Source organism: Nyctibius grandis, chromosome Z (genome assembly GCF_013368605.1).
Source record: "Nyctibius grandis isolate bNycGra1 chromosome Z, bNycGra1.pri, whole genome shotgun sequence".
In the NCBI taxonomy this organism is placed as follows: domain Eukaryota; kingdom Metazoa; phylum Chordata; class Aves; order Nyctibiiformes; family Nyctibiidae; genus Nyctibius; species Nyctibius grandis.
In genome coordinates this window covers 2,528,986-3,105,701 of record NC_090695.1, presented here as the reverse complement: position 1 = coordinate 3,105,701, position 576,716 = coordinate 2,528,986, and the positions used below count along the sequence as shown (strand labels likewise).

Below are 576,716 nucleotides of genomic sequence, written 5' to 3'. Positions count from 1 at the left end.
GTGAAGCAGCAGAAGGAGAGATACTGTGTTTCAAGAGCTATTCTTTTAGCAAGGACAGGTTGGTTGTCCTTGTGTTCTCCTACAGTAACTGCTGTGAACCAGGCTACTACATTGCATTTTACACAGCAAAGTCAAGGACAGATTTCTTAAGATAAGGGAAAGACTGACCCCATGACAGGGCTTGATTTTCTGTCTGAACACCAGAGAACTCTGACCCATGGTCATCGTTAGAGGGGGAAACAGAAAAGTACAGCAATCTGTGATCCTATGGCAAATGTTGCTTACTTTTTTTCCTCCTGCGTTCCTGCAAAATTTCCCTTGAGTTACTGTAACTCTGGGGAATGGTTTATATTGTATGTGAATGAAATTACTGTCCCTTTTAGTGAGGGTACCTAAGAATAACTGCTGAACAAAAGCAACAGATGCAAAGTGTGTATCTGGAAGATATGATTTTTCCCATAATTATCGCTGTGATTTTGGTACAGTCAAAACTCATCCCTTTTCCAATAAGAATAACTGATGTGGAAATCATTTGGTCCCTCCAGATTTTAGAAAACTGCTTGATGCTGAAATGTGTAGGTTCAAGCCCTCCTGGAAAGCCATATTGGGGAAACATCATCATTTTTTTTTTTCACAAAGAAGGACCTGAACTGTAATTGATCACGAATGCATGTGACAAGTTTTCTCTTCTATAGGAAGCCTGAAATCAAGGTACATGTGAAGACCATAGCATTTCAGATGACAGCTCTCCTGTCTTAGGAGTACAGTAAGTTAATTACTCATACAAAGGGCCTACAGCATCTCTATGGAGTACTTATATTACTGGAGCAACATCAAAGCGGCTGAAGCATAGCACAAATAAAATTATTTTTGCTTGATTGAGTCGGTCCTATAACTGTATTACTTGGGTGTAAAAGTACTGTTCTAACAACTTGCTCTGGATCAAAATCAGAACTGGTCAGTTCCTCTTTCACCACTATGAAGCTCCAAATGAAAAAGAAAAATGGGATTTAGATTTAACCACTGCGCTATTCCTTAGAGTCTCTTGCTGTCAGGCCCAGGTATCCGTAATGTTAACTGGGGAACTGCCTCTATATGTATAATGTTTTTGATTTACTTTGCCTCAATGGTTTTGTAAGTGCTCTGCTTTCTGAAGAGCTAAGCAGCCAGTTTGGCCTCAGTTCAATGTGGCCGTATGCACATATACTTTTCTAGTAGGTTTTGCTTTCACAGCTTGTCTACATGGGGAACTTAGATTAACGTATGAATTTACAACACACTAGCTACTGCATATGGTTGAAGCACAGGCTACACTGAACCCCATGAGCTACAACTTTCTGTTCACCTTTCTGGCTGCCAGGAGAACCTAAAATTAGGAATAACTACAGGAAAACTACCCCATTTTATGTTTGGTCTTTCTCAAGCCTGGTCTATCAAGACTGTATGGAAGATGGCTTGAGCTCATGCTGAGATGCCGTGTTGTTACCCTTTCTTGAGAAATCTCAAGCTATAATTGTAAATGTCTGCCAAGGCTTAACGAGGATTTTCAAATGATGTTGAGGACAGTGCTGAAAATAAACAAAGGTGTAGTTCCCACTTTCCACTCATGGAAAAAATCGTAGTTGCATTGCTCTGAGGCTTGTGTTGACTGTAGAAACTACATGGGAAGTATTACAAATATTCAGTGGTGGCACTTGAAGAAAGGATTATCTGCCAGGATTATGCATTGGGACAATATCTTCCAGCCAACACACATGGGAGTACCTTGGAGCCACATCTGAGTTTAATGATGTTAACTTCAGCAAAAGGTCCGCTCGGGCAGTGTTAACAAAATAGCCTGGAATAAAATATTTTTCCATTTCCAGCCATTCTGCAATATACACAGCAATGACTATGTGCCCCACTCAATTATCATGAAAAAAAATCAGATCTGCATTTAAGACATGAAAATGTCAAATTTTTTATTTTCTTTCAGTACATTTCCATTGTCCCAGTTAGCAATTCAAAAGCCTTGTTAAGTCCTATCTATGCTACAGCCCACTTATGGAAATCTAAGTAAGCATGGCTGAAAGATCAGCACAGTGTACCTTTGCATTCTGCTTCATTTTCTAACCTATGTAAAACTGTGAAAGCGAGGAAGAGATGCAAGTCTATTTGTACCTTGTACAAAAGACAGAATGAGCAATATTTCTTGAAGAACTGATTCTGCAAAACTCCAAGCTGGATACACAGAGGCAGCTTAAGTAAGGTTTTTTTTTTAAAAAAAAAAGCATCAGTGTAAATAGACTTGTTACAGGCAAACTTCTCAATCTTATCACAAGCTGCCTGCCTGTTGAACTAGTGGTGTGATTTCAAGCAGCTACGGATTTTCAGTGAATGATTGAGGACAGATGGTCTCAGTCTTATACTATACCTTTTTCATTATAACTTCCCTAAGTTTTCAGAAGTTTGTGGCTTTGTCTCCAGGCCTTTCCCCTCTTTAGTCTTTGATTCTCAATCATTGGGGAAAAAAATGTTGATATTCCTTAGCACAGCTGAGGTGCCATATACTTGAGGAATTGGCAAAGATTGAAGATGAACAAGGGGACAGCTGGAAGGAACTGGATGGTTTCTGACAAGGAAAAAAAGGCACTTCTGTACCAGAAATGGCTTATTGAAAAAAGAAAATAACTCCCAAGGTAGGATCTGTAAAATGAATGATACTATGGCTGTGGTTAAGTGGCTTCAGGCCAGGCAGAGAGAATAAACGAGAGATGGGTTAGCTCTGCCGCTGCAGGCGGCAAAGCAATGGGATGTAGTAGAGTGAACTATCTCAGACACACAGATTCTGGAGAACTACCAGTGATAGCCACTGAAAAGTTGACTGTAGCAAATCTGTTTGGGCTCGAGAGCACTTACCAACAGTTGAAGGACATTACAGTCAATTGATTTACCTAGTGTAGACAACACCTGAAAATAACCCTGGCTGTCTGGAGTGAGTTGTTCTCTGTTTGTTAGTTTTGTCTTTAGTTACTACCTCTTTTATATGCCTTTTGTGTATTGTTCATCTGGAAGTTGAGTACTTTCTTGTTTACTCTGTCAGCTTTTTTTTTCACCCCGTTACAGGGTCACCTATGAAAAGCTTTGAAGGTTTGACTCGCTGGCATGGAACAAAATTTGTTTCAGGTGATAATGTTTCCCAGTAGGAGAGTGTTTGGATTGTTGGAAAAGTAGTTTGTTATGAGAATATAAAGCCAGTTTCCAGGATGAACAAGGGGATTGTTTTGTTCCTTTGCAGCGCAGAGTTAGTGAGCAATAGCCTGAGGGGGTCAATTCTAAATCAGGCTGGATAATTCCTTGCTTTCATTACGATATCCTTTTGCCTCCATCCAGCCCAGTTCTACAAAACTATTTTCCTTGTTTTATATCTGTCTGGGCTCTGGAAAACTAAGATCAATATTGCAAGTGTGTGGCCTGGAGATTTAAAATTGGGTAACTGTGTGATACAGGTAGTGTGTGAAACTGCAAGTGTGGGTCATACAAGGAGAGTACCTCCTCACTGCATGATCAGCACCAGGTGGCAAGGATGTGACAAGCCTCCAAATGAGGGACAGGGAACGATGACTTCCCATACTTCCCACAGCTGAATGTGATAAATAGCATGGTTCCTTTAACTGGGCACCATGACCCCTCCACCGATATGGGGCTTATGTGAAGCTTATGCCTGCCTATGCAAAAGGCTAATGTTAAAAAACTAATAGTAATGTTAGTTTTTTAAAATAATATACTGAAACTGGGGTTATTCTCAAGTTACTGAAGTTTACCCTCTTCTAGTTTGGGCATTAGAAATTTCACCTGGTTTTTTTTACTGCCTTGCCTGAAACATTAACTTGGTGAGCTTACTCACCTTTTAGACTTACCGACATGTCCCTCTGCTTGCCAGGGGAGATGAATTGATTTTTCCCAACATGCACAGCTCAGATCAAAAGTATCCAGTAATAATAGTTGCTACTAGCCTGTGGACAGACAATGAACTGGGGCCCCTGTGCAGATTCACTCATATCCCACTCACCTTCAAAGGTCAGGTTTTCAACTCCTCCAGCCCTGGGGATTAAATGCAGAGTCTGACTCTACAACTAGGCTAAAAAATTATTTAAATCAATAGAATTTATTTGGGATCAATACATGTAGTGAGCTAGCCAGTCTCTCTGACATAGGTGCCTGAAATTGAGTAACAGTTTAACAGATGTAGTAGTAACTTACCCCTGTGTTCCAGTTGCCTCACTGCTATCACCTGGCAGCTCCTTCAGACAGAGTACTTACAAAGAAAAAATCTGAAATATTGAATCCATTTTACATATTTTTCCAGAACAGAGTTTACCCCTAGATATTGCTCAAAGGAAAACTCCCTTCTGTTTAGGAGGGAAATAGGAAAGAGGTTGTAAAGGTTAACATTGCTGAGACAGCAGGTGATGTTGCCTTAAATCACAAGGAGGTATATTCACTTCGCCTAACTTTAGACTTGTATGGTGTAACTCTTTACAGTTGAGCTGATCAGCTCTTCTCAAAGCAGAAATAAATATACTTATGGTATTATTCATCTCATCTTAGTGTAGACCACCAAAAACCCAAAGTCAGGTTAATCAGATACTCTGCAAAACTTAATGAACCTGAAAAGCTCATTCAACACTCAGTTGAACCTGCACAACTTTCCTATGCAAACTTTTATGTTCTTCTAGCACAGACTCACTAAGCAACCTCTCTCCTTACACTTCAGTTTTCAAAGTAATTAATTTCTATTAGTAATTGTATGGTTGGTGTTTTCAACATCTAACTATCCTGACACTGGAGTCAACTTTGTAAACTATATTGCAACCGTGTACAAGACCATCTTTGTGAAAATTATTAGACTTTTAGGCAATATTGGAAAAAAGTTGTGTTATCAGGGTCCTGTAATGAACCTACCTATCAAATATAAGGATGTACTAAGGAGCTGACTACACTTTACAGTCCTACTGGACTCATTTAAGATGTAGCTACCTTTCTCCAGTTCTTTACATTTTCTGTGTCTGGATTATTTGAGCCTTCTTAGTTACTCAAGGAAATATGAGTCTCAAGTGTCTTACCTGAGACAAATTGGTATTTGACCCTCCAGTAGATAGAATGGAAAGGAAAGATCAAAAGATTAAATGATATTAACCATAGAGTGAATTTGTTCTCCTGAGTCTACAGCAGCTCTTTTAAAAGAACTGCTCAAACTGCAGACCAAATCGCTACACCTTTTCTCAGCAAGGTAGGGTAGATAATATACAAAAGACTCTTTGCATAGGACGTGGCTTACACTGACTCAGAATTACATCGTTAAAGTGGTTTTTGTGTTTGTCAGGCACCAGTAAAAATCAGCTTTTTTTTCTTCCTGGCTTCCCAAAAGAACCTTTTATTAGTTATCTTCCAATCTTTGACTTTTACAGGAAAATTCTAAAAGGTCAAGAGATCTTCCTTTTGTATATTTTTTCGGAAAGCAGAGGGAAATGAACTATGTCACTGACTTGAATCTTTGGGTCAAATTTCATAAATGGTTGCAAACCCAGTGGAGATCTCTGATTCCAGTTCAAATAAAGTATAAGGTTATAAAATACACGTTGTTGAGAAAAGTCTCAGAAGGGAGTCGTGACATGGATTACACTGTCATACAACACAATGCACTACCCAGTGTCTCTCTAAGGGTCTGTGTCCGTAAGAAGCTAGTGGGCTATATGCTTACATTCAGCTTTAAAGCAAATCTACTTCTGGAAGTATAGTGCTTGGATGGAAATAGTCTTAAGGAACTTTAAACATATAGAAGTTAGGAACGTAACTTTAATTAGTCTGCTTGGTTCCTTCTATCATGAGTATGTGTGCTGAGTTGTCCTTCAGAGACACCTAAACTTTACTTTTATCTTATAAAGACAATACCTATAGAGTACCATGCCAAAAGAGAGCAACCTTAAAGCTGTGTACAAATTTGTTGTTCATGAGAGACTCTGCATTAATAGTCATGTTAAGGGTCAACAAGGATGAAAGAAGAAAGGAAGATCATATGATCCCAAAAGGACTTGAACCAAATATTCATTATTTTGTCAGACTCCATTCTTTAGTCAAGGAAGACTGATTTGTGTTATGAATGTGGAGTCTAGAAGCAAAGCAAAGCACCTTACTTCTATTAAGAACACATTGTATTTCCTGTGTGTGATTTCTTCCTGGCATCCTACGGGAAGATATGTGGCCTCATTCCTGTTTAAGTCCATTAGGTATAAAAACAGAGCATTTGCAAAGACTATTTCATAGTGTATACTTTGCACCTCCCACGTGTAACTGATAGTGAAAATGGAAATTATGGTAAGAGATGAAAAATATGGATTAAGGTTTACTAGTAGCTAACCTGAAGTGTGTTTATGAACATATATACGTATATATACACACACTGTAAGCAAACGAATATATACACGTAAAGTATAGACTCACATCATCTATTGACATCAATTCTGCTCCTGAACCGTGCTATTGAGGATACTATTACATTTATGTTTCTTTACTGACTGAAATCGTATTTCAGGATAGTTCTGTGCGATACTGCATAGACTACCAATTCAGGTGGATGTTAATACAGATTTCAGTAATCTCCATTGTGCCATTTAGAGGTGACCTTTTTAACTGTGTGCACCAAAAGACTCATTACAGGCCAAGCCCATCTTTGTTAATCCTCTAGGGACATGCAGCTATAATACCTTTTGTGGAAAGGCATTAGATTGCTAATGTAATATCTGTAGAACAAGATCCATCTAAAACTTCTTGAGCTTTGTTCATCATTTCAAGGGGGAAAAATACTAATTAAATCTGACAGCATTTGCATACATAGTCTAGTAATTAGATGAAAGATTTCTCTCTGTAATTCTATGGGGCAACCACACAAATTATTAAAGAAATTTGAGAGCTACCTGGAGTAAACAGTCACCAAGATACACAGCAACCATAATATTCAGTGTTTTAATTTGCATATATAAATGGCTATAAAATAGCTTCTTATGAACATTGGAGACCTAAATTAAGAAGCCTTTTATTCTGGGTTTGATCCAAAGTTTACAGGAGTCAGTGGATTTTTTATATTGACTATAAAGGGCTTTGAATAAAGTTATAATAAAAATTTTCTCTAAAAGTGAATGAAATGAGTGATAATTTCAACAAGAAAGGCCAAAGCCCTCTTAGAAGTAAAACTGGTAAAGGAATTAAAAGAGAATAAAAAGGGCTTCTTTAAATATGTCAGTAGCAAAAGGAAAAACAGGGAAAGTGTGGGCCCTCTGCTGAATGAGGCGGCAGCCCTGATAACCGAGGATGCAGAGAAGGCAGAGTTGCTGAATACCTTCTTTGCTTCAGTCTTTAATCCTAAGACCAGCCCTTGTGATCTCCAGACCCTAGATGTAGGAGAGGAAGCCTGGAGGAGGGAAGACTCTCCACTAGTCAGTGAAGACTGGGTTAGTGATCTGTTATGGAAATTGAATACACACAAGTCCATGGGCCCCGATGAGACGCACCCAAGAGTGTTGAGAGAACTGGCTGATGTTGTTGCTCTACCACTCTCCATCATTTTCGCAAGATCGTGGCAAACTAGAGGTGCCTGAGGACTGGAGGAAAGCCAATGTCACTCCAGTCTTCAAAAAGGCAAGAAGGAAGATCCAGCAAACTACAGACCAGTCAGCCTCACCTCCATCCCTGGAAAAATGATGGAGCGGCTCATTCTGGAGGTCATCTCTAAGCACATGGAAGAGAATAAGGTTATCAGGAGTAGTCAGCATGGATTTACCAAGGGGAAATCATACTTGACTAATCTGATAGCATTCTGTGATGTCGTGACTGAATGCGTAGATGCAGGGAGACCAGTGGACGTAGTCTACCTTGACCTTCGCAAGGCGTTTGACGCAGTTTCCCATGACATCCTTGTGAGCAAGCTCAGGAAGTGTGAGGTAGAAGAATAGACAGTGAGATGGATTAAGAACTGGCTACACAATAGAACCCAAAGAGTGGTAATCAATGGTGCCAAGTCCAGCTGGACACCTGTAACTAGTGGAGTCCCCCAAGGATCAGTGCTGGGTCCAGTCCTGTTCAGCATCTTCATCAACAACCTTGATGAAGGGACAGAGTGTCTTCTCAGCAGGTTTGCTGATGATACGAAGCTGGGAGGTTTGGCTGATACACCTGAAGGCTGTGCGGCCGTTCAGCGTGATTTGGACACAGCCAACATGGATTCACGAAAGGCAGGTCTTGCTTGACCAATCTCATCTCCTTCTATGACAAAGTGACCCGCTTAGTAGATGAGGGCAGGGCTGTGGATGTAGTCTATCTAGATTTCAGTAAGGAATCCGACACTGTCTCCCACAGCATCCTCCTAGACAAACTGGCTGCCCAGGGCTTGGATGGGTGGACTCTTCGATAGGTTAAAAACTGGCTGGATGGCCAAGCCCAGAGAGTGGCGGTGAGTGGGGCAAAGTCCAACTGGTGGCCGGTCACTAGCGGTGTTCCCCAGGGCTCAGTTCTGGGGCCGGTGCTGTTCAATATCTGTATAGAAGATCTAGACGTAAGGATTAAGTGCACCCTCAGCAAATTTGCAGATGACACCAAGTTGGGTGGGAGTGTCGATCTGCTGGAGGGTAGGAAGGCCCTACAGAGGGATCTGGACAGGATAGATTGGCCGAGACCAACGGCATGAGGTTCAACAAGAACAAGTGCCGGGTCTTACACTTTGGCCACAACAACCCCATGCAGCGCTACAGGCTGGGGGAAGAGTGGTTAGAAAGCGGCCCGGCAGAAAGAGACCTGGGGGTGCTGATCGACAGCCGGCTAAACAGGAGCCAGCAGTGTGCCCAGGTGGCCAAGAAGGCCAATGGCATCCTGGCCTCTATTAGGAATAGTGTAGCCAGCCGGTCTAGGGAAGTGATCGTCCCTCTCTACTCGGCACTGGTGAGGCCGCACCTTGAGTACTGTGTTCAGTTCTGGGCCCCGCACTTCAAGAAAGATGTTGAGGTGTTGGAGCGAGTCCAGAGGAGGGCATCTAAGCTGATGAAGGGTCTGGAGGGTATGACCTATCAGGAACGGCTGAGGGAGCTGGGGTTGTTTAGCCTGGAGAAGAGGAGGCTCAGAGGTGACCTTATTGCAGTCTACAACTACCTGAAGGGAGGTTGTAGCAGAGTGGGAGTCAGCCTCTTCTCCCAGGCAGCTAGTGATAGGACAAGAGGACACAGCCTCAAGCTTCGCCAGGGGAAGTTCAGGTTGGACATTAGGAAGCATTTCTTCTCAGAAAGGGTTATTAGACATTGGAAGGGGCTGCCCAGGGAGGTGGTAGGGTCACCATCTCTGGATGTGTTTAAGAAAAGACTGGACATGGCCCTTAGTGCCATGGTCTAGTTGACATGGTGGTGTCAGGGCAATGCTTGGACTCAATGATCCCAGAGGTCTCTTCCAACCTGATTGATTCTGTGATTCTGTAAATTCAAAGATCTGCTCACTTGTCCAGTGTCACGGTTTAAAGCTGGGCCAGCTATTAACCAGGTGGCAGATGCTCTCTGTTAACCCTCTCCCCCCCCCCCAAGGGAAAGGGAAAGGGAAAAGGGAGAGAGACTTATGGGTTGGAAAGTTAAAACATTTTTAATAAACTATAATAATGAAAAAGTATATAATAACAATAATAATAGAAATAACCAAATATATACAAATATGTACAAAACCAAGTTCAAGAGCTTGGAAATCCTCCTCAGGCAGAGTTTCTCCCCCCAGCACAGGCAGAGGGGAAAATGTAGTAGCTCTCCCCAGCACAGGCAGAGGGGAAAATGCAGTAGCTCTCCCCAGCACGGGCAGAGGGGAAAATGCAGTAGCTCCTCTGCCATCACACCTGCAGGCTTTTAACTGGAGATTTGGCAAAGCTGGTACCAATCAGTGGGAGACAGGAGGGCCCCTCCCTCCTGGGCCCCACCTCCAGGAGGCAGTGGCAGGAAAGTGAGAATGACATGTATGGGGTGGAATACCTTGCCGGTCAATCCTGGGTCACCTGCCCCGTCCACTCCTCCCTGCAGGTACAACCCCCTTTGGCTCTTCACTCGTAAGCAGTGAGGAATTTAGCAGTGACCTTGGTTTCTCTAAGACTAATTGGCCTGGTTTGGGCCAAACCAGGACATCCAGTCAAGCTTTTTGTGGACTCCTAAGGTTGTGGAGATATTACAGCTTCTCTGGGCTCCTGTCCCAGTGGTGAATCACCCTTGTTGGGAAGTATATTTTCACTATTCAGTTGAAATCTCTCTTGTTGCAACTGGCATCTGTTGTCTCTTGTTTTGTCACTGAGCACCTCTAAGAAGCATCTGACTTGGTCTCTTCTATAGCCCTTCTTGGTATATGGTGAAGGACCAAGATAAGGTTCTTCCATAGCTACATTCAAACTTAAAATGAATCTCTTGCATATGTCAAAGTTTCTTCATCTTCATTGGCTAGAGTGGAAGCACAGAATAACTGTATCAATACTAGACAGATACAGTGTAAATATCTAAACTACACAAGATGAATCTCTACAACAGATTATTTGGCTGATGTATCCATGTGATAAATTCTGGGAAAATTTACTTTGATTACTGTTTTTATCTATTCACTAGTTAGAACCTCCCCAAAACATGAAGCAGTTGCTGGAATCAATGAAACTTTTCAGGCCAAATTTCTTTTGGCTGATGGGTAGAGCTGCATGACACTTGAGAAGCATGCACAAGTAATGATTGTGACTACATAATCAAAAGAAACCCAAACAAACAAAAAAAACACATTCCATAGTTTTACAGAACTGCCCTCTACTAAATCAGTTGTGATCTTTTAGGCCACTAGACCAATTACAGCCAACTCTAATAGTCTACATGTTGCAGAAAATCTCCTACAAAATGTTCAGCTGCATACCAAATAACAGTATCTTGAAATAATTGAGGTAATCAGTGTGCCCAGGTTACTCCAGGAACAGTTGGATGGACATTTTCCTTGGAATAAATCTGGGAAATCTGATTTTTAATCACTGTGGTAGCCCTATCACACCCTATTTTGTAACTGTTATAGGCAGTGATCTTCAGAACTCTCTCTTGGTGTCCATCCATACAAGGATGAGAAAAGCAGTTCAGTTGTCATAAGAATGAGACTTTGTTTTGACCATGGACCTAAAATCCTCAGTTCTAAAGAACTTCTTTTTCCTATTTGTCCCTTCTGTGAAATCAGGACTAGTTGCTGAAATACTAAAATAACAGGAAACAGATTTTACATTTAGTTTTTTCTAGTTTGCAGAAAAGGTCCCAGCAAAAACGTTTTGTCTTTCCTAAGAGTTTCAATCTACTATTCTCAACACAGATATGCATCTGCTTCTTGGTGAAAAAGTGCCCAAAAACATTTGGCACCTGTCCTAGAGCAGATGACTATTGTAAGAGTCTTCTGGCACTAATCTGTACATAAATTTCACTTACTTGCTCCATAACAACATGTACTAGTTCAACAATCACATGGTGAGTAACACAACCAGAGAACAGGGAAATAAGTGTTTTCAAGTGCATTAGACTGGAGTTAATCAAAATCTCAAACTTGTTTAACTGAGCCTAAGTGTTCTGGAATAAAATCACCTATTGTAGCACTAATCACTTTAATGTTAGGACTCTAGACTAAGCTATTGACATGTTGGTTATTCTCTGTGGCCAAGGCAGAGAAACAGACACGTCCAGAGATGAACTCGTCATACTGTAAGGGTCTGAGAGGTCTATATGTACACCTGTCTCTCTATACTGGTGATGGAGAGGAACAGATGAGCTTATATTAGGTACCTAACATATAAATGGCTAACACTGAAGGAGATTAATCTCATTTAAAAAAAAAAAAAGTAAAAGAAAGAGAAAAGAATGCATACTCATAATTAAGATTTCACACCCTGTTCTTGTAATATTTGTTTCCCTCCTTTCTCAACTGTCAATTTTGACAATTATCTGATAAGCTCAAAATTAATTGGAACATAAAGCAAAACATGTCATTTTCTTGTATTAAAAAAGTAATAGATTGTAAATGTTCTGTTGTCTTTACCGCTTTTTAGATGACTACTTTTTCTATTTCTAGCTCCACAGTTAAACAGAGCCTTGCTTATAATAGGCATTATCACCAGACCTGTTTATGTGGGAGTGCCTGTGTGATGCTCCTCTTGGAGGCTAGGGCTGCCTGAAGCTTCAGAAGAAGGCTTGTGTGGTCATAGATGTAGGGCAACCATGTACAGGGAGATGGTGCTGCCTCATAAACAGAATTTAGACAGATCTGATTGTTGTTCCCACCTCCGACTTCTATGACAAGGTCACTCACTTACTGGATGAGGGAAAAGCTGTGGATGTTGTCTACCTAGACTTTAGTAAGGCCTTTGACACCTTTTCCCACAGCATTCTCCTGGAGAAACTGGCTGCTCATGGCTTGGGGAGTTAAATCCAATTGGCAGCTGCTCACAAATGGTGTTCCCCAGGGCTCAGTATTAGGGCCACTTCTGTTCAATATCTTTATCAATGATCTGGACGAGGGGATTGAGTGCACCCTCAGTAAGTTTGCAGATGACACCAAGTTGGGTGGGAGTGTTGATCTGCTTGAGGGTAGGAAGGTTCTGCAGAGGGATCTGGACAGGCTGGATAGATGGACTGAGGCCAACTGTATGAGGTTCAACAAGGCCAAGCGTTGTGTCCTGCACTTGGCGCACAACAATCCCACACACCGCTACAGGCTGGGGGAAGAGTGGCTGGAAAGTGCCTGGTGGAAAAGGACCTGGGGTTGTTGGTCGATGGCCGGCTGAATATGAGCCAGCAGTGTGCCCAGGTGGCCAAGAAGGCCAACAGCATCCTGGCTTGTATCAACACTAGTGTGGCCAGAAGGACTAGGGAAGTAATTGTCCCCCTGTACTCAGCACTGGTGAGGCCACACCTTGAATCCTGTGTTCAGTTTTGGGCCCCTCACTACAAGGAAGACATTGAGGCGCTGGAGCGAGTCCAGAGAAGGGCAACGAAGGTGGTGAAGGGTCTGGAGCACATGTATGGTAAGGAGCGGCTGAGGGACCTGGGGGTGTTCAGCCTGGAGAAAAGGAGGCTGAGGGGGGACCTTATCACTGTCTACAGCTACCTGAAATGAGGTTGGAGCGAGGTGGGGGTTGGTCTCTTCTCCCAAGTAACAAGTGATAGGATGAGAGCAAATGGCCTTAAGTAGTGCCAGGGGAGGTTTAGATTGGATAGTAGGAAAAATTTCTTTACTGAAAGGGTTGTCAAACATTGGCACAGGCTGCCCAGGGCAGTGATGGAGTCACCATCCCTGGAGGGATTTAACAGATGAGTAGATGTGGTGCTTAGGGACATGGTTTAGTGGTGGACCTGGCAGTACTGGGTTAACAGTTGGACCTGATGATTTTAAAGGTCCTTCCCAACCAAAACAATTCTATGATTCTACAATTCTATGATTTTATGACAATTTTGTTGGACACTTTGAAGTACTTTTCTTTCACCTCCATCTTTATCCACATGGACAGAAGTTTCTTTCATCAAGTTATTCTTTCATATTTCATATTCTTTCATCAAGTTTATTACTCATCAAATTTGTGCAACATCATAAGGCCTGAATAAAATACTGCACTATCAGAAATTTTTCAAAGGACAGCAATACCTCAATAGATAGCAGTGAGTGCAAATGATTTTTAACTTGTTATAAATTAATACTGCTTTCCTGATGTTGCATGTTGAATGGCATATTCCAGAGTTGTGTCACTAATAGAGCTGGTACAAAGTTAAAATGACTACATCACAGGACAGTGCAAGACTTTTTTTTCCCTGAATTATGATGGAAACTCCAAACAATGACATCCTTACAGCAAACAGTACCAAAAAGCTGTGGAAATATCAAAATAACACCTTTTGGCTCTGTGTGATGTGAGTGGGTCTGAGTGATGTCTTAACACAGTGCCTGACGATAGGTGTACTTTTTCTAACTTTTTCCTGCCCCACTTCATCGCAGGCTTGGCAGCCAAACTAGACTGTGATTCTCATGTTGTGTTTTGAGGCTCCACTAAGGCACTGTGGTTATGTGTTGCAGGAGCTGCTGCCACAGAAAAAAAGAGAGACATGATCTATCCATGCTACTGCATGCTTCAGGTAGATTCATTTAAAATGTTTATTTATAAACATTTTATTCCTTCATAGCCTTTGTGATTTCAATACAGACATATAGAACATATTTATATAAAAATGTACGAAAATTAATAGAAACAAAATGTTTTCCTGCCACTTCCCCGAGGAAATATTGAAAACTTCAGCAAAATCAGATTCCTTATAAAAATTTCACCAGAACCTCATAGACATAGAAAGATAATGCTGAGAATCAAAGGCAGTAAAATTCTACTACAGGTGTCAACCGAGGTAATGAGACTGCTTCTCTCTGTTGGCTGTGTAGACAGCAACGTTTTGGCAGGGCTGAGGAGGAGGCAGCCTGTACTGTTCATCACACTCTTGAATTTAGACATAATAGGCAATATTTGTCTGCTTTTACTTAGGCTGTTATAAGTTAAGTGTTTAGAGCCAGTGAGTAGATCCCTCAGGTCCATTTACAGTTGGTGAAGGAAAGTAGGCATGTTCAGAGAGCAATTCATTGCATCTTGTAAGATGAAGCATGAGTCACCCGCTGGGTGTGCCAATTTCTCTCTGTTCACTTCAAACAGGACCTGCAGTGACTGGCTCAGACTTGCGTTTCTAATACTCAGTCAATCAAATTTAGGTAAGGAGTACCCTACCAAGGTAGAATATGAAACCAGCAGCATCTAAGTCAAGCACCTGCATCAGCCAGCTTGGATTGACCCCATAATCCCTAAAAAATGTTGCCCTCATCTGAGAATCTTTTTTGCCCCTTCACAACATATGAAATTATTAACAGCGACAGGTTTTTAAAAATCCCAACGTTTTAAACTTGTGATTTTACTTCATTTATTTTTTATTTTTAGGGCTGTGCCAGATCATATTTCTACATTCCACAGACAACAACATGACATTTTATTTTTTTGCTATGTTTCTCTTAAAATTACCTTCCTGGAGGTGAGTTTCTAAAAAAAAAAAAGCATCAAAAATACCCCTCCCCCCAAAAAAAAACCCCTAAACAACAAAAAACTTTGCATTTCATATAACATTCAGTGAAAGGGTACAAATTAGCAATAAGAAAAATATCCACCTCCAGTATTCATGAAGATTTCTATTTCCTAATCACTTTTACTTGTTTTATGTGTGCATATTGCTAAACAAATCAACAAAGAATCAGGAATTTTACATCTAAAATGAGATTTTTCAAGAAAAAGATGAGCTTAACTAAAACAAACAAACAAATAGAAACAATGTGGAGTTGCTCAAAAGGCGATTATTTCCAAAACTTTATAGCAGCCTTTTCTGAAGACCTTAAGAATTAATGAAGATATAGGTGATGTTTATTTAGCTACTTTTGTTACTATAGCGCATCTAATATCTGCAAATTTTCCTTTAAGAATATGATTACTGTGTTTTAGTGTAATTATGAGAGCTTTAGAAGCACAGTATTTTCACTACCTCTTCTCTGATCACGTACATGCATTTCGGGATGCCTGTCAAGAAAATTTGAGCAGTACATTTCAAAAGCAATAATCTTTTGAACAAAAAAGTACTCATGAAAAGGCACACAAAAAGCCAACTTCCTAAGTAGTCAAATCAAAGACAGTTGAAGAATTATGTTGAAGTAGCCTGGCAGAGATTGAATAAAGCACCTTATTTGGAGGAACTATTTATTTTTCTGTATTTTTCTACAAGAGTAAAATCCTGGATTAAAATTTTCCTTAATGAGAGAACAATTATAATTACTCATAAAATCAGTTCAAACAAGCTTCTACTTGTTTCAGTTTTTAGGAGCTTTTCTTCTGAAATTTCTCAAACTACTGTAAGAAACACGTATTATTTCAACTCAGTCATCTCTGGTGACTGTTTATGTTGGTGTTATGGTCTTGATCTGGAGACATAAAAGCGTGTGATGAGGCTCAGGCTCAGAAAGGGCTCAGGTCCTACCACCCTGAGTTGGAAAGAGCACAAACATTGTGTTGGAAGGCATCTAATAAAGAGTTCTTTAGAAGTCCACCTCGGCCTTTTGCCATCATCGCCTATGGCTGGAACTTGTCCTGATAATTTTTTCTGTTCTTTTATTGGTATCGCATTTCTGATTTCTCATTCCATGCAGCATTAGCTTGGATCAACATGCTTTACTGTCTGGATTAGTACCATCTTGCCACCCCTAGCTAATCTAATGCATAAGAAGTGGGATTCAGAATCAGAAAAAAAAGTCTTGGTGTCTGCTTCCAAAGACAGCTACATCTAAGTTCTATGCCATTTCCATAAGTCATAGGCGATTCAGTTGATTAAATACAGGTTTCAAGTGTTATTTGAGATGTCTTATTGTATCCTACATATCTGCAGGGGATTGGTAGATATTTCAAATTACATTCATATACCCATTCACTCCTGGAATGTTATTTGGAGATCACAGAATCACAGAATCACAGAATCACAGAATCACAGAATCTATCAGGTTGGAAGAGACCTCTGGGATCATCGAGTCCAAGCATTGCCCTGACACAATGTCAACTAGACCATGGCACTAAGGGCCATGTCCACTCTTTTCTTAAACACATCCAGAGATGGTGACTCCACCACCTCCCTGGGCAGCCCTTCCAATGGCTAATGACCATTTCTGAGAAGAAATGCTTCCTAATGTCCAACCTGAACCTCTCCTGGCGAAGCTTGAGGCTGTGTCCTCTTGTCCTATCACTAGCTGCCTGGGAGAAGAGGCTGACTCCCACTCTGCTACAACCTCCCTTCAGGTAGTTGTAGACTGCAATAAGGTCACCTCTGAGCCTCCTCTTCTCCAGGCTAAACAACCCCAGCTCCCTCAGCCGTTCCTGATAGGTCATACCCTCCAGACCCTTCATCAGCTTAGTTGCCCTCCTCTGGACTCGCTCCAACACCTCAACATCTTTCTTGAAGTGCGGGGCCCAGAACTGAACACAGTACTCAAGGTGCGGCCTCACCAGTGCCGAGTAGAGAGGGACGATCACTTCCCTAGACCGGCTGGCTACACTATTCCTAATAGAGGCCAGGATGCCATTGGCCTTCTTGGCCACCTGGGCACACTGCTGGCTCCTGTTTAGCCGGCTGTCGATCAGCACCCCCAGGTCTCTTTCTGCCGGGCCGCTTTCTAACCACTCTTCCCCCAGCCTGTAGCGCTGCATGGGGTTGTTGTGATCATGCAAGACATCCTACAGCTTCTGAAATAGTGCAAGGTACCTGACCTGCCTATGTGAGAAACTGTGATCATCTCTGGAGATCTGTGCAGTCCACTGGACTACTGATCAAGCATTAGTGACAAGACTAATGCCTAAGCATTAGTGTCCAGTGTCTAAGCTCTATTGACTTTATTGGCTTAGGCCTCCATCAACTCTGAGTGCACAGGCATCTAATCAGATGGCACACAAACGTCAATCATCTAAATTTAGTTTCCTAAATCTGGTGTTGAAGCCTGCCTCATGACTCTCTTACAGTTTCTTCTGGATTATTCACCCAATGTGAACACTAACAAGCTCATGCTCCCATGACTTAGTAGCTCACCCTTGTGAAAGCAGCTAAACAGCTTCTGAATCTGGGCAAGCTTGGAAAGCAAGACAGCTGTATTTACACGGTATTGCATCTTAGTAAAACTCCCCAGTCTGACCCCATCTTCACAGAGACATCTCAGTCTCTGGTGCTATGGTCTGATTAATGCTTTATATGACAAAACCAACCAGGAGGTTCTTTTGAGGTCAATAAATGGTGGGGGTAGGGTGTCAGATGTAATGGCCATTCATGTTTGAATTTTGGTACCTATGTTTCTCTCTTACCCCTGTTTTGCATCTCTGTGTATGTGAACTGTTGCTTCTCACCTGCTTGTATGAGTCTGGATGGTTCAAGTTCCAGTAGAAGGGTCATATTACTAATGAGAAGAAAGAAAGCAAAGGAAAGGAGTGACAAAAGGAGACAGGTGGAGACTCAGAAACCAGTCTATAAAAACCTGGGATTTTTTTTTTCAGAAACTCTAGGCCCAGTTTCTAACATCAATTTTCTTTTATATTGCATTTATTATTTTTCTGGAAGTACCTGAAAATAAAATCCTATATATATAGTTCCTAAAATAGGGTTAGAGTTGTTGTTTTTAAAGAATGTTTTATACCTTCCAACACTAGTCAAGTAAGAGCCATGCTTCCCCCATGATTCATGGTTAACAGCACACTTTCTTTAGACAGCTTTATTTATCCTACAATAACATACAAAATATGCCCCAACTGGCTTTATTTTTAGCCATTTTTATGTTGGCATTTTTTTAACATCACATAGAGGGAGGGGTAAGGGGGAGTCAATAAAAAAGAATGTGAAAATGTGTCCTTCTATAAAAACCAAGCCTGAAGTAGCAGTTGGACTTTGGCACATGTGTGGCCCATTATTGCCTTCTGTCGTAATCAGCCTTCTGGCAGAGCAATAATATCAAGGTGTTGTTTATACACTATAAAATGCTAAAATGGCATTGTAAAGATTAGCTGGAAGGTGAGGATTGTTTTAAGGGCTTTTTTTTTCCTTTTCCTTTCTATTCTTGCAACAAAGAAATACTGCACATGAAAATTGCTTTCCTCAATACTTTCTCTGACTCTTTAATGGAAAAACTATTACCTGCAAAGAGAAAGTATGGCCCATGGCCTAAAGGGACTAAGAAGAAAAAGACTTGCTTGAATCCTCAGTTCTGCCACAAATGTTCTGTGACCCAGGTTCATGTCACCTCTGCGTGCCTCTTACCTCCACCAATGTCTGATGCAACAGAGAGTTCAGGCACTGAGACCCCCCAACAGCATTATTAAGTCCCTTGCATTACAAGTAGTTAAAGGTAAGGAAAGTATTTACACTATTGCTTTTCTATTTTGACCTGTTTTTACCTAAGGAACAGCAACATAAAACTATCAAGTAGTGTCATCAAAGTCACCAGTTTAAATCTCCTAAACTGGAAATGAGTTCAGTGTCTCTGAGTAAATTCAGTCCCTTGTGTATATGAGGTATATAGGAGGGGTTCTTTACAACAAATTAGCATGAATGGAAATGACTGTGTCGAACTTCCTTGCACTAACAGGCATCCCCGTGTTCACAGGGACAAGAAGAGCATTACACATGAGCATGGAAGAGACGTTTACTCTGGGCTTAATTCAGCTGCCCTCAGATTAGTTCTATAATGCTATTTGAGGTAATTTAGTGAGTTCAGAACCCCTTTGCAGAGCTCACAGGTATGATGCAGATATTATGGGAAGTCTTCACCCTCCTGGTGTGACAGCTGGAGGACAACCAGGATACAGCCACAAAATAAAATGAAATTCAATGTCTATGAGTCAAGCTCCTCGTTTCTTCTCCAGTATTTCACACAATAACTGCTGCCTCTGTCATCAAGAAGACTTTTTGAAATTAAGAGATTAAGTTGATTTCAAACCCAGCGTTAAAGGCTTTAAATTGACAGGTTGAAGGATCTGAGCTACGTCTTCCAGAATGCTTTACCAAAATCCAGAACTGTGTGGAAGAAACAGAGTTAGAAATTCATAATTTTGAATTTCTAAACATTGAGTACCATTTTTCCAGATCTCCTCAACATTTTCACTCCTCTGCAGAAAATTCCTCTGTCCCAACTGTCTTCAAAAGTGTACCAGGGAGTGGGAATATCTTTAAAATCTTAATTGTTTTCCTGGAGAAGAAATTAGGGATACCTTCAAATAATCTCATGGGAAAACATGTTTTATTAATTCTGTTCTATTAATTGTCATTATTACATTATTTTGTGCCAAATGTATCAGATGATTTGCAATATATGGTGCCAAGACACTGGTTTCAAATTCTGGGTGCTTCCCCTGTCTCCAAAAATCCCCAAGCTGCACTCTGCTGAGAGCTGGGAAGATGTATCAGTCAAGCAACCACTCAGCACTTGTTCTGTTTCTTATATTCTCTCCCAAAACATCTGTTACTGATCACTGTCAGATGCAGGATACTGGGCTAAAATGAGTTTTGGTCTGGCCTAATGATTATGTCCTTGTGTAAGAAATAAATATTTCCATGATACAAAGTACATTCACATGAGCAGTCTTTATTCCTACCACCTTCTTCTGATCAGGTTGGGAAGGAAAGTGGATCCAGGGGAAAGCCATGGGTTGGAAGAAGACTCAAAAGGTTATTTGGTTAGGTCCAGTTATTCCTAAACCACTCACGGTAGTTATTTGTCTAACCAGTTTGTAACAACCTTCAGCAATGGAGGCCCACAGTCTCCCTGGTGTTCATTGCCCAAACAGGTGGAAACATTTTCCTCATCTTTGAGCTATATCTCCTTTCTTACAATTTAAGACCAGGCTGACTCTCCTATCCTCAGTAGACATGGAAAATGGCTTATTCCTGCCTTCTTTCCAACTGCTTTTTTTATGTTTTAAGGTTCTAACAATCTTTTCTTGTAATTTCCTCTCTAAACTAACATCCTCATGTGCATCAATCTTTTCTGACAGGTCATGGTTTCTACCTCAGGCTGTTCCTATAGCTCTCTTCTTGATTTTCTCCTCTTGGTCCACTCTTCACTCGAAGTTTAAGGCCCCAAAATGGTAACAGTACCTTGACTGGAGACTTATGCATTTGAAACTTGTTTGCATGTTTGAGTATGATGCTTGGTTTTTTTGAGTAGGTCTGATTGTCCCACTAATTTCCATGAGACTCTTTCCTTCGAAAAAATCAACTCATGCTAATATTTACAGAGGAGACATCCCAAATAAGCAATGACCAGATCAAAGAAATAGACTCTGAAACATTAAAGAAATGATCAGACATTATTTATTTTGTTATCACCATCATCACAGGGCATCAGATTTCACTTCCCACTTCAGTGATGCAGAGGGTGGGTTGTGTTTTGCAGCTTACATGTAGTCCAAACAGCAAGCACCAAGAGAGATGGCAGCATTTTAATTAAAATTGATAAAGCTTCTCTGAAAAATTAGTCTGGGGAAAACACATCATGTAGAATACAGGGCTGCCAAGTTTTGGCTGGAGGCTGAAGCAGGGTTTGCAGGGACTGGAAAGACCCTGTTCAGGGCCAATGGGAGACTGGAAGCAGAATCACACTGGTACAATCAGCTCTGCTGAATGAAAAAGCGCTCAAGGAAAGAAAACATCTTTAATTACCAAAATGCCATCATGTGCAAACAAAAAGGAACTGAAGAGCTGGCCTTCCACATCATAACTAGAAAGTACAAAAATCTTTAGCTCATTTTGCATTCATCTGGTTATGGAAAATAGCTTGGCTTCCTGTTCTTCTCTCTTCTGAATTCTGGCCAGTGTGTTCTCTAGAGCAGGACTAATTCCCCATATAATATTAATATGGCCTAAAGTGTAACTTGTGTCTGCCTACTCAATGTCCTAATAATAGCTGGTGAGGTTTGAACTTAGTGGAGAAGAATGAGGCAGAGGCACGTACCTGCTACTGCAAGTACGATTTTGGGATAGTTATGTGGGAAGGTCTCATGACTATGGATTAACTCAGTCACAGACATATCACCATAGTCTGCGTTTTTTTCCAGCCCTGTGACTGTCTTGTCTCTTCTCACCCTCAGTGTTACCTGCCCTGAAGATATTTGTCTGCCCTAAACATCCTCTAAACTTACTTCAGCTCTTACCAGTGGGAAAGGACACTTTTCCTATCTATCTCCTGGATGCGGAAAGCTGAACGACAGGAAGAAACCTATAGCTCTATATGCAGTGTCACCTGCTGATGTTCATCAAAGGTGGTCCTATAGTTGTGGTATACACCAGGAAACATGCGTAAGGGCTGGGGAGGGGAGACGTGCTTTGCCATCCTTGCTGCCTCCCCGTCTCCATTCATGTCAAACACCCCTTTGGCAGAGGATCACAGTTGCTGTGCAGGAGGGTAAGGCAGGAGATGTGTGCAGGAGGCAGAAGACTGGCAGGCTATAAGCATCAGCTGTGCTATAAAAATTATGCTAATGTGCTAAAACAGAGTTTATTTGGAAATAACTTCTTCTCATTATGGAGGACTGAGTTTCTCGGACTCCTCATTTTTTTTGGTGTGAGTGCTTCTTTCTCACACCCAGCTTCATTTTGACCCAGTTCCCTCAACCTTCTCCCACAGACATCAGGAGCTAGGTGCAGAAGATGAGTTTTGTGTTAGCAGCAGCCACCAGTTGGCAGGAATAAACTGCCTACCCTGTTAAAAGTCTGTCACCTCTGCTGTCAGCTTTACAGAAACTTTAAATCCCAGTAAAATGAAACACTAACAGCTGCCTGTTATTTCATATTGTCCAGTATTATTCAGTCTGTGCTGTAGTGAAGTTTACTGGGGAAAGAAAAAAAAAAATCACACTTTCCCTCTTGCCAGAAGCAAGATGTGCATCTGGAGAAGTTTTCCCAGTGACCAAAAATTGGATATAAAGCCATATTATGAGGAAATTGCATTTTATCTCGTTTCCCATTCTTTCATGAGCAATTATTTGTGTGGATGTGAGGGTTCTTTAGTCTGAATTTGTCTGTGTGTTTGACTGCTTGTGACTTCAGATCAGTGTTAGTTTTGCACAGAATTTGATTGTAGACAAAGACTCTACATAAATAAATAAATAAATGAACATAAATAAATAAATGAAAACACATTCACCCAGAAAAACTACACCATCACCAAGAGAAAAACCCCTTTAGTCATTGCATATGCAGTAGCTCTGCAGAGAACAGCCTGTTCTTTGTTTTCTTCCAAAGAGACATTATTTTATTCGACACCCATGGAGCTGCACAAATGAGAGTCAGCAGGCATCAAGCCGTCCTTTTGGAAAAAGAGCTGGCATCTCCCTCCCTGGCACATCTGGTGAGTTTGAATGGCACTCATTGGCATGGCTTTGCAAAATTAATTACATTCCAAAGCCTTGTCACAAACAATAAACCTTTGTGCCAAACGCTGATCTTTTGCTTTCTGCCAGATGTAATGCATCTGCTTCTCTTTATCAGGTTTAATCCTATTTGGCATCGGCAGTGCACTAAACAATACTGTGGAAGTTGGAAATGAGAAGTGGAAGAATGCAGGAAGGCACTGAACAGAAGTAGAAGCAGAGATGCCACGTGGTTAAAACACTTGGCCTGGAGCAGCTGGATAACACAACGGCATGGGACGCAGTCGTGGTGAAAAGGCCTCTCCTCCTTAAACAGTTTGCATCAAGCAGCACCGTGGGGACAGACCCACAGCAAACTGTCAGAAAAAAAACTATTGAAGGGACTTGGTGTTGAGTGTCTTAGTTTCCATGCTTAGTTTTCTCAATGATTTTACTGTATAATCTGGCACAGAAAGATACGTCTCAATGCTGTCCCACAAAACCAAGGAGGATTCAGTCCAGAAGGGTAATTGAAGTGCAAGTAAGCTCCTGTCTCATTTTCCTTATTTTATTCTTATGGTTACCAGACACTAAAATACCCCTCAGTAGAGCTAACAGTGTCTCAGGCTGTGCTCAGACACTTGTCTCAAAGCACTACCGGACCTTTGGTGCCAATCAATGGCCAGACAGAATCAGGCTTTCAGCTCCAACACAAACTTGCGGTGTCTCGTCTTGTCCTTGTCCAGTAAAATGCCCAAATAGGACTCCAAGATGGCAAACAAACTGAACCCAAACCCAGAAGTGAAAACCAATTCAAACCCTTGTTTTTCCCCATATCAGAACTTAATCAGAGCAATTATTCAAATTATTCACTAAATCCAAGCTAGAACTGAATGGGCTCAAAACCAAATTGAATTGCCCTGCCGCTACCATCAGGCAGTGGTCTTGCAAAGTTCTGTGACTCTGCCATGTTGGAGGACTCAATGTTGTTATGGCTGCTACTCCCCTACAGCCCACCAGTGCTGCATGTTGCAGCTTCCCTCTCAGCCAGCCTCATGTACCTCATTATATAGAAATACCCATGTCCTTCTGCTTCTGTGCTAAATATATTTTTGGTGGTGCACACGGCTGAAAGCCTGTGACCCCTTTCGATCATTAAACTCCATCCCTCGCTGTCTTTACTTTTGCTCTGGTACAACTGGGATCTGAGCTCAACAGATCAGTTTCTCTTAAACTCCTTAAATTAAGCAAGCAGTGGTACGGTTGGCACTACTGGGAACACAAACATTGGCTGGTCATTGACAGAGGACCAGGAAAAAGTAGCCTGCAGTCCCTTCCTGGTGGGGTTTGTGGTCTCTAGTGATGCCTTCATCATATGGACTTTTCATTTTTAAATGTATTTTTCAAGAGGAATAATTTCTAACTAGTTCAAGGTTAGCAGTTTCTGACTGGTGTGAATTGGAGCTAAACCAAAACAGTTTCAGTCACAGATGAGCTGAAACTGAAGTAAAATTTACTGGTCCAGTGGTCTTCCCTCCAGGTGTATTGAAATCAAACCTGTATGACTGAAAATGCAGAAAGGAGAATGAATGAGGGAGCAGGAGACTGGATTTCAATTTGCCTGCCTAGTTTGCAATGTTTCCTCTATTTCAGTTCCAGGACATTAATAGCCTCAACTGCCAGATATATTTAGAGCTCTTTCCCATCTAGGCCAAAACTTTCTGTAGAACTTCAATGTATGAACACCAGTTTGGACTCATAACTGCTATGCAACACCACAGTTTTATTTCTATTTAGTCTTTAACAATGATAGGACATTTAGGCTGTTGATGATTCCTTGAGATCTCCTCTTTCTCTTCTCATGTTTGAGTTTCAGGGATTGATCACACCTTGGATTTCTACAATAGTTGTTACTGGTGAGTGAATCCTCATCTCACCGTAGGAACAACCCAGATTGTCGATGTACCCCAGAGAAGAAACAGGGCTGAATGAAACATCTCTGAGGGCCTCCAACAGAAATGTTTGTTGTCAAAACGAAAATGCCAAGTTAAGGGATAGCAGAAATTGGAAAGCTGAGATCAAAGAAGATGTTAGCAAGAAGTTTCCAGAAGCTGCAAGAAACAGTTTATTTTATTCTAAGGGTCTTAAAAAGGACATGGCCCTGTTCCCTTGACAATTTATGTTTGGTTTGCAGTTATAGAGTTGGTGGTCTTCAAGCTCCTGTCTAAGACTCTAAAGATCTGATCTCTTCTATCATCTCTGTGACAGAGTCAGTAGGGACAAGACACTTCATTGCCATGCGTTATAGCTTTCCTGTCTGAAACATATAAATGATAGTAATGGCATCCTCAGTAAATTACTCTGAGATCTACAGGTGAAAAGTGCTATATGACAGTAGCACTGCATGTGATAGCTTTACTGGTAACATCTGTAGCGGTCACGGTCATGACCTGTGAGGGTTACCCAACATATGGATGTGTAAAGATAGTGACCATGGGGTTATCAAGATTCTACAATAAATACACAAGGACACAGATGCTTGAATAATAATTTCTTTATTACAAATTATTACAAAACTACTATTAGTAAAATCAAAAATATATAGATATATATTAAAAATACATATCTGTGTGTCTGTGTATATGTATATTATACTCTAAGCCCCTACAAAATTACCACTAGGAAAGCAAGTACATGTATTACAAGGGTAAAGCAAATATATTACAAGTTATTACAGAATTCCAAATATTGAAGCAAATATATACTTATGAACCTTTACCTGTATGTGTGCCTATAAATATACTATGCGAAGTGTTACCGGTACAACATGCACCAAACCACTCCCAGAAGTTGGGCTAATCAACAACAGAAAATTCTCACTTCAAAGATGACCTGCATCATGGAGTCTGGAGTCAGCTGGGCATCCCCATCGAGTGTCTGGGTTCTCTGGGAGATCTCGTGAAGGCAATCTGTTGCAGAGAAACTCATTTTGGGTAAGTAGCAGGTTACTTTTTATACCTTTTTGGTGTAGATACACATGCAGGTGTAGGAAATCAGTTGCCAGAAGTTGTTAGAGTCCTGTTTTCCTGGAAGGTCAGTTTGTTATTAGCTTCTTTGTCCTGTACCTATCAAGGTTTCTTTATCCTGCCAACTACTCTCACATCAAGGAGGTTGCTTCTGAGCTTAGCAGGGGTATCTCAGGCTCCCTACTAAGGAGATTTCTTTCTTTCTTTGGCAGTATGTCTACCTGCTGGCCTCTGTAGCAGCTCCATCAACAACTTTCTAAGTCTGTGGCACACAGTGAAAACCACTTTGATATCTTTTCTGTTAGGAAAGTTCTTTCTGGGCCTACCCCTCTTTCCACTGACTTTTGTGGGTTTTGGATATGACCTTGCAAAACCTCCTAATGGCTACATGGCTTTTTGAAAGCCCAGCTTCTTGCTTCAGAGTTCTGTGGTAACTCCGTGTGCAGGGATGATGTGCACAAATAAAATTTTGGGGTGGCTCATGCTCCCTCTCTGACTGGCCTTCCATGAGGAAAGAGCAATCATGAGTTGCTGGAGGGAAGGATAGACTTTTAAGTCTATATTCATACTATATTTACACTAGTGAGCTCATGGACTATCACCAGAACTGATAAGGACTATGGTAATATGCAGAATAATAATAAAGAGTAAAACTTCAAAGGGAAGTCCTACCCATCTTAATGCCTATTTCTACTAATGTCATTGAACAGACAGGTGAGGAAGTTGCAACACTCATTGTGACTTTTTTATTTGATTTGTGTTAAAATTTACGTGCAATTTCCATAATTAACTTGCATGCATGCAGTAACTTGCAGTGGGTCATCCTAGAACGTCAGGGTCAGATGAGAGCCACAGACACCTGGACACGAAATTTGCTTCCAACAAGAGAAAGTGAAACATCTTCTGCATAATCTGAGGAGTCGTACTCCCAGTTCTTCACACTTCCATTTTTTCTAACACAGTCTGTTCCTATTATACATTTTAAAATAATTGCATCTGTACCCAACTGAACTGTGGCCTTTTCCTCTTCATTAAGTCTTCTCTGACATTCTCCAGGCCAGATAATTAAGAAAACCCACACCAGATAATTACAGATAACTAATATATTCTGTCAGTGGCTTTCTTCTGTCTGTCATTCCCTGCATTGGCTCTGTTTATTCTCTGATTGTCTGTATTTATCCAACTGCATGTCTAGAAGATTTTGCCCTGGATAGCCTGTTGCACTTGTCAGTTTTACAAGCTAATGAAGAACACAATAAATAGTTTTTCCCTTCCTTTTTTCCAACTTTATTACTTTGCACCTTTATCAAAGATATCCTACTTTTGAATTAGAAGGAAAGAGTTCTGAAGCATTCTTTATTTGTATCCAATTTGTCCCCTTCGTTTAAATTTTGATTCAAAATCCACTGAAGAGCATGAGAAGACAACTGAATCTCACTGAAGTCAGTAGATATTCATACTCTGTAAATTGCAGATTGCAGTAGCCTGTATAACTCAATGTATCGGTACTTGATTTCCCTGTTGTCGCTATCAGACCTCTATATTTCACTCGGCATTGTTAGCTATACAATTTTGTTGCAATAACTGAATACCTTTAGGAGATGCATGGCACAGCACTTATGAGGTTTAAAAATTTCCTCTTTCACTGCAGAAAAGTTAATTGCACTGGGGCTGTGCTTTGCCAGCACCAATTAACGCAGAAGCTGAAACTGCAGCTTAACATTCTGGTCATGTGGATATAGCCTGATTTGTTGACACCTTCCCAAGTACCTGCCCTCTTGCATCTCTTGTTCCTTCCTGAAGCTCTGTGGAGGTTGTTACAACAGTTTGCAAACACCAGAGTTTTGTTTTACTGCTATGAAGAAAAAGCATTGCAAGTAGAAGGAGATTTTAGAGTTTCTATACACGTTTACAGTTGAAGAAGCTCCACATAGTTCAATTATGCTTGAGCAGCATGAGAACCCAACCCCAATTCCCCAGCTTGCATAAACCTGCAGATGGGTATCAATTACTCTGCCTTGCAGAAAGTAAAACAAGATTTTGGCATTTGCATCTGTATAATTAAAAGAAAACTTTAAGAAAATCAGACACTTTTTTATTAATATCCGTTCATCAGTTTCTAAACAAGAGGCTACAGAAAGTAGCAGGAAGGAGAATGGAAGAGTGTTGGGATCTCTTATGCTTGACAGTCAAAGTGGAAGCGGTGGTTTTCAGCTCTGAAACAAACTTTTGAAGCAAATAGAATGGCAAAAACCAACGGCATTGCATCTGACTTGAGCAACCATCAGAATCCACATCTTAGTGGCATGGTCAAAGTAGGAGGAGAAATGGACAATGCAATAAGGTACCTTTGATGGTTTTCTAATTGCTTACCAGAACATATGTTCTGCCTTCCTGACTAGAGCTGAAGTTAGTTGGGCACTCTCATACTCACAGAACAAAGTGTCTTTCAGGCAGCACCTGTATCTTTGCCTTCAAAACACCTTGGAGAAATACTCAACAATATTTGTCCTATACTAGAAACAGGGAACAGTTGTATGGCTAGATTTACGAGGAAGGCTTATGTTTCATAACTGTAATAAAAACTAATTTTAAACCTCTCTTAAGTTGTTCCATCCATCTGCAGGAACAGAAGTTCACCAAATTAATCTAGCTCACCACTTTATCAGGGTAGGATGCTAGGTAGCTACATAAGGCAACCGTACTCTCTTGCACTCTTTACTGGTATGTTAGCCCTTATGCCTTGATCCTTCTATGTTTTCATTTTTTCTGGAAAATACACAAACGTGTTTGTGTTTTAAAAAAAAATCTACATTATCTCTCAAAAATAAATACATATATGTATATATTTTATTACTCTCATTATCATTATTTATGCAATAACTGCTACCTAACTGTCACAACAGCTATAGTCCTAGCCTCAAGAACAAACATTAGCATTATCACACCACTTGCCCTTCTGGGAGTTTCACAGATTTTAACCCTTCCAATCTTTTCTTATTGTTTAACTTACACTATCTTAAGTCCAATATTTATGAAAAATAGACAACAGTCAGCTTCAGTTATACTTGTTTAAGTCCTCAAGTGTTTAACTCCTTAACTCCTTTAACTCCTTAGGTTCCTAATATTATGTATCTAATTCTCTTTGTATTCATCATCCAAAATCACTACTAGCTAAACCTCATCTCACCAGTTAACTAAGAAAGTGTTATATCTTTCTGAGGAACAGGTTAGTGATGCACCCTACTTCACAGAGCAAATTAAAATGGCATGAAGAACTGGGGAGTCTGACTACAAAGTCTTTGCTTAGCCCGTGACACCATTCTTCAGGAAAAGGTGAGTAAAGTGAATTAGCTCCATGAAATAAGAACACAACCCAAAATGGCTGGAGTTAATAAGCAGTTAGGAAAATGCAGGACATTGAAAAGGCAAGTCGGCAGTCAAATGTTGATAAAATTCAATGGAATCAAGTTGCTAACTCTCACTTAAACTTTTGTAAATATTCCCCAAAATTGCTATGTAAGCAGCAGCATGTCAAATAGCTTGGACACATCACGGAGGCAAATTCAGGATAATGCCAAGTGGGCAATTGCAGGGTTTCAGTGGCATAAACCTGGGGTAAAATATAGAACCAGATTTCTGAGCTCATGACAGGATGTAATATCAATGTTTCCACTGAACAAGTCATAGTTTCTCTGTTCACACATAAAAAAATGAAAGAAAAAATAAGGCTGCAGAAATAAAGGGATTCTGTGGAGAGAGGAGGTGTATGGGTTGTTGAGGACTCCTTGATGATTAACGATTTCTGGAGAGACCCAAAACCTGAAATGACCAGACAGACCAGTGTCCAGTAAGTGACAGACCATATAATTACCAAATTACAGAGCATAAAAACCACTGACTGCTTCCAATTATAATGTGAAAGGGCAACTTCACAGTTGTGCCACTTAGTAGTGCTGGGGAAAGGCAAAGGAAAATGTGTTAAAGGCCTAATGAGGTGTGTGGGTGGAAGTTACTGCCATAGTTTACGGCTGTTCAGGTTGTTAGTTCTTACAATGTGTCACTATGAGAAAGAGAGAGAGAAAGAAGGGGAGGGAGGGAAAAAGAGGGAGGCAGAGATGGAGGATTTGTGTGGGAAGGCATTTTCTCACTGGGCTAGCTGCAAGTAAAGACTTGCTTTCCCTTACTTCTTCCTGAACAGATCTGACAATATCTTTTAAAAGAGCCATTTAAGATTCCCAGACAGTTTCAGTAATTGATTCAGCATTTTTACAATCCAGAAGACATACTTGTTTATTTTAGCAGGCTGGGGAATTATTCCCTTGGAGCCCTTAAAAAGCACAACAGGGAAAAAAGAGATAGGGGCCTCAGTATATCAGCAGGAACAGACAGCACAGAGGGACTGCTATATAAAAAGTCAGATGAAACCCCACCCCCAGTGATAAAATATCAGCTGTGTTTTTTCCCAGAATGGTCAAATCCTATCCATGCAGAAGGGGATGCACACAAGTGACCCTTTGTGAGCTTACACCTTCAGAGGGTATCTGCCTCTGCAATGGGGTGGCTCCAGGACCAGACCATCCTCCACTTCGTTGCAGACCACACCACATTGTCACACATAGCTGACACAGACAACTGAAATGGTAGGGAACTAACCACAGTACCCAACTCACTTGACAGTCCTTAATTTAAAAGAGGAATCACCTCCTGAGAAGATTCACTGTTTTTTCCAAAAGGTATTTGCAGCTTATTTGCTAGGCGATGGGGCTCTCAGCGTTGCCTTTGCACCTACCTTCAAGGAGTGCAGAGGGCAGCAGCCTTACTCTGTGCAAAAAGACTGCGCAGTCCATAGAGGAATAGTAATAAATAGCTATTCAGTAGCTTGTGGTGGCACCACAGTAGCAGCTTCTTGAGACCTCATTCAGACTATTCAACCTGGCATGGTCCTTCCAGGCCTGATGTACCAGGGAGGTTCTAAATCCTGAATTATTAAGACGTATCCAGCACTAAAAGGGAATGGTAGCTGGAAAAAGTCACATGGATTCTTTTTGTTGTTGTTTTTTCTCTTACTTTTCCATAAAAATTAGACACTGCATACTTATAAGTGTACGTTGGATGGGAGAAAACTGTCTTGCTCTTGTTGATGAGCAGAGGCATTACTGAATTTCTGCTTCTTGGAAAAAAATCACGTTTTGATTTGTTTCTGGTTTGGACTCAAAATATTAAAATTTCTGTAACATAAGCCAAGCAGAGAACTAGGTACCCTGCGAAGAATTTAGGTGACATTTAAATACAATAGCAATTAAAAAAACTCTCTCACACCCAGCTTACAAATTCTATAGCTGAACCACTCCTTGCCCTTGTGATCCTTACAGCCTACAATGACCCCAAGGGAATTACCAGATTCTAAAAGGGAAATCCAGGTGTTAGACCTTTCCTTCCTCTGCACCACCAAACAACAGGATCCAGCAGCATTTTCAAATCAGTGTTAACTGACAGAATCAAAGCCCCTGGACACTGAATTATGGTCACTTTTCTCTGAAGGAGAGGTGGGAGTGCTCTTTATGTGCAATGTAGACAAGGATTGCAACATTTACATCCCCACTCCCTGAGCAGATTCAGACATGCTTCCACCACTTTACACCAAAGTTTCTTAAACACATGGTTATGGCGGGCAACTTCTAACTCTGTTGTTCTCGGCTACACAGAGAAAAGCACAAAATTCACTGTGTCCCAGATGCCTTAGAGGGGTCTCACCCAGGGAGGGGCCAGGGCCCAGTGACTGCCTCGAGAACATTTATTTCATTTTATCGTGTGAGTATTAAATGTACGATGCATTAAAAATTCCAAAATAAGAAAAGTCAATCTCCCCCACCTGCAGTGAGAGAAGTGTACTCATTTATTTTCTGAACAGTGGAACATCTACAAATCCTTTCCATAAGCTGTAGGGGGAATCATCATACAACACAGAGTTCAGGAGTCCAACAAAGGTTCTCAACATGCATCTGCCAAGACCTTTTCTGTGCCTCTCCATCAATCAAGTATACTTTTATTTTCCTTTAATACAAAAATCAGCTATTTCCCTAATTACTACACAATCTGCATATTCCTTTTCTTGTTCAAAGTGTCACCACTTAATTCCTATATAAACAGGAAATTTTTTGATCTAGAAAAACGAGATTTTCAGTCAACAACAAGCATGTTAATACAAGCCTTTTCTGCTTATATTACTTCACAGTATGCAATGGTACATCATTTTGCACAATACAGCTATCTGTATGCCGCTTTGTGACACTACGAACGACACTGGAACTGTTGCTTAAATACCAAAAAGTCATGTCAAAACAAAAAAAAAATAAGTGAAAAAGTAAATTAAAGTAAATTTTTAAATTTCTGTTCTGGTTTCTTTCTCTACATTATTGTCCTCCTGGAAACCTTTTTTTCCATGAAGACAGTGTGAAACATTTTTTGTTCTTACTTTGATTAAATAGCTGTGCCTGAAAAAACTATCAGAAAAATATAATCTGAACTTCTCTCGGCCTAAGAAGCCTATCTCAGCAGAAAGGGGGGCTTGCTCCTGGGCTGGGACCACTGGCAAGGAGCAGGTACTGTGCACCAAGGTCAGACAGAGCACACTTGGTATCTCTGGAAACCAGCTTGGGGGCATATAGAGAAGGGGAGGAATAGACACTCACAGGAGATTTGCTAAGTATAATCCAGAGAAGCAAACGAGCTAAGGGAAATGTTTTGCCCACAGAGCAAATCCTTCAGCTATAGCTGAGTGTGGGTTGTTTTTAGACCCTGATGAAAAGTAGTCTGAGACTATAGTTTTTCTTGGCTTTGGTGGTAGCGGTTAGCTAGACACTTGTACTTGTCATGACAAACAAGGCTCTGGGAACCATTTGTTTCTTCTCCTGAGGAGAGGGTGCTTTGGAAATAGTTTTATGGTAAATTCCAATTTCAAGTAAAGCACCTGTGTAAGATATTCTGCAGTAGTAACTGCAACATTATAGTAATACAAACTTTGACTAAACTTTATGGAAAACTTGGACTGGTTTTATTCTACTCTCTCTGTATCTAATTAGCTTTCTTTTGTCCTTTCAATGATTTTTGAATACAGTCTTGACACTTGTACAAAGCCAAAGCACTCCCTCAGACCTCCAAAATATAGTGCAGATTGATGGGTGCACAGGCTCTAGTATAGCTGAATAAAAATTATCTGGGAAAATCAACATATTAATTTCTTTTTCTTTTTCCTCTTTTTTCATTTTGTTCTTACTTTTTCTTTTTCTTTTTCTTTTTCTTTTTCTTTTTCTTTTTCTTTTTCTTTTTCTTTTTCTTTTTCTTTTTCTTTTTCTTTTTCTTTTTCTTTTTCTTTTTCTTTTTCTTTTTCTTTTTCTTTTTCTTTTTCTTTTTCTTTTTCTTTTTCTTTTTCTTTTTCTTTCTTTTTCCTTTCTTTTTCTTTTTCCTTTCTTTTTCTTTTTCTTTTTCTTTTTCTTTTTCTTTTTCTTTTTCTTTTTCTTTTTCTTTTTCTTTTTCTTTTTCTTTTTCTTTTTCTTTTCTTTCTCTTTTTCTTTTTCTTCTTTTTCTTCTTCTTCTTGTTTGACTGACCTCCTTAAAGTACAGGACATTGTGACTGTCCACTCTGCAGCTGGGGAAATCGTGCCATGCTACGTCTTTGGAGAAATGATATTCGAATTTCTTGCATGTACTTTCTGAGGAGAGAGAGGTTACTTTCAGTTGTCTGAAAGACCTGAAGAAGTATATACTCCATTTTACAAAGTTTTTGACGCAGGCAAGAAACATGAGGTAAAGTTCTGAAAAAGAAAAACCCATTACAGCTGTGAAGGAATGATTTTGTCATGAGACTTGAATCACATAGGGATGCAGTATAAGTTACAAGAGTAACAAGTCTTTTACCTTTTTTAAATGCTGTAATCCCAGAAGAGGGCTGGTGCAAGGCATGGAGGTGGCTCTGCTGTCATGAAAACTGTTTTATTGGATAAAGGAAGAAACTTTTCATAAAGGAGTGTCTTCAAGAGAAATTCTTCAGATCCTTTGAACCACACCAAACCACTATATTTTATTTTCCTCAGGGAAAGAAAGCAGCTGCACGTACAAGTTAATCCAGAGTGACTTTTTCTTCCACAGGAAACTCTCCTTTTGGATGTTTGAAAGGGCTTGTATGTGGCAATACTCCACACTAGTACTTCACAGAGAAATACAAGTACTTTCCTCAAACCAAAAAAACAGCAGAAAGGTGGCCAGCCAATATTTTTTTCTCTCTCTCAGCAAAACTTCTCAAGTCTCACTTTGACCACAGGGGAATATATCACAATTTACACCTTCTAACATCTATTGTTCTTCAGTATAGCAGTCTTAGGAATTTCCACACTACTGAAACACACATTGCAGATCACACAGCCTAATAAAATGGCATCACACTGAAGTGGAAATAATACCATGGTTATGGATAGGGAGGACAGGCTGTTCTTAGACCATGAGCCAGAACAAGAACTGAGCCTTGAAATTTAAAGCAAGTCCTGAGTGTCACAGAGGCTGAAATGCTGAACTTTAAGCAGTTAGGGAAATATTGCCTATTAAATCTGTTTATCTTCCTCTTGTAGATTAAAATTGTATGTGTGCCTTTGAGACAGGCTATTATCTTATCTGCTTTAAGCCACAGAAAATAAGATTGTCTATAAAGTATATGTACAGACTCTGATCTGGTATTAATTCTTCTTAACTCAGAGATATGGCACATTCTTTCCAAAATAAAAGGCATATTCTTTGTGAGGCATCCGCACATCTCTTACCTTCAACACATATATATATATATATATATTGCATTAATAGTCAGATATTTTGGCCCCAGTGTGCCAGACCAAGGTCTAATGGTCTTGCCAGAACAGATACTTTGTCACTTTCTCCATATTCATATAACTATGCTCAAGCAAAAGACGTTCAAGTGCTTTTTGAGAAATATTTTTCCTACTATAGACAAAAGTGAATTTGCACCTGTTTTCTGTTTGTCTTTGGCACCAAAGATTGAACATGTCTTTCTTGATCTGTATATAACACTGGGCAGTCTCAGCCAGAGATTGTAGACTCTTTAGTTTATTCCCCTTCAACAAATCTGAACACTGGCTGCTCATCAGTCCTGTGTGCACAGGGGAAATTATAGACTCTGTTCATAATGCATATTTAGACAGAAGGGATTGTATTGTCAGTTTTTCCTCTTATATGCAACATCTCCTGGCTACCAGGAAAGCATGGTCTAAAATATGCTATATCTAGATTTGTTACTGCATAGAGCTGAAGCAGTGATTAGTTGACACTTAATTATTTTGGTGGGATGCAATTTTAATTTCATATGTGACATAAAAATTGGACCTGGAAAAGTCTCACTGAGCTATTCAGACACCCTTTTATTACAAGCAAGAAAAGAAAGGAACCAAAACAAACTACATGAAGTTTCCACAGGAAGAAAAGAACAATTCAAAAGGCAGCAAGACTGCCAGAATATATTCAAAACATTAAAAAAAAAATAAAGATAAAACAAAAGAGGAAAATTCATTTAAAGACAAGTGCACCAATTAATTTCTAACAAGTCTAGCATTCTCCTGGGGCACACCAACAACTTGATTAAAAGGAATGGCAAACACAAACCACTGTGCTGTAGGTGAGCTTAGACAAAATGAATCTGAGTACTGCTTATGTCAAAGAATATCTAAAACAAAACAAAACCCAAGCATTTATTTTTAATAATATGCTTGGAAGTGAAGCTATAGGGAAAAAGGAGGAGGATTATTTTAAAGGTAGCGGGCCTAGACTTTGGGAAAACTATCCTGTTGCCATCTCTGCCAAACATAGCCTTTCAGCTTGTGCATAAAGAATTGTCACTGTGCCTCAGTTTCACGTGTTACAAGAAGATAATACTGTTTTTAAAGTTTGACTTTTAAAAATATGGCCTCTGAATCATTTGAAGCAATACATGTTGTTTATGCTGCAACTGTACAGTGCCAGGGACATTGAGCAACTTGATCATTGTTGTTGCATTTATGCACTGCCAAAATAAAAGCAAAATATGTGTTCAAATTTCCTATGTCCAAATCTCTACTATCAATATACACCATTCTGTTCCCTAAGGCAATGCATCACTTTTCAGTCATCAACATATTGCATTTGAGCTATCACCCCCAGGAGAAAACAGTGTCTCTGCGGAGTATTATACTTGTTAGATATTTTTTTTCAGATTTCAAATAAAATTATCAGAAGTACTATCAGCAATTCTGCAAAAGCTTCAGCAAAGCTGGAAAAGAATGGTTAAAAAAACTCTTAAAACTTCTGTACCTGATGAATTTGAAATAATGTCATCATCTGCTACAAATATACACTTGCTCTAAATAGACCAGATTTGTTTCCCACAGCTCTTCAGCATATTAGCATTTCTTATAGTGTTTGCATATTTGCACAGATGATACTCCCCACCCTTTCCTAAGATGAAGATCCCAATAGCACTTTCTGATTCTCTAGCAAGATGAATTCTGTAATAGATACACCTACCCTGCTTTCACTTCCAAGCAGAAATCCATCTTCTCCTAAACACTGGGCTCCTTTTGGGGGTGCAATTCCTCTATCGTTCTGCATTTTCTTTTTCATATATTCTCACTTCTGAGAACACATTAGAAAATGAGGTGGATGGGTAAGATCCACTACAAACAAAGCAAACTTTCCTCAATGTACTCAGTCATGCTTGATTTCCTCATCTCCCTCTAGCTCGATGGTTTCTAGCATCCTTCCTTACTCTGCGGTATCAACAAGGGATTGGTGATTGCCCCCTCTTCAGCAAGCACCATAGCCTTTTAGTTCAGTCTCCTGGGGTAAAAAGAGCTGACAGTCTGGCTCTCTTCAGCTCACAGATGCAAAACTGTGATCTATTCCTCTCCTGGGGATCTTTGACATCAACGTACAGGAGAGCTGCTAGAACCACTTTTTCTAGAAGTCCTGTTTTAAAAGAAAAGCCCTATCCTCACTCAGGTCTTTGGAAAAGACATAAGCGCCCATCCTTGAAGAATGAGTCTGGGCTCTGAACCCAGAGCAGAGGGAGATACTCGCCTGGAAGCCAGAGACAGGCACATGCGACCTGTTTCTGGCCCAGCACTGGCAGCAAGTGGAGGCTGTTCCCCTTAACCTGGTTGCAGTCATTGCATTGAAGGACCTAAATCTGCCAGGTGCCATATAGGCAACTCATGGCCATGATGTAAATGCTCTGCATGGTTAAGATCAGGTTGCATGATGCTGAGCATGCTAATTTATAGTCTGGATATTACACCTTTCTTTCCAGTAAATATGTGCTTACGGTAGCTACACAGGTCTAATTCCAGGTTTTGATGTTTCTCCAGGTGACCAGGGACTGAAATACGAGCTTTGCATAGCCTCAAGTGTCTAATTCTATAAAACGGGAACTAGGCTCCTAGAATGCTGCAAAGCTCTTGAAAACGTTATCTTTGGCTTTTTTGTTTATACATGAGATCTATTTTCAAATGCTGACAAGGTATTTACACTGGAATTACGTTCTCCTTCATGAGCTGTGCCATTTGAGTTGCCCAAGGTGTGTTGCTTTTTTGAAAATAAATCTCTTTTATTGAAATGAAGATAACTACCAAGATCTTGAAATAGGAAGGGAGACTCTAAAGACGTTTAAAAGTGATCTATTGCTAATGATATGAGGTACGTAAACTTTTACAGAAGTGCTTTCACTCAGACATTAATTACATCTGCTGTGTGCAAGGTGAAAATACAGACGTGATAAACAATGCAACAACTCTGTCAAAGAAACATTTTATTGTCTGTTATTTTATTGTTTATTATTTCCCCATTTATAAAGACGACAAATATAAAGCATCCCCCATCTCTGAACTTTGGTAGAAAACAATCTGAGAAATAATTAAAAGAATTTAATCCTTGCAATGGTTTCTGAAACAATCTGTAGAAAACTGAGCTGAAACTGGGTCTCTGCAACCTACATATATCTCCATCCACTTCTTTTCTAAATTGGAAAGATATCCTTGGGGCATGAATCAGGGGTATGAACTGATAATTAAAATGTAGAAAACTGAATTAGGGTCAAGGCTGCATTCCTGAACAGTCTGCAAAAATGTAAATAGAGACAATTCAGGTCTTTGCCTGCATATCCACTCTCCTCTTTAACATGAGGTTAAAGGGATATCCACTGAAGGTGGACTTAGAATCTAAAATATATTGAAGAAAGTGTATTTCCATACAGTGCTCTGAAATCAGTGGCAATAATTCCCTAGTCTATTATTAAAGCCAAGAATTTCAGAGGATTACAAAGGGCCTGGCACGTATTTAGATAAAATATTCAGAGTTCTGGAATGGTTGAAGCTCTCGTGCTCCTTGGTGTGCACCATCTTTTAACTACTGAGAATCAAGAATAAACTTTCCCTGCCCTCTGAGAAGATTTTGCCTTAATTGCAAGGTCTCTGGCCTTTCAAAGCAGGTGGCCCTGGCCCCCACTGGATGATCATACAGCTGCTGCTTCTGCTGTTCTTCAGTTTTATCATCCTTGGAGAAGAAATTGTTTGCTTGATGAGATTCAACCTTTTCGAACTGCAGGTCTAAAAATGCTTGGGTATAATATGTTCTTCTTTACTGCAGGAATTACACAGACAAATAATCAGCTGGAGCACTAACAAGGTATTTGCATGTATAATTAATCACTCATATGCACAGTTTTATACGCAACTTGAACCTGATCCAGATGACTATGAAGCACCAGGTAACACCATTTTGGTTGAGTTCCTCAGGATTGATATCAGCACCTCTCTGAAGAGAAGATCAGTACATCAGTACATCAATCTTTTTAGGGAAAACCAATAATGATACAAAGACATATTCAAGCTAACTTTTAGCTACATCCCTGCATCCGGTGCTTTCATCTGATGGGGTCTGGGAGACTCCTAAATGAGGGACATTAATTAAACCTTTGAATTCTCAGATGTGCCTGTGTTCTCCTCTGACTAAGCCCAGGGGTTAAAGTGGACATTAAACTGTCTGACTAAGAACCTTTAAACTATAACCTTTAGTGTAATGCCTTAATACAGACTGAACATATGTTCTGGACACTTCTCTCCCACTAAAACTCCCAGAAAAGATTTTATCTCCCTAGGAAAGCTTGCACTTTGCTGCAATTTGAGGTTTTTCCATTGTGCCTTTCTGGGAACTGGCCCTTTACATTTGGAAACGACCTTTTAACAGCTGCTTTGCAAACAGCTACAGTGTCTGTTCAGTTTATTTATTGTAGTTATTCTTTATACTTGCTTCCCATCACTTTTTCCTTCTGATTGCTTAAGAAATGGCACACGTTGGCTCAGGGAAGCAGTGCAGCCTACAGGATTGTACATTGACTGGATGAAAAGGAAATCTTGATATTCTTCCAGGGCTTCTGTGTGTTGTGAGTCACTTCACTTGTCTATGCCTCTATTTCTAGCAGTGGAACGGATGATGTTATTTTCAAAGCACTTTTGATATAAGCTGATGAAAAATGCTCTGTAAGAGTTAGGTAATATTTCTGTTTGCATCTGCAAGCACTTAACGGTGCAAGCACTTGAAGATGCAAGTTAGCTGTGCATTTTGTTTGGCAAAAGCCATTCTTAGCAGTTCTCTCTCCTCTTCCATTAGGAAAACAATTAAAGCAAGTGATTAACCTCCCCTATGCCATTGATTTGATAATGTGCTCTGATGTTCTCCTTATTGAGCTGAACTGTCCTAATAATGTTTAATTTCTTTTTATATGCAAACTGTACTTCTGGGTCTAAGAATTTGTACTGAACATTTAGAGGTCTGACACAAAACACGCCGAGATTAGTAAAGAGATTCCAAAGATTTCAGTAGGTTTTGGATGAACTCCTCTTTTTTTTTTTTTTTTTTTGAGGGGGATTGCTGCTTTGATTAAATTGTCTAAATGGAGATATATTCATGCTGGAAATTATAAAATTACTTTAGAGATTTTTGTGGACAATATTAGGACTGGAAAACATCCTGCTACCTAACTTTCCATCCATTATTTGAAAACATTTCAAGAGGAGTAAGAATTTTCTCTTGTAGATTAACAGACACTGCAATGTAGGAAAGAGGAAAAGTCTGTTTCTGTATATAGCATGAGGTATCTATTAATAAAATTCTATAAATAACAGTCCATACTTCCTTTCCTAAACAAAAGTGTTCAACCAAATTTTAAATCAGTAACTTTCTTCTCAACTTTTCCTTAGTTTTTAATTTTTCTTAAAAATAATTGATCCAGTCCACCTCACTCCAAAATCCCTCCAAATAATCCCTACACCTATGATTTTTTTAGAGTTCAGTTAGAAAGGTAACTTGAATTAGTTGAATTCAACATTAAATTTCCATTTTCAGTGAAAAATATATTTGTTTACTAATATTTATTAGTATTTGCTGAGTTTGTTCAGCTTCATTCCATTTCCTAATATCCTAAAGCCGTGGTGGCTGAAATATATATATAACCTCTACATGTGTGCGTATAAAATTTGTCGGTGTGGACTGAAAAATACACAAACAGTCATTGTAATTTTATATATAAAATCAACAGTCCAACAGAACTTATTATTTATTAAAAGTACATAGGAATTTTCCATAAAGATGATATTAAAGTTGCATGTGCTTTTTATATTGGAAGGTGACAGCAAAAAGCCTGTGAGGGAGATGAAATGGTCTCTACGTCTGAGTGTGTTTCTTTCATATGGGTAGGCATCCAGGTTCCTAATAACAACTCTGGGGCTGGTATATTGTAACCTAATCCTCTTCAAAGCCCCCTTTTCTGTTTTGATACCATCCTCCAGAGAAGAGAGAAGTATTAGTAATATGAGCATGCATCAGTATTTCTCAGTCATTCTCTGAGCTGGTAGCCTTCCTCTCCTAGAGAAACATCTCACGAATTCAGCTGCTGCAATGCTCTGCACTGTCTTTTCCCTTGTCTGATCCCCCGTTTTCTCCAACATCTCGTCTGTGTTGTATTTTGGAAACCCCTTTCCTTTTCTTGTCTTAGATATTGGCAAAAGTATGCTCTGTTTCTTTTATACATTTACTGTTTTCTACTCACTTCATCAAAGCAAATGAGCAGTCAAGAGGCTGAAAGGTTTTCATTCATGTGATCTGCAATTTGTTTGATTTTTACAAGAATGTTCAACTTCCCTATTTTTAACAGAAATGATCTCATGACAGAGAAGCCCAAGTGCAAGCTTTCTCTTAAACAATATTTTAGCTCAGAGATGTTTCCAGGATGCTGCCTTGTAATCTAATGGTGTCAAATAGGGATCAAAACTTGACTCTTAAGCCTTTTAAAGCATCCTTTTAACATCTTTTAAAAATATTTTTCATAGTACCTTTAGACTGTGGCTAAGACTCCAAGTAGGGTTTAACATCATACCATCTTGCAAAACATTTAAACTCATAGCAATGAAACTGTGGTCTGTTATCTATCGTTAACACGGTTGGTAGCAAATGTAGATTTTATATCTCAGATTACATGTTCAGCTGTATTCTCTAACACAGTACTATTTCTGTGTAATAGGAACAGAGCCAGTATATATTTTTTTTTTTCAGCATACACAAACAAATCTATGCCAACTGTGGACCATAGATCTAGTTTTACAAATACATTTAATCTTTCAATGTCAGAAACTTATTCCTCTTTCCTTTCCTAGATTTTTTCATAATATTATTCTCCTTGAAGGGAATTTGACTTACTGACTTCTTTCATCTGTATTTCCTTTAGCTTTGGTTTTAGCTTACATTTCTCTCTATGTATCTTCATATCTATTTGATTATAGTTTTGTTCTACCTGAATGCTCATCACATCACATGCTTGAGTATGGATTATACCTTGTATATACTGCTTTCTGCATGTGTGTTCAATATCATCATGGGTTTTTTTCTGTGAGTAAACTGCAAAATCAAATTAACTTTGTCCCACTATGATTTGTGTGCAAATGCTCAACCTAAAAGTCATAAATTATTCACTAGTGGTTAAGGGAGTGTTATGGTCACTGGGTGTAGCAGTCTTGAAGAACAGATATGGTATAACATCTTCTGCAAGTGCTACTGATCATCTCAAGTGCTTCATGCACATTGTTTCTGAAATCTTCATTTTTCAATATGCATGTGTGTGCCTCTGTGTGTGCACATCCTAGTTTTTTGGTACTTTCCTACAATGGATTTGCTTTACAAATAAATGAAGCTCTGTCTAAAAACAAGGCACTGCTTTGATATGTTTGCTTCCACACTATATTTGATATTTCACATTGCTTGAATTTTATTTGCATTTTTGAAGATTTATCTTGGAATAATTTGCATGTATTTTGCCTGCATGTATATCTATGAGTCTGTGTTTCCCTCTAAAAATTTGTATTTTTTCTAGCAATACTATGCACCTATGAAATAGGGGTTTTTAAATTTAAATCAGAAACAGAAGAAAAATGAGTTCTTCCTTTTGGGGATCCAATCTAAAATCTGATTTTAAGTTAGGGACTAGGGATTTCACAAACCATGAAGAGTTGCATGGTTTATCTAACTATCCTGAATATATTACAAATCTCAAAATTTTCTTCAGTATTTACATTCTCATGAGAAACTGGTACTTACAGATTTCAGACCTTTTAAAGGAGTGCAGTACTCTTTAAATGTATTTAACACACTCAGGTAACTTTTTGGTCTTCAACACCTTGTTAAGGCTACTAAATGCATCCAAACTTCTAACCCCTTGACAGCAAAAAAATGTATTTGGAATTTAAAGTCAGACTTCATAGTTCTCGATGTCTATAATCAACTAGGTTGATCAGTTCTGGATGAAAATGTTTATGATAAGAAGAGGAAGATTTTTTTGAAAGATCAGGTTTCCCTGAACGCTGTTGTTTTACATGGACTTGGAGATTTTACTCTTGATGAAATTCTCCTGCAGAAACTCAAGATTTTCTCAAATCTGTCCATAACACTTGCATGTTACACTTGTGGAGTAACTGACCACTTCTTTGAAATCCTGAAAACATTTCAAACTGCTATTTTGAGAGGTTTTGTCTCTTGTGCAAAAGTCTTTTAGGTAACCAAAAGCCCCTACAAAATGCTGTCCTCAGCTTGGAAAACAAAGACACCCTTTCTACAACTGTTACAGAATGTACTGAGAGGCTGCAAATAGATCTACAAATAGATCTGGAGATAAAGCAACTCAGTTCTATTAACGCTAAAGGTTTGTTTGGAACTTCTTTAATTTATTAATAAAACCACCAGATGACAAAACAAAGCTTTGATCACTTGCTCTTCTGACAGACTGTAGATTTCATTTGTTTAGACTGCATTCATTCTTGAGAATTTTGCGAACTAGAAATTGCAGGTTTATGCAAAAAAATGTCATTGCCTTGATACTTACAAATGAGCTGATATTCAGATAGAAACAATATACTTCTTGTTGTCATGTTGGTTTCATAGATAAAACTTTAACAATTAAATTAGGTAATTACTCCTCCTTATGCTGATGAAGGAGAATTCACTTCTTGGTAAAAGCACTGGATATGTATACCATTCCAGGTTCTGGTATAAAATCCCCCATTAACTTTGGATAACCCCAAATCTGCAATATTTTTTCTTCTGATAAGTCGTTTGCAAAGCTAAAATCGTTAGTGTCTGTTCTGTGTCTAGTTAATGTAAGAATTAGGACAACGTAATACTAACAGAGGTATTAGCTTTCTTAAAAAATTTAAAAGATTTCTAGAAAATGTATTTTTACATTGGATTAAAATCAGCTCAATCTCTCTCTCCTGTTGGAGAACCAGTGTTTCACAGAAATAAATCAATACTTGTTGAACCAAACTGTTTCTACAATGGAGAGGAATTCCCTGGAAAGAGGCAAAGTATGCACGTTGGTTTTGTGCACCACGACAAGCTTCAGACCAATTTGCTATTTTCCAGGGATCTTGCTTGTGCTCTATCCAGCTTTACTATCAGGGTAACTAGAACAGATAGACTTTCAGTTGAGATAAATCTGTAGAGCTCCACTGAGCATTGAAATTTGATTCTATGCCAGTTTATATCAACTTGAAGATAGGGCCTTCAGGTGATAAGTTGTTAGTGGCAACTTATTCCCATGGTACAAGGAGTTCTGGCCATTAGCAGAACCTTTACTTCTATTGACTGGTATTTTTTCCCAAAATGATATCCCTGTTACAACATTAGTTATTGTAAATCATTTGAAACAGCCACATAAATATGTCTGGAGTGGTATGCTCTGGAAACCTAATCAATATGGTGTCACATTAAACAGTGAGGAACAGTGGAGTAAAGGGAATCTCTAATTACATGGAAAAGATTAATAATTCTGTGCAAACATGTGGAAATGTGTGGCGGATGTCACATAAATAACACACCCGCAGGTATAAAATGGCAATATTTTTTCTTCCCAGTTGTCAAGAGGCTGTGCTGGCCATGGGTCTGGCCTAATTTTCACCCCTCTGTCTGCCAGCTTGTTAGACCTTGTAGGCTATTGTGAGGAAGCCAACAAACCTCCTCGTATTTATCAAAGGCCATTCACGAGGCCAGTACCTACTGTAGCTGCCTTTCAGCAAGCATCTCACTTAAGCTGGTTGTCTTGTACCATCTGCAGACAAGGTGACAAGTCCTATGATGGTCATTTTGTCCTACATCACCATCAACTGTAGAAAACACCAGATGCTCAGTTTGTGGTTAGTAAAATCTTGCATGGGGATATATCAACTGAATTCAGGTTACATTCAACTGCTGTGTAAATTTAGGATGGGGATAGGCCTGGGGACTGTGGAGGAGGACTGACCACAGTCACTAGCCCTTTTCTGTCCCTTCACTGGATATTTACAGCCCTACGTTATGGAATTATAGCAAAAAGGGAGCCCCGAATCCCCCTTTAGTCATCCATGTTACACATGCCCAGACCTCCATGACTACTAATTAAGCAGATCGCATGTTTCGCCTGTTATATGATCTTTTCATCCTTCCCACCACCCTATTAATTCCCCAGCTGTGTCATTTTTGTGAAACCCACAGTTGTTAAGCACTGCTTTGGTAGGGCCTGTTTTCCTGTCACACCGAGGAATCAGAGCTGGGATCAAGGTCTCCCTCCTGCCATAGGTGAGATGGAGCTAGCGACAGCCCATAGGGATCCGGACCCTAGGGTTTATATAAGAAACAGTGAGATGTGAGTTTGACATGAATGGAATATCTCATACCCTTGCTTGCTCACTTCTCTCACTCCTCACCCAATTAGCTATCACTTGTACTCACAATTTAAGCCGTTTTTTCACCTATGACACCTGCCAATAGAAAAATATCAGATTTTCATATCAGAGGGGAAAAAAATCCCAGGAGGAACACTGAGAGTTTCTTCCTTGAAGGAAGACTGAATGGACACAGACAAAGATAAAGTAAAACAAAATTAATAAACATTTTAAAACACAAAGGTTCAGCTTTCCACCCTGGACCAAATAGTGAGGACACTACAAACAACAAATGGAACAGTTTAAAACTCTGTAAAGAGAAAACAAAAAAAAAAAAGAAAAAGAAAAATAAAGATGTGTTTTATTAGCTCATCCAGATTGCTCATGGGCTCTGGCCTAAGCCATATCATAACATTACAAATTGGACCCAGATCTGTAAAGGTACTATGTACCAGCAGAATCCTTGGGTGCTAATAAGACCATTTGCTGTTGCAGAGATAGGGATATGTGCATACTCACAGATTTGGAGCCATACGCTCAAGTTCTTTCTGTTTTGTTTTGTTTTCCCCCAAAGGGCACAATTTTTCCCTCTCTTCTACTCAGCCATTTTTACTGACATAAGTGGTTTATTCTCTGCTCTGATCTCTCCACCCAGTTTCAGAGCCTTTCTTCTCAAGGTGTCACAGCAATGCAAAGGTTAAGTCCCCTTCCTAGGCGGAGAGGCACTAGAGATACTTGAAAGCTGTCAACAATTTCAATAGAAATCTTCTTTTCACAGTGAAGGACCCTGCATGTCAAAGCAAGCTGTTCAGCAGCTTGGATTCAGCCTACTTGATCCAGTCTGTTTACCTCTTAAGATCGCTTGCAGGGTGGGTGTTTGCTCTGCACTTAATGCTGGCCTCCGCTTAAAATGTTACCAGTCTGGTAGTGCAGGTGCGTAATTCACTTGATTGTCACACCAAAGATAACACCAAAACATGCAATGGAAGTGTGATTCTGTCAGATCAAGATGCCCTGCTTCTCAACACAACTTATTTTTATTCCTGTGCCAGCCCTTTGCAACCAATTATCTCTACTCGCACTAAGTTGGAGCCCAATTATTATGGAAACTACTGAATTCTCTAGCACAGAGATGGAAAACTCTTTCTTATTTTACTCTCACGTTCGATCCAAAGGGGTTTAGACCCTGATCCAGTGCAAGAATATTCCTCAGGTTAAGTATGTGAATAATTGTGTTCCATTTTGGGAACCCAGAGCATAAACATTTTCTTGGATAATAATCCCAAAAAAAAGATACAAACCAAAGGTGTTATTGTTCCATTATAACACTGTTGTGCAATCAGGTAGTATATTTGTTCAACAATAAGCATCTACTTGCACAAGCAGCCTCATAAATTATTATGCCATTTAAATTTTGCATTTTGAATTGCTACAAAACAATCTTCCTTGAATTTTAACGCTGTCATCCACCATATTTCATTGTTGTAATACTAACATCTTAAGTGCCTTCTTTATTACAATCTTATCATCAGCCAATAAAACCGTACGAGTCATTAATTTAAGCACAACTCATTTTTGCTAGAGGTAGATGGTGGTGGCAAGGTGGGAACCCTCCTTTCTAATACTCTACATCATTTGGTGGATCAACAGAGTTTAGTTCCTCTTGTGCCATATACTTCATCTGTTGTCTTGGGCAAGTCAGTTGAGTTTGCATTCATGTCCATATTACGTGTCAAATTTAAGTATCTAACATACGTGTCACATGTGAGCTAGGAGATGGGTGCCATTACTGATAGTGGATACCTGGAGTTAACTCAGTTGCCTCATTTGTCCAGAACGATTTTAGAAGTCTTTAAAATATCTGCCTAAGGTGTTTTCATGGATTTGGTGGATATAGCACAGGTTCAAGGAAACTAACATTTCCTGTAACCTTTCCTTAGCAGCCGCACAAAGGATGTGATCCTCCTCCCATCCCCATGCACGATTCATTTCATATGTGCTTTTAAGGTAAAGCTTCATTATTAATTATGGTTACTTACCTGGTTGCTGTTAGAGTAGTATAGTATGTGCTTCCCTGAGTGTCTCTCCCCATTACAGCTCTGGGAGATAAAAAAGTATTAGATGGGAAGCATGAATGTCAAATTTCCCTTCTATTGTCTTTTGACCTCCTCTCCCCACTCCCCACCCCCTCAAATATCACAGTCTCTGATTTAATTTTCTGCAGACTGGGATTTATCCCCTAGAGTAAGGTCCCAGCGCCCAATGTACACGGAAGAAGGAGAGTTAAGATGCATTAGAAGGAGATTTAAATCAGCCAACAATCTTAGCAAAGAGTAGCCAAGAGTTTCCCAATGGTGTTTCTACATATTGAGCAGGTAACAAGTCTCAAATTCTCCCTCTCAGAAGCTTTTCTCTATATTTGAAGGAGACACTTCTGCTCACAGGAAAGCTGCAGTTCAGAGTTTACTTCTGCAGGTAGATGCCTCTGATCTTTCCTTCAAACAATTGAACAAGATACCTGTCTCTTCTTTCAAAACATGTAGAGGAGAAGGGAACAGAACATCTCGTGAGTTAGAGACTCTCCAAGTGAGAATGGGGAGTCCTAGACTCAGTCCCTGCTTCTGCCCATGTCTATCCTGCTCTTGGTGACAGATGTCCCTGGCAGCTGCTAACTGTTCCGAGCAGAGATATTTTCCACCCATCAGAAAAAAAATTCTTGGCCCAGAAGGAGGCTAAAGGCTACAGTGGGAAAAGAGAAGTTTCTGGCTCATGTTCCAAGAAACAGTCAGCTTTTTAGATGCAACAGTCATGGGATGAAGAAACACATTTGAGATGTTAGTGCTACAAGAAGACTTTCAGACCACTGCAATTCATAAAGCACTTTAAAATGGGAGAGTGCCCTTTCTAGGAAAAAGAATGGTCTAGCTAGAAGAGCTCTGGATTATAAATTGAGAGGTTTGGGTCTGTCCCTAACTCAGGAGAGCCTTGGTAAAGGAATAGTGCATTAGTGATGGTGATATTCCTGCTTCAATTCTGTTCTGATGAGAAACACAAACATAAAGTCAAGACACACTGAATCATAAATCATAAGTTCACACATTCAGTTCAGTGCTCTGTCTGAGAAATTGCTAGAATTGAGCACAAATAAGGCTCAATCCCCTATACAAGCAATCTCAGTAGCATTTCAGACTGTTTTACTCCCTAGCAATGTGTTTTCTGAACAGGAATGAGAGATGACTCAAGGCACATCCCTAGCCTCATACCAGAGCTACCTCAAACAGAATATTTAGAATATTTAGAATATTCATTCCCTGTGATCATAGTGATTTTGTTATTGCAGTACATGGTACCCTTCCTTCTGCCTAGAAACAGAATTCCTAGGTTGTGTTATATGCTCTATACTGATAACAGATGGTGGTAGCCTCAGTTGAATAGTCTCATGTTTTGGAAAACGAGTTTTGTAGCATTTTTTCTGCAAACCACAAAGTCGTGAAGTTATTTTTTTTCCAAGCTGAATGGAAGATATGTTTTTTCTGCCTAGGAAATTCTACATTATTTTAATGTAGAACTCAACAAACCTTTCCTGACAGCTATGATGATTATTTTTTAACTTAAGCTATCTTTTATTAACTGAATGTATCTGGCCAGCTTAAATGACATTCTTTTGATATTTTTTACATGTGTTCTAGTCTCTTTTTTAGCATGTATCCTAGGAGATAATGTTAGTCTGTAAGATTTTCAAAAGTCATATCATGTTATATTTACCACATGGGAAACATTTATGGTAGAAGGCATGATAGAAAATGAACTTTGTTAGAGCACCACGTTAGGTAATTACAGTTTGAAATATGTACAGTATTATCCTCCATGGATGATTAACCCACTTTTAAGGGGTGATAGGTGTTATTAATTGACCTGTTCACTGAACTCTAGAAGGTGTTTGGGAACATGCATATACCACAAATTATGATTCTGTGTCATTAATCATCCAAGTCTCCTTCATGACTCAGTAGAAGTGGAAATCAAAGGCAAAGGGCTAAGAGATGACCCATTCTTTTACAAGCCCACAGGTATATTACAATAAATAAAATTATTCAGGGCACAGTTCAGAAAGAAGTGACCTTTCTCTGTGTTTCCTGTCAGATTTAACTGTTTCTTTCTTCCCACCTCTCTTTTCTTTGATGAAGTTGCAGTCTCCTGCATTGCTTATGTTCCTCTCCAACATTGTCTCTCCATTTGAGGTCTCCCCTCCTTTTAACCCTTTTCATCCTTCTTTGTATTGTGTTTTCATTTCATTCCACCCATAGCATATGCCACATAAAGCTGACTGGGGTGGCTGTACCTGGGGCACTATGCTTTCCAACCAGTTTCATTTGACAGTTCTCAATGTGCAAAGCCATGATGGGAAAGGAGAGAAGAGTAAACAGTGTACATACACATATAAGTGGAAGGAGGTCTTCATCAGCTCAAGAAGTTTGGTATAGGGTGCCCACATGCTCCCCTGTGTACTATTACCTTGTTAATGCATATCTTTCCATGTGCACTTTCAGAAACAAAGTATAACCACTCAGATGTATAATAGATAAGGGAAAGACAGCAGACTGAAACTAATTGAGCTATTCCTTCAACAGAAATGCAAGAGAAGGGGTTATTAATATTCTTCCTAGAGGCTTTGGATGTGCTGCAATAGGTGATGAGAGATCTGCACCTGTATCCTTTGTGAATATTTAAGTATATCTTATTGTGGTGTCAGGACACAGACTTTTGTTCTGTTTGTTCTGCTAATGGGATTTAGCTTCATCAAGTAATGTTCAGCACGAGTTCTTCTAAAAGATGCCTGTATGGTTAAACTATGGTAACTTGAATGATGAGTTAAAGACTTGACTGAACACTGAGTGTTGCTTATGAAATAATCATGACTTTGAGATGATAGATAGACTTGATTCCCTGAATTTCCAGCTGAGATTTTCAGCAGGAGCTTCATTAGACAGACATGGGTTGAGCCTGTTGTAATCCAGATACAAATGAATTTGAAAAACTGTTCTAACTTAAAACTTTCCAATCTGAATAATTTAGATTGCCTGATTGCTCCCCGAACTAACATCTTCATTCCTATTTTGATGGCAGAGAGGAGTGGAAGTGTCATATCATTGTACTGAGTTTAAATAACTTCGAGAAACTTTCCCATCTAATCAGGGAAAATCAAATTCATATGTTTTGAAGATGAACAAAACGGTATAATTGTGCCAGGGGAAAATGTGTTAGTCTGAACACTGATTCTTTTCTCCAAACATAGCACAAGGGACTGATTTGCGCAGACAGGATGTAAGAGAGGACTGGTTACTGAACCCTCTGAATTTTTACAGTATACTGAAGACATGCAGAAGAGTCTAAAGTCATTAGCCTGGCTTTAGCCGATATTCTGAAGCTGAGGGAATCCAAATTCAGGGACCTCTGAGGGACCTGAATCTCTAATATCGCTTAGAATATTGATAGTACTTAATCTTAGTCTTCTGCAGAACCTGGGTCCTATTAACCTTGACCACAAACAGTTAAGTATTTAGAAGGCAATAGAGGGTGTACAGCCCTGTTTATTCCTCTCCCCTCCACACCCCACTAAGTATTGCCCAGTGCAAGGTTTATCTTGTCTCACAATTAGTCCCACCATTAGTGGGTGCAGCTATGCCTCCCACCACACCATCCTCAGCAACTTTTTCACATATTTCTGTAAGTGCTGTTATTTGTCATAAGTAATTGAAATATAAAATTTTTAAAGAAACACTAGTTTATAGCCTACAGTCTAATGTAACTGTATGTGTATATGTATGCTCATGAAATGACTTGCTTAATAAGCACCACAGTATTTTATGCATCGGTTTATAAGCTCATGGGAGAAGTCCTGCCAAGTGGCTATCTAGAAACATTTCACCTAGCAGGATTCCCTAAGAAGGTAAAATAGAAAGCTCATTTGGTTGTCCAAATAGCAACACAGCTATACACAGAACTAAAAACAACCAAGGTCCTTCCTACAACCCGTTGCCCTTCTCCATCAGATAAACAATACTTACTGACAGTCCTCATGGATCTTTGTTTAGCTGCTGTTCAAGACCAGCAACGATGAATATTTACTGATCCTCTAACTAATGTATGCCAGCATTTCACCATCTAGAGCTTAAAAGCTTCTACTTCATGTCTCCTCTGCATCTTCCTTACCTAAAAACATATGAAATTGGTTATTCTTTGACCGACTCATAACAGCCCAGAAAAACTCATTTAAAAACCCAGCTAGAGCAGAAATTATTGACCGTACTAGTGGCAGTATTTCCAGCTCTCAGTGTCTTATTTCACCTTCTTTATTCCTTAGTACAAAATAAACAAATTGCCCACACCATCTAGGGCTTCCCTGTGAAGTCTCCCTTCACCGGTGGGCTGGAGTCAGTCTCCACCTTACTTACTTTCTTCTTGTCTCTTTTGCAAAGAGAAGAAAGGAGAAAATACCACCAGGTTTCATTTTTTAATACTGGTGCCATTGTGAAGACAGGTCTGGTGATACTCCGTAGCCTTTTGCTGCCCCAGTTTGGATATTTCACTAAGGCAGAATTGATCTGATTTTGAGTTTGGGAAAATACAGTAATTTCAAACTTCTGCTCCATAAAGGACAAAGGTCTTACAATTTTAAGAGGGAGATTGACCATTAAACCACCCAGTCAGTCATATAAAATGCATGCCATAGAATTACGTACTTCTTCATACACTGAAGAACCCAATTAATAGCATTTGGTTAAGGCATCTTCCACATTTGAAGCCATTCAAACACAGAGATGCCCCTCTTTCAGCTAGCAGTTTGTTGAACACAAATTGTGTGGGATATGTACAAGTATGTATGTGTGTTTCTTGTATCTAATTTCAAATTCAGCTTGTTTTAACCTCAGTTTTATTTCTATGTTTACACAAGCCAGTGTCTTGAGAGGCACAAGACCATGTAATCTAAGTTTTGCCAAGGTTCAGACAAAGCTTTTCTAACAAACTGTAAATCATCACATAGCTCTGACAGTCCAAAAGGAGAAATCTTCCTGATGGAAAGCAGAAACACAAGGAAAAGAAGCCTAAAACCAAAGACAAGCTTTGACACTTTCATAAAAAGTATTGTTGTGAGTTTCTGCATTGTCTCTTCCTTTCATCGCATGTAGTTGTATAACCTGATTTACTTCACCCATAGATCTCCAAAGCACTCCAAAGGAAATGAGGTCCATAATTATGCTTATTTTATGTATAGAAAGACTTAGGGAAATGTAGGTGAAATGACACATGGAGAAGTTCAATAGCAGGTAGATAGCTACATCTGGAAGAAAAGATGCATAAGTTCATAGGATATCTAGGCTGAACCTCTCTTGTTTCAGCTTATGCCTATTGTTTCTTGTCCTCCTCATCTGCATCACTGAGAGGAGCCCTAATCTTTGAATTTTGGGGAGTTTTAAAATCACATTTTATGGAAATTTCCATGTAATGGGTCTGAAGGCACACTGCATTTGCAATCCTAATGTGGGATCTACCAAATACACACAAAGGGAAAAAAGGTATAGCTAAAAAAGGTAAGTTCCTGATCCTACAGAACATTTTTAAGGAGAATGTAGAAGATGAGAAGATTAGAGCTGGAATCAGACTCAGATCAAGTCACAGTTAAGATAGTAGTTAAGGTAAGTTTGGATCCTCACTCCCTACAATCATGTGATCACCACATCTCGTTATTGACGATATAAAGAGGAAGGATGTGTAAAGGAGCTACTACTATTGCCCAGCATATCTGGTGCCTAGGAATAAGGTTATTCTGACACTCTTCCTGATCAGAAAATGGCAGATCCTGTCACAGCTCCTGTTTCGTGAGATTGGGGATGCCTATGGATGGGGATGGATAAAAGGTAGGTATGGGTCTTTGTGGGTAAAATGAGAAAGAAACATGGGTTGCAGGTAGTACTAATAGGATTGTTTTCTATCAGCCTTGAGAAGGTGTGAAAAGCTGAAAAAGATCCAGAAGGAAAGAGGAATTTAAAGAAAATGCAAATGAAAGAGGAAGAAAGGGGGAAATGTGATGGAGAAATGCAACAGGAAGACATACAAAGGCAGGCAAGGCTTTTAGACACCTGAGCCTTCGCCTGTTTTGGGCTTTCACTCTGCACCCATTGCCACTGAGTCTAAGCACCAGTCCCAGAAGAAAAGCCTTTCTGATGCTAACTAATTAGAAACTGCTTTCTTTTCTTTCATGTTCTTTGTCTTCCTCTGGTGTCTTCATCCCTTTGTCCATCACCTTCTTCCTCAGCTGATTGTCTGTACAAACTGTGTTGCGATGGTATTTGGTATCAAGCTGGAGTCAATAAAGAGAATGCACGATGTTAGTCATGCAGAATGTCAAACTACTATAAATCTAATACTATATAGGAAGGAGTCTTTTATATATGAAAACTCAGATTTTGGCCACTTCTCTAACCTATGTATTACATCACCCTCTGCAAGTGCAGAATTTTTGTCTTATCTTTGTAATAAATAGCTCCACTTTGGGTGATGAGATTTGCTTATCTGAAGTTATGTCATATTAAAGTATGGATATTTTCAGGTTGAACCTCAAAAAAAAAAAAGCAAAAAGTTTAATATATTTTTTATTTCTTTATTTGTAAATATTTTTTTTTAAAATCTAGTTTGGTTGAAATTTTATAATCTAATTTTTCTAAAATGTGTTTACCTGGAATGGCATAGTTAAAATCCAAATTGGAAATGTTTTGGAAATATAAAGGGTAAATTGCAGAAATCCTGTGCACACTGACATGTAATAATTTCAAGAGATTTAAAAGTACATTTAATTTCAGTCTATTTACAATTTCAATAGAAATCTGACTAATGTCAATGTGTACAGTAAGAGAAGCTAGATACGAAGTAAGAAATAATATTTCAGTTGGAGTAATTGATACAGTCAAGAAAAAGTGAGCCAGTTTGCAGGCGCACAAGCCTTCTTTCAGAGCTAAATAAAAGCAGAACACTTCAGGTTCAGTGATTATTACCTTATTCATTTCTAGACTGCCTGACCATTTTTTCATTCCTGAACCCCAAAATCCTAAGCTGGAAGCTTTCTGGGATAGTATGGTGCCATTTTAATATGTTGTCACAGCCCAATATATTTCAAAGTCTTGCTTATTTCAGTACAAATAATGATGTCCACCTTGAAATCTGTCTCTTTGGTTTGTATCTAAATTAATTCTCATCAAAAGAAAAAAAAAAAGAAAAAAGAGATCTGATAACAAATGGCTGAAATGATGAGTGTCCTGCACAGGTCAACAAAGGGGGGAAAAAAAGACAATGAAAAGTTTGTTTATCCTGCTTCTCACAAAGCATTAAATTTGTTATTTATTTGAGCTGGTGTATTTAAAAAATTACTTACAGGTTAATAAAAATAATGTTGATAATCCTATCTGAACACCACAGCTATTGTAGTGCATTTTTCATTAGTAAATAGCTGCAACATACAGGTGTTACCACATCACTTGAAAAGAAAAGCAAAGGCTGCAGTTGCAGGAGTATTGCATGGTGCATAATTAGTACCAAAACAGGCTCCTCAGAGCAGTTAGGCAGAAGAATACTTAAGAGTTGCCATTGCCCTGAAATGGCAGTGAAATGCATAAACTTTAATGAGTGGATCCCTTTGCTACAACAGAACGAGAAGCAATCCAGCCAAGTTAAGGCTGCATTACACCTGAGATAACCAGATGTGTACCTGATCTTGCAGATCACTGAAGATGCCTGTCACTTCTACTGCTGCCCCAAAAGGTCATGCCTTGAATTTACTTTGTGCCAGGTGTTACTCAAGATCTAAAATAAGAGAAGTATGTTTGTTGCCAATAGAAATTATAAATCAGAAGATTAAATGAATGAAAACAGGAAAGAAGAACAACTAGAACTCTCTTATCTATGATACAGTTTATAATTGTGTTAACAGTAGAACATAATAAGGATTAGTAGTACAGACATCAGGGTAGTTTTGCTTCCAGGCTTCAAAGTGTCACATAATATTACATTACTCTTTATTATTCTTTAAAACTCAACCTGTAACTTTTAAGGAAACCACTGCACTCCTTTGACTCTGGACTTGTTCTGCCCTAGGACATTTGTTTGTGTTGAAAATGTCATCTCATATTGGTAAACTCCACTGAGCATCCAGAAAAGCCCAGAACATAAAAGCACAATAAATTTGTAGTCTGTGTCTACACACAACAGGTAGAGTAGTGATTCCACCATGTTCCTCGTACTGTGAGAGTGATAATAGCAGGTCTCATATATGTTCAAGAAAGGAAGCAAAAGCAATATCAGCTTAAGATACCATTGTAGGAAGAAAAAGGAAGCATGGACTTTCCTGCCATCACCATTAGATTGCTAGAGTGTAGCTTTACCACCCTAGGAGCACTATTGACACAAATATACCTCCGAAAAATCAAACCTTGAGACTTGTTCTAAAACACCTCAGCATACTTCGTGCTGAAAAACTTTTCTGAGTAAATGGAACCATTTTGCAAAACTGTGATGATTTCAATGAAGTGAAATCATCAGTGAAGTGAAGAATTGGAGGATAAAATTTATTTTGTTGTTTTTTGATTGGACTTCAGTGACAAATTTTAAAATAAATATTTTCATCTGACAGGAAGAAGCACAGCTGGGGTGGAAGATATGACATGAACAAAATGTTTCTTTTCAGTAGTGTCAGTTTTTGTGTTCCTCAGAATTTTCAGGGCTTCCCGTGAAAATATTTTGGTTTATTTATTGAAATTGTGCAGTGGGAAGAAAATACAAGGATTTAAGAACCTGCTACCTCGATACAAAATACAGTACAGCTAAGTTGATTGATATCTAAATATGGACCATTACCACACTCTGAAAGGTATTGATCATTGTTAGACACTAAGCAGGGCTAAAGACGGATTAAAGAAAATGTGTTTTCCCATTTTGAAGGACTATAATTTCTTTTCTCAATGTTGTGAGTATATTCTTTCACTGAACCTATATTTATACTCATAAGAAAACAGCATTGATGGTTCTGCAACAGAATTCAAAATGTTCGAAACCTGCAACAGGTTTATTAGAGAAACTAGTAGGCCCAGCCATTTCTAATAAAATACACTTATAAAGTACTTTGCTTTTCAGGGAAGGGATATACTCAACTGCATGTTCACATGTGTTCTCAATATTAAATGCACGGTGGTTTGAAGTGACAGAATGATTAAAAATTGAGTGTTCAGACACCTAGCCTGCAAATTATTTCTCAGCTAGCCTGTTCTCCCTGCTTAACGTATTCCTCTGAACAGCACGACTTCTGGAGTGATGCATGAGGAGAAAAGGAGGAAAATGGAATAAAGCAAGACTTTCTGTGCTGTGACAACTGACTCTGTGGAGTATTTCCTTTTGCTTGGGGATTTTGTGCGTTCAGCTGCAGCCAGCCTTCTTCCTGGCTCACCCTGCTATGCACTCCCACATTCCAGTCTGCGTGTTTGTGGTGGACGTTATGAGTTCATCTGAAGATTTTGCTAATTTATGACGTGTTTGTTCATGTTTAGGTCTCAGGAAGTTTTGTGCTGGAGACAATTCCCTACCCAGCAATCCTGCTGCAGCATGTTGTGAGATACAGAGAAGGTGTGCAGCCATGCACAGCCTTGACCCCAGAACTACGGAGCATTCAGCTTCCCTGTCAGTGGGGACCCTCACCTCTTGAGGCCACCCAACATGTGAAGGTTATATTGAAGGAAGGGCAGTTGCTGATGCCAAGACCTGCCTTCGCTAACTGAAGACACCAAACTCGCTGCATGCAACCGCCAGATCTTTCAATAAACCTGCTGTTAAAAATGATCTTCATGTGCAACACAAAGTCTATTCGCATTCCTAATCAACCCAAGAAGATAAGGGACTTCAATAGGAGCCATAAAAAGAGACTATAAGAACATCTTGATTGAGGCCTTATCATTTCCTAATTTTGATGTCCTTGGCTCTTCCTCTACACTCCCACTAATCAATCATGAAAAAGGTGGTGTGTGGAGGTCCCAGTAACCGTTTGACCTGTGCTTATCAACTTTGTCCTCTCATGAAACTGCTCACTTCCCTGTGATTCATGTGGATCAATACAGCAGAAAGGTCAGAAAAGCACTAAAGAGAGATGTCAATCAGAGAGACGTCAAAAGAAAAAGAAAGTTTGACAACATCAGGATCAATCAGGGGCTGCTCAGGAGAACTTGTCAGCTGTGATTAATGGCACTTTGTGTGTTGCTGTCATTTGGAAAACACTTTAGAACTTTTTAGATCACTGCATGGAGAAATTGAGTTTAGACTCTTTTGTTGTCCTGAAATTTTGCAGTTACAGGGTCCAGAGTGGGCCAGGCAAACTCTTTCTTAGCAAACAAAAGCCTGGTGGTGTCACGGCTGAGTAAAACTCTCCTAATTATGTTTGGGTAAGGGACAAGATGCAATTTGCACGGCTCTGGGGAGACTCTGCTCACCATCTCCATCACCCAGTGATTAACTGGGCCACTGAAAAAGAGATATTCATGAAGAAATGCTCTGAAATATGGTTACACTGCTATGAAATGGAAAGGTGGCATTCCACAAGCAGAGGTATAGTTTTTGACCCCTTCCTTAACAGGGGCTTCCCAAAGCCCAAACCCCACAGGAGATTTTGGTGCTGTGACAGTGACCTCTGCAACTTCCAACACCCTCAGAGAAGTTCCTCAAGTACAGGTGAAGGTCTTGGGAAGAGCTAGACCACTGTAAATTAGACTGTTCATAACTCATGCAGAGGACTGTGTCAGATAGACTGCTAGTTTTACCCTTAGTGTAGTAGCAGCTCTCAAGCTGGAAGGGAGCTCTGTTGAAAAAACTGAGGAGGGATGTCTTACCAAGGCCCCTTTGGGAGCTGAGAGAGAAAGGGAGAGTGAGAGAAGAGCTGTGCCACTTCTTCAAAGCCTTTTCAGTGCTCTTCTGTTCTCCTAATGTTCGTCTTTTTCTAAGGAAGGGAGTACCCAAATTTTGTGCATGGAGAGTCTGTGCCATGGTTGACAACAGAGACAAGCTGAAAGTATCCACTGGCACCATCTCGCTGAACTTGTCTTCCTACTACATACTCAGCAGTTGTGATTCGGGTCCCTTTGCTACTGGAGGAAAAATACCTGGAAAACTCAGATAGCCTTTTCAGTTAGCCTATAGTAAATTATGATTTTTGATTGAAAGTATTAATAGCTTAATTTTCCATATGAATGTGGACAAATGTTTTACCTCTGCCATGCCCTCTATCTGTGAATGATGGTAAAACATTGTTACATAGACAGTGCTGGTAAAGAGACATTCATACTCTTACATCCATTAATAATTCTCCTGATGCTGAGACGTGCAGATCTTGGGAGGTAAGGGCATTTCCAAGCAAAGGTACCTTCCTTCCCATCTGACCTACAAAAGGCAGTTGCTTTCTTCTGTTTCCCTGGGCAGTCACTCAGGTGGCCTTCCCTAAATATCCTTAGTTTGTATCCAAAATAACTGAAAGGTTTTGTCTGCTGTGTGCGAGATGTGTATTTTGTTGTAAGATCAGCTTGTAAATTAACTCAGGTAACCTTGCTGTAAGTATCATACCTTCCCTTCTTTGTCCCAGTAAGAGCAGCTCCTGGTTGGCATCACTCTCTTTGGGTTTCTCATGAGTGACAGAAGAGTATTTCTAAAAATACCTCTCTTAAAGGACTGTCTTTCTCATATATTGTAGGAAGCCTCTCCCTTTGTTAGTGTGATATCACTGAATTTCTACCTGACTCAGGCAACTCAGAGGGGATAGAGAAATCCTGAACAGATGCTGTCCTTAAGTCTACAGAGAGATCTATATTCAGCTGGTATCGACATCATCTATAGCCTATAAAACCCGTAGGAATTTTCATCCAATTTTTTATAGCATATTTCAAAAGTTTATTTATTTATTTATTTCAAAGTGATTTATAACAAATGATAGCATAATGGTCCTCAATAAAGAGTGGGAAACCATTGCAAAGATGCATAGTGAGCTGCCAAGGTAATCCTATAGGATATCACAAGTCTTCTGTTCTTGCCCTCAGGCCACATGCTTCTCAGCAGCTGAAGGTCTGTCCCAATCTATAGCACAATGTCCCATGCACTACCTGCCTAATACTTCCATACAGCTTTGTCAAATTAAGTTTTGGCACAGTTTACATCAAATTAATCCAGTTACAGAAATTGTTCTTATTTGGCTTTTGATTGTCACTTCAGTTTAGTTCTAATTTAAATAACTTCCTGGCACTCAACGTGATGGCTGTATTCAAATTTCCGTTAATTAAGACATATAATTTTGCAAGTATATTTGCATAAAACGGTATCTCTTTGCTGCATTGTACAGAGACTGTTTAGGCTACCTGCTGTTAAGTCAGGTCTCCAGAAGCAGAGTTCTCTATAGCTATTCACTTTCCTAATGTCCTGGTTTGGCCTAAACCAGGCCGATTTTCCTTTGACACCTATCAAGCAATTCGTGCTCTAAGGCTGGAGTGTGGTCTTAGACATAGGCAGAAAGTGTTGATCTACATCAGAATCCTAGTTAATCTCATCTGATCATCCTGAATATAATCACTGCATCTATAGTACATTCAACTCCAGTTATATGTATGCAGCTGCAAGACTTTTTATAATGCATTGTATGTATAAAATACATTTATTCCCCATACTAAAAGTGTAACACAACTGGGATTCTGCTGAAGATGTGGGTGGCAGTATATCAGGTATGCGAGATAAATGTCAGATTAGCTGACAGTTGCATACAGTTTAGCACATTTAATACGCTAATTTAGATTTAATGTGCATATCAGAGGACTCTATAATATTGGCACAGGAAATTGTTTGTCAGAAGAAAATACACAGATATGCAGCACTGTTCTAACTAACCACTGATCAACGAAGCATAGCAGGTTTGGTTTTAAAAGGCAAGAGTTACTGATGTTTTGATATTTTTTCTGCATCAGAAATTAGTCTTTCCAATTCCGGTTATTTTTTTATTTCTCTCACCAGTGCTGTAGAGTTGTAAAGCAAAGCAATGCTGTAAAACCAAAAGTGCTCCACAGGTCTGCAGATGACATCCTTGCTGGTAGGTTTGTCCAAGCTGTGTCACACTAGCGCACTCTGTTCCACAAATCTGTGACTGGGATCTTTGCCTCATCCTCCCATCAGCAGTTACTGTTGACAGCAAATAAAGTAAGGTTGGTAGTTTCAGCAGTTGCAGTAGAATGAATAAGGGAGAAATAAAATGCTGATTTAAGCTTTAGACACATTACCCATATTCACTCTTGTATGCTCATTTTCTTTGCCATTTTAGTGCCTTCCCCCATTCCCCATCCCACCAAGTTCTCCTGGATATCGTACACAAGCTTTTCCTCCCTCTTTGACCATGCTCAACACAATTTAATGCTGCCCATCCTTACATTGTTTCATGATTCTCACTGCTTGCCTGATCCCCAGCATTGCTATGAAGAGGGAGATAGGACTTGAGAGGAAAAGTAGTCTTCAGGGGTGCCAAAATGACAGCCCTGCCATAGGGACAAAAATGTCTCTGCCTGTTGCAAGTCATGTTCCTCAAGTACATCCTCAAGTATGTTTTTTTGCACATGTGCCCTCACCTTCCCAAAGGCTCTCAGGTCTCCACAGGGGAAATATTAAAAGTCATACTCCACCGTGGGACATTGACCACGATTTCTTATCAGCTTCCTGATTTCAGCTTTCAGTCAAAATTGGGGCCAGTTATTATCCTCTGCTGTAAGTCATGTGAGAGCCCGAAGTCCACGTACTGCAGGTAGTTGTCCTGGTAGGCTGTCATCATATTTTGTGATACATCAGTGAACTTTTCTGTTTTCTTGTGCCCAGAAAAGGAAGATGAACCTTGGGTTTGTCAACAGGTGTTGGCTGTTGTTTTGAGCATAGACATCCTTTTTTTACTGTTTACACAATTCTCCCCTATGAGACTTTGTTCTGTCTTTTAAAAAGTATAGTTCTTTCTTTGAACAAAACTCCTCATGCAAAGTGTCATTAAATGGAAAATTTGAAGTATTGATGTAAAGCCTCAGGGTAGCTCAGGTACCCTAAGATTAGGTTTTAGGCTATAAATTTCATTCTAAACCTCTGTTTTTTGTCTAAAATCTCAAGGTTCTTGAGCAGAAACAGGCAGGTCTGGTTTGCTTTTTCCCTTTCATTAGACTTTTCATTACTTTGGAACAGAGGACAGTTATAGCAAGTGTGCATTAAAGGTGGAAGCATGGAAGTAAGGCATGGAAAGGTGAGGGGGTATCCCAAGATCATGCAGCAGAGCGGTACTAGGCCTCACAGAAAGCCTTTGGACTCAAACACACTCGCCTTTATTAGGCTGTTCTGACTCTAAAATTTCCCCCTTCATCAGGCTCCACAATTGGCACTTCTTACCTAGGGGTTTAGTCAAAATCAACTTCCAGAGTGATCTTGATTTAATGAAGTGAAGAGCTGATAGGAACATTATCAACCCTCTAACTGAATGAAACCTCTCAGTTGAATAACACAGGGCTTTAGGCTGAGTTCTGCAAGTCCAAGAAAACATGGAAAATCTAAAATTTGCCTTTTCCAATGGATTTGTTTCTAAAGAGCCATCATAAACATGTTGACAACTATTTCACATCTTATTCCTAGCTTTGGCAACTTCTTAGCTTTCTTCATTGGAGTTGCTTGGTCAAACCTACTTTTCTTTCCTCTAAGGGAAACTCATATTACTTACCTCTATAAGAGCACAAGTGCACCTGCTGGGAGAGCAGCTTGCCAATAATGCTACACTACTTTGCCCACTTTCCTAGTTAGGGTAAGGTTTCACAGGTTTCTGTTCATTGGTCTAGATCCACAGTAGGTGTAAACTCCATCCATTTCAGTGAAGCTGTGATGGTTTGTTCCAGCTGGAGGTAGGGTTTCACTAAGTTTGATGTACAGATTTTTCCAAATAGGAAAAGAAATGTTGAAAGCGAAATGAGCAAAACACCATTTGCCCTTTTTACATTGGCTGTTCTTGGTTTTGTTTCATTTCACAAACTCTTTCAGACCTAAATGTCATCAGCTGTAGCAAAAATGTCCTCCAAAAACTAAGATGACAAATTGTTAAAACAGAGCTAAGAGCCATCCCTGTAATTGCTGTTACTCTTGGGTTTAACTCAATTTTAACCCTGACTGACTGATACATAAATCAGAATAATACAGATCCAGGAAGGAAAAATGTGAAAGTGACTAAGTTTGTGCACTATCCTTGGTGATGTGTATCTCTGGGAAGTTAGAACACTTGTGCATGGAGACTGCACTGGTCAATACAGCAATCTATGGTATAACTAGGGCACTGTATTCTCAAAACTGAATTGTCATCCCTGGTAGGGTTCCAGGCTATTCTAATCCTCTGAACAGTGATGGGTCACAAATGTCTTTTCTGTTTGGCTTTTTCCTCTCCACGTTGCTCTGTTTTGTCTGTTTAGGCAGAAAGGTAGAGGATTCTCTCTTGCAATGCATGTATGAGATCCTAATATCACTTCAGGGTCTGAGACACAGAACACAATAAGTGATCCCAAATAAATTTAGATAAATCTATTGGGATCCTTCTAATTTGCTCTCCTCCCCCCCTGCCCCACCATGTTGCTATAGTTATTTCATTTGCTGCTCACTGTTTGCTTTGCCTACAGATCACAGAGCAGCTCCACTGATTCCTTTCTTGACTCACTTAATCCCTGGTCTCACTTCTCTGCAGCTTTCTTCTCTCTATTTTAAGTCAGGGAATGGAGGCGAAGTGGGGGAGGGAGAGGAAAATCATGCAGTCTAACTTCTATAATTTTATGTTTTTACTGCTTGGAATGTATGATTCATGCACTTCCACATTTTGTCCTTTTTTTTTTTCCTAGAGAGACTAGCTTTAATGATCATAAACCACTGCAGTTAGGGAGGGAGCAGGGCCTTGCCAACTCTCAGCATTCCCAGCCAAATCTCTCTCTGATTGTTTAGATTTCTTTTCAACTGTATAAAGTTCCTAGGTAGGGTGGAGGGAGGAAAACAGAGGCCCTAGAGTCCAGGTTTCTACAGCAGTCTGGGGAAATTTTTTTTTTTTTTGAATTGAAATTGCCTTTCCCAAAAGTTTGCCCCTGCCATCGTCCATCATTGAACTAGTTTTATGGCACAGGATAGTAAAACAGTTTTCTTCCAAACTTCTAAGACAGTTCCTGTCTGGACCAATTGAGCTTTTCTCCAAATGAACTAAATTCTGTGACAGCTCTTTTTAGGGGCTCTCCAACTTTTTGGCTATTCACAAAAAAATAAGGTGTTGAAAAATTGTTGAGATTTCCCTGAATCTCTCAGTTTAGGATTTAACTTTCTTTACTTATCACAAAGGAAGCTGAAACCTGAATCTTGAAACATGTGAGGTTGTCCTTGTTTACCCACACTATGGAATTAATGAGACCTAATGATGTCCACCGTCATTCTAAACAGCCTGAGCTGACCTGGTACATAAACACAAATACTTAGAGGTGCCGCTTTTCAGAATGGATACTCGTGGTCACCCCTCTCTGCTTGTCCTTTATTCAGAATTGCCCTTATGCCTGGAGCAAATAGTCAATATGAAGCTGCTGGATTCAATAAAGACAGAATGTCTTCTACCTCTCTCTGAGTCTGCAGTTTTCTGAAAATTCTTTCCTTCTAAATATGCCTTAGAAACCCCCGTGAGCACTCCATATTACCTTCACTTCTGCTTTAATGTCCTTCCTCAGAAGGCCAGTAGTCTTTCAAGGGTTCTGGCATTCAAGAAAAAAACAAAAGAGGAAGAAAAGTTCAGGTGCCCTTTCTCTCAGGACTTCTTTTATCCTGCCTCACTCACTTTCCCAAGAGGCATATGCTTTTATTTTTCTCAGGAAATGTAGTCTATCTTCATTTTCTAACTATTGTTCTTCCTATTTTCCTGAAGATGTATTTTGCATTAACACCATCAGAATTTACACTGTGGACTTTTTGTTTAATATTTCCTGTGAACTACTTGTTACAAAAAAGTTTCTGATTCCTCCCTCCCTTCCCAGACAGTCATGCCTATGAATACCCTTTTTCCTTCTTTTGCTGTTCGATTGGCTCCCAGTCTGAAGGGGGATAGACCTGCCGTGTATCTCGATATACGCTGTATGGTGCTTTGACCTAATTCCACTTGGATCTTGCCAGGTGCATTCCCCTGCTTACCACTCTAGCCAATCCTTTTAATTCCTCCAGTGTGCCAGATGTTCCCTGCATTGCGCTCTCCCTGGGTGGATTTTAAGGCAGAGCTCTCCTTCTTCCCAGGCTTGGCCACAGCTGTGAGCTGATAGAGCTGCCTCTCCCCACTGCTGTGAGCTTTAATCGGGTTCTAAAGTTTCATTATCAGAGTGATCCGTTCTGGAAGATATTTCAGGCTTCTCAAGCCCCAGGCAAGTCCTAGCAACCTTTTTTAATATTCGGGTTTTTTTTTCCTTTCCTCCCTTTCCTCATTTTTTTCCCTTCTGTTTGATGATGTTCTGCAGGTGCTTGAGCAAAATACAAGGCTCCAAGGTCTGCGTCTCCCAAGACTGCTGCAGTTTTTAGCTCTCAGCCACAATTCCAGGAGCCATTCTCCTTTTCATGGCCGACAGATGGTCTTTTTCAGGACTCACTGGCACATAGTCAGGGAACTCTGATCATAAGCCTTGTAAGATTTTTAGTGGATGACATCACTTGCCAAACACCAGCTTTCCTTGACAGCTTTTTCTGGTCTTTCCAGCTCCACAGATATTTGGCTGCCAGGTATAACTCCCCATCATTAAAATACAACTTTGGGCTCCCTCATCACAAAAGTGGGTGCATGAGGATGCAAATGGAGAGTATAAAAGAAAATAATTTGAAATTTTCCCTGTGATTTGTGTGCAGATCATACCCCTGAGATCTCCTATAGCTAGTATATGCTATGCTAATGGCTAGCATCATTAATGAATGCATGCTAGCTAATGAAAATGCAGTGATGAGAACTGTAACTGACCCTATCACTGCAATTATTGTCCATAATAATTAGTTTACAGTTACAGGAATACATTAGAAAGTGTGACTGCTACTTCATCTGTCTCACAAGATAGATAGAAGAAAACAGTGACTCCTGCTTTATATAGTATGGCTTCTAACAATTTACTGCCAAAGGACACCAGTAGATGGTTATCATCTCCTGAATGTCATTATTTCACCCCAATGATCCTGTATTAGGACAAAAGTTAAAGTCTCTGTCCTTTCACAGTTCGAATTAGCAGCCTTTTAGTTAAAAAACAGAGGCCGCTTAGCGTAGGCAGTGAAGGGTCATTATTTCAAAGATGTCCTAAATTTAGTCCTTGCTGCTGTAATGACTCATCCAGTCATATCACACTGCAGGAAGTAATGAAAAAGCATGAAAAAGTATCACAATAATGCAAAGTAATGCCCTACTCCTGTAATATCTCTCTGGCTACATGTTTTCCTCAGCTCCCTGGTTTATAGACTCCACCAGCCTGTACTTCCTATGTTCTTATTGATGTTTATTTGCACCAAAGTATTCAGTAATGTCCACTCCAATGTGAGTAGATAGGTAACGAGCAGATGGCCTTAATCTCTCCCCAATGAACCATCATGGTCTACGCACACCACAAGAGACAACAACTCGGTATACAAAACACAAGGGGGATGCACAAGAGGTAGTAAATTGTTCATGTCCCCTCTCTAGGGCTTAGAGCTTAATAAGGGAATTATTGCCAGCTTGTCATGGTAGAACGTGTTCCCAAAATCAGCACTGACTGGAGCCATGACATCCATACCATGCTACAAAGTGCCATGTGGGCCCTGAAAACTCTCCAGCTATGTTCATGCACCATTGTGCACACTCTTGTCTTAGTGTGTGTAAAACAAACTGTCACGGTTTAAAGCTGGGCCGGCTATTAAACCTGCAGCAGATGCTCTCTGTTATCCCTCCCCCTCCCCCCAGAGGGAAAGGGAAAGGGAAAAGGGAGAGAGACTTCTGGGTTGGAAAATTAAAACAGTTTTAATAAACTATAATAATGAAAAAGAGTATAATAATAATAATAATAGAAATAATCAAATATATACAAATATATATACAAAACCAAGATTGAGCTCCCCTGAAGTCAGCCACGTCACCACCGGCACTGCAGGGCAGGCTCCGGGAAGGCCCAGCCTGGGCCTAAGCGATGGTCGAGAGCTGGATTCAGGAACGCACGGATCGGGATCGGGGGCAGCAGGAAAACAGATGGAGTCCTCCTTGGACACCGGCCATAGCAGAAAGAGAGCGAGACCCTCGTGATCCCCCCACTTTATACCGAGAATGACGCGTATGGGATGGAATACCCTCGTTGGTCAATTTTGGGTCACCTGCCCTGTCCGCTACCCCCTGCAGCTGCGACCCCCCTTCAGCTCTTCACTCGTAAGCAGTGAGGAATTCAGCAGTGACCTTGGTTTCTCTCAAGAACAAGTACAGCAAGAGCCTTTCTGCACAACATCCCTACCGGTGCCTCAGTGATAACTACAAACTTCGAGCGTTATCAGTCCTGGAAGCAGACACTGTCTGCAAAAACATGCAGTTAGTTTCAGAAAGTGCAGTTACTTAGAGGAGACTTAGCTGAAAGCAAAAATCACCGAAAGGAAAATCAGCCTGGTTTAGGCCAAACCAGGACACAAACCCATGGCCAGACTTGCTAGTTTGGTCAAAATTGTCTTGGGGATCTCTGAAAAAGGCTCTGTCTTGTTGGAGAATAAAGAGCCAGTCTGTATCACCTAGTTTGCAGCAGCTGGCCTATTTCTTCCAGATTGTGCCAGTAGACTAATTACTGTTGGTCAAAAACATGGAATTAATTCTATAAAATGACTTTTTTTTTCCCCTTACTGGAATCAAAATCTTGAAAGTGTTACAATTTTCCAAATGACTGCATTAGGACTGACAAGGAGAAGGAAACCATCAGGACATAGTTGCCTCATCCTGTAATAAGGTCAATCCAGAACCTGCTGGTACCATGCAAGAGTCAATGGGTGAGAAGTTGAGGCCCCAACTCTTACATGCTTTGGCTGGGAAATATTCTCCATCAAATACTAGTTATCTAACTCCGTTTTCTGACTCAGTAACCAAAGCTGCCTATGTAGGCAGTGACTATTACAGAATCACAGAATCACAGAATCACAGAACATTAGGGATTGGAAGGGACCTCGAAAGATCATCTAGTCCAATCCCCCTGTCAGAGCAGGATTGCCTAGACCATATCACACAGGAACGCAAGACAGGCGGGTTTTGAATGTCTCCAGAGAAGGAGACTCCACAACCTCTCTGGGCAGCCTCTTCCAGTGTTCGGTTACCTTCACCGTAAAGAAGTTTTTCCTCATATTTATGTGGAACCTCCTGTGTTCCAGCTTGCACCCATTGCCCCTTGTCCTGTCAAGGGATGTCACTGAGAAGAGCCTGGCTCCATCCTCTTGACACTTGCCCTTTCCATATTTATAAACATTAATGAGGTCACCCCTCAGTCTCCTCTTCTCCAAGCTAAAGAGACCCAGCTCCCTCAGCCTCTCCTCAGAAGGGAGATGTTCCACTCCCTTAATCATCTTCGTGGCTCTGCGCTGGACTCTCTCTAGCAGTTCCCTGTCCTTCTTGAACTGAGGGACCCAGAACTGGACACAGTATTCCAGATGCGGCCTCACCAGGGCAGAGTAGAGGGGGAGGAGAACCTCTCTTGACCTGCTAACCACACCCCTTCTAATCCACCCCAGGATGCCATTGGCCTTCTTGGCCACAAGGGCACACTGCTGGCTCATGGTCATCCTGTTGTCCACTAGGACCCCCAAGTCCCTTTCCCCTACGCTGGTCTCCAACAGCTCTGTCCCCAACTTGTACTGGTACATGGGGTTGTTCTTGCCCAGATGCAGAAACCCGTTTAGGCAGCTCCATTCCTGCTCAGTAAAACACAACAATGTTCACCAATTTTCTTTTAGTAGCAATCTGTGAAGGAAGAACAATGGTTTAGAAGATGTTCTTCAGAACAATTACAATTGTAATTGTAACAAGTACAAGAGCAGTTGTTCTTGAGAATTAAAAATTGAGTGCAATTTTCTTATTAAAAAAAAAAAAAAGTAAAAATTCTACATTTTGCTGCTTTAGACAACTTTAACCACATTCGAGAAAAGACTATTCACTGTCAAAGCTCTAGTATATTCCAGTGCAACTACCTAAAAATAACATCCCCTTCCTGGAAGGGGAACGTGAGCCCTGAGCATCTGTGACCAGTTCTCACCTAAATATTGCTGGAGACTCATTAAGATACGAATTCTGGAACAAAAGGGAAATTAGAGCAGCAAATTTGGTCTTAACAATTCTGACATGCTGTCTCCTGCTGTGCTGTCACCACCCAGCAAATTCGTTACAATGTTCCTTGTTATACTTCAGGTTAAAGTCGTGGGTGCATGGCTGACAAGCTTCAAATGAGATGTCCTTGGTTGAATAGGTTTGTTTCCTGAGCAAGACAGATTGGGGTTAATCAAAATTATTTGTTTCTGACAAATTCATAAAATCATAGGATATTTTAGGTTGGAAACAACCTCAGGAGACCTCTAGTCCAACCTTTTGCTCAAAGTAGAGTTAACATTTAATTCAGCCAAGTTCCTCAGGGTTTTGTCCAGTTTGGTCTTCAAAACCTCCAAGGGCAATGATTGTACAAACTCTCTGCAGAGCTTCTTCCAATGTTTCACTGTCCTTCTGCTGAGAAACCTTTTATTTTTATCAAGTCAGAACCTTCCTTGTTTTAGTTTATGGTCATTGCCTGATAGTCATGCCCCATGTATCTCCATAAAGAGCCTGACTCCATCTTGATAATTCTTCTACAGTTTTGGAATGAGTAGTTCAGTGTGCAAAGTGGTAAACTTCCGTATAAAGCATTTAATAGTTTCAAAATAAAACATTTTGATACTTTTGTTTCAAAATGGCATATTATCACTAAAGAAATTAAAAGGAAAAGGAAATTGTGCCGTTTAGGTGATGTGAAACATTTAATTTAGAGCAAAAGAGAGTGTTTTATCTGGCTGTTTTTCTATTGACTGGTAAATTGAAAAAGTATATATTCACAAAACTCTAGGTGAGCTCTATGTTTCTGGTGATTTAGGAACTGCTGGTGGAAAATTGGTAGAAGTTATTTTCTGTTAGCTAAACAGAATAATACAACCTTCAATCTACAACCATGAGGAGGTGTAATTTGGAAAACACAACATGTGATAGAAATGGATTATGGTGCTATTCCATTCAAATGTATGACTTCACTGTTTCTGAAAGCCTTGTCCTTTTAATGCAGATCTAATAACGTCGGGCACCACAAGGAACTAGATTCTTTTCAAATTGAAGAATGCACAAAGTTTCCATAACTGAACCTCTTAATTGCTGAACAAGGAGCAAAGCTGTTTCCTGCTTTGGATTGGGAAGTGTTTTCATTTTATGTGTGTAGTGACAGAATGTATAGACTTCATGTCTGGGTATACGGATGGAAAGTAAATTCTAATGTACTTTGAAGTTTATTATAATGGCACTGCAGAGGTCCTTCCTTCTCTAGTACTGCAAAACTATGCTTCCATTTATCCTTCCAGGATAAAGGGATATTAATTTTTCCTTTAAATATCTGTTTGGATTATAAAACGATCCATAGATGATTTCTTTTTCAGAGCTGGAATTCTCCACTTGATAGAAATGACTTTGTGGCCAGTCCCTTAGTGTAGTAATGGTACAGGGAATACAGTAGCAATTGACTATGGAAAATAACGAAGCAAATGACATCATCTGGATTTCCAAGAAGTTCTTGGAAGGAGGACAGGACAAACGTTTGACCCACTTTTATTGTTTTGCTCAGGGTTAATACTGGAGGGATCAACAATAAACAAAGTGGAAGAAGTGAAGTGCCTAAATTGATCAAACTCAGAACAGCAGTAGCTGCTGAACAAAACAAAACAATCTTCAGTCTGGATGTACTCACATGGAGAAGATGTGGAAGGAAAAAACATTAGTTTCCAAAAGGGTGTGATGCTGTGGGCAGGCAGATGTTTGGGTTGAAGGCAAAAGACATATATTTTTGATTCAGAACAGTGTTCCGGGTGATGTCTTTTGCCTAGTTCCTACCACGACTGTTGGAGGCTGATGATGATTTATCTGATTCAAAAACAAGGCCTTGGATGCACCAAGGAAAGATCACTTTGGAGATACTCTGAGAGTACTCTGCTTATTACACTTTCCCTATCATTTGCTACCACCCAGTGTTAGAGTAAGGAGACCAATAACAAGAGACCTTTGACTTGACTCAGTTTGGACATTATGATTTTGCTTTCTCTTTATTCCCTCTTGTCTCAAATGTGCAACAAAATTCTGTGTGCAGTGCAGTTTGTAGTGTGTGTCTCTCCTCTGTTGATCTGCAGACTGGAAGAAGGAATGTGTTTGATAATTTACATTAGTAGGGCACAATCCTGGGCTGTGAAATCAGTAGAAGAAAGTTGACTTCCATGCAATGTGCAAGCTCTGAAGCTTTAGGTGTGTGTTATTTGGGTACCACAGAAAATAGAGTGTTTTCCAACCACAGAAAGTGACCAATACATTGCCTCCTCAGTCCCCACCCAGCTGGCAAGACTGTTGTCCTGGCCAGGTTTGTGTTTCCACTGACACTGCTCCAGAAGTTGTGAGACTGACAGCACACCAGTGCCATCTGCACAGCTGCTCTGCAGGACCAGTGCTTCCTTCGGCCTGCTGCGTGCAGCAGTCTGAAACGATTAAGAAACTCCAGATAAGGAAGCATTTTGATGGCTGCTGTGAAGTGCAAGGGGACACTAGCATTTTTGCCCATGTTTGGGTAAAAGGGGAAAATTCAGCTCAAATGCGTTTGACTCTTGCAAGACTTTCTATGACTCAGCTCAGTGAGGCAGATTTTCTGCCACCTTCAGTCAACTCTCTAACTCCTCTCTAGACTTTGAGAGTATTCAGAAGCTGGTTTACCACAGGGTGAAGAGATTTGTAGTGCCCTTTTATTCTCCTATCACCGTTTTGTGTGGCATGTACCCTGGGTGCCACAAAACCCACTTTCCTTGTGGAAAGCAAACCCATTATCACATCAGCTTCCAACCCAGGAAATACTCACATCCTCCCTCTATAAAAAAGGATTTTGGTTCCAGATAAATAAACAAAAAAAAACAACCAAACACCAGTCCCTCACTAGATCTGAGTTGCTCACTTTGAGCAGTCTTTACTGAATGGCAGAGAGGCCATGGCACTGACACTCAGGTAGTGTCAGTCTTGGTCAGGTGAAGATAATATATCCATCAGACACTGATGTGAACAGTAGAATATGCAGAGGCAGGTGGAGGAAGGATGTGTGAGTGTCAGGAGCACTGCTGGGGTAACTTGGCAGACATAGCCTTGGTTTCTGGATTTTTCCTGAGACTCCTCTCCATGGCTACCTCATGAAGAGAGGTATTCACTTCCTAGACTTTGCCACTTCACTTGTGGTTATTTAATCAGTTAGGCTTTCCTTGCATGCAATGAAGAGGCAAGAAGATCTAGAGGATAATCTACCTTATCAAGAAATAAATGTGGTGGATCAGCTCAGGGAGATCTCCTCACTCCATTGATTACAGAGAATTCTTCAGTGATTGTTCAGACTGGTCAACTCACTTTCAGGTGGCTGAAATTAAGACTGACAGCTACTCCTACCCTCCCTCCTCTGGTTTCCCAGATACTCAGAAGGTGAGAATAGCATAGAGGAGAAATAAGAGAATAAATATTAAAAAAATTAAGATAGATATGTAGGTAAAGGCTTATTAGTGTGGAAAAGACCTACCTTCCCTCACCAGTGTCAGTCTATGGAGCAGGATACAACACAAGCACTGTTATTCACACTTGCTTTTTAGGGTAAGTGCACTTCTTACTCTCTCTTGTTTAAACATTACAGCCACAAAACGAGCTAATAAATTTCTGGCTGACAAGCCTGACAGAGCAATAAGTAAAAACAGGAAAGCATCTATTACATATTACCCTGAATTTATCAGCTCTCCCTTCAAAAGGGGAAACAACACAAGGCAAATTGTGGGAAGTTTTTTTATCTGCTAGAAAAATATGCCCTGTGCCCTAGTCAAAAAACAAGCTGTTGTGAAGTAACCACATTATTTAAAGATACAAGTCAAACAGGAAGAGGAAAACCAAACAAGTATGGCTTGAAAATTTCCCACAAGTGAGTTCTGACAGTCAGAGCACAGTGATGGACTTGCTGACAGAGCCTGGGCTGCAGGGAAACCATGGCCTGTTCCAGGGCCTGAGGGCTGAGAAAGGGAATGAAGAGGACTCTCTTCTCTTTTGAATATTTGTCTCTGGCTATATGTTTCTGGTGTTTGCTTTATTGCTGTTTTTAAAGCCAAATCAATATGTCAACAACTGAGATTTCACCTCAGCCTCCAACACAAGGTCAATTCTAAACATTGAGGTGTCTCTGAGATACCACCAGTTACCTGTGCAAGAAACCACAGGCAGGACTCCTTGGTGTGGGCATGCACATTTAAACTGTGCCCCTTTGAAACACTTCAGTCCTTGCTTAACTTTAAGCAGACAGGAACTTAAAACTGAACACCATGTAGACTAATGTTTTGATCGCTGTGAACCTGAAAGCTCATCTCCCTAAGGAGAAGGACTTGGGGGTGATGGTTGATGAGGACCTCACCATGAGCCAGCAACGTGCGCTTGCAGCACAGAAAGCCAGCCATGTCCTGGGCTGCATCCCCAGCAGTGTGGCCAGCAGGGCGAGGGAGGGGATTCTGCCCCTCTGCTCCGCTCTCGTGAGACCCCCCCTGCAGTGCTGCGTCCAGCTCTGGGGCCCCCAACAGAAGAAGGACACGGAGCTGTTGGAGCGAGTCCAGAGGAGGCCATGAAGATGCTCAGAGGGCTGAAGCACCTCTCCTCTGGAGACAGGCTGAGAGAGCTGGGGCTGTTCAGCCTGGAGAAGAGAAGGCTCTGGGTAAACCTTCTAGCACCTTCCAGTACCTGAAGGGGCTGCAGGAAAGCGGGAGAGGGACTTTTTACAAGGGCATGGAGTGATAGGACGAGGGGGAATGGTTTTAAACTGAAAGAGGGGAGATTTAGATTAGATATTAGGAAGAAATTCTTTGCTGTGAGGGTGGTGAGACAATGGCCCAGGTTGCCCAGAGAAGCTGTGGCTGCCCCCTCCCTGGCAGTGTTCAAGGCCAGGTTGGCTGGGGCTTTGAGCAACCTGGTCTAGTGGAAGGTGTCCCTGCCTGTGGCAGGGGGTTGGAACTAGATGATCTTTAAGGTCTATTCCAACCAAACCATTCTGTGATTCTGTGAAATGGGCTATGTGGAAAACCTGTTGGCTGGAGCTATCTGGCCACATAACATGAACCACGCCCTCTGAGAAATTTAGTGATGGAAAAGATGCCTATGTAGCTAATATGCTATTGGAATGGCACCACTTTTCACTCCGTATTCTGTTTCAGGGTGACTACAGAGCTCATATTTGAAGTCGCACTCCTTATTGCGATGCCTAGGGTTATTTTTTTCCCTTTCAAAAAACAATCCTCAGAAAATAAACATTTATAAGCATCAAGCTGACAAGCACTAGCACTCTGGATATTTGTTTGCCTTCTCCTTCACAAAGACACCACTTTGCAATTTCCAAAGATTTACAAATGATTCCTGATAAAACATCCCTATCGAAAAGACTGAGATGTTAAAAGTGTTTTCTACAGCAGCATAGTTGCTACTTCACTTGCTGTGTTTTCTTATATGCACAAGTCTTTTCAAATGATATATTCCAGCATATTTTATTTAATGGGAATTAAAATAACAGCTTATGAAATTTATAGGCTTTCAGGTCAGAAAGGGCTATTACAGTCATCAAGATTAACTTGTGGCGTAAACTTATCTAACTACATAACATCACCCAGAGATTCCTGGAATAGACGAGATAAATTCTTCCCACCTGTGAAAAGGAAAAAAAAAAAATAAATCAGTAACTTGTCAGTATGGCATACCTTATATAAAAGCACCGGTATTGATTTTAGAGAATAAAATGATATGGCATGAATTAATTCTTGGCAAATCCCACTATTTCTATAATTCAGACTAAACTCTGTTCCAAACTAAATGTCAGATTTCAGTCCAAATTCCATTTTGTATTCCCATTTCACTTCCAATTTGATATTGTCATAATTTCAGTATCCAGTTTACTGTGACTTTGCTTGTCTGCTGGACTATCATAACATTTATGGATTAATAAAAAAAACCTTTTAAAATTACTGTGCAAGGAGCACATTCCCTCACAGTACTAGTCCCAGCTCTGTAATACAATGAATCTAAACCAAAGATGAAAACAGGTATTTGGCCAGAGAATCAAGGCCTATATATTAAAATCACAGCATATAATATGAGTGTTAGATTATATTTTGAAAAAGTCACTGGAAATTTGAGTTTATTTTAGAACTGATTTTGCCAAGAAATTATTTTATAAGTGTATTCATTTCTAGGGAGCCTTCCTGTGCTTTGCTTCTAAATAGAAGTCAAGCCATGCATCACAGAGCAAAAGATCATCAACCTCCTGACATAAATTACTTCGCTGACAATTCGCTTAGTGTATGTTTTCATATTTGTCTGACTGCTCTAACAAGATGTATTGGAATGTAGAATCAAACTAATACACAGGGAGGCTTTGTCATTAAAGAAATACAAGCTGATTTCTTTTATTATGACCGGCAAGAGAACTGCATTTGCAGTACAAAGAGCTACAGCGTTCTCTGAGGTAATATTCCTGTGGTACATGGCTAACTCATAGTAACCTGGATCCTGAAACCAGGGCAATGCATTTCTTTAAATCCTCAGGGAAGAAACTACTTCAAATCCAGGTGCTTAATGGTAGAACCATGTGTAAACTGAAATGCACAGCATACCTTCGTCCTGCTATTAAAGCAGCACATTAAAAGGAAAGGAATGAGGAAAGTAAGTCGTAAGAAACCTCAAGAATTTTCATCTTACTAACAATTCAAATATTGTGGGTGATGTTACATATGACCACAATTTTACCCTTGAATCCAAGCTGACTCTTAAACACTTCTTGGAGGAGAAGCTAAACTCAGATTTTGATGTTAAGAAGCCAGAACAAAACAAATGATCTAGTCCAGTACCTCGCTTTGACCCTGGCTCACGAAGAGATGTAAACACATGCTTCACTCTCCCTGGGTGCACTAAGTGCCCTTACTGCATGTTTTTCTTCCAGCTGCTGCAGAAAAACACACAGGCAGAAAGTCAGAAACCACAGAATAATATGCCCAGACCATAGCTATCTTCCCCGCAATCAGATGGGAAGAAAGTAGGTAAATTAATAGTCAAACACTGTAAAACAACAAGGTGCATCAGTTAGACACAAATCAAAAAGTGCTGGAATTCTGATTGATTCCAGCCTTGTGAGACTTGCCAAATTTTTCAGCAGCAGTGGAAAAGCACATAAGCATTTGTGCAGTTGTTAATGCTGTTTGAATCCCAGTGTCAGGGATTCAGCTGGGATGAGCTACTTTACCTAGTGGATATCTTAGATTCAGAAACTTCAGAGAAAAACTGCAGAGACAGATTTGATAACAAGGGATTAGCTTAAATAACGCCTTTGCAGACTCTGATTAGAGGTGAAGCTGTGTCCAGAGTGAGCAAATCTCTAGTTTCTTTTTCACTAGTTTCATTGTTTCCTTCTCCTTCTGAGGGAGGAAAAACAAGACAAAAATATTTTTTTCATGGTATTTTGGCACTTCTGTTTCCTGTTGTGGCCAGAATCTAGAAGTTAAGAAACTTGTGACTGAAACAATTGAAGTAGCACTGGAAAATTCTAGCAGGAAGCAAGATGTAATTTTTTAAACAGTGAGGGCTATTAATCACTGGAACAGCTTTGCCAATGGATGTGGTGGATTTGCCACCATGCCATCCGTTAAATCTAGTCTGTCTTTCCTTCTAAGTGTGATTGCTGTAATTTAAGGTATTGGTTTTAAGACAGGAAACACTGGGTAAAATATTCTGGTTTAACTAGATTGTTACAATGATCCTCCCTGGTCTTAATGCTATGAAAATCTTTACAATATGCATTTTAGGACATACAGTTTCGCAGACTGGGGTCAATGTGTGGGATATTGAGAAAAGAGAGGGGATATGCTCCAGACTTCCATTATCTTCACAGATAGGGCGCTCCGCTGAGACAAAGGCCACCAGGATTCAAGTCTTTGCTTCAGGTCAGGTACGGGTAGGGACTGAAAAGGGTTCAGCTGCTAAACGATCATCCTCTCCTGTGTTCAATTCATTGGATTTAAGGGCACCTTTCTCCAGGTGCCCAGGCTGACACTCTGACTTCAGGAGAGAGTCATGTTATGAAATGCTGAATAAAAATAGACTTTACGTCCAGATCCAGAGTTAGGTGCCTGGCTAATTACCTGTTCTTAAGGGCAGTCCTAACTCCTCTCCTGGGCATTCGCGGTGGCTAGTTTAGGCAGCTCCTTGCTGGTGGCCACAACTGCTTGCATAGGCATTTCCTTCATCAGTACCTGATAGCAGGATCCTGAGCTTCTAAGTCATGGCTGCATGTCTCACAGGGCACAGGACCATGGATGAATGTTGTGGTTTTGAACTTTTATGTCAGTAACTACTAGAACTATCCTTTTGCAGGTATTTAAAAGCCAATTACTTCAATAGCAGTTAGGTGTCTACGACACATTTAACACTCTATGGCTTAAAAGCCATAAAAAATTTATCTCCTGGCCTACAAAATATCGACTTTTTATCTTGTGATAATCTGACCTCTTTGGGTGAGGAGCACTCTATTCAAGCTAAAAATCTGCAAATGCACAAAGGGTTTCCATGAACTGAAAATCTATAGCTAGTTCATTGTGAATCAAAAATATCTTTGAACAGAAAGCCTCTCCAGGTCTTGAAGACAGGTCCAGAAAAGAAATACACACCCGTGTAAAAGGACACACACACACACAAAGAGTAATAGAGGAAGGAAAGACTTTCAGTTTCACTAGAAACAAAAATGCCTGTTTCTACTCTCAGGGAAAAAAAAAAAAAAAGGTTTTGTGCTACTTCATGAAAACATCTGGGTGAAACAGAACAGGAGGTGTCAACAGAAGTCAAAATAACAACTCATATCACATGGTTTTGCTGTGAATGTTTTTGACACATTTATCATGCTTGCATTTCTGGAGGAGCAGGGTTAGATGTATGCCAGGTTAAAAAAGAAGCAGTGAGAGACCTCTCTTTTTAGAAAGAGGCAGCCTCACTCAAAGAATCCAAATTGCATTTCTAAGCAGAGCAATTTAGCTGTAAATACAAGTTTATGGTTGTTCTAAGCAGAAAATGTGGGTGGAGCAGGCTGTAAGAAGACAGCAAATAGGCAAATTGACAAATAAAGACACAGACTAGTTGTAACAGGAGCTGAAGAGCTGTAAAGTAAAAGTTTCCTCTCATCTCGCTAATCTTGTATAAAGGGCACAACATATATTTTCCACCAAGGCTTTCTTTGTGGCTGAACAATTTTTTTCTACCAGCTTTGAAGCCCAACATTTTTGTGAACACTCAGACCAAAAATATAAGCCAAATGCCTACAGAAGTGCAAACTTTTCTAAAATTATTTGCATACCATACAAAGCTATACAGTACCTATCTCCGTGACATCTAAATAGCAGCCTAAAAGCAGAAATAACAGTATATCAGTGACACATGGGGAAAGAGGTGTTTTCATACTTATTACGGTGATTAAATCTGTGGACAGTGTTGTAACCAAGTGTTGTAAATCTGTTTATAATCTAGGTTTAAATATCCACGGTATTCTTCATACCTTTGTAGTTGGCTTAAACAAGAGACAGAGGGTTCACCTTTTCCGTGAAATAAATCAAGAAGAGAGTATAAGAAATAAAGCCATCCTAACAGATAGGCTCTTTTGGCTCTGCTTTGGACCACGACAATGAACTCTCTCCAAGACAATTCTGCAAGACAGAGATCTATCTCTAAGCAGCAACGTAGATGTGAGCCAGTCACTGTGACAGAAATTGGTCCTTGACTTCTTTTTTTCAGCAGTGTAGACATATCAATGACTCAGGTATGAATAGCTCTCAGCATCTTTATTAACTACGTTTTCTTGCATGCTTTCTGTTTAGAACTGCCTTTTCATTATCGAGAAGAAAAATTAGCTCCTAAGAGAGATCTCCAAACATGCTGAAGGTTAGCATGATCAGAAGGCTTAGTATGAGCAATCCCTGAAAGGAAACACAATACAAGGAGGCAGAGAACTGAGTGGAGGGGTATAATAGCTAATGTCAGAGATGGAAACGAGCAGAGAGGGATACATAAAAGGAGACAGGAGAAAATTTCAAAACTCTGACTCCGGAAACTATTTAGCAATGAGTTTTTCTTGGGAATGTAACAAGGCCAGTATTTCATGCAGCATGTGTATATATTTTCCATCTGGGTACTATTCTACAAAGAGTAGGATTTATTATAATTTCACTTCATTAAACTTCATTTACTTCATTACTACAGTATCCAGCGAAGAACTATACCTTTCTCCCGATCAAAAGAGAAACTGTTGTTTCTTTCAAGCTCTTCTGTAAAAAATAGTTCCCTTTTACTCTGCCTGCATAATTTTTTTTTCTTCTTCTACTAAAACTAGAAAAAGGGTAAAATTGAAACCTGAAGGGTGTGTTTCCTTTTTTTTCCATTTCATTTAAAGAAGTGGGATTTAAACAAAACTCATGACAGTGGGTTCTACTTTGCAAAAAATTACATTCGGTATCTGGGAGGTTTTGGTCAGATTCCTCTCTCCCACCTCAGGTGCCTACAGTGTAGACATCCACATCCAAGTCAGTTGCCCCAGAGATGCAGTCAGTGGAGCTTGTGGTGTCTTTCTCATGACCAGAGTTAGGTATATATTTCATGAGACGAATGATGACTCTATTGACTATACTGACAAATCTTCCAAATACTGGAGCAATCCAGGAGGAATAAGCACAGATGTAAATACCTACAGGTTACTTAGGCATCTAAGGCTAAGACAGGTGAGTCCAACCACTCCTTTTCTTACACTTCCCTCATGGATCAAGGAGGAGCAAGAAAGATATTTAGAGTCCTATAATTTGAATCATACTCTGGAGACACTTATCTCTCTATTGCATGTATGGAGGTCCTGCGGTGACTATTGTCTGGCCTTTGGAGCTACCCTCTAATGAGGTGAATGGTACCACTTCTTCCAGAAGGTATTTCTGGGAGAAAATCTGCAGTAGGTTTGTTCAGAGGGGGATTGAGAGCATATTTATTTCTCTGGCAACTGCAGAGCAAGGGCCTTGATTCACTTTGTTTAAACATATTAGACATAGTCGTTCTAGTTGTCAACAGAATGAAACATATTTCTGAAAGGTAGCTCAGGTCACAGGTGGGTTTGTGCATAGGGTAAGTATTTGGGGGCCTAGGGAAAGATGTACACCAGGGAAAGAAGTACCTGAAATGCTGCCCTGAAACCCAGCTTTAGGTGTGCCATGTGCAGAATAGGGCTGTGTGGTGTGTCATTGGAGTAAAGCACTCAGTCCAAAAATTGTTTTTAACAGCAGCCAGAAGAGGAAACAAAACTCTCGGACAACTCCATCTTGCTTCATAACAGATAACAAAACAGCAAAGGGGCATGTTTCCAGTTTCTGACTTTCAGTATGATGGTGCCACTCTGTATCTGGGATGTAATCCAGAGAAAACAGAAGGAAAAAATTACTCTGCTGCACTTACAAAGGTGTCTTAGAAATATTAATCATTAAATAAATAGCAGCAAGTAATGGATTTTACTGGAGAACGGAAAGCAGTCCCACCTGTAGATATTTGTTTCCCAAGCTCAGTATTTGTTCTGTGGAAAATGTTGCAAATGTGTTCGTGTGCATGTGTGGATATATATGCGCGTGTGTACAAATAATATATTTTTTAAATTAATGAAATATTCTATATAAATACATGATATTGTATAATATATATGATATTATTATGTGATTACTAGACTATATTATTTAATATTAATAATCTATTAATATATCTCATATTAATAATATATTAAAATATTTTCACAATATCTGCCTACTTTAAAGTCAAGGTTGGATTGCCAAAAGAAAATAGACCAGCAATGCCAAATATAATTAAAAATACTGAAAACCATAAGGTTCATTCTCCTCATGATACCTGGGATCCTTATGACCTTGGTTACAGTTAAGTGAACAAAAAGACAATGAGTCTTTTGACCTTTCTTTGCAAAAGAACACAAAGTTGTGTTTCCCAGTGAAAGAAATACAAAATAAATGACAAATAAAATTTATAAATTATCGAGAGGTGACAGAACTGGAGTCTGGAGATACCTATTCCATCTCACAATGTGCTGTAGCTCTATATTCTGTGCCCTTTCATGTGTCAGCTGAATCTTCATATTGCTATGAACAACCTGTCTGAGCTCAGGGTGACACCTATGCTCTATCTTGCAAACTTCCTCAGCTCTCAGCAGAGCAAAGCAGACAACAAGCATCAGGCAGATATTAAAGTTATACTTATGGGGTGTTACTCTATTTATAAAGGTGTTAATTACTGGGTCCACTCAAGAGGGAAGGATATTCCCAACTGGAAGTTTCTCTGTGAGATCAGTACTTCTGCATTTAAACACACAGAATTCTTGTTTCCCAGATCTCTTATGCATCAGATAATGCGAGTGATGGCTTATACAAAGCCTTTTGATTCCCTTCACTTCCCATAGGAGTGACCTTTGGGATTACTAGAAATGAGTTTTGTTTACTACTGATCTCCTGTGAGACAGGTAAATTGGAGTTTTGGAACTCCCTGTCTGGTAGAGAGGCCTGCAAGATCGTACTAACTCTCCAGGGTGAACTCTGCAGCTCAGGGCTAGATGGCTCTGGTGAGGCTCCTCTTTCCAACATGTTCATGCCTTTCCAAGGGATCCGTTTTGGGGTGTATCTCTGTAATACCTGTGATCTTTCAGGTTGGTAGTTAGAAAAGTACAAACTCCAGCCACAAATATACCTACCTGGGGCAATCTTCTAGCCTATCAAAAATGGAATTAGGCATCTGATAGTACTGTGGTCTTCAGCTTTCCAAATAATAAGCCCCATACAGCCCCACCGCTACTCGATGGGAAGATGTCCTCAGGACATTTCTGTGAAGAACTGATCCCACAGAACATCTTTTTGCCTTTTTCAATCAACATCTATATTAACTCACTGAACTCTTTTTTCAGGTGTTCCCAGACAAGATTCTTGCTTCAAAAGGGTTAGACATGAGATACATCTAACTTAGCTTTAGCCGTCTAAGAGTGAGCTATCCATGCTAAGTTAACCAAGGCTTCCAGCTGGCTTCCTGGGATGCTCGAAGCATTTTGAGTAGAACTGCACACCGTTGTGCGTGCAGCCTTCCCAGTTCTAGGTTAATAAAGAAAAATATTTGATGCTAGGGACTAAAGATAAACATAGGCTCCTTTCTAGAGCTGAAGAACCATTTACTTGCTAAAAAGTATTAGCAAACCTTTGTGCCTATGGATGGAGAATCTTGCCTAGAAAAACACAAGTGAGATATTATGTAGTTAGAGAGCAAATCCTATTTTTTCATAATTATTTGATGATCCTGTAAAACTGCTTTATTCTAAGGACACACTCAGCCATGCAGGGGTTAAAGTCGCTTCTCGGCACCTTCCTTTACAACTTAAAACTTAGGAACATGTGCACATTAATGCATGCAACAAACAAAGCCACCGCTTGCATTATAATCTCCTCAGGGACAGCCAACTGGGAAAGACAAATTTAGCAGTGTACTTCTGGCTTTTTTACATAGCGTAATGCCATTAAACTCAACATCATGTAGACAATGAACATTACAACAAAATACTGATGCTGTTTATTAACTGCCTGACTTTTTTTGAGAGGAAGCACATGTCACATTTGTTTCAGACAACCGCATCGGGGTCCCACAGCTCTGATTAAATATGTATCCTTTGTTCAGCTGCATCGGAGTCGGTTTTGGCCTACATACGCGTTTCGTTAATATTTTAAATAGGAAAAACAACAAAGAGAGGAGAAATTAACAGTTGCTGAACTTCTCCAATTACTGCTAATCACATTTACACCCTGGGGTTTGCAGAATTAGAAATCAATTGGTGGCTTCCCTTTTCTACAGCAGGCAGTAAATGTGACAATTTAGAAAAAGGACTAGAAGACATCTCAATTCAGCCTGGATACTCTGGTAAATAACCCTCAGTGAATTTATTTGTTTGGTGTTTGATGTGACACAAAGATTATATAGCATCATTTACTAAAATGATAAAGCATTCCGTGTGATTGATGATACTGAAAAAACGTGGTATCATTCCTTTTTGTATATAAATATATTTTTCTTTCCATTGAACCTGAGGCATCTGGAAATTACATCCCAAGCAAAACTCTGCAGTGAAATCTTGCTGGAACATTTGATGGTAAACCACTTTTTCCTTTCAAGGTTATGAAAAATGAGTTCTAAGAAAGAACTGCTCCAAATACAATGCTCTCTGATCTGTTTTATGAAGGGAAGAGCATTTTTCCCAGCATCTGATGGTGATTTAGCCACACCAAATTGGTAAGAGAGTTACTGTCAGTGTCACTTAGTATGATCTTTAATTGAAGAGTTTCTTCTTAAGTGTTTAGATAAGCTCAAATTGGCCATGTACGAGTTTTGAACATCATAAATGATGAACCAGCAGGGTCAAGCAGTCCAAAGCTGCTTATGATTCCTTAATCTGGGAAAAGCCTTAGCGGGGGGCTGTCAAAGCACATTTTGCAATGAGTGCATGTAAACATACATGCACTTATAAAGAAATGGCTGCAGAGCTAAGCTCATATCTACTGTTTCTAATTGAAGGTGGAAAGAATGGAGATCATCTGAGCAAAAATCAGTATTTGGGGAGAGAAAATAACCCTGTGGATCGTTCCTTAAACACACAAGCAAGAGACAGGAGAACAAATGAATGTGTCTAACAAAAGGCTGATACAAAGGAAAATTGTCATCTAGTTAAGCTTTTTGATTTTTCAAAATAGGGCTGAAAGTCCTGTGTTTTCTAACAGATATGCAGTCTGAAAGGCTTTTACAGAGTTTATCTGTGTGTGTGTGTTTTTACCAAATCCGAGAAGCAGAGTGAAGTGAAAAATAATGGTGAGGTGAGGAGGAAGGATGAGTCAACCAAATCTTTCTAAACTTGAAATTCAGTTCATGTTCATGCTGACTTTAAGCAAAAAATCTAGACAACTGCTTTGTTCATTTGAGCCACATCATTGATTGCTCAACAATAAGACTTCATTGCAGAGCTTCTCTTATGTTATTTCATTAATATATTCATTAACAAAACTCAAGGGATTTGCTCAACAAATGATCTCATGAAGTATTCAGCCAATTACATAGTTTTAGCACTATTTATCAAAAAAGTTGCTCTGTGAGCAACAGTGATATCTCCAATAAAATAACATATGTGACAGGTATTGGTTGCTCTGCAGTTTAAGCAAAACTTTTTAACAGGAATGTTCTTATTTTGAAGGTCAACATTTTATGTGATCACTGGAAAAAATATACAACTGACCTTTTATGAATTCAGAGAATTTGAGGGTCGATTTCGGAAAAAATTTGATCATCAGACCTATTTCCTTGAATCGGGTAATTCCTTTTTCCTCCTACATTATACAAAATAGTACTTTTTTTTCCCCTTAAGACCAAAATAAGACAGTAGAAAAAAATTTTATTTGAGTTTTTAATAGTAATTAATTGAATAAACTGTCACTGAGTGTACTGAGGTATCCTTATATTTAAGACTACATATTGGGTACATGATAACATTTTAATAACATGCATAGTTACATCGATTTTTTTTAAAATCATGTGCAAAGAATAAATAAATCTCAGAGAAACTGCTAAACAGTTTAAAGTTAATGTGATTGAAAGTTCAGAGGTTTACTCAAATGTAATATATAAGACAGTTTGTGTTTTGATCCTTATAATGCCATCTCCATATGTCTCTCTCTATATTTTTTCAATTTACTGTCTTTCATATTGTCTGTGAGTCAAGCATGCCATCTAAAATTCAGGTGTGAACCGCTCTAAAGATACTAAAATTAAAACAACTAAAGGCATAATGGTGAGTTTCTCATACAACCAAGTGATGGAGAAATATGAATGTTCTGAAAAGTATATAAATGTGTCAGGCCACATTAGCTATACCCATGACCTTTGTTCTCAGAAGAGGTGGCACAGTCTGCCTTGAAATTTGGGCCAAGTTCTGTAAATACTTTGCCTGTATTTGTTGAAGTGTTCATGAGCCTTTTTGAATCTTTCAGTAAATCTAACCTCAGCACGACATTTCTTAACATAATTTACATTTTCTAAGAAATGTCTTATGCTGTCAACTGAATCTTCACATCTGATAATGACAAAGATAAGGAAGAATTTTAATTTTTTTAAACTACCAGTTCAAATCCACCTCATATCTGTACTTTATTTATGTCATCAGCCCAGGTGAAACTGGGGTGGTTGTTACTTGTAGCAGTTCGTTATCTTGTGGCCTAGTCTTAAGATGACAAAATGTCACCATGCTCACCACTGACCAGACGGTTTACTGGCTGATTCAACAAGATGGTATAGGCTCATGTGCTTGGGAGGGTGAGTGACATGGCAGACTACACTGCTTTTTGCAAATTTAAAGAGTTCTGGATCCATGATGTGATATACATATCTTTTATGCTAATCATCAAGAACCTTTGTCTTGCTGTTTTGTATAGCAGCTAAATAATACATATCTTTTATGCTAATCATCAAGAACCTTTGTCTTGCTGTTTTGTATAGCAGCTAAATACCTAAACCCAGTGCTTTTCAAAACAAATAAATAAATAAATAAACATGAACAGGACATGTGTGAGACAAACTTCTCCTTTCACCCCAGTAGCTATATGAAGTACTGCTTATAGGCTGGGATTCATCTCACCTAACTTTGGATTCCATATTTAGTTGTCTAATTTAGAGTATGACGTTTAGCATCCCTCTGTCATCACTGGAGAAAAATACATCCGCACTCTCACAGGCATCTTGCTGGGATGGAATAAACTGCTCTATAAATGTGTGTCTTTTAGATGTCAAAAGATTGGGTGAAATAAATCAATGATGTCATGTTTGTATAAGGTTTTATTTTTCTGGCATTTCTGTGTCTTATGGGGCATTATTAGTATTGACTCTGGAAGCACATCCTGCGTCATGACTGAGAGCAGTAAGTTGTTTGGCCATTCTTACCTAGGAAAGGGAGCACTGGAATCAGCAGCCAATTTCCAAGACAAGTCCTTTGAACTCATGGGTTTGACCCTGGAAACTGGCAGAAGTCTGAATGAGCTCACAAGCCCTGTGGGAGGAACACTCTTTTATAAAGCTTGGGCTGATGCCATAGAGGACCATAGATGTGATGACTGTGTTTTGTTAATGAACCTACTATTCTCTCAGGAGCAATATTAGCGAGTATTATGAGTCAATGTTTTCTACTAGTAGTCTTATTGTTTATATTTGGAATTATAGGAATGAAATAGTCAAAACTTTAAACTTCAGCTAAGAAAATAGAGAGCTGGCGAAAAGTTTGCCAAAAATAAACTTTTCTTTTTAATCACATTTGAGTCAATACAAGGTGATGTGTGGTTCACAATGAGTGTGTCTCTAATACTACATTTTCAGTCTGTGATATTGTGTCCCTGACCAGAGCTGACACTTTGGCAGGATTCTCCTACTCTTTTTGTAGAAGGTTCCAGAATGGCCAATAAATAAAACTGACTATTCTCTAGAGATATTAAACTGGCAGAGTTTACAGGCACTAACTTCATACACAGTAAGTGCTAGGTCACTGGATGGAGTACCAGCAATCATACTTTCCTCTTCAAACCTTTAGAACCAAGTTTCCGTTATTGTGATACACATTCCTGTCCTCCCCTTTGCAGCTTTTTCTAGTACTACCTACCTTGAGAGAGTGCCCGGAGGCACAGAGGGTGTATGCACACTAAGTGATGGAGTGAAATGCAGATATATACACATCAGTGCCAACCTTAGCAAACACATCTTTGGAGGTAAAGGAGCTCCATGAGCTTGTCCCAGAACTGTCTAATTGAGTGATTACAGATGTATTTTAACATTTCCAATCTAAATGCAGCCAACTTCTGTGTTTGTTCTGCTTTGCATGAGTTAGATGGCACATTAAAAGATACAATCCATATCCTAAACATCTCATAGCCCAAACAGATAGGTCATTTGCAGGATAATTCAGTACCTTGCCCTCTTCCCTTTATCTAGTTGATCTTCTCTTTTCCTCTAGTAATCTGGGAACAGATTTATTGCTTGGCTAATTAGTTCTAAACTGCATTCTACTGTCACATCTTCAAGCTTGCCCCTTAAATATATGTGCATGTTAATGAGATAATGAGTACAGGTTTCAGATTATCTGTATTTTCCAGGTGGAAGTACTGAGACAGAAAAATGTTAAGGTTAGGATTTGCCTTACCTACCTTTAAAAGTCTCTGAGTTAGAGCCCTCAGCTAGTAATATTAGGCTAGATTTATATTCATAAAGCAGCTGCAGAAGGCAATTATTTGACCTACCTTATGGTGAGATGAATTGTCTTCCCTCACTTTTATTAATTACAAAAATCTATTATTCTCAGAGTGTAAACACACACCTATACTGTGGGTAGATAAAAATGTTATCAAAGCAAGTGTGCAACTGAAATGTTTGACAGTATTTCAATGCAGCACTTTCTCAGCTAAAGCATTTCTGTTAAATTTTACCCATCACCGTTCTTTGGGTGCAAAAAGAGACTTCTGAAGTATATCTAGGATACACACTAAGAATACACTAGGATTAAGACAAACTGAGTTATAAAGTAGGTGGCATATTTTTAGATGTTATTATTATTATTATTATTATTATTAGCCATTCCAAAGGAACAGAAATGTTGGTAGGTGCCTTGTAGAAGATGTGGAGAAAACCGAGTACTTGCATGAAGGCACCTGCACTGTAAGTGATAACAACACAATAAGTACTGTGGGATTTACCTGTACTAGAAAATTAAGCACACTCAGGACCATACTCTGTCAAGGAGGGAGGATGTTGTGAAGAGTCTACATATTTATTGTTAAGGTCTTCTACCCTCCAAACTAGGGAGACCACCATCTCTCTTTTAAGAATTGTCCCATACTATTTCAATTCCCAAATTCTTCAGAGGAAGTGTTTGGGACAGTTATTTGCCAATGGCCAATATCACATCAGGGAAAATTCTAGCAGTGTGTCAGTGTAGATTTCAATAGTACCTTGATTTATCCTGAATTAGCAATACTATATTAATGAGAAAGCAATGTTAAATTGCAAGCAAGATTTTGGAAGAAATTTCTTGTCTAAGCAAGTTATTCTTATATCTTTTCACTATCAAATTAAATTCTTATATTACAGATCCAACACAGTATTTATTGTTAGTGATGTACCTCTTGGAGATGAGGAACTGATCACAAAGACATGATACAACCTCAAACTGAAGTCTGAAATTGCAGTCCTGTCTCTTTCAAGACAAAACATGTTTTAAACCACCATACTATGTTGACCACTGGTCTAATAATGCATGAAACAAAAGGAAATAAGGGAAGAAAAAATACGGGAACTGAAGAACTGGTTGCTAGGGAGTAGAGTATGAGGGACCAAAATGCCAAAAAAATATTAAAGTATCAGAAAGTCGAGAAAGTAACTGATTCAATGAGAAAGAAAAGATTAGGAAGTTCAGGTGAAAAACCAAGTGATTAAATACTAATAGAAGTAGCTACAAACGTCCTTAGGGTTAGTCAAGCTGTTGGATGAAGAGACTAGTATATAGGCAAGTAAACAACATCACAGAGGGAAAAGAGTAAAAAGAGAAGGAGGGAGAAAAAAAAAGGATGTAGATAAACCACTGACCGTAATCCTGATGAAAATATTAACTGAAAATAAGAGGTCATCATTCATTTGGAGGTTAAAGTAGCTGACTTCAGAGATTCAGAATCTTGGTTTTCTACCTACAAGTGTTAACTGGCAAAAATACTTTTTGAAAAAAAATCTTTAAAGTAAAAGATGTAAAATATTCACAAGGCACTAGTAGAAAATTCCAGGAGGTGCTGTGTTTGTAAAGGAAATGTAGACAAAAAAGTCACAGCATTCTGATATGTGGGGACAGAAATACAACGTATATTATAGATATGTATTAAAGCACAACTTCTCTGAAACTAGATGATCTTAGGAATGTGTTCTTGTGAAAAAATTACAAGACCAACATTATTCAATAAAAGATATTTTCTGTCTTAATCTAGAATGCGTTGATTTTCTTCTGTTAACTACGGAGAGTTTTGGATTAGGTCCCAGATGGAATAAATTGACTCCCTTTGCAAGTAACTCCTGAACAAAGAAATAAGATACAATTCATGAGATCACTTGTTACAAATTATTCATTCAAATCTACTTAAGATCTAATAAGACACCCTTAAATCAACACTAGATGTGTTTAGCTTTAGAACTGATTTTAGATGACTCCCAAGTTTCTCTAGTGTTCAGCTTCATTAGAAACCAGGGCTAAAAATGAACTGGTGATGGAAAGTCCCTTTTCCCCCCCCTCAACTCCATTCTCTGTTTGATAAAATGTGCTCTGATTGTTTCGAATAAACAGAAAGAAAAACAGTGAGCTGCGAAATGGTTTGCTGTATGTGAAGCACAGAGGCAATCCGTATGTCAGATCCACAGTGGTTGAAAAGACGACAAAGAGCACTCACCTTGAACCTTTATCAAATTCTTGTAATACTTACAGACACAGGTAAAGGAGCTTCGAATCAGGCTACAGAGAAGGAAAGTATAGTTATCTAACACACCAGAGACAGGGTAAATGAGAGACCAAATGGATTGCTAAATGTTACCATGAAAAAAACAGAAATATGGCAGCAATCAAAATTGTAACTTTTAAAAAAAAAAAAGAAAAAAGAAAAAAGCAGACTTCCTTCAAGTTAATTCAAATAAAATCTAACCTATGTCTGGACTGTGTGGAGTAGAGACTTGTAAGTTAGGTACTTGATGCCTTCACTCAATTCAGCAAATATATTTTCTATGCAGGAGCATTTGTAAAGGGACAGAAGGGGTACTCAGGGGCTGGTGGCTTGCTTGAAATGGCTTTGAGGCAATTGTAAAAGTTTCCTTAAAAATTAATATTGGAGCTTCCAGCTCCCATAGCTCCTTCCTGCTTCCTTGTTTAAGGATTGTGCCAGAAAACCAACTGCACTGTCCCCTTCAGAAGCAGGTGCAACAGCCCGACAATAATCCAATAAAAATCCTATTAGCTGTGTCTCCATGACACTCCTGGTATCCATGGGACCCACAATATCTTTAATGCAGGCAGTAAATCCAGACCATTTCCTCCTTCAATTGCTCCCAATATGGCTCCACTCCTAGCACTGTTCAGCTAACCTTTTGTTGCCGCGTTTTCTCATGAATGCTGAATCACTCTCTAATCTTTACAATGAAACAAGCGGAGTCCCCACTAAGTGAAACACATCAGTCAGGTTTAGTTATCCAACTGCAATTGCATCCAGGTGCATTGCTGTGGATTACGACCAGCAGAGACTCAGCACTGACTGTAAAAATATCAGTTCCATGTCTGCAAAGATTGGGGAAGGCTTTATGGCAATTACTGTCCGGTCAAAACATCCCAGATTATCCCCAAAGTGGCCAGAGCAGAGAGTACATCACTAGGTTAAAAGGTTGTCTATGTGTAGATAGGAGGTATATAGTGAGTTAAAACAAAATGGTGTGAAACTGATGCCAGGAAAACAGCTTAATCAGAAATGCAAACAAAAGCAAAGCAAGGACAAATGCAAGAAGAAAGTGAACTGACAATACCTTGTCTTCTTGGACTCTTTAGGAGCTGTGGAGGTACATGGATGTTTGTTGACTTACTGCTTTGTTAATTACAGTAGCTGAATCCAACCCATGAGTTAACTACTTGTGAGGATGTGGGACAGTGTGACATTGCTAAATGAAAGAGAAATTTATTGTTTGAACCTACACCTGCTGGCAGTCCACCTACCATCTGTGCATGGCACTGTGGCAGTTCTCAAGGTAAGACTCACCTCCGTTGCTAACAGAGGAACCCCAGCGAGCAGTGCCCATGCATACCAAGAAGTTCAGTACACTACAGGCTGCCTTCATTACTAAGTCCGTAGGTTACCTGCATGGCATCTGTATGGCCAGGAGATGGATGGGAGGCAGAGCCTGGAGTACTTAGAGACCATTTCAGAGGCTGCTCTTTCAGAACAGCAAGTGGTTTTCCTTCATCCCTGCAGATCGTGAAGATCCAGCGCCTGGCGATAGCTTTGCTGGGATAGAAAGTCAAGTTGCAGCTCAGTTATTTGCAGTCTCTTCCCAGTATAAAGTGAAGAGTTTTGAGGGAATGGATTTGATCTCTGTGTTTATAAGAACGCTTACTCTGTAGCAGAAGCAAGTTTTCATATATAGTTAAAAGAGCCAGCAAGTGATTGGGAATGACTTAGCTAAAGGACAGGAATACACATAGATAGGCTATTTAAAATTCTGTGCACTTTGTTGTGATTTAGACTACCTCTTTAATTACTTTTTACAGCTGGCTGCTTAGAATTGCACATTGTTTATAGACCTATTTCTGTACAGGTTTTGTCATACGATCCAGTTTTGAGGGGAGCTAAATAACTTCTGTGCTCTCATTCCAGTACAGGCTCAGCAGCGGCAGCTCTGAGCAAGTACAACCACCTGTGAATCAAGAGCGGGCGGAGGAGTTCTTCCTGGGGTGGAGGTGTATTACCCTAGGAACCTCTGGTGTGTAATAAGCTATAGCGCTCATTATATATGGTTAATGAAGTTGTCTCCGTGACTGCAGGCACAGGAGTAGTGAATATTTGTCCAGTGATGTTGTCTTAAGGTGCTCCCTATCCTGCCGTCACCTAAACCAGAAAGAAGGATCTGTAACAAGAAGGTCATATGGCTCCTTGAAAATGAGTGGAGGGCTGGCCTTGTGGGCTGCTCATATCCTCTATTTGAATGCAAAGGTGTACACAGCGAAAAGAAGATACAGACTGCAGCTCAGAGCAGAAAACTAAGTTTTGCCAGGTTCAGAAAGGAAACACAATTATTGGCATCTGTCCACATGGTTGGGTATAAAATGGAGAAACTCACTGTTTCAGTTAACTGAATTTAAAAAAAAAAAAAAAGCATGAGGACTTATAATTTAAAACTTACAAGTCATTTGCACAGGAGCTAAGAGTTAGGGCCACATGGAAAAGTTAAGCTCTGGTTCTCTACTAAGTTCAGCTTAATGATCATTACAGTATTAAAAGTAGTCTTTTAAGGTAGCACTTGAACCAAAAGTAACTAACAGACTAGATGCTGGCTAAGCATCTAAGGGGACAGTCTCAACTCCAAAGACCTTTACAAGCTGGGACAGACAGTCAGAGGGACTGAAGAGGAAGACAGATGCCAGCAGTGAAATTGGTTTAAGTAGATGCGTAGTGTCTATATTGCTAAAATGTTAGAAGACATTCTCTGTGGATCAGAAGACCAGATCACACATTCTAGGTCACAAAGACCACAATTCTCATATTGCTGACAATAGCCTCAGCAAGTCCTTCCCAAGGATGTGAGGGTCCCACGTAAAACAAAGACCTTTTCTTTCCATCCTTCTCCTGTTAGAGGATACTCCTGAGCTCCTTTTCTTATCTGTAGTTCCTGTTGTTTCCAGCCAAAATTATATATGGTCAGCTCATACACATTTCCTGTGTAACTGTTGTCCTTTCAGTTCTCTTTCTTTGCTCCTTAGAGACTGCAGTCATTTCCTTGCCACCTTTGTTTTCACCGGGCTGAGCAATCCCATGAGATTTCATCTCTGTTAGTTCCTCTCTATGAGAGCTCTCCTCCAGTCCCTTTGCTAGTCCTGAATCCCTCCTCTGCCTCACTTTTGGACTCGAATCACCTCCCTTGGTCACAGATAACCAGAAGTACACCCCACTCCAGTCCAGGCTACACTGACATCTTGAATTTATTGTAATCCGTAGCTTTTCCAGGATTCATCTCACCTTTTAGGAAAGCAGTCTCCACCATCCTCTAGCTACAGCATGTGCTCCATACATCAGGGAGGCAAGAAGAAAATAAAGGAATTTGTATTGGAAGATAAGATAATGCAATGTCAAAAATAGTTCCATTTTTTATAAACTTTACAGATAATGACACATTATTAGTGAAACCCAGAAGAGAATTGAGGATGCAAGAGGCAAAGCCTCTTCCTGGCAGCCAGATGAGTGTTACAGTTGGGCATCTTCATACTGAAAGAGGAAAGGATTCAGTGTTTCTTCCTTCTTTGCATGTGTGTGTGTGTGTGTGTGCATGTGTGTCAATGATCTCTTATTGGAGGCATTGACAAAACATATTTGCTTTCCTCTAGCTTTTTTAGGTTTTCTGAGCTTTGGGGACACTCACACCATTCTGTCATTTCTGCTAAGGGGACAGTAATCTTGGCACCCAGTGGGTTGAAAAGTCATGTACAGTAACAGCTTAAATACTTTTCAGGTAAGGTCTCCACGTGTCAGTCAGACCCTTTACATAAGCACAGTGTTTGTTCAGGGTTTGTGCAACATGGGTCATTTTTGTGCCACCTTAATAGTATACAGGAACATACATGGATGAATGTGGCAGGATTTCCAAACACACACACACAGTTACTGTAAGAAGTTCTTTGAGAAACTTGAGGGTGAAAAGTGTTGATTTATTTTAAAATATTATTATGAATCTAATGTGCAGAATGTGCACATGTGCAAAATTTAATTCTATTCGTGTCTTCCCATTCTGCACAAAGATCAGCCATACCTTAGTCCTGACACCTTTAATACAGTGTTTACCTAGGTACATATTTAAAAATAGAAAAGTTCTTTGTTTATAGAGGTTTGCAAAAGCTGTAAAATAATAATAAAAAATCTGTTTCTGAAACTTTACATTCCTAGCATCATCTATCTTGATGATTTTTTAAGTTCGTAGTTCTTTCCTATTCATGGCTGGCTTCTCTCAGTCCCACCTTTTCCCTCCCAGATATACAAAAATGAGTATCCTCAGCAAGATATTTCTTCAAACACCCTGCCAAATATTCTTCAATACCACTTTCTATTATTATTTTGCATTCCCTTAGGCTTAATATAATCTCAGGATTCACATTTTCCTGAGCCAAAGGTGCATTTTGTCCCTAAACCCATCCCTCTGATACAATTCACATCTACACAATGCTTTCAGGTGTTCCGACAACAGAATTTTTGTGCTCTTCTGCTCTGCTTGTGGTGAAATGCTGTTTACCATGTCTGTTCTTGTCTATACTTGAATGACAGAAAGACAAAAAGCAACTAAATTAGTAAACACAGTGAAAACATAGAGTGAATCAAATATTTTTAACCTCTACATAAAAAGAGTATGATATAACCTAATAGGAGTAGGTCAAATGTTTAACTGTTCAACTGTTCTCATTAAGTCTTGACTTGTCAGGGAAGGCCAGACTCCCTAAAATCCCTAGTTAGTACCTTTGGATACTCAACAAAGTCACCAACAAAATGCTTTGGGATTTAGCTCCACTGAAAGAGGGTGGACACAGTTATTCAAAACATCTCCAGAGAAATGGTGTACCTTCCAAACCAGATTAATTATTTAAGGGTTAAATTTAGATCGGAAAAAAACTTTAGTGGGATGTCTTCTCTGACTGAGGATATTAAAACACATAGAAGTAACGAAAATAACTCTGAGAAAAATACTATTTTCCCTTTTATTTTCTCAGGGTGTGACTCTCTTCTTGCAGCCATCTAACAAGCAAACCCTACCACATCCACTCTGCTACATAATACAAGTTCTTATGACTTGATATATACACACCGTCAGGTCTGGGCTATCCACACTCTTTCCTCTTCCCATTCAGGGTGGAGGTCTAGATCTGGCAGTCACGGCATAAGAGTACAACAGGAAATGTAAGAATAAGAGGTCAAATCAAAGGCTTATCTAGCCCATTACTTTATCTGTACCAGTATTAATAGCAGATGCTTAGGAAAATAATTTATATCTGAGCAATGAGGTAGTAGAATAGTACCCTCCTCTTGGTATAACCTCCTTTTCCACCATCTTATGAACTTCCCAAGCAGCTACTTGTTTCTCAATGACTATATGCAATAATGTCTGACCTCCGCAATATGTTCTGGAAATGAGTTAATAGTTTAACCATGCATTTTATTACAAAGTAATTCATCATCACATTTGCTTTAAACCTCCTGCCTGACAATTTCATTCAGTGTCCTCTGATAATTATTTTTTAACTGTGAAAACACTAATAATTATTTACTATGTATTCTCCCCATAAAACATTCATGATTTTATGGACATTAGTCACAACTCACCATCCACTATGGTGGTCTCATTTTGAAGCTGTTAAGACCACAGGCTAACATCTCCTCAAATGGAAGTCAGTCTGCACTGATGTACCTTTTGTACTAGTACTATTCTTCCATAGTCTTCCTGAGGTTATTTTCAAATATAGACAATCCATGGACTTATACAATAACTAGTATTTTTTTCTTTATTTTTTTCTAGTAATTTCTAGTATTTTATTAACATTTTTTACCACTTTTGAACATGAGATTATATTGTCAATGATGTTCAACACTCACTTCAAGACCTTTTTCCTGAGTAGTAATTCGTTTTTGTGCTTTTACTATGCACACTTTTTTCCCTCCATATGCATATACTTGGAATTTATCAGCAAAATGGAGTGGTTCAGCTTGGCACATGAAAGTTTCTGATTGTGGGGAGAAGATGTAGCCAAAATACTTCTCAGTGACCAGAAATATTTCCACAGCTGAGCACAGCATTCCTCCTTGTCCTAGCTGACATGCTGCATAATTAGACAAAATGTAAACCCTATGGAGTTTTTCAAATTTCAATGCATTCAAGCTGTTGTTGATCTTGTTAGCTTTTTTCCCAAGGTCATTATAATGTTGTGGTGGGGAAGAAATGTCCAACAGGACTCAAAATTCTCCTTTTCATCCCATTGTTGAAACAGCACCAAGCAACTGTATCTCTCTTTGGACAAAGACCAAAATCTGTGCTGATTCTTTTGATTAAGGTTTTATGATTGTTGTTCATTAAAAACAATTTTCGAGGTCTCTTTGAGACCTGCTGTGAGCTTCAGCTGAAGTCTGAGAAGATCGGCTCAGATTTTCCAGAGGAGATTTTATTTGCACTTAGCAATTTGCCCTATGCAATCCCTTAGAGATATACTAACTCATTTCATCAAAACGGGATAGCATTAGGCTTCTGAGGGAGTCCCTCTCCACCTCTCTCCTTTGCATGCCTGACTTGAAGTCTAGGGGGAAGGTCTAAACCACCCGCTGGCCCCATAGACACACTTTGCTTCTGTATGTGACCAGAACTGCTTCTGCTTTGTCAGAGTAATAAGGTAATGCTTTCTGAATATCATCCTTAGACAGAGTTTTGAATGAGAAACCACTCATAGAAGATGAGGAGATCACAATACGGAAGTCATTTGAAGAAAGAGCTATCCAAAACTGATATTTTCCTCCACTGCATCAACTCTTCCTTTCAGAGGGTGAACTTGACAGAGTAATTCAAGCCTTCATCACTGTCAGACCGGGTTATTCCCATGCATTCTCAAGGAACCCACACTTACATTGCAAAAGAACTGTTTGATCACTATACACACCACAGGGAAACCTTGGCAAATTAAAACCATAGTGAGTTTTCTTCTTCCTGACTGAAGAGATCTGTGGTATCAATATCTATCTGTACAAGTTATCGGGGTTCCCACTACAGGTGAATGAAATCTAACATTATTTTCAACAGCATTCAGGGGCAAATTACTCTGACCACCTTTAGGCATAATTTCTCATGAGATGAATTACACCTTCAATTTCATATTGCACCCAGGTAGTGACTATATAATGGCAACCTAGAAACCTAACTCAGACAGACACACATGCACCATAGACACCTCAAGGCAGGTGAGAGAGATTCCAACACTGTCTTAGCTCCTGGATAAACATGAGATTTTGAAGACTAGCCCTTGATGGAAGAGTGGAAAGTTCAAGACTTCATTCTGCGAAGGTGTGACACAGGAGGGGGTGAGCAGAGTGGACACTGAGGATCATCTCCTTCTCTCACCATGACACACAGTGTTTAATCAGCCCAGTAGCAAGCAAATCACTTGCAATCTCCACTATTAAAAGCATATCAAAGTGAAATGACCATTCACACAACGGGTTTAATGTGTGGCTAAATACAGACAGATGTACACTGAGGAGTCAAGGACTCCCTTTGAGGAAGCCCTGATTTCCTAAAGTTGGCTATGGAAAGGTTTATTTTAATCACCAGCCAAGAATACTAGTGGTTTGGACATACATGCAACAAGTTTATACTGCAACAAGTATAAACTATCAAATGATTTATACAACAAATAGAAACAGCCAGACGTATATTCTGTCTGTTTATCCAATTTTCTCACTGTTCCCTGAAATTTGTTAATAATAAAGTCCTATTCCTTTCCCTCTTCCCATATGCCCCATTACCAACAAATAATGAGACTTTAATACTTTAATTAGTAACTTCTGGTAAGTCATTTATCATAACATTAAACAGCATAAATTACTAATTAAGTTGCTCAGTGAATTTCCACTCTAACAGACACCTGCCTGGTCATACAAAAGTCACTCAGATTCTTAAGAAATAGCTAAACATCTTAAACATCTTCCCTTAAAGAGCAGTCTTGTTCTGGTGCGGGTTTTGTTTTTGGTTTTGATGGCAATGATGCAGTCATAAATAAAGCTGAATGAGCTCAGGAGAAAGCAACCGCTGAGCAAATCAGCTTTTATGGAATCAAAATACAGTCTAAACTTCTACATTAGAGCGATGTCTCAGCTTCAGATTTGATTTCCTTTCACCAGGAAGTGAAATTTGGCAACATTCTCTGATGCTCTATTTAAAATAAGTTCAGCTTGTGGGCAGGTTTGAGAGCCAGAATCTCACAGCTTCAGTTTTATTAAGGTGCTTCTTTATTTCCTTTTGTTTTAACCTAAAATTCTTTTTTTCACATTCAAAACCAACATATTGAGAAAGGAATCCCGTGCAGTTCTTCATTTTACCATACCAACGCGATCCTTCCTGCTTCATGGCTTAAACTAATCTTTTCCTAATTATGGCTATGAAGAATTTTTGGTAGGATGTCTATCTTGGTCATAAAGTTCAAACTTGGCTATTTAAAAGACATTTGTCTGAGTCAGTTTTGAGTCAACCTGTAAGTAAATCTTGCCCAGACCTCAGCAAGGTTCCAAATGTATAGATAGGAATATATCTGATTAAATTTAGGCACTGAAAATGGAATTAACCACTTAATTTCTTCCATCTACACTTGCCTTGGTCTCACTTTCTTGTTGGTGGAGATCTGACCAATATAGGTTTAAGCAGTTCATATGCCTGTGCAGACATCTACCTTAAGATAAGTTGAATCGTGCTGTCTATTCTGCTGACTGTAAAGTCAGCTAAAGGTGGTTGGCTAGTGAAGTGATAAAGGCACCCACCTTGTGGATACTCTCATTTAATCAGATGGATGTCCCTGCTGCATTACAGGTACTACTCCAGGTATCACCCCTACAGCCAGTGGAGAGAAAGAAGAGCTTTAAAATGCAGTTCATCAAATCCTAAAGCAGACATTTAAAGCAGGTCAGATGGATCAGGCTTTAAAATTACTGGTTTCTCTTGGTTCACTGAAAAGAAGCCTGAAGAAACTAGTTCAATTACAACTTAGATGTCTAAAGCTGAAAGAAATGTGTTTTCTGAGGGAGCAGTGCTAGGGTAGCTCAGCAGTTTCTCACTCTGAAGGCAATGTAGAGCTGCCTGTCAGAGCCAGTGTTGGTCTCCTGCTCCTTGCTAAGGCAACCTCAGCATTGGCACCCAACAGACCTCATTAATACCAAGTGGTACTAGATTCAAATTCAAGAATGATGTGCAAATTAAGGTATTTCAAGAAGCAAAGTCCTACTGATTTTTTTCGTTACCTCAGTAGACATTTGGACTATTTGATCTGATTAAATCTTCCTTTGAGCTGAAGATTTGACTGCCAGGGGTTCCTTCCAAACTCTATTATCTTGTGATTCCAGTCTATTGTTGAGTGTATGCACTTGAACATTTTTCTTTTTCTGAAATATATCTTCTAGAAAGGATTACACTTGATCACACATCATTTTTCATCGACTTTATTAATTAGGTTAAGGAGCTCAAAAATATCACTTTTTTCCTCCTTTGGAGCATGAAAGACAGCTAGCTAAAGCACAGATTATTACTCTTTAAGTGGAAAAGATATATTTATTTTCTTTCCTTTTCTATCTCTGTGATTAAATATACATCTATATGTCTGAGATGTTATAGACAGCAATTTATAGGGCAATAATACTTTGCGATTGCACATTTTCAGGTGAAGATAATTTTGCCCATACTCATGATTGCAAACAAGATGCAGCTGTAAGTTACTTAGATCAGCTGAATAGCCTAGTTAAACATGAAAAATATCCACCCTCTTTGCAATAACTCCTTCAATATCCAGGGAAGTTCTTTCTTAGTTCAGAATATCCCCCAAAATTTCAGTGATACCAACCAGACCAACATCACAGTCAGTATAAGAACACATACCGTTCTCCCTCTCATACGATTGTTTTAGTATTATTAGCACAGGGAAAAAAATAATCTTCATACAAAGAGAGCTTACAGTTACACACACAGTATGTGGGGAAACTCACAATTGTTACCAGCCATACATCATTTCACTTGCTCTTTACACAAGTGGATTTGAGGTCATCCATCCACAGTGTTTGCAATATTTATCCACAGCTTCTCTGCTCTGCAAGACTGTTGAATACATCTGAACAAGAGGCAGGACTCAGATTGTACAGAAGCAAGTGGGAGCCCCTTCACACGCTCTCATCTTGCTTGGGTTAGGACAAGGGTCTGGAAGAGACCATCTGAAGAGACCTCCTGAAGAGACCTCCTGTCAATTACATGTAAAAGATCTTCTCAGCTATAACATTTTGTGGCTGTATGATAAGGAGCAGGTTGCTGCCCCAGTCCTGGTGGTTAGATATATATGAGTGCGACCCAAGGAATCCAAGTTTTGCACCTGTAAATTCCAACACTGGGGAAAATTTTCATCAGCTTTTTCATGCCTTTGCTTTCCTCCCCCATTTTTTAAAACACAACAAGGAGAAAGGGGAAATTAAATTGCTATTTCTCAACCTTTGAAAAAGTTGGATGATATTTTCAAGCTTTGTTACACAGGAGGCTGAAAAAGCAGATAGCTTAAAGTCTCTTTCTGGTCTTAAAGTCTGTTATTTTCTTGTTCTGTCAGAACTGTAAATGAAAACTTGGATTCATGCTCACATTTTCTTCACTATTCAATTAATACAGAATTTACTTTTTTTACATATTGTACTAAATCTCTTACATTTTGCTATTATTCTTTGCTACCACTATAATATTATTTGATATTATTGTTGTTGTAACTGTTAGAATTACTATTCAGTCAAAAATACTACAAAAGCAGCCAGGCCTGAGACCTATATTTTTCTCTAGTCCTCATATTTCTTATATATCCAATTGCATTTTGTGACATCAAAAATCTGAACTCTACAAAACCTCTTGTCACAGCCCTTAAAAAAACAACCTAATGCTAGACCTCAGAAAAGGGGAGAGGGAAGCAGGGCGTGGGGAGCAGGAGGAACACTGACCTTGGGGGAAAAAAGAAAATCAGTTTGATTGAAAACAGACTTTAAAACTGTCCAGGGACAACCTCCCCTTACCTTTTTTTTTTTTTTCTTGGTGTGTGTGATCACATAAGTTGAGTACAAAAGAGAAAAGTAAACAGAAAAAGCTCTTTTCCCTTCCCATGGGTGAGTTCCTGACTTTGTTGCACACTCGGCAACAGACCATCTATGCTTGATGGGGCTCGTCATCGCCAAACCTCTGAATTAGTTGGAAACGCATCTCTCTGTTTTGACTGGAGCCAGATTGATTCCTACAGACTTGAAAAGGCTGCATTTCACTTCCTAGCACCACCGGTCCAGTTGCAAATCATAACCACAGTAATTCGAGAGCAAGTTTATGGATATTAAACATGCCAAGGAGGAGGGGTCAGATATGGTGGGAGAAGGGGAGAGCAAGGGGCAAGGAGAACAGGAGAGATACCCAAAGGGCTTTGAACAGAGCGTGATGATGCGACTGCTATCTGCTGCTGAGTGAATGCCAGATTTAATGTCACAGCATTATTACAACACATTTGATACACTACTGCGAAGCATGTCTTTATTTTAATTTCTTTTGGGGTTAGGGAAATGCAAGAGGTTTTTGAGGGAGTGACCTGTGTGTGCTTCAGCATGGCTGTCTACAACAATAAGGTCTTTTTAGATTCTGCCCATTACCTAAGCACACAGAGGAAAAACCTCCTTTGTGTCTCCTGGTCTCTGCAGCAAGGAGCAAGAAAAGCCTCCGTGCTCTCTCTGCGTGTCCGGTGATAGGAAACCATGTTCCATCTCACAGTGTTTTGTATTTCGATTATGATTATTATGGGTTCAGAACACACCGGCAGCGGCTGGCCTTTCTCCTCTAATTACCATGCACGCACACTGCTCTCGCTGCTCCACAGGATAAAGAGCACTTTGTTCGACAGTTCCTGCTCTTGCTGCCTGCCAGAAGCCCAGGGAAGCTCCTCTATTTCTTATTGTCATTTACCTTGACACTCCACACCCAAGATTTGTTCAGGCTCCAGAAAGACTGAAAGCATTCCCCAGAGACACAGCTCTCTGTGGAGGCCAGTGGTGGTTAGTTAACCCATTTGTATCCCACCTTCCCTTTTTCTTATTTAAAGAAAAATAGTAGGGACTAAACTGGAAGACAGAAGTCCATCAGAAAGGGAAAAATAGCTTATTTCAGGGAAGGATAATTGATAATTAGAAGGTTTTAGCTCATGGATGAGACTCTAATTTTATTTTTTTTCCCCATGAACAAAGAATTCTCTATTTCAAGGAGGAGTGCTGAAAGGTTACTGAATGACTCCAAGAGTAATCAGTGTCTATTTACACTAGCAACCTGCATCAAGCCTGCAAGGCTCAACTGCAGACCAGAAATAGCTATGTAAACTCCCCTCCCAGCTATTCCCCAACACTATCTATGGCTAAAACCCAGCCCTTTCCTCCTCACCACCCCAAACACAGAAGCTGCTTTCAGGAGGATTTTCAACCTCCTCTTTGAAGGTAGCATCACGTCTGCAGTGGAAGACAAAAAACAGTCACATGGGCTTGCTTATACGTTTACAGAACGGCCTCAGAGATTCCTGGAAGATTGTTATTACCATATTTCACAGCACATCGTATCACCATGACCTAGAAGCTCAGATATTCACCTTTGACCCAGGCGTGATAAGAGGCATAGACAGCATTCCTCTGATAGTTAAGGCGGAAGAGTTACGATGGTGCACCGAGAGCAAAAGAAGGGGTGGCCCCACTGTGATTTAGGACTTGTAAGCTCCTTATGATGAGAAGAATTCACAATGAAAGACGTTTTATCATCAGGAGCTAAATCTTCCTGACAATGCCAGCTTTGTGCAGCAGTGGAATGGGCTTCCTCAAGAATAAACCCAGCAGGATGTGTCCCCTTGGGATCCTAGTACTGGGGAGGAAAAACCAATGGTTAGCACAAGAGCTAACCAGGCTAATTTACACACCAGGCAAGGGGTAGCAGCTGAAAGAAAGAAGATGATCTAAATGCTGAATTGCCTTTGTTTAACTAAAAAATACCGTATGGCTCTGATTTAGTTAAATTAGGGCAAAGTTTTTGGTTGGGATCCTTGACCTGTGCTGGTGGGATAGGCTGATGCACTGAAGCCTGATTTCAAATAATGAAAGGGAAGCCCATAAAGAGAGTAAATCCAGGGTAATTAAAATGGTGCATCTTACACATAGACAAATCGGTGGTGTGCTGTTGGGATGCAGTCCTCTTATACAAGCAGCTACATTGTACCTACTCTTACCAACATGCAGAAAATAGTCCTTACCCCTGTGAAAGACACAAATCTCTCAAAGCCCTTGAGGAAACCATATCTACCTTCTTAATATCCTTCATTGTGACCCTAGAAATCAGCGGGAAATTCAATTATCTGTGCCTCAACTTCCCACTCTACAAAATTAGTGTGATATTTTGTGTTTGAGATTTGAATCATGTCTCTGGGGGCAAGGGGAGAGCAGCGTGTGTTATACACCTTGATTTAAGCAAAGACTTTCACGCAATCTGTCAGAATATACCTACAGCCCAATTGCCAAGATATAAACTGAATAAACATTCTATGATGAGTGTGGAAGATTAGCTGGATCTCCAGGCTTATAGGGTGGTGGTCAGTGGTACAAAGTCCAGCCAGTGGCACATCTCAGGGATTGCTGCTGGGGAAAATACTGTTCAACCTCTTTGTTAAAAACGTGCACAAGGGAATGGGGTGTCCCCCCAGCAAGCTGGTGGATGGTAAGTTGGACTGAGAGCTTGATATGCTGTAGGACAAAGCTCTTTTTCAGAAGGACTTTAATGGCCTGGAGAAATGGGCTGGCAGAAATTTCCCAAAGCTGAGTCCAGTATCTGGGATGGGCTAAACCCATGCAACAGGACAGGCTGGGATAGATGCCTGTAGATGACTCAGTAGTCCCTTCCAACCTGAATTATTCTGTGTTCCAGTTCACAGGTGGCCTTTCAACCAGTAAGAGAACCTGTCCAGGAGTGGACAACCTCTTCCCCCATCGAGATCATTAGTTCTCATTTTACCAGTTCAGCTGCCTGAACAGTTTCTGCCCTTTCAGAGCGTACAATATGAGAATAATTATCCCCCAGGTACCACACAGCTACATGTAATAACAATTAAAGTGGATAAAAGGCCTTGAGTCACGGGCAGGGATTTTTCTATGAGCGCAATACATAGTGTGTTACGAACCTCTGCATTTTATCAGGAAACAGATTGTATCTGTACAGTGATTATTGTAACCAATGGATGGTAATACATATTGCACAGGAATTTAACCGTACTGTACATATAATTACATCTGTGACAATTTCCTGTCATGAGCGTAAAGCTTTATTGCCTTCGAAATACAATGTGCAACACTGGGTAACAAGAATGGATACAGCTGGTAGGCTAACACCTGAGTTTTCTGTGGTTTATGTCGTGAGTCTGTCTTGAGAAAACAGGTATTAAATGTTTCTGGGTTCAGCACCTCCCCCAGCTCAATGCCCAAAGCCTCATTCCCGAACCTCAAAGTCAAGCTCTCTTGCTGAAGGCCAGCACATCAACCCTGAGCAGGACCACCACAAGTCACATTTCTTCAGCTACGTTCACTCACCTTACTTGTAGGTGACTTGTACACCACCCTAATGGGGTGAGTTTGATTCACCCAACTGCACTGCATCCTACCTAACCAGAAGGCAGGGTCTACCCAGCTAATGGATGCTTGACTGTAACACAAACCAGATAAATACTTCAGTTCATGTAGCTCAGAGAAAAAAAAACCCAACCCAACAGTTCCTGTCACATCCACAGTCCCCAAAGGCATGGTGTGTGGTATCACACTGCTCTGGAGACACATGATGTTCATTAATGACAGGCAGCAGTTTTCCACACAGCTTGAGCTCCACTTTTGTCTTTTCAGTTGCCAGAGGCCACAGCCTGGTTTAAAACCTCCAGCTCAGACATATATTGGATAATAAATCAGTTTTTGCCAAAGAGCTGGTTCTTATGGTGCAAAGTCAGGCTGCAGCAGAACCAGGAGCATGAGGGCTTCCTGCCCTCTGTCCAGGTCACTTCTCCTGTGCCAGGATCCTGCAGGGCCATCATGAACATCTGTGAGGAGGGGAGGCACAATGAAAGGAAGAGAATTTAGAGATACAAATAATCTGCTTGTAACTCTAATATTGTGAATATCTTTTTCTTTTCTCTCTTCTGAATCACAGTAAAATCTTAAAAATTGAAATGAAAAAGACTTCAAAAACATTTTAGTTGTAACCACAAAATAATTCATTTTTGATGAAATAAAATACTGTGTTTGGCTTTGACTTATACATGGTAAGAATGCAATATATATGTGTACACTATGTGAGATACTATTGGTATTATATTCTACTAAAAAAAATATTTTTTTAAGTAGTCAAAAATCTGTTCAGGAAAAAAAGTCAGAGGAAAATATTTTTATCTTCTTGAAATGAAAAATTTTTACCTGGTGGCAACAACTTCAATTGATGTTTGAAAATCAAAAATTCCTTTCACCTTTACCTGCTCAAAATGTCTGGATATTCCAATCCCTGGAATATTTTTTCACTTGTTATGAAATTGTATTTTCCAGGAGATGCTATTTGGTTAAGAAATGGACTGAGAGCTGAAAAAGCAGGTGGCAGGACTATGCTTGTGAAAAGGGTGAAATAATGAAAGACGAACATCTGTATTTTTGTTGGAATGGAGGCCTTTTCTACACAACTTAGTCTTATTCACTTAGGTAGACTTCTATAGGTATATATAGGTTCATCTTTCTTTTTTTTTCTTTTCTTCTTTTTTTTATTTTTTCTTTTTTTTTTTTTTAGCAGTCTAGAGTTTCAGATGCACAGACCTTTCCTGGACCTGACTGAGAAGATCAGATTCATTTCTTGTACATGTGCAAACCTGGCTGTCTGTTTGTGCAGCTGGGGACTGCTCACCTCCCCGGCTGTGCACCACGATCCCCTTCTCACTGATGTCAACTCCCTCCATTGCCTTCACCAGGAGGTGAAGGTGTCCTTTTGTTCATTCAGAGGCAGAGCTTCTTATGTGCAAAAGTGCAGACAAACAGCTCACAGGCTTGTGAAAATGTGTCTGTTTCTGTTTAAGGCAGACCAGTCATTTCTCACTGTGAAAGCATAATTTTACTCATTGGTTATTTAATTATCAGAAAATTGTTGTTTCCTTATTAAAACATTAACTTTGACAAAGATGTCATTGCATAGATAATCATGTAATTAAAGTACTTGCACTGTTTAAACCCACTGAAAACAAGACTGAGCTAGGAACTGATAATTATTTGCTATAATTTGCCTATTAAGTTGCTGAGAAGTCTTTTTTAAAGTTAACATAATGTTATTATAAAGGTGGACCTGAGCCATAAACCTTAGCTATCAGAGCATCTGTAAAGTCTGATGGTTTTCAGATTCTTCTTTTTTAATCCAAGTCACAATAGATCCAAGTCCAGCATTGTATATTCATCTGAACTTCTTCTGAGGTCACAACAGAAAGGAGATTTTTGTATTCTAATAACTAATTCTAATACCTAGAATAACCTAGATGAAGTTTTCAGGTATGAAGTAGTCCTTGAATGACAGTGTATTTTTTTTAAGGTGCCAGTGAATTTAGTAAATATCTTGATACAGAATCCTAACCATAAAATTTCTATTAAGTCATAGAATAAGTGCAAGGCAATAAGTTAAGGTTCTCCACCCAGACCTGTCCAAGTATCCCAGTTTTGAGGCGTATTCTAATCCCCTTTGAAAACAGTAATACTCTCTTTGTGTCTGGTTAGTAGTACCAGGCTCACAACTGCAAAGGAACAGAAGCTTTACAGAAAAGAAAAAAATAAAAACAAAAAAAACCCACTGATTTCCTCACCGGACTGAGGAGAACTAACCTCATCAGCTGCAGACACTGATCAGAAACATTTGACCATTCTGCAGATATTGAACAGTCAACAGCATTACTGCATCAGTGGCTTGGAATAAAGTACATATCTGTACCAATTCAGAAGTCATATTTACCCTTTCAACATGTCAGCTGTACAAAAAATGTACATATGGAAAAGCCAGCTTTAAGCTCCCCTCAAAACATAGTTTTCCCAATACTCAACCTCAGTATCCACCCCTTCAACAGGAAAATACATAACTTTATATATATGTGTGTGTGTATATGTATACATACATAGGTATGTGTATGCATGTGTGTGTGCACAGCTGATAAAACAATAAAAAAGCAAAAGACTGAAAAACATGGGCAAACTTCACTAACCTTTGTCAGAGGTGGTGGAAGGAGGTTTTGTTAGTATTATGATTTGGAGGGGTTCTTTTCATCACTGTTTTAAAAAAAACGCGGTATAACAGTCAATCAAAAACATAGTTAATCAGCTTTCAACAAGATATGTCATGAACTGAAAAATTAAATTAAGCTAAAATAACCCAAAATGACCTATGTCAATCCCCTGCTCACCTGCATTAAATTACTTGTACACCCAAGGGCTTGCAAGATCACAGCGTTACAACAAATAAAGCTGGCTGGAGTCTGTCCTGTGTTTCTCAGCCTGTAGTGCTGAGTGTCTGGAAGGTGTCAGAATCGGGTCTGCAAAATGACAGCTAAAATTCTTCTAAGATCACACAGGAGCACAGTCCCAGGAACACAAACAGAAAAAAAAAAAAAATAAAAAGAAGAGCAGGGAAAATAAGAAAAAGAAATGACCGAGTACTCACTGTCAAACCATCTTCCTAAGAAGTTTTTGTTGTAAATAGAGCCTGTTGGAGTAATGCTGCACAAGACGATCCTTGGATATTTACTTTTTAAAAAAAATTTTGTTTTTTGTCCAAACAGATGAGCTGAACTGGATTTTCAAATTTAAAAATACTGATCTATCCTGTCCTCAAATCAGCTTCCCTAATTACATGACCCCACTCAGAACCACCCTGCCATTGATGACCCCAGAGTGCTTCTGCTCTTTCCTTCTACTAGTACTTATCAGGGGATCCTCAGAAGAAAGTTTCATCTTTCTTTCATGATCCTCGTCCCCAAAATTTTACCACCTGGAGAAAAAAGTTACCGACTGGGTTTTTTCACCCTTACATAGTCCTTTTAACCTTTATAAAATACAGCAAGTATGAAAATTATGATCCTTCACTAAGAAGCTTCAGAATAGTTGTAACAACATAATTACCATTTATGAAATGGAAACTACCAAATACAGCAACTGATTTGCAATACGAAATAAGTGTTTCCTGCTTTTCTCCCAGATTCAGTACCCATGTAGAAGTGAGATACTGCAGCCGCGAGCATGAAACCTACACAAAATAAAGTCCATGACTGGTATTCTTGCTTAGTCAGTGATGGGAAACATATTCTCTTTGCATTTTTGCTGTCTTCCAAAATGCCTTTGAAAGCAGAGATGTGAATCTAAAATAATGAGAGACTTTCCTGGCAAAATCATGTTTTAAAAAAATTATTAGATGCCAGTGAGGAAACATCACTTTACAGCTAATAAATCAATGGCCTTTTGATTCAGGCTTCATTGAGGAAGGTCATGTTATGATAACGAACAGTAACTATGAGTATCCAATAAAAGCCACTGGTGTCTCGTTGGTTGACTTGGCAGCTGTGGAAACACAGTGACCTTGCAGCAGAAGGTGAGAGCATGAGATTGCAACCCCCCGAAGACTTAGCTGTAGGTAGGTTTATTCATATAAATGTTTCATTGTTGACTTAGCAGCATTACTCATGGAAGGAACATTATTCATGTGCTTTAATGACTGAAGAATCACTTTTTTGTATGCTACCTCACACTTTTAACCAACAGCTTGCTCCTTGGCATGGTATCATAGAATAACAGGATGGTTTGGGTTGGAAGTGACATTAAAGATCATCTAGTTCCAACCCCGCTGCCACGAGCAGGGACACCTTCCACTAGACCAGGTTGCTCAAAGCACCATCCAACCTGGCCTTGAACACTGCCAGGGAGGGGGCAGCCACAGCTTCTCTGAGCAACCTGGGCCAGTGTCTCACCACCCTCACAGTAAAGAATTGCTTCTTAACATCTAATCTAAATCTACCTTCTTTCAGTTTAAAACCATTACCCACACATACTCGTAAAAAGTCTTTCTCCATCTTTCCTGCAGGCCCCTTCAGGTACTGGAAGGTGCTAGAAGGTCTCCCTGGAGCCTTCTCTTCTCCAGGCTGAACAGCCCCAACTCTCTCAGCCTGTCTTCACAGGAGAGGTGCTCCAGCCCTCTGATCATCTTCGTGGCCCTCCTCTGGACTCGCTCCAATGAGTCCATGTCTTTCTTATGTTGGAGGCCCCAGAGATGGATGCAGTGCTGCAGGTGGGATCTCACGAGAGCGGAGTAGAGAGGGAGAATCACCTCCCTCAGCCTGCTGGCCATGCTTCTTCTAGCCTCTCTTTTGTTCTATTTTCCAAAACACAGAGACATACCAGTATTAACCGCAAAACCTCCAAGTACAAGAGCCAAATTTAAATGGCGTATCATTACCAATCAGCAGAACCACAGATGTGTTAGTATGTAAGTGCATAACTAACCTTAACATGAAGTCTGAAATTATCCCATAGAAAGTGAATGTGCTGCTTAAGCCTTGTCCGGCTGGAAGCTGTGAATAGGTGGACTAATTTTATCGATGTGCCTGTACTGTTACTTCCTCTGCACCAGGAATGCTCAGTAATTTAAGTTTAATGGCTTCCTCTTTTATGGCATCAGTCTGTTTCTGTGATGAAAAGTGCTTGGAAAGCCGTCATAGAATCAAACACTGGAACGGGCTGCCCAGGGAAGTGGTGGAGTCACCACCCCTGGGGCTATTTAAAAGGCGAGTAGATGTGGTGCTTAGGGACATGGTTTAGTGGTGGGCTTGGCAGTGCTGGGTTAACAGTTGGACTTGATGATCTTAAAGGTCCTTTCTGACCAAAACAATTCTGATTCTATGACCTGACAGCCAGTGCTTCCTGCCATCCCTGTTGCAAGGGAAGTTCACTGTGATGGTGTCTGCCTCAATCAGTCTATAAGAAGCTCAATCAAAAAAGGTGGTGAAATTATTGGGAAAATTCATGTCAGTTTTCTTTGACTTTGGAGCAGCTGTTATAATGCCTTTTAGTGCTCAGAACAAGACTGTCAAACTAGACACTTCCAGAGGGTGCCATTAAAACGGAGTAAGTACTGCTTCTTACCAACAGCCAACACAAACCTTCCCATTGAATTTAACAGGCTTCAAATCAAAATCTTTCTACAGTGTTTTCTAGTTCAGCTACAGGAAGATACTATAAATACAGGCTCATCTTGAGAGGTATGAAGTGGCTATTTCTTCCCACCAATACAGATAAAACAGCGAAATTTTGCTCTCTTCCTTCCTCTCAATAGGAAAAGTATGTGGAACAGTGGGAAAATTACATTACCAGAAGTAGCTGTTCTCCCAGTATAAAGCAATGTAATTCTCTTGGCTTCAATAAACTGATGCAAGTTTACACCAAACAAGCTCTGTTATTTAAGTCTACTTAACTGAAACAGCTCCTGCACCAAAAAAAAAAAAAAACAACAAAAATCACAATACCTTATAATAAATATAATAAAAACAAATCCCTGTGCTGCTGGGTATATTTCTATAAGCCTTCCTCCATTCTCCATACAGATATGCACATTGTGTAAGTAGTTATTTTCCCCATGATGTCTTGTGTATAGAAAATGCAAATCTCAGGCATTACTAATAATCATAAAAACACCAAACACAACAATAATAATAATTATGGAACCAATTCGACATGATGGCAGCAATAACTGGTTTTGAAACCCTGCGAGTGTAAAAGTCTTGTTTGTTTTATGAGCCTGCACACAGTGCTAGTCTTAAAAATAAGAAATGTTCTTTCCAGCTCAGATTTCATAAAGAAAAAAAATTACATCTTTAATTAAGATTTATGGCATTCAGTAGGACTCAGCAAGGATAGAAAAACTGCTTCAGAGTGCAAAAAAATAAGAGTTAAAAATGGGAAAATATGATTAAGTGTCTTTAATTCATACTGCCTCCTTTATGGGGTTTCCGATGGCCTCAGGCAGAAATGGGCACTTATTGTCTTTAAAACGGCATTATTCTTGGCATAAAATGTTTATGGATCAAGATGAAACTCGTTTTGAGAAATAATAACACTGGCATGAGTTGAAAGGACCTTGTCTTTGGAGGAGAAAAAAATTAAACATATATTTAGTTTAATGGAAAAATATACTTAAAGGAAAACACTTTTTAAAAAAAGAGAGTTTCATGATGAAAAATATGGTTTGGACATATAATACTTATGAGACCAGAGTGATTTGCATCTCAATAATGTGAAGTTAAATGTAAATCTCAGTTCAGCTTTAAAATGGAGATAATGACGACCCTTAAAAGGAGAATGAGACTTTGCAAGAAGCACCATTAATTATTTCTAGGCAACCGTGTTGCCTTGGGCTATGAAAAGCTAGGAAAGGTAAAATCCTTTTAAGGCGCACACTCCTAAGCACTTGGCACCTATCTCTACAGATTTACCTGCAGGAAGCAGTGGATGCTCATAACTATACTGATAGTCAAACCCTGGGCTGAGACTTTGCAACCACAGTCTTGATGGCAAGCTACAGCCAAAACCAGGCTGAAAATACAGTATTAAATACATGACCCTCTCATGAAACCTTTCCCATATCCCAGATCCACGAGCCAATCTGAGTCAGACACCTGCGTGGTCTCAGGTTGTTCTGCTGCCCTGAGGGAAAAATCACATGAACCCACATACCATCACCTTTGTTAAAGTTTGGAGCTGGTCAGGTTTTCATAAGTCGGGTTACAGCCCAGCTTCGTCTCCTGTGAAGGGGAAAGAGTGACAAGAACTAGTATTTTCGCTGGGCCCTTGATCCTGCAGCATTTAGTATCACGAGGAACAGTGTTCACTTGAATATGACTGCTCACACAGCTGCATGTTGAGAGATGTGAACCAAAAACCTGGATTAAGATACAACTAACCTCAGCTAGAAAACATGGCTCAACATGATTGAACCAGAAGGACTGATGAGGTGCTAACCAATTCCTTTTGATCTTGCTAAATCTTTGAACTGCAAGTGGTATTAAGGTACTTCTAATATCCTACCTGATTTCAGAAACGTGGTTAGACCTCTTCAGCTCAGGAACTGTTAACCATTCCGCAAAGGGGTAAGATGGCAGCCTTCTTGGGATTGGGTTTTGGGGTAGGGTTATGGCCATAATATAGATGGAGCCTGAGGGAAATGCAAAAAAATAAAATAGCAGCAAGCAGCATATTTTCTCCCATCTGGCAAAAGTGTGTTCCATTAAAAAGCGTTTCATGCAAGTAGTTAACATCTAACTTCATTGAAATGACACCATAAAATCCTAGGAATAGACTACATTCTTTTATCACCTCTTTTCCTAACCAATAAAGGTGAAATACACTGGATGTTCAATTACTGCCCCAGGAAAGAGAGACAGCTTGAGCACTATTTTCTAGCCTAAGAAGGAGACCCAAAAGAAAGGAGTTTCATTCCCTGTGTAGATATCATCCCAAAGCCTTCAAAGCCTCAGCTGAGACCTCAGCCAGGTTTCCATAGGGGATTAAGTCTCAAACCATCAAGATCCCAACATCATTCAACACTACCTTGGCCGGATTTCTAAAGAAGGCCTTTGGAACTTATTTCATCCAGAGGTCAGTCTGTAGTGAACCTCACACGAAAGTTTAGGGGTAGGGGGGCTATGAAACTTCAGGTGTCCTTTTATTTGAAGCTGTATAGACGTGAAGAAAAAAATAATAATAAAATAAAATAAAATAAAATAAAATAAAATAAAATAAAATAAAATAATAATAAAATAAAATAATAATAAAATAAAATAATAATAAAATAAAATAAAATACTTCATTGGCACAGAGAGAATGGGATAATGGCCATTTAGACCAATTAAGTCAGTCACTGGGAAGAGGGAAAGATACCCATCTCAAAAAAGTATTAGCACTTTGCACAGAGTAAAATTATTTTGGGTTTTTTTGGATTTAAAATTAAAATGTCAACAGCAACCAGCTCCCTAATAAATAAAAGTTCTGACAGATACAGCAATTAAAATGTGTGTTGTGCTTAGTAAGTACAACTCATCTGAAGGATGATACATGCAAGGGCCATTCAAAATCCCCTAGGAGCATCCTAGAGAATGACTATTGATTTAGGTATTATTGCCTTTTACTGACAAGCAAGTCAAATTTTTACATGACTTTTCACCTTCTCTAAAGAGGTGTCCAAACACTGACCTTAGACTGAAACTAATTTTCACAGAATCACGGAATCCCAGACTGGCTGGTGTTGGAAGGCACCTCTGGAGATCATCTAGTCCAACCCCCTGCCAAAGCAGGGTCACCCAGAGCATGCTTCTTAGGGTCATGTCCAGGTGGGTTTCAAACATCTCCAGAGAAGGAGACTCCCCACCTGCCCTGGGCAGTCTGTGCCAGTGCTCTGGCATGCTCAAAGGAAAGAAGTTTTCCCTCATATTAAGATGGAACTTCCCGTGTTTCAGTTTGTGCCTGTTGCCCCTTGTCCTGTCACTGGGCACCACTGAGAAGAGTCTGGCCCCAACCTCTAAGCAGCCACCCATAAGGTATCTGTAAGCATTGATAAGATCCCCTCTCAGTCTTCTCCAGGCTAAACAGACCCAGCTCCCTCAGCCTCTCCTCATAAGAGAGATGCTCCAGTCATCTGATCATCTTTTTAGCTCTCTGCTGGACTCTCTCCAGTACTTCCTTGTCTTTCTTGAACTGGGGGTCCCAGAACTGGACACAGTACTCCAGGTGTGGCCTCACTAGGGCAGTGTAGAGGGGGAGGATAACCTCCACCTTGCTGGCCACACTCTTCCTAACACACCCCAGAACACCATTGGCCTTCTTGGCCACAAGGGCACATTGTTGGCTCATGGTGAACTTGTTGTCCACCAGGACTCCCAGGTCTTTCTCCACAGAGCTGCTTTGCAGCACGTCAACCCCCAGCCTGTACTGGTGCATGGGGTTATTTCTCCCCAGGTGCAGGACCCTACACTTGGCTTTGTTGAATTTCATGAGGTTCCTCTCTGCCCAGCTCTCCAGCCTGTCCAGGTCTCACTGAATGGCAGCACAGCCTTCTGGTGTATCAGCCACTCCTCCCAGTTTTGTGTCATCAGCAAACTTGCTGAGGGTATACTCTGTTCCTTCATCCAGATCATTGATGAATAAGTTAAACAAGACTGGACCCAGTACTGACCCCTGGGGAACGCTGCTAGCTACAGGTGTAGCTCATTTAGTCAGGTGCAGTTCATTTAGTTCCTGAAAGTCTCAGTGGGACTGTGCTGCTCATCACCTAGCCCTTACTAAGGCAACAATCAGATATTTCATATTTACCAAGAGACACTTATTTCTAGGGGAGGAAGCTCGGGAGAAAAAAGAAGTAGTTGGGCATGTTTTCTTTTGTTCTGTAACCTCAGCCCCATCACCAAACCAAACTTCCCATACCAAGAGTAGACTTGATCTTGAGTGTTGCATGATGAACTTGAATCACAGAAACAGAATTTGGAAATTCTAAGAGAACTTCATCTTCTTTCCTCTCAGTGACACAGCAAGACAGATAGATTCAGACACTGATCTGCGTGCCCTGTGGGGCTAGGCACTGCAAGCGACAGATTGAATAGAGCTGGTGTTTTGTATCTCTGCCTCTGCAGTATATCCCATTCTGTTTTTCCCATGATGTTTTGTTCCTGCTTTTCCCTCTAGAAATGCTTAGAGGTGAGCTTCCTTCCCCACCCCCACCCCCCAGGTCTATCTAGTGAGTACACAGGATGCTTAAAAAAAAAAACAAAACAAAAAAACAAAACCAAAAACAAAAACAAACAAACAAACAAACAAAAACAAACCACAAACCCAGAAGTACACAGCACAAAATCATTGCTATAAGCTAAAAATACAAGGGGACTACAAAACAGCCCAGCTCATGGGCTTCTGTGATCACACATCTGAGGCAGATCATTAGCATTTTAAGGAGTGGGTGATGCTTGCAGCCTCTCAGTTAAAGCATTGTAACATTAACTGACAGCTTGTGGGCATCAAGGCATTTTCCTTACATATGTAAAATTGAAAGTCATGTAATAGTTACAAGTTCTGCACTCCAGGGGAAGTGGGCGACATTAACACAGGATAATCATATGGCTGAGACTAGGAGCCTTATTATCTTTTCCTTTAGGGCTGGCTTTTCTGGAGGCAGCAGCAGCAGGGGCAAAAGCATTGCCATAAACGTCTTAGTAGCCTCTTTCATGATGGAAGGAGCAGGGCCTGGAACTGAGGTGGGTGTTAATTTGTTAACTATAGCGAACAATAGAGGGGATACTGCTTTGGTCTGCCAGCATCGTGGTCACTTTGAAGTATCTGCTGTGCCACCCTTCCCTACTGCTGATGGGAAGGGAGGTTCAGAGAACAAAGATTTTTAAGCAAGATGCTAGTGATGGGCTTTGGAAATGACACTGGAAAGTCATTACAGAGAGAAAGTCACACTGGAGAGGTTGGGCCAAATTCCTGCAAGTTCATGTATTTTTTACAAGTTCATATAAGCATGCATTTTGAAACGTATGATTTTTATCTCTATATGATACTGCATTTTTGAAGCAGAACACCGTGCTGCACATATATTGTATTAGGGTTTATTGGTGAATACCTTTCACTTAAAGCTGGCATTTAGCTTCATCCTTCTAACATGAATAATACAAATTTACACCACTTAGTTGTGACACAAGATCATATTGATGTGGGTGGGATATTCAGCTAAATCCATGGTTAATTTATGAGTTCATGTGTGTATGAAAAGGGAACTTTTAAGACATTTCCAAAGTCTGACTTGATTTTGGACTCTTTTCGCTAACATATGGCTGCATCCAAACTTTAAAAATGCTTAAGAATTTATGACCAATTTCCTTAAAATGTACCCTTTGAGCTATTTACACTGTATTTAGCAAAAGCTACTACTTACTTTTTTTTCTTTCACCTTCCTGTTATATTCACATATCCTTTCCCAAAGTGATCACCGTTCTCAACATCTTCTAGGGAAACTTTGGCCTGAAGATGGGAAAAATTGCTCAGGCTTAGTCCTAAGGTCTCAGCCGAGATTGTGACAAAGTGGTGCCCCACAAAAAGCTGGTGCATTTCCCTCACTCTTTCCAAGGTACTGAAGCCACAAGTATATTTCTTAAATACGACCATCATTTCATGAAGGTCTCTGCTGTCATGTTCACTCTTTAAACTTACCAGTATATGATAAATATTCAAACCAAAGATTAGTGGTTGGAGGGATGTCCCATATCTTCCCCTAATTTTTAAATGGCTGTTTTATGTCCAGAACATATTTTTAAAGAATATGCTTTTATTGAGTGATTTAAATGTTTTAATTCTTTTTAGGTATTTTTTCATTTAAAAAAATATGACAACTTCTCAACCCTGTTCATAAGGTTAAAAAGTTGAATCTTGATGATAAAAGTCTTGGGAAAAAAGAAAAAGAAACAGAAAAAGAAACAGAAAAAGAAACAGAAAAAGAAACAAAGTTACTAGTGCCCAAGAACACTATTTATATTTTTCTCCTCACATGGGAAAAAAGCTGTCTAAAAACTATGGTACATGCAAAACTGAAGAAGCTCCTTCCTTAGAAAAAACTTTTTAGTATTGCGCTTCCAACAACAGAACAGTCTTACACAAGAATTTTATTTTTTCTCTTGCCTTTCTTGACCTTCCTATTGAACAGATCAAATCAAAACAACTCTGCTCAGAAAAGACCACTCCAGAAATAGCCACTGTTTCCTGTATCTCCCTTTTTCTAGCGTGTAACATTATTGCGTTGTTTCTTTTTTCCTTTGCTTATAAAAGACAACCACGCTCCATCAGCACACAAACACACACAAAGAATGAATGTACAGAATTTAGAGTCATGCTTACAGGGTGGTCTATTCCTGAATGATTTTGCTGAGAACTGTACCTCTGTATTGGAAAGCAAAATGCAATTCTTAGATACTGGATGCTGTTTACATGTGCAAAAATATAGAAGACAATGTTGAGAGAGGTCTGAATTGCCCTTTGAGGGGAACCGTGTCAGGGATAGCATGTAAAGAGAGCTCTGGAGAGCAACCTTACCTGGTCTACACTGGCTTTCCCCATGGTCTCCCCATGTGCTATGACTTGAAGTAGAAAAACCCCTTTTTATCCCTCCTGGGCCTTGATGCCTTCTTTCTGTGCAGCTGCCCAACATGTCCCACTTCTACCACTCCACCTATTCTCCAGAGAAGGAAAGGGGTGTCCCATCATTGATGCCATACAGCATGAAAAATATTCTGCAGGTATTCAGAGAAATGATTTTGTGTAGTAAGGGGAAAACCAGGGGAGGCGTGCTCGCGGGTGCTGGGCGACGGTCCAGAGTAAACTACAAGATCTCAATGTGAGTATGGAAGCTTCTCCTTTATTAACAAAGAAAGCAGTGGTTATATAGACTATGCATATGTTAATCACGCACCCCGATCGCACTTGTGATTGGTCCATAGGTTTACATATTCAGAGCCGTGACCGCCCCCCCCCGCCCCCTCCCGACGCAGATCTGCTTCCGGCCGAAGCAGGCACCACGGGGTTCTTTGTTTTGCACCGTGCAAGGGCAGTCCAAGGTCGCTAGCTCTGGGTTTAACCCTTGCTCAAAGCCTGGGTTGCTCAGACTGCTCAGTGGCACAAGATCGTGCCCCTTCTCACTTAACCAAACCTCTACAATTTTGTGCTCAGTTTCTCCCCTGGAAAGGCGTTTTGTGTCAAAGAGGACCCAAATAGGAGGATAGTCCCTTCTTTGTTTTTAAAACTCACTTTTAGGAAGATTTAGCCTGTTGAAAAGCAAACTTGGAACATAAAGTCACAAATACTCACTGAAGGAAAAATCACATCCATATAGGAGGCTGTTTATGGCCCGTCCCCTCTCCTGGAACTGGCTTGTTTATCTGGGCCCAGGTTCAAGTCTTCTGAGGCACTGAATATCCCTCAGAGCAACCATTAAGCCAAATATGTGGGTGCAATACTCAAAATTCACACTCTGTTGGTTAATAAATTAAGTAATGCAATCAGGAAGTAGTGAGACAACCAGGTGACTAGTGTAAGTAATAGATGCTGTGTGTGTTTTGAAGACTCAGCAATGAATGTCCTCCCCAGCCTCTGTGTGAGCTATTCATTACTTCACAGGTTGTTTTCAATAACGAATGTATGTGAGAATGTTGTGATTGGCTCGTAAACATTTCACAAACCATAAAGAGCAACCCACAACCAAATAAACCATCCATCTTAAATGATTTACTCTGCTCTGTGTTATTTTCTATAAAAAGCTTTAGGGAGCTGGGATCACACCTCTCTTGTATAAATAAATATCTTAGTACATGGCTATTTGGTTTGATTTATGTAAATAATAAAGAAAACTTGGGACAAAATTAGATAAAATAGGGAGATAAAGGAAAGTATGTCAGGTGATTTATAGTAAGCAGAATTATATGATTATGCTCAACAAACAACTGTACATCTAGTGCAGTATGTTTCACAAGAAGATCACTCCTAACACCCTGTTGAAGTGTCTCTGGCAGGCTGTGCTTCTCATCCTGGATGTAGTGTTCTAGCAAATGATGACTGACATTTACGTAGCACCTTTCACCTCCCAATCCCAAAGCACCTGACAGATTGTTCAAACTGATTACAGGCTCTGGGCCAGGTTCTGCTCTCTGATGCATCAAGGTAGAAGGAAGGACCCTGCCTTGGTAGCCTGGCTGTAATCGCAATTACATTAGCGGAACTTCACTGACTCAGCCACTTTTTATTCAAGGGTCAGTTTACCAGTTTGTGAAACTCCACCAGTCTTACTACTTTCCACTTCTGCACTGTGAGTACACAGGTTTTAAGGAGTCCACCCATATTCATGGATAGTTCATGGCAAAGAAGCGACATTGGTTATACTCTTGCAAGGATTTTGAGTAGATAGTATTGATCTACTCAAGAATAATCTGGCCTGAAGGCTATAAAAATCACTGGCAACATCAATGGCTTATGACTGGACCCTTACAATCCATGGGTTCAGTTATATCTCAAAAGATAAGGACTGATAATCCTGAAAATTACCAAGTGGCACAACTCCCACATCCGTCAGTAGACATGAGGATTGTCAGAATCTTGTTCAGCCCTCCTTTCCTGCTTCTTTTTTTGTGGAGATGAAGCTGTAAGCATTGCAAAACATGAAGAAGTCCTATTGGTCTCTCTGGACTCTGAGATTTGTGCTGTAATATAGTGTTTCTCTCTGCAAAAGTACAGAGCATGCTTGTTATAACGTATCAGGTTGCCCAAAAAATGACCATACATATTAACCAGAAACCTGAAGAGTAAGGCCGGTGTCCGGCCACCTGATAGAAATAAGCATCCATCCAGGCATAGAAAAATCACGTAATAGGGAGCAAGATGCAACTAGATGTGCGAATGAGGGTACAATCATTTTGCACAAGCATTTGTAAGCATCAATGACCAGATTGTCCATCCTTCAACTCACCTGCAGGATCAATTCACCCACATCCTGGAGATGAATCAATGAAATCTTTCTTCCTTTGTTGTTTTCTTCCACTATAAATGACATCTGCGTGGAAAACAGATCTGGTTGCTTGTGCAGAACAAAATGTATGCCATAAGAAGGGGGTGATGAACAAGACGTAAAGCCATGCTTCTAACTGGTCTAACAGAAAGAGTACTATCAGATAGCAATCTTCCAGGCTTATTCTTGGAAAGAGTATTTATCATTCATTGCAAGTCCTCATCAGGGCTGTATGAGTAAATACTTCCCTGCTAATATTCAGCATACATATTAACTGCTACTAATCACCATTGCTCTGCATGTAACAGCAATTGCCATCTTCGTTACTCTGCTCACTGAGAGATAAAAAGTGCATCTGTAACCACAGTTACTTGCAATCACTGAGTGCCTTCAAACAGCCGTCGAGAAAGGGCTGTATTGGCCGGCTGTGTATTTTAATCATATTGCATGCAAATCTCTTCCTAGGAAAAAAAAATGCAATAAGACCAAGGGATCAACTCCAAAGGGCAAAAGAACCTTTGCAAGGTAAGGACAGATGGCACTTAAGCCTCTTTACACGGTTGCCTATTTACCCTCAGATGCTGCCACTTAATAACATTGACGGAGGAATAGTTAACAGAAGCAAGTGATTAATTAGTGGGTCAAAGGCCATTTCCACTTTGTTCCTTTTATTTACCTGAGACAAGATCAAATCAAATAAGAGCTCCTAGAAGGAGACTTCCAAGGGAAGCTGCTAATCACGATTCCTGTACTTAGTATTCACACAGTGCTCTCAAACTCTGTAAAAAAATGTTTGGCTGAATGGATTGTAACAAGCCAAGCAATCTATTGTAAAAACAGGGGCTCCTGGCTAGCTTTCCTGGGAGCTTTTATTTGAATTGGAAAGACCTTATTGAGCCTGGAGTCCCACAGCTCTAGCAAGTGAAACAAAACAGATGTCGCCAGAACCGTATGTATTATACTTGACAGAGAGGAAAGTCCAATTTCACACGAACCCAGAAATAAAATAAATTGATTCATAGCATTTGCCAACAGACAATATCCTCTATTCCATTAACATGTTCCACCCTTTTAATGAAACATTGGATTTACAGGTCCTGTTCTCAGTTTTGTAACAGGTTGTCTTATAACCTTGAAAATGTTAGTAAACCTGCCTGTAATATCGGAGCATCGATATGGTTGGACACCATATCTTAACTAAGAGCAAAAAAGGGGTCTCATTCCTATTAGCGCTTTAGTAAAACCTGGAAACCCCACTGCCTTTACAGGCATTAGTGAAATATTGAAATACCAATGTTTGCTCTAGATGCAGGAATGGATGTATCCATTAGTTCAAAACCTCTCTTGAATGAATGGAAATTGCCCGTTTTCCAGATGCACATTTCTAGGGTGACTTCACGTCTATGGCAGGCCAAGTAATAGAAATCGTGGGCTCAGACATGCTTGGAAATTCTAATCTTGATCCAAAACCAAATGATGTGGTTTGGGACCACCTTTAAGTTTTGAGATTTGGGCACTGAAGGTACCTGCAGCCAGAGTAAACATGGGAGGCATGGGAAGCAGTTGAGAACGAGAGCAGAAGCCAGGTTCATTTGGGCTGGGCTGCAAAACCAGCTCAGGGCCACGTTCACTGGGGAGCTCGTCAGGGTCTCCTGCTGGGCTGGTGTGTAGTTCCATGTGATGTTGCTGTATGAGCAGTCAAGCTTGTGAAGCTTGTTCAGTCTTGAAGCTCCAACCCAAAACTGGAGGCACCAGAAAACTGGACTCAACAAACCACAGAGCTTTAGCTCTGCTCTGGAAGAACTTGGGGCAACTGTGTTTCAGTCTTTGGAAAGAGAGGCAGTTCTTTGCATGAACCTTCAAAATCCTTGATACTGAGAGCAGAAAGACAAATTACAGATGAGAAGGCGGCCTCTGTGGGCCAGGTGGTCTTCAGGCTTATTCTCTGCCTCTGCTACAGATTTGCTATTGGATATGGGTAAATCCAATACAGATTGCTTGGTTTTTGTGCCTCCATGTTTCATCTGGAAATAATACAGTTAGTTCCATCTGTTCAAATATAAAAGCTGAGGTGCTCAGGTATTGCCATCATAGAGCCCAGATAAGCCTCAGGCTCCAAGATCTGGGTGCAAGTCTGACCACGTACTTTTCCTAACGTCAAGAGACTTACATCCCATCACAGTTATATGGAGAAAACCAGTCAGATTAACTCACACTGAGATCTGGTCCCCAAACCGCACAAAAGCATGCTTTAATAGCTTGGAATTTCCTTTTTATTTGATTTTTTTCCTCCTTCCTTTGTTGTTTTTCTATCATACATAGTAAATTAAGTCTTAAATACTTCTGGATGTAATGGGCTTAAAGGCTAGCAATATAACAAACCAAGTCGAGTTCAGGAGGCTATACTGAGACAGAATACTTAGTCTAATCCAGCTGTCCTGAGGATGAGGTTTGACTCGGGTTTGCCATGATAAAGGTGGCTTGAAACATAACCCAGACCACTGGCCGGGAACTGTGACACTGGAGAATAGTTCATGAGTCTTTTTTATTTGGGCTGCTTATGCCCCACGCCTTTTTCATACACCTGTTTGATTCCAAACTAATCCAGATTTCCCATCTGGAGAAGACCCAAACCATTTGGCGCCCAGTCTCTTGGCAATGACAGCACCAAGGAAGCTCTCGGCGTTGCTACTGTTGGTTCATAGACTCATGCTTTTTAGTGTCTGAAGAGGACTGGAAGTAATTCTAAAGGACAGCAAGCAAAAGTTTAATCAGATAATCGTGATAATGTTACCAGCCTCTAATTGGCTCCATAGAAGAAAATCTAATTATCTCACTTAGCCCAAAGAACCCACTAGCTGTTGATAGGCTGAGGTTTCCAAGAAGCCCAAATGTTTGAAACAACCTTGTTGCAGGGGTGTTTGTGTTTTACACCCAGTGACATCAGTCACTAGACGAAGGGTAATGAAATGGAGAGTGAGGTCAAATGTCTGAGTGAAGCACAACAGCAGGACTCGCAGCCCACAGAACCATTCTGGCTGCCCCCTCCTCTCCTGAGTGTCACCAGGAGAGCTGGTTTCACTTTTAGCCTCAGCTACTGAGTTTTCCTTAGCAGAAAAAGAGATGTAAGACTGGTGTCCATTCTAGAAGTTTCAGTAAAATTGCACCGACTTACAGTTGTGCTAGACAGTCCACATTAAACACTTGCACTTGGAGATTAGGGAAAGAAAAGAAAAAAAAAAAAAAAAAGAAATCTTGAGTGTGGGAGACCAAAGTCCAGCCACCTGAGAGCATATGTATCAGGAGATGCTTTCTAGGGTACAGAAACATGGGCATGGGAAGAACAGGCTATGTTTCAATCTCATTTTTCGAATAGAATAGAATAGAATAGAATAGAATAGAATAGAATAGAATAGAATAGAATAGAATAGAATAGAATAGAATAGAATAGAATGGGTTGGGTTGGGTTGGGTTGGGTTGGAAGGGACCTTAAAGATCATCTAGTTCCAACCCCCTGCCACAGGCAGGGACACCTTCCACCAGACCAGGTTGCTCCAAGCCCCATCCAACCTGGCCTTGAACACTGCCAGGGAGGGGGCAGCCACAGCTTCTCTGGGTAACCTGGGCCAGTGTTTCACCACCCTCACAACAAAGAATTTCTTCCTAAGATCTAATCTAAATCTACCCTCTTTCAGTTTAACACCATTCCCTCTCACCCTACAATTCCATGCCCTTGTCAAAAGTCCCTCTCCCACTTTCCTGTAGCCCCTTCAGGTACTGGAAGGCCACTAGAAGGTCTCTCCGGAGCCTTCTCTTCTCCAGGCTGAACAGCCTCAACTCTCTCAGCCTGTCTTTACAGGAGACATTTTCTACCTTAAAAGGTCATGTTTGACTGATAATGGCATTTTCTATCCTTCCAAAGCACATGTAGGCTGGAAATGACATCTTCTTGCCTGAGGGAGCTTTATAACACCTCCTTGGTTTTGTGGCACTCAGCAGTACACATTGGGAAAACTGAATCCGATGAAGACTTACCCGTCATCAACAAAACATCAGGTCTTTCAGATTCACCAGGAGTTGTGATCCATGGTGTCTTCCACAGCCTTTTGCTCACCCTGCTTCCACACCAGAGGTCAGCAGAAACCACAAAAAGAGAAGACAAGACACTATCCAGACAAGGAACACCTTCCCACATTGTGCCGCTGCTCCTTACATGCAAAGCATGTGGGAGACTGAGCTCTTCTCTCTCAGGGCAGTACTCCTGCCATGATGGTAGGGTGCTATGGGTGGTACCACTCTGCTTTTTCCATTACCTTTGGGTTCGGCAGATCTCCGAATTGTACATTTTGCCTGCAGCTGTAGCAATGCTTTGCAACACAGCAGCTCTGACTCCAAATGATCACAGCTGGCGCATCTCTTTGAGCTGAATTAGTGAAAGACAGAGTAAATGACAGGTTACTTCAATGCAGCTCTTAGCAAGAACTTATGGAGATTATTATGAAGGAGCTGGAAAGACATCACTGGAATCTGCTTGTGGAGCTGACAACTGAGCGATAGCTTTCTTTGATAACTTTTAATCACTGTGTTTTCTACTTATGCAAATTGCAATAATACCCTTGATGCTCTGCATTTCTATAGCATTCAGGCTTGTAGCAGTGACATGAAGATTCAGAGCTGGATGCTCGTCTGCCACTAACTTGTTTCTGCTTCGAAGATGTATTGCATTTGGCAGTGACATACATTGATTCATGTAGTACATGTGTCATCAGAACATGCATTCAGAAAGAAACATCCCACAAAATGCCACTTTGGGAGACTTCGTCCTAGTTTCATCATGGTTTAGAGTTTGCTTGCACTGCAAATTGCAGGTAAGCCCCTGCTCTTTGCCAAAAATAAACACACAGGGGCCTGATTTATCCTGTACCAAGCTTTCTGTTAGTCCTTCACTGTATAGAACAGGCAGAGCAAGATTGTGTCTGCCTGCAGTACTACACATAAATGTGAATCTATGTGTCTAGATGGGCATTTCAAACCCAAGCACTTTTAAGAGAGGGAGCTTCATAAATCTCATTCTCACTAGGTGATACAATAGGGTTTAGATGCCTAAATTACCATACTTGTTTTCAAAAGAGGATTAGGACTCCTAAGTCACTTAGTCAGTTTTCAAAATGCCATCAAGGATCCTTGCACAGTCACAGAGCTTGGTGGCTATCATTGCCCGGTACAATATCTTTTCATGAGTGACATGGAAATTATCTATTTATTCCACTCTGGCTCCATCATGGGATTAGTCCTTAAATTACAGTTACCAGTGGTTTGTCCCGTTCAACCTTCCATCGGTTTCTTTGAAAGATGATTTAATAGGCCAAGGGACCATAATGCTGTCAGTAGCTGTGGTGCTATTAGATCATACTGCCACTAATTGAGACTTAATACATCCCCTTGCCTAAAAGAATGTATTGTGGGTAATTTTATCTTGATATTCAATCTAAACTTTCCATCTCATTACTCCCAGCCTTCCTACTCCAGCCACCCTAAATGATTACTCTGCCTGTTTTAACCTATGATAAAGATGTGGACAGTTATCATATTCCACCCTTTTCTCCTCTGGCTGTAATTAGGCCAAGGTGTAAAGTGAGCTGGATCACCCAAGGTCACAGGCTTGGCCTAAAAGAGAAGGTCAAAAGGGGGAAGGGGAGCACTATCAAGGCAGTGCTAACGATGAGCTGGACTCTGAATAAAAGTGTGTCCAGCATCTGTAACCCAGTTTATTTTGATCTGCTTTGTTCTTTGTATTTATGTGCCTCTTTTTGTTTTCCTAGTTATTTGAACTAATACCAGAGTGTGTATATCCAGCATTGAGAGTGTCTGTCTGGCCCAGCCTTTGCAAGGTTTTAGGGAACAAGATACAAATTGAACTTTTCTGACGTGACACAGAGTGTTAGCAGAGTTGCAGGGATAAACATGTCAAATTTAAGTCAAGGTCCACACTCAAACGTACACTCCAAGATTCGCACTAAGCACTCAGGCAAGCTTCACAGGTCTACACCCTCCTTTGGAAACACTGGCATGTAGGAGATTTAGTGGACCATCTCTCAGCCATGGGCACACATGATGAAATGAGCAAAGGCCAATACTGAGTGAGGTTCACTAGATCAAACTTTAGCGAAGAGGCAGAGGTAGGACTGAGCTCACAGACTAAGTCCCCCAAAATGAGGTGTGCACAATTTCAGAGCTCGGTTTCGTTACCCATACACAGATGTTTGTTGGCATCTGAGATGTCCTGGAGTATCCCACCATGATTTTATGGGCTGTTCCAGAAGGGTAGAAGTCCTGTGCCGTATTCTTCAGGCTTCTGGAGATAGCCCAGATGCTCTTTGACATATCAAAGAGCGTTACAAATCCATATGTGGATAACTGAATTGGGATCACTGTCATACCACTTTTACAATAATAAATGTACAGTCTGAACTCTGCCTATGCAAATCCTTTCATTGTTTGGGGCTTTTTAAGGTGTGGTGGGTGGGGTTTTTTAACCAGAATTTTCTTTCCATGGGAAATTCTCAAAAGACAATTTTCTATAAACTCAGTTTTGAATCAGAAAAAAATTGAAAAAACAACATTTCTTCCTGGACAGGAAGTGTTTTCTTACCAGCTCTATTGAGTATAAAGCTACTGATGGGTGTAGGAAACAAGGTACTTCACTCAAGAAAAACAACCAAAGTTCCAGAGTGAAAATGTCAGACTAGATTAAGTGCTTTTGTTGTGATTTTATATACCGCAGATGCTCCTGTGAGAGCAAGAGAAAGTTTAGAAGAAGAGGAAGAGCAAATAAAGGAATGCTAGATATTTGATGCAAAGCACCTGGAGAAAAGACGAGCCAGGAAGAGTATCCAGAATTCAAACCAAAGGATGCAGTGCTCATGGGGAACTGGTCCCCAGGGTGATGTAAAGGCCAAGCTTTGTAAATCTTTGCAGCTTGCACTGTTCTTTTCTGCTTCTCATGAAGATACATCACTGCCTAAGCCTGGGGCAAATACTGCTGTGACCAGCAGCAGTGTCTCTCCTGAAAGGGGATGAGCTGGTGGTGCAGCTGCACAATGGGTTGGCAATAGTCTGGGTGAAACACTTTTGTTTTATGCAGTAGACACTTTCCATCCCCATCAAAAATGCCTTGGCACTGTCCATGTGTTGAAAGATGATGCCCAAAGCACATCAGCCAAACCTCAGGAGCAGATACAGGGTTAGCTGCATCACAGATTGCACAGTCATAATGTAACAGGCAACCAAGGGCTCCTTTAAACTCACAAGCAACACAGAGGGGACAAAACCAATTTCAACAGGGTTTTCCCCGAATGTGAATTCAGCAACATCACATCATTAAATGCCCATTGATCAGTGTAATTACATATGACTATGCGTAGATGCACAGCAACAAATCCACAGCTACCTCAGTTTTCATAGCTGTGATCATGAGCAGGATCATGACGGGTATGGCTTTGTTTCTCTCCAAATGTCTCAGCCCTGAACGGTGAAAAGGGGTGTGAGGAAGGAGAGGAGATATTGGCCTGTGACATAGAAATCACTCAACATCTCTGGACCATGAACATCTGTTGAAGGACCCCAGCAAACAAGTTTTTGCATTTGATTCATAGTTATGGATAAATAGGATGTGAGATAACCTGGAGGCTGGACCATCTAACACTCACCAGATCAGGAAATAATAACGTTCCTTCTGCCTTCGTAACCTTAATCCTGCCCTTAAGAGGATGGCTGCGATTCCAACGGCTTTCATCAAATGAGTACATATTTTCATTGTAAATCCTGTTACAAGATTATTTTTCTCTGTGGTTAAAGGTCAGAGTATATTCTGACTGATATAGGATTGTGTGAAACAAGGGTACAAGTAACAGATGCAGCTAATGCCTAATCAGTAAATTAGGGATAAAAAAAATCCTAGTCTTTCGTATGTGGGAATGATTCCTACCGCAGTCCCAGTCTACAATGGTCCCTTTGCAATCAACAGAGAAATACTCACAGTAAAAACAACAGAAATGACTAGTGAAGACCAATGAAATGGTGCAAAGCCTTGAAATCGTGGTCCATTCGTCACGAACTTGGGACAGCCAAGAAGAGTCTCCAGGCTTATAAAGAAGCCTTTTTTTTGAGGCATCTGCACCCATAGGAAATTCCACCCTTCCTCCCACAGGATCAGGCCGCGTGGTATCATACGTTTGTCACTTCCAGGGTGGATTACTGTTACTCCCGGCATTTGGTGACGAATGAGAAAACAATGTACAGGGTGCAGCTGATACAAACCACTTCTGCCCACTTCCTGCAGGGGTGAAGCGACCCTGAGTATATGAAGCCCATGTACCAAACCCTCCACTCTAATTTCCAATGCTGGCTTAACATCATGATCCTAATTAGATCATGGTGACTTTTTGCAATCTAATATGTACTTCTTCAAAAAAAAACCCTAAACCCAAAGAAACTCCAAATTTATATCTATTGAAACTATGTGAGAATCCATATTTCATTCATTTAATTGCTTTGATAGCTTTGCTCAGAAAAGGCTTATCTCTTCAAGTCAAAATCTCTTATTTTCATGATCTCTAATTCCCATTTATCTAAACTTATGAAATGACAACAAAAAGAAACACATTGAATTCAACCTATTTTTTTCTTCCCAATGTATCATTTTGGTGGGAAAAAGAGCAAGGAAACAATTAATAGCTGAACAAACTCAAAGAAAAACATTGATATTATTTTCATATTTGGCTTGCAGACCAATAAGTTGATTGCTCACAAAGCTGTAATCCCAATGTAGAACACAAATAGTTCATTAGAAACAGATACATTAAAGACAAACTCCCAAGTTTTTAACTTTTTACAGTGCATATCCCTACAGAGGTCTAAATCAGAAAAAAATCAAGTCCTACTTCTTGTTACATCTGAGCTGTAAAATGCCTCTTATAAAGTGTGAGGGGAAGAGCTGTTATGAAATAAGGGACCTGCTTGCCCCACTGTGGCTTCAACTGGAGCACAAATCAGAACAAAGACCCTTGGTTTTAGGCTCTGCACTTGGATTAACTTCAGTTACCCTGGATTTCTACTGTGACTCAGCTCAAGGGAAGGAGAAAACCAGAATTTAGGTTGTAACAACCCTATTTTTAATGTAAAAACCCCATATTTGTACATCTAAGACTGGTCCATGTCTCCTCATACTTGATGTCTCTTTTGAACTGGATCTTGTGTACATTGCCCTGGAGATTTCTGAGCTCCTGGCTGAGGAATATCTCCTTCCTTCCCTTGGAAGATCCCATATTCTTGTGAGGAGCATTGCCACAGATGAAGTCCACATCTGGTGGCCAACCATCCTGACACAGGACCTGACAGCAGATTCTGTGACCTGTTAAAGAGACTTTGGGAAAACCGACCCCCAGAAAAAATTATTGAGGATCTCTGAAGCAACCCCATCAAATTCACCTTTAAGTTTGAGATGAAAGAAAGACTAGCAGCAAAAAGGATTGAAATGCACCGAGATGCCTAGAGGATGTCCATTGCTGAATCTCCACTTGCTCCTAGCTCACCATATTATAGTAAGAAAGGGCTTTTTTTTTTAATTTTTGTTTGTTTGCTCCTGCCTGTGTCTGCCCAAGAGGTTTCAAAGCCGTCCTCTCAGATCTGGCGCTTGCTGCATAGGCTGTGTCAGCGGGTGGAGGAGGTGATGGTGGTGACCTCTCCTGGTCCCTCTGAGCCCTATTTTTCTATGACTTCAGCACACTTCACATGGGGCTCGGCTGGAAACTGCTCTGGAGGATGAACTGATGCTGGGAGCAGCTGCCGGGTTATTAAGCGGTTTGTCGTGACGAGAGCGTGACACCACAACACTGGAAGCGTCCCCGGCTGCCGGCAGCCTTTATGGAGGTGTTGCTTCAGACATCTCCATCTCTAAGTGGGCTGAAACCAGCCTTTTTTTCCCCTGGGCCCTTGTTTTCTCCTGATGAGTCTGTCTGATGAGCACTCCTTCTGTGCTTGCTTCATACTGAGTGCAAGCCTGTCACCGCCCGGCTAAAAGCTCTCGGCACCGATTATAACAGGTCACGCTCTTCGCTCTGGAGTTCACTGGTGCAATTGCTCGTGTTTTAGCGAGGATGGTGCCTGACACATGAATGCTTCAGCTCTCTGCAGCCAAGGCACAAAAAAGAAATCAAGGGAGACTGCTGAGGAGTCCCTGCCCCTGGAGTTTGCCACCCATGCTGGACCAAGAGATGGATTTTCCTGAATTGCTGCAAAAATCCCGTCACCAGTTTCTAAGCTTTCTGAGAATCATGAGTTTATTTATTGCTGGAATGTGTCTTTCAGAAGGATTTCTACTGCTGGCTGCTGGGTTTGTTGGGGTTTTTGTTTTGTTTTGTTTTGTTTTGTTTTTCCACGGGAAAGATTTCCAGTGTTGCTGGGGAGGTTGTTTCTTGAAAGGATTGTTGTGGTAAGAAATGGCTGTAGCTGGAGTTAGAGCACCTAAAAATAACCATAATAGAAATAAACAAATACTATAACTCTAGCCACATGACAAAGTAAGCTTAGGATAGAAGATCCAAGGATTTGACCTCAAATTCCTCTCTTCAGCAAACTCTAAGCACTGAACAAGTCATACCCATTGGCTGTTCATGGGACTCCCCATTGTTTCATGGGATCCTCACCCTCTTGCCACCAAACTTTCAAAGGACTGAATGCTGTCCCAGCCATCCAGATGTGCCTGTGTTTGAGAGACTCCATCAGGAACCCGTGTTTGCATATGCTCTGATGAATTAGCACATTACTGTTCCTTTGGTCTCCGTGGGAACTGCATTAAAATTTTTTCTGTGACGTATCCCCTGGCCCCATTCACATACCTGATTAGACAAGCAGAGAACAGTTCAGGTTCTTTAAGAGACATCCACTGAACATATGAACTAGCCTAAAAGAATTTTGGAGACTGTACAGGCCTTAATATTAAATTTCATGGGCCAAGTTCTCATCTTTTTGACGTATCTGGCCCTTGTCTTAATATACTTTGCCAAAAATCATTATTCATCTAAAATACCTTCATCTCCACGAGGCTGTGTAATCAATAGTGCCAGGTGCTACAGGGGCTAATAGTGGATAATAGCTTCTGGGACTGTGCTAAGGTCCATGGGGTCACTACTGAAATGAGGTCTGATTTGGTATAAACAAGGGCTCTGCCCTGGATTTGCCAGGTTTGTTGAGATGAAAAGTGTGACGTTGATGTACAATTGTTTTAAGTGATCTCTGGATTGTATTGATCATGGATCATTTGTTGTGTGGACTTGTTGAAAGCACAGGACACCTCCTGGAGACCAAGGAGGCAATGCCACACACATAACCAGACAACAAAGCCCAACTGACAACCGCCCACTAAATTAACTCCTCCTATTCTTCTTCATGGCAATGATGACAAAAGACACACATCTCCAGGGAATGAGCTCTCCACCTTGCCTGACCCGTCTGACAATCATAGGACTCAGGAAGTGTCTTACAATAGGATCTTCTCAAATAAAAGCTAACTCGCAACTAAAGGTCGTAAGAAAGCAGGCATGAAAGACTCAAGTGAAAGATTTCATCTGGCAGAGCAAAAATAAAACACGTGACGCCTCCTGGAACAGGCACATCGTGCCTTGCGCACTCACGAGCACACATAAGTATCTCTCTGTTGCACACCTAAAACATGAAGAGCTGTCACAAAAATGCTGTATTTTTGTCAGCCATCCCCGTACCTTGCAAGCCACTTTATACAGGAAACCAACTTTACACTGCACGAAGCTCCACCCATCCAGATGATGTTGTCATTTCCATGGTAACTAAAGTACCTCAAAAGCAAAAGGACAGATGGGAGACTGGAGAAAAAAATAATCTAAGGACCAAAAGTGAACATATGTAGTGTAAGAAAAAATATTAAGCTGTGGGCAGCTATTAGGTTTATTATCACTTGCAAAGGGAGACCTCGATAAACTCAGTCACGGCTCTGTGGTAAGGAGTGGCATAATCAAATCAGCTGTGTGACAATACCAATTTTACATCAGCCCATATTCCCTCTGCCTTTGCCTTACATGAATTTCAAAAAAAACCAGTTGTTCCTTGCTCCCTTAATGATTTGTTTTGGTTTAAGGACAACAGCAGCCAAAACAGGCAGGAAGAATGTAACTGGTTGTATGCTTGACTGCCCATTGTACGTCTTCAAGATCAAAGTCTCCAGGAGGGAGCGAAGAGTACGGGGTTGTCCCTGCCCAACACAGGCTGCAGTAGCCAGGGTAGCAAAACTGCACATCTGCCACCTGTAGGCCACTACATCCTGCTCACGTGTACTCTGTCTGGCTCCCGTATTTTGGATTTACACGAGCCCTTATATGAAGGACATGCTGGCAACTCAGAAGCAATTTGGAACATCTTTAAAATTGGGTTAATAGTTATGACACAGTCTTTGCTTGACTTCCTCTGGAATTAGTCCATCTTTGTGGATTGCTGTCAATCAGAAGGGAAACTTGCAATTTACATAGGACAATTTGTTCTGTGTCAGCTTTCTAAGACTCTGAGCAAGGCAAGTGTAATTTGGGAACAGGAGCTGTGATGGAGAGAAAAAAAAAGAAAAAATCTTATATTTTTAGCTTGCTCTCACTAGAAGTTTTCTGCTCCATATTATATAATTTATTTGAGATGCAGAATTTTGTCAAAGCGAAAAAAGTTAAAAATGTATCCTGCTACCTAAACTCCGTGCAGCTGAAGCTGGACGGAGCTGATGTAAACTTCGGAGCGAGGAAAACTCATCTGTGGGCTGGGTGAGAAGAGTCTAGGGCATGAGAAACGTGAATTCAAGCCCTCCTGCCCAAAGCTCCCATTGCAACACGATGTAAATAATTTTCATTTTTTAATGCCTCACCCCTTTGCCTGTAAAATAGGAGCACTCGAGTCCCCTCAGGTCCTGCAGATTGTGAGTATTAATGTTTTTCTGTGAGACTACAAGCTGCTCAGATCCTGCTATAATCAAGGGCCAAGTTAGCACCCAAGATCAGTTAGTATTTTAAAGTATAACTAAAGAAAAAGGGAAAAAAAACCCGAATTTTTGTATTAAATACTAGACGCGAGCGATGCTTTTGGTGCTGATGATTTCTTTCTGACTTTCCTTTTTTTTTTCCAAAATATCGAGCTGCAAATCTTTTCCCGCTTCTAACCCTCCCCCCGACCCAAGCGCGGTCGCGGACAGACGCACGGACACCCCCGCGCTGCCCGGCCGGCCGGCAGGGGGCAGCGCTTCACGGCGGTTCAACCCAAACCACCGAGCGCGGCGAAAATTAACGGAGGTCGGTGGGGAGAAAAGGGCGAGAAAAAGATGCTGCGGTGCAAAAGGCAGAGGAGCGCTGTAAAGCCGTGCGAAAAAAAAACGTAGTTTGGATATTTTTTTTTTTCCAAATTTAACTCGCTGATAGAGAAATTCAGCAATAAGGAAACATTAATAAACGACCGAGGTGTGAATTAAAAAGTTGCGCCGCACGTTTCCCCGGAGCACGGGGAATCAATCAGATTTTTTTTGCAGACCTAGCGTTTCTTGCCTGTTTTTTCCCTCAGACTGAGGAGCGAGGGTCGCTGGGGCTGACACCTGATGCTGCTCCCCATGACTCAGGGGATGTCTGCACCATCTGATGCCAAGCCTGGCTATCACCGCAGGGGTGTCAGGGAATGATAATGAACAGGGAAAAGGGAGAAAAGGCAGAATTAGGTATTCTGAGGCTCTGCTGTAGACCTGGCACTGACAAATATAATCTGCTTCTTGATGCCATCAACTGCCTGGCTGGGAAAGGTGCTGTCCCTTAGATGAGACCGAATACAGATGACAGAAGCTTAATACCAGCACTGATTCTTGCTCAGTATTGCACTCTGGCCTTGTGGGGTCTCATTCTCACTGTGCATGGGCTGGCAGAGGTTCATTCACACATATGATGCCAAACACCCCAAAGTATGTTTGCAAACTGTTGTTTGGATAGAGCTTCATGATGAAATGAGATACACCTTGTTCCTCGTGTTTCCATCTTCAAAAGTTTCAGGTGTCCCACAACAATGATAAATAATTTAAGCATGTAAAGCATCCATGTGTCAAGTTTTGCAAAGCCCTGGGAGGAAAGGAACAGCTAAGACTATTTACGTTTTACATAAAGAAGGTACACAGATACTGAGAACCAGATATTACAGAATCACAGAATCACAGAATCAATCAGGTTGGAAGAGCCCTCTGGGATCATTGAGTCCAACCATTGCCCTGGCACCACCATGTCAACTAGACCATGGCACTAAGTGCCATGTCCAGTCTTTTCTTAAACACCTCCAGAGATGGTGACTCCACCACTTCCCTGGGCAGCCCCTTCCAATGTCCAATGTCTATTCTCCATATCGATATTATCCATGGATGGATATGTATGGATATTATCCATTGCCATCTGAAGGATTTTACACATTACTAATAGCATGTAGCCATGCTCAATTTTTTCCTCTAAATAATTTCTGAGGCCAACGTCAGCTCACCTGTGAAATGCACCCTCTGACTGCTGACCTTCTCTCATGGTCTGTATTTCCTGCTGTGTGACTGGCCCAATGAAATCATAGAGAGCAAAGGAGGAAGACATTTTCGTATTCTCTGAAGGTTGTTGGTGTGGGGTGTTTTGGGAAGTAGGGGGAAGTACATTTCATATCTTAATAAAGCCAAGGCCATTCTGTTTTTTTTTCCCAGGGAAATAAAAATTGTTACCCTCTCCATGGAACTGAGAACATACTTGGACAAGACAAATCAAGTGTTTCTGATCCAATTAATGTTATCCATGCCTAACAGAGCAGCCCAATAAAACACAATGGCAGAGCCATCCAACAGTCAACTGTGTCGTACTTGGAGCATTGGTCTGGAAGATGAGGTTCAGGTATCTGCTCTGATTTGGACAGGTTGGAAATAGAAGCGATGATATCACATATCACCAGTGGGATCTTACCGTGGAGGCAAGGCTCTGTCCCTTTCTATGCCAAGAAGTCCTTCCTGGGTTGGAGAAATTTTCTGAGCCAAACCCATTCAAAGCAAAAACCTCCAGTTTCAGTGATTCAAAAATTTCTTAGGAAAAGACATGATTTGCCCTCACCTTGGTGGTGTTTCTTCAGCCATTGGATGGCTGATATATTCAGCTAGGAGTAGTAAGATTTTGCTTGGTCGTATATAGTACTTTTCATGAGAACTGCACTGGGTATACGTTGCTTTCAGTCAAAGTTCAAGAGTCGTTTACATGATTCTTCTGCAAATTCATTTTCAAAGATTATCAAGCCAGAAAGGACCATCAAGGCCATTTAGTCTGTCTCCAGCCTGTCAGGGTCATCAGTGCTTCAGCTCGTCTTAGGCTAAAGAATAGTTTTATTTTATTCAGCTAAACTTTGTTTCCAGAAAGGAATCTGAGGCCAAATCCAGAATTGCACCAGGGTAACACAAAACCTAGCCCCAAAGTGAACCCCAAAGCTTTAAGTGAGGTCTTTCCATTACGATATGTGGACAGCATTAGAAATGAGTTGGATTTACAGTGGGTAGGGGTCACTTAAACTGTTATGTAGGAAATGCTGAAGGGAGGAATGGTCCAAGCCCTGGTCCTTTGAGAAATTAGGTACCTAGCTCTGGTCTCTTGGTACCATGTAATTTCCTTGCCTACAAAGCATTTTGCCCCTGGAATCAAATCTATTTCTGATAGCTAAACATAATTCTTCAGCGCTTGCCCTGCAAATCATTTTCTCCAGCCCTCAATCATTTTTTGTGGCTCTTTTCCATACTCTCTCCAATTTCGTCACCATATGTTTTAAAACGTGGCTGTCAGACCCATAAACGGCCTCTCAGGTTCAACTTTACTAGTGCCATACACCACAAGTCACCTGGCTGCAGCGCCAAGGATCACATCAGTGCTTTTGGATTTGAGGGTCCAACTTGAAGCCAACAATGAAGTGCCTGTCCAGGCTGCAGTCCCTCACGTTACAGGGTTTTTGTCTGTGCTTGCAAGAGGTAAAACAAGCATCTTATTGCATTAAAGTGCATTTTGTTTGCCCAAGCCAGGCGGTGGAGTTTGTTACGTCAGGCTGCCCTGGACTTTCATTCTTTGCTATTTCGCCAACCATAATGTCATCTACAAATGTCATCAGGAGTAGCTTTATATTTACTTCCAGATCACTGACGAATAGCATAAGGGAAAAGTCTAGTAACACTCCTCTTCAACAATAATTCTGCATTGACAATTACTTTCAGAGATCTGTCAGTTAGGCAGTTCTTAACTCATTTCATGTCTGCTCTTGTCCTGAACCCAATTACTTTTGCTTGGCTAAAACATATCTTCTAGGAAGTCATCCAGTCTCCAACTTGAAAATGTCAAGAGATGGTGATTTTTACCAATCCTCCTATTAAGTTTCTGGAATGATTAATCACTATGAACCACATACGACTTCATTGCAAGGTGATTTTTCTCTGAATTCAACTTCTAGTTATCAATTCCTTTTATGACTTTCCTAGCTAGATTAAACAATTCTTTATACCTGGAATTCCCAAGCAGATCCAGTTTTTCCATTTACTTCCTCTCCTAAATTATGTAGCTTTAAATTACCTCCTGCTGGTCCTGTGCTTCATTGACTGATACTACATTTCTGCTAATGTGTTGTTCTTCTTACTCATGTTACTGCTTCTATATTAGTTTATAAAGCTTTAAATATATATAAGTACATATATTCAAGGCTATATATATATATATATGCAAAATTGTAATCAGTATGAAAACTGTGATTGAAATCCACACATCATAGATCAACGATGCACATTAGAATCCAGGATAGGTTTTGATGCTTATTAGTAATTAATTTCTTTGAAGTTATTTATGAGGGAAAGCATTTCGTGTGCTTACGAGATCGGAGTTACTTGTTTGCTCACGAAAGACTGTGAAATATAACCACAACTGCAAGAGCCGTAACAAACTGATGGGTGTTGAAAGAGCTACAGGAGGCAAACATTCAAAGGTTTTCAAAAGGACTCGCATGTCTGAGCAGCCTGAGCAAAGGGCAGGTCCTGGTCTTCTGCTGGTGTGTCAGCAAGCGCTGCATCATTGAGCCCTACAACTTTTCTATGCTGCCTGATTGCAGAGAAATGTTTAGTCACTGGCTCCATAGGGGGAGAAGGCTGTGGAAAGATCTGATAGATAAGAAAGTCTGGACTTGAACCTGAGCCTCCTATGCGGTCATCTCTTACACTGTATCGTGATGTTGCTAAGCTACCAAGGTTTTATCTATTGCCCTGGTTGGGAAATTGGAGATAAAATCTTTTTCTTTTGTTTTTGGACAGTAGTGAGAGTGGCACAGTCTTTGTCAATATCGAGAAGATACTGAGATAGGGATAACAGTACTCAGTTATCAAAATAATGGATGAGAGAAATGGTTTGGGGATGCTGCGGTTATAAATATCCTAACCCCATGAAGAATCAACCAGAAGAGGGGGTTTATGTCTTCTAAAATTAGTTTTGCACATGGTTTCCAAGCCCTTGGCCCTGAATTTTGATCCTTGCCTGCCATTGTTCACACAACAATGTTGAAACTTGATACCACATGTCTGAGGGATTTACAAAATAAAAGGATCGCTTTTAAAATCACTGTTATTTCTATTTTGGGGCCAGTTGTTCAAAGAGTTGGATTTCCAATTCTTAAGAAAAAAATGGGAGGATTGGAATGCATTTACTTTTCCCCCCTGTTTTCAACTGTCTTGGAATATAATCGCTCATCACTTATGTTGTAGTGGGATACAATGAATTGCTAATTATTGTATGTCTAAGAGTTTATGTGTGTGTATATAGATAAATAGGTAGATGATAGACAGATACATGCATACATATCTTCTATATAAAGCTCAGAACTGTGCTAGACAGCTGAGAAGCTAAAACACATAAGGCAATAGGTCTGATTTAAGCAATTAGAACAATTATAAATGGTGATTTTTAATGATTTGTTTGTATTTTTGAATCACATAAAGTGTTACCAGTGTTTTACTGGGGCCCTTGCACGATACATTTTTTCTTTCACACATTAACATACAGAACATCCAATAACTCTGCACAACATTAATTCATACCTTGAACCCAGAAAGACTTATATACATATTTAACTCAATATGCTGTTTATATAAAAATAACAGGCTCATGGCCTTCATTATAAAACATCTGCCTGTCTCATGCAGTCAAGGTTATGTACAGATTGTTAGACACAAATAAGAAACTCATCTCAGGTCCACTGCAGGAATCAAACCAACTTTATGAATGCCATGGTATTTTTTAAGTGAAAAGAACAAAGAGAAGGAAATTTCCTTTTTCAGATTATCCGCTTACATTGTACAGATTCCCTGACACACAGCAGAGTCAGAGGGAGTTGATTTTTTTAAAAAAAGAAAAATGTTCGGGATCTAGAACACAAAACCATAGGTAAGAAAACCTTTGATGTCAACCCTGATCCACAATGATTTATGCACACACATTCTGGATGTGTTTAAGAAAAGACTGGACATGGCACTTAGTGCCATGGTCTAGTTGACAGGGTGGTGTCAGGGCAACGGTTGGACTCGATGATCCCTGAGGTCTCTTCCAACCTGGTTGATTCTGCGATCCTACAAGGTGACCACTCAAAGGAATGGGTCTTTTTCTGGTTATGAAATGTATCCTGACGGCACTTTTCAGAGTTTGATGTCTACAGGTAACCAAGTGTGATTCTTTTTTTTTGAGTTATACGTAAGACAAGCCTAAAAATAACTTTGCGTCAATCAAAAACTTCCTTTAGGAGTTTTGAGGCTTTTTTATTATTATTGTTTTAGACTCCTTCATGTTCTCAAAGTAAATGAGCATTAAATAAGTCATTATCTCAACTGTTTCACAAACTGAACTTCTCAGTTCAAAATTATTTAAGTGGGGCTGCTTAAACACATTTATATATGTATACGTACACTCTCCACAAGAAAAGAAATACAAGATAAAAAGAGCAAAGGTTCACAAAACATTTTTTATCCCAAACTTGTTAGACATAAAACCCCCAATATTTTCTAACAAAGGAAAATCAAAAGTATTTTTTTCTTTTTTCTTTTTTTTTTTTTTGACTATTTTGGTCTATAATTTGGTTTTCTGTGTTAATCCTGTCAAGCCAATTTTTTCATAACCATGTGTCTGCTTATTCCAAGGAGGAAGACGATGGTCAATGGAGCTCTTCAATGCACAGAGTTTTCCTCTCAAAAGTTTTCAAAACCAAAATTCTTCACAGGAAAATTTCACTGGCAGCTCTGCTAAGAAATGTTGAAACTATTTCTTTTTGTTTCATTCAGATACAAAATGACAAAATGTAGCTGCAGTTGGGTGATTTAATTTAAACAAACAAACCTCCCTTCCATGTCAAAGCGCTGATTCAAAATGACAATTCTTGTTTGGTTTCAGTCAGAAATGTCAACATTTTCAGTGTGACATTTTCGATTCAAAAGTTTTTGAGTTGTGTATTTGTTTGGGATGGAGGTGGGGTTGATCTGTTGGTCACCGGGTTTTTGTGTATTTTATTGATTTGTTTGTTTGTTTTCTCCTGTTGGTGGAAAGAGGCAGGAGGAAAGGACCATGAGAGAAGAAGGACAGACACAGCCTGTTGCCTCTACCCAAACTCATGGGTTTGGGATTTTGTAGGCATCATGGTGAGGTCAGTCATACAGAGAGATACAAAGGGAAATAATGACTTGGTGTGATTTTTATCTAGGAGCTTTTCCAGAACGAGTGAGAAAGCACAGGGGGGCTGAGGGCACACACTCACCCATGTAGCTGAGGCTGATGAGGGTTGATGATGGGTATGCTGGCATCTCATGGGCCACACGAATGTCTCCTACCCAGATGGTGCTAGACTGGGACCTGTGTTGTAGACCTGTTGCTACACATTTGAGGGATCGTGGCATATGAATGAGCCTCCATGGCTGGTGGAGGTCAACCCAGGTAGTCCTTGCATTGGTTGAACATTGAATTCAGTTCAATGTGTGGCTGGGTGATGTGGGCCTTGGGTGATGGCCTGCAGGTGCCATTTGTCCCAGAGCAAAGGGGAGAAACTCTGTGTACTTTGAGCCTCTTGCAATGCTCTGGGATGGGGATCCCTATGGCACAATCTCTACAAGGGATCAAACATGCAGAGGTACCCAGGGGGGTACTCCCTACTTCCCCTCAATGTTACCTTCACCTGTACCTTCACACTTCCACAGCTCCATCCCACAAACCTTCCCTTTCTGGTCATTCCTCCCCATCACCTGTGTGATTACCCAAGCAAGCCAACAATTTACTCCTGCGAGTGAAGTTTTGCCAAACTGGCAACCCAAACAGCAGCGTCATCCAGACTGCTGGCAGAGCAAGGGTGGGAAAGCGAAAGCCCAAGGACTTGGATTTTGCACAGCTCCACTGACCCAGAGCTGAATCTGTGCTGTATTTTGGGCAGTGTTACTGCTTCGTGCTAAAAGGGGGGAGAGGCTTTTATCCTTAAAATAGGCGTTGGGAGTCCTTGCTTGTCTCCCGCAGCCCCAGAGAGGGATTCCTCACCTCAGGTCTGAACAGCAGGCACTGGACCCCCAGAATCTCCCACATAGGTCATGAGCCCGCAGGGGCTGCGCTGTGAAAAGGATATGGGGGGGGGGGGGATGTGGGAGGGAGGCGTGGGAGGGGGAGAGGTTGGAGTGGGATAAAAACCACTAGCCTGAGCCTCACCTTAGAGAAGGTTTTTCCTTCTTTTTTCCCCTGCCCCCATCACTGCTTCTGTTGTGTCAGGTAGTGGCACTGTTGAGTACATTAACCCAGGGCTGAGCACTGCAGCCACACCGAGTGTGTGTGTGTGTGCGCTTGATCATTACTATTCTCCCCCCCGCCTCCCCCCGCCCCAGTGCTGCAGGACTCCGGGAGCGAGCGAGAGAAACAGAGGAAAGAGCGAGACGGAGCCATCAGCCCCCAGATCTGCTTAAACAAATCGCCGCCCCTTGCAGGGAGGGAGAGAGGAGAGAGGGGAGGGGGGGGGGGGGGGGGGGGGGAACCAGACCAAAAGACAAAATAAAAGACAGAGAAAGGAAAATCCAGCGGGGAGCAAAAAAGCAGCCCCCAGGCGCCCCCCTTTTCCGAGACTGTACTCTCAGCTGGGGTGTGTGTGTGTGTGTCTGTGTGTGTGAGCATCGATCCCGTGCCCGTTAGGGAAAGGGGGTGTTTTTCCCCCCGCCTCCCCTCTGCCCTCCCCCGGCGCGGCGGGGGGAGCGGGCGGCCGCAGCCCCGCAGCCCGCCGGAGCTCCGGCACCAGCGCGGGGCCGCTCCGGAGACGAGAGAGCCGGGATAAAGGGAGCAGCTTCCTCGCCGCCAAAGCAGCCCTTTTTCTCGTCGCGGGGTTTTCGCTCTTTCTTTCTTTTCGTTGGGGCTTTTTTTTGTGTTTTTTTTTTTCTTAAAAAAAAAATAACTACTCGCCGGGAAAAGCAAAACCGAAAACGCTTCCCCCCCACTTCGCCCCCCTGCAAAAGGCCCCCAAACAACCAACAACAACAAACAGAAAGAAAAAAAAAGCACCCCTCAAAAAAAAAAAAAAAAAAGGAAAAGAAAAGGAAAAGCGAGAGAGCCAGAGAGACAGAGACAAGCTCCATCGATTTCAAATCCAGGATTTTATCCAGTGCATTGATTTTTCTTCTTTTTTTTTCTCTCCTTTTTTTTTTTCCTCCTTCACCCCATTCTTTCACACACCCCCTTCTCCTCCTTCCCACCCCCCTTTTCCTTTCCATTTTATTTTAGATCCTGCTAAAATTAGCCGGGACTGCTCTGGGTGTTGCGTGTTAATTTGATTTACTCCGGGATTCCGGCTTCCAAGACGCCATTTTCCCCCCTTTCTCGCTCTATCTTGCTCTATTTATCTGTCTATCATTTATCTGTCGAGCTATCTATCCTTCTGTCTGTCCGTCCATCTCCCTCTCCCCGGGTGCCTTCCCTCCTCCCCCCGCCCTCCTCCCTCTCCGCTCTGCGTGTGCTGCGCGGCCGTGCGCTCCCCTAATCTGACAGATGAACACCGCCATGGGTTTGCCGCAACACAAGCAAAAGCACCTTTGGGGGCTGTGGCGAGGGATTGAAACCGGGATCTAAAAGAGAAGAGACAAGAAAGGGGGGAAATCCGAGGGAGGAGGAGGAGGAAGAAAGAAGAAGAGGAGGAAGCTGCTGAGAAGACCCCGCTGCCGTTTTGGGGATATGGGTTAGTAAAAAAAAAAAAAAAAAAAAAAGAAAATTAAAAAAAAGGCAACAAAAAACCTGAGCCATCGAGGAAAGGTCTGTCTGGATGATCCGGATTGCAGGAGGGTCTTACCCCTCACTCTTTTCCCTTCCCCCCACCCCCCCCCGCCTTTTTCCCCTCTGCATGCAAAAGTTAATGTCGTCTCCTTTTTTTTTCGTGTTGTGACTTTGCAATGGCGCGGAAAGGGCTTTATTTATTGGGGGGGGATATTTCTCCGCTGTGCAATGCATGCGAGTCCTCCTCTCCCCCTCCGACCCCTTCCCTCCCCACGCTTTGTGGCTGGGGGGGGGGTGTGTATGTGTGTGGTTGGGGGTGGGGGGGTGCGGGTGTAAAACCGTGCTACTGGGAAGGGGTTGCAATTTTTTTCGGAGTTTGTGTAATGTATTTGCCCCCCTCCCTTATGTCCCCCCACCCCTTTGGTAGGCTGTATGTGTTTCCCCGACGGTGCCGGGGGTAGGTGGCAGCTATGTGTGTGCGTGTGGAAAGGAGAGGCGGGGGGAGACCCCCGCCCCCCCCGGTTCGTAAATTGCAGGTTAAGTGGAGCTAGAGAGCAACGTTGTAACCTTATGGGGATTTTTGTGTGTGTGCGTGAGTGTGTGTGAGTGTGAGGAGGGGTGGGGGGTCCTTGTGTGTGCGCGGGGGTCCGCGGTGCTCGGCGCTGGGCGCGGAGGGGGGGGGGGGGGCGCGGTGCTGCCCCGGGGCGGCCGCGGCCCCGGCGCTTGTTTTGACATTGAAAAGGACACGCAGCCCCGAAAAGCGACAATTTGCAGGAGCAAAGTGTTGGGGGAATAAGGGGGGGGGGGGGGGGGGGGCAGTAATTAGCAATGCGGGACCCCCCCGCCAGCTCCCCCTGCTCAGTGCCGAAGTGAGGCGCGTTATAATGGTTATTAATAAGCCGGTGATTGGGGACCCTGGTGCCCCCCCCCTTCCCGGGTGGAAGTGGAGTTCAGCTTTGAGCGATTTGAATATCGCCGATATTATCGGGGGGGGGGGGGGGGTATTTGGGGGGGGGGGGGGTGCAAAACGCACCCTGCCGCTGCGGGCGGCTATTGTCACCTCCAGCCCTGGCGCAAGGCTCCCTGCCCACCTCCGTGCACACACACTCACACTTACACACACACTCGCACACACACTCTCACCCCTTCCTCGCCGGGTCTCCCCGGTGGGCAGCGGGCAACCAGGTCCCTCCGGTGAGGCGGGGGCCCCCTCCCGCCCCTCCTTCCCGGTGTGTGTGAGTGAGTGTGAGCGTGTGTGTGAGCGTGTGTGTGTGCATCACAGCGGGCACCGGCGGTCCCCTGCGCTGCCTGCCCCCGCCCGTGTGTATTTATGTGTCTAAAAAGGCAGTTGAGAGAAGGATTTCCGATTCGTTTCCGCTTCAAATAAACGGCACTGATAATCTCGGGCCTGACGCCTGATGCTAAAAGGGCATTTCGCCGACAGGAGCCGGACCTGGGGAGCGGTCGCCTGCGGGGAGGTGTGGGGGGGGGACCCGGCCCGGCCACCCCCCGGCGGGCAGGTCCCCCGTCCCCCGTGCGGGTTTGCGTGGGGAGATGCGGGGGGGCTTCCCCGCGGGGGAGGGGGATATGGATGGGGGGGTGCCAGGGGAGGTGGCCGGGGGGCACTGCCCGCCCACCCCGGTGCCGTGGGGTGTCGGTGCCCCCGCCCCGGGCTGGGGGTGTGTGCCGTGAGCACGGCGAGGCGAGCTGGGCACTGGGAGGAGTCCGCCACAAGCGAATGCGGCCGGCGGGGAGGGAAGGGGTGGGGGGAGATAGGGGGGAGACGGGCAAGGCTTCTCCCCCCGCGAGCAGAGGTGTTTCATTAGCCGCGGTGGCCCTGCCGGGGCCGTGCCGGGCCGTGCCGGGCCGGGGCGCGGGGGGGACCCGCCGCGTTGCCTTATATGTCCGTCTGTCAAACCGCGAGGGATGTGCGGGGCGAGCGGAGCGCTGAGCCCGCTGGTCCTCTGCTGTCGGGGAAAGTGGCGTGATCCTTTCCGTATTGACAGGAGGATTTCAGGGGTGAAGGGCTGCTGGTGAATCCAACCCCGTGTGGAGTATTATGGACCCAAATGGGAACAGTTATTGATCCGACAGCCCCTGCAGCTGAGGACTGACCCGCTGCGGGCTGCAGGAATGATATAACCGGCCGTCTAATGTTAGGCACCGATAGCATGAACCTGAGGAAACAAGTGTCTAGGACCTTTTATCATAGATGGGAGAAAAAAAAAATGCCTATCAGGGAAAACGTGCAAGTGGCTGTTTCACGCACACCTTCCTGCGCTTCCTCGGCCTTCGCTGAGACTACTGCCCTCGGTCAGGAGCTACTTCCACTCAAAGGAGAAACATTTTTCATCTGCACTTGTTGTTTTTTTTTTAGCTGAAAGGAGAAAAAACCCCTCCAAACAATATAGTTGTACTTTAATCTCTGCTCTTAGCTCAGAAGGGTTATGTAAAAGCCGGGGGGGGGGGGGGGAAGCAGAAACACTCAGTGAATGGAGACTTCTCTTCCATCTCATATTGGCTTTGGCGTTTTTTTTTAACTTCTCAGACTCAAAGTTTTAATTGAAACCAGAAATCTATTGAGAAGTAACTGAGCCAAGAAAACCTCTGTTTTCTCTGCAACTAGGGATGGGGAATAAATAATTTTTTGCTGATGTTATTTCAAGTTGTTTGAGCTCTTTGGTTCCTGCCAAAAAGCCCAGCATAGATTATTAACACATTATCATTTTAGGAGGATGCACTCTCTGAAATGTAATAAAATGGTGTGTTAGGTTTGTGCAGAGCCATAAACTATGCTAGTTGTTGGCAAACGAAAGAAACAGTGGCCATGATTTATTATTAATAATAATCATAGCTGAGCTATTTAAGCTTGAGTTGATATTTATTGGGTTTCTCTACCGAGGTTCCTCAGTATCATTTCCAATAATGTACTTTGATTAAGCTGGGAACTGTTCTTCTTTAATAACTGCTGTTGCCCACATGCTTAATTAACTCAAGGAGTTAAATGCTTGAAAAGGTCCAACCACCATTTTTTTTGGCTTTGGGTGATGCTTAATCTCCTCTTCTGCTCTGTTGTGACCCACCCTTTGAGCTCCTTTTCCCCAGCACACACATCTCTTAGGTGTAAGTGCCAACTTACCAACAGGACCCTTGTTTTCCATTACAAGATTTGAGTAATCCCAGTTTCAGTGACTTTTTTTGCCCTCTCAGTAGGGCTCAATTGCTCACACATAATCTTTCCCTTCTGTTTTCTTTCCCCTTTGGACAACACCCTCCAGGACTGAAAAACTCTTGCCTTGTGCTCGGAGACTTGCAATTACACAGCAATTTTGACTCTTGACCCAACTAGTAGCAAGAAAGGCTATTGTCTAATGAACCACGTAAAAACAGTTCTGGGATCCAACGGATTGCTGTGATGGAAATGAAAGCTCTCCCAGTGAATTGATGACTGATTTGTTTAACCGTATGCCTAGGCGGTCTTTCTTGCTCCATGTTAACTCCCCATCTCTGGAGTATCTGTGATCTGTGGGTCTGCGATGATGTTGAAAGGCAGCATTAATAACTGCCAAGATCTGCTCCATGATGCGTTGCCCGCAGTAGGGCCAACTGAACAGGCTTAAAGCCATGTTCAAAAAATTCAGCATGTCATTTTTGTCTACCATAACATGCACGCATGCGGGGGTTTGAGTGCGAAAGTGCCGCGATCAAGCATGCATGTGATGCTGAGAGAAGGGCGACGAATCTGTGCATAAAAAAAATAGGTGGTCAGATGAAATCCACGGCAAGATCTAGCCTCACTGATGGAAAGCCCAGGCACTCTTAGGGCAGCAGCAATCCAAGGTTCAGAGCTAGTCCAAATCCTAGGAAGAAAGGTGAGAGTCTGTGGGAGAACTGGGAGAAGGTTCCCAGTATTTTGCTGCAGGGCTTGTGGTTTCTACTGGGGCTGGTTTTGCTGCTATTATAGGTTCTGTTCTCGTTTCTTTCTCTCTTTCCAACTTGATAAAAAAAAAAAGGTGTTTCCTTTCCCATTATTATTGTTGAGGAAATAAAATGACTCATCCTTTTAGGAAATTGTCATCTTGATTAAAGATGTGCTTTAAAACCCCTCAACTCCAGTTTTTAGCCTGGGGGACTGTCATATCTGAAAACTTTTGAGGTTGGGATTGCTTTGCCTCCTGATACCCGCATGAAATCTGGTTGCAAGTGTGTGTTGCTATCACAGTTGCTTCTGAGGTGCACTCAAACCCTTAGAGATGTTTTTTTTCTCCTTCTCCCAACGTGAAGGCTTCACCTGATGTGCCTTCAAAAGTTCATTGCATCTTTGGACCTGCTTAGAGATCTGCTGGATGCTGTGAACAAGTGCAGTTCCCCAACAGACACCTGGATTCTGCACTCACGTTTGACTGGTCATAGTGAGAGCGAAGCGAGGGGGATAAATAGGTGAGGGCAGAAAAAAAAGGAAGGCAAAATAATTTCTTAAATTGAATAAAAGCAGTGAGAGAATAATGCAGCTTGTCTTTCAGAGCTGATGAAATGTCTGAACAAAGTAAGGGGTGGCAATTTCTGTTTATCAGCTCTTGAGAGGGAGTGGAGTTAGGGCCTATTTTTCCCTTTTGGAGTTACTTTGCAGCACAAATTGTCCAAACACAATGATGAGCTTTTCCTGTAAGCTGTGGGGCAGCTGGATATGAAAAGCAATCTTCTGACATTATTTCATTTAAGCTTTTGTTGTCTTTTATGAAAATGAAAATTTCAAAGACTTCTCAGGTTAGTCACCTCTCTCTCTAAAAGGCCAAATCAAAACTCTGGACCTCAAACACCCTGAGGATTGGGAGGATTTGATCTAGGCTTGATTATGATCTTTACAGCGCTAGTTCACTTCCCAGTCTAGCTGGAGATCTTTGCAAGGTCTCCGACCTCTGTATCTCTAGATCTTTACCTGGGTGCCTGTCCGCCAACCCCGTGTGCTGTTGGCAGTGTGTGGCAATGACCCTGTTAACTTCAGATGTGAAAGGGAAAGTGATGGGACTGAAGCACAGGTGACAAACCAGGAAGGTGGCCAGAGAAGTACTCCGTGAATACAGTCACTTGTGTTGCTCACAGATCCCAGGGTCATGTTTACTCTTGCTTATGAGTGGGGACAGTGGCGTGGCCCATGTATGTGTCCATCCAGCGCAGGAGTCTTGCAGGTCAAAAAGGAGTTGTGCAAATGACAAGGATGAGCCTGAGCTGTCCTTCCTATGTAGGGCTGGTGAGTCTGATGCACTTTTTTGAAAGCAAGCTCAATGTGTGGAAAAGCCATGCACGAGGAGACCAATTTCCATGCAAACACAAGGTCAGAAGGTGGTGGCAAGGTTCTGACCTGCCCTGGTGAATACCAGAGCACAGCGTAGCCAAAGGCTTGGCTCTGAAGTGCATGATATATTGGGATGCAAATGCCTGGCAGAGTTGGGTGCTGGGGTTGTGGCTAAATGCCGTTGTGGGGACAACTTATTCATCTTCTCACTGCCTCTGAAGGAGTGAATTCCTGTCCCTGTAAGAGTTGCTGTGCAGTCCTGGGCAGTTAAGGGCTCTATGAATGTGACAGTGATGAGAGCAAAGTTTCCTCTACTGTAGTACGGTATCTCCAGTAATAGTGCTTCGGAAAGCTGTTCAAAAGAATGTGTGGTAGGCAAGCGTGGGGTAACCCAGGACTCACTTAAATACCTCAAAATTAGAGATGGGTTGAAGATCGGAAGCCTGAGGTTTTATTTTACTTTGAAATTTTTGTTAGCCTTAACCTTTAAAACTGAGAGATACATATGTATACAATGAATCATTCTGTTTCTGTCCTGGTGTTTTAGCGGATGGGGAAGTTGGTTTTAAGATGGAAGGGAGAAAATGATGATACTCAAACCAGAGGTCAAGCTGCAAGGCGTTACAGGCATGTCTTTCCTCCATATGAATCCACATATCCTGAATATCCTACTGATGTGATTTCTGAGACTTGGACACTGGCCTAAGTTCACTGTGTGTTTCCATACCCAGCATATTCTGAAGTGATGCAGTGATCCATGCCTACCTCTCCTTGAGCCTTGATGAATTTTTGGCTTTGGAGAATGCAATGGGGTTTCCACCGAAACTCCTCTGAAATCCTATTAGTTTGCTAGACAAGGAAATTCTTTCTGTAGTTTTTTCTTTTTTTTTTCCTTCTTTTTTTTCTTTTTTTTTCTTTTTTTTTCTCTAAAGCCTTCCTATGGACCTCTATAGTGGGGATTCAATAGAATACTGTACAGGGGAATAATTCTCTGCTGAATTCTTCAGTTCTTTTTCAGAAACGATCAGAGACATGAAGCTTGACTGGGGGAGTTTAGGAAGTGTTTGGACAGGATTGTATACATGTAAAGTACTGTAGCACACATCTGGGCAAAAGTGTTATTATATATGTCCATTGTTCCTAAGGTTACAAAACAGTTTAAAATATTAACCCATATATTCACATCCTTGTAGCTTCCATAAAACTTCACCTAATGGACTGAAAAATGTCATCCTTTCTCTTTACTTGATGGCAATTTTCTTCCTGAAAGGCTGAGTAAATTCTCTCCAGCTGTCACTTGTTCTTTTTTTTTTTTCCCCCTCAATTTATTCAGAAAAAGTGAGGGTGGGAGAAGAAGAGGAAACACTTTTCCCTTTTAAATTATTCTAACCACATGATTTTAAACAGGGCAGAAGTCTAACCTGCCTGACTTTGAGCTGATAAATGGATATAAAAATAGGGCTTGTTGAAGGCCTCTGTCTTCTTTTGGTATGTGAGGGGGAAAAAACAGTGGAGGTCATGGTTTCTGAAGCCATGAGAAATTAAGTGTCATTGTAGGCATCCTAAAGTCAATGGAGATCTTTTAGACTGTTGGATTAAAAAGAGATGCACTGTGCCTACAAATCCTGCTGATAAGTGTCATAAATGGCATTTGCTGTAGGTGTTGGCTTATGTTAGATCCTGGTTCTGTGTCATAGGAGGCAGTCACAGAAATATAGGTCCTGCTCCTCCATCCTTTTGTCAGAGTTGAAGACACATCTGCTCTTAAAACATGCTGCCTTTTAAGTGTGGCTTTCAGGACAGAACACTTTCTTCAGGCTTAGCTCAGTGAACAGGCCTCCCAGGGCCTTAAGGAAAACCTCTGAAAAAAATAGTATGAGCAACAATCAAAATAACAATAAGCTGCAGCGTGGCCCTAGGTAGGAACTGGGACCCTGTTCAAACCTGCATCCATCCCCATCTGGGGAAGAGTGGTATGGATGTCTCAATTCAGGGGTATCTTGACCCATTGGAGCCCACAGACCAAACTTTGCTTGATTGGGATCTAAGCGAAGGACTCATTAGGAAACAGAGACCCGTATGTCATCAATGGAGAGAGGAGGCACCCATGACTGACTTGACCTTAGACTCCCCCAAATTCTGACCCCATCTCAACCTTTAACATCCTCCTGAAGTGACTGGCTTTGCAACGGAATAAGAACCCAAAGTTCTGGTCCTGCTTGAATAGGGATTTGAGCCGTGAATATGGTGCTCCCGATCCTATTTGCCGCCTCTGATGTGTGCAACGCCGCACAAAGAGCACAATGAAGCAGTTCAGCTGGAGAGGCCTTTCGGGTGTGCAGGTACTCATCAGGCTCTTATCTCCTGTCTGACTCAACTTCTCCCAGCACTTCTGTAACCGCTTTCTCTTCAGCCTCATTAGGGGCGAAGCTAGTCCTTTCCTTTGCCCGTAGCAGCTGTCGGTTATCTTGCCTTTATTCCTGGCCTCGGGTCTTCCCACCGGCACGCTCCTGACTAACCTTTATACCTCTTGACGTTGCTGTTCTGGCACCGTGGGCTGCTCTTTGCCCTGTGCACATCCAGCTGCATCCACTCGTGTCCTGCGCTGCTTTTGCCTCCTTCTTTTTCTTCTGCAATCCATGAGGCTTTAAGGGCATTTCTTGTTTTGCTGGCCCACACTCTCTCCTCCCTCCAGCTGAAAGACTGATACGTTCTGGAAGGCAAAGCAGTCTCAATGCCTTCAAGTACCCCAAATTGCTTCTCTTCTTCTCGCATGACCTTTATATGCCCTACTTCCCCACAGTCCCCCCTTGATGCTGGGGATGCTTGGTACATTATACAGCAGCAAGCAAGACATCACTGCTTACTCAGCATGGAAACACACAATGCAAGCCTGCATGGGCAAAATCCAACCTTTCTTATTCCTAGTCTCATTTGAAGCATGCAGAATTGAGTAACGTGGGGTGTGTTGTTTATGTAGCCTCTAGACTGGGCACAGGATAGATCCTGGACTGAAGCCTTTTTGGTCCTCCTTGTGCCATCACTTACGGCTCTGAGGAATGGATGCTGAGCCAAGACTTGGTGCATTCCCTGTCAGATGTGTTGTTTTATTTTATTTATTTCTCTGTTTTTCCTGAAGGGAGGGAAAGCTGGTGTATTTGGCACTTGTGCAAGCAAAAATGAAATAATGGTGGAGGGAAGAAAAAAGAAAAGGAGGAAGGAAGAGTCCCATGGCAGCAGTGCTAAATAAAAGCAAACCTCTCGTTAATGATTTATATAGAGAAATAATTTTCCACACGTTTCAGGGTGCAGAGGGAAATGTTTGATCAGAGGGAGAAGGAGAGATTATTGCCCTAGCACGACAGTATTAGAAGGAGGCTACTGTGTCTGATGGCAGCTCTCCAAGAGCAGAGTCGATCTAGGAAAGTTTGGTAACACAGATGATGGAATTGTGCAGGCTTTTGCTTTCTGTGGCTGGTTTCTGTGCCAATAACCTTTCCCTAAATACCCATAAAACTTTCCATTTGTAGCCTGGAGTGACTGCCACTGCCTCCAGGATGGTGCACTTGGCAAGAGCTGGCTAGAACGGAGTAAGCATTTGAAGTCCCTTTCTCGTGCATGTTGACACTTTTACCCAAAGAGTTTTATGGCTGTTTTTAATGGAATAAGTTTTAGCCTGGTAGTGGCACACACTGCTGCCCTGAGCAGAGTGCTCAGGGTATTCTCTTGGATCATCTCAGGAGTCACCTTTGATTATACATCACGCCGAGCATGATGATGCTTGGCCTGGGAGCTCAGCAGGCTGGTGTTGACCTGACATAGTCAAATCTCCTGGCTTGGCTCTTTGTGTTGTAATGAGCAGGAGCACAGTTGGCATCTCATCCTGTTTTCTAGTGTCCCGGAGGCCTAATCTTCACAAGAGTGATGGGTAAAAGTGACAGACTGACTCTTGATGTCGTTGGGATCAAATGCTGTTCCTTGATTCAGAGATGTAAATCCTTTGAACTGAGCCCAGCTTCATGGCAGTCCTGCAGCAGCATTTGTCTCGGAGGGCACAATTGGGATGAGGCCAGTCCTTCAGAGATGAGAAGTCAGCATGAGGAGGTGTTTACAGGTCTGATGGCTGTACTTCTTTCCCCGCCACCCAGATACACCTCTGTGAGTGAGTAGATTTATAAAACCTTGGCACAGTTCTCAGGCAGGAGCTTGTAAAAGTCCTTGGGCAACATGATGGGCATCTCTCCTCCTTCCACAGATGGGTGCTTTGCTACGCTGGCTGTTGCCACAGCTGTACCTTGGGCAGTATTGCTTTTATGGGCCTTGTGATTTATGGCCGCGTCAGTTGTTTAATCATTCAGTTGGCCCTCCCTTCAGCGCTGTATGATAGTTAGTTACTTACACAGAAAGGTGACTATCTGATCTAATTATGGAGCCTCAAACCTAATTATGGAGTCAAATATGATTCCTAATCTATTCTTAATGTCTCTGAATTGAGAAGACAGATACACACGTGTGTAATGTGCACACTTACATGCCTCTGTAATTATGGATATGCTTGGGGTCTCATTTATTTCTGTCTCTTTATCTTGGGGGGAATGCTTGCAGCCTCATCTGTCTGTGAGAGTTCTTTGGGTTATCTTGTCTTTTCCCCTCCAGCGTGGCTTTTCCTGTCTCCCTTTGCCAGGCTTGGGCACACCGAAGCAGAGCCATCAGTCAGCGTTACTCGGTCACGCTGGTGGAGGTGCAGAGGGCTGGTAGCACTTGGACTCAAGAGCAATCTGATGGAAACAAGTGAAGATTAAATTTCTGCTGTTCTGTTAACTGCCATTAATCCTTGTTCCTTGTTTTCGTGTGGATAGACCACACCTGGGAGAGCTTGCATCCTTTCTCTTCAGAGAAAGTCCTCACATAACCCATGCAAAATCAAAGGCAGAGGTGGAAGGGCTAGAACAAAAGCAGTGTTGGAGGCAGGGGGACCATGTGGAGAGGAACCACCTTTCTTCTTCTAATTCACCCTCTTAATGAATCACATGCCTTAGTAAGTTATTTTTATAGATAATCTGTGGATTACAGGCATTCACATATGGTCATTCCACTCGCAATTGTTCTCATCGGTTGAGGATCTCATACTGTATCTGTTGTATACCCAGATCTATTTTACACATGTCTATATCCAGGTATATCTTATAGATGGGAATTTTAGAAGTGTGTTTAAAATTGTCATTCAGTAGAGAGACCAATTTGCCCAGCACTGGCAATACAGACCAAATAATACATCACAGAAGCACAGAATGGTTAGGGTTGTAAGGGCCTCTGGAGATCATCCAGTCCACCACGCTGCTCAGCACAGGGTCACCTAGGGCAGGATGCTCAGCGTTGTGCCTGGTTGGGATTTGGACATCACCAGGCCATCTCTGACTCTTTATTAAGAGATAACATTTATTTATTTTGGTTGGAGGGGAAGTCCTTCTGCGTTGTTTCTGTCCTAATTGATGCAAGACGGGTGAAAGGGAGAGGCTGTTTCCTATGGGATCTATAGTGTGGATGGAAAATAGCTGTCACAGTCATATTTCCAGCTCCCTGCCAAAGCTGGGTTGTTCTTTCAGAGTATCATGGCCACAGGAAGTAACTAAGGCTGTGGTCCAAAGATGTGATAGATCTAGCTCCAGGGCTCTGAACAGCACTTCAAATACGCTACTGATGCATAATACTGATCCAGTATAAACTCATTGGTTCTCTTGGTTCAAATTTGTCCAAAAAAAATTTGCAGTGACTTAATTTTATCCCAGCAGACTTTGTATTGCATCATACTATGTCACTTGTCTGCACCACGCTGGCCTTATGGCTCACAAGTTTTACCCATCCTCTGGAACTGCCTTTAAGTCGGCATGAAGAAAGGCTTAACCCTCGCCTTGTGTGCTGTGGCCCATTCGATAGAAGTGTGAGCAGATGCCTGTTCCTGATCTGCATCAAACTTGTGCTGCTGGTGATCTGGCAGCGCACAGACCGTGACCACAACCACACTTGAAATTCCTAGTTTTTTTGCAAAGCAATAATGAAGAAATAGGTTGGTTTGGTTTTGGGTTTGGTTTTTTTTTTTGTATTCCTAATGTGGGTTAACTGAGTTCAGCGTGGCTTGCTGCATGCCAGGCTGTTGGGTTTTTATGTCCCATGATGTATTCTGAAGTTTCACTGACACTTCTCATAAAAGCAGGTTTCTGACCAAAACTTTCCCTCGGGTGTATTGTGGGTAGTCCATTGGCCTCTGCCCCAAAGGCAGCTGCGTTTCGGCGGTGGCATGTATAATCAAGGAAGCAACCCTTGGGAGTCTTCGGAGTGAAAGGTGATATCTCATCATTAAATGTTGCTGTATAGTCTCCAGTGCTTTGTGGTGAATGGTTTTAAAAAGATGGAGTGTAAAGAGGCTTCCAGGATTTCTGATATCTTGCAGAGACTAAGGATTTAACTGTATGTCACATGAGAGAATGTGAGATCCAAAGGCAACATGACAGACGTGGTGTTCGAGAAGATATGGGCTCCACTTCACGTTCACTATGACGCTCTCAGAGCCGTGTCTCAGTTTCTCCTCACTTGAACCTGTTCAATAGAATTTTTTTTTCTTTTTCATCTTAAGGCATTTTGGACTCCATGGATAAAACCAAAGCAGGCTCAGTAGGTACAGTCATGGCTGGGATTACTGTACTATGGGATTTGGGGAGCATCTCTTAATACTGCTCCAAGGTCTCTTATGGTGCTCCCGTTCCTTGAGCAAACCAGAGCAGCAGCACAAACGCTGGGCAGCTGAACCTCACTTGCTTGCATGTGTCTAATCAGCATTTGCTTGTTACTAATGTGGTTGCTCCTGTGCATAGAGCAAAAGCCATGCCAAGTATCATAGCCACTTTCACTTCATAGAGAATCCCAAATAGGTGGCTTTCTCGCCCCTGCTGTGGGCTCTCACCTCTGTTTTTGTCCTCAGCAAATTTTCAGTTTAATCACTTTACATCCCTGGCATCTGAATACTTGCGAGCAGGAGTAGTTGCCTGAGTCAGGAGAAGGGAGCGTATTCAGAACTCTTAATGGGAGGCATCTAGTATGACCCAAAAGGAGGTCTTGTACTTCAGGCCTTTGCCTCCAGAAGTGTGTGTGAGGTGCCCAGAGGAGCTGATGGGAAACATGAGCCTCAGTAGCAAGGCTGAGCACGAAGGCGTTTGATTATTTCTCAGTACTTACCAGAGGAAGCGTGAATCTCTTCCTAATTAAGAGCTAATGCCAACTTCTGTGAAATTTCTTGTCACTCACCTGTGAATTATCCTCCTCAAATTTACCTTGACTGCAGGAAGCCTGCTAGCGGTAACACCTTCCTCTGGGAGCTTAATTTGGATGGTAAAACACCTCTGTAGTTGCTTATTGAGTAGGACTTGATGCTGGTGAGGCTGGGAGGCCTGGAAGGGCAGTTTGGGTGAGCACTTAAAAGTCTAGACAGCCCCCATCTCTCAGGTGTTTAAAATAGAGCTAAAGGTCTCCCGGAAAATCTGCTTCCTCCTTGGATTTCCAGAGCTGCACATTGCCAGCTAAGGCAGAAGAGATGGTGGAGGAAAAGTGTTCATCTCCTTCCCTTCCACGCTTCTGCTCTCAGGCAGTCTGGAGGGGGGAGGTGGGGGGGTTTCCAAAGGAGGTTACACATTCAGAAGCCTGAAGTGAGGTTTCCTAATTAGTCAAAGCGCAGGTAGCCTGCCCAAACAAGAAAGACAAGTACAGTGTCCCTGCACCCAAGTCATTTAGCTATTAACCCTGCAGGAGAGTAAGGAGATACCTAAAACAATGACCCTGTTAATTCTGCGTGGCGTTTGAGTGCAGGGTTATTTGTTACTACCTGCGGGTCTGGTGATGTCATCTGCAGGCTCTCAGCAGAACAGGAGGCCAATATTGTCAGGTGGGGTTTGAAGGTGGATTTGGCATGAACTCACCTGACACCGGTGTAATGCAATGACTTTTTATTTGTCTGTTGCTTATTTCTACTGACCTGGAGCTGCACAGCCAAGCAGGGATGAGTGTTTGGGCATCATGACCCAGAACTTGGGTCCAAAACCCACAACCAGACTTTGGAGCAGAAACCTGGCTTTTCATTCATCCTGAATAAAACATTACCCAATGACTCCAAACCTGAAAGACCCTTCCCAGCTTGGAGCCGTCAGTTTTATTTCAGCTCCCATTCAACACAGGGTGCCAAGTGGGTTGGTTTATGACACTGGTGGCTGTGGTCCCTTCCCTGCACCCTCGGTGGCTGCAAACTCATCCTGCTGCCCTAGATGCTGTCTGCCAGAAGCCTTCTCTTTCTTTACCAGCAGCGAGAGAGGTTAAAAGCCTGTGGGCGGAGGCCAGCACAGAGTGCCCATTGTACGTGCGTGCATACCAGAGCAGTAACTCCCTGGAATGCTGCACCGCCGAGCTTTTACCACCTTGTGTTTGTGTTGCAGCCCAGGAGTGTGTGTACATTGCGTCCCTCTCCTAGGAGATTAACAATGCAAAATGGCAGATAGATAGGACGGCCTTTTTTTTTTTTTTTTGATTGGACCGGTTGGATCCCATCACCTCCATAGGCACAAAGGAGAGGCAAAGTGCAAGGTTGGTCAATTAGGTGGAGCAGCTCCATGCAACTGGGTGGCTTTAATGTACTAATTGCATTAGTAATTAGTGACTACCACATGGTAAACACTTGGGTTCAAAACTATGTAAGGGCATTAACTAACCCACTCTCCAATGGGTTTGAATGAGGTAAGTGTTATCCTTGTTTCACAGGAGGTGAAATGAAGAGACTTGCTGATCCCAGGGTGAGTCAAGACAGGCGTGCATGAGACCTAGGATCTGTTAGTTCTTCAAGATCACTTTAAATGAGACCAGTGGCAGCAGCTCTGGGAAAGAAGTCTCCTCCCTATTGCCAGAAGATGTGCAACTTAAGCATAAGTGTTTTTATGGTGTACTTCTATATACTATGAGCTAGAGAAACTACCTCTTAAAGCCAGATGGCTGTTCAGGCTCCATGATAGTTCTTTCTTTTTTTTTTTTTTTTTTTTCTTTCTTTTCTTTCTGCTTGGGCTGTCAGCTTGTGCTATTTATGGGAACTTTATTTGAATTTGTGTCTGCTGGGACCTGGATGGAGGTCACCCAATGATTTCATGGAGCTCTAGGATGCTTAGGACTTTCCATTAGTAGCCATATGTGCCAGGGTCAGACGAGTGACCCATGGCCATACTGCACTGGAAATGTGGGTATATAACTAATACAAGGTGCTTGTTATTACTTCTTTTTGAGTTTTAATCTCAATATATTTTTAAAAAGCAGGGAAAAAAGCCAGTGGTACAGGGACATGTGCTTTTTCTTGGTGAGCTGTGCTTTAAAGTAGAGTAGTCTACACTGATAATGCTGTTATGATTTGGTGATAGGTAGCAAGATCATTTGTCTGTCCTTTACGGTTTATTGCTAGTAAGAATGACTGGGGAAATCCCTGGCTCTGCTCAGATCTCGCTTGCAGTTGGTCGAGGGGTGGGGTTTGGCAGTGTAGCAGAGCTAATCTAGCAGGGAGCTACTACTGAAAGAGTAGGTCTGCACCCCCAGCACCTACTGCTGGCAGTGCCTTCTTGTTTCCTTCGCTGTATGCCAGAAGTGATACTTCTCTGACCCACCGGGTTTAGCTGTTTCTGCTAAAGCAGCAGAAAATATCTGTTTCTCTCTGAGATATTCTTCTGCTAATTTTGTAGCCTAAACTGGCTTGCCATGATGGGCACTGAGGGGTGGCTACATGGGGGATTTTAGGGAGGGTGTATGAAAGCACCTCAACAACTTTAAATACACCCTACATGTTTTTTTTTTTAACCAAATGTTCGATATTTGTCTCAGCCTTTCTGTGTCATTGGGTGATACATCTTTTGCCTCAGTTGAACAAACACATCTTCTCCCACTAACTTTGGCCGAGACTTTGTAAGGTACTGAGTACAAGTGTTTCCATCTCAAAGGGTTTGATCTGTGATGTTTTAAAGAAAGCCCACATTTGAAAGGATGAGAGAGCAGTCTTTGCTTCAGTCAGCCCAAGCCTTTGCCACAGAGCAGCCATTCCCAAGGGCATGAGGAATTCTGGAAAACATTGAGGTTAGCTTTCGTCCATTGCCCTCAATACTCGAGTCCCTGATATGCCCTGCAAGAGACCCAGGTGGATCCTCCTGCACTTCCAGCATCCCAGGGAGCATCTTGGGCTGCGGACAGTGTGTGCCTGGCCCAGTGTGTAATGAATAATTCATTCAAAGCAGAGTCCCTCCCAGAAGAGCTGGCAGCTGAGGACATCCCTCTCCAGCCTGGGAAGTGGGGAAATAGGGAGTTTGAAACTCTTCTGCCTGATTCATAGGGCAACACCATGTTTTCTGTGCTCTGATCACTGGGTTATTGTTTAACCTGAGACGATGTGCTGGTTTTGGCTGGGGTAGAGTTAATTTTCTTCATAGTAGCTACTATGGGAGGTTCAGGTTAGACATTAGGAAGCATTTCTTCTCAGAAAGGGTCATTAGACATTGGAAGGGGCTGCCCAGGGAGGTGGTGGAGTCACCATCTCTGGAGGTTTTTAAGAAAAGACTGGACATGGCACTTAGTGCCATGGTCTAGTTGCCATGGTGGTGTCAGGGCAATAGTTGGACTCGATGATCCCTGAGGTCTCTTCCAACATGACTGATTCTGTGATACTGTGGGGCTATGTTTTGGCTTTGTGCTGGAAACAGTGTCTTTGCTGAGCAGTGCTTACACTGAGTCAAGGCCTTTGCTGCTCCTCACACCACCCCACCAGTGAGGAGGCTGGGGGTGCACAAGATTTTGGGAGGGGACACAGCCAGGACAGCTGCCCCCAGTTGACCAAAGGGATATTCCACATCATATGACGTCATACTCAGCATATAAATCTAGGGGGAAGGTTGGCCAGTCCTCAGGGACTGGCTGGGCATCAGTCAGTTGGTGGTGAGCAATTGTTTTCATTTGCATCACCTCTCTTTCTTGGGTTTTATTTTTCTCTATTATTTTCCTTTTCATTACAATTTTTTATTATTATTATTATTATTTTATTTCAATTATTAAACTGTTATGTCAACCCATGAGTTTTCTCACTTTTACTCTTCCAGTTCTCTTCCCCTCCATCCCTCTGGGTGGGGAGTGAGCGAGCGTCTGTGTGGTGCTTAGTTGCTAGCTGGGGTTAAATCATGACAGGCAAGCATCTGCCTCTATTTTTTTTCCCCCTCTAAAAAACCCTGTGACAGCAAGCACTTCGAAGTAACGAGGAGGTTTGTGGATGGGTGTGGAGAGCTGGTTGCCCCCTCATTTATTTTCCAAGTCCAGAGTTGAAGGCGTTTGCATTTATACACCATTTTTGGGGGTTTTTTTGATATCCATTTTCATCAATTTAGTAATACATGTGGCTGTCGGTCCTTGCTTTGTGGTACCACATCCAGCCCTCAGAAATGCCGTCCAGCCTTGGTTCCCATTTTGCTTCAAGGAAGGCCCTTGAGGTACTGCAGGGGAAGCCCAAGCATGCCCCATTTCAGTCATCTCCACACTCGCATTCGACCTGTGTGCGCGTGCTAACTTCCTTTTTTTCTTCTCCTTTCTTTTGACAGTGGCAGATTTGGTCTCTTCTGAGCTCCTTGCAGCCTCTGGGCGATCGGGACGTTGAATTTGGTGGACAGTTACCATTCATTCCCTGGGATCGTACCTGCACTTGCTCTCCTCATCCCCTCCCACGCTCCCCTTCCCTCTGATAAAACTCCAGGGCGTTGCAATATTGCTATGGAGCCCAGGGAGACTTTGGGCAGCTCCCGGCAAAGGGGGGGCGAGGCAGACTTTCTGCCAGCCACTGTCACCTCCGCAAAGCCACCACCTGCCTCCAGCTGTGCAGGGGAGACGATGCTGCCTGCAACGGGCTCGGGGAAAGGGATCCCGGTGAGCGGCGAGAGGCTGGAACCTGAGGAAGAGGATGAGCTGGGTTCTGGGAGAGACGTGGATTCCACTTCCAACGCGGACAGCGAGAAATGGGTGGCGGGAGACGGCCTGGAGGAGCAAGAGTTTTCCATCAAGGAGGCTAACTTCACGGAGGGGAGTTTAAAACTAAAGATCCAGACCACCAAGAGAGCTAAGAAGCCCCCAAAGAACTTGGAGAACTATATTTGCCCTCCTGAGATCAAAATCACCATCAAGCAGTCTGGGGAGCAGAAGCTTTCCAGAGCTGGGAAAAATAGCAAAGCAGCTAAAGAGGAGGACAGATCACACTCCAAAAAGAAGGTAAGGCCTATTCTTTGCTGTGTTTCCCCTTTCTCCTGAAAGCAGAGGGAGAGGGTAGGATAAAACCTGCTCAAACAGTTTGTGTCTGAGGCATAACCCCTGCAAGGTTTGCAAAGCCCCCCGCTTGGTCGTGGAGGAGGTAGTACAGAGCGGGGTATCACCCGGCACCGCCGCGTACGCTGCGAGGATGATCTTGAGCTATGCTTCAGATGAACCAGTTGGGAAGGGATCAAAAGTTCAGCTGGGCCTCTTCTATTTTTGTGCGTAATTGAGATTTGAGATTAATCATTACACGAGCAATAAATGAAGGAGCCTGCTTCTAAACTGCTTTGTGTCTGAACGCTAGTGCTCGAGGCTTTTGGCAGTTAAAGCTTTTGACTACATTTTAAAAATACAGGTATGTGCACGGCAAACAATTGAATCCATTCCTGTATACCGGGCGAAGGGCTCCATTATTCTTGATTACAGCATTGTGCTAGCAACACTATAGTTATGCTTCAGAAAATACTTCCATTATAAGTCTCATTTTCTTCCAGATGCGTATCATTTTCTTGAAATATCCTTGTGGAGAGAAATTTTTGGTACTTTAAGCTTGGGTAAAAAAATGATCTTTTTATTTTTACTTTTTAATTTAGTCAAGGAGAGGAAGAGCGAGGGGAAAAGAAAGAAAATCCTTTCTTTGTATGAGCTGTTTTCACGAGCACCCTATTGTTTTTCTGTTGGCTTGATTTTTCAGTTATGTCCCCTTCACTTAGACTTTAAAACAAATTCATTTCAAGCGTTTTAAGCAGCACTGGTGAGGGGAATGACACCTGGTGACTACTCATGTTATTTTGGGTGTAGTGGTGTTTTCTGTCCTAAGCATTAGACAAAGGAGCTTTGGTCGGGTTGAGGCTTTATCACAGCACAAATACTTCACCTCTGCCTCCTAAGCAACATGCGGGCATCATGATGAGTTCAGACTGGAACCCAGATTTGATGAAAGGCTCATGAATATCTCCAAAACCTGGACAAATTTATCTGGGATGTAGGCATCCACTGATTAGAGCTCGGGGCATGACTTGGCTTTCCTGCTCGTGCAGCTTGGATCCCTCGCTGTGCAGAAGGTCCCCACTTCTCCCATACCTTTTATGGGAGATATATGATAGATGCTCAAAGGGCTACTTGAAGCCTGGAGGAGGCTGATTGCCAACAGCTCTCCCTGGAGACAGTCTTCTTGGCAGACTAACTTAGACCAAAATTCTGATAACTCTAAATCACTTTTTGAAGCATCAGCATTTCCCAATGACTCAAGGAAGAGTCCAGGGAGATTACCATTGCTCACTCTGAGAGTATTTCTCTTAGAAACTGAACTTGAAAAAAAAACCCCACCAAAATCAAGGGGATTTTTTTCTTAGAATCCTGCTAAATTGCATTAAATAGCCTCTATTAAGAATAGTGTAGCCAGCTGGTCTAGAGAAGTGATTGTCCCTCTGTACTCGGCACTGGTGAGGCCGCACCTTGAATCCTGTGCCCAGTTCTGGGTCCCGCACTTCAAGAAAGATGTTGAGGTGTTGGAGCGAGTCCAGAGGAGGGCGACCAAGCTGGTGAAGGGTCTGGAGGGTCTGAACTACGAGAAACAGCTGAGGGAGCTGGGATTGTTTAGCCTGGAGAAGAGGAGGCTCAGAGGTGACCTTATTGCAGTCTACAACTACCTGAAGGGAGGTTGTAGTGGAGTGGGAGTCGGCCTCTTCTCCCAGACAACTAGCGATAGGACAAGAGGACATAGCCTCAGGCTTCGCCAGGGGAGGTTCAGGTTAGACATTAGGAAGCATTTCTTTACAGAAAGGGTCATTAGACATTGGAAGGGGCTGCCCAGGGATGTGGTGGAGTCACCATCTCTGGAGGTGTTTAAGAAAAGCCTGGACATGGCACTTAGTGCCATGGTCTAGTTTACATGGTGGTGTCAGGGCAATGGTTGGACTTGATGATCCCAGAAGTCTCTTCCAACGTGGTTGATTCTGTGATTCTGTTTTCAGCACAGCAGAGGTTTGGCCCTATAATACACTGAGAAAAGATTTTCCCACCTACTGAGAAGGATGGAGTGTCTTCTTAGCACTGAGCAATGTCTTATTTCCCTTCCGTTTCCTCCCTGAATACTTGCAGAGATCTCAGGGGAGCTAGCGGTTGTGTGAGACCATGCTCAGTGATAGTAAACGTGTCACAAGCAAGACCTCCGTGGCCGTGCAGGGAGAAAAAAAAAGTCTTGTAAACCACTGCCTGCTGTGCGTGGACCGTGGAGAATATGACTCCTTAGAAATTGGAGCTTTCATTTCTATTTGCTACCCAGTCAGATGGGTATGGAAGGTATGTTCATTCCTCCATGTGGCCATCCAAAAAGGTTAAATAAATAAAGCTATCTGTAAGGAAACTGTGTGCAAAAATAACCAACCCCAACAGCAACCAAAAAAAAAAAGCACCTTGTAGAGTGGTTATACTCAGGGTGAGACTTTAATTGCAGAAAGATAAGGAGTTTGAAAGAAGCGGATCACAGACCAAACGCGGCTGCATCCAGCTTGCACTTGTGCCGTGAGGTCCGAGCTGGCTGGTGCTGTGTTCGCACCCTGCGCACAGGCTGGAAGCGCTTTGGGACAGCACTGGCCTAATCTGACCATTAAAATAAAACAAACCAAACCAACCAAACAAAAAAAAAACCCAGCAGGTGGATGCTGTGAGCAGATGGGGAGAGGGCTGCTGCACCGGCGCATCCATTAGCATAACACCCAACGGCTGCCGTGCGGCAGCTGCTGAGTCGGGGCCGGGGCAGAGAAGTCCCCAGCAGGGATCTGGAAGACCCCAGTGCTGTGATCTCAAGGGCTCTGATGCCTGGAGATCTGCAGCCTGCATCACCAGGATGGTGAATAACCTGCATCCCTTCAGCCAAAGGGTTTTTGCACACAAGTGCCCCTTAGCTTGTGGGCTGCGGGATCAGGGCTTGGCTGTGAACATCTTGTATCAAGCGGTGATGAAAGGGAGAACAGGAGAGGGAGGTTGGAAATGGGTGGGAAAAGGGCTCCAGTGCTGGCAGCGTGATTGCTTTCATGGCTGGTGCATGTGTCTCATGTCAATTATGGAGAATTTTGGGGAGGGATATTTAGGAGGAAACAGCGAGTTGAAACTCGAATGGAGCTGAAGCCGTCTGGTCCACCTGTGGGTCTCCCTGGGAGGGAGGAGCATGCAGGTACCTTCTGCATGTATTTGCAGAACTGTTGAGAGCTGTGGTAGTGGTTAAAAAAAAAAAGTGATTGTCACATTTAAATGATGCTGGCGGGTTTGATATTTCAGAGTTAGGCGGTTTGATTGCCTGTTGCTTTAATCAGCACAAACTCCAGAAAAAGCAGCTACCAGCAGCAGCAAGGAACAACACATTGAAACCAGTGGGGCAGATCTTCAGCTGGCATCACTCCACTGACCTCCGTGGGTTTTTGCCGGGAGAGTTTGGCCTGATGTGCACATTACCCTTGTGCATGGGAGCAGCATCAGTATTTGAGTTTACCACCTCGCTTGTGGATGCAGGGCAGGTATACAGGCCCCACAGACCCGTATGTAAGGATGGAGAGCTGAGCATAACCTGAGCTGCAAGTGCCATGCTCATGTCTCTGGTGGGTGGGAGCAGTTGTCCTGCACCTCGTGGAGTAGCACCTGCGTTTATCTGTCCCCCTGAGGAGGAGAAAACTCCATCGGGACTTGAAAAAATCACTTAAGTTTGCTGCACAATAATTTCAACCACATCTCCAGTAGTCCCCAGTGCTTCGAAATACCACTTCAGCATTCTTACAGGAGTTTCAATACACACGGCACAGAGAGCAAGTAATGAAAACATGGAAGCAATTTAAGTAACAGCATGTGGGTACACAAAGGACTGGTAATGCCAGCAATGTAAAAAGGGGCTGTGAACTGGGGATGTAGCATTTATTCAGTGGCCACTTAGGAAGGAAGAAGATATGCCTGTTCCTAAGCTTTCCACCACTCTGCTAATTAGGCAACAGGGGCTAGTGCCTGATTTCTGAGGCTGTGGTCCAGGGAGCGGCAGTGATTAGGAGGGGGCTCTGTGGAGAGCCACGCTGCTCATGTGCTGAGGCCTGTTTTTTTTTGCCTTTGATTCCAGCTGCTACACTACATTAAAAGATGTAAACATGCATTAAATACTTTCCTCATGTTGCTTTTCCGTGTGAGCAATCACCCCGGGGATGTTATCATGAACGGGAGGGGAGGGAATCGAGGAGAGGATCTTGCTGGGTGCGGTTGCTGATGCCCCGGAGCGGGGAAGGAGGCAGGGGGTGAGAGACCATCAGCGTTGGGAACCTGTGCTCTGCCGGCTTGAATGCTTGGCTGCAACCCAGCGACTTTTGGGGTTTCTTTTAAGTGGTGACCATGCCAAGTTTCACATCAGCTTCCCCTTCTCGAAAATAAGAGCAGAGGTAGTTTCCTAACCCCTTTCCTGGGGCTGCTCGGAAGGTGAATCGTAGCTTGGGCTGTCCGTGCGGCTGTTTGTGTGGCAACTGGAAAGTGCACAAACGCTCTGTAAGCGTTTGCTCTTATTTCAACCCTTCGGCGCCTGGGGATGGAGTGGGCTGAACCCTTGCCACTTCTAAACCCACAAATGGCTCCATTTCATTTAGTCTGATTGGAGAGGGAGGGAAGAAAAAAGCCAGGAGCCCAAAGGATGTCCTGCTGGCCTGTTGGCAAGCCCCACAGCTGCTGCTCTCCCACCTGCAGCAGGGTTGCTCAAGTCCAGTGTCCTCAGCATCACTAAAGGTGCCTTTTCCTTCGGATAAGGAAACATGATGTCAGTCTGGAAGGGCACTGAAAGCGTGGCACCAAATGCAATGAAGTAATCCATCAGCATTCCCTGCCTGTCATGTAGCATTTAACGAGCCCCAGATGAGCAGTATTTCCTTGGTTTTGTTTTACTTCCTTTTTCCGCCCCCCTCCCTGCATTTGCTGCTCTGTTTTCTTGTGCCTGCAAACACTTCGTTTTCCACCCCCTTCTTTCTTTAAGCATAGCCTGACAAAGTTTCTTTGGAGCTTCCATCATACGCATAATGTCCTGCTTCAGGGGACGTAAAGTCATTTTTTTTTTTGTAATTATTATTGCACTGGGGTTTTTTGAGAGCTTGGGATGGGTGAATGCATTTTATTGCTGAGAGATAAGGGGCAGCAAGTCAATTGGAAGTAAAACTTCCTTGTGTGCAGTCAGAGGAAACTCTATCCTTGGATTTTCTTGCAACATTTTTTTTTCCCTTTGAGTTCCTGTAGATATTTGCCATTTCTCTGCAGAAAGGGGTTCTAGCACTTTTTTCCCTTGAAATTCACTTCATTGCCTTCCTTTCCTCTGCCCACCCCCCCCCACAACTTTCTCCCAGTTCACCTTTCCTTGAGGACTCTCTCATTTGCGTGCTTTCCCCTTTGCACCCCTCGTTCCTCCAGAAGATCATGAACGCTTCCCCCCTCCTCCTTCCCCCTTCTTTGCATCGCTGACTGCACATTGCACTTTCCCTCCAGGTTCTCATGTGCATCCGCAGCTCTTGTCGGATTACCCCTGTGCTGGACTCCTCTCCCTGATGATTTGTGTGCATGATCATCCAATTGCTCGTAGTGCATGCTTATTCCTCTCTGCTAAGGGCATCCCCGTGTGAGATGCCCTCTGAGTCAGCTCTTCCTGTTACGATCCCAAACGTGGCTTGGGGAGTTGATGTAAGTGCTTGCTCCCTGTGCTGTGTGTGGCTTAGAAAGGAGAAGAAGGCACTTGGGCATTTGTGGTGGTACCTTCTTGAAGTGGCAGGCTTTGATTTACAGCTGCTTTTTTTTTTTTTTCCAGAGAATGGAGCCTCCATAGCCCCTTCAGCTTGGACCTATTTCTGTGCTGTTTTGGTCCCCACTCTTGCTTAGCAAAGCCTTGAGGCTGCTCTAAATGACGCTGGTGGCAGGTACCCAAAGCTCATGCCAGTAGTGTAGACCTCAGCCTCTGCCCAGGTTATGGAATAGTGGTAGAGCCCCAGAAGTGCCGGCACAGCGGGGAAGTCTTCCAGTTGCGTTTAAGGTGAAACCGGCTTTTGAGCAGCTGAGAGACCAATTCAGAGCTGCTCTAACAGGCACGAAGCTCCTGGCGTTTTTACAGTCTTTCTACACAAACGTACTAGTGCAAAGCTACACAAACTCAACTCTTTGATATTCATCCCAGGTTTCTTTTCGGCTAGCTTTTCTTTCTACTGCATTGTTGAAGGCACAAATGAAACAGCTGCAGTTTGGTGCCTTCCCACCACAACTACCTTGGGCTTCCCCCAAAAAACAGAGCAGGAATTAATTTTTTTCTAAAAACTTCAGAGCTTAAGAAACCAGTTTTGCTATGAGCTGAGAACCACTCAGGCCCAGGTTCATCTTGGTCCTTGAAGGCACCTGAGGTGCCCAGACTGGGCACTGAGTCCTTGTGAGCCCCCACGTAGTCACCTGGAGGAGGCTGGTTCCTCCTGAAGGTGGTTCAGTCCTCCCTGTGAAGAGCAAGGAGGGCTGGATCCTAGATCTTACCCTTCCTTCTCCTTCTCCAGAGTTTGCTGGAGCAGTGTCCACTTTGCATCGTGTCATAGATATCTTGTGACAGGAATAAGGCAGAGTTTCTTTTCCAGCTTGGTGCTCTGCTTGAGCCAGCTGATGCCCATCCCTCACTGTCTGCTCGCAAAGAATTGTGACCTTTTTTTTTTTTTTGCATGTAGTCAAGTATTTCTTAAAGAAGCAAACGCCTAGCAGTGAAGGGATGGGTTGAGGAAACCTAAGCAGGCTTTTACTGCTTAACGCGGAGTGCCAAATGAGGAACAGTCGCTGTATTTGATTAGTTGCCATATGACCAGGGCTTGTGCAGGCCCTTCGTGTTGAGGACAGGTTTTGTTTTGCAGCAGTCACTCCCATGGCCGAGTTTCGATGTCCCTCTGTGACATTTCCTTGTTTGCTTGTGCTCTGCCTCTCTTTTCAAACTGTGACAAAATGTCCCCAGTGCTGGTTTTGGGGTTGAGGAGACACTGCAGGGAAGCAAGTGGGGAAGCAACTGGGTCCAGTGCAGGGAAGCTGGGGGTCCAGGTGGAGGTCCCACCACTGAACTGTGGGAGGGGACAGGTGCTGCTCCCAGCCGCCTCGTAAAGGCTTGGCCATGTCAGTGCATGCTGGTTGTGTTTTGAAAGCACTGCGGCCTCCAGGCTAATAGACGTATGCTGAAGACGTGACATGCTGGCATGTGCACCCAGAGCTGCAAACCTCTGTGCTGGTTGTGTCTTCATTTGCAGAGGTTTTGGGATGCACAGGGGTGTCAGTCCTTCATGCAAATGCTTGCGTTCCTCCAGCATCAACTTTTGCATGCAGCATTCCCTCTCCTCTCCTTCCAGGCATGCCTGACCACAGATACCTTCTGATTTACCTCTAACTTTTTCATCTTCAATCCCTTTTTCACATGCACACACACACCCAGCTAGCCCCCTCAAGTCAGGCCTAAGTCTTCACATGCTTCATTCCATCACGGGCTTCTTGCTGCCCATGTTCCCCTGCATGTGGGACTGCGTGATGGATTTGTCTTGAGTTGATTTGAATGGAAAGAGTAGCTTCACTTGGTGCCCTCAGCTTGACTTTTTTGCTTTCTCTAAGAGCACTGAAACTTGTGAAAGTTGATTTCTGACCACTTTCCTCTTATGTGGCTTCTCTGGTGTCTAATGATGAGTGAACTTGCTGGCCAAGCCCTCTTTGGGAGCCCGTCAGGGGTCCCTTTCTTCTGGCCAGTGAACAATTAGAACAAAACTTTTTTGAATATCATATCTCAAAGATTTCTGTTCTGACATTATATTTGATAAAAATTGGTCAAAATATTCCAAAAAACATTGAGGAGAGGATCATGCAGGCATGAGTGTATGCATTCAGATACACATAAACACAAACACAGTGTGATCACGTTAGCCTTGTTTCCTTAGGAAACCAGTCTAAAAATATCCAGAGTAAACATTCATTGTTTTGGTTTTTATCGCTGAGACTTTTCCAACTCTTGAACCTTAAAATTATTCCATTTGATTCGTGACCCTCGAGGACAAGTCCGGTTAGCTATGTTTTCCTAAGAGCACGATTTTCCATTTCTTGCCGTGACCTCTAACGTGAATTAGACCAGTGGCTGTTGGCTCCTTCATTTCAGGACATGAAGTGCTATTTCTACATCGTGATTATATTTGGACTCCGAGCTGCAGGCAGTTGCTATCAGGAGGAGGATTCTCAAACCATGGTGCATGCACCAGTAGCAGGACACTGCTTCCAAGCAGAATAGTCAGCCTGGAAAAAACTCTGCTTCTCCAGCAAAATCAAGCTGGAGGTATCAAGCAAAGGTATCAAGCAAAACACTTTGTTATTATCACCTTTTTTTTTTTTTTTTTCTTTTCCTGAAGCTGTGGGCTAGCAGTAAAAGGGACAGCGGAAGGGCTGAGGAGTCTTACTACAGAAATGAGGTTGTGTATTTGAGATGTGGCTTGGGCTGTGGCTGCTGTGGAAGATAGCATTGCTGAAGATGAGGACATGGTCATTCAAGATGGACAGTCAACTGCAGCTGTGTTTGCAGAACTAAGTATATCTCTACCAGGCTCATTTTAAGATGGTGCCTCATGTTCCTGTTGTACGTCAATGTCTGGTGTTGGCAGCTCCTGTATGAAGGCATCGGAAGACCCTGTCCTCCTGCAAGAAGTTCACAAGCTCTGTAGAAATACAAGGAGGAGAAAGAAAACAATCTTGTCTCTTAGTACAGTATGTGAAATAGAGGAATGAGATTAAGTAACTCACTCAAGGAACCTGTCGCAGGCCAGGGTAATGCTTGGGCCTTTTTCATTGAACTGTGGTTGCTTAACCATGACACAACTGAGTCTCCCAGGTGGTGGCCTGATCTTCAAGTGTTAGGTGCACAGCCCTTCTGGAAGCCAGTCCTCTTCTACTTGTCATTGAAACTGGTGATTTTGTTTCAAAATTATTAACTCTCTACATCTTCACTGCTAGCTTAAAAATAAAATTTATCTCAAAGAAGAGTTAGGGCTTGATGCAGAAAGGAGGGAGGGTGGAGTTTTGGGGCCAGTGTGCAATCAGTCATTCTAGATACGCTTAATAGTCCCTTCTGGTCTGTAAACCCTAGAATGTGGTAAGAGTCAAATGAAGAGTAGTTACTGGAGGACTCATTATCTTCTCATCATTTTCTCATGGCTCTCTGTCTCACCTGGGTGGCAAGGTTTGTAGAGAGAGATGGTATCTTTTATTGACATCGGTGTTACAACAACTCTACCACTATAAACCTGGGTGGTTCATTGAGGAATTTCAGCACTGCACAGCATTGTAGCTTCATGTGAGCCACTCTCCATCCGCACGGCTGAAAGATGAGTATCAGCCCAGAGGGGATTTGCGGGTAATTTTGCCTTGCCCAGCGCTCTTGGGAGGAATGTGGTGGCACAAGCAAATGAGCCAAAGGCCACAGCCCCGTTCTTCTCACTGATGGTTCTGTCTAACCAGGAGAGGGCTGAGCAGTGGATGCTTGAATGTGTCACCACCGATCACGCCCTTGCTTCACCGTGGGGCAATGTTGCTCGTTCCCCATCTGGCGCTTCTGTGAAAAGGCACTTCTGTAACGCGCTTGGCAAGCGTTTCCCAGGAGGATAGGTAGGAAATAGTTTCCTCTTACCTTCAAGGTAGACCCTACACTGTAATTTCTAAATAGACTTTTTTTTCAGTAGTCTCCCCTGCACCCAAGTATATGCTAAAATGTGGTGCTAGCCTGGGTAGCTTCACCTAAATTTTACCTGCTGTATTCCCAGGTGAGTAATTTGATGAAAGCTCACCCTTAAGACTAAGAAAAATAGACCTGAGGCAGATATTTTTCCACTGCGGAGAGGCAGCACTAACAGGCACTTGATCAGCATTCAATTCTGCCTTCCACCAAAGTCTTTTCAGCTGCAGGGACAGTCCCTGTATCAGTATCCTGCCTAATCTGTATTAGCAGGAAGCTTGAAGGCACTTGTTTTGTTGCATCTTCCACTGGGAACTGATGGTACTGGATTGACGATGCTTTTTACTTCTTATACCCCATGTATGTACAGGTTAGATGGGGATAATTAATTTGTCTTACCTGTTTTCTGACATGTTCACCAGCACTCAGCTGAGTACTCTTCCCAAAGACAGCCTCTCACTTTCCGTGGGATACTTTTCTTCAATAATTTATGTAATCATTAGGATGAATTCCCTCCAGCCTTTTCTCTCTCTTGTCTTAATTCCATTGCATTACTTGTAATTATATTCCTGATTTGAAGGAGAGGTGGTGGTGGGGGGAAAGGCTGTTTCCTTCCGTGACTACAGCACAGCGATCGCAAGAGGAACTGGGAAGAATGTGGTGGGGAGGGATCGATCTGTCCTTAGGTCATTGACTCTGGGCGTGGGCAGGAGCTGTTATTAGTCACTCGGGGACAGCAACTGCCAACATGCTTCATGGGAGTTTGTGAAGCACGGGGCAGCTCTGCGGGAGGGCAGTACGTCTTTTGCTGCTCCCTGTGCTTTGGTTGGCAGACATGGTGCGTAACCAAGTCATGCTTCATCCTTGGAGGCAACTTGGGTGCTTGGGGTGTGGAGCCCTTGGGTTTGCTTGGGGGACTATTGAAAAGAGTGAGAATTTGTCTGTTGATGTGATCTAGAGGGAAGAGGAGGTTTTAAAGACAAGGGAGGGCAGCTTGTGATGGACAGCCAAATCCTTAACCTGAAGCATTTCAGTGCAATAGAGGGACTGACAGTGACTTACCCTTGGCGTTCTGCATCTGCAGGAGTTCATATTACTGATGTGTACATAAGACTTTGATAAAGTAGGACAGTTGCTAATTACTGTCTAAATAAGTCATTTACTATTACATTGTGAATGTGGTTGCTGAACTTCACTTCCACCTGCTAAGATGTTGGCATGGGGGATTGTCTTAAGGTGCTGAAAAGGTGGGATGGAAATGTAGAGTAACCCTGTCATTTTTCAGTCTGTCTGGCCTGACTTAAGCCAATAAAACTTAACACAAGCCTGTGGGGTACAGCAGCTGCACGCTGGAGATATAAGTTGACTCAGTCCATCTTGGCCACATGGTTTAATAGGCCTCTGTGAAATCCCTGGGTCAGAGGCCAGCCACCATGCCCATCTTTGTCACATCTCGGTGATGTGTATCCTGGCAGTTTTTTCTTTTTGTTCCCTCCCCAGCATGGAAAGAACCATCTGGCGGGTTGGCTTTCAGAAGAATTTTGAAAAATACCAATTTCCCTTTGTTGCAAGAGGAGGGGGGAACACGGGGCAGGAGGGGGAAGGAGAGCCTGACCTAAAACCAAGCCAGTATTTGCAGGGGTTTTAGAATAGCTCATATTGTGTTTCCTACTCCCCAAGGAAGGGTTGTCCTCTTTCTTCTTTTATCTTTGATTCGATTCCCTGCCACTCTGCGAGCAAGTCAGAAGCTGCAGCTGCTGCTGTCAGCTGGGAAGGGAGTCCCCTTGTTTAAAACCCATGTGTTAATCCCTGGTTAGAAAAAGTTGAAATGCTTTATGCTCCCCTTATAGTCCCCTTTGCTTGCCTGCATCTTTGCTGCCTGCTCACAGTCTTGCCACTTGTGTGAAAACACAGATAGATGTTGACCCAAACAGCCTCTACAAGGAGCACAGGTAGGATAAAGGTCCATAAATAAATAAACACAAAGACTGGACAAAGTGACCCAATCTAGTTTTTGAGAGTGGCAAAGGAGTTGGAAAGGACTTCAAGTGTGTTGTGAGGTCTGGGGAAAAAATATGGGTGTCTTTGAGAGTAAGGGGAGCCGTTCTTGTCGTGGCTGCAGGACACAGATGGGTAGAAGTGTTTGCTCGTGGGGGCTGTGCTTTGTTCCCAAGGAAAAGCCAGCAGCCCAGGGGGAGAGGAATTTAAACAGCAAGGTAAGGAGAAAGGAAAATTTGGGCGTTGCCAGATGGAGATGGCCACGCAGGCAGCGCTGGAGAGGGTCTGATGGGTAAATTGGAGGTCTGAGGGACTCAGCAAGTTTATCATCAGTGTGATGCCACAAGGTTGAAGAGTGAATGCAAAGAGTGGACTGAGGTTGAAAGAGGAGAGAAGGAAAGATTTTTTTATTTTGACCATGGCATTTTATCAGACGTACCCTCCTATCTTTCCTAGTGGAACAAGAAAGTGAATCACCACAGAGATAGGGAGAAAGGAGTTAGATGATGGACAGTAAAGACAAAAAATTGGAGGGAGTGCCTTGTAACTGTCATGGTTGAACACTACCAAAGAGCATAGGTTTTCAGCACTTTCCTAAGATTCTTCCATCTGCAAGTAAAAAATTGAGACAGACAGAGGTGTCTCACCCAGGGCCACTGGAGAAAGCATCCCACCTTCTGCTGCTCTGACTGAGAGGAAATGGCCTCAAGTTGCACCAGGCGAGGTTTAGATTGGATATTAGGAAAAAATTCTTCACAGAAAGGGTTATCAAGCAGTGGAACAGGCTGCCCAGGGCAGTGGTGGAGTCCCCATCCCTGGAGGTATTTAAAAGATGTGGAGATGTGGTGCTTAGGGATATTGTTTAGGGATATTGTTTAGTGGTTGACTTGGTAGTGTTGATGGTTGGACCCGATGATCTTAAAGGTCCTTTCCAACCAAGGCGATTCTGTGACTGCAGCAAGAATCCCTGTGCCCTCTCCTGCATCTGGGTGCATCCATCAGGCTCCCACCATCACCCAGCTCTTCCCATCCATGGGCTGCAAGAAATAACCAGGGTCTCTCTGGGTCCTCCCTGCTCCCCTCTCCCAGACATGGTGGTGGGAGCAGACCAGCAGTGCCCGCCTGCCATGGCATCCGATGACGTGGAGTGGGCTGGCAGGTGGCCCAAAGCTCTCTCGCACAGGCTCCTTCCCAGCAGGTTACCCCCTCTGCTCCCCATTTTGGGTGGCGGGACGGAGCTGGCAGCCGCTGTCTGTCCCTCACCCCGCCTCAGTCCCTTCCCCACCATGGCCCCTCGTTAATAAAGAGGCGTAATTGGGAGCCCTCCCTCCGTCAGGTCTGGTGTGAGGCCATTTGTGTGCTGGAGGAGGAGGGGCAGATCCGGCACTGGGGGGGTTGGCAGCCGGGGAGAGAGGGAGGGAAAACTCTTTTGTTTGTTCAAGTAATTTAGGCCTCAGATGTTAAAAAAAAAAAAAAAAAGGGAAAAAAAAGCTTGATCAGCACTGGTAAAGGTGTGCTCCTGGCACATACAAATATCTCAATAGCAGAGGGAACAAAGCTCAACAAAGAAGTGTGGATTTAAGCATTTTTGGTTTTGTTTCTCAGGTTTGTCAGGAGATATGTGCATCATTAGAAGAAACCCAATAACAAAAAACCTAAAATAAAATCCGTTTCTGCCTTTCTCCCACAGACCTCCACATCCCAGCGCTGTGTTTAGTTGTGAAGGATTAAAAGTGGAGCACAGGCTGAAAGCTGCATCGATTCCTGGCTTTTGCTGCTGGGTGTTTTCTTTGTGTTTGCTCTGCTTAGCTGGGCTGAGGTGAAGCATAGGAGAGTTGCTGGGTTTTGCATCTAATGAATTTCACTTCTGCTTTGTGTGTGGTACACATTGCCTTTGGAGTCAAGACTTTCTACTCTATGCGCACTAGCACGTTGCCTTTGGTGTCGAGATTACAGCTCTCCTATGCCTCCCCATTGCCCATCGTTCCCTTTAGACATCTCTTTCTTTTTTAAATGGGAATGGCAAATCAAAGACAAAGAGTAACAAACATTTTTCTGTTCCTTTACGCTGGTAAAACTCATCTTTAAACCTCATTTAGAGGCCTAAACTTAGTTGGAAGTGTCTACTCTGTGATGGATGGGCTTTGCTGTCGAGACCCTTGTTTCAACTGTGTGAAAGTTGTGGAAAAATGCACGTGGGATAGACAGAATTTAATTTTTTTTTTTTTAAGGTAGAGAATTGAGTAATGGTGTGAAAGAATGAATTAGTTATGGCAAATCTTATTAGTGTCCATTGTAAGCAGAGAAGCAGAGACATATGGGAGCACTTGCAAAATTATTCCTTGTTTATTCAGCTTCGTAACCGAAGGAAATTTTTTTGCATAGTGTCATTTATTTGGCAACTGGAGGGGTGTGGAAGGTGTGTGTGTATATGTAGCAAAGAGGGGGAAGGAGGAACGCAGTATTGGTATTCCATTAAAACTGATGCTCAGTGCTTTGTTTGTCAGGTTTTGGCAAGGCTTTTTGCTTTGAAAGCCATTCAGAGAGGATAGGAGCAGATGGCAGGGAGATCCTGTTTGTGTTATTTTTGGACATTCCCATTGAAAGTCTCAGATTGTTGTCCTTTTTCTCCCCTTCCCCCACTCATGTATGTTTTTCTTTCTTCCTTCCTTTCTTCTTTCCTTCTTGAGAATTTTTTTTTAAAGCATATATTATTAATAATAAAACATCACCTAAAAGCCATGTGTGTTTCTGATGAACCAAGCTGTGGCTATTTTACTTGTGTTTGCTTAGATTTGGAAAAAGTTGCAGGGGAGGACTGTCTCCTCCTGAAGTGGTACGAGTGGTGTTAGGAGGGTGAGTTGGGTAGGGATGGGATGCCAGATTGCCATTTTGGTGGGTTCAGCTCAATAGCAGCACATTTCCCCAGCAGATCAGCATCTGTATTAAGCCCAGGTAGCAATGTTAGTTTGAGGGTCTCTGATGAAACAACTTCAGTGACTTGCATGACAAGCACTTGTGACCTCCATCATTTTTAAGCCCTTGTGGTGGAGAGGGCCAGCTGTAGATAGACTGGAAAACTGAACTATGCCCTGGCTCTTCATGGTGGTCTTCCCATGTCTCTGGTGAGATTCATTGGTCTTAGGCAGCCCAGAAGGCTTTTGTTCTGCCATCATCTGTGCCCAGATTGTGCTGGGAAGAGAGAACTTCATTGCCTTGCATTCCTGGTATAAGCAGTTTTCCCAAGCAGTAATTTAGCTTCATATAACACTGCTGGAAATGTCGGCAGTACTTTTCACGTGGAAGCCTTCACCAAAGCCCTTCACAACCTTTGTGCAGGCAATCCAGCAAAGCTGAGCCCAGTCCAATCAGTTAAAGCACTTGGCTAGCCCAGGTCTATCAGCAAGGATGTGCACATACAAAGAAGATGGGAGGTCTTGGCTGGAGTCGGTATCCAAAAGTTCAGGTGATTCACCCGAAACTCATCCAGATGATTAAATCTCTTAAGCTAAGCTGGAAATCTCGAGGAAACAAGCTTTCTCATGTTCATTCTGTCAGTGGTTATTCCCAGCTAGAAGCAGACATTTAAATCCTCCGATTTTTACATCAGCTGATATTAGAGCTGCTTTTGCACAGGAAAATGGTCTACAAGGACTTTAAGCTTTGGCCCAGAAAAGTGAGCAAATGAACTTTACAGGCTTTAGTTTAACATCCCTAACCCTTTAAGATAGTACAATGCAGGTTTTGTTTGAGCTCGAGGTGATGATTCATGTTGGTTTTTAGATTGCTTGAACCTGCATACTCACATCCTCAATTATTTTTTTTTAACCGGTGCACTGAGGGAACCCACTTCAGAAACTCTCATTTCGTTCTTAATTGAATGAAAGCTCAGAAGTCTTTCACTTGCGTTGTAGCACCTGAGTTTCAATGCTCTAGCTGCAAGAGAGGTCTGCTCAGATGGTAGCGGGTGACCTGGGATGTGTGAAGTGATGTCAGTTGAAGTGCATTTCGCTGGCTAGAATAAGCTATGGAGGGGAAAAAAAAACCACCTAAACCTCACCTTCCTCTTGCCGTTACCTCTTGCTAGACAATGAAAATCCTTTTGGCAGGATTTTTGCTCTGCAGCGCTGACTTTTACGCCTGCCTTATTAAAGTTTGGCAGCTCGTTCTTGTTACCTACTGGATAAGCCTTCTGCTCGAAGGACCTTCCCCTACTCCTGGGGCCGCACGGCTGCTCTGCCCAGTGAGGGTTTCCCTTCAAGAGCTTCCAGCAATAAGGGCTTTCCTGGTCTGGCACGTTGAGAAAGGAGCCAAGCAACAGTCTCAGCTTAGACAAAAGGCAAACTCGACCTACTATTTATGTAGTTACTTAAACATGATTTAACCTGAATAATGCACCCTGTGAGTTGGCTGGGGAAGAGGGGGGAAGGGGAGGAGCGGGGCTTGTTTCTAATGAGCCAGGAGACAGCACAATTAATTACATATGAAGGACAGATAACAGACAGCAAACTGTCTACAGTAGAGAGAAACAAAATACCGATGTGAACAATTAAAGCGTCCACGTGACGGAAGGGTCAGCAATTTCTCATACAGCGGGCGGCTGGGCATGGCCCCAGGAGAGCCGCGATGGATGCTCGGCTGAGCGGCTGGCTGGGGGGAAGGCTGGGCAGGCACGGGCTTTCGGGGTCCTCTGCCATCAAAGTCGAGCAGGCACTTCTGAGGGTGACAGGCTGTGCTCTGGGCATTATTTTCATCACATGTGCTTTTGACAGTGCAACCGTTAGCTACTAATCTCAGCAACACGTGAGACAGGGAGAAGAGCAAATGCTCTGTGGGCAATTAGGCACCTGCCTCAGGATGCCCCTGGCTGCAAGGAGGAGAACTGAGATGACAGAGGCCCTCCTTCTCTCTTTTTTTTAAAAAAAAATGTGTTAATTTTCCTCATTGTCTTCTGGACGTGGAAGCTCAAATCCCAGCCATTGGTATATCGACTTCTTCGAGGAGCGTGGTCAGAGGTTTGCACCCTCTCTGCTCCCCCCTAGAATCGCAATATTGGAGTTTGGCACAAGTTATCCCAACTCCTTTCATCCTTCCTGCCACCCGGCCTTCAGTCAGCCCTTGGCTGTAAAGACTTGAAGGTAAAGGCCGATGGATTAGCCTAGGGAAGGGCCAAAGGTTAAATGAGCGGGGCTAGCAGCATGCTAAGGGCTGCGATTGAAATATTTGCTGACAAGCAGCAGAATAGAGGCAGACAAGTGGCAAATTCTTGTTTTCTCCTCTAATTGAGAAAATATTTTGAGTGCTATTCAGGCAGGCTGCAAATTGAGACTCTGGGAAAGTCAGCCAGCCAGGGAGGGGAAGGAGGGGAGGACTTTGGTGGAAACACCATTCCCTCTAAACCAGTTTCCAAACTTTTGCACTTATGCTCGTGGAAATCCCTGGAGCCTGGTGCTTACCTTTTGCTCAGTCATTTTCCCCGTGTATTTGCGGTGTCAAAATACTCCCCCTCTGAACTCAAAATGTCTCCCAAGCAGAATTTGACCCATTGCTGATGTTTTTGCGGCCAGACAAGTCTTGCTTTGCAAGTCTAGCTTCTTGCATGGAGGAGCTATCATGAATCATCTGGGTGCTGTGAGGATCCAGCTATCATCTGCTGGTCAGGAGGTGAATGAGCTGTTTCAGTGCATGATGCAGATGAGATCTGATGGTGTGTCGATAAAACATGACAACTACTCAGCCCTCAAGTACCTCCTCTTGTAGCATGGATTTCTCAGCTGCATTTCAAACCTGACTGATGCCTGATGCCCACGTGCCTGGGCAGGGCTGTTACAGTCATTGTGAAAGCAAAGGGAGAGAAATTGTGTTTGGCTGGTGCATCACAGGTTGGCTGCACCAAATTGGGCCTCAGCCTGGCCCTCCAGCATCCCTTGCTTGCTCTTGGATGTGGGTAGGAGGCTCCAGTGGCACTCAGGAGAAGGAAATTCCAACCTGATGTGACCAAAAGCAGTTAGCTGGCCTTTCACACCCTGACATCTTCCTCCAAGGGGTGATTTAATCCTGCACATCCCCTCTGCCCTAAGCCTTCTGCCTTCCCCTTCCCCAGATGCTCCCACTAAAGCTGATAATGTACTGAGAAGGTTTCAATTAATGTAATTTCCTTCTTACTTAGAAATCTGTGGTTAGTTAAGAAGCCAGGGAGAAGGGGAAGAAAGATGTAAAAAGAAGCAGTTCCTTGAGCCAAAAAGCAGCACGAGGGTCAGTGGAGTTTACATTTGCTTCTATATGCTCATGTTATAAAAGTCGGAGACTAGCTTATAAAATGTTTTCTGGAGGATGACATAGCTGCAGCAGAGGAAGGTTTTGGCAGGGGTATATCCTATTCGTGGCCAGCAAGTTGTGTTGCATTTGGGCCCTCGAAGTCTTATGTGCTCCTTAAAGATACCCAAGAGGCAGTTGGGAGCTTTGTTTACAGTCAGTGTGGGCTTGGTTAAAGCTTCAGCATTCATCAGCAGGTCCAAAACTTTGCTGTTAAGCAAAGGGAAAGTGTTTTCCTTGCTTTGTGGATCATCTTCAAGTGAGGCATGCTGAGGTCTGCCAGGGTTCGCTTCTGCTGGCCTTGCCTTACAGCTGGCCCTGGAATGTGAATGACCGGGTCGGGGTGCTACTCCTGCTCCCAGAGCAAGGCAAGGGACGACTCTTTTTCTAGCCCCACAGCCACAAAGTGGCCGGTCTGTTGGGTTGCTCGGCACTGCAGATTTGTGTCTTGATTCAAGAGTGCTTTATTAGGAGCCCTGTGATGGGAGTAGGCAGCACATTCACCACCTTACAGTAGGGAAACCGAGGCACTAACATGTCTCCTCTCTGCGTAATGCCCTGTATCAGCAACAGCTGAAAGTGAAGCCCCCTGGCTCATTCAGTCACCAAACCATCCTTCTGCCTTTAAATCACATGTCTGTCTTGACCTTCCCATACCCCTCTCCATCGCTGCCTGGGTTGCACAAGTGAGAACAAAGTGACGCTTGTTTGCCTCATCCAAAGAGCTCACTCAAGCAGGTGATTGTCTTGCCTCCTTTTTCAGTCCCAAAACAAAGTGTTGAAAGTGTTGTCCTGGGATGTAAAACATCCCTTGTATTCCCCTAGGACTGGATTTTTGCTTTCCGAGTGCAAGTGGCACTGAAAGGGAAAGAGGGTCAAAATTACAGGATAGGGGGAATAATTCCCAGGTGCTGAAATGAGGAGAAAGATGTGAGTACTTGTCCTCTGCGCTCCTCCCAGGGCATGGAGCAAGGGAGCTTTAATGGCTTTAGCTGAAACCGCTAAAGAGCTGATCCTTCATTTGCAGCCCTGCCAGAACAAACTGAGTGAGAGGATGAGAAGTCAATCAAAATCAGTTAAAAACTCCTCATTGTTTATTTGGCTTGGGGGTGTCAAGAGGCCAGCGGATCTGAGGCCAACATGAAACCACGTCTTGCAGCAAAGACCATGGTTCTCAGCCGTGAACCCCTGTTCACCTCTAAAAGGGAAGTTTCTCTCCTCGTGTTCAGCAAGGGAGGTTTGGTTTTATTTAATCATGTATATTTTCAGCACGTGTGCTGCATCACATTTGTATGAAGTTTTGGGGCTCAAACTCCAAAGAGTTTTGGACTTCAAAACCCAGGTGCACCCAGTATGCAAGTCAAAGAATTGGAAACATGGATTCTGTGCTTAAAATGAAAATATCAAGCCATTAAACTTCCTCTGTTTTGATCTCCCTCTCTGCAAATCAGGGATATGACAGCACACGACATCCTCCGTGGTAAAGGAGGTAGTTCCTGAGGTCTACAAAGTGTTTTGAACCCCAAAGTGATATCTAAGCATTGTTTAATTTTATTTGGCCTGCTCTGGTTTCTAGTCAAAATGAGAGAAACACAAAAAAATCTTGAGTCAGTGACGCTTTTGGTTTTTGTTTGAAGCCCCAAAAAAGAAAGGGGGAGGGAGTGAGACAGGAAATATAAACTGAAACTAAAAAGGAGATTTGAAGAAGCCCAAGAGAAATGGAAACTCTGAGCTTTGCTGGGTGTCTTCAGCTGTAACAACCTGAAGGTTGAGCTCACCTCAGAGTGGGAAATCGTACTTTTTCATGTAACAAAAAGAGAAGAGCTTCCCTCAGGGGACTGATGAGTCTGATCCTCAAAAGGTTTAGTTTCTAAAATAATACCTGTGATATGAACCTCTTTTAGTAAAGCTTTCTTTGTGGGGAGAACCAGACCACTTTGGATATCAGTTTTCAGGGGAAACTGAGGCCCACAGCTGTAACCTGAGTTGCCACAGGTTATTTATACATGACATTGCTGTTCCAAAAAGCTTAAATTTCACAATTTCCAGGCTAGTGCTTTATCCTCCAGGCCATAATGTTTCTCCAGGGTAGTCTACTCAGTTGCTCAGGATTTTATGTTGAGAAGAACCAGCTTCTGACCAGAAGTTTAGAAATTTTCCCTGTTCACAAAGCAAATTTATTTATTTTTTTTCCTGCCCGCATGTGGTTTCTGGTTCTCAGCAGCTCATTTCTCTGGAAGAGGTTAAAAGACTCTCCTGCCAGCTCCATGACAGAGAGTTTCAGTGAAGAAGTGACCGAAAACAAGTCTGGGTAAATGTCTTGTTTAGGTGTTTGTAATCTGACTCAGCAGCCCAGACTTTGATTTTTATCTTCTCAAATGAGTGGGTGGGAGGGAAGGGTGATAACAGTTCAAAGCAATGCAGTTTCTAGCATCTGAGACCGAAAGGAGGGATGGTATTTTACAGTAAGGGCTATCGACATTGTGATATTATTAATTCAGTTGCTTGCCCTGTTGCTGTAGCATTTAGCAACAGGGATAACAGCTCAGTTCATTCCCGTTTCCTACAGGACACTTTGATTATTTGGAATATTTTAAGAGTTATAGATACACTTCATCCTTCCCCTGTTGACTTTTCTTGTTAGTCCTGAGGCAAATACGATGAGTGTAAGTGAAAGTGAACATCGAATGTGAAAAAGATGGTGAAATAACATGGGTGGGAGTTGAAGAAAAGGAAAAGTTTGGTAAAGTTTGATAAGTCTGTTTGGAAAGGTCTCCCTCAGACTTTGAATGAAAAGAAGGTTGTCCTTGCCTTCCCCAAAAATGTAATTCTTTTGTCAAAGAATGAAAATGTACAGAAATTGGAGTGTATTTCAGGCTTCAGACATCTACAGAAAAATCTGCATTGCCTTCAGGGAATTTAAATGAAAATAAACACACTTTTTTTGGCCACATTTGGCTAGATATGAGAGATCATTGGGCTTTTATTTTGTTTTTAAACTGACTCTATTATTAAACTGAGTCCAAACTGAAGATTTATAAGCGTTCAAGTTCCTCCCACTAGTTTGATTTAGGCTTTTGAAACGTCAGGAGGGCCAGGAAGAAGGCTGGCTCTGTCGAGCAGCAGGCACAGCAGCCACCGCTCTGCCCTGGCCCTGCTGCTGTTCCTGGCCTGCCCCTGGCCTCTGCTGGGAATTAAGGGGCTTTTAGTTGTCCTTTGTCTCCTTCACTGCCAGTTAGGCTGCCTGGCTGGCTGCTGGCTGTCTTCTCATGCTCACCACTGACTTTCCTATTACCACTCCAGTTCCTGTAATTTTAGGTCCAGCTCTTGCAGTGGTATAAAACAAAACAAAAACCCCAGGGCTATTCTTTCCTTTCTCTTGCTACTGGTGCATAGGCTTAGGTCTAGTCTTAAATAGTGGATTTGTGGGCCACTGTGACTCAGACCCTTGGGGTTTTTTTGAATTTCCAACCCGGGTGCTGAGACAGCTGATATGGGGAGCTGGGGAAGGCAAATGGCCTTAAAACACCCCCAAGGGTGAGAACCTAATGAGACTCACCAGCTGTGGTTGGGCTTCCTTGGCCAACAAGTGACAACGTCCCGCAGCAGTAGTCCCTGAGTGTGTTCCCCCTCTTGCCGGCAAGGTTGGGCATGGTATGGTATTGAGGAAGCTCGTCTTTAAGGGTAACAAAAGTCCTTTGACCTTTGTGAGGCCAAGATGGGCAAACACAATCCCCTGAGTTTCACTGCTAGTGGTCTTGTAATAATTCCTGCTGGAGGCTGAATGATCCAGATCTTGACAGATTATGGCTGGATAAGTGCAATATTTGGGTGGGAGAGCTTTTGAAGGCCTTAGGTTCTGTTGGCGTAAATCAAGGGGTCATGGCTGAACATCTCAGGTATGTTAGATTAGAGACAATCCTAATACTGGTTTGGAAAACTTTTCTCAGGCTTACTGAAGAAGTCCTATAAAGAAAATATTTCTTGCCTTTAAACGTGGGGCGATGGAAAGAATCACAGAAAGTTACAGGGACTTTCCAAACACAACAAACTTGCAAAAGGAAAGCAAGTCTAGGACCCCCAAATTTCTCAGCATCACACCAATAATATAGTCTTGAGAGGACAGCATCTTACCTTAGCCCAACATGCAGTTACAAAGTATTTTGGAACCTCAGTACAGAGAGAGGAAATGTGAAACGATGTGTTTCTGGAGTGGCTTGGTGATTAAAAGCTCTGGTCAGACATACGAAAGATGGTACCTGCTTCTCCTTGACCTGCCACAGATGCCATTCTGAGAGCAGGCATATTGAGGGATCTCGCACAGCATTCTCCTGGAGAAACTGACAGCTCATGGCTTAGACAGGTGTACTCTTCGCCAGGTAAAAAACTGTCTGAATGGCCAAGCCCAAAGAGTTGTGATGAATGGAGTTAAAAACAGTTGGCGGCTGGTCACAAGTGGTGTTCCCCAGGGCTCACTATTGGGGCTGGTTCTCTTTAATATCTTTATCAATGATCTGGACAAGGGGATTGAGTGCACCCTCAGTAAGTTTGCAGATCCCACCCAACACCAAGTTGGGTGGGAGTGTTGATCTGCTGGAGGGTATGAAGGCTCTGCAGAGGGATCTGGACAGGCTGGATTTTTGGGCTGAGGCCAACTCTATGAGGTTCAACAAGGCCAAGTGTCAGGTTCTGCACTTGGGGCACAACCCCACGCACCGCTACAGGCTGGGGGAAGAGTGGCTGGAAAGTGCCTGGTGGAAAAGGACCTGGGGGTGTTGGTCGATGGCCGGCTGAATATGAGCCAGCAGTGTGCCCAGGTGGCCAAGAAGGCCACTAGCATCCTGGCTTGTATCAGCACTAGTGTGGCCAGCAGGACTAGGGCAGGGATCATCCCCCTGTACTCGGTACTGGTGAGGCCGCACCTCGAATCCTGTGTGCAGTTTTGGGCCCCTCACGACAAGAAAGACCTTGAGGTACTGGGGCGAGTCCAGAGAAGGGCAACGAAGGTGGTGAAGGGTCTGGAGCACAAGTGTGATGAGGAGCGGCTGAGGGAACTGAAGTTGTTTAGTCTGGAGAAAAGGAGGCTCAGGGGGGGACCTTATTGCTTTCTACAACTACCTGAAAGGAGGGTGTAACGAGGTGGATGTTGGTCTCTCCTCCCAGGTTGCAAGCAATAGGATGAGAGGAAATGGCCTCAAGTTGCACCAGGGGAGGTTTACATTGGACATCAGGAACAATTTCTTCACTGAAAGGGTTGTCAAGCATTGGAACAGGCTGCCCAGGGCAGTGGTGGAGTCCCCATCCCTGGGGGTATTTAAAAGATGTGTAGATGTGGTGCTTAGGGACATGGGTTAGTGGTGGGCTTGGCAGTGCTGGGTTAATGGTTGGACTTGATGATCTTAAAGGTCTTTTCCAACCTAAAGGGTTCTATGATTTTCTGGGGTTGGGACCCCAAGGGGGTGCACTGTGTTCAGGTGTCAGCTTGGATGCCATTAGCTGAGTGTTGAGCGCTCCCAGCTCCCATATCTCAAAACAAAAATCCCCAAATACTTCACACCCCCTCAACTCTTCCCAGTTTTCAATACGGTACCCTCTTTCCATTGTCTTTATTGCAGTTCATTGTTATCCCTAACTGGGGAATTCTGATATAATGGTGTATTGGACAGATCGCGCTCCACACCGTTCACCTTTCCTTCCGTCCTATTTCCGTAGAATAATGTAAGATGATCTTTGGCAAGTCCCCTTTGTTTAAAAGAAAATCTGAATAGAGGAATGAGATTGATTGCTGGCTCCACGTGCTTTTCTGTTCACTAGGACATTTTCCCATTGTAGTAACGTCAAATGTAAAGACTGAGGAACCTGACCTGGCAGGTGCCAACTCTTGGGAATACAAATGTTCAGCTGTAGGAAATACCTCTGTTATAGTGGCGCTGTGGAAGCAATTAGGTAGAGGCTAATGGATGGGCCGCAGTAAGACAGGAGGGAATGACTCCACGGAGGTGCTTCGTAGTGAGATCATAAACCACAAGAGTGGAGCATCGATGAGCTGGTGATGTCAGCCAAAACCTGTGGTGGAATTCATCTCTTCACAGAGGACTTCTTTCTGACTCTTGTTGTTGTTGCTGCTTTTAGTGGTTCCCAAAGTTGGAGGCCCCACTGTGGAGTGACTGCAGCAGCATTAAAGTGGGAAATGCTGCTGTGTTTCGGTTTTAGGCGAACTTCTGGTTTCTGTTTCCACTGTCACAAAGTGTTTCGTATTCACAAAGCATTTCTTCCTTTCTGAGGGCTGCAAGCGGGCTGCTTGGATGGGGAAAGAGTTGTTCTCTATCAGTAAGGACCTCAAGCCCAACTGCTGGAAAAATCAATGCAGCCTTTGCTTTAGGGCACCTGTTACCACGTCGTGCATGTTACCTGTGTACATGTGCAGATGCAGTTGTAAAAAAATGGGGAGCCTGAGACAGACAATGCTCTCTTTGCTTAATGGTTGCAATCAGAAAAATGACCATGTGTGAAAACTTTCAGCCTGCTCAATTTTGCTCTGTTGTACAGTCAGGCTGCAATGGGAAGACATAAGCATGAATCAGAAGGTACTGTGGTTGTTTAGCCTGGAGAAGAGGAGGCTCAGAGGTGACCTTATTGCAGTCTACAACTACCTGAAGGGAGGTTGTAGTGGAGTGGGAGTTGGCCTCTTCTCCCAGGCAGCTAGCGATAGGACAAGAGGACATAGCCTCAAGCTTCGCCAGGGGAGGTTCAGGTTAGACATTAGGAAGAATTTTTTCTCAGAAAGAGTCATTAGCCATTGGAAGGGGCTGCCCAGGGATGTGGTGGAGTCACCATCTCTGGATGTGTATAAGAAAAGACTGGACATGGCACTTAGTGCCATGGTCTAGTTGCCATGGTGGTGTCAGGGCAATGGTTGGACTCGATGATCCCAGAGGTCTCTCCCAACCTGAGTGATTCTGTGATTCTGTCTTCAGGCAAGATCATCATCTCTTCTTCTCGTCTGTGTTTGTGAAGGACTCAGATGTAGGCACACAGCTAATGGAAGGGCTTTTTCCCGAATGGTCTGTGGAGCAACGCCTTTCCTTCTGGGAAGCATCTGGGACTTCTCTGTGCCCGCATGCAACCCCTCCTCGGAAAGAGGAGGTCTGCTCTTCCTCCCAGGCCACCTCTCCCCACAGGGGCCTCCCCACCATGACCTCATGGAGCTCTAATGGTAATTGTTGTCGTCTCACAGCTCAGCAGTGTATGCCTCAAGATGAACCAACCGTATGGCTTTTGATACCCATCTCAGTGCGAGGCACATGTTTTCGCACACACGCTTCCGTACTACCCGCAGTTTGCACTCTGCAGACAAACATAAGCTGAATTCTGCTCCCATTTCTCGGGGGTAAATACGTGCAAAACTAGGTAAGAGGACTGGAACGCAATTGAATTCCTTATCACCACATGCACCGGCCTTTGCACGTGTATGCAATGTCTCACTGCAAATTAAAAAAAAAAAAAAAAAAAAGAAAGAAAAAGCAGTAAAAAGTGTTGAAAAAGCAGTTTTCTTACCCCCCTTTCATTCTGCTGAGTAAATGACTTAGCAGTTGTCCTTTTTAGAAAACTGTTTTTCAAGTTAATATATTTTTCTTTTTTAATCTTGAGGTTTTCATTTCAGCTTGAAAAACAGACATAACTTCTGTTATTCCCACGGCTCCACTCCCAGACTTTCTCCCCAGCCTGGCACAAATGTTTAGTGATGGTCAGCCATGCAGTTTCTTGAGCTACCCTCTTTTTTTATCTTTTTTAAACAAAAATCTCTGCGCTCAGCACCTTGCAGGGCTGAAACTTTTCTGTGTTTAGAGAAGCAGCGTGGGAAAAACAAGGTGTTTTGGGGTCGTTTTGCTTTTTCTCTTCTGTTTTCTTTTTTTTTTCCTTTCTTTTCCTCTGGTTTTGCACAGTCAGGAGCTTTAGAAACTAGTTTGCATCAAAACCAGGGCAGACCTGCAGCTCCCTCTCACACCCAGTCACATCTCTCCTTGCTCTTCTGTCTGTGCTGCTGTATAAAAAAATAAGGTGATTTAGAAAGTTAAAGAAAACCTCAGCCCAGCAGCACAGTTGTTGTGCTCTGAATCTGGGAGGTTTTCTCCAGCCTGGTTCAGGAGATGAGGATCTCCCTTTGCCTCCTCTGGCTGGAGGTTTCTTGGTGGGATGCTCCTTGCTGAAGCGTGGTGCCTTCTTGCCAGGGGAGCAGCACATGAGCTGATCTCTCTGAACAGGTTAAATAAACAGGACTGTGTTTGGGTTAATTGTCGCTGGTTCTGCTGCTCTCCATTACTGATCTACCCGGGAGCCTGGCCAAGGAGCAGATGTAAGAGACAGCATCACCACCTCCCTCCTCGTCCTCATTGTGTCTGGCTTTATGCTGCTTCTTCTTCTTCTCCCCCCACCCTTTTTTCTTTTTTTTTTTTTTTCCCAATTTTTTTTCCCTTTGGCTGAGCAAATAGGCCAGATGGCAGTGAGGGGAACAGACAACAAGTGAGCCATGGCATATGGGCAGCCTGTTTAATTTCGACTCCTGTTGGGAAGTAGCTTGCAGGGAGATAAGTTACAAAGGCAGAAGAGGAGGAGGAGTGTGTGTTGAAGGGGAGGGGCAGGAGGAAGAGGCGACCCTTTTTGGGATGAAGCAGCCCAGCCGAGGGAGTCTGGGGCGAAGGGGACAAAAGCCCTGGCTGCATTCCTGACACAAAGCAGTAAATTAGCTGTTTCCGTGTCAGTTTGTGTAGGAAGTCTTGTCGGCTGCACACGGGGAGGAAAGATGGAGATGTCTGTCCTCAAATGAGGAGGAGGAGGAGGACGTGTCTCCGATTTCCAGCTTGCCCACACTCCTCCAGGCAAGTTCCAGCCAGGCTTAGGAGGAGGGATGTGGAGAACTTTGCCCAGCTGCAGGAGAGGAATCGTGTTGCCCATGATGATTTTTATTTGTGCATATGATTTTTTATGTTTTGCTCATACATTACTATGGGTATCAATGTCAGATCATCCACTGTAGGCTTCTTTGAAGCAGAAGGCATGACTTTTAAAGTTTTGTTACAAAACTAAATAAAAAGTTGACACAAAACAAAATGAAAGGCATCTTAATAATAATAGTTTACAGCTATTTCTTTCCCCCCTCCCTTTTCGCACACATTTTTCTCTCTTCTGCTTTGCTTTTTGGATTCAGTATGTTGGCTATCAACTTCTTGCTATGTGTTCACATCATTCATGCATTTTGGTTTTTGCTTAGTGAGACCAAAGTGGGTCTTGCCTTGAACGTGACTGAATGATTTAGGGACAAAACTAGAGTTAATTGCACTAAATTAAGTATATGTGAGCCTCCTTGGCTTCATTTTGATGAACTGGGACTTTGGGAGACAGTGGGGGGAGGGGTTAGGTGTACTTTTCTTAGTTTTTATAAATGTGTTGATTTTGCATCAGAACTTCATTGAAATATAGTTAAAAATGCTTACACAATTTAGGAACTTGGGAAGTTTTATTCCTGTTGATGCTCAATGAGATTTGGGCTTCCTTGGTACAGGCTGTCATCTCCTTCACCCCAGAGGCATTTTTAAAAATCTCTCATTTTGGCCGACAACATCCGCATTTTTTTCTATTTGCTCCTTTTTGGTGGGAACGGGCATGGAATCCCAATACAATCATCACCCGTGTGGACCATTTGGAGCTCTATGAATATTATCAGCATCCTGACTGGTGGAGTGGGACTCTGGCTTGACGCGTCCATGGATGGGATTCAGCTGTGAGCTCCATGCTTGTGCTTGGCGGGGTGGGAAAACTCTACAAACCAATTAGCTCTGGAAATTTCAAGTCCTGTTGGCAGGATGCAGATGAGCCTAGACCGCAGTTGCACTCTACGCCTGCACAAAGAACTTTTTATATGACATTAATTCTGCAGAGAAGTTTTTATTCACTGGAGAGTCTGCGGAGAAATGATTATGCATCACTGGCTTGGTGGAGCAGAATTTTAACTTCCAGCTCAGGCATTCCTCCACTGATTAGTTTTAACATGAAATAGAAACACAAGCCTGTGATTTATTGGTGAAATATTTAAGATAGATTGTTAAATTATTCAAATACCAGAGTTTAAAGCAGGGAAGCAAGCAAAAGAAAAAAGAAAAACAACAGCTCATCCAAATAAGAGCTCGTTTTTCCTGAATTTGAAAAATGTACATTTGGACTTGCTAGATATCTGAAACAAAAAGTGCTATTTCAGTGTGAAGAAAAATGTATTTTAAAATTATGGATTTCAACCTTATTATCCTCCTGACAAACTTAACTTTGAATCTTTCTCCGTCTGATCCCTGTAGACTGTGTTTCATCTGCATTGCTATGAATTGTTGCAGCCCTCCATCGTTTCCTACCACTCATCTACCGTATCTCTGGGCATTCGCTCAGCCTGGCTGCAGTTTTCCTCTTTCTAAAATGCTAATTGAGAGGTTTTTTGTCTTACTGTTGATAAACCAGGCAGGGACTTCTCCGATCTTGTTGCCTGAGGTTCGAATATCACCTCATCTTGTCTTGCATGTAGAGGTGATCTTCCATCCTACCTTGTGCTGGAGAAAAAGCTTGTTGAGTCTGCTATACTTGTCTCTGCCCAGTTGCCCTCTGACATCTGGATAACATGATCACAAGGTAAAAATAGAGCTGTCTTTTCGAAGGAGGAGATAGGGATCATGCTCGTGGTCTCCAAGGACTCCAGAGTCACTGCAATAGTAGTGTAGACTAGTGGAGTAAAGAGTGAGTAAAGCATAAAGCTTTTTTAGTGGAGCCTTAACGTTAATTTCTCCAACTTTTGAGAAAAAAAAAAAAGTGTTGGAATTGCTGCGTCCTAAGGAATATTTACTGTTTTCAGTTTCTGTGCACCTAAGTTTCACCAAATTTGAGAGAGGTTGCTAGCTCCCACAGCCGTATCTGTTCTGAACATAAGATCAGTGTGGCACATTAAAAGCAAAGGTGATTGGACTTTGACACGTCTTCAGTGAAAATGCATGGGAAACCAAAAAATCCATAGGCGGCTTTGAAAAATTCAGCCCTTTCTCTTAATCTACTCCCATTTCAGCACAAAAAAAAGGAAGCATTTTTCAAGTTTGACCTCCTCAAGTGAGTGCTCTGTCTTGGACTGGGCAGCTGAGGAGAAAACTTATAAGGTCTGACTCTTCCAAACATGTGGCAGCTGAAAGGAAGATAATGAGGACAGGGAAATCTAAACATTACTTTTGCAAATGGTATTTATTCTTTTTCTTTGTGTGTGTGTGTGTGTCTATATTCTACTTCTCCACCTGCCTTCAAAGGGAAGCTGATAAAAAGGATTTGCTTGGCCTTTTAGTTGCTGTAGGGGGAAGGGTGCCATTTGTGTCCAGTGCTACATGGCAGATGCTGCAGGTGAAACTAGCCCAGAGGGGGCAACTCCTGGGACCGAAGCACTTCTTTTCCTCCTCTTTGCGGGTTTGCTGTGCTGTGGGACCAGGTCCTTTGTGGCATGTAGGAGCAGGCAAAGGTTTATGGAGCAATCAATTCCATCAGCAGCCACAGAAATCGCATAATGCTTCAGCCTTTTGTGACAGATTTTGTGTGTGTGTGTGAGCTGAAAGTATGGCCAAGAAGGAAGGGGATGTGAAACGCTGGGCTTTTTTTTCTTTCGCTTGGAAAGAGCTTGTCTGAGTTCTTTTATGCTTTTCAGGCTCAGGGATGAGAGAGAGCTTGCGTGTGTGCGAGGGCGTGCATGCGCCTGTGCCCATACAGTCACTCAAGTGGGAAAAAACCCTGTTTGCGGTTCACACAGGAGGAATTTCTGATGGAGACAACAGTGCTAAGCAGAAAGGCACATCCTGATCTCTGGCAAGCGAGGGGCACGCTCACTCACACACACACATACTCTCTGCATAATACGTGCAAAGCGCTGCCCTTTAATGAACGTAACCTATGGCGGCTGGGATGCAGCCGGCCAGACCCCGCCATTAATAAACTGGGAACATTCTTCTCCTTTTTAGTCCCTTTCAATGCCAGCCCTGCGGTTTGATCTCCCTTGAATGCTGCTCCCCCTCATTTGGGGCTCCAATTCTGAGAAGATTTGGTGCATTGTTTGAGGTCGCAGGATGTCGGATTGATTTCGAAGCTTTTGTATTGACCCCGGGCTCCTGAATGAAGCTGTCATGTGTGTCTGTGGTTGGCTAGCAGGCTGTCCGGCTGCAAGCTGTGCCTTCCTTTGTTGTTTAGGCCTCATTGAGCTGAGGGAAGAGGCTCATTTCAGGGTGATTTACCACCACCCAAACACCAGCTGTCTGTTGTACTGCCGCTTGCCTCCACCTTGGATTCAGTTCTCATTTCCCTTCGTTTCCCCCCTTCTCCTCTCCCACTCTACCCCTGTAGGCACTTGGACACCGGTTCTTTAAGACGCATGGATCACCCTGACAGAACAGCATAAAAAACATAAACACTGAATATGTTGATCTCTCAACATCATTTATGCACCCATGGGGACTTTTTTTTTTAGGGTTCACTGTTGCAGTGCTATACACATGTTTTCTTCTTGGTTAAAAGATGAACTACAGCCCTAGGGGAAAAAAATAAATAATAAAACCACCGTGTTCCTCTTGCCTTGTTACTTAGTAGTCCAACATAGTGAAAAAAAGTAATGATTTTAATTTAAAAATAACTACTAAGCTCAGTGGCAGGACAGCAGACTGAATTGCACAGCCTGCCTGGTGCAGGGTATCAGGGGAGGTGGCTGCAAATGTGCTCTCCGGTCCTGGAAATGTTGGGATGTTTGGATGGATAGAGGAGGAGTCAGAAAAGGACGGCATCGCCTCCCAACACTCTTGCCATTCCTGAGCAGGCATGATCGTTGTGTTTATGCGGGTATCATGCTGGAGAGCTATTTTGGTGGTGTAAGACAGGAGAGGAAGAAAAGGGAAGAGGCTGCAAAGTGCTGCTGAGCTCAGCTTCACAAAGCTCTTTCAGAAGAGTCCTTCTCCGTGAAGACCCAGGCTGCTTCAGCAACTGAAATGCTAACGACAGCCTTGTAAAGGCCATGCTGGAAGCTTTGCTCTTCCCCATGTTGCCAGGGGCCAAGGCTCAGTTATCCTTTTTGCACCTCATGTTTTCATCTGTTGGTGGGGGATATTTTGAGGGTATTGCAAGGCAGGAGAGATGGAGAGAGAATGAGCAGCTGAAAGCCAGGACCAGGCTTGGCCAGTGAGACCTTCCAGGGGCCAAATGGAGAGGGTTGCGCCAGCTCCTTGGGGGTGAAACTCTTGCCAATATATTCCATGGCTGTTGCTCAAAAGCAAGGAAGGCTGATGGGAACCAAGCAGATCAGAGCCCAGCTGGACTTTCCAGCAGCTGCAAGGTGTGTGGCATGGTGCTGCTAAGCTGAGCTCATCCCTTGAGCTGCTCTTTCCAGCCATGGGCTTGGGAGAGTAGGAAGAAGACGGGATCCTCCGGTTAATCCCAGCCAGCTCCTCCGGAGCACAGAGCCTGGCAGCTCTGCAGGGGCCCACCAGTGCCATGTGCGTCGTGTCTGACTGCTTTAAACGGGGCTGGCATCTCTGCACGGGACCTCTCTGAGCAAAGCAGCAGTGTCGGTGCTTGCCGCAACCTCCGGGGCTGCCCCGGCGGTGTTGATTTGTGTGTGTCCCCATGCCTCCCCGCCGGAGCTGCTGACATGAAGCAAGTTGTGACCGGCCCTCACTTGACTTCTGGGTGACGCAGGTTGGTGTTTCACGACCACAGGCTATTATAACTGGCAACTGATCAGCTCCTGTCACCCATGCAGCTGAGGTAATTAAGCCTGTTACTGTTATTATTTTTCTTCTTTTTCTGCAAGCTTTGGCCAGCTGTTGGAGCCCGTGGTGCAAGGAGAAGGGTGAGGCCAGTGGGACTCCCTGTAAGAGGTGGGATAATGGGACCTATGTTCTTTGCTCTCCAGTGCTTGCCAAGGAGTCTTCTTGCTCTGCCTGGGGAAGGGGAATGTCTGATGATGGGTGGGAGCCAGCAGAAGGCAAAGTGAGCTCCTCGTTGGAAATCCTTGTGCCTACCTACTTCTAAACCAGAGAATTGCATCAAGAGCAGGCAGCACAGGATCACTTATTAGCAATACATCTGTGAGCTTTCAAGATCTCTGTGCTGCTCCCCAATCCTGTTATAAAAAGGCCACAAAACATGGAAATGATGCTCTGCAAATTAAGACTGAACGTCTGTGGCACTCGGTGAGATGAGGCTCCTCCCTTTTCAATGTTCTCCTCTCTCTTGCCTGCAAGCATCAGGCACTGCTGGACGAAGGAGGGAGGAATATATGAGGAGGCATCAACCACAGCAGGATAGCCCCAGCGAGGTGTTTTAATTTCTTAACAAACTCCTTGGGCACTAGAAACTGTAAAATAGCATACAGATAAACAAACAAAAACTCACTGACCCTTAGCACCCTGGAGGGCTCTGTTTCAGATCGCTGAATAAAAGCTGAAGTTGCATATGCATGTTTAATGTAACACAAGGCGTGTGCTGTGGAAAAGCGTGCTTTCTTCTAATCTGGTTCCAAACAGAAGCATCCAAACAGAAGCCCCTTTCCCTATCCCCACTGAACTGCCTGGTGTATGCGAGGAAACCCCTGAATGACAAGGCCTCCATCTGCTCTTGAACGGAGTTGCGACTGGCTGCAAATGTTGTCCATATGCTTTTTTTTTTTCCTTTCAACTTAGCTGTCTAATGTTAGACACCTATCCTCAAATTAGGCATCTGCTTGTAACAAGCTTTCCCCAAAAGAGGTGGAGGTAGTAGCTGATTCAGGTGATGTGCATTAGGAGAGATGCCTCTGCAGTTGGAAAAGGAGATGGGATTACTCATTCAGCGCATGGCTTTCGTTTCTGTTTCTAGGGAATGGAAGAACCTCTGCATTCCTGTACTGTCAGGGAAAAAGAAAAAACTATCAAGTTTTGGGCTCATATTCCCCCTCTGCTCTTGATTTTCCAGGTGATTAAGGGCAATATCTTGCAATTTCCCTCTGTTAAATAAAGCTGGTGATACTTCCAGCCGGACAGGAGAACATGGCCATGGTTTGCCATGAGCTCAGGCTGCATGACAATATACCCTAGAAGCCGGAGAAGGGTCTAAAAATCGAGGTGTTCCTTGGTTTGTGGTGTAAAAAGGGCTGGAGTATCTTTTTCAGCATAATGGCTTTGCAGTGGGTACTGGGACAAGTTGACCATCAGCAAGTCATGTGTGGACCCAGTTTCCTAATATAATATTTCCTAATATGCAGTATGTTGCTGCTGTGGGCACCCTAAGGTATCCTGGCCATCTGTCAGCTGCCTGTTAGGAAATGTGTGGGTTTCCCTTAGGTCCTTTTGTATCTCTAACTTGTCTTATATACTGGGGGTGTCTAGAAAGTCTCCTTTGGTTAGACAGGCCCGTCTCTCCCTGTGCCTCAGTTTCCTATATCTGATGTAATAACACAATGCAATGACTTTAAACTTATCCTAATATTTCTTTCTGGGGAACGGTTTTTGAATTCAAGAGATTACAGACTAGTTGCTGAAGGACTGTAGTAATGGGACAAGGGCAAAATACCTTTGATAGATGGGAGTCACAGGCAGAGGATGCCAGTTGCAAGTAGTCCCCTGAAAACCTCAAAGTTTGACAGGTTATAATCAGCAGCCCAAACACTGGGCATTTTGATTAGGTATGAGGTGTATGTACAGCCTTTTCAATGTCTGTTTTTTTTTCCCAGCATGTCTTTTGGAAAGAGGAGAAAAGATAATTTTTGCACATTATCTGACCTTGCTGGGACTTGTGAGATGCTGGGGTCACCAAGTAAGAGACCTCACCACACCTGGCAGGTTGCAGGCTCGCCCGAGGTGACCAGAAGTTTATCTGCCTGTTTGTAATTCCTGCCACCAAGGGTCATCCCTGTCCTGTGCCCTGACATTGAGCAATGGCTGCAATTCCTTTTAATCGTGCCCTTTCCCTTCCTCATCATTTAGGGCTGAGCGCTTCCACTTGGCTAAACTCATTAACTGCTTTAATGTTGAGGTCTTGTTTTCCATATAAATTCATCTAGCTGAAATCTCGTGACTCTCCATGGCTGCACGCGAGCAGATTCTCCCTCTGTTGCTCAGCAGATGCTGAGAGTGTTTATTTTTCAGCTGTGGACAGCAAAAGTTTGAAAAAAGGCAATGTCTTCGTGCTTGTGTCTATGGGAAAGCAAGTAATTGCAATGGGTTTGTGGGGACCCAACTGGCTGTGTTACTGTTTGAGCTCAAGGAGCATTTTGAACAAACCTAGAATCCCAGCCCCTTTCTGCCATGGTGATTTATCAAGATGTCCAGGTCTGATAAGCTCCAAAAATGCTTTGGTGAAGAACCAAAATGATTCAAAAGTTCCCCAGAAAAGAAACAGAGGGACCTTGTGAACTTACCACTCAGATCTGTCTCCAAGAGGGACCTTGCTGCTCGGATCATGCTCAGTCAGCCTGACGGGTTGTCAATGAAAAGGAGGTATTTGAGCTCAGTATATTTCCCAAACTGTTGGCTGTAGGCAAAAGGAGGGAGAGGGACCCTGTTTCTTTGGAAATCTCTGTTGGCCCCAGTGTATTATCAATGCTGCAGGATCTGTCCCAGCAGACTGCAGTGGGGGGTGAGGGTAGGCTGTTGAATTCCTGGCAAGGACGTACCAGTGGTCATATGGACCAGCTGTCCAAATGGGGGGGTCACACCTGTAGGCTTTGTTTCACCAAATCTCGCAACACTAGTAAGTACTGGCTGGATAGTGGTGAACAGAAATGCTGGTGTATGAGCTTTATCTCAAGTCACTCCAGCTTGATAATTGTATTCCCTGAGTGTGGTAAACTTGTTCCTGTTCACGTACGTGTATGAAAACATTGGGTTAAAATAACCTGTTCCTTTTCAGCTTGGCTTGCCTGTATACCCACTGTGTTTTTCTACAGATCTTGCTTTCCTTCTACCCCTGTCTATGTGACATCCCTGATGCTGTGATGTTTGGCCTTTGGGGAAGCGTCCTTGGTAGCTTGGGAGCTACCCCTCCGTGGAAGGGTATCTCCCAGCAATGCTGGATGAGTCCACAGGCTTCCCTAATGCCCTTTCTTCCCCTGCTGCTGGTCATAAATACAAGTCTCTTGGTCTTCAGTGGTTCAGACTGTGCTGATGTTTTTCTTGCCTTATCTCTTGTAGGGAAAAGTCATTGGAGATGCAAAACTGCTCATGAGTTGTGGTTGCAGAAAAGGGAAAAATGCTCAAGTCAAAGACTCAGATCAGGTCAGTCAATATGTACCTTAACTGATGGAAATAAAAGATGTGTTAACATCTGATTGATTTGAACTATGCTGTTGCATATCAGCATTCCTGGACATGAACAGTATCTTTGGCATGGCTGACAATGATACAACATTAATGTTTTTGTATTTGTTTCTTGTAGAAAAACCCTCAAGCAACATCAGGGATTCATTGCACTAGGAGCTCTTAATGCCCTAGCCCGACCAATTCCCATCTGGTTTATTTATTCATGAATTCTGTTTCTGTATAAAAATCCACTCCAGGCAATGCCTTTCTTAAAGAATATTGCACTCCTTTGCTGGCTAAATGCATACAACCTTTGGTCTTGTGCTGTAGCTGCCTTGATGGGCAATCATTGCAGAGAAACGTGCCATTCGTTGCATGCTTTTGTTCCAAAGTGACACCTTCACAAGAACATTCTTTATTGAGGTTCCTCATGATAGACATGTAAGAACTTGTTCACAAACAGAAAACTGGTGGCCAGGTTTTAATATTCATGACTTGGAATGAATGGCCCCTTATTCTAAAATTGGTTGAGTTGACGTCAGTGGGACCACTTGTGGGGTTCAGTAACTGCAAGTGAGGTGGACTGCACTCTGAACGACAGCCAGCTGGTGGTCATTTCCTACGTCCTACCATTTAGCACTTATTTAGACCATCCTGAGTTTGTCTCTGTCAACTTTTTCAGTTATTATTGCCTTCTGGCTTTGTAGCTAAAGAGAAGTTTGAATCCAGAGATCATTTGTTCTAAAGTTGAAACAAAATTTGATTTGAGCAGAATAAAATACTGCATCATCCAATGTTAAATGTGGTAGAGTGAAGCAGTTGATCTCAAATATCAAATAACTTTGCTCTCTAATGTACCTTGTGAACAACCTGTGACCAGGTATAGACGTGAAGCAGATTCAGCGTCCACAAAGCTCCAGGAACTCCTGATAATTTACTGATGAGAAAAGAGGTGAATTCTCAGGAGGAAAAATGTTTTTCATTTTCAACACGCATGTTCATCAACCATAATTAATAACGATGTTTCTGAGCCTTGTTTTGTTAACGTCTGAGAATATCTGAGAACAGATCTATCTGTCCTGTGTTGGACTCTGTTATGAGGAACATTGGTCACACTTATAAATGCTTTGTAGGATTGAGTCTTTCACTGATGTGTTGGGTTTTTTTTTAATTAATATTTTCAAAATAACAAATTAGTTTTCATGAGCCACACTATCAGTTCACCATTGAGACAAGGATTCATATTACTTTTCTTTAAATAATAGATTGCCATTCTCTCAAATACAAGCTTAGTTTTTTCATAGTGAGGTTCTAACAAACACAGCAGGAGAAAATTAATTTAGAAATGAAACACTTCTACCAATTTTACTCTTTTGTATTTTGAGGTACCCTGTTTGAATCACTCTTGGTTTACAACAGGACTAGAGCACGGTCAGACAGCTTGTAGTAGAGAATAAAAATGAAATGGGAACACCTTGATTGTAGAGAGATTTTACAAAACACCATCTCTAACAAACCCTGAGCGCTGGATGTAAAACTCATTGATGGCAATACTTTATCTATAAACCAGGCAATAGTTTTTGGAGGGAAAAAAGATCTCATTCTTTTTAATGTTTTCTAGGACAGTGATAAATTGTTCTTTGCCTTCGGTTACTTTCTAAAATCTAATTTTTGATGTCTACTGATGTGTTGACCATCTCAGTAACTCTTTTTTGCTGGATCAATATAAACTATCTGACAAGTGCTTGCTCCAGAGGCTGTAAAGTTCATTCGCTGTGCTCCTGGCAGGGTCCTCTCAGTATTTCAGGGGACAGGAGGTGGATGGGGAGGAAACCAGTACAGGAGGGTGGGTGGCAGCATGGAACATTTGTCTGTGAATGCAGGACCTCAGCTCAGCTTATAAATTATCCCCTGGGCCTTGTAGATAAACACAGACTTCTATGGTGACATTGGCTGGGAAAGGCAAACACTTGCTGACAATTGTAGGCTAATCCTTCAGGACACTAATTGCCAGAAAACCAAGGAAGCGTTATTTTAGGAACGGCTTGTTTCACTTTGTGAAGGGGAAAAACACTGCACTATATTTAGTTTTGTTTGCCAAGTTTTACCCCCTCCTCTTGCACCCTGTCTCAGATTTTAAAGATTTTTACCTTCATTATTGTTGTTGGGGGCTTTTACTTCCTTTTTTTGTTTTGGTCTTGCTTTGTATGTTCCCATGATGCCTCTGTGAAGTTGTGTGAAAATGCAACTTAGTTTTCATTTCATGAATAAATGCATAAATAGGTACGTGTTTTTTATACCATTAAGTATTTAAAAGTTTGGGATTAACCAGCTACTTTTCAGCTGGATTTTTGTGAAAGGTGATGCTTTGCAAAGATTTTAATTTTCTTCAATTTTTCAAGTCAATTTGGAAACTTGTAAAAAGTTGTGGACACACTGCCCCACCAGTGAAAATCCCCTGCTGAACTAAATAATGACCCCATTGCTGAGGATTTAATTTACTGGCATTTCTCCAGTATACCTCTGGAAGAGAAGGTACCTTAACCTCCTTGACCTTAGAGCTGCCTCCCTGAGTCTGGAATCCAAAGGCACTTATCTGCATGGTATTTTCCATGGTGCAAGTCACCAGTGTGTAAATCCTGGCCCTGTCACTGTCGAGGGCACAAGTCCAAACAGGCTCACATGGGGCCGGGATTTCACAACTGTTGCAAGGAACCCAACCTTCATGTTGGATTTGTACTAGAGCAGGAGAGGGGTTGGTGGTCTATGTTGTGTGGCTTCTCAATCCAAATCAAACTCTACAAGATGAGGCAGTTCAATATAAATCCCGCAAAAGCTTTGAAAACCTCAAAGGGAACACAGCTGAGTGCATGGAAGAACTGGAGTCCCATCCTCCATGGATGGTCTTGATGAAACTTTGGGTTGGCGAAGCAGGATGACTGAGAAGAGTCCCAAAATAGGGCCAGTTCTTGGCAGCAAAACCCTCATGTCCTTGGCTGCCTTTGGCACCATTGCCAGTTGTTTGTGTGCTTTGTGGGAGTGAAATTCATCCCTGCTTCAAGGCCCAGAACTAAGCCTCTACACCACAAACGTCCTACTGTAATTGTAAGGTTCATATATGGTCTTCAGAGTGGTTATTAGTTTCCCAGTAATTTATGCCTCCCCATAAATTATTATAATGTTGCTTATTATTTGAGGTGCGTTGTTGCATAAGAATGGCAATCCTGGGCTAGGATTTCCTTGTGATAAGTAGTATATTATCATAAAGCAGGAAAGGTGGTTCCCGGGGAGTGATTTCATTTGTGTACTTTCTCAGGAAAGAAAAATGTCATTTAAAAACAGGGGAAAATTGTGTGGGTGGGCAAATAATGTGCATATTAGAGGTACATATAAGGTTGAGAACCAGAAGTATCAGAGCGCTCCATATTCTCAGTACATGCAGGTCTACCTTCTCGGGGTTTAGTTTTATTTGTTTTCTGCTGCTTCTCTGAAAAGGTAGGCAGCTCATCAATGTTTAACTGCTCTTGCCCTTTGATTTTTTTTCTTTTTTCTCTTTGCTTAACTTTTCTGGTGGCTCCTGTGAGCTCAAGTGTTACTGAGAAGTCAGATCCTCCTGTCCTGTGTGTTTGGTTTTGGTTTTAATATGACAAATGTATGCATCCTCTGGAAACGGTATCCATGCTGCAGAGTAATTATTTAGTGAATGGTGGATCTAGTTCATGTTGGCAAGGATCAGATTAATCATTATTAATCATGACCCCTCCGACAGTAACCTCATCCCTTGCCTAAGTGCTGCTCTTTATTAAGAAGTAATAGCTATTAGGGGATGGCTGGGCCACCGTTCTCATTGCACCGGTACAGGGCTCAGGACTTCTGGCAGGAGACAGAGGAACTAAAAATAGACACACATGGTTCATGTTCCAGAAATGAAATAGGCAGCTTCCCCTGTGGGCTTCTTCAGCCTCATCTGAGTGTCCTCCTTTCCCCTGAAGCCTCCCAAGAGTTTGTCTCTTTCCAAAGGTTGACATCAGTGTTGGGGATGAAATAACCTCTCTGATCCTTTTTTATTTGCCCGCTTGATTTTCTTATTTAAACTTAGGTAGATCCCAGTGTAACCTAATGCACGTGCAGTCCTTGCAAGGGTAAGATTTTAAGGTCTAATCCAGTGGCTGAAGCAGATTTCAGCAGCTGATGAGACTGCAGATGGGCTTAGCTCTCTGCAACTCCAGTTGTCGCAAGCAGACCCCAAACCAACCACCTTTTTGAGGATTTCTGGATGCCTTGAAGAAACACTGCACTGTTGAGGCGAGGCATGCAACAGTGTTCACCTTGTGCACAAACTTGCGAGGAGTCCAGCTTCTCTCTCCAGGTCACTGGACTGGGGATTGCAGGCCTGTATATAAATATCTCTCTCTCTCTCAAAGTGTATTTCCTTACCACTTGTGTCACCAGAGATCTGCTGAGCGTAGACAGTACCTTAATTCATAATTATTCTGGTTTTCCCAGCGCTACAGGTTCTTTTTAAGAAGGTGAGGCAGTGCTATCAATGGATGTCATCATTATTTCAGCAAAAGCATAATGACTTAAGTACTGGATTGAAACAAAACTCCCCAACCCTCCCACCCTCCAAAATCCACCTTAATTACTTTTAAAAATGTTTTCATTGTCGATATGGAAATCTAGGACAAAACCCTTTAGAAGAGAGTGAAGGAAAGAAAAATGTCTTTTGTCTCCATTTAGCTCTTCGATACCTGGAGGGTAGCAGTAGAAACTTGGAGCAAACCTGCTGCGCTCTTTTGATGTCTGCCAAAGTTGTTGTGGGAGTAACATTGTTTAAGGGTTGAAGGAATTTATTGAAGACTAAAAGTACCAGCAAAGACAAAGGAGCCAATACAAATTATCTGGTAAACCACTGTCAAATTTTACGTGCTCGGGGCTACCGGTAATTTCCCGTCTTAAAAAACAGGGAGGGAGTTTGGAGGGGAGGGATGGAGGGTAAAAAGTACATAAATAAACCCACCTCTTTAAATAACTAACTGGCCTGGCCTGAACTGTGTCGGAGCTAAGTACCTTTGGCAGCCAGCACTGCAATATCTGTTGAGGGTGTAGCAGAGGGCTGAGACCAGGTTTCGGAGAATCTGCCTTAGCTTCGCTGGCTCTCCCTTGCATTCTTCCACTTGTCACCAAGAAACGCACTGAAGCACGAAATGAGGGAGTGCAAAGGCTCCCACACTCCATCAGAGCAAGTCTGGATCACACCCCCATGGTTAATGTTTCTCTCCGCTAAAAGAAATAAGAGTAATAAAAATAAGTGAAAGCATTGGCTAATTTGGAAATACATGGATGGAAGAAATCAGGAGGAGAGAATTGGAGGAGTGAAGGTATGCTGTCCACTGTTCCTGCTCTGAGTTTATGGCAGAGTTTGAATCTCTGCTTGAAAAATCATTGGATTCTGCACAGGTTATAAAAAGCTAAAACAAGAAGTAAAATACAGAGAGAGGATGTTAAACGTCTGAGGTGTCTGGGCAGTAAAACACCCTTAAAAATATTTTATTTGTTGAATGAAGCAGGCTAGGTGATCATATAAGGAACGTGGGACTAGAGGAAACTGTCCTAGATCTTCCAGTACTTTGAGATCTCGGGGAACTGTGCCGTATAGCACCACTGATACACACATCCCTTTTGGCACTGGTACCTATTAAAAGCAAACTTTGTGTCTCTGTCATTATGCTCAACCCACCAATTAATCTTTTACTTTCCAAAATACTCACTCGTATAATACTTCTGCATCTGGTTCCTGCTGCCAGATCAGAGTGTTTTTCCCTCCATGATATGAGTGTTGGTCTCAGCAAGGCGGACCACCTTTGCTTTACAATTCACCCACCACAATTTTCTTGCTGGTGGTGGTGCTTTAAGGGGAAAACAGTTCCACTTGGTGAATCAAAATGAAAATCTAATCCCAGAAAACTTTTTTAAAAGCTGGAAATCTCTTCCTCTCGATGGGATCTGACTGAGGACAAGAGGTATTTGAATGAGAGACTCACCAACTGTCTTTTCTCTGGACCTTCATACAGCAGTTGAGCTTTGGTAATTGCTGAATCTAGTGCTAAGCATCTGTGTTCCTGGTGTCTGGGAAAGTTTTTTTTTTTGTTTCATTCATCTGTTGTGTGGAATTGAAGCAGCTGTGAAATGGAAGTTGGGTGGATGAGTCCCCATTCTTTGGATTTTTGTAAGTTTTGGAGGGATGATGTTATGAAAGAAACTTCCTGAATGTAAGCCTCCAAACAAAAGAGATTGAGGTTATGGGTGTCCTTTGCAAGTCTGGCTGTAATAGGTTTGTGTTGCAGTGAGTTACACCTCCCTTCATACAATGCCATTGGTAAGCTGACATTTCTAATGACCTTTTGTAATCACCATTTCCTTTTCTCACTCATTTTATGAATAGTCTTGTACTCACTTCAAGAGTTTCCCACCTTGTGGTCTCTCCTTGCAGTTCATATTCATCAAAATGAGTTGGGCTTCCTGTAAAGTGTAGCACAGTGTAGACAGAAGTTCAATAGAGCCTTTCCTTTCTACAGGAAGGGGGAGACCAAAAAACTCGTAGTGCCCTTTTTTTCAGGAAAAGCATCAGAAATGGCAATCAGCAAATTGCCTTTTTTTTTTTCTTTTGAGGCTGTTGTGAATGCATGCTGTAATACGGTGCCCTTCCCCTGATCAAGATGTAAAATTTAGGGCTCTGACCTTTTCTAGTGAATGATGGTCCCATAGCACTTTCCCTACCTGAGCTGGAACATGCAAACCCTGGTGATGATGTTTTGTCCAGGCTCTCATTCAGGAAATGTATTCTGCCAACTTGACTTGACCCTGCACCTTCAGTGGGACACATTATTCTTCACTTCCTGCCCTAAATTGCTGTGTACTACCACCTTGCATTGATGGGTCCTTTGTTCCACCTTGGAGGTAGGTTCATTTCGGTGGTGGATGAAGAGAAGCTGTAGGGTTTTGAAAAGCAATTTGAGAGCCCTCTGAATGAAAAGTGCTTCACACACAAAAAAATTAGTGTTGTCAATTGTCATCACCAGCCTCAAATCCTGAATTTGAAAGGGTCATTTATACTCCTCAAAGGCAAGCATGCAGCAGTGTGCTAAAAGAGAACTAAAGCAGCCAAAGAAAATGCTGTCTCATGTCATTTCAAGCTCTGCAGTCCCAGGGAGCATTAATAACTATTTTGTTTTTTTCACTGATCTCTCTACACGGGCGGAGAGGGAAACAGTCGGAATAGAGAGAAGCTGTGCTGCTGGGTGGCTCCAAGTGGTCCCATGGCATCCACGTTAGCAGCTTACCTGCTACGAGGAGACTCAACCAGGACAGGGACAACATGCAGATGAATGAGGAAAAGGCATAGGTGAAGGTTTGGACTTGTCCATTTGGTTATGATATAGTAACGACTATCTTTCCCCATCTCTCTCTGGCATTCTGGCTGCACTTGCTGCCTTTCCCACTCTGTCTTGTTCCCATTTCCCCTTCGCAGATGCTAACATGTGAAAACACCATGGCAGGGGCAGTATCAATCAGCCACCTTTTAGATGACAGATGCCACATGAATCCAGATCCCATCTACTCTGAGGTTCGTGAAGACTGAGTGGCCTGCTCAGAGCTGCTGAGAGCTGTGAGGTGCAAGGAAAGTGCAAAGACTTTGTGGAGGGTGGCAGATGGAGAGAAGGACCCGCTCGTTCACTGGAGTGTTGTGCTTGCAAGTTTGAGGAGCACTTCACGCCTATCTCAGCATGGGTGCAAAATGCTACCCAAGCAGAACGGTGGCAGTTTGCACTTCCTTTTACTCACATTGTATCAGAGTCAATGTCAAGACAAGATGAAATTCAGGTCCTAGATCTCAGCAGGTTATCTGTCTGGAATTGTACCCAATATGGTTGTTGTGCATTCAGTAAATATTCAGTCATGACATTGGTTATTCATGGAAAATGTATTCAGTTGAATTTTCCAGCAGCTCAGACGATGACTCTTCCTGATTTTCTTGTGGGAGCCTGTTCTGCTGTTGGGTTGACCATGCTGATAAGAACATTTTTGCGTTGCTCCGTTTAAGCAGTCTTTTGTTCCTGATATCCTTTTACTCTTTGTTATTTACCACTTTGTGAGTTTCTTGTTCGTGCATATGAGTCTGGTCTGGTGAGAGACAGTAGCAGCCTAGGATACATGTGTACTGTGGGTTTAAAGTTTCCTTATATACGTTAAATCAGTTTTTAAAACATTAGCTCCTGCAAACCACTCAGAAAGCTCTGTCAAATAAAACTCTAGCCAAAGTGGTCTTTGTAGAAGAAAAAAAATTCCCTTGTGCAGGGGAGAAATCATTCAAGCTATAGTTTGAAAGTCTTAATAGCAGGTGGAAGAAGAAGAGGTTCAGTGTCTCCAGAGTCAGCTCACCCTTCCGGTTTCTTACACGACCAGACATGTGATTTAATTTTCTCAAGACCTCAGCTCACTTTATAAAGCAGTGAAAGCAGCATGGATATCCTTCATGTTAAAGACTGGGGAGTTCTTGGGTATTAGTGTGGTATAGGCCTTGCCTGAGGTAGGTTAACACTGGCTTGAAATATAGCATGGCTCCTACTAGCATCCCAACAGAGGGATGTTTTATTCTTTTGTTATATCATATCTCAAAAAGAACCAGACAAAAATCTGATCTGAAGTAGGAAAAAAATAGAAGAAAAAGTCATCCGATTCGCTGCAGGACTATCCCCTCTGCAACTGGTTCCAGCCTGGAGAATACATTCACAGCTGGGTTATAAACCCTCAAAACAGACAACATCATAACCTTAACTAACACAACCTTACTAAGGCACTGCTGTAATGGGGTTGTTCTGCTATGGCTCATGGGCACATTTTAAGTGTTGTCAATTTAGTCTACAACTGGAGGCTGTTAAGTGCAAAACCATTTTAGCAACTGCATCTTACATGAAGGAATGATCGAATATTAATGGATTTTCTTTTGTTAAGAAAAAATATGGAGAGGAAAATGAAAAGCCACAGGAAACCTCACTGTCCTTCCTCAGGTAGTGAAGTTTGTTTTTGGAGGGCAGCAGGGTCAGTTTAGCAGCTGTGTGTTGGTGTAAACGACCAGGAAATGGGCTCTCATTCTCCAATATTGATCTGTTCTATGAATTTAGACAAGTCGTTTCATCTTAGTTTTCCCTCTTAGTCTTATCTCTTCAAGGATGTGAGTTATTTGACATAGTAGTTATTTCCCTCCATTGTTGGAATGGGTTAGATTCTACCTGCATGACATTGAGACTGAGCAAATAGGGAAAAGTTATGAGGGATGAGGCCTTGCATTTTGTCCCACCAAAGATGCCCATCATGACTATTTTGGTAGTGGATGTCAAGCCCTTTAAAAAGAGCTCAAAATGTTTTGCAACTAAGTGGGAAATGTGATTACCTTACCCCAAAGCTGGGGTCAGAAAAGATGATAAAATTAGCTTACCCAACCCTGTGTCCTTCTCAATACACCCTGGGCTGCTTGGTCTTTTACCATGTCACGTTGTAGGCATCAGAAAACATGTGATGATGAGGTGGTACAACAGTTTCCATTTGGATATGGATACTTGTGTTGTCTGTAGTGTCATGGACCAAGACTTGTGTAAGGGTCCTGAGGCTTCCTGAGTATCCATGTAAACAGGATGACAAGGAGATTCTAACCACTTTCCGTGAACTCTGCTCTCCCCGGTGCTACAAGGTCAGAGCTGTTGTAGACTTTTTACATTTAGATGACTGACTGACATGTGTTGAGGCATCCATACCTCTCTCCACTGACTGTGTCAGAGGCTCCAAGCTGAACCATGGCTATCTTCATAAGGAAGTCAATTGAAATCTCTCTCTCAACATCCTCCCTAGAGGTCAGTGGTTGTACTTAGAAAACAAGGGAATGATTCCTGATGAATAACAGCCTGCAAAAGCCTTTATATTCTCTTTTTATCATTATCAAATCATGCTGAAGAGGCTGCAAGGCAAAGAAACTCTCAAGCTTCATTTTCAAGAAGCCGTTAGGATGAAGACAGGGCGTTTCGAAATCAATACTGAAGCTTGTATTCCAAAGAGCAAATGGGAGAGTTATTATAAGCTGCTTTACTTCTCATCTCTAATTCCCCATATTCATAACTTAAACCCTGTCATTTGATTTATCCTCTGTGGCCCACAGTGACACCAGGAAAAGTCCTTCTTTTTAATTCTGTGGCAAAAAATACCAACCCAATGCTGCAGGGTAGGATATCCCCACAGAAGTTTAGGACTTAAATGTTTCATGTTGGGCACCAGCTTTTGCTGTCTTGTTCCCCTCCTGTTTGTCCCCTTCCTCCCTCCTCTGCAGTTATACATCAATCATCTTCCCTAGAGGCTAGGATACAAACAGTGTAATCCCAGAGAGAAAGGATACTGATACAGCCAATTCTGTACATGACTATTACTCTGTCCTTGTAGATGCCATCGCTAAATGTCACGATAGGCTTTTGCTGATAGGAGTGTTTCAGCTAGACTGGAGAAAGCAATAGGGGCGGTAATCTAAGAACCCAGATTTGCCATCGTTGGGTGATCTGTTGTATCTCCATGCACTTGTCCTATTTTAAGCGGCTTTCTAAACTTCTTTTTCCTTTATTACTTCTTGGTTTGTCTTATCTTGGCACTTACAGCATCATAAATACAATTTCCTTACTGGCTATGTTTTTAATTATGGCCTGGAAATGAACCTCAGACCTGACTCAGCCAACCCAACTGAACTATTCATAACACATAAAGGATTGGTGTTGAATTAACTAATGACTTTAAAATAAGGAAGGCTTCCTGTATAGGCTGCTTTTTGGAGAAAATATCACAAGCTCAAATGCTATTCTGTTAAGCAGCTTTCAGAAGAGATTTTTAGGTTTGTTGGTTTTTGGGTTTTTTTTTTGTCTGGAAGTCAGGAATGTTTTTAGAGGACGTGGTGTTACTCACCTCCAGAAAAATCCCGCAACAGTATATTCAGGAGAAGCTGATGAACAATGATTGACTTCTGGCAAGTCCAGGCAGTGACAGCTTGTTCCAGCAGCACCGTCTCCCTGCTCCCATGTTTATTGAACCGGACTTCAGATCACATGATATTCTGCTGGCAAGTTTGGGAATGAACTTTGGTGGGAACCCAGTACTTTCTCTCATCTGCTAAGCCCTTATTAAACCCCACTATTACTTTTTCTAACTCCCCTCTGGACTTTGAATTACACTGCAGTGAACATAGCACACGTGAGTAAGAGCTTAAGGTCTTGCTCACTTGGGTGGTCCCATTAAAAAGACCAGGTTTGCTATCTTGGCTGCAGAGCCATTCCAAACATTGCTGCTATTTTTGTTCCCCCAGCATTTCTCACCTGCCTTTTTTTTTCTTCTTTTTTTTTTCCATACCCAATCTATTAATATGGGTTTTAACCAGTTAACTTCAGAACAAAAATATTAGCTGCATAGGAGGCAGCTTTTCTGAAGGTTCATAAAATATGTATTGGAGCTGGGAATATAAAATACTCCCATTTTGTAGCAGACAAAATGCATAAAGTGCTGAGTGAAAATTGAGAGGGACCCAACTTAAACCTTTGAAAATCACTGCCAGTTCCAATATGCTGTATTTATTTTGACTTGGAAGGCTCAGTCCAGTCCAGATGAGGTCATTTGGTTGGGAGCACACGTGTCCGCGCAGAGCCGGGAGGGAGGGAAGCCTGCAGGATGCTTCAGCTCTGAGGTGTTGAGCTGCCAGGGAGCAGCGGTGGGAGCAGGGCGGGCAGCCCATCTACGTGTTGATCCTGGCATCAGAGCCTAACCCTGGGGTGGAGGTGCTGTAATGTTTAAGTTGATATCTTTTAAGGCAGGCGGGACAGAGTAACTTCTGTGTCCTCAGCTGTTTGCTGGGTAGGGTAAGTGGAGGCAAAGCTGGATGTGCTCTAAGAATTTGGGGACAGGGGAATATATTTAGGCAGGGGTGTCTTTAGTCACTTGTTCCTATGACTCCACATGGCAGAGAGCCTGTTATTTCATTTGCACAGCTCTATCTTTCAGCTTGCTGTCTTTAACCCTTGCCCTCTCAGCAACTGATGCCTGCTCAGCACTATTTTACTTTCCCCTCCCTCTGCTCCTGCGTCTTCCCTTACTTCTCTCGTCAACAAGATTAATAGCTCATCCATTTGTCTCTATGAAATTTCGCTTTTCTCTCCTGGAGCTCCATCTCCACCACTCGCTGCTCCATCCCAGCAGGTGGAAAGGCTCCTGTGCCCTCCGCAAGAAGCCCTGTCGTCCCTGCTGCCCCCTCCCTGCCTCCCTGCCAGCAGCCTGTTTGCCAACACTTTGCACGAGGAAGCTGCCTCTATAAAAATAAACCGTGCTGAAATCTGAGAGACAGAAACCACGCCAACCTCACACTTCATTATTGGTAATGGCAACCTATTTGATTTCCATTTGCAAACAGTAGCCTGCATATGTTCCTCACCATGTAGCCCCTCTCCCTGCACCGTTTTCTATGCAAATTCAGGTTCCCCTTGCCTGGTGCTCAGTCTGCTTTGTGGTTTGCTCACTCTGAGCCACAGACACCCCTGCTTCACAATTAAAGTATGGAAAAAGCCTGTTAAGTCACTGACTTAATTGCCTGGTTACTCACTGCCAACACAAGATTGCCATCTGCAACAGGCTCGAGCCTCTTCTCCCACCTCTTTTACCTTTATAAGATTTTTTTCCTTACAGCTGGCTTTTATTGCTGATTTACGCCAGAGAAAGCCAGCAGAGACAGACCTGTATTTTCTTTTCTTATCCCCAACGTGTGCTGCCACATGTGCATTGCTTGGGGGCAGCTGGCCATGCAGACACTGCACTTCTGCACCTCCAACACTGCCTGGCTGTTATGGCATAAGCCTGGGCTGAGGATTTAGGATGAAACTTGATTTTCCAGGAGATGTCTCTATTAAAAAAAAAAAAAAAGGGAAAAAGATGAGGGGGGAGAAATAAGATAAACCAAGCTTTATAACAGCAGAGTGAATGCTTCATTGCTGCCCTTGAAGCCCGCATGAGCTGTGGGTCCATTTCTCCATCACACACAGGGATGGGGCTCTCAGCTGGGTCCTACAAAAGGTGGCAGCAGCAGTGAGGGGCCCCAGGAGGGCTCGAGGTGGGGGGATGCACCCAGGGCCCAGGGAGTAGCTGCCTGTATTGACTTTCACTCGATTTACTGGAGCAATTGAGTTTTTCAGTGTAATGCGAGACGGGCTCAATCAGCTGTCACGCTGAGACACTCCTGTCACTACTGTCAATAGCGTTGAGTTTCTGATCCTTTCTCAGATTAGCTCTGCGCCAGAACATCAAATGAAAAGCTGTTTGGGGCACGGGGAGGGGAGAAACTCTAAGCAGTTACCTAGGAATCAGTTTACAGACTTCAAAGCTCTGTCAGGTTTATTCTGATGGCCTACAGCAATGCGCGGGGAGCAGTAATGCGTTTGGAGTGTAATGTAGACTCTCCTCTTCAGCCCCGTGTTCGCTCACAGACCGGGAGGAAAGGATGGGAGAAGAATAGAGGCATCCCTCCTGGTGAACCCAAATGGCATGCAAATTAGCCTCCCTCCGCTGGAAGAGCTTCTCTTTAGCTTGATGGAATAAGTTGCTTTTCTTATCTTACCTTTCATCCTGAAGGACTCTTCCACATTTCTCTTGGCTCTGAAATGAAGCCTTTTTCTGTAGAGCTGGGTCACAAAAAGGCATCACCCCCAACAATAGGACAGGAGTGAAAATAAGGGGGACAGGTTTGTCATACAGAAATGATGAAGGGGGGGCTGTTCCAGCCAGCCAATCTGAGCAGTTTTTGTCAGTGCTGAGCCTCGAGTGTGGGTTGTTCGTTTTTTTTTTTTGTATAATAAAGCAAGAGCTTTGTAGCCCATTAAGGTCTTCCAAGACCTTTTCCTTGAAGTTTAACCAGTTGGATCTGGGACAGCCTTTATCGAGAATGTTTCCATCATGAAGGATGCCAATATGAATGTCTCTATTTATGGGAAGAATAACTCATCAGGACACTTCTTTTTTTTTTTTTTTTTAAAAAAAAAACTTCAAGGATTTGAGAAATCTCTTTTCTCCGTTCCAGCTGAAACAGCTTATGGCAAGGTGAACTCACCCATTTACACAAAAGCCAAGAGGGTAATGTTAATCCTATTAGAAAAATAATCTACCACCAAAAAATAATAATAATAGGGGTGGAGAAGGAATCCTTTTGAGGCAAATTCACAGAGTAATTCCTGCAAATTTACTCTTCTCTTCTCAGGGTTGAGATGTTAAACATTTTGTTATCAATACATGAATTATAAAGATTACTATTTTCCTTCCACTTTTGTAAAGAAATTAAACGAGGGAAAAGCTTCATTCTGGCATTACTGCTAGACCGTTTTGTCCTTCAGAGAATACTCCTGGTTTTTGATGAATACTTTCTCAAAGAGTGAAGCAGTGTCCACAGAGAGGATTACCCTCTGCAGCACTAATCTAGGTTTTTCCCTTGAATGCAATTTTAGGATTTCTGAATTTTTCCCTGTTACCCAATTCCATTATTAGGTGGCTTTTGACCTCAAAACATCAAAAGGTTCATCTCTTCCTCATTCAAGATCACCACTATCCTTCCTGAGTAGCAGCTGCAACTACATTTCACTGCTTAATATTTAAGCAGATCCCTGTCCAAAACAAATCATACCTTCCCCCCTCCTTAATTGCTCACAAAACCCCACCCCAGCCCAGTTCAAAGGAGTATGTAAGTGATCTTTAATATCAGAGGCAACTCTGTTTTCTTCTCTTGGTGGCATGAATGTGAAAGGGCCATGGAGAAGGATGGGAAGGACAACAGAAAGGAAAAAAACCCACATTCTCCTTGTAGAGTATTTCAAAGCAAATGCTGGATACATACCTTTCTTTGACCTTTTCCTTAGATTAGTGGTATAGGCAGCTGCTGTGCTTGTATTACACATTCCATCGCAGGGACTGACTTGCGAGCAAGGTAGGTGTGTGCGTGCGTGTGTGCACACACGTGTGTTTGTTATTCAACCTGTCAGCCAAAGGTCTTCAGTGCTGGTTTTAGCTCTTTCTGGTTTTTCATAGTTTCCAAGGGGAGGTGCATTTGTTTGTGGGCTTTGTTTATGTTCACTGGGTGACATGAAACCGAAGAGCTTTTAGTGAATTCAGATATACTCTGGATGGGAGGTGTGAATCTCCAGCCATTTCTGTTTAAAAGCTTTCATTAAGTCTGAGAAAAGAGGAAGAAAACAAACATCTCGGTGCTTTTTAGCTGCAGAGGGATGAAAGGTTTTCAGCCTGTGAGCCCCACCAGGACAGTATAGATGCCTACGAAGGGAGAAATTGAAGGAAAGACAAAAAAGGCTGGAGTTGCAAAAAAAAAAAAAAAATAAAAATCCTAAAGCTACTGCTCAGGTTGGATTTGGTCTTTGTTTTACTGAGCTCCCGTTGAGCTGGCTGGCCTTGATAAGACCCTGATGGAGTGGAACGTGCCCACCACCCACAGGATGGGCTTCATGGGAGGGGTGATGGCTCTAACGAAGGCATGAAAGCAGCTCTAATGACTCCAACTAATTGCATCCAACCCAGCAGAATAGGATGCGGCCAGGAGATGCGCTTACCCCCTCCGTGCTTGAACTCCCTCACCTGGGAAGACGGATGGGCAATTGCCACCACAGGCAGATGCTCGTTGCTGTACGGAGACAGGCACATGGCTGCTCTGTGTCACTGCAGGAGGGGTTTAGTGTCACCAAGCTGAGAGCTGGCCCGTACACCCGGCTCTGCCTCATGACGTGTAGCGAGATGGTTTATCTCCCAGTCTAACGCTTCCCCTGCCTCTGCCCATCTGTGGGCTCCTTGGGGCAGGTACTTCCCTCCGATCGCGTGTTTGTGTAGTGCCTAATTGCAGATGCGAGAGTAATATAAATAATAAGGTTAAAAGTCACTCTTCTTGAGGGGAGGTGAAAAGGGAACGGAAATGGAGCTGCTACTCAGCTTCCCGGCTTTTCCTGGAGTCAAAAAGAGAGTGCAAAGGGTATTGCAGGATATGTCGGAGTATTTAGTCTTGAATAATTTGCCATCCTGTTTTTATTCCCCTGCAGATATATTTCAAAGAAAGTGTTTAGATGGAGCTGATGACCTCCTTATAGTTGAGGTTGCCTGTCACTTCCCATGATAAGTCCCTGATTTGGTTGTTTGGGCTGTGGTAACTCGCAGTGTTTGAGCTGAAACTTCCGCAGCTGTTTGAACTCTGTTCATCTCCAGCCTTGCTGGGTCATCCTGGAGCTTGTCTCAAACTGAGTTCTCTCATCTGATAACAAGGGTAGTGCAACTTCTTAATCTCAGAGACTGGTGCCAGGAGAAATCCATGAGCCAGCATGATGACAGATTCCAGTTATTCCAATAATTCAGGCCCTATAGCTATTGAAAATAAAGTTTGCATCTATGTGTGGACATATTTACATACATACATGGTTGTGTCTATGAGATTTAAGACTACAAGTAAATTAATTTAGAACTTTCTCTTAAATAATGTAGTCGCTCTTGAATTGTCCAATGAGTGTCAGAATTTTCTTCCCCCGGTATTATATTTGCTGCTATGGAAAGAATGCTTACAGCACAGCTTAAGTGAAGATTGTATCTCATACTGGAGAGTCCCATTTACCTCTAAAGCATCATTCTCAGCTGTTCCCTATTGTACAATGCACTTCTCTTCCTCTCTCAGTTTGCTCCTTCACTCTGTCTCCAGCAGTAGTAGCAAATTATCCTTCTGTATCAACTGTCATTTACCCAGTAACGAAGAAGGCGGTGGAGCACAGTTTCCATTTAGTCTCCTCAGACTCGGTATGCAGCAATGAAAAGCTTTCATTCTTGCCGTGCCAAAGTTCCTAAATTTGCCAATTCATTTCAGTTTGCTCAAGCATCAACATTTGAATCTTTACCTCCTGCCTACATTATCCACTTAGCACTCAGCTGGATCCAGGAGTGGAAGGATGGCTGGTTTTCATGGGCTGAGTTTTGCTTTGGGACCTGCAGAGCCAACTCTTGTGATTTTGAAGAGTGTTATGATGTGAGGTGTGTGATGGTTTGGTTTTTTCCCTGTTTTTTTTTTTCCTTTTAAACATCTTCAGCAGCATCAATGAGTGATGAGGCTTAAATTATAAAGTCCCTGAAACTAAGGCGGCACATAAATGGGATCTAGTTTGTGTGATTTTAAAGCTAATTCAGTGTTTTTAAGGAGCCTGGCCCACAGTCTTCGAATATTTTGACTTTAGCAAAGTCAACTCCACTGACTCCACTATTCCACTATTAGTAACTACACTTACAGTACTGCTGATAGTGGCTCACATATAGGTATGATCTTTAACCTAGAGCGGGTATGATTCACCGCCAAATAACTATCACTTCCACGTGGGCAGCTGCAACACACTTCCCTTGTAAAAGCTGGGTCCTCTTTGTATATCTGTGATAGGTATATTGGCCCATCTCTCTGCTTCCTTACAACACTCCTGAGACTAAATGTCTAAAAACTAAACTACAAATTTTTATCCTTCTGGTTCTGAAGACCCCGGCTGCTCTTCCGTATTACATACAAATAGGAGTTTTACACGATGTGGCTGCATTTTCCTATAAAAAGAGGCAATTATTTTTTCATTTTACATTCTAAAATGGCTGTAAAAAATGAACACTAGGCTCTAAGACACTATTTACCATAGGAGAGACCCCAGATTTTTAATTTATTTTTTTTTTTAATCCAGTAGCTCCAAAAAGTACTTCACTGGTTTAAAAATCAGGCTGAAATTTTATTTGAGGGAACCACAAAAGGGTCTTTTGGTTTTCCTGATAGATTCTGAAATGCTAGAAAATACTGGAGTCACGTTTTAAGGTTTTTATCTTGAGCAGCAAGGCTGACAAATTATCATTTCATAGAATCATAGAACCATAGAATAGTTTGGGTTGGAAGGGACCTTAAAGATCATCTAGTTCCAACCCCCCTGCCATGGGCAGGGACACCTTCCACTAGACCAGGTTGCTCAAAGCCTCATCCAATCTGGCCTTGAACACAGCCAGGGAGGGGGGGCAATGGGACTGTAGGCTTAATAAATTGAAAATTCATGGGAATCCTGTTACATTTGTGAGAATTAGCAGTAAAGCGTATTATTTATTAAAAAAATCCTGCCTGTTGAGCAGGTACCAGCTCTGCCAAACACAATAGAGCAGCCTCAAGCCAGGTGCTGACAAGACTTTCCTGATCTCCCTGTGACCCCCATTGCAGGAGGTGAGGCTGGCAAGAGGAGTTAGCAAGAACATGGAAGAGAAGACGATTTGTTTGTTTCTTCTTGCTTGGAAAATGTGTGTGGCTGTCAGGGCCGATGTGTTTTTGTGACATTTGAGCTGCCTCTCCGGCAGCGCTCCTTGCAGGCTACATACTCGTCTTTTATCGGGAGGATGCTGGCGTGGTGAGAGACAGCATCTTCATAGAAAGTCAGCTGAGCATTTCTGCAGAAACATTCAGAGGACTCGACTCTTTTTTTTTCCCCTCTCTGAAGAACCCGTTGCTCCTATTTCCTTTTTTCCCCCCTCTCTTTTCTGAAGGCTGAGAAATGCCTTAGGAATGCACTTGTTCACTCTCTTTTCGCAGGCCGGCTCTCCCGGTGATGTATTAATTAGCTGGAGCACTGCACACCAACAAGCAACTGCAGGCTGATCTCGTTAAACATTAATGCTTAACTAGAAAAGCGAGAGCTGTTAAAGACACGCCACTCAATGTCATCCGTGTCCGAACGTAAAAGAAGTCAGCGGCTGAGCTGCTGGCACTCGTGTTTCCAGAGGGAGCAAGAAGGGCCGAGTAGCGCAGATCCCTTTTCCAGAGCCAGCTGGGAACACCTCAACCACAGATGGGTTTCCATGCTCCTCTGATTGCCTTTAGCATCGATCCCAGCCCTTTCCCAGCAAGCAGTCCTCTCTCAAGGAGACAGATGTGCAAGTTCGTGTGCCCACGCTGCTTTTTCAGCCTTTTTCATGCCTTGTTTTTAGTGGTTAGGTCCCGAAACCCAGCACAGGTCTGCTCTTTATCCACTCTTTAGCCACAAGCAAATGGTTAAGGCCGATGTTTTCAAACATGAAAGTTTCAAGTTGTGTAGTTACACCCCAATGGAGTAATCCAAATTAGTGGTTGTCTTGATTATTATTGACTTTGCTGGACATTTTAGGCAACCCCATCTGAAAATATTGACCTTATCACCACTTTGCTTCAGTTTACCCTTGGAGGAACTTGTTAGGGTAGCTCTTTATATCATGAGGCTTGACTATTGCTATGAAAAATATCTCAACTACCTTACAAGAAACTTTCAGAGCATTTATTTGTTCATTAACCAGCTGGAAATGCTGCTGCTGAAAATGGATCAAGGAAGAGCCTCCTGCCCGAGAAGCCCCACTTCTACTTTTCTTCAGGCATGTGCCATTACAGACTGACTTTGCATGAGCAGTTGCTGGCAGCACTTCTACCCTTTCATTTGCATGGGCAAAGATGGGATTTCGTATGCACCATCTTAATAACTGTCTACATGCAAATCAAGCGCAGACTTTTGCATGAGGTTTTATGCTCCGCTTTCCAAAGAGTTACCCAGCACAGCCAGTGTATAGGGCACGTTTCAGGATCTGTAGTAGACATAGCAGCCTTCTAACTTTCTGCCTCCACCTTCTCTCCAATATAATAACAAAGACACAGCAGCCAGTACTTTTCCTTACCCTCCAACTGTTTGCCTTATGCAATTTGATCGCAATTGATAATTCATTAATCATTTCCTATCATGGTTAATATTTACCCTGCTTGCTACTGTGCAGGAAGGGTGATGGGAGGGGCAGGAGCAGGGAGGAGAAAGGTACAGTCAGGGAAGCACAAAATGTATGGGAACACCAAGTCTTCACAAACAGTCTCTATTTTTTTTTTTTTTTCTGTTTTTTTTTTTAAGACGGATGTTTCTGTGGTGCTTCCATCAGCACTTCTGTAGCGCTTGTTTTAATTTTCTTAAGCCAAATGCTCCTTGGTTGTCATTGTGGCAGCCTCAGCTCTATGGAAAAGGATTTTTCTGGACCTGCAAGCGCTGCCTTTTGCTACCTGAGAAAGTGAAAGTGAAAGGGTTTCTGCTGCCCTTTTGGGATTTTGTTGTTGTTGTTGGGGATTTTTTTGGTCTCCTAGCGTGAGGCTTCCTCAGACCATGCTTAAAAGCCACCGTGCTTGATTTCCCCTCTAATGGTGTTAAGACTGGAACTGGAGCTGCCTCTGCTGCCTGGTCCTCCTCCTGCCTGGGTCTTCAGACGTTATGTCACAGCTCCCAGGGTTGCTCGCTGACTCCAGCCAGCCTCCCTGGGGGACGGAAACCAGGTTCCCTTCCCTATGGCCGCAGCAGTGCCCACATTTAAGAAGCTGCAGTGCTGAGCCGTGACTGCATTAGTTCTGCTACATTAGAACAGAAGCAAAGAGCTTAATTTAATTCGCTGGCCTGTATACTGACACCTGAGGGCCACTAATTCACTGTCACGTATTCTCAGTGAAACCAAGCTCTTTAGCGTTCAGATTTATTTTTTGTGTGTGTGTGTGTGTGTGTTTTTAGGGGGTTTTCTTTTTGTTTTTTGTTTTTTGCAGAAGCACAGTCTTGCGTTCCTGTGTGATATGGTCTAGGTAATCCTGCTCCGGCAGGGGGATTGGACTAGATGATCTTTCGAGGTCCCTTCCAATCCCTGACATTCTGTGATTCTGTGAAGGCAAATGTTAATTTTCTAGGACTGGAGAAAAATATCTTCTTGCAAGGATCACGGTAGGTCAGGATGACTCACTTTTGCCAGTGTCCACAAGGGATGGAAGAAGATCGCACATCTCTATTTTTTCTTTGAAATACATAAATTGATCTCTGTTCTTTCATTTTATGATTAGCACCGTCAATAAAAACGTTGTTTCACAATGACAAATGATTGGCCATAAAACACGTATTCACCGCAGGCTGTATTTGGACATCATTCAAGGGCTTTGAGCCTATCAGATACTTCAGCCCACTCTGTCTTCACAAGTGATAGGATCAAGTCCTGTAGTAGCATTTGCTATGCTGTAACTTCCAAGAATGAAACCGTGCCTGTGTTGTTTGCGCATGAAGACCCATTAGGCTAAATTAATCCCTGGGGTAAATGTACAGACTTCAACAGAATGTTATCAGGGATAAATTAGGCCTATTGATTTTTAATGAGGCTCTTACCTGAATAAAGAAAATAGAGTTTCTCTTCTGTTCGGGTCTATTGTTTTTCTACTGCAAGCGTCACCATAAGCTCCTGCTTTGACCCTGAATTTTTAAACCTGGAAATTTTGTATTTCTAAAAGGATTAGAAAACATACTCTTTTTTTCTCCCCACAACTTTGGGCAGTGCCATTACACAGTGGGATACGTTTCCCAGAATTTACACATCTCCAACACATCTCCAAACATCCTTTTTTGAAAAACAAGTGAATAGACAGGCAGAAAAATTACAGGCTTCCCATATGTTAAGGCTGATCTCCTCCTCCAGAGAGCATCCTTATCGAAAGGGGTTTTCTCCATGCTAATAAATTTCTGGAGAAATCGTTTTGAGAAGTACAAACTGGTTTGTTTTTTTGAGCTGATCTGTCTGAGATGATCCATGCCTTGCTGTTTCATGCCAAGGATTTCTAGCATCACCCCATCCTCTGAGCTCTCAGGTGGGTAATGTGGAGTTACTCCACATCCCCAGGAGACATGTCTATGGATCAGCCAGTTAGTGGCATGGCTCTTGCGAAAAGGGGGTTGTGATGAATCCTGTGCCGTTCCCTGGCAGGGTGGGACATAGCTGATCCCAGGTATGGAGAGGCACAGCCAGGTATCTGTCTCCACAGGTGGCTTCTCTCCATCATTGCCATCAGTGCCTCTGGTGACCATGGGAAGACACAGAAAGGCAATCCTTTAGAAAGAAGTCTCTATGCCTAGAGGTTTGAAAAGAAATCAGAGACCTCAGTTTACACCCAGACTTCACTGGGGAGTCAGTGTATTGCTTAGACAGTATCCTTGAAATGTTTTTACCTCCTTACTCTTAATCCTTCCTGACCTACCTGCGGCTTCTCTGGTACCTCCCATAGAATCGTTTTGATTGGGAAAGACCTTTAAGATCATCAAGTCCAACCATTAGTCCAACCCATCCCGGGTGCAAGTCTCAAACGGCAATGCTTTTGAGTGTTTGGTCTCCATGTCTCTGTAAAGAGCAACCATAACATTTAGGAGGAGAATTTGGAGGCTTTTGCTGTGATCTGTGATGTTGAGGTAGTGGTCAGGTTTAGCGTGACTTCTAGAGAATGCTGATACTCCCCCAGCCACTGCCCCAGCTGAGGTCTGGGTTTGTAGAGATGGGACTATTTCTGTGGTTCATCAGTGGCATTCAAAACTGAGTGTGACCTGTGGTGCCACAGCACTGCAGTGTCATGCATGGCTGCAGGGGGAACACGTGAGTGTCTGTGTGCCCTTTTGGGTGTCACTTCACTGTGTGTCCTAGCGTGACCAGAGATGTTTGTTTGTGTTCTGGGCTGCACAGTTAAGGAAACTTTGCCATTAAACCCCTGATCTCTCTGAATGCACCAAATCCTGCTTAATTTGAATCCTTTATAGTGTTTGATTTAAATTTTTGTTTAGAAATTAAGAAGTTTCCTCTCATTCCTTAAAAACCATTAGTTATCGGTTGGGAATAGACTGCTTAATTACTGGCTGCTTTGGCTTTAACCACTGATCTAAATGGCAACATGTCTGCAGACTCCTGAGTCATCATTTTGTGTTTCCAAATGTACCTTGCTAGTGGAGGAAATATTTATATTTACACAGAAATGCCAACAGAGGTTCTTTGTGCCCTTCTAGCACACATGGTGGAGGTCAAGGGACTGAACACAAGCAATACTAACTTCAGGTATAAACCTGTCATACTTGAATATTTCTTGAAGTGTGTTTCTTTTACAGGACTATTTATTTGTTAGTTTTAATATATTTAGGCCATTTTCACTATGTACATCATCATGTAGAGGGATGGATGGGTCTTTCACAGAAGATAGTTATGTGAGCTTTCCTCTCCCTCCCCATTCATGACTTCAGGTCTATACCTTTAACTTTTTTTTTATCTTGGTAATCACTTTTAATTCCAGCACTTCTCTGGTCTGTGGTAGGGAACTACAATTCTCTAGCACTTTGCATTGCAATGCCTTCTGTAGCATTTCATAGCAAAATTGAAAGGAAACACAAAATGTTTAAATTGGAATTTTACTTTGAAAAAGCAGTCATGTAGGAATATTCATACGGTGTGTGGTGCAAGCCCTTATTTAAGTAATGCAAAACACTAGATGTAAACTTCTTACAGGCTCAAGTGTGGGATTTGCAATGTGATTCTTCTTTTTTATATGCACATCTTCCTTCCCAGAAAATGCTACAAAACCCTCTACAGAACCTGTCATCAGCAGCAAAGATAAGGAATGCTCCAATGCAGAAACATACCCTAAAAAGGGAAAGGCCAATATTGACTTCCAACAAAGCTTAAGCCCTTTAGACTCACACTGGACGAGAAGAATCAATGTCTCTTTTAGAAAAAGTGCTGCTGCTGTTATACAGCAGACCGTTAAACTATGCTAACAGTCGTATATTTTCTATTCAAAACTGTGCCGCTGTGTATATAAACACAGGAAGGTTTTGTAGCTGTGTATGTCCAGATTTTTGACATGCGTAGGTGGAGGCCGTGTAGGAAAGCCTATTCGGGAGTTAGGAGCAGCTGCCCTAATGGAATACTATTGACTTTGGTTACATCAGGAGCTAAATATAGATCTGGTAGCAATGTACACAGGGCTGCATCTTGACAGCCAGGACAGAATGTGCCGCCGGACGGACAGATGGACGGACGTCGTTCCTGGCCAGATGCTCCTTTTAGGTCAGGGAGCTCTACTGGGCTCTTTCACCCCGTGTTGCTAGCCCTGTGGGAATCCTGCCACCAGCCACCTGGGGCTGTGGATCTGTCCCCAAAGGGAGACGTGGGGCTGGTCTGCACACAGGTCTCCTGCCAGTGCCTGCTGGCACAGCTCCCTGACATCAGCAGTGTTGTGCTGATTTATACCCAGTGAAGGGCTGATCCCAGGAGTTATAGTAAAATCTGCAAGGAATATTTGTTCTTTAGATATGTTGCCCCAGCCTTCCTCTGTTGCCATCCGCTGCCTCTCTTCCTCCCTCACTCCTTCACAGTTGCACTTTATTATGTACCCCCCCAAGAGTTGTGCTTTTGAAGACAAAATTTGCATTTACAGAAGCATTCTTCAAAAGCCCTTTCCCAGCCTGGACCAAAAAAAAGATGGTCCACATGTGCCACGTCTGTGCCCTCAATAGCAGAGTCTGTCCCTCTACTCACCTTCGTGGAGGAGGAGTGATCACCTCTGAGACTTTATCTTGATTCTTTGGGGCTGGAAAAGCTACACAGGAGCCTGTTCTTCCTCTTACTGTGAATGAGGATGAAACCTTTCGAGGTAATTGGATTTAAATCTTTTTCTTCTTCCCCCTTCCCATCCTTGACTGCTATTTTTAAGCCGGGAGAGCACTGGTGTTGAAAGGGATGTGCTCATCCTGACAGGCTCTACGGAGGAGCATCGCAGCGTTGCAGCGCTTATCAACGCAGAGGCATTAAGGAACTCTGACGACTTGCCAAGCCACGGGGATGCCAAAGGCAATGCCCAAGGTGCCCAGAAGTTCAGACAGCCTTTTTTATTTTCCTTCCTGGGAAGGCAAGCCTAAGGCTCTTGTATCATAGGAAGTGACAGTTTTGAAGTGAAGCAGGCTTGATAGTCCAAATGCGGCAGATTTGTGATTCTTTGGGAGAAAGGAGTGCGCCCATCCCCTTGCCTCTGTGTGATCCTGCAGATTTAAAACTAGCTAACCTGTACAGACAGGACCTGTGAGGTGTCCCAAATGATTTATGGATGAACTAACCAGTAAGGCCAGACTTCTCATCCTCTATGCTTTCTCCAGAGCACACGTTACAGAGAATCATCTAGTCATACATACAACGGTTAACGTGAACCAATATTTTTTAGGAAAAACCATTTGAAGACTTTGGGGTCATAATGAACCCTCCAGCAACACAAGGCAGGGAATGATTGCAGTTCTAGGACTCTATGTACGTTCTCCTTTATAATCTGCATATAATCCTCCTTTACTTTCTCTCTTCTCTCTAGTCCTTCAACATTCACTGAGCATCCACACAATCAAGCAAATCCTGGCTGTGTGGGAAAGGACTGCACATATTATTCCATTTGCTAAATTCTTATTAGAGCCCCTTTACAATGCTCTGAGCATTAAAGATTGTACATTTTTGATACCTGCTTCTTTTTGCTCACAGAGAGAAAGTGCATATTCCCTCCCCATTCCATCTTTGGACAATTTTTGGTTTAGAATATGAGGAGCGAAGCAGAGCGAGTGTATTGTCCTCTTAGATTTATAGTCCAGGAGATAGGTCACAACCCTTAGCCGCTCTAAAAATGATCTATACTTCAGGGGCCTAGGGGACAAACCTGGAATACATATCTTAGTATGTCTTGAGCCACCCTGGGTTGTGAATGCGGTGCTGGCCTGAGCCAGTCTTTAAGCAATGGCATTGTACCATGGGGTGGGGAGCATGTGAACAGGAGGTATTTCATCTCTGGGAAGATGATATTGAGCTGACAGTGGGTGTTGATGGTCCCAAGTCCCAGTGGCACTGCTGATCCCATCAAGGACATCCCTCCTCTCTATAATGAGTTTTACAAGAGTAGGGAGACACATCTGATTCTTCATGAGGCTACTCCAGCAGTGTTGCTATCAGTTAATGTGATTTTAGTGCCATGGGGCAGGACTAGGAGCTTCACCCGTGTGAGACGCTGTGCCTTCCTCCGCTGTGACCTCAGCAGAGCATTACTGCCAGCACCACCGTGAAGGCTGGACCCCCAGCTGAACCTTGCAAGTGAAGCTGCGTCACTCCTTAACCCATTTTTTTCGTATCTGCAAAGTGAGGCATGCTTTGAACCACCAGAAGTGGAGTTTGAGCCGTTTGGTTCAGAGGCAAAAATCCACCCTTCCTTCTCCTCCAAGTGCTGAACTCAGACTCAAGGAAGCCCTGCTGCGACTCTGTAGTCAGAATGCCAGGAGTGACCGAGCCCTGCGCCGTGTTGGGGAGGTCCCTTTGAGCCCTGCGGTCCATGAGCAAGTCCTTGAGGCTTGAAAGAGTCCACTGTGTTGAACGCAGGATATCAAGCATCTTCATCTCCTGCTGAAATTGTTTGTCCCTTGTAAGCATCAAGCTCCATCAGGACTGACCCTTGCTTGTCCCAGCCCCGTATATTGTGGGAGAACTCAGACAAACTCAGGATTGGATTTTTTTTTCCCTCCTGGAAACAATGAAAACACTACTTAGACATGGAATTGGAGAAAACCAAAGATTAAAAGTTTGTATTTGTTACTAGATACAGAGTGATTTTTTGCTTGCTCTTGTCAGGTGTCCTGAGACATGAGAAAGTATTACAAAGAGTCCTTTCCTCGCAGAGGCTGTGCTTATCCTCTGATCTTTATTTCTTTCCTCATGTCTCTTGTGTTGCTCTTACCATCCTGTTATCAAAGGGATTCAAAAGAGACCAGTAGAGCTCAACTCTCGTATCCCCTTGAAATTCTTTGAAAGGGTTATGTTTGGGTTTCTAGGAATGCTAGAGAGGGCTTAAGGCAGAAATAAACCACTAAGGTTCTCTTTTTTTCTGGTCTTCTTTTTTCTGTACATGTGGAGTGAGATTTTTCAGAAGGGCTTGGTATTGTCTGTCGCTGCTGATGGATGCGATGAAGCTCCCATGTTCCCTGGCAGTGGGAGAGGGCTAATGCAAGACACTCCAGAATATCCTGCTCTCATCTTTCTCTTTCAAAACCTAACCCTTGGGCAAGATTATTTAACAGAGGCTTCTTGCATCGGTACCCTTCACCACAACAATGACTGTATATAAACCTCATAGTTACACCCTCCACTATGCCCAACACACACACACTCTTCTTTTCCTCTCCCATATCCATTCACACTGGCTCCCCCAGCCATGTGCCCTTTTGGAAAGACAAATGGAGGGAGGATTTGGCTACAGACACAGTTCTGGATCTGTAACAAGAAAGTGGTTTGAGGAGGGACCCGTCCGTGCTGCTGATGTCTCCAGGATGCTCTTTCAGTTTAGTGCTGTCTATTCTCTATCACCTCATCCTCTCTTTGTCTTCCCTTCCCACTAATCCCCTCTTCACATGACCCCACAATTAATCTAGGATGAATGGAACCAAGATGTCAGGGAATAGCATAATATCTACAGCTGTCACCATGTTCATTCGACTTATATACTGCATCTCAGTCCTACCTTGTGCCTGCTTTAGGCATTTAGAGCACACACTTTGTAAGATGCCCTTCAAGTTTTTACTGCACCTTGCTCTAAAGGACATTTTATTGACTTTAGGCACTCATGTCATAAGCAAAGCATTTGTAAATATTAAGATATGATCTTACTGCTGTGTTGTGGGTTGCTGTGTTTTGTTTTGCATATTATATGCTGAAAATCCTTCCCTGACAGTCGCAAAACCAGTGCAGCTCGCAAGGTCTTCCCCAGTCTTAAGTACTGGGCATACTGCTGGAACACAGATAAAGCTGGAATAAACTGAAGTATGCCCATTGTATGGAAATATCTGTGGCCTGTGGACTGATGCAATACTAATTTTGAGATGTTCCAGATGCCCCTTAATGGTTAGAGCACCCTTAATGCTCTGCAGCTGTTGCGTTTTGGAATAGCTCTTGTTGCCGAATTCCTTCATGAATAAAAGCAAGGGTGCTTATCTGATGTACAGGGAGAAACCAAATATTGCAAGTGAAAGTATGAGCACGAAGGGATTGTGAATCACCACCCACTTTTATTTAATGTTTGATTATTATTTTTTCTTTCCTATATGCCCAGTTACTATCTTTCTAAAGCAATCCATGCTCACATTCCTCCAACGCTCAGAATTAAATAAACGCAGTAGACCTCCCCCTACCCCACCAAAGCTCCACAACTGGATGCTCCCACTCTTAAATGTGTGGGCAGCCTTTGTGTCCCTTTGCCATAATTTCCACTTTCCATCACGTTTGGCTTGCTCCAGAGAAAAGGTCTGGTGCCAGGATTTCTGCTGGCTGAAACAAGGGTGAAGTTCTGGCCTGATTAAAATCGATGGCAAAGCTCCCAGCGACGAGTAGGAGAGCAGGCTGTGATTTGGAGTACTTGGAGGATGTACACAAAGCAATCATACATAGCAATATAATTGTGGCCATTCAACGGATGCTAAAGTTAGAGATCAACAAGCTAGCAGCTATAAATAGCGGTGATTTCTGCTGATTCCCAGATCTGTTATTTTAACCACTATTGAAAATCAATTCCTTTCCTGCCTTTCAGGATAGGTAAAAGCATGTCGCCTGCTCTCCCGTGGTAAAACTTGAGCATTTTGTTATCTTAGAATAAAAATTATCCTCCTAACCATGCTGTTGTGTTCGCCTGCTTAACATTTTCCACACGTACACGCAAAAACCTGTTAACACGTTAATGGATTTGTTTGCTTGTCAAGGAAAATTTTGCCCCCTGCAATGACAGCTTCAAACTCACGCTGCAAAAGGGCAGGGCAAGCAGTCGCTCGATAGACAAGCACAACACACTTCCGGCAATAAAGGCTTCAGACTCGAGTCGGGTGCCTTGCCACTCTGATCCGCAGCGCTGGTTTAATCATGTTAATGCGCTGTCTAATTATGGTAAACACTGCATATTATTCAAATTAAAATGTATATTGCCATTCACGTAGTCAGTCCATGGACGTTTTTACGCATTAGTGTTTTCTAAGCTGAATGCCCTCTGGTAGGCACCGGAGGCTGAGTATCACCCCATTAGCTAAAAAGGGAGGTGGATGACCATATATATTGGCCGCCTGACTTGGAAAGTCTTTTACTTGGCACATCATTGGGAGGTAAATGGTTTCTCTGAAGCAAAGTTGTCCCTGAAAAGTCCTCTGCAACATGCAAATCTAAAAACAGCCCTGCTGCCTTCCTCATTAATAGGGCAATCATGACCAGCACGGTCTTGGTTGTGTGAGTTTACCTGACTGGGGATGCATCCCCCTTGAGAAAAGAGAGATTTCCAGAGTCAACAGCTGAGCAAGGAGCTACAGGTTTGATGGTTCACGCTATGATCCTTCCCTTCATGGTGTTCACCAATTTTTGCCTTCCCAAAAGTTGTCCTTGCTTGGTGGCATCTCCAATGGTAGGCGCTCAGCCCTTAGGTGGGTTTCATCAGAAGCAAGCGGCTGCTGCTGTAGTGGAAAGCAATCCCAGCCCCAGTTACTGTGCTGGTGGACCTGTAATTATATATCAAGGATATCTAATCAGACACAGAAGTTTCTGAGGTGGGCCCAAGCTGGAATGTATTATTTCCCTAAACAGAGATCCACGGTTCCTCTTTGTGTGGGATTGTTGGGATTGTTGGGATCATATCCTGATATGCTGGATCCAATGACAGCATCAATAAACAAACTCATGATTTTACAATCTTGTCAATGATAAGAAAGGAAATGAACACGATATATAATAATAATAATAATAATAATAATAATAATAATAATAATAATGATGCAATTTTGCCTCTCTGTGCTATCAGATATCCAGTGTGGCTTCTCTTGTAAGAGTGGGATCAGATTCAAACTATTCCATATGACTGCATACAGTAAAAAGATTTACTTGGATATTTCATGTGCATGCCACAATTTTATACCACAGTTGTGAGTTATGGAGGAAGCTACTGGGTGGAGTGAAAACATAAGAGTACTTTACAGAACTGCTTAACAAGTGGACTATCCAGAAGAGGCTGGACAATGCAACATATATCAGTAAACAGATGGATTTTACTGGCAGATGTTTTTTTTGCGTTTAGAAATGGGAGTCGTGCATGCACTTGGCTCCACAGTTATGTAACTGAGCCCATAAAATTCTTTTTCATTGTATTAGGCATTTATAGTCTCCTTTGAGAAGGTTTCTTTATTCTTTTTTTTTTCCTCTGGGATGCAAGGGTAGTTGCTTAGACTTGTATACTTATCTTGCTCTGTTATTCTTTTGATTGCCTCCCCATGCTTCATTCACTATGGTTCAAGCTGGAAAATTAGAGTGAAAAGGACTTCTGTGCCTTGGGATTTAATTCTTTCAGGGAACAGAAAGAGTTCCTTGAGACAAATTATATTATGTTTCAACTGTCCCAGGTCATTTGTTTGTTTGTTTTTCCCTGTTTGATTTATTTCAGCTTCTGGGAATGGTTCCTAGTCACCATCTCTTCATAGAGCTGGACTAGATGGAGGAGCTGGAGAAAGAAGGGTTTTCAGATGTACTAATGAATTCTGAATTTTAACTCAGCAATTATCCTCTACTGGTTTCAAAATGGCTTGGAACTGACTATTTTGTAGAGGTGAATGTGAGGAAATGGCTGTTCTTGAGTTTGTGTGTTGAGGAAACTCTGCTAGTAATCATATGTAGGTGGTGAGGCCTCAACTGGCTGTAGATACTTATTTGTATACAAAGAGCTTCAGGAAAAAGCTCTCTAGGTGGTTTTACATGATAGTTTGTTATAGAAAATCGGAGTGAGAGCAGATAGCTCACAAGTAGCCTTTTGGCTGCTGTATTTATATCCTGCTTGAATTTTGAAGATACTGAAAATATCGATAAATTGATTATTTGATCAAACTTTAAAAATCTGTTTCAATAGATTTGACCACACATGGTGGAGGCCAAATTTAGGATTGATGGTGGAGACGAAATTTAGGATTAAAAGTCACAAGAATAGTGCTGGGTAATGTTGTGATCTTCAGACAACAAGAAGACAAAAGTTGCCGCCGAAGCAAATAAATTAAGGAGCTGTGATGAAATAATTTCATGCTGAATACAGCCTTTGTGCAGAGCAGAGGGAATGAAGTTGCTGCTGGAGGTGTATATTGAGTGCTTTACAGGACGTGTGAGATGATACAGCATCTTAATGGATGTATCGTAAGGGAAAGGAAGGGCATCAGTTCGTCTGCTCCAGACCTGGGCTGTATGGGGCTGTTCCCTTTGCTGTACTTCCCCAAGGAAGGGGAAAAGGGAACCTTGTTGCAGCTCTACTGCATATCATTGCATCCAGATTGCCAGCACTTTGGAAAAAGCATGAGTTCAGATTTTTTTTTTTATCCTGCATCCTTTTTTATCCTTGTCTTGACAAATGGCAACAAACTAGTCACTAAAAAGGAGTCTGGGAGGATGCCAGCAGGATGCCCCTCTCCATCACCAGGACCTTTGGCAGCCTCTGTCTCCCATGCTCCCTTCGCCATCCCTCTTCTTCCTCAGTGCTGGACCTGTGTTTGAATAGGTACCGTGTTGCTGAGATAGTGCTCAAGGGACTGTGCTGGGCTTTGTTCTGCCCAGGGACCTCTGGCCATTGATCAGGGCAGAAAATAACAGGTGCCCTCTGCTCCAGGGAGGAGCAGCTGCCTTTTTCTCCAAAGGCCCTGGCTGTGGCCATGGAGGACAACCTGTAAATTTAACTCATCTCCTGCAGCAAGAGGCTGGATGCTTAGTCACACTTGAGCACCTGGTAGAGTGCTGAGGCCCCATTTGATAATGTAATACTTATTACAACAGATATGGCCAAGATGTATACATTACTGTGTAAACATGTCTTGCGGGAGGAAGGTCCTTCCTCTCCCCCCACTTCCACCCCAAAGTATGAGGCCAGCTGGCTTAATCCACCCCAAGGACCAGGGGACTGAGGACGCCGGTGCTGCAGGAGGCACCTGAACATGAGCAAAAAGAAAAACAAATGACAAGTGCTGTTGGTTTCCATCACATTTACAAAAAGCTGGGGTGGCTCAGGGGCACTTGCTGGGCCCTCATCCTTGAGCTGAGGTCCTGTGGCTGTGGTCCCTCCATCTACAAGGAGGAAAGACTGGTTGAGTCAGTCACTGAGGACCTCAATTGATGCTGATTGATACTGCAGTCTCCAACAGTTTCTTCAACACACTTTGTAAGCAAATCATTTCCCTTGCTCTGGTTATTGCTGCCAGGTAGTACAGGAAAAAAAAAAATAAAAAAAAAGAAAATCAGGAAACAAATCACTAGTATGGGGGGAGAGGAAGGGAAAAAAATGGGAAATTCAATGCAGAGCATTAAGAAATGGGGAGAAAACCAATGACCAAAGAGCAGCCAGGCATGTGGGGCAAGAACAAAGAAGTCTGTCAAAGTCAGTGGGCTTGGAGAGGATGTGAGAGAGCGCCCAGGCTGAACTTTACTTCCGAATGCATCATTTGCTTCCATCCCTGCCTGCATCCCTGTGATGCAGGCAGGAGAGAGGCCCCCTGCAGCTGCATCTACAAAGCACCCTCCCAGCACCCTGCAAGGTCTGGGGGGCTCTGCGGGGACACCAGGGCTGGAGCTGGAGTGGAATGACCACCCTGTTCACTTCTCCTCCGACCCGCTCACCCCATCTGAGGCTTTTCTCACTGTGAGAGCAAAGCCTCTTGGTATGAGAAAGCCCCTCCAGACGATACCTCTGTCTCGGGGAATAATAGATGGTGTTTTTACAACCTCTCGGAGGCCTGTTCCTGGGTAGACGGTGAAAGGCAATACCTCAGGACCACTGGGTTACAGGAGGTTGTAAAATTGCTCCTCCCCATATATATATTTTTGACAATGCTTTCACTGAAGAGTGTTTCCGCTTTTTTTTTTATTTTTTATTGCTGTTGCAATCAGTCTGTCCTTTTTTTTTTTTTTTTTTCTTTTTCTCCCCTTCTGTCCTCCCCCTTTCACTTTGACCTATCAAACTGTAAGTCTTATTTTGTGCTGACGGGGAGGCATTAAATGAGCGGCTGGGCCACCAGTTTAAGGGAATTGATGATCTTTGGGGCTTACACTCTCACGGGTCAAATGATAACGTTGCCCTTTAGGTTAAATTCATATGTTACATAGGGAAACCAGGAGCTTTCACCAAACTCAGGGCCGGTGGGACGCACACCAACTTGGGTCATAAACAAGCATTTAAATGCTGGTTTTGAAGAGGACAATGAAGGGATGTGTAATCTTTCATTTTATCTCTTTTTATTACATTTTTCCCCTTTAATTTTTCTTCAGGCAGCCATTTTCTGTTTGTCTTCTGTGAACTTTTAAACGAAAATCATGGTCCTAAAGTAGGTATAGATAAAGATAGTGATAGAGATGATAGAGATAGACATAGGCATAGACATAGGCATAGGCATAGACGTGTATGTATAGGTATAGATAGATACACATATGTTTATAGATATAGATGTGGATATAAACACATACACAGCTATAGATATTCATATCCATTTTAGTGTGTCCCATACCACAGATACAACAAGAAGCCAAAGGCATGAGGTTTATGAGGCTTGGAGTCTGATCTCTTGGTATGCCAGGGCAAGGCCTACGGATGATGCCATGTTACTAATTATTAATAAGATTTTCTGCCTTCCATGTTTGTTATAGTCTCCTTTCTGCCCCATCGCGTTCTCTTTATGTAAACCCCTCCAACCCACTGCTATCTTGTCCTCCCGTTGCTTCATAGCTCTGCTGCCACATATCAGTGGCCAATTACATTTTGTTCAGAACGAGGTATCTCAAACTACTCAATAAATGGGAAGAAATTACTATTTCCCCCACCCCTTTTCTTTTTTCTTCTGGATTGCATTCTCTGTGGAATCATAAACAAATCATTGGTAATGGGCATTTATTCCCCCTGCACCCATGACAAATGAGATTGACCTTATGGGTCCTTAGCTGCTAGTAGTTACAAAATGGTTTAAAACCTACTGAGTTCATTCAGAGCAAAGCCTGCAGTTGTTTTTATGGGCATAGATTTTGTCAAATCCATCCTATATTTTTTTTCCTGGGGGAGATTCCAATGATTCCACAGGTGAAAAATACATCAGCAATTTTGGCTCACAGATGCAAAGAGGAATTGTCATCCACCAATGTCTCAGAGAAGCACTTACATGTACACCGTTTATAGAGCCTTGTACCCAAGTTCACTCTTGGGACACAGAAGCAAGAAAGCTTCATCCTCACAGAACAGCACCTAAATTAATTACAGGAGTGGTGCCCCTTAGCTCAGGCACAACCAGAGGCTAATGCGATCATATACTGCTTTTGAAACCCCACAACTGTTCCTGCAGAACATCTTGCAGCCCTCTGGCTGCTGACTTGGGGCAGATCCTCCTGCCATGGGTGTGCGAAGCAAAGCAATGCCAGGGGGATTCTGAGGTGGGCCTTACAGTCCTTCTAATGGGACAAAGATGAGGTGTGCAGGGGAGATGGCGTTAATTGGAGTTAGTTTGGCTGATCTTCAGTGGTACTTTGGCTGAATTTGCAACTGAATCTAAGTCAAAGATGGGGACTTATTTGTGTGCTTGGTTAAACAAAAAGTGGACATCTCTCCTACTACAGTGCATAAGGCTTATGTCATGTCTCTCTCATCTAAGAAAACATTAATTGGTTGGGCTTTATTGCAGGGGTAGGTTCAGTCCCTGACATTGTGCCTGTCTGTGGGAGAACAAGAGTACTTTGACAGATACTTAAATAGATAGTGTTCAAGTGAAAAAAAAAAAAAAGACATCTGTGGAAACTATAAACCTGTATTGCTTCCAAATATGTGTCTTGAAATCATTTTTGGTGGCGTCACATTTGAGATCAAGAGGTCTAGAAAGAGGATACCAGACAAGCAAGACAAGCATTGCTACGTAGCACCAATAGATCAGGGAGGTTTCCCCCTCTCAGTCCAAAGTGTAGGACTGCCATTTAGCAGTTGCCCATTCAGGACCCAGCAGGGATGAATTCCTCACGTTGGCACCCCTGGGAGCTCAAATCCCTGCAGTTGAGCCCACCGTGGGATTGCTTGAAGGGGGATGAGCGGCTGCTGGCTCTAGGCCATATTTCCAGGATCAAGAGATGCCTCTCCCTGGTGGCAGCCCTCACCGGGAAGGCTTCGTCGGGCAGCAAAGGGTTGCCTCTCACTTTTCATACCTTGTATTTTGCAGTACTTAAACTGGAGAGGCCATATTCTAAATGCAGTGGTAGGTGCGGCAAAAAAAGTTAAATTAATTGGCAGCTGCGACCACCCAATGTTTTGAGACGGAACATGAGCAGTTCTCTGTCTAGGACATTTTGGGGAGCTTGATTATAATTTCTCCGCTTCAGGCTTCTGAGTGATCTTTGAGGAGGTCAGAAATCAAGACCTAACTATTTTCTCTGAAAACAATTGAGTTTGCCAGTCTTTACATAATTAGGCTTCAGATACCAATGGATTATTTGTGAAGGTTATGTTGGATTTGTGGGACACCATTAACACTTGCCTCCAAAGGAAGCAAGCCTTCTGTCAGGAAATTTCTTTGAAAAATGGATTATTATTACTATTATTTTCACGGGATATGTCATTCAGTGATGCCGGGTGAGTGCTGGGTTGGTAGGTTTGATGTTTGTGTTGGATATTTCACCTCTGGTAATTACCAGCTTTGCATTAGGAGACCTTCAGTGTGGACACACATCAGTGTGACAAGGAAATAGATCTGAAATCTCCCAATAGCACTTTACAGTTTTTTTCAAATAAATAAATGAGGACTTATCTTTCCTGGATCCTGATGAGGTAGTCAGCAGCTTGCACATAGATAGATTGCTACCTACACAGAAATGACAAGTATCCTTCAGGCCCTGGAGTGGGAGATCACTTACTGCAAGGCTGCTGAGAGTTTATGAGCTAACAAGGAATAAATATTCAGTACAGAGTTTTCCCAGGTGTTATTGACATGATGGTCTTTTGCCTCGATTTAAAAAAAGAGAGAAAAAATCTGATTGCTGATTATTATGTTTTGTTTTCATCTTATTAAGACTTAAATGTAACTTCTTTTAAATGTCTGTGACTTGTTTATTTTACTTTAAATTATCATGTCACAGAAACCTACCTTTCATTTTTAGGCAGAGCTTCAAAACTCAGTATCTTGATTAATAAAATATGAAGAGTTTATGCTGTCTGTTTCTCCTGGTTTGAAAGAGCAATTTTTCTGTTACTGAGAAGACAGGTAGCATTGCTAAGAAAAATAGTTTGGTTTTTTTTTCTCTCTTTGCTAAGACATTGGACTAGGGAATGAGAGATGTGGACAGAAATCTCACCACTGCCAGAGACTTTCTGGGTGGTGCTGGTTGGATTAAAATGACATAACTTTGCATATCCTCAAGTCATGTCACATCTAAGACAATCACTCGAGGTCTTTCATACAGAACTCTCTGGAGGTGCTGGTTTGTTGGCTATAGGTGGAATCTGGAATCAATAAACACTTGAATGTCTAACTTAGATAAAATGAACCCTTCTCTTCATAATTTGGTGCTTCTCCAGACTCCTTCTGTTAGGTGAGGGTAACAATCTTTCCTTTTTACCCATCCTTCTGGAACCTCCTCGGCGCTTCTCAGTCTCAGCACATGCTGCCCAGTGCAATGATGCTCTAATCCTGGTACAGGCCATGAGATCTTACTTGCATTTCAGATGATGATAATAGTAATGATAATCAAGTTTTAAGTCACTACTTTAATGGGAGTTTGTTATGTGTAGTACGTGTGTATCGTAGTTATATACTATACAAGTACTTTCATGCCTGAAATGCAAATTATAAAGTGAATGTGATCTAATCAGAATCTAGACATTAGCATGGCCTCCTGTGGATACTTTGAGAACTATGAAAACAGGATGTTTGCATATATGTATGAACATAATGCACAACATGACACAGAGATTAGATATGGTTTTTGATTCTGAAGTATGGGGTGTTAGGACTTATGTTGTCTAACCTCCTTCCGCTGTTGGAAAGACAAATACAGTTTTATTTGTTTTTAAATGAAGTCCAAGATTTTCAGGTAAATGAATGGCTTCAGAAGGTGTGAATTTGAGACAACAAACTCATTCATCATGACGGCATCACGAGAAGCTAGAAGTTCTGCACAAACCTACTATTTGGGCCCCAAAATGCAAAACAACAGAACAAAGCTTTCCACTCACTTTTTTTCATGGCAAACAGAGAATCAGGGGCATGCAGAGGAGTTGTTTTTAATTTGTTTGTTTGCTTTGGACCTGTCCTAATCAAGGGCTTTTCCAAGCTGCTCCTTTTCCCCCTGCAAAACTTTCCAGACTCCCTTGTGCTTCTCTCCTCTTTCCTTTTATTTATTTAGCTTGTGAAAAGAACCAAAGGGGGTCCCCAACATCCCATCACCTTGGAGAGCTGGTTTCCCTACAGGGCTTCAGATGCCAGGCAGAAAGGACTCAAACAGGCAGCGGTGAGGCGAGGCAAGCGTTATCAATCATCCAGCGTGTTAAAAGAGAAGAGGGAGGAAGAAAAAGAGGGAGAGTGAAGGCGGGGAGCAGGGTGGGGGGAAAGAGCGTGGGCTGAATTGGAGGAATTTCCTCCCCCCGGTTGCTGAAGGGAGGTTTTTTTGGACATCTGCCCAGACACATGCCGAGTTAAAGAAGCGGGATAAATTCTGGAAGAATGAATGGAAGGAGAAGAGGGGTCGGGAGGACAGAGGGGAGTGCAGGCTATGGGGGGGCGATGGCAGCTACAGGGACAAAAGAGGTCTGTGGGGGGAGACCGCAACGGCAGCGTGTGTGTGTGCCTGTGTGGGTCTTTTTTTCTTCTTTTTCCTGACGGATATTTCAAACATTCGTTCCTTGTAGGGCATTATCATATAGCAGCGAGTATGCTCTATTGGACACTGAGAGGCAGTTTGTTGTCTCTTGAATATTCTTCTGTATTGCCTGGAAGAGACAAGTGCACGAGTGAATGGAAGTCATAACCAGGCAGGCTGGTAAACACATTTTAAACAGTGCAGATGTATGATTGTTTGAGCAAAACTTGTCGTAGGCTCTCTCCATCTCCTGATGTCTCCAGGCAAAGTTGCATGACCTTCTGAAAGATTCATTGAGCCAGGCAATTTCTGAGTGTGATTCAGAGCGTAGATGGGCAAAATTGTGTGGTCAGCTTGGATAACCTAGACAAAAGGTCAGATAAATTGTTCTATCTGCAGGAGACCTGGGATGTGCAGGTCACAGTCGGGACAGCTGGTTCCCATGCCTTCTCAGTCCCTGCGGTTTCAGGATGTCACTCCCTTGGCTCTCTCGGTTTAGCTGTTCATCCAGAAGATCTCTAGCCCTGTTGGAATACAGATAAGGGTTAGGACTCACTCAGATGACAAGGCAGCCAGCAAAACTGGGCCAGCAGCAATCCCTGTCCAGAAGAGCCAGCTGGACATGGATTAGTAGCAGTAACTCCTTCTTCATGTCTGATTCAGCCAAAAAAGTTTGTCCGTACTCTCAGGTCTCTGCTGGCCTTAAGAGCTATGAATGTGTGAATTACTCTGAATTTACTAAAGCGTCTGAGTAGCAGGTAGGTAGCCACAAGGTATTTCTGTGAATGTCCTTCCAAATTCGATGGCTCTGGTTATGAGCCTGGTTTCTTGAATCCTACCGGAAAGAGAATCGCAGTCTCGTGCTCTTGAAGCAGCTTCTTGCACCTTTTCCATGGAAGAATCTTGCTCTGGTTGTGCCACCATTTTCTCATGTTACTTTGATAAGTTTCTGAATTTTTTTTAAACTTTAAGATTTCCCTATTTATTGTACATATCTAGAGTGACCAAGTCTTACCCTGAACTTGAATTGGTAGGGCCAAATAAAGTACTGTGAGATAAAACCTGTATCAGCTCAGAGCCTGCACCCATAAAGCCATTTATTTCAACTGCTGCTGAAAAACTTGCTACTCATGTAAGAAAGGATTTTAGATTTGACCAACGTCACTTCATCAATATAACACATAATTATGCAACAGCAGAGGAGATCTTCCAACGTGAAGAGTTGAGACTTACTGAAATAGACCTGAGGAACTCACCTGGGTTACGCTGATTTTTCGTTGCAGAAGTCTAAGCATATTCTCTGTACCATCACACTACTTTCACACAGTAGCAATGGCATTCACTCATGCCAATGCAATACATAGATTTCTTAAATGATAAGTCTTTGGTAAATGCACTGCCTAACTTAATCACTGAAATTCCACATTACCTGGAAGCTGATTTTAGCCAGAGCCCAAACTGAAGTTTGATCTGCTGTGATATATTTTATCACCTCTATGTTCATCACGTTGTCTGCTCTCTTTTGGTCCAAAATAGTGCTCCAGTCATCTTCTACCAAGGCTTTCCTGCAAGTTTCATGTTGTCTTTTCTAGAGGCAGTGACTACTACAAGGCTGTTTAAGGTAGAAATTTTCTGCTTCTGAGATTTTAGCAAGTAGAAGACTCAAGAGTATGCTTGATCCATTTGTTACAATCATTGTCCTTGTCATCCATTAACTGTAACTAAAAATATTTCCATTGCTACAAATTGTAGTTAAATGGGCCCTATGGAAATAGAGAGTATTCTCCTTCCCACCTCAAGAAACAAATAAACAGAGATGTAACCCCTGAACAGTTTAAAATATAACATTTTGATCAAACATAGAACAAACATTTTTTTAATTCTTTTCTGGGTAAGTTGTTTTAACCCCTAAGCTAAGCTTGGAGGAGCTAAGCTTGAAAAGGAAAGGTGAACAAACAGGGTTCACGTCTGGAATACTCATCATCATCATTTTGTACTGGGATGCAGTGGCTTAGAAAGAAATAGTGGATGGCAATACTTACATTTTGACTGTATTTAGCCTATGCTGAAGCTTGCACAGGTGTATTAAGTTGTTTCATTTATCTTCACTGTAACAGCTCTGGCTTGGTAACAAAATATCCAATTAGGCATTCAGATTAGTTCATGTTTTGCACAACTGAAACGCAGCTGAGCTGCAAAATACAAAATCTGAACTTAAAAACAGTCCCCAGCTGTGGTGCTATTGGGACTTTTAGGGATCCAGACAAGGCAGACATTTGCCAGATGTTGATGGATGATGTTTAAAAAGGCTAAAAATGCAGGCTAAGATTTTAGATGTTGTAAACCAGGAAAGTGTAGGAAAAACTTCTTCTGCTCCCAGGAAATGAGGACACTTAAAGCTAGTGAAGCCTTTACTTGAAAGCTGGAACTTAAGAAAGTTCCAACTTGTACTGCTCCTCCAAGGCAAATCAGTTCTGTTTCTCACAGCCATCACAAGGGAGTTTTTAGGAGCATTGGCTTCAATTCCATAAAGGTTATGAAAACTATTTGGTCAGATTTTGCAAGTTTTATTATTTTTGTGGGTAAAATCAGGTTGGTGAGGGAGAATTTGTATTAGAACATGGAGATCTGCACATCGAGATTATTAACTGAACATCCCTCCATGGTGTTGTGCTTGCTGGTCTGCATAGAGGTGGGCCTACTGTCATGCTCCTAATGAGCAGAATTTTAAAATTTGGGTTTGCTTCTATTTTGAATGGACATGAGAAAAGGCTTGGTCCCTCACTGTTGGAGCCATTCAGATTGAAAGTTGGGAAGCACCGTGTGGCTTGTACAGATGTGCTGTACCAGCTGCTGCAGACCTGGGAGAAGATTTCAGCCTCCAGGCTTTCTGGCCCTTTCACACTTGGCTTTACATTCACTTCAATGTTGTAGATAAAAATAAGTGGGAAAATACAGGAGAAAAGGCAACTTAGCTTTAAAAAATCACTTATATTAACCATTTGATGTCAAAGTTTTAATGCATCTAGGACGTACAGTGTTTTTCACAGGTAACACTTGAAGGACTGGTGTGTATAGAGCAGTACACATTTTGTGCCAGGACAACACTCCAGGTTTTGTCAATGTAATATAACAATAGTAAGTCATATGATATCTAGATTGCACACAGTTCTGAGAATTAGGATGCCTTTAAACATCGTTTCTTCCCATTCTCACATAACTGCAGTCTAGAAGCATTTTTGCCTTAGTATAATTCTATCCATGTAGTAAAAGCAGTGTAACTTCTGCATGGTGACTAATCCTTATCTGTATAAGTTTAAGCCTAAGATGACCAATTGGTATCCCAAGGCTATATTAGGTTGCACAGCATGTTGTTTATCTGGGTGGTCAGTGACTCAGTCCACCATATTGTCTGTGTGTAAGGGAGTATAGATCCAGATTGCATCTGCCTATGATTTACTAATTCGTTATAGCTCTATACATGCACATCTGGAAATAAAAGTGGTCCCTAGCATAGAAAATGGTTGGTCCCCCCTTCAGAGCATTGACCCAATGTACCTCCTCTGCCCAGGGAGGTAGAAGAATATTGGTCCTTGAGTAGAGAGGAGTGTTTCCAAACCAGAATGGTACTGTAATCATAAATAAGGGTGTACATTCATTTTTCCTCCATGTTTTAATAAGGGTTGGTTTTGCCTCACAATGTCAGTATCCAGCTATATCTAAATAAATATGTGTTACATGATGGCCCACTCCCAGAATGGGTCAAATTATATACACATCCCTGCTGACTCTTTTTCTGGTGACGGTTGACTCAGTGACTGAGCCTCACCCCCATGTTTACTAGCTGCTACTGATATTTAGCTTAGATATAGGTATTCAGCATAAAGGATGAGTTGGCTTCTTTAACCAACTGGGAGGCTGACCTGCCTGCCCAGAGACTGGGGTTAACAGTGCCCTTTGTCGAGCTCTGATTACAACAGCGCTGGCAAAGCCATCGTTGTGTTTGGCGCTTGTTGGTTTCTGATTTGCTCCACAGTGCTGTACACTGAAATGAAAAACATCTGGTCGACTCACACGCTCTGTTTAGACTGGTTACACAAATGCATGGTATTATGCAACCCAGACCTGCGATCCTATTTCTCCCTCTTCTGAAGCATTTCATATTTTGCCTTTAATCATGTTGGACAGACGGCTGGACGGCTTCCAGGTGCCGTTTTTCAGATGGTGAGCCTTGTTGCTTGACCCGTTGACACAGGTCAGCCTGCCACCACCTCATTGTTTTGCAAGAACGCCTTGTGTCTTTTTTGCTTCCCCACCCGTGAAGCTGAGTAGCGTTAGCTCATGCCAAGAGACCAGCTGTGGAAGCTGGTGAAGTTCTTCTTGAAGCACAGCAAGCTGGGTCAGGCAGAGTGTTTAGCTCACTTACTCCTTAGGCTTTTCCCATTTGACAATGCAGGCTTTCCAGCATGCAGGGCAGAGCTGATAACCCTCATCCCCCAGCTCCAGGCAAGTCTGTTGGTCTTCTGACACTTGCAGGAGATGATCCACCTGGGGGAAGCAGTACGATGCATCACAGCAGAAGGAGTTCAGCACAGGATTTCTGACGGCTTTGCTCCTGTCATCCTCTTAGGTGTGCTTTTGGTAAATCGCCCAAATGTGCATTTTGCCGGTCTGTCTTTTCAGCTCCAAAGTGAGCAGATTTTCTGAGTGGAGTGATTGTGAAAAGCTCAACAACAGAAAATGGCAGCACGGCCCACTTGCTTTCCACCAGGCTCACGGCAGTTGAAAATCAAGTTTAGTAGCTCAATCTCTGTAAGTTCAGCTTTTAATTAAAATACATAATTTAATGTTAGAGATATCATTCTCCAAGAAGGGTACCATTATAAATACCCACATCCGACCTGGATTGCTGAAATTGGCATATTGCATCTATTACGTTAGAGATAGCAAACCCAAACTGACTTATCACTGTAAGCATTTGCCAAGCAGACAGAGGCACTGTCTTCATCCCAGATATAAGAAAATGAACTAACGCTCATTGGAGTTGACTTATTTTATACACAAACTGATGCAACAGCATAGCGTGACTGTAGGAAGAGCTGTTGAATGCGAGCCTCCACACTGTCACATCAAATCATGCAAGGCTGTGTGCAAAGAGCCGGGTGGGGACAGTGCTCAATGGGCTGTTCTAAACTCCATCTCTGGAGGCTCCCCTAAGTTACTGCCACTGTCTACGGGTTAGATGGCATCTGATTAGAATTCCTCCTCCTTTATATATGTGTGTGTTGTCTCAGGAGCTCATGCTGGTTTTTTCCACTGCCCAGTTCATGCCTCCTTTATAAGGATTTCCTCTTTATTCTGTGGTAGACTTTGATATAATCCTAGGCTTCACCAGCTGAGATGGAGGAATGGCTCCTTTAATTTGCTTGGAAGTGGTCCAGTCTTTGGAGTCCGGATAGCTCTGGTTCATATCTTAATAATTTTAATGCCTTCACACGAATTTTTAAAAAGGGAAATACCCTGGTGAGCCCCTGGATCTTTCACTCTTGGCTGGCAGCTTCCCTGCTCCATCGAGGCAGCCAAAGACTCCAAGCCATGAGGACCTTCCATTCAGGAGAGGAGCCTGGGTTTCAGCTCAGAGGTACATGCATGTACATGCGTGCACACGCACAGGCGTGCACCGCTTGATTCACTATTTCTCGCGTCCCCCTTTCACCTATTAGCGTCCTTTGAAGGATCAGGTTACTTTGCCAGTGGAAATATATGAGCTCGCTGTGTGATATAGCATAACTGCAACAGCAGATCATATAATTTTCCCCCGAAGGCTTGTTGCAGACTATGTCGAGTCATTTGTATTTATGACAGCTTGGGGGTGATTTAGTGCGACCTCACTTTGATAAAAGCCATTTAGAGCTCATAAATATGGGTGACACCCTGCCTTCTCGGCTGGGATTTTAAATGGAGGGCTGCATTTGCATTCCCATTGAGCTTTTATTGTTTGGGGGGTAAGAAAGGGAAGGAGTGAGAGAAAACAGGAAACAGAGAGAGTGTGCAAAATGCAAAAGGGCCCTTGAGAAATGAAAGATGCTGCTCTGCTTAGAGCGTTGGTAGCTCGAAGCACTCGTGTTGGCCTCTCCTCTTCGCATCTCCTCCTGGGCATGGGGCGAGGTGAAGCTCCACTTGCCCTAAGTGGGTCAGCCGGTGGGAGCAAGGATTCTCCAGATCAGGAAGAACATGAATTTAGCACTTAGTTTTCACAATAATAACAATAAAGGCTTCCACATGCCAGCACGTTTTCTTTTAGCTTGGGTCTTGACTGTTGTGTGCTGTATTTTTTACTTAATTTCAAGGAGGTGTTTCCTGAGTATATTTATACTCTGTAGCTAGATTTACAAGGAGGTAGACAATTTATGGCCAACAATAAAAGATACTTAAGCCCAGCATAGAGCTGTCAGATTTTATGCACTAAGCTTAAATTGATCATTGATGGAAGCAAGTAGGAAGATTGTTCTTAGAAAATTATTTTTTTGTAATTTGTAATGCCCAAAGGAACCTGAGCATCACAGCCCATTAAATTTCACATGGAGAAGAATATCTTTATTTTATAAATGAGGATTCAAAAGATGAAGTGTTTTTCATCTTTGTAGTCACTAGGAGAGGCAGGACCTGAGCCTAGGTGGGTTACTTGACCACCAGGTCGCCAATCAATCTGCTCCCTACAGCTTTGACTTCCCATGTTCTCCAGTTTTCCTTTCTCTTACGCAACCAGTGCAGGTCAACAGGAATGACTGGAAGCTGTTCTTGGTGGCTGGGAAACTTATCTAACCCATTCACATCTTTAGTGACATAATTATTTATTGCAGGGAGATGAGGACCATGATACTTAGTTTTGTGTGTAAAGCTATCCTGTTCATGGGCTTGATGTTCAGGGTTGTGGGTTACCAAATTAAACTAACCAAAAAAAGACTTTTTAACAGCATCTGCCTATAGCACTAATATAGGTCTTTTTCAGAGTTTTATGTATGTAAAAGCTTCAGATCATGATTTAAAAGCTTGAACAATGTCACTTATGAAGTTACCTCTGAAATCTGTACAGCAAACGTATTTTAGCATATACCTGTACATTTGAAATATATCCAAAAGATTGAAGCTGATTGAAGTTTTTAAACCCTTTTTTAGCTTTTTGGAGTGTTCTTTATAAATTATGGTGATTTTATTGAACGTTATTTTTGATTTTTGAGGTCTAACAGGATAAAGTTATCACAAAGGCAAAATAAATCTTACCTGACTTTCAAATAATTCCTACGGTACAATATATCATTAGAATGCTGTTCAATTTTATACCCAAGCTAATCAATTAACCAGTTTCCATTATTACTGTCCTTTGGCTTAGATAGTGTTTATGTGTTGCACTGTTGGTTAAGTTTGATGTTTGCAGTGGCAAACCCAATGCTTTCTGTAAACTATTTTATTACTAAAAATCATTCATGTCATGACCTGATTAGGCTTTATATATTCTTGAAGAGTTTTCAGAATAGCATTGTGCATGGTGGCGGACTAGCACTACCCAGACACGGATTCAGAGGAGGGGTTGAATACAGAGAAAGGGTCTGAAGCTGCAGCCCGGGTCTTCTCCATTAGCCTCAGCTGGTTCATGCACACCACGTGGCACTGCTACACGGCTATCCGCCTCTGCATTTACATCGGGGCTCCCACCTAATACCTAGGCAACCGAATCCAGAGGAATTAAAAGGCAGTGTGCTTTTCATTAAGCAAATGAAAAGAAAATCACAGTCCCTGCCCCGAAGATTGTGCACTGTAATCAATGGCATCATTAATGGGAAACTTCACTGCACTCAGAGGAACAGTAAAACATGCATGATGGGACCCTGAAGACGAGACAACCAGTAAACTACTTACTCTGCTTCGGCCTTTTCAGCCATTAGAGCAGGATAATGGCACTTACCTTACCTCACCAGAGATTAGTTAGTCGTCGCTAGCACAAAGTAATGGAGGAAAAAAAGAAAAAAAAAAAAAGAAACATACCACCAATTTGTGCCTTAGTGAGGTTGGCAGTAGATGAGAACGGGACCCAGGTTGTGCCATGTGGCTCCGGTCACTGTCCTGGTTCTGGAGTACAGGGATGCTTATGCGTGGGCTCTTGGCTTGTGGAAGAGCAGCAATGTTGGGTGTGTGCAAGCTCTGTGCTACTCCAGCACACTCTTGTGCATGAGAAGAAGGAAGGAATTTTTTCACCAGACTGGCCTTTCACATTTGGAGTTCAAGTGTGGTTTAGCTCCCAAGCAATCATGTTCAGAGATTGCCGGCGGTTGCCCTGCAGACATTTGGCTGCTCTGCTAAAAGCCCTGCTTGGCTGAAATCTCACTCGGCAATCTGCGCCACGGGACCTGTCCAAGGCTGACAAAACAGAAGCATGGAGCAGATTTGAGACCACTGTGCAGGGAGGCTTGTGCAACACCTGTCCACACCGTGCCTGGTGCAAGCCGATGCCATTTATCTTTATAAGCATTTTTATTAAAAGTAGATCCTAGACCAAACAGACTTTGCAGTGTGACTTTTTCATTAAATGGGCTGATTTGGTCTCTGCTGACTCAAAAAGCCAATCAACAAGCCCTCTGAATCTTTGATCCATTTTTCTACTTAGCTGTTCTCTAAAGGCTCAATTTCCTCTCCTGTCATGCTTTAGAGAGGGGGGAAATACACAGCCTAGTCCCCAAGTTATAATACAATTATTTGGTGCAAGGGAATTTTTTTTTTTTACTTGAATAAATTAGTTGTTAATTAAAGCTTTTTGATGTAGTGCGAAAGGAGTTATATTTGATACCAACAGCTGTATGCTGTTTGATTTATAGTCCTTTGGGGTGTTGTTGGTTGCAGCGATCCATTTCTCTCCCTTCCCCCACGAAACACACGCACACACACGCACACACATCAAAGACCATTAACTGGTACAGTGTTTTCAATTAGAAGGAGAATATTTTTGCTGTTGTTGTTGTTTTCACTTTTCTATACATCACTCAAAAGTCATGGTGAAAACAGAAGAGCAATGTTTCATCACTGTGGCCATTTCCTCCAGGATAAAGTCTTGTACCAGTGGCAGCGAAGACATTTGTGACACTGCCAGGGTAAAGTCTCTGCTTCGGGCTGATGGGTTGATCCTGAATGTGATTCTCTAGCTTAGTACGTAGCATCTGCAAATAGTAGGCACTGGAAGAGGATTTCCTCTGATTTCGACTTTAAGCATGTTAAATTGCCACTATGGGAACTGAGCTGAACTTCCAGGTAATACATAAGGTGTTTGGAAGCTGTGTGATGAGTGTGAAGCTTAAAGTATTGCCTAAAGTAGTTAAAGTAGTCTTCGATCTGGGCAGAATTAGGGACCCGGGAGAGCTGGAGGGCCTTGCGTTTGATTTCTAGCTGAGAAATTAGAGAATACAGTAGAAAACGTTGGCAGAGGGAGTGGATTATGCACAATTCTTTTTCTTTCTTCTAATCCTCTCTGAAGAGTAGGTCAAAGTCAATGTACATTTGGTGCTTTTACTTAATTGATTGATTTGCCTATCTCTAATTTCTCAGGAATTACTCAGCACTCATCTGCTTAGCTATGACTGTTTCTCACCAGGCCAGGGACCACATGCTGGGGGTATTTCCAGGACGAGACATCCTAAAGGGCTGTCCTATAATGCCCTGTCTCCCGTTCCTCACCATCAAGGAGGAGAGTGGCCTTGGAAAAGCGCTGGTGTCTTTTGACTACTTAACATGGCAGTCACACACAGGTTAAAGAAGAGCTTTTCTGTACATGATCACATTTTCAATTGAATCCCAGCACGATGTTCATTAACTGCAATGGAAGCATTTGAGCAGAAAGTGTGTTTCTTCACACTGGTTTGCAGCTAGGCTTCTACACCTGGGAAATGGCAGTAGGACTTCCCAGTCTTGTGGACCAACATGTAGGACACCTTTTAAAGATGATCCAAGCTCAGCTGACTAAAGTAATAGGATCAGCTTCCCATGCAGAGGAGAGAGAAAGCGCTGATTCTTCAAGAATTCCTGTCTCAGGCAAGGTTGTCCTACTGCTGCCATTTAATTTTTTTTAATCTGATAGGGGGCGGGAAATGGGTCTTAATTAATTGCCTTCTACTCCAGGCTCAAGAGGAAAACCCACTTTGGAACAAATTAATGCAATCAAAATCTGCAAGTTGTGAGGCTGCTGTCAGAGTTCCCTGTTTGTGAGTAAATGAGTGCAGGTTTCCAGCTCTCAAGGATGGGAGAGGCATTTCTGAAAGATGGTAGTTGGAGGTGTGGGCTTTAGGCAAACATGAAGATCTGGAAAGTAGAGTGGCTTCCTCCTGTTCTCTATTTCCCCCCAGGGAGCATGACTGTCATGGTGGCCTTGAATCCTTTCCATAATTGTTGAGACTGAGTCAGAGTTTAAGGAACTGGATGCTGATGAAGACTAGCCCTGTTGGAGATGGGTGGCTGGAGAGGAGCAGAGATGCCCATGTCATGTCACCGTGTTCTTTCTCTGCTGTCACTGCGACTGTGTTTCATCCTTTCCCTGCTATCTAACTATCTATTTAGATAACTAGCATTATTTTTCCCTTCCTGCCACTTCTGCAGTAGTCATGGGGACATCAATGCCTGCCTACTTAACACAATTTCTGGAGTCCACATGTACTGCATTATTGGTAATACTTTTCTGGTATGCACGCACAGCACTCTGTATGCTTGTACACTGTGGACTTGCCACGAGGGGTTTTAGGCCACTGAGGGTGGCAGGAGACTTGGGGAATGCCTGCACATCTCGGTGTGATGGTAAACACCACCCAGTTTTAGTATTACATTGCTTGGTCCAATGACCTGTTCTAGGAAGGGCTTATTTATCTAAGGAGTAGTTTAATATTCTAGTTCTCAGGGCTGTAGAAAAGATTATCTTCTGCATTACTGAGGGACTTTCTATTTAGTCTATAATGTGTTGGTTTATTAGAAATACAGGAATACAGTATTTCAAGCTTCATAATTGGATTTGATAGCAGAGCACAAAACCAGAAAGATTGTTCATAAGGAGTTTGATTTATGTACCTTTGACAGTTATTTTGCCACTTTTGTCTATTTTCTACTTTGCCTATTTGAGTTCAGTTGAAGAGGGGAAAAAAGTGGTTATGAAATGAGGAAATTAAAATTTTGCATATATATGGAAAAAAACACATATTTTGAGTTGTGTGCATGTTGTCCACTCACTGGAAACCAGTGTAGATATCTTATGGATGTCTCAGTTTGCCTCATTTCTGCATTACTAATTGAGGAATTTGAACCAAGAAGAACTGTGTTTAAGTTAATAAAAAACAGTACGTGCTCAAGAACTGGAATAAAAACTCTGCAAGCATCCAGAAAAGCTATACTGAGCTTCTCTTCCCATGACACACTCTTGTGATGCTTCATACAAGTTCCCAGCAAGGTGCTATATTCTTCTGAGCTAGCTGATGTGGTGATACTATTCTACTGTTGCTACTATGCAGCCATCCTAAAATATTGGCTTGTAAATTATTCAGACATTTAGAGAGAAGGGAAAGAATAAAAAACTTGTATTAGCTGTGCACATTTCTGTTTGTATATTGAGCCTTCAAAAGTTACAGGTGAAAAAATGAAAAATAGAGTGAGAGAAGTGAAGGAAAAGAAAGAAGGGAGAGTACGAACATCAGCAATGGGGACGGTGAACCCATTAGCACAAGGCAAATACAAGAGAGGACCTGACTATTAAGGGCCACTGAAGGCGCTGGTTTGTTGGTGCGGTGGGGTAGGTGACAGGGGTGGTCAAGGAGAAAGCCAGGGAGGAGCAAACAGGGATGGGGAGGGAGAAACCATGAAGTAAGAACTGGGCCAAACTGTGCACAACCATGTCTGCACAAAGCTGTTAGGTGGACTTACATGAGGAGAAACATCTAGGGCCTGTGTTATTTCTCCTGCTTCTGAATAAATAGCAGAAGCAGGTAGTAGAGTGTGTGTGACAGGGCAGAGGACCTGACTATTAAGGGCCACTGAAGGGGCTGGTTTGTTGGTGCAGTGGGGTAGGTGACAGTGGTGGTCAAGGAGGAAGTCACTCCTGTATTTGGGTTATTTAATATGCTCCACTGTAACATGATTTCACAGACTTCTGGAGAACACCTTGTTTTCCTATCTACGAAGACCAGTGTTTTTACATTCCTAATGTTTTCCATTATCAAAGGTTCTTGTGACCTCTTTATTTTTATTTTTTTTAAAAGAAGCTGTAATATCTATGTTGTTTGAAAAAGAGCCTTTGAATTTTGGCAGGGACAAAAGCTCTGCAGCCGAAGACATGCCTTTCCCTTCTCCCATGAAACTCCCCTCCGTTTTGGCTGAGTTATGAGCTGTGCAAGATCACCATTCCCCATTTCTCACTTGTGTTTCTCAGGAAAATGTTGGCAGTGAGTCAGAATAATAACTGAACGCAAATCTTCTACAGAGCCAGGCCCGTAGCACTGCCAAAGCAAAAATAGCAAAGAGAGAAATCCCTGGGGGCTCGTGGGGCAGGTGGAGCTGGTGTTTCACCCCTTGCAATCTCCCACGAGCAGTGGCTGTAGCAAGTCCTGCCAGCCAAAGCAGTGCGTATCTCTGATGATCCTCAATGAAGGAAAGGATGGGTCCAGTTTTGGACCCAACATAATTTCTGTTTTCTGTGTTCAGGCTGCTGTACCAACCAGGTAAAAAATTAGGAAGTGCTGGGTTCATCCTTGTGGGTCTAGCCGTGATGTGGGCTGCGGCACATACGAGTTAATCCCGTGGCGACACGCTTTTCCTATCACATGTAAGAGAGTGCCTTGGTCATGCTGCCGGAGAGACACCCACTCAAACAGCAATAAGTTTGCACAAATAGCTGTAAAGTTGGGAAATTCCTGTTTTTTTGATGCTTGCAGTCTAAACATCTTTCTTATTGCAGTGGCCAATGTAATAAACACACCAAAAGTGTGTATATCTATCCATATGCATACACGTTAGATGATATACATCTGGATGGCCATGTAAGCATCACCATATGGGATGTATGCACGTTTAGACTTATATAAATAGAAATTACATTTTGCAGCGGTACAATGCAGAGCAGCAGCAGAAACCCAGCCTTTTTTCAGAGGCGAATGTAATAAAAATGGGTATTTGCTGACAAACACATGAGAAAGCTCCATGTTTACATACACACATGCGGTGCCAAGCGCATTGGTGGTGCTCATCAAGCAAAGGCGGCCGCGCGCATCCACGTTTGCTCCTACACAACCGCTTTATTTCCTTTTGAATAACAAGGAGGCTCCCCCCGCTTTCCCCAGAGCTGCAGGCTCTGTTTCTGACAATGCACAACCACGTTGCTCGTTGAAGTGCCTGTCATTAAGCAATGCACTGATTATTCTGGCAGCTCCGCTACTCAAGTCCCCGTGGACGGAGTCAGACATGGAGAGAATTGAATTTCGCCAAGGACGGGGCTAAAGGTCGTTCCGTGCAGTGGACAGCTGTGTCTAGTCAAATCGAAACGATTGCTCCAAGTGTTACCAACAGAATAGCTGATAGCTCTGTTGTCAGTTCATTTACACTTGCATCCTGTTACAAATTAAACTGAAATTGCGGTGCACCAAAGGAGCGGAAAGTCGGTTTTCTGCCAAGTGACAATTCCTTATATCACCAATTTCCAAGTGCAGCCATTATAGATCATTGCTAGGGGTTTTCGTGATTTCCAGCGATGAAGATTTAGGATCCTGATTTTCTGCCATGGGCAAAATTCCCATTAGCACCTGCTCTCATCTTCTAATCCCATAGGTTGAAAAGGAAATGCAAAGCTCTGGTAACTGGCCTCTTTTCTCAGCTCTGCTCACAAAGAATAATATGAAGTACAGAATTGTTCCTTGACTTCTCCCACTCTCCAAGTTGTTTGTTTGGTTGGTTTTTTTTTCTTCTTTTTTTTCCTAATCAGGACATTTGAATTCAGACAGGAAAAAAACTACAGAATATCTTGATTCTGCTACAAACTCTTCTGCATGGAGGTAGAGTGTAGCAGCAAGAGCAGCTTAGCAGCAGTGGTTATAAGCACTTACATGTTCATCTTAGCCCAGTACAGCATCTTCCCCTGAGCCCACTCCTAAGCCATCAGCAGGCCAGAAAATGCCTTCTGGGCAGAAACATAGCCTCTCCCAGGATCCTCAATGGGTCCTAGCAACTAAGCTGAAAGCCTGGGACTTGACCACATTTGGAATAAACTTGCCCAAAAACATCAATGCTAATTAGCTTTTGTTACAAATGGATTAAGTGAGACACCAGCTGCAACGGGGCATTTTGATTTGGGTTGTGGCTCAGTAATTAGATGCACATAATCTGGCTGGGGAGCTGTCAGTCAGCAAGCAGCAGTTTCCTTTGCGGTGTTAGGAAGACGAGCTTTTCTGTGTCCCATCATCTGTTTTGCTGTGAACCTTTGGGTGATGTACCAGTGATCAAACACAGCATTGAGAGTGGACCAAAATCCTTCCCCGAGCCACAGCTGTGTGACTCGGTGACTTCAGAACTTCGCTCCTCGTGGAGCAGAGCAACACTATTTTATGTATAGTGCAAAATGCTCCTCATATGGTGGCTGTTAATGTTAACACCATCCTTCCCTTTGATCCGTGCTAGCCTTCCCCCTGTTTTCTTATCTACCATTGGTGCTTTGAATGGAGTTTGGGGTAAAATGTGCTCAATGCTGTCATGATACTACCTAGAACAACACTGACGATAGAAACGTATACAAAATTGAAATTATAGATGAGTGAATGTGTGCAACTCTGGTGATGTGGGCATCTGTGGTGTTCTCACCTGCAGCTGGGCTAGTTGTTCTGGGCTCCCTTTCTAGATGATGGAAAGTAATAGGTAACTCCTATTTCAGAAATAGGTAACCACCTATTTCAGACATCATCTGTGTTAGGAGGAGAGGAATCAACTGTAGGGAGTCCCTGGTGATTTATTTGGATGAAGTTATCTGGTTTTTAGACCTCTATTTTTACTAGATGAGTCAGGAGGTAAATCCCCTTTTCCTCCCAAATATGGATCTTGCAGAAGAATTAAATAACCAGACAGCAACTTTCTTTACTGTGAGGAAAGGCAGAAATTAAAAAGGCAGCTTGACTGCTCCTGACATAGAGCCTTTTATCAGCTCCGTAAATAAAGGGCATATGCATGTAATGGCTGACTGCATCTCAGATTGCAATACCAATGTTTTAAAAGCCTGCTGATGGAGCATCTGCTTATTTCATTACTCCTCCAATGTCTTTGCAGGTAAGTCATGCATTATAGAGTACCATCTCTATCAATGCATGACCAGAGGGGACAGTCTGTAAAAATTCTGGATGGTCCATCGCTTTTCCTTACCTTCCAGGGGAGAGAAACATAAGGAATGATATATTCAGTTAATTGGCAGAATTTGCGAAATAAAAACCTATTTGCAGTGAACTAGGATTTACTTTTTTTTTAAAGAAAGGAGAACAACTCTATCTCATTACTATGTGAGCTGGCTGCATGAACAGCAGAGCAAAGATCATTTTCAGTAAACTCCTGCTCAGAAAACATACTGAGGGTCTCAGTATGAGTCAGGTGAAAAAAGGAAGCGTCATGCTTTGCTGGAAAACAGATACAGTGGTGAGTTACGAGAGCTTATGGTGAGCCTTGACATTGCAAGAGCATTTTGAGGACCCCAAGTGCAAACTCAGCCTTGCCCTGACCACAGACTAGTCTGTCTTGAGGTTTATAGTAGTCCCACTGAGTTTCACTTTAAGAGCAGAATTTGGTCCAGAATTTGTAAAATACAGCTCACAGGAGGAGGAGAACAAGCTGTCTTCCCGCATAGGTTTTTCAATGGGCAGGTTCATGTTAACCATAGAATCATAGAATCATAGAATTGTTTTGGTTGGAAAGCACCTTTAAGATCATCGAGTCCAACCATTAACCTAACACTACCAAGTCCACCAAACCTCATGCTATGCCCAGCTGCCATGCATCACAAATGCTTCCTTTGCTTGTTGTTAACTAAAAATGCTGGATCTCAATGCCTCGGGTTTTTAAGCAGTGTTTGTACTCAGAAAGAGCTGACTGTCTCAGGCGCAAACTCTTGCTCACCTGCATGGCATTGACTTGGCTCAGTGTCCATGACTCATTATCCTCAAGCGCTCAGACATGTAGACCTGAGGATGTCCACTGGCTTTCCTTGCAGTTCTCCTCCCTTCCCTGACCGTGTGCTTTTGGGCTGTAGCAACATGAGCTTGCTGTGTTTCTTTGGGTACCTACTGGGCTTTTTTATAGAAGAAGACCCAATCCAAAAGCTGGTTTTGTCACTAAAGAAAGGGGCCTGAAGAGAGGATCCATAGTACTATGTAACACTGTGGTGATTCAGTTTTGAGCAATATTACATATTGACCAATCTACATACAAATTTGTATCTGTTGTAGGTCTTTTTTTTTGGTCAGAGAGAGTAAAAAGCTGTAAGCCATCGAGCTGCTTACGTGAAATGAGTTTCTAGGCCTCTGTCCAGTTGTCCATAACCTCACCCATTTGATATGCACAGAGAAATTTTTAAAAACTGCTTCTGGATCCAGCAGATTTAATGGGGATGAACATGATAAAGAGAGCCATGGAAGTGTCTTTCAGCTCTGGAGTACATGAGGAGGTAGGCAGCAAAAGAGTTTCAGCTTTATAGGCTTCCCTAATTAGCATCTGTAGCTGAGGAAATACTGTAAGACATTTTCCACAAGTATTCATTAGCTGTTGGGTTTTTATAAGCTTGGTTAGACTTTGTACACTTTCTCCCACCATCCTGTCGTATTTGCTCTTGACAAATATTCCAGCAAACATGTTTGCGAGCCGGAGTGTTTATGGAGGCTGCGAATACTGGAGAATATTCCTGAATAGTGCCTTTAATATCCCCGCTGGAAACCTGTTTCTAGGGATCGTAATGTCCCTCTGTTCAGGAGACAAACACCGCCGTGTCATACAGACATTTAACAGCTCATGAATTGGGAAGAGATCAAGAAGAGTTTTTAGAAAAGAATTTCAAATACGTATTTTTAGGCAAACAGCAATCTGCTAATAGTTCACAAATCAACATGCTGAATATGTCAAATGCCTCTCTCTTCTGTAGTGCCCCATTTCTGGGATTTAAGGTCACCAACAAATTTTGAAAGCAAAACCAAATATTTTATTTGTTATTCTCCTCAATTTCAATCAGTGGAAGAAAAGAGGTGCTCAAAAAAAAAAAAAATCTGGTCTGTTTAGAATAGCTTCCATAACATTGTTTCTTATTGACCGATCTCTAAATAAGAGACTCTTACTCTTGACTCCTGCTTAGATGAATGATTCCTAAGGCTTTTCCTTTTGTGACAGCGATGAATTGGTCGATGTTTGTATTAAGCTTTCCTAAGTGCACTATTAAATGGGCAAAACTTCAACAATAAACGGGCTGACTGGCTCAGTGATAAATTGAAAAGAGGGGGAGCTGTGTATGTATGTTTAGATAGAAGAATCATCATGGAAGTTGTCTGACTGCCATGCATTTGGGGAAGGGCTACGTGGAAAAATGCTTCAAATAGGTACCAGACATTAGCTGCTCTTAAATCAATGAGGTTGTGCTTTGGAAAAAAAACCACTCACCTCATTAATGCCAATCTTATCCTGAGGCTTGCCTAGGATCTAAGCATTCCTGGTAGCGTTGGAAGCAAAACCTTTAGGCATTCCTTAAAAATCCTTTAAGTTCCTCTTGTCATCATGACTTGCAATCAGGCTTGAGTATTTTACCCTTCCCCTACATGAGAAAAAGATAAGGGCAATTAAAGATACAAAGAAAAGGAAAGGAATCCTCTCAGATCTTCGTATTGTTTTGTCCTGGATTTGTAATATTATTAAAATATGAGTAAGGACATCTGAATCCCCAATTTTCTCTCCTGTTTGCAACGTCAGAGGATCATATCTGTGAGTGATTGTTTCAGGTGAGGATGAGTGGCATATTGATGGTGTTTCTGTCCAACAGTAAACAGGACTTAAGTTCTCTCTATGGGTAGAAGTTCAGCCTTCTGTGTTTTCAGCCTGTCAGCCATCAGGGCACACTGGCAGCCATGAGAGATAATGACAAGATTCAGAAGTTGCCAGGTGCCTCACCACATCCATTGAAAGCCTTGCGTTATTGAGCTGAAGGTGAGGTTTGGAGTCTAGAGTGGCTTCCCAGCTCCGCCGCTGGCTGGCTCCAACCCTCAGCAAACCTGCACCTCTTCTCCGAGCTGTGCGAATGAGATAGTAGTATCTGTCTCACAGGGGGTGTTAAGAAGCTTAATTCATTAGTGTTTACAAAGTGTTTCTAGATCCTCAGATGCAAGGCTCTATAAACAGACAAAGTATTACTAATTGCCAGCTTATGCTGAATTGTAAAGTGAAAATAAGGATGGCTGGAGAAAAGAGGAGGTGAATTTTCTGATGAGCTGCATCAGTCTAGTGGCTTCAAGTTAAAGAGTTTAAATTTTGATTTCCCATTACCATCATCTTAAAAATCTCCATTCATTTCTGTTGGTGTAATATTTGACCTCTGGTTTACTTTAGGGAAAATCAAGGCACATCCAAGTCTGCAAGTGAGTCCTCCTATACAAAAGAATAAGTCATAAGCTTAATTCATGTATACATTCCTGTATGTATACAATGAGGTTATGTTGCTTTAAATCTTGATTTGCAGAATATGACTTCAGTGGTGCTGTTCAATTTACAGCAAAATATATTAGAAAAACAATCATCTTGCACATCTTTACGTCCAAGGAGCACACCACAGTACTAAAGCTCAGAGCATTTCAAAGCATATGGGTGAGGTTTTTTTGTTTGTATGGTTTAATTTCATGTTTTTTGTCCTCCTCATTCAGCCCATGGCAGGAAAAGACCAGACTGGTTTATTCAGTCCTTTCCACTTTCTGAATTTCCTGCAATACCACAGCAATGTCGTACTTGTGTTCCTAGTTAACTTTTTGTTGGCATTTGGGAAGGTATCACGAATCAGAATAAGCTGGGTAGCTTGTGTTGTTTGTATTTATAAGTTGTGTTATTTATATGCATTTTTCTGCAAAACTTGATTCTTCAGGACCAAGCTCTCTAATAGGTTTCTTCAGAAATTAATCATAGAAATGGAAATAAACTTAGTGTTCTTTCAGTCTTTAAACTACACAACATTTTATTTTTTTCTCAAACCACACTGTTAAAAAAGTAGTGGATAGCTGTTTCCCACTTGGCCTCCAAAGGGTGAAATCCTCATCTGGTATAAATTGGCGTAGCTCTATTCAAATCAGAGAGACTACATTAATTCACTCCAGCTGAGGCTTCAGCCCTTAAAACGCCAGTGAGGAGAGCGAGTTCTGCACAGGATGGATTTTTGGGCTGGGTGGAAGGTTTTGCTGTGTAACTTAGTTATGTGTCTAGGCTCAGGGCTGTGGGAAACTGTCTGTTTGACATCTGCAGCATACACAGCAAATGCTTTGACAGGTCGAATTAATGCCTTTTGAATTCGCAGGTTGTTTACTTTCAGCTTGAATGTGGATTTGCTTTCAGCCTCAATGGGAAATCTAACATAAGAAGCAATAGGACCAGCCATCTGTCCGAAAGGGTATGAGAATTCCTGGTTTTGAACCAGTAATGGAGATCAGGGACAAGTTCACCCCCTGTGTAATCTCTGGCAAATTATTGACATGTTCCTTGGATTTCTGAGCCAGGACCCAATCCCTCCAGTGCACTGTGAGCAAGTGTAGACTTAGGAGATCAGACCTGTAAAAATGAATGTGGTCAACATCCCTTACCAATGGTCACTTCTACAAACACGCGTTGTTCCAGCCCTTTCTTCCTCCACTCTGATTTACAACCCGTTTTGGCGTACAAACCATGCACCTGTGAAGCGGTCTGCTCCATCATCGCTGAAGCCTGTGGTCTTGGGGGAGCAGGAAACAACACAAATGAATGGGAACCCTCATCTCATCAGCATTTCCTGCAAGTAAATATCAATCCATGTGTTCTTCACAGGCAGAGAATGGTGTAATAACTAGATAGATTGGGTCACTTTTTCAAAAATCTCAGATTTGTCAACTGTTCAGCACTCTTGAAAGGGCCTAGATTTTTTACTTTCTTTCTTTCAAGCCAAAAGTTAAACCCATCCCTCTCTTCCGCCATCTAAACTAAGAAGCTGCACAAGAGCCAACTTTTGACAAAAATGATCAGCATCCTGCAGCATTTAGCAGGACACAATAACAGATTTTGCAAAGAGCAGAGGATGTCATGGGTAACGGAGCTTATCTCCCAGTTCACACCTGTGGACGCAAATGGGGACTCGGGCCTTCTGTACCTGTCTTGGTCACCCACAAGAAGTGCCATCAGCTTCAGTGAGAAAATACTTAGACTGTATGTACTGTGCTGTCTAGAAGGCTGTGCCCTTGTTTTGGAAGCCTGTGTAGTACAAACTCTTGGTTCACACCTTTTCCACTGACTTCATCCTTCGTTTCTGTTGACTTGGACTGAGTTGTTCTGATTTGTACCAGCTAAAGACCTAAGTCTTGGTCTCCAAACCACTTGGATGAGCTGAAGATCATTGCTTGAGTAATTAATAAATAATAGGAAAGGCAGGAAAAAGAGACTACAAGAAATCATTTGAGAAGATCATCTGGTCTTTAACAGCAAAACATTCGTTCTTTACTACATGTAGAGTGAATGTATGTGCTTTTAACCTTCTTGAGATGAATAGTCCAGGGACATGGGGTATCTGGCAACATCCTTAAAAGCACACTGGCCTGATTCTTATCTGCCTTATACACTGAGCAACATTATTGAAGATATTCTGGTGTAAATCCAGCCAGAGATCAAAAACAGCCCTGCAAAAGCCCTGTTTGTCCAGGTAACTTACGGAAAACATAACGCTTTCATCCCAACAGCACCATCCCCGGGCTATTTTACCCCAATTACACTTTGATTTAAGAAAACTGGAGGGCACTGGACCATGCTCAAACTGTTTTGTTTCTTCCTTCTCTGACAAATTAGGGCTACTGCAGATCTGATGAGTTTCAAGATTGGGCTGGGGAAACAAGGCGTTCTTCAAAGGCCTTATTTTGTTTATTGATTCAATAGTATTCACTGACTAATAACCACCCAAGGCTATCAGGCTTATTTGAACTAGGAATGCTGTGATGTTGCATGTTATCTATGAGAAGAATAGCCAGCTTACAGATAAGTAGTCTGCTTAAGGTGGGCTTGTAGTCCTGTCTTAGGGAAGCCAGCTTGTTTTTCTGCCAATTTTCAGGGAGTCTTCTTTTCTTTTAAAGTTTTCCATGGAATCACAGCACCATTTTTCCTTTTTTTCCCTCGTATATGTGCAGTCATGAGAACGAGGATGGCTCGAAATTAAATAAGCACAGTCCAACCTTCAAGTCACAGGCTTTGCGGTTTTAGGTTTTGCTTGGAACCAGAAGGAGAAGAGCCAAAACACTGCATAAAAGAAGAAGAAGAGAAGAAAAAAATCTGTTTTCATGGTATTTTTGGCATGGATGACTACTCTGAGAGATACTGGAAATCATGCAAGAATGGTCTGTTCTTAAGACATTCCCAGTCCTTCTCTGAAGACTGAGGGCTTTAGATAAGCATCTGCATCTGGGGATCTTTATCCAAAACAAACCACTCAACCTTTTGTAGTTCACCCATCACTAATAATGATTTCCCTCTCTGCATCTCTCTGTGTGCACTTGCGCACGCACACAAGTTCTTCGAGGCATCCTAAAAGCTTTTACTTGCCATTTTAACATTTTAATTGCCTCTTGAGCAAGATTTTCTCCTGGATGAAGACAAAGAAGAACGCGGTGAAGTGCCCTGTGCTGCCCAAAGGATTTCCTCTCTTCAACCTCACCGCACACGTCGGGATCTCTTTCCTCCCCCTTCTCCTTTGCCACATCTTCTCCGTGTTTTGTATGATTGTTTTCTTTCTTTTCCAGCCTGGAAAAAACCCAACATCCTCCCCCTCCCTGGCAGCATGGGTGACAGAGACGGCGAAATCAGCACAGTGTCAGCAAGAGTTTAGCCCCACAGCTGGGACCTGAACTTTCAGCTGCAGAGCACAGTGCTGGGTCACTGCACTAAAGCAAGCCAGATTGATACAAAGTGCTTGCTCACCCTGGGAAGGGAAGCATCAGAAGCCAGTTGATAAAAATCTTTAGGCATTGTCTATCGTGAGCTTACAGCAATGAAGGCTGAGTTTTTCCTGAGAAAGATAACCGCGGAGAGTATATTTACTGTCATAACCCCTAAACCGACACAATATTTGAATGCTTGCTGTGCTGGGGGGATATAGCGTAGGGCCAGTGTGGATTTTATAGCTGTTGAAACTGGAGATGGAGCATGTGGACTCAACGTGCTGCCTACTGTGTGAAGTTTTCAGTTCTGGAGACCTGAACGATCATGGCTGCCAAGAGTTAATGTGCTTAGAAAGAGGATGCTAAAATATTCTTTCCCACTCCAGTTTGCAACAGAGAACTTGTTAGTCTGTAATATCTTTTATTTATAGCGCCTTTCGACTCAAAGCATCTGAAAGTGCCTCTATCTGGAAGTCACTTCAATGAGACCTCTGGGTGGGGATGCTTCTCTGCAGGGGCCTCTAACCAAGGTTTCAGGGTCTGCTTTGCATGGACACACATGAGGGTCCCAGTCTGCCTTGCCAAATGCCAGCACTCAACACTAAAGGCTGGAGGCAAGGGCAGAAACCCACCCTAAACCTGAGGAATAGCAAAGAGAGAAAATGGATGTGTAAACTGGCTGGGAGAGAGGATTCAGATGGACACCAGCTAACTTTGGAAGAAGATGTTGGGGGGAACCATTGCCACGCTGGATGATATCCTTATGCAAAGGGCCTCGACAGTGAAGCCACAGCTCAGAAGAGGGGATTTGGTGACCCTACCTGGATATTTCTCCGTCCAACCTCAGCTGTGCTGCGGTGGCTTCCAATGAGGACCTTGCACAGGGGACACGACCCAGTGTCAGAAGTTACCCTAAAGGCACGGGCTGAGGCTCGGTTTAAGTATGCAGACACGCTCATCCCTTAATGAGTGCAGTCACAGCAGGGCATCTGCTTATTTTAAGTCCACTTCAGCGCCTGCCCATCAGCTGCTCCACATGCAGCAGCTGGCAGCGGCCGAAGGACCAGCTTCTCCATGTGGCTCCTGGCAGCTAGAGGGTCATGCAGCCCTCCGCTTTCCTCCTGCGTTATACGTGCGGGCCAGGGAAGCAAAAGTCAGACCAACTGACAGGTTTATGATTCCAGCCTCCGATTTCTGCTTCATCCACAGCCAGACGAGATTTTGCCAAGATACATATTAGGCAGCTGCTCAGGACACTGCTGTTTTGTCTGTACCACCCCGAGCATGCTGTCTGTCTGTCTGTCTGTCTCCTGGTCTGTCTCTGTGACCCTGCTTTCGAGACGGTTGCTCTGCTATTCCCCTGGGTGGCCAGAGCGTATTTGGCAAGAACCAGCCTTTTCCTGGCACTTTTTCTGTGCCTCCCAAGGGACTCGTTGCCACAGGGAGCGGAGGCACTGGGCCTGAGACACAGCGAGTGCCCATCTGTTTCACCACTCTCTAACTCCTGTGGCTTTCCAAGGACTCCTGATGTGTCTCAGTGGACAAGTGGGTCCAACCAGGCTCATAAAAAGTCCCACGGACACCAGTGACTGCTTACAGGGCTGTACCCTGCTCTGGGTCTCCAGCCTAATGCACTCGTGCCACCACTTTTGCCATGCTGAAATCCTCAGTGCGTCTTCTGCCCTCCATCCATGCCCCTCCCAAGCCGTCCCCAGCATCAGCATCAGCGTTATTTTTTTCTCCAAATCTCTTTCCTCTAGGCACCAGACAAAGTGCATTTTACACCACTTTATCTCTGTCATGCATATGTCAGTGTTTCAAACTCCAGTTTAATTGGAGTCACGTTGCTGGCTGAAAGTTGTCTCTCTTGGGTCCTCTCCTTGGAGAACATGCATTTTGTCTCATCACTTCTCTACCCCCCAACCAAACCTGTCTCCTCCTTCCTTCGTGGAGGAGTCTGGGTCTTGTGCATCCTGGCATACACAAAGGTCATGTTGACTGCTTTTAGGGCATCTCTCACTCTCTCCTTCTTCCTCAGAGAAGAGCATACATACGTTGTGTGTACATATGGGGTTTTTTTACCCCCTTCTTGGTCCACTCTGTGTTACATCATGTTTTGCTCCCTTTGGTGATCCTTCCCCATGTGCTGTTTTGGATTTGTGGGTGGGAGTGGGAGGGAGCCCCTCTACGGACAAGCTAAGAGTGGAAAAGGGAAGAAAGAAACTAGAAAGAAAAAAAAAATAAGGGAATAAATATTTGGGAGGAGAGCGTTTAAGAGGAGAGAAAAACAAATCAAAGCTGGTGCCAGGCTGAAACCAGCATCTGGTTGCCAGCACAGCAGGCTGAGAGGTTGTTGGTGGAAGCACTCAGTGCCATGTTTGGGTTGCTTAAAAAAAATACACCCTCCCTCCCTCGTTATTCTGCCTCTGTTTTTCTTCTGGCCCCACAAGCAGGAGGAGGAATTGGTTGCCAAATGCAAGCTTGCAGGAAGCTTGCATTTACAGCAATGCCAAGGGATGCAAACAGAGTATGTCCTGCCCCACGACACGCGTGTGTGTGCACACACGTGTGCGCCCGCGAGCACTGCAGCTCTCCTGCGCTTGGGCAGCTGTGAGCTGGGTTGGACCTGCTGGTTGTGTTGTGGATGCAGTGGCTCTCCGCTCCGAGGAGATGCCAGTGCATTGGCAACCGTGGCACGATTATTTTTTGCTGATGTGAGGGGAGGAGGTTGGGGCTGGGGATAGAGGAGAAAGAAGGGGTGGGAGGTTGTAACGCTTGGCTAGGAAAATTTAGAGGAGTACAAAGGAGTGAGCGATGAAAAGAGGTGGCGGGGAGGGAGGTGGGGGGGGAGGCTGTGAACTGGCTGCTGTGGAGGTGGGAAGAGATTTATGTTTGCCGAGTGGGTTTGGTTGGGAGTGGGCTGGGAGGGTGCGGGGTGCCACAGGCGAGGCGGGGGATGCCGCAGGGAGGCTGATGGCCCCGGCAGCGAAGCGGCAGGGCTTTATTTTCTTCCTTTCTTTCCTCCTCCCTCCACTGGGTTCTCGGAGGAGAAGGCAAGACAAAAAGCTGAACCGGTGCCAAGAAGGAGCTGCAGCGACTCGAAAAAGGCACTCTGCACCACACTAATATTTCGAAGCCAGGCTGTGCTGGAGAGCAGCGGAACGTGCCCGGAATGAGAATGGCTGTGGCCGTGGGGCCGCTGGCCGGCCTCGGGGGTGTTCTCCCGCCTCTTTGCTTCCCTTTCGCCTTTTAAATGTGACCCTTTTCGCCCCTATCCACCCCCAGTGATATTTGAGGGTTCTGGGAAAGAGAGGGTTCTCTTGGTGTAGAGAAGGGGGGCAGCCCTTTGCACCCTGGGGCTGGTGCAGCGTGGCAAGCGCCTGGAAGAAATGCTCTGCTTGTAGCTGGTCTCTAGCCCATGTGTGTGTGTTACGATGCTCACCAGAAAGGATTATAAGCAGAGAAGGAGCGAGTGTGCTCATCCCCTCCTGCCATCTCCATATTGGGGAGGAATTTTTTGTTTTTTATATTTTTTTTTCCTGGAGAGGAAGAGAAGACTTGATTCCCAGGGAGTTTCTGATTGTTCTCCTGTTGCCACTCCTTCCCCTCCTCCTCACTGTCCTCCTCCTCCTCTCTCCGTACCCATAAGGCAGCTCTCACGACTCTGTATCCTGATGCAAGGTTACTTGTAGGACACGCGAATGTCTGCAAGGTGCAGCGTCGCCTGCGTCGGTGTTCCCCTCCGCTTCTCATTTGCTGGAGGGAAAGGCAACTTCCCGGCGGCTCCACGGCTCAGCTGAGCTGGTTAATGCAGTGTTGGTGCTTCGATTCCAAAAGCCCCTTCCTGCAAAGCCTGCCTGGATAAAACAGACAAAAAAATCATATAGGGATGAAACTTCAACAGAATTTGTAAGGTTGATTAATTTGCAAGGGATGGGCTGGAGTTTTCCTGTGATTTTTGTCTGAAAGAAAAGGTTTTGCCCTGTGTTGGTCCCCTCTTCCCTCCATTCACAGGCTAGGAAAAGGTACATGAAAGTACTTTTTTTTTTTTTTATATGGGGTTTTGATTTTTTAAAAAAACTTTTTAAAATTGTTACCAGCACAAGAGTTCTTGTAGTAGTCCCAATAGTTGAAGCAGGGCTTGAAAATGGGTCCAGATCCTGTTTTAACAGCAGTTTTAGCACTCAGATAGCCAGCAGGTCAAGTTCAAGGAGACCTTTCCAAAGCACGGGCAGAGGCTCATTAACTTGCTGCATCTCAAAAGCTTGTGGGTTGTGGGGTTGTTAGCTTGGCCCAGTTTGTAGTCCCAGGCGTGGGATGATCCCTGTGACCTGTCTCTCACCTGAAAACCATGCCCTAGTATATATCCAAACCACTTCAAATTTCACCTTTGGTTTCAGACACGTGGGCCTGGTTTTGGAGCACCTACTTCTGCTCAGATAATGCCTTTTGGAAATACTGTGATAAATAGTGGGGAATTCAGGGAGACTTAAACATATTTTCCAGCCTACTCTCCTCACCCTCTTCTTCTCACAGCTCCTTGCAGATGAATGGTCCTTCCTCTGCAGAGGGTTGAAAGATCAGTCCCAAATGAATGCTGCTAGGAGATGCACTCATTTCTGAGGTGATGCTAGCAGGCTTTGTATGGAGTAGGAGGTCTACAGCAACTGATCTCTCACTCTTGCTCCTTTCAAATGTGCCTTGAGCCATGTAGTTACTGCAGCTCAGTTTGAGCTTGCACAGAATAGATGCTGTTGTCTCTTCTTGTGCTTTTCTGTTTGTCACATATGAGGGGTATGTAGTGCTTGGCCCAGGAAACCTTGGACAAGGTGAAGAAACCATGGCAAATGTCAACAAGAGGGTTGGCCAAGTAACTTGGAGTAATCTGTGTGTCATTGTACGTTCCACCAGATCCCACCTGTTCTTCATGAATAAAGTATACGCATAAAAATATGTGGGTTTATGTGCACATATGTGTTTGCTGTTTGCTTTTCAGTTGCCTCTTTTGACTTAATGAGCTGTGTATTTAAGCTACCATCTTCACCAAGGGCACACATCATGCAGACCTTGCCTGAATTTCCCAGCAGTCCTTGCTGATAGTTTTGGCTGCAGCTGCACCTCTTTCTCTGGCCACAACCTCCTCTTTATAACCTGAGATCCCTGACCATGGGATGCCAACCTACAAAAGCAAATGCCAGGAGTGGGGATTAGAGCCCACATCAAAGTGAGCAGAGGAGACCCTGGCAGCTGTCCTAACCTGCCATGCACCTGCACGGAGCATGGCTCACACTTTTAGATGTGGAGCCAGCTTGTGTTTACTACTGATTTAAACCTCTTAATACTTCAGTTACCAAATAAAAATTCCCAACGGAATTACAGAGATGATGCCAAAGATACAGACAAATATTAATGTGGACCAACAGCACCCATGTGTGCAAAGTAGCAATGCAGTGTTTGTCATTCAGGAAGGTAAACTGAGGACAGGTAACGAAGAGACCTTCCTGAGCCTTTATATTTCAGCATGCAGACCTCTTTCATTTCCTCAGTAACATGACAATGCTGTGGAGAAAGAGAGCTTGTCCATCTTGGGATGAAAATTTTACTCTTATACTTTCCAAGTAGTCCAAGTAAGCCATCTGGGCAGCTTGGTCATACTTCCCAAGGAGCACTGCAAGGCATTGACAAGGCAGCTGAATGTCTTTGTCTTTATTTCTCCCTGTATCAAAGATGTGTCTTTGGATGTATTTCCCTGAAACATGATGTGTCGTGAATCTCAAGTTGCTTCCTTTAACACTTTATAATGAGAAACATTGCCTGCTTGGAGTTGTTAGGAGATGGCTCGTGTCTAGAAGGGTTAATCCAGAGGATTCTTCCAAGGCTATCTTCCACCCCTTCTCCTCACACCTTCCCCATTATCTGTCTTTTATTTTCTTGGACTGGTAACCTCACATTTCTGTAATCTAAATGTGCAAATGCTTTGTAGTCACGGTCCAGTAGCTGGGTTAATCTCAGACCCCTGGAGTGGCAGATGGCTGATTTGTTGCTGATTCCAGTTATAGAGAATCGTGCCACCTATTATCTTTGCACAGGCTGCTGCTTAAAAGGATGCCTTGGGCAAAATCGGTGAAAAGCAAAGCAAAGAAAACACACTCTGGTCTGCATCACCACAGGTGAAAATGTAAAATATTTCACCTTTGTGTGAAGGGCTCGAGAGATGGACAAAAAGGGGAGGGAAGGCAGGAGGGGAAGAAGGGGAGAGGAAGATCTCATTTTTGTACCAGAAGTGCAGAAGCACAGGGCAGAGCATGTTTGCCGCAGTCACGATGTTGAATCACGAGCACTTACCCTGTTTTAAATGGTTTTGCAATATGGTAGCCCTTGGCTTCAGCTCCTTGCTTTAACTCTTAAACAAAGCAGGCAGGTTGGCATCCTGTGACACCTTCCTGCTCTTCCTGAGCCTTTCCAACGTGGGTTGTCGTAGGAATCCATGGCACCACTCCCTGCCATCACGGCTCATTGCATGCTCTGCAGCTGCTGGGGAAAGCCATGATGGCCCCGTGGTGTTGCCACACTTACCAGGGCTGCTTGGGAGGAGAAACCTATGCATCTGTGTGGGTTACAGGGAAGCTTGGGAGACCTTCCAAAACTGAGCGGGGCTGAAGGTGAATCCTTACACCAGGTGCTCAGAGGGCCCCGGCTGGCAGGTGGTGGTGGGCACGCAGAACGGTGTAATGAAATGGAGATGGGCAGAGCAAAATTTTGGATGCTTGTGACCATTTTCTGCACAGTCATTCCCACAATCAAGGTTTTCTCTTTTCTCTTTGCTCTGGGAAATGCCACAGAGTCAGATGAAGAATTTGGGAAGAGAGTGTGGGTTCCCTGTGCAGAGTCCAGTGACGAAATCTGTGAACAAGGTAAGAACAAGGGATTATGGCTGTGAAAGTTTTTGTTTCTTCCTTTTCCCCTTCCAAACCCATTATTGCAGTGTTAGACATGAAATGTAGGATGCGCATAGCACAGAAACTGATATTCCAAGCGCTAAGCGAAGGGGTCTGAAAAGATGAAGCTAAACAGGACTTCTTTTTAATGCATGCTATTATGATGGCTTCAGTTTTAGAACAGTTTGTATTGCATCCAAATGATCTATGTATGAATAATTGTTACCAACCTCCTGACACCAGGACCTAATTAGGAAGTAAGAACCTCAAATAGGCCATTTGCGTAGTGAGCTTCCGTATGTCTCCTTGTGCAATTTATTTGCTTCACTCCATTGAGATATAATGAGAATGAAACTCCTAGAACTGCCTTTGACTCTGAGGCTCTCCTCTTCGTCTCCCACACAGTTATAGCCCACTATTAGGAAGATAGTATCTATTTCCCTTTGTTCATAACGAAAAAGCTATTGTACTGCTACTCTTATTCCAAATTGCCCAAGTTTCTCTATTTCCAAGTTTCCAATGGAAATAGAATGAGAAACACCAAAACAACCTGCAGCCTAAGAAAAATGTAATGCTGTCAGAGAAAACACAGAGAAGGTTAAGATAGGATGATCTTGAAGGAATACTACCTAACGTATCTACCTCAAAACCCTGCTGAAAAGCAATGTTGTGGTATTTCAGTCAATGTATAGATGCAATTTGAGGAACTCAATGTATAGATGCAATTTAAAGAGTGCTGTGTTGGTTCTGTTTGGCTTTCTTCCTGCTAGGACATGAGGAAGGGAGAAAGGTCGGTACAAGGCTGCCTGAGTTTTGTCTTAGTTTTGAATATTTAGCTTAGTTGGACCAACATGCTCTCTGGGGCTCCCCGTTCAGGTTAGGTTGCAGAGCATGTTCGTTAAATATGGTTTGAGAAGGTATCCTTTATTTCCAAACATCTCGTACACGCATGACTCCATCCCATGCTTCCAGTGTCCTGCTTAATTTTTTTACTCTCATCAACCCAATGTCAGTAAAACTTAAAAATATGATTGAGTACCATTGGGATGAACTTTAATGAGTGCTCAAGGTTTTGGGTTTTTTTCCCCCCAAATGAGGGCCTTCTTTAGTTTCCCAGTGAAAGACAGTTCCACTTGCAATGATTTTGTTTATGATAATTCACTTGCATGTTCCCTTCCAGGAACTGTCATTGCCTTCCAGAAGGGAGGTTAGTGCTGGTCCCTTTGCAATGATAATTATAATCAGACCTGTCAGCCTTCACACAGTCTACGCTTATCACTTGCATTTAGGAGGATTTTTCCTGAAGCCTATTACCAGGCTGCTTCTTAGGGAAAAATAGTCATGACTTTTTCTGCTAATCTTTGATGGCTCTCAGCTTTGAAAGCATGGAGAGGAGCAAAATGGCTGCCAGTTGCAGTTAAAGAAAGTGTCTGTTGGTCCTGGTGTAGAGCTCTGTGTCTGGAGAACCAGGGGAGTGGGCGGGTAAGCTGTGAAACGCTGAGGGGTTTAATTTGGTTGTGTCAATTATTCAGGTGTGGGAGATGCAAAACAGTGCTTTTTCCAATGGTAATGCTCACAGAAACTAGCTCTGCAGACCCGCTAGACGAGGGACTCAGGTGGCAGGTGGTTGTTGGCACTGGTACCCTCTCTCCCTGCTGTTTTGGGCAGCAATCTGTGGTTTTGCCCATGTTGAAACGCTTGGGCACAGGATGGCCAGAGAAGAGGCTGTGGTCAGTGCTGGAGGCGATGGCTGGCATCCAGGGATGGGCGCAGTGCAGGACCGATGGACCCACTGCCACCAGCACACCGCAGTACAGTGGTGACAAACTGGCCGATGTGGTGGTGTTGGGTAGGTTGTGGTTCGGTATTTTATTCATCCCAGGATGTTTGAAAATTTTTCAGCCTAGTGTTATTCACTGGGAAACAGATCGCCCCATTTACTAGATTTCCCCCCCATTTTCACTCCGTTATTCTTATTGATATGCTAATAAGGCCCCTTTCTTTGATTTTTGCTTTTTGATAACTTAAAGAAAAAAAAAAGAAGTACTTTTTACCATTTCATTAGTCTAAATGTGGTGTATCTTTTAGTCCATCCTATGTTATCACCATGCTCTTCGTAATGTCCTCAGAGATTTGGGCTCCTTTGATTTTGGCAGAATTTGAGGGTGGTCAGCACTTCATAGCTTTCGTAGCAAAGGAAGTGGTGGGAGAGTGGGAACTCTTAGCATTCTCTGCAGTTATATATTTACGGTGTGGAGGGGTATGATTTGCCTTTGTTTTATTTAAATTCACTGGGAACTAGAGATTTATTTATCAGGTGTCACTCCCTGAAGGAATATAAATGCCGTATAGCAAAGACTTCATCTATTATGCAAACAGATTTGAAGTCTTTGCTATTGCATTCCTCTGCCTGCTGCATGGAGTAGAAATGCCTTCGGCTGAACAGAGACAGAGCGATACTTAGCGGTAGCATCTTATGACCTTTTGATCAGCTGAGATCTCTGTATTAGTGGACAGATTATGATGTGATGGAAAGAGGACCAGGAATAGTCTTTTTATCATGAGATCCTTCCTGTGAATATCCTTCTTTGGTGTATTCATGTGGTTAATCACTAGGGCCAGGACCATCATTTGAAAACAGAGGAGTGAAATACTGGTACAGGCAATCCAAATATACTCCAGTTTGCCAACTACAGATGGATGTTGAGGCTTACAGTTTCTCCCTAATATTCTCCCTCCCTCCTGTTTCTATCAAGGCTGTAGATGACCTTGGAATATTTCCTATCACTAGTAACCCCATTTTGTCAGAAAGATCTGCACAAAATGGACCCCGAGTCTTTGGACTACAGGGGAGCTGCAGTCCCCAAATCAAAGGTACACACGTGGTGAATATGGATATCTGACTGTGAAGGGAAGCATTCACATGGAAATTTCCCTGTCAGTTTTCAAATAATAACAGGAATGCTTAAACCTATCTCAACCCTTCTTAGGAAACAAATGCAGGTTTTTAAAAATGTACAACCCTGATAGTGTTTCTCTTTTTATGGAGCCAAACAGAAATAAGAACAACTTTTACATTGATCTTACCTACCTGCCCGTGCAGAATTACCCCTTAAACTTTGCTGTAGGTTTAAATTAGCCTCCTTTTTATCTTAATGCTCAATATGAGTCTTCAGCCTCCTTGGTAATCAGGCATAAAGAAACGCTCATTCGTTGCTGACTCTGCACATCAGTAATGGTTGTGCTGAAGTTTGATCTGGCTGCTGTGGCCACTTTTGGAAGAAAGGAAGGAAGGAAGGAAGGAAGGAAGGAAGGAAGGAAGGAAGGAAGGAAGGAAGGAAGGAAGGAAGGAAGGAAGGAAGGAAGGAAAGAAGGAAGGAGGGAAGGAAGGACAGACATGTGTTTGTGAAGTCTGATGTAAATGCGCTTGGGTCTGTCTGAGCATTAAGTATGTAGCATAGCCCTGCACACGTTAGCACGGGGATATCCGAGTTTTACATGTTTTATTTCCTCTTGAAGCCAAATGAGCTGCTCATTTTTCTGACAGGAAGAATGAGAAGGGCTGGAAGTGTGTGAATCCCAGGCTGCTGTCAGTGTAGTAGGGATGCTGATGCGTCAGGTCTGGAGAACAATAGCTGCCACAGCCCTGTGGAAACTCTTTGAAAATGAGAAGGTTATGGAGGTGGAGGAAACGCACAGCAGGACACTGTCTCCTCTTATCTCCCCCAGCCTCTTCAATCAGGTGCCTGCTGGGCTTCCCACTCCTCCTGTCTTTTGCACTAGATCATAGGATCATAAGGTATTAGACTCTGCTGGCATGAAGTCATCCGCCATCCTCCTGGCATTATAGCTCCCTGAGTCAGGGAGCCGCCATGAAGCGTTGAGGCTGTGGGCCCACGTGGTGCTTTTAGCTGCAGCTGCCAGGGCCACAGAGGTGTCCAAATAGGAGCTGAGAGGAGGCACTAGCTGCCTGACACAAGCTTCCACAACCTTTCCTTTGTGAAAAGCAAGCACTGCAAAGGGTGGATGCTGTCTGTTCACCAAGAAAGTTCAATCGCTGAAAGACAGCCAGCTCACTATGATAAGGTGCTTCTCCCCAAGATCCAGCTGCAAACCATGAGTCAGTTGCTTCATGGGTGATGCTCACGGACAAGCATTGCAAGCATCATGAGTGAAACCATTCAAAGGGATGGGTTTCTCTGAACGGCTCCCATCTGAGAGTAAGAGCTTCTGCTGGCAGCTTTGAAACCTTTCCACTGAGAAAACTCTGTAGCGTGTGTGGTGAAGACGGTGTAGGTACGAAATGTTTTCTCTGCCTCCCTGTGCTGCCTTGTAGTGCCCGGGTCCCTGTAGGGTGTAGGAGGGTGCCCAGACTTGGGCAACACCATACCAAGGTTTTCCCTCTTGGTCTGTGATTGCATTAATGCTGCTGTGCCTTCTGCCAGATGGTCCCTGCCCTGATATAGTCTGTTCTTCTCAAGCTAAAGTGCTTGCATTAAGCTTCTTGTTTCTCAGAGGGACCCATGAAAACAGTCTCACTTTGCCTTGGACAGCTCAGCACAGAAGTTCCTATGGGACATCTTATGGTCCTCCAGTGTAGCATGGTTAGAGCATATGGGAACTGCTTTAGATGGGGTGCTTTTTTGGGGGTATGCAATTTAAAGTTGCAAATGTTGAAGATGTAGTATCAGGCAGATGACAGTGGTGTGGGATGGGAAAAAGAGGACAGTGGTTTGTTTATGCAGTTAAGCTGCCCATGTATAACATCTTTGTCATTTTAAACACATGACATCTGGTTCCTTGCAATTATTCTTAGATTGCAGACGCAGTAATCTACAGTTTCTCACTGAATAAGAGTCATATCATGAACCAGCAAAAGATTATTGTGATAACCAAATTTAGAGCTGTGCAACTCCCTTCTCCTCACTGGAAAGAGGTGATCTTGGGCAGGAAAAGGTGAAGAGGACATGTGCCATATCAATGTCTTAGGCTGCATCTGTCTTAAGCAAGTTAAGCAGTGTCTGGGAATGTTGCTTGGTGTGGGAGTGTGACTGCATATACTCAAACTACTAGACCAGTCCTTGGCCATGACAACTAGCAAGCTCCTAAATCATCCCTAAGCATGGATCAGTGTTCATCCCAGTGAGCTGTTTGCATTTAGCTGCTGCATTAGGGAAGCTAAGACATGGTTGCTAGCAGAGATACGAACCATTCTGTGCCAGTTGGCCTCAATGCCTGGGGATATTTCTGGGCACATTTAATTTACTAGTGGCTGAAGAGGCTCAGGCCCAAGTGAGAAACTGGACTCCATCATCCTAAACTCCATTTGTCAGCAGTGGGAGAGAGAGGAGGGCCACCATCAGGGGCTGATTCAATCTCCCTTGGTCTTGACCTCTCCAAATCATAGATGGCAGCTAAAGCAGCTAGCCTACAGGGTTCACGACACTGATAGCAGAGGAAAGGCTCTATTATCACAGAAAAGGCTATGTGTAGTATGGGTACATTTCCTGCATATTTACTAGTCACCTCCCCTGCCTCTCCAACCTCAGATTAAGAGATCTTAAGCCATTCAGTTGTTCTTTCCTGCAACTGCAAGTGCCACAAGTTATTTTTCTTCACAGGAAGTATTTTTCTCCCTCACCCCAGGTAGGTCCTTTTTCAATAAGTTCCTGTCCTAAGCCTGGTGTTCTGTACCATATCCTTTTAATGGTTTGGTGGCTGATAGTTAAATGTGTCCATAAGAGACAATTGTAGACTTATATGTAATAAAAAATCCATCCTATATGGAAGGATATCTTTCAAATATAAGTAAATCCTTTGTTTGATAAAGTTTTATTTTGAGTTTGCCCTATCTAACTGTATATATATATATATATACACACACTTTTTCACACTGAATCAAAAACCTAGGTGAAAAAAATAACTTTGGCTCAACTACTGCAACCAAAGTGTAATGTTTCATTACCTTTTCTTTCATTGAAATCTGTCCATGCACAAGTTGATCTGATATAATACATATTTAAACATATCAAAGATTTTTGGTCACAGTGGGGACGAAATTGTTGAGGTAATTTGGCACATATTTGGAAACATGACCTTAATCTGCAGGTTTCGGTGGAGAAAGTACTTTCTCCAGGTGTTTCAGTAAGTCAGATAAGTAAATTGTATTTTTGATATCTTAAAGATGTTTCATTTTAGGCAAAGGAAGCAATATCACAGTTGTGTCACTGAAATTCAATGCCCTGTGTTGCTTGTTAACAACTGCACATTTATTGTTTCAGTGTCCCAGTTTGCTATCAAGTATCAGTGCACTACTACATACCAAATAATCAATAGTTCTGTCAGTTGAATATGCCCTGGAAATACAGTATTACTGTTAGTATTGATCCACAGAGCAGAAATCAAGGCATCAGGCTTTGCAGGCATTACTTGCTGGCACCCTGGCTGTGATGTGCTATTCCCCAGGGACCAATGTTTTCTGCACACCCCACATCCATGTGTAATAATGAGCACGAACATAAACACAAGGGTGTCAGAGCGCACATGACCTGCAGGTATGGTGCGTGTAGTTTCGTTTCAGCCTTCTGTGGTTTGTGGGTGCAGCAAACCAGCTGCAAAGAGCGCTGGTAGAATCAAGCTGCGTCAGCTCCAGTATCCATCTCTAACAGTGCAGCGTAGCAGCTTGGCTGGCCAAAGTAATCCACATCCCAGTGCGCTCTTCTTCATGGGAACAGTGAGATGGGCTGCAGATGGATGGCTGGAGACCTCCGGCAGCCTTCTCCAAGCATCATGAGCAATGTTGTTAATGGAGGCTCATGTGGTTTGCTTGTGGAGCTGACTTCAGGCTTAAATTACCAGTTGAGAGGAAGAAAGCCCTGCAACATCAAGGTGTGCTGGCAGTGTCAAGACCGTCAGTTCTTTGCTCTCCTGCCTCCCAGGCTGCCAGCTTGCCTTGGGAGGAAGAAAATGTAGTGCTTCTGATTCCCACGTGTGCATTCACACATACCCCTGTGAGTTAGGCGGTCTTTGTCGTATCTGCAATGGCTTCGTGATGAAGCTGTGAATGAAAATTTGGCAGATGATTGATTTTACAATTGTCAGTCTTCCCAGAAGCAGCCCAGAATTTCATTAACTAAGATATAGGCATGATTTCCTATAAGCTCTTTTCATATTTTACTAGATCCAGATAAATTAAATCAATATTTTATGTATGTGCTACCAAAATTAGTTGGCACAGTACTCTTCATATAGGAACACTATAGTCCTGCTCGTTCGTATTTCAGCAATAGCTGCACTATAGGATGCTACCGTCACTGATAGTGTTTCTTTAATAAGTGGCTCTACTTGAATAATAAGAGTGCTGGGGAGGAAGTAACCCGAATGTGAGCAGAGCATAACCTTGGTGAGGGTGAGTGAGGAGATGTAGGCATTTGGGGGAAAGGAATGGCTCCACCATGCTACCATGGCTAGGAAAAGGTGCAGGACAGTCAGTGACGGAAGGGTAAAAGCAGGATCTCAGATGGCTGGAAGGAGTTCATGAGAGCCCCTAACAAGGTGAGGGAGGAAAATGGCTTTCCTTACACATGCCTTAGGAAGAGCAAATCAGGAGAAATGGTACCCTCTGCAGTGCCTCACTTCCCTCCTTGGGAAGGTGGAGTCATCTTTGATTCAGTGTTGTCAGGACCCGTTGTGCTCGCAGACAGTATCAGGCAGAAGGGTAACAACCAGCCTTTGAATAGATATGAATGGAGAAGGCTGCTAGTAACAAAATGCTCCTTGCACAAAGCCCACTGAAATCATTGGGAAGACACCCAGCAGCTCCATTTTCTTTAGGTCACTCCTGTCATAGGAGCCTTCCCTGTCATGTGGCAGGAGGAGGAGCAGCACCCCAGCCCATGTGGCTTCCGACGTGGAGCCATCTCAGCCTCGAGTGACTCAATCCGCTAACATGGTCACACACTCAACCATACCGCAGGGTCTGAGAAACTTCCCACAGCATATGGAGGAAGATGACTAACAGTAGCCAGGGTCTTCCCCTCAGCGGGAGGCATGTGTGCCGCAGGGTGTCTACCTTGGGATTTTTTTTGATGGCATTACCAGCTTAGTTCTGTCTTGCAGGTGACCTTTACCCACATCATCAAAGGTCCCCTTGCTCCCAAGGAGCAAATTCATCAGCTTTATTCTTCATCTGAGAGTTTCAGCTTATCTCCTGCATGGCAAGCCATTTAGCACTTGGGAGATGAAACTCAAGACAACGTCTTGGGAAGTCTGTGCGAGGAGCAAGAGACACGTGTTATCTCTTGCTGGGAGGAATCAAGGACAGGTTTGACATGCTCAGAGCAGCCTGAGTTACAGAGAGATGCAATGCAAGGCTCTGTACCCAGTGGCGTTTCCTCAGACATGACCTCGTATCAAAGATTACATTTCTACACTCTTTCAGAGGGAAGAAACAAAAATTCAGACACTCAGACAGAGGCAGGTATGACTTAGAGCTCAGAGCTGCTACTGTGCAAGAACGTGGAGTTATAACTGAAGTTGTCATCAGTTGTGTCTGTGTACTGTCAACAAAAGGAGGTGATGCCATGGTTGCTCACTCTTCAAAACGTTTCTCCCTCCAGCAGTATCACCTCTTCTCTATACAGCCTCAGCAGCTTACTTCAGCTGCTTCAACTGAAACCACAAATGATGTCATTATATTTTTTTGTCGTTGGATGGTGAGTGAATGGCCATTTCTACCCTTATCTCGTCTTTTAGATAAAATGCCCCAGAATGCCATCATTGAAGTTCAGAGGTCATTGGTGACTTTAAAATCCTCTCCAACTGCCTTGGATCAAAACCAAATGAAATAACATTCAATGTGAGAGTCAAGAGGCTAACACACCAAAATGATGTGTCCAACGCAAGCAGCTTGCTGGTTTCAGAATGTTTCTGGCAGCCATCTGCTTGTTTGAATTTGAGGATGTGACGCTTTTAAAAGTCACAGAAAAAAACACACGCTCGACCACAGTCTTCAGATATTTTACTTGATAACAGGATTCTCTTTTTTTGTGCCCATTTTCTTACAGCCTCAAGAATGTCCTGTTTTGCAATCATACTGTCAGCAGGTGTTCGTGGTGCTAAAATACCACGATGTGTAATTTTCTAATTTAAAAAAAAATCTTTTTGAAGCTTCAAAACATTTTCTCCTCACTCCTCTTCATGAATGAGCAATGGAATAGTGTGCTATTAAAACTCAATAGCCACTCATTTGTTTACATGGTTAATGATTGGCCTTTTTTAGCTAAAAAGATACATTTTTTTTAATGCTACTCCTATTTCAAGTCTGTGGTCTCAGCCTTGTCCTGTGTAACAAAGAAACCAGTCGTTTTATGGATGGTGTTAACCGAGACACCAGTGACCGAATCACATTTAAGAGCTAGATTCCCCTTTTATTCTCAAAGGTGGTTAGGATCAAAGCACCGAGAGGCCACGGCTGGAGAGAGAAGCTTGAACTCCCGGTGTATCTTCCTGTGAACAAATAAAGACATTATAGATTCCCTCGCTGCCAGTGTGACCCCTTTAATCAGCAGCATGTCCACAGTTAAGAAGATGATATTGTGGTAGTCTGTAAAAATCCCTGCCATAGTTGGAGCATCATAAAGCAAATCTATTATTGTTCTTGGCCCGAAGATTGTATGACATTAAAAGGTGAAGACGGGAGCCAAAGGGTTGGCAGAGGCAGGCAGACAGCAGTGGGAAAAAGCTTCGCTGTGCCTATCGACACACCCAGCTGTGGCCAGCTGTTACTGGGGTTGTGTGCATCGCACTGGGAGAGGTTTGGAAGAGGACTGCGGAGAAGGCTGGTGGATATGTAACAAGAGCCTTTCCTCTACAGGAGAGACAGCCTCGGGGAAGAGATGAAGGTGTATTAGCAGAAGTTGTTTACTCTCTTACTTGGCACTTGCTTAGGGAAAACATTCTTTCTGGATTTATTTTTTAAAATATATATGAATAAGGCATTCATAAACTAATGAAAGCTACATTTTCATCAATTATAATGGACTCTGTTAAATTCTGGACATTTACCACATCACAATGTTTATCTGCAAGGCAATATTTCCCTGTGCTTAATAAAGGGAAGAGCAGGAGTACCACAGCAAATCTAAGCAACTTCTAGCACTGTGTGTTGGGATTTTAATGGCACCCACATTACCTTGGCTGCTTCTTATAGCTGCATCTTGCTTTATGTGACAATACTTGTTTTTTATGTCGTGCTTTTCTCACATAAATCTCAGTGTTTCACAAAGGGTAGGATGCTATGCCCATTTCAGAGAACAGAAAAAACACAAAGTAAGGTGATCTGGTTGCAGCCACAGAGTAGCACTGTTGGGAGCAGACCTTGATCTTCTTAAGTCCCATCTTGGGAGTCCACTGCATCTCCAACAGGAAGCTTTACCCATTTGTAGAAAGGCTTATATGGGGTTTGAATCAAAGTCTTGCATCAAAATGGGGTGAAAGGAGTGGGCATCTCCCCATTGACTTCTTGGGGTGCTGGATTGATCTTCTCTGACAGTCAAGCATCAGAATAGCTAACTGCAAGGGAAAATATTCAGATTGGTATATAAAACAAATAGTACGATGCTACCTGTGTTTTCCTTCCATTTTTATCACTGATCATAGCCTGTTGGCTCTTCCTAGCGGGATTTTCTATAAGTCCTCTCTGGCGTGGAGAAGGGAAGAGCTGACCTCTCCTGTGTTGAACTTGCCTGTTTGTCATCTTCTGGTCTCAAATTTTCTTTGGAGGCAGCTCGGGTTCGATCTTTTCCTTCTGAAGCCTTGTGAGACTGACCAGGTCCTGTGCTCCTGTCTGGCAGTGGCAGCGGCAGCGGCAGTGGCAGCAACTTGGGAGGCATAGAGCTGGGAGAGCAATAGTGTAACTCCCTACAAAAGCTATCTGTGGCACTGGGTCATCCATAATTAGCCAGTTATTTTGGGTGGAAAGGCACCTGCTTGCTTAAAATGAACCTCTTCCCCAACTCTGTGCTTCTGGGAGGGTCCTAAAAGCCCTGGAGCAGGGGTTTAATTTTGAAGCCATCCTTGTGATGTCTGAGTTGGGAACCTGTGGTGTTCATAAATTGCCTTGCTGTGTTACAGATGGCCATATTGGCCAGCCTTACTGCAGACTTTGAGGGGCCACGCTTCAGTCCAGCCATGCAATACTGGTTGTTGAAGAGCTACCATGTCCCTTCAGATCCTCTGATGTGTCCTTTGCCATCATGCACCAGACCATTTTGCAGTGAGGGATTTTATTTCAGGAAAAAACAAAGGGGTCGTTGTCCGGCAGCTCCAGAAATCTGTGGGAGCCATGCTGCCAAACACCCTCTCCCTTTGGCATTGGGACTCTCCTGGCGTGGAGCTGCCTTTGATTCACAGTGATGGAGGATATGATGGATGAACCTCTTTGGGCTCCCTCCTTCTTGGAAACAAGCTGTAAATCTAAATGGATTGTATCCCAGTGAAATCAGCTGATGAATTCATCAATCAGGCTGATTCAGAAATCTTCCTGCTGCTTGCAGGGAGAAGGCGTACTCAAAACATACTCCCTGATAATTGAGGAGCCATCCTTCCACGTGGCCACAGACTTACTGCCACCACGGCGTTTCCCATTAAGGTACCCTGTGGTCACACAGCTCTCAACAGACTAGAGGAGCAGAGGAAGGAAGTGGGCAATAGCATCCTTCCTCCAAACCCTTGTCTGCCCTATGGACCCATCACCTGGCCAAGGAAGGATCTTTCTGTTATGAGACCTGGATGTCCTCCAAAAGGCAGATCAAGGGTCTAAGACTAGACCTAGGGAGCGGAAGTAAAAAAAAAAAGCTGAATGTGTGTCTCAGCACCAAGCCAAGCTGCTATTTCTGATGAAAGCTTAAAAAAGCACCATTCCCCAACTTCATATACTTTGAGGATCTGGTTGCTCCCTACAGATTAATGATTTTGTGAAGCTTTTAAAGAACTCTAGTGAAAGACTTCAAAGTCTCTGGCTGAAATTTCCCTGTCCATGCTGGTCTGACATTTGGTTTTCTGGAAGAGGGCTCAAATCAGAGGATGAGGATGCTTTGGCCAAAGGGTCTAGCAATTTGAAAGAGACACTCAGCCATTACTAACTTTTTCTCAAATAGTGTGAGAAATATGCCAGAGGGTGCTCACACGAGCATTTCTGTGTGAGAGAGAAGGCAATTTCACTTGCACAGTGACTACACCACTGAAGCCACGCTTTGGTGACATCACCAGATGCATTTTTCATCCTTGCATTTAACTCACAGTATTTTAGGTGCTGCAAGCATAGGGATGTTTGGTAGACCTAGAGCTGAGCTCACAAAGAGCTCAGGGAACAGAGAGGTTGAAATGATTCAACTACCCAAGTCAGACCTGTTTATCTCCACACATTTCTCCCACATTGCTTAGTTTGTGCAAAGCTTCGTCCCCCATCTCATAGCCGGTGGATACAGCCAGGGAAGCACAACCCAAATTTTCTGTCTGTAGATACAAGCCTGATACACTCCAGAAGGAAAAAAAGGGAAATCAGCTACATGAGAACCAAGCCAATTAAATGTGTGAGTAGTGTTTTGAAAGCGAACATGGGCGGCATCAGAAATTTTCCATCAGCTGTAATAATGCCAATTACTTTGCCAATTGCTGATTCCACCGTGATTTGTTTAGTGCAGTCATGCTTCGGCCTCTTGCCTGGGCTGATAGGCTTTGTTTGTGCTGACTGTTCATTTGCAGAGCTTCTCTCTCTTTTTTTTTTCCTCGTTCTTTCTGTTTTCTCTGGGCCCAGCTCAGAGCCCACATTAGCCCTCCTCCCACTGTGCTCATTTCCAGACAGGGCAGGGTATCACCAAAGGGGGATGAGTTTCTTGGGAGCAAGAGATGTTGCTGCTGTTCCCAACTACTTTGTGAATGCAAAGATGCTCCTTGCCTTCCCCTTCTGCTGCCTAGTTTAAAAAACGAAGAATCCTCCCAAGAATCCAAGCAGCTTGTCAAGGAGCGGGCAGTTGGGATCTCCTGGGGATGGTGCCTCCGAAGCAGATTGCTTTTTCTCAGGGACTGAAAGAGGGACCTTGTGTCTCTCCAGATGGCAAAGGCACATAAGGACACATGCACACACAAAGTGAGTTTCCCTGGAAAGTTAGTGGGAGCTTTTCATTGTTGTTTACATTCAAGTCCATGGAAATTAATAGGTGTCTCCATAGCCACTTTGCATAAGAGCTGTGATCTTTCTTCTGCTAATTGGGCAAGAGGGATAATCATGAGTGTTTAAAGAGTGCATCTGCCTGACTGATAACGTGAATGTAAACCATTGTGGTATCTTCCAGAGATTGTAAAAGCTGGTTGAATTCCCTTCCCTCACCACTCAGGTCCAGGCTGGGGAGAGTTGGATGACATTTCTTCCTCTGTCCTCCTACTCGAGACAGCAAGGGGTGGCTTCATCTCCAAGGCGCATAACATCTTCCCCACTAATTTTCATCCTCCCTTAGCAGCCACTGCCATCTTTAGCTCCTCAGTGATGGTGCATTTTGCATATACTATCCTTGCTCCCAGCTGTCGCATGTAGCTTTGGTGGCCTGCAGTCAGTTTTGCCTCCTGGCTTGTCTCCACAGCCGCCTCCTGAGTGCAGGCGCCTGGAGAACACCACAAGCAGGGAGCAATAGCAAAGCCATAATAGCACCATCCTGACCGACACAGGACTGTGCGTATTTAAGCATTGACGAACAGCAGATAGTTCATGCATGGCTTTCTTGTGCACCACGTTTACCCTGGCTTTTCGGTCCCAGGCAGCCGGTATGATAACATGAGCACATCCTCACTGGGGTGCAGCGGGACTTGTTTCTAGCAATCCCTGGAGCAGGCGAAGGAGCCCCTAGAAACATGATCTTCCACATGAAGTATCAGCTAGAGGTGAGGCTATCAGCTCTCTTTTCATACCCTGCTATCGGTTTCAGCTTTGCAGCTGACAAATATATGTGACACACTTTGCTGCTCGCAGCCCTCCTCATCACCAGGAATTGTAAAAGATCCTTTGGACATGTTTTCAGCCCTCACAGTTCATACCAGCCACAAATAGACACAAAGCAGATGAGCTGCTGGCTCACATCAGAGAAATGTGGCAAAGGAAATTTGCAGGGGAACCGTCTAGTAACCCTAAATTGGGAAGATTAAAGCAGAAGTAGACTTCAGGAGAGGAGCACGCCAGGATGTGGTTCCTTTTTCCAGCTGTGTCACTGCAATGGACCTTATTCCCCTTGGCCTGGCAGTTTATGTAGTCCTCCAAAATGCTACAAAATGTGAGTAGGTCTGAACTTTCCCCTTACACAGTCCAGTAGTAATATTTTTCATCCACTTTGTATCCACTGCAGCACAGCTGCCATGGACACCAGCTGCAAACCTTGTTTTCTTTGTGGGAAACGGAGACACAACGAAAAATAATTTTTCCAAGACACAAACCTACTTTGTGACCAAGTTAAAAATAGATGAGAACATTTCCTAACTCCTGTCTTACCTGCGGGACAGTCTCACATTCAAAGATGTTTTACGCATGCGCATTTGTGGAACAGCTAGTAATTCAGCAGCCACTAAGTCCATATTACATTCAGTTAACCCTCAACTAAAACAACCATCTTGAGTATTTTGAGGATACCCAAAGATTCTCCTTTTCAGAAAGCAGGTAAATCAAGTTCAGTTAAGATTGGTATTGATGTCAATAGCCTTTTTCTTTATTCCTTCCCATCCTCTATACACTTACTGAGTACTATTGAGGGTTCATGACATACTAATTGTGTGTGTGTTGCAATATAACTCATCTGGAGATTTAAAATGGCAAAGGGATTATAAAGCTAGAGGTGGCTCTGTTGGTATGGCCGGCTTGGTGTTTATTTTAGGCAAGGACCTGTTGTCTCAACGTGTTGGAGTGCTGCCCTCAGAGCCCTGACACTTCATGCCCTGCATCTAAGGTCAAAGACAGGCAGGTCTCTCTCCTGGTGTCTAATCCAACCTTTTTTGTAGGGTCATCTGCTGGGTAATAGCAGTATTCAGCAGGAGAAATAAAGCCAAATTTGTCATAGGCCTCATTAGGACAACTTCACTGTTGGGTTACTAAGGCAAATCAGTGGGTTCCCATCCGTACACATTTTCTATCACAGCGCAGGGGAAGCCAAGTGATGGTATTTAATGCAGGTTTCATGCAAAGTACTGCAGACTTTGGTTACGTTAAACCCTAGGAGGCTTTGAAGGTATTTCTTCTTTGGTCCAAAATAGCAGAATATCGTTTTGCATAAAAAGAATGAGAGAATAAGAGGTGATATGATGGGAGACAAGGCAGAGAACAGGACATGAGAAGACGTGCTCTCTAACTCCAGCTACTGTCTTGTAGATATTTCTGCATGGATATATCCCTATCCATAAAATGGGAACATTAGTAATTCTCTATCTTGCAGAGAGTTAAGAAGCTAAATTAATTACTATTTATGAAGCTAATTGAGATTCCCAGATGAGTACTGTTTGGAACATTCTAATTCTTCTTATTATTATTTCCATTGAGATTTGGCTCCATTAAATTAGTTTACTGCATCTGCAAACAGGTATGTTCTCTCAAGCTATTTGGAGGCATTCCTCATGGGACTGGCCCATGCGGAGCTGTGCAGCATGAGGAAGCACTGACCATCAGGGCTGAGCCATTTTCCAGCTCTTCTACCTCACCCCAAACCTGCGTCCATCTCCTTGTGTGGCTGTGCTCTTCAGAAAGTCCTATTTCTGCAAGTGAACAGAAATAGCTTAAGGAAACCGGCCCTATTACAAATTTATACACCATTATAAATTATTATGGTAAATTATACCTGTGTGTGTGTGCAGTGGAATAAAGCCCAGAGGTGGATTATGTCCAGTCCAGGGAGGGAAAAGGTTTTCCAACACCGTTTAAGTGTCTCTAGGCTTGGCCATCAGCTTCTGTTGAGCTTAACATTAAAATCTCATGCAATATGTACCAGTCACATATGGTTTCAGTTTATGCTCACAAGTGCTGTTGAGCTCAGTAATTCTGAGTTAGTTCAGTATTTTCAAAAAAGTCAATAAAAGCTGCAGTTGTCGTTACTGAAGATTCACTTATCAAACACCTCTCCCACTTAAAAGTAGCACAACAGTAGTAAAGCAAAAAAGACCTACTAAAATGGTGCTGGTTTCAAAACAAAACAACCCCTTAGGATTATGTAAGAGCTATAGGAAGTATATTGTTTTATTTATGAATGTGGAACTCTGTCTATTCATTATTTCCTGAGTCTGGGTTGGTATGTTTTGCTTTTCCTTTCCTTTCATGAATAAGTAGTAACTGACATTGAGACATTCAAAGGAGTTTTAAGGATCTTGAAATGCCAGCAGCTTTGCTGGAGGTTTCATCTGAGAGAAGCTAAGTCAGTATGAGCTGAAAAGCTTGGGGAAGTAGACAAAAATAATCAGGTCAATGTGTCAAAAAAGGCTGTGCAACTTAGACTGAAGTTGTGCTTGTTTACCTTTCTTGTGCATAAAGCTCAGAGGAGATGGGATCGGTGCTGGAAAAATGGGTTTAAGCCAGCTGAGGTACTTCATGGTGGTCACATCTTTGTTACAACAGGAATGTAGAGGTGTAGGCGTTTCTATTCATTTACCAAGTCAGTGAACCACTCAGTCTGATACCTGTGTCCAACATAATCAATTTTAATGTTGTGATTTTTGTGTTCCTGTAATTCTGCAACAGTCCTTCAAAATCCATACTTGCCAAGGCAAATATTTTTGGCCTAAAGGTAACTGAGAGATTCATTTTATACATCCCTGAATGAAGAGGAGGCTAAACTCCATTTTTCAGGACACGTTGAAGGATTCTGAGCCACCTGAATGTCTTCAAAGATCTGCCACTATGTCTCTGAAAGACTGAAATGAGCATTGCAATTGATGTCTCCTTCAGTAGGAAATGAGTAGTTAGAGGGAGGGAGTTGATACAATAAATAGTTATTTAATCTTCTTTATGTCCAGCTTGAACCTGCAAATAATAGAAGCACAGCCAGGGTGCTTTTGCTTGCTAAGTGTTTCACTGGCTTTCCCCATAGTAGCTAATATACCACTGGAAAGAACTGAAATTTTCAACCTGCATTTGCAGAATTCCCCAGCGTTGCTATCAGCAACCTCCCAAACCAATCCATCCAGTTGGTCCTTTGATGTGCAATTAAACCCAGGAAAAAATAGCTTTATGTAACGTATAAATAGAAAAGAGGAGAGATAAAGGCAGTGTTGAAGTCACTTGCTGACAGCTTGGCATCCGAACTTTAAAGGTGCATGCCACTACCTCTGCTTAAGAATGAGTCCTGAAAAATGTCTGCTTCTTCCCAAATTCCAGCCCCCTGAAAATTAGCACTTCATTTACCTTGCACCTACCTATGTTCAGTTGGAAAGCAAAAAAAAAAAAAAAAAAGATCTATGAAGCCAACTTGGTTTGTCTTACCATCAAAAATGAATTTTTTGTTAGAAGAAAATGATGGCTGCTCTCTAAGATGGTGCTTTTATTAGTTTGTTTTCTCTTTATCTCTATAAAAATAGCATTCTAGCCATTAGGTTTACCCATTACTGATGCATAGCTGGCATGTGAAATACAGATCTCTTCCATGATGCAAAAGGTTAGAGTACGTGATGTGTTCTTTGAGCATCAGCAATAAGGCAGCCAGGCACATTTTGATTAACCTGACGAAAGGGTGATGTAATCCAAGTGGAAGCTACAGTATCTGAATGAACTTCAGCCATTAACCTCTGCCGTATCTGAAGGCCTGACTGATCTCCTGCCAGTTTTACATTCGCCTAACTCCATGGCCGAAGCAGAGCTATTGTGCATTATAACAGCAGGAAATTCGATTTCACCTTCTGGAAGAACCAAAAATAGCTGGTGCCAAAGGATGAGGAAAACCATTCAAATTCAGGACTATGAGGAAATGTATGGAGGAGAAAACTAGCTGACAAAGGGTGCAATTATCACCCACACTACAATTACCTGTCTTAAGAAGGTAGGCATCTGGTCCCAGATGGACTTCCAGGCTCCCTGTGCAGCCAAAACAGCTCTGGGCATCTGAGAGACCCACACATGCCAGGCATCCTAGCCACCATTATTGCTGTCATCTCTGTACTCTCTGAATGGTGTTTGCCAAAAGGCTAAATCAGGTCAATGTGAAGCCAGACAAGGTCTCTTGGGTTATCACATCCAGCTCACTGTGAGTTCATCCCCTGTGTCCTGTAATCCCCTCAACACCAATCTGTTAAGTTCGATCTTAACCTTGGTTTGGTTTGTTGTCCCCACTGTTTCTTCCAGTCTATACCCTAAATTTATTCATACCCACTTCTCTCATGCTCACAGTGTGCAAATGAATTTAAGCAGCTTGCTTACCTCCCTGTTATTAAATATTTGTTATGCCAGTAGACAGCAAATCCATCTTCTCTGTCTTGGACTCACGAGCCAAGAGAGGTTTCGTCTCTTTTGAGGAGCCCAGTGGCCAGCTGCTGCATGACTTCCAGCTGATTGCTCCTCATCCTGCTGAACTGCTAAAGCATGTTTGGAAACTCAACACATCCTTCTTTATACTGTGAAAACAAAATCATAGAAAAGTGTGCTCTGAAAGACCACCTCTTCTTTTTGTGCATTTGCAATTATTTTGTAAGAAGGTTTTGCCATGCATAGTTTTGTGGCTGCCACAGGAAAACATGTGACAAAAAACTGCTTGTTTAGTTTTGTGGCTTCTCAGATGTAGATAAAAGTAGGTGTCATAGTCACAACAATAATCTGAGAACAGAAGGTCGATATCTCTGGTGATAGAGAATGGGGAGAGTCAGAGCTCGGGGCTGAACTCATTTCTAGATACATATGCAAAGCAGTAATAAATGAGCTTCAGTTTATTATGGGAAGACCATCAGATCTTCCAGCTGCTCTATTAGGACTTCAGGCCAGGATATTTAATTATGCCCTGGCCTCCTCCTTTAAGCAGATTATCACAGTGACACACTGACTGCTGTGCCTTGCCAGCACCCTCGAGCTTTGCTCCTTCTCCTTTGCTCATAGTGACCCTGTTGTCTGTGGAGGTAGAAGGCCAGGGCTGAGAGGAGGGAATGCTGCGGCCAGGAGGGGTCCCTGGGTTTTGTCTTAGATAAAAAAAAGAATAATCTGTGCCTATGAGAAAGGTTAGGATTTTATTACTGTTATTATTTAGCACACCTGGGATCTTATAAATAGGGAGTCTTTTAATAATGAAAAACATTCCAAGCACAGAGAAGGGCAATTTTGGTAGCTGGACTCCTTTCTTCTTATTAATTTGCCCATCTGTGCACTGCAGAGAGCAGAGATGTGGCGGGGGTCCTCCCCTTCCTCTTCACCCCTGTGCTCCTATGCACAGTACTCCCTCCAAATACAGTCGTGCCAGGGGAACATATCTGTGCCTCCTTCCATGTCTCCTCTTCAGACACCCTCCAGAGGCAACAAATCCATGAGCTGAAGGCTCTGGTTCATCCCAGCAGGATTACGGCTGCTGTAATGCTGGCTTCCCAGGTTGTCTTTGCTGGGTGTGCTCTTCAAGCAAAACACTCCTGCTACAGAAAAACCCTTGGTTTGTGCTGCTGGAGGTGAACCATCTCACCAGGGCTTCCATTCCAGAATGTTTATATTGTCCCACCACAAGCTTACCAGTTCTTCTGGGCAGTGAATTTCACTTTCTTCTACTTTTTGAGAAGGGATAACAATCCTTACAGGGTTTTGAAGTGCCATGTAGGTGTTGGGGTCGCCACTGATAGGACAACTGTTACAAGGACAAAGGCAGCAAGTTTGGAGGAAAGGCATGGGTATGTGGTTTTCTAGTGAGAACTGGTAATTATTATTTAGATTATTGTATTTTTACCAGAAAATTTGTGGGAAAAAAAAATGGTAGCATTACCCAAATAAATGGTTCATACATTGGGACTAAATTCACCCAATAATTTTGGCTCCAAAAATGGAGTTAGGAACTCTGGAAAAAACATGAAGTGCTGCTATTTTCAAATTAAATGTTTTAAATTTTCTCTTTGAAAGGCATACTTTATATTGAGAAACATGGAGAGGGGAAGAAGGATAAAAGAGAGGAAACGTAAATGAGACCTTCTAAAAAGAATTGGACCTTTTTTTTTTTAACCCAGAATATGAGAAAATACGCTTCCTGAACTATTTTATGTAGATTTTTTCCCAACAAAATATATTGTTCCTTCAGCTCTTTCCCTAGATTCTCTCACTAGCTCCAGTCCTGAATTGACGTGTGACCTGCAGCAAGTGACAACTTCCGTGTGGCTTGGTTCACCCTTCTGCAAACCTGGGGGTTTTAATGGGCTTCATTCATTAAACTTGCCCGGCTACTTTCCAAGCTCGAGGTGAGGGCAGCACTATGTACATGCAAAGTCTGGAGAGAAGCTGTCAGTCCTGTCCTCTCTAATGAGACTTTTCTCCTAGAGAGGACATCAGCACGTATCCCATCTGCTACTGTCATATATATGCATCTTGCCGTATATGCTGCAAAATATTCCTAGAGGTGCATTCCTTCAGTCAGCTTTATGTCAGCTCTCTCCTGATGATAGCAGAATTGTGTTCCCTTAATGGAAGTTTATGGTAAAATAGGTGAAGAATTTTGGAAAATATAAGGCAATTACTTTGCATCAGTGATAGACCCCTAATCTATGCTGCTGCTTATTATACAGTGCTTCAGCCAGGCAAGCAACAAAGTCATTGCCCCTGTAGAAGGAGCAACATGAGATGTGTTATTCGAGTATGAAATAGGTACTGGAGTCTACCACGGCAATGGAAAGCAGCAGTCATACATCACACTATGACATAGTTTTTCATCATCTTCTGCCAGCTGAGCTGTGATTAAGGTGTTAGCAAGTTTGTCAATTGTCAGATCATAAAACTGATCATCAGAGTTGCACTAAAATGTGCAAACCTTTGAAAACAGGCCAGGCTTTCATCTGATCCAGCACTGAAATATTGGCCCTCAACCGGAGGGAGATCATGTACAAGCAACACCCTTGTGCTCCACACGTCCTTACTGTGTGCACTGTATGCATGCTGTGTCCACGTTAACATCGTGTCCTGTGCACTCCTCTTGTGCGCTCCGCTTTTTCCAGCCCCATTTCAACTGAGCCCTGTGACAGCATCTTATCTCAGCAAGATACTGAGATACAGTTAGGGTTGTTCAGGTTTCTTTGTCATTTCTTGGTGTTCTTACTTTAGCACAAACTGTAATGACAACGGTTATGTGTAACGGGATTAGATAACCACTAACAAAACAATTGTTACTTGAACTAACAAGCATGAGAAAAAGAAAGCGAGCTGAGGAGCGTGACCTAGAACAGGAGAGGAGTGAATAGCAGATGCCTTTGCAGCAGCATTTCTCTGCTGCTCATAGTGAAAGAACACTTAGTAATTTGGAGAGTAAGCCAAGACCTGCTCTGGTCAAGGGAGCCCCAAGGTGTTTGATTTACAACCAGCTAAAAATGCTGCAAAGCTTTGAAAGTGTATTTACAGCTTGCTTTTCCTCCGTCTGCTTGCTGGCACGTGAGGAATTATGAGGGAAGGGTTTGGGTTGTTACTGTGGTTTTACTCACTTGCAGTTGACCCATGCACCGTTTTTTGACATTTTATGGATCCCTAAAGATCCACAGGCCACCTCTTGAGGAACAACGGCCTGGAAAGACAAGGTGGAAAATTTGTACTTCATGTATCATTGGAGTTCCTTGATGCTACAGGAAAACCAGGAGGAGAAAAATTGTGGACTTTGGTTTCATTGCACAAAGAGACGTCTTATTGCAACAACAAAGGTTTTTCTTCGAACAAAACTAGACAAGTCTGAAGTTGTGCAGTGAGCACACCGTGCTCACAGAGGAGAGCGTCACGTGCTGCAAAAACACCCAGCTCCCTTCAAGGCGAACACCGTACAGCCAACAGGTTCAGGCCAACCTTCCAACAAGAGCAGTTGTACAGTCTTGTCCGTCATTCCTCAGTCTCCCTGGGGAATGGGAAGCAGTAAGGTGCAAGGATGCAGCATTAGCAAGGTGGCCCTTTCCTTGCCTTTTTCTTTCCTCCAGAAGAACGGATTCATCGAATGTAATAAATGTGTTGGTAAAACCATTCTGCTTGGCACCATGCACCCATTCTTCCTGGCAAATCTTGGTTCTCTGAACACCTTGTGGCTACTGTCTTGTGTTATCCTTGCACCTCCCATGGAGAAGTGAGTCCCTAAATCACTTAAGCAAGGTGGTTTTGGTGAGGCTGGGTTACATGCTGGCCACACAGCTGAGGAATGCAGTTATTTGGGACTCCTCTGGAAACACCCTGCTGAAAGATCTCCAGGGTGTACTGTACTAAGCATAAGCCTACCACCCCCAGGGTTTGGAAGAGAGTAAATTCCTTCCAGGATTATAGGATTAAGAAGCTGAAAAGTGATTCAAATTCTTCATTAAACAGGAAAAAAAGAAGAGACACATGAGGGGAAGCTCTTCAATGCATGCATCACTCGACGTGTTTTCCTTGTAATTAAAGGAAGTTATTGAAAAATATTTGAGGGGATTAAATGCTCAGAGTATATGTGCTGATCAAATAACACAAGAGTCTGCATTCTTGCAAGTAATCAATGGAGTGACTTCAATGGGGAGGTTCAAAAGAGCACAGTTATTGTTAAAGTGCCATTGTAGTAGTATTCACCATACTGTACAGCAGATGGACAGGCCCAAGGGTTTCCCAGCAGGGAAACTTTGCTATAGCTGAAAACCCAAGTGTCTGGAGTTCATATGTGGGTATTTCCACACCAATTGTTAAAATTTCAGGCAGGCTTTTCTTCCCTTTCTGCCCCCCAACCTGAATGCAGAAAGAGATGCTCCCAATTTCCTGAAGAAGGCTTCTTTGGGACTGAAATTGCATTTCTCTTTTTACGCAAGCAAAATAGGAAAGGAAAAACCTGTGGACAAGAAAGGTGTTTAAAAATTGAGCCCAGGACATAAGAAATGGGAGGCACTCCTACTGTAAACAGTGAATTGTACTTACCATTATTCTTTCCTCTGTCTTCTGACAGCTTAATTGTAAGTGGTCATTATTTAGCCATTAATTAAGAGGTCATTATGTCCTAGACACCTGATGTCTAGAATAGCCAATGTGTCCTGCTGTTTGTAACACGGCCTCATGACCACCTCTGTGTCTGTGAGTGTTTGCCCATGTGACAGACAGGAATGTTACTCTATCCAGAGGTCTTTGCTTTATTCTGGATTTTCCTTTGGGTGTTTCAGTGCTGACAGTGGGAAAAAGCAGCATCGTTTAGTGGAGAAAGAGATCCAAAGGGCGTTTGAAGACTGGGAAGCTATGGGATTTTTTACCATTTTGCATCAAACTGCTGGGAATTAAATTTCCTTGCGTTACCGATGTCCTGTTTTCAGTGCTCTTGGAGGAGGAAAGCTCCTGACTTTAGGCAAAACTTGGCCCCAAGGTTGCACCTCCATCTTTGCTCCTACTCTTTCGTACAGCCTACAGGCAAGACACCTCACCTTGTTAGTTCCCTTTGCATTTTACTAATGAGCAGATAAATGACACCCCTCTCAATTTCTGGGTTTAATTAATGGTTGAAAAGTGCTTTGAGATCTTCATATGCAAGATGCCATATAACTGCACAGAGAAAGATGATACTCATTTCTCTTTTATTGGCTTATTATAAAGAGGTTCTCACAAAGTTGAGGGAAAATATTACCTGTCCTCTCCTCTCCTCGTTTGGTGTGGACAGGCCTATCGTCTTCTAAATTAGGTGCAACAAATCACATCCTCACTTACTAAGAATATAGGGTTACAGTAGTACCAAAGATATGGCCATCTGGGGAGTAAAGCATGAGTCTGGTACTGGTGCTTGTCACCTCTAAAGGATATTTTCTCTCCAGAGCTATGTGTGACATATGTCTTATCAGACCAAGCTCAAGAGGTCACTGCATCCATCCTCCTTAAGGCAGGACCAGCTCTACCTCAAACTATTCAATACACGTTCATCTAATTTGCTCCTATGCACATCCAGCGATGGTGAGTCCTTCAGGTGACCTGCACTGACATGCAACTATCCTTACCATTTACTTGTTTCTTTTAATGTCTCATCTATATTTCCTTTACCCCAGTTTAATTACATTACTTCTTGCGCTACCTACAGCAAACAGTACCATATTAGTTCCTTTCTCTGTGCTTTGGCCACTTATATTAAATCAGTCTGGAATTTGATCTAGCCAGGAAATGAATCAATTTCAGACATCCCATTATCCTTGTGTTTTTGCCTTGCCAGAAATGTCCAAATCATGATGACTGCTTCCCAGCCAGTCACTTTAATCCTTTTTAGGCACTTAAAAGTAAACTTTCTTACAGACAGCCTTAGCACATCGAGTACCCAAATTGAAGTTAATGGATGCTCTGAGAGCAAGTCCTGTTTATTTTGGCACTTCTCTGCACAAGTAAAAGTCTGATTATAGGTATCTGCATAAGAAAGTGAAGATGGAAGGACTGTATTTTTTTCTTTTTTTAATATTTTTCTTTTCTTTTAAACTGCTTTGGCAAATCAACCATACATCTTCTCACTTCCTCCTTCTAAAAGCTAAGCAGACGACATATGCCAGCATCAAAATTTCCCACTGATCATTTGTTTATCATTCAGTCACCTCAAGCATGTAGTGGAAAGTTTGAACTGACCCTGGGGTATGGTATTTATTAATAACTTAAAGCATGATTTGACCAAGTTGCCATTTAAAAAAAATCACAGTCCAGTCTACTTTGCATGGTGCCACACAGTATCAGTAGGTGCTGAAAGTTAACAGAACTAAGTACAAAATGAACTTTAGAGTCCTGTGTCTGATGCCTTAGAGATTAATAGAGTAGGTATTTTTCTAACCTTAAAATTGTGGTTAATAAAATAATGGATGAGGAATAAGTGAAAGAAGGGTTTTTTTAATTTTTATTTATTTTCTTTTGGCTCCACAGATGTACTTAAACAAACACAATCTCCTGATCCTGCAAACAGCAGTTCCCGTGGCAAAATGGTTTGGGATGGTTTTGGAGAACTTTAAAAAATACACTTGCAAAAAAATAAGCTGTCAGAGAGTAAATATTTAAGTTTTCCATTTGTTTTCTTCTTTGCATGGAGTGTACATGACAAACTTAATACATAGCTGCTAATGTTGTAGTTAATGTCAACAGAGCTATAGTTGGAAAGGAAATTACCCGGAGTGTCATGATTTCACATCCTTTTTGTAATTTATTCTCCTGGACAGATTGCTTTTTCATGACGACAGACACTGAAACAGACTGACATGCCAGGCGACTTGGACTGTCATACAATAAAATGCGAGTCATGGAGTTCTGTATACAAAGAAATTACCCTTGGAAAGTACCCACCACAATGAGAAAAACAGAACAAAACCTATGACCAGAAGTTAAAACCAGAAAAGTACAAGTTACAATAAAGGGGCAAATGTTTAACAGATTAAACCAAGATGGTTCCTGGAGATTTGCTGCCTTGGGACATGATAGGAGGTTTCTGCAGAATATATGGTTTAGTTAAACTTTACTGGACTCCATGCAAGGAGTAACCAGGGTAATTGGGTGGTCAGTAACATATGAGTGGTAAGGCTAGATGAAATCTATCTATAAATCATCTCACTTACTTTTGATCTATGCTCAACAGAGAGACTTGTTTCAGTAACCTCTCAACTTCAGTTTGGCCAACACAAACTGGCTTCTTAATGGACATGGCCCTACATCTTGGAAGCATTGGCACTACAGAAAATACACACACTGTGCAAATAAAATGTCAGTTTTTCACTGTTATTTTGCATCGTGATGAGGCAGGGCTGAATTATGCCAGGCTGTAAAGTGTATGTCAAAACCATTAGGAGAAGGCTGCTTTAACCAATGAGACTTATCATGATAATCAGTGTTAGGCTTGGTAGTCAGTAGTAACAGGGTCAGTGCCTTAGAGAGCAACTCATTGCAGAGTGCCAAGAAAAGGGAAAGTGATTAACTTGAGTTTCCAAGGGAAAATGAGCAGTCCACAAGTTCAGTACTAGATAGTCTGTAGTCATGCTAAGAGTCTTTGTGTCTCTTTCCTTCAGCAGCGGGAGCAGACTCCCTGCTTGGATATGTGTCTTCCTTATTGCTAAATCCATTTGCATTGGGAATTGCCAGAACATAGAGGAAACCCAGCCATCTGAGCAGGAGAGAGACCCAAGATATCCCGAGATTTTGTGCTAAGGCTTGGCAAAAAAATTGGCTCCTGTAATTTCCTCTTCTCCCTGCAAAGAGGTTAACTCAGTAATTATTCTAAGTAACAAGATCTCTGCATGCTTGGCAAAAAGCCAGAGATTCATCCAAACTTGTGGGCTTACTTCCCTGATGTTCAGGCCAATTGGGGCACTCATGCTGCACAATGAGTTGCAGATGTAGTGATCTCATGCGCTACATTGGTAAAAAGCGCAGAAAAGTTTACCCTGAAGTCGAATGCAAATGCAAGAAGACGGGTTGCCTGAGACTGCAATCTGAACATCCAAAAACGGAATCACACCAACCCCCTCCTGATTTAATCCTTTGCTTTGTTGCCTCATCTTTCCCATCTGTGAAATGGAAACAATTCCACTTAGCTTTGTCTTGCTTTGCCCTGAGGAACTGGAATGAGCTAGACCTTTCAAAAGGACTTTGAAGACAGATTATTGTTTTTCATTACTGCGTGCAACACTTCCCACCATGAAGCGATATTTGAGAATAAAGGTACAATTCTGTTTTGCCAAAAAAGTAATGCTAACCTTCCACCAAAAACATCTCACTGCTTTAATTGTTAGATGGAAATCAGCTGTGTTTGACAGAGCCATTTGTAAACTTTGCCAGTGCTATGTGGTTCTGCACCACCAGCCTGGACCTGGTGTATTTTATTTTTTCCCTACTTTCTGTGGGGGATTATGTGTTGTGACTTTGACCTGGGACATTTCCTTTCTTCAGGAGGATTAAGCTTCAGTTGTTTTTCTGCTAGCAGTGAGTATCATTTGCAGCCTAAGAAATATGATTTCCTTCTTTTAAAACGGGTCAGACCCTTTTGGTTTTTTAACCACAAACAATGGAGTTCAGAGAAAAATCCGGAGGAATACGGACTTGGGAGCCTTTGCGGCTTCTGATGTGAAACAGGCCTGTCTAATGCATTCAGTTCCTTGTCAGTTGTGAAAGAAATGTCTAAAGTTTCATAATATCATATCAGTTGCGCAAACTTGTCCTTTTAAAGTAGGTGCTTAAAATCTGCACTTGGTTTGAGTAAAGATTAGTCTGTTTTTATGCTTGAACAAGTTTTATTTTCTAGGGGTGGTAGAAAGAAGGTAAAGAATTAACTTAATTTCTTTTTTTTTTTTTTAGTAGGAGACAAGTAACTCCATTTCAGATGTCTGTGTCTCATTCAGGGCAATTAAGGATTTCACGTCATTTGATATTCTCTTTGAGAAGCCTAGGAATTGGTTACGAGTTTCTACCCTTGTTAGATTTAAACTCTATTTCATTTTAACCCCAGGGAATTAGTCTGGGTTGAAGTGCATGCACGAATTAAATCACAGCAACATTGCTGTCTCTTCTGAACGTAGAGATCTCAAAGCTCTTAATCGTGTGTTCATTTCTCAGACCCGTCCTCTGAGATGGGTATGGTGGTTGTATCACTTCCAGAACTGCAAGATCCATATGCAATAAACCATACCTCTTCCTTCCTTCTTTTGTAATGTCTGTTACCTTGAGAAGACAAGGAGCAGAGACTGCTACTGCACATAGATCTCTGCAACCTCCAGTTGTTTGATGTGCTTTGTTTATAGTTCAAGCGAAGGGATGTGACTGAGGCTGTGTCTGATAAAGGGCGTTTTTAGCTGGTTGAGCAGTAGTAATTCCTGTTTAAATGCTTATGATCCCATTGATTTCATCTGGCACAGTTTCAGCAGGCTAGACGGGTGAATGTCTGCTGCTCAGAGTCGTCGGTGGCCTTAGGGCTTTCTCCAGTGAAGTGTGAGATGTGGATTTGAGAGACAAAGAGCTTCAACTGGCTCATCTGTGTGATCCAGCCAGCAGGCCTTGTGTAAGAGGTGACAGGGTGTTAGCACTTCGGCTGTGTTTGCAAAGGAGACAACCTTGCTCGGTTCTTCAAATAAGATTGAGATCTTCTTACCAGGTGAAGATAACCAGGATATCAACTAGGTCAATCCTGAGCAGTGCAGCCCTTCATGAGGTATTTTTTTGCAGTAGCTTGGGATGCCATAGGCACTAGACAAAGCACAAAAAACCTAGAAGGAGAGGATGAATGCCACTGTGGAGCTCTGATCTAAAATGAAAGTACATTACTCTCTCATTTCTAGGAGATACCTTACTGGGCCAGCTTGAGTCTCTCAGTAAAAGCTGCAGCCCATTACGTGCCAGAGCTGGCTGTTACAATCTTGAGAGATGAACAGCATGACAGCTGTGGCAGGTCATCTCCAGAAAGGATAACAAAATCTTTGTGTATCTTAGGCAGATGGTGGGATGAGTAGCAGAAGCATGCGGGGAAGCAGGTACTTTTCTAATTACCCAGAGAAAGCTGCTCACCTTCACAGACCAGCAGAGCTGGCTTAATGTAGCAACAGCAGCTATTGCATCAGCTGAAGGAGCAGCAAAGCTGCCATGGCAACCTCTTCTTCTCAGGGGATCCCAGAGAGGATTCTGGCCAAGCTATCCCAAATTTCTCCTGTGTTTTCTACCACTGCACTGCCCCTCCAGCTGGCTACAAAAGACAAAATCCAGATCATAAGCTGAAATAGAGTAAATATTAGTTAAACATTTACTGCTCTTAAGATCTTACAAGCAATAGAAGCAGCTGTCAAGTTGGGAGATACCTCCTCCAGTGGGTGACATAGGCCAACCACAGTGTGTCAAGGATGTTAATGGTGAGACTGGCTGCAAGCAGAGCCTCAGGGAGTGCACTAAGTGATCAAGTCCAAAGTCATTTCCCACCCAGGTGACTCAGAAATGAGAGGAACCATGGAGCACCATAGACAGACAATTTCAGTACAGGTCTCTGCCTAGTGAAGGTCTTTCCTCCCACATGGTCCATGAAACACCAGAGAAAAACAGCTCAGCAACCTGCTTTATGGAAGTTCAAAGAGTGCAGAAAAAGGCTTCAAACTTTCTTTTTTTCCCCCCAAGATGATGCTCAGCCTTTTTCATGCTCAGCTCAGTTTCAAGCCATCATGCAGTGCTCAGTTTTGTGGGCTCGCCGCTTTCTATAAAAAAGCTATGTCTGCTTTTCATTAATCATTAACTGCTTTGGCCGGAACATAGGCTTTCTGTGTAGACACTCATAGTAGAACATGGCAGAAAAGGAAGCGTTTTTTTCTCTTGTTTAATACTGCCTCTCAAGCAACTGAAGGTATTGATTGATGCTTCTTATGTTTCCAGATATTCTCTGCAATGGGAAAAAAGCCGTATTCCCCTAAAGTGGCAGCTGTATTAGATATCAGCAAATACATCTCTTTAGTGAATGCAAAGCATCATTCTTCTTTTTTTGAAGTGTCTCTTTCTATATGTTGTCATATAAAAATAGATAGATTATATGTATTAGATATTTTTTCTCCTAATGTGATTGAGTTATCACAATCAAAAATTTCCTTTCCCCCTCTGAATTCTTGCAATGAAGTATATCACAGCTGCAGTCACATGAGGACATGTTAGATGACGTGCCTTTAATGATTACTTCTCATCTGTCCATAAGCATAAATAAATATGGTAGTCATGGACATTGATGATAGTCTTGTTTAAACAGGTTAGAGGCCATTAAGCGTTATATAAATATGATTGATAAAATGAATGTATCTGGATAGCTCTTGAAGTTTTAAATCCTGATCATAGTCAAATGGCAGTTACTTGGTTTGTGGCTAATTTTATAAAAGAGAGAAAATAAAGATGTGAATACGTAATAGGGGTCTGAATCTTGATTCTCCAAAAGAAAGCTGCCAAAGATCAGACTGGGTTTTTCAAAACAAGAATAAGTTGCTAATGACTTTACTAATTAAGATGCAGTGTGAAGCACGACTCATTCCTTGAATAAAATAAAATATATACTCTAAAGGTTTACTTGTGTAAATTTTAAAAGTCAGTGAACAGAATTTGCAGAAATACTATTCATATTTTCCAAGGAAAAATAGCTTTGAGCCAAGGCAAAATTTGGAAATAATTGTTTGGAAATTATTTTAAAAATGATTGGCTTAAGAAGCTAGAACAGCAACTGGAAAAAAAGAGCTGACAGTAGTCCTGGAAAATTTGGGAGCCTGTATGATTTCAAAAATGAAGCTTGTGCTGTGTCAGCATTGATTTCTTTCTTTACCTTCAGAGATCACAAAATTTGTTGAATTATGTAGACAAATGACCACAGACCTCAGATGTCTCATCTGAGTAATGGATGTAATGATACATTTATCTTTTGTGATGTACTTTGAGATTATTTGGAAAATGTGCTACATGAAGACTAGATATTCTTATAGCATATATTTTTTTTTGTGCGTGTGTGGGAATAGGGAACGGATGCCCACATTGCTGTAGAACTTACTTAAAGCAGAGGAATAATTTAGCAGAAAAAAAAATAGGAAAAATAGATCAAGAATTCTGGGCTAAAAGTAACTGTGTGTGATGGATGAAGGTTTAGCTACTTTTCATAGTGACAGATAAGTAATGAGGTTGAACTGCTATGATATTGTCTGGAAATAGAATAGATGACATTCTTAATAGGCTCAAATTGATTCTTAATAGTTCAGACCATCTGTTGAAACTGTGGAATAATAAAACCAGTACTTTTATTATGACCTTCATCTAAAGCATGCTAAACACTCTGGAAGGTATGTGAACATTTCTAAATCTACGTTTTGATTGGACAATTTGGAAAAAGTAATTTGCACAGGGTTTGATGGGCAGGCTCTGGCACAGTTGGTATAAAAGCAAACACAATGAGGTTCCAGCTCTGTCTTGCAGGTGCTTGACAATTTCGCGATCCATTTAAGCCAGACCCTCAAAAGCTAAATGTGCTAAAGAACATATATGGAAAAATGTAATAATAATAACAATAATAGTAATTATTAGTAGTAGTAGCAGTATGTGGAAGAGTGCGTGTGTGCGCATGTGCACATTCAACAATATCTTCTTATGGTGACTCTGATCACAGAGTTCCTAGGTCACCATATCATCCAAACTGTGGGTGGGGACCATTTGTAACAGCATATTCTGCTCTGGAAGTGCATAGTGGTAACAAGATGCGTTAAAGTTTCTGAGTTCTTCTTTCAGGAGGGGCATTCAGTTTGAAGTAGGAAAACCAAAGCACACGGTTGCAATAAATATGAGGTGAAGAGAGCACTGTAAGATAAAGATAACAGAAATGAAGACCAGGAGAGACGTTTATACTTCAGATATCTCCTGTTCATGTCCATTATGAAATAGGTTGAAAGATGTAAAATTGGCAGGAACCCTGTTGTTACTAGGTGTATCTGGAAACTGATCGTAGAAACATGTTATCTGCATGGTATGACTAACTCCACCTAGCATATATATATAGCTGTGGGGGGGGGTTATATGGAGATATTTTCAAGGATATTGTTTCACTTTGGCTGTAGTAGATGGAGCCCTATGAAAATAGAAACCTGGATTACAATTTCTGGTATTTGATTGTGCAGTGCAAGGTGCAATAGACTCCTCATCTATCATAATATAAATAATGGCATTCGAATGAGGAGAATACAGACACTTGTGTCAAATGACTGTGCCTACACATTTAGTATTCACACAGCCCTTTGCATTTTTGCTAGAAATTTGAGTAACTGCCCTCCTCACTGCCCAGTTTCTATCTGCAAATGCCCATTTCATCACATGCAGAGATTTGTTTGAGATTTGGCGTGGTTACTGATGTAGAGGTAAAAATAAGTCCATCAAAATGTATCTCAGATAATGATTATAACGTGTGGTCTATTGCAACGCACACACGTTGTAATGCCGTGGAGCCTAAGTTAGAGACTGGAAAACTTTCGTTTTGGAGCTGGTGTAAAGAGAACAAAAAGTTTCTCCTTGGTTGTTGGAAATGATGCACTGAAGATAAAATTTCTCCTATCCAACCCATGTCCTGTTGAAGGAGAAAAGAAACAATGTGTCACTAAAGGTGATAGAGTGCTAATTAAGTCCGCTGCTTAAAAGACCTTGTTATAAATCAGGAAAGAGGAGATCAGCTCCCATCCCTGTTCTAGAGATGAGTCAGTTACTGCCCTTTAGTTTCTCGGTTCCTGATGCGTGCGTAGCATTATTTATTTAAAGAGATGCTGAGATATTATTAATATTTGCAGTATTCTTTCAGATCCCTGGGAAGCTGGGGTATGGAAAGACTTTGGTCTTTAACTAAAGAACATCATAGTTCAACACAGAAATGAAGCAGGCTTTCTGCTAGGTGGGTAGAAGTTTGTACAAAGATCTTTAATTTTGAAAGTGAAGAAAGTCTGGACCACTTGGCCTTCAGACCTGGTGCATCAGCACTTCCAGAGAGGAAATAGAGCAGTCTCTTCAAATAACATAGGGAAATGCAATATTAACCAAGGGTGAATTGAAGCCAGCAGTGTTTTTCACCGTGATAGTGGTTAATCATTAAAACAAGAGGCCAGGGGAAGTGATGAATTCTTCATCTTTTGATGTCTTCGAGATTGAAGGCCTCTCTGGAGGAAACATTTTAGACAAAAGTTATCAGTCTCAACAAAAGAGTAACTAGGTAAAAATTAAAGCTCTATGACATATAAAAGATAGATGATTTACTAGTCCCGCTATGGGTGTGATTCATTTCACACAACCTTAGATGTCTAAAGTTAGATGCCTAAGGCTGAACTGGTCACCCTGGGCTCCCTTTTTAGTCAACAGTAAGAAATAGGCATCTCCAGGGAGCAATCCATTAAACGTGCCTTAGATGCCTGTTTTAGTGCAACATGAATTGTCCTCTGGAGTACCTGTTCCTCTCCATTGACTATCAAGGAAGCCTACGGTGACTCCTTCACATTCAGACATCTCATTTTTAGATGCCCGAGGAAAGATGCATCCCTCTGTGGGACACCTAGGAGTTGTGGAACAGCAGCCCTTAATTTATTTGGCAGAGACCTGTTTCATGGTAGTACTTGCTTTGCGCCATTTATGAGTCAGTTACTGCTTGAGTCGTATTCCCATCTTGGTGAAGCATTTTGTGTTTTGAAAGGAGCACCTGAGAACATTATTCTCGTTTATTTAGGGGCACGGGTTGAGTAAAGCTGGGCCAAATCCTGTTCTGAGTTACTCTTGTATACAGTCCTAGTAATCTCACAGGTCTTGGTGGAATCGCCATGCCTTGCATCTTAAGAATTAAAGCAGAAATAAGCCCCCTGAAAGGATTAATCCAACTGCCATAGCAATTTGATTCTTTCTGTGTAAGCAATGATCAGATGAAGGGCAGATCTGGAAAAAATGCTATACATCACAGAGCATTTATAAAGCAAAGACTCTTGAGAAAATCCTTGCTGAGCATGTGGAGACAGTGTTAAAAACACTTTCATCTTTCATTTCTTCCTGTCCTGTAGTCTTTCTGGCACTGCTCCAAATTCACTTCATCACTTGGTGTTACTTGGTTTAGACCTGTGCCTCTTGCATATCCAGTTAATAGCGGACTCCTGTGTAGTGTACCCGACTTCCTCACTTCTGGTCCTGTCACTCAAAATGACAAGCCTGTCATCACACTAGAGGTGTGCTCCGAGCCACTGGGAGCAATGCTCAGCCCACATCTGAAGTGAGCAACTGTGGTGTTTAACGTAGGAGCTTAACCACCTTACACGCCCTCTCACATCAAGGGAAGGAGTGGGTGCCTCTGGCAGGTTCCTCGACACAGGAAAGTCTGTTATTGTCTTTCTATGGGCCACGGGGAGGAAGATGTGTCCTAGATGCCCCAGTCATGTTCCCACTGCAAGATGGCTTGGATTGGTGGTGTTGTTTGACCTTGGACCACATACTAGCTAGGAAGATTTGTAGTGCATCGGTGAGTAGACAGAGGATTTCCAAGGCAGAGTGAGTTTATCACTCTTCATATAATTGCAGAGAAGTTGAGTGTGGCCATAGAGCAAGTCTCGGCCCTTACCAGTTGCCTGTTATCAGGCTACCTTCTCCTGGTCTGTTATCTTCCTGGACAGTTACTCTTGAGTGTCCAACAGCTGCTGCCGTCCACCTAAGAAATGGCAGAGCAATCCTGGCATATCTCATTGGTTTGGATAAAATTGAATTCCAGAAGCTCTGTGAAGTAGAGGGGCTGTGTAAACATGTGTCATTGCAGATGCCATGCCCAGACTGAGTCTCTGCACCACTGATCCTGAAGATAGCAATATGTTGCCTATATCACTATGCATGTGCAGCCTGATATGTGGAGCAGTAATGGTGAAACCAGATGGCACGGGAAGGAACGGGATTGTCATTACTATGCGTCTCTTTTTAATTCTTCGCCTATGCAATTTGCAGGCTCCTGTGATACTGTACCACAGGCTGTTTACAGAATGGCTCTTTAGCCATTCTTTGGTTCCCACTCGTTGCTGCAGAGAAATATGATCCTCTCCAATTATGGGGGACATGATATTCTTGCCACATCCAGCTGTTACTGACATGATGGTATGCACATTGCCTCAGCCAGTGGTGAATTTTCTGTCTGTAGCAGCTCCTCCAAGGGTGCCCATGGTAACACAGTAGTTGAGGTGAGTGTTAACCTGCTGCTTCCCTTGGAGGCACAAATCTTGCTGTGACAGAATTTTCTGTGCAAAGGTTGCCCAGGCGAAAACCACTGTACACTGACCTGAACTGTGGGTACAGAGGAAACTTTGCACTTTTGGAGCTTATACATGTTTTCTCCTTGTAAAAGTTCACCGTCCCATTAAGCAAAGGCCTTTTAGTGCAGTGTTCTCTCCTGCGTGACACACTTCTACTGACGTCAACAGGAGCTTCACTTGCAGCACAGGTACAGAAAATGCCTAAGGGGTCTCTCCAGCAGGAAATAAACAGCTGAAGCTTTTAGAGTGACCTGTGAAATCTTGGCTCTGAAGTGAGATTTGTTTTTCCCACTTTGCCAGAGCTTACTAAGAAAGATTGTAAGACAGATTGTAAGAAGTGCAGAAACCTCTTTATATATGTAACCCTAAAATGTTGGGGTTTTTTCTCCTAAAAAGTCTTTTAATTTTGTTTGATTTTAAACTGGGATCATTCTCTTTATAGTCATTGAGATTGTACCCTTCTCTCACCAAAAGGGAAAACTGGAAAAAGTTAGTGAGATTCATTAGCTGGCTTGAGGATACAGAAGAGTGTGAGCAAGCAGGACCACACCTCTTCAAAGAGTAGTTCAAGAGGTTGGAATGGAGATACCAACATCCTCAGGGAGACACGAACACTTTCATGGGGATACACACAACTATTCAGACTTCTTTATGATGAGATGCTTTCTCACTGCTAACTGTTTTTCTGACTCAGGTGCATTGTTGTTACCATAGTGTGGGAAATATTTACTAAGAGATCATAACAGCTTTTATCCTGTGATGGTACATATGTCCTGTGAGGTGCTAACCCCATCTTGGGAGATGCAGAACATCTTCTATAGTCCAGGAGGTGCTTAACACTGTCTCATAATTCTCAGCTGAGGGCCTTAAATCCAGAGCCTCTGCTGCACCTGGAGGACAGAGCTGGGACCAGTGGCAGAGAAACAAGATTTTATTTCATAACTAAATGAATGAGTTCATATTCAGAAAGTTAATTTTTATAATGAGGTTATAAGGATCTAAACCCTTCTCTGTTGTTGCTAATGCAAGCTTGAATTCAACAAAAGCCAGCCTTCATTCACTCAGGAAAGCTTCCTAGACACTAATACTAAGTAAATGAGTTGTTGGTTTTTAACTCTTGAGATTTATTAAACATTGGAACACAGGAACTGTTGCACCAGTCGAAGTCTTATTATTGTCTTATTACGAGCTTCCAGTTGCGGACTGTAGCCAACACCAGACGCTTCAAAGGAGCATGCAAGAAACCATGTAGTAGACAATAATTGTAATTATAATTTGCTCATCAGAAAAATAGCTTCTTACCGCTGCCCCTGCTCAGTGTTTGGCTTATATCCTGAGACATGACAGTTTATGTCTTATTACACATACATATTTTGAAATGATAGCAATTTGCAAAAGGGACTGGAATTTGGGAGGTCTGAATGAGATTGCAGGATTATCTCCCGACGGGACAAGTGACATTGACCAAATGACATCATCTTTCTGCACCTCCATTTCCCCATCTAAATGCTGTCAAAGATCTTGACACTCCTAAGGCTTCTGAGATCTATGAACTAAAACTGCGATAGAAGGGCAAGGGAAGGTTAAGTTAAAAATCAGAATTGCATCTTAAATATGAGCAATTATTACAAGCAGTGCCTAAGATAGTGAGAAGTTAAACTCGTTGAAGAGAACACAGTGTGCTGTTCTCTTTTTTGGATTGTGTAGTCCAGGCACTTGGCAGTGCTTGTGTGCAAACCGATGGGTGTGCAATCAATTTGGCTGTTTCCCCTGTGCAGCCTCTTCGGTGCAAACCCTCCACTTATTTTTGTGGATCCTTCACCCAGCAGGGAGAGAACTGCACTAAAATCTGAAAGAAAAAATCCCCCAGGCAGTCACTTCTCATCATACTACTCACTATTATTATTTTTAAAAGAGGAACACAGAAGTACAAACAGAAAGTCCTTGTTCTGTTCCTCTTCCTGCAGCCGACTCGAGAAACACTCTTTCGTCCTTCCTTTGCAAAGAGTGAGCTAGGAAACAAATGACATCTGAAGACAAGCAGCGGGTTGTGCTCACCCCAGATTTTATTTGAAGGTCACCTTGCAGTTCTCTGTGGTTCAGAGATGTTTTTATTATTCCTCTTTTAACCTTTTTTTTTTTCCCCTCTTCTTCTTCCCCCCTTAAGCTAAATGACAAGTTATGAAACTTTGTGGTTTGGTTGTTCTTAATGTGAGTATTGAAAAATGATAATATGCAGAATGCACGTGACAGAGCGTTCCCTCCTCCCGCTCCCAGCTCCCTCCCCATCAGCTGTTGTGGCTCTTCATCGCGTTTAACCGCTCCAGCTTTCAGAATATGTTGGTTTCCGTTCTCAGACCTTCTTTGTCTTTTCTCGCAACTGTTTGTTTCGCGGCACGGTCACTGTTTGCGGAGTAGATCAAACCCACCTCTAAACTCTCTTCTCCTCTCTTCCCCCTCCTTGCCTCTGCAAAGGTCACGTAGCTGCTGGGGGTTTCTGTGCTCACGCTGGGAGGTGTCAGGAGGGAGAAAGGTAAACCATTAATAAAGGACGAGTCAAGCAAACTGGAGAGTAGCAGGCTCTGGTCCTACACCCTGTGAGAGAGCAGGAGATTCAAACTGTGCCTTGAAGATCTTTTTACGTGTATTTAGGAAGGCGGTGGATAAATGCTACTACACAATCAAAAGCGCCCACGTGCCATTTGAAATGGGAAGGAATGTGGTAGTGCTTCAGGCTCCTGTGTTTGGTTTGTGGGTACTTTTGCCCTGATTTTAATGAGCCGCTGTCCAATCTGGTGGAGAAAAATAGTCTTTCTATTTTTATTTTTATTTTTATTTTCTATATGTATTCTAAAATGCCTGCAGTATCTTGCCTTTGTTGTGAAAGACAATGAGCTCTCAGGTACCACATGAGAGGGGATACCCACAGTCTTCTGCAGTGGTACATCAAAAAGGTAATATCCTTTTCTGGGCAAGGAATTGCAAGCTCAAAGGACAAATAAGCTTTCATAAAATAAGTTTTTGCGCAATAGAAGTTGGAGCTGGACAGAAACAAATTTAAGAGCCTAGACTAAGCACAAAGTGTAGTAATGACTTAATTTAGAGTTTCCCAGATTAGATTTCACCCCACTCCCGCGTAGTCACTGCACCTGGGGAAAGGACATAGCACATCCAACAGCTGCCAGGATAGTGTCAAATAGAAAGTGCTTCTGCACCAGCATGACTTGAGCGTAGTTTCCTTTGGAATATTCCACTGTAAATTCACCAGTCCTTACAGAATAAACTGGTGAGAGAGTTAAATATGCTTCCTGCATGCATCACTTTCTGCACAAAACACAAGTGACTGCATAGATGTTTGGGTTTTTTTTTTCTTTTGAATGGAAGCTCCTGGGTGGGAGTGGGCCTTGTGTACAGCATTTCAGGTGAGAAATGTGCTCACAGTCCTCCTTAGAAACTACAGTTACAAAATATCCCACAGAATTATTCATAAATTTCAGGGTAGCTCAGTAAACTGGAGTAATTTTGCCAGAGTACTTTTCCCTTTTCATAATGATCTCTAAATGCTGTCTAGCAGTTTACAGTCCCAGCCAGGAAAAGTATATATGGGACAAAGCAGTAAGTGCTTTGTGTCATTTATAAGGTGCTACAAAATCTAATAAAAATAGAATAGAAATGTTAAATATTCATTACACTCTTACAACCCTTCTGAGAGGTGAGAAAACAGCACCAAAACATTTCATTCAATAGCATCTCGAATACATGCATGTAGCCTGTTGTTTCAACAACATCAAAAACTATGTAGCAACTCTGGTTCATCTGTGATAGCAATTTCATATTATAAATCTTTACAGAAAAAAAATGTATATAAGCCCACATGTACTCATTGTAGGATGAAAAAAAAATAAAAAGAAAAAGCAGGAAAGCAAAGAGAAGTTAAGAGGAGGGATATCAGCATATATATTTATAAAATACTGCTTCTCTTGGCCTTGGCCCTTAGTTTTCACTTGCAGGCAGTACTGTTCCTTTCTGAGTGCTACATATTCTATATAATCAATAATAAAGTGGTGTGCCATCAAAAAACATGGCAGTATACATGCCAGGAGTGCAGGTACTCCCTTTAGAATAATTGTGACAGCAAAAGAAGTGAAATAAGGGCATCTGATGGACTGGGTAATCTCCTGGAATATTCCTGCAGAAGCAAACAAAAGGAAAACAAAACCCCAAAGAAATAAAACTAAAGTCTCTATCAGTAGTCCCAGGAGATGAAGTCTTATCCTAAAAACGGTGACCACTGTAACTCAGTCCATGAATCACGGCACTTAAGCCTGAAGAGTCACATTCCATGTTGACACAGACCTTCAGTAGTCCCATTAAATGTAATGGGGTTGCACAAGATGTAAATCACTGTAAAATATGAACCCTGATCTAATTTCTTTCTCTGACATGAATTCAAAGCCATTGTTTCTTATTTCCTTCCCCTCTAAAATCCTAGTAAAGCAGAATTTTTGAAAGCAAATTATTTCAGCTATCAGTACTCTTCAAAGAAAAGCTGCTGTTAGCTCTCTATGCATTTTCAAATTAGACTTTAAAACACAGGAAGAGGTTTCTTGTTTGAGACTTTAGGTCAGCAGTGGGGTTTACTGGACAACGTACTCATGGCTGGACATATTTTAGAAGTGAACTAAATAGACAAGTACAATATATGTGTGTATATATTGGAGTATACCGGAAAGTAATATATGTGTGTGGTGAAGAACTAGTGGTCCATTGCATTATTTCCATGGTAGTTAGAAGGCAGATGACCCTTTTGATGGCAAAACTGAATTATGCTTGTGAATATTCAGTAGGGACCATCATACCTATTGCAAGAGCATGGCTTGAATGGCCTGAAAGGTCCTCCCAAAAGTAATATTTATGGATATGTAAATGGTGAATTTCAAGACACTAACAAGAAAGGATAACACCAATAGTTGCAACAACCTGTATATGTGTCTCTGTATGACAAATAGGAATGAAATACGGTAAATCTACTTGTCTTTGCCTTTTTATTACTTCATTTGCTGTTCCTAGAAAGAGCTCCTTTTACCTACCCTGCATCAAACATAAAAAAAAAAAAAATGCTCCCCAAATCATGACCAGCTCATTTGTACACATATAGTTGTAAAATTACAATGAGCAACATTGTGCCTTGTACAAATGAGTTTTTTTAAAACATATTGAACTGTCACAGAGCTTATGTTTTTTAAATGGATCACAAAGTTAGGGGCTTTGTAACACCCACCACGTGAAGGGTTATCTATATTTCGTAGTTCGATATGACTTGTGCTTTAAGATACTATGGTGGGTTTTTTTCCATGCAGAAGGTTGCCCTAGATCACCGCTGAAGGCATAAAATATTGGACCATCATATTTTTCCTTATTGAGCCCTTCATAAATGACCATGTGGTAACTGAGTCACATGGTATTATGGGGATTGTGGGTCAGATATCCCTGTGCTACTGAAAAAGCACTAAACGTCCTCAGAGCTGTTTAAAACAATCCAAAAATAGTTCATCTGTAACACAGGTGGATAATCAGCATATGAGTGCTGGGTGGTGGTTTACAGATTTCATCAGTATGTATTTGGGATGACTTGCATAACTGATTCATGGCCTCAACACCCGTGATTAATGTGCTATAAAGTTACAGGAATGAAAACCTCTCACAGGCACTCGATGAAGCGGGGGCTTTGCAGAAAAGAGCAGTGTGTGACCATGTAATTGAAGTCTGTACCATTAATCTGGTTGCAGAAATGGACTGAATTGAGGTCATGTTCGCAAACTCATCAAGTCATGAGATCTCTCAGGTTCTTGTCTTTGCCAGTGTACTGTTTTTATTACAAGTTTTTATGTCATTTATTATATAAACTTATTATATAGCTTATATAAACGAAAGTGATTACTTGAAAGTTCACATGCATAAAAATTTGGGGCAACGTGGACAGGTAGTAGTACACTGACAGGTAGTTCCTCATGCATGCTAGTTTACTCTTCTTGTATGAGTGATAGTATTTCAACTACTTTATGATGTTATTGCCCTTTCCTTTAGTCCTTGGGGGCAAGGGGTGAAAGCAGTTAATTCAGTTAAATGTGTGTGTCTCCACTGTATTCAGATAGTCTGAGAAAACCTGAACTAAACCAGACCCCTGTTGTTGTAGGCACTGTGGTAGAAGAGTCCTGCTCCTTGGATCTTATAGGCTAAAGACAAAACAGGGGTATGCAGCAAGAGAAGGGAAGGATTATTATTTCACTCCTTTTTTGGACAGAAAACCACAGCATTTGGGACAACATTTTGCAAAGTCTTAACACCTTCTGAGAACACTGTTCTTAACCTTAGGCTCCAGCTATAGCCCATGGACCTCTAAAGCACAAGTTAGGTTTTTTATTGGCCTAATCCCCCTGTGGCAGTGCCTCTTTCTCTCTTACTGATTACAGAAATGCCTCTGGGTAACCACTTATGTTCCTAAATCAGACATCTTGACTAGGGAGTGAGCTCTTATTAAATCCACTCTAAAATGCCTAAATAGGAGCTGACCTTTTCCGGTGTTTTGGCTGGTAACAATCAAGTTCCTTGCTCAAAGTTAAAGAGGGTATGAGAGAGTAAGAGGAAATAAAAGGTCTTCTAAAACCTTATCCAGTGTCTTAATCACAAAACCTTCTTTCCTCTGAATAAGCTTTTTCTTGTCCTTTGGGCTTGATTTTCCAGTAGGTTAAATATGCTCCTTTATCAATACTTTAACAGCACTTTCCAGTAGTAGATCCACTCTGACGGGGAGTAATAGTTCACTGATTCTTAATGGAGATTCCTTCATTTTCCCTTGACAGGGAGGGTGATGATAGCTAACATATGACTGCTTTAAAGTTTTGAGCATTTAAAGTATTGCAAGCACATGAGAGAAGGTGGGGAAGGGACAGTGGTAGTGAAAAGCAAGACACACGCTGGCTCACAGCCAAGAGCCCCCTCTCTGATTTCAGATAGGTCCGAAGGACTGCCTTACCATACTCAGAAGAAAGGCTACTCCCTGGGATCATTATATTCACAATCCTGCCTTGTGATCTTTATAAATCTCTCTGAACACAGAGGATGAGCATCATAGTGGGATTGTCAAAATGCTTTTTTGTACAAATGCTTGGTTCAAAAGGAAAGAGAGCACTCTGAAGTGTCCATGAAGAAGCAACCATCTGATGTTTTGCCTTATGAAAGATTAACTTGCATCCTACAGTTTCTTCTTTTTTTTTTTCCCCCCCACAAAGGCTATTTTTAATGGCTCATGTTTTAAATGCACACTGTTTAATTATTTATGCATCCTGAGTCGTATTTTCTGTGTTTGAAACTTCTGCCATGGCACTAACATTTTTATTTCACACCACTGAAAGCCCACGCTGCACTGTGTACAAAACAGCATCTAAAAGTCCCCTGGAGAATGCCCGCAGTGAGTGTGTAAAGCCTGTTTAAATGCGTGTGTGAGATGAGTTATTTGCTTGATTGCTTTAACTGGTAAGTCAGGGAGTGTGGCAAACCTATCAGCAACCTGGCAAAATGGTTTCAGACCCAGTTTGAAAGTCAGAAGATGTGGCTTCTGTGTTGGGTGGTATTTTGGCCTCTCTTCTCTGCTTCTGCATCTTCCTTTTTTCTCCGTTCTGCCTTTATTACTTGAACAGAATAGCTTTGGGACAGATTTTTTGCTGTGTTTTTTTGTACAGTGATTACAACAATCACGTCCACTCCTGTTTTGAATGTTCAGGTAATCACAGTGCAAATAATGGGCAACCTGCTCTAGGTGGCCCTGCTTGAGCGAGGAGGTTGGACAAGATGACCTCTGGAGATCCCTTCCAACCTCAACCAGTATGTGACTCTGTGAAGAAATGTAACTACAATGAATCTTTTAAAATATTAAAAGGAAGTATAGAATTTAAGGCTTTGATTCCTAGTCCCTGTGTGGTAAGGAGAACTTGATTACCTGTCCTTGGTCACACCATTTAACGTCTTATTCCTTTCCTGATGTGGAAATCAAAACAAATATAGATTATCCTTAGTACAGGAGGTTGGAATGGATTTTGTGTGGCTTTCATATCTCCTTACTAATATTGTAAGTCTCTGTTGCCCTGGAAGTGCAAAAATTAAATTTTACTATGTGTAATGTTTTAATTATACCTTCAAAAGAAGTATCTTCAGATGGGTTTCCTAATGCATGTCTCTCGAAAAAGTTGTATGGATAGGAATGGTTTTAAAAGCACTTGAAGCCAAGTAAAAGAATAAGGAGAGAAGAATCAGAGGAGTCTGGAGCATTGCTAAAAAGTCTCATGCTATCTAGGATTGATTCTTGCTGCAGGCTTTGATAACACAAACACAGACCATACTATGGGTTATGCCTACATTTCTGATGCAAGGAAAGTCAGAAATGGGATCCTTACAAGAAGCTTACCTCTGTCAGAGATTTGTAAATGTGGATTCATATGCACATCAAAGTGCTGGTCCAGCAGCTCAGTGTAGTTACTGAAATCCACCCTTGCTCAACATTACATATCCTTGATTTTGCCCCTTATGACCATCAGAGATTTCTCAGACTTGTGTCAGAGTAGCCTTATTTTGATTACATGCAATAGAGTTCTGCAAACAGCAGAAACTCTGGGATTACTGCAGAAACATGGAAGGAAAGAATGGGAAAGATGTGGATAGATCACCTCAATGTCTCTCTTCCTATCATTGCACGATTGTTCCCTGTAGCATTTTCTCCATTCCCTATTATTTTGTCTAGTCCTACATGTTCAAAAAATGGGTTTCCTGTTGCATTTGTAGGCTGCCCTATAACTTAATACAGCTCGCTGTCAGCAGGTTCTAATATTAAGCCTTAATTTCCTTTCATTTCATCCCTTTCCTCCTATTTACATTGTGAAAAGCCAGCCGTCTCTTCAGCTGTTGATAGCGCAGCATTGGGACTGAGAGGGGGGATTTTGCTCAGCCTTTTGGCATTCAGTGGGCTCTGTTTTACAACAGAGACTGCACCAGCGTTATCAGTTACACCTGTGCTTGAATATAAAGATTAGCTTAAAGAAGGATAGATGCCTTAAATGTTCAGTATTGGCCCCCTAGGGAGGGAAAGTTTCTAGATCAAGTCAAGTTTGACTTTATCTGAGAGTATACTGCAATCAGACATTGTCCCTTTTCTATTTGCAAAGTAATCTGCAGAATCTGGGCAAGTTTTCTCCAAGGGAGATGTCATGGCCTATTGCGAAATAACTCTTCGTTTTCCAAAACACTCTTGCAGCTCAATCTTTCCCATACATGGAGTCCCCTCTCCACGGCACACAGCAGTAATGATACTCACTCTGTATATAGTGTCTATGGGGTTTTTAAGTTTTTTTTTTTAATTTTTTCTTTTACAAGAAAATGAGATCAGGCATTTTGAAAGCACTTGTGTTTATTCCAGGAGAAATCCATCCAAGACAAGTGAACCGTCAACACCTACTTCTCAATAAACAACTGTCAGAGTTTTGAGTAAATGAGGGCTGTGGGGGGGGGGGGGGGTATGTGTGTGTCTGTTGGTTATTTAATTACTCCATGAGTCTCCTCGTATCCCTAGTAACCTTCATGTTTTCATTTGAGCTACACCATAGCTTTGCAGTTATCTTCCCCAAACCATTGCTGGTTCTGAGACAAGATTGTTAGACAGCAGCCTGGCTTTGTTTGCTGCCCGTGTTACTGTAGCGTGGGCAGAAAATTTAAACAGGCACCTATGACCCCTCTTGTGTGCCTCAGAGGAGTTTTGTGCTGCTCTGATGCCTCTTAGGCTCCCTTACTAACTCCTGCATTAAGCCTTGCTCTCTTGAAAGGGCCAAACTTTACTTCTTTCTCATCAGGATATATTGGTTGGAAGGGAGAAATTTTAGCTTTTTTGTTCAGTTCACCAACAAAAAGCGCTGTTGCATCAGGTCTTGCTGCTTGCCCAGCAAACAAGTAGGCATAACACACACTTCAGGTGAATTTGCATGCTTGTCTACTGGTCAGAGGTGCTGGTGCCAGGCAAACCCACTTGCCAGTGGGGGAAAGATGTCTAATCTGGGTCATGAGGTTGTTGCCCTGGTGGGAGTGGAGCTTAAAGTAGGTGACCCAATCCCCTACTTGATGAGAAAGGGGTTCTCATTATGTGTTTTGTGATGGGACAGGGCCTTCAGAGAAGGTGATGAGCTGAGGTGGTCAAAACTTAATGAACTTTTTCTTTTAAATTAATGCTTTTCAGCCCGTGTTCCTTTGAGGAAATAGTGCAGATACACTTACTTCAGCAGGACCTCCCCTAGAACTGGAAAAGAACTCTGAAACATTCTCTTTACTAAAATCATGATTTGTATGATACTAGTAGTTAGAAGCCTCTGCCAAATTTGGGGTTCAGTTTTGCACTATAATCACACTACGGGAGTCTGGCCCTGGATCTATCAAATATGAGAGCGTGCTGAAGTTAGTGGCGGATGCAAGAGCACAAGACTGATCTCCAAACTCGTGTCGGTTAGACCACACTTATTTCCACAGTCCTGCATGTGTGTGCGCCACGGAAAATAGCTAGAGGTGACAAGAATAAGAAATTAGTAATTGAAAGAAGTAGAAAAGGGACATGAGGTCTCCAAAGGATGCCCAAGTAAGGGCCAAGGCTTGGTCCAGCATCAATGTGGTCAAAATCCACTGGCCTTGTGGGTGGCGAGACTCCCACTCCACACGCTCAGGTTTGACATCTAACAGCAGACAGTGCTCTCTCCCTAGCAATTTTCATAACTATATGTTCTTTTTCTTCCTCTGCTGAACCTGTAAGCCTGGGGAACAGTGACCAAGAGTCAAAAACCCAGCTAGAGCAGGGTATGCCTACATCAAACCACACTTAATGACAGCAGAGGAAAGCCTTTCCAGTCTCACAGCCATTGTCCGCACTTGGCTGAGAGGGCTGATTAATGCACTGCTCATTAAAGGCGCGGTGACGGGGTGAAGCCTCTCAGGAAGCACCACAAATGGAGCAGAGGTGCCCTTGTTGGAAATAGCCTATTGAAGAGACAGGAGAAAAGGATTCCCAGAGGCAGGTGATGGTGCTGCTCCGTGGGCAGCAGGCAGCTGGCTCAGTTGCATTCTTCCTGTGGTCAGCTGCTGTACCCTGTGGTTAACAGAATATCCATAACTCCAGATTTTACTGACAAGCAAACCTCAAAAGACTGAATAAAAGCTTGAACAAGAAGCTAGAAGTGTGGTCATCTGAACAGCATGACCAGCTTGAATCCTGGTAACATATTTTCTCTGTTTTCAAATGCCCATTTGTCTAATGCGGCATTTTCAGGGAGAGCACAAGGAAATGTTAACCTCTGTTAGCTTACAAAAATAAACTGGGTTTAAATTTGAATTGCGTGCGTAAGTTTGTTCTTTGTCTTTGTTTTCAAAATACTTTTATTTGCCTGGAAACAGCGAAGAAAAGGCACAGAGACTGTGGTGTACCCGAGATTATCTCTTTGGTCTTCCATGGTTTACCTCAAAGAGGAAAGAGAAGTCTTTCATTCAAGAACAATTCAAATTAAGACTTTGTAAGGTTATAGCTTGATGGTGAAGAATGAAAAATCCTCTGCTTCAGGCAGGAGGAATGACGTTAAAGAAGCCCCAAGGTTCACAGTTTGCTGTATTCAAAATGCATTTTTGAAGAACTGTAAGAATCTCTATGCCAAAAAAAATAAATAAATAAATAAAATAAAAAGGTGAAAATCTTGAAAGCTTGTCAGGAACAGGCTGGGCCCCTGTACATTTTATTGGTCAGGAAATGTTTCTGGAAGACTTTTGTAAAGACACAGTTCAGCCCTTTTAGGTCTGGTATGGAGCAGCAGGAGAAGGGTTAAATGTATTACAGGACACCTACGTAAATTGGGCTATATTAATCCTGCCTCCCTTTAGATGCCTAATTTAGGTGCCTGAATTAGCTGCTCAGGTGCCCTATATAGTCAGCAGAGTGATTTGGCACACTGTGATGTCCTCTCCGGAGGCCTCATGGACCGTACAGGGAACCCAGGCTCCTGAAACAGGTGTTGGTCAGTTCAGTGGCCAGAGCCATGCTCTACGAATACGCTGCTCTGACTCAAGAGCTGCACCAAGCTTTTCTGCAGATGAGGCTGGAGGACCAATTCCTGCATTTTAATAGGTGTCATTCCAAACCTGATCTCATACCTGACCAGGTCACTCCAAGCTACAGCCTTGGTAACAAAAAACTCACTCCTGTGAGGAAACTTGCGTTTACATCCTGACCTGAATTTCTTATTTTACCTCTGACTCTAGAATTTGCTTTCTGTGGTTCCAAACTAAAAACTCTGTTTCTGGAGAGCAGGAGCTGAAAGCACAAAGGCTTTGCTTCAGTCGGAGCATTTTTTCTATCTCTCTCAAAGCAAAACCCCAGTGAGCAGCAGACAGCCCTGCTGAGCTGTAGCCTCTGTCTGAAGTGTCCCCTCCTTTTCAGACAGGAGAAGCACAATAAGTCTGCAAGGGAAGGAAATCTAATTATATTGCACATGTTCTAATTTAAGTTGCTGTGGGTTGTTGGGATTTTGAGTGGCAGAAACACGAGGTCACTTCTTGCCTGTGACCGTGTGCTTTACTTCATGAGAAGTGGATAGACCTGATAGCTTTCCCTGGTGTAATTACCTCAAGGGTGGATGACTGGGGATCTTCCCCACAGTCTGGGGTTTCTTTCTGTGAGAAAAAAAAGCTCTTATTTAAATTTAAATGCCCACCAACACACTCACACACAGATTCATGCACCCAGAGGGGCAGGGAGAGTATTGCACGTGTGCTGCAACCACAGATGCCTGGATAATCCATTTTAATATCACCACAAAGCTAAAGGACTCGAAAATTGCTCACTCGTGGATCTGCAGCATAGAAATCATAGCCCTGTACGTCTGAGACTTCACTGAATCCCACCTGGCTGGCTGCGAAAGGGTTTGTGCTGTGCTGAAACAGAGCTCCCTGTTTCTTCTGCTTTGGCAAGTCATAGAATCACAGAATGGTTTGGGTTGGAAGGGACCTTAAAGATCATCTAGTTCCAACCCCCCTGCCACAGGCAGGGACACCTTCCACTAGACCAGGTTGCTCAAAGCCCCATCCAACCTGGCCTTGAACACTGCCAGGGAGGGGACATCCACAGCTTCTCTAGGCAACCTGTTCCAGTGTCTCACCACCCTCACAGGAAAGAATTTCTTCCCAATATCTAATCTAAATCTCCCCTCTTTCAGTTTAAAACCATTCCCCCTCGTCCTGTCACTCCATGCCCTTGTAAAAAGTCCCTCTCCAGCTTTCCTGTAGCCCCTTCAGGTACTGGAAGGCTGCTAGAAGGTCTCCCCAGAGCCTTCACTTCTCCAGGCTGAACAGCCCCAACTCTCTCAGCCTGTCTTCATAGGAGAGGTTCTCCAGCCCTCTCATCATCTTCGTGGCCCTCCTCTGGACTCGTTTCAACAGCTCCATGTCCTTCTGTTGGGGACCCCAGGACTGGACGTAGTGCTCCAGGTGGGTTCTCACAAGAGTGGAGTAGAGGGGCAGAATTACCTCCGTTGTCCTGCTGGCCACGCTGCTTGTGATGCAGCCCAGGATACGGTTGGCCTTCTGGGCTGCAAGCGCACATTGCCAGCTCATGTAGAGCTTCTCATCAACTATCACCCCAAGTCCTTCTCCTCAGGGCTGCTCCCAATCCATTGTGGTTGGGATTGCCCCAACCCATGTGCAGGACCTTTCATTTGGCCTTGTTGAACTTCATGTGGTTCACATGGGCCCACCTCTCAAGCCAGTCAAGTTCCCTCTGGATGGCATCCTTTCCCTCCAGCGTGTCAACCGCACCACACAGCTTTGTGTTGTCAGCAAACTTGCTGAGGGCGCACTTCATCCCACTGTCCATGTCTCCAACAAAGATATTAAATAGCGCCGGTCCAATACCAACCCCTGAGGAACGTCACTCGTCACTGGTCTCCAGTTAGACATTGAGCCAATTTCTTATCCACCAAGTGGTCCATCCGTCAAGTCCATGTCTCTCCAATTTAGAGACAAGGATGTCATGCGGGACAGTGTCAAATGCTTTTCACAAGTCCAGGTAGATGACATCAGTTGCTCTTCCCTTATCCACCGGCGCTGTAACCCCATCGTAGAAGGCCACCAAATTTGTCAGGCACAATTTGCCCTTACTGATTGTCACCAATCACCTCCTGATTTTCCATGTGCCTTAGCATAGTTTCCAGGAGGATCTGCTCCATGATCTTGCCAGGCGCAGAGGTGAGGCTGAGTGTCCTGTAGTTCCCTGGGTCTCCCTTTTTTCCCTTTTTAAAAATGGGGGTTATGTTTCCCCTTTTCCAGTCAGTGGGAACTTTACCAGACTGCCACGACTTCTCAGATATGATGGATAGTGGCTTAGCAACTTCTTCTGCCAGTTCCCTCAGGACCAGTGGATGCATGGAAATGAGGATTCCAGTTGCATCTGTGATACCCATAGTCACTTTTCATGGCAAGTCATCATTTCAGCCAGTTCAGATCCTTTTTATTTTCACACCGATGCTGACAGACACAGGCACATATAGCAAAGGATCAGTCTGTTTGCACTTCATCCAGACATTCGTTTATTTGAAGTCATGTTAATCTAGACTGTAAAATGCCTTGAGAACATGGACTTGGGACCTTGGTCTTGGGAATTTTCATAGGCACTGACAGAAGCGAGGATGAGGAAACCTAAATTCTTCTACTGGCACTGGCAGAATATGAAAAGACCTTGGGCAAATCACCGAGCCTTAGTATTTCCATGTGTAGTATGCAGAATAATGACTGCTACTTCTTTCATGAAGTGCTTTGAAATTTATCGAAGATAAACTTTAAATACCGACAAGGTGTCTTTGCTTCACATGAATGGTGTGGTGGATGCCATTCTGAAAAGCATGACAGAAGACATATGTAATAAACTTTTGGTACTTGTTTATTCATCTGTTTATACCCCCCTGCCACGCATAAACACACAGACACACTGTTTTTACTCATTGAAGTAGTATTTTTACAAAATGTGTATCCACAGTTCCTGGTGGAGAAGGGCACGCAGGCCAATAGTAACGATTGCCTGTTCTGGATATATTTGCAAGGAGATGCCACCAGGTGGGAACTTATATATCGATGAGACTAAAAACTTAATTTTTCATACTTGCTGTGGCAGTTCATCCATCTGAGTTGTTGTCAGTCTGACAAACCTAAATGTGTCTCTGGATGGGGCAGAAAGAATTTAGGTCGGTTTTTTTTTTGTCATATCTCTTGTACCAAAGCCTAGCCTTTGTGCACAGCACTGGCTTTTCTTTAAATATTCCCTTCATCAGTAAGAGTAAGTGCAAAATATGTTACATGCAGGAAAAGAGTGCCAGGAATCTTTATTTCTCTTCTCTCTTCATCTCTGGAGATATTATACTTGCAGGTATCTAGTACCTTTAGTTATGCCTTACCTACTCCAGGAGAAAAAAAAAAAGGGCAAAAAAAAATTTACTCTAATAAATCTCACGACCTCTAGTCAGGGAAAACCCAAACTCTCAGATATCCATAATAAACTGAGCCGTCTGCAGCAGCAGAAATTATAAGAGTTGCACATTGAACTAAAGTCCCTGGCACTTTAAAGTGCACATTTTCCAGCTTTGCCCTTTCCATAGTATTCCACAGGGGCCACCCATCGCAACTGCTGATAAGGTCGTGTGTGGGGTGGGTGATGAATCTGCACTGATTTCAGAAGGTTTTTCTGTCTGGTTGCAGAAAACAGATATGCATGTATCCTTGAGATAAATCCTTACAGAGGGATTATGCATTGTCTGTGCATTGTCTAGTGGATAACAGAACAAAGGGGGGAAAAACAACAAAGAGAAATAATGATTATTGAATACTATGTAAATACTTTACCTAGAGTGCAACAGATTTTTTTTTACTTATCTGAAGTATGTTTAAAGCAGTCACTGAATAGTCTTTGCCCCAGTGACTTCAACACATGCAACCTTTTTGTGCAGTGGTTTGAGATTTAGCTTTTGCTCTTTGTTCTCCCCCCTGCACCCAAATAAACCCCCAAACACCCTTCAGAACACCAAGTGTGGATTGATGCAGAGACCTCCAGCAGTTCAGAGGTTTGCATTTGGTCTCGTGTTTTGAGGCTGTGACGCAGCATACAAAACAGCAGAGAAATTTAAACCAGAAAAGACCAAATCAATACGTTTTTCCATATTAAAACAGAAAAAAAAAAAGAAAGAAAAAAAGCAACCAATACATAAAACTGACTCCAGAGTTCTTCGTGTCTTCAGATCCAGGATGTTTTGATTTCATGCTGGTTGACAGATGTTTGTGAGACTTAGATACAGATTGGGTATCAGACTTGGTGCCTCTTCTTAAAGTTCAGGGCCAAATCTTGGCTATTTGATGAGGACAGAGTCAGTCTGAAAGAATATTTCACATATATTTGCCTCTTGAGAGTCCATGCTCAGCCAGCATAGAGGAATGGCAACAAGAATCACAAGAACTTCCCCTGTGCCGCATTGGTAGCCTGAGTGTGTTCAGTCGATGGCATTTGGCATTGCTCAAGCTTTCAGAGCCACGTGTGGTACAACGCTGCCCATCCTTGTTCCGGGGGGAGAATGAAATCTCACCACGCTTGTCAAGATAGAAAGGCCCTCCCTAGTAAATCAACTCTGTCATACCCGTGGGACATACTGCTTTACAGCATTAGGGAATATGGCAAGTGAAATGAATTGTTAAAAAATGTGAAACATTCTTTCTGGTGCCAGGGATGAGGCGGAATTCTTGGGATAAATCCAGTACTGAGGTACGTCTAGGGATGGAAATGATTCCAGGGGAAGAGAGAAGATACTCTGAACGGTGAGATTTATTACACTGGGATGTAGCCTCCCAGAGGAAGGGGTTGAAGACACGTTGCTGGAATTGCTTAACACCAGGTTGGACAAAACACTGGAGGATGTAGAGAGGCTATATAGTCACAGATTTTTAAGGCTAGAAAGAGCCATTATGATCACTTAGTCAAACCTCCTGCATGACTCATACCAAGGGATTTGACTAAATGTATTCCTGTTACAAGTCCAATAGCTGTCATGCACTAATGCATACAGGTTAGAAAAACACCCAGCCTTGATTTAAAAGAAACATTTGGTAATAGAGAATCCACTGCTATGATAAACTGTTCTCATGATTATTTAGATCCCCTATTAAAAATGTGGGCCATGTTTCTCACCTCAGTTTTTCTAGCTTTCACTTCAAACCCTGTGTATCTGCTAAGCTGAAGGACCTTTTGTGGCCCTCTTGTCCTCATGTATTTTTTTGTCCCTTTGACATGTATCTCGGATGCTTATAACACCTGTTTCACCTGTGCTTTAAGCCAATCTCCCTCTCTCTCCTCAAGTAGCTCTTGGAAACACGTATCTTCTGCCTACTCTTCCAGTGCCAATCCTTCAGAATGAGTTTCATTTTGAAAAGAAAGTGGCACAACTTTGCTCCCTTAGTGATGGGCAAATGCACTTTGATGTCTGAAACGTGTACTGCCTGCTTCTGATTTATCCTGTGTGTCAGGCTGCTTGGATAGGGGACTGTATCTTTGGTGTCAGTATTTTTATAGAGTTACTCAACTCGAGCACACAGTCAGCACTTAAGAGGAAGCAATAACAGGGCTGGGAATCGTTTTGCTTTGTCAACATGTGTAGAGCAAAGAAATGTACTTAGGTGAGTTACTAGAACAAGGGCAATTAAAAGGTCAATGCTCTGAAGTGCTGGCAGCACCGCACCATCACTCTATCTGGTCTCGATGTCTCCACTCCTAAGGGGAGCATGTGCATAGAAATCACTGAATTTCTGCAGAGGTTCAAGAATTTAAGGGTTTCTCCAGACCAGATCTTCGGCATAGCATAATCTAAATCCTGACCCAGGAGAGCTACAAGCTTTACTGTTCTGGGTGCTAATCCCAGACCTGAATTTATATTAAAAGTCTTTCCACCTGCCTATTCAACCTCATGGGTGAAAGACTGAGGACTCAATAAGCTGAATTTTACCCCTGATTTCTTAGGTGAGAAGCTAGAGAATTTGGGGAGGTCATTTAAGCACAAAGCTGTGCTTGGGGTGCTTTGCAATCCTCTTTCAAGATCACTGTTCCCTGCCCTTTCTTTTTCTGGTCTGTGCTGCTGTTGATTTATCTGCGTAGAAGCCAAACCTAAACTTGGTGAGGACCTTTAAGAAATGCTGCTGTACCGTAATAAAACTGTAGTTAGCCTGGTGCTGTTGTGAAAACGGTTGAGAAACTCTTGAAAGTATAAGATCAAGGGACAATTAAATCTCAGGTTCAGCTCCCAAATGGATTTCCGCTGGAGATTCACACTTAATAAAATACAGAAAACTGCATTTTATTTTGGTACATAAATACTGGTAGTGGGGGGATTGTGGCATTTAGAAGAGAGAATCGCTCTACCAGAAAACTCAGTTCAGCAAAATGATGCAGTCCAGTTGAGCCCCTTTTATGATCTGAGAAATTACTGTTTTTATAGCACACTAAATAAAACCTGCTATTCGAGCTGGAGGTTTATTAGTAAAGGTGATTTTGCCATAGCTGGGGTGGGAGGGGAGGAAGGAGAGATGAGGGATGGACATCAAAGCAGAGATAAGTGTCATTCAGAAAAAGCACAGCAATGCCCCCAAAATTTGGTGGCACTCATCATCACCTCACCTAACATTGCTACAGAAATATTTTATGTCTTTTTTGTTGTTGTTTTTGTTGCTCTGAAACATTATTGCTAGCCTGGGTGAATTTTGCCAGTGGGAATGCCTTTGCTATGGGTGTGGTGGGGAGCCTGCAAAAGCATCTGGGTGGAAGAGGCATCTGCAGGGAGCTGAATCCAGGGGATGGTAAAATAGCTTCTTACAGGAGAGCATTCAGGTTTAGCCAGGGCAGCTTGTGATTTTGCTGCTGCCCAAAATCACCACTGTTAGAGTCTTGAAAGAGGACTTGCAGGTAGGCATTAGCATCCTCATAGCACATGTCCATGCCTCAGGCATCCCAGTGCAATGCTGGATGTCTTTCTTCAAACCTGCCTTCCTTAGGGTTGCAAACGAAAATCTCCTGATTGAGGTTTAAAATCCTCAACAACTATGTCAGAGAGGCATCACCTCTAGTCCAGAAACAGAGACATCTGCCACGCATTTGATATCTTCAACATGTGCAGCAAATTTCTCCAGTTACCACCTTATGCGGTTGCTGCCAGTTCGGGGAAAAAAGGGAGAGGGATCACTTTTTATCTGCCAACAGTGGTGCAAAATAGGCACAGGTTACAGGCAAAGTGGGAGGATAAAGCTTCTGAAACTCCACTCATCCTGTAGCCTTTTGCAAATGGCGCAGGTTTCACTACATGCCTGCTTGGGTAGTTAGAAGGACTACATGCAGTACAAGGGACAATGATTGTACTGCTATTCCCTTCCATCAGAAGGTAATTATTTTATTGGTGAAAACAAAGGAGAAACCCACTTGGGAGTTTGATCTGAGACCAGATACTTGAGAGAGTCCAGAACATGTCCCATCTCCAGATGGTACACCCCACACCATTCGCTGGCTTTGCACGCAGTGTAGTGACTTTTCAGTGTGTAACCAGTGGAGCCAGAAATTTGTCACATATGACCTCTTTAGGCAGATTTTCCAAAGGGAATGAACCTCCCACATTTTGCTGGAGATGACTGAAGTTCATTTTTTTTCAGGGTGAATTTGCTGAAGGCACAGGCAATGCTCTCTCTGAATTCATGGTACAGGACTCAGATCTTAATGCAGGAGGGTGGGAAGACACTGGGTATTTGACCTCTTCTGCAAATTTTCATGAGAATTAACTCAGCTGCACCAGATAGATGTTCTGGCAGATTTCTGGACTTTTTGCTAATGCTGTTGCACATGCAATACTTCATGCTAGACCTTAGTTGCAATCAGAATGCTTTGAAAGAATTCATCTGTTGGTCAGTAACTGCTAAATGAAGTGCATGCTAAAAGAATGATGAGCTTACTGACTGGAGCTCACAGCTTTTATGAGCTTCTCTAAATGCCTGTTTTCAGGTGAATTCAGCATCTCCTTGACATTTAAGGACTCAATTTATAATCAAATTATTTAACTCTAGTGGAAGAATCACTAGCTTCAATGGAAAAGCCATTTATATTTCCCCCATCCCTTGGAAAAAAAAAAAAAAGTATTCAGGGTAGCACTGTAATTCCTACAGTAAATGAAGGATAAAAGAAATCTTTCAATGCAAATTAAGCACTGCAGGCTTTTAAAAATTATACCAGAAACTTACGGTGCACAGCTGCTCACATCCTTATTTCCAATTTAGTTATTTGAGACATGGTGAAGCATTAATGTCCTAAACAAACCTTTCAGAGATGAATATCCCTTACTGCTCATGTTTATGCAGGTCCCAGCCTGTCTTGGGATTGTTCTACTGTTTGATTTTGGTCAAGTTATTATACAGATATACATTGCCCTCTACAACTTGAAATTACAGAGCAAAGTAAAAGAGAAGAGCAGGGTGAGATAGAAACCTGGACGTGCAACATATAGTTACACACCAGGAAGAGTACATTGAGTTCCATGGAACTATACCACTTCTGAAGAGATGGAAGTATGTTTCATATATTGAATAATAAATCCTTAATATCACTACTGCTGTTAAGTGCATTAGCAAAGCTTGTGGACAAATGGCAGCATGCAGTTGAGCAAAGGCATCTTGCTCTGCAAGCCCTGGGTCCGTGGACGTAATGTCTGAAACGCTCGCTTAAAAATCTTTGCACTGGCTTGAGGACAAGGACCAAACCAGGGTTATCTCACCAGATGAATGGGCAAAATTGTATAAGTCCCATTGTAGTCCACCTTAGCTGGTGCCCAATTGTTCTCTCCCAGCTGCCTAAACTGAAGCGGCAAACTGTGTTATGCTTAAACACGATATTTAAACTGCATTGTTATGTCGGTGGTGATGTGCTCTTTGTTGGAGATGACAAAAAAATCCCATTGTTTAGAGTTTTCCCAGACTTGGTGCTTAATACAAAGCCCTGAAAAGAGCAGGATTGTTTAAACATTTGGTAAAGAAAATATGTTCAGATATGGGTCTATGCTACTAGCAAGGAGCAGATCAGCCTGCAGCATCAAATCCTACCTTTATAAATTCAACATGTTGTTGCAATTTGCCCAAATAAAATCCTCAGTCCCTGTATGTGGAAAATGGAAGTGTCTGAAATCCAGCAGAAGATTGAAATAGTGTGCAAATCATCCAGTTTAAACCTGGTAGCAAAATTAATTTGGAATAACTTTGGAATTTCTGAATTATTTAGCAAATCATGATACTTTACCAGGAATGCATGAAAAATTATGATTTGCAACCATGTGAGCGTCTTTGGACCCTTCAGCAGTCTCTGTGCATTGCTGTGTCTTGTCCTTGAGGATAAGTGCTTTAGATAGGTATTCTCAAAACAATTATAATGTAAAAGCCTGAACTTCAGTTTCTCTGTATTGACATGATTACACAGATATCTCAGGGAAGACAGAGCTACATAGCAATGAGAGTGCAAATCTCGAAGGACCTCCAGCAGCTTCAGTGAAGATCCTCCTGATTTGCAGGAGACTTGCACCACAGCCTGTGATGGTTGTGTTAGGTGAATGGACACAAACAGGTGATGCTTTGCTTTTAATTAACCCGCTCCCACCCCATGCTGTGTCTTGCTCTCAAGTAGTCCCCCTGCAGATTTGTGTTAATTCCTGCCTCTCGTTCAATGTCTAATGAATGATCCTCACTCCTGTGGGTGTGGTGGTGTCTGGTCTTTGTGCTACTGAAGACTTAAGCAGCTGGGGAAGGAGTAAACTCTGGGAGCGATAAACTTGACAAACTGTTCTGGAAAATCACACTTGTTTGGGATGATACTGATGAATTTTATGTTAGTGCCTGCTGACATGTTTTCCATTAGTATTTGAATTGGAATTAAAGCCCCTGCATCAGTTCTGAACCAGATTCAGTAGGGTTTCTCAGAAGACACTGCTGGTGCTTGCACTTCCAGCAAGTGTCATATGCTAGTTTGTGATCCCTCCTCCCTGGTTAGAGTCACTGAGCACATAAAGGACTTCCTGAAACCATTTCAGACACTTGCTATTATGAACTAACCTGACTTGATCACAGGCCTCTCTTATAAATTGATCACATTTCATGTCAATGACTGCTCAACCTATAAATCATCAGGCCAGTGTTAACTTCCCTTGAACCTGGTGTCTCCTCTGCTTGGCATCTTTTATTTACAGAGCAATACTACCCCAGGAAGGCTCTGTGTACTCACCAAACTACATGAAATATCTCCAACCTGTAGTTCTGATTAGAGCCTTCGAGTGGGCAGTTTGCAGCTGTCCCATTGGGACACAAGAAGAAATGCTCAATTTTGAGCAAAAGTGTGAGCTGAGCCATGATTATTTATTCATGTGTCAGAGCTGGAAATCTCAGGTTTTTCTTTCTCTCAAAGGGTTTTCTTCTCCAGTAACATGTTTTCATGCATGTCTAGGAAGCAGAAACGGAAGAGAAAGCTTTTTCAAGAGGAACAAATCACCTGGATCTTTTCCCGTTTTCAGGAGCTCCTTGCAAAGGAAAGTCTGATTTTTTTCAGAAGGCAGGTGCCCATTGCATTTTCCACTTAACCTCAGTGCCGCCAGATTTATTCGTTCAGTCTCGAAAATCTCAGGTTGACCTTTTGCTGGGCACCAAAGGTCTGTTATCAGCAATCTCTGGATATAAGTATAAGAGTCAAGTATAAGCTTAAGTTAAAGCAGGTATGAATTCTGGCTTGCCTTTGCTCTGAGCTGGCTCAGGAAGGTCCAGTTTGCTTGCAATATCGCTGCCATGGCAGAGTGCTGTGCCTGAGCTAATATCCTTCTCTGCATGGCTTGGAGACAACACCTGGTGACCCAGCATCTAGCCAATCCAGGTGGCAAGCAGAGCAAATGCCCCACATACGTCCAAGCAGTCACAGCTTCACTCCATGGATTTCCAATTAGATGCCATCTCCTGGTTGCCAAAACTGCTACCAAAAATGGCTTACAAGTTCCTAGACCACACAGAGGTATTATACGGTGTTTTGATGAGATTTGTTCTCTCTGGAGAGACAGAGGTGCCCCTGTGATAAAAGCAAGCACTTCCCAAGACCGTGATTCTAAGTGACATTATTTGTTTAGGAAAACGTTTCCTCTTTTTCTTTTCCTTTTTTTTTTTTTTAATTTTATTTCCAGCCTATGAAGAAGATAACAAAGGATGGTATGTCCCCAAAGCACACTCTGATGTGTCACTGTGGATGCCAGTCCCCACAGACGCTCCCGATGTTATTAATTTTTAAAACAAACTTGCTGATTGAGGTTCTGACTGCCTTTAAATTGTCTCTACAAGGAGACTGTGTACTAATTAACCCACAGAAACAATCAATGATGTACCTTTTTCAAGTTTCAGGGTGATTAGAATATGAAAATGAAGAGCACAATGGTGCAGATGTTTTAAAATCACAGCAGACAGCAATTAGTGACATGGGAACCAGCTGCTTATCTCTCCAGATAAAGCCTCTTAATAGGGAATTACACTTGAGGAGCCATTACACAGATGGATCTGCGAATGATTTAAAGAGGGGGCGTTGTAGTATTAACTTTGATTTGCAAGCCAGATTCTTGACAAGCTTTATGTGTGTTACCTCCTTGGAAAGGTGCATTTGGAGCAGTGGGGTACCATCCCCTGTAAGCAATCAGGTTTTTTTTCAGGTGATGGATTTCTTTAATTGCATATGTTATCATTATTGTTATTTTTAGTTATATTCATTTTTATTTGGATTATTTTATTATTATTATTAATTATTATTATTATTATTATTATTATTATTATTATTATTATTTTAGTAAGCTCTTGGTTTGGTTGCTGGCAACTGCTCCCACTTTTTGCTTTGGGACTGGAAGCAGCATGTGGATTTAGAGAGAAGCTCAGGCAAGGGAACGGGAAGGCAGAGTGAGACTTCCAGTAATCAAATGAAAAGAGTCTCTGAGGGATGGATTCTGCTGCCGGGTACCGCTTGCAGAGTAGGGTGCCGTTCATCATGGGACTGATATAGTCTCATCCCCTCAGTTGCAAGGGCTGCATGCCAGAATAAAACTGTTAAGAGGAGTAATCACCTCTGTGGGCGCAGAATTGTGTGAGTCTGGCAAGACAGGTGTAAACACCCAGTCTCACCTCCTCTGCTCTCTGGCCAGGGCCCTTCAGTTGCCAGTATAATGGATGTATCCTGGTCATAGGTCTACCCACCATTGCCAAAGCTGAGGACTGAACCTCGTGAGTTTGGCATTAAAATGATATACTTCCAATAACAGGATTCAAACTTTATATTTTCAGTCTGCGGTTTAGCATGTGCTGGATCATGTTGCTCAAACTTCTTTGCAGTTATGAAAACGATTAGCTTCTTTATGTGTATTTTATTTTCTTTAAAGGAAAGATGGGATTATTACCCACTAAGCACATCCAGTAAACTGAATATCCAGAGAAATATTGACCAAGTCTGGTGACACGTGGGTTGAGTTATGCTTCTACTTTCACAAAAGAAGGAGGAGCAGACTCCCAGTCCAGAATAGGAAGCTGCTGAAAAAAATCCCATTTAATGAAAAGGCAAACTACAAATAGAGGCAGGCACTGAAGTCTGAAGTATTTTTAGGGTCTCATAAACCAAAAAGCAAATAAAGGTAAATCCATTTTCATGAAAAAGCCCACCGTTCTTGATGCCGGTCTTGGCCATGCTGCCATAGGAACTGTATTCAAGTCAACAGCCCCTTGCCAAGCCCAATGGTGCTGCAGTATATTGCACACTTACTGATGAATAAAGTAATGAATTTGTGTGAAAGACATCAAGACACAGATTTCTGAAGAGCCCTGTTTGCCCTCATCCTACTGACAGTTCTGGCATCCTCCACTAGCTCAGCAGAGGCTTAGGTTAGCTGAGCTGAGGTTGTTGGCTTCTTAGGGTGGTGCTCACCCAGCAGCGAAAATTGAAGCCTGAACATTAGGACCAATGGGATCAGACAGCAACCCAGCTGGATACACAGGGAATAAAATACACTTGGCTGCGTTACTTTCAACTGATTTAGTAGTGCTTTTAGGTAAACAGACCCCACATATCCATTGCAGCCAGTGAAACACAACCTGCTGCAGCCAAATGATCTCTGGTTGCTGTGCTGCAGAAGAATTATTTTGGGGTGCTATGGACATGTCTGGCAAGGGAGAGCGAATAGTACGTGTTATACTGGAATAAGTTGCATGAGGAAACCCAGTGGACTGTTATGTGCTTAGGCAGATATATAGTTTTGATATCCTGCTTAGGAAATGGAGTCCTCTGATCCTGCAGACTGGTGATTTTTTGAAGGCCTGTTGAAATCAGAGTGCTTATCCGTGTGATTAAATGCCTCCAGAGTTGGCACTTTTGATGACATAGGCATATCTTTCTTCAGAATTGTAAGATAGATGTTGTGGTAGCCTGTGGTGCTGGAGTAATGACAAGGCTATCGTTAGGGATATGTTGGAAGTTGCATCATCATTTTATAATGTGCAGGCCAAGGAAATGAGGCTGGAGGAGCCAAGCGATATATCAGCATTCATCACTGATATATAGCTGGCCTCTCAGTTCTGAGCCCTTATTAACTGCCTTAAAATATAGATCAGAGATTATTGCTCCTTTTAAACTAGAGATTTCTCTGTGTGTCGTGGACTTGGAGGGACCAGGGTGTTTCCAGTGTGTTATGTTTTCACTCACTGCTGTAACCCTCTTTCTTTTTTTTTTTTTTTTTTGCTTCCAAATGAAATTTTTCAGGTAATTTAGTTTCACAGCTCAGCATTTTGGAAATAACATAGGTATAAGGAGTTGCTTTAATTGCAGCTGTAAGGCCAGGATCTTTGCAGAAACAGCCCAGTCCTGCTTCCGTGTGGGTCCTGGGGGCCAAGGTTGCCCTCAGCCCATCATTTCCGAGGCTTTTCCAAGTCACAAATCGTGTTACCTCAGGAAGGTGATGTTTCATGTGAGGCTTGGGTGGAGGGCACCCACCTCCAGCCCACTGGGACCTCACCAGGGGTTGGCCACCTCCAGCATACCTCCTCATGCCCAGCTGACAGCGCACCTAGCCTGGTGGCCTCAGGGCAGGAGAAATCCCAAACAGCTGAGGTAAAATGAAGCTCAGGAGCTTTGTGATCAGTTAAAAAAAAATAAAATAAAAACAAACTAACAAACTTCAGTGCCAGAGCTTCTGATTTCCTTTCAACCCCTCCCTGGCCTCATCCCAAGGACGTGAACACTGGTGGGCTCCATTTTCCAAAGTAGGGCATCAGCGGCATGGGTTGTGGCTGCTGCGCACTGTGTGGCTTGCACAGGAGGCCGCTGTGAGGAGGAGAAGGAGGAGGAGGAGGAACTGATTCATTCCCCAAGGGCTGTTTATGCTTTCGGCTCTTTTCTCAGGCTGAAGAAACCGAGTGTCGCTTGCCCGTGACATCTGCAGCTCCACCACAGCTGCATGCTTTCATTTTCTCACTCCACAATTCCTGGAAATCTCTGCTTTCCCTGAGCATGGCTGGTCCATGTGCACGACAGCTGAACTGTCCGCAGGATTTAAAAGTCCCTGATTACTCCTCATACGATGGACTGGAACAGCTTCATTGTTGTTGCCTATTCCAGAAAAGTCACATGCCCATTTTTTTATGCACATGAACATCAATTTGCCAATAACATGTATGTTTACTGGTCATTAAATAATGCACCACGGGCTTGGGGGTGTTTAGCACTTTTCAAATCCCTCTGAAGTTGTTCAGAACTGGAGACACCTTGTTTCCCAGCTCAAAACCCTCTTATGATGACAGCCTCCTTGCCCCAAAGCCTCTATTGCAAACACCCCAAACAGGGACATAACGTAATGCTGCTGATTGATAGAAACTTAATTGTAACAGGGTGTTTGCGGAAACACGAGACACTTAGCAGTTGTTTTCTATTGTTCTTTCCTTGGTTGCACATTTATTTTAAGTGTCTCATCATTTATTTGGCATTTGGAACAGTGTCATTACAGTTTGTTAAGAACAGTTTTTTGCAGTACTAGGTGAACAAAATCAGTTGCACAGTTTGATCCAGAGCTTTACAAAAAAAAAAGCTCCTAAATGTAACAGGAGAAAACAAATGGCTAGAAGAGGTCAGTTAATGAAAGTAAAAAAAAAAAACAAACTTTGTTTTTTGCTTTAGGAGACTTTTCAAAATGTTACAGCCGTAGCAAACATAATTTCTTTAGCTAAAGGAGGACCACCAAGAAAAAGAAGTAGACTTTCTTTTGCTCTGTAACAGTCTGTAGCATAGTTCTGCCCTTACTGTAACCTCTGCGGCTTGAAGAGCTGCTGTTGGATTAGAAATCATATTGAAAATATCTCTTACCAACACTGCAAATAGCAGATTATTAAAATAGAAAGGGAGTAATGCAAATCTTGAACCTGCCAAGTGTGCCTCACACACTTGATGCTATGCATATGATTTTAAGCACTGAGTGTATGGGGGTGACTTCTATGTGGAAGTTTAAGCAAGCAAATCTTTGCAGATTCTGGCTTCATAGGGAAGCGAACTCATGGGCTTTCCTCTTGTTTGTTACAACTTCTGAGATAATTTTGCATTTTTCTTGCTTACAACAATGAACTTAATTGCTGTTGTTGAGCATCAAGTTCTGTGAGAGATTATTTTTTACGAAAAAGGGATTCTCACCAGGAGGCTGAGTTGCAGCATTCATCCATTGAAAGGGAGTATTTTACTTGTGTTTTAAATTAAAAATCAATAGAATATGTTTCCTTAGCAATTTAGCATTTATAGAAATATTTCCATTGTTTTTAGAGTGGGAAAACAAACCGTGTTTACAGTGCATGAATCTAAATGCAAATTTGACTAAAGTATAAGAAGACTTTATAAAGGCTCCTAACCCTTACAAGGACGTTGGTTAGGAAGAGTTGTCATTCACTGCACAGATAAAGAGCTGCAACTAGGGGTTATGAATGGACTGATAAACTAATTCGTTTCTTTTGCTATTTATTTTCTGCTACCTTCCAGGTTTATGACAGGCCACAAAAACATTCTACTCTGCACTATGATCCAGGCCTCCAACAAGACTTCACCGGTGACACCTTAAAATTGAAGCACCAGCAGAAAAGTAGCAACCAGCACCATCTTGACTGGTCAGCAAGCTCTGATACTGGATCTGCTTCTCAAAGTTGCTTCATCAACACAGAACCCAGTCGAGAAGCAGTTAGTGCCACCAAGGTCTCTGCTCCAGAGCCAGGAGTTTCCTTCAGCAAATCCCAAGCAAAGAAATCCTGCACCAGCAGCACATGGGGGCAGCTGTCAGCCAGTAGTAAAGACCTTGCCATTTGCAGTACAGTCCCATCACCCAACAATATCAGCACGGCCACCCAGCTGAGCAATGCCTCCGAGTGCAATGGGCTTTTGCCTCTCGGTGATCAAGAGGGAGGTGTACTGCTGGAGGCCCCCGATCAGCCCACTGGGAGTACAAAGAAGAAGTCCAGCAAAAAGGACTTGATAAGTCAAACCATCCAAACCGCAGACATCGAATGGGTGAAGAGTGCTCAGAAAGCATTTGACAGCAAATCCCATGAGAGCACAGAAGGGAAAAAGGAGTCTTATTCGATGGACAGTGTGTTGGATACATCACCCTTAAAGCAGAATCCCACTTCTGCCAGCAGTTGTGAAAGTGACACCAGTCACGTACGAATTACTATCCCAATAAAGTCTCCGACAACAGATACGTCTGGCCACAAAAGGAAAAAAAGGCAATCCACAAAATCTTCCACAGAGAAAACTATCCAGGAGAAAAGCCTGCCTTCTGCACTTGCTATGAGCAGTGAAGTAGCAAACAGGCCTAGCTCTCAACCAGAGGGGAGTAAAAAAGATCTTCGAGCCACAAAGCTAGGGAAAGTGATTGAAAATGAGTCCTCCTTAGTAGCTATCGACAGCGGCATGCTCACTGACAAAGCTTCCCCCAACAGTGCCACCAGACTCAGAAAACCTGTAGCTGTGACATCCACTCTCCTACCCACTGACCTTCCCACAACTGGGAAATTATCTGAGGTCCAGCACCCCAAACATGCAGCTAAGCGGCGATGGACCTGCAGCAAACCTAAATCTATCCTTCGGGAGACCTCCATGACAACATCTGAGAAGCTGATGGTGGAGCCTCCTTCAGCCTACCCCATCACACCATCCAGCCCTCTGTATACCAATACAGACAGTCTTACTGTGATCACACCTGTCAAGAAAAAAAGAGGACGACCAAAGAAACAGCCTTTGCTCACTGTTGAAACCATTCATGAGGGAACTTCCACCAGCCCAGTGAGTCCAATCAATTGCGAATTTCCTGGAACAAAGAAAAGGAAGAGGAGGCGGAATCTGGCCAAGTTGGCCCAGATGGTCCCAGGAGAGGACAAGTCCATCAGTGAACTCAAGTTTCACAAAAAGGTCGGGAAGCTTGGGGTCTTGGATAAGAAGACCATCAAGACCATTAATAAAATGAAGACCCTCAAGAGGAAGAATATTCTCAATCAGATCTTGTCCTCCTGCTCCAGCAGCATAGCTCTGAAAGCAAAAGTCCAGCCACCGTCTAGTGCTGGGCCAACCACCATTGATGCCAGACTAGGGAAGCAGATCAATGTCAGCAAGAGGGGGACTATCTACATTGGTAAAAAACGGGGCAGAAAGCCAAGAGCAGAACTGCAGCCTCAGCCAGACGAACCTAAGACAGCCATCAAGCACTCAAGGCCTGTTTCCAGCCAGCCAGAAAACCCAGCAGTGCCTTCCAACCTGCAGTCACTTGTGGCATCGTCACCAGCAGCTATTCATCCACTTTCGACACAGTTAGTGGGGACTAACGGCAACCTTAGCCCTGCAAGCACTGAAACAAATTTTTCAGAGTTAAAAACTATGCCAAATCTTCAACCTATCAGTGCTCTTCCTACAAAAACTCAGAAAGGAATGCACAGTGGAACTTGGAAGCTGTCTCCACCCAGGTTAATGGCTAATTCACCTTCCCACCTCTGTGAAATAGGTTCTCTGAAAGAAGTCACGCTGTCACCAGTGAGCGAGTCTCATAGCGAGGAAACCATACCGAGCGACAGTGGGATAGGTACAGACAACAACAGCACTTCTGACCAAGCCGAGAAAAGCTCAGAATCCCGACGGAGATACTCTTTTGATTTCTGCACCCTGGACAATCCAGAGGCTATCCCATCTGACACCAGCACAAAGAACAGGCATGGTCACCGGCAGAAACATCTCATTGTGGATAACTTTCTCTCTCATGAGAGTATTAAAAAGCCAAAGCACAAGAGGAAAAGGAAAAGCCTGCAGAACAGAGATGACCTCCAGTTTCTGGCAGACCTTGAGGAACTCATCAATAAGTTTCAAGTGTTCAGGATTTCCCATAGAAGTTACACATTTTATCATGAAAATCCATACCCCAGCATCTTCAGGATTAATTTTGATCACTACTATCCTGTGCCATATATCCAGTATGACCCATTGCTCTATCTTCGCAGGACCTCTGACATGAAGTCTAAGAAGAAGCGTGGTAGACCTGCCAAAACCAATGACACCATGACAAAGGTGCCTTTTTTACAAGGGTTTGGTTACCCTATTCCCAGTGGGAGTTACTATGCACCCTATGGAATGCCTTACACATCAATGCCTATGATGAATCTTGGTTACTATGGTCAGTATCCAGCTCCTTTGTACCTGTCTCACACGCTCGGAGCGGCTTCCCCATTTATGAGACCTACAGTGCCCCCACCCCAATTCCATGCAAGCTCTCATATGAAGATGTCCACCACTGCCAAGCATAAAGCGAAACACGGAGTGCACCTACCAACACCAGTGGGAATGGGCCTTGGGGACATGCAGTCCTCTTTGGCTCCTCCAAAGGTTGGAGGAACAAGCCTTTCAAGTGGCCGACTTCACAAAAGGAAACACAAACATAAGCACAAGCATAAGGATGAGCGGATATTGGGGACACACGAAGATCTGAGTGGTCTTTTTGCTAGCAAGTCCACTGGCTTCTCTAGCCATGCGATCAATGAAAGGCTGAGCGGCTCAGATAAAGACCTCTCCTTGCTCAATGAGAAAAGCAAGCATAAGGAGAAGCAGAAGCACCAGCATTGTGAAACCGGACACAAAGGCTCAAAGAGCAACTTTGAAGTGGATACGCTGTCTACGTTATCACTTTCTGATGCCCAGCAGTGGACACAGAGTAAAGATAAAAGTGACTCAAGCAATGATCCCATTGACTCTTGCACAAAGAGATACTCTGGTAATACTGAGAGTAATGGAAGGTCAGAGTCCCTGGACATGTTTGGTGAAATGAATTCCTCGAGTGAGAAGCGGGATAATGATGCAAGTGGGAATAAAAGAAGAAGCTTTGAAGGGTTTGGAACTTACAGGGAAAAGGACATTCAGCCCTTCAGGACAAATAGGAAGGACAGAAGTACTTATGATTTGTCAGCCTCTTCAGGTAAACTCTGCTTTATTTTATTTTACTTTACTGCATTTAATTTTTAATGCTGAACAAAGACGGACTTGCCATTTACAGCAAATATATTTATGAGTCAACACCTTCCCTGGTATTTTGTAGTTGACTCCCATTCTGCATCCAAACTTTGGGAAGATCGACAAGAAAGTTGACCACACATTAAACCAAAACGTTTAAAAGTCTTTGAGTTGTTACACAGCATTTTTATAAATATTTGTCCTGCCTTTACCTATCTCTCATAGCTTGTTGCGCTTCCTCCAAAAATCTCACCGTTGCATTCTGCAACAGCAGCAATTATAATACCTGTTGGCAAGGTAGGCATCCCTCTTATTGGTGTCTGATATCACGGGGTGATAGTTGTTGCCCAGTCTTTGGGAGAACAGCCACGGTACTCTGCTCTGGCCCACAAAGCATACAAAATCTATTTGTTGATGGGATGGGCCAGATGCGTGGGAAGTTGTGGAGCTAGGTCAGTGTCCCATGACTGGTGTGGTGTACTGCTGATCCAGAGGGACCCATCACGGTGATAGCTGGGCTGAATATATGGAGACCCTGAGTACAATCCTAGTGTAAATCTGTCACTTCCAGTCAGCAGGTGTCATGTAAAGTAATTATCCTGAGCACTGAGTGGCTGTGGGAAGGGACTGGTGTCATGGAAACAGTAGACTCTAGCCAATTGACTCTGAAGAGTTTTAGGACTCATGACTTGGAAATATAAGCTGGGTAGATGAGGAGGGAGGAAGCTCCTTTCGGCTGCTAAGGACATCTGTTCCTCTCCTGCAGAGGGGGAAAAAAGAAAGGAATCTGAATCTTGTCATAGAGACTGAATTGTGCTTTACAATAGGGAGTTGCTTTTGTGATGACACAGAGGCAGGTGTTTTGCTGCAATATAAATGCATTTAGCTTGGGAGCAAGCCCAGAGCTCCTGCACCATCAGATGTTTATCACAAAGCAGATTTCACACTTGGTTCTGGAAAAGGGTGAGCTTTACTGAACCAGCCAGTGGTGGATGAGATTCTGATGTGCTAAAAAAGAGCTTCAAAGAAACGTAATTCGTAGCCTCCAAAATGAAAAGAGAATCAGCTGAGAACACAGAGGGAGCAGAGAATTTGTATAACCTGCCAATGTAAGGCTCTTAAGTTTTTTATTGACTTGTAACTGATTGAGGTCCAAAGACTGTTCATGCTTAAGCCACCTAGACATTTCCATTTCCTCCACTGAGACAAGGATCTGGACTATAGCAATGAAAAGCAGCCTAAAATGAGAGCTTATCCCATGAAAACATTCCCATTCATGATACTGTACTATATCAGACCAATTGTGACACCCAGAAATGAGACAGAAATATTGGAAAAGAGACTGAATTCAGTCACTGGTTTTATCAGGGTTACTACACGCCTGACAAAGATCAAAATTATTCTCCACCAAGTGCTGCGGTGGCTATTGCATTAAGGAAATTGTGTCCTAGCAGACAAGGATTAAGAGTTTTCAAAATTTTTAACAAGGCTATTTCTCAGGTTTTTAGTGGAAGTTACTGATTTCACAGTTTGATAACAATTGAATTTGCAGCCTTTTTGCTTTCTGACCAGAAGGTGTTTGCTAAACCTGTACTTTCAAATTTGGTATATTTCACTTAGGCACAGCAAATTGCCAAGAGAAAGTTCTCAGCACTGCTGAACCCAAATGAGTTTCCAAAGTAGGGGCATGATCCCCACCAGTCTGACCTGGAAATAAAATTGGTAAAGAAAAAGTCCATTTCATGTTATTTTCCTTCAGTTTATTGTCCATGATGATAAAAACATAAGATGGAGTGGTAGAACTTGCAGTAGGAGCTCCATCAGATTTGCTCTTTAAACTTTTAAAACTGGTTCTCATTTAAAATAAAATTACTATATTTGTTTATTTTTACTTTTCATTATTACAACTGCACATCGTTCCTCATGACCTAATCCATCAAGTCACAGATTATGAACTGGTTTCTTCATTGTCAAGCTATTATTTAGATGGAAAAATCATCAGCAGTTAGCTAAGCAGAGCCAGCTAACCAGAGCCATACCTTGCACTACAAGGGAAAATATTAAAACTGAACAGCTCTGCCAAGAAAGGCCTGGAGCCAAGACTGCTCATTAAAGCCTAGGAACATCTGTCTGCTTATGACTGTCTAAGATCTCAGTGCAGCTTTTTTTCCTCTATGCCTTTGACCTTCACTGGGATTCCCAACAGAGGTCCACACTTGAGTCTAGCCATAACTATTAACTGGTTCCCACTGAGGAGGGATTAAACTTTTCCATGATAACCTTGACCTTCTTTCTCCTAATTCACCTTGCATTTCCCTGAGGTGGCTAAACAGTGATTGACTAATCATAAAAATAAAAGGTAAAAGGAAAAAAAAGCCCTATGAGAACATATAGCTCTGTCCCAGGAGGCGATTTCCATAGCCTGATTGCTTTTGCCATTCGGTATTTGTCATCTTTCACAATATAAAAATAACTTATAACAGAGATAAGAGGAGACATCCTGAATATTCAGATGAAAGCTGAAAATAGATTTATATCACAATTTCAGTGTTATCTTTACTGCATGGGCATTTTGGCATCCTCAGTAATGCCATTTGCAACTTCATTGTATGTTGCTGGAGATGAAATATGCAGCAAAACCCACCCACGCTCTGTAGAGATATCTGTGATAAGAGTGATAAGAGAACTATTTAGTGCTCTTTGGTGTTCAGGCATTGCAGTTTGTTTCAGTGTAGTGTGCTGGTGCAGGTGTCATTGTATTGTTGTTATTTTTATTTATTATTATCTGTGTTGTAACAACACTTAGCCATTTCTGAAACGTTCAGTGTTCCCTAGTGCTATGTAGTGGTCATGCATGTGGTAGAAGACAGTCCTGCCATATAACCTTAAAGCCTATGTATGATTTTACACTCTAGAAAGATTAGGATGTCAAGGGAAGAGTTGTCCCTCTTACTTTCTGGAGGAGCTGGTTGCAGCGCTGGCACAAGAATTCTGTACCAAGAGTGAAGGGTCCCATTGAGGGAGTGACACCAGCCACCTTGGTTGGCCACAGCAAATGTCCATTCCCTGTACTGCACCAGCTTGGACTATCACTGACCATTTGTTAGTGGGGACCTTGTGAGCTTTGGCTCATTTTACACCTCTTGGGACCTCTTGGGGTTAAACGTGCAATGTTTATGTTTATGGTTATTCTCCCAGTGCGCTGCCTATTTCTCCACCATTGTTCTGGAGAAACTAGAGTCCTTTCCATAAATACTAATTAATAACTCTTCCCACCTTCCTTCCCATCCACTCCCCATGACCTGTTGCTTCCTGCTGCATTTTTCTGAAATGGCTATTTTTGTAAGATTCCTTGTGGTCACCTAACCTTCCTGCATTTAGAAAGACTAATTAATCAGAACTAATTAAACCTTGCTTTCCTGTTTGGCTGATGCAGAAGACTAGTCCAGTGGCATTAGTCTGGGCTATAGGTAAGGATACAGCAGAAGGTGTTTCATATCCTGCCTTGCCACAATCATACTGTCACTTGGGCACATCCTAAACTGAACTTTCAAGTTGTGTGCACCAAGCATTGACTTAGTTGACTCCCTCCTTCCACTCCCCGCAGCCAGAGGTAACCTCATGCATTTGCAAAATGTTGTTGGGGCCCCTCTGGCACTCTGTGACCTGAGACACTGCTCACAGCTGGATGGCTGATCCTTTCATCTGCTCTCCAGCAGTTACTAAAGCCCCAGGTGAGAGACCCAGGGAGAGGCCACAGATTGGTGCCACAGCTGGGCTGGGGAGAGTGAGAGCAGAACTGTATTTTAAAGAGGTCCTCATAGCAAGCTCCACATCTCCTTGTCATGTGTCTGCCTGCTTTGCTTTTGTACATGTTACTGAAGAAGATGCATAGCTGATGAGCAGTCTCGATGCCATGGAAAAAAGCAGGAATGGTTCCCTCTTCCCTATTTCCTTAGGTGGGCAAATGAGGAAAAGGACATTTAACACTTTAAGGTGCGTAAACAAGGTAGAATCATAGAATAACAGAATCGTTTTAGTTGGAAAGGACCTTTAAGATCATCAAGTCCAGCTGTTAATCTAGCACTGCCAACCTGTCTGATTATGTTCTAGTTACAATCATTGCAGACCAGGATGTAGCTGGGGGTGAAGCAGAGGTCAAAAGTCACTATATGCAGGACTATATTTCTGTTTTTCTTTATAGTGAGACTAATCAAGGTCTATGCTACTTTACACTCACACTATTTCTGCCTCTTATTTTTTTTAAATGAAGATTATACAAGCAAATATTGCCTTGCTTGCATATTGGGCATCATGGCTCAAAGATCAGCTAATAAGTACATGGGTTTCATCAGATACAGCTCAGACACCACGCACAGTAAATTTACAGGAATATAAAGTTAATCATATGCAGCTATTAGGAAAGTAGTAATCATCAGTGTCCAAATGCTGGATAGTTAGCATGACAAACATGCTTTACAAATTAATACTTAACTTACCTATGAGCCCCCCGACACCTTCCCCCCTCAACATCCAGCAGTGCTACAGACTGGATTTCTTCTGATTTGACCTTTCCTCCTCAGCTAGTCTATGTGGTGCTGGTTTAACTCTGAAGGAATCAGTATCAGCTTTAGATGGAGGATAGACATCACACAATGAGTAAGGTTTGGCCCTATGACTTGAGTGGGAGAAGAGGGGCTATGTCATTCGTGTGCACATATGCAAGTCACACTTATTAAATGTACGACTGGATGTTGTATTTGTTTAAAATTATTTTCCAACATCCTTACCTTAAAAGTGCCCTTGTTCCTGTTAAAAAGCCTTACATTGGGTGATTAAACCTTCCAAAGGGAGAGTAGGAGGAATACTGGAGGAAGGGAGGAGAAGTGACAATCAGACTAATGAACAGCATTCACCTGATGTCAGTACAAACACATATATAAGTAACCATGCTCTGCTAAGGAGTGTCATTTATCCAGGTGAGATTTCTTCCCTGACCAAACTCCCCTCCATGGCTCAGTTTCCTGCTGGAACGGGCTGTTGCCACACAGCACTGAGTAAATTTCTGGTTCGTCCTCTCTCGGAAGTCAAATGCATTAGTGTGATTTAAAACAGGACTTGCTAAGAGCGAAAACAAACATGGTGAAATATTGGCAAAGCCACCATGAGTTTTGTTTTGGTTTGAGGGGAGTGTTGTTTGGGGTTTTTTTTAAGAAACAGCATATGCAGTTCTGGACTATTATCATGAAGCCTTAATCAGCCACAGTTTTACACCGAGAAAGGATCTGTATTTCAGTAGTGGGTAAGCATATTTGTTCTTTTGAATGTATATGGAAGATGCAGACAAATAAGGTTAGCCAACTGCTTTATTAATCAAACATTTCTGATTTTTGTGTAATAGTACTTTGAATGAATCATTTTTTTTAATAGCTCCAGAATCACGGAGTTGGTTCGTTATTCTTCAGTGAACAGATTATTTCAGTAATAGGGGAAACAGTGGTCCAGTACTATATTTGATGAACACTTTCTCATCTGACCAGCTTAGAGACATAAAATGAATGTCTATACTGGCTGGATCTTGCATATATGCTCATGGATGCACCTTTACATGGTGGAACAAGAGAGAAGTGACAAGCAGGTGATGAACAAAGTTCATTAGATATGTAAGTCACCTTGCTGTCTTCAACAGTGGCATTTGACTCAATGGGACCTAGGTGTCATATGGCATTATGTACACAGATGCAGAGGCAGGCTGATGTGTGGTCCAGGGTTTGGAGATCCATCTTCCATATCATAGTTTTTTCATGTGACTGCAGAAAAGTGTCTACATTGCGGTAAACTTCGGTGTCTGTCTGGGACAAGGGGATAAAAGCAGTTTCCTGCTGTATGGAGCAGTGACTTCACTGTACCACGGTGGGGTCTGATACACGACAATGCCCAGCAAATGCAGTGTGGTAGCAGTGGCAGTTCTTGAAGCAGATGGGAGAATAGCCAGACATGAACATCACTCGCTGAGGTTGTATGGAGCATTAATCACCCTCCCTTTCCCCAGCTCTGCCTCGGCTGTGGTTTCCTTGGACACCCCAAGCTCCTACATAGCTTCAAGCAGCTGCAAAACTTTTCCAGCCCCAGTGTCAGTGGGGGGGGTTGCACCCTCCCCCTGTGTCCTGTGGTGAGGGATGGGCACTGTACAGTTATGGGGTGAGTGTTTGTACCATCTGGCCCATAAAAGTTAGCATTGGAGCTTTACAAAATACCATTATTTGTAAATACAATTACATTCACCAAAACAGCTGTTTGGGCCCCTGGATGCTTAGGAGTGCAACCAAAACTATTGAAATGACCTCCAAAAGCATTATCTGGCCCCATTAGGATAAACATCCTTCTTATTGTTTTCCACTAAGTCTTCTGCCAGTGCTGGGGAGAGAGGAGGCCAAGCTAGCATGACTGTTGCTCTATTCTGCCCGTGGCGTTTCCTAGGGGAATGGGCTGTTGTGGGAAAACAAAAATGATGGGGAAAGCAAGTCAAAGCTTTCCTTGAAAGTGTTTTGACCAAGGCATTTGAAATACAGAGAGTTTTGTTCTTCTTGTTGTTGTTATTGCTTTAATGCTACTGCTTGCTTACTGTGTTGCTTCCAATGTTTGCACTGACCAAGGAGGAAAGAAACAAGAGGGAAGCTGGAGTGGGAGAGGGAGCTCGAGTATTTACCACCCAACCAATCTTTTATTTCCTCTCTTAATGATTGTATGTTTATTGTACTGCCTGAGGCTCACTACAAAGTTTTTTGGACCTGCGATGAATTAATCAAATTAAATGCTGTGACCCCTTTGCTTTTTGGGAGTGTTACAAGCCTCCCAGCACCCTGCCTAATTTCTGCCTCTTACTTTGCTCTCTGTCCAACAGTCAAGCAACTCTTCCTTCACAACTTGGCGGCTCCCAGCTATTTATCTTCGCTCTTTCTGGCCAATGCCAGAACATCTTGTTTGAAGTTTTTATTTAGACCACTGCTGGTTTATGGAGTTGTGCAGATTCCACGTTGGGTGTGCAGCAGCTTCGCGTCAGACACAGTTGGCTTCTGCTGGGCTCTTGGCTTTAAAAGGCAATAAAGAATCATGGCCAGATTCTCGTCTCGACCTGGCATAGATCAAGCATCTCCCCATTGAAATTGGTGAGGTTGACTTCTGGAGTGAAGTATCTGTCGAGACGAAAAGAGAGTGTGGGTGTGGGAAGTCCCATCCATGGCTTCAGTGGGGGTGCGCCGGAGTCCTTGCGGCTGTGCCCTATCTGCGTGGTGCCTAAAACAGCCTTGGTTCAGCATTTGTAGAGATTTTCTTAGCTTGGAGGAAGAGGGTTGGTTAAGATTTTGACAGCGTGCAACCTGGATACTTGTATAATTGGCAGTTTAAGAAGAGTTAGAAGGAAAAGTGTGTCTATAGCTCTGGACTATACACAATTTCTTGCTCAAAGGCACTGATAATCTAGTTACAAGGCAAGAGGTCTGCTCAGATGCACGGGGGAAGTAAAACAAAGCAAGGACTGTATCTTCACTATTAACCTGCTGGTCAATGTGGCTCAAAGCTGGGCATAGGAAAAGCTGAGCTCAAGATATCTTCTGGTGACTGGATTATAATGAACTTGAGGCAACCTGCGTCCCATCCTACTCAAACACAAAAGTGAGAGTTGGGGTCTGTGACCTCCAGAGCATGATCTGAGGCAGCTTCTCCATTCCCACTGCCTACAAAGAGTTTTATATTCATGTATCACAGCAAAAGAAAACTCGAAGAGCATTATCCCAGCTGCCTTAGTCTGCCTGATTGCAATAATGATGCTGAACAACAAAAGGAGTAAGAATGTCCTGTTTTAAGGTTTCTCCGAGAAGGAAGTCAGAATAATTCCAGTATAGATCAAGGGCTGAGGGGAGGGGTGGGAAAGAAAAGCTTTGACTGTCCATGGAGGAGTTTTGACAGAACCTCAATGACTTGAAAAGACCCAAGGACTCATAATAGGAATCGTTAGTGATTTGTTATTGAAAACATGCAGCTGGGCATGGATCCCCATAGGCTTTTGCAGCAGCACTGAGTCTGACCGAGCTTTCACTCATAGGGTGGTGCTGACTTCAGGAGGCTTTGCGAGTACGTGCAATGCAGAGTTAACTGTCAAGCAAGGGCAGGACTAGATGGCTCGGAGGGATTTGCTAATGAGCTATCAAGCCGTGGGTCACTGGTTGAAATTTAATCTGCGAGAACAGTGACAGAAAATCAAATCAAAGTGCTGACGTCAGAGTGATGCTGGAGCAGCAGCAAAAGCATTGCTGATGCCTTATGCAGCAAACACAGGCAGCTTAAATAAACTGGGAGCAAACTGTGAGGAACTTGTCTGGCTGGTCTCAATTGCAAGATACAGCTCAGCCAATTTGTATTATACCTATCAATCAGTAACGCACATATCTTAGTGCATTTTGTGAATGACAACAGCATATCTCATCACAGAATCTGACCCAAACCCAGGGTTATATAGCACTAGAAACAGAGTTGTGGAGACATCTAGGTAGAGTTTGCTCAGCAGTGTCACGGAATGCGAATCAGCAACATACCACAAAGTTCAGTAGTCTGCAGTTCTGGTGATGGAGTTTTTTGCTATTAAGTCCCACACCAAGGCCAGTAGTGATGGCTTTCCCATTCTCAGGCACCTGAGGCAAATTGATGGTTTCACTATAGCTTTGTCAGGGTTGGGGTGGGCCAACATTATTAAGGCTATGAAACCAACTCTTATGGTTTTCACGGTTACCAGAGAGAAGGTTGGTGACAAAAGGGACAGGCCACCAGATGCCCTCAGCAATGGTAGCGGTACTGCATATGGGGATCAGCGTGTTGGGGCAGGCAGGCTTATGTTGATGCTTCTCATCCAACTGATGTGTTCATTGTCCTTTTCACTGATTTTTAAGAGCAACTCAGTGATCCTTCCTCTGCTCACAAGCAGCCAGGCTGAGTACATGGAGTCTCTCCAGATGGCACAGAGCTGCCGTTTCAGCTCTGTGTCTTCGGCCTTCCTCGCCTCCAGTGTAGGCAGGGAAGAGAGCAATAGTCAGCATTGTTTTCTGTGCCAGCTATGATTAGTTGGCACGAAGAGCACTTAAGTAAGTTGACACAGACTTTGAGTTGCTTGGTTTGCTTAAAAAAGAAAAGAAAAATATCCCTGGGCTACTCCAGGTTCTCTTTGCTGCCTGAAGTCTAGTCTGCACCATTAAAACCTTGGGCTTATCCCAAAACTGGGACATGGTCAGTTGCAGAATGTTTGTCATTCTGATATTTGTTTGTTTTCTATTTCAAAAAACAACTCTGGGAGAGCAACAAGTTAAAAAAATAGTTAAACTCCAGATTCATGCAGATTTCCTGTTTTGCTTCTTAACAAAACCTCAAAACCACTTTGAACAAGTTTCCCACCTCAGCTGAGGGTGGAGTTGTGTACGCCCCACACATGGCCTCCAGAAGTGCACCCAAGGACAATAGCACATCTCCTTTGGCACGATGGGGTCAAATTTACTGCTAGCAGGGCAGTCAATACGTGCGCCTGTGCATGACTGCCCAAAAGAGCTTCTGACTCAGCCAAGTACATTGGAAAACTTTAACTTTTCTATTTCCAACAGAACAGACTGAACGGTAGAGATGTAGCAGACAGAAACTGGAGGCATTTGATAAAAGGGATGCCTCTCCAAGGTGCTAGGCAGATATTGGCTGTTGTTGGTATGCTGGGCAATCTGCCGTAATTTATTGATTTGATCTAGTGAGACAACATCTCGGTAAGTAAGAAGAGGAGAGAAATCTATTGCACTGAAATTAATGGTTGTTGCCTGATCTCTTAAATGAATTCATTGCAATCTGAGGCAATGCATACATTTTGCAAACCCAGCATTCTTTGGCTCCTACACTGCACCATGCCATTACTTTAGGCGGTGGGGAAGATCTTATTTGTGATATAGTGTGCTGTGGTAGATAGTAAAGTAGCTAGATGCCTGGGAACTCTGGATGGAGCTATGGCATTTGGGTGTGTAATTCTCAGTAACAATAAGCAATGCTTAACATTTCCTCCCACACTAGAAACATACCCATTAAACGTTTAGCCAAGTCAGCTGTGTGAGTTCTTGCATAAAAGGGCAAACTGCTAAAACTCTAATAGGACCCACTCATGTTAAAGAGTGGATAGAGCAGGATGCATTAACCCACATTCTCCTTCTCTACTGCTCATCAGGAGAGAGTCTTGCTAAGATCAGAGAAACCCCTAGGAGGTAAAAATGATAATAAATCAGCCTCAAACCCAGGTTCAGGGCTCCTGAGTCTTCTTCTCAGCTGTGTTTCTGAGATGCTGCATAGTTTGAAGAAGTCACTGAATGTGATTTAGACCATCCATGAGTCAGCTTAAGTCCCTGTGAAAGCAAACTGGATGTGTCTAAGTCCCAGGGAATGGCTCAGTCCGTTTCATTTGAAGAAGAACCTACATCCCAGCGAAACTGAGTGTGTATATATATCTGGACAGTGTGTTTTGGTCTTGAGAGTAACTTAAGCACAAAAGCATATAGTTTGGCGTGTGTTCAGTGATCAACAGCTCCTGGCAGTCCATCATGACTCACAAGTGGGTGAGGAGCTGCTAATATCTCCTGAGGTGTTGAAAAGGGCCCACTTCATTAAGTCACAGCCTGACCAAACCCATCAGTTTTAGATGACATTGAGCTAGCATGGAAGACCTTAGCAAGATAAATTTGGGCCACGTTTATACTGTTTTTGTGGGCCAAACCAGAAGAAGTCTATGCCTCTGAACTGCTTGTTGCAGGCTGGCTTGTGTTCACACAGCTGAGACCTGGGAGCGTCTGGAGTGAGCAGACCAATCCACGCTGCACAGTGCTTGATCCTAATCTCCACTGGGCAACATCTCCCTGTAACCTTGGGGTACAAATATGGGTATTTCTGGGGATTTTTTCCTAATGTAAATGCCAAAATAGGGGCTTTTCTGCAGCCATCTGCTCCCTGAGTGCTCTGGGAAGTGACAGGAGAGATACTGGGGTTTGAGGACTTCAGGCTAGCATTGCAATATTGCACCAGGCAAAGAGCCAAAGTTGTGTGGTGCGTGTCCACACTGTGCCTGGAGCAGAGCCTGGAGCACACTGTCATCTTGGCCATGCCAATCCATTTCCTCTTGGATGGAACAAATGGCTCCCTAGTGGCCAGCTAACAAGTGCAGAGTGTAGAGGACCTAAATACCAGGATACAGGAGAGGGACAAGTCAGTCTGGCAGTGTGGAAACACCCGGGCATTCCTAAGTGCCAGCTAAGCCTGGGGCATGAGGGAACACCATTTCCCTGGCCTAATTCATGCCATTTATTTGATAGAGCTCTAAAATAGATTTACAAACAAAAGACCACCCCTTCCACTGGGATGAAACTCTAGCTTCTGCATCTTACACTTCTGGTTGTTGAGCAGTTGACCTTCAGCAGGAGGAGATAATGTCTCCACTCCAGCCTTACCTGTAGCCTGGTATAGTCCAGGCAAGTGGAAATGCTGGGGTCAGACCCCCTCAGGCTAGACAGCCTTGATCTCTGCTTTTCTATTTTCTGGATAAGTGCTCAAACCATTAATATCTTGTGCTTCCTCCTCCCGCTTATACCACAACACAGGTGCTTGCCCTTTAGAGGGGAATTTGCATTTTGATTCCCACGTAAGCAGGACTGCACACTGTTGAGTCTTGAATTAAGCACTTACACAGCCACACTCATGAGAATAATATTTTCTAGTGCCTACACCTGAGTGACTGCGTGCAACCACACTAAATCATCCCATGAAGGACCCAGAGCTCACTGCTGAGCTGATGGAGGACCATGTGAACATCACTTGGGTGCTGCTTCAGAGGCATCCGTCTCTGCATTGCTTGTGTAGTTTGCGTAGGCACCTGCCTTAAGTGATCTGAATCATTCTGCTGGAGCCAAGCACCTTTTTTTTTCAGATGTTGCAACAAATAAATTGAGTGCCTAAAGCAGGCAATCGCAATCTAGCCTTCAAGGTCTCCACGTTTACCAACTGATATAATGATATAATAGTCCTTGCCCAACTCAAAGAGCTGTTGCAAGATTTTAATTAATTAATACTGGCAAGGCTTTGAAATGTTGGAAATGAAATGAGGTCTATAAATGAAGTGTATTATTATTACTTGACAGCACTTTCTACTTCACTTTCACACCATACCTGAGCAGAGAGCAGGGCAGCTGCATCCTCTGATTCATCATGAATCACGAAGAAGCCTACTTAAAATGAGGATAGTATTGATATATTTACAGTGGTTAAAATGTTCCAGGGAAAAGACATTATTTCTCACTCTAAGAATACTGGCCAAAGTGCTGGCAGCTCCCCACTTTTTTTTTCCTCTCAGTATTACTCCATCTGTACTGGAGTCCTCAATCACCCAACACTCAGTGTTTAAGCAAGATGTGCCAGAAGGAAGCTGGAGGTGTGCGAGTCCTGCTAGGATTTGCAGAAGACCTAATTACTCCCCAGTGACATTGTCGGCTAGCACAGGTTCTCATCCTGAGCTCTGTAGTCCCCCAGGCAGCTTTTGGTCTTCCATTTCTCTAGTACGATTCATGTTAATTATAGCCATACAGTTTCAATGGTGAGCAAGGCACCCAAGAGAAGCTGCTATCCCCAAAGTCCTTCTTGTGCTTAGCATCAGATTAGCACAAAAAATTCCTTGGACTAAGTCCCTTGGTAGGTCACACCATTTCATCAAATTACAAAATAGCTCATTAGGTTCCTAGTCAGCTTTAATTTTCTCTATATGTAAATTCTTAATGAAGAATGTTATAAACTTACTCGCTAAGCACTTTGCCTCCACTGCTATGTGAAACATGGGCAAATGCTACAGGGTAAAGACAGGAGAGAGGGGGAGCATCTGCCACTAAACAGTATAACTCCAGGTGATGCCACTGAACACCCAGGGGATGCTGCCATTCAGCTAGCCACCAGGAAGAGATGGCCTCAGGAGGAGGTGGCTGGATGGCCATCGAGATGGCTGGTGTGGTCCTACCAGCAGGTTCCCTGCACCAGGTGCAGCTCTTTTCATGTGTATAACATGGTACTGGCAGCTTCTGTTGCTCCTGACGGTGTACAAGAGGGGTCTTGACATTGCTGCCTGGCCCTCATGCATTGTCCTGGTAGTGTTCGGGCCACTAAATTGGACCAAACAAATGAACCTTCTGTATTGACCCTTGCCACAGAAGAATACTCATTTTTCCAACTCATTGTGGTAACTAGAAAGCATCATCCCTTCTGTTATTATCATCCTTATGTCTTATGCCCTTGTCAAAAACAGAGTTTACATTTATCCCCAGGGGCAATTCCTAATTCAAAGGATAAGAGATGCCTTGAAGACCAAGTAAAATTTTACCAATATAAACTGTCTGGCAGTCAATGGAGTCTCATGTAAACCAGCCAATGTGAGTCAAGTTCAGACAGAAGTGAATGTCACAAGAGTGCGTCTCGATGAGAGTTGACAAGCCAGTGGAGTTTGTGCTCTTTTTATGTATGCTATTAGGTATTAAATATTCTACCTAATTTGTACGTGGTGCTTTTCAACAGTAAATCTCAGACTGGTTTTACAAGAGAGGCCAGTGTCTTTACCCTCATTTCATGGGCAGAAAAGCCAAGGTGCAGGGAGGTCTAATGCCAGAAGGTAGGTGTCAGAGGGAGAAACAGCTAATTGCAAGACTTAAATGCATCATTGTGCATGAGTGTCAGTAATTCTTATTGCAGCATCAACCACAAAGTTATGCAGAGATACCAAAGACAGAAATAGAGCAGTACTGACTCCTTCTCTACAGATAAGGATGTGTTCTCCAGAGATTTTTTCCCCTGGAACTGATAAATGACTTAAAGAAGAGCAGGTGCCATTTCTCCACCTGTCTGATAATGCCCAGAGGCAATAGAAGTCATTTTTAGGATATGGTTTCCCTCCTGTTTACATCAAGCTAGTAACAGTGCTTATTTTAACACAATTGCCAAGTGACTTTATTTTTAGATCTTGTCAGCATAGTATCATTTTGTAATTCTTGACTTGTTTAACACAACTGAAGACATTTCAATGGGAATGTGAAATTCACTGCAAGAATTATTGCTGCCTCACAAATATATATTGATAGACTAAGAAAGCAGTGATCTTCTCTTTACCGTAACAAGAAATGCTCCAGATCTGTAAAGCATCCCTAATATTTTACTTTAAAAGACCAAATCACAGGCTGGGTTATCTTTCAGTAGGAACCTTATAGATTTTCCAGCTCTTAAGGAGTTCCTTAGAGAGCCTTATTTCATCCAAATGATATTGTTCTCTTGATGACTATCACACTCCTATAGGAAAATTTGCCAGTGGGGCATAATCTTGGTTTAAAAGGTCCTAGAAAATAATACAAAATAATACAAAATTGAATAGGAAAAAAAAATAAAATAAGAAAAGAAAGAGAGGAGGAAGATGTAGTTTGTGAAATTCACACAAACAGGAAAAACCCAGTTGCCATGAAGACTGCTCAGCCACATGTGTTTCTACAAGCATGTGTCAACTTGACGTACTACACTTCTGTGTTTTATTCAATTACCACATTTCAGAATAATGTAACAGTTGCTGTACTGCATCTACCTCACCCAGTATCCCATCTGAAGAACGTGGAAGAGAAGACATGTAGAAGAAGAAAATGGCACGATGTGTCTGTAGCAGGCATCTCTTCCTTCTTCCCCTGAGTAACAGCTTGGCTTTTGTCCTTGTGAACCACTTTTTATATCCCTTCTTTTTCTCTCCCAGTGTAATAGTAAATACTTTTACTATCTACACTTCGGAAACTCGTGGGGTTCTTTTGTCTTCATAATACTTTCGATAAATCCTACCACAGGAAGTGAAAGTTGAAATGTGACCAGTCTATTAGGGACAAAAACATTAAAGATGAGAGCTCTCGTGGAAACAAGCTCCAGAGTAATAGCAATGATTCACAAAATATGAGGCTCAGTGGAGAGAAACTGTGGGCAGGGATAAGATTTCAATAAGGACATGTCCTGATTTATACTAGGTAGGACCTGGAGAAACATACCTTGACACTGCCTGAATGCCTTCTGCCCTGGGTGTTGCCAAAGGAGAAGAAGTTTACAGAGAAAATACATTTATCCATTAATGGTCAGCTCCCCCTAAGGAGGAAAGTGAAAGTGGTGTAGTGGTGTGCTGAAATCCCACACACATTTTAGGGACTGGCAGACTGTGTGTAGCATTACAACAGGTACCTGGAATTGCCCTGAACGTGGTTTATTGTTACCCAAATTTCTCCTGTTCTAGCTAGGATTATATAAGATACTTTAAAGACAAGTTTAAAGAAAAAGATTTTCTGGACTGACTGCCAAGAAACCCAGAAGAACCGTCTAACAGTGTGAAACCTATGAGTGCCTTTATTCAGCAATAAGTGGTATTTTTCAGGCTGCAGAATGACATTGTTTCATCCCTTGGGTTTTCACGCGCCTTCTTTTTTTTGTTTGGCAGGGCTCTTTTATTGCACAATGATGATATATTTATTTTGACTTTAATTTGCAGTCTCAGAAAAGGCCTTTATTGGCTAGGAGAAGTCATGACAACGAAAGAGATTCCTCTCTGAGAAACAGTATTCCATTTTTAATCATAATATCTGGCCAAATTTTGAATAATTTCTTGAGTCTCTGTTATGAACATATTTGTGGATCACCTAGTAAAGATATCCATTGAGGGGGTTTTGACATTTTAAGAGGCCTGAAGAAATCATGTTGGACATTATGTGATGGCAATATTGTCAGAGTAATTATAAAGGACCAAATCTTTCTCTTATTAAATTTCATCACTTAATATTTATGTAAATCAAGACCCCATTCCCTTAACCATACTACAAAGGGAAGTACCAGATACAAACAAATTAATTAATAGCTCACCATCTACTCCATTTGATTTTCACTTATCAATTGATTTTGTCAGTGGAGCTACACTACTCGCTTTCAGTGTGCATTTATTCTCCAAAACTTATTTTCCTCTTAACTAGCGAATTGTTGAGTTTAAAAGGAGAAGAAACCAGACGATGTCTACTTGTAACAGTACCATTTTTCATTAGAATTTTTTGATGTCACAAAAACAATGTGTATCCACAGAGCTTTACACAACCTAATAAATGACCACTTGACACTGTGCCTCTAATTGTCCTCAACTGGAAGCAAAAATTTTATCCGTGAGCCAAAGCTGATTAACGCTATTGGTTGATGAATTTTCTTTCTTAAAAAAGGAGCCAAGGGGGAGCCACAACAGCTCTGAACTTTCACAAGGACTGCCTCTGCTTTAGGGGAATTTTGATTTTTCCTGCTGTTTTGTTTGTTTAAAAAAATGGTGATGTCTAATCTTCAGGAACGTACCCCATCATCCAACCCACAAACTTGGCAAAATAATAAACCTACACAGAATGTACTGTTGGATTCTTTTTTTTTTTTTTTACTTTTTCCTTTCCGAGGTATAAATCACAGCTTTTTGCTTTTGCAAATTAAAGTATAGGCTTTGCACTGGATAGTTGGCACTGTTTCTTCTGGCCAAATGTTTCATGCCGCTTCCAAAGAAACTGTGGACACTGAGTTGGCTATAGTTTGTCTTTGAACTCGTTTGCAAAAACTCAGTCTTTATAGGCCTCCAAGAAAAAATATACATAGTTCATTTATTAAGTTGCAGTTTAACTCTTTTCGTGTGGAATTGCTGATGGTAATTCTGTTTGGATTTTTCGGGTTTCTTATTTGTCTGGCTGAGTTTTTGGTGTTTAATTCTTCTAGTTTACATGAATGGCATCATCCTGCCATGTAGGTCCAAAAAAAAAATGCCTATACATTTCTGGTTATCTTACACAGGCTGAAAAGGATCCTGAATAGAAAATAGTTCTTTTGCTAGTTGGTTGCAAGACTAAGTTTCAAATAAACCATACTCAACTATTATTGAGTAAATATACTTTTCATTGTATTTCCAGAAGTCTTCTCAGTTATATGTTTGCCTTTATGTCTTTGTAAGGTAGTAAACACTGCTTTTGCTTTTTTGCAGCTTTTGCTGTTAAGTTTTTTGTAATGTGTATCTAAATAACATAGAGATAGGAATGCACCATGGTCTCTTTCCTTGAAGCACTTGCTGCTTTTGTCTGTCAAATACAGTTTAAAGTTTTGATCAGCTGAATATTCAGCAAGGAATAAATGAAAGTTATTGGTGTGTAAAACATTGCAGGTCTTGTGTTAATCTTGGACTTTTCCCTCTAGCATCCTTGTACTGCTTTCTTCTACAATGCTTCCTTTCTATTGATGTGATGCCATCTTTGGTACTCTAACAAAGGACTATATAAATGTTTGGAACCCAGAACAGATGTTTTGGGGCAGCTTTCATTCTGTGTGCCAAGTTCCGGCGTAAAACAAGATCCTGATCGCTTGTGGTTACTGTAGATTGGATGATTTTTTCAAAGGAAGAGAAAGCATGCTGGGTCCAATGACTTCCTGTCTTCTGGCATCCTACCACGTGTCGTCTTTACTATACCATAATGTTTCTCAAGTTTGCTTTTGTTTCACTGTCATAATTGGCTTTGTATATCCACTGACTGATCTGATTTTCCTATCAAGACAGGGCTGTTCACTCCAGATTTTCACTAGTGTAACTGAGAGGAAAATTTGGTCCGTATGCTCTGTAATAAGATATATCATCACTGTCAATATTTTTCTTCTTCCCATCACTCCCCTGCCATATGGCAACTTCACAGGAAAGAACTGAACTGCATATGTTCTAAGTAGGACTTCCTCATTCCCTGCAAAATCGAGGTTGGTTTTAATACCATTCAGATTTTAAAATGGAGGAAGTCCTTAATCCTTTAGGATGGTATTTTCTTCTAACTTTAGCCACCCAGAAGTTAGGCAACCAGCAGAAACGAGTCATCTGAGCTCCTCCTATGGTCGCTGGAGGGAGGAAGCAACTTTGAGAGGGTGATTCATCGCATCCTAAGATAAGAGTTGGGGGAAAACTTTATTGTTGCGAACATGAGTACAAAACTCTTCAATATCCACTGATCTTAATGGCGTTGAATTGTTGAATTGAGCTGCAGACCCAAAGGCAACATCTGTGTTGGTGGATTGAATGGGGACAGGAGATTATTCTCCTGCACTGCTGTTAGCGGGCTCCCTGGCACATTTTGGCCTGTGCCTGGTAAGCTCTCTCTGAATAACACCTGAGTATGACTCAGTGGGCATCGTGAGCTGGGAATGGTTTTCAGTCAGCAAAACACAGATAAGTCTACCCTGTTTCAGGTAGGAAATTTAGCCCTAGTAAGACAAACCATGCCATCTGCTTGCTTTCAGCGTCAGACAATGGATGCTGGCTCATTTTATTTACAGATGCAGATGTAGCCAAAGAGGTGTAAGCAGTGTAGAAAGCCATATAAGAGAATGAAAGATGAACTTGTGATTTTTTTCTTTTGAATTGTCTGAAACTGAGACTTGGGTGCAAGTAGCAACCTAAGAGACAAGAGACACTGTTGGTGAGACCTTTTTTGTTAAGGAGATTTTAAAGACACTCCTTCCCTGTACTGGTGCTAGAGGGTGACAGTGACCATGGAAGACAGTATTTGTAAAGACAGACTTCCAGGACCCACTATACCTAAATGACTTTCTAAAACCAATCACCCCACAGATCCCCCATGAAGCCATCATTAGGAAACTGATTTCCAGAGGGTTTGTACCCAGGAAAATGCCCAGTGTCACACAAGTTTTCCTGCAAAGTTTCTGAGCTCTGCCTTCTGGATTTTAAGACTTGGGACAACTCTGCCTTAAAACCACTAATTATTTACCACAGAATACTCAGATCCAGCAACAAGCAGTGCAAACTGTTTCGTCCACTGTTAACCACCATTATGAGACCCGGGGACCAATGGATAAATTCAGATGAATAACTCTATTTCTAAGTTGTTTCCAGGGAGTGTGTGGGTGTTGCAGACATTTAACTGCCAGGCTAGTCATTTTTCTGTGCTAATAGTTTCCATACTAGCTGACTGACCAGTCTCCCTGATGTGTCGCATCAATTTTCATATTAAATACAAAAATAATGAATGTTAGGAATGAGCCTAGAAAGCTCCTCATCTCCCAGATTGGGTCTTGGTGCCAAGTGTCTGGCTGGCATCGTCTCCAATATTCTGCAAACAACATCTGCATGAGCATGTCAGTTGTGTAACTCATAAAGTTAATATGTAAGTGACTGCCATGATTTGCTGAGCAGTACTGATTAGAGCTGTTTTGCCAGAGGGAGGCTTTGCAGCATGTGGGAGAGACAGCCACGCCGTGCCTTTACCAGGAAAGGGAAGGGGTACCTTGGGCAGGAGTACATCATTTGCAGGAATGACTCTGGGGAGATTTCCCTCTCCCCCGCCTAGGATTGCTCTGGTCCCAATGTGATTCATGACGTGTCTCTGCTGAAATGATCACTGCTGTGATGAGCTCAGAAAATGAGTGCTTTGGAGGCACCGTCCCACCCCAGTAGCTGCCTCAGAGATTGACGTGGAGAGGGACAGCTCGCCGGAGAGACGGGGGAGTTCAGGAGGATGCGCATGAGACCCAAATCCCTGATTGACAGCAGATCTTGCTGCTGCTCTGCCCAGCCTCTGACAAGTTCAGTAACATCTCTGCTCATGAAAGAAAGGTCCAAAGTATTCCTCCTTCACCCCATGAAACTCGACATGATGCTGTACAGGAAGGCAGTGCAGGCAGCAGGCTGGAGCCCTGTGACTCAAGTGCCATTTGCTCGCCGGGAACGTCGTGTCACTGCCTAGGAGGGAAACTTGGATGTTTAGAGCTGAAAAGAGAGTTACATTTTACTTCCTTCCCTCTTAGGACAAGCATGTTTTATATATGCTATCAGCCATTTCAGCAGAGGCTAGATGCACTTTCCCTGTCCTTTGCTTCAGTTTAGTGCAGCTGATTCCAACTGATTATTTTAAAGCAACATATGACAGTTCATGTTTGTAAAAAGGCTGAATTTTGGCATTTCTCATGCCAACGCTTTCTTAAGTTCATTTTTTTCAAAAGCATATAAAATGATTGTCAGAAACAAGGCATGTCAGTAAACTGCTTCTAGACAGGTACTAGGAACATTCTTGTTTGCTGTTTATGTTAACCTTGGGCTAAAGATTGGCTCTTGTTCAATATTTGAAACTTTCCAAAGAAAACAGATGACAATGTGTAAATAACTAAACCACACACATGAAAATGACATTGAAATATAATGTGACAGGTCAAACTTTAGTTGGGTTAAGTCAGGCATTTAGCGTAATCCTTTACCCCACTTAAATGTCACATAGGTAAGTCGTGACAGCTCACTCACTGCCAGGAAAAGCTTGCATTATCCTCAAGGATGAATTCAGGACCTCAGGAAACTACCAAGTCAAATGAAAAACAGAGACAACAGGCAATGGCTTAGCAGCTTAAGCCATATGCCTCAGATCAGTCTAGCCATAATTTCAAATGCCAGCAGGATCATTACCAAGCTAATGCAGATCTACTGAGTACTTGGCCATTTACTACAGGCAGAAAAAGTCCTTTGAGTTACATCCTAAGAAATTAGATCCTTTAGGGTTTTAATGGCTATTAAAACTCACAGGATTATTTTCATAAGGGGACAAGTTTATTAATCTTATGCCCTCAACCGAACTAGCCCTTTCCTCCTACAAATGCACTTTCAGTTCCTTATTGCAAAAGGAAGATGGGAGAAGAAGAGAGAATGAAAATCTCCACTGGTATGCTGTACCTTGCAAGAGCTGTGCTACTGCTATCACTGCAACTCAGAGGCAGTGTGAGTTTTTTGCAGTGAAAGCCCCAGGATGTTGTTCCTGGAGTTTCTGTACCAGTGGCTGGTCTACAACCCTGGGCGCCTACTCTGCATTTATGATTAAAGACCGGTCACCTCTTGCAGATTTGATTTGCTGGGTGTCGCAGGCACCTGGCATCCTGCTCCAGCAAACAGTGTCTGCGATGGGAAGGCTGTGCTGACCTGACCTCCAGCTCTCATGGCTCCTTTGCAAGCCCAGCCTCATGTGTGGTTTACAAGCACAGTGAGCAGAGCGCTGCAGAGATATGGATGAGGCTTTGAGCAACCTGGTCTAGTGGAAGGCATCCCTGCTCGTGGCAGGGGGGTTGAACTGGGTGATCTTTAAGGTCCCTTCCAACCCAAACCATTCCATGATTCTATGATTCTGTGAAGACTTGTGAGTGCAAACACTTGCACGCATATGGTGTGGTTTTTGTTTTCATCATTAGCCCACAATAGCGAGGGCTGGTCAGGGATCAAACCCCTCTCTAATCTAATTATAAAACAAAAGATAGAGGGTAAAGGTGAATGCAAGAGCAATGAGACTATATTGGTCAGGTTGATAGGAAGGACACTGATGTGACTGAAAGGGTTTGTAGGTACTACAGAAAAGGAGAGCTGGAAGGCAAACAGTGAGATAACTGTGGGTGATGAGAGGAAGCCGCATTGGAGTGTAAAAAATGCCATGGGAGACAGTGCAGAAGTGTTTCATTTGAGAAATATATGGAAGGCCAATGGAAAATGGTGTGATAGATTAATCACAGACAGCAGCTAACATTTATATAGAGAATGAGGGATGTTATCCTACTGATGGGATGCAGAAGGGTCTCCAGTGTGAAGAAGGGGGCTGGGATTCAGCTTCAAATTCAGACATCTAAATGCGGGCGGAGGGATTAAAGACCAATTTGGGAGGAACACAAAGGAAAGCCAAGGTCATAATGAAGGTATGACTGTGATTACCACAGTGTAGATGCTCCATTTCTTAAAGATTACAAATCAAGACTCTGTGCCTGCTAGCGCGTGTTCACGCACAAATCACTTGGCTTGATAAAAAGATAGTGAGTGAAATGCTTAAAAATCTGAGCATCTCTGTATTATGATTTATTGGTGTTCTGTACTTCCATCTGTCGTGGGTAGAGCTTCAGCATTTCCAACGTCAGTGACTCAGTGCTGCTGATGCTGGAAAGTGGGCACTGGTCCAGCCTGGAGTTCTTCACCATCCTTCTATGAACACTGGCAAGATTCAGAGATGTTAAGCGGCTTTCCCAAACCTGGATTGTATCTAGCAATAGGAGCCAGATCACCTAATTCGCTGTTCTTTAGCAATCAGCTGATAACATTCTCGTGGCTTTGTTTTAATGATGCGTTGTTTTGAAACTGGATGATGTTGGAAAATTGTCAGAATACTTGAAAACAACCAGTGATGTTATACTTAGTGTGTCATATTAAGTTTTAATTCATTTTCTATTTTAACTTTTTATTGAGACAGTTCACCGCAGTAAGGAAAAAGTACAAGTTGCCTTTTCCCTTTCAGCTTACGCTTGTGGTGAGAAACACAATGTTTGAATTCTTAGTTTGGAATAACTGCCTGAACAAATAATAAACCAGAACGAACTTATCTGTAAGATAAAGACCTTGGAGCATTTTGTGAAGAATGTTTGAAAGATCAAAACATTACAGGTTTCTCACCATCACTGGGAAATGAAAAATAAACAGAATTAGCTAGAGATCTGGCTGAAAGAAAACAATTTATAAGAAAAATTAAAAAAATCCTTCTAAATATGTTATTCTCTTTCCAATGTTAAATCAAGCCAAAAATTCTGCTGGTGCTGAACAAGTAATTCATACCAGTGCAAATCCAAAGAGTTTCAACAAAGATGAAGGGGGGCTTTTATGTTTAAAGTACCATTACCAGCAAAAGGTTTCAGAGCATTTTCCATTTTTAGTTACTTCAACAGCATGCAGAGCAACAAAGGATAAGTTTGGACTATCTTGCATGGGTTATGAAATGTCAAAGCCTGATAACTGACATAATACATGGTGCCTACGTGGCTCAAAAGTCTAAGGAAGCAATCCTTTATTCCAGAGATTTCAGGCCAAAACCCATCCAGCTTGGTACTCAGTGAAAATGGCAATGGATTTTCAGCCTGAAATTAGCTGGTTTGCAGTTAAGATCCTCTTGGAGATATGACCAAAGATTTGAATCAACATGACAGTTGCCTGTCCTTATGGAGCCAGACTAGATGACTGGTTAAGATTAGATATATATTTTTTAGGTGTCTGGAATATGAGATAAACCCCACCCTCCCTTACCTCTTTCCTCATCTTCTGCACGGAGACCCATCCATCTTTTCAACAGCACAATCAGAGGTACCCCACAGAAATACTTTATTATCTCAGTTGGCAGAGAAGTGCAGGGGGAGCTTCCACTGTTACTAAAACGTTGTTCTCTGGGCAAAAGATGTTGAACCATCTTGAATTTGATCTTCTCACTCAGCCACCATCCTAGCAATGCATTCCCACTGACTTTCATGTTGACTTTCACTTGCCTAAGGAAAGCCACACTGGATTTGGGCTTCCAATGAGATGACACAGAATCACAGAATCACAGAATGGTTGGGATTGGAATGGACCTCTGGAGATCATCCAGTCCAACCCCCTGCCAAAGCAAGGTCACCCAGAGCACGTTGCAGAGGGTCGTGTCCAGGCGGGTTTTGAATATCTCCAGAGAATGAGACTCCACAACCTCCCTGGGCAGCCTGTTCCAGTGCTCTGTCACCCTCAAAGTAACTCCCAAGGATATTTCTGCCTGAAGGCAGGAAAGTTTTCAGGACTAGGTTTAATAACGATAATGTGGAATGAGAGTTTAGGATTATGTTTTTCACTTGGACATTCACATTAATTGCACCTGCTTTGTAGCACGCCTTCAGCAAACTAGTACTTTTTAGACAGATGTGAAGGCAAAGACCATGTCTCCAGGGAAATGGCAGACTGGCTAGGTGGCATTTGAATGAGGAAAAGACAGTGTGTTGTAGCAGAAACCAGATAGTTAAAAAGCAAAGTATTGTGTTAGTCTCATGCTCTGGCATGTCTTAGCCAGCAAATTAGCTGGTATTTTGTGATTCCGTTATTCAGCAGCTTAGACTTTCGCTATTTGTGGAGGATATAGGTGGGAAACTAAGCTTTAAATAATGAGGGGCTATGAATGGAGATCCTCTAGCACACCAATATGACCTGTCATGATGTCCCCCAAGGGAGAAGAGATCAAGAGATATTTTGTTGCTGGAGTGGGAGGAGAAAACACTTCTGTTGGAGGATCAAACCTGTCTGCCCTTGATCCAGCATGCTTGTACAGCTGGACTTGCATGATTTCTGCAGCCTCCCAAGTGAATAGCAGCCTTGTACTCACTTTAGAGCCATCTATTGCTCCCCACTGTGTATGTACCTACCTAAAAATCCATAACCAGTCTTGCATCGAATCAATGCTCACAGTCAACTTGTATCTAAACAAATTGAATAAGCTAAGAGCTCTGAAGATCCTCTTATTTATCCCACTACAAGCAGAGATACTCCCAGTTCTTCTGCTCCTGACACCTTTGTCAATAAAATCTGCAGATTGCACAATATAAAGTTGTTTTATAATTCATCTCCTTGACAATAACAGAACCTTTGAACAGGAATGCTTTATGTGGTTATCGCAGGAACAGTGCTCAAGTGGAGTCCGCACCAGCAAAGTGAAAAAAATAAAATTTTGTTCCTCTTGAAGAGTCACATTTCAAGCAACTTTTTGATGTAATGAAAAAAAATCGGATTTGATTTTAAAGAAGAATTTATATTTGGCTGGCAATTAGATCATAAGTAAGAATCATAGGACTTATTAGATCATATATTCCATTCTCCTTCCACTGCAGGATCATTTTTCAGACCTGAGGTCTAATTTCATTATTTGAAAAGGACAAAACATCAGACTTACGGAAAGTAATGTAACTACTGCAATATTCACCCTTTGAAGAAGGTTTTTGAGAATCGTTCCCAAAACTAACTGCTGGCAAAATAAACTGCAAGTGAAAATGATGGCAACTGGATATCTATTTCGTTGTTTTGAAGGTGATATCAGCTCACCTACCTGCCCTAATTTGTATTCATGGCTATTTATGAACACATAGTAGGAGATGTTTTAAAAATCATGCCCCAAATCTTTAATATATATGTCATTCATTCTAAATTTACACTTACAACTCGAACTGTTTCAGTCTGCTTTGTGCTAGGTTTTAAAATAAAAAGTGGAATTTTCAAAGCCACTTAGGCACTTGGGCATGAAGTTTCATTAATTTCAGTGGAAAGTTATATGTCAAAATCTTGGTCCTAGGATTTTCAGGTGGGTGAACTACATGTTTAAGCAATGATTTAAGATAATCTAATCTAAAAGAAGGAACCCAAAGTTGAATTTTAAACACATTCTTAGTATTTTATTAATTTGTCTCTGAGAAGAATTCAATTAATTGTTTTGAATTTGAAATTTAATTCTTACCTTTAATATAATCAAAACAAAATTGAAAGAGATTTTGAACTGTGAAAGAACTGTTTTCAAGACAATTCTAGAATCAGGTGATTAGACAGAGACCTCCAGCTTATTACTTGGCTAACGGTCCAGGAAAATGACAAAATGCCTGGGAATGAATGGAACTGACACTGATACAGTGGCATAATAGTTTGCACCTCAGTAATATTCAGCCAAGGACACTCTGAGGTTTTACCAACAATAAACTAACAAGAGAAGTAATGTTTCCTCAATTTACAGATGTGTGAGGAAGGCTTAGAAGTGTCATGTGGCTTGACTATTTCCTATGACTAGCTGGAAAAGATGGAAAAAATTATCTATTTGCTTCCAATTTCTCTTTTTTTTTAATGCTCAATAGCTGATTTGGTGGAGGACCTGAGATTCATAGATTATTTGGGGCCTGTCAGTGCAGCAAAGCCATGTGCACATGCTATAAAATATGCAGCAGAGCCACTGCATACTAGTGGGTTTTGTATTTCGGTGGGACCAGTCTGTGCTTCAAATGTGTCATTATCCTTCATAAGGAAGTTTCTCTCTACTCTCGAATCAGCTCACATTGTTAATGTGCTCATCAGCCAACTCAGAAGGATATACAGACAGCTGCAAGGAATCTAATTAACGTTTGACTACAAAAGAAGAAATTACAGTCTACTGTACTATTTAATCTGTCAGCGAAGGTCTGGATTAGAAATGGGTTCAGTATTTCTCTGTAGCTTTTCCTCTGTTTTAATATAATAGAATCATAGTCATTAGAGGTGGAGAAAACCCATTAATTTATCTTGTCTATCTAGCATTACTGCTACTTTTACCCTTTGGATGACCCTGAGAAAACCTCTTCCTCTTTATGTTTGTCTCCATCAAACACCTGCAGATTGTTATCATCTCTACTTTTAGTCATCATTTACTTGGGCTTAAGTAATTCATGTAATGTTTCTCTGCAAATCAGAACTTCCGTCATTCTTTCTATGTTCTTTTCTCCTTAAACACCTTACAGTGTTCCAGCATTATCTCCAGCATGGTAGAGTGCTCTTACCATCCAGAAGAGGTACCTATATTCTATATTAAAATCTATCTACTATTTAGTTTAAAGTCACTATTAGTGAAGGAATCATTCAAAATCACTCCATGCTTTTTTTGTAAAAGAGAAGAAAGCTTAATTGCATTCTGTATAACCACTTTTTAATGAATAGAAGATAGGGCAAAAGTATTTTGAAGCACAGAGTAGTTCAAAAAGGAGTAGCTTTTTCAGATTGATCTGAATGTTCAGAGGGATTTTTTCTGAACAAATAGGAACAAACAACAAATTGTTTGCATCAGAGGGAGCGATTGTGTTGACAGCAGACATATGAATGATACTGTTTTTACAGATGGACTGGTGAGAATCAAATTGAAGCTATTGATCTGTATTTGTGTAGTATCCTGCTAAACAGAAAGCTTTGAGGGCCTTACCATTAGCAGCATGGGTCATTTTACCAACTAGGAAAGACAGCACACTCTGTTCCTGTCATACACGCTCCATTGCTAGCACAACAGAAGATGCCTAGTCTTCAAAAAATGTCAAGAGCCCTTCTGTAGAGATGGGGATAATCCTTTTCAGATATAATTAAAAGCCTTTCCTCTTCCCTCAACAGGCACACACACAAAAGATAACTCTCTTGAGGCAATACATCAGCAGGCTGGAAAAAAATCTGTGTTAACTTTTTAACTTCATTAGCTTTGCATCTTCTGTTTAGTGGAGACTGGACACAGACCGAAAAGAGTAGGAGGTGACAGTAAGTCCTCAGATCTCAAATTGATTAGTGCCTTTGGATGAATGTAGAGAGAAGCACAGATCTTGCTTAAGGAGGGCAGTTTTGGGTCTTCCCTCTCTAGAGTCTGTATTGCAAGTTCTCACCAGTGACCAATCTCCTTGGGCATCTGAGCTGGTAGAAGTGACCAAAGAGCTTATTTGTCATCATGGTTGCTGGTGGAGCTGAGACCACCACCAACCTGATCCATTGGGAGCACGTAATTGCAGCCAGTAGGCAAAAGGAGAGTGCAGCAAGTATGAAAAGAAATACTTAAACTAGCTCTGTTTGTTTGGGGTTTTTTTAAGTATATGATTCATGAAATTCATTTGTTATTACAGGAAGGATGGTTTTATCAGCTGAAACATATTTCTTTCTTGTTTGCTTTGATATTATCAAACTTATGTAGAGGGATCACGTTTCAATATGACATCCATGGACTGATGCTAGATAAGGGCAAAATATTTGTACCTTCGTAATCAGTTTCCCCCATATGTAGAGTAACATTTCCCTTATCGGGGAACAGAAAAGTAATCAAGGCATCTGATTTCAAAACTTGTGAATGTATTCCATTTGCCTTCAAGTCACTAGGAGGAGGAATGGTAGAAAGTGTTAACCTTAACCAAACTTTAGATCAGATTATTAAATCCCTGTGCTTCCATCCTCTAATGCTCTTACTTAGGAATGAGGTAAGGTGAACTGAAGCACTGTTTTCTTCATGTATGGATTATTCTTCTTCATTTTTACTGTTTCTCCAGCTTAAGTGGAGGTGATAAGAAAAGAGTCTACAGCTGCAACATCTCCTCATGCATTGAAAAAAATCTTTAAGAACTTTATCCACTTAAACAAAATACAGTGAAGTCCCAATTATGCATTTTTTTTATTATTAGAAAAAAAATCATAAATCTTCAGTCTAGAAAAAATGAACTTTGGAAAGACAGCAACACTTTACTGTAGTTACATTCATAGTTCTCTGCTGTTGTCAACAGAGTTGTGTTGCCAGAAAGGTCAGCAAAATACAGAGGAGCACTTATCCATTCCCCTTCTGTTTTTTCTATATTTCTGAAGCTGGGAGATGATGTTCTCTTTCCATCTGAGCTCAGTCATGGAAAAGACAACTTTAACCACTGATGTTTGGTGAGAATGACAGTTGTAGCAGAGTTGCCAATACAAGAACTTGCTGAAGCTCAGCACAGATTTGACTGCCACTGAAAACAATGCTAAATCTGTATTAAAGAGGAGATATGGAAAGTTTTTCATAATTATTGTGTTTACATATGTTATTTAGAGGCTGTGGGCTAAAACTGCCAGATTCTTGCTCATTAGATTATCACCTGTGATAGGATATAACGGTGCTAAATAAGTTCTGTGTAGTAGACAGTCTTGAACATACAGACCTTAATGCACTAAGTGTCTGCCCTAGAGTGACATATAGTATGAAATGGCCTTAAATTAGGAATGAAATAGATTTCAAACCTTTTTAAACTGTAAAAGAGATATAATGAGAACATAATGTAAGTCAGAGTTGGTCCAATAGCAGATAGATAGCCAAAACACTTTGTGGTGGTAGCAGATACCAGGAGAACGCTTTCAACAGCCACAATTTGTATTTAGAACTGGATGAAGCTTGTATAAGACCATGTTTCCACACATTATACTGCAAATTGTTTTAAAAAGTAAACAGCCCTTAACTACGGCGTGCTGCAGAACTCCATTAGAATGACTTTTTAGCAAGGTTATGAATTTTCAGTAATTGCTGTGGTAATCCATATTTAGCATCTGCAGGATTACTTTTAATCAGCTTTGAGGATATGATTTGACACCGTTCGTTTTATGCTTCAGCATTTAACCAGCTAGGCTGCAAAAAAAATGCCATCATTTTGCTGACTTAATTTAAAGCCAATAACAGTAAAACTGAGGGTGAGAGGGAGAAGAGAGATTTGGTTACCAGCAAAAAATGAGGAAAATGGCCATGTGCTGCTTTAAAAAAAACACTCATTGGATCAATAATTGTGGTAATAAAACGAGACTTTGTTCTACTCTAGCGCTTTTCCTCCGTAGATCTCAAGGCCCTTGTGTATTATGAGTCAAGAGCAGCCTGCATTCTGCATATTTCTACTGGGTGTTTTTTTTTTTGGTGGTTCTTAGATACATCACCTCTGTGTGTGTGATGTATATATTATTTCATTTCTGCAACCTTCCTCCTAGATACCTTACTGCTTCTAATCATGTACCAGGACCAAGTCAGTACATTCCTTTTGCTCATGGGGTGGCTGACGCTTTTATCAGAGATACTTTCTCCAAGGGATATATTGGGGTTTTGCCTAGACAATGGACATACAGAGGTTGCTTTGCAATCAGACAATTTCCGACCAAGTGGTTCTTAGCTTGTGCCTTTCCACTGTGGGTTTTACTGTGTTTCCTGAGAGGTGGAAAGGTGTTAATGTCTTTCTGTACAGACTTGGTCACAGCTGGTCCAGATCCCTATCAGAGAATATATATATTAATAATTACTATTGATCGAGAACTTGTTGTTTATTTCAGTGTTTGGTTTCTGTTTCGGTGTCTGCACATGTGACTTCAGTTAACCTTGATGTCATTTGTGAGAAGGCATCAAGCTGAGCGTTTGCTGCTGGGACTGTCCTCAGAGAATCTGGGTCTGAGGTTTACAAAGAGAAGAGGTTGTTAGAATCATCTGTGGTGATCTGCTGCAAAGCACAAACCAAACCCATCACCCAGCTGGAGGATTTACCCTTCTAGTAAATCTCCACTGTTAGAAAGCTGCCTCTTATTGCAGATCCTTCTCTTCAGTCTCTATTCTTTGACAAGAGTGTCTGGCCTCGCTCAGAGCTGATAATGTGGGAAACAAAGTTGTCTGTGCCAGGCAGGTCTAGAGGTTTGAATTCAGATCTTCCCTTTATTTACCAGGAAAATAAACTGTACTGAGTTGGTCACACACTTTCACAGTGGTGAAGTGAGTCCTCGAGCCTTGCTACACGCAAGGTCAACAAATCCTGATAAAAAACAGGGGGAAAATTAGTACTTTCATGATGCCTGTTTTTAAAATCACAGTGTTTGATAAAATATAAGTAGTGGTTTAGTCTATTTACAAATCTATCCAAGATAAATTCCTAAGTGCAAATTCAAGTGGCCCCCTCCAAGGCTCTTCTGTGTGTTTAGTGAAAAGGTAATTAAGCTTAATGATGAGAAAAAAAGCACCGGATGTGAAATTCTCAAAAAATTAAGTCTTTTCTTCTCTTCAGCGAGGACAGTAAATCCATAACAGAGCAAGCATCCACACTGCTCTACAGCCAGCCTGCCTCAACCCTTACTTCAAGGTCTGAGAAAACAGTTCAAAGAATTAGTGTCTGTTTCATGTTATTCTTGTAACGGGATCATCTCCACTAGCGACAGGAATGGCAATATTCTCATTTTCCGGAGGCTGCTTTGTAGCCATTGGATGGGAACAACTTTATGATAACTGCAGCAGCCTGGGAGGGGGAATATGAAGTTGATTTTCAGCTTAAGGCATCGAGTCCAGCGAGCTATCCGCACACAGTGCTCTGTGAATTGAAAATTTGTAAGTTGGAGGCAGACTCTGATTTTAGTTCAGTGCCTCTGATTTTTATTAATGTTGTCAGTGTGTCATTGCAGAGGTATGAATTATTTGAAAGATATATATTCAAGGAGTTCTTGAATGTGACCTTATCTAAATTTCTTACTATGCTCAGGAAATGTCCTCCAAATTTGAATGTCTTCTTTAATCCACATTGTTCCTGGGGCTTTTTTCCTCCCCCAGCCAATAAATGGAGAACATAGAGTGTTTTTTTCTTCTTTACTCCTGAATTTCAATTGACTGAACCAAAGATAACAAGAATAGGACTCCAGTGCCTCTCAGATGCTCCTGTGATAAGTGCTAGTATCAGGTCCTGGGTAAATATATAGACCTGTTCTTGCTCCAGGTAAAATGAATAATACAACAATCGTTAATTGCACTCACAGACAGATTATGATTTAAAGCAGACAATAAAAAACTTCTAACTTGACAAAATCCATTGAGAAAAAAACAGTTGTTCAGTGGTAGCCAGGCCAAGATGGCAGTAAAATGGGAATTGAAAATGTGCTGGATGTCACCTGCAGCATTGGCAAGCCATGGGGCATTGCTGCCACCTCCCGTGTGCGGCGGTGGGTTGTGCCTCTTGCCTTGGGCTCCTCAAGGTGACAGAGCGCAGAACCACGCCAAAGCGCAACCAGGGTGCGAGGTTCTGCATGCCAGGAGACTGTGCTAGAAGGCAAATTGCTGGGAACACCCCAGAGCTCTTGTCCCTGCTTCATCTGGGGCCCAGGCATGGCCAGTGCTGTTCCCCCTTCCCCAGCATTGTCGTGGCGGGCTGGAGTTTAGCCTATCTGACAAGTCTGTCGTCAACACATTTGCACATCTCTCGCCATGTCCTGCTTGTAAGACCTTGAGGCTTTGGTGGGGGTATGGAGGTCTGCTGGAGCACAGAGGTGTGCAGGGTGGCAGCTGAAAGCTGGTGAATTTTTGCAGTAGGGCAGAGGCTAGCTGTGAGTCCTCAGTACAATGGCAAAGCCAAGAAAGGTTTCTGAGGGTGCTTCCAAGGGACAGAGTAGGAGCCGTTGTAGCCGAAGATGCTCAGAGATGAGTGAGGTTAGACAATATGAATACGCCAGCAGAGAGGTGAGTGAGGGAGGACATGTAGAAGACAGCCAAAGCCTGAAAGCTGGGAGACTGGAACATGGTGTGACTGTGCAATGTGTTACAATGGCTCATCCGGGGAAAATGTTGTTGAAATGGGAAATGATGGCCCAGGGGAAGGTACAGAGGGCAATACGCTGCCATCTTTCCAGACTGATCCTCAGCCACGTACATGACGCTGGTGTCACCCACCACTTCAGTGCCACGATGGCTTTGTTTCGGGTGGCGTGCAGCAGCTACACAGGGTGCAAGAGGGTGATGAGGCAGTTCAGGAGGGGCAGTGGAGCCAGTCACATGGAGGGAAGGAGCTGTGTGTGGGTAGGCAGCATGGGGGAGTTACGGTGAGGATGAAAGTCTGTGAGCAGCGTTCAAGACAAAAATGAAACCTTTTAAAGTCCTGAAGGCTTCAGCAAGCAGCTTAAGCACAAACACAGCTTCAGGTGTGTAAGTGGCATCAGTAACGGCTGCGGGCTGAGTCCCCATTTCCAGAAAGCCCTGTTTTGACAGGTTTGGCAGGCTAAAACCCTAATAGGGGAAAATGCCTCTTTTATAATTTAAAAGGGGACTTCATGTAAGTGAGAATGAAGCCCAAGTGGACTCGGTCTGAGCTGCTGGATTGGAGCCTGAAGTGCAGGCTGGTCACAGAAATGTGTGTTGCTCAGATTTCAGTGCTCGTTTTTCCCCAGGAAAACTGTGTATTTTTCATGCACAAGCCTGCATCTTCATTCAGCAATACTGCAGGGCTGTGCTGAGTTATCTGCATTGATCTGGTAAATGAAAGGCCCCTTGCTGGCAGCGAAGCACAAACCCTCAGAGCCCTGAAGCAAATTGGAACAAGGCAACCCAGACAAGCACAGGCAGCGTCCTGTTATATATGCACGTATGTTTATAACATAGATATGTATGTGTATACAAATATTTAGTCAGAAAACATGCAATATCTACATTCTACCTGACTTTAAGATATTTTGGGTTGGTTTTTTCATTTGTTTCAAATTATTTCAAAAAGGAAAATTGATGTGGAGGCACTATAGACCAAATATATGCATGCTTATTTATATATAAAAATGTAACCTTTGGGAAGCCTGAGAAGTGAATGACATCCTTAAACATAGACTAGTGGCCAAGAATAATGTTTGTACATGGGACTGAGAAGTGTGCAGAATATAGTTTTTCATCAAATCATGGAAATTAGAGGTAGAAAATGCCTATTAGATCATCCTGGCCATTCCCTTGGCACCAAGATACAAGAGAGCGGGAAAAGAAACAAACAAAAAAAGGCATTAGAACTATAAAATGTCTATTTTTGAAGAAATCACAGTGGAAACAGAAGTCCTGCAACAGCCACTGTACTTTATGTTGTGCAGTTGTCAAAACTGAAAGAAAAAAAGAATTTGGAGCTTTCTTTAAATGCCTTGGGCTTTTCCTTTCTCGCAGAGCAAGTTTTCCATAAACCTCGATGATGAGACTTTTTATCTTATATTCAGCGTTGAGTGATTAAAAATAAAAAAGGTGGATAATTGCCAGGACACTGACACAGTATTTTATGTATTCGAAGGATTAAGTGATTCTTGTAGAGACTCTGTGAAACGGGTACGTAAACCTGCTATTTTGACAAGTGCTTTATCAGTGCCAATGGATTTATCAGAGACTATTGCTCTTGCTTTGCCCGTGAGGAAGACGAAGCAGAGGTGAAGTGACCACAAAGGACAGCCAGTGAGTCGGTGGCCAAGCCAGGATAAAATTCGGGAATTTCGTCAGAGTTTTCTGACATTTCAAGGTTGGACACTTTCCCATGTAGCTCTGAAGGGAGTAACTGAAGACACCGGCTCTTTGTAACCACTGAAGCAGAGCAATTCTATAGGCTGGGCACACCTGTACTAACTGCTAAAATCATTACGGTCTTCGCTAATTAAGATTGGCACAGTGCTTGCTGCTAGTAATATATCCTCGTAATGGATATAGCATTAAACATTTTCAAGTGGCAGCTGAAAAGGTTTTAACAGTGACCACTTTGGATTAAGGGTCTACATTTTCTTGAAGGTCTTTTATGTCTTGGCTGGTTTTGGTTGTTTCTTTTTAAAAAATTGTTGGCAACGCAACTATTGACTTGCAGAGAGAAGGATGAGGATTTTTTTGGTAACCGTAATGATTTTATCCCATTTGTCTTCATTTAATTTGGAAATGGAAACCATATCTTTAATGCTAATTAGGCAGCACAGTACTTAGTCTTCCTGTCCTCGTGTAAATAACAATTAGCAATAATTTAGCAGTTGTACACTCTGGCATCTTCTAAGCCATACCATTGTATACTATTCCAAATTCCTTTGCATTAATTAGGATCATAAGCCAATCGGCACTAATTAAGAAGAAAATAAGTATAATAACAAATGAAACAAAGCTAGTGATTTGTATCTGTTCAGTCGTTCTTTTCCCCTCTGCAGTTTATCAAATAGTTGTAATGCGTAGGAACTTCTTCTAATTGAAACTAATTATGAGGTTTCCCCTGCTACTTTGAGCCTCATGTTCAAATCCCACGAAGCTCATTAAATAAGTAACAAAGCTGGAATCTTTAGCACATATTGTAACTTGGTTCACGTTAATTAGCACCACATTTTGGAGTCAGTAAGAGGCTGTTCAGCAGCAAATGCTACCTAAAGGGACATTAGGTAGGGGTTTTTGCAGATCTAAGAGGCTACGCAGAGAGCTGAGCCAGTTATTATCAGATATGGCTGAAATGTCACATATCCACCTCAAGACTGTATGCTAAATATGGTACTTTTGCAATTCAGGCTGTTTTGACCCTGTCTTAATGTCTGTTGTTATTTGGAGCAAGCATCTGGGGAAATGTAGGTACTTAAATATACAGTCATTACATCTGAAGGTCATTCCTGTCTATCGGTGACTATGTCATAAAATAGCATATATTTTCCACTGCTGTTTTGGGTATCATTAGCACCGTTTCACTTTCAGAAGTGGGCAGCAATCTAGATGCCGGCATCTTTGCAGATCCCAGGCCTATTTAACAGGCTGAAATTGCTACATGATGTTTAATGACGCTAAAAATATATATGATGGTATACGCCCTCTCCATTTAGTTGTACATAGGAATTCAAAGATAGGCAGTCAGTAAGTATTGAACACAGCTCAAGGTGGGTGAAAGAAATCCACAGACCTATCGTTTTATGTCTTCTCACTACAAATTCACCTTATCTTAAGCAGTTTTCAGTCCAATCTTATGAGACAGAGCCACACACTGATCTTACAACAGGCTGCTGCCGTGCTGCTGTACTGCCACTCTCAATCTTCATGGACAAAGACACGCATGACCTGATCTTATTGGAAAATCTCACATGCCCTGAAACCAGACTGAGTCAGAACAAATCACAGTCTAGTTTGTGCTTACACGCTATCCCTTTCAAGCTGACATTGCTTTGAGATCGCTAATTAATTGACTAAATAATTAAAATACCCTACAAGTGGTGCAGTAACTCTGACATTTTGGATATTTTCGTAGCTGTTGGATTTTCTTTAACTTCCAAGATGTGTATGTGCAGATTGTCAGAGATCTCTCACACCATCACCAGCACCCAGCTGCTCTTCTTGGGACTGTGGGTCTGGCCCAAAAGCCATGCACAGATGCAGGATCATGCTCCTAAGTATTACCCATGCTTTCTTGCTGCCTATGAAGACTGCATTTGGGCAGCTTGCAGAGAGGGTCCAGTGGTAACTGGTAATTCCCATTGTAGCCAAAACAAGAAATGTCCTCATGTAAATCAGGAAGAAAGAAGTGCCACTGCCCTTTTTCCCCCTCTGAATTTACAGACAAATTGTTTTCATCAAATGACTATTGTCATTTGAAGTACTGTTTAAATGAGTACTGTAAAAAAGGCCACAAAGTATCATTGCAGTATTCCCAGATGAAAAGAGAGGCCCCATATAAATTACGAAACTCTGAAAAAGTGTGCGATCCAAAATTATTGAAAATATGTAAAAAGCCTCTTCTTGAAATCTTGATGGTCACCAAATGGGAGATACTTCCAAGGACACAGTAAACGTATTCACGAAGGAAATCCACAAACCAATTATTTTTTTTCTGCAGGTTTTTAGTGTGGGTACATCAGAGAGTACAGGGATCCGTTCTGTTAGAAAAGTTGTCCTCTACCAATGATGGAAGATGCAGTCTTTCTCCTGGACAGCTTAGTCCGTAAATGATCATATCTAGAGCACTGACTTGTTCAGGTACTTCTTCATGAAGTTGAATCCAGTAGTGTCAATGTCCCATTGCCCTGTTATGCGTCACAGCCAAGCAGAGTGAGAATGTTGATGTGTTTATCTGAATGAATTAGTGAGTCAAAGGACTTCCTTTTCTGGGCAGTTAAGGCCTATCTCTAGTAAGAACCTTGGTGGTTCCTGGATGTCAGAGAACTGATGTGATGGGAGGTGTCACCAAGGAACACTTTGATAACCTGTCTTCTCCTACCACCACCCTTGAAGGAGCAGAGCAGAGCATGACTGTTGTTACCCTTTTAGTCACATTGGATGCTTTTGAGGAAGAAATGGAATAAAACATCTTCAGCTGCCCGTTTTTGCTTTTCACTTTTGAGTACCTGGGGAAGTTATATAAAGGAAAATGACTACAACAGGCTTCACCTTCCCTCTTGTGCAAACTGGAAGCTTGACTGTACATCAAAATTAACATATACTACTCTATTTTCTGTGGAATGCCTCTACAAAAAGAAAACAGGAAATGTTTTTCTTAGGAATATATGAAAACACTTTAATAACTGAAGCATCTGGTCCCACAGGAAACCTCCTAGGGCTTGCTGCTGGTCAAAAGTACCATTCTTCACATTACTTTTCTCTATCTGAAAATATTTTTCAATTAAAAATGTAAAAAAATAAAATTAAAGCTTAATTTGGTGTTTCCAATAGAAAACATGTATGTCTAAAAATAAATAAAAGAAGTAAGAAGCTAAGTTTAAGGAAAAGCAAAATACCTATTGCATTGTTTCAACATATAAATAGCTTATTTCTGAGCAACCCAAAAAAGCACAAGTGACACTGTCCAGTTTCTGTGTGTTTAAAATTCAAGAGTAGACCCTAGAAAGAATTAACTGGGAAGACCTGCTCTCAAATCCCCTGCAGACACAGCAGAAGATCACCAAGGTTTTGTTACCCATGAGCACTTCTAGCCATGTCCTGGTGGGAGTCTGAAGGCCAAATGAGTCAGGGAACCAAAGTATTTCTAACCTGTGGAGATAACTTTGGTAAACATAAAGGAAGGAGAAGGGAAAATGAGGGGAATTTGAACTGTACAGTCCTTGTATTGTGGAAAACAAAGCGAAACAGGAGTCACCAGGATGTGTTTTTCTTCTAATGGGATTTTTTTTCCATATACCTTTCAATCATTTCTATTTATGACCTATAAAGAAGTAGTTAATTGCAGATGGGGAATGCTGGTACTTTCCTCTCTTTCAGAAGCCCTTTGAGGTTTGATTCACTAAAATCTGTAAAATGTTTTGAGATCTTTGTCTGAAAAGCATGAAGTAACAAAAATGAAGTGAATTGCCACCCCTTTTGTCTGTAGTTGACCTAGGCAGAAAGGTTTGTTAGTGTTGAAATCGTTGGGGAAAAACCTGGCACATCTCTAAGGCAATTCTGCATTTTGCCTTGATCTGAGCTAGAAAGGGTTAAAATTACAGGGAGTCTTACCTTCAGAAATGGAGAGGGAGAGAAGGAGAAAGAGAAGGAAAGAGACAAATGCAGGAAAAAAAACACCCCGTTTTTGTGGAAAGAATTGGCTTCTGATTTCAATTATTTCTGAGTTGTAAACATTTTCAGGGACAAGGAATTCCTTTGCATACACATATTGCTATTTGCAAAAACCAGGGCCAGTCCAGTGGAATTTTGTTTTTGTCTCAACAGAGTCATTTTATTCATCTGGGAGATTTTATTTAATACTCTGGTATTAATGACAGCAAGAAATTAAACAGTTGTTTCACTCATTTTTCTTCTTTTCAGTGTGTGTGTCTTTCTTCCCACCGCCCCCCCACCCCCGTATCTTTATAATTATGTTTTAAGACCGTAAATGTTTCCAAAGGTAGTGCCAGATTTAAAATACTGGTTGTTATTACAATGCGTGGGTGGCTTTACCCTCTCTGTTCGCAGCCTCCAGCTTTTATCTGCCCTGCTTCAGTCCTCCTACTATAAGAGACAAATCCAAGAAAATGAACTCATTTAGGGGAGAAGCAGCTTGACTCCTTTTATGATGATTATGATTATTTTACTCTGGAGCGACTACCCTTTAGCAGGTAAAACCAAAAACGAAGGGAAAATAAAAAAAAAGCTTTGAAAGCTTAAATTTTGATGCAATAAATCAATCACGCAGGCAGCCCCTGTCTCCCAGGCTCATTTTCATCTCATCCCCCCGGTTGCAAGGAAGTTACTTGTGTTTCACACTGCCACCATGGAGATGAGAATCAGACCCTCATTCTCCATCAAGCGTGTTTAGAGCAGAAAGACATTTTTGTAGGCTGCCGCGGCAGATCCTGAGCCCTGCCGTCCTTTCTGCTGCATACAGGGAGAGAGAGGCAAATAGCACACGTTGCAACAGGCGCAGGGAAGAGGAAGGGGATAACAGAGACAGCATCGTTCTCCCCTGAATGCCGTAAATGTGCAGCAGCACGGACGCGAGGAAGGACGGCAAAGCGTGCATCATTTAATAGGGCTGTGTTGCAGGTGAAAGGGTGTAGGATTCTGGCTACTTCGTTTGCATTGAGTATTTCTGCTGGCGCCACTCATGAGCGATGGGCAGTTGTGGCACCTAAAATGCAGCACTCGTAGATGCTGCGCTGTGCAAGTGGATCGAACCCAGAACCACTGACCCAACTAGCTCAGCACGGGGTGGGAAAGGTGGATGAGGAAGGAGTCAGCGCAGTCTGGACGATGGGGTTGGCAGTGGGGTCATTCATCCAAAAGCACCTACTTTAGGTCGGGCTGAGTTGCCCCTTAAACTCTATTGGCTACAATGACTAGTTTCTGCTACTGATGAAGGGCTTGCTCAGAAATCAGTGTACTTGTAGGCAGCCGTGTTCAGTCTGATGAGTCCCACTCTGCTCTCTGGCAGGAGGCAACAAGAAGTGTTTTCAAGGCAGGTTTATCCTACCTGGATGATAAATGAGTCATATTGGCCGGATGCTCTGCGAGCAGCTCGTCATGGTGCTACAGCTTTTAGAGCTGAGCTGGTCCCCCTCCGGCTGCCTCCAAGTCCTGGCAGAGCACAGGCAAAACTCATTGCATGCTCTGAGCACTGTCCTGGGAGATGGCAGGTTTGGGTTCCCCTGAGGCTGAGGATGGGTTAAATTTACGTTTTCCATTTTTCTGGGTAAATGCTGTAATGCCATCAGTGTGCTTCCCCTGCATTCGTGGGGGAATGGGCGCTGCTGCTGATGTGGGTGCCAAAGATGGCACTCTGAAATGGGTGAAGGTGATGGAGGGCAGGCTGGAGTCCAGATGGACTTTTTTGCTCCCTGTTTTCTCCTGAATAACTGGGATAGGAGAATCATGCTTCAGAGATGCATTTCTCTCCACCCAGCCAGGTAACATAGAGGAACGAGCTGGTCTGGGAGCATCAAGTTTCACTCATCACCTCTGAGTGATGGAATCATCATCACTGTATCAACATGGCTTTTCTGATCCTTCCTCAGGGTTTCTCCTGGAGGAAGGTCTTACAGGAGGAGCCAAGCATCACTAAAGCACTGTATTTGGAGTACCACACTGCAGGAGGGAAACTGAGGCACGGGGACAGAGCGATCTGCTTCAGGAGCAGGGAAACTCCAAAGTGGCAGCAAAACCCCCAGAGAAGCCGGAGACTTCCCATTCTTTTCTTTAGCCGTCAATGTGATTCTTTGTAGTCATTACAGTTTCCCCTATATTTGAATGAAGAGGGCTGTAAAAGTTTAGCGTTATCTATCTACCTGCTCTCCTGATTATCTGTGCTCGTATATGACTACTATCAACTCATTATCAGCATGGCACTGATCTGAACTTTGAGTTTACTGCTCTGTGGAAACACAGTAGCTACCCAGTAATGTAATTATTTCAACAGGCACCCTTTTTTCTATAAGATAAGACGACAGTTGTATCTGTTTAGTGCTATCATAAAGTTGTGTTAGTCTCTCAATAAAAAGGAGTCTGTGCTTGCTGTTAAGCAGAGAGAGAACAGCTTACCTTTGAAACCAGGGTTTGGATGGACCCAACTTCTGTTTAATGACCTGGTGGCTTGCACCTTTGATGTATCTGCTGATCCTTTAATCAGCAGAACTTTACTGAAATCAAGAGGTTTCCTGATATGTTAAAAATTCTGACAAGTCAGCGGCAAGGTTGTAATCTCAGCTCGTTTTCTTCACCTTCTCCTCCTCTGCAGGGCAACAAAACATTTCTGTTCCTTCAATCCTTATTGCTTCAAAGCTCTTTGAATCATGGCGATGTGGTTTGAACTCACAGCTATGCAGTCAAAGTCTGTCTCTGGCATTTTAACTTCAGCTGTTTATGTTCCAACTAATTCGCCATAACGTGCTGGACTGGGGATAATGTATTAGATATGTTATGACTCTTTCCCTTGTGCTGTAGTAGGTGGCAATTCTCCATCAGTGACTTGAAAGTGCAAGAGCTGTTTTTTTCCCATCTTTTCTGGGGAAGCAAATATTTAAGCTAAAGACACTTGATTTTTGCTACTATGGGTTATGGTCGGTTTTGATTACATTTTCTGTCTCAAAAGCTATTAGTATATTCTAAACACATATAAGTAAATTCTCAAGTGAGAGCAAAAGTGTTTGGGAAAGTCTGTGTGCCACCCAGACCAGAGGATGTAGGCTGTAAAGAAATTATGTGAAAGAAAGTTAAAAAAAAAGTCCATATTGTATCATTTAAGTCCTCTATACACAAAATAGTCTGGAATCCTGCTGAGACCCCTGACTTGAGTTTGGGCTCTGAAACCCCCTACTAGTCCATTAAAAAGAGAGGGGATATTTGCAAAGACTAGGCAAAAGCATGCAGCTGTACTAACGTTTAGAGATTCTCATAACTCAGGTTCTGGTTTAGCAGCATCTGTAAAATTAACAGCTTCAAGTTTGGTTCCTCCACAGGAACGGGGTGTCTGTTGAACACATGGGGTCTTAGCATAATATTAACACTTGTTTGTGGAGAGATCACACAGAGAGCTGCATGTGGCTGGGTTTAAGCTGTTCCTGGGGTGCTGAGGACATTTTTGATGAGCTAGGGTTGGTATTAAGACCAGTGTGGTTCAGAATATGGAGATGCTGTGAACTTTTTGGATTGCCATAGCCTGTTTGTTGGACTGGTTTTGAGTCTACAGGCAATCCTGAGGGGCCTGACCATCTGCAGCAGCCTCAGGCTTTCTTTTGGTGCCGGCCTGCTTCTTTGTAGGTCTCTGGTCAGCAGAGGTCATATGGCTAAGAAAAAAGGTTTAAGCCTTTTATAGTTTCCAGAGAATAACATTGCCAACTGCCTGAGTGCTCGTCATTGCAGACTTCCCCTGCTTTGGTGGTGGGAAATGAGAAAACTGATGACTTCCTCAGGATAAACTTCAGGAGAAGAGCTCAAAGAGAGGGCAAACCACCCTTGCGGCTTTTCGTTTCTCGTTTGGGATTAGAGGATATTATTTGTTGCTCTCTCTCCCTGCCCATTTATCCACCTGTCTGTTTTCACATCCACGTCTATCACATTGTCTGTTCACAGCGGTCGTGGCAGTCCATTTTTGATGTATATAAATTGCAATAATATCACAGCCACAGGCTGTGTCACTTTATTGTCAGCTTGATGGAATTATATCAGCATTTACTAGAAGGCAGGAGGAAACAGCAGTGCTCAGCAACTCCAGGAGCTCAAAACCTGATCATCTGGAGGGAGACACCGTTTGCCCTCTCGCTTTGGCCTCCCTTTGCGAGGCAGTGAGTGCTTTTTCTCACTCCATGAGTGCTTTTTCTCACTCCACCTTCAGTGAATCCCTAATGGATAAAGAGAGGACACGAAAGCACCTACTTTGCTCCTTAAAACCTTATTTTTTTCCCTGTTGCATAAGGGCCAAGGACAATGCTTCCTTCCTGCCTGTCCCATGTAGTTCATGCAGATTTCCTTGTTCTTTCTCAAAACCACACAAACTTTTGAAGAAAAAAGGATGTCAAAAAGACTGACAAGAAAACCCCACCAAAGTCTTCAGGGATGTCTTTATGCTTTGTTTTCTCCAATCAATTTCCCAGAGAAGAGCCCCTCACTTTTCAAAGGGACGGTGAAGTAGCTGTCCTTACCCTACATGACTTAGGGCTTCTGTTGAACAGGTGCCATCGGCACGGTGCCAATGTGGCCACCTCCAACGTGCATGCACTGCCTTTGGCAAATGTTTCTTGACCAGGTCAGCTGGCAGACCCGTTTGCCACGCTGTGCTGGATAAATTATGGGTGCTGGCCCTCAGTCCCATGAAGTATGTCAGGATGTTGTACACATGTTGTGTCTGTAATCCCCCTTCCCTCTCAGCCTACATGTAGCCCTGATGCCTTTATTTAAAACCTTGGTGGCATAATATTTATATCCCAACCTTTTCGTCTTTCCCCGTCTCTATCAGAGGAAGGTAACATTTGTTTGGGGGCAGTAGCTTTTTTTTTTAATTTTTAGTTATTACTATGTCCCCAGCATAAATTAGCCACTCAGTAGGCAAATAGCAAGGGGCAAATTTCTGGAGAGAAGGTAGCACCTCGGATCCAGGTCAGATAAAAAATGGAGCTGAGCTACTGCCAGTTCCTTTGTCAAGGCCAGTAAGGAGAAATGGGGCCAGTTTTCTTAAAGCCAGCAGAGCTTGCGTTGACAAAGAGAGCCACAGAGACTGGAAAGAGGTCAGTGAGTAATGCATATTGGAGCCAGGACAAGGGAATAACAGCACCGAGTGCCTGCAGAGCAGGACGAACAGCAGCGGTAATGGGGGCTATGCGGCAATATTGTTAAACTGTATTCAGCACAAACCTTCCTAAAAAACTGTCGCTCTGAACAGGGCAATGTCAGAGCCATCCCCTTCCTCCCACTTCCTCTGGCATCTTCCCAGTTGCAGGAGCATGTCTGCTGTCATTTCAGCAAGCGCCGCACAGCTCCAGGAGAGATATTTGTGCCGTTATAATTAAAGCTATTATTCTCATACACAGCCAATAGTTAGGTAACCTAGGTCATCACGTATGTATAGCCTGGAAGGGTGCTCATCGTAGCTGTGGAGAGCTCTTTCTATGGCTAAGTCTTACTGTGTGATGTTAAAGAGCATGAAAGAGGCTGTGTAACATATTTACTTACAGGAAAGTGTCATGTTCAGTTCTACTTAAGGGACTTGTTCGTCTGCCCCTGTAAGCAGTGACAAGCCTGTGGTGGAAGGACTGGGGAGATGACCCCTCAGAGACATTTCAGACAAGCATTTCAGCATAAGTTCTGCCCTGACACCAGCTTTCAATAACCCATTATTTTTATATTACATATGCATGTGTATATATTTACGTATGTATACCCACCCATATATATATACCTATATAAAAGCAACCTTTCAAAAGTGCCTAGTGCCTTGCTCGCCTGGTTGAGGGTCCTTTAAAAACCCTTTTCTGCAGATGCTTGGCAGCTTGAGAAAATCTCTTCTTTCAAATTAAGCATGCGCAGCACTGTCTTTCCCACATCAGAAGACAGTTTTTAAACCCTCCCCTTCAGCAACCAAAACTAAATTAACCTAACGTCAGGAGAGGCTCGTACAAGGAAAACCTACCAGACTTTGAAATAGTGTCCCCCAGGGAAGTTGGGGAAGCCCAGTCATTTAAGGCTGAATGGTTTGACCTATTCTGGGACTGCTGGAAGGATGGGCTAGCTGAGCTAATATGGCTTTTCCATTTCTAATACATCTGACCTAAACTTGGACTGCTGAGACCCACCAACGCAGGCAGATATGCTTTCAAGGAACACACCAGAAAATGAGGAAGAGCATTTTTAGTAGGCAGACAAGTCATAACCACAGGATCCCTGGACATTCAGCTGTGGCTTTTTGTCTTCTTCCCTCTCCAACTTCTGTGCTAAGAGACTTTGCTCTCCAAAAGTAGCAAGGGCTCAGGCCTCCTGTTTCTGAACTGATGTCATCTTGTTTGGGAGCTTGGGAAACAGTTAAAGAAAGAAAAGAAGAGACTATGGAAGGAACACTGAAGAAAAAAAATGCTGGGAGATCAATGTACGCCTTGTTATGGTACAGGTTTTAAGTAAATGACAAATATCACTCCAAGCAGGAAAAATAAACTTCAAGTTGGAAACACGGATATTAATGTTCAGACATAACTTGTTTTTTCCTCCCACTTGCCATGGTCTGTGGAGTCTAAGTAAATAAAGTATTACTTAATTTTCATGGTGATTGTTGATGATACGAATGATTCTAAGCCTCAGTGTGTGTACATACAGATGTTCATTTTCTTTTGCATTTTAGTTTCTGTAACCCAAATTCTTTGGGGAATCTCTATTGCAATAACTTCATCATTCTTCCCATCTGAAAGTTGGGCTTTGAGAACAAACTGTACAATTTGTATCAGGTTAGCTTCAGGGATGAGATGGGATCCTTCCAGGAAAAAAAAAATGCTGTAAGATTACTACAGCAACCAATTACGCTGACATTCCCTCATAAAAGTCTGCATCTTGAGCAGAGATCCAGTGTCAGAGATTTGGCATAATACCCCTTCAACACAAGTCAGTCAACGATTGCAGGAACGATACAGAGTGAGAAAGCTGTTCTTAGGGGAAAGCAACTTTTCTGTAGACTGGAAGCTGGTTTATCCTTAGCTATGTGTAATGCCAGTCACAGCCTCACTTCTCTAACTCATTTCCTATAGGGCAAAAGAGCAAGGGGATGTGAAATGGGGGAAATGAACTGAAAGCCTCAGTAATTGCTCCCCTTGGAGATGAACACAGACCAGGTCAGTCCCGGAGTCTGATTTTACTTTAAGAAACAAAAATCAGAATGGAGGATAAGGATAGTTGGTGGAAGGTCTTTAGGGGAAAGCAATAAGGTGCTCGCCTAAGAGTTTTTTAACTATGTTTTAGTTCAAGGAGGTGGTATCTGTCACACTGGAGAAGACTAGCCTATGCATCACTCAAAATCTGTGCAAGCCCATTTTTTGAGCTGCAGAGCTCAGAAATCAGTCTGTACATACCTTCTCTGTAAACCCATGTGGCTTAAACTGCACAACCTCCATTTTGTCTAACTTAGGATCTACTTCCTCATGGACAGTTTTTCCAACTTTCTGGTCCTCATAAACTGATTTTGTGAAAGGCTTTTGTTGTGCTTATTTATGAGTGCAATCAACAATATCTCCTTACACCACTTACATTTACATTAATACCTCCCCCAACACCTCTGTCTCCTCCTGAGTGCAAAAGTACAGAACTTGTCTTTCTGGCATTTGCTGACATGATGACACACAGAGCATGCCAGGCACATCGGAGAGAAGGTCTGTACTGCAGGCTTGGTCATGCCGCTTCTCTCGTATAGGAGGCTATAGGGGCTGTCAGAGCCCCATAAACATAAACCTTCGGAGTTACTGCAGGGAGAGCTGATTTCTTCCACAGCCTCCCAGTAAAGCACTTCACTGTGGCCTCCTCCTTCTCTTGAGTTATCACCTGAAGACATTGGTCCCAATGTCCTCACAATGCCGTAATGCCCCAAATGCTTCTAACGTTCTCAGGAACCAGCAATTTGGGGAATGACTCAAATTTTTTTCAATATTTACAAATATGAAAAAAGGCGGTTTCTATTGAATTCAACTTGTAATTTCATGTATTTCCACGGTGCAGTAAGTTGTTTCTCATCCCCATTACAAGTAACTCTGTTTTCTTTAAAGCCATCAGACATGCACTCATCACTCATTTCAAGAAGTTTCCACTTTAAGAAAAATGTAGCTCAATATAATTACAAGATGTTAAGGCTGCAGTAGCTGGCAGTATTCAATTGTGTGACTTCTCTCTTTCCATGGTCTATCTGCATGCTGGTCAGAATAGGATGCTCAGATTACCACCTGGATTTCCCCTGCAATCTTAGTCCAATTGTTTTTAATACAGTAACGTTCAGTCAAACAAACAAGCAAATTCTCTTGTAGCTCTTTCTTCATATGTAGCCACAGCTCCTCTGCTTTAAACTCTGTTGTCATTCTCATGAGTTTGTTGGATACCTCTTCCAGGGGAAAGTAAGGGCTGCCATTTTCTACCAAAAACATTCATTGGATCTACTGGGAGATATTTACAGTTAGGAAGTTCGGGTCCCTAAACAGTAGTTAATATTGTTTAGCATTCCTAGCCCATGAGGTGCTCTCCTTCAGTGCTCACCTATTAACTCTTCTACTCAAACCCAGGTTCTTTTTTTTTTTTTTTTCTGTGTGTTTAATTTATCACATGCTTAATAAAGTGGAGCCCCATAATTACCTGGAAAAAAGATGCCACAAGGGAGTGACGGTTGTGACTTGAATTGTTAGAGATTCAGTAGATCCTGCATCTTCCCCAGAGTCAGTGCCAAGTCAATGTTCTAGGCTGCCAAAATAACTCACACTAGGAGTAATGCAGCATTTTCCATCAAGGTCTCATTCAGTAGTAGAGATTAAGGACTGCTTCCTTTGTAATGAGAGAGGCTAATGACAAGTGGATAGGTCAGTAATTACAGTCCATGGAGAGGAGTCAACGGAATCTCCATCCTGAGATACACATCTCCAAACCCTGAGTCAAAAGCTCTGACCATACCCATCTAATGTTCAGGCACTTTCAGTTAGTTGGTATTAATCTACCTAAATGTACCAGAAAAAGCACAAATCCTTTCTGCTTGGACTAGATGAGTTGCTGCCTTGGCCGGGAGGGTTTGCAGTCACCAGCTTTATCCCTGCCCATCACAGCCTAAGCCACCTTCTCCAAGCCAATATATTACTGTTGCAGCCCACCCCAAACTGCTGGCATAGTGGTGGTGTGTGCTGCATAACTGTTGTGTACCTCACACCCACACTTTGGTGGTATACCAAAGTGATCGGAGTATTTGAAACTTTGAAATGAAGGAGGCAATGGAAATGCAAATTTTTGCTATTGTGATGAAGATCTGATATGTTTTCAGAGCATTTTCTTTTCGAGTCTCATTCAGTAGGATCCCTCCCTGTCTTCCCCGTAGTCCGTAAAGCAGATTTGTTTGTGGCGTACATACAGTAATGTGCTTATAGAGAACACAGAGGCTTAAGCAGCTTTCGTCGATGGTCTTTGATTCACTGAAATTTGCCCTGGGAAACATTGCAGTGGTGGATGATCTACTCCATCCCTCCTCCTGGTGCTGTATATTCCCCATAACATATTCCTCAATATTCCTTCTGGCAGACGTGCAAAGAGGGTGGTAATAAAAGCCCATTTGTATGACTATGAGTTCATTGCCTCTACTCCAAAACAGTGAAAAACTAACATTCAATAATTCTGCTTCACAAGCCGTCATTATTTGGATAACACTTCAAGCGAGCAGCAGAAATACTGAGCTGCCTCCAGGCAGGGAGAATTAGCAAGGACAGTGTCTTGCCTGCAACTGGAAGCCTCTTGAAAACAAGTGTGGGTTTGAAGCTGGAGGCCTTGGGAATCAATAGATGATTGTTTGCATGTGGGGGCCACGAAGTGCCACTGCAGTTGAGGGTCAGTTGGTCTTATAGTTCCAAACTGCATTTTTCGGAGGCCTGTAACATGCCTGCGTCTATTTGCAGGCGGCAAATAACGTGCCACACAAGTGGTCTGCAAGCTTTTGTTTTTCCTTATAGGAAAATATATGTGATGAGGGAGGAATTAGCAGAGAGCTGGCACTGCGTTTCGAGACCCATGCTTTTATTTTTAAACTGAGTTCACTGAAGTCCTGCTTAGTCTTAATAAATATGTTTCTCTAGTCAAATCTTTGATGTCACGCCTGGAGATTTAGCTTCACAACTCTCCCTCCATTTAGTGGAAACCTTTCAACTAAATATACATACATCAAGCTGACAAAGTAGGTGTTTATTTTATTTTATTTTATTTTATTTTATTTTATTTTATTTTATTTTATTCATTTAAGGCCCAATCCAAAGTGCACTGTAGTCAATAGAAATCCAGTCAAGGCTTTAGTGGACACTGGACCATGCCATCATGAAAAATGTCTTTATTAAACACATTCCAGAAGTCAGACGGGCCAATATTTAGACGTTTCCTTACCTACCCTGAATTCCTCCCTGTCAACACAAGCAGGGACTTATGCCCGGTGTTTTGGATTGGATTTTTTTGTTAATATTATTTTTAGAAAGCAAAACTGATGAGGTAGATGTTCTGATGTTGGAAACCATGCAACAACAAAGACACTTTTAGCAGTCTGACAGGTAATCAGCAATATGCAGGTAGAGATACACAGATGCAGGCAGTGGAGATGTACAGGCTCTAGGTGCCTATTAGGGGAAGGGTAAATATCTTCCCTTTTCCTCCTTTGTCCTATATTTTATTTAGTGTACTTGAGTATCAGGTCATTAAAATAATTATTAATGGCTGTTTCTTGCACTACATAGTCATACGTCAGGGATGCTGAAGGTCAGCAGTGTTGTCCTCCTCTGTGGATGGAATCCCTTATTTATTTCCTGGTCCCTGTGCTACCATCTTATGTCAGCTTCCCCCTACTACGATGGCGATGCTCCTCTGGGACCAATTGAATGGACCTTCAACTACTCTTTGTGTCTTCAGATTCACTAATTAGAAAAGGAAAGATTATTTGGGGAATTAAACATTCTGTCTTTATCTCAAAGATACTACTGGTATCAGTCAGCCTTTAGACACAGTGTATTCCTCCCCTCTAAAACTCAAGAGAAATCATGATGCAAAACCAATGGGACTGCTTAGTTTCACTCACTAGAAATGGGGATCATGTTTCTCACCTCCAGCGGTTCTGGGTAGCCACTTTTGTTAATATATATAAAACTGTTTTGCACTCCTCAAGCAAAAGGAACTCAGCCTGAACCACCACTGGATGCTGTGTCCCAAAACCAAACCCTGAGCAGTAAAGTTTTGCAAAGCAAACCCCAGCTCCATCTCTCACCTTGCTACCTGTGCTTGGGGCCATGGGACCCATCGGCAGAAGGAACTCCCCAGGTGGGCTTGGAGAAGCTGTGCTGAGCTGCTCTCAGCTGCAAGCCACTCTTACATCTCTTTAATGCAGCATGGTTTCTTCATGGCACCTGCAAACTTTCCCACTACAGCTAAATACATCAAAGAGGCAGAGAGAAACCTGTAAAATCTCAGTGCTCCATCAGCCCTTCAGTGGCACAAAGAGGACATATACTAAGGGTGTCTGCTGCTGCACCATGCCTGCACTGCCCTCTTTGCTGGTCTGCCTGCCTTACCTATTTGGTCTTTATTAATTTGTAGAAATTCCTCCATCAAAACTGTGCAGTTGTTATTTCCTAGGTCTGTTCTCTTCCTTTGTGCTAAAGCTGCTTCCCCTGCAACTAATGGACTTCAGTAAGTCTTTGAAAAGCGCAGTTGGATTTAATGGCATGCAAATAAATCACATATAGAAGGACTGAGGAAAGCTAGAGCTGTACACAAGTAATAAATAAGGCTAGTATTGTCTCATTGTCTGACCCAAAACGGAGCAAACAGCCTCAGCATACTTTCATTTAATAAGCACCATTTCTTCTTTAGAGCAAGCAAATTTTTTCATCTTCATATTCCTTACTATTTTTGCTAGCCCCGTAGCTGAAATAAGAAGTGTTCTGCTCCTATTACGGATAGGGGAAACTGAGGCAAGAGAGTGTAGACCAGCACTTGCCAAAGTGGACGTACAACATTAGTCACCAAAACTCCACGTTTTGTCACCTGGGTTGCCAAGGTCCCTGCTATCGGCTGCTCCCAAGGATTTCACCAGACACGATGGGCAATTGGCGTCCCCAAAAGTCAGGTTGCTTATTTTGTCGCCTGTTATCAGGAATAGGTGATGTATGACTTCACTCTGTTTGGTTTCCTAAGATGCTCTAGACGCAGCGGTGCCTGTGTCCCAAGTCCTACTACTGTGTTCATCCTCTCTGAGCACCATGAAAACCTGGAAGGAAGCAATAACATTGTTATTTGCATTCATTATTGCAACCAATAATCAAACAGGAAAATGTGGTTAAGTGAAAATAAGGACTGGAGGCTTAAAACCTGTCATCCCTCCACCCCTCCAGCCCTTGTGCTCGTGAGGTGTGCTCTTAATCCCAACATGAGTCTCTCAGAGTCCACCACAGCTTTGCAAACCTGTCCTTTCCCTCCCAACCTGCCCATAGTGCAGCCACATTGAGCTGCTGGGCATCCATGTTGATCCCCCCTTCACCTCCCACGCTGCCTGCATCCCACCCAGCCAAGCCATGGGACTCCCCTCTGCACAGCATCACCTAGAGAGGAACTGCACATTGCCTGAGGAAGAAGAAGGTCCAGGATGCAGAGAAAGCCTTGGGGGACTATTCAGTCACCTCCTGTTTTTGCAACATTTATCTATCCTCTTTTTCCACTATCTTTTGTGGGGGAAAAAAAAAAAAATCTGTCCAAAAAATCAACGATTAGGCTTGCTAATTTTAAGCTGATTACTGTTTGCAAAATCAGTCGTGAGAAAACTGGTTATCAACACACAGTTTCTGATAGTTTCCCCACAGGAGCAGCAGGCTTGGAGCCTGCTCTGCCAGCACTTTAATCTTGCAGAATTGAACCCTGCGGGGTGCTGTGTGCTCTCTAGAAAGTGCTGAAGTAAAACAATATTGGAGGTGCTAAGGACCAGTCTGGAGTCATTCGGCACCTGGCAAGATCAGGCTGCAAGTCATGCCTCTCCTTTCTTAATAAAAATTGCTTTTTGGGAGGAAAAAAAAAAAAATAAAATCCCTTCCCAAAATATGTTGTCTTTGAAAAACCAATCTGCCTTTGCAAGACAGGCTGTAATTGAATCCCAGCTGAATGCAGCTGCAATTGGGGTGAGGTGCCAGCGTCATGAGCAGCATCTGGAAAACCACAGAGAACCGCAGAGTGGAGTTGCATAACCTAAGCGGCTCTTTAAAATATAACGCGTGTGCGCGCACGAGTGTAAATAAAATAGAGAAAAACTAAACGGGCGATCTGAGGCCAGAAGAGCAGCAGTGGAGAAAATGGCGGCTGAGCCCTCGGCCTCCCGAAAACCTCCGACTCGACGAGCATCCCGCAGCGCCCTGCGACGACGACCCTCCCGCGTCTTTGTTTGTCGTCATACCCCTCTCCCAAGTGCGAGCCCGACGCTGTTTACTTCTCCTCCTCGTCTCTCCGAGGGATATGATTCACACGTTTTCAGATTTATTTGAGCAAAACGCAATAAATACGCTGCTTCAATTTTAACTGCTGGAATGTAGCCAGGGTTTTTAATGAATCTGGCCTGTGCGATTGAAGTGGTCCAGGATCTCAAAAGCTCTGGGCACTGCTAGATTATACACACAGACATACACACACATCTCCCCCCACCTCCCGTTCCCTTGGGGCTCTCTGAGTCACACGCGACTGCAGGTTTTTCAGATTCGGCTCTGGTTAAAATTAGCAAAAGCCTTTATTATTCAAGAAGAGGAAGGATTCCTATCACAGCTGCCGAGAACTGCCATATTTTTCTTGGTTTTGCTGCACCAACCTATTATAATTTGGCTTTGTTTCTTATTCTGTGTTTCCCTAAAAAATAGTAGCAAGGCTTGGTCCTGTCAACGCTGAATTTTAATTAACAGTTCACGAAGATCACTGCATTGATGCGTGGCTGGACCATCATGAGATTTTTTTCTGTGCAACTGGTATCTTTAAGGTTTCTATCTTTTATAGTAATGTTTTGTAACAAGGTGCCATCAGATCTTTGCCGAGCAAGGCACTAGTTTTGTAAGCTTGAACAAAGGATGTATTTCAAGCAGCTGTAAACACCTTGTTTTAGTTATCAGAGCAGGTGGCAAAGGGCTTTCGCACCAAAATCTGAATGCATATAACTCAAGTGTGGTTATATGAAGTCAGCCACCAGACTCATTCAATTCACAAGCTGCGTGCATTTAAAAGGAAAACAAAAACAGGGAAATGAGCTATGATATAGTAAATATGTCCTGTGCCAACTCAGCAGGAAGGTTTTGGCCAGATCCCAGGAGACAACAGCCTAAAATCACCATGACCCGTGGGAACAGCCCTGGTCTGGTAGAAATACAGTGCCACTGCTGGAACTTCACAGTTTCTAATGGGTCCAAATCGAAGTGGAGGCGTATTGCCAGGGCCACATGGAAAAATCAGAGGATGTCAGTTCTCCTGTGCCTCCATCTGCAGATAATTGGTTGAGCACTAAAATTCGCAAGGAAAATTTTGTTTTAGAAAGATGATAAAGAGAACAAACAAAAGACAGGAAATTAAAATTTATGTAAACACAGTGGTTCCCAGAGCAACTATAAATGAGCCACATTGCATACATAGACAAAGGCATAAAAGTTAATACCATGTGCAGCAATACCATACACTACGTAGGTACCCTTGGGACCATGTTACATTTGCTACGGGACCCATCATTTTGAATGGTTTGACTTTTATGCTTTTAAAGCCTCAAACATAACATTGCATTAATGCCAGGTGGGAATAGGGCATTTGCTGTTTATTTGTTTGTTTGCTTAAAAAGAGAAAGGACCATTTGAACAGAATGAGACTCAAGTAATAATTTTTCTCCCATTGCATACTGGAGACAAAAGCTGCGGGCTTTGATCTCCAAAGATTTCTGAATAGTTTTGTTGGGGAGGTGTTTCTCTGCACTGATTTAGTACTCACAAAGTGAGACAGCAGAAATGGAGAACAGCTCTCCTGTTGAGATAGGGCAGCATCTATTCAAACGAAGAGTTATAGTGCAATGTAAATACAAGGCTTTTCCCTAAGTAAATGTGGGAGTGCAGAAGGGATCAACTTAGCCATGTAAACTTCAGATCTGAAATACCTAAACTCCTTGGAAACATGCCTTCAGCTCGCTCTTCTATTTTTTGCAAGTGTTATCCTGAGTTTGATTCTCTGCTCCCTCATGCAGTTGTTGACATCAGTAACATGGGTGTAAAATGTCACCAGATCAGAAGGCAGCCAGCATTCACCTTGCATTTGTATTCATGACTATACAAGGAAGAGGGCAGCAGCAGGTCAGGCCCACTGAGATCCACAGAGATTACTTTGTCGATGTGGGATGTTTTTGTTCTGATGGGGTGTTTTATAATCGACTCTTAAAACCATGCCGCAGCCTATTTGTTCTGGTTTCATGGCAAAGCAGATTGGAAGATGGGAACTGTTGTGGCTTTCCAGGGTCACTTTTTTTTTTTTTTTTTTTGGTTAGGAAAGGCATTGGATAACCCCCTTCATCTTTTTGCTCCTAAGTTCCCAAAATTTCCAAAATGTAAAGTGTTTGGTTTAGGATCAGACCTGGCAAGCATCCCCTGGGTTGTCAAGTCTGCTCACCCACTGGTGCAGGCAGCTACTTTAATGCTGGTGCTTTCCCAAGCCACACAGCAGGGACCATGCCTGGTAGCAAGTGCCCCTCCTTGTTGTCCCACACCAGTCCCAGCTTCTTGCCACAGCTTCTCCTTTGTAAGACCATGGCACCCACATGCATCCATCACAAGACGTCCTATGGGCACCCCCTCCCTGTCCCCTACTGTGATGGGTTGACCTTGGCCAGCTGCCAGACACCCACCCAGCTGCTCTCTCACTCCCGCTTTTCAAAGGGACAGGGGGAGAAAATAAGGTGAAAAAAAACTTGTAGGTTAAGGTAAAGATAGCAATTGAGAAATGTAACAGGCAAAAATTGCGCTAGACGTTGCCAGTCTGTGAAGACGATGTGATGAATGTGTATGACCTCCAGGGAAAATGTGAGCTGTGGGAGAGAACAGGTACTGCACATGATCAAGGTGCACGGGTGCAGTGAAACCAGGGCTTGCACCCTTGGTCATCAGCACCATCTACCAACACCTACATCTGCTGAGGTCTTCTTGTCCAGCTCCTTCCTGTGGCAATACAAGGCCAGGATATGTGGTGCCACCTGAGGAGCTCAGCCACCTGTTTCTTCAGCCCCTGTGCTCCAGAGATGCTTGCACTCATCCTAGCAATAACTCCAAGACAGCAGCTATGACAGGGAATTGGGTTGGGGACGAGGAGAGTGAAGCTACATCTCTCGCTGACCTACTATATGGTGGCGGGGAGATGCTTTGCCTGCGATTCAGATGAACATCCCTTGACTTCTGAAAGTTTTATGTCTGGGTCTGAGTTAGCCAGTCTGGGTACCTCTGGGGGCAGTTAATCGTACCCAAACATAGGCATCTAGCCCAGGTGGAGTGAGTTGACCTCTGGAGATGTCTTCTTCTCGCTGTTGCTCATCTAACGTCCTAAAATAACTTAGCTTAGACTTCATTGAGTGACTTGAAAACATTTTGAGTGTTTCTGTTTCCCATTCCATTTCTTGTTCTTAACTCTGTTGTTTCCTTTCTCTATTTAGTGATGTGGCCTGTTTCTCACTTGTTACGTCTACTGTGACTTGTACTGGGATCCCAGACTTCATTGAAGCCAAATGCTTCATCTAATTAATAATAATAAAAAAGGAGAGTGATGGGTTTTTTGTGCAAAAATTTAATTTTTTCTTCTAATTCCTGTTCAGTTGAAGCAGCTCATTTCCCTTGAAACACAATTGAAATGTCATTATTATTTTCATTAGCAAGATGACTAATGATACAAGGCAGGCAAGCAGAGTTGGGGCCTAGGTTGATAAATTTTCATGATGTTTTGTAAGACTGTGCTAAACACTTCAGAAGTCACGTGCCAAGTGGTTCCAGATCATTTAAAAAAACAGAAGACTCTTTTTTCTTTTCTTTGACTCATGGAATGAGAAACAGCCGCACAGCTATACAAAAATAGCACAGCAAGCCTTGAAAATGCCCAGCAGTTGCTAAACTTTTTTTTTCTTCATTGAAACAGTTAATCTTCATCAATCAAGATATTTTCCTGATGTGTCTTTGGTGTTCTGTGGTGGTTTTTTCCCCATCTCTGAGAACTCACATCTCTGGATGAAACAGCTCTTATGTTTGTGGAGACGAGAGAAATTCCTGTGGAGAAACCCAGCTTAAGACCTAATCATAACTTAGGCTGCCTTTAGAGGCTTATTTGAGAGGCTGAGCTGGATTTAGGTGATATATGTGTGTAAGCCATCATGACGGTTTTACTTCGAGAGCCTTTTCCCATCACTAAACGAAAAATGAAGAATGGATAAACACGAGGGGAGAAGAAATGTTAAACTTAGTTGTCTAATCATTCTGAGACATTTTGCCCTCTTTGCTTTGAGCTAGCTTCAAATACAGATGAAGAGAATTATGCACTGGGGGTGGCTTGTTCTTGTATCTATTGGATAGGCTATATTTATTTCATTGATTCCTTCTGTACATACTAGCAATTACAGAGCTGTGTCCCATAAGTTCCTGTGTTTTTCTCTCACCTGCAGTTTTGAATTGCTGGGTTGCTGGGGAGGTGGATTATTATTATTCTTTTAATGCTCTGTTTACTAGGAGAAAGAAAAAAAATGTACTCACTTCTTTATAACATCAAGCAAAAGACCCTTGTCATGGGACAGAAAAAAAAATCGAATTTTCTTCCTGGGTAACAAATCCATCCTAAAGGATCACAGGAAATTTCCATGGTTTTAAATTTACTGCACGTGTACTTTGATGCCTTGCATTACAGCTGTTTTGCTTCCCATTCAGGGAAGAGTTGACAGGGCATGTTTGTGCTGCTCCTTCATTGGTGACAAGGGGATATTTACAATAATGACATATTTCCCTACCCACAAGAGACTTTGGAACAAGCAAAAATGAAGGCTCAGGGCTCGATTCATTTGCCCACACGTAGTTGTCAACTGTCATTTGAGATGCCTAGGATATCCTGCCTGGCCTCCAGCTGCTCCTGCAGAAGGGCAGAGGTCTTGTCTGAAGCCCTTTATCATATCTGCCAGCCTCCCTCAGATGTTTTGAATACCTCAGGGCATTTGAAATACAACCAGGTGCCTGTATAGAGTTTACACTCCTGGCCCAGGGGTGCACCATCCGCATTTGAGCCTCTCCATTTGAGTAGGAGGAATTTAAACCGGAGAGATTGTGATTTGGCCAAAGAGCTTTTGGGGGGAGGATGGATCCTCTCACCCAAATCTGGGTGTCTACAGCATAAGATCGCTATGTGAGTTAGGTTTCTCAGCTTTCATTATAGTCAGTGAAAGTTTAGCCAGTGCAGCCTGAAAGTAATCAATCCTGGACTAAAGTAGACCCCACTTTTTCAGATGAACCACCCACTCCACTCTTCTGACTGTATTAATTTGATCTCTGCTGCCTGTCATGGCAGCTTAGACACATAGCTCTCATGTAGATACCCACATTGTGGCCACCTAAAGTTAAATGACATGAACACCCTATTCCCATAGTTATTAAAAAAAAACACCATCAGGAGGGTGCAAGTACAAATCCATATATTTGTTTTCGAAGATAAAATTCAAAATACTGAATTTGATTAGCTGTTTTACTGGACAGTTGTCCCAGTAGGAGAAAACAAGGCCTGAGTGCCTTTTCATGCCAAGAGAGATAAATAAAATTCTTTTAGACCTCTTTCTCCTAGAATTCTAGTTTTTCTCCAAACTTCCAAGGCCAGCTTTTGCAAACGATTGTCTAAAACTGGGACCTCTCCTTAGGTAAATCTGTACTGGGACATGGAGTGCTGAGTAAATAAAATATCAACTTAATTTCAAGCATAAAGGTTAGAGAGCCTGCGCTTGGCAGTTTACTCAAGTTCATTGTTTTTTCCATAGTTTGATGGCCTGACCAAAATCTCAGTCAGGGTCAGAATTTCAGCAGATTCAGCCACTGTTAAATCTTTCCTTTTGGATAATGAAATTCTGCCATCCCAGGAGAACAATCATGATTAAAGAAGAGCTCTGCTTGTATCACCTTTGCTTCATCATGAGCTAGCTCAAAGTAGATGCTTAAAGGGAAAATATTCCTACCCTGATACACCTTTCTGTATTTTGTCTGGGTGGTGCTATATCATAAGCATATAAAGCTATGGGGAGAGCAGCTCATTGGTTGAAGAACCTAAAATACCCTGTTTTGGCTACAGTAAATGTGAAAACTGAAGACAGGCTTGCACCAAAGCTGTGCAGAAAAGCACTCTGGAAATGTAGAGTGGCTCCGGCATAGATGTGAAGCATTCAAGTTGATAGCATAACATAAATGTCAGCGGTTAAGAGCATTTAGGGTTTTCCCAGTATGTTCTTTATTCTGGTTCTTGTCAATCTGCTTTTCACACATGTCTGTAATAAGCGATTTCCCTCCTCCAGCTTCTTTCCAATCTATGCTTTGTCTCCTGTTTCCATCTATTTCCCTATTTCATTCTACTTTGCACTCTTCACCTCTTTAACCTCTTCTTCATTAGTCAGATCCCTTCTTGTGCCTATACTCCACAGAGGCAGTCTCTGACCTTATTACATGTGGTCTCTCTGCCATCCTTCTTACACTGTTATGGCAAGCATTCTCCAGCAAGAATTTTAATGAAAACCACTCTCAGTTAAGTATTTCCTTCAGAATTTTCCTTTGAAAAATATGTAAAATCCAAAGATTTTACTCTAAAGTTCATATCAGAGAAATGGTGTATCACTGAGTTTTTTAATAAGATACAGGGAAAGAATGAACTTAAGGAAAAATCCTGATTTCTAGATCTGTCTGCTTGTTTTTTCTCCATTCACAGTAACCTTGAGCTGTTAAAATAAAGTCAAACATTGTACTCTATTTGGTCATTTTCAAGTATTTTAGTTGCTTTCAGAATGCCATTACAATAGGCAACTATTAAAGTCCTATATACCATAAAGCTAGCTAGCTAGCTTTTAAACTTCTTTGTTGCTGAGGTTAGTTGACAATAATACTTATGATCGTACCTATGCATCTGCTTAAATAGATTTCAGTTTTCATATTGCAGTCAATTACTGTGGTTTTCAGAATGAAAGGTAAAAAAATACCCCATATCTATTGATCTGGTACAGAAAGGGAGACAGAAGAAGAAGAAGAATATATGCACTCCCAGTGTGCATTATTTTTCATCGCTGGTGCTGATAAAGCAAGCACTCATTTTAGTGATAAATCAGCATTAAAGTGGGATGAATGGACTCAGATACTAAAACAAAGCCAGCAAGAAACCTTCTAAAAATAAAAACTCCTCTGTTATAGTCTCCTAGATTGCAGGGTGTATGGGGACTTCTATTAAGTGCTGAGATTTTACTTCAAATGAATGTCGTACTCAGAGTATTTCTGATTGCATGAACTGGGGCATAGCTTATTACAGGTAAAGAAGAAAAATGAAATGACGAGGCTGCCCAGTAGGGAGAATGCTAACTTAGAAGTCAGCAGTCTTGGATGCTTTTATCAGCTCCCTGACTTTCAGCCCATCCTCATCCCACCTGTCCCCAAGTGCCTACCACCATGGCTTAGCCATCTTCGCTTGTGGCTGCAGTGAGTAGAAAGGTGTGGACCCCTTTGGGGACCAGTTCAGATATTACTGGACTAAGTTAAATAGTGGAGGTGCCTACCTGGTCCTCTTGTTTTCCTTTTGTGTAACAGTATGGGTAGCTGGGTTTGAGTAACATCCCTGGTACTGTTTACTTTTCTACCACAGGACTATTTAAAATGGTGTAGTGCAAATATAACATTTCAGTTAGAAAATAAAAAATCAGCTGAATTTGTGCATCATACAAATATTGTCTTTTGCTGAGTGCATACACAGTGAGAATGAAGCCTTACTGCTTCTGGAGGAACATTGTGCTGCTTTTCCTCAGTGGAGATCTCTTAGTCAAACTTGTTCAGCAAGATTTTTGCTAATTATTTTGTTAACTTCTCTTAGATTTCATCACTTTTTGTATAGTGGATGTGCCTGAAAAATGACTCCATCATTACATCAGCCCAGCCCTTGTGCCTCATTCGTCCTCCCCCCACTAGCAACTTGACTCTTCTGCTCATGCTTCATGCCAGCACTCTCCTACCAAAGCTGTCAGTGTCCCATTTAATCTGTGATAAATACTAAATGCTCCCAACTCCGTTTGCCTAGGGAATATCAGCTCTATCTGCCACATTTAAAAATGATCATCCCTGTTGTTAAGAAAAACAATAACTCAAAACACCACCCTTGACTTTGCTCATTACTTATGGAATGAAATGTCCCCATCTGTCTTTCCTCAGCTGTGTTCTTGAGAAAGAAATCCTATCTTCTGTTTCTTTCCTCCCCAGTGAGCATATCCTCATCCACTATGACAGCTCGTCATCGTGTGACTGCTCATCTCTAGGTAGTTCCTTGCTCCTAGCTGCAGGTCTTTTTATTTCTGCCCCTCAGCTTACCTCATGGCTTTTTATGCCTTAAAAAAGAGACCTTAACTCGCTTTTCCACCTAACCATCCTGCCTCAAACACTTCTTTTTCAGTTCACTTCTTTCAAAGACTTTAATTTTTCTCCTTCCCCCTCTGCAAGAGAATTTAGTTCTTCATCACTGTGTATTAAATGATTCATTCGCTGAGATATTTCATGGCAAATTTCATTTCTCCAACACTGTTGTTCTCTGTCTGTCTCTCTCGATTCTGTCAGTCTCCAACAACTGTGAACTGTAACTTTCTGCTCAACTAGAAGTTTCAGCCTTTGCCTCAGAACCTATTAGCGAGCCCCTTTAGCTTAAATCTGTGTTCACAAGGCCTGGGATCCTGGAGCCTTTGACTCTGAATTAGTCTTTTGAACCCTTGAGTTTTTCTCTCATTAAGTTTATTGATTGATGTCACCTGCATATAACTAACCTTCTTCTTTGGCCCAGCTTCTACTGGAAATCCTCATTTCATATGTTCGTCATTCCTGGCATGACAAAATTTGGTAGTTTCTTCCATGACATTTTCAAATCCCAGTCCCACTCTGTTTGAAGGTCTGGGGACCTGGGAAAGGCACTCAGCGGGGCTGGAGGAGAGTGGATATGAGCACACTTACAGCCCCCTTGGGTTACTGTCCTGTACTGCTCTGGAATATGAACTGCTTCCACCAGCTCCATTAAATTTCATCTTTGAATATATGAAGGACCGAGATTCCAGGCACACATGACTTCATCTCCCATGACTGAGGCTGCGTGTCCTTTATGCCTCAGTCTCCTGACTCAGGCTCCCTCTGTTTTCATGCTGGCAATATGTAGAGGAGGAGGGAAGGGAATGAGATGAAGGATCCATGATTCTTCTGATACTAGTACAGGAAAAAGCAATCCCAAGGCAAAATCAAAAGGCAAAGCTCAGGACTCCATCTCCTAGGAAGTCTAATTCACTGCAAATATGAGCTGGAAACAGGTGGGAGATTGGCCTTTAGAAATTTCAAATTAAATCTGATCATCCTCTTAGCTGGAGGGGCAATGAGGATTTGAGACTCATCCTGAAGATGAGCAAAATAATGCTGTCTTACCCTTTCCACCTTGGGTTTAGTTCTGTCATCGATAACTCTAACAGCTACATTGTTTTCAAACATTGCATGTCGTTGTAGGCTGCAGATTCCTGCAGCTCCACGCAGTCCTGGGACCCACCTCCCAAACGTGGAAGATGATCTGAAACCTCGACAGACAACCCTGCAGCTGTATATAGTAACAGCAGCTGCTCTGCTCGCTTAAGTAATGCCTTGTGAGGCCTCAGGTATGCAGCAGTTGCCACTGTGCTCCCTGTCAGGAAACACAATTATCTTCGGAAAGAAGTGAAGAGGAAGACTTACACCACGTTTCTTGAACTCAGGCGCAGAGATTCACCCAAGTAGAAAGGAATGGCAAGATGCATTTAACCTCATTAGTTTCAGTAGGGCTGACTTTGTGCAATCCATCAGTGTACAGATACATTAGGGGAACTAAACTATTTCCACATCTCATTTACATAATGGATGGGATGTGAAATGAGTCCTATGGAAGAGAAGCGCCCTGGAGGCACTAAAGTTTATCACAATATGTAAGAGTTCTTTTAGATCATTGCATTAAATTTCCGCTAACAAGATAACAAATTAATTGTCTGTATTACTGTACTAACCCAAAGCGGATAAAGGGTATGATTTCAGCAGAAGAAGTCAGCTGTTTAAGACAGCTTGGTGGTTATAGGAGGAGGCAGAAGAGATTAGTATGTCTCCCAGCATTTGCGTGCCATGATGCCAGCCCTCCTCCTGCCTCTTTAAGAAATCTGCCTCTTCTCTAATCTGATGTTGGACTTGAGCTTTATTAGTGAAGTGAGGGAGAATGACTAAATCAACTGTATCAGACAAGCCTCAGGACATCTGGAAATTGATCATTCTGCAGAAATAAGCACTCTGTGTTTATTAGCTGGGAGTTCATCACTATTGCTTCTCTTTATCCAATTCCTAAGAGATTTCAAAGCTATCATCATAGCATTAGCTCCTCTGACTGTGCTACTGCAGATAAAGATCAGAAGATCTATCTAATGATGGCTTTCTCGGTCTCCCTCTTTCTTTCTCTAAAGCTATCCTGATTTAAAAAAAAAAAAAAAAAAAGAAGTAAGAAAATAGCTGGAATGAAATAAAGGAGTCTCCATGTCTTAAATTTTTGCCTGTTGGCAATGAGAGTAATTTATTTTTGTTCTACAGCAACGTTGTTTTATTCAGGGAGACACAATCTGCAGAATAGAAAATCCCTCATAGAAGAGATGGAATTTAAAGTTTCTAAAGTGGAGGTGGAAAAGGGGGGAAGATAAAAGGACCTAAAGTCATAAAGCAGTGCTGTACATTGAAAGTGCAGTTATTTTTAAATTATAATACACGTCAAATAGAAGCCAGGGAAATGAATTCCATAAGTTAGAAAGGTAATAATATTACTTTAAGAAGAATAATTACTTTCCTTAACTACATTTATCACATAGTAATTCAGTTCTCCCTTCTGGAATATGATGCAATGCCAAACTTTTGACTGATTTATTTAAAATCAGCCTTAAGAGAAGATTCACCCAGATACGAGGTTTCTTCTGGTTCTTTATTCAAAATGGAGGAGTTATCAAAATGCAAATACTATGACTAACTTAATGTTTAGATGTACATTCCTGTGCAGCTGCATTGCGTAGCTACATCGTGCAAAGAGACTCTGAGAAAAATTGTCTGTAAGAGTTTTCCGATAACAGTGGTCAGATGCATAAATGATTTAAGTACAGCCGTGGATTTCCAGAAGTCTGTGGGGAGTATGAAATCCAGTGCAATGAACTCTCTAAAGAAAAATCTTCCCTAGTAGAAGCTTCTCTGGGATCAATTTTTATCAGCTGATTTTCTGTTTTCCAATGGCAAATTAACATTTATTATCTCTTTTGATCTGGCACTTAAGGGTTCCAGCCTGAGTGTGCATTGTGCTAGATCCTGTACACAAATTAAAGAAGAAAAGGTGGATGTTGTCCAAGAACTTTTCCGTATAAGAACAAGATGAGAGAAAACAGATGAATGCAATAAGCAGAGTGAGCGTGATTTAACAGTAAAGCAAGGATAGTTAATTAATCGTTTGTACAAAGCCTAGCACAATGGAGCTAGACCACATTGCTTTCAACGTTAAGTACTTAATAACAACAACAACAATGACTAGGCCTTTACAATTAATGTATTAATTATCAGTCAGAGCTCATAAGTTGCTTAGCCAGTGAATGAAGAATGCCAGTTTTTTATCCAAAGTACCAAGGGACCCATAAATCTTTAAGAGAAAGGTCAGTTTCACATCAGTATTTTGTACTCTCATAGACAGGCTTTCTGCCAGTCTTCCCTGAACGAGAATACTGCTTCTCCTGATTCACCCTTTTACTTATGAACATTATGATTATGTATTTATAATCACCATTTATAATCATCGTTGGTTTAGGTTTTTGATAATCTCTTTCATTTCTGCCCTTGCTCTTGAAGCTGTCCTTTCTCTTTGCCCTTTCTTTCTCGTCAAACAAATAATGACTGATTTCTTCCTTGCTTTGTTGCCCGTTGCTCACTTGCAAGTGCACACAGTGTTGTCTGTGCTATCAGTAGGACTCAGGAAAGTTAAGGTATGGGTCTTTCATGGGATGAGCGGGCTCTATTTCGGAGGAAATGCACGAAGATCAACAGAGAGGTGATAAATAAGGTCTTAATCAGGCCACCCGTATACATCGCCTTGTTCTATCTCTGGAGCAGCAGCAAAGGATAAAATACACTGGAATCATGGATGTGTGTCTATGAATTTTAAACTCTGAGCCCCCTGAGATGGTGTTGCAGAGGATTTATTTTCACTTGATTCAAAGATGGGTTGAACTGGGTGGTTATCTTACGTAAGACTTTCTGAACAGAGCACTCCAAATGAGAAGAAAAAGGCCAACGAAAGGTGATGATAACAGGTCCATCCACTCAACAGACAGATCTCCTGCTACTGCAGTGTGAATCACAGCCTTGTGAGCAAATCGCTGCACCTCCATGGTTTTCCAACAGTGCCTCTGAGTCTCTGTTTGCATTTTGGTATCTGTGAGAGAAACATGATAGTTCTTCCTTATTGGCTGCTCCAGATCCATAAATTACTCCTGTTCCTCAATTTAGATGAGAATTTCAGTGAAGTGAGTGATATAGGCTGAAGAAACCAAGTGCCTAAAACAAAAGACAGATGGCTGAACCCATGATTCACCAGCGATGAGCTGCAGTTGGGCCATGTAGACTTTGAAGTTATTCATTACATTTATATCTCTTCTGTAGGGGGAGGATTTTCCTCAATGATTTGTATGACCTTGCTAAACCTAGATAGGTGGTAATTGAGCAGCAACTACTTCTTCAGAAGAAACAGAATAAAAATATTGAAAATATTGACTCACCCCAAAGGCAGTAAGCAGCACTTTGGTCTTTGACCTTTAAGCATCCTAGGGTAGTCAATAACCTGGCTGTTAGATGTTGTGCCTGCCACTGATTTTGATTTGGGAGTAGTTTAACCTTGAACCAAGATCCAAGTAACCACGGCAACAGGAAGTCGGCCTCTCCATCCAAGGAGTGGGAATCCATAAATCAAGGTCCCTAATGCAAACACTGTGTGCAGGTAGAGATTTGAGAGGATAAGTGGTTTGTGAGGGATTACCTTTGAAAAAATGAATGACTGTCCCTTGATATGTTGAAGCACAGCTTCACAGAGACTTTTTTTTACATAAATAGAGGTCAACAGGTTACAGCTGCGTGTTTTCATATGGCTCTTTATATAGGCCCTTCAGTTTAATTAGAACCAGATGTTGAATTTATGAGGTTGTTAGCATTATTATGTACCATGTGGGCATGCATATATGTGTATTGATACACACACCTACATATGCATATTTCTTGTGCACAGACTGCATTCAAGAATAAATAATGTTAAGGCTCAAACTCAAGCACTATGGAGTGGTGAAACCTCAGTTTTGGATATTCACAGTTCCATAGTGCTGAATTACCTGGTCAAATATCCCAGCTATTCTGTGTGACACTATTCTATTCAATGTATATCACTCATCTAATGAACAGCTATTTGGTAGTTGGATTTTCCTCTTGCTGTTCAGTGTGTCCCATTTATTCCACATTTCTAAGACTTGGTATGAATAGATGAATGTTTCATTAATGTTGATAATTTTATTTGCAGCACTGCTCTTGAGATGAGGGGTGTATTATTGTTCTCATTTGCAATAGAGAAGCTGAGCAGAGAGAGACTGAAGTTGAATGGATACAATTTGAGATGCTTAATACTTGGTTTGAGGCTCTGGAAGGATGTGTGGTCTAATAGGCAGAAACGCCTCTGCATATCTCCACCAAGCCATGACCTGTAATTCTGTCTCACTCCTGACTTCAAAAAGAAGCCTAAGGAAAATGTGGTCCTTGTGCTCAATGGAACAGGGACCCTGGTGACAAAAGACTGGTAAAGGCCGAGGTACTCATTGTCTTCTTTACCTTGATCTTTACTGATAAGACTGGCCCTCAGTTATCCCAGGCTCCTGAGACTGGTGAGGAAAGGAAACTTACTCTTGGTAGAGGAGAATCTGGTTATGGAAAGGGTAAACAAAATGAACATACATAAATCCATGGGTCTTGACAGGATGCACCCAAAAGTGCTGAGGGAGCTGGCTGATGTCATTATGAGGCCACTCTTGATTATTTTCAAAAGGTTGTGATATTAGGAGAGGATCCTGAGGACTAGGAGAGAGCAAATATCTGTCCAATAAGGTCAAGAAGAAAGACCCAGAGAGGAATAAGCTGGCCAGCTTCATCTTAATCCCTGGGAAGATGATGGAGCAAATAATCCTGGAAAGCATTTCTGAACATATGAAGGACAAGGAGGTGATCAGGAGTAGTCACCGTAAATTTATGAAGGGAAAATTATGCCCGATCAACCTGATGTTGCTTATCTCAACTTCAGCAAGAACTTTCAACATTGTCTCCTATAACCTCTTTATAGACAAACTGATGAAATAAAGACTAGATAAATGTATGCTGAGGTGGACTGAAAACTGGCTAAACTGCCAGGCTCAAAGGGTTGTGATCAGTGGCACAAAGTCCAGCTAGAGGCCAGTCACTGGTGGTGCACCCAAAGTGTACTGGGGCCAAAACTATTTAACATGCTAATTAATGACCTGGGTGATGGGGTAGAGCACACCTTCAGCAAATTTGGAGAAGATACAAAACTGGGAAGAGTGGTTGATATGCCAGAGGGTTATGCTGTCATCCAGAGGGACCTTGACAGGGCTGACAGAAACCTCATGAAGATCAACAAGAAGTGCAAAGTCCTGCACCTGGGGTGGAATAACCCCATGCACCAGTACCTGGTGAGGGCTGACCAGGTGGAAAGCAGCTTGGCAGAAAAGGCCCTGGAGGTCTTGAGGGACACCAAGTTGACCATGATCCATCAATGTGTCTTTGCAGCAAAGAAGGCCAACAGCTTCCTGGGCTTCATTAGAAGAAGCGTTGCCAGTAGATTGACACAGGTGATCTTTGCCATTTATTCATCACTGGTGAGGCCATACCTGGACTACTGTGTCCAGTTTTGGGCTCAGAGATATGGCCATATGGGAGAGAGTCCAACAAAAGGCCACAAAGATGATTGAGGGTCTGTGGAGCATCCCTCTTATGAAGAAAGGCTGAGGCAGCTGGGACTGTTCAGCCTGGAGGAGAGAACGTTTAGGGGGATCTTATCCATGTGTATAAATGTCTGATGTGGAAGAGTAAAGACGATGGAGCTAGACTCTTCTCAGTTGTGTCCAGTGACAGGACAAGAGGCAGTGAGCACAAAATGAAACACAGGTCATTATGTCTGAACACCACAAAACACATTTTTGCTGTGAGGATGACTGAGCATTTGAACAGGTCACCCAGAGAGGCTGTGGAGTCTCCCTCCTTGGAGATATTCAAAACCTTACCAGACATAGTCCAGGGCAACCTGCTTTAGCCAACCCTGCTTGAGCAGAGGGGGTGGACTAAATGATCTCAGGAGGAGCCTTCCAGTCTCAGCTGCTCTGTGATTTTTGAATCTTCATATAATTTAATTGGCAAAATCTCATGCATTTTATCTAAGGCCCATGTGCATGTTGAGATTTGAAAAGAGAGGAATTTGTGAAGGATTAGCTTTGAAAAATGAATGACGGTCCTGGGTGTGTTGAAGTCCAACATCACAGAGAGCAGGAGAGGTTTCATAAGTTGGCAAAGACACAACACAAAGTCCTCACCCTGGCAGACTTTTGCTCCAACCTCATGAGAGCGCGGCTACTGGATTTTTACAAAGCAGCAACTGCTAAGAGTTTTCTAAAATGGGAAAAAAACCTCCCAGTCTTATTGTAAAAAGTGACTGAGGCATTTTAACTGCCTTTCTGTTTGGTAAATTCATATACTTACAGATGTATATGCAATATGTATACTCACACATGAACTCATAGAAACATTACATATAAATGGGTGGATACTCATTCAGGTGTGCTAGGCAGATATCTAATATGTAAAATTTAAATCCCAGCAGTTTAAATTTGACACATTTACAAGCAAACAAAATGGGTTCAAATCATAAGAGAGTTTGAGAAACATTGTTAAAGGAGGAATCCACCAGCCCTGAGTGCATGAGTTTTATTTTTCTGGAATATTTGACCTCTTTGGTGTATTTCTACTGCTCATTTCTTCTGCAGAGTAATCCCTAGGTATAAAAATGTATGACAAATTGCTCTTTTTTTTTAAACTCCCACCTCTTTAATGAGTTGCAAGCTATATTTTCATTAGGAAGGGTGTTCCTAAAAATAAGTGTAAGTGAAATACACTTTAGACAGGGAATTACATACGAGGCTGTTGCTGATGCCTGCTCCTTACTGTGATGAAACACCCACTGAGTCAAGTCATTATAGAAGAGAATTGTGTGAGCGTGGAGAATACACTACCTAGCTAGAGAATGACAAATAGACAATCTCACTAAATACAGATATGAAGCATGTCTTTATACGTATATGTGGTTTTGCTTGGAGAATAAAAGTAGTAATGTGGCATTATTATGTTGGTTTACCATTTTTTATAGAGATAGTGATGGTATATGCTGAACCAAAATTATAAAAAAAATCCCAATCATGTTCCTTGCTAGTATCAAGACCATATTACAAGCACATACACAGGAAAGTATGGAAATATGTCAGGACAGCAAGGACAGCAATTGACTACTCTTTTCCAGATGTTCTCCAGAGAGGTTGCTTTATCAATATTCATGCAAATTTTGTTTCCTTCCTCAGGAATTTCAGGTCCCCACTTAAAAGCAGACCAGACTTCACTTCATAGCAAAATTGAAAGTTCTGCCTGTAACATGATCACCAGAAGGAAACCAGCAGCTGTTGACAGTGTTGCAATGCCAACTCCAGTATTATCTCTCCTACCTTCATCATCAACAACATCTGAAGCAGGTAGTGTTTCCCTCCATCCCCTCTATTTCTTCCCCATCTTCTTCCTTCTGGCACTGCACTGAACAATATGTGCTTGTACTGCTCTTCCTGGTTGGAGAAGTAGCTGCAAATGTGCATATCTAATGTGATAATCAGGCTGTAATTTTTCTAACACTTTCTTATCATGATCATATCTTGGCATATCAAATCTATTTTATTCACATGCCACCACGGGTGCAATAATGAGGACACAAGTAGCACCAGCCTGTATGGTCTAGCAGGGGACTCTGAAGCAAGACTCTTGGGTTCCTTTCTCAGCCCCGTTGTTCATTTATTTGAATGTTCCCGTCCTTGTAGCACGAACATGCTGAATACACAGTGAATAGCTGAGGAGCAGCTGAGATTTCTTTCTGCATACTTCAGTGATTTTAGCATAATATTCTGTCTTGCAAATGTGAAATTGTCTGGGGCGATGAACAGTGATTTAAAATATATCAGAATAAATAAGTCAGAATAACATGTTTTTCAATCAACTTATATTTTGTGCTTCTGTTTTGAATCAGAGCTGAAAGGTGATAGCTTTATACAGTCAGAAATTGAGCCAAGTCTTTCAGGCATCACCATGCCTTTTCTTGGGCGCGGTCAAAGAATTAATCTTGCATTGTGTCTTAATTTCCAGTGAATGGGGAACCCACAGGACATTAACTTACATGCAGCCATTAAGAGTTTTGTAGTCTTGTCAAACCTCTGATTCCACATTCACAAAAAGTGTATTTGTATCACTGAGTTATGGAATGATTACATATTTAACTATGCAATTGAAAGTGCTGTTTCAGTAGACTCCTTTTGATTTTCCTCTAATTTCCTGAATAAACAGTGAAAACAAAAGATCTGTGCTGTAAAGTAGCCTCTATAAACCTAAATTTTTATATAAAAAAATCAGGATTCTCTGTTTAGGCTTTAATACTTTCCTATATATAAACTAAGGACAGATTTTTTAATGCAGCAGAGAATGAAAGCACACAAATATTTTATGATCAGTTTCAAGATGAAAGTATATGCTTGACTGCATAGTTCATTCTTTCCATTTTCAGAAGTCTAATTAAATTATTGGTTTATCTGTAGCCCAGATGTTGAAATAATTTAGTGAAAACTGAAAGAAACTGTGTTAATGGGAAAACAGGACAATGCTATGGGTTTTCTGTAATTAATAGGGAGCTCTTTGAAAATTCCTCCATTCAAACCAAGTTGACAAACTGAGCCCAGCTGTTGAGCAGTCTTCTCTGTGCCATATTCTTGCAAGAAGCCTCGAGCAACTCTGAAGGGATGGAGAATGACAGACATTAAGAAGGATCTTTAGTGCTGCAGCTATAACAAGGCCATCGAGAATAAAGTTAGAGGAGCGATGGAGAACTTCCCAGGGGTCTGACCTACCTGGGCTCATCTCCTCATTCAACACCGCTGTGCTGGAGTGGGTCCTACAGCCTGCTTTAAGCTGCCCTTGGAAACGTATATTTTTGGTAGAGATTTCTCTCTTTGCCTCAGAAGCTATTTCCAGCATCATATCAATCCTCTGTGACTTCCTGGCATGGTCTGTGGCCGTTTCAATTTGTTTCTGTCTGTGAGACGGAGCCTCACTGCATCTGCATACCCTGGGGAGAGGAAAAACACCAGGCCTCCATGTGCCTTATTTTAAATGTGTAACACTGGTTTTTAAGGTTAACACTGGTTCTTGCTTGTTTGGGGCAGCTAGGTAAGGTTGTTAAAGGGTGGAGGAAAAGTACAAAAGCCTGTGCTACGTCAAGTATTTCTAGTTTCTCTTCACTTTGTGCTGGATTGTGCCAAATAGCTTTAGGTCTTCACGGAGGCAGTGTGTGGCCCTACAGCCCAGGGAGTTGTAGGGAGATAACTGTGCTGCCCAGGCAGCGAAGCGCCCCCCCCAACCCCACATCCCTAGCACCTGGAGGTTGCCATCATGTTGTATCATCTCTATAGGAGCATACTCCCTTTTTCATATGCCTGCGTGCAGACATAGCGTTACTATTTCCCACCTCCTCTTCAACCCCTTTCAGATGAATTCCACCAAATAGAGTAAGACAAATGTCTTCCTCCCAAAGCAAGATTTCCATGTGCAAACAGCAAAGTATATGCAGGAAGAGAACAACAAAGCCTAAAAACAATGCAGACCAACTTGGGTCCAGGGCTGGGCAGGGTCTGTCTGGATAAAATGGAAAAGATTAGTACTTAGCTTTGGTTTTCATCAGAGCAGTGTATCAAATGGCAATATAGCGGAATATTTTATATCAAAGATTGCTCACCAAGAGCTTCCAGATGAGTTGATAACACCTAATGGCTCTCACTTCAATAGTAGTTTATTTTGGCAGATCTCCTTGATATTTTGTCATCTGCACACCTCATCAAATCTTCCCCCTGCAGACCCATCAGACTCTTTTCCGCATAGTCTCCATACTCCAAATGTAGAATCAGATGTCCTTGACTCTCAATAGTCAAAATAATATTGGGTTTCCTAATATCTCCTTTAAAAGGCTTGACTTGAAAGCACATTACTTATTTAGTACATGCATTCTGACTATTGGCAGACTATGTAACACAACTCAAATACTTTCAAGTTCAGAGACTTGCTAGGAAGAAAAGCAAAAGCATTATTGGTAGCTTCTAACAAGCTTCCTGAGACAGTCATAAACACCCCAAAGCATTTACAAAAAAAAAAATTCATGCAGTAAGCCAGCATAGAACAGAGTAGAAGTTTTTTTTTCTAAATGAGAAAATGAGTTTTGGTCCAAAAGGAAACAGACTGTCAGTTTGCAAAGTCTTAGGAGGGCAAAAACATATATAAACAACATGAAGGAAGACACTGAGAATGGTGTTCAGCTATAGATTTACATGTAAGTGTAGATATTTACCCATAATTGTCTGCATATCAGTTAATTTTGGAGCACTACGCAGTTTGGCAGAAAGCAGATGCCTACCTTTGTTCCACTCAGTCACTGTCTGCTCACCATCAGGCTCCACTCAGGATACTCAGCCCGGGTGACCTGGACCTATTGGGTGCCTAAGACACTCATTGGATTTGGCAGGATGGACAGGAGACCTGCACTTTCCTTATCCAGTATCAGGGTGTCAGAAGGATGTCCATGTTGACCTTAAATTACATTGAGTTCCCATTTTAGAAAAGGAGGTCATCCTCTACCAACTATGCAGACCAGATCTCCTTTGACTGTGATGGGGTGGCAATACTACGCTGAAGAAAAAAAACAACTACAGATAAATCTCAGTAAAGGCATAAAATCTATGCAGATACTCGGCTAATGCTTTACTCTATTCCATTTCCTGCCCTTTGGCTTACTTTCTTGCCAATGAAAGTTGAGAGCAATGCCAAATCTCCTGTTTTCACCACAAACCTTGCCATTTTTCCTGTACTTTTGCTAAAATTCCCATCTTCAAGATTTCCATCATCAACTGAAAAATTTCATCTTGACTTTCTGGAAAAAAATTGCGTCTTGAATATGGGAATTTGAAATAAAAATCGTGAAAATGTGCCCTCACAATAGCAATAAAAGGCAAAAGGTGGACAGCGAATACAAAGAGTGTGCATAATGTTTAATTTCTTAAATCTTCTGACCTGAAGCTACTCTCAGGATCTGGTAGGGTCTCAAAGGAGTCGAATGCTTAGGGCTGGAAATATTGGGACTATATATGTCAATCACCAGTGAGGCCAGATGAGAGTAATCATTTTGTGTGACAGGGAGCTAACCTTTTTTTGATCAGATGACTGAGAAACAGCTCACTGCCACTTGCCCTTAGGGCTCTTGCATCCACACTTTTTAGGGGTGACCTACTTGAGAGGAATTTCATGCAACTAATTAGCTTCTCCAGAGCAATTTGGATATTTCATTTCCTTTCTCTTTTTCTTTGGTACCAAAATGACTGCATTCCTCTTTTGTTTTGTCCTCTGTGAATCGCAAACTGCAAGTGGGTTTTATTTTTCTTTTTGGTGTGGGGAGTGGGTTACATATGGAAAATGTATTTTGTTTTGTAATTAATGAAAACCAGACTTTGGGAAGTTGGCCATCCAGGTCTTTATTTATAAGAGAGCATATGTCTGTGTTTTGTTTATGACTCACTCCTACTTCTTGCATTGTAACTTGGGTTTGTTTACGCAAGCTCTTTGCTGAATCCAAGCAACATGGTGGTAGCCAATAATTTCTGTTCTCCAAGAGGGGAGGACAGTGAGTGAGGTTTGCATGATGAATCTGTCATAGCTCATAGTGAAAAAGAGGAGATTCTACCGCTTGATGGCTCCTGGTTATCTACAGAAAATGCTACAACAGCAAGTTTATTTAAACTACTGCTAGAAGATTAGCCTGTTAGCCATGAAGGAAGTGATAACCCCTAAATGAACCTTCCTCAAAATCTTGGCTGCTCTGGAAAGTTCAAGGATTTCAAACCCAAATGGCTGCTTGGCAATCAGGTGTAAATTAAGTTTGCAAGTAGATGTGGGCTGAGGTTAATTTAGTGGGATATTTTATTCTTTACTGAAAAGAAATTCTGAACTCCACCATTTCTTTTCCAGCAGCAGAGAACGGATATGTTAGGAGTGAAAGGAAGCACCAGTTGTTGCAATAGCAGAATTAATACGTTCTGTTTCACTCACAAAGGGGTAGTTACTTAAAATCCGTGTGCAAATCCTGAACTCTGAACAGATGCCATGTTCAGTAAAGTACGAGACAATTTAAGAAAAACAAGCAAGGTCTTGTGTCCTAAGTAAAGGACCAGGAGCCAAGACGTGGTGGGTAGTCTTTCCAGCTCTGACAATGACTCACAACGTGACCTTGGCAAGAGACTTAACTACTTTGGACTTCATTCAGAGCTAAAGTAAGTTATCTGAACCAGCAGTAAGCTTACTTCAGGGGCCATTGAAGTCAATTATATGACTGAGTAGTTTCAGCTAGTATCTGTGGAGATGATAGTAAAGGAACCCAGGCAGGGGTAATGAATTTGCCACAGGTGAAGTGACCCACACAGCTTGCCTGTGCCAACTAGTTTTAGTAACAAACACTTTTCATACTAACAGGCATCCACGCCAAGAATTAAAGACCAGGGTGAGGACATCAGGTGTATATGTTTAGGGCACAGAAAGTTTAATAGTTATGGTGGGCCAATATGACAACTATACTAAGCAACCCTTCCTTCCCTCCCACTAGATGTTTGGAAATGAGAATGAAGCAAACCCACAATAAAACATCGCTGTAGAAAAGCTTTGTTGCTTTAGAAGAGGGGAGAGCTGTAGAGAAATCTCTGAGGACTGCTTAATAGTCACAGTTGTGTTTTAATCTAGGACAGTAAAAAAGGAGGTAACAGCAATTCTTCTGGGATGGTAATAGATAATCTTTTAACTTACTTTTAGTTGCTTTTCTATGCAGAGTCCTTTCTCACAGTCATCGCTTCTTCAGTAGTCGTTTTCAACCTACTGTGCTTGAAAACATCTAATCTTCCCGACACTGAAAGCAGACAAGGAGGGTTTCTGTTCACTGTTGTTTGACTGACCCCTGTTTCTGTTCTTTTCTCCCAACAGCCAGCCCACCACTGAAAAAAAGGTTCAAGCGCCGTGAAATCGAAGCAATCCAGTGCGAGGTGCGCAAGATGTGCAACTACACCAAGATCCTGTCCACAAAGAAGAACCTGGATCACGTGAACAAGATCCTGAAAGCCAAGAGGCTGCAGAGACAATCAAAGACAGGCAATAACTTTGTCAAGAAGCGGAGGGGGCGTCCTCGGAAGCAACCCCTCTCCTTTGACGAAGACTCCAGAGACCAAATGCCCGTTCTGGAAAAATGCGTTGACCTTCCCAGCAAAAGGGGTCAGAGACTGACACTCAACCCTTTGATATTGGAGCAAGCAGCCACTCAAGATACAATCATGGCCACCATCGAGGCTGTCATACACATGGCTCGAGAGACACCACCTCCGCCACCTCCTCTCCCTCCTCCCCCGCCTCCACCCCCTCTCCCTCCACCCCGGACACCCCGTATTGGGAAGAGGAAAAGCAAGTCCCCGCAGGAGGAAGAGGAGGATGTGAAAGTGAAGCGGCACCGGAAAGGCAGAGGGAGCGAAAGCGAAGGCCTTCCCTAAGGCCGGCGCACCCCGTCGGATGTCAGGTGCTGGTAGCAGAGCACACCAGGACTGAGGGACTAGAGGCACACGGTCCACTTCGCCCCTGCAGCAGCACCAGACTCACTCATCCCTTGGGTGGCCAGAACCCGTTGCGGAGAGCTGTGCCAGCCAGAGTTCACATCTTCCTCTTCAACACTTTGGCCGCAGCCCCCCAGGAAAGAGGGGGAAAGGGTATGGGAAAGGTGGGGGGTGAGGGTACGGGGGGTGTGTCAAAGTTGGGGAGAGCATCTGCTTTGCAGAGTTTCCAAAACTAGTCAGCATCTCAGCATTGCTGTTCTCATACCATACCCAGAGGCGGGAGGTCATCCTCGCAAAGAGCTGAACGTTGTCACTAGGGCTGCATGCTCGACTCTGATTCTGTTTGGCGGGCCGGGTGAAACTAAGAGTAACCATACCATAGTAGAAATCACTGTAAAAAAAAGAAAAAAAAAAAGAAACAAAAAAAAACATGACAAAAAAATGTAATTTTCTCAACTGTGATCTTGGTTCTTATCTGTTTGAATTTTTTTTCCAGTTTTATATACCTACCAGGCTTTGGGGCAGCATAACCCAAAATGCCTGACTCCTGCTAGAACTATATATTTCTTTCTTATTTACTTGCCTAGTTACAACTAGCTGCAATATAGGCAATAGAAAATTAGAGCCTTACACTCACGCACACTCATTCCAAGTGCTATCCCAAGGAACGACAGAATATCACAGCATTTAAAATAAGGTGTACATGGATATTCAGTTACGATAGCACGATTCTATGAAGCAACTTGGCATTTTCAATGGCATGTGCAAAAGGTGTCATCAGTCAACCAAGTTGTTTTGATGCTCAATACATATGAGTAGAGAACAGCAAGACACTTCTGGGGAATAGAGTTATAGTGGACAAAATCACCAAAAAAAAAGAATATAAAAAAGATAAAAGAAATAAAAATAGGACAGAAAAAATAGAGTAAAAAGACAGGGCCCAAATCTACTGGTTCTTACCACCTACAATTCCCAGTGAAATTGATGGGAAACCCAGGATCCGAATTATTTGCATTGGGTAGCAATGCCTTGATATGTTCTTTTAAAGAAAATAGATAAAGTAGATTGTTTTTAAAAAAATAGAGAACAAAACCCTATGGAAAATAGGTTCTTTCTTGGCAATTATTTCTTAAAAAATAAAAGGAATAAGTGTTCTTATCTGAAAATAAAAATAAAAATGTTCAAAGGGTATCACCACTGCAATTGTATTAATGCCACTTTGGACATGTTCTCCAAGTTGTGGTTGCCTTAATAAACTAAAACCATTTTTTTTTGTACATAATGTAATTATAAAGCTCTCAGTCTGCATGGATGCAAACTGTGTGTGACAAATTGTCTCTTTAAATGGTCAGTTCAAATTGTACATTTCTCATTCAAGTTGTACGTTAGCCATTGATTTAACTTGGGTAAGATACCCGAGCTCCATTTCCACAGCCCAATTAAAATGATTAACTAAAACAAAGACTGAACATGAAGCTGTTCCATTGCAGTAACAATGCTTTAAAAAAAAAAAAAAAAAGTCAGTTGTTGAAATCTGAAATAGGTACTTTCAAATTTATTTCATTTCTTCTTAAAGTCCTTCAGTTCACTCAACACCTGGCATGGCAAGATGGTTATTAAAATGGGAGTGGGGAGGGGAAATTCCAGCAAGGAAGCAGGGATTGGAATTATTTAATGGTTCACAAGCCCACTGCTATTCCTTTTTTTGAGAAACCTTTGAACTGGCTTACTGCCAAGGAAACTTCAAATAGCATGACACTAAAAAAAAACCAAAACAACAAACCCAACAAAAAAAAGTCCCCACAAAAAAAATACTGTGTTTCTATTCTGTTATTTATTTACAAAAATCATATCAAGACTATGGTGTTACAGGGACACTGTAAATATACAGCTCATTATTTTTGAAGACTGATTTTTCTTCTGTGATAGCACCTTAGCTTATTAAAACGGAATGCATTTGGGGTTTGGATTGGGTTTGAGGAGCTGGAAAAGGGGATATTTTTTTTTTTAAAGGTTGGAACAAATCTTGAGATCCTATCTTCTTAAAACTGGTAAGAGGGATCACAGAATTTTGTTTCCAATTTGTTTTGCATCATTTGTGATACTCATTTGCGCTTTTTGTTTTCCAATTAATGCAGCTTAGAAATAAACTGGCTCATTGCTCATTCTGTTACAACCAATTTTGCTTTTCAGTTCTCTTGAATTAGCACAGTGTTATTGACTGAAGTTGTAGGCCTGCAGAAAATAATGCTTAAGCCTTCTCGAGCTCCTCCCTTCTTTCTTAAAAAGCATAGGACTGAGGTTTAGTTGATTCAGAAGTCTTTTTTTTTCCATCGCTCCTTTGAGCCTGAAACTAGGGGATATTGTCACTTAAAATGCAATAAAAACTGTAAGTTTGGTATTGCAGGCAGCCTATATGCTTAAATTAAGCTAAACAACTTGTCCTTAGTTTTATCTTCAGTGATCTCTGTATTAGCATTGAAGGACATTTCAATGTGTAGCGAGTGGAGCAAAGGTCTGAAAGGACCAAATTCTGTCACTGAATGCCCGTCGTGGCTTCAAGACATGTCAGACCTGACAAAGTGCTGATAAGGTCTTGATTTGAGCTGGACCTTTCTGCATAGACTAGGATGCAACCCCCGCAGGGAAAGATCACTGAATGCCCATGCTTTTAAACTTCAGGAAAAGAATGCTCTTATCCTTCCAAAAAGTACTATACAGAATGCTGCTAGAGGCACAGTGCTGAAGGAGAGCAGCCACTCAGAGGGTACCACCCCATATAACCTTCACCGAGAAAAAAAATTAAGAGGTCCTTTTGGCCCTAGAGAAACTAAGGGTAGCGGTAAAGACTTGGTAGCTGCAAGCTGTCAGCATAGCATGGGGTCTATCCAGATTCCCAAGGTTTGTTTTTTTTCAGCAAGAAGGTGCTGGTAGAGCATGGTGCTGCAGTACAGCCTTTGCTGTTTGTCCAAACAACAGCCTGGTGCAGCCGGTCCTGGCTGGCAGGAAGATTATCTTGTTAATTTGTATGAAAGCAGGCTGAAAATACTGTTAGATGGCACTCAGAGTTTGTGTTCTGCATGTTGCATAGTCTATAAATATGATAAGCAAGTTGCTGACAGAATAATATTATAAGGCGATGTACTACATGCAGATCATAAAGGATTTAGTTTTAGGGCTTAAGGCTAAAATCCCACTCCTGCAGTTTATTACCCAACAATATTCCAGTAATAAGCTTTTTGATATATTTTTTTTCCCCTACCACTAGGAAGATTTACTGAGGAACTCTCTAAATTCTCTCCACACATTACCAAGAACAGTATAAAACTGGGGTGAAAGCCCTTTTGCTTAATAAGACCAAAAAGACCTTTCAAACACCTCTGCTGTGTCACAGATTATCACATGTCTTAGCATGCTTCAATAAAAGCGTGAAACAAAATCACATGGCTGTGAGCCATATAAAATAAGGCCATGGGTTTACATCCTCTCCGTGGGTCTTGTGTTTCTCAACCCAGCATAAAACCAGGAATGGGGACAAGCATGCGAGGAGAGGGGAAAAAAACCACAACCACTTGTGTCTCCAAGAGCTTCATACTGCCAGTTTCTTGAGCCCTTCAATATTAAATTTTCTGTGAAGCACCTTGCATGTTTTTAGGTAACTGTCAAAAAAAAAGAAAAAAAAAGTTGTAATAGTCAGCAGCTACTAGGGTATCCTACAGCAATGCTTTGAACCATTCGTGTAGAATATTCTGTTTGCGTTGCTACATTTTTTGGGTAGCGTCTGGTACAATGAGGTGCTGGTTCGTCACTGGGGCTTCTGAGTGCTACAGCAATACGACGAATAAACAGGAATTGCTGTTCCGTGCACAAGGATTTCCCCAACTCTTATTTTCACAGGCCCTGATTCAGGACTGCACTTAAGCACATTTAAGTAGTATCCTGAAGAGTAAAAAGAACATCAAAAAATGACAGGAAAAAGAAAAAAAAGAAACAAAGCAGGATGGTTTTCGTAATCGAGAAAGCAAACATCACGCCCTTGCATTGCCTCTTCCTTCCATATCATCCAAAAACTGGGGTGCAGCAGTTCTGAGATAATTAGAAGCACATTTCAACAAAGGACACATATTTGAGATCTCCTTAAGATGCCTGCCTAGGTTGTATAAAACACTACGTCGAAAAAAAAGAAAAAGAAAAAAAATGTAAAAACATAAAAAGAGCTGCCAATTGGACAACATGGGGAAGCAGTTCAATCCCATGTTGGTTTGTTTTACTTTTCTTTTTCTTTATTTTTTTAAGCTATTTCTTAAATAATAAATGCACATGAAGTGTTAAATATGTATATACTGTATTTCAAAAAAATTTAAAAAATCAAACGAATGGGGCACAAGATTGTTCTATAAGTCGTGCTGGCTAATTTTTAGTTTGTATTCATAAGTGGTTTTTAAAAGCCTTTTTTAAAGTGTAATTTGCATGTTCTACTTTGATTGTATGTAAACATATTTTAGAGCAAAAAATGTATTTGTATTTTATTGAATATAGAGGCAAGAAAAAAAACTTGTACATTGTTTGAAATGTTCTTTTTGTAACAGTTTTTATTCATGAAGCATTTTTGTACATTTAAAAATGGATATGGACTTGATGTTCTTTGAGGCTTAGATACATCTGGCATGCTTTAATGTCATGCTCCTTCATGATCTTAGATGTTGGTTTTTAAACATTTTTTTCTAAAACAAAGCTCAGTCTTTTCGCTACCAAATCAGGTTAGCACAGTATAGAGCACTTAACTAAAAAAAAAAAAGAAAAAAAAAGTTAATCCTATTCATATGTTATTCATTGTGTGAAATTAAAGGAATTCAATTCAGTCTAACATGAGTTGTGAATTCTTTTGTCTTATTTTCCATCTGTTTCCCATCACTAAGGAGTTTAATAGCTTTTGGGATACTAATACCATGCATTCACAAGCTCTCTTTATGGTAATAGAGAAAAACATGCTTTGGTTCTGTTCTTTTTTCTTTTCTTTATTTTTTTTCATTTTCCCAGAATATACTTAAAAGTTAAAAATGGACTGTGCCATGGACCCCATGGACAAAAGGGAGATTCACACTTGGAGGCTGTGTGTATCACCAAATGAGCAGAAACATCTCTGGTCCAAATTGTGTCCCTAGGCACTGGTACAGTAGTACTCGCCACCCAGGTGGGATTTCTACTCCCGGAGCAGATGGAGCATCCCTTTCCAGATCCCTGCAAACAAGGGAGTCCCAGGGGCTGGGTTATGGACAAGGGGGTGACGGGAGCCAACCCTCTCCTCACTGAACATCAGAGATGAAGGGCTGTAGGCCAAGGGGTATTTTCCATTCTGTGAAATCTCATGCTGTGACTATGGGACCGGGAGTTGGTTGTAGTGTGGTTTTAAGTTTCTTTTCCAAGTCGCTGCTGAGAGTGGTCAGCTGCCGTTATCCAGTCAGCCTCAACAACACCCACAAGTTCCTCTGCAGCAACTACAAATTTCCTCTTTTTCCTCCTCCTCAGAGAGGATCCATCACCTTCCCCAACGGCTCAGCAACCTGTGCATGGAAAGTAGATCCTGTTGCCTGGAGAAGGCAGCAAAGCTCAGGCAGGATAGATAACTTGGTGTCCCCTCGTGTTCTTCCCTTCTGAAGCTTTGTGGGATGGGTTGGCTTGGTGGGACCAACTTGTCCAACCACAAAGATGACCCCTCTGACTCTGCTGGTTTCACAGCTATTGCTCTATGTTACTGGAGCATAACTCTACCTTTAGAGCTGCTCTAGAGATCTCAAATGTAATGGGTCTTTTTTCTTTCTCTTCTTTCTCTAACATATGCATAGCCCCAGCTTTTGACAACAGTTTGCAAAAGCGCTGACATCTTTGCTCACTGTTTTTATTGGGCTCTGTGATGTATAAGCCACTGGTCTCCAACTCTAACCACATTTTTTTAAAAGGCCTGCAGTAAGGCTCTCTTGGAAACGTCTGTGAACTGTCAAGTTTCGTGCTTGCTGCTGTAGTATCTCAAGAATGATCTCCCCTCATGCCAGCTCTTTTCTGAGATTTTCCTCCCACCGCCACCGAGCTCTGTTGTACTTCCCTGGTTTCACCTTGCAGGCATGATGGATCAAGGCTGCAAGAGCAGTCATTGGGAGAACGAGAGTTGGAGATGTTGGGTTTCTATCATTTGGGGGCTCCATGGGTGCGGGATTCCGTCTGTGAGTTTTTGATGTTTTTTTACCTCTGATCTCTTTTTTACCAGACTGTTGACACCATGTACAGTCTCAGAGCACCACACTCCTCATCGGTCTCCTTCAGGACAGGGAAGAATCTTTGATCAGCATCCCTATCTGCTTTCTCAGGGTAGAGTCATACTCCTTCTAGGACTTCTCTGCGACTGTTTTGTCCCTGGTAACTACTCCAACACTCTCTGCTCCTATGGATTAAACCACCTCTGAGAAAAACCCATGAAAGTCTTAGAAACAAAGTTTAGGAAATGCACAAGCTCTGGTAGGTTGTAACTTTTTTTAGGCGCTCTTTGTTTAATGAGATATTGTTCTCTTGTCTCATTTTGCATGAGTTCAGTGTTTTCCAAATTTACTTAGAATACTTTCATAATTTATCTCTGCCCTGAAATAACTGAAAATAATGAAAAGACCAAGTGTGTCAGAAACAGCTGTCATCAGAAACAATGTTCTTTTCTGATTATCCTCCTTTTTTTCAGAGCATCCTTTGCTCATAGAAGTAGTGAAGCTCTGTGCAAACCTTCTTTGGTCATCCTCCATATTACTGGAGTTTGAGCTTAGAAGGGAATTTTGCGCTCCACCCTCAAGGTATCGATAAAGAGATGAGTTCTATCCCTTGGGTCAAAGTACGATCTTAATTCATTTTTGATAGTGGAGGTTGTTCATGTCTTCTGGGATAAGGAGGCTGACTTTGGTGACCTTAACTCATCTTCAGCTGGCAGAGACAAGCCTCAGCCTCGCTCTCCCTCACAGTACCATTTCCCACCAGCTATCTCATATGTTGAATTTACTTTGCGTCAAGGAAAGTTTAGTTGGTGCAAATGCCTGCAGCCTGTGTGCAAGTTGTGTGAGCTCATGACAGCATTATTTGCTATTCTGTAACACAAAGCCTGCACATAATTTTAGAACAATTCTACTGTTCCTAAGTAGAAAAATTTTCCAGTGACTTTGGGGGGGATCAGTAACAGGACCTTACTCAAAGCACTCCAGTGAAAACCATCTAGCAAATTCTAAAAAGCAAAGGGAAACATAGATGTCAACCTAAAAAATAGATGTTTGGCCTTTTATGGGCAATTAATGAACCACATCACTAGTGCACTAACATAGAGGTTTCAGAGCTAATAGAAAGTATAGAAATCACAGTGAAGTGTGGCGTATCAAACAATTATGCATTTTTTTTTACTGTGAGCTGCAGGAATAACTGGTGTGAAAGCACCACAGGAGTTGTAAGAGGAGTTTAACAGAATGTTAATGCAATCATAAGTCATTTAATTATGACAATTAACTTTATAACACAGAGCAGGACGCAATGGTTCACATTCTCAGTTTACGCAGATCAGCACTGTAAGTTTCAAACATGTTAAAACAGTTTATGGAATCAAAAGATCTGTTTTCATTTTACTTATGGAAACTATTCATCCCAAAGTGGCTTTGGAGTGCCGCTAGTAATATGATGAAATACAAACTACTGTTGCTTGTTGCCTGTAAGGAATATCATATTGATAATATAGACCTTTATTAAAAAATCAAATGTTTGGAAAATTGATTCCGTAACACTAGTAGTCAGATCACCATGGTTTTATAAGAACTGTGGTGGAAAGAAAAGGGGAAAAGAAGTAGAGAGTCCCTGGAAAAAAGATGAGACATATTTTTGTATGGATCAGGAAGATAGATATCTAAGTATTAATATCTACTTCTTCTCAGGACTCTGTTGCACTTCAAAAAAAATCTGAAAAAATTCTCCAGGTCCTAGGTATCACAGAGTACATCAACCCTGCATAAATCAAGCATATAGGAAGCCCAGTGTTTCTTCTGCAGTGCTTAAAACAGATCTAGCTTGTAAGGCATCTGTTTGCCTGGTGGGATTTATCCCCTTCTGGATTCCCCCCAGTTGGTGATGCAAAACACAGAACAGAGACTCTCATCTCTCTATCCTTTTCCAGGTGACCTGCTCCAGAAGAGGGGAAAAATCTCTGGTATAATTGTTTGATTGGCCTGGAGCAACTTTGAAGAGGCATGAAAAATTTCTTGCCTATCTCCATTCTATTCCCACACATCCTCATATCTGGCAGTTCTTAAACTGCCCCACAAATGTTATTGGTAAATAATGCTCCAACTGAATTAATAGAAGTTTTGTCATTGACTCAAAGGGAAGAAAATTCCCTGCCGCATGTCCCTGATTTAGCATGCCACAATATTATTTGTGGACTCAAATAGCTCTTAGTGCCTTCTACTTGTCTTGCCCAATATTCTGTTTATACACTCAAAGAACGAGTCTATCAATCAAGCAGAAAATCAGTTGAAAAGGGCAAATTGTGAAAGCATCTGCAAGGTGAAGGCAAGAAAGAGATCACATGAAGAGCATCTGCGGGTGAGCATTTTCAGAGCACGGCAAGAACACAATTAGAAAAAGGATGAAAAGTGATCTCTGAGGGAAGCAAATGATGATGTGGCAGAGCTGTAATGAAGGTAATGACAAAGGAGGGCACTGCTTAGTTTTCTAGAAGACAGCAGAAAAAAAAATAAAGCAGCACACTTGAAGGGGAAGTGATGAGTTCAGAAACACAAAAGGACATTCGTTGAAGGGAGGGAGAGGCTGGAGGATATGAAGATTTAGGTCATGGAGAAAGTATAAAAATGGATCTTGCCACAGAAGATGGAAGAGGCAGCCTGCTTGCTTACTAGGACTTTATTGCGGCTTTCTAAGCTGACACAGCACTCATCATTTATCCTCATTAAACAGCTACCATCAGGGCATAGTTAGTGACCATTAGTCCTCAGTTCTCTCTCTTCAAACTGCAGATAAATAGATAGTTACTGCAAAAAGTAAAACTTGCTTTGTTTGAACTATTGACACTTACAGGTTTCCCAAAATCCTGGTGAAGGATTAGCAAATGTCAACAAAGTTCTGACAATTAAAGTAGCAGTTGTATAGACAACTGCTTACAAAGATGTGACCTCAAGGAGATTCCCTCTCTGATATAAATGGACTTAGCTTCATTTATTTCAAAGATATTACAGTAACTTTTAGATGCTGTTAATCGCATAGCTTCCCATGGACAATTTATGCTGATTGAACATCTACCCCAAGTATCTGCGGGTCAAATACTTCCACCTGCTATGAGTTTCAGCAAGTTACTTTCTCATGGGAGTGCAAGGTGCTCTGTGCCCAAGAGCAAGCCATTGTGCAATCCCATTTGTTAAATGAAGCAATTGAAATACAGAGAAAATGAGGTTCATATCATCCAATTTGTCCAGTGCTGTTGGGTACTTCCATTTTGAAGTAACATACGTATCTCTGTGTTGTCTGAATACTTTAAAAAGAGGTCATGGAGGTAGCTGAGGGGCCTATTAGGCACAAGTTTTCCAAGATGTGGATCTTGGAAACTTTTGTAGGACTGTGAATAAAATAAAAATGAAGAATTTGGCCTGAAGCCAGCCATTAGGCTTTTGCTCAGGATACTGTGAGAAGTTTTTGTTTTGTTTTGTTTTGAAATGGTGGTTCACCAGAATGTTATCTCCAGAATGACCAGGGTGACCCTGAGGGACCAGATCCTATCAGCCAAGAATTACTTTGCTTTTTCTTCAGGAAAAACAGGGGGAGCAAGGAGACATAGCGTCTCTCTGGTCTGAATCGCTGTTGTCTCAATTCAGAAAATCACATTAGCACACACGGAAATTCAGGACATAATATAAACAAGAACATTCATTTAACCTTTGGTTTCATCCCACCGACAGCAATATGATTTAAACACTTTAAGCAGATGATTAATTGCTGTTGAAATAAGGAGCATTCACCTGATTTCCAATTCCAAAACGTAGTCCCAGTCGGCCAAGCTGAAGTTTAATTATTTTATTGAGTGGAAATAAGAATTGATCAACTCCTGTTTTAAACAATCCTACAAGGTGTTCCTAGCCCCAGGCCTCAGTTTACCATGCATACATTGAAGGACTATTTGTTAACATCACCAAAAGGCTGTGAAATCCTTGCAGGAAAGGTGCAATTTGTACACGAGAACATCCTTATCAAGACTTTCGTGACAGGACATTCTCTCCAAGTCAGCTTCTTTCTTTATTTCTTTTAACCATGAAAAATGAGACCATGTCATATACACAGCAAAGTGAAAATGAGTCTTTAAACCAGGGCGAGGGTTTCTTTGTCCTTCTTTACTGCAGCCATATGTTTCTGTCCATACTTCATTACCTCAAAAAACAACATGAAATCCTTTCTTTTTTTCAGTTTTTCTATAAATAGTTCTCAAGCACGTCTGTTCACATTGGGCAGGTTTCTGAAGATAGTAGCTATGTAGTTTTGGATCAGTCATTTATTTATATCTTCACTGATAAACGTGTCCCAAAAACAATAGCTGTCTGGTCTGACTGCTTTCATATTCAGATTATAGACTGGGGAACGACGTTGTGGGTGAATCACTGGAGGTGAAGCATAAATGTTTTGCTCCATCTGCCTTGGATCCAAACACTGAACAGGAAAAAGAGTATGAAATCCCTGTCATGGCAAGAGAATCCTGAATTCTTTCTTGCTAAGTTTCTAGATGTGAATGTGTGAGATCTTTTGAGAGTTATTGCATGCACATAAATCCAATGGCCTTTTCCAGGCTTAGCCAACCTGTGTTTCTGCCTCTGTTCCAGGAAGTGGTAGCTTTGAAAGACCATATCAAACTAGTACATTGTGTTTCCTGCACATCCTGCTTTATTGGAGGTTAATTCCTTCTGACGCATGCAGTCTGCTGCTGCCAATTAAGTCAAATGTATTTTACGCTTTACTTTTCTGTTGCCTTACAGGCTTTTGTTGGAGAATATTTAATAAATAAAACTTGCCAAACATTGTTAAATGATATGGTCTGATGATTTGAAATAAGCACCCAGACTTTAATCCATCAGACGGGTTGAGAGAGGGGAGGAGGAAATTCTGGAACGACACCCAGCTGGATGCCAACCACACAGTCTCCAGCCGCCAACCAGAGTGTTAACCTCTTGCTAGAGGACAGTTGCAAAAGCAGAAAATGGGACCTTAGGTCAAGCACGGCATACAGAGTTGTTTCTCATGAAGTGACACTGCAATGTGTTATTCTTCAGTAGAGGAGGATAAAACTGACTGTACTGGGAGAGATACGGGACCAAATGGACTCTTCCATGGCAGTCCCAGCTCTGCCACCTCACATTTTTTGTCCATTTCATGATGGTTCCTGTGTTTATTGCTATATTCTTTTTCTGTGTGGGATATCCCAGTAGTCTCTCTTTCAAGCTTTAGAGAAACAGCTGGGACTACTCAGGCTCAAGATCTGATAAGAGAAAGTACATTCACTCAGGGTTAGCTGAGACACCAGGATATGCAAAATATGTGAAAACCCATTAGATCTTCTGAATTAATTAGATTTATTTATTATTATTCTGTGATCCCACTCAACACCAAGGTACTGCTGATAGGAGTTAAGTTCCTGGGTGAAATTATATGCTAACTGGAGAAGATATGCAGCAGGTCAGAAGCAACAGAAATACGATCAAGATGATGAAGCATCCCAGCATAGTTGACACTCTATATCTGTGACACAGCTGAGTACACAATTTTAGGTTCCTGAATTTAATGTACTGAATTCACTCAGTACATTACTCTACTGGTGAATTTTAGAGCAACTTTCAGATATAAAATCAAGACCAAGAGAAGAAATCTTCCTGTTCCCTTTCTTGGGGAACAAAAGAAAAACCTAGCACCTGGAAGCTTCTTATATAGTAACTGCAATGTACTTTACCAAAAATAACACTTTCAGATCTTCCATGGCATAACTCATGACTGCCAGAGGCACTAAACAGAATACCCAATGCAGTTTGGCTCAATGAGAAAACAATGGTTAACTGCATTTTGCTTGCAAATCCATACAAAGGTTCTTCCAAGGGATGTTCACAGCAGGAGTCATCTTGAAAAAAAACCTATCACTGATGAAAGAGCATTATGTAATTATGGGAAAATTCTTGACACAAGAAAAGCGAAATTCTCATTTTTTAACCAGAGACAGGGTTGATGCTCCATTAGAATACAGCTTGGAGAAATTCAATGCAAATGCATCATACATCACACTTGAATGATATGGGAGCAGTATCAAAATAGTTCATCAGCATCAGCTTGGGAGCTCAACATCATAGCTAAAGTGGATTTTTAAATTTAAACAAATTCTCTGTCAGGGAAGTACCTTCAGCAATGGTTGGTACAGCTTGGCAGATAACGATGAGAGAAAGAGGCAATCAGCACTCCTTTTATCCAGAAATCTTCTTTTTAAATCTTTACAAAAGTGTATCAGACTGGGCTGAGATACTGACTCAGAAAACACATCTGTCCACTGTTTCCACAAAAAAATAAAAAAAGATAAGATTATAGCATCCAACACATTGAATATTGCTAGCAGTACTGGATTGCACATTTGTGATTGCAACAGGAGGGAGAAGATTTTTTAGATAACACTGGGATTCTAGTCAGTATTTTTTATTCTTTCTCTTTATCCACATCTGCCTGTAGATCTTCCACACACATTCTTATTTCCACGGATTCTCAAATATATTCCATTCGAGAAATAATTGAAGGGAAAATACACGTGCTCTTTGACAACAGCAGCAATAGTTACTGTAGGTGATTTTTTAATTTGTTGATATTAACCCACTAAAACAAGGTGTCTTTACTTCTAAGTTATTTTGTAGTTGGCTCCATTTGTTAAGTAGCTAAGAGTATGTGATGAAATGGAAGCCACACAGCAAACCTGTGCTTGTTCTGCTGCAAAACTCGTCCTAGTTTTGGTAGGCAGACTGAGACAGACATAAATCCCTCTTTTCCCTCAAATTCTCTTTACATGTTTGTTAACCTCTTTTAATGTTATAGTAATGGCTCGCTATGGTAGTAAGCTCTGCCTGCTACATTTCTGGACTCTTAGTTAAAAGATTCTGATTTTCTATCAGTTCTAAATAATTCCAGTACAATGGACAGCATATATGTACAATATGATCTAGTTATCTGCACAAAAAGCCTGGTGAGATGACCTCAGGCTATGCATCAACAGAGCTGGCTCTGAAATCAGAAATGGTGTAATTATGGATTTAATTATGTCACCTAAGGGACAGAGACATGAAGTCTCTTTGTATTGTTGCTATCTAAACTAATATCTCTACACTAAGGTGTACTTGGGTTGACACTGGCTTGGAGACTTTTGTTCTTTGCTGTTAAACAAATGTATATGTGTAACTTACAATCAGACTTCAGAGTTACAGCTTCTCTGATCGTTTATGTGTAAAAGTAAATTAGACCTAGGAGTAGAGGGCCATGATATCAATATATCTTTATAGTGTACCATTGTTCTCCAATACTCTTATTTTCACTCCTTACCTCTTGCTTATGTTTATTTTACATATCTAGTCTTTACAATATTTCTTCCCCCTCCTTTTCATCCCTTTTACCAGCTCTAACTTCTTGCTTAAATCAGTTCTAATTGGTATTGGTGAAATACGCTGCAAAGCAAGAGCAATTTGTTGTTCCCTCACTCTGGCTCACAAGTTACATTCGAGTTTCGTAAAGAAAGGCATTTATTTTCTATGGTTCATCCTAATTTTGTCTCATTAGGTTCTTATCTTCTATTTCTATAAGCAGGTTAGGTTTTTGGTAACGTTTTTATAGGAAAAAACATAATGCTATTTGGGGGAATAATTTATGGCCTTTGAGAATACTTTCTTCCTTTCTTGATTTTGAAAGAAAAATGAGGGATGTTCATGGTTGTAGAGGGAAGCAGAAAGGAAAATTTTTAGCTGTTTTCTGAGACATTAGCTGGCTAAGTTGGTCACATAGGTGGTAGGGAGTCAAGAATGAATTATCATCAGGACACCAAGTTTTTTTATAAACATTTCTTTAATATTTAAAGCTAACGTAACTAATGATAGTATTATGCCCTTTTTAAAATGGTGAATGGCTCCATGGTATAGCTCAAAAATCAATGTCTGAAATATATCTTATTAATCTCTGTTAATTACTCTGATTATCACATTCAATAGCACATTCACTTCTGTCCTGTGCAGCAGTACTGTGAGTTTTCATACATCAGGTGCCCCTATCACCTCCCAAAACTTAGGCAATGAATCAGTGCAATAGAGGTACGACAATTCGGGAGAAGGAGGGAGCCTTTGAACGATTGCACTGATAAATCATGAAGTGTCTCTGTGTTGGGATAGCTACTGTGCTTTATATGCTACATCAAGATCAACAGACCTGAATGACATCCCAGTCAGGAAGCTATACCTTCAGACAATGCACTAGCTGAGTCCCTGTAGACCCTATTTTCTTCTGCTTCTGTGCAAGATGAACAGAAGCTTCAAGGAAAAATAAGAGGTTAGCAATGACCCTGGATGTGTAACAGGGCTGAATACACAGGGGAAAATTTTCCTGGAAGTGTAACACACAGAGATGTTCAGAGATGTGTCATATAAGTCAAGGGAAGACAGGGGGCTAAACGTTTTTTTGATTAAATGAAATTTAAGACTACATGGCACAAGTGAATGAGGAGCCACTTCATCAGCCCCATGTGTATCCCTCAAGGAGATCTGACAACACTCATTAAATCCTGAAATTAAATAATGGTGCTGAATCTGCAATTATATTGAAAACAGTAAATTCAATTAAAGGGAAGGAATATACTTTATTTGAATGGCTCATTTGGTGGTTTTTTGGTACATGTAAGTAAGAAGATAAAGAGAAAATGCCTGTTAAATATCTCTTTGTTCAGATTATGCTGTGCCAAGCAAAGAGCACACTCAGAACCTTGCACAGAATCACACAGTACAACAGGGCTCATAAAGAAGGAACAAGCACTCAGAGAAAATGTGGGGGTTTGCTCCAGCTCATAGCTTTTCTTCATTTCTCTGTTATTATTTACAAAATTTGTATTAGTCTTCCCCAAAATACTTAGTTTATAGTCTCATTATACTGCACAATGTATATATAGTGCTCCAAAGAGAAGCAATAAACTTAGACATACCAGGTAGCTGCATTTTAGAAGAGAAAGACTTAGGAAAATGGATGCTACAAACCTCGGTTCCCTTCTCCACTCTTCCACAGGAAAAATGATATAAACCTGGAGAAAATCTGGAGAAGTCCTGGGAGAAACCTAAGTCCTTGGCAAGGTATAACTTTTCAATTGTCTAAGAAGCCACTACCTCACCCTAACCATCTAGTGGTTTCTTGCGGTTTTAGAAGTTCCCCAGGTTTGGAGCATTGGATTTCAGCACATCCCCTCCTGGCTCATCAGGCTCTATCTGCATTCACAGGTAAGCTCTTTCTCTCCCTGCTTTGTTGTAGTGTTTTTTTGTGCGATGACTTTATTACATATCTGTTAGAGGAGATGTCTGTCAGAGGAAGTTTTGTCTACGACTTTCTTTCAAAGCATGGTAGATGCTTGGATGTTCTCTGGCATGCCAAGGAATCAAGTGTGAGTCTGTGACTTCTCTTTCCTGGTGGAAGAGTCTAGCTAGCGAGCTGTTGTACAAACACATGGCATCAGCTGCAGCTGCTGTTATCACTTCCTTCCATTGTAAAGGAAAGCAGTTTTCTTGGCTTCTTTCCACTGGAGGCTTTGGGCTTTGATCAGAGAGAGGTGGGCGGTGTGTCCCTGAAGCTTCGACTAAGATAACTAAGACGTAAAGGCTGTGGGTTTTTTTTCAGACACGCAGCAGCCCTTAGCAGGACTGAAAGCTGCTTGTTCAGCAGGTTAACACTAATCATCTCCTCACTCTGCTTTCACAGTCAGTCATATCTTGGGTTGCCCGGGTCTTCCTGGTCCTGTGTTGGGAGTTTAGGTGCTCACTTTGAGATTGCTGAGTTGGCTTCAGGAGGCAGATACTTTAAAAAGCTTTTACATTCTTAGCGTCTGCTTAGCCATTTGCAGCTGCCATTTTACTGTGGGCCTCGAGGGTAGATAGGAAGGAAAAGAAAAAGGGCTTTCAGGATGGATTAGTTTTGGGAAGAGTATTCCGTGCCAAGGGCAGTGCAGAAAGAAGTAAACATTCAAGAAGACAAGGATGACATCATTTATTCAGTGGAACTGACAGGGGCAATGTGAGAAGCTGTAAAAGCAGATAAGAGGACTGAGGTTTGAGGGCAAGGCATTAAAACTGGAGAAGGGAGAACTAAGTAGCAACGTTTGTCTTTCTGAGCAGTCCTGTGTCTACACTGTGCCTATCCAGGCTACACACTCCCCACTCAAGAGTGTATATACCTTCATTCATGCTGGAATATCATCTGAACTGTGTTGTATACAGGGTCTTTACTGGTTCATCTTGATACTCAGCTTTCAGAAGAGTGGAGCAGAACGAATAAATGTTCATCTATAGTTTTAGGAGAAAAAAACACATTGTAGGGATGTGGAACATTGAGGCACTGCTTTATTAGTTAATATCAGAGGTGGAAAGAAGTTTGATAAAGTGGGTTGAATAAAAATGCCTGAGTTTGGATTTGAAGGAAGAAGTGGCATTTTCAGAATATTGCATGTCTAGGGCAAAAGAAAGGTAACAAACGATTGTCCACAGAACTAAACTATGATGTTCCAGGGAATAAGAACAGTTATTTTGCTCGTGTCTGTAATAAGTTTCAAGTGCCAGCAAGATCAATAGGAGAAACTGGAATGACACCAGCTGGAAGATGAAGCCCAAATATGGAAAACCGAGACCAAGGCTAATTGTGTAAGTCATGGATAATAGCTGTCATGAGTAAAACTAATCTTTGTTCAAGACTTGATGTTTCTCGTGGAAGCCAGCTCACTTCAGTCCCTGTTGCTCCAAGTAACAACACCTCTTCTTCTGTAATCCCTACTTGTGCTGCAGTATAAGTGGCCTCTAAAACGGTTTCTGTTTTCTTCTTTGGCCTTGATATTTTTCAGTAATGTGACTTAATTCATTTTTAGACTTCTGAGTGCTCAATTTATCCTTCATCTTGTTTTAGAGAGGCATATTTATTTTCAACATATGTTTTAAGTAAAATATTATTGATATTAATATCCTGTGGAAAAGACATTTAAGGACTAATGATTTCCCTAGTCCTTAAAAGGGAAAATAATCTGGGCTTATTTAATATTAGAGAAGTATCATGTTAAACTACCGTTAGTAGTACCAATAGTAGTAGTATTGATTTCTCCTTAACTCTGTGTACTTAGGCTTTCAATTAAAGAGCAAAGTTGGCCTAGGAGCTCCATGGACTGTAAAGAAACTCCTCTGGATGCTGATTTAGAATCCCGGTAATCTGGATTCCTTGTCATTCTCATTGACTATAGGAGACATCTGATCTACAGCCTCAGTCTAACATCTAACCCAAAAGAAGGACAGTGATGTAGAATCTGGACATCTAACCCGAAAGAAGGACAGTGATGTAGAATCTGGACATCTAACCCGAAAGAAGGACAGTGATGTAGAGTATGGGTATTCACAGTCTTGGCTGCTCTTCAAACCCAAAAGTTCTGACACATTGCTGCCTTCTACAATCTATACATATATATCCAGTGCTACAATTATTCTTTATGTTCTAGGGGAAAATAGTCACTTTTACAACACATACGTAATCCACTACCCATTTTCTGCCTATAAATATTTTGCTGGTTGCACTGAGGAAGATGGAGAGAGAGCGAAAGAAGGGACTCGCTTGATGCCTCACACGCTTGAAGCACACTTAACAGAGATGACCCTTGGGCATAGAACTTCTTCCCTGCCACAACCCTAAGAAGAGGGAGCAACAGTAAATTGGTACTTCTGCATGGAGGTTTTATCTGACTTTTCATTAGAAAAGAGATATTTTGTGTGCTTGGCCAAATCCAAAACAGTTTATAAACACAGCTTATGAAATGTATCTGCCATTATAGCTGTTGGTTGCACATAGACTTCTTCAGTCACACCTTGTGAGGCATTTTTCAGGTAGGATGGGTGTTTTGTTTTATTTTGTTCTGGGTTTCTTTCTTTGTTTTTTATTAAGCTAATAGAAGAAAGGAAGAAGGATGAGAGTTCATAGGAAACATGCACTTGGTTTTCTTGAGAGTGTCTCCCATCAGTTTCTGAACTTAGAAGAAGTAGCTTTTTCTCATAGTGAAAACTGAATTTAGGGATTAAAATGATCTTTGGGATGCAAGCCTTCCTACCTACAGCAGTAAAAACTGTTTCCTTCAGTGAAAAGGACACATGCACACACACATGCACTTACACATGTCCAGTATACAAGACAGAAAACAGACATTGTATAAAAAAACAGAGTTTAGCTTCCCAATAATCTCACTGCAACATCACAACTGAAGCCCTGCTTTGTCCAGAAATACCACTGGATGGAATGGACTGAATTATGACAGTACATTGTGATAGTCTGTATGTCATAATTCACATTCTGGCAGTTTATGACTGTCCTTATTATCTACTGAGTCCTCTCAATGCATATACGTACTTGTAGAGGATGATTTCAAAGGCTTTTGTGATCTAGATAGGAAAATAAACAGTTCAGATGCAAGACAGGCCAGGCAATAGATAGTTCTGCCCCAAAGATTTCAGAGACTTTTGTGAATGGATAGAGATGACTGCAAATTTCCCAGTGAGAATTAAATGTTGTGTCATTGTTATAATACTTTCAGATGATAGGGTTACACCTATAATTATTGCTTTCTGTTTCCTTTCCAATTTTAAGATTTCCATCAATTTCATTGAGTGAAGATTCTCCAAGTTGGGGGATAAGACATTTTCTTGTAGAGCATATTGATACGTAAGTACATAGAGAAATATGGTGTGTGCAGTCAAACAGAGTAGATTAGTGCAGGAGATTTTCCTTGGTAGGCACAGTGGTGATCCTATTGCTGATTGTTCCTATGCAATCAGTCTGAGGAGGGAAAGATCCTTTTTTTGCTAGTTTGTATCATATAATTTAAGAAGTTATTTAATTTTTCATGTTAATGCAAGATCCACCAAACTAAAAATGAGGTGGTTTAGGATGTTGGTATACCTTTTACTGAGTAGTATTTGCTATCATACTTGTTAGCTTACCTCGACTACCTGTTGTGGCTGGTTCAGTATGTCTTTTACCACTGCAGTAAATATTCTTAGCTGTGATTTAAAGACATGGCAACAGCCTCTGTGTTTCTTTAGATTTTATGGGCCATTTATTGTTTCTCATTCTCCTAGCTGAGCATAATTATTTTTTAATTAATCATACATAAACAAAATATATCATCTCTAAAAATTGCTATTAAAAAAAAGCATTTATAATGGCAAATGTGTGTATGCTGAATTGCAAATCATATACTCTGATTGTTTAGTTATGTTGACCGTATGTTATTTTTTTTGCCTGTTATTTGCGAGATGCATTGAAGAAAGGAGAGAAAAGGTGTGCAAGGTATCAATTCTACATTGTTTTGTTCCTGTAGAAAAGGCCAGTGAAAAGAATCTGGCAACTTGCCTTGACATCAGCCATCTGTAAATTCATCAGTTTTGGGCTCCCTAGGTAATTTAGTTTCAGACAAAATGAGAATTCTCAATGTTGACAAATGGTCTTGCTGCCTTTCCCCAACAAAAGTAGTTTTGTAGGAGATTTGACCTTATGGAACTCTTGTTTCCCTTGAAAAAAATAGAACCAAGAAAAAATCTTTATGATTAATTGCCACTATTGCCACTTTTTCAGCTATTTTTTCAGTAAAGAACATGGCAACGGGTAGTTTCACAGCACTGCTACAGTTCAGTAGCTGATTCATAAACTCTAGAGAGTTTGAATATGCATTTTTATAGGAAAACTTTTACTTGGTGAGGACTGGACAAGATTTTCTGACACCTTTCTTATATCTCCTATAAATGTATGCATTACTTTTGTTTCATAACCACATCACATCCCTAAAATATAGTAGAGTGACAAGTTATATGCGTAGAGTTCTGGATCATGTTCAGCTTCTACACTGTAGAGTCTCCATCTTTGATCTAATGACTCACAGAAATTTTTAACTTCTTCTGAAAGGTTTCTCTCTTATAGAGTGCCTGATTTCCAAATTCATCATTATAATCATAGAGTTGAGGGTAAAAAAAAACATCACAGAAAGACTGTATAGTCCATCCCCATGCCTTAAACAGAACTAAATGTATTGAGTCATTCATGCAAATGTTTGCCTAACTTCTCATTGAAGACTTTCACAACATCCCTAGGTAATATAATACAATAATAAATCCCCTAATACTATTAGACTTCCAAAAATCCTGCTGCCATTTCAGCCTATTATTGCTCATCCCACACCTAGGACACAGGAACAACAATTCTTACTTTGCTTCCTCCTAACACAGTATTTTTAATGTGTTTGCAAATGGTTATGATGTCTGCTCTTGGTCTCTTTACAAATTAAATAACTTCAGTTGTTTCAGTTTTCCTCAGCTCTTCCAATCTCTAAACCTCAGATCATATCTTGATTTCAGTAAAACGTTTGACACGGTCTCCCACAGCATCCTCGCAGCTAAACTGGGGAAGTGTGGTCTGGATGATCGGGTAGTGAGGTGGATTGTGAACTGGCTGAAGGAAAGAAGCCAGAGAGTGGTGGTCAATGGGACAGGGTCTAGTTGGAGGCCTGTATCTAGTGGACTCCCTCAAGGGTTGGTACTGGGACAAGTACTATTCAATATATTCATTAATGACTTGGATGAGGGAATAGAGTGCACTGTCAGCAAGTTCGCTGATGACACAAAACTGGGAGGAGTGGCTGACACACCGGAAGGCTGCGCAGCCATTCAGAGAGACCTGGACAGGCTGGAGAGTTGGGCGGGGAGAAATTTAATGAAATATAACAAGGGCAAGTGTAGAGTCCTGCATCTGGGCAAGAACAATCCCATGTACCAGTACAAGCTGGGGACAGACCTGTTGGAGAGCAGCGTAGGGGAAAGAGACCTGGGGGTCCTAGAGGACAGCAGGATGACCATGAGCCAGCAATGTGCCCTTGTGGCCAAGAAGGCCAATGGCATCCTGGGGTGGATTAGAAGGGGTGTGGTCAGCAGGTCAAGAGAGGTTCTCGTCGCCCTCTACTCTGCCCTGGTGAGGCCGCACCTGGAATATTGTGTCCAGTTCTGGGCCCCTCAGTTCAAGAAGGACAGGGAACTGCTAGAGAGAGTCCAGCGCAGAGCCACAAAGATGATTAAGGGGGTGGAACATCTCCCTTATGAGGAGAGGCTGAGGGAGCTGGGTCTCTTTAGCTTGGAGAAGAGGAGACTGAAGGGTGACCTCATTAATGTTTCTAAATATGTAAAGGGCAAGTGTCACGAGGATGAAGCCAGGCTCTTCTCAGTGACACCCATTGACAGGACAAGGGGCAATGGGTACAAGCTGGAACACAGGAGGTTCCACATAAATATGAGGAAAAACTTCCTTACAGTGAGGGTGACTGAACACTGGAACAGGCTGCCCAGAGAGGTTGTGGAGTCTCCTTCTCTGGAGACATTCAAAGCCCGTCTGGACGCCTTCCTGTGTGATATGATCTAAGTAATCCTGTTCCGGCAGGGGGATTGGACTAGATGATCTTTCGAGGTCCCTTCCAATCCCTAACATTCTGTGATTCTGCGATATCTGTTACCCTCTCCTGAATTTCTTCCAGCCTCCACTTGATTCCCAACTTTCCTCATATGTGGTGCTCAAAACAGAACAAAATCGTTGAGCTCAAGTTTCAACAACACTCATTAGATATGCTCATTTCTTCTATTTATGCATCCCAATAAGGTAGTGTCTTTTTTTATCACCAATAATGGTGTTGATTTTGTTCAGCTTGGTATTTGCTATGACAGATCTTTTCTGCAGGGCTGGACAAGTCATTGTCCACCCTGAAATTTTATAGATGACTTTTTTTTTTACACAGTTGTTCCCTATTCGTTTGACTGAAGTGTATGCTTTTTCTTCAGGTCGTTACAGCAAGTTTTACAAGATCAGCTTGAATTCTAAACCTCAAGGAGGCTTTCATCCTCCATTTCTCTTCAGTTTCACATCATTTGCAAGTTCAATAGGCATACCTACCCTTCTATAATTCAGTTCATTAATTGAAATATTACAATGCTGGGCATATCCCTGCAGAACTTCACTGGCAATAAATCATTGATAACTTTTCAGTTCTGCAATCACATCACAGAACTTTTGTTTGGACTGCACACCCTTATTAGCCTTTAAAAAGTGTCACGTTAGTGTCAAAGGTACAACTGCACCTCATACTTGTCATATTCTGTTGTGCCATGGCAACTAAGTGTAGACACAGTCTAGGTCTCATAGATAGAGTTGGACTTTGGAAAATAAGAAGTTTCAATTCATTTCACTCTAGGATTAGCAGTTTTGACACAATTCTAGACAGACGTTGCTGTTTCAAAGATATCTTGAATGATTTTTATTGCAACACTTTCCTGCTGTCATAGTGAAACAAACAGCAAAGTTGGCATTAAGCTTATGGTTTAACACATTATCTAAATGACTTCTGAGAAAGCCTTGTGTCCTAAGAAATCTTTTATGTGCTTGGCCATGTCTCCTTCCTGATCGGTTCTAGTTTATATGTTCTCCAGAAGATTTGGTTTATGTTTATGATGTGCTTCATTCTCCAAGATGTATCTCTTGCCTTATTCATGTATCTTAACTGAGTACCTTCCTTAATGTCCCTGCTTAGTTGGTCTGGTCTTATTATTTATTGTCCCCTTGTTAATACTCAAAACTATATACTGGTCATAGGATTTGATGTAACGTTGAATCACTTTCACGTGGTTCATGCTTTGCCATCAGCAGCACAAAGACATTAATTCATAGATGTGTAAAGTAAGCTATTTTCAAAAGAATAATCCTAAATATTTACTCTTTTTCCTTGGTCCATTGGTCGCTATTAAACACACTGGTCTCAATGCTATATTTGGCTCAAAAGTGCCTTAGGAAGCTGAATGTTTTTTTTTCTATGTTTTTTCCTTAAGCATCTGCTAGTAGGCACTCTTGGAGGATAATTAGCAGTTCACTCAATATCCATATACAGCAAATAGATTTGTAAACTGCTTTTCTCAGACTGTGCATCTCTTAATATGGCACCTGTGTAGTTTCCAACAATAAAGTGATTTTTCCAGCAACATGAAGTTTCAGTAGAATGTAAGTAACGAGGAATTTCGAAAGGGCTCTGATTTACGAATTTATTTTCAATCTAAGCATGTTGCCTACTAACCAACCCCTGTGATTAGGTACTTGCTCATTTGGACTGGAGAAATGGAAGTGGCCATGTCTCAATACCATCACGTCCTTCACTTTTTAGATGCAGATTAACATATCTATCAGACCTCATCTGAGCTAGTCATGTAGGCAGAAATGTGATGTGGATTCATTTCTAACCACAATAAAAACAGGTATCTGATGGCAGAAAAACTAAACAGCATTTTACTTCAGCAAGAATAGTGCATGGCACCTTAGTAATTTCCAAATCCTTCACCTTCCTGCTTCCAAGGGGACTGTTCGTTATTTCAGATACTTTTGTTGGTTACAGTTTTCTTTTTGTTCTGTCCTTCTTTTCACAGAATCACAGAATCACAGAATGTTAGGGATTGGAAGGGACCTCGAAAGATCATCTAGTCCAATCCCCCTGCCGGGGCAGGATTACCTAGATCATATCACACAGGAACACGTCCAGGCGGAGTTTGAATGTCTCCACAGAAGGAGACTCCACAACCTCTCTGGGCAGCCTGGTCCAGTGTTCGGTTACCTTCACCGTAAAGAGGTTTTTCCTCATATTTATGTGGAACCTCCTGTGTTCCAGTTTGCACCCATTGCCCCTTGTCCTGTCAAGGGATGTCACTGAGAAGAGCCTGGCTCCATCCTCATGACACTTGCCCTTTACATATTTATAAACATTAATGAGGTCACCCTTCAGTCTCCTCTTCTCCAAGCTAAAGAGACCCAGCTCCCTCAGCCTCTCCTCATAAGGGAGATGTTCCACTCCCTTAATCATCTTCGTGGCTCTGCGCTGGACTCTCTCTAGCAGTTCCCTGTCCTTCTTGAACTGAGGGGCCCAGAACTGGACACAATATTCCAGGTGCGGCCTCACCAGGGCAGAGTAGAGGGCGACGAGAACCTCTCTTGACCTGCTGACCACACCCCTTCTAATACACCCCAGGATGCCATTGGCCTTCTTGGCCACAAGGGCACACTGCTGGCTCATGGTCATCCTGCTGTCCTCTAGGACCCCCAGGTCCCTTTCCCCTACGCTGCTCTCCAACAGGTCTGACCCCAACTTGTACTGGTACATGGGGTTTTTCTTGCCCAGATGCAGGACTCTACACTTGCCCTTGTTATATTTCATTAAATTTCTCCCCGTCCAACTCTCCAGCCTGTCCAGGTCTCTCCGAATGGCTGCGCAGCCTTCCGGTGTGTCAGCTACACAATATTCTTTGCCTACTCATACAACAATTTCCCTATCAGTTGTTTTAAAAGACTGCTCTTGGCCCTCCTCTTCCTGATGGTGATTGTGTCAGGCTTTCACTTCGGTGTGTGGTGTGGAACAGAAGTCCTGGCCAGCAGATCATGGTGTAAGACTTTTCTTTTGCACCTTCTCCTGCTCAGCCTTACCTTCGTGCTCACCTCTGCCATTAAAAATTCAGTTTAATAGTAGATGAAGCATATTTCTAAAACACTGCACATTAGCTGCATAGTTAATGTTGCAAATCCATTTTCGTCGTACACCTGGAAGAAATCAGTGCTATTAACTCATTTTCCCCAAGCATTAAATTTACGCAAGACCGAATTAACATGAAATTTCTCTTCAAAAGACTCTGTAATAAATGAATGGGAAAGCACAGTTAAAAATTTCCCCATAACAACATTTTCACTATTTACAAAGGTCAGTCTTCACCCACAGCATGTATAGGTAATTAACCACTGGAACACCTTGCCCTGGATGAAGGAGATTTTCTTCTGCTTTTGGTTATTTTGTCCAGCATTTGACAGCAGAGCTTAGAGTTTGATGTAAGAATTACTGAGTAACTCTCCACAGTCTGTGGTAAGCAAGAAGTAGATGAATCCCATCATTCTGCTTGGCCTTGAAATTTATGATTATAGAACAATTAAAAAAAAAAAGTCTAGTGCAATTTTTCTATTTTGTTCTAAGGAGTTTATTATCCAGAATGAGGATCCTGCAATGCAGGAAGCAAACCACAATTAAGAACATAAATTTCTACACAGGTACTTTCCCTCTTCATTACGAACCTGCTAGCCATGTCTGTCTTTCTCAGTCACTAAGATGTCTCTGTGCCAACTGCTACAAATTCTTCCAGCAGAAAGTACCATTAAAAAAGCTATAATAAGTGTTTTAGTTTTCCTTAAAACAACCTTAGAAGCTGGAAACAAGCAGAATACTAATAAGAATTCGATGAGCCACTGCTCTGTGGCCTAGATGTGAATGCTCCTCAGACATTAGATTTCCACAGACTGCAGTCTATAAAGTTCAAAAATGTCAGACATCATAAAATCATATCTTAGTTCACCAGTAATTTCAGGGCTGCAAGTTACTTGGGCCATGTGTGATAACATCCAATTGTAACAGTCAACTGCATTCATCTCTATTAGTTGTGGATTTAATCCGTTATGACTGATTTTTCAGCCTTCTCCTTAAGTCAGTTAAAGGAAGGGCTTAGCTATGCAGAAACATTAAAACCTACTGCCTCATGTCCAAAGGAAACAGTGCAATCCTTCATTAAGGCTGGCCATTGTTCTGAAATGGCTCAACCCCACTATCCTAATGGGAAAGCAAAGAAGTGGCTCCATGAAGTATAAGAAGCACCTAAGGAAAAATTAATTCATCTCAACCAGAAAAAATAAACAAAAACACAGAATCACAGAATCAATCAGGTTGGAAGAGCCCTCTGGGATCATCAAGTCCAACCGTTGCCCTGACACCAGCATGACGACTAGACCATAGCACTAAGTGCCATGTCCAGGCTTTTCTTAAACCCCTCCAGAGATGGTGACTCCACCACCTCCCTGGGCAGCCCGTTCCAATGTCTAATGACCCTTTCTGAGAAGAAAATGCAGCACAAAACCAAGGCATGTATTCCAGCTGGAGGAAACATCATCATTTTATAGAAATAGGCTTAGATAAGAAATAAAGCTTTATCTAAATTATGTTCTAGTGTTGTTAACACAACACTATGATCCTGTGACACCATTTATGGGCTGCTGTCTGGGTTCATACAACTCCTCATTGGTTCTGGTGAAAATTCAAAATAAGTGCAAGCTTCCAGTTGGCAAAAATCAGACCCAGAGACAGCTAAGGCATAGAAATGCAGTATCCATGTAACCAGCTGGAGGTGTGAACACACTGGAGTTTACACTAGCAAGTGCATTGTGAACACAGCTCAGGAAGTCTATTTAGAAACAGCCGTTAATAAAAATCACTCAGGAAAATAAAACACAGCAATTTGATGTGAACCATGTGCCGGCCCTGGCCTGCGCCGCTGCTCTCAGGCACAGAATCCAAGGCTACGGCTGCCGAACCGCATGTGGCTCTTCATTGCTCAGCATGGGGCTCTCGCTCAGGTCTGAGCAGTCAGTGTTTCGCAACCGTTGCCTGGAGGAAAACCAGGCAGTCTCGAGGAAAGATTCAAAGAGACAGACTGAGACATGTGGAGGGGCACGGGAGGGTGGCAGTGAGTGATGCTGACGGGGCCGGATGGAGCAAAGCCAGTAGCAGAATGATAATGCCATATCTCCAGGACAACGGGAACTGCCATCCAGCTGGGCTCTTGCAACCGCTGGACCCAGTGGCAAGCTGTGTTGGGAAGAGAAATGCATCAGCCTCATGTTTCACTCCCGAATTCAGCCAGTTTTCACGCCAGTGGAATTAACATTGGTGTGAAACGAGCCGTCCAGGCACAGTGAAGGCGTGGGGGTCTGGAGTGGTCCTTGTAAACCTCCCTGTAGGACCTGGTTCAGCGCTGCTCAGCCACACATCTGAACCAGGGGCGTGAAACATGACCGGCTTGTTATTCCTGACTTGGCAAAGCACCTAACCATGCACTTAAATTAGTTTTTGCTTTAACTTGAGCTTAAATACTTGGCTGCACTGTGGGCTCGGCGGTGTCGGGAGTTGCAGTATTTCCTCCGGAGGCTCTGCACCGTGTGTCTGGAATGGCTGTGGGGTTTCTTTGGGCTCCTTACTTGAAAGGGACTCTCCTCCCTACCTGTCCCAAGCAAGCCACATGGCTGAAGCTGAAATGCATTTGCAGGCTCACATGGAAGAAAGTTTGCTCAGTTTCTTCCCTCTGTCCTAGGGACAGAGACCATCGCTCCTCAGAGCTGCCACTCAGGCACTTTGCAGAAGCATTAAATTCACACTTTAAAAAGAGAGAGTGAGTGATAAGACAGAAGGCAGGATTTTCGCATGTAGTAAGGGGTGAGTATTTTTACAATAATTAACTTAACAGCATCTTTTACTCCTCCCTCTCCCCCAATCTTTCTGTCTCCACAGGTGTTCCCCCCCCTATCTCCAGGCTGTGCCTTCCAACGATGTCCCCTGCGAGGGTCTCCAAACCTCCACAGTCACAGGAGTAGCAGCCAGATGGTCTCGTTGGTGAAAGCAATGAGATGCCGCCCACGGCATGAGTTCTGCAGACAATATCCGGTGGTGCTGATCAGCCGTGTGCTCCCAGGGGTGATTTTCTGTAATATTTCTGTTTCTCCACTGTGCTCAAAGCATCTCGAAAGCATATAATCACCGACATGGTAGTGAGTGAGCTGTCGGGATGGAAATGGGATTTGTAGCACAGGCATTTCTGGGGAAAGATTGGGATGGAGAAAGATCACCTGGGTCATCACTGAAGGACTCAGTCAAGTGTCAGGGACTGAGGGGTTGGAGTCTTAGGAAAAAGCCGAAAGGTTTAATTTACACCATACCAATCAGAATAGACCTGGAATGCCAATACAGGCAGTCACCTCAGCTAGCTTATCAGAGGGAACCTTTGGCACAGGATAAGATGTTTTCTGTTACCAGTGTGACATATAAGTTGCCTTGTTGGCATTCCTGCCTTCCCATTTTCACCTCTGGGATTTGGGTTTCACAAAGGATTGTTGAAGGAAAAATCTGATTTTCTTCCTTTCCCTTATTACTCATTTGAGAGTTTAATCATTAATGAGAGGTGATACTGAGCATACAGAAGCTGGTCCACAACCAAAAATAAGATGAACACATCTGAAGGCTTCAGCAATGTCTTCTATTTTTTTCAGTGCTGCATCCAATTAAAATAGAAATCCAAATGACTTGCCTCCTTTCCCATTGAGAGCCTGCAACTATACAGAGGCACAGTGAGCAAATTGTCTGATTATTGCTTTTCCCAGAGAAATTGTTCTCTGTTAAGATGAGATATTAAAGTCAGGGACTGCTGTGCAGAAAGCAGGCTGAAGCAAGCCAAGCTTTTGGATGTTCTGCTGTGGTTTGTACTATTTCCTAGCAATATTGTCATTCTAGCTGTGACTGCTAGCTGACAGGAAAGAAACACTACCTACAAATATTTTTTGGGGAAAAGTTAAGAGTTTTATTAGGTACAACAAGAAAAGTAGAATTTTTCTAAGAAGCAAAAGCCTTTGATCATTAGCTCATTGCATATTTAAATTTTGTAGTGATTTTATTGTTCATGGAAAGTGCCAAACTGGTACTGCAGCCATTTTATCCTGGGCTTTCTGAAATGTATTTGTACCCAATGCACATGCTGATGGGGAGGGACTCAGTCCACAAGGCAGGAGCCTGGGAGAGGCGCTACCCTTGGCTTGGGATGGGGGCTGGGACAAGCCAGACAAAGCTGCACAACTTCCCCCCCATGATGTGGCTGGGCAAGGGATGCTGAGAGAGGAGCATGAAATGGTGATCAAATGAGTGAGCCTCATGCATAATTCATGAGTTGAAACAAACCTTTGTACCAGACAAGATCAGCCATTGAATTTCTCTTCAATGGACCATTGCTCGCCTACACCACGCAAGATCCATCTCACTCCATACTGCTTGAATGGAAGCAGCACCAACCTTTCTTACATTATTCTGAAACAATACGCTGATCTTTCTTTTAGTGGCAAGTAGGCAATTTGGGCTACAGAGCCCAATCAATCCCTACTTCTTCTTCTAAGGATGCCAGCAGAGAAGCTAATTACGACCTCCTCTTCAAGGATAGGTTCATTGTCAGCTAGGGACCAGGATGAGACCTCTATTCACTCCCCAATATATTATGTTCAAGGACTAACCAGACTGACATTAGTCAGTAGTGACTTCCAGAAACTCTTTAACAGGGCTGGAACCAAAGCAACACTAATGCAGGGAAGACGGAGTGGGGAATGTCCCACTGCTCATTAGAGAGGCCTGGTACAGTTCATTTCCCCAGCTCTCTCTCTCCAAAGAGAAACTTCTTATGGGTCGAAGAGGGAAGAAGGAGAAAAAAAGCAGTATAAAATGTGAACTAGAAAGAAACACCATGATTTTTTTCTAAGGACTAAGTGAAAAGTCCAATTCTGATTTCTAAATAAACCACCCCCCCAAACTCTTGAAAACTTCAGTCAAAGCAAGGTTTCAGTTTCACATGAAAATACATTTATTTCCTTTTTGTCTTTTTCACCTGATACTTCTTCCCTCAAAAAAAAAAATCCTATTTTTTTCTTCAGACCTTTGTGCTCGGGTCAGCTGTGCCAACTGAAATCCAAGTCCAAATGATCTCATTAGAGACATCCAGCATGGAGCACAGAGCAGGGGGATGAAATCCCACGTATACAAAAAGAGCAGTACCAAGCTGGTACACCAGAAGGAGGTACCTTAGAGAAGAAGAAAAGAAAACAACAACAACATCTTCAACCTGCCCTCCTGCCGTGAACTGAATCGGGGAACAAACAGTTTCACTGACATGAGCCAGTCTTGCCATAATGCAATCAGGTGGGGGCAACTGAGTGTAGAGAAAAACGTCTGAGCTGTTAGTTAGCTGGATTTACTTTATTTTCTTTTCCCCAGGCAAAGAAAATAAACATTTTCTCACATTAGATCATGAACCCTACGCATTTATCATCTGCTCTCTGCTTGCAACAAAATGCCATTTATCTTCCCCTTTGTGCTCTGTTTGGGGTAAGAAAGGATTTGAAATCTGCAAGTCTACATGCAGTTTCATGTTGCTGTTGTCTTATTTTATTTTCATTAATGTGTGTTCCTTAAAAGCACCCGAGGCTAAAGGTCCAGGTCTCCTGTTGGGATGCGTTCACAGAGGTTAATGTAAATCTAATGCAATGTAAAATGCTGCCTCTGGTTTACACCAGCAGGGGATTTGGCCCACTCTGCCTGAACAGCGTATTAAGAGTAGTTCCAGTTTTCAGGATCAAGCACAAAGCTTCTATAAAAGTTTCAGCAGGTTTCAGAGGTTCATAGGGAAGTGGTAGGTGGGGGAAACGAGGAGATTTTTTTTCTGTGCTGGTGAAAGATGCTCCACTGGCAGCTCTGGACCTTGAAGTCCTGAGTTTACCCAAAGAACGTGCAGGGACTGATCAGAGACAAAACCACGCTCACTCCCACCTGCCTGCATGGGTTGGTCAGCCCCCACCCAAAGTGCCCTCAACCCTCACCTGAACCCTCACATTGGGAGGATATCTTGGTCTCCACATTCATTTTCCTCTGGCCTCTTGTATAAATGCGGGCAGGTGACAGGTCAGCTCTTGGTTGTGCTTTTTTGTGATGTGACAGCTGCCCAATGAGAGATGAACAGGGAAAGCCAAATGTCTCCTGAGCGTTTCTCGCTTCACTTCAGAGCCACCTCAGTCATCTGGTGGTTGCAACATATCCATGGTAATAACCTGGGACAGTCAGATGGAACAGGCTGGAGATCAGAGTTTGTGCAGCCCTTTTCCGACCCTCAGCTGTACCAGGTCTGGTACGACTCTAGTGTCACCACCAGTGTTCTCACAGTCAAACGTCCCAGCTTCTCCTAAGAGCCTTCAGGGAGATCTTGGGGGTGCCTATTGAAAGAATTTTTGCTTTACTTTGGTTAGAAAAGGCAGAAAATATTAATTGATCATTTAGAGTAAAATCTAAATATAATTGCAGGCTGGCTTGACTACAAAATCTCCTGCTTTTGGAAAGTGGAAAGTGTTGCATTCCCTCACCACTGTGTTTATGCTGTTTCATTAGTTAGTGAGACCCGTGACAGCCTAAAGGTCAAAATTTGTGCTTGTAGCAATCTCTTTTTCACCTTAAAAGTGAAGGACCTTTCACGGTGTTTTAAAGCACAGATGGAACCTGAATTTGCAGTCTCAAAAACAAATAGGAGAAGAAGAAACCATTAAAAATAAGACTCATTAAAGGAAATCCAGGTTTGGGGAAGATGGGGTTGCCCTTTGCTGACTACCCCACATAGTTGTCTGTGAGGTTCCTTGAATGAACAGGTCTGTAAAAATAGTCTTCAAAGTGATACGGGGAAATGTAACTTCTTAACATCAGAAAATGTGCATATTTGATTCCATTAACCAAACTCACACTCTGAACATATAAATTTATCACTGGAACATTAAAGGGATGTTCAGGAGCCATTAGTAACGCCATCTACTTATCAGAGCAACTTGTCTTCTTTAAGGTGACAATTAATTTGAATCTCCTGTATTTGGGACCATATATATGTATCTCAAGACTAAAGACAGCCAGGGCCAGATCATATCTTCAGTCTTGCTATGCAAAGCCCTTAGCTGTAACAGCCAACATACTACATGATGGTATATAGGTACTGCACATAGCGACAGCCTGGCAAAAGTATGGGGAGAAGCTTGCATGACAGCTGGCTCTATCTAGTCACATTTGACTCATTTCATAACAACTGAAAAGCCTTATGTTGAAATATTTGTAAGCAAACTCCCTGGTCTGTTAAAGCTAGTTAAAGATAGTGGCTGAAAGCTGAAGGAATAGCTCCGTTCAGCAACTCAGAAAACCTCCTTATTCTTTGAAAACAAGACCATATCACGGTTTGTGGTATATCAGGTTGTGTCTTTGCATCCATTCTTCTTCCAGCTGAGAGCACAGGCTGGGTGTTACCCTCCCTTATCTTCTGGAGGCAAGAATTATATGGCTCAATCAGTGCTGGGATCTCCGTGGCAAACATCAAGGCCACACACACAACTGTCTCCAGTGTTGAGGGAAAGCCTCTACGAGTGGGTTTCTTCACGTGTTAAATGAAACCATCACAGTCTTGAGTCCTTTACTTTCTGGCTGTGACTAGATCATTCATAGATGCCTTAAGATAACCACAGGTTGGAAAGTGTCATATCTTCTTTGTGATTTGGAGTCCCTGAGGTGTAACGCCACTGCTCCGTTGAAACAGTGGGGGAACTGCCAAATTGTGTTACATGGGGCTGTGTCTCTGTAGGTCCCGCTTGCTGGGGAGCGTGCCAAGGCTGCACCCCCAAGGGCTTCTCTTTGCACCCTTCATGGAGGCAGATCTCTGTGGAAATGGCAAGTGTTGAATGTTATTGCAGCGCATAGAGCAGGATCCTTCTGTCATGGAAGGGGCCGGAGGAAAAAATCTCACTCTTCAGCAAGTAAATAACTAAGAGAAAAAAGACCACAATACAGTCTCCTGTCAGGATGTTCTTCATCCCATTGTTTACAAACTGCAGGCATCTTTACTGCTAGTTTTCTCCTTAGAGCTGACACCCGGGGACCTAAAAGTGTCAGACTAGATGTCTGGAAAATTTGCAGGCTGCTTCAGGACACTGATTTATATTCAACATGGTCCTTTCCAACAAATTGGTTCTTCTGAAAAGAATAAAGCTACCTCAACAACAACAAAAAATGTCATTGTCACTAAACCAAAAGGAATGTGACTGAAGCTCCATGTCAGTCCGGGAATTTCTGATGTATCTCAAGCTTCTGTGGAGAGCCAACTACTCACTGTTTCCCTCAGGCCACACAAAAATAGGTTACCACAAAAGAAAAAAAAAAAAGAAGCAGATAGTATCATCATTGTATCTTCTGGTTAGGAGTCAGATAGGCTTACATTTTATTTGACTAATACGTTTTGCATATGATATAAGGAAAAATTTGAATGACACTCAAATAGAGCAAGACTTACTTCCGCTCTCTGAGCTCCAAAGCCAGTATTAAAAATGAATTATTGAGGGAGAGGAGAACATCAGAGTACACCCACTTATGAAATTGTTTATAAGATTCCGTGAGAAACCTTTCAATAGCAGAAGAGAAAGACAAATGTATCACTTCCAGCAGCATCTCTCCTTCCCCTTTAGCTGAAGGTAAGACCAGAGAAGTGTATCAATCTTATCTTCTTCTAAATATACACATATGTATACATTTAAGCCTAAAAACACTTGCTTTCAGAGAACGGAAATGTCTTTGTTACTGTCTGAACCAGTAACTTAAAAACCCTCTCAATCGTATATTTACCAGTCTTCCATTCTAACATTTCTAGCATCTTGAATTGGAGATCAGGTAATTCTACCTGGAGGAAAATGCATACTGAAACTGTTTAATTTGTCTACTCAAACATAGCTTTTGGGAGCTTCCTGTCCCTCGTTTTTGGGGAAACCTGTGAACGTCAGTTCTGCTCCCTCGGACTGTGGCCCAACAAATGCCCAGTGCAGCTGTGCAAAAGCCAAGTATAGAGACCCCAAACACTTTCAGAAGAGCCCCCATCAAGGGCATGTTCCCCTCCTGCTTCTTCTCTCATGTCCCTCACCTCTTAGCTCCAGAGTACACCGGGCTCTGTTGGGAGAGAAGGCATTTGTGCAGTCTGGAAGAAGAGTGTCTCCAAACTGTCCTTGCAGTCACAGAAAATAGTTATTTCTCCTTGATCCTCAGCCACCTCCTTTGCTAGACCAGTCCAAACAGTGGCCAGAGGGAGAAGCTTTGCCTGACTTCCCTTGCTGCAGAAAAAAAGCCTTGTAAGCATTCAATATTGGCTCTGTTCCCAATGTGGTGATAACTGATTTGACTCTCCACGCTTCTTCTAGGGGTACAGCTCACCTTCAGGTGTTGCCTCCTCCTTCCCTAAGGTCTTTGGCTCCACTGTGGAGATCACTTCCCTTGAGCACACCTCTTCTTCTATCATTGTTACCTTTTAAGCAGTACCTTTAAATCTGTTGGTCTTTTTATTTCCACTAAGGGTCCTGTGTTTGTTCGCCTCTGTAGAGGGTTGGGGTGTTTTTTTATATAAAGAAATGTCTTTTATTGTTTCCTTTTGCTTTTCTATTACAAAGCCTCTAATGTGTTGTGCTAAAGGTGGGTGGCTTTAAAAGAGGCTGGTTTCATTAGTTTTTTTATTGTGTTTAAAATGTGGTTCCATTTATTGTGCTAAACACTTGGCAGCCTTTGTCACGCCATGTCTCATGAAGGCACTTGGAAATGAGCACGCACATAGAAAGCTGCATCAATTTCCCCCCCGAGCAAGATAGGCAGGAGATCATGAAAGCTTTGTTTCTTTAGCTGGCAGTTAATCCTTCCAAACTTGGCCCCCTTTCTGAAATTAACTCATCGAATAATGGACATGCTCCATTAAAGTGATGAAGATAAAAACTCTGCCAGTGCCTGACTTAGTAAGAAAACCATCTCACTCGCAGGCCAAAAGAACACACTTCATCTGTGACAAAGGATCTGTGTAATTGAGAGCCAAGACTCCTCTCCCGTTTATTTCCATGAGTTGGTATTCTTTGACTGTCCACATTTCTTTTTGTACTTAGGGAATGGGTCATGTATTTCTGGTAGAAAGATTTAAAATAAAAAAAAAAAAAAAGAAACTATTGTAGAAACTTCCAGATAGATTTTGCTTCCTCCATCTTCAGATGTGTGTTTTTCACATATATTGGCATTATTAAGATTTTAATTTACTGACAGTTGGTGTTTTGATTACAGATCCAGACAGGGAGTCAAGTTCACGTATGTTTGGTTCCCAACTCTGTGACTGACTTAATGTGTATTATGAAGCAAGACATTTATTCCTCAATTTCCATCCAAAAAAACAAGAATAACATTCGTTCATGTCTTCTGGGAGCTGCAAAGGAAAATTCACTAATACCTGTCAGGAAGCATTATTATTGGTACGCTACTGTGACGAGGCATAAGTATACAACAAAATGTCGTATTCAGTCCACGTTAAAAAAAAGAAAAAAAACACTCTTTATGATTAAAGTTTTTTCTGTGTGGAAACAGAAATAAATTGAAAAGTCTTATGGTAATAGTCCTCAGCCTTTTTCCTGGGACACTGTTGTTGTCTCAGACCTGACCATTCAGACTTCTTTGAACAATGATGGAGATGAAAAATCCTCCTCCATATTAGTCCAAGAAAGGAAAGATGGGCCTGATACCTGTATATGACCCTTCTTCCAGAGAAACCATGTATTAGAGCAATGTCCTCTGACCTGTCAGTTCCAGATTGTATTCTGCCCAGGATATGTTCTGACTTTTCTCATGGCCGTAGAAAATTAAAACCCCTTAAAACCAAGGAGACTGTGGCTGTGGTCCAGGTTGGCAGGGAGAGCAAAGAAAGATGCTGTTCACATTGCTCACTCGTTACTTCTGCCTATGAGCCCATAAAGGCTGGGAGCTGCATGGACAGAAAATCCAATAATGGAAGAGAAATAAGAACCTGTGAATTAAAATGACCCCAAATACCAAAAGTCAGATAGAACAGATATCTTGCTAGCCATCTACAGGGACAAGAGTGTCCTCTGGGTTAATTTTATCTGTTTTTCTACACTTTAAGGCCATAAAGGAGGATTATCTCATTGAGTCTGACCTCTGGCATAACGCAGGCAATAAAAAATATATTCAGTTACTGCTGCATGGAGTCCAATAATTTGTGTTGATGTAGTTCTTTCAGTAGAGCAGCCCTTCTTGGCCTTGAAGATTCAGTACTGGGAGAGTCCACTTTTCTGCTGAACAAAAAACAAACTCACAGCTTGGCCAATATACAGGATGGGAGAAGTGCTCATTAACAGCTGCTTTCCCATTCACAACCCATATGATATAGGTGGAAGCATGGTGCCCACTATTGGTGGATCTCTCTCTGTAGGTGATAAGATCTTCAGTCATAGTTTCGTGTTCAACTTTAAGCCAGCATGATCTAATGCAGCAATTAAGGAATGAGTCTCATCCTCCTCTGTCCCTGTGGCACCTCCTTCCATATGCCAACACAAGCATTGTGCAACCATATGCCGAACAGGTTAAGGAAGCTGATTGAAACTAATCAATTTAATGCTTGGGGTTTTGTTGGCTGGATTGTATGGGCTAGGTAGGAATAAATGATGGGAGATGTGACTACCTCTTTCAAAAGCAGTGTTGGTTTATGCCAGTTTAAACTAGCATATGTGAGTCTGCTGTTTTGCATTATTTGGCCGTTTCTAATGGTTTCAGGTCTTTTTGCAGCTCCTGAGTGATGCAAAGAGGATGAATCTCAAAAGACAATGCCACCCAATATTCATAAAATATTACATTCAAGGAAGGTACTATCAAATATTAGGTATTATTTATGACATTTGGCATACCAATTAATCCATATATAACATATCTTGTATATTTTTATGAAACAAAACAGAATTGTTTTGTCTAAATTATAGAATTACAAACCAAAATGTTATGCTGCAAATCCACTCTGCTTCTTCACATAATTTAGAATTGAGTATGATCGTCCCTCTCCCCCCTCCCCACTTGTGGGTCTTATGCAGTAACACGTTCTCAAACGTGTAATAGCCACATTTCCATGATATTCATAATTCATGCCATGGAAATGGCCTGAAGAAATAAAAACTTCCTGCTCATCAGATCCTACTGAATAAAAAAAGTTCTTAGGCTACCCGTTGCTGAAAGTTAGAGCTATTGCCTCCATTTTCTCTTGCAGACACAGCCCAAGGCAAAACAATACAAGTGTCAAACTCCATATTCTTGTAGCTTTAAAAAAGGCAAGGAAAGAAAGATGAAGATAAGGTAAACTCTATGTTACTTTGGCATCCAGGAGAGGGAGAATATCACAATGATAACCCATGGCAGCACAATAAATCAAGAAAGCATGTCCCACCTTTTATTCCCCTTTCTATAATATTTTTCATTAGGTACAAATACTTTTTTGTGCCTGTCACCAGAGCGCTCCGTGACATGCCACTGTCCCACCTCACAAGATAACTGAACAGAAGTGTGACTCGTCTCATAGCTGTATTTTGTCATACAAAAGTCAACGATTTAATCAGCTTTAAACTAGTCATCTCGGTTCCTTCCTCCATCAATAGGGAGAGATACCAGCAAACACTGCTCCTTTCCCCCAAGCTACTTACCTACTTCAGGTGACTGCAACCCCTTCTGAACACACATCCCACCTCAGGGGATTTATCTAAAGCTATTGGTTATAGAAGATGATCATTTTGCTGTCTCAGTTTAGAAATCTAACCAATTTGATGGCTGAAGTTAGGTGAAACTAATCCCATTTGATGAGACTAATGATAAGCTTAACCATGTACAAAAGCCTCTTCCAGGATTCATCAATACTATTGGAAATTATTTGATAGGTTTGGTATCAGACTATCACAGCAGAGTTTTTTGGGTCTTTTTTAGAGAGTAGAGATAGTTAAATTTTCATTCATTATGAGTTTGCAATTACACGTTTCAACAGGTTTTCATGATGGGAGAAAATTGGATTTTTTAACAAATAAATAAGCATGAGGTTTGATCAGCTGTGCAAGACAGAACTTCTCAGTAATATAAAACTTGCTGAAGTCTTTCGTTCATATTTTTGTACATTCAGTATCTGCTTTGACAAAATATAAGGATTACTTTATTATTACTATTCTTATTATTATTGATTTTCTTTACCTTTGTATATGGATTTGCAGAATAGAAATTAAGCATCAGGGACAGTGCCCTATCAGAACATGGAATGATGTTTTTCAGCCCTAAGACAAGAATCCTAATTATAGAGTAAACTTTAAAATCCTTTAGCACTTTTTCTATAGGAAAAGGTATTAACTCGGTGATCCTTCCAATCCCTAAATGAAGTGCTTAACCTATTTTGTTCCAGAAATGTTACCTTCATGATTAAACTTGTCACTAATTCTTCATGCCCCTTTCTTCTGCTCTGAAAGGTTGATTTAAAAGGATTTCTGTTTTGGTTTTGGATTGGTAATTTTGGTTTATGACCCATAAAAATCTTTGGGAATGTGAGGATGAAAACAATGTTATCTTAGCTTTTCTTTATTGTTATTGAGTGATGTCTGTTGAAGCATCTATATAGCATTGATATTCTATTCTATATCAACCACCTGAACACAGCTTTTATTGGGAGAGGAACGTACTGCCCATTCAGTAATTACAGGTAAAGACTGATGTTGCAGGGCGTTAAAGGGGATCCAAATCCTGCCTGTGTCGTGCCACGTTCACCCACCACGCCATTCTCTGCTAATGCAAGCTGACAAGAGTCAACTTCAAACTCTGTGCTTCTCCTGACACTTGGATGTCAGTGGGATTCCAGCACTCACTCGGTCGCTCCCTCCAGAGCCTCAGTGCACCCTTTCTGCTGGGTTGTGAGCACTCAGCATTCCTTTTGCGGTGGTGGACGTGATAGGCTGTGACACCTATCGTCTCAGTAAAGAGCCGTCTCAAGCAATACTAGAAGACGTCACTTAGAGCCTGCCAGCTGGAAGATAAACTAGATGGCACTGATGCAAAGACCTATTTATATCAGCCCAGCATAACTTGAGTTCTCTGAAGTGCAAGTTATATTATGGAGCATGATGGGGGCTAAAAAAAATTAAATCCTTTCAAAGGAGAATTTTGCCTTTCTTTCTAGTACAACCATATGGTTTTACATGCTGCTGCTCTTCAGCTGCTGGAACATGGAGGTCTACTTTGTGAAGAAGGGCTCTTTTGCCCAGCCCAAAATGAAACGCATTGCTCAGTTGTCATATGCCATGGATCCAGCCCCATCCCTAGTCCTCCTGAGCCTGTGGTAAAGAGGTTAAGCTGTTTTAACACCTAATCTGATGACCTGACACATACCACCACATGTGTCTCTTGCCCTGACTTTGCTTCCTCTTCCCTTGCATGCTTCAGCTGTTCTTCATAGCACGTTAGAGGGTTGCTGTCTTTATTAGTCACCAATAACACATTAATACATTACTTCTCCTATTACCTTGGACACTAATTTGGTGGAATTGGATACTGACAGTACATTGATGTTGTTAAGGTTAATGACCCAGAGATTTACAAGAGAAGTCGCATTAGAAGTCAAATTGATTGTAATAATTGTTTCACTGAACAGTGTCAACATTAACTACAGTATGTTGTGCTGTGCCATCCAGGGGGGCCCTGTGGCTGTTACAGTAGCTACAAGGCTGTCTACATACACTCCTTACAAGACAATTCATGCTGAAATACGTTTAGGTAAATGCAGCTCTGATAATGGATGCCTAAGATGTTCTAAGATATGAACCACTATGTTTCTAGTCTCTGCACATTATTTTGCCTCCGAGCATATTTTGTACTTGCACCCAATTCTAAGGAAATTGTTGCTTTTCTCAGCCAGGGATGAGTAGAAAGCAAAATTTGGTGGCTGTTGCCTCCTTTTGGCCTGAATTGTGAGGCAATGCAGAATATCTATGCTGTTAAATCCTAAATTTTGCTCAAACAATTGTCTGTCAGTTCAGATGCTCTGTAGTTAGGCAGTTTTAAATATTTAAGCTGCGATATACTGTATGCAATAATTTTGCTATTAACATTGAATTTATATCGACAGTGGAATGCAGAAATTGCAGCTGAGATGCTGTGAGAATCTCCCAGAAGTATCACCATTAACCAAAAAGGTGTGTGATTGACACTATTAAAAAAATCTAGTGCCCTTTTCACATTGTAGATCCCATCCCATTCCTTCCCTTCCCTTCCCTTCCCTTCCCTTCCCTTCCCTTCCCTTCCCTTCCCTTCCCTTCCCTTCCCTTCCCTTCCCTTCCCTTCCCTTCCCTTCCCTTCCCTTCCCTTCCCTTCCCTTCTCTGTTCTATGCATTTCTGCTCTTTCTGTCTCTTGCATTCCTCCTTTCTCCACCTCTTCTTCAGTGTATTGATCTTGCATCTGAAGAGGTCACTGCTGAGTGCAGAGTGGCACCATGAACAGTGAAATAAAAGGTGCTTGTCGTGCAGGAGTCCTGTACAGTCATCTACACGCCCACAGGACTTGACTCACCCATTCCTGCTGTCGTAGTGTCAGCTCTGACTGCAGGGTGCTCACGGCATTGCTGACGACAGTGAGTAATGACTAGAGCTGAAGGTCAGGAAATTAACCTCTAATATTTTTCACTGACGCTTTCTTCACATAGAATCACAGAATCTTTTTGGTTGGAAAGGACCTTTAAGATCATCAAGTCCAACCATCAACCCAACACTACCAAGTCAACCACTAAACAATATCCCTAAACAATATCCCTAAGCACCACATCTACTCATCTTTTAGATCCCCCCAGGGATGGTGACTCCACCACTGTCATGGGCAGCCTGTTCCAGTGCTTGACAACCCTTTCTGTGAAGAAATTTTTCCTGATATCCAATCTAAACCTCCCCCGGCACAACATGAGGCCTTTTCCCCTCGTCCTATCACTTGTTACTTGGGAGAAGAGACTAGCACCCCCCTTGCTACAAACTCCTTTCATGTCCCTGTATACAGTGATAAGGTCTGTCCTGAGCCTCCTTTTCTCCAGGCTAAACACCCCCAGGTCCCTCAGCTGCTCCTCACCACACTTGTGCTCCACACCCTTCACCAGCTTCGTTGTCCTTCTCTGGACTCGCCCCAGTACCTCAGTGTCTTCTTGTTGTGAGGGGCCCAAAACTGAACACAGGATTCGAGGTGCAGCCTCACCAGTGCCTAGTACAGGGGGACGGTCCCTGCCCTAGTCCTGCTGGCCACACTAGTGCTGATACAAGCCAGGATGCTATTGGTCTTCTCGGCCACCTGGGCACACTGCTGGCTCATATTCAGCCGGCCATCGACCAACACCCCCAGATCCTTTTCCACCAGGCACTTTCCAGCCACTCTTCCCCCAGCCTGTAGCGGTGTGTGGGGTTGTTGTGCCCCAAGTGCAGGACCCAACACTTGGCCTTGTTGAATCTCATACAGTGGCCTCAGCCCACTGATTCAACCTGTCAAGATCCCTTTGCAGAGCCTTCCTACCCTCCAGGAGATCAACACTGCTGCCCAACTTAGCATCATCTGCGAACTTACTGAGGGTGCACTCGATCCCCTCTTCCAGATCACTGATCAAGATATTAAAAAGAACTGGCCCCAATACTGAGCCCTGGGGAACACCACTTGTGACCAGCCGCCAACTGGATTTAACTCCATTCACCACAACTCTTTGGGCCCGGCCAGCCAGCCAGTTTTTTACCCACCGAAGTGTACGCCCATCCAAGCCATGAGCAGCCAGTTTCTCCAGGAGAATGCTGTGGAAAATGATGCCAAAGGCTTTACTAAAGTCCAGGTACACAACATCCACAGCCTTTCCCTCATCCAGTAAGGGGGTCATCTTGTCATAGAAGGAGATCAGGTTCACAGAATCACAGAATCACAGAATCAATCAGGTTGGAAGAGACTTCAGGGATCATCGAGTCCAACCGTTGCCCTGACACCACCCTGTCAACTAGATCATGGCACTAAGTGCCGTGTCCAGTCTTTTCTTAAACACATCCAGAGATGGTGACTCCACCACCTCCCTGGGCAGCCCATTCCAATGTCTAATAACCCTTTCTGTAAAGAAATTCTTCCTAATGTCCAACCTGAACCTCCCCTGGTGAAGCTTGAGGCTGCGTCCTCTTGTCCTATCGCTAGTTGCCCGGGAGAAGAGGCCAGCTCCCACTTTACTACAACGTCCCTTCAGGTAGTTGTAGACTGCAATAAGGTCACCTCGGAGCCTCCTCTTCTCCAGGCTAAACAACCCCAGCTCCCTCAGCCGTTCCTCGTAGGACAGACCCTCCAGACCCTTCACCAGCTTGGTCGCCCTCCTCTGGACTCACTCCAACACCTCAACATCTTTCTTGAAGTGCGGGCCCAGAACTGAACACAGTACTCAAGATGCGGCCTCACCAGTGCCGGGTAGAGAGGCACGATCACTTCCCTAGACCGGCTGGCTACACTGTTCCTAGTAGAGGCCAGGATGCCATTGGCCTTCTTGGCCACCTGGGCACACTGCTGGCTCATGTTTAGCCGGCTGTCGATCAGCACCCCCAGGTCTCTTTCCACCGGGCCGCTTTCTGACCACTCTTCCCCCAGCCTGTAGAGCTGCATGGGGTTGTTGTGGCCGAAGTGTAAGACCCGGCACTTGTTCTTGTTAAACCTCATGCCGTTGGTCTCGGCCCATCTATCTAACCTGTCCAAATCCCTCTGTAGGGCCTTCCTACCCTCCAGCAGATCGACACTCCCACCCAGCTTGGTGTCATCAAGGTTAGTCAAGCAGGACCTGCCTTTCATAAACCCATGCTGACTGGGCCTGATCACCTGGTTGTCCTGTACGTGCCCCATGGTAGCACTCAAGATGATCTGCTCCATAACCTTCCCTGGCACTGAGGTCAGACTGACAGGCCTATAGTTCCCCTCATCCTCCTTCCAGCCCTTCTTGTATATGAGTGTCACATTCACTGATTTTCTGTCCCATGGGACCTTTCTGGTTAGCCAGGACTGCTGATAAATGATGGAAAGTGACTTGGTGACCACTTACGCCAGCTCCCTCAGTACCCTCGGGTGGATCCCATCCGGCCCCATAGACTTATGCATCTCTAAGTGGTGTAGCAGGTCTCTAACCATTTCCCTGTGGATTATGGGGGCTTTGCTCTGCTCCCTGTCCCTGTCTTCCAGCTCACGAGGCTGGGTAGCTGGAGAACAACTAGTCTTACTACTAAAGACTGAGGCAAAGAAGGCATTAAGCACCTCAACCTTTTCCTCATCCTTTGTCACCATGTTACCTCCTGCGTCCAGTAAAGGATGGAGATTCTCTTTGACTCTCCTCTTGTGGCTGATGTATTTGTAGAAACATTTTTTATTGTCTTTTACAGCAGTGGCCATATTAAGTTCTAGCTGGCCTTTGGCCCTTCTAATATTTTCCCTGCATAGCCTCACAACATCCTTATAGTCCTCCTGAGTCACCTGCCCCTTCTTCCAAAGCTCCTAAACTCTCCTTTTTTTCCCAAGTTCCAGCCAAACTCTCTGTTCAGCCAGGCTGGTCTTCTTCCCCACTGGCTCGTCTTCCGGCACGTGGGGACAGCCTGCTCCTGCGCCTTTAAGACTTCTTTCTTGAAGAGAGTCCAGCCTTCCTGGACTACTTTGCCCTTCAGGACTGCCTCCAAAGGGACTCTGTCAACCAGGCTCCTAAACAGGCCAAAGTCTTCCCTCCAGAAGTCCAAGGTAGCAGTTCTGCTGACCGCCTTACTTACTTCTCCAAGAATTGAAAACTACCATTTCATGATCACTCTGCCCAAGATGGCCTCCAACCATCACATCACCCACAAGTCCTTCCTTGTTCACATACAACAAGTCCAGTGGGGCACCTTCCCTAGTTGGCTCGCTCACCAGCTGTGTCAGGAAGTTGTCTATCTCCCACACACTCCAGGAACCTTCAAGACTGTTTCCTCTCTGCTGTATTGTATGTCCAGCAGACACACAAGACACGCGTCTTGTGTTGTTTCTCAATCTCTTTTGCAATATCTCAAGACTTCAACCAAACTATATATTTTCCAAGAAAATTTCAATTTTAGTAAGAGCCACAAACACAAAAAGCTCTCAGTAAAAAAGGCTTTTTTTTTTTTCTCTCATAATATCCACTAATCATATCCACTAATCATATCCACCAATCATATCCACCCTCCCTTCTTCCTTTCTCCCAGTCCCAGCTTGTCTTCTTCCTCAACTAGTTTACATATTATGTGCTCACCTGGAGAGCTCAAATTTTAAGAAAGAACGTAGAACTTACTGAGAGATTGGTACACTGGTAGGGTTCATGTGACTAAGTGAAGATGCTTGCAACATTGACATCTAAGCTAGTCACCTTTGTCTCTTCTTATGAGCAGTGGGGAAAAATATAACTTTTTGGTATGTTTAGTCTCAGCCTAGGGTGGACGAACTGCAGCCTAAGAGTAAGTCAGGTGCTGGGTTCACAGCCTGGCTTTCTAGGCACCTGCAGCATGAGATCCACGGCTTATAGCGATCATAAAGGCAATTGTGGTGAAAAGAATGTATTTTGATGCATAGACTCCTAGTGTAATGAGGTTGTACAGTGCCTTCTTTTCTATGTCACATCTACAGAAAATGTGGTTGCGCTCTACTCCTGCCTAGAAAGGCTTCACTGTTTAGGTCATGCTATGGCACATTGTGTTTGTTAATGGTGAAGGTCCACTGCTTAATCTTTCATCAAACAGCTAGAGTGTAGGCACCTAGATTTGAAGAACTGGCTTATAGGTTTGGTTCATCTGTAAATACCATCACACATAAGAAGCAAAACCAACAGTCATCATATTTTGGATCTTGCCACTGTTTATATAACACATCAGTAATACGCCAAACACTGTCTTTTGCTCTGTACAGCATGTTGTACATCTTGCTCTCTACACCATCGGCTTGTTCTGTGGCTGATGTGTAAGCTGGGATATTACTTTTAAAATGTATTTTAGTGGCATGATGTATTCTACAACAGGCCTGTCAAAATACAGTGTCAAGCTCTCACATGTCACAGGAAAACCGTTTGGTGCTCTCCTCACTTAAGCTCCTACTTTGCATTGTAATTAGGAGAGATCTTGACTGGGTGAACTTATTAGCTTTTCACATGCTCAAGCCTAAGGACACTTTAATTAAAGTCAGAGGGAGACTTGAAAGCACAGGCAGCAAGAAATAATAATAAGACTAAAAATAACCTGTTCAAAACTGCTGTGGAGAAGCCAAAGGGACAGGACATGTCACAGAGAGAGAACATTATGAACTGGGGGAATCTAACAATTCTTTCCCCAACAGTAGCACATAATAATTATAAATATAAATCATGCTTCACTTCTTGCTATATGACAGCACTGGCAAAATAGAATGGCAACATTACTGACCAGTAAAGCTCTCTGAGAAACAGAAAAGGCTTTTCTTTTTTTGCAAGACTAAGCTCCTTAGTTCTAATTCTTTTAGAGGGTAGGGGAGTTCTCCAAATCAGTGTGGAAAAAAAAAACCCAATCATCATCTTTCACTTTGTGGAAATAATCTTCCATAAATTACTTGTACAGGGAGAAAAAACCCATCAGAACTGTCCTGAAATTTTCACTTTTCCTTTTTTAGTTTTCTCATGGAAAATCAAAGTTTTACAGGAAATCTGAAATTTTCTCATATAAAAATATTACTTTTATACCCTTTAAATAATATTTAGATACGTAAAGGAGTAGACAATGATTTCCTGTCTTTTTTTTCTGTTTGTTTTTTTTTTTTTTCAAATCTATATGAGGATTTTCTCTTTTCCTGATTTTTCAGATTGTCTTAAATATTTAGTTCTTGGCTAGCTGCTTCTGTCTCCTTGAATGCCCATATCTCACAGTTTCTTTCTAAATAAATAACTTAGACAGTATCAATGCAAAATCTATTTTCCAAAGCCACAAATATACACACCTCACACATTCTCTTTGTTCTGCTTTATCTCTTGTACTATGCTCTACGACTCACACACTAGTCGATAAGAAAGGTATCCTGTTGCGAGGCGTAAATATCTGTATGTTCCTGCTTGTAGCAGTCCCACCTGCATAAGAAGTCCAGAGTTCAAATTAATGTCAGTGTAACTGATTATTTAAAATGGGATTCGGATCACCGATTGAGACACCTACGTTTACATGTGTACAGATAAGTATCTCTGATCTCTGTTCAATCCAAAGCCCAGTTCAGTTGACTAAATGTAGGTACCAGATGTTGTCTGAGATTTCTCTAGAATATAACATAGACTCTAATTGTTGTTCTAGAGGAGCATGTATCTCCCATAGGTCCTGGATCATATCTGCCAACCCCAGGGAATATCTTAAATAATATAGGGCACCCCAGATGGCACAAAAGGCCAGTGTTTTGGTAACGGAATCAAGTCTCTCATCAGTAAAATGGGTTGAATGGAGACTATTCAGGCAACCAGTGCAGCCGTATGAAGAGCTGAATCTTACACCAGCCTCTATTGACTGCATTGACTCCCTCTCCATTGACTTTAGGTACTGATTGCTTAGGCACCTAACTTACACATATACACCTTCATATGATCACCTAAATTAAAGCGTCTTAATCTCTGAGCTGTTCTCTCTCACCTGAGTCCCCCTGAGCTGGTTACTCCTCCACTTCTTTCTATGCCTCTCTTAGATTTTCAGCTGTTGATGATTTTACGTTATTCCTAAGCACAAGCTCTTCAAAATTTTCACTTTTCCAAGATACTACAGTAAATCTGTAACTTTGTCCTTATTCAGAAACAGCACTGACCTCGTCATTCCCCGAATTCTCAACTCTTTCAAACTGCAGTATTGAATTTGACAGCTCTGTTTCCTCTCTGTTCTTGCACACCTCTTCAGTTTCTCAGGGCAAATGTCTTCCTTTTACAGCTCATTTTTGTGCACCATGAGTTAGACCTGCTTATTTGTAGATTTAAGCAGACACAGGTTGAGATGCTTGGTTTTATCTTCTGTGCCCTGTCCTGTTTGGGACTAGTCATGGCTTTGTAGGTTCAAGATCCATTTCCATTTTCTTTTCTAAAGCTCTCCTTGGGGGTGTTTTAGCTCTTATTCTCTTTACCTTCTTCTGTCTGGAGGAAATAATGGGATATCATCTCACTGACAAACAGAACCAGAGGGTCCAAGAAGCAAATGCACACTTACATGAGCGATGTGATAAAGTGCTGCAAAGCTATACCTAGTTTTGCAGCTATGTCCTCCTCAGAGTCTTTGGCAATGTAATGACGTTAATACTCCCTTACCTTTACCATAGAACTATTGCCATACCTCAGTCAAGCTCCTACAAGTTTGGTTCTTGTTTGTTTCCACGATTGCACAGGAAAATACGCACTAGAAGCCCTGGCTGGGAGTTGCTCTGAATCACTCATCACTGTCTCTAGCTTAGCACTTATGCATGTATGTAAATCCACCTACATCCATGCACAGCCCACAGAGGCAGTGTGACAGAAGCTGTGGCAGGTCACAATCACAACCCCATCTGTTCGCAAGTAAGAGTCACTGAATACACTTGAAATTGAATGCAAACAAAATTAAGACAAGGTTGCAACTAGTTGAAGTATGATAGATTGAAAACTTCATCTGCTCTAGTGGCTTCCAATGCTTCCCCAAATATAGAATTGTTATAGCAAACAGCTGCTCAGAAATATATTAAAATTATTATTACCATTAGGATTTATAAAGTAACCATCTTCTAAACTTCTTAAATGTCTTTGGGTCCTCAATATGTCAACTGGATAAAGGTGCTCTGTAAAATGGTTACTTAATTCATCTGTCTCGTGTCTCAAAAAAGCTTCTGGCCAGCTATCCATGCTGAGAAGATGATATGGAGAAAGAGGCTGCACAGAGTTGCCTGAACTTATGCAAACATAGCACTTTGCCGTAGCTTAATATCATCATGGCCTTCAAGGGACACCTGGTAAGGTTTGTATGGATGTTACCGTGCCCGACACAAAGAAGGTGTGCTCTTTTCAGGGAAGGGGAACCATTTGAAATGAAAAATATTAAAAACCATTTTCAGCGTGACTTCAGTGCATGCTACTGAGCCTTCAGTATCACGTGTAATGAAATGAGATGTATAAAGTTGGTTTCTCATCCAGAAAACACTGCACATTGAAAATATGAAAATAAACTAGCATATGACATTCTCAACTGGAGGAAACTAAAGAAAACATGAAAAGATATGAAAATCCTAAGCCAAGTTGGCTTGCTAGTAAAAGATTTTATGATTATCTACCAAGAAATATATCCAGCTGTTGATGTACTATTCTGTTAGAGTTGACAGTCACACAGAAGGCCAAGTCAAGTCTCAGAAATGCTGGAAGCATTGTAATGTGTGAATAAAGGATACACAACACCACTGAAGATGTAGTCAGTTGAATTGTAAAATGCTGATCACTGAAAGCAGATGCTTTTTAGATTCTCAGGAATCTAAAACAGGAGTTTATGAAACCAATATCCTGGCTAAATATGACCAAGGACATCATAGACCTGGTTAGCATGGATGTCACATGAGCAAAAGTAGGGCAAGCAAAGAAAAGAGATGCTTAAAGTGCAAAGCCTCCCCAGAAGATTAACAGAAGCATGGCAGGGAAGGGACCATTTCATTCCAAGTTATTCAAAGTACACTAATACTCAGACATCTGGGAAATAGATGATCTGCTAGACATTACTACTGGGATACTGTAAGACAAGTGATGCAGTACTTTAGAAACCAAAATGTCCCAAACTATTTAATTTCAGACTGCAATCCCAGTTTACTGGCAGAGAGCTATGTTATTTATATGAGAGTGGGAATTCGGTCACATCACATCATCTCCATGCTTAAGCCATCAGCTTGACAGATGAAATTGCTAAGCTGCTCGTAAAGAAACTCACGGAAGTCTTTAACAGAAGCCTGGTCCAACACACAGTATTGGATTGTAGAGACTTTTTCATGCCTATAGCCGGAGACTTTGTTAGGATCAACTTATTTCCTCAGGACAAACCACACATTGTGAGGCAAGCTAAATGGCTTCAACAAGTAAAAACTCCACCTTCTAACATGGTAATGGGCAGGAAACATTTCATCCAAGCTTCCAGTTAGTTAATTCCCATTAAACCCAAGAAAAAACCATGGGGAGTATAAAACAATGAAATGTACTTTTCCATGAGATGTAATGAGCAGGACATCGAAAGAATAGTTTTCTGGTGACTTCAAATTACCTGAAAGACCACAATACCACCCTGTTCAGGAGACATCTTGCTGTTGCAGAAAAAACTCACACTTAACCCTACTGCAAGGTACATTGGACAAGTCTATAATACTGAGGAAGGGAAAACCAACCCTCCAAACCTTGGAGAATTGTGTCTTAGATCTGAAGTTAAAACGTATTAAAATGATTTAGTACTTTATTATAACTTTATTATTTACATATACACAATCATATACCTAAATCGATAGCAAATTTAAATCTCAGTCTAGTAGATTTGGATATTGGTGCCCCTCAGCTGCCTGCCACAGCTCTGCCCTAGGAATGTTTATGCTGCAGCAAAGTCAGCAGGAGGAGTGTCTTGGAAGAGGATCAAGCTTGCCTTCACTGGCTTTTTAGCATGAAGATGTCTTGCTGTGCATTGGAGATGCTGAAGAACCCAAACTCGCTTCCCACCTTTGCGAGGTGAAACAGAAACCCTGGAGAGTAACAGGGCAAAACACAGGGATACCTGCCTGACTGCACTGTTACACAGACCTAAAGACATCACAAGCATTTGAAATAGCCATGATGAACACAAGGTGAACACAAGGCTTATGCCCACTGCTTAGATCACAGGAAGGTATATTATAACATTTAATTCCTTAGTAACCGTTTTTTGATTACTGGGTGAAGATCTGACAAGCCACCTCTGTTGTCGCATCAGACCCATGAATAATGGACCATCAGAAAAAGCCTGAGAGATAGGGTATAAATAGAGAATTGGGAGAGACTAAGTCTGTTCAGCTAGGGATGTTACTAGCTCTACAATGGGATTAAAAATCTTTAGGCAGCATGAGATTGTATCACAATAATAGTTTATGGGACACTTTTTGTGTGCCAGGAGAAGGAGTGGCCACTGGATTAGTCAAAAGTTGTTCCTCTCCTAGATACTTTCTGGTGTTCGCAAATATGAGGAATTATAACTGCCTGCTTATACCCAGAACTTGAAATAAACATAAAATAAACTTCTGATAATATTTTAGATCTGTGCTGCAAAAGTCATTGCACTCAATATGAAAAAGAACATTGTATTTTATCTGGTTCAGAGACAATGTACAATCCAGCCATTCATATAGTCAGTAAAAAGGATAAAACTCCCAAATAAATCTTCAGTAGAGTTATCTATTATCTGTTCAGGTTATAAAAACTACTGCTAATGCCTTGTTTTATTTTTTAAGTCTTCTTCAAAAGTGCATTTTTTTGTTCATTTGTTTAATCCTTCCTGTTTTCTTGTTATAGCTTTGTAGCCATAGAAACGAAAGCTGGGACTTTACTTTCCAAAGCAGCCTTCGGCTAGATTTTCAAAATGCAGTAACAAAAATAATAAATATGTTAAGGTCATAATGTATTACTTTCTTTCCAAGTCCAAATATACTATGGTCATCAAATACAGCACTGAAGTGGTGGAGTAACGGTCTCGCTATATGCCACAATTCAATGCTAAACTGAATTAGTCTTAATAGTCTTTCCCTAAATAAAATAACAGTAGGGATTTGAAAAAAGTTTGGGAGAATCTGAAAGTGTCCTTCTCCATTTCGTTGCTTTATCAAAAGAGAGATTTCATTCCAATTGTCCACCTATTTCTCATCTTCATTCCTGAGATCTCTTGCGAGGATGTTAATTAGAGTGATTTGTGCAATAGCAGAACTTGTTGTGGCTTCATGTATCTAGCACAGCAAGGCAGGGATTATCTTGGCCGTTTCTCCTGGAAGTTTATAAGAAAAAAAAAGTTACTGTTTTTAGATAGAAGTTGCATAAAAACATTTTATAAGTGAGCTTATCGGGTTCCCACACATACGTAAAGGGAGAGCAAGAAAGAGAAAGATTAATTATTTTGTCAGGAAATCCATAATTCTATAACTGTACCTAAAGTGAGAGCAAGTTCAGCAAGTCAAAGGTTTTTCTAAAGTCAATAAAGCTTGAGAAATGGGATCTCAGTATCAGGGCCCTGCAACAACAGAAATGGAACTAGAGGGCGATTATCCATCCCCTTCCTCCCCCTTCTTCCAAGGAAATGAAATCTTCAAGGCAAAAGGATTAAAGTGAAAACTACTTGCACAGAAATGGAAATTTATTCCTGAGGATGATTTGCATATTTTCCACATACACTTTATCGCATCTGGAGCTTTTGGCACCCGTGTTCAAGGCTTTGATGTGGGTCAGCACATAGCAGGGGCCAAAGGAGAACAGTGCTGAAGACACTTTGACTCCTTGCAAGTGCACCAGAGCAACATAAATGACCATAATCATATTAGAGCATGGTCACATTGAAACGGTCACAGTTAAGTAAGTGCAGGGAAGTCACTGAGCCTAAAATGTCATCAGCTACTTTTATAGTCAAGATTTCTACATTTCAGCCTCATTCTCCTATGGGAGAGGGCCTAATTTTCGTGATTACATTCTTGACATAATGTCTTCTAGTTTTACCTAAATGATTAATTTGATTTAAATCAACAGGACGACTTTCAAAGTTTGAGGCTAAATATGTAAAATAATCTTTGCAAGATGTGCTCCATTATAATAATGGCTACAGATACAGATACAAGATTCATATCTGAAACTGCATCAGATGTAGCCAGCTCTAAAATTCTTCTATGTCATTCCTTTTCAATACTAATATTCTTTTAACTTTGTAACTTTCTATATTAAATATTATTAGTATGTTGTTTAGATTATAAAGCAATACCCAGTGGTACATCTTCCTCTCTCTTTCTCTAATATGCTTAAAAAATAAACAAATGGACAAAGAAGGCAGGCCTAAACTTACAGCAAGGTCACAAAACTAGAAAACACCACAAATGAAATAATTCTCTCCTCCATCTTTAAGACATCACTTACTTGAGTTCTCTTAAGAACACATGCCATGTTGAAGGTCCTGGAGGACAATGTGTTTGTTATCTATCAGACTTGAGGGAGAAGGGAGTGAAGGAATGTATGCGGGGCAGGGGGAAGCTATTAAAGAGAAAGTCTTTCATGAAAAAAAAACCCTTTGTTTTGAGTAAAGCATAAATAGTTCAGGTGAATTCAGTTGCAGTAATGTGTCATGCATAGAGGTAGCAAGAAACTGCATGAGTGCTATTTTCTTCACTATTTTCGCCCCAGTGAGGAATTAAAACTTAAAGCTTCACATACATTTGTAAATTGAAATAAAAAATACATTAGTACATCTCAAATGAAGAGTGTTGTTTTAACAGCTCTAAAACTTGACCTTTTCTTATACTGTTTTTTAAGTACCAATTTATTCAAATTTCAAAGCAAAAATATAGGTTAATAAAATTCCAAATATTTTCCTTTGCAAGTGTCCAACAGGGTATTTTGACAATGTTCAAATATTTGATCAAAAAAATCTACCCCAAATTCAAACCAGCGCCTAATCCTTTTAAGCTCCGAGGATAGGAAGTTCTGTCCAAATCCTCCCAGGTTCACAGAGCAGAATTTAATCTCCTTATGATAAAATATTTTGATGTCTCTTTTCCATAGCATTAGCTTTTTTCGATACACCCCATAGAAACAATCCGAAATGGGTCAGACTCTGCAACTGAATCCATTAATCCGTACACCCCTTTGGGCAGCCAGAATTGCCACAGAGCCAAGACAGAGATTCGTCTGTTCAGAGACAACTCAGAGTGATTTCACTCACCTACAAAGCAGAGATGAATGGGAAAAGACAGTAGCTTGGACAAAAGAGCCAAATATCAATGAAAGAGTTATGCTTTGCTTGTGTTAGATAATACCACACCGATAACATTTTATTACTTTTGGTTCAGAAAAAATGTACTTGGTCATATTAAGCCATATATAAAAGGTTACTGGAAATTTTTTTTCAGCAATGCCAAATATTACTGTTTTCCTCCGATTTTAATGTGGTCCTCGGAGTTATTCTTTCTTAATCTTGTTTAAATGTAAGCATCTCATTGAGAAACAGTAAGACATTTGTTTTTGCATTTTCCACGAAGTCTCTAGGGTAAGACGGTTTAATCATTATAACATAAGACACAACTAAGCAAAAAGAAGCTCCTTATCTGTGAACCTCTGCTAAGCTTCAAGCTTGTGGCTGTATGTTGATATGGCATTGGTAGATATGGAGGTGTGAGAGAACACAGTTTCTCCCAAGTCTCTCTATCAAACCTGTCTGCTCCCAAATGAGAGAGCAAATACATGACAAATCTAAACTGACTTGGACTTCCACACTTTATTTCTTTATCATGTGCTAAAACAGGAGGAAAAATTATGCACAAAGACCACTCAGCCCTCAGAGGTAAGTAGAAAACTCTTGGCCATACCAGTGGTGGCTTTCCTCTTTGCTCTATATATTTTAATAGGGTGACTGTTACCTTTTTTTTTTTTTAATGCTTTCTGTGTGCTTCACTGTGTCTGTGCTAAACCATAGTAATAACTTGCTTGACTTTCTTTTTAATTAGAGTAGTGCAGATATGTATTTGAAGAACAACAGTGTCCTTTACAAGGTTGTATACAGCTATTATGTATTATCTTAGATGAGGGAAGGACATGGCACTGTCATGTATCATTCTCCCATCAAACATTTGGCAAGCAGCACTGAATTGTCAGGGAAGAGGTCATCTTAATCTGTACATAAATTAGCCTCAGAGAATTATATGCAGAAATAAATACAGCCCAGATTATATTCCTGGTACAGTCTTCCACAATGTATAATATAGGAAAAGGTTCTTTTTATTATCAGACAAAAAAACCCCCACCAAACCACATAAACAAACAAACATACCTTAATGTTTATCTAAAAATTAAAATTCAGACAACCTGTTTTCTTTTTTTTTTTCATTTTCAACCAAGCATCTTTCTTTGCTTATTTTATAATTTGAGGAAAACTGTTGGCAGTCAGTGCAGGAAGTTAATTTTTTTCATGGGGCATTTTTTACCGTAAAATGTATTGCACAGGAGACAGAATGCAATACATTACCTGAAACTGGAAAAGCCTTGACAGAAAAGTTCCCAGACTTGCAAAACACTTACATGTCTGTTATGCATTTACAGATCAAACTCAGCAAAACATTGCAAATTTAAGCACCTGCACAATCAAGGCCTAAGTAGCAGATATAAATGTTTAGCTAAAGGATTTACAAATCTCAAATTTCAGGGCATAAGACGAGCTTCATAGGAAGCAGATATGAATCATATCTATGTAATAACACTTTCAGACACTGTAATCATTGTTCCTAGTAGAAAAATGCTCTTTAATTAGAGACAGATGTTGAAAATTTTGAGTTATATGGAAATGTCACAAGCCAAGACTCTCAAAGAAAATAATAGGTTACTTGTTGGATTCTATCTTTTTAGAAATAAAGAAATATAGAAATGATAAAATTACACTTAAAATGTGTATCCCTTTTCTGTACTCAGCACTTTCCATTGAAAGTCAAGAGCTGAAGTCAAGAGTATAAGATTAAGCACAGTTTTGTGATAGCCAGGAATCCTCTCCTGGAAACATTAGCTTTATAATCAACTGAACAACTGAAACAGACACTCACAGAAAGCAATTTCTCTCTAATACCTTGCACTTTTACCACATTAAATCCATGCCATGTGCTGTCCTTTGCAAGATCAAAAAATATATCTTTTTTAAATTATTTATTTTTTAAAAAATATTTATTTATTTATTGTCCTTGCAGACCTGGCCACTTCTCTTTGACTGCGGTGAAGTGCTGCAGACCTAGAGCAGTCGCTTTAAAAGAGACTACTCTGGTCTCTCTCCTCTCTCTTTTACCAGTAAATACCTTTAACCCCACTGTTTTCCCTTATTTTTCCCCAAGGAAATGACCCCTTAATCTTTAGAGTTCTTTAAATCTGTTTAACAGAATAGCAGAGAATCACTTTTAGGATCCTGTTGAGGTCATTTGTAATGCAATCAAGCCCCATTGTGATGTCATTCTCTTTGTAGCATGACATGCTTACACGTCAGTAGCTGTTAAACTATAGCCTAAAGCAAACGTCATGGTTTATCCCACAGAGCAGTGTTGAAACCCAGTTTACAGAGTTGAGGTGCACACGTACAGCAGAGCTTCCCACTGAAGGGTCATGTCTTCCCTTCCACCTGCACTAGCAGCACTAACAGAGTAATCATCCCTCATTCCTGCCCATTAGTAGATGTATGGCCTTCCCCAAATTTAATATAAATGACTGACCTGGGACAGTTTATTCTGCTCCCTTTCAAATTTTAAGAAAAGTTCTATCCCAACTTACTTATTTTACATCTCACAATTACAAAACATTTTTTGTTTTTTTTTCTTGCTCTGTGAAACAGTGGGAATGCACAGAAACATGGAGCTGCTATTAGTTGTTTAGTTGCAACTGAATTTCACCTCATAAACCTTAATTTGACCACACTTAAATATACAAATATACACAGAAAGTTTATAACTGATCCTGTGATCCATGAATGATAGTCACTGGTGATCAGGATTGACTCTCAGTGGGCAATGGGCATGTAAATATGCTTGGATTACCCTCTGCAGAGCAGTGATGCCTTCATTTGGATTCAGTATTATATTTATTTGGAGAATGTTTCCTAAAAGCAGATGTGTGCTTGTTGCTACAAGACTTCCTTCTTGCTTAGGAGTAAAATATGACACTTGAAAGACGTAACATCATCCATTATGTTTCTTGCCATAGGACTACTGTGTTGATGTTGGATTGTGTGACAGGCAGTGACTAGTTACTGTTGACCATTGATTGCTCATTCTGCCTGCCAAGGGTGTCCAGCCAAGCTGCAGCGAGGAAGACTACCTGCTTGCCTAGTCTGGGCTGCAGCCCTCCAGTTCATGTAGAGAGATGTCTTTTTGGGGAGAACAGGAGAGAGCAAGAGGGCATTAGAGGAAAAACCCAGCGAGAAGTGAGACAGCAGACTCTCTGGGGCTGCTGAGAAGATCAGAGAGCAGACACATAGTCAAATCTAGAATGGATTAAGGACACTTTCGAATGGGTTTGTTGCTGTCCAAGTAGCCGCAGCTGCTTTGAAATACCACTGGAGAGGATCTGCTCTTCACAGACCCTGTAGACAGGAAGACCCGCTTTCCAGACCAGTAATTTGGAGTTGTGTCTATTTGAAAACCTTGCTCTTTTCCATGCTCTAGTAAGACATAGCATGAGAGACTCAAAACCTTTGGGTGAATGGTTTCAACTTGCTCAAGGAAAGATAAAGGCAATTCCACCTCCAAGTTCTGGTGGCTTTGTGATCCAAGTTCATTCTCACTTTTGTTGGGGTTGTTAGAAGGCTCAGTTACCTGGTTATTTCGACTACTTGAGGAAATAGTTCTGTACTGCCAGAGTCTGATAGTTATCCAAGTTATCCATGAGTTATCCTTATGTTATCCAAGACGATCTTGTTCATAAAAAGACCCCTAGTAGCTGTGTTCAAGGAATCTGGACAGAGAAATGCCCTCGAGGCTGCTCTAGGCAGGCAGGTCTTTGGAAGAACCATTGGGAAGGTGTGAAGTAGGGAAAAAAGATTGCTTTAGTGTGAAAGGAAAAAAAAAGTTTACTTTAAAAATCAGATTAAATATTCCTCAGTTAATGCTAGAGATGCATCCTGACCAATTAGTGATAATCATTGAACAATTTTTAGCCTAGTTTCTTCAGGAAATGAGGCTTGGATCATCATTCTGTCTGTCAGTCCCACTTAATAACTGCTGGATCCATTCATCAGCTGCAGATCTGACAGAGGAGTGATGCTGTCAGAGCTACCCAGTCCTCACAGCATTCTTGAAAAGAAGTGGCTGAGTGGTGGAAGATGCCCAACTAATTCTCCCCCAAAGAGAAAGAATTTGACAAATTAAACTTTCAGACTTAAAAGGATTATTAAAAAAAAATGTGAGAGAGTCAGAAATCCTTGAAACCCAGGACAGCAAAGAGTCCTTTTCTCAGTCAAGGGGATTGTGCATATTCTCTGGTGTCTAGTAAGGGATATATTAAGTATTCAGTATTATTTAACCCAAAACTTTGGCAATTGGAATTCACAAGTTCTGATACTCAAATTGTTCCTTATTCTTCTTAAACTATGTGATATTTTCATAGACATGTGACTACCGATGACTGACATACAAGCAGGATGTTGTGTCTCAGCCACTTTTCTGTTAATTCCATCATGCTTTCATAAATTAACACAAAATATGAAAATAAGAAAGTCAGTTCTGGCAGTTTATTTATTTTAGTGATATTTCCCTACCAAAAAAAAACCATCCTTTAGCAGCCTCTGGGTAATAGGAAGGGAACCAATGCTTTGATTTAATGACACGATCCAGCACCTTCTATCAGCAGCAGTTTTCTAACTTGAGTCCTGGTATTGTCCTGTCTGTTAAATGTTACACACACTAAATCGAGTCATTAAAGAGAAGGAGCTAGTGGTTAAAACCAACACTATGGAAAGTTGGTTAGTTGATTAATGTCTTTTGCTGCTGATTTTTGAAGTCTCCATTAATTAAAACAAATTTCATCTCCTGCAGGAGCGTGTGTGCTACATATTCCTTCCCCCCTAGAGCAGATATAATAAGCTTTCTTCACATGGGAGTGTGAAGTATCTCTTGTTTCACTTTTTGGAGAGCTCCATGTGGATAAATTCCTTCATGGCATTTCCCAAACACTTTTGAAAGTTTCCAGGCCAAGGAGAAAAAACACAAGTTTTTCAGTGAATTCATTTTCTGCAATTTGCTCTGAGCTGGAATAGCACTGCACTGAGCACATTCAGAGGCTGCTTTTTTCAGGAGAAAGAATCCCCCTTCTCTCTCTTTATTCATATATATATTATTGTTATCTCTCACTATGTGTACACACACACACATATATGTGTGTGTGTACATGCCTCTCCAATCAGATTCACCAGAACCACTCAAACCCACAGGATGCTTCAGGAAACTTATGAATACACTCCCATAGTACTTTGCAAATAACTTTAGTCTTAAGGGCTTGTCTCACAAGTTTAGCAGGTTAATTGGCTAATGGGTCTTCACACTTCTTTCCCGCTTGCTAAAGCACCACACAGAAAATAGTACCTGCAATCTCTGACAAGGCCACGTTGGATGAAGTGATCTGGGGTTGGATAAAGGAGTTTGATGGCATGCTGCTTTCTAAGAGAAAAAAGGAAAGAAGTCCTCATGCTTTTGACCCTGATGAGCCGTTCGGTCGCCAAACTGCTGCTCTGCTCAGTCCTTATACCCAGCCAGCCCATGGTCCTACACATGACCACACCAGATTCATTGCTGTTGATTTGCTTAAACTACATACACTACATCTCCAAACTATGTGCAAAAGATGGTACTACGTGTCCATTTCTGTATCTTTAGGAACAGTTTCTATTGACTATTTACAAGTGATTTATTTATGTACCGTTGCATACAAATAGTGTTGTAGAGGGGTTTTTGGAGGAGAATGGTCATGTAATGAGCCAGAAGTATGAGAGTATGGAGTGAGGGCCTAGCTGCGTGACAAGATTCATGTAGCTAGTGTCAACAAGCCGACCTTGGAGAGATGAGGAAAAACAGTAGCTGAGCAAACAAGAATTGAGGGAGTAGCCGGTGGGAGCCGAACACGGAGGAGAAGAAACAAGAACTGATGGAGCCAATTAAGAAAAGACCAGTGGCAGAGCAGTGACCAATCAACACATCAAAGAAGAGTATGTTTAGTAATACTAACCAGTAGCAATGCACATGCTTACAGCCAGGGAAAGTACAAAATGTATAAAAGGGACAGCTTACGCTTAATAAAGCGTCTTCACTTTGATTCACATTGGATTGTGTGGAGGCGTGTTCCTTCTCCTCATAGTGTCTGTGAATTGATCTAGGCACAGAGGGGCTACTTAACCTGGGGTATTTCCAGGACCGTCTACAGCCCCCACTTGGAGAGCTGCTGCACCAAGTAGTTAAATACTTTATTGTGAAAAGTAAGAGTTCAGTCAACCACCTTCTCCCAAGCCACTCCATTGTCTCAAACTAGTCCTTTGTCTCATCTAGTCAAAAACAAGCTGGGGAGCTCCAGGACCAGGCAGGGAATCCATGACAAAGTGCATTTGGTGTGCTCAGAGCACACCCAATACTCAGTTGCACCATAGTTATAACTATCAGGCAAGGCAAGGCCTCTTCCTCCTTGTTTTTTTAATGGAGTTGTTCTCCCTATGGGATCATTCAGTAGGCAAAGGACAGCGAAATCAAGACTAACTTTCACAGTCTATTTGCTTCTCATTCAGGCTGCATTTCTGAGGAGAGCATTCTCTTTTAGCAATAAATGGGGCAATCTTCTCAGCAATCTTCTCTAACATCTAACAAATTAACCAGGCTCCTGAATGCCAGACAGGCAGTGCGAAACCTTTGTTTAGGTGCTGAGCTTGCTCTCTCATACATGTGCTAGCACAATATATCCTTTGCCACTTCTGTGTCTAGACCAAAAGTTTCTTAAGTTACAAGAGGAAGTATTTGTGGTAAATCAAGTCATTCTTTCGAAGTACTTTAAAGTCTTGCTAGCAACGTTGCCAACAATCTGATACTCCAATTAAGAAGTGCTTTGATGCCCTGATGGTACTGTCTCCAAGGAAATTAAGCCTAGACATGGAGCAATGTGTTACTTAAAGGAAGTGAGATGACACAAGACTTCCCAAGATGATCAAGTCCGTCTCTCTCCACAGACCTACCAAGTACTTGCCACAATCGCTCACTCAACCATATGCACTTAGACACAAAAATTCCTTAAGGGAAGTAGAGGGGAAGACGTAACATAGAGCGGGTTGTGCATGAAATATTATTGCACATTATACTACCGACTATTAAGTTTTTCATATATTATCTAATATTCCTACCAGAAAGAGTCCATATGGCTAACTTTAATTAAAAAAAAAGTTTCTTAATTCATCAAAATTGCAGACTTCAGGAAAAGGAAGGCGGTGGTACAGGTCCTCCTGCTACCAAGAGGAGAAGAGGGGCTCTGTTAAAGAAGGCCTAAATCTCAAGTGGCTTCTCAAAGATTTGTGTGAAAAAAGGATACTCCCTGCTCTTCTCTGAGGACCATAAGAGCAACCCAGCAAAAATTGCTCTGAGTGGAGGAGCTGTTCTATAGGGAGTAAATAAGCATCTTCTGCAGTGTAGATGTTATAAACAGCAGCTCCAAAGGAAACACAACCTCCACTTCAGTGCTCTCTCAGCTGTTTGTTTCCTTTCCCTACCAAACTGAATGCTCTCACTTGAAGTGAGAAGACAGCTGCATTCCTGTTTTTCTCAGGAGACTCTGTAGTTAGTGGATGTGGAAATAGAGTGGCAAATAGAAAAAAAAGTCTTTGTTCTAACTTTCTGTGAGGTGCTTGTAGGGATTTCATGACTGCCATCTCTCGCTCTAATTGATAGCTCTTCTCCAGCTTAATGATGATAGCTGCATCTCTCCTGTTTTATAGCCAGAAGATGTAGGCAGAGGGAAGCTGTCCCTCTTAGTAGTGTCCACATAACAGGTACCTGTGGTATAGCGAGGTGCCAAACACAGTCCCCCAGGCCCTCTGCTATAAACTGTCCATCCTTCCTTACAGTCACAAACACTATGGCAGTCCTCGAAGTAAAAACTCTTAAAACGGTCAACAAGAATTTTGCTGGAGGCTGAGCAGAAAATGAAACCCTGCTGATGCCAGAATCACAGCCATGCAGCTGAGACAGATAGCAGCCAGATTCAGCAAACTGTGGACTGAGAGTTTCAAATCTCAAGAAGTCTTTGGTTAAAAACAGTCATCAGGTTGTTTGTTTTAGGGCAAGTGAAGCCAAATTTTGTTCCTTGGAATCATCTATCCCTGCATGCATGTTGTATTGGTACTATGGGAGGCTAAATGAGAAGTAAAGGAAAAAGAGACATTTATCTGAACATCAAAATGAAATAGAGCTTTTACAGAAAATTGCAGACAGTTGGTGGAATTTGGCCTACAACAACGTTTTAGCAAAGCCAGTTTTAATCACTATATATATTTAATTTGTACCAATGTCTCATATGAGGATAATATTTGTATTGATGTTTTGCATGAAAAAGAAAGTTTTTTAGTTAAAATAAGTTTTGAAGAAAAATAGTTTCCTTGGGGTAGATTAAAAAAAATTTGGAAACTATTTATGAGAGACATTGTCACAGCCTGAATATATTGATACTATTTTACCTAATATTTTCAGCTGAAAAATCGCCGAGAAGTGAAATACTGAAATGCTCGCTCATGGGTGGCTCCCAGAAAAGCACACTGTTTTTCTGTTGGAATGTGAGGCTCCGTGTCTTTAGGACTTGTATTTCCACAAAGGATTTTGGGGATGGAAGAGGAATTGCAAGGTGAGGGGAGCTACTGTGAAGCTGGTTAAAGTCAGTGATCCAATAGCCTCGTACTCTTACATTTAGGCTGCTTCCTAGCTGTGAGGCTTATGTTAAGCTCTGTGAATTTAGACACAGGGCAGCCAGAAATCTTGCATGAAAAATAGTAAGACAGGCAGATAAAACTCTGTCACAGTAAGAGCAGAGAAAATTGTTTAAAGCAGGCTTCTCTTCTTCAAATAACAACATTTCCATGGAAAAAAAATGATGAGCACTGGGAGATGAAGGAAGTATTTTCCTTGCAGGGGCGGTGATTTCAAGATGATCTCTTGCAGGATTGGTGTTGCTGGGAAGTGGAAGAAGGTATTTAACATCTCCTTGCCCTGCCAACTGATCCCACAATGAACATTGTTTCACTTTGTTTTATACAGAATAAAGGAATCTGGCTCACAGGAGGTATATGACCGACAGCGTGGTACATTTCTTGCAGTTTTCAGCTGCCGCTGTGCCTGCTGGTAGTCTATAAAATCAAAAAACCTGTGATTTCCCCAGCTTCCTGCAACCTTGTCTCCAAGGTCTCTCCCTGTCATTGCATTCAGCCAAGAAAAAATGCACATGAAAGAAACAGATCTGTGTGCTTTGTTTCTTTTCCCTGGCATCAACTGGTTCCAGTGTATGGACGTATCATGACCAAGTTTCTAACCTCTCAGTATGACTCCTCTCACCTGACTTCTCCTACTCCATCCAACATAACTCTTACAGGTGCAGCTATAGACCATATCAAATATGGTTGATTTGGACAAGATGAAGGTCATGACAACCCAGTAGTTCCGAGTATTCAGACCATGTGTACAAAAGTCCTAAAAGTCCTAAAAATGTCCAGAAAAAAATCCTAAAGGATTGCAAATCTGTACTGAAGACTGTCCTCAAGCCCTTCTGATCTCTGGAGTATGTTTTGCAACTTGTCACGGATTGGCATCCTTGACTTCTTGTCAGACTGGACCTAAGAGGAGCTATGTGAACTCTGCAGACTGATCCTCCTGCAGAATTTGAGGACTGGACTCTCACTGGTGACAATGCAGATACGTGGAGTTGCTATGATCGGCTGGAAAGGGTCGAGGAGCTCAGGAAGGATTTGAGCCTTCTTTTCATATAGACAGGATCTAAAAACATGTCCAGAATGGGACACATGGAATCCCACCCAAGCCTGGGCTCCAGCAAGAATGATGCCCTCTCTTTCTACTCCAGCAGACTATTTCTTCCCATCTCCTTTTTCACAATGTGTAAATGCAGTCACTGGTCTGGCAGTCCTTCAGTCCCAGCCTCTATAACAACAGCATGCAGCATTTTTCAAATATAGAACAAGCATCTTGCCTTTCATCAGGCAGGAGGGGTGACAGAAAGATCTTGTCCATATCTTTTTCCATAGCCTAGACAGCATCAGATCCAGGAATGAGTCTGCTCTTTCTTGTCACATGCTGGAAGAGGGACCACCACAGCTCATGGGGATGATGACGTTTGATGAGACTTTTTCCAGGAAATGTGGACCTCTGAGACACAGAGCTCTGCTGCAATGTGTACTTCTTTCTATGTCCTTTCATCCCAACATTAATGACCTAGCACCTTCATTCATGTGAAATGTATTACAAATATTTATTTTGCATAGAAACTAACCAGTAGGATGACAGTTTTGATTCTTTTGTTCACTGTTAATAGAAGAATGAGAAGAGGTTTTCAACTTGAATTCAAGCTTCCTGTGTGTCTTCCTTCTGAAGTTAGTCATATCCGATGTAAGTCAAATTTGTGCACAAAATCTCGAAGAGAAGTAGGGAATAAAGTTAGGTTGATTTTCAGAGGTGACAGGTCCCCTTTGGCTGGCAATATATTCCAAGGTAGATGAGGTCAAAAGTTCTGGCACAGCTAGAAATAAGCTAGCTGAGAGTCAAATTTGCAAAATTCTGGGTTCTCATGCCGCACTAATCGTGACTTCAGGTCTGTGACCATCTTTGAAAGATGTTGGCCTTAGCTTTTTTCTGGTCGTCTTCTGCTGGGTGACTTCACTTCCTTTCCCTGTCCCTCTTTTTAATTTCCTACTTCTAAGAATACCAGACCGTTGTGTGAATTAGTTATTAAGATTTGCCTTCATACCCTAAAATGGACAGATCTGCAGAGATTTGCCAGTCTAATCCTGCTGGAAACATTCTCTGTTGGAGAAGCCCCTTCTTTTAACAGTGTCTGTGTGTGTATGTGCAATTAGAGCATCAGATAGGCGTGACAACCATATGATTTTTCTTCTCAGCAGATAGTACGTCACTGAAGATACTGTATAGTTCACCATGTCTGCATCCCTAATACAAATATCACTCACTGTATCTTCCCGACAGAAATGACAAACTGTTGGCCATACCTCTTCTACATCAGTAGAGAGTCAAAGCTGACAGCAAGTCATAAGGCAAATTCTAGATTTTTTTTCCTGATTCCTTCTTTGCATAGTACACAGTCTAAACTTGGTCATTGCCAACCTGGCTTGTATATTAATACCTTGCCTTGATACAATATTTTCTTAAATTATAGCTATGAGTACATAAACGCTGTGTTTCATCACCAGTTTCCTCACATGGTAATAAGAAAATGACCGTTCTTATAGAATAGAAAGACATAATTTTTAAAAACAAATCTTAGGGGAAAAATTATGGACGCTAAATGAACAAAATGTTCTGTTGCTCAGTGCTTCTTTCCCTAAAGAATAATTCCTTATCTTAAAGACACTCAGTTTGGAGTTATGCATGATCAAGTAATCTCATCACAACTCCATTGTATCTTCTTGCTTTCTATCCTGTCCACTTTTCATGCCATCAGTGTAAGCTTTTCCAGACGATAACCCTTTTACTGCATTCTGATACTGCTGTGTCCATTCACATCTCTGAAAATTAAATCGTAGCAGATCATCTAGTACAAGACAACATTAGTGTGACGCAAGCTCCTGGGAAGCTCAGTCCTGGACAACAGCTCACAATATCAGGAGTCTTAGAAACAGCAAATGAATCCATTGAACCACCCTTTCTTATTTGCTCTCACATACCTCACTTAACTATTGATTAATTTTATACTGACAGGCCCTAGGGTCTCCTATTTTGTGAGGATTTGCAATGTGTTATAGAAGATTCTTGTTTCCAACATCTGTGTTTTACCCGCATTGAGGGATTTCTGCACTCTCCCTCTCATTCAGGACTGTTATTTCTATTACATAATTACAGTCCTGGAGTGGTTTAAGGATCATGCTATTTGGTTATATTTACACAGTGACCAACTCAGCATTGACTGTAACATCACTCCTCTTTGTCTCACTTCTTCCTTCCCCTTTTTCATGGCTTCAGCCTCACCTCATTTCTCCTTGTCCTATCCCACCAGTAAAAAATGTAAAAATCTAGTTTGGTCATACTTCTTGGCATTGCTCAAGACCAAGGACGTTCACATTTGTCCCCAATCTTTCCTCCTGTGTTTGGTTTATTGCTTTTATGTATCTTCCCTAACTGCTTTGGTAACCTTGTAGCCTAATGCTTCCTCTGTATATGCTTTGTGTTATGAAAGAGCAATGCAAACAACATCCTGTAAAAGCTAATTGCATTGTAATTCTGTTTGCATTTGTGTCAAACTTTTGACTCTGGATCTCTGACTTTAGAAACATTTGTTGCAGATGTATAAGATTTTTTTAAAAAAAAGACAAAAAAGGAAGGAAACTATCCCACATTCAGGCCATGAGAAGCTATGGAAATCTAGCAATTTTTATTTCAGCTCTCCCACCTTTCACAGAACTTCAAAGTCTGTCTTGTTTTTATCTCCACAGGCAGGTATTAGAGCATAAAGTGCCCACATCGATCTGGTTACTACATAGCCTTAACAAACCATTTGGGAAATTGAAATACGAATTCAGAGAAGGTCTTGGTGTAATGATACTTCTGAGTTCTCAGAAATAATAAAAATGTACCGGAACAGTTTGAGAGCTTACCAAGAGTGGTTTGGAGGAAACGTTTTTCATTAGATGAGTTAGAAAACACTAGACCATGCTCACATCTTCCATGCTGTTGTGAAGTTTTTGCTATAAAGTCACAAGGGACGGGCAGCAAGACATGTCCCTCAAATATAAAGTAGCTTCTTCTCCTTTCAACAGGAATGAAAAGCCTCCCTAACTGCAGGTGACTTATTTTGCCCCATATCTGTAATTCAACATCTTCTATCTGCCCTTTGACCGTAACTTGTGCTAATCTCAAAGCATCTGAGGCAGTGTGCTGAACTTTTTCCTAGTTGGCTTTTCTTTTTTTTTTTTTTTTTTTTTTTTGGAGAGGGGTGATATGAGGTTAAGACCTATTTTTCATGCTAGGAAAGCAAGATACATGAGCTCTTATCTTCTATCAGACATATAACCCCTCATAAATTATTCCTGAGTACACTAACTTTGTAAAATTTTAACCTCTCTGAAATGAGTTTCCTCCTTTCTCACAATAAAGAAGGAATTTAGGATTGTCCAGGTAGAACTTCAACTTATACCGTGATCAGGTGGATCAAGATATAGAAAATGAGGGCTAAATTCCAAGTTGGTGTAAGTTAAACTGGCTGTATACACTGCAGGGGGGCTGTGCTCTTGTACTCCCACTGAAAATCTGGTGTAGTTGTAGTGAAGTACTGTGGCATTGTGAAAAATTACTGTCAATTAACTTCATGGGCATAGAAGGTTTTCCGAAAGCAAGAACAATATCTGGCCTATTAACATCCAGTCCGTTATCTGATTATTCAGGTAGAACAAGACGTTAACGTGAGCATTGTGCAACTTGATAGGAAAGCATTTGAGACCCACTGTTTATGTGATGGGTTTTGTACCCGATTGCAAAACTTAATTTATTTTGTAACTGTAACAAAAAAAAAAAAAGTCATATCTGACATCTTCTTTCAATGGGTTGACCAGGAAACAGCTATCTGATGCAGACATTTGGCTGTCTCTACATACATATATATACGCAAAAGAGAGTTCATGACTCTCGAAGTGTAGTGAGCTGACTGTGAGGTAAGATGCATCCATCTAATAATTCACTCTCTATTTTGCAGATGTTTGAAAATAAATCTTTTTCTTGCCTTTTCTGCAGTAAACACGGGAATAACCTTTATTTTAAAAGCTAGTCTTTATTTATAATATTTAAAAGCAATTTCCAAATGCATATGCAGCTTTCTTCTTCACCAATAACAATTTTGACAGAAACTTTTAAAACTAGTAACATTAACTTTTAGTTTATTAGATTTATTTTTTTATTATCTTTATATACTCACTGTTTCAAGAACATTTTGGATTGTCACATAACTTTGTTATTGAAAAACTTATTCCATAACCTGAATAGATTATTTTTCTTTTTTCTTTTTTTTTTCCCTCTCTATGAGGTTTACTTTTAAAAAAATTAAAAATCCTCTGAGGAAAAAAAATCATTTCACTTATGTATACAGATTATGCAGCTCTGAATATAAGATTTTGAGGGGGGGTTTTTTGGCTTTGTTTTTTCACGTCAAAGAGAACTAGTGTGTCAGACAGTCTAACACATGAATTTGTAACTTGGTGCTCCCGTATGCCGATGGTGTGGTTGTTTAGTGCATGCTTTGAGAGTTGATTTTAAAGGTCTTAAAGAGTCTGTTTTAATAATTCATATTGATTCAGTAGGGGATGAAGATGCTTGACATGTTAAATGATTATCATTTACATTATGAACATGTTAATTACTGCATTTTTAATGCCGTTACCTTTTATAAATCAAGATAAGAGTATTCTTAAAGGGACACCAGTAGTTCTGCAACATGCTGGAAACCAGTGTTATACAAACCAACCCTAGAAATATTTTCCCCTCTTTCTTTTCACTCTTCTCTCTCCCCTTTTACATTTTAGTAAGGATGTTTTATTCGAGCTAAAATTAAAAAACAAACAAACAAACAAAAAAAAACAAACAGGAAGAGAAAGAGACTAGAAAGAAAGTATTTGTTCATTCAGTTTGCATTGGTCTGGGGTAATCCAGTGATGAACGGTGTTACAGCTTTCACCACCTCTCCTCTCTGCACAGCGGCTGTTATAGCTGCAGTCATGATGCTTTGGTTTTCAGCTTAAGTTAAAAACCTTTATCTGCTGCAGTGTCTGATTCACAACGGTGACTATCAAACAAGCAGAGTAAAACAATTCACAGATATGCTTCCCCTCCTTTCTTTCAGAAAAATGGCTTAGCTTTAAGCAGTCAAAGGTTGCCATGCAGTAAAGCAAGAGGGAATTCACTTTTGAGTAGTGCATCTTGATATAACATTGTGTCACAGACCAGAGAACTAATCTTTTCCTATGTCTCTGGGCCATTTCAGCCACACCTGGACACTGTATTAGCACATACTGTCTTGAGAAATCTTTGTGGGACTAGGGGAGGATGAAAACTTGCAGGGTGTATTCAGTTAATGGGGATGTGTCAGAGATAAGGCAAGCAGTAAACAGGAGAAATCTACCGATAGTGGTCAGCGACAGAAATGATGTAGCAAGATCTCTGTGTCAGTACAGGAGGTGGAGATAAGGGAAGATCAAGAAAACCTCTCAGGTCAGGCTGGGGTACCTTGCCCTCATCCTCATAATGTCTAGCTCTTACAGCTATATTCCCTGAGCTGTCCTCTAAGTATCTCCAGAGAAGAGCTGTTTCCATACATCAATGAGGGGAAGCTTTTAGAATCATAGAATCGTAGAATCGTTTTGGTTGGAAAGGACCTTTCAGATCATCCAGTCCAACCATTAACCCAACACTACCACATCAACCACTAAACCATGTCCTTCAGCACCACATCTAATTGTGTTTTAAATACCTCCAGGGATGGTGACTCCACCACTTCCCTGGGCAGCCTGTTCCAATGCTTCATAACCATTTCTGTGAAGAAATTTTTCCTGATATCCAATCTAAACCTCCCCTGGAACAACTTGGGGCTGTTTCCTCTCGTCCTATCACTTGTTACTTGGGAGAAGAGACCAACCTCAACCTCGCTACACCCTCCTTTCAGTTAGTTGTAGAGAGTGATAAGGTCTCCCCTGAGCCTCCTTTACTCCAGACTAAACACCCCCAGGTCCCTCAGTCGCTCCTCATCACACTTGTGCTCCAGACCCTTCACCACCTTCGTTGCCCTTCTCTGGACTCGATCCAGCACCTCAAGGTCTTTCTTGGAGTGAGGGGCCCAAAACTTAACACAGGGTTCGAGGTGCGGCCTCATCAGTGCTGAGTACAGGGGGATGATCCCTGCCCTAGTCCTGCTGGCCGCACTAGTGCTGATACAAGCCAAGATGCTGGTAGCCTTCTTGGCCACCTGGGCACACTGCTGGCTCATATTCAACTAGCCATCGATCAACACCCCCAGGTACTTTTCTGCCGGAAAGCTTTCTAGCCACTCTTCCCCAAGCCTGTAGCATTGCATGGGGTTGTTGTGCCCCAAGTGCAGGATAAGGTATCAGTCTAAGTCTGGGGCTAGCAATTAGGATAGGATAGGATAGGATAGGATAGGATAGGATAGGATAGGATAGGATAGGATAGGATAGGATAGGACAGGATAGGATAGGATAGGATAGGATAGGATAGGATAGGATAGGATAGGATAGGATAGGATAGAGTATTTCAGTTGGAAGAGACCTACAACCATCATCTAGCCCAACTGTCTGACCAATTCATGGCTAACCAAAAGTTAAAACAAATTATTCAAGGGTATATCAAATTGTCACGGGCATCGCAACTAAAGGGTAATGCCGGTATCTGGATGTAGGATTTTGGTCATTAGTAAACCACTGGGACTACTGAATGGTCCTTATGGACAAAGCACTGCAGGAACTGTATTTAGATGTTGGATAGGAAAGGGTATACTCTGAAGACAGAAATGAATGAACTTTTTCTATACTTCGTCCTCTCCAATCTGTTTTGGCTGCTGAAGAGCACTATATGCAGATACAAGTTTCACTTAAGAAGTCTTCAATGACCTCTCTGTGTGTCTACATATTTTTTAAAGAAGTCTTAACATGAAAAGAGTAATCACAGTTCTTATTTGTCTGGAGGGCTGCTTCAAAGTGCTACTGCTTACTGCCTGAACAGGGTGTTATATTGCAATGGGGGTACATAATAGCATCATTAATTAAAACTGGGGGAGTTTGGTAGCAAGGGAGCAGGAAGAGGGAAACAGCCTGTGAGTTTCAAATTTAAGGGAAGATTTTTCAACTGGACATTACACGTAATCTTGGGGCTACACCTTCTAACAGCATGGCTGCATGCGTGTCTGGAGCTTTCGTCCATGTCTTTTGGAGTTTGAAAGTCTGAGGCTCTAAGACGTGCTTCTGCATATTCTTTCTTCTGGCCAGCCTTGCTATATCGTACCATTTTTAATCTGTAGGAGGGTGGAAAGGAGGAGGTGCTGAAAAGCCCCAGGAAAGCAGAACATTTCTAATTTCTTCAATCCAAACAAGTGATGTAAAATTCACAAAAAAAAAAATTTGTAGTAGTGATTTTTCAAGCTTTCAGAAAACTACTGACTAACCCAATGATATCTACAATGCTGAAAAGAAGTTCAGACCATGAGATATTTTTGACGAAGAACAGCTTTGGGTCTGCCTTGCCCTCTACTAGCACAACTGTAAGGGCTGCTGTTTCAATATTATTTTTTTTTCGTGCAACCACTATTACTTATATTGAAAGCATTCTTGTTTGTGTTTTGGGGGGGGGGGGGTTTGTTCATAATAAAACCAGATATTATGTTATCACCTGAATCCAGGTCTGTACGACAAACACCAGCTATTCTGAAACCTACCAACATAGAAAATCCTTTCCTTGGGGAATACATATCCTACTTCTTGGACTCAGGGAACTCCAATAAATAAAAATATTGAATTTTCAGAAAGTTTATTGCCTAGGTCAATAATAAAATGTTAATAACCAAGTTTCCCCTGATGTTGGCTACTTCCTAGCATGTGCATCCTCAAGTTGGACTTACTGAAGCCTTACTAAGCTGGACTGAGTTCCAATTCAGTAAGTCTTTGTACATCCCAAGACGTCCTTTGGTTAGAAACCTTACATGAGGAGATCACAGGATGCTCAGTGCAGTTTTACGTGAGCAGATTAACATCCTTCCTAGCAGATTTTTATTTCTTTGACCAGGTTTTTAGCCCAACACCTTTATTCTTGTCATCTTATGCATGTTCTAAAGGACATTTCTCACACATCTTGAGAAGCCTATGAGTCAGTATTTTTAAACTTGAAATTAGGTTCCTAAAACTATATCCAGGAATATAAATACCATCACAGTTTTGGAAAGTGTTAAATATCCTGTAAATGTCACCAAACCAGAGTTTTAAAATTAAATTAGCTTATAATATATAGCTACTTTCCAGAAGGCATTTATCTGAAAACATATAGGGGAGGAATGAAAAATTAGGAATCAGTAAGCAAAAATAAAACTTTCAGTTGCCCAAATCTACAGCACCATTGCTGGTTTTGTTTTCAATGACTGTTTATTGTTTTCTCTTCATCAAAACCCATGTGAAGGGTCTGACAAGCTGTAAAAACAAATTTGCATTCCTTTCCCAATTTTTTCTTTACATAAAGTGCTTCCCTTTTATAAATGTTTTTGACATTTTGAATATGAACAAATACTGTGCCTAAAGTTTTCAAAATGGGCACTGCAAATTAGCAACACATGTCCCAGTGATGAAGTTTAAAAGAGGAGCTTTGGCTGCAAAGGTGCTTATGTGCTTTTCAATAATAAGTTATTACTTTAATTTTTGGTCTTAGATTTGGAAACTTTTGGTTTCAGAAACTTTTGGTCTCTTCTTTAGCCCAATTCAGGAAATATCTGTATCCTGAACAACAGTTCATAAACACGTGCTTACTCCAGACATGATTATAAAGCACCTCTAAATTAACAGAAGCAAGGTATTGAAGCCTGTATTAAACATTGCTCCCAGGGAAGGTGCTGACCAGGGATGGATTTAAATACTCACTAAAGTCATGTATTCATCCTGTCTCAGACCATTGTATATGAAATTGTAATTTCCTTTTCCCAAGCTCTTGGACAGATGGGATGCAGTACATAAATTTTTAAATTTGCATATGAACTAATGAGAAATGAGTATACTCAATGCACCTCAGCCTTAAAATGAGATGAGCAACTATCCCTAATCAATATGCTCTTTCATTTAGGACCAAGCAGCTCTGCCTGGAGCCTTTTCCTGGTTTGGATTTCTTATCCCTGTCACCAGCTACCGGCTGAATCTCCACACCATTTCGTCATTGAAGTGATATGCTCCAACTAGTCTGTGAGTAGGAGATATAGAAATAAAATGCACTGATTAGATAAACACGGCAAAGCCCCAGTGACCAAGCAGGAGCTGCTGTAGATAATTTGGGTTCTTGCAGAGTCAAGATGATGGATTTGCGTCTAAGGCTGTGTTGGGTTGAATGTGTTTTGATGTCTTTATGTGTTTCCCTAAATGTCAAGTAACATTTGTCCCACAAAAAACAGGACAACTCTTTCATAGCAATGTCTCTGCTCTCACTTACAGCCTCTGTTTCTCGTTTTATTTAGTTCAATCAAAAAAGAACTAAAAATGGGTATTGAAAATATCTAGAGTAAAAACTGTGCTCAGAGAGTGACTTTCAAATTGCTGCTCTGTACTGTCAGAGGCAGGTGAGACGGGGGGACTGAAAGGGTTCAGGACAACAGCACACAACCAGGGAAAAGCTGATGTTTTTCTAAATAAGGATAAATCTGCTAAGTCCTCTAATGTACTGGGAAGTCATGGATGCTCTTGTAATGAAGTAGTATCAGTTACCTCAAGAAAACTCTTACAGAAAAAGCAAATAAGATGTAACAGAAAATTATGATCCTTTCCTTTTAGTATAGTGGTTACGTTAACTAGTATACAGATCCCCTTCCCACAAGAAGAGACATCTAAAAGGTAAATATAATTTTCCAATCAGTGGATTTGTTCCAGACTCTCTAGATAAAGTACAGAGACACCAAGTGATTTGTACAGAACTACTTGGCTTTTCTTTTAAACCCCACAAAAGTTTTCCAGAAGAGAAAACCTCAAACGCAAATGTTTTCAGATATGTTTCTTGCTTGTTTATAAGTTTCTCAAGATCATTTATTTGGTTTACCATTTAGTGGTAGCAAGTACTTTTTGACATATTTCTTTCATGGTCCATTTGTTTCAGAATGAAATTTTGTATCATGTGTTTTCTCAGATTGCTACCTTTATAGCTAATCCTTTGTTGGTTACAAATGTTGGGTACATTTACTTGTGCAAGTAGGCTCTGGGTTCATGGTGGGGTCAGCAGACCTTATCTGAGCTCATAAATGTGGATTTTTGCCTATGAATACCTGGAACAGAAATCCAGGTATAGACCTGTATGTTGCAGCTGTAACAGCCTATGCTGTGAGTAACTCTGCAAAGTTGGGATCCGGTGTGGCTTCTCTTTGTGCATGTTTGCAGAACTCAAACGCTACAGATCGTACTTGCAAAGCCTTTTTGTTTTTTTCCCCCCAGAAAGCTATATCTGTCCTTGTCTTTATCGTTTGCATCAATCTCTCCCTATACTGAGACAGTAAAGTTGAGACACAGGATGGCTTTGTCTGCAGGAGTACACCCAGACTAGTCTTCCAGACTAATTTTCTGCTTGGGTTACTTTACTAATTATAATTCGTGTTTTCATCATGTCGTGGAAGAGTACATTTTAAATGAGCTTGCAATACACACTGTAGAATACCAGCTTTGTAGCACTGTTCATAACCTACAATACCAGTTTTTAATTTGTCATAATGAAAATGTCAAAATTATTACAAGTTTTCAACCCTGCGATCTATTTTTTCCCAGCTATTTGCAAACTAAAGTCTCAAGTTTCATTTCCCCTCTACGTGTGTAAGACTGTTCGTTCAGGATGTTGATCTACCTCTGGACAATCAGAGCTGTGTGTGTTATGCATCGTGTTCCAAAACACTGTTAAATATGTGGAAAGGGAAAAAAATTACATGACTTATGCCTTCTTTAGCCTTCTTGTGCTTGCTAATAGTTTTTAAATGGACTGTTTGGGGTTTTTTACTGATAACCACAAAAAAGTGATTCATTCACTAAATTAATACTAGAAATATTTCCTGGGAATGGAGAACACATTTTTATTGAGTGACAGAAATATGATACTTGATTCTGGCAAGACTAGAAGAAGCTAAGGTTTCAACTCTGAATTAACCATCTACTCCTGGGAAATAATCTCATGCAAAATTTTCAGGGGCATCTCATTCTATTGAGCATATTGAGTCTGTAGAGATACTTTGAAAGAGCGTGGCCATGCACAAAAACGTGTGTATGGAAAAAAAATTGTGATATAGATCGCCATACAAATTTATTTGAATATCTTTATTTGTGCACCTTGCCTATCCTGATTAACATTATGTTAGGTTCTACCTACAGGTACACCACAGAGACAGGGTTTTATAGTACGCTGGACGATGTTGCCTGTGTGGTGATGCTCACATGAAAGATGGACTGTTTCCTACTCTAAGGAATTGTATCCTGATGTTGGCTGGCAGCAGAATAAATGGCAACATCCTCTCAATTGCACTGGGCATGCTAGTTACGACGTTAGAGTGGGAAGGAGCCCAGCTTCTACGTCTCCCTGGCCCCGCTTTGCATCTGTTGGTCTGAGCTTGCATGCTTGGATCTGGTTAGTCCCTGAATTGTGATATTTATTCCTCACCATTTGTAGCTATCTAAGCAAAATCTCAAGGTATCCCTGGTGGATAATAGTTATAAGTCATTAGTTTCAAGGCTAATTCTCTGCGAACACGCATAAAAGTATGAGCACTTGTTGTCCCAGTGCAGCCATACTCATTTGAGGGTTTTTGCAGGACAAGCATGAGTGTTTTTGAATGGGATATGGATGTTTTGGTTTGTGTTATGGAAGATCTGGCTATTTTGGCCCTGTTTGTGTCCTGAGCACTGCTTTTTCCCCCATGGATGTGAGAGGAGTGTTCCCTTCTCTACAGAGGGCTCAGAAGGATGGTGGAACACCTTCCCAGCCTGCCCACTTTGAGTATGACATCCCAAAGGAAGGACAACCAGTGATGGGGTCCTACTGCTGTCCAAGGAGAAAGACAATTGTCCCTTCATCTCTCAGTAACCACAGGCTCTTTCCCCTCATCCAGGTTGCCAAAAACCACCCAGCTGATGCTAGAAATGAGCTTGTCTGAGGGAGAGCATGTGAGATCTCCCACTTCCAGGAGTGGCAGGAGACGGGTATGCATAGGACCCCGGGAAAGTACAGCTCAGCACTTCAATCATCTCCCCAGCCTTGAGCAGCTGAGCTGTGGAAATCACTTTGATGTAAATCTCTCAGCAGCTTTTTTGTCTGAAATAAATGGTGCATAAAGGAAATGCAAAATTGTTTGGTGGACAGGATTATCTATGTGTTTACTGCTTTCAGCACTTTTCTTTTGTCTTTTGGCTGTGTAGTTCCCATTGGCGTGAATAGCTGTGCATCAAGCTAAAGCTTCTGAACATCAGCAGGGTGTGAGAGAGCTCTCACTATAAACCTATGACAGCTATGCACTTGTGGTTGCAAGAAATGTCAAGTTAGAAGAATTACTAGTAGTAGAAAGTAATTATTTTTCATTTCCAAGGTTCCCTGTTCAGTGTCAACCCAAATGTAAACTTTCTATAATTCTGCACCATTATCATCCCCCTGGATGTATTACTTTCATTTCCATTTGCTATTTTACATATGGAACCTCACACACACATGCACACAGTTGTGACACTTCATAATGGTTATTTGTATTATTCCATTCCTTCAGGTCTATCTTTGTATGCATTATTCTCTTGCCATAACATGCTGATGATATACAATATTTGTATAAAGGTTCAAATCAATGTTTATCACATCAGAGCACTATCATTCAAAAGAAAGCACAAATAAATAATTTGTTAAGCAAGAGAGAAATTAATAATTTTAAATTGTTGTTCTTCTCCCCTTTAATACTGTCAAAGTGTATTGTTTATACGAAGTTTCATCACTTTTTAGAATACATGAGTCTGATTTAATGCATCTGATGGTAGTCAGCATAGTATTCATCATGGGATAAACAGTAGAAATGCAAAATTAGCACAGATAATTTTCAGTTTGATAAAAGTTCTGATTCATTAGAAATACTCCATGATATAAAAAATACTGGGGGGAGGGGGGGGTCTATACGGTTTTCCAAGTTGAATAGAATAGCTTTTTTAGACATAAATAAAATTATTAATTTCAAGTTGGAACTTTTCATTTTCAAAAAGCTTGTCTCATAAAAAATTTGATCTAGGAAATGTTAGGAAGTGTAACACTTCTGGAAAAATTGCAGAATGTTTGTTTTGGGTTTTGATTTTTCACTGAAACAAACAGAGGAATAGACACAAATGTGTGACAGAAGATCAGCTCAGTCCTTTGTTTTTCACTGATAATCAACATTAATCTGACTCACTGTAGTCAGATGGGCAGAAAACAGCATTCTCCAGTATCATGTGTAGGTTGAAACTCAAGGAAGAGCCTGTTTTTCTTTTTCTGCACCTGTCCAAGCCCATGAGATAACCAGGTGAACTCCTGCATTGGAAGATGGGCTAAGTGAATGACTCTGTGTAATTCAAATGCACCTTTAGCTCTGCTCATTTCCTAATTCACCAGCAATAAAGTGGTCATTGCTGATGACACAGGGAATTCCTTGTGGTTTTAAAATACAATGACAGAGTATCCACCAGGAACCGCAGAGCATTAGCTGTTGCTTTCACTGGGGATGAGTGTCCTCTATTGATTGGTTTTCATTGCCTGAGCTCAATAAGGCTTTTATTTATGATGACATAGTTTATGGTTGCTTTTTTATCTGCTGTGCGTAACATGAGCTTAGAATCAAATTATCTTATCTACCAAAAGGATGTCTGGATTCTTGAAGAAGTTGTTTTACTCATAGACATATACCAAAATTGGGTAGAGCAGAAAAAAAATACTCACCCTGGCCTTGAAATTACCCAACCTCTTTTCTTAGCTATCCCCATCCCCATAACAGAGGTGATGGCTTCCTCTCTGCTCATCTTTTGATCCTCTGGTGGCCCTGTAAGAAATTTTATCTTTAAATGTGAAGTTACAATAGAGGCTGAAATCAGCACAATCCCCCCAAGTTATTTGCTTGAAAGCTCATGTAATCTAGACTGGGTTCAAGAAGAGATTTAAGCAAGTGCAGAGGAGAAAAATGCAGTGAAGACTGTTAGAGACAAAGATGTGCAGTTCTGGGTCAACTGATCCCTGAGCCACATCACTAAGATTATACTGGGGAAGGATGACTTTAGGCTTCCCGTGTTATTGTACTCTTCCCTGGGGCTTTGCTGCAGGGCACTGTCAGGTACCAGATACTGAGCTGGGCAGACCTTTAGTACAGCTGTTTTCTTGTTCCTGATTAAAAAAAAAAAAAAAAAAGAAAAAAAAAAAGGAAGTTCTTACCTGAGTGTTCACATAAACAGAATAGAAGTGGACTTATATTGTGGCAACATCTGCTGAGTGATTGCGTAGTTAGGATGATCATGGGTAATCCATACTAATGGAAGCAACACAAGACGCTATTGCTGCTTGTACTGCTAGCCTCTTTCCAGGACTCTAGATAGGATCAAAGTAACTGCTCTATAAATTAAGCAACTGGTAGTAACTAAAACTGGAAAAAAACTTTTAATTTTCTGATTCATATCTGTAATCAATTGCATTCTAGCTGTAGCTTTCCAATGGCTCAGTAGAGATTGCTACTTTGCTTTTGATTGACACGACGTTATTGCATTTTTATTGACTTTTATGGTAGTTTTTACAACTTTCAAGGTGCATAAGTGAAACAGAAAAGTAACATAGTAATGTTTCAAGATGGAACGAGGCCATAAAGATGCAGAGCAGGTATAATTTACAATAACAGGAAATTACAAATTAAGGATAACTCCCTTGCTCCATGCCTAGTTAGTCCCTCTGTACATGTTTTCAGAATATGTCAGTAAAACGTGAAGTGTTTGCATACCATAAAAAGTTAATGGATGATAGCATTGGCAAATATTTTAGGATTATTACTAAGATTATTTTAGATATGATTAGGGTGAACTTCAGCTGCAAACAAGTACCTATACAGGATTTTTGAGTGGTAAAAATGTTAATTATTTGAAGAACTGCATTTGGTCTAAATCAAGCAAAGCCAATAAAAAAAGATGTGGAGTTTTAAGCACATGTAAGGAACATAAACATAAATATAATCTTGAAAACAGTCAAACACGCTCCCTGAAAGCTCTCTGTATGTGAGCTGTTTCAGACAAGCCGTTTGGGTTCAACAGAGTCTGTGCACAGCCTCTCTTTATGAAAGCATAGTTATGTGGAAAACTTCAAAGCACATACTTGCCAAGATTTTTTTTTCCTTTTACTGTCTATGTAGTTATATGCACACTCTGACTGCTACTTGTAACTGTGCCTTTTTGTTGAATGAGTTCCATTAAAACCACGTCTTTTAGGAGTGTCTCGTCCTGCACATAGTTATATTTTTCCAGTGGTGGCCTTCTAACTGATGAACCCCCATAGAAGAACTTTTTAATAATTACTACCAATTATTTCACAGTCCTCACGATGTCTTTTGATGTCAGTGTTTCTTCATATATAAAATAGTAGAACTACATTACAGGATCTGTCTGAGTTCAGCTGGCCAACGTTTGTAAGACTGTTTCAGAGTTATGGTAAGTTAACAAAATTTTTCTCAATTGCTCTTTTTCTGAAGCAGAATGATTGACTTTCTTATCAAATAAGGAGCTTTTGTGAGAGTGTCTCATTTCACATAGAGACCCAAAAAAGATTTTGCAATCAGAAATCTAGCAGTCCTTCATTATGACCCGAATAAATATAGCTGGCTTCTTGAACTAGTCCCTGTTTTCACTTTGTCATGAGAAAGAGGGATGTTTTTAAAGATGATTCATATCATCCTAAATTAATCTTCTAATGTTGGTGAAATTAATTTCTACAGAATGCCCTATTTCGCTTCACTAACCACAAAGAGGACCTAAGGTGACCAGCTCACGTCTAGGTGAGATGAATTTCACCCTGAGACCAGCATAGCCCTGATCACGATGTACCTCTCTGTAACACACAGCCTTTAGGTGTTCCCCAAGTAATTTCTCCTGGGAATTTCCCCAAGTGACCAAGTGTGTGTCAGTCTCACCAGGCTAGGGTAAAGGAGACTGTCCAAAGTCCTCATAAGGCCTAAGCCTGAGAGTTTCCAAACTAAGCTCGCAGAGTGAGATGAAAAAGACCACGACATGCTGAAAAAGCCCCATGGGAAAGAGCATCCCTGTGGCCGAAGGGAGCATATAACAAAAATCTGTCTTCTCGTTAAATGTGCTACATATTATATCCAGCAGCAAATAAGATTACTTGGGAGGATGCTTTAGCTATATAAAAAGCTTTGACATGGATACAGTGTTTACATTGCATTTAGATAGACCAGTCAGAAAGTAGAAATAATAATGAATGGAAGAACACGGTTGTTTATTAAGTTCTGTAGAGCTTTCCCATAAAATGATAGCAAAGGCTTCTCTTCACAACAAGGCATTTTGCCAAGTAAGCATTATTATGTTGTCTTTACACATGCGACTCACTGTAGTTGTTGCGACCACTGAACTTTCTCTCAGGCATCAGCCCACATCTTATTATGATCAAAAATCCTCATCATTAATCCCATTACATTGTTCTTGATCATGGGATAAATTCATCAATGGATGATCTCACCCTGTTTAATCTCATTAGTTTAGAATATTTCTTTTCTAGATATCCTTTCCATAATCTTATCATCACAGCCCTTGGGAACTTTGGCCCCAACAGTGCTCTCATGAGTGGTTTTTTTTTAATATTTCACAATTTGATAAGAAAGTTAGCATTTAGTCCTCAATTACCTCTGATGAGACAAAGAAAAGCTCTGGAAATGACACAACAGATGACTGCATATTATGGATCTCAATTACTTTCCCTTGGACTTTGCTTTTTAAAGATCTGCTTCTGTATACTGCCATATCTCATAAGCATCTAGAGACATAATTTGCAGTCTGCTGAGTGCTGACTGTATCCCTGACTGTATCACTTTGTTTTGATAGAACCTGCTCAATTATACTGAGTTGTGCCTTTCCTCAGAACAGAGTAAAAATTTCAACTCTGAAAACATTATCTGAACTGCCAGCTAATATTGGATAAGCCCGAACATCATTGATGACTTTTTTCAGGAAAAAAAGTATTCCCTGTATCTAATTTTTTCTTTCTGCAGGTGTTCTAAAGTACGATAATGTTTTCTCATGCCCAAGTCCTTTCTTTCTGTAACTAGTCTTTAAAAGGTAGGTAAAGGAGAGGTAAAGCTGTCGCACATCCTTTATAAATGAAGCTAGCAGTCCTAGTTGTTGGAGCAAGTGGCTCCATGTGAAGCCTAGGTTTGAGCTCACTTTTACCTGAACAGATTGAAAATAGACGTCATGGCTCCTACAGGGAGCTCAAAAGACACCAGATTATAGAATCATAGAATCATAGAATGGTTTGAGTTGGAAGGGACCTTAAAGATCATCTAGTTCCAACCCCCCTGCCATGGGCAGGGACACCTTCCACCAGACCAGGTTGCTCAGAGCCCCACCCAACCTGGCCTTGAACACTGTCAGGGAAAGGGCAGCCACAGCTTCTCTGGGCAACCTGGGCCAGTGTCTCACCACGCTCACAGTCAATAATTTCTTCCTAATATCTAACCTAAATCTACCCTCTTTCAGTTTAAAACCATTCCCCCTCATCCTATCACTTCATGACCTTGTAAAAAGTCCCTCTCCAGCTTTCCTGTAGCCCTTTCAGGTACTGGAAGGCTGCTAGAAGGTCTTCCTGGAGCCTTCTCTTTTCCAGGCTGAACAGCCCCAACTCTCTCAAGCCTGTCTTCATAGGAGAGGTGCTCCAGCCCTCTGATCATCTTCGTGGCCTCCTCTGGACTCACTCCAACAGCTCCATGTCCTTCTTAAGTTGGGCGTCCCAGAATTATGCTACGTTAAATTTAACACTTTTTTTTTTGTAGAAACAGTGAAGCTGATGAGAAAATAATCCAAGATTTTTTGGAAGTCTGAAAGAGACATTAACTGGCTGTAGAGCTCTCAAATCTAGCATGGCGCATGCTTGCTTTGGGATGCAGATAGCTTGGGGATGGAGATAGACCTGTGTGTTCATCTCTGTTTCAAAGACTGTTTATGCATTTTTTTTCTAATGATTCTCTCATGTAAATTCTGCTCTCCCTCTGTGTTAGATTAGTGCCCTTGGAATAACAAAATGAGGCTAGGCACAAATTAATAAGTGGATTTACTTCTCTGCTCCTCTGAGGTCTCATAACATTATTCATGAGTATATGAATGACCGCAGTCTGCTTCTGAATGTGTTTTCAGGTCCCTTGTGTTCCCCAAATGAAGCTTTTCTGAATATTTATGTGTCATTCATGATTCAAGATTGGCTATTATACTTTAGCCATCCAGTCACTAGTTACATTTTAACGTACCAGTCCAGGGACAGGAGCAATACCATATGACTGAATTAAAACATGACACATAGTGTGTGTTTTGTGGTGAGTAGGTGCCGTTCATGAATACCTCAGTCTAGAAACTGTTTGTCAAAGCTGCTAAGTAAATGTTTATGAGCAAATCAATTTTCAGAAATCAGTACTAGTTTGCAAACAATTTCTGAGAAAAAAAAGTAACTACACAAAGTATCAAAACAACAAAATTCAGGTAGCTCTGTGGAGAAGACTCTCCTTGGAGTTAAAAACCCATTTGAACAAACATACAAATAATTCATGAGCTCAGACACCCCCAGCAATTCAAATAAGCTGATCACAGGCAACTTGTGCAGCTGTATGAGATAAACTTAATGTGTTTTACTGGTCAGTGCAGTTGCACAGACCATTTGCCATATGCTTTCAGGACTCTTGTGGCTTTGTGTAGTCTGAGAAATACCACTACAGAACCACGGCATAAGTAAGTCTGGTGTCCTAACCCTCATAGTTTAGTCAGTTTTTGCTTTCACTGCTGTTAAGACAATCAATTAAACTATCAACTATCAACATAGACTTTTGTGATATATCCTTCCATGCCTTACAGTTCTGCTTTTATTTCCTCTGACACTCTTTCTCTTCTTCCTTTTCTTCATTTTCCCAGTCATAGTCTGAATTCCATCAGCTATAGTCCACAGCTCCTTATGGAGTAATGTCACTAATGTTCTACTCAGTCCTTCCTTTTATCATATGCCACGTCTCAGTAAGAGACTTATTATTTCTTCACAACTCCTTTAAACATTTATAGAAAACTCTTTCTCTCTTCTTCTCCTGTGAAATTTAGTATGTTCCAGAAAATCAATGCAGTGATCACGCACCATTTAAAATCTTAATCCAATTTAACGTTGGGAACTGATGTGGTCCATATGCCTTCAGTGACCAATCAGTAACTCTCCAGTGTTGCACAATAACGTTACAACAGGCAGATGTTGGTCAAAACAGGGTGAAGCATCAGCACTCCAGAAAGCTGTCAAATCCTTATCCAGCTACGTTTGCGTCCAAGAAGTTTATCCAAGAATTAAGAACTAACCACACGCATGAAGTCTCACTTGCATGCATGAATACAGGTCAGCCATCAGTATATATGAAATAGAGATTTTTGGAAAACAAAAGTTATGCACGGATGATTGAATGGCCCTCTGGCAAGAAAAACCTTCTTTCCTTCCGGTGGGTGAATGACTTTCAAACAATTATGTTGTGGGCAAGGAGATATCTCTAACTTGCTGTGCTCAAGAATCATTTGCATTTCTGAAGTCCTGAGAAATCCTTCTGATTGAGGAGAGAGATTTGCATTTCTGAAGTCCTTAGAAATCCTTCTGATTGAGGAGAGAGAGGTTTGAGTTTGAATCCCAATGAGAGGTTAGGTCTGTAAGAGGGTATATCTCCAGATCAGGATCCTCTTCCATGGGGGAAGTGGTGCACACTTTGCTTGAGAATGGAAGCTGAGACAGAGGGAGCAAAGATGTGAAAAATTGTCACCTGAGGCATCTGTTTCTGAATCAAATGTCCAAAACGTACAATAGTAAATATCCCCTTTTCCTTTAATGTTTATCTTCTGTTAAGGATGATTTGGGGATATCTGGTGAATAAAACAGTTCTATTCTTACAGGAGAGATTTATAATTGCAACAAGGGTTCATTCTCCCATTATCCAGCACCTCAAGACACATTTCAAGGGTATCCAGAGAACAGTAGGGTTGTTCTTCCACAGTGTTTCCAGAAGTCGGGAACACGACATATCATTGTGAAACAAACATCTCCAGTGGCTTGCTGTTAATCTGTAGGACAGTGGAGAAAATACCTTGTCTTTGAGAACCTTCTGTGAGCTTGTAACAGGAGTCAAAGTGACATCTTGACCCCTGGATATGATCTGAAAGTGTAATGAAAAGAAAAATGATGTAGTCCTATGAGTCATCCATCAGACCACACAGACAACAGAATCACAGAACCACAGAATCACAGAATCACAGAATGGTTAAGGGTTGGAAGGGACCTCTGGAAACCATCTAGTCCAACCCCCTGCCAAAGCAGGGTCACCTAGAGCATGTTGCACAGGGTCGCATCCAGGCGGGTTTTGAATATCTCCAGAGAAGGAGACTCCACAACCTCCCTGGGCAGCCTGTAAACATCACAGTAAAACATCAGTACATTTTTTAGATTTAACATAATCTTTATATTAATATATATGTAACGCTATTTAACATAGTTCTCACATTAGTATATAGTGATCTAACATTCCTACAAACAGCTGACCCTTCCAGATTAAAGAGGAGCCACATGAAACAAATGAAGAATTGTGTAAATTCTCTTACTCTGTAAAAAAAAAAAACCAACCCAGAAGTTTTGGGTGGTCATTGGTTAATTAGCTATATTAATTACACTTCCACTAAGCAAAAACAGATCAGTCAGGATTTAGGCTGAAATACAGCGGTGTTCAATAAATACATTTTCTGACCCCTGCGGCAGTCTGATGCATTCCTGGAAGCTGTTTATCCTGTAAAAGGCAGGAGTGTAACTTGTTCTCAGGAACAAGCCCAGCAAAGATTAAAGCAGTAATTAAAGACCAAAACTTCATGCTATATACTATAAAACCTCTTAACAACGTTGGCTATAGTGAAGGTTTATATTATAAATAGACTGAAATGCTAGGCTGGCTTTCCAAGCACTCTATTTTCAGATAGATTGCTGAACTGAGAGTTTTCATTGGATAATTAGTTGTGGTAGAAGAAATTTCTGCACCTTAGGTTGATTTAGTCCTTGGAGTCTCTGAGTTTCTGAAAACAGAAGGTATGCGTATAATTGCTCAGCAATCTGGCTGGAGAGTTGCAAGGAACTACAAGTTAATACCCGTTAAGTGCATTTGAAGAAAACCTTGTGTGTAGGCGAGCTAAACACAGAGATCAGCACACAGGAGAAAATGGCATATTTGTTCTGTTCACTCATGCAGGACAGGCCACCTCACAAACAGCGTGACCCTGGGAGGTGGAAAAATACATTTTCCCTGTTGTTTTACTGCTAGCTGGTGATTCTGGGGCAAGAAATGTATCAGTATTGTGCCAGGACTCCTCAGTATATAAAACAAAGTTTATATCCTGTCCCTCTGGGATATTAGGATGGGGAAACATGAAGCAACATCTCACACCCTGACCTTTGCACTTGCCTTCCAGTATCCAGTACAGTGGAAGCATGAACTGGCTACGATCTCTGTTAGCCAGGGGATTTCCCTTGTTTAACTTTCAGGGAAAAAAAAATCATTTATGAATTCTATGACTTTAAAAATAGCATACACAGACATGAGCAAGTACTTAAACACTCCCACTAACCGTACCGTTGTGCTTGTATGGGCATAGGCATATAGCTACGGCATCACCCGTGTCTGCATTGGTCTGCGCACAGACACGGATTTCAGAGGAAACACTTGCAATGTGTGATATTCGCCATGGGTGTGAAGCTTGGCATGGTCAGTGCCTTTGTTTGCAATTTCTCAAAGTCAGGAAGGGAGAGGGAAAGGGAATCTGTCTTTTATTACAAAGGCACAACTGGGGGCAGTGCCGTAATACACAATAAGCAATAATAATAGTGCCAAAGTAGAAGTCTTCTAACAGCCTGTTTGGTGTGTGAAGCACTTAATTTTACCATTTCTCTTCATGCATGCGTCTTTGAAAAGCCATTTTTAACATGAAATCTGACAGCATTCATTCATCTTCTCTGATGTAATTTTACCATTTCAGGGCTCACAATGCAAAATTTCAAGGTTTTTCTTTTATGCAGGAGATCAGACTAGGGAAGAATAGTGATCTCTTTTGGGCTCTGAAATGTCAGAAAGAGAATATTCTATATAAGTGTAGCCTCTTCTGTGACACAAAAAAAGTCTTCTAGCACAAGCAGAAGCAAAGCCCTATCTCTATCACATATAGCATACCATGAAAGTAGTGATCTGTTAATTTAGGGGTAAGAACTGTGTTTTATAAACCGTTATCAGTAAGGAGCCAAACAGTGCTGTTGGACCATGTACAGTAAAGCCACAGTTTAATAATGAGAATGTTCTTGTTGCTGAGAAGAATGGTCTTTGGGAACGGCAGTGACTGGTGACCACCTTATTCCCATAAATATTGATAAATTATGAAAAAGGCCATTGCTAAATCCCAGTTAGATGAAAAGCATAATCCCAGTACAGAAGCAGTGGTAACTAGTGCTTTGGGACCATCAAATTCTGGTAGCTGTTTTTACTGGGGAGGTTTTATGCCTTTCCAGCCGACTCATTTTCATACATTTGTGTAATTTTATTTTAGAAGGGTGAAAAATAGCTGGAAAGTCATCCTCGAACAAGAAGAACGTGTCTGAAACAGCTAAGGTGAGAGGAAGAAGTGTGGCCAATTTAAAAGTTCACCCAGGAGTTCACGTACTCATTTTCATATCAGCTACGTGGAGCCTTGTAGGAGGCATGAGAATGCGGGAGGGCAAGATAGCCCCTAGCAAGCACCCCAGCATGCCTCTTGTTCTCGGATTCAGTGTAGAAAACTTGCCTGTACAACTATTTCTTTTGGCTTGAGGCTCTGCAGCTCTGAAACTTCTTATGAAGAGGAAACAAAAAAAAAAAAAAAGAAAAAGAAGAGAAAGAAAGTATCCCTAAAGGCCTAGTTCCATGATTTGAAAGCCAATTTTTAACAGCACACATAACTTTCAAGATTAGATGCCCCAAAGCAAAGTAGAGTTCAGAAAGTTTTGGTTTTTTTGCTCCACGGGAAATGTTTGGAAGTTCCTTGAAATTGTGTGCGGCGAGTCCTGTTGAGCAGCGGGTGGGGCAAGCCCCAAAATACTGCAGTGCAAAGCAGGGAATGCTTTAAAAAAACACAGTGTTGGGCAGCTGCCTTGGAGGAGAATCACGTTTCAGGTCTGAAAGGTTTGAGTGTTTGTCCCATCATTTTAGCCATGGAAAGGCTTCACATGACAGACCCCTTGCAGTGATATTGTGCCTGGTTCAGATCTGTTTTACAGCTGTTCGGGCCAACATGAGTCAATTCACTTAATGAAGCTCCTTTTGATTTACATCACGATAAGTACAGTTGGAAAGAACCAGGGAGAGTAATTCTCACAAAAGCAGTTTCACACGATATTCCATTAACCTACATTCACACAAAGATACTGTCCCTTTCTTTTCTCCCTTTAATTTCTGTTATGTTCAGTGCTGAATTACGAGGCTGGAAGTTGGTTCATTCCTGTCTTCGCACTTAGGATAAATAACATAACAGATGTGTCACTGTGAAGCCCTACATGGATAGCTATTTTTCTCCCACTGAATTGCAACTTGGAAACAATGTTAGATGACAGTTGTGGACATTGAAAATTGCTTGAAATGCGAGGGGTATATTAAATTCTGAACTCAGTCCAGCCTTTAATAATGTGCCAGCCTTTGTCATCAGTTACTTAACAATAGATATGCATTCTACTAGAGAAAAATACCCCATGGTATTATCTCAATATATACGTAGTGCAAATTATCATATGGCACTACAGAACAATTACACATAGGTGCAACAACACAGCCGTTTGTAATCTTTTGGGTTTTGTCTGCTGGAGCCTTCTTTGTCTAATAAAACACAATTTGGCATCCGGTGGGGAAGAGGAGTTGCAAGGCACCCTGCACTTTACAGGTGATTGTTGTTATTACTCACACAGTGCTGTTGTGTTTGGGAGGTTTTGTTGTTTGGGGTTTTTTTTAAATGTATCTGTATTATGTTAAGGCTGAACATCATGGTTGCTTTGTGCTGGACGATGCAAAATGCTTCCACAGCTATTGTGGCTCTCAATGAGGTTTCTCTTTGTGTGTAAATATATGGCCAATGGGTCGTTAGAGATAGGAAGAACAGAAAGAAACTGTAGGAAGTATCAGTATCACTAAATTAAAGCTGGTTGGTAGTAAGCATCCCACATGGAAATAGGACTTCTCTGTATATATATATGAAAAGGACAAAAGAAAGAGGTGATATAAAGATTCAAGAGGGGTGGGAATGCTTAAAGGCACCTAGAAAAGAAATAATGCATCTGCTAAAAACAGTTATTTCAATATTATTTCAATAATAACTCCTTCCATGGGAGATTTTCACCATTTAACCACACGCAGAAAGTGTCTGTTGACAAGTGCATGTCTCTTAAGTCCTCAGGTTCCTGGCAAACTGGGTTAAACTGGTTTTCTGTGACATACCAATCCCTTACAGAAGATAACTTCTCTAGGTAAAAGAAAAAAAAAACAAATATTTTCTTTTGTAGAAATATTTTTGGAAGATTTTGGAAGCCATTCTGCACCAGGAGGCTTATTGTTGACTTCAGTGGGAGCAGAGATAGGCATTTGCTGAAAGCAAAACAAAACTGTCTAAATGTTTTATAGCCAGCACATTACCTTATTCACACTGCAGGTTTCTTAAAATATTGAAACAATGACTTTCTGATGTTGAACTTATATTTTATAATTTATGCTGCTTGATTACATTTGGCATCTCATTCAGTGAGAACAACAAGAAGGCCAGTCAATTCTATGTTTGTTTCTATTGATTGCTATTATTTATTCATTAGCTCATTTATTTGTGTCACACCAGCAATCCGCATGATGCTATACAGACAGATAAGAAAGCATTGACAATCAACATGCAAATGCAGGAAGGAAGTTGAAATTCAACATGAGTGACTTGACTAAGGACAGTCTTGCTAACTGCATTGGTTTTAAGAATTCTGGGGTTTAGCAATTTTTTTCCATCCTTTTTCTGATTGACGTCAGCGAGACTCAGCTGGAGTTTCTGCACTGACACCAATATGACTCAGTGACAATCTACGGCAAACTGGGGAGACGTATGGTTTAATAGGGGTATTATGAAAAAAGGTTTGATGTGCTGGAAAGGGGAAGCAAATACAGAGTCTTCTCAGTCCCTTGAGGACTGGTGAAGAAAGCAAGCAGTACAACGAATATAAAATTTTATAGAACTGTAATAAATATTTATTGTTTAGACACTAGGAGTACCTTAAAGTCCTGTTTGTGAGTCACTGCTGTCATAGCTTGATCTTAGGGAATAATTTCTTATTGTTTGCTTCATCCACAGCACAAAATGTGATTAAGTAAAATGCCAGGATACTGCTTTTAATCACTCTGGAGATATGACTTTTTCTTCTTTTTTTTTTTTTTCAATTGGTCACTTTTAACGTATAGTTAATATTTGGAAGGGAGCACTAAAATCACCAGAGGACTGTGTTCACAAACCCGGCCTTGTGCAATCTTTCCAGATTCCACAGTCCATTGTTTAAGACATAATTTTCTAAAGGTGTTGGAGACTTAAATCCAAGTTCATACTTTCAAGCAGAGAGGAAATTTAAACTCCGATCTCCTTCTTCCCAGATGATTACCCTGCTTATTTGGGCTGAGATGGAAAAGTACAAATTTCTTTGACACTTCATTCTTAGACATTGTCGTGGCATCTAAATTACTTTGTGGATCTATCTCCTCAAATTTAAAATATCATATTTAGTAAAGTGTATTTTGGGCATTTCCAGTTGTCCTTCAACACTGCTTCCCAAATGACTCACTAAGTATAACACAAATATGTGAAACCTTTAAGCTGAAATGGTGCCTTCAGGAAATAAATGCTTTCCTGAAGAGAAACTATTCACCACGCTGTACTCTAGGCTCAATCCTGCAATGATTTACGTCTACACTTAATTTTGCACTGGGGGTAGCTATGCTGAAGTCAGTGGGACTGCTCAGAGTTCAGAAAGTTAAGAACATACATAAGATTTTGTGGGATTGAGCCAGTGAAGAAGGATTCTGCCATTAACAGGCAATACAAAGAGAGGAGCAGTTTGAGAAGGAGCATGTCGAGTATATACAGTTGTATAGCACCCATTAGTCTAGCCATTAAGGTGTTGCTATTTCTTGCATTGTTTATGAAAGCCATAGCAGAAGTAGTCCTTAAAGGATCTGAACTCCTTGAGATCCTTGTGGTTTCCGATTGACTGGGTTTATGTTACAGCTGCTCTTTCCCTCCAAGTTACCTACATGCACACTCTGTGTTTGCGTGTCCATCCTGGCATAGTGGAGAGACCCCACACTGCTGGAGAGGGTGGGCAGTTAATTTCTGGGAATTAAGCTCTTTTGGGGCTTGGTACCCCAAAAAGGACAAGTGGCTCCTAATCCATGAACTTCAAAACTTCCCCAAGTTTTCTAGATGTCTTCCAAAGAGCATCCATGAGAAAATGTATGTGATTACATTAGTGCTAGAAATACATTAAATAAATGAAAATGAAACTATTTCTGTTGCTCCTTAATCCTGGAGAATACTTTTATGATACTTTTGACGGAAGAGCACAGGACCTAAGTCTGGAAGCAAACTGATAGCCCAGGAAAACCAATGTCTTCTGTTGTCTCCAGTCACGACCATCCACAAACTCCTCCTCTATGCATTAAAAGGTGATCTGAAAGAATCTTAACATTCAATATTTGCTTTTTCCATTCCTGATCTTCTAAATCAAAGGTATATGACTATTTCTCACTTAGGAAAAAAAAAATATGCTTCCCTCCACTGTGATTTTGGTCCTTAGAGTAAAGGATTATTCAACAGTCAGGAAAAGGATCATCTTGAGGTTAGGAAATGGTTACAGATCTAAGGTGGCTACAGTTCAGCTGCTTCCCCATCACACATTTCCTCTATGACTGCACAAATCACCTGGACCCAGCTCCTCAACCTTCTAAGACTTCCCTTGAAATCTAAGAGATTTACCTATCAAAACAGTCTTAATAATCTGGGCTTCAACCTGTTTGAGGTTTCGTTTCCTACAGATAAAAATAGGGAGAATAATTCTTCAACACTCTTTAGAGGTGGTGTCAGATTAGAAAAGTGTACACTTAATGACTGTAAGAAGCTTAGGGTAGGAAACAGTAATAGCAATGGTAAAAATCCTTTATATAACTAAAAAGATGAAACTTGAATTTGGGAAACTTGAATGTGACTGGGACAAACGTTGCATTTAATTACATAAAAGTCTACTTTAAAACTGGCTAAGAAAATATTAATTGGCCACTTGCCTACTAAAAATATGCTTAATAGTATGGTTAAATTACTACCTAGTGTTTGTTTCCTAATGTATTGTATCAAGTGAAGGGCAAAGACGGAAATCCATAATATGAAATCAATTCCGTTCAAAGCCAGTAAGCCCAAACAGCATTAGGAGATTTGAATTATTTTCCCCTGCCCCCTACCATCTTATTTTTATTAAATAGAAATCAAAATGAGTCTTTCTGAAATCTTTTGGGAATAAAAATGGTCTGATGGTTTCTCTTAGTAAAGAGTAACACCTAGAAATTTGATTTCTGGCTGAATCTTGTGTTTGGCAGGGATGTTGTTTATCAGGGAGTGCTGCTCGCAGACTGATTCATTATAAGCTATGATTTCACAGGTAAGAAATTGAATCAATATGTTTCCTACAAAACCAACTTTCTGTGCTTTGGGGATGAACCAGCTGATAGGAGGGGGATATCAGGGAAGGAGAGTGAAGGAAAGGAACCATTGCAAACAGATGTGTGTTTGTAGAGAAGAGCTTTGATTTCTAACTGGTGGCTGTGTGTTTTGTCTCAAAGCACTTAGATAGTGCTTTGTATAAGCACAGTATCTTTAGAGTTACTAAACCCCACTCCCCAAGCAACAAAAAGCACTGTACAGAAGTGGTGCAAGACCTGATTTCCTAAAATATATCTATGGCAAATCTAGAGAAACTGTTGTACGTGCAGTAATATTACTCTAGCAATGAATGTACAACCCAAGGGAAGGGTTTACTGACTGTGAACTGATGGTGAGGTATCCTCAAAGTAGTCAGCTTTGAATACAGAGGACAGGTAATACAACCTCTATAAAACCTCCAAAGAAGTTCTCCTCTTGCAATTCTAAACCATATAATTTTTCGTGACATGCTGATTTCAATATTGCAAGCATTTCAGGAGTAGAATGCTCTCTCTCCTAGTTCTCTCTTTTGCATACGTGCCTATGAATATATAGATGCTTTTTAAGAAAAGTTTGTATTTTCCTTGTATTTGTTGCAAGGGAACATAAAGCATTGGAACACAAAACCCATGGAAAAGCATGAAAAGAAGCCTTCAGGCATCTCTGAAAGTCAGTCTCATCTTCCCAAGAGAATCAGTAGGTGTGGTGATATGATGGGCTATTTATGGGCAAGAAGAGATCAGTATGGGACTTCCAGAAATTAATGAAGGTTTGTATTGCCGAAAAAATCTCTGGAACTTTTGAGCATGCTTCTGACAGTGAAATCCCACAAGCCCTTAAGTCCATGATGAAACTTTTGGCTAAAATCCTTGTAAATCTCCCTATTTCAGTTCCCATTTACAGATTTCTGTTGCCATTTGGAGACTTCTGATAAATGATGACATGCAAACATACCCTTTATGAATTACTGTTATTAATTGTTCCTCTCCATCCTATGGCTTTAAAACGCTTTGGGCATTTATGGGTAGAGAATCATTACTCCTAAGTACCACATGAAGGGAGATACGCAGCAGCAGTTCTCTTCTAGAGAGGTTGTGTAGCCATCTAGCCATGCGTACATCATGTCCTGCAGTTTCCCTGTCCTACAATAACCAGCCTTATCAATGACACTCCTTTACACCTATGTCTACACTGCAATAAAATCACACACTAATTGCGTACTTGATAATGGCTGTATTATGTGAAATATAAGGTCTTTTGAAGCAAAGCTTTAATCAGCTTGTCCTCCTTAAGCTTCTCATGATTAAGGAACATGCGTTTGGCATTGCAACACCAATTGTTTGATACGTGCTCACTAACAGTACGAGGAGCCTGGGTTAGGTGATCAGCCCAGAAACACATTGAGACCAGAACAAAAAATCCACTATACGACAGACATCTAATCGATACACCCAGGGGAAAAAATAGTTACTTAAAGCTGCTTCTGTAATCAGTGGAGAAAGAAGTGGGTACCCATTAAATGTTGAATGTCCTTGTTATTGAAGAGGTAACAAACCTTGTTTTGCAGCCCAAAGGTGAGGCAGGATGAGTCCTGGGTTTATTGTCAATGGATGAGAGTTACAGAAGCCATCAAACAGGGCATGAGATAGCTCTTAGGAAAGGTGAGGGTAAGTCATGAAGATGAATGGCCCATGCAGGTGTGGATTACCTTGGAGGGAAAGGAAATGTAGGTCTTCTCTCTTCCCCATTAGCTCATGATTTATGTGTTTATATAGAAAAACTGGAATCTTGTATCCAGATCAGACACCTATGTTTTAAAGTGAAAAACTGCACATTGAAAAGCTGCAATTGCAGAAGAAAGTCACAGAGTTATTTAAGAGCTGTCAAAAATTCCTCCTAGTCAGACATTTTGGGAATACAATCTGCTTAATTTATCAAAAAGAGTATTGAGAGTTAATTGAATACCTTCAGAGGAATAAAATACCAAAACTATTAAAAAACAATGAGAAAAGTCTAACAAGCCTAGAAGCTGATGCCAAACAAACTCAAATGAGAAATTATGCATAAATTTGGTAGGTTGGGGGTTTTTTTTGAACTCTTATTTGCTTGTTTATTTTCTGGTTTTTCAACCAGCAAAGTCAAACTAACAAACGAAGCACTGACTCCATCATCTCTTAGCCTGTAGATCACAACTGGATGAATTTCTGGAATGCATGTGTTCATCAAACACAAATTATGCATTAGGCCAAACACCAATTACACAGTTCACCTCAGTTATCTCACTGAAGTGTGTGGTGAGCTGGCGGAGGTCTTCTGCTGGCTCCAGCAGGCAACCTCTGGCTTGTCCAGCAGCTCTTTTCCATCTGTGATAGCCCTGGCACAGTCCCAAACCAGTGGAATGGGAGCAAGTTTTTTTAGAGTCAGCTATGCTGGATATATACTATCTGAGGGAATCTCCTGAGACTTGGGAAATCTTTGGCCAGCCATCCAGGGACCAAAGAATTAGTCCAAGATATTGGGGAAAAAAAGTCTAAAAGAAGGGGAAGAAAATTCTACAGAGATCAGAAAAACATCCTTCTCAAAGTGGAAGTCAGAGAAGGAGTGGCCTTAAATGCAGGCGAAATACTTAAGGGGTGAAGCTGGGGAGTCAGGATGGAGAGAAGAGCTGGAGGGAAGTGAAAACCAAGAAAATAATTTTACAAAACATGCTGGAGTCACTGGCTCCTACAGTGGGGTAATTCAAGGCCAGGCATACATTATAGCTGGGGAAAGTAAATAATGGCAATAAAGTTATAATTCCTGCAGTAATTGGAAGTGGTGCACAGGAACTTATTTTTAATTTGGTGAGTATGTGAGATTTTCGATAGCTATTAGGAGGATAATTAGGGGTGAAATGAACATTAAATCAATGTTTGCAAGCTAAAGCTCTATGTGTGTGTGTATAAGCATTTTTGTTTTTTGCTTTCACACAAAAACAGGACAAAACTTTCCCCTCAAAGTCATCTTTTTCCCTGCAAAAGTGCATTTTGTCTCATTTTCTGCACTAAAAACATTATTTCCTTTTCGAAGCATTTTTCTTATTTCCCTTAATTCCTTATGTCTACATTTGTGTAGGAATGGGCTGCCCAGGGAGGCGGTGGAGTCACCACCTCTGGATGTGTTTAAGAAAAGACTGAACATGGCACTTAGTGCCATGGTCTAGTTGCCATGGTGGTGTCAGGGCAATGGTTGGACTCAATGATCTCAGAGGTCTCTTCCAACCTGATTGATTCTGTGATTCTGTGATTCTGTGATTCTGTGAAGGGAGCTCTGCTACATGACAAAAAGAGACTAGGTCACACTGGCAAGCTGAAATCTTAGGGGTAAATCACTTACTGATGCAAATCAGAAACCTCCCAGGTCCAGACCGGAGCAAAGAGGGTCTTGGAGGCAAGGATCCACACATACGCATGAGGCTGCTTAAAATCAACTGTGGTTCTACTGCACTGCTGGATAGATTTGTCTTTTACTGAGCAATCGTTTACTAATAGTGACGCTGAGCTCACGAGTTTTCAAAACCCGCTTTCAGAAAGAACATCATCTACTGCATACACCTCAATACTACCTCCTCACAGCGTGCATTTAAAAGAAAGCACTGTATTATAACAAGCAGGGAAACTGGGTAACACAGAGGTGCTTGGCTAAATGGAGTAGATGCTTTTTGGCCTGAATAGGTGTTTGGTGTAAATAAGCCGTGGCAGTTTTTCGATTGGAGCCAAGGCAATAAGGCAAGAGAAGAACAAAACTAATGGGATAATTAAGAAAAAGAAAAAACAAAAAAATCAGGGAGGGGAGAGAGAGTTGTGATCTGTGAAATATCATGAAAAAAAACAAAAAAGTCCCTCCTGGGTGTTCATTTGAGCAGGGTGGAGTGCATTTCCCCCCCCCCCCCAACCTGATGGTCTAAAGAAGATGTCTGTGCTGTCAGGGCCTGATGAAGTGCTTCCAAGCCACAGGGCAGGGCTTCACACTGCCTTCACACGGGGAAAGTTTTCTGCGCTTGTCTGTGCAGCAGCACACATTCTCTCAGATTAATTCCAGCTGTGCAGTGCCTCGCTGGCAGAGTCATTATGTATTAGTAATGCTATCCGATTTGAGCAAATGTTCCCTTGCACAGTGCTCTCTCTCACCAGTGCTTTCTCATGCACACACATAGATACACAAGCCTTGATTATCTTCTTTTTGTGTTTTTTTTCTTTTAATCAAAAGAGGACAGAATTTCGCGTAGCTGCTTTCTTCAAGGAAAGGGTTTAAAACCCAGTTACTCTTCTTATTAACACAAAATCCTCATGAGCTTCACCTAGAAATAGTGCTGGGTAAGGCTTTGCTGACAGCTTTGTCATTTACAGGCTGGACACTGCAAGCACCATCCCGATGGTGTAAAGCAGGAGTAACTACACTGTCAGGGGCTCTTCTGGGTGGAAATCCAGATGAGACAAGAATCATGTTGAGAGCACATAGCTGCAAAGCTTCAGGATATTCAGCCCTGATCCTTAATTTGCCAACCTGCTCAGCTCAACCATCAATTTACACAGAGCTGGCATCCTCAAACATCTACCCTTTACGTTTCTTAGCCATGTCATTTTTACTGTTCACTTCTTATCTAGGATAAGTGGTCTCAGATCACTTCAGGATCTGAGACTTATTTTCTGCAGTGGTGGCACGTGGTGGGTCACATCATGGTCATTTCATGTCCACAACAGACATTCCGCAGGTCTGAGACTGATGTCCTCCGAGAACATTTCAAAAACTTGTGGTTTCAGCCATACACAGAATCACAGAATCACCGAATGTTAGGTATTGGAAGGGACCTCGAAAGATCATCTAGTCCAATCCCCTGCCGGAGCAGGATTACCTAGATCATGTCACACAGGAACGCGTCTAGGCAGGTTTTGAATGTCTCCAGAGAAGGAGACTCCACAACCTCTCTGGGCAGCCTCTTCCAGTGGTCGGTCACCCTCACTGTAGAGAAGTTTTTCCTCATATTTATGTGGAACCTCCTGTGTTCCAGCTTGCACCCGTTGCCCCTTGTCCTGTCAAGGGATGTCACTGAGAAGAGCCTGGCTCCATCCTCATAACACTTGCCCTTTACATATTTATAAACATTAATGAGGTCACCCCTCAGTCTCCTCTTCTCCAAGCTAAAGAGACCCAGCTCCCTCAGCCTCTCCTCAGAAGGGAGATGTTCCACTCCCTTAATCATCTTCGTGGCTCTGCGCTGGACTCTCTCTAGCAGTTCCCTGTCCTTCTTGAACTGAGGGGCCCAGAACTCAACACAGTATTCCAGATGCGACCTCACCAGGGCAGAGTAGAGGGGGAGGAGAACCTCTCTTGACCTGCTAACCACACCCCTTCTAATACACCCCAGGGTGCCATTGGCCTTGGCCACAAGGGCACACTGCTGACTCATGGTCATCCTGCTGTCCTCTAGGACCCCCAGGTCCCTTTCCCCTACGCTGCTCTCCAACAGGTCTGTCCCCAACTTGTACTCATACGTGGGGTTGTTCTTGCCCAGATGCAGGACTCTACACTTGCCCTTGTTATATGTGGGCACACATATATATATAAGGAAATTCCTGCAACAGCATCACTGGCATGACTGTCACCTCACCATACTCCTGTCCCATATGTTCGCAGAGGGACAGATGGATTGCAGTGACTCAACTTCTTCCCAAACACTGAGATAAAGTCTTCTGACTTCCAGATTCAGCTTTACTACATGCAGTATCTATTATGGTAGTCATTCTGCTTCACGTGTATATAGGCATATAGGTATACACGTGTGTTCCATACGTAAATGCTCTAGATCTATGCTAATGGTCGCAATAATATAGACTAAATCTTACAACCATGTCCTAAACCACTTTACAACACATTGTAGGAGCATGTTAAACTAAGATATTCATTTGAGATATCTTGCCACAGGGTATCCCTCAAGATAGTTTTCCAGACAGCTTTCCAACTTCCTTCTTTTCAGAGCACTGTATCAGTCTGCAAGCCAGTACTTGGAGAAGGTGTTTGTTTAAATCAAGGAAAATATGATAAAATTCAGTAGAAATCTAGTAAAATTCTAAGACACTAATTTTGCACATTAAGAATCAGCTTTCAGCAAAGATGAACAGGGACTTAAGGTTTAAAGAAAATGTCAAATGGTCAGTGCTCAACTTTTCATTTATTTTGTTCTCATTCCTTTGCTCATCCAGCATTCTCAATTCCTTCCTCCACCTAACACTGCCAAAAAGCTGTTAAAACGTATATTTGAAATCAGGTGAGAAATAAGGTTGAAAACCAGGAAAATTAATTGCAATGTACTGCTTCCATGTCCTGGCATTACTACTTTTTTTTTTTTTTGCCCAGACTTGGGAGGCCCACTTTGTTACCACAAATTTTAGGACTGGTCATGGGCAAATAAGTTCAATGTGGATCCCCAAAGATATTCAGAAGTCCTCTTACAGTTGACCTTTTAATTGTTGGCTTCATCGTGCCTCAGTTTCCATGTAAAATGGGAGTTGTCCTTCCTTGCAGCTGAACTTTCCAACACTCCTATTGGAGAATACTCCGCTGTGTAATACAGTTGTAAGACCGACGTGCACTAGGAACTCCATAGCACACGGTTTTGGAGAATTTATGAATAGCATTAGTCTATGCAGATTTACAGATATTTGCTATCCTCATGGTATCTAGGCTTTCTCACAGACCAGAGTCAACAGCTTCAAGGCTGGAGGGCAAAACACCACCCAACACTGTGTTGGTTCTTTATTACATCTGTCTTCAGCAAATGCTACGTTGGAATAAAGGTAGATAGAAATACTGTGCTTGTACTACTGGAAGTTGTGTTGCTCAAAGAGCAGCTGTGTGTGGTTCACAAATGCGTTAAGCCTGTTCTAACTTTTGGAATAGATGCGTATCCCGCATCAGACTTAAAATCTGCCTCTGAATTTGTATAGCAGCAACAAACTGCTCAGGAAACCAGAAACATTGGATCATAACCATTGTATGATGTACCCCCATCCTGCCGCCTGCAAGCTCCTTCTGAAGACTCAGTTTGGAGTCAACATAGCTTCAGGCCATGCTGAGAAACCTTATCATACTGCAGGGAATACAATAGAGGTGGTGGTGTTTTTGTGAGGGTTCCTGTGGCTCATATAGCTGTGACTTGCCAGCCATGTGGTTCTGGTTAACATTTAGGAGAGCTCTCCAAAGTGGAAAAATGCTATAAAAACACAGAATATTATTGAAGAGATGCCCAGCTATTCTATCTTGTCTGTGTGACTGCGCCGGGTGACTGATCTCTCATTGTTTTAGTGTATGCAAGCCCCTCAGGGAAGTCAGCTTGCACATTTTATATCTGATGCTGGATGGGCCACTGCAGCACATCTACTTGTTGCGGAGGTTTCTCAGGTGCTGTGATTTGAGGTAGCTGTTTGCCCACCTAGGCTATGTTTGCCCTAGCTTCTTGTCTTTGTTCATAACCTTCATACCTCTATGTATTTTAATAATCATCTGGCAATATTAATACCCCTTGCCTGGCAGTTCTGATCTGTATCAGTAGATTGGCAAGGTCCATTGCTAAAAGGTCTGACTGCATTTTACCTTTGCCACTGTGGGAACGTTAAGTGCATGGGTATTGCTCATGTTCAGTAACATGTAAAATTACAAATGTAAAACAATGTGTAAAGTGGGATCAATTGCGATTAATGTTGATTTATTTAGCAGAATAGATGTTTGCAACTTTGTTATTTTCCTTGTTCAGAGAGAGTTAATCTTCTTTCCCTGCCATAATTAGTAATATAAATTATGTTCATAACTGATTTTGGGCAGAATGATTAGGAAGAAGTATTTGATCCTTGATTCATCAATAGTTCTTTGCCTTTGGAACACATTATAATGCCACTCTGCTATTTAATTCTATAAGTATCCCTGACACTCATTTCTTATGTGGATAAGAGAGTCCCTTGTGAATGGTGTCCTTCGGTTTCATTTCTGTGATACAATTTTTGAGGACATCAGAACCAGAGAACTCTGTACCTCTGGCAAAAGCCAATGTGCCTTAGTCCAGAAATACATTTGAGCCAAAGCAATGGCATATAGAAAAACAGAATAAATAAATAAATAAATAAATAAATAAATCCACCCACAGCTCTGCAGTGGGTGAGGAAAAAAAATGAAAAATATGTTTCTGGAGAATAAAATAAGGTTATTGGGTGCCAAAAGAGAGAGTTCGCACTGCCTAGAGACGGCAGGAGTAAAAATGTTGATAAAAGTAGTAACAAAATAAAGTGTTCCAACTGAGTTGCATTTGTCCAGAAATAATTTAGAAGACCATAAGAGGAGGAAGCACAAAGAGAACTAAAGGTGAAGAGTAAAGATAAGAATGATTCATAAATTGAATGATTTTTTTTTACCCTCTTCTTCTAAGGAATAATGCATCCAGTAATGTAACAACTACTTCTTCAAGGGCACTGAAGGAGTGCTGCACTTTAGATATTGAAAACAGAAAAGCCAAGAAGAATGTAGCCAAAATGCTTGAAGATGGGGGTAATAATATTTTATTTTTTTAGTAATTGCCATGTATTGAAGCTTGAATTGACTCTGAAGATGTATTCTTGAAAACAGGAACAAAAGAATAAATGGAAGTAATCTACAGAATTGGGCTGGAGAGTAGTTTGCTCATAACCGTAGGAAAAGGGGAATGAAAATAAGAGGAGTGTAGGAACATATCTGTCACCTTCATTCTCTCTAACCAGGCTCTGGGCACTTCCACTTCTTTTAAAGATATGGCACCATTGTAAAAAGCAATATAAAAGTTTTTGAAGGTAGTCATGAACTGCTAGTCAAAACATGTTTTATAGAGTAGATTTATTACTTCTATGTTCATTATAAGTGTACATCCTGGACAAATCTTTGCAAGAGGACAGAAGATAAAATTGACACTTTGTTGATCTTGAATATAAATGGTTTCAAACTTTGCAAAAGGTTTGGATTCAGAATTATTTTTGCAGAACATCGAAGGAGAATCAGTGCTCTTGTACTCAAGGCTTGGGTTAAGAGTCAGGCTTCCAGGATTTAGTCCAACCCTCCCATGTGTATCTGTGTTGGCTTGTCCGGAGTCCTCTTCACCTTCCGTGTTTTGGCTTCTGTCATGTCAAACAAATTGTTCATCTCACCCCGCAGGGCTTTGGCATTTCAGGGTGCACCTCTTCACCATGTTACAAACAACCAACACTCTGTAAGTTCACTGTGTTTCATAACATCAAGGAGTGTGACTGCATTAATGAGATAATGTAATTTATCCATCATCTCAAGCTAGACATGTATTCTTCTGCTTTTTTATTTCTGAACTCCAAAGACAAAATTCAGATCAGCCCAACGTGCTAGGTAGGAAACAGGAAGGACAGCTTTTCAAAGGCACAAACATCCATGTCTCCTTATAATAAGCAAGTAGGAGCAAAACATTTTCAAGTCCGGGGAGTATGACACCTGAGATGACTCCACAGATATTGTCTGAGGATCACAAACAGAAAGTAAGAGAACTATATCTCTCTGTGTGTTTTTCTGTTATCTGGTGTACCCTGACTCAACAAAGATTACAGAGACTTGACTTACTTTGGTTTGTCTCTTTAAAAGACTCCTTTTCATTCCAGAATTAATTGCATAGAAATAGTAAGCATATTTTTTTCTTAATTAGCCATAGAAACATGAGCATATTGGTTTGATTACAAAATACTGGCATAGGGCCAAATCTTCCCCTTCCTCAAGAACTTAAACAATAACATGTAGATTGGCCCTTGACAACAATTTTCTGTCGAATATGTGAGGTGTGACCAAGATGGCATCAAGTTTTGTGTTTCCTCACTCCCCAAAATTATGATTTTTATTAATTTTTTGTTCCCTAGTACAGTAGTCATACTAACAGTAATGGTGAAATACAAGTTCTTGGAGTGTTCTTCAAGACAGAATTAGAAAAATTTATTGAGAAGTGTTGGTGAAGCAATTGAAATAATTGGACTTGTAAGTTCAATGCCCTGCTCTGTTACAAATAGACCTTATGGTTTAGGGTTTTTTGAATAATAATTATGAGGTCCTGAAACACTGTGTAAATTGGGGACCACTGCCTGAGAAATCTGTGTTCTTTGTGAGTAAAGTAGTCTGCCTATTTCCAATCTAATTGTTCAAGTTTGATGAAGATGCAATAGAATTTAACAGCTAGAGATGCAAATCAGGAGGCAAAGGAAAGAAATCTGTTCTCCACCTTGCTGATGAAATAGATTAATAGATGTACGTCATCCATTTTGAGAAATATTTTTCACAATCAAGTGACTTCTAAAATGTAAGTTTGAGATATGTGCCAAAAGGAGGTGTGAAAGAAGTGATAGGACATCTGAAAAAAAATTGACACAGAGTGGAGAGGTTAACTTATGTGAAAACGTATACAAATGCAATTATAAAATGTATCAAGGACAAAAAACCCGTAGTCATTGTCATTCATTACTGAATGTGAATACAGTGATGCCAGAAAGTGTTTTCTAGGATATGTTAAAAATGTTTTAAGTATGAAAATACCTATTAAAACATACAGTTCTGTCCTGTGGATGATGTGAAGCAGAAGACGTATCCTCTGAGATAAAGCAGTGAATAGAATAGAGTGATTGCCATCTGTTTTAGAGGAAAACATGAATCACTGTTAAATAATCAGACATGTATATCTGATGTCCAGAGATCTAAAAGGAACTAGCTGATTGTCCTCCAAACCAGATTTTAACAAGTTTTTGGAAAGTTGAGGAAATTTCCTGAAGATTGGATGACTGCCAGTAAAATCACAGCATCTGAACAGAGCAGAAGAGATGACTCAGTGAACTGGTTAGTCAGATGTCAGTCTGGACAAACTATTGGAACAGTTAATTCAGGACTCTGTCAACAAAGAATTAGAGGCTAAAAATACAATTAATGCTAGTCAACATGTTTGCATGGAAAGTAGGTCTTGTCAAACAAATGTGTGATTCTTTTTTGACAACATTACAGATCTGGTTGATAAAGACAATGCTGTTGACATAATATACTTGGATTTCTCCAATGAATTTGATTTAGTACCACATGACACTTAGATTTAAAAAAACCTCTACATTATATGGAATTAACAGGGCATACATTAGTTGGATTAAAACTCCCTGTCTGACAGGTCTTGAAACACAGTTTTTAACAGGGAGAAATCAATGAGTTGAGTTTCTGCTAATGCAGTCTCCAAGGGATTAGGGTCTTAATCCAGCTCTCTTCAGCATTTTTAGCAATGAGATAAATCTTTGCCAGTAAAATCTGAAGACGCCACAATGGTTTTCGGATGACCAGTAATGACTGCAGTGATTGTTGTGTTTGGAATTGCCTAACCAAAGGTTCAAAATCTAATAGACTAAGTTCATAAACCAAAGAAAATGTGCAACACCCATCAACAGAGGCTACAGATCGAACTTACAAGATAGAAGACACTCTACCAAAAAATAAAAGCTACTGAAAAGCTGTCTCAAGAGTAGGAAATACAAAGCCATGACTACCTCAGTGTGGGATTTTGGTGTGATATTCAAACACGTATGGTCTTAGAAAATACCAAAAAGGAAATATCAGGGAAAATATTTAATATTGTCACCATATTATAATTATAGGAATAACAAATATTTTTCAAATTTCCAAAAAATATTACACTTGGAAACAAAAATAGAAATCTTTTCTTCAGAAAAAGTCAACACAAAACATTAGATATTTCCAAATGTTGTTTCAGCTCTTTTGGCCTCAAAGATTTATATTGATTTTGACCACACTTCATGAAAAACTCTCTGGAACTGTGTTTTGTTGTTCTTGTTTTTTTTTTTTCTCCTAACTAATGTATTCATTCAAAAAAACAGTCATTCATCTCTGTTCGTTACTCAGCATTGGTAGAAAGGCTACTAAATTTCTTGTGGTTACTTGAAATAAAATGGAGTAAGAAAAAAAGGGTTTCCGCAGATGGAAAGTAAGTATTATCAATTTGTATTTGGGGAAAAAAAAAGGCTCCATGTGATTTGAGCACTGTGCATGGCTGCTGGCATGTGGAAAACTTGTACAGCAAGGGACTGGATAGATATGGGTATTATAATTTTCCAGACACGAATGTGACAATGTCCAAGAGCTAAAACTAAGAGAAATTCAAATTTGAAATTACATCCAATTTTCTACCAGCGGCAGTTGCAGTACGTTGGACCTACTTATCAGCTGACATGGCAGATTCCCTGATATTGGAATGTTTAAGGCAAGACTAGGTACCTTTCTAAAAAATGTATGATTTAACCCACCTTCAGGGAAAAAAAATCAGACAACAGACTGTGTATACAATAGATCATCATTGCCTGCCTTTTAATCCACAGAAGCTAGAAAATCAAGTCAAATAAAACTAAATCAAACTCACAATTTAAAAAAAAAAAAAAAAAGAAAGAAAAAATCTTTTTTGAATTCATGGAGCTTTTATAAAAAGATTTGAATCTCATCTTTCATAGTTATACCCTAAAGTCATGTTCAGATAATTCTGAATGCTTCAGATTTCTTCTTAAAGATGAAATAGAGTAATTCCTGACTGAACCTCTGAAACTTCCTCTAGAGCATCAGTGATCTTAAATTACTATTTCCCTCCCAGTGGCTGGGGTAAACCCCCTCTTTCTGCCTGTCAGACCCATGCAAATGCTGCTCTGCCATCACACAGCCCCCTCCTACCTCAGACCGCTCCTCCATATTTATTTTCTCTCTCCTTTCTGGGCACTGTCTGTGTTTAATTCCAAGCCATTTTTCTAAATGTATCCATGAGCACATGCACTATGCATCCAATTTGGTCATCTTATTATGCATGCCCAATGCATTTGTATACATTCCTTTTAACTTGGATCCCAGCATGCGGTTCATTACTTCACTCTCCCTGTGCCTGACACGTTAACTTATTTTCTTGCTCCATAAGTCAGCATGTTATGTTGATAGAAAGTGGTCTACTGAAACATGAAATATTATTTTTCTTCTTTTGGTTTTTAAATATGAGACATTACAATGTAGAAGGATTTGGACACATTGCAATACCCTGTTCCAATATTCTTTTAAACCTAAGTGTTGCTGCTACTATCTGAAAATATGTTGTGTATACTTGGCAGGTACTTTTTTTCTCCTTTTCCCTATTGTATACATGGTGAGTTGCAGACTTGGAGGATGACATTCTTGACAGATAAAACTCCCATCAGAGTCCATGCCTTGTATTAATCCATAGTAATGTTTTGATATAACTGTTAGGAGAAAAACTCTATGTGAAAGAATTTTTAACTGTAAACTACAGACGAAATTAGAATGACAATTACCCAAATAAACCTTAATTTGGTAGAGATCACAGAATCACAGAATCACAGAATCAATGAGGTTGGAAGAGCCCTCTGGGATCATCAAGTCCAATCATTGCCCTGACACCACCATGACAACGAGACCATGGCACTAAGTGCCCTGTCCAGGCTTTTCTTAAACACATCCAGAGACGGTGACTCCACCACCTCCCTGGGCAGCCCCTTCCAATGTCTAATGACCCTTGCTGAGAAGAAATTCTTCCTAATGTCCAACCTGAACCTTCCCTGGTGAAGCTTGAGGCTGTGTCCTCTTGTCCTATCGCTAGTTGCCTGGGAGAAGAGGCCGACTCCCACTCCACTACAACATCCCTTCAGGTAGTTGTAGACTGCAATAAGGTCACCTCTGAGCCTTCTCTTTTCTAGGCTAAACAACCCCAGCTCCCTCAGCCATTCCTAAATACCTCTAATACATCTAAATACCTATGGACTCACATGATGGCTTAGTAAATCAGAGAAGCGGGATACTTTTCTGCTCTATCCCTGTTTTCATACTGTCATGTGTTATAGTGCATTCTGGTGAAAATCAAGAAAATTTTTCAGAAATTATGTATATTAACCATTTCCAATTCTTCCTTACTGATGGTGTTTTACATTGTTCTTTGGCTGTTAGCAGCTTGGTTGGTCCATCTGCAAAACAAAATGTCAAACAGCAAGACAGAGGCAAGTTATTTCTTGTGAAACTTTCCTGAAATGTTTATGGAAAAGATGAAATCTTCTGAAAGTTCTTGAGGAAGTTTGAATTTTAAGAGCAGGAGGACTTGATGGGGTTTTTTTCTTCTTTTTCTTCCCAAATCTGGGAGAGTCAGTTTTATGACGTATGAGGCTATTTCACATCTGCAGTGCAAACGCTGTCACCTTCCAGTGATGCTTCCATCTCGGGCAGGAGTACGCTCTGAGGCACTATTTTACTGCTGCCGTGGCTGTCTGTGGCAGCGGTAGTCTTGGTGGTTTCCATTGCAGGTTACATTATTTCTTGAAAACTGAACTCACTGCACAGTTCCTGAGAAGAGGCCCATGGTACCTGACTGAATCTGTCTTTCCAAGTGAACAAACCATTCACTTATAGATGGGCATATCCCTTGCTGAGCATCTGAGATGAACCCTGCCCCTTCTCTCCCAGTCATAGAGTTTCCAATAGACTTCGGCTGTAGGCTACATTTTATGGGGATGGTGGAGATGCCTGTTGTTGGAAACTTCTGCTGATAACTAGTCATTTCCTTGACGCTTTCCATTCCCAGCGCAGTGTGTGATCTGGGCTGGGCATAGGCCAAGTTGCTGTTACTCCACTTTAGCCACTTTTTAAAGTCTTGTTCAGTTCAACTAATAACTTCCTATGTAACAGCCTCACTCTTTCCTTTTATTTTGTGACCTTCAAGTGGATCTTCTACAGCTTTACATCAGCCTTTTGATCTCAAAAATTCACTTTTCTTCGTGTCCTGAGCTGGACTGGTGCAGTGCATAGGAAAGTAAGACAAGGATGAGCAAGAGCTTAACGCAAAACTCTGTTCTGACTACTGAAGTTAGCTGGAATTCCTCCTTTCAAAGTAAGACCTGATTCAAAGAAAAGAAAAATAAATTTTCCCATTAATTACCCCAGAGACCAGAGGCTGTATCAGTTAGGCAAGAACATTTCCCACTGAAATCAATAAGTGTTTCTGAGAGGTGAGGAAAACATACCTGGTAGCCAGTCTAACCTGTATATGATTGCTAGGATATGTGTGTATCTTTGTGTTAACACTCTTCTGTGATTTTTCGGTTTCTTTCTGTTCTTTCCCCAGCAAGGACAAGGATCATCACACAGTACCATGTGTGTTGTGTTACATAGTGATGATTGACCCCCAAGAGATAGCACAGGATTGGAAATGATGAAAAGGGTATGCCAAGTTAACAAACACTGTGCATGCATTATAACGTGGCTGTGAGTTTCCAAATAGATACCTGGGAAAAAAAAAATAATGATAGATGCATGTTGATTTATTGAACAGGTTGTCCAGCCCATGTGTAAAATCTTTGTGACAGCAGAGTACATCATGGCATCCTGCAGCTATCCCTTGGCTTACTCATCACCTACTGGGAAATGCACTGTCTTTGTTCATTAATGCCTTCTCTTTCCAGAGATATACATTTGCAAGTTGTCTTCCTTTTGTGAAAAAAATCAGGCATAAAATCCTTTGTCAGGTTTATTCCCTTGAATATAACTTAATATATTCCTCCTCTGCACGTGCTCTGGGTTGTTTTCTCTCCTCTATGCATGGTAGCAGCTGTGTGCAAGCATCCAAAGCTTGAAGTCAGGAATGTATCTTTTTCTGATAATAAGTTTCTTTGCTAGCTAAATAAGGACACTGTAGGCTGTAAACACAGTACAGCCAAAAAATGTTGCCTGCTGCTTAAAGGGCCTTCTCATGGCAAAACATGTGTCCCTGGCCAAACTCATCTGATTTGCTTCACCTGATGAAGAGAAAGCTAATGTCAATTAAGCCATCAGGCCTTATTATCAGAGGGGCATCTCCAGATCTGCTGAGCGCTTTGGTAAAAGTGATTTCATTCAAAACAAGATTAGAAAAAAGAATGAAAGTGGCTTTCAGCCAGATGTATTTTGGAAACGTCTGTTTATGACAATATTTTCCCAGTTTTCATTGGCTTTCGTCATCTGTTTAGTTTATTTGTTGCCTGAAAACCTTTGAAAGAAAATGTTTTCACAGATGTGAAAACTTTCAATCTCTAATTTTCCTAGTCTTTCAAAAGGAAAAAATAAAAAAAAAAATAAAAAAATACAATTTTTAAAAAAAACAAAACACAAAAAAACCCCAAAAATAAACAAGAACAACAACAAAACACACACAAAAAAACCCAAAACAAAACAAAACAAAAAAACAAAACAAACAAAAAAAGAGTTGTTCCTTCTGTGATCTAGATGTCCTGGTCCTTAAATCACTTCAGTTGAACCCAGCTCTCTATGAACTTGGGGAACAAGTTCATTCCTATCACAAGGAACTGAAGAGGAGGAGATTAATGGAGAAAAAGACAAAAAAAAAAGAGAAAAGAGACTGTAATACTTCATAAACCAAGCAGAAAATCAATCTGTTTGCCCACCGCTACCTCCCCCATCCTCCGCTAGCCACTTCCCGAGCCTCAGGGCCTCCTGTACAATGTGAATGACCTTACTAGCATGTATATGCACAAGTCTAACAACTCATCCAAACTCTGTTCATCTCCTTCAGCCCCAGGCAAGAGCACAGGCAAGGCTGTAAGCTGTAGGTAGCTGTAGGTACAAGTGTAATATTGCAAATAGGAGCTGAAGTCACAGAAGAGCTGTAGTTTATCTGCACAGTAGCACAGAGCTCCTTATGAAGATCACCTGCTGAAGAGCAGGATGTTTACCTCATACCATGGATCATACCTAGAGTGATGTTCTCAACATGGTCTAGTGATGGTTGCAAAAACACTCATGAAAACAGTTGTGTTATAGATGTGGGCCAATTGCCTGTGAAAGGAGCAGGGACTCAACAAGCAGATCACAGCAGACAGCTCACTTCACTGCTTCACCATTGTTGAAGTTATGCCTCATGCTTTAACAGTGAGTCCCTCTTTCTTCCAGGTGAGGGAAAAGCAACAGGTCTGTCCTGTGAGTTCAAAGCAAAGTTGTTGTTGAGTAGACTTAGTCTTTGCTTCCCTTATCAGTTGCAACAGAATGATTTACAATACAGATGCAGTGAAGACCATACAAAGTTTCAACTCATCTTGTGTTTTCTAGAATGCAAAATTTACATTCCTACCAGAAAGCACCTTGTATTTTCAATCTATTCATAGTGTAACCGGTTATCTAGTGGGGATTTTGTATCTAGTCTTCATGTGCAAAACTGCATTAAACCTACGTAGTCCATACTGTTCGTGTAGACAGACAGGTAGAAAACGTGAGACTCATCTTCCTTCTACTTCTGAACATACTTATACCCTGTCCTGTGCACGGCTCTGGCCAGATGAAAGACAGCATTTTGCTTTCACCAGAAATGCTGTGAAATCTGTGAAGGCTTATCTAACTAAGGTCCCATTATATCACCAGGGTCTTAATTAAATTTCCCGTTCATATGCATTTGAGATGTCCTTCCTATCTGGCTTCCAGTTAGAAGAGTATCTTAGAATCATAGAATTATAGAATGGTTTGAGTTGGAAGGGACCTTAAAGATCATCTAGTTCCAACCACCCTGCCATGGGCAGGGACACCTTCCACTAGACCGGGTTGCTCCAAGCCCCATCCAACCTGGCCTTGAACACTGCCAGGGAGGGGGCAGCCACAGCTTCTCTGGGCAACCTGGGCGAGTGTCTCACCACCCTCACAGCAAAGAATTTCTTCCTCATATCTCATCTAAATCTCCCCTCTTTCAGTTTAAAACCATTCCCCCTCATCCTGTCACTCCATACCCTTGTAAAAAGTCCCTCTCCAGCTTTCCTGTAGCCCCTTCAGGTACTGGAAGGCTGCTAGAAGGTCTCCCTGGAGCCTTCTCTTCTCCAGGCTGAACAGCCCCAACTCTCTCAGCCTGTCTCCATAGCAGAGGTGCTCCAGCCCTCTGATCATCTTTGTGGCCTCCTCTGGACTCACTCCAACAGCTCCATGTCCTTCTTCTGTTGGGGGCCCCAGAGCTGAACGCTATTTATCTACCAGCTCTGTGAGGATCTCTTAGCTATCCTGGGACACATCAAATGGCACTAGGCACTAGAGGAGGCTAGAGGTCTGGCTGGTGCAGTCAGTAGAGCCTAGAGAGTTAGTCATCTCCACCTGCATTAGACTTAGTATAAGTTAACTGAAAAATTCACTGTATCTCTGTTAACTGTAAATAAGTCTTATGGGACACCGATATGTATGTGTCCTCATCAGGCAACTCCAGGGACTGTGTACTGCCTCCACCCTCTTTGACTTTTTGGGTAAGAAGAGAGTGAAAGGAAGCTATAATCATAGCTAAAGTAGATTGAAGTTTCTAAATTCGTGCTTGCTTTCACTAAATCTTACTCATTGTAGCTGCTTGGTTTAGAGATCTGCTACAGTTTTTCATGCATAACCTAAGTGTACACCAATATAAAGTTTGCTCTCTATGCTGAAACACTTGTGGCTACAATATCTTTCACCCCAAAATATGAAGCCCTTCATTTGATAAAAAAATGAATGACCTTTCTAACAGCTTTGAAATTATTTCAGCTGCTCAGCCCTCAAATCCAGAGCTCTCTTTCATCCCACCATCTATATTCCAGCATTCGTGACCAAGGCTGAACCAAATGATGGAAGCTAGACTACATTTGCAATGGGATTGATGGAGTTTTTAATGGATAATTTACGGCTGATCAAATGTATTTGGATGGGATGCTGAACCAAAATGTTCTAGCAGACATATTTAAGGGAAAATAATAATGACAAAAACCTTTCATTTCCATTTATAATATACCTTTGCTTGACCTTAATTCAGTTAGTTTATGCAATATTCATACAAGCAAAAAATCTTTCCTATATATTTTTTAAATAGTTCCACTGTAAGCTCGAGTGGATAGTAAAAGGAAATAGTAATAATGAATAAAGTCTTTTGAAATATTCATAGGGAAATTCAAAGGGCTCAGAATCTGTTCTTTTTCCATTACTTCAATTTTGCAAAATTGTTCTGGTTTGGCAGAATTTCCTATTATATATCATAATTTTTTCTTTCAAAAAAAAGAGACTATTTTCATTCTCAGCTCTGTTTTTTGAACTTAAGTTAATCATGGTCAGTTTTCACATGACAACATAATAAGCATGACTCCATAATAAGCATGACTCTAAGCACATAATATTTTATTTCATGGTAAAGTCATAAAAACAAGTATTCTAGGGACATAGAATTTATCAATCTGAAATTGCAATTTAGGAATATTCTTATTTCTATGCAAAAAAAAAATACTACTACATGAAAGCTACAGTTTGCAGAGTCCTTACAAACACATTGCAAACATTTTTGGTATATAGAAACTAACTAAACTTTTACACAGAATCACCGAATGTTAGGGATTGGAAGGGACCTCGAAAGATCATCTAGTCCAATCCCCCTGCCGGAGCAGGATTACCTAGATCATATCACACACTGTCACAATATTTTATTAATATCCTCAACATTATTTAAATGATTACAGCCTTGATGAGTCAGTGAAAATGAGACAGTTTACACCAACTGAAAATCTGGCCTTGAGCCTTTGATAAACATCATGTATTCTTCTGTTAACCTAATCTTTGCTATACTGGTATTTAGAGTGTGGTTATGGCCACAATGCTGATCATGGCCAACTCTATGAGGAGTAATCAGTTTGCAAGGCAGATAGACACTTTCCCAAGTGCTCTGTTTGGCCAAGAAAGAGGGTAAGTTCAAAATGGTGACGGTTGTTGTAAGGTTGTTGTCTTTAGGTAAGTCATTATGGGATGTGGATACAGAGCTAAGAATCTTATTTTCTCATCATCTTCCTATGTTATAAGCTTATCATATCGGAGAACTCTGCACTGTTCATCTGTCAGTCTCCTGAAAACTTTGGCTGGCTTTAAACAAAAGAGAAAAAAACACATGTGCATTGACGAAAATCAATTTCTAAAAAAATTGGTGAAAATCAAGGTCTGGAGAAATAATAAAGATCTGAATTATTGCCTTTTTCAGGTTAGAAGAAAGTAGACCCCAACGACTATGCAGCTGGCATTCCCACGCCCACGTTGACATATGGCCATGTCATGCCTTTTTAACTGGGCACCCCAGGACCTGGCTCTTGCAGGGGGAAGGGGGCCTTTGAAAAGTGTGAGAGGCTGAATTAACGGATAGGTAGGGAAAGTTTGGGGGATAATCTACCTCACTGCATAGGAAATTGAACTCACGCTGCTCATGAAACAAGTTGTTGGCCAAAAGTTTCCATGAGAGGAAAGAATAATCCTGCCTGTCCTGCTCCCTAGGGGAAGGCCAGGGAGGTTCCCGCCCAGCTCGCCGCATCCCAGCCATCAGAGCCCTGGGAAAGAGAGACTTTGTTTTGATTTTTGCAGATTTTTAATTAAAATGTTTATCATTCCACAGGAGATAAGAAGACATACATAGAGTGAGGGGATTTTTTTTCCCTTATTCTTATTTATTTTTCTTCAGTGCTTCCTCCCTCTTGAATAGCACCACTTCAAGTGAAATAAAATTCCCCCCTTGGTCAAACACACTGGAATGTTGTTGGAAACAAAGCATCTGAAGTTGTTTCCATCTTATTTCTTTCTCTATAAATGGTTTGCCCACACACTTTAGGAAGGCAATCCCTTTCATGTCGCATAGCACATCCTCACTGGCAGCTACACTGTGTGCACTTTATTAGAGCATTTTTTCCCCCTAGATATAATGGCACCAATTAAATTACCTTGCAGCATGACCTTAATCTGGCAGGAATGATTATTCCATGAAACAGTTAGGGCTCTAATTGACATGAAGTGCCTGCAAAATATGTCTTTTGCAGCAGACCCTGTCAAAGTCACATTGATATGCTAATACCTATAGCTGGCAGAATCACTTCATAAAGAGAGACACTGAAAATTGAATTATTTCAATTTCAGTACCTAGGAATCTAGTGATCTGCCTGTATATGTAACTAAGTAGGTGCAGTACTTTATATGGGTAAACAGCTGTACTAGGGCGTTGCTATGGAAACTGCTTGACTCATGACAATTGTGTTAGTGATGAAGTCATTAGCGGTGTGAAATGTACTTTGAGGTTGTCAAGTGTACACTCCAGGAATATTTCAACAGTATTAGTGGAGCCTTTTCATTTGCATAATTTAGGCTTTCACATATGATCTCGTTACGGTGCGGGGAAATGGCATGCCACAGCCATGGTGCGCCTGTGCTCAACGCGGGAGCATTGCTCTTGTGAGGTTCTGCAGTGAAATGCAATTGGTTCCTGCAAGCAGAATAAAGCCCTCTTTGTAACTGAACCTTTCTTTCCTTGTTTTTCTTTTTTTTTAATAAAAAATATTTTGAGGCATAGCACTGTTCAAAGGATGAGCTGCCTAAACTTTTATGGTGCTAAGTTGACTTTGAAGGTCTGGACCTCTGTTGTTTCTTTTTCTTACTATAGCTCCGGATTTACTCCAGAGCAACCACAAGTAGGCTCAGGATCATAGAGGGGTCCTTTTTCCTCATCTTCGCTTTTCACTATTTATCACAGTTAGTGTGATTTCCGATGCTATAAAGCTGAGTGAAGAATCCCAGGACTTTTTGTGGAGTCATATGCCCGTTCTTCTAGTTCTAAGTGCTTCAGACTATGGAAAGCTTTTTTTTCCTGCTGGCGGGGGGATACAAAGAAGACCTTAGCAGCTCTTTGACAAGCTGTCTGAAGGGACTCCTCTAGTTTTTATGTAACCTCTGGTAGTAGGGTGCCGGCTAATACTGTGTTGTTTATTCCTTTATATGTTCTGCCCTTCCTGTGTGTTGTTCCTGAACAGGCAGGCAGGGAAGGAACACAAGATTGCCAGTCTGCTTGCTGGAAGCACATCATCTCTGCCATGGTAGTCACCTATCAGGCCCATTTCCAAAGAAATACTAATGGTTCCCTGGGTGGAATGTAGCTTAAAATCCAATTTCAAAAAAAATAAAAGGGAAAGAGTGCCTATTATTTAGTCTGCACGTACATGTGTAAGCATACACACATGCAGAAGCAAAAGATGCCACCAGTAGCAGATCAATGCAAGAGCTCAAGATTGTCACCAAGATAAGTTAGCAGCCTGCTAATACCAGACCTTGTGAGTTGATCTTGTTTCTTTACAGTGTCTGATCTATTGAAATGCAATCTAATGCTGTATGTTCACTCTATATGTTCAGCCTAATACTGTATAATCACCAGCCTCTTATGTATTAATTACAGCTTAGCTTTACAATTGGGATGAGCAGAAAAGTAAGCATGAAATCAAAGCTGGATTTGATTAGCATACTTTGACAGGATCTTTACTAGTCAAGGGTATCTTTAATATTGTATTTAAAGTGTGTGCATCTGTGTGTGAGGTGGAGGAAGGGACATTTTAGCAGGCTCTGGTAGCATAATAACAAACTATGGCAAATCTTTACCAGTTTGAAGAGCTTTGAGCTATTCATAGAGTTCAATGTCTTTCTCTATCAATTTGTTTTCCTATCCAGTGTCCTCTGTTCCACCTGGAAAAAAAAACAACCTGCTTTTCCCCTTAGAAACAGATTTTTTTTTTTAATGATGACAGAAAATTAATCTTTCTTCTTTTTTTCTGAAAATTTAACATGATCTATTGGTGTGAGCAGGCTAATGGAAAAGTGAATAGGACAAGCAGATGCAACTCTTGTAGTCTGACACAACCACTCTACATTAAGGAAAAAGATTATACCTCAATCTTCATGTTGAAATCCTGCATTTCTTTCAAACATAGTTCATGAAGCCAAATTTCACACATTCTTAGTTGTTTGTTTTTTTTTCCTAATCCACTGACCCCTTAGAATTTTAATATTTTGGCCTGGCCAAGATAAAAGATTTTGCATGGCTGATCCCTAAATTAGTTTCCTTCCATCAAAATATGGAAAAGCTGAAAGCAGCCCCAGAGACCTGGCTGAAGAAATCAAAAACATCTTCATAATAAATTATGAACAAAAAAAAGGTGCAATTTGGGCATTTTTCCTTCCATGAGTCCTCCATATGCTTTCTGTGACAAATTGTCTACCTTATTTTTTTAGCAGCAACAACACAGGCAGAGATTTTTGAGTTAGTCTTGGGGGTCCTATACCAACACAAGCAGTTAGCTCAATTTAAGACCATGAGCTAGATCTTTAGGTACAGGAAGGCCACCCACCAGACCTATAGGAAGCTTAACCTTAAGAACTTCTGTGTGGGGACATGTGATTTACAGAGAGCTGCTATGAATTACCAGGCTCCAAATCTGCTGTCATGGGAGTGAGATGCTAGCAGTCCATGGTGCCTACATATTCACACAAACAGGGAAGACCTCCAAGCTATAGAGACCCCATCATTAGGATAAGATGGTCAGGAGGTTGAAAAGGCACTTGCCTGGCCCCAAAATGGCTATAAACCATATTTATCTTTTGTGTGTTTGAAATTGCATTAGATATGCTCTAGGCCAGGGACAACAGTTTATGTCTGAGTTGTGGCTGGTCCTAATAAAGTTTTTCATTATGGAGACTGCACATGTAACAGAAAACTCGTAGTTAGGTCTCAATTTCTTGGAGACAAGCACAGCCCCATATTCACTGCTTGTGCAGTGCCTGGCTGCTGAAGTTCCTTGTCGTTGTTACTGGGTAAAACTGACTTATTTATTTTTTGGGTCTAATCCTGAACTGAAGAACTGGAAGAAAAAAAAAAAAATAGGTTTGAACATCTTCTACTGTCCATCTGGCCTTTCAGATGGTTTGAGCAAGATGTCAGGGGCTTTTTACCATCACAGAATCCTGTGAAAAACTGTGGTGCAAATGAGGAAGCAACTCAGTGCTAAGTTTTTGTATCTAACACACCTGATGTGAACTGAACCTGCTCAGCACTGGCTGCTTCTTACACAGATGCGTTGGGATCTGCTACAGCTTATTGCTGGTGTAGGTTCACCCAGGCAACATCATTCTCCAAGTCACATTTTTGCCTTAGAGATGTAGCTGTAAAGTCATGCAGCCAGCCAAAGCTTTTCTTGCTTTCTGGATTGGAGCTCAGTGGCAGGGGGGGTTTAGAGACTGTGGCTCTCATCTCTTCTATCTGTAATTAGCATCCCTTGCAAAAGCTTTACAACATTTTAGTTTATTCTTGCCAAGATACACTGATGTTTTTTCAGGCCATTTTGAATTTGGCTTTAGGTGGAGCAAAGAGGAGAGACAATGTGTAAAAGGGATAGAGACTATGTTGTGATAGACAAATAAGTGAAGCACTCCAAACTAAAGGCTTCAGGCAGGTATAAAATGACACTTCTGGCAGGTATTTTTAGGCTTCCCCATCAATGAAAGCCTGATGGGTGAGTGGAATTGAGCAGAGAGAAGCTTGATCATCTTTGTTCAATCCCCCAGAGGACAGCTCCCTGCAGCACTGATGTGTTTTTTTCTCCCTAGAAGAAGCAGCAGTAGAATGTTAACAAGCTTCATTTTCCTTTCCCAACAACTAGGAAGCGACCTTTGACCGCTTCCCTGGCTGTTTGTGTTCTTGATGCTGATAGAGCCAGGTTTTCACAAGACAGACTGCGTAATTTTCATGGCAGCAACACTGTTGCAAACCAATTAGCAAGCCAGCTTGATAGGGTAAGGTTGTGGAGATGCCCATGGCTACTTTAATAAAGTTTCTTGTGTATCAGTATGATACTATTGATTTTTCTCCCTTTGGACCAGAAGACTAAAGTTCAAGCTCTGCAGCAGACAAAGTGAAAACTGTGGAGATTCCATACCATGTATACTAATTTAACCTTTGGGGAAAAAAAAAAAATATTATATGCAGGCTTCCTTTTGCTTTTGTACACACTATTTAACATTAATGCAAATAAAACTGTGGCTGCACTGATGATTATGCTGGCCTAAAGGTCACCATGTATTACAGACCAAGTCACCAGCTGAGATATAGGCACTTTATAGAGACACATGGGAAAACATGATTCCCACATACAGAAGTAGACAGGGATGTTGCCTCCCATCAGAGGCAAAGGGATGTTGGAAGTACAAAAGCAATGAAACTGAGGGCCCATGTGCAAGTTACCACTGCTTAATGAGTTCCTGTCCATCAGTTAAGCCAGAATAGACATTGTATGGGCTCTCTCAGCCCACTGAGAGGTGGGTTTAAGCCACTTTGCCACCTTGTTGACTTAAATCTCTTCTTTGGAGATATTCGGCACTTGACTGCAAGAATGGTATTACAAGGAGAGTGATCCCAGCTGAATGGGGTGGAGACGTTGCATCATATCATTGTCATTTAATGTAATTGATTGTCTGATTTTGCTGGAAAACAACTGGGAGTTGGCACTGGCTGAGCAGGGGAGGGGAGAGCATAAGATACAAAAGGCCTCTCCCTGATGTGAGCCAGCAGCACCCTGAAGCACCGGCAAGGCTGGCCCGTGTTTCTGGTTCTGGGTTTCTGTGTCAGCTCAGCGTGCACTCAGTTTCTGCCTATCCAGAGGCTATGCAGTCCCACCAACCCCAAACATTCAAAAGTCATGAGCCAGACTCCACAGGTTTTAAGAAAAGTGGAGAGAATAATAACAAGGGATTTTATTTTCCTTGTCTTCTGTGGGAATGGAGATTTTTAGGATGGACTTTTGTCTTCATCTTTATTCTCCTTTCATGAACATGAGATGTATAATATAGCTTAAAGAGAGAAAGAAAGAAGAGATGGGAGCTTTGCTGTGATGTAGTGCTTTCAAGACAGTTTGTGGGCTCCCTCCCAAAACAGGATGAACCCCAAACCACATTTTCCTTCACTTTTCAGCTGCAGGAATCCAAAGGAATCCAAAAAGGTGCTTGCTTTGGACAAAAAAGAACATTTTGTTTAATGTGATCCGTTTATATTTTATCCTACTGTCTGAAAACTCTCTTGCCTGAGCCCTTTTCCAAGGAAGTGAATTAATCTTGTGTTCTAATGAGTGTTCCAGTAGGTAACTGGTTGGCAAAGTGCCAGTTTTACAATCTGCACTTTACTGTATGCTGTGCTTAATGCCATTAATAATATTGACGAACGCTGTGGCTCTGGGTAATTCCTATAAGATATTGGTTCCATAAACAAAAGTCAAAATGACAGCTGCTGAATAATCCTGCTCTATATATTTCATTCTACTTTGTGGCTGTTTGCTGTGGATTACTTTCTTAAATTTCGGGTAGGAAACATCTGTCAGTGTGAATAAACTCATAAATTTATATCAAATATAGTTTTGCATTTGCTGCTTTAAGTTCAGGACTGTCAAAAGGAGTAAACTGGCTTCATTGACTTCATGTTACCTGTGTTGAGAAGTACAAAGTGAGAAGCATCTTCTGGCCTGTCCCCAGTCTCTGCATTTGATGGGAGGCTGCCATTTACAAAAGGCAGTGGAGGCCTCTTTCATTTCTTTTATGAGACAGAGAGAAGGATTTTATAGCCTGTGGCATTTTGGTGAAAGGATTGCATACTGCTTGTGACATGCCGCAGAGGGGTCTCTGCAACAAGGCATGATACGTTGGGAATGCAGGAGAACAGACAGGCATCGCTTACTCCACCTCCATTACTTGCATGCAGTATGAGAGCTGCATGTCCAGCTGAAATTTGTGGGAAATACAGTATTCAGCTACTGCTTATGAAATAGCAAAACCCATCTGTATGTAAATCTATGTAGGCAGTACACTTTTATACTACAGTCCTCCATTGAGGAGTACATGATCTAGGAGAAAGGTAGCTTCTTTTATGTTTTACTGGCCATGCTAGCAAGGTAGTATATGAAATGACATATTAGGCGTACCTCACTCCAGATTTATTCTTTTGGTTTACAACCACATCTCAGCTCCTGAGGAATCAGCATGCTTGGCACAAGGCGAGCTCTCAGAGTAAAATGGGACACTGCCCAGCTCAACTTTGTTCTTTGCCTTGAGCTTAATTTCTTCAAAGAAAAATCATCTGCATCTGCACTAAGAACACAGAGGAAGGAAGTTTCCTGCCTCTCACTTTGGATCTGACACTACGCACAGGAATAAGTTTTGTTTTCAGGAATATTCTACCATGCTGGTAAACCTTCTGGTGTGGGGTGGCTGATCTGCTAAACCTCTCCAAAGCAAGCTTAGGAGGCTCTATTGAAATATAGGGTATCTGAAATGGTATTGAGAAGACTTTGTTTTTCAGGCTTCTCCTTTCCTGTTTCCAAGCATGGCATAAACCTTTTACAGATGTTCTTGGATTGTTAGAACACATATAAAGCTGTACTTGGACCACCTACAAATGGGAAAAGGAAATGCTTCGAGCTGAAAGAGAAGAAAGTGGCTATGGCTCTTCATAAACAAAACATATATGTGTGGTGGCATTTGCTGACTGTTGATATCGTCGTAGCTAAGAAATTTAGAGAGTGCACAGGGACAGTGCACACCTACGAAGGCAGGACTCGCTTCACAAAATCCAAACCAGCAACCATGACATGAACAACCATTTACCCAGAGCACCACCTTTTGGTGCTGGTGCTATTTGCAATGAGTATGACAGTAGCATACCCATGTGAGAGACATGAAATAGGAGACAGAGGCACAAGTCTTCCTTCTTTCTCCAGCATCACAGTATTTGGCTATGGAGAACAGTCATTTGGGTGTAATGAAAATGAATGCACCATTTGACAGAGATCTGGGCTTGCTGCTGTTTAGTCCTTACTGGGTAGTGAAACTTAGACACTAGGAGAGAAATGAAGAGTGGTCTCATCACCCTGTGCTGGTTTCAGATTGTTGAAGGACTTGCTGGGAGAGCACTCACCAAGAGCCATATGTCCTTCCAAAGTCCTGGGAAGTCAGCACAAAGTCAGTTAAAGGCCCAGGAATGGTGTAGAAGGCCACTTGAGATTGATGAAACTGTATTCGTGATCCATCATCCATCTTGTGCAAAGAGTTACTGTGAGATCTTTGGGCCTTTGCTGGCTGGGTTACTTTGACTAGCAGGAAACTCAAATGGAGCATCCAAATCACTAACAGCTTAAGGCAAAGTCAAGGGAAGGTTTGCCTTTAGCAATGCATACATGACTTATCTGCATCACAAGGCAAATACTGTCTCGGCTCGCTCATTTTTCCTTGATCTACTACAAGCACTGGCAGGTCTTTTAGAAAATGCAAGAGGATGTATTTTTATATTCCTGGATTCTCCTCTTCCATCACCACCAAACGATGGGGCAAACTAGACAGATGCAAAAAAAAAGTCTGCCAATAATGAGAATAGGGAGTTACTTGTGAAATCAACTAGAGATGGTGAACTTCAACATATTGGTTCCATTTATATTGTTGCCTTTTATTTTTCAATTTTCTCAAAGACAAATAATCAAGACAGAAAGCAGTTTAACTTTCCAAGTCATAAAAAGAGCATAGATATATAGATAGCTTAATCATTTTGCCAAGACTTGAAGCCTTCTATCAGTCTGGATTGGAGAGAATGATCACTCAACGTATGGACTCATGCCAGGAGACTGATGCTACCAGAGATGCAATTATGTGTGGCACAGAAAGACAAAGTTTGAGGTTTACAGAGACGGTGCTGGTGAGGTGTTTTCAGGTTGGTGCTCTGCTCTGCAAGGTTTAGTGCAGGACACATAGGGTTGTCCTCAGGACTATGGATATCACTGCACATGAGATCACAGTGAATGGGATTGAGCAAAAATGCAACAGGAAGAAAAAATAAAAACACTTCTTTCTCTCTCTATCCCAAAATTTGTCAAATATCTGAGCGTTTCTGGGCTGGAATCATTCTGCAGATCTCAAATGTACATTTCTCTGCATGTCCTGGGTTACTTTTTTGTTCTCATGGTATTTCCAAGCCAAGTTTGTAGACTACCTTTGAGTTCTCCCGACTGTTCTTATGATTAAGTATGCTGGATGGGTGAAGCAACATAGGAACGACAAAGGTATCACACTGCATGGAGCGAGGCAGGGCTGGTAACCCAGATATCTTGGTTCCTTCCTTTGCAACTGCGTGAGCTGGGCAAACCACTTCCTCTATGTCTTTCTGAAATTTCCCTTCTTTGCCTAGATAATAAACATAATAGAATATCTGGAAAGTTTTTAGTGTTGTAAAGCATTGCTATTGCTCACAAGAAATTCCGTGTGAATTCCTCCCTTCTCCCTTTTAATTCTTACCAGACGAATTTCTTTGCTTACACCAAGGGCTGATTTTACTTGTTCCCATTAATGCTGCTCAAACCACCAGCCAGAAAGGGGGTCTGGCGAATGTTTGACAAGGCAGGTACTTCCGTCAGATTTTCTGTTCACAGGACACCTACCTGATGCCCCTTTTGATATAAGAATAATAATAGTGTATTGATCTATTTTAGCACTGGCATTGTGCTCTGTAATTGTGCACGCTATACAGGAGGAAGCAATCCCTAGACAGGCATTACATCCTGACGAACAGAGGCAGCACGGGCTGTTCTGTATCGAGAGCTGGAGCATGTATAAATCATGGGAACCCATATGAAATTAAAAGGCTGACCTCTGTATAGTTCAGAGACACAGTTCCCAGGCCCTGTCAATCCACCGAGATGGATTTCTGAGCTGTCACTCGAGTCCTTTGAAAACAACCTCTTTGACAGTTAAAACGAATTGGCAGAAGAGACATATGGGGAGTGTAGCTTCCAGATTGATGAGGTATTTGAAAGAGAGCAAGTTACATGTGTAGGTTACTTATAATCCTTGTAACTCCGTGGCTGACTCACATTTCTTGCCTTCAGCTTCACAGTGTGCACAAGATTTGGGGGTTTGCTTTTTCACTTTGGAAAACCCCAAACTGTAGCACTAGTTATTCAGACATGATGATGAAGGGATGTAAGTTTGAGCTCCATAAGAATACATGGAGAGAGAAAGCAAGGTTCCCTTTTCCCCAGAGAGACCCTGCCTCATTTTGCTGTCAATGCAAACTCTATCAATTGCCTCCTAGGTGTCACTGACTCAACAAGACAAGTCTGTTAGGGTTTTTTCTTTTGTTTATTTGTTTCATTTTAAAATTAAAAAAAATGGGTCCCTTCATACCTCAGGCAGATTAAAACTGAGCTCTCAAAACTGGACATTGGAGAAAATGATCCACAACCTATAAGGATGGAAATCCTTGTGCCAGCCCTGCCTTCACAAATGGGTTGACATGAGATTATAGCTCGTCTTTCCAGACCTCTAAGGCAGTTTTCATTCTGACTTTGACACTTGTAAGATTTGGAGCAGTGGGCAACCATACCCCACAGAAGAAGCGGGATCCATTCCTGCCTCCTGCAACTTACTGACAGCGGAAGTTTCTGTTAACACTTTGGACTTCATGAATTCTGTCTTGTCTCATGCAGGAAATGTAAAACTAGTGATACAAAGCTCTTTTGGGGTCAGAACAGAGCAAATGGTCTGCATGGCAACATGGCCCTGAAGTGTTTGTTGTCCTGAGGCTCTTCTCTCTTCAGGACCATTTAAAGGTAGCTCTGGTCATTTCCAAAGCTCTGCATGAGAGCAGCTCAAGCTGCTTGACTGAAGACCTCAGCTTGAGTGATCGTATCTACGAAAAAAGCAGCTGTCAACTTGAAGTATACAGTTGCATAGAAAACAATTTTCCTCACCCACGAAAATGTGAATATAAAAGCATTTTTTCCTGAAAAAAGGAAGATAAAAAGTCAATCTAGGGATAGTTTCATGGACCGAAAATTTCAAAATTGTATTTCAGCACAGGTCAGCTCGAACACTACCTTGTATTTACTTAGTTTTACCTTTTTCATTTTTGTTAATGTTGCCCCTTCCAAAAATTTAATTATAATACTGCTCTTTTCACTTAAAAGAGAGAAAAAACAGCCTGAAAAAAATATTTCTGTCTCTAGTTGAAAGTCAGACTTGTGTGGGCCAGGGAGAAACCTTTCTTGGCGAATGCCTATGCCTGATCTCACTTCTAGAAGGGAGAAGGTCAGCCACAGTGTCTGGAAACTAAAGAGCAAATATCTCCTTTTCTCTAGTCATTGCTTTGTTGGTAGGAGTTGTGAGGTCTCTGGGGGAAGGATCTCTCCCTGTTTTGAGTACAAGGCCTGATATAGTGGAGATGGGCTACATGACTGTATCATAGAGGTGACACAGACAGACACATCCTCTGATTTTTCCTTTCCAAAATATTGTTCTTATGGGTGAAAGAGAAACTAGAGGCATAATGACAGTAATGAAAGAGAAGAACCCAATGTCAAAGGAATTTCTGCTATGGATTTCAGTTAGATTCAGGATTCACCCTGTACTTCTGTATGTATCTCTAAACTCAAGTCATCAAGGTAGCATTCATTGCTCCCACATTGCTTGTGGAGACACGTGAGGCACATGTTTAATCCCTAACATGTATGACTTGGACCAAGGAATAAGGCATTCCTAGTGCAGGGGTTTTTAATCTGTGACTGGCTTGCCAAACCTGTTCAAATATTTTTGGCCAAGAGCAGTAAGACAGATCTTGTTTAATTCACTTGTATCCTTCTCCTCCAAACAACAAATTTCTTCTCTCATTTGGGGTAGTTTCTTTTTTTCCAGTAGTTCATTCCTCATTTTTCTTTTTTTCTTCTCTCTAGGGACTTAGTAATATCTCCACCCTCTGTTGGTCTTGGGTAGAGCTGGATAAAATATTTCTGTGAGATAAGTTGTTATCTGAAAATTTGGTGAAATACAACATATGCTTTTGGTAGAAGACAATGATGGATTTTTTTTTAAGTTAAAAAAACATATTTCCAAAGCCTTAAAATGAGAGATTTAGTTTTAAAAAGCTAGAAGATTTTTTATTAAAAATGGTCAATTCAAAAACAATCTGCTTTCCCTTTTTAAAAACAAAGGAAGAAAAATTAAGGTGCTGACACAACTAGGGAAAGGGAAAATAATCTGAATATATTTTTAGTTTAAAAACAGAAAAACTGCCTTGAGTCTGAACAAATATTATTTTCCCAAAAACTTTTTTTTTCCCTGGGGAGTTTGCTGGGTTTGGGTTTTTCTTTTCATTCCACTAAGTAAGCTAAGTGCTTTTCTTTGGTTTGACTCAAGCTATTTTCTTTTTGCCTCCTGATTTTTCCCTAAATCCATGATTTGTCTGGTTCATATTATGGATTTGCAGGAGAAAGAAGGATGTCAGGTTGGCAACCAGGCAGCATCTAATGTCTGAGCTGAGACACCTTCTCCAAGGGGTCTTTTTTTTTACCCTCTTCTGCCCAGTCACAAGAACAAGTTAAAAAAAATAGTGCCCACCAGCTTATTCTGAATGTCGCTAGGGTTTTGGTTTTGTAGGTTTGTTTTTTTTTTGGGGGGGGAGGCAGTTCTCTGTGTTTTTTTCAGCAAATTAATTGCAATATGGCGGGGATAGATGACACTTTTCCCCCCTCACTGTCAAATATCCCCTTTGCCTTATTATTGTTTCAAAGCTCTAAAGCATAAAACTGCATTTTTATGACTCTGAATGACCTTCAAAATTCAAGACAAGACTGACTTCTGCTTGACTGTAATATTTTGGGTCATTAATTTCACTAGAGATATTCCAATTTATAATTTTATTAAGTTTCAGAGCATAACCACTCTTAATACTGTGTTTCTAAATATGATGGGCCGTATGCTCAACCGGCACAAGTCAGCACAGCTTTAATGACTCTGCTGCAGTACTCCACACCAGCTAACATTATGGGTGTAGGTTCTTTCTCTGCATTTGGTTTCAGCCACTATTTAATACCCACAAATAATTCTTGCTGTGATGCATATTAAACATCTTTAATAGTTGATTAAGATATTTTTGGTAGAAAAGACCAGATGGTCTAGTGCTTGGCATGTTATTATTATCCTTCTTGTCAGCATCAATTTGCCAAGCACTGGTAACATACAACCACTTTACAAAACGATGGTGGGATCCTATGACATAATGTGCTTGTTCCACGTGGGGCTGGTCTGCGTGGCTGTGCAATGACTGCCTGTCCAGCCCTGCGGGGGTTTCAGTGGGATGTAACGAGCTACACCATACACTCATTTTAATTTTTGTGTTATTCCTACGCAATTGGAACATTTCTAAAGCCTATAGAGTTGTAGACTCTGGCCACCTCATAGTTTTCCCACAAGAGGTGGAAAACTGAGGGACAGAGAATGTGAGAGACTTCTGAAAAGAGAGGGTAAAAATTTCAAAGCAAGGATTTGGATGAACGACTCCTACGTTTGCAGTGAATGTCCTAATCAGAGATTGCGGGGCATAAGGAGGGCTGGCCTTTCATCGTCTCATCTGCTGGACCCTTTGTGCTGTATTTCAATAGATGAACTGAGCCAGGGAGAGGCTGAATGACTCTGTGCCCTGGCAGTTCAATGCCGTCTGCGAGCCTGAGCGCTCCTGTGCCTGCCCCAGCACCTGTGATTAACTATTTATACAACATAAAACAGCACCCGCGGTGGAAAGCTGAAGAGTGTGGAGGAGGGACCAAGCGTCTCGCCACCAGGCAACCCACAGAGCATCATAATTAATTCACTGACCTGGGATATGCAAGTTCAAATTGTCAGCAGCAGAAAAGGAAATTGAATTGGACTTTTCACAGCATAGGTAAATATCCCAGCTCCTGGCTGCAAGGTGATGGAAGACCACTCCTGTTGCCTGCAGTTACGCTTGGTGAAGTTAATCTCGTCCCTGCACTGTTTGACAATCTTGAATAAAACCAATGGGTTTGGGCAAAAATTTTTAATTCTGAAAGGAAAAAAAAACCACTGCTTTGTTCTAAATTTCTTGAGCCCTGGTCCAAATCTTTTATTCTAGTCAGGATTTCTACACAATGTTTCTGTTTTTTGCTAAAGTTGATATTTCTTAACATTAACAAAGTATTTTTTCAGCTGATTTAAATTGCACTCCTGGATCTAATCGCTGCAAAGAAGGTACACAAATTAACATTCTTAATATTGCTCTGTGACCAACACATTTCTCATACAGGAATAGTCTTATACAATAAGACAAGAATAAGTATTAAGAATATTCTTATAGAATAGTCTAATGGAACATAGTTTATAGGTTCCTGAAGCTGATGGTCTTCATACAGAGAAATCTTTCTTGGAAGAAAGCTGAGTGGTCATAGAAACTCTGCTAATGTGGTGGAACTGGTCATTTTGGCCTGATGAAACAACGTCCCACTTTCAGGGCTGATGAGTTCAAATGACACAAGAAAATTTCTCTCCTTTTCTCTGTTTGTGTTATCTGGTCTTGGCATGTTCACTAACAGTGGTGCTTCCTGACCAGTGGAATGTCTTCATGACTTCTCAAGGTACAGGACTTCTCTTACAGAACATAGCAGAGGAAGCATTTCAAATGTGAAACACATTTCAAATAAGCTATGGTTTTGTATAATTACTGGATTTGAGAAAGGGATTTATTTTCATCCAGAGATCTCAAAGCATTTTCCAGAGCACTGTTTCAGGAGCTGGTTACCAATGTGGACACAAATAGTTAAAAAAGCTTTCCTTCTGAACCCCCATAAGTAGGGAGGTTTGTGTGTTGGAATTAAAAAGCTTCCACAGTTGTTAAGATTTCATGCTGGCCATAGTCTGTAATGATGAAGAGTTTACAATTAAAGTTGATGATCTGGAAAATAAGGAGAGAATTCAAAACTACTTTGTCTGAAGAGAGTCTGAAATTATGAGAATATTTAGTACCCAGTGCCTCATTCCTCTTATCTCAACTGATCTTGGGTTAATCTGTATTTCTGCAAAGAGATTAACTTGAAGCAATTTTTTAAAAAAGCAGTCTGTCTTTGTCTATAACCCGGCTGGTTAGAACAGCAATTGTGTAATTGGCTATAGGCAGCCAGATTGTGAAATAAAAGTGAAATTCCAAGGTGGAAGAATTTGCTGCGTTTAAGAAAGAAGATATTTTGATATTTCAAAGTACAAGTGAAATTTGCAGTTTACACCAACATTTACTAGACTAATAGGAATACAGAAATATTGACTGCAAGAGAATAAAATAAAAATTAGAGCAGGACTAGGACAGATAGAATGTAATTCTGCAAAATCATTGATGGTGTATCAGGCTGAATTGCCAAATGCTCCCTTCTTGCCAGCCTCTCTAGTTCTGTTCTTTCTGAGTGATTCCCCTCTGTCTGCACCACTGGTACTTTCTGGTTTGATATTGGAGAAGGAGGAATTCAGACATATGCCCGGCTCATTACCGTTTCTCTGGGAAGCCATGATGAACAGACGGCAACTCATAAATGACAAAAAGTGTGTATGCCACTAGTTCTCTAGACTTATTGAGAGAGCTCCCAAGAAAGTATGACTTTTGTCTGATACAAACGTTGAAGGGTCACTAGCTTTTACAACATTTTGTTTGAGCAGGTGTTTGCATAGTCCCTAGCTCAGTGGTGTCCTCAGTTAATCCACTTTTTGGCTCCTAAATGAAAGGCAACACTTGTGGACAGGGTCAAACTGAATGTGTAAATGCTCCAAGATCCCTGGAAGTGAACCATCTCCAGTCTAGAAGCCATCAGGTTGTATTAACAGCTGATGATGTAGAGATAAGTCACACTGAAGAGGGTGGTACAGCTCTGCCCCAAGGCGACTTGTCAACTGGAACTGTGCCATACCCACCTGTGCGCAGTGTGGGTGAAGTCACCCCGCTTTTTTGCCCATCTGACCAGGTGAATGCTCTAACAGTGAAGTGTTTTAGCCTGCTGAAGTGAAGGGGACACTGGGTAAGCATTAGGGGAAAAAGAGGAGGGTATCTAAGCTAAAAAAATGGCATTTATACAAGAATTAATAGTCGTAAAGGACTACCAGTAACTTGGAAATTGAGATTGTTATGTGCTTACAGATCTCCTGGGCTACTGAGTTTAGCCTTCAATACTACAGGTATCTCATATAATCCACTGCATAAGCTTACTGAACTTCCTTTCATAAAGAGAAACATCTTTAAAATGGTTGAGTTTTGCCTTACAGTTGCAAGAATTCCTTTATCTTATTACACTATAACGTCTTGCATACTTGCTCCAACTCTTGAACATGTCTTCAGAGGACTTCTCACCAGTAACACTTCATTTTCTCCCCTAGAAATAACTCTCCATTTTGCAAACTATTAGATCATATTTGTCATTCCACAACTTCAGCTTGTGATCAGCTAATGCCTCTAGGACGTTTCCTCCTCAATCATTCCAAAGGGTGGACTCTCAAATTACCAGAATATCAAAATATTGAGATACTTGCCCCCAGGATTCATGATTTTGCATCGTACTGTTATATGATATGATAGTCCTCTCAATCAAGTTTCCAAGCTCATGCCGTATCTGTGCCACCTTCTGACATTCCTCTGTATTAGCGGTGAAAGATGGTGCCCTCTGCTAGCACAAGCAGAAAAACAGAGTGAGGTCCAAGAGTGTTGTCTCCCTCCAGAATAATCAACTTTCAGTGTTACTCCTTGCTGCCTGCTCTTTAGCCACTCCCTCTCCCACCCAACGATTTCCTTTACAATTCTCCACCTTCACCAGGTAGCTAGATCGTGTCTCAGGTAGCACTTTATCAAACACTGTAAGAGCGTCCCAACAAATGAGGCTTTTCACATCTCTCTTGCCTAGAAAATCAGTTACATTTGTCTAGAAAACCAGGAAGCTATTAGAGGTGTCTGGCACAATCTGCTCCTTTGTGAACACATCTTTATCAGACAGGTTTCCAAATCATCTGAACACTGAGCTTTTGCTACAATCTTCACATTGGCACTAGGGGGAACATAATTTATTTAAGATGTTGCTTGATGCAAGGGCAAAGGAGCTTGTTCTTTACAGAACATCATGAAGAATGTCCTATTTCTGATATAGACGATGAAGTCATTGACAACTCCAGTAACTTTTGTTGTTGTTGTGTTTATTTCTGGCATTATAGAAAGTGTAAATATGCTTTGTGACCACAAAAATTGTCTGAATGTTTGTGTTAACAAATAAGAAGCTGAGTCCTCCTTTTCCTCTGGTTTTCCTCTAGCTATGTCTGGTCAGACATTTAATTCGCATAGCATATTGGATCAATTCTCAGTTGCTTTCTGCAGTGGTTAGCCATTTACATCTGTACACAGTGGGTGTTAAACAGCACAGCTCTGATGTGTAGTATTTTTACAGTGACCTTTCACGGGTGCGAATGATTATTCGAGGTACCAGAGACCAGTAAATTGGCCCATCTTTGGACAGTAGGCAGGTTAGCAGCTGGTACATGTTTAAGTGGCCTCCTAAAGGAAAATGTCAGTACAGCATGAAACAGGATGGGATGCAACATGATTGTGTTGGTGTGTCAGACTTTCAGCTGTGTTCTGCTTTTTAAAGATCTGTTTTTCATGTACGCAGGCTTCTGTATCTAAACACACAGCCACGAAGCTGCCACGTGGGTGTTCACAAACTGCAAGAAACCATATGCATAGGTGATCATAGTAGGTCCCTTCCAACTGAAATATCCTATTCTATTCTTTTCTGTTCTATTCTATTCTAGAAATAGCGTGGCCAGTAGGACTAGGGCAGGGGTCACCCCCCTGTACTCAGCACTGGTGAGGCTGCACCTTGAATCCTGTGTTCAGTTTTGGGCCCCTCACTACAAGAAAGACCTTGAGGTGCTGGAGTGAGTCCAGAGAAGGGCAACGAAGGTGGTGAAGGGTCTGGAGAACAAGCCTGATGGGGAACATGCCTGATGGGGAACAGCTGAGGGAACTGGGGTTGTTTAGCCTGGAGAAGAGGAGGCTGAGGAGAGACCTTATCGCTCTCTACAACTACCAGAAAGGAGGTTGTAGTGAGGTGGGTTTTGGTCTCTTCTCCCAAGTAACAAGTAATAGAACGAGAGGAAACAGCCCCAAGTTGCTCCAGGAGAGGTTTAGATTGGATATCAGGAAAAATTTCTTCACTGAAAGTGTTATGAAGCAGTGGAACAGGCTGCCCAGGGCAGTGGTGGAGCCACCATCCCTGGAGGGATTTAAAAGATGTGTAGATGTGGTGCTTAGGGACATGGCTTAGTGGTAGACTTGGCAGTGGTAGGTTAACAGTTGGACTTGGTGACCTTAAAGGTCCTTTCCAACCAAAACGACTCAGTGATTCTATGATTCTGTTCTATTCTGTTCTATAAGTGGCTACTGATCAACACAGCAAGTGGTTTTGCTTTCATTTTGCATCACAAGAGGGATGCTCTAAGCAAATGCATCCACATGACGTAGTAACTGAGCAGATACTAGCTTGATCTGCTGACAGTCCAGGAGGTTCATTATGAGTCTCACATTGTGGTACCACTGCTTGTTTCCAGCAACTACTTTGCATCCCACTGGGACTTAGCAAGCTTAGAAGAGGGGAGGTATTAATACCAGGACCAGACAATGTGCTTAACCATGGAGAAACCACTTTGTATAAGCAGAGAATTCCGTCTTAAATGCTAGGGAAATAATCTTGTGTTTTCCAGTTATGCTAAGCTATCGCAGCTTTTTCAATGCCTAAACATAGACTTTGATGCTGTAGTTGGGGATACAGATATCTGGTTTGTTCTGGTCTGTCAGGGAATGAATCAACCTTCTGTTGAGTATGTGCTGAGCTCATATTGCCTTTCCCATCTTAGTGTTGCCACCTACTACTCCAGAGGTTTGTGGCATCTACCATAACAAAAATATAACTGTTCATCACAACAGGTGAGCATACAGTAGAGATAGCTCAGGGCTGGTCAAGTAGGGATGTTCCCAAATGAGGATCACTGATCATTGCTTTGTGCCTACAAAACTAATAAGTGTATAATTGTCCTTGCCTCAAAGAATGGAGGTTCTCCATTGGAAGGAGGGCTTTTCACATGGGTTTTTTTTGCAGACCGTAAGCTCTGACAGAGAAAGAAGTTTTCCTCCTAACTGTTCCCTAAAATATTTCTTGACAAACTGATCTCAAAGCCAGACATATGTTGCTCAGTTTGGAGCTTTCATGAAAATGTTTATATATTCCTAATCAGCCTAACTAAGCTAATTGAAAAGACTGTTAGTAGAAAAAGTGGCAATAGAGGGGTGAACTAGGAATGCTCTCTAACATCAGCTGTCTGCATCTGTAATTCAAAGTAACTAGTAAAATGCACCAAAATTCACAATATATTTCTCTTCTGCTTCCTAAGCAGCTTGGTCCCTTTCAATAACTACTTCAAATACATTTGGGCCAGGGGGGGTCTCATTCTCCTGTGTTGTGCTTAGGCTGTTCTATCTCCATACCTTTCTTTTTATCATTCTTGATTGTCTATTCTTATTTGTCTTACTTTCAGACTCACTGCTGTTAATGCAACAAGCTTGTTTTGTCAATTCACACTTTCCAGAATGTCCCCCCAGTATTTTAGTATTCTTTTTCAATCTGTTGCATATGGATCTCATCTGGAAATAGATTGGTCACATCTCTCTCTCTCTTGAATCTCTCACTGTTTACGCAGACTGTCTTATTTTGTCATTCAGGGCACAGCTGTCAGTTGCTGCCCAAAATGGTTGCCACATCTTTAGTTTCTAAAGCAGTTTATAATCAGTGAAGGCTGGAATCTGCATCCTGGTTTTGCTCCTTGTTCCTTCAGGTAATGCGGGAAAACATTGCTGACTCCATAGAATTCTCATTTAATTTTCATCCTGATATAGAATAGTAATTAATTAGTGTAACAATTCCAAATTAATTTAGAAACACCAACTCTTGCTTGATATAATTTTATCTGAATGAATCAATTGCTTAAGAAAACAGACAAGGTAGTCTTGAAACTGAATGTGGAATATGGCTTACTTAGGGTTTTGGGGAACTTTTCCCAAGCTTCCTTTTTGCTTTTTTTAGTTTTGCCCCAAATACCACTCATGTTTTCAGCCCAGCAGATAGATACCTTGCTGGGTTAAATGCTTGGATTTTATGATAATAAAAGCTATGTCTACCCTTACTATTTGAACTCCAAATCTTGCTTCATTCACACCATTTAGCCTGGTTTTTTAATGATTCTTTCTTCCAGGAGGCATGTTCTGTGTGAGTCAGTCAGAGCTTATTTTACCAAATAGCTACTGTCAGCTATCACCAGCATTATGAAAACTGTGGTTTCATTTGTATCCCACCATGGGAGACAGAATCTTTGAAGTCCTGCAATTGTATATATTATTTACTTTTTGATTAGGTGAATAAATAGCTTGATTGAAACACTATTTGTAAAAGATTTGGAGACCTTGGCAGGCCTCCAGGCTGAGGATGAGTCTGGGTTTCATGGCCGCATTGTGGTTCCAGTAACAGATAACCAGACACAGACTTATGGCAAGAAAAGTCTGGAAAGTGATTTTTTGGGGAGCAGGATGAAGTTTGTGTGAAAGCAAGAATTCTTTGGGAACTTTCTGGGCTGAGACATTAACAAGGTTTCACCACAAATTGTCTTCCCCCTCACTGCAAAGCAGTATATGTGCCCACACAGGGGCAGTTTAAAGAAAGGCAATTTGAAGGAACAGAAAAGCGTAGAAAATATCTTTCTCGTTCACTAGTTTATTGTGCTTTCTGCTGTCTTTGGACCTCTTCTTGGACTGCTGTCTTTGGTTTCTTCTGTACTTCTGCTGCAAGGACAGATGCAGCTATGCTGTGTTCAAGCACTCATTACAAACCACACACTCTTCACCTGGGCTAGTCTAGATCCCTCTTCGTCCTCTTGCTGCTTTGAAGATGATCTTATTTATGCCCAGAGGGGTTGTTGCAGAAGACGCGTAAGAGATATAAGGGTACTGCAAGGCTACGCTTGGCTCCTCCTCCCATACAGTTTCAGGGGAACTCATAGCCACAAGATGTTACGGAGGTTGAAAGAAATTGGACAAAATTCAAGGAGGTGGTCTCTCTACTGCTTCTTATTGGCTGGATAGGACTATCGGTAGAAAAAATTGCACTCTCCATGCTCTGTTCTTAAACTGTCTCTTAAGTGCTCCTTATTGGCTCCTTTTAGCAAAAGGAAAGTGGATTTCAGATCTGTTCCCCCTTTAGCAGGGATTTAGCGCAGAGCAGAGAAGCAGTCGAGTTTCCCTGTCAGCAGCTCTGCAGCCCTGAACCAGCATTAAGTAGCTCTGAGGACAGTGATTCTTTGTGACTGAGCCAAAACATTCTCTCTCACTCTTTGCTGTCTTCAGATCTCACGAGAAATTGCAATTGAGAGAGTTTAATAAATTGCTGTTCACTAATAGATGGGATACCAAACATTTCCTCTTCACTTGGAACAGTAAATTAAGGTGGCAAGAGCAGTTTGGTGAATGACATTTTAATGGAAGCCACCATCATTGTAAGTATCATAAACTGTCAGCATCTTTAGTCTCATAAAGTGATTCAGCCATACCAATTTTGTTCGTGCTCAGTCTCATTTCAAGTGTGTGAAGAACTCTCTATTAACTGCAACTGAGGTAGAGTTGTACTAAAGTTGGCCCAGGCTGGTCAGAGATGCTCTTGTCTGTACGTGTGCATGGGATGTCAGAGAGACAACGTCCCTGAGTAACTTGCAGGTGTAAATTCCATCCATAGAAAGTGAGAGATTAGTGGAAGGAATTTGTTATTTATCCAAACACATAGGACTTAGACATGGACATGTCAGGTACATACAAAGACTAACTTTAACCTACTTTGGCTACAATCTTTTATCTGTCCTGTAGGGAGCTCATGAAATCACAGAACAGCTGAGGTTGGAAGAGACCTCTGAAGATCATCTAGTCCAACCACTTGCACAATCATGGTCAGCCAGCGCAGGTTGCTCAGGGCCATGTCCAGTCAGGTTTTGAGCATCTCCAGGGGTGGAGTGCATGGGTTTGTTCCTCCCCAGGGACAGGTCTTGGCATGTCCCTTTGCTGACTTTCATTGGTTTCCAGTAGACCCATTTCTCCAGGCTGCCCATACCGCTCTGAATGGCAGCACACCCATGCAGCATGTCAGCCTCCCGGTTTTGTACCTTCTCCAGACTTACTGAGTCCCATCATCCAGTTCATGAATTAAAATATTAAATAGTATTGGCCCCAGTATAGGTACCTTTGTGCCCCTGGGGTACACTGCTACTGACTGGCCTCCAGCTGGACGTTGTGCTGCTGATTGCAACAACAAGTAGCAACAAAGCCTGGTCCCATGAGCGGCAGGGCCCACGAGGCTGAGGGTAGACGATGTCTCCTGAGATAAGACCCCAGCGACTCTCCACTTTCCATTGAGAGCAAGACCAAGTCAAAGATCTTGTTCTGTTCCAACTTTTGCAAAATTTATAGTCACACTGTATCAGCAAGAAACCCACTCCCAAAAACCAGCAGGTGAAATGTTTCTGTTGCTTGAAAATAAATAAATAATTTAACTTTTCATACTAAACTGGACACATTAGGAAAAAAAAAAAAAGCATATTTTTTCTTCAAAAATATTTTATTTCTATTATTTTCTAATGAAAGGCAGATTTTTTTAGTTTTGGGACATTATTTATTCTTCTCCAGGTGTTGAAAAATGGAAAAAAAAGCCTTGGTAAGAACCTTCCAGAAATTTTGCAGGAGGGCACAATTGCTGAGAAAAAAATGTAATTGGTGAGTTTTTGGTGAAGCCATTTGTCACGTTGCCTATTGTGCCATGGTGTTGACCCCAGCAGAGTGCCAGTGGGGCTGGCCCCATGTCTCAGTGATCTCCCTGCAGCTGCCAGAAAGGTGCGGGCTCCGCAGTGCGGCACACGCCGGGACCCCTTCGCTTTTCCTTCACTGCAGTCATCCAAATAAATATTCATATTTCATTTTTGCCTCATCTTCTTTCCCCCGGGAAGTAAATATCCCTTCCCTTATTCTCCCATGACTCATCCACAAACCTTCCCACTTCTAAACTATTTTATTTTGTCTTGTCTCATACTTGTTTACCTTGGGTGAAATCCTAACCTCACTGAAGTCAGTGGCAAAACGCCCGTTGACTCAAACAGAGCCAGGATTTCTTCTTTTGTCTTGATTAGATTGTGGGTGTGTTTGCCTTGAATATACTTAATCTTGTCCTGGTTTGATTGTAGGTTTTGGATAAGAGCCATGCTGCATCTCTGTGCGTTAAGCAGTGTGTAAGCATTTGCTGTTCTGTGAGTCTTAAAGGATAATAATTACTACGAAGGATTTACTGCAGCAGTTCAGGAAGGTGTGGATGGAGGCAAATAAAGGAAATCAAACATAAGTTTCCATGTTTCGGACCTAGTACTTATTTACAATGAAGGCAGAGACCACAGAGAAGAAAACAGTGCTCCTGTTATTCTCAGGGCTTCCAAAGCACATCCACAGGGTTACAGCGCACTGCAACAGCTATTGCAGGGAAATGCTGATGCCACGGAAAGCAAAAGGGACTGGGTGGCTGCAATGCCATAACAACTCAGACAGGCTTAATGCAAGGGAAAAGCAGCTGCCGTGCCAACGAGCCAGCGCTTCTGCTGTTCCAGCAGCAGAGGAAAAAGTGCCGATTGGCAACCGCAAAACAAAACAAAACAGCCCACTGAAAAGCACGGAGACCGAGGCACAGAGCAGGAGGTCTGCATCCAGATCTGCCTCGTTGCAGCACATCACCCTGGCAGAGACAGCCCTGGCAGGCACTGTGGTGTTGGGTGACAAACACTGTCAGTCCAGTGCCACATGGGGCCAACAGCCTCATCATCCCTCCTGGCATCCTCTGCCCTCCAAATGGGGAAAGCAGTGTCTTCTCCCCACTCTTTATTTGTTTGGGATCAGGGCTGCCTTTTGCAAAACTCCTTTCTTCCAGTGTAGGGAGTGACTTCCCAAAAGATAAGCACCTCTTCAGCTGCCCACACCATCCTCAAGGGAAATGGTAGAAATTTATTTTCCTGAGGTCTCAGAAACGTGATGTGGAGGGGAGCAGTGGGCTGGGTGGAATAGATAAAAATGTCTATTCTGTTTCTATGTGTAAAGATCTGTAAACTTCACAAACTGACTAACTACACAGGGTGCTGCTGCTAACAGCTGATAAGGTCTGCTGGAGTAAGTAACATCTCCAAAATGTTTACCCTTTACATGCTCCAAGGTTGCTAGAAGTGAGTAGAATCTATCTTGGGACTTTTTGCCCAACAGTATCTTATGCAGAAAATCTAAGTTATTTATCTCCTGGGACAAGGCAATGATTCTGTGGCGTGTTAAGCACCTCCTCATGCCACAGAGGAATAGACTGGGTATATTTAGAGCAGTCACCACCTCAGAACTTTGTTCTGCTTCGTGGCTAGACTGACAGATATTTTTTGAAAGGTTTGTGTTTGAATTTATAGTGGAATAAATGGGTGATACCGACATGTGGTGAGGTATGAAAGTGAAGCTCTTCATTTATCACAACTAGTATTAATTATACCAGAAGATGCAAAACTGACTTGATCAGGAAAAGTTTAAGTATAGTTCTCTCAACGCATCATCTTTTTGACCAGATCACCCCAAAATATTCAGAATTGATTACTATTTCCTGCCAGACATTAAAATTCCTTTTTTAAAAATCCACTTTTGCCCCACGCTTCACATTTATGTGAACAGAGATACTTACCAGTCTAGGCTGTGCTTTCCAGGTGTTGCCAAAAATACCAAGACACAAGAAGGCTCTATTAGATAAAAGGCAAATCTACCGCATAGTTCACAAAGATCACTAGCCAGATCAAAGCCTTGAACTGTATTCCAGCAGATGGTAAGTTCTAGAGCTGTGAAAATATGTAATTACTGGTAACTTATTTGATACTTTCAGATTTTTACGTTTTGCTTTGACTTTCATTGGGAAATTAGCATTATTTAATTGACTTAACATAATTTTTTTTTAATCAAAAACCTCTTAAGACTCTATAGTCTTCAAAAATCCATTATCCATTGTGAATGTTTCAATTTCACAGGGCTATTTTTATATATTTTTATATATATATATACACTCATACACACACCCACATACTGCTTGGGCCCCGCACTTCAAGAAAGATGTTGAGGTGTTGGAGCAAGTCCAGAGGAGGGCAACCAAGCTGGTGAAGGGTCTGGAGGGTCTGACCTACGAGGAACAGCTGAGGGAGCTGGGGTTGTTTAGCCTGGAGAAGAGGAGGCTCAGAGGTGACCTTATTGCAGTCTACAACTACCTGAAGGGACGTTGTAGTGAAGTGGGAGTTGGCCTCTTCTCCCGGGCAACTAGCGATAGGACAAGAGGACACAGCCACAAGCTTCGCCAGGGGAGGTTCAGGTTGGACATCAGGAAGAATTTCTTTACAAAAAGGGTTATTAGACATTGAAAGGGGCTGCCCAGGGAGGTGGTGGAGTCACCATCCCTGGATGTGTTTAAGAAAAGAGTGGACATGGCACTTAGTGCCATGGTCTAGTTGACATGGTGGTGTAAGGGCAACAGTTGGACTCGGTGATGCCAGAGGTCTCTTCCAACCTGGTTGATTCTGTGATTCTGTGATTCTTGGTGGCATTTCTGTTCCCTATTAGATGGCTTCAGCAAACAACTACCATATAGGGAGAATTTTGAACCGCATATTTGAGTGTAGAGTTTGCAAATGAAAGTTTGGTCTTAAAATTCAGTAGAGGTGATTTCCAGCAATATTTATGGAAACTGAGCACAAAGAAGAAAGAGATTCCACCAAGGGGAAGCCATTAAATACTTCCTGTTAACTATGCATGGAAAATCTTTTTGAGATGCATGGTCCATGCTACTCAGTGCTTTCAGTTGCTAACAGCTAAGCAGCCTTCAAACCTGGACTATCAAATTTCACATCAACTTCTATTTACCTGGTAGGAAAAAAAAAAAACACAAAAAAAAACCAAACAAAAAGAAAACAGTTTAAAAAGTCTACTACTTTTTAAAGAAAAAAGTAGCAAAAAAAAAAACAACAAAGCACCAAGTGAAAAATTTTGTGCAACATTTAAAATTTAGCAAGAAAAGATATCCTTGCTAAAGAGGAATTATCAAACGTTGAACACAGAGTGCAAAGATGAGCAAAAATAAAATATGATCTTTTGATTGAGATACCCAGGGTCGCAATACATTGGAGTATGTTTCAACACAGTAACTTGATATATATTTACTAAATTGTTTGGCACATTCAGCCTGTCCCCAGGGAACTGTTGGAGGGAACTAGCAGTACATTTTTCACTCCTTCCCTGTGCATTAGCAGACATAAGGTCACACTAGTATAGCAAAGATGGGTGCAGCCTCAGGCTCATTAGCTCTCAGCAAGCTAGCCAGATGAGGCAGTGTGGTGTTTTCCTTTCATCATTCAAGCTTGAAAGGAAACTGTCAGCAGCCACTTGCTCTTAAAACAATGAAAATTTAGGTGACAGCAATCTCATTAGCTGAAAGGTAGCATTCGGTGGAGATAAAGATTTCTAGGTAAAGATTTCCCTCTTCTGCAGCACATATGCACAAACTTATTAGCAAACCGTATCCTTTGAATGCAAAAATCCATGTATGAGAAGAGCAAATTGTGCTTGTTAAATTACAGCAACTGTACATCAGTGAATTATATTTCTTGCAGAAAAATCAATGTCTGGATGACTGGCTTCCTTTCAGAATAATGTATAAATCTTAGATGTATATACATATTTACAGAGCAGCAGTTTATTCCGTAACCTTTGCCATAGAATTGATACTTTCACTACATATGTTTTCTTTGTCTTGCACAGAACTAAGATGCAGAAAATGCAAATGAATAAAAATGCTGTTATTCTCAGAGTTTTCCAGGCTTCAGCCATGATGTATGCTACACTTGAAGATTAAATACCTTTTGCATTCCAATTACTGTATGTGATAGTCTATTGATGGTGTTTTATTGGTAATATTTCATTGCTGTAAGCTTTTAAGCCAAGTGGAGCTGGATGCTTATGCGGATTTCCTAAAGTCCAGGAGATCTGGAGTTGAAGAAATATTTATACTCGATTTTTTTATTTCTTCCGTGCTTCAGTTCAGAAATGATGTTTTCCTGTTTATGTTATATAGGAAGTGAGAACCTGATGGTCTTAATGATCATTTCTGATTTCCCTGGTGGATACAAGAGGTTGGTTTGTGTTTTTCTTAGTGATGGTGTTGTTCCAAGGTGTTAGCAAACACTGGAAGAAGAGTACTTGCTCCGAGTCCAGCTGTCAGATATGAAGAGGTTGATTACCAGAGGTGTAAAAAGCTACTAGATGTTGAGCTTCCTGCAAAAATTTGTGGCACTTCACTCCCTAGGACAGTTTTGAAAATTGTAGAGTAAAGGGCTAGATTTGCCCTTCAAGTTTACATTTCAGCTTCTAATATATTTTCTTAGACTACCTCCCACTTACAGTATTAACTTCCCCTTGATGACTCCCCGCCTCAACTGTTGTCTTCCCATATTTTATGATCTTTCCGATTCCTATCTCTCCCAGCTCCGTAGGGCACGTTCTCTCTCCAGGAAGCAGGAATCCAGTCGTCTCTATATTTGCTATTGCAGTAGCGCTGACGAGCCCAAACTACCTGTCAGAGCAACCAGGAGAGGGTCTCCAGAAAACACCCCCATGGTGCAGCTACCGGTAAATTACTGCCTGTGATCTGGCAGGAACTGCCAGGTGACAGTCTCCAAACCCCTTGTAGATGACCTTCCTTCATCTCCTGGCCACCTCTCAACCCTTCAGTTTGTGACTTGCCACAAGGCATGGAGGACTTGATTTTGTCCTCTGAGCCATTTTCTTTTCTTCAGCCCACAATGAATTCTCTCCCAGTTGCTTTCTCATATCCTATTTTATAAAATGTTGAGGACCAAACCTACCGGAGTCATTCTCATAATCCTCTTCTTTGCATTGGGACTTTTGCCAGAGTTTGGATAAAGAGCTGCAACCTGTGGTATACTATGGTTTTTGCTTAAAACTACTTTTTCCTATTTTCTTTTTTATTTTGGTATTTTTTTCCTAGCTTACTTATGAAATTTATCAGAAATAATATGCCAGTGTATAAAATAGCCTTCACGTTCATTTTGTATAAACAATAACCAGCTTGGATGGAGTTTGCAACTAGGGAAAGTAGGTCAAAACAATGTGACTAAATCATTCCAAAACAATCATTGGAAAGAATCAAATTCACACCCACAGGATTTATGTGAACAGATTCAAACCTGCCAGGGCTTTGGCATCTATCACTGTCTCTGGTACTTAAGGGCAGGATTCACCAAAGCTTTATGAGTCAAGGAAACAAAACAAATAGTCCAAAGCTTAGAAACCAGTTTTCATCTGCTCTTTTTAAAAAGTTTATTTGATCTTCAGAGCAATTTATATCCAGTTCTGCTTACCAGGTTGAACTCAGTAGCCACATCAGCTTTTTAGTGTGGATAGGCTTCAGCGCCTCTGGAGAGTCTCCAGAAAAGCAGAAGAGAAATAGGAAAATGACTTGGTCGTTGGTACTTTCCATTTTTTGCAAGCTAAGCAGACACTCAGTGTAGTTTTCTGCGTGACGCTCTTCCCCAGTTTATAAGTTTCTCCAGGCAAGGGCTAAGCCCAGAGCTGTCAGGTCATGGTCTGGTGGCTCACGGTGGACATGTGGGGCCCAGAGGAACCAACAACACTACGTCTGATGGCTGGTCACCTACAGCGCAAGATTCTGTCCTCATTTTCCCTTGATTTAGCCTCAGGGGCAAAAGTATGCAATGCTCCTAAAACCGAACAAGGGTCTGTGGACCAACTAGTTACTGATTTTGCAAAGACTGGTATTTGCCTTCTCACCTCCTCCTGCTGCTGTGCCCACAGATCTGTCTGTGTGTCAACAGCCTGAAAATATTAGCCAGTGCACAACACAATTTGAGTCATTCTGCTTTTGGCCTGCGTTCTAGTTCAAGGCCTCAAGAAGTGCAAAGTTGTCCATCTTCCAGGTATAATTTTTTTGCATTTATACTAGACACGAGTTTGAACCCGAACCAAAAGAAAATAAAACAAACAAACAAAGAAAAAAAAAAAAAGGAAGAAAAAAAACCCCTAGCTCCCAATTCCTTCCACGAAATTTGAGCTATTTGTATCATGATTTGGAACCAAACCTTGTGGTTGGCACCATTTTCTGCAATGAGACAAAATAAAATTTTGGATATAAATACTCCTAAATGTAGGAAAGTCTGAATCTGGAAATGTGTGACTTGTCCTAAATTTACACAACACCTTTCCCCAGGAGCTCTCTGTTGTTTTACTGATGGCAACTCCACAGCACCACAGTGTGGCAGCAGCCTGCAGGCAGGGAAACTGAGGCAAGTTATCTAAAAGCAGAATAAGGCAGGAAAAGGAGACAGTGATCCAAATCCTCCCTCTTCGGAGAAGACAGAGAGAATCCAAGATCTGCTTCGTTTCTTCATCAAGCCTGCTGGGTTCACGGAGTTCGTGCTAACAATTGACTCATGCCAATCATCATTTTGCCACTTCACAAAAAGGACTTCACTAGACTCTTCACTTTTCTCAGATGAAATATTTTCCAACCCGAAGTAAGAAAAAGAAGGAAAAAAAATTAAATACAAAGTATTATTTTATTTTTTTAAAAGAAAGAGGGAAAAAAAAAGCTACAGACCTTCTGTGAATCCCACCCTGTATTTCATATTTCTCCAGTGAGGCTCGCATTCCTTTATTCAGATTCCAAAAGTAGAGATAATTTGTTCCAAATGTTTTCAAAGGCAATCAGCAGCATTGACTTACATTCTTTCCAGGGTTGGGAGAAAACTGTGAAATCTTCTAAACACTAATGGAGGAGTGAGCAAGGGGGAGGGATGGGGGGAGAAGGGGAGGTGGAAGAAAGTGAGAGGGGGAAAATGAGGGGAAAGGAGGAGGAGAGGAAAGAAAAAAAGGAAAAAAAATGCAGAAAGGAATATGCCGATGATCTATTTGCTTATATTGTTACAGTTATGACTCCTTGAGCAGATCTGGAGAGACTTACCGCTTGCCAGCAACATATTTCCATTGGCAAGGTAGCTAGCAGTTCTTAGCATGATATTATGTAGCAGAATATGATTGAGAAATAGGCCATAAAATTATATATTTATTGCAAGACTGTCAGTGAGATTTTTGCAGGGAAGCTAAACATATAACTCCCTGCGTGTTGCGTGTCTATTTTGTCTGCTAGAGATCTTTACTGAACTACTCATCAGTCATAGTGCAGTCTTAGAAGTCTGGACAGATGTTACTAGTGCAAATAAAGACAAAAATGCTGCAATTTGTCTTCCATTTAAACATACATACAAGCCACAGGGTTGTTGAATGGCTGCCTTTAAGACACAGTGTGGTCTGCGAGCTGCCTCTGAGAGCAGAGAGGGCTCACGGCGTGCTGTCTGCTTTGCCACTGGCTCTCTGGGTGGCCTTTGACAACTCATTTAATCCCCAGCTTCCCAAACCTATAAAGTAGGAACAATAATTCTTGTGGTGATTCTTGCACAGGGACAACTGTAGGGACTCATCCTGCGCAGCTGTGATCCTTGCCAGGTACACGTTGCCGTCTTGCTGTTGACTTATGGAGATGAAGAGCTGTCCAGCAAAACGCCAAGTGATGCTGGTCTGCTGGTGGACACTCAGAGTCAATGCCTCTCTCCCTGCAAGCTCAAACCCCATAGCAAATCCAACAGAGAGACAAGCTTACCCTCCTGATGTTTCTGAGCTGGAGACATTTCACCAAGCCTCCAAAAGGTCAAACATCTGCTCCTTCTTTCCCTGGCCTCTGCCTGCCCTCCCAAGTTGGGCATGGTGCCATGCACGTGATCCTTCCTCCTGAGATGGTCCCCACTAATGCAGCCCCACGTCGGCATGCCTGTGAGTGCTGACGGACGGAGCCGCTTGCACAGCTCCTTATTGCTAGCAAACGGACAGTAAATGATTGGTGGTTAGTGTTTAATGGGCATGTATTAACTCTTAAGCTTTCAAAAGCTCCAATTAAGCCTGGCTTTCATTTGAAATCCACCCGAAGTGGGAGACTAGGCCATTTGTTTTTACACAGCTGAGGAATGTGCATTTAACTATCTCAGGAAGGAAAAAGAAATGAAAACCACTTGGAAAGCTGGTAAATTCAACCACCTGTACTCCTTCAGTCTACTGGGAAGTTCCTCTCCTCACCGTAGACCAGGGCTTTTGAACAGCTACGAGAGATGGCTGGTGTTAAACTTGTCTTTAATGCAATGCACATTGCAAAAAGCAGCAGGGCTTGGAGGGTTTTAACCAGCGTTTTGTCACTGTCCACCCAGCACCGACGGATTTACCCGCTCTGTACTTGTGTACTATAATGCGTCTTTGCCTCTGCATTCCTGCTTCCCAGAGGTCCAGATACTAAATAAGCCAAGACATCTAGACAAAGCTGTGCAAACTCAGCTCCGTCTGACTAACTGTTTGGACAGGTTTGCTTTAATCATAAACAGTATAGTAAATTAATGCTAGCCACGCTGAATTGTTTTAATGCCTACATGCTTTCTGCTCCGTGCCCAAAACAGTGCTGTTTTGTCTTCTGCCAATTACACCAGCCTCTAAGACATTCTCCTACAGCTTGGAGAAATGTGTGTTTTGAGAGACGTTAAAGGGACCCCAATTTTAGGATTCTGGAAAAGACTGGAGTCTGCCTTTAGAGCATGGATGAACCTGGGGAACGGGTGTATGTGAATCAGGCACGAGTTTGTGAGACTTTTCTATCACCCACACCAAAACTGTGAAATTACTTAGGAAAGTTTTAAAGTTAAAATATGAAAAAAAGCCTGGCAACAATATGAAAATGAGGAGTTTTTAATGAAAAAATTGGATTGAAAATCAGAAGAAATTACTTGGTTTTCAGCAGCAACTGAGAAGATGATGTTTGGCTGAAACAAAAAGGGAGGAAAAGAAACTGAAAAAAAATGTTTATGGTGTATTTGTTGAAAAAAAAATCAGCTAAATTAAAGGAGAACAAATACTTTCAATAAAAAGAAGTCATTTAATCATGTTACAGAAAGAAGTCTTGAGATTTGAAACTCCAAATTGAAAAACATCCTTCATGGGAAGGAATTGGGAACTGGGAGGAAGAACAAAATTGATACTGAAATTAAACTCTCTTCTTCATTCTGGGATGCCTCCACCTTGGCAAGAACTTGATAAGTAATTAAACACTAGATGTACAAAGTAAAAAAAAGATTCCTTGACTGAGATTCCATGATAAGCTTTTCCTCCACCTTTGCAGATGGGAGCCTCTATATCTGTTCCAGAGGCAAACAGCAGAAACAGATTTTGCCTGAACAGATTCATTTCTCACTCCTTCCACCTAGCCAGGTGTAAAGCATGTATGGAAATTAATATACACTGCTGCATCTTGTCTGCTGCTTGCACACCCTGCACAGATATATACCACAGCAACTCATGAGTTGCCACTGTCATCTGAGTCTAAGGTAGTCCAGCATGTTCCAGCACAAGACCAGTGGGTAGACTGCAGGGTGTCCTACAGATAAATCAGAGATGATTAGGATGGGATATAGGGGTCTGTATGGCATCCCCCTTCCTGCCAGTGACTTGTCAGTAGCCCAGAAAGCTCTCCTAGACTCTAGTTTTCACACATGGTCTCCAGTGTCTTGCTCTTTGAGTGTTCATTTTCTGGATCTTCAGACAAGGGGCAGAGCTTGCACATCCATTGAGCAGCTACATGCAGGGAATACTATGGTTCTGGATGGTCAATATTTTCAAATTATTTTCTAGCCACTCCATTTTTATACCAAGATATGCTTCTGGAAGGCCTTTCCTAGAGTCCTTTTCTGCAATCTCAACGTACTTTTTCAAACTAGTCGGAAAATTCAAAAAGAAGAAAAAGACGGAAATAGAAGAAACATTTAACTTTTCCCAAGCAGGCGCCTTTTCTGGAGCAACCAGTTCCTCCCGCTCCTGCCTGCGACAATGTTTGTAATTAGCTTCCCAATAACACCATCTGCAAGAGCATCATCCTTACTATGTTTTCACACCCAGGCCTCAATACAACCATGAAATCAAAACAAGGCATTTTTTCCAACCGCCTGGCATGTTTCCCCAGGATTTCTGAATTAAAAAAGCCAGTGCAAGAAACTTTGGCCTGATCTGACCACAGCTATGTTGTCTGGCAGCCTATGGCAAAAATGTCCTACAGATTTAACCACAACCAGAACTTCCTTTTGGGCAAGGTTTTTTCCCAAGGTCTTGTCTCTGGAAACTTTTCTTCATGTGGCATCACCATGCCAGGTCTATTGCAGTCTGCCTCCAGTCCCTAAGCATTGCTGTCTCTGAACAATATTGAAATTTTTGAAGCAAGGGGAGGGTAAGGCAGAGGCAGTCACTAGGGTTCAACTCTGAGCTAAGTGACACTCAGTACCCAAAGAATTTGCTCTTCTCACCCAGTTACTGCAGTTATACTGCTGTCCTGGCAAACCAAGGGACCTTGTGATGGGCCACTTGAGAAGTCACAATGTGCTTCACTTTAATCTCATTTTAAATGACCTCAAGCCTCATCTTGCTGTGACAGTGCTCCTCACCTTATTTTAGGCTCCAGTTGCACATCCTAACACTTATTTTCATATGGACATTGGGCCAGCTATATCAACCTGGTCAGCATCTATTCTGAAAACAAAGCAGATTGTAGCACTTCATCCTCTGTCTTCCAAAGAAAATCTGTTTCTGCTAGGTATTTTAGCCAAAAATATGGTGAGATTTTGGGACTGGTTGAAGGCTAATTCATACTATGCTGATATCTTTCCCCAGTGCCTTTTTCAGTCTTCTCTTTTTCATACTGTGACATGATGGAGTAGCTGCTCAATGTATGCTGCTGTGCCAGTCTCCAGCTTGATCAGCGTCATCCATACTTTCACTGAGTCCAAGATTACAGCTCTGGAATTGAATTGAGAATGGTTTTAGGACGTACTGTTGCTTTAGTATTACTATGATTATTATTCATCCTAAATATTTAGAAATCATGGTTTACTTAGCTGGCCTCTTTAAAGAACTTTTTTGAAGATTGAATCTGTTGGCCACTTCTGATGTTCATGACACAGTTGCTACCAAAATAGAAATCAAACCGAGTATTTGCTCATGTGGACAGGCTTCTGAATGAATTCCAGCACCCAGGTTTCCCCCTGTCTTTTCCTGCCCTCCTGTCAATGTCTCCATCTGTGATGGTTTTGGGCTCCGTTTTCTCTGAAATCATGTGAAAATCATCTCTTGCAATTTGGCCGGTTATTCCTGTGTCCTTCATACTTTTTCGTATTTATTAGTAAAATTCCATGACTGCACTGCCCACATTTGAACACAGAGCCTTCTACCTCCAAAGCATATCTCCAGCTGGTGATCTGCAAGTTCACACAAGCAGCTGGGTGGTGCTCACCAGGCAACGGTGTGGCTCTGTCCTCTCCAGCTTTGGGTTTATCAAAGTCTTTTTTTGGTTGTGTCAGTATTTAATTAAATTGTTCCTGCAAATTTTCTTGTTCCACTTACCTGTTTCCCTGATTTATAGACCAAAGTTCCTCCTGTCAGTCTACCACATTTTTCATGAGCCACGTTAAATCCCCTTACCCAACACACCTGAGCCATGTCTCCATGTGTTTTCATGCATTATGGTGACCCATTTCCATTGCGAGTAGTGCCACCTTCTTCTTTGGTTAGACTGCACCAAGGAACTCTCTAGGATCTTTGGTAAATTCAGGAGTCGCCACTACAGTCCTGGGCCTTATTTTGCTGATCTTAAATTGCCACTTCTAGTAGAGCTGTGTCTTTTTTTCAACCATCAACTGCTCCAGGGATCTGGTGTTTGGACATGCCAGAAGGACTAGTCTCCACAGGCTCATTGCAGGTTCAGGTGGGGTCTCCTTGGGTGTGCTCTGGCAAGTTGAAATGAGTCCTTGCCATCACATGCCAAACAAAGGGCTTCTACCAGATTTGGATAATGCAGCTTCTTTCCTGGGGATACAGTGCTGCGGTACCACTGAAGATGAGCTAAAGTTGGTTGCCTGAAAATGCCCCTGTCCCTTCCCTCTCTCCCTCGCACACTTTTTATCTAGTCTCCTAGTTTTTCACTTGGACTATGAAATTAAACAGAAGCTAGAACTCCCATGGAGTTTTCCCCTCAAAAATAATTGGCTTCTGTGTTACTCAGGCTGGGATAATTCAGTCTTTCTGTTCCAGGTCTCTGTTGGTTGCAGACAATGTGGAAGATATATGTGCCCAGTCTTACCAAATCTTCCAACTGGCCCCGTTCCTCATTCACTGACTCATCCAGACGTGCTGGTCTGCGTGCCTTTTATTCCCCTCAGAAGTTGACGTTTTCAGCTCCCTGAATCCATGCTGCAGCGCATCTCGGGTAGCAAATCCTAGATCAGGCCATAACATTCTTCCTGTTCTCTGCTAGGCTTAAAGACAGCTTGCACCTCCCTGATCCATCTTGCCAGGTTAGGACAGGACCTTTACCAGAGAGGTCCTGGGTCTGTTCAGACTTTTTGCAACTTTTGTCCCAGCAAATATTTTTTTCTCTCCAAATACAGCTCAACCCTAAGCTCTTTCAGGGATGTTTCCAGATATTCTCTTAAAGCCTTCTTGTTTCATCTTCAGCCCTTGTTTTGGTTCTTGTTTCAGATTATTTGATTTGTATGATCATTTCTGTTATTTGTTCCAGCTTGGATCAAGAGGAATTAGCAGTCTGCAATTTCTCTCCTTGGGAACCGGATCCCGCTGCTGATACTAACATGACTCCTTATGTCATGAGCAATTAATCAGTATTCGGGGCCTCCAGGGTTGCTCTGTCAGAAGGCAGTATTGCTACTATAGTCAAGTAATGCATGAATGCCATCCTTTTTAGTCATAAAGAATATGTAAAATTATGCCTCATTTTCCCAAGCAGAGCAGGAGGCACCCAGAACAGTTTCCATGTTTCCTGGCATCTTTCTGTTGGGCACTTCATCTTCTGGGCAGCATTACATAGGCTTTTCTCATAGCATCCTCTTTTTCTTTCTCCAGTTTAAGCAACTGCTATCTAATCCTCCCTGAAAAATGCTATTGTATTTAGCTGCATTTAGAAACTGAGGCCAAAATCAAAACCTTTGGTCTGAATAGCTTAGTTTTCTAACACTTTTTTGTGCTGTCAGTGTCATGGACATTTTGTTACTGCTGTGTGTTATTAGCCCTAACTGTAATTTATTAAAGTTTTTTTTTTAAAAAAAAAAATCCCTGTATTTTTGCTGTTCTTTGTTAACTAACATGTCCCTGAAAAACATTCCAAGTACCTGGCTTAAATACTAAGTCATCTGGTTTAGCTAAGTTTCCACCCACCTCAGGAGTACTGGGTAATGGAATGTTTTTCATTGCATAGCAGTTTTACTGCAATTCCACTTAGAATATCTTTTTAAACTTTTATAATTACCCCTAAGTTAAAGTGTATGACTGTCATTATTAACTCTTTGTTCTTAATGGAACAGAATTTAACCTGCAGTCATACTAGAATTATTCTGACAATTTTTGTAGATGTGTACATATTAACGCAAAATAAAATTTTTAAATAATTACAGTGTAAGGTAGGTTGTGCACTGAGATTCTAAAAATAAAATTCTTTACTCACAAAGATCCATGTGTAAATGACATAGTTACCCTTAATATGGTTCTTTATAGCAAATGTATTTGTCAAAATCTTTTACATCAAAGGAGTGACAGTAGTGTAATAAATCTGAAAATTGTGTTAATATGGATGACTTTCCTTTTAATATGAATTTGTAGCAATTACAGCCATAAAAAAGTGGAACAGTTTCATAATTACGTAGGACATACAATGAGATCACAGTCAAGTAATTACACTCTAGATTTTGTCTTGTATTTGGACCTTCCGTTAGCCACTGGTTTTGTAATGAGAAGAGTTCCTTGAGACCTGGGTTCAAGAATGAAGACAAGAGGCAATTAAACATACTGTAGCCTACAGTAAATCAAGAATGACTTAAAAATTATAGAAGCCTGAGTCAACACTACATAATTTTTGCTCTGGCATAGTGTGTCTGATGTTGATGGAGATAAGTGGGTGTAAAATTGGTCTGACAGACTGGATATCAAGCATTTTAAGAACAAGCTTATGAGGCTTTGGGTGTTTCCTACCTTTGGTCACTACAGCTAAGACCATCTCTCTCTCATGATTAAGAGCTGTTCACTGACAGCACTGATACAGCTTTGATATAGCTATCACAGCCCAGTCAAAACCAGAATTGAAGAAATGGGAGAAAACTCAAAAAATAATGAGGACAGAAACATTATTATCCTGTCTCATTTGAACTGGAATAAAGTTATATTCGGGCTTGGTCTGAGATAAGGGCAAGTGGCTGAGGACAATTTTTCTTGTAAAAGCTCTGTTTGAATGGTTGAAATTCAGTCATTCTTATTTATCTTCTTTTCAAGCTCTAATATATAACAGCCTATAAAATAAGCAGCAGGTGACCAAAAAGAGAGATACAGTGATTAACTGGACATGCAGGATAACTCCAAATAGAGCAGAAATTCACATCTTTGATAGAGATTTATGGATTTTTTGTTTTAAGATGTTTTTGTTCGAAAGCTGTTTCATTCCAGCGAAAATGGGGAAGTTAGAAGATCCATGTTAGATAAAGGGAAGTGTGTGAGATCTACTGTGTGAGAATGTCCTAGATAATGAGTGACAGCTGTGAGGTTTTGGTCTCACTTTCATTTTAATGGCGTCCTCCAGTGATATGCACTGGATTTCAAACCTTTGTCGCACTGTCAGCTCCTGTGATGATCCACAGAATATGGGCATATGACAGGTCTTTAATAAACAGTTTGCTGCTGGGATGAATAGAAGTTCAGCTGGATCTACCTTGAGTGCAGCAGAACAGACAGTGTTGTTAACTCACCTTTATGCTACAAAAGAAAAAAGAGAAGGAAGTAAAAAAAATCCAGCCTTGGACACCTGCTATCTTTCCAGACACTAATTATGAGAGACCTCATTTCTGCAGAGGATGAAAATGGACTAGCAACTTACAGTAATGCATTGTTGCTCCAAGAAAACTGCAGATAACAGTACTAGAAAACACCTTTTTTATTTTTTCTTGGATTTTAACCTACTTGTAGTTGACTAAAAACCCTCCATGTGATGGCTTTTTGGTAGAGATGGGATCTCAGGGCTGGCTGTACTTTGTTTCTGTTGCATTGAGGGTCTTCTGGCACTGGCTCACAGAAACAATCATTTATTGCTAGATACAATGCCCATGTAAGGGCACGGACAAGGCAGGCAACCACCATGGAGACGAGATTCCTAAGAAACAGAGAAGAGGAGCAAACTAGCTGTGGCTCAACTGCCTATTTTAGACCCTGCTGCTTCCTCCATGGAGGAAAAGGAGAGGGTTGGAGCTGGGCAGTGTGGGGCAGCACCTACTTCTATCACTACGATCCCTTCCTCATCACAGCAGAAATGGGAATCTCAGTTCTTTAGGACATCTCCACCCTACTCAAATCTTCCTTTTCCCTTCCCCTTCCTGTTGCTGGAGTGACCTGGTTCTCCTTTTATTTTTTTTCTTTTATTCCCCCCCCCTCAATTTTTTTTTCCTTATTTGCTTTGTTACTCTTATGTAGGTCAGCTCTGATTCAAGCGGTGCTGTAGTCTCAATGAGAAGCTCTTATAGCTGTGGTTTAGAAAAAGAAGTGCTGTTCTGGTGTCACTTTAGTAGAGTCAGTACAGCAAAAGGTGGGTATCAGGGAGCTTGTGCGAGCTTTTATATAGGGAGCTTTATTCTTTTACTGCGAGCTTTATTATATAGAAAAGCCTTTATTCCCTAGATTTGGTTCTCCCAGACATGAATATCCTTGGGAACTGGACCTAAAACTCATTCAGGCTGATCTCTGCTTTGTGCAGAGCATTTTATGTTGTATCCTGTGTGAATATAGAATTGAAATCATACAGAGAAAACCTAAAGAATGTTGCTGGCATGGATAGGCACGGTAAGGAATTGAGCCAAATTAGAAAGGGTGAGGTGACGTTCTTGGACAAGACAGAACCTGAGGTAGTATCTGTGATATCACACAAGAAAGATCAAGCTTTGGTATGCTATTTTCTGTGTTGCCTGTTGAGTGCAACTGCTCACTCAATTATCACATCAAAAAAAAACCCTGAAGTAATGGAGAATGTAGGAGTTGAGAAAACTGGGATTAAAATGGAGGAAATGTGGGGGTTTTAGGCTTTTTTTTTTGAAAAAACACTATATATCAAAAATGTGACCAGTTTAAAACACAGAGCCTTCCACAATGACCTTTCTAGAATGAAAGAGTTGGGAAGGAAAATAAAATTCATGAACTCAGGTGTTGATTTGTCTGCATAATTCGAGGTCTCTCAATCGTCGTCTTACACACAAGGAAATACTAAAAGAAAATCAGGCATGCCAGAGGCATATACTCAAGTGACTAAACTTTTTAAGGTGTATGTGTTCCTAATGGCCCCCTTTATGCATAACTGAAAAGATGTTTGTTCTAACATGTCCTTTCCCCAAAATATCTGGACTGGATAATGCATACAGCGAGTACAGTTGAGAGTGACCTGTTAGGAAAAGTTAATTAAGAATCACTTATGCTTAAATAGGAAAGGAGATGAGTTTTAAAGTAGCCCAATTGAATGAAATTGGACAGTGTATGCCATCATAAGCAACAGCTGACCTGTTTTGTTCCCTGTCCTGTTCAGAGCTGTTAACTGATTAGAATTATCTCACCAGGCTGTGTTTCCTTTGCTGTCTCATGGTATGTAGCAGTCCCTGCTGCTTGACTACCACGAGGGAGTTTGTGGTGACCTTGGTGGCTCTTTGCCTGGCCCCGTGAGACTGAAAAGAAGAACTGATGGAGTCCCATATTGGCTTAAGGAGAGGAGGTGAAACCTTCTTGTTGCACTGAGGGTATTGAACCACTTTGCACTTCCTACTAGAGGTCTAGCAATATGTTTCCAGTTTCTGTGTGTTGTTGCATGACCCTGGAAGGAGTGAATGAAGCTGGCCTAGAGCTCTATGCGGGTCATTGTTTTGATTTAGGTGTAGGTCCAGTGTAATGAGTTGTCCTCAACTTGAAGAGCTGCTCCTAGTACTCCATCTAGCTAGACTCGGAAACAGAGACTGAAAAAGGTGTGTTGCGATATAACCCAATGAAGGCCCAAAGACATAGGTCATTTTTCAATAGAAAAACAGTAGTTAATTTTCCTCAAAACTAAAATAGCAACTGTTTTAATTTCTAATAGTACAGAACTCCTCACCTTACTGGATTGTTGTAAATATTTACTGCATCCATCAGGCTATTAAGATAATGATAGAAGCAATAATTTACCTGTAATAGTATATTCTGTGGTAGTTAATCCTTATGCTGCAAAATGTCATAACTTTGCTCTTGTTCAGGATTTTTCTTTAGGCGGTTAATGTGCTTTTTTCTTATGACACCCTAGGCTTTTGCACTGCTTTACTTGTATATGGAGATCATGTAATGTTAGGAGACCGGTTCTGAGGCTGGCAGACATAACTTAGGTAGAAGGGGAGAGGCATAGAATATATCCTGAGGGAACAGGGTAAAATCCAGGAAAATTCCACCTCGCTTTTTTCTCTCTCTCTTCTCCATTTTACCCCTCCAGCTGTGGTGCAGTGGAGGGGAACTGCAGGGAGAGAGGGGAAGCTCTGCGTCTTCTGAGATCAAAAAGACTTTGATCTCCAGCACTGTGCAATGTAGGGTCCCTGAAAGCTCTTCCCACTAAGAGTTCGGGTAGTCAACTAGGCAACGGAGAGGTACAAAATCATGTCAGGTACTGAAAGTGGGGTACAACTTTGGGGAATGAGGTTAAATTGACTCAGGACTGGTTTTACCAGATACTTGGGTACAATTTTTCTTTGGAGGGGACATTTGGTGAAGAAGCAGAGAATGGAAAGATTGAAAGTGTAAACTGTGGGATGGGAAGTTTGTGTCTTACAAGAACAATGTAAGCCAGCAAACACTTGCAGAGGGGATTGATGCATAACATTGTGCACAAACAGCACTGGGAGAGCAGTTGTGAACCTGACTACTGTGGAGAGGAATTAAAAGGGAGCACGATGACACGAGGTGCTGCTGAAAGGAAGTGAGCAACCTAAAAACTGAAGAGATGCTGGAAAGATGAGGAATCCAGAAAGTGGATTTTGTTTAGAAAACATAGATACTCTTCACAATGTGTGACTACTTGCTGTGAGACTTTTTAGGTTGATACATAGTGGTCCCCAGTAATTGCAGATGTCAGGTTGCTCAAAGCAAGTAGAGCTGGTGGATAACCAAGGCCCACAGACTCCAGTACCCAGAACTAGCAGCACTTCCCAGGTGCAAGTTCAGGTGTGCCCCCAAGCCTTATCTCCTCTCCAAAAATCTCATTATTATTTAAGTGAAAATAAAGCACAGCAATAAAAAGCAATATGCGTTAGAGATTCAGTATCTTCAAAGGCTGTTGTCTGTTGGCACTTTTTATTTATGTGGTTTAATTTGAATAAAGATGGTGAATACCAATGGCTCAGCATTCCTTAGGGCTCAGCTGACAACTCCCAAGAACACACATAGACTGAGGATAAGAAGTTATTAACATAATTGTCTTGTTCTCAACCACAATCTTTGCCTCTTGTGCTCCAGCACAGCTTTGCACTACTATTTGTTTGTGTTTACTTCAAATTCAGCGGATCCAGATGACTTTACTCAGTAAACATCAAGAGAGATGTGGCCTAATTGAAGACAGTTCAGAGAAGATCAGGAAAAGTGATTAGAGGTCTTGAAAGCACGATCTACAAAGAACTGAAAAAACTGGGATTGCTTGGGTTGGAGAAAAGAAGGCTGAAATTATAACAATCCTGAGATACATAAAAGACTGCTGCAAAGAAAAAAATAATTATTATTTTGTCTTCATCCCCCCCTCCCCCCCTCCTCGCCCCATGCACAAAGAAAGTAATCGTGAGCTAAAAATGCAACAAGGGAAATTTCAGCTAGACACTGGGTGTGGCAGTCAGCTCCTTTAGTTGCTGGTGCCAACCTGATGATATCAGTAAGAGGATGAATGATTGACTGAGTTGCAGAGATCCAGATAGTCCTCTGTCCCACCAATACTTCCTCAAAAATTGAGAGGGATCAGCAGGGTACCATGGGGGAAGGCTCCAGTGACTTTGCTGAATAATCTTTGGCCTTTAAATACACATAAGAGCCCATCACCAGTTATTAGTGTAAACTGAGAACCACACGTAAAACACAGGCAAATGTTTTTGCTTAGGAAAGTGAGACAGATAAGTACTATAAAGCCTCGCAGAAATGCAAGAGCAAAAGAAAATCAAGCATTTACTTTTCCTAGACTCCAGCAGAGACCATTTTGTTTGCCTGTTGTTTTGAAAATGCTGCTTCCTTTTGTGTACCTTTCCAAAGGTTCTTCCCATTCTATTGCTTCAACACAAATTTCTAAGACTTTTTATGTTATATCTCCACTACACACAATGCTTCCTTGTGTATAATCAGCCTGGTCATTGCCTACTCCCTCCTACTTACAGTACCAGAGTTATGACATTTTTTTATTAAAATCACAAGCGAGGTAATTTTTTTATCCCACTCCCACAGTGTATGGAAGGCATTCCTTGAAAACATCCTCAGAAACTACTCTCTTCATCGTCACCATTCTGTCCTTAAAATTCTCCCTGCTATGACATCTGCAAAAAAAGTTGCTGTGATTACTAATAGGCATTTTTTACTGTCTGTGGCTAATTGTATGGCTCAGAACGATCTCACTCTAAGTATGCATAACCTCTCATGTACTTCTGATTGTCGTCCTTTTTGAATGATTTTTTGAGCATCATTGACTGTCTTTTGAAAAGCTTTAGTCTCACAAAATGATAGTTGTCTTTAGTGGTTCTTTGAACTAGTTGTCGAGGTTTCCCTTATAATCAATGGAGGGAAATGGGCAATTTAATGATAAAGCCCTTCTAGCCAAAGTTAGCTACCTAAGCTATATCAGCTGAATCACCATTTGGTGGTGATTTCCTCTCACCTGCATCCAAAGGGACTTCTTGATGACTAGCTCAGATCAGTCCATAGCCAATATCTAAAGATTTCTGAAATTAATTATCTCACCTGTATGTCTGTCATACTTGTCCCAAAATGAAACTCTAGGAAGAGCTACAGAGCAAACTATAATGATAGCCTCTAGAAAACTTTACCATCATAATAGTGTAATGAAAACAGCATTGCAAAAAAGCCAGCCACCAAAAAAAAAAAGCCACACTCTGTGTCAATAATACAGTGTCCACAAGCTGTAAGAAAATTCCTTTGGCAAATGACATCTATAATATTCTTTGACTTGCTGCCATCTGTTACTGCTGCCTTATAATCAAGTTTGTTTTCAGACAGACTGTGCCTGATTCTTTCAAGATAAGGAGGGTGTGTATTTTAACAGAAGTTACTAGTAGATATATCCATAGCATGGGAAGAGCAAGAAAATAATTGAAGAGAGTTATATACATTTACGCAACACTTATAGCTGGTTCCCAGAAAGAGGGATTGCAGGTCTTTAGAGGTGGTGGCAATAGTGTCTGTAATTACCTACTGGAAAAGGAAAGAGTTGGAACAACCTTTAGGGTGGAGAAGGAGGGGTACTATTGAAAGGTACAGATGTCAATATGTCTCCCTATAACTCTGCTAATGGACAGTTAAATTAGTTTAAAATAAATATAAAAAGATAACATTTTACTTGAAAATACTAAGCGTATATAAAAGTTTATCTTGAGGGTATTACAAATATCCTTAGACAGGCAAAGGAGAGGGTTTGGAGACTTTGACATAGAGATGTAGATACAAACACAGATATAAATCAGAGATAGGAATAGAGATGTAATTATTTTTTCATCTTCGGTCCCTCTGGTATATATTGAGGTTCTTGTATAAGCATTGATTTCAGAAAACTAACTGAAGTTTTGTATACTTACATTGCATTTTTTATTAGAGCTAGAGGTAAAAATGGAAGTGTTAAAAGTGACCATTTCAATTATTTTCTCTCTCCTTTCCCTAACATCAGTTTAAATTGCACAGAAGGAACCAGTTTTCCAGCATATCTCAGTATTACCAACTATCTGTGGAGGTCAAGGATGTTTGATCTTTCAGGCAGTGGAGGAGAATAAATCTATTCCCCAAAAGCAATGAAGTCTGCTCTTTAGTATGCTGTAACAGGTCAAGCAGGTTATGATTTGGTCGTGCTATGAGTGCAGAGATGATGTGTGCCGGTTCACATCCAGAATCGCTACATCATTGGGACACAGAAAGACAGGTACTCTGCTTTTGGCTTCAGAATGGTTATGTATGGAGGCAGGACAGGTAAGGCAGCACCAGGCTTCCACAGTCAGGTCAGAACACTGTAAAAACATGACTGTGCTCTTACAGACTCAAACAAATAGACTTGCCAGGTTGGATCACCACTAATCTCAGGATCTCAGCACATCACAGTAAGCAACATCACTGACCTTCCCTTCCCTTCCCTTCCCTTCCCTTCCCTTCCCTTCCCTTCCCTTCCCTTCCCTTCCCTTCCCTTCCCTTCCCTTCCCTTCCCTTCCCCTTCCCTTCCCTTCCCTTCCCTTCCCTTCCCTTCCCCTTCCCTTCCCTTCCCTTCCCTTCCCTTCCCTTCCCTTCCCTTCCCTTCCCTTCCCTTCCCTTTTCCCACACCACCAATTACACAGCAGTTCAAGGTATGTTATCCACATTTTTATTAGGTCTAGGTTATGCCTGCCACCCCATTATGTCTAGCCATATAAGAACTATCTCTGTGTCCATAGGGGTGCACAAACATGTACACATGTACATGTAGACACAAGACAAGGTTCAGAGTTCACCTTTACAGTGCGAAAACAAGTGCATGCCTTTAACTGTCACCAACACCTAAGAATGAGGCAGTAGATAAATACAATATAGCAATGGTTTTGTGGGATCAACCGCTACAAGTAGAGGTTAATTTGTGTAAACCCCAGCCTCTTTCACTCTTTAAAGGTGTGACTCTTTCTCAGTCTGTGCAGGCAGAGTTGTCTGTCCTTCCTGAAGGACGTCTGAAAAGGAAGGGCAGGAGGAAGCTCCAGGTTTCCAGTGTAAGAGAAGGAGATTTCGTTGTCTGCATTGCAGACGTACGGATTAGAGGAATGTTTCTGCTGTGGGCAGGATCTTTATGTATCCATTATGGGCATGTTTACATCTTCTCCTTGGAAGATCTGCTATCAACAACTTCACTGGGTGGACCATCAAATCTGGTGTGGCTCTTTCTGTTTTCCTGCAGTCCTTCCAATAAAACTTCTTCAGGTCCATTAACAGAAGCTATAGAGTCAGGTGTGTGTCTGCTTTACAGCGACAGGTCTGAAAGAGTGCATCATTTGAAAGGTAAATGGTTTCCCCACAAACAGAGCCCAGCAGCAAAGGAATTTAATTAGTGGTATATATCCTAACTCCAAAGTCTTGTCAGATGCTGGGTTGCTCTCTCAAAGAAAGAGATTAAAACCACACACCTCAGCCTGAATTGTAGTCGGATACATCAGGTGCCATGCTCCTGTATTCACAGGGGCTGAACAAGAAGGTTTGATAAAATATCCCATTCTGATGAGTGAAATCCTGATATCTTTGAAATCTGTGGGAGTTTTGCCACTGGGTTTGCACTGTAATTTAAATGCCAGCAGCCCGTGTGTCTGGAGATACCACAAGATAAAGTTTACCAAACTGTTTTGAGGAATGCTCAGGCTCAGCTGGATTTATATTTTGAGTCTTCCTGCATGCAAGCCAGTTTTGCTTACCTTAGCAGGGCTTAAATGACTACTGCTTACCATGCTTAGCAGGAAAGTTCTACAAAGTTCAAATTGTATTTCAAGGCAAATAACTTGCACTTTTCTAATTTAAAGTATCAAGAGGACTTTGGGTCACCATGCTGAACATGAAAAAGCAGACTGTCTTTTTTTCTGTACTGCAACAGCTTACAGAAATAATTAATAATAATAATAATAATTATTAATAATAATAAACCCCACAGTAAGAGCTATTCAGAACAGAGCCCCCCAAAACATGTCCTTTTCTTTATATTAAGCCTTGGAAATAACAGGTTACCAAATCCTTGGTAGCTGCTGCTGAGGGTTTTCACACTTTAAATAAATCTGACAAAAGAGATGAGCAATTCTGTTTTGGACACATTCTAAACGTGAGTATCACTATTTACTACCTCTCGAAGTAATCAATTGCACTGGAGGTCCAGCAGCTCTCGCAGGCCCTATTGATTGAAAACCAGAGCCGTGTTTCACTGCTTCTGTGTTTAAGTCACCTTATAGCCCTCTCTACAGTGACCTCTGCCTGTACACTTGTAGTGCTAGGGCTTTTGAAACACGTATCTAGTGAACATACATTCAAAGTCTTTTCCATCCAATTAAAATTCTTTACTATCATTCCCTTTTATCTAGCCTTTGTAATTGGATTCCCAGTTTCTCAATTTTCATGGCAGCGAGGGGGAAAATGATAACAAGTCCCTGATAAAGAAAAAATAAATTGTTGTGATTTAATTCTGTCCAAGGGGGTTGTTCTTTCTTTAGTTGAGATTTTGAAGGGAAAAAAGGCTTCTGCAATCATACTATCATTTGTCCATCTGTGTTCTCCACTTCATAACTCTGGGATCTCTTGGCCTGTTTCAGTCAGATTTGAAGATGGGTTTATAACTCTGCTGTAATATCCTGGTGATACTACGTTCCTAAGAGGTACATGACATTGGCAACCGGCTAGAGAAGGAGATCCAATAGTCACATAGAGAAAAAGACTGTGCTGTGTGAGTAGGTATCTCTCCACCCTGGGTACCTAGCAGTCCGTGGGGAGATTCCCACATCCTGGCTGCCCTTTCCCAAGGGAGAGCTGTGGGATGGAAGGCATCACAACTTTTCATCATACAGGATATGGGGTGAGGGAAAGGAGAGGGAGCTAGAAGAATAAGCCACCCAAATTGATAAGGAAAAAGTCTTCCTTATGCCATTGCTTGTGAAATAGCTGCTCGTGTCCGAAGTATTTCCTGTTTTCGTGTAACTGGCAGATTGTGAAAATATGCTCTAGCAGCATGTTATACACTAAGATCAATACAAAAGACAGGTGAAATACATCACTTTCTAGAGATGCCTGTGGAGGGACTAGGTTAGTCTGCATGCTTGTCTTCTGCATGGCTGCCTTCAGGTGAAATGAGTCAAGGCTTAATTGACCAGGGTTTTGTTATTGCTAAAAACATGAATCTGAACAGAACAGAACATTTGCATTGACCCAAAACTTAGTGATCTAGTTCATATTGACTCTACCAAACTATTATTCCTTTTATTATGTAAAATTTTCTCTTCAGAAAGGTTTAAAAGCCAGTAGTCTACAAGCTGTGCCACAAATATTTGGAGTTACAGAAGTTATCTAGTAAGTCTGGTCTTACAGTTAACCTCAGATAGTCTCTTCCTTGATTGATATTCCAAAGACTTGGTCAAAAATCCTTAGATGACATCACCAGCACAGAACAATAAGATAGCTATTTTGATCTTTTTCCCTCATATAATGGTAGAAGAAAGCTAATAAATCCTTGAAGTCAAAGGTACTCAGCAGCAGCACACTAGTACATCAATTACGAAACTATTAAAAGGTCAAATCTTTCTGATAACCATCCACAGAATGCCAGAAACTAGGAGTTTCAAATGTGATGGAATATTTGTGACTATGATTGCAAGGAGGAGACAAATATTTTGCAAACCTAACCCTTTATGTTTACAATAATATGAGTCATTCCAAATCTTTCTTTCCTATTAAGGAAGGTACTGTATAGCCTTTGGATAACAGGAAAGTCAAATTAATGGAACAGAAGGTTAAAACAACTAAATGACTGTAACTTGGCAAATAGGGATAGGGAACAAGATAATTGTCTGTAAGTATCTGAAGGGAGGATTAAGAATAGTTTCAAGTTGCTCAGGGGAGTGCAATTAGATATAATAGGATGAAATTAAGCAATGGAAAATGTTAGGGAGGAAAATCCTAATGAAAACCTCATTCAAAACCTGGAATAGACTCCAAAGGAAGCTCTGTTGGAGAAAGCCTTGGTTATCCTGGTAAAAGTCAGTGGAAAGAAAAATTTTGAAAATGCACCAACTTATTCTGCACAGGAAAGGTGATGGGGTGATCTTCAAAGGATTTTCTGGTTTTAGTTTAATCTAATCCCATATCTATTGCCTCAGCATACTGTAAAATGAAAGGGATTTCTTTGAAGACCGTTTTCTGGTGTCCTTCTAAGGGTCAGAACCACCATTATCACATCTAGGATCTCTAAGAACTACTTTTATGTGGGTCAGTTAAAAATCCATAATCAAAAACAATATAAGTGATTTCTCCAGAAGGATATCTCTGTTCCACTGAAATCTGCCATCTACACTGTATCAACATTTTTTGGTCCCTCAGAAGTGACAAGGACTCTCTCCTTTTCCTGATAGCAATTTTTTGGGGGGGAGGGGAGGGGGGCGGGGGCAGGGAGGATTCACTTTCCACCCTTAGTTCTCTGGAAAGAAGATGGTGAAAAGGCTAATTTTCACTGTTTTCATAGGCTTGACCCACCATTGTGCACACCAATTCTTGTAAGATGGTTCATGTTTCTTAAATCAGTGTCATACTACTAAACTTTATGCGTTGTATATCTGGACTATTGCAGAACTGGGCATGGGGGAGTTGTCTCCTAACTTCTTATTTACCTTGAACACAAGAATCTGGATTAAGTGGCCAAGAACTGATGAAGGTGTCTCTCCACTACTCTGTTAAGATTTTCTCCTCCCTCGTAATTTTCTGAAGACCACATAATGCCTGCGTCTGGATTACTTGTTGGTCAATGCTGAACTGTTTCTGGAAGCAAAAACTCTGTTTTACCTTTTCTGCTTCTGTGCAGCCACAGGCCATGCTATGGAGAGAGCTACATGAGTGGGGTCCATGCACAACCCCACTACCACACATCCTGGTTCTGACTGTCTTTCCTACTGTGCAGAAGCTGTGTATAATGTTTTGCTCAAACAGACAAATGTGTTGAGCAGCCAGTGAATGTAACATCTACTTTCTCAAACCCGTTCTTCATGCAGAGTCATGGTCATCTTTTCAAGACCCGGTGACTCACTTGCAGAATTTACTTGATCATGTTTACAGTGTCAAGAGCAGGAGTTATTCCCATCTGACTACTTTTTGGAATACAAGACAGCGAAAATCTTCTCAAAAGTATTAGGAATAGACAGAGAGCATTAGCCAGCTCTGTGCTGACAACAGTCAACAAACCTAGGTTTGAAGACAGCCATCCATTTAACTTAAAATGAATGTTTGCAATCACAGTAACTGGATTTCATTATTACTTAATATATTCAAAGTACATTTTGCTTGGTAAAGGAGATTTTCTTAAAACGATTGCAGTGCTAAATGTTCTGATTGAATAGAAATAAGAGGACACAGAACTACTTAAAATCCAAGATAACAATGTCACACAGCTGGGATGTATATTTATTCCTCATCCTTTTCTGATGCTGCAAAACATGTTCTTCATTCTTTAAAACAGCAGCATTTGTGTGTGTGTAGGGGGTTATTCATTCATGAGTTATTGCAACATACAGGTTAGCACATGTAAAAATGTAGTTTATTTAGATTTGTTAGCTACACTGTATTTTTATAATGCTAGTGACATCTTTGCTATCTCCTAGTTCTAAATTTTTCTCTACCTCACTGTAAGCACTTATGTGAGGTGACCCAAGATCCTTTCTGGATGAGATTGCACCTTTCCACTGAACAAAAGGAAACCATAGTAGGGATCAAGGTTTGGCCTCAAGTGCTTCAAAGCAGAGAGGCTAATCAGGACCTTACACTTCCCAAGATAATGAAGCCTTCTTCCTGGTCTCAGCTTCTGTGTACATCCATTATGTGAACATCAACAAAACTCAACCCTTCCTGCATCCAGACAATGCAGGAGTTATGGTAGCCCCCACCAACCACAGCTGTTTCATGAAGGCTCCTTCAAGTCCGTCCTCTCATTTTAAACACTGCCCCAGTCTGGAGATGATTTCTTGGTGGTCACGGATATAATTAGCTTGAACAATTCCTAGGCATTTTTGAAGCCCACTAGTTTCCTTCTTAGCCATCTTCTAACCACAGGCTTTTGGCAACTTGATGTCTGAGAGCAAGGCAGCTGTATCCTAAGGATGTGGTTCCCTGACTGCAGTAGAGTTACTTCCAGATCAGTGCCATGTAATTCTCCAATCAAGCTAATTGAATCTGAAGACACTTACAAAAAACATATCAAATCAGACAACCCAGTGATAGAGTCAGATTAGTAGTTAGGACCTCTGGATAAAGGATTATATTATTGAGTTACTCTTTTATTTTGATGCCTCTTTTAGTCACTGATTTGTTATACAGTATTTCAGCCAGGTCTACAGCAAGCTCCCTGAAGGGTTTATTCTAATAAGTAATGCAATTTGAAAAGGAAGGAAATCGCAGAAAACTCGTTTCGTTTCACTCATTGTTACTAGTTTACCATTCTACATTGATTTTTCTCCTTTCTATTATACATGGACTATGTTCTCCAATAGGTTTACAAGTCTACTGATTAATGTGAGTAAAATTAATAGTTGTTTTATTGCAGGTGTAAATAATGTCTTAACTATCTTGAACCCCACAGCCCTTTCAGAGCACTAATCTGACATGGCACTATCACAATGACTTCACCTGCCTCTTTTCCAAACCGCCTTAAAGCGTTTTACATTCGTTTTATTCTCATTTCCTCTGAATATTTGCTCAACACGTTTTTAATGGATTTGCTTTCACAGTGACTACACCTTTTGTGTGCAAACATTTCAATATCCACCTTCTCCTGTTGGGAATATTTACAGAAAAGGAATTTTTAAGTCACTATACAAATATTTAAAGAGTGAATTTAAATTCAAGGCACAGATATTTGGATCAGAATTGCTACTGAGCTTATCTACTGAAGGCACAGGAAAAAATTGCTGGGGATTTTTTCAACAAATTATTAAAAAACATTTCTACTGCCACCACCCATTTCCTTTTGTTGGTCAGTGCTGACTTGCTTATTTCTCGGTATCTTCTTGAAAGCTCCAATGGCAGCTTTTCTGCCACGTTTCTATTTTCTCCAGATGATCATGTTTATGTCACACACCAGTACTTTCAGACTCACCAATATTTTTAGCCAAGTCCCTTGCATACAGGCAACCCAGCTGATTCCTAATAACCATAACATCATCCTTTGTCTCTCCCTCCTCCTCTTCACAGCAGCAGACACTCCCTTAAAATGAACACATATCTTTATTCTAAGAGAATAATTAATAGAAAGGTAAAGGTTAACAGCAAAATAAGGAATGTTTTTTGGGTAGAACTGCACAACAGTTTAGAGGTAACTCAGCTAGTTTAAAAAGTTTTATTTTGCGTAGTGGAAGCAGCTTAGTTGCAGCAGTGATGAACTCCAGACATGGTAATTTATTTTGCTTTTCAGACTTTATAGAGCTTGGAGCCTCCAGTAACCAAGCTAGGATATTTACAGTAAAAGAAAGCATCTCTGCATCATGACTATGCTGGAGGTGGCTTGCTTGCTTTAGCAACTGGAAGCTGGTCTTTAAACCAGAAACCAAATGCCACAAACTCCATTCCCTGGTGCTGCTATCCTGTCTCCTGAGAATGATACCACATATATTTTCTCCAACCTTTTCTTCCTCTTAAACCATCCACTCAGTGTTGGACCCAGAAGTTCATGCCAGAATTCTTGCAAACCCACCAGTGCTGTTCATTGTTACTCTAGGCAGCTACACCTTTTCTCCAACTGTTAAATCTACAGGGCAAATCAAGCTTTTTCTTCTTTTTTTTTTTCCTTCTCAAGTGTCATAAGGAAAGATGGTATTTATACTGTTCTGAACTGACAAAAGGTTGGTATAATTGAATCCAATACAAAGTAGCTGCAAAAACTTTCACACTTTTTTTCCCCCTGTTTTCACAACATTTTAAGAATGTGTTGACAAATTTGACAAAAATCACTCAGAACTCTGAAATGTTTTATTACATGTTTTCTTATTTCGGTTTAAAGTAATTTTTTATTTCAACATTTCTATAACATTTTTTCAATTAAAAAAATAAAAATTCAAAATCTCATACCATGCTAACAACTTTTTTTCCCTAAGCAAATCTCTGCAGACATTTTGGGAAAATTAGCTTATTTTGGGGATTTTTTTTTAATAATTTTAAGTTCATAAAAACTTCAATTCCAGCTCCAAATAGAGGATAAAGAGAAAGAAATGAGAATGATAGGCTGTGCTGACAAAGCACCTCCTTTCCAAAACTTCAGTCAATTTAAAAACAATATTGATAAAGAAATGAAGATCTCAGAGGAGCCTTCCTACAGTTTTCTAAGAAAACATGAACTTGGTTAGAGGGCTAAAGCCCAAACTACTGTCTCTCTTTGAGACAAAAAGATCATTGTGAGCATATGTGTACTATTAGACATCAGAGAATTCAAATTTAGGAAACAGGGATTTTGTAAGTGGCATTTCTTGCTGAACTGTAAAAATTTGGATAGTGACAAACAGCTGAATTTTTTTTTTGTTTGTTTTCTCATCCTTCCACCTCTATAAATAATAAAGTGGGATACCAAAAGCAGAATTCTCCTTCCTGATTCACCCTATTGATAACCTAAACGAGGAGGCTAAAACACACTGATTGATTTAGCAATATAATCAATATGATCATGTAGTCGCCACCCTGAAATCAGTGCAGTGTGTTGGTGTGACTGTAGTGATGGACACCCTCTCCCATAGCCCAGGTTTGCATGCTTAGCTGAGGACAAACCAGCACAATTGCAGTCAATGGATATCTGTCTGCATGAGCTGAGGATTTAGCTCCTGAAATACCCTTGGTGAAAGAGAGACACTTTTCTAAAGTGCCTTGGGATTAGCATGCAGATTAGGGTGAAAGAAAAAAAAGAGTGGTAAAACCTAACGCTACCGTCCGTCTCTTTATGTATTTAAAAATTCAATTAACACCGAGGTTCTGGGCAGGTCTGGGATTGCAGAGGCAGCTGCAGTGTGTGTGGTGCAAGAAGAGAAAACTGACATGGCACGAAACAACGGACGGAGCTGACCAGTCTCGTTTCCTTCCCCGGGCAGGGTGAAGAACAAACACAGAGCGTAACTACTACAACATCACTTGGGTTTCAAAATCTGTGCCTTCTTTTAGCGACTGGAAGATTTCAGGCAGATAGGAAGGGACATATTTTCTTGAAATGCTTTAAATGCTGAATGTGATCTTTATCTTGGCAATGTCCTTTTAAAGTTTGAGCTCTAGTGTTCTGGATGTGCAAAGGAATGTATTTCAGACTTCTGCATTTCAGATTATCTCTGAACAAAAAAAAAGAAATCTTCCTGTTTGAATATGCATGCTGCTTACTGAGCCTCAGACACAGGGTATTAGTGGTAGCGCCAGTGATTCTGTTATCCCCTTTGGTGATGGGACATTTTTTCTTTTTCTCTTTTTACTCTCCCCACAACTGTTCCCCAAAAAGGAAGAGGGGGAGAGGGTGTATTTCCAAAACCCATCTCACAGCTTCTTTATTTTATACACTCTCCCCTCCCCACCCAAAATATCTTGAATAGCCCTTTATGTAACTTCAATTAAAAAAAAAAATACAGCTGCTCCTCTGAAGCCATCCAAATCTAATTAACTACAGAAGCTGAAGTTATATTAAGCTTCTCACTTGCTTCGTCTTAGCATCTCCATTCATAGCTTCATTCAATGTGTTCACAAAAAAAGGAATTTCTAATAATTGTATCTATAGTCTTGGAAAAAGAAAGCCACTAATCAGGAGGCCTGTGAAAGAGGAGAGATCGGAGCCTCGCTTGAACTTGGCAGTCTGGCCCCGAAAAACTTGCAGACAAAGGGGCGAAGGGAACTGAGGAGCTTAGCCCTACGTCTGAGGAAGCTGATGAGAATTTGTTCAGGCTCTGAATAGAGATCTCCGTTTCAGTCCTAAATTGTGCCCACACAGATTCTTTGAAATGCCTTCTCCGAAGGAAGAGGGGCGGGAGGTAAGGGAGAGAGAAGGCAAGGAAAGTTCATTGAATATAAATGAGGTTACGTGTGGCTGAAGAGCTAGATAGAAGCTCTGCAGAGATTTATTTCTGACTGACATACAGTAACACAAAGGCAATAAAACGTGTCCTTGGTAAGTGGCATTAACAAGCAGTAAACCTTAATCTCCAGAGAGATGAGATGATGCAACCTACCTCAGTGGAAAATACTTTCTCATTTGTGGAGTGCATTATTTAAAATACGTTTAGCCAGTTTTAAAGAAGGTGTAACTAGCTATCTTACCATGCCATGACCTTGTGACTCAGGCAGTCTGCAGAACCACAAGACCAGCTAGAGTAAGGACTCTCGACATTTTCTCACTGGGGAGCTCAGTGGTCTTCTTGTATGTTGTGTCTCTTCTAGGGAAAACTTCAGAGTCTGGTTCTCCCCACTGCAGGACTTGGTGGAAATAAAGAAGATGGCACCTCAGATGAGTTTTGTTCAAGAGCCTTTTATATTTTCTAGCTAGCAAAAGATGTGTTTTCAGTCCAGTAGTCTCAGGGACATGTTCTAGTCTGGTTATTCACATTAATGTCTTCACTTATAGTCACATCTGCTGCAAGGAGCCCTCCTGAAACTGCAACATTACTCAATAAAAGTAAAGGAATAGAAGCCTGGTCATTAAATTAAAACAATTGCCGCTGCACAGAAGAGAGAGGAAGCATTTGGTATGTTAAAATAAGTGTAGTTAAGATATGAAAAATGAAGATGGTGCATAAAGTCCCTTAGGGAAACACCACCAGTCGTGACCCAGACAAAAGGAGATTCATCCAAAATTACAGAAAATTCATTTGTTTGTAGTCCTGACTGAATTTACCATTAATTTTCAACTTGCCCACTGCATGTTAATGACTAGGAAACAGGATAACCTGTCCCCAGCTTCTTGGGCTCTTGCTCTGACACTCTGTAAAAAGGCTGAGAGTTGATTTCCAAAGGTGGGACAGGAAATGTTAATTAACAAGTGCTGGTTTCTAAGGAGGAGTAAAGTCACTTCCCTTCTCCTCATTGCTCTTCTTAGGTTGGACGAGCTCCATCTCGGTGAAAGGAAGAGTGGTCTTGTGTTAGGTCTTTACATGAAGTGTTTGCTGGCCATAAGGCCAAGGGACAGCACTGAAGATCCCCGTTCCCTGCCTCTCAACACCAAAACGTCACATTGCTCAATGCTGAGAGCAGCTTCCCAGTTGGCCTCATACTGTACAGTTGCTCACATGATGAATGGAAAGTTATTTTTACCACACAGCTTAAACAAAAAGTAAACATTTTGTAAGGTTTATATACTGTCTGCTATCTCTTTCCCTATAAATTAAAAAGAAATTGCAACTTTCCCTCACCACTCATTTTGGAGCTGTTTTTAGCTCATCTGTATTTGGATTTTCTTCTATGTAGCTAAGGACATTTACAACAGATACAAATTTCATTACTGGACTGTAATTGCATTTGTTTTGCCCTGCTTTGATGTTAAATATAAAGAACCTTCAGGCTACTTCATCTAACATACAATTGTTAAAGATGACTCCTGCTAAGGGAAGGCAGAGTGTTGTATTTAGCCTAATCTGGAATGACGATATTTATCAGACGAACGAGTTCCTAAACAAATGAATGCACCGTTCATGGGGTTATATACTGAACCCAGTACCACATATGCACTGATCAGGCCCCAGGATCTCTAAGCTCTTCAGACAACTTTGCATAGGGGAAAATGAGTGCATTTCATTTCTTCAGAAGCAAATTAAATGGAGAAGCACAGCTGCTATTTCTTATGATTTTAATGAGACCCTTGCTCATGGAGACAGCAAGAAAATCATGATCTATTCCCTTTGCCATAACCCTTCTCTAGGACAATTCTGAACTTCTTGGTTATGAATGCTAAATGCTACAAATCCATATAAACATATAAATAGCAAAAATCTTTAACCCTGTTATCTTAAGCTATACATGAAGACATTTTTCCCCTTCAAACATACAAATAATTACAGGAGTCCCTTACATGGGAGAAAAAAGGTTTGAATGCACCTTTCAGAGGAGATACGAATGTGTATCTCAAGTATCAAAGTGACAAGGAAGGAGAAAATATTTTTAAAAGTTATTGAAAGTAGAACAGAAGCAGCAGGAACATCAGCAATGTCCTGCATAGACTGCAGAGATGATACAGCCTCCATCTTCCTTTTCCCAGGGAGCTCGACTGGAATCAAACCTGCCGTAGTGCGGAGTAAATAAAACTGTGCTGAAGTTTTCCTGTTTACAATCTGTGTGATACATTTAATCTTATGAACGCTGTCCATGTAATCGCAAGGACTTCCTAATCTGTAAGCACCTGAAATACCTGGGTTAGGCTTGTTAAATCACAGAACCATAGAATGGTTTTGGTTGGAAGGGACCTTAAAGACCATCCAGTTCCAACCCCCCTGCCACGGGCAGGGACACCTTTCACTAGACCAGGTTGCTCCAAGCCCCATCCAACCTGGCCTTGAGCACTGCCAGGGAGGGGGCAGCCACAGCTTCTCTGGGCAACCTGGGCCAGTGTCTCACCACCCTCACAGGAAAGAATTTCTTCCTAATATCTAATCTAAATCTCCCCTCTTTCAGTTTAAAACCATCCCCCCTTGTCCTATCAATCCATGCTCTTGTAAAAAATCCCTCTCCAGCTTTCTTGTAGGCCCTCTTTGGGTACTGGAAAACAAATTAGGTCTGATGATAAACCAGCAGTGAAATAACAGTGTTCTGGTGGGTGTGTGTCTTGTCTGCAGGAAAGTGGAGGAAAACTGCATTATTGGGAAACACCATTAGTTCAGGAGCCTTGTAGCTTCACATAAAAACCCCCTTTTTGTGGCCGTGCCACAACAGCATCCAGTGGTGAAGCAGTTAAAGTGGGTACCCTCAATCTACACCCATCTTCTTCTCCAGCATAACCACCAGACACTCTTCTTCTGGGTTTAACTAAAGCGGCCATTTTATTATGCCCCTAGATTCCACCACATGTTTTCATGCATATACTAATAAGTATTGCATACATCAAAACGACTTTTTATTAGTACTACTTGCCAGTACAAAGTTTACTACCAAGCCAGTAAATATTTTGTCTCTGATCACCCTAAGCTTGAGCATAACTTTTGGGTTTACCACTTCAGCTGCATGGTGTCTCCTTACTCCCTCATGGGGAGAAGGGGGAATGTCCCCTAGATAGCAAAGGTATCACTGCAGCCAGAAATGTCATGTGGCTTCATGGCCAGCTCAGCTTTGCTCTCTTTTTGACTACATTCACGCTCAAATACACCTTGAGCACAAAAAGCACCAAAGTCTCCAGGTGAGAGGGGGATTCCCTTTCGTGGGAGCCTCGGGGACACAACTTGCCCTTTACACAGCTGGTGGGTAGCAGAGCCAGACAGGAGTGTACACGATCTCCATGGCCAGGGGTCTGAGCATGTCGCAGCTTTTGCCACCTACCTTCACATCCCTCCTCTGCTACCAGACACTGCTGTTAACCTCATTTTATAGACAAGGAATGAAGAGCATAACGCTTAAAGCTGCATTAAGCTTCCTGCTATAGGTGCCTGGCTTAAGCATCCAGAGTTCTATGGCTCCCCAGTTCAAGACAATAAAGGGCAATTGTGTGTGGCCGGTCTCCCCACCTGCCTGACTCCTGCTCCATATGCTGTCAGCAGAGCAAGGCACCACAAAGCTCAACATGAAGCATGGACACTCAGTGATTTGCCTTATCCAGGCACTGCGGCTGTTATTTTCCTTTGACTGTTTGACATCGGTGGATGGTGCATTGTCTGAATCGTTCTTTACTTTCTGTGAGTTAGGCATGGGGGCTGTTGTGCCACCTGAGGTGGACCCTGCACACAGCCCCAAGCAACCTGGCAAGGCTTTGTGGTGGCATGGGACCTGCTGGCAGTCTGTAGTACCTGCCCTGCTGCAGTATTTCTTCTCCCCCAGTGCAATTGCTGTCGATAAGAGATTGTAACATGGTTCTGCAGCTCATTTCTGTTATCTTTCACGTGCTGATAAGTTGAATAAAATACAATTTCCTCAACCAGTCGGCACATCCTTGTCACTCTGATTTCTGAGAGGAAGCAAAAGGCTTCTCATCACCCCAGACCAGTCCTCGCTGAGGGGGAGCTTGACTCCTGTGGCTGACTGTATATAAGGTCATTTCAATCACTACCTCTGCCTAGGAAGCGAGGCACAGGAAGAACCAAGCGGTCAACTTCATTTCTGCTTTGAATGCAAGTCTGATCTGATTCTCGGTGGTGGTTAATTAGGGTGCATCTTTAGAGCCAGAGCATGTGGTTTTGTGCTGAAACACTCAAAGTATCTGGACAGAGCTGTGCAAACATTTTCCAGTCCTGACCTTTAGGATGCTTTCCTGCAGTCCTCATAAGAAAGCACTATGTCTAGCCCCCAGTACCATTTGATTTTACATCCCTCCATATGCAAAAGCTTTTCCTTAGGCCTCAGTACCTGGAATTGGGTTACCTGAGATTCCCAGAAGTAATTTTAAAAAGCTTATAGTGAGGGGAACTTTGAGACTCCTGCAGATGCAACCAGCAAAAGATAAACAGGAACAAGATAAATTGCAAATTTTTCAAGTCAGTCTCCTGATGTATTCTCCTTGGAGAGGGAGGATTCGAGCCACAACCTCTAGAAGTGAGCACTCAGCACTGGCCATTTGACTATCCAAGATGATGAGAAATGTGCATCTGAGCACAGGGAAATTTGTCAGTGCTATTTTTCTTTCTAGATGCAACCTGAAATACTGAAACATCCTGGTAGCTAAGGTCAGTGAGCACCACAGAATTGCCTTGGTGTCCCCAGAGCAGCCAGGAAGACATCAAAGCTGAAACACAGGTCCAAGACCAACCCCAGGAGCTGCTCTGCACCCCCCTGCCTTTCCCAGCAATGCCATCTGAACATATCAGGAACTAACACCTCATAAGTGGGTGCACATGTTATTCACCAGGTCATTTGTAAAATACAAAGGCTCATTTCACCGCTTTGCTCTACATTTCCTGGGTGACCTTGCTGAGTCTCAAAGAGTGGTATTCTTCTCAGCCGACTGCAGCCATACAGGATTATGGATGTAATCCTATAAGACTTCAATGACCTACCTTTATAAGAAGTAGGAAGGAAAATGTATATTTAAAAGGTAACTTACCTGGCTTGTTTTAGATAAATTAGGTGCCTCAGTTCCCCATTTCTCACCTGTAAAATGGGAATGGTAGCACTGTCCCACCTTCCTGCAAGTGCTATGAGAGCAGGCTGAAATACTTGGATAATGCAGTTCTGATGTTATAGAAACACCTTCAGTAGTCTGAAGTCACTGGGGAAAGAGGATATTCAGTTGTTTAGCACATCCAGAGAGAGAAATTTTCATCCTAATTAATTACAGTGTTACTAAATTTCTGAACACAGCATCTGGAATTTTAAAATATTTCTCCCTGAAAATCAGTGGCTGGGGTTTTTGGGGCAGTTGTTTTGTTTTTCCCCAGTGTAGCTAGAGCAATGAAGGCTCTAGATAAATTAGACATTTGGAAAGATTTGAGGCAAGTTGGGACTGATAGAGATAAAGTAAATCAAGTCACCAGTATCATCTGCTCTTTGGGAGAGGAGGCTGGGGACATCTTCCTCTCCTTTCAGTTAACAGATGCAAGAGATGGTGAAAAGGTCAGAGATAAACGTAGTGCTCATTTCGTACCACGTATTCTTGGGGGCTGGACTAAAGAGAGGTCAGAAAAACACTGGTGTACTTTCAACCTTTCACTGCAGGCAGTAAAGAGCATTACAGAGATGGAAACAACAAACTGTTTCTGTGCAAAGCCTGGAGACAGTCACTGTAGCAGAGTGGGACCAAAATAATAAAACCCCAACCAAAAAATAATTTCCCTCTCTGCTTTCATCCTCCCTGCCTCTCCCACACCCCTTCCCCTCTCATGCCTTGCAGAAGCTATAAATCTAGGCCATCAGAGAGAAGCCGGAGGAGCAGCGTATTATCTTGAGAAATCACTCCCAGAAGGGAGCAGAAAGTTCACAAGTAGAGTGCCAAAAAAGGAGAAATCGCAGCGCTGTCATTGGATACGGCTGTGGCTGGAAGGCGTCCAAGCTCCTCGCCCTGCTGACATCCCTGCGCATAATCAGAAATTCCTTTCAATTATGTGGGAAAAGGAGCTTTGCATTGTCAGCCCAAACACCCCCGTGAAGAAACAGGCTGCCACAGCACCACCGTAGAAGGTCATGGTGGAGCAGCATCCATGCACGGCAGCTCGCCGGGGAGAGGGAGGGGAAGCGTGTGGCGGCGGTCGCGCCACATGCTTTTATAACACTTTGCTCTTCCATTAGCGCATTTAATCTGAGAACCTCTGAATGCTTTGCAAGCACGAGTTCACTAAAGCTGACAGGAAATAAGTAGATACTGTTAGACCAGTGTTATGGATGGTGTAGAAGAAAACTCAGTTGTGATGTGCAAGCTGCCCTTGAGTGTTGTGAGGCAGTTCCTCCAGTCCCAACCCTGGTGGCTTCTTCTACCCGCTGTAGGCAAGAGGTACTGCCTTCCTCGAAGGTGTGTGACCTGGGAGGGCAAGGACTTGGCACACAGCTTGGGAAGTCTTCTGCATGGGAATGTGTGCCACAGCCAGACTGAAGGCACAGACCAACTTCATGTTTAACCAGACCTGCACTGTGGTGGCTGGGGCTTTGCAGCGTCCTGCTTTAAATGTGAATCACAGAGGTGTCTGAGAGGAGATGTCAAATTTATTGAAAAGCTGCATGTTTTTCATTATTGTTCTTGAGTGTGTTTGGCTGAGATGTGGAAAGATGTTCGTTTTCCTGTAAATAGATTATCTCCTCTCTCCCAATTTTTTTGGCCATTTTATATCCATTAATAAATTTAGTGGGCAACCTGACAAAGTTAGGCAGCTGCGTGTTGCTTTTCCTGCTAGCTACAAGGGTGTTACGAGAGGTTATTTTAGCCTAATGAACTTACTATCCCCAGACTCCCCGCTCTGTTGTCAGTAGAGAGAAATGGTTTCCATCAGGAAGAGGGAGAGCTCGACTTGGACGCTCTGAATCACTTCGAGTGCAGAAGTCTTCCTCCTCCTGTTGGCAACGGAGGGAGCTTAGGGAGAGCAGTCCATTAGGCAAAAGGTGGTTATTCTCCCTCACTCTGCTCTGCATACTGACTGGGGATATTAATACCATATGACTTTTTGCCATCTGACTTAGGTGCTCTGAGTCACTCCCTGGAAGCATCTATTTCTTGGCCTATACAGAAAATTTAGGCTATGACTCACACCTAAAATGGATACACCAAATAGTCTATAATAGGTGGTGTGAATGGCTGCTATTGTCTGCAGCATCTCAGTGGTGAGAACCCCACACCAGGGACCATTGTTTCAGTGTTTGTACAGAGCTTAGCACAATGGAACACTTTAATTGCCTCCCTGCTACACCCGCTTGTATCCAAGAGCGCATTTTTCATAACGTTAATGATCTATCATGCAAGTTCCTTCTTACAAAAGAGTGGGAGGGAAAGGACTGAAAGAAGAAGAGTGAGCAGCGTGCTCTGGGAGCTGGGCCAAATGGTTGCACCTTTTAGAGACCTCAGATATAAACTAATGGTAATCTGGAGCTGTGAACTACCCATCCAGGTCACTCCTGAAAACTAGTCCTGGGGTCTTAAATTGTTTGGAGGTTGAGGGTTTTTGTGTGTTTACCCTAGTGATTCATGAAATAGGGCCATCTGATGAGTGTAGTTGTACCGGGGAACTCTTTAAAAGGCTAAGAATGATGAAAGACCACCGACAGCGAGAGCAAAAATTGCACTGTTGTTGCACTTCTCATCAAAAACTAACTAGGCCTTGCGAATTCTCTGCCCTGTACTTTAACTCCACAAGGTGCAGACAGCCTTCAGATTAGGACCAAGGAGGGTGTGAGAAGTATGGGGAGGGCATGGCATGAGCTGGCTCTGCCATTCCTGTTCCATGCCTTAGTGAAGGTCCTCTTCACACCACGGGGCTGTCACTCGGGCATCTCTCACCAGCCCTGTCATTATTTTGAATGAATTAACACACAGGAGACTAGCTGCATGCTGGAATGCCTGGAATGCCAGTGCAGAAATCAGCTAATAGTGGTTCTATAGTGTAAATCAGCAGCATAGCGGGTCCCCGTTTCACTTGGCTGTGCTCCATGAATAGCAGAAGACACATTGAGTAAGAGTGAATTGAAAATCAGTTTTAAAAGAGGAAGAGGATAAACCCTGAAAATACTCTCTGTTACAGTGTGAATTATTTTTATAAGCTGAGAATTAAATCTTTAAATGATTAACCCAGGGAAAGTGTCTTGTTCTGTGAAGCAGCCATGTAATTCTGGCCAGGAATATCTCTGGAGTGAGCTGGTCCCAAGAAAAGAAGTTAGTGAAAGCACTTTCTCTTCACTGTTATGTGACCTAGGATTGACCCAAAAGAATCATATTCATTGGGTGGAACACTGGGTGCTGCTAAAATTAATTTATATCATGACCTCTGATTGAAGTTTCTACTAGTACAAAGAGATAGCTGTTGACTCACAATAAGTGGCTGGCAGATTGATTCATTTATTTATTGTTAAATTTGCTACATATCTGCAGACAACAAGAACTTAGCAGAGAACCAGGGAACGTCTTTTTTAATGACCATTCTGTGTGCCTCTGTGAGTTCATTTATGATGGGCTACTTGCCGTGAAGTTTATGCTATGAGATGTTGCTGGCACAGATTCTTTGGCTAAGAGCACCAAAAAAATCAGATGTACCCAGCCAATGTATCTTTGCCAACAATATCCTACTATAGACACAGCTATGCTGTTCGATGAGGTTTTCACAACTACGTTGGCAGGATACTGGCTTCTGAGGGCTTTCATGTTGTCTCTGCTAGGAGAGGGCCCTGTAGTGTAGCAGAAATGGAACAAAGCCACCCTAGTAGAATCCTTCCCAAGTCCTGGCATCGTTTCATCCAGCTTCAGCTACTAAGCATAGGCCTCTGTCAGAAGCATATAAGTCTTGTTCTAGAGCACAAGTCTTATGAGGAACAGTTGTGGGAACTGGGGTTGTTTAGTCTGAAGAAAAGGAGGCTCAGGGAAGACCTTCTCACTCTCTACAACTACCTGAAAGGAGGTTGTAGCAAGGTGGGTGTTAAGTCTCTTCTCCCAGGTAACAAGTGATAGGACAAGAGGAAACAGCCTCAAGTTGCACCAAGTGAGGTTTAGATTGGATATCAGGAAAAATTTCTTCACCCAAAAGGTTATCAAGCATGGGAACAGGCTGCCCAGGGAAGTGATTGAGTCGTCAGCCCTGGAGGTACTTAAAAGATGTGTAGATGTGGTGTTTAGGGACATAGTTTGGTGGTGGACTTGGCAGTGCCAGGTTAATGGTTGGACTTGGTGATCTTAAAGGTCCTTTCCAACCAAAACGATTCTATGATTCTATGATTTTAAATCAAGAAGATCTCTGTAGTACTAAGTCTTTGTTTCCGTACTGTATAATGAGGGTGGGTGAATATGGCTCCTCTGGAGTGTGGATGAGTTCCAAGATGGACTGAGTCACCTTTGAGAAGTGTCTTTTTCTGTCCTGTGACTGCAGAGGGTACAACAGTGGCT

The 576,716-nt window shown here is 41.8% G+C and overlaps 1 protein-coding gene across 3 annotated transcripts; it reads left to right on the top strand.

Moving 5' to 3' along the window:
• The first annotated feature begins 140,955 nt into the window (after positions 1-140,955).
• SETBP1 (SET binding protein 1) lies at positions 140,956-402,354 on the top strand. 3 transcript variants are annotated; one of them, XM_068422706.1, is made up of 7 exons: positions 140,956-141,381; positions 158,367-159,027; positions 194,335-194,418; positions 261,311-261,382; positions 324,528-327,993; positions 395,874-396,041; positions 401,617-402,354. In XM_068422706.1, the coding sequence occupies exons 2-7, from the start codon at positions 158,536-158,538 to the stop codon at positions 402,171-402,173; spliced, it is 4,839 nt and encodes a 1,612-aa protein (XP_068278807.1). In that variant the 5' UTR covers positions 140,956-141,381; positions 158,367-158,535; the 3' UTR covers positions 402,174-402,354. The 3 variants fall into 3 exon arrangements, with proteins under 3 accessions (XP_068278807.1, XP_068278809.1, XP_068278808.1); XM_068422708.1 differs by lacking the exon at positions 194,335-194,418; XM_068422707.1 differs by lacking the exon at positions 261,311-261,382.
• The last annotated feature ends 174,362 nt before the right edge of the window (positions 402,355-576,716 follow it).

What these genes read in the sequence shown, in the direction of transcription:
- SETBP1 (XM_068422706.1), top strand. Translation starts at nt 158,536, where the DNA reads ATGGAGCCCAGGGAGACTTTGGGCAGCTCCCGGCAAAGGGGGGGCGAG. An exon ending in TGATTTGTCAGCCTCTTCAG is followed by an intron (nt 327,994 to 395,873) that starts GTAAACTCTGCT and finishes TTCCTTCCTCAG; the next exon opens with GAATTTCAGGTCCCCACTTA. An exon ending in ATCAACAACATCTGAAGCAG is followed by an intron (nt 396,042 to 401,616) that starts GTAGTGTTTCCC and finishes TTCTCCCAACAG; the next exon opens with CCAGCCCACCACTGAAAAAA.